This window comes from Canis lupus, chromosome 13 (genome assembly GCF_048164855.1).
Source record: "Canis lupus baileyi chromosome 13, mCanLup2.hap1, whole genome shotgun sequence".
NCBI lineage: Eukaryota > Metazoa > Chordata > Mammalia > Carnivora > Canidae > Canis > Canis lupus.
The window spans coordinates 43414107-43988288 of record NC_132850.1 but is presented as its reverse complement, the minus strand read 5'-3'; the positions used below and the strand labels follow the sequence as shown (position 1 = coordinate 43988288).

Here is a 574182-nt window from a genome sequence, read left to right as displayed (position 1 = left end):
TATCCCCTCTCTCGGGACCCTGTGCAGTGTCAGTCGGGCTGTAATCTAGTCTCCCGGGACCCCAGAGAGTGTCAACCATGCTCTCCCCTCCACTAAGGGGTCACCGGACAATGTGGTTCACACTGTCACCTCCTGTCACGGGACACTGGGTAGTATCAGCCGCGCTGTCCCCTCCTCACCCAGAACCCCTGGCGTATCGGCCGCACTGTCCCCTTCCCTCCTTGCACACTGAGCACTGTTGGCCGTGCTGTCCCTTCCTCTCCCATAACCCCGGGCAGTGTCATCCGGGCTATTTCCTCCACTTCTGGAACACCGGAGAGTGTTGTCCGTGCCGTTTTCTTCTCTCTGGGGACAGTGGTCAGTAGTGGTGGCGGTGTCCCCTCCTCTCCCAGGACACCACAGTGTCATGCATGCTGTCCCCTTCTCTCCACGGACACCAGTAGTGGGGGCTGTGCTCTCCCCTCCTCTCCTGGGACACCAGACAGTGTCAGCCCTGCTGTCCCATCCACTTCGTGGATACCAGGCAGTGTCTTCCACGCTGTCACCTCCTGTCATGGAACACTGGGCAGTTTCAACTGCGCTGTCACCTCCTATCACGGGACATTGGGTAGTGTTGGCCACGCTGTCCCCTCCTCTCCCAGGAGCCCGGGGAGTACTGTTCACACTGTCCCCTCCTACCACAGGACAAGGACAGCCAGCCACACTCTACCTTCCTCTCTGGGGACACCAGTCAGTGTTGGCTGCACTGTCCCCTCCTCTCTCGGGACACTGGAGATTGTTGCCTGGTCTCTCTCCTCCATTTCAGGGGCACTGGGGAGTGTTGTCTGTACTGTCACCTCCTGTCATGGGATACCGGTTAGTGTCAGCCTCCTGTCCCCTCCTCTTCCGGGACCCTGGTCTGTGTCGACCGCGAAGTCCCCACCTCTCCCTGAACACCCAGGAGTGTCAGCCGTGCTGTCCCTTCCTCTCCTGGGACCCTGTGCAATGTCGGCCGTGATGGTTCTCCTCTCCCAGGACCCTGAGCAGTGTCGGCCCTGCTGTCCCCTCATCTCTTGAGACCCTGAGCAGTGTCAGCCGTGCTTTCCCCTCCTCTCCCAGGACCCCAGGGAGTGTCAGCCACACTGTCCCCTCTTCTCCCAGGACACTGGTCAGCGTCAGCTGTGCTGTCTCCTCCTCTCCCAGGAAACCAGCAGTGTCGACCTTGCTGTCCCATCCTCTCTCGGGACCCCAGGCAATGTCAGCCATGCTGTCCTCTCCTCTCTAGGACAACGGGCAGTGTCTCCTCTGCTGTCCCTTTCTCTCCCTGGACACTGGGTAGTGACAGCCATGCTGTCCACACTCCTAAAAGGACAATGGGCAGTGTCAGCTGAGGGATCCCTTCCTCTCTCAGTACACTGGGCAGTGTCGCCCATGCTGTCCCCTACTCTCCCAAGACACCAGGCATTGTCGGTTGTGCTGTCCCCTACACTCCCAGGACACTGGCCAGTCTCAGCAGTGCTGTCCCCTCCTCTCCCACAACACTGTACAGGGTAAGTCGTGATGCCAATCATCCCAAGACACCGTGCATTGTCGACGATGGTGTGCTGTCTCTACCAGAATACTGGGCAGCGCCGGCCGTGCTGTCCCCTCCTCTCTCAGGACCTGAGAAACAAGCGTTCCTTGCAGTCAGCTTCTGACTAGCTTCTAACCAAGGAAGTTAGAAGCTATTTCCACAGTATGTGTGGAGGCCCAAGGGACAGGCCCTTTGCTCAACTCTCAGAAAGAAGCATTCCTTGGACGTAATTTTAAACTAGTACCTAGGGATCCCTGGGTGGCGCAGCGGTTTGGCGCCTGCCTTTGGCCCAGGGCGCGATCCTGGAGACCCGGGATCGAATCCCACGTCGGGCTCCCAGTGCATGGAGCCTGCTTCTCCCTCTGCCTGTGTCTCTGCCTCTCTCTCTCTCTGTTACTATCATAAATAAATAAAAATTAAAAAATAAAAAAAAAATAAATAAATAAACTAGTACCTAAAGTATCGGAGTTAGAAGCTGCCTCTACTGTAGGTGAGGATGTGGAATGGAAAGGCTCTGTGCTGACCTCTGAGACAAGCATTCGGGCCTGCAGCCTGCCCTTAGCCACTGAGCCCCAGGAGGTACGAGCTAGCTGCACGGGAGTGGAGGCCCATGGAAATGCTATGTAGTGAACTGTGAGCAGCCAGCGCTCCTGCAGAGCAGCTTTGCACTACCCTCTCACCTCACCGACAGGCCTTAGAACCTAGGTCAACAGCACGTGGGGAGGCTTGCAGGAAACGCGGGTGGCTGAGCTCGGAGATACAAGCGTTTCCTAGAGATAGCTTCCGACAGGACTCTACCATAGGGCAGTTGGAAGCTATGTCCACAGTAGGTGTGGAGCCCCGAGGGAGAGGCCCTGTGCTCAACTCTTAGAAGGATTCCTTGAACGCAGCTTTCAACGAGGCTCTCAAATATGGGAATTAGAAGCCAGCTCCAATGTAGGTGAGGAGGTGCCATGCAAAGGCGCCGTACTGATTTCTGAGATGCCAGCATTCCGGCCTTCTGTGCTGTCCCCCCCTCTTCAGGGACACCGGGCATTGTCGTCCGAGCTGTCACCTCCTGTCATGCGACACTGGGTAGGGGCAGCCGCACCGTCCTCTCCCCTGCTAGAACCCCATGCAGTGTCAGCTGCGCTGTCACCTCCTCTGCTGGGAACCTGGGCAGTGTCGGCAGCACTTTCCCCTCCTCTCCTGGGACACTGGACAGTGTCGGCCGAGCTGTCTCCTCCTCTCCCAGGGCACCAGTCAGTGTCGGCAATGCTGTCTCCTCCTCTCTGGGGACATCAGTAAGTGTCGGCCTCCCTATCCCTTCCTCTCTGGCAACCCCGGGGTGTGTCAGCTACGCTGTCACCTGTTCTCCCGGGACCCTGGGCACTGGCGGCCATGCCGTCACCTCCTGCCACGGCACCTTGGGTAGTGTTGGCCGTGCTGTCCCCTAATACCCTGGGACACCAAACAGTGTTGGCTGCAAATCTATTCCTCTTTGGGGCACCAGTCCGTGTTGGCTGCGCTGTTCTTTCCTCTTCTAGAACACGGGATAGTATCAGCCTCACTCTCCTCTCCACTTCGGGGACACTGGGCAGGGTCGTCTGCACTGTCACCTCCTCTCCTGGGACCATGGGCAGTGTCGGCCATGCTGTTCCCTACTATCCTGGGACCCCAGAGCATGTCAGTCACTGTCCCCTTCTCCCCCCTAACCCAGGCAGTGTCAGCCCTGCTGTCCCCTCCTCTCTTGGCACCCCACACTGTGTCAGCCGTGCTGTCCCCTTCCCTCCCAGGACCACAGGCAGTGTCGGCTGCACTCTCCCCTCCTCTCCTTGGACCCTGCGCAGCATCAGCTGCATTGTCCCCTCTTCTCCCGGGACACCAGTCAGTGTTGGCTGCGCTGTCTCCTCCTCTCCTGGGACACTGGTCAGTGTCGGCCGTGCCGTCCCCTCCTATCCCAGAACACCAGAAATTTTGCCCGAGCTGTCCTCTCCTCTCCCAGGACCCCAGACAGTGTCGGCCACGCTGTCCCATAACCCTGGTCAGTGTCAGCCATGTGTGCCTCCTATCCGGAGACACCAGTCAGTGGAGGCTGTGCTCTCCCCTTCTCTCCCGGGACACTGGACAGTGTCAGCTGCGCTGTCCCCTCCACTTCGTGGACACCGGGCAGTGTCTTACATGCTACCACCTCCTGTCACGTGACACTGGGTAGTGTCAGCCATGCTGTCGCTCCTCTCCCGGGACCCCTGGTATATCAGCCACGATGTCCCCTCCACTCCTGGGTCCTCTGGGAGTGTTGTCCATGCTGTTTCCTCCACTTCAGGGACCCCAGGCCGTGTTGTCTACACTGTCACCTTCTCTCTGGGACACCAGATAGTGTTGGCCCCACTGTCCCATCCACTTGGTGGACACTGGGCAGTGTCTTCTGCGCTGACACCTCCTGTCACGGGACCCTGGACAGTGTCATCCGCTCTGTCACCTCTTATCACGGGACATTGGGTAGTGTTGGCCGCACTGTCCCCTCCTCTCCCGGGACCCCGGTCAGTGTCAGCTGTGATGTTCTCCTCTCCCTGGACCCAAAGGAGTGTAGGCCTCACTATCCCCTCATAACCTGGGACCCTGTGCAGTGTCAGGCATGCTGTGACCTACTTTCCCGGGACCCCGGACAGTGTCAGCTGCACTGTCCCCTCCTATCACAGGACATAGGACAGTGTTGCCCACGCTGTCCCTTCCTCTCTGGGGACAACAGTCAGGGTCAGCTACACTACCCTTCCTCTCCCCGAACACTGGAGAGTGTCGGCCCCACTGTCCCCTTCACTTTGGGGACACCAGGCAGTGTCGTCCACACTGTCACCTGTGGTCACGGGACACTGGTTAGTATCATCCACCTGTCACCTCCTCTCCTGGGACCTCAGGCAGTGTCGGCCATGCTGTTCCTTCATCTCCCTTGACCCTGGGCAGTGTTGTCTGGGCTGTTCCCTCCACTTCTGGGTTACCGGGAAATGTTGCCTGCACTGTCCCTTTCTCTCTCGGGATATCAGCCAGTGGTGGTGGCGCTGTCCTTTCCTCTCCCAGGACACCAGACAGTGTCATATGCGCTGTCCCCTTCTCTCCAGTGACACTGGTCAGTGCCAGCTGTGCTGTCTCCTCCTCTCCCCAGACACCTGACAGTGTCAGCCCCACTGTCCCATTCACTTCGTGGACACCGGGTAGTATCTTCTGCACTGTCACCTCCTGTGCTCTGTCACCTCCTATCATGGGACATTGGGTAGTGTTAGCCACACTGTCCCCTCCTCTCCCGTGATCCTGGGGAGTATCAGCTGCAATGTCCCCTCCTACCACAAGACAGAGGACAGTGTCAGCCACGTTGTCCCTTCCTCTCCAGGGACACCAGGCAGTGTCGGCTGTACTGTCCCCTCCTCTCCCAGAACACTACAGAGTGTCAGCTGAGCTCTCCCCAAGAAGTGTCAGTCACGCGCTGTCCCCTCCTCTCCCAGGAAACTAGGCAGTGTCAGTCACGCTGTCCCCTCCTCTAATAGTACAACAGTAAGTGTAGACCATGCTGTCCTCTCCTCTCCAAGACAATGGGCAGTGTCTCCCCTGCTGTCCCTTTTGATCCCAGGACTTTGGCAGGGATGGCCATGCTATCCACACTCCTAGCAGGACAATGGGTAGTGTCGGCCAAGGGATCCCTTCCTCTCCCAGGACACTGGGCAGTGTTGCCTGCACTGTCCTCTCATCTCCCAGGACAATGGGCAGTGTCTCACCTCGGTCTATTTCTCTCCCAGGATACTGGGAAGTACCAGCCTTGCTGTCCACACTCCTAACAGGACAATGGGAAGTGTCGGTCGAGATATCCTTCCTCTCTAGGACACTTGGCAGTGTCGCCTGCAATGTCCCCTACTCTCCCAGGACACTGGGCATTGTTGATCATGCTGTCCCCTCCTCTCCCAGGACACTGCACAGCGTCAGTCGAGATGCCAATCCTCAATCAGGACACTTGGTATCATCAGACATGCTGTCCCGTCCTTTCCCAGAAGCTGTGCAGTGTTCGCTGTGCTGTCTCCCTCTACAGAACACTGGTCAATGTCAGCCGTGCTGTCCCCTCCTCTCTCAGGACCTGAGAAACAAGCGTTCCTTGCAGTCAGCTTCTGACTAGCCTCTAACATAAGGAAGTTAGAAGCTATGTCTGCATTAGGTATGGAGGCCAAGGGACAGGCCCTTTGCTCAACTCTCAGAAAGAAGCATTCCTTGGACGTAATTTTAAACTAGTACCTAAAGTATCGGAGTTAGAAGCTGCCTCTACTGTAGGTGAGGATGTGGAATGGAAAGGCTCTGTGCTGACCTCTGAGACACAAACATTTCCGGCCTGCAGCCTGCCTCTAGCCATTCAACCATGGGAGGTACAAGCTATCTTCGCAGGAGTGGAGGCCCATGGAAATGATATTCAATGAACTGTGAGCAGCCAGAGTTCCTGCAGAGCAGCTTCGACTACCCTCTCACCTCACTGACAGGCCTTAGAACCTAGGTCAACAGCACGTGGGGAGGCTTGCAGGAAACGCGGGTGGCTGCGCTCGGAGATACAGGCGTTTCCTAGAGATAGCTTCCGACAGGACTCTACCATAGGGCAGTTGGAAGCTATGTCCACAGTAGGTGTGGAGCCCCGAGGGAGAGGCCCTGTGCTCAACTCTTAGAAGGATTCCTTGAACGCAGCTTTCAACGAGGCTCTCAAATATGGGAATTAGAAGCCAGCTCCAATCTAGGTGAGGAGGTGCCATGCAAAGGCGCTGTACTGAACACAGAGACACAAGCATTCCAGGTCTGCAGCTTGTCACTAGCCTGTCACCCATGGGATGTAGAAGCTAGCTCCATAGGAGTAGAGAGCCCATGAATGTGCTCTATAGTGAACTGTGACCAAACAGCATTCCTGAAGAGCAGCTTTCCACGACCGTATCACCTACAGGATTTAGAACCTAGGTCAAAAGCACGTTGTGAGACTCGAGGGTAATGTGCCCTACGGCACTCTGAGAAATAAGCTTTCTTGCATGCAGCTTCTGACGAGCCTCTAACATAAAGGCGTTAGAAATTATATCCACAGTAGGTGTGGAGGCCCAAAGGATAGGCTCTGCACTCTCCTCTAAGAAAGCAGTATCCCTTGAATGCAGCTTTCAACTAGCCTCTCGCCTATGGGAGTTAGAAGCCAGCTCCACTAGGCCAGTGAGTGCCATGGAAAGGCGCTGTACTGAACTCGGAAACACAAGCATTCAGTGCCTGCAGCTTGTCGCTTGCCTCTCATCCATGGGAGGTACAAGCCAGGCCCACAGGAGTGGAGGGCCCGTGGAGATACCATGGAGTGAACCGTGAGCAACCAGCATTCCTGGAGAGCAGCTTTGCTCTACGCTCTCACCTACCAGTCCTGGAACCTAGAATAAATACACTGGTAGACACTCGCGGGCAATGTCGCCTACCGCACACTGTGAAACAAGCGCTCCTTGCAAGGAGCCACTGACAAGACTCTAAGTTAGAAGTTATGTTAGAAGGTATGTCCACAGTAGCTGCTGGGTCCCTTGGGACAGGTACTCCCCTCAACTCTTCGAAGAAAATCTTCAACTATAGCTTACAACTAGCCTCTCACCTATGGGAGTTAGAAGCTAGCTTCACGCTAGGCGAGGAGGTGCCATGGAAAGGTGCTGCCCTGAACACCGAGACGCAAGCCTTCTGGCCATCCGTGCTGTCCCCTCCACTTCAGGAACAATGGGCAATGTCGTCTGCACTGTCACCTCCTGTCATGTGACACTGGGTAGTGTCAGCCACGCTGTCCTCTCCTCTCCCAGATCCCCAGGCAGTGTTGGCTCTGCCGTACCGTCCTCTCCTGGGACCCCCGGGAGTGTCTGCTGCGCTGTCAACTTCTCTCCCAGAACCTTGGGCAGTGTTGGCCGCGCTGTCCCCTCCTTTCTCGGGACTCCTGCAAGTGTTGAGCACGCTGTCCCCTCCTCTGCCGGGTCACCAGACAGTGCCGGGCGCACTGTCCTGTCCTCTCCAGGGACACTGCTCATGTCGGCTGTGCTGTTCCCTAGTTCCTGGGGACACCAGGCAGTGTTGGCCATCTTGTCCACTCCACTTCTGCAACAACAGGCACCGTTGCCAGTGCTGTCACCTCCTGTCACATGACACTGGGTAGTGTCAACCATGCTGTCCTCTCCTCTCCTGGAAGCCTGTGCAGTGTAACACACTGTCCCCTCTTCCCTGGGACCCCAGGCAGAGTCAGCAGCGCTGTCTAGTCCATTACATGGACCCCATCAATGTCGGCCATGCAGTCCCCTCCTCTACGGGGACGCTGTCTGTGTCTGCCATGCCGTCCCCTTCTCTCCAGGGATACCGATCAGTGTTGGCCATGCTGTCTCCTCCTCTCTGGGGACATCGGTTAGTGTTGGTTGTGCTGTTCCCTCCTCTCTGAGGACACCAGTCAGTGTCTGCTGTGCTGTTCCCTCCTATCCTGGGGCACCGGACTGTGTCGGCCTTGCTCTCCCCTCCATTTCGGGGACACCGAGCAGTGTTGTCATTCCTATCACAGGACACTGTGTAGTGTCAGCTGCGCAGGAACCTCCTCTCTGGGCATATAGGGTAGTGTAGGCATCATTGTCCCCTTCTTTCCCGGGACACTGAACAGTGTTAGTCACACTGTCCCTTCCTCTACAAGGATACTGGACACTGTCACTGTGTTGTCCATTCCTCTCCTGGGACACCAGTGTCAGCCATGTTGTCCCCTCCTCTCTGGGGACACCAGTCAGTGTCAAGCACTGTCCCCTCCTATCCCAGGATACCGGACATATCATGAGCACTGTCCCCTCCACTTCAGGTACACAAGGCAGTGTCACCTGTGATGTCCCCTCCTTTCCCAGGACACCAGAAAGTGTCAGTCAGGCTGTCCCCTCCTCTATCAGGACACTGTGCTATGTCAGCTGCGCTGTCACTCTTCTCCCAGGACCACAGGTAGTGTCAGAAGCAATGTCCCCTCTTCTCCCGGGACCCAGGGGAGTGTTGAACGTGCTGTCTCCTCCTCCCAGGACACCTGGGAGTGTTGGCTGTGTTGTCCCCTCTTCTCCCAGGAACCCAGGCAGTGTGGGATGAATTGTTCCCTCCTCTTGACCTTGGAAATTCTTGGCATGCTGTCCCCTCCTCTCTGGGACATTGGACAGTGTCGGCCTTGTGGTCCCTCCTTCACAGGACCCAGGGGAATGTCAGCTGTGCTGTCCCCTCCTCTCCCTGGACCCTGGGCAGTGTCCTGCACTATCCCCTCCCCTCTCCAGACCCCGGGGAGTGTCAGTTGCACTGTCACCTCCTTTCCCGGGATCCTGGTCTGTGTCGGCCACACTGTCCCCTCCTCTCCAGGGACACCAGTCGTGGTCAGCCATGACATCTCCTCCTCTCTGGGGGCCCCAGGCATGCCAGATACGACATCACCCTGGCAGGGTCACCTGTGATGACGTCCCTTCCTCTCCAGGGTCCCCATTCAGGGTCAGCCATGACATCCCCCCCTCTCCAGGGACCCCGGGCAGGGTAGGCTGCGAATTCCTTTCCTCTCTGGGGACCCTGGGTGGGGTGGGCCGTGAGGTCAACTCCTTTCCAGGGACCCTGGTCAGGGTCTGCTGCGACATCCTGTCCCCTACTGGGCCCCAGTCGGTGTTGGCCATAACATCCTGACCCTTCCAGGGACCACGGTTGGGGTTGGTCATGATGGCTCAACCCCTCCTGGGACCTTGGTCGGGGTTGTTTGCGTCGACCTGTTCCTTCCCAGGACCCCGGGCGCGGTCAGCTGTAAACTCCCGACCCCTCCCAGGACCCCAGTCAGGGTCGGCTGCGATATACCCTCCTCCTCGGGCACCTGAGTAGGGTTGGGCACGAAATCCCATCCCCTCTCGGGAACCCAGTCGTGGTCGGCCGCGACACCCCCTCCTCCCCTCAGATCATGGGCAATGTCGTCCACGATGTCCCCTTTTCTCTGGGGACCCTGGGAAAAATGGACTGCGATGTCCCATCCCGTCCCCTCCTGGGACCCCGTTTGGGGTTGGGCATGACGTCCTGACCCCTCCCGCGACTCCTGGCAGGGTCAGCTGCAACATCCCCTCCTCTCCAAGCACCCCAGTCAGCATCAGCCATGCCGTCTCATCCCACCTGGGACCCCAGTCGGTGTCAGCCATGACATCCTGTCGTCTCCATGGACACTGGACAGGTTCGGCTGTGATATGCCCTCCTCCAGGGAACCCAGTCAGTGTTGGTCGTGTCATCCTGTCCTCTCCCAGGTCCACGGGTGGTGTCAGTCACGACGTCTTGTCTCCTTCCAGGACCCTGATCGGGGTTGGACATGAAGTCCAGTCCACGCCCAGCACCCTTTCTGGGTTGGCTGGGATGTCTCATCCCTTCTGGGTGGGTTTGACCGCTATGTCCCCTCCTCTCTGGGGACCCCGGTTGTGTTGGCCATGACATCCCGACCCCTTCCGGGACCTCAGTCGGGGTCGGCCGCAACATCCAGTCCCCGGGCCCTGGTCAGGGTTGGCCGCGATGTCCAGTCTCCTCTCAGGACCCCTGGTGGGACCAGATGCAATGTCCTGTCCCCTCCTGGGGCCTCAGTCAGGGTCTGCCAGGACGTCCCATCCCCTACTGGAGCCCTGGTTGGGATTGGCCAGGATGTCCCGTCCCCTCCTGGAACCCCGGTCAAAGTCAACCACAACTTCCAGTCCTCTCCTGGAACCCTGGTGGGGGTTGGCCATGACATCCTGTCCCCTCTCAGGACCCCTGGTGGGACCAGATGCGATGTCCTGTCCCCTCCCGGGACCCCGATTTGGGTCTACCAGGACATCCTGTCTCGGGGAAACCAGGTGGGGTCTGCCACGACATACCCTCTTCCTTGGGGACCCCAGGTGTGGTTGGTCGCGATGTCCCATCCCCTCCCGGACCCCAGTCGGGGTCAAATCCGTGACATCCTATCCCCTCCCCAGATCCCAGTCGGCGTCACCCACGCCATCCCGTGGCCCCCGGGTGCACCAGTTGGTGTCAGCTGTGATGTCCGTCCCCTCTCGGGACACCAGTTGGGATCGGACGCAATGTCCTGTCCACTCCTGGGACATGGTCAGGGTTGGCTGCAATGTAACGTCTTCTCCTGAGACTCCCTCCAGTTGGGGTCGGCCAGGAAGTCCAGTCCTCTCCCAGGATCCCAGTCATGTCAGCTGCAAAGTCCTGTCCCCTGCTGGGAACATGGTCAGGGTTGGCTGCGATGACCAGTCCTCTCTCGGGGACCCTGGCGGGACCCGATGCAACATCCTATCCCCTCCCGGGATCCTGGTCAGGGTCTGCCGCGATGTCCCATCCTTTCCGGGGACTCCAGGCCGGATCGGCCATGACGTCCCCTCTTTCCTGGGGACTCTGGTGGGGTCAGTCGTGACTTCCTGTTCCCTCCTGGGACCACAAGCGGGGTCAGCTGCGATGTACCCTCCTCTCCAGGGACCCCGAACGGGTTCTTCCATGATGTCCCCTCCTCTCCGGGGACCCCAGTCAGTGTCGGCCACCCCATCCTGACTCCTTCCAGATCCATGGGCAGTGTCAGCCGCGACGTCTTGTCTCCTCCCAGGACCCTGATCGGGGTTGAACACGACATCCCATCCCCTCCAGAAATCCCAGTCAGGGTTGGCCACGACGTCCAGTCCTCTCCTGGAACCCCAGTCAGGGTTGGCCGCGACATCCAGTCCCCTCTCGGGACCCTTGGCAGGACAGGACTCGATATCTTATCTCCTCCCAGGACCCCAGTCGGTGTTGCCTTGATGTTCCATCCCCTCCAGGGACCCTGGTCGGGGTTGGCCACAACCATCCAGTCCCCTCCCGGGACCCCGATCAGTGTTGGCCACAATGTTCCATCCTCTACTGAGACCATGTCTCAGTCGTCCACGATGTCCTGTCCCCTACCAGGACACGGTCGGGGTTGGCCACATCATCCCATCACCCCCGAGGACCCTGGTCAGTGTCAGGCGCGAGGTTCGTCCCCTACCGGGACTCTGAGGTTGGCTGCAAAGTCCAGTCCCCTCTTGGGACCCCGATCGAGGATGACTGCGACGTCCAGTCCTCTCCCTGGGACCCCAGTAGTGGTCGGACGCAACATCCAGTCCTCCCCCCAGGACCCGGTAGTGGTTGGACACAACATCCCGTCCTCTCCCAGGACCCCAGTTGGGGTTAGCTGAGACAGCCCGTCCCCTCCCGGACCCTTGGTCAAGGCCGATCACGACTTCCATTCCTCTCCCCGGGTACCAGTCGAGGTTGGCCACGACATCCAATCCCCTCTTGGGACCCCTGGTGGGACCAGATGTGATGTCCTGTCCCCGGGACACAGGTCGGGGTCTCCTGGAACTTCCTGACTCCAGGGAAAACCGGCGGGGTCTGCCGTGACATACCCTCTTCTCCAGGGACCCCAGCTGTGGTCCATCGCACACACAGCTGTCCCTTCCCGGGACCCTGGTCGGTGTTGGTCACAACATCCCATCCCCTCCTGGGACCCTGGTCGGGATTGGCTGCAATGTACAGTCTCCATCCGGGACCCTGGTTGGTGTCAGCTACGATGACCCGTCCCCTATCGGGACACCAGTGGGGTCGGTCGTGATGTTCCATGACCTCCCGGGACCCCAGTCGGCATTGGCCGCACCATTCCATCACCCCCGGGGACACCTGTTGATGTCGCCGTAACGTCCATCCCTTCCTGGGACACTGGTCGGGGTCAGACGCACCGTCCCATCCACTCCTGGGAAATGGTCAAGGTCGGCTGCAACATAACGTCCCCTCCCAGGACCCCGGTGGGGGTTGGCCATGAAGTCCAGTCCCCTCCCGGGGCCCTGGTCGGGGTTAGATGTGATGACCAGTCCCCTCTTGGGACCCCTGGCGGGACCCAACGCAACATCCTGTCCCCTCCCTGGACCCCAGGCAGGGTCAGCCACGACATACCCTCTTTCCTGGTGACCCCAGGTTGGGTCAGTTGGACTCCCCATCCCCTCCCGGGACCCAGGGCAGGATCGGCTGTGACATCCCCTGCTCCTGGGGTATCCTGGGCGGGGTCAGCTGCGATGTCCCATCTCCTACCTGGACTGTGGTTAAGGTCAGCAGTGAAGTCCACTCCTCTGGTCGGTATCGTCCGCAATGCCCAACCCCACCCGCGACCCCCATTGGGTCAGCCACAATATCTCTGCCCTTCCATGAGCCACAGCAGGGGTCAGCCATGATGTCCCTACCCCTCTCGGGACCTGGGCAGTGTTGGCCGCGATGTCCTGTCCCCTCCTGGGACCCCAGCCTGTGTCAGACATGACGTCCCTTCCCCTCCCAAAACCTCGGTAGGGGTCAACTGTGACATCCCCTCCTCTCTGGGGTCCCAGGGCAGGGTTGGCCATGACGTACCTGTGATTGGCCGTGAAGTCCCCTACTCTCAGTGGACCCTGGCAGGGTTGGCTGTGAAGACTTGTCCCCTCCCACGACCCCAGTTGGTGTCAGCCACACCATCCTGTCCCTTCCTGGGACCCAGGTTGGGGTTGGCCATGACACCCCATCCCCTACCGGGACACCAATCGGGGCCGGCCACGACATCTCGTCCCCTCCTGGGACCCCAGGTGGGGTCAGCTGTGAGGTCCCGACTCTGCCCGCCCTGAACACTGGTCGGTGTTGTCCGCAATGTCCCATCCCCTCCCAGACCCCGGTCGAGGTCAGCCATGACATCCCGTCCCCTCCCAGGATCCCGGTCGAGGTCGGCCATGATGTCCACACCTCCCCAGGGACTCCGGGTGGGATTGGCCACGCCATCCCATCCCCAACAGTGACTCTGGTCGGGGTGGGACATGAAGTACCCTACTCCAGGGGTCAACTGTCGGGGTCAGCCACGATGTCCAGTCCCCTCTGGGACCCGGGTCTGGGTTTGCTGTGACATCCCCTCCTCCCTGGGGACCCTGGGCGGGGTCGTCTGCAACATCCCATCCCCTCCCAGGATCCTGGTCAGTGTCGGCCATGACGTCTCATCCCCTACTGGGACCCCAGTCGGGATCAACAGCGACGTCCTCTCCTCCCCGGGGTCCAGATGGCGTCGGCCTCAACGTCCCGTCCCCTCCTGGAAACCTGATTGGGGTCAGCCGTGACTTCCCCTCCTCCCCGGGGACCCCGGGCATGCTCGGTTGCGACGTTCCCTCAACCCCAGGGACCATGGTCGGGGTCGGACGCGATGTCCCATCCACTCCCGGGACCCCAGTTGAGGTCAGCCGTGACATCCCATCCCCTCCCGGGACCCAGTCGAAGTCAGCCATAATGTCCCGACCCTCCTGGGACCTCTGGCAGGGTCAGATGAGCCATCCCAAACCCCTCCGGGGACCCAGGGCTGTGATAGCTGCAATGTCCTCTCCTCCCCGGGACCCTGGGTGAGGTCAGCCACGACTTCCCATCCTCTCTAGGGAGCCTGGGCAGGGTGGGCCGTGATGTCAACTCCTCTCAGGGAACCCCGGTCAGGGTCGACCAGGATATCCTGTTCCCTCTCGGGACCCAGACCGTGGTAGGCCACGACATCCCTCCTCCCCAGGCACACCGGGTCAGGTCGGCTGCAACATCCCTTCCTCTTTCGGGACCCCAGTCAGGGTCAGACGCGACATCCCAACCCCTCCGGGGTCCCAGGTTGGGGTTGAACATGACGTCACATCCTCTCCCAGGACCCTAGTCCTGGATGGTGTCACATCCTCTCCCTGGGACTCCAGTTCAGCAGGGACATGACTACCCCTCCTCTCCGGGGACCCCAGGAGGGGTGGGCCACGACATCTTGTCCCCACCCAGGAACCTATGGAGTGGTCTGCCATGATGTCCTGACAATCACGGGACCACGGTCAGGAGAGGCCGACATCTGGTCATCTCCCAGGGCACCAGTCGGGGTAAACCACGATGTCCCCTCCTCCCTGGGGATCCTGAGTGGTATAAGCCATGACATCCCATCCCTACCCAGGACCCCTGAAGGGGTCGGCCACGATGTCCTGACAACTCCTGCCACCCATCCGGGTTGGCCACTACATCCCAATGCTTCCTGGGACCAGATTGCAGTTGGCCGTGAGGTCCCCTCTCCCAGGGGACCCTTAGCAGTGTCAGCCACGACGTCCCATCCCCTCACAGAACCCCAGGCAGTGATGGCTATCATGTCCCTACTCCCTCCAGGGACCCCACTCTGGGTCAGCCACGACGTCCCTCAGAGTTCAGTAGGACACATTTCCCAAGATCGAACACATGTGTTTTTGATTTGGGTTCTAAGGCCGGTAGGTGAGAGGGTAGTGCAAAGGTGCTCTCGAGGAACACTGGGTGTTCACTGTTCACTGCAAAGCATTTTCATTTAACCTCCACTCCTGTGCCCCTGGCTTCGACCTACCATGGATCAGTGGAAATAGGCAAGGCGCATGACCAATAGGCTTGTGTTCACTACTCTGAGTTCACTACTGCACCTTTCAATGGCACACCCTCACTTAGAGTGCAGCAGGCTTCTAGCTCCCATACTAGAGGCTAGTTGAAAGCTGAGTTTACGAATGCTACTTTCTGACAGTTGAGTACAGGGACTGTCTCTCGCAGCTCCACACCTACTGTGGTCTTAGCTTCTAACTCCCTTATGTTAGAGGCTTGTCAGAAGTTACCTACAAGGAACACTTGTTTCTAAGTGTGGAGTGGCCATATTTCCGACGGCCCTCACATGTGCTTGTGATTTAGCCTACTAAGGCTAGTAGGTGAGAGTGAGGCTGGTTGAAAGCTAGCTTCAAGGTATACTTATTTCTGAGAGTTGAGCACAGGGGCTGTCCCGTGAACGCTGACACTAAATTAAGCCTGTGGACTTAGCTTCCAAATCACATACATTAGATGATGTCAGAGGCAGTGATAGTCAAATGGCAAGCTTCGAGCCCAGAAGGATTCTGTCTCTGAGTTCAATGCAGCGCTTTCCATTCTAGGTGAGTGCACAGAGAGTCTAACTCACATAGCAGTGAGGCTAGTTGAACCCTGGCTTCAAGGACTAGTTATGTCTGATAGTGGAGCAGAGGTTGCATCCCTCACAGTTTCACACAGTCTGAGGATTAGGTCTCCAACGTCCTCATGTTAGATGCCTGTCAGAAGCAGCATGAGCATCAAGTGGCCAGCTGCAGGCACGGAAGGCTTGTGTCTCCGAGTTCTGTCATACAGCTTTTACGTCGCTAAATCCTAAGGCACCATGAGGTTTGCCGGCAGCTCCCAAGGAGCGAGTCTGGCTGTAAGCTGGATTCGAGGCGTACTTCCCTCCGAGAGGTGCGGATGTGACGTGTGGATCCCGCAGCCTGATTTCCTGTACACTTGTCTTCTCACATCCTTGTGTTCGATGCCTGAGTTGTGTGAGAGGCATGAGAGAGTACAAGACTCAAATGTCTGGTGTGTGAACGTTCAATGCACCGTTTTCCTAGGAGCACACTCCTTTCCAATGCAGTTAGACTGCAACTGCCATCAGCGAGAGGTTGATTGAAAGCTGGCTCAAGGCATACTTACTTCTGAGAGTTGAGCACATGCCGTGTGTGGGACACAGGTCCACGCTGCCTGGGGATTGAGATTCCACATACTCAGGTGAGCTGATCTTCAGAAGCTACGTGCGAGGCGAGTCACTAGCTGCAGGCCTGGATGGCTTGGGGCTCCCAGTTCAATGCCGCTTTGGCCACACAGTAAATTCTACCGCACAATGAAGTTAGCCTCTAACTCCCAAAGGATCGAGGCGACCTGTTAGCTGGATGCGAGGCCACTTTTCTCCCGAGTGTTCAGTATATGACCTGTAACTCCCGCATCCTGATTGTCCGTACACGTAGCTTCTGACATCATTATGTTTAATGCCCGAGAGAAGTTGTGTGTGAAGCCGCTCAAGGACTCAGGCCCAAAAGGCTGGTGTCTCTGTGTTCAACACACGGATTTGCATGTATCGTCCACGCACAGAATGGAGCTAGATTCTACTTTCCATAAATAAGAGAGTCTACATGAAAGCTGGATTCAAGACATACTTCCGTCTCAGGGTTGCACACAGCCCGTGTCCGTCACAGTTCCACACGGCCTAGGTAGTGAGTTTCCAACATCATCATCTTAGATACTTTTCAGAAGCTGCGTGCGAGGCAAGTCACTAGCTGCAGGCCTGGAGGACTTGGGGCTCACAGTTCAATGCACCTTTGGCCACGGTAAATTCTATCGCACGATGCAGTGAGCCTCTAATTCGCGTAGGAGTGTTTCTAGGCGTAAGCTCGTTTCGCGGCATATTTACTTCTGAGTGTTGAGTATGTGACCTGTAACTCCCTCATCCTGATTGTCCGCACACGTATCTTCGAACATTATCCTGGATGCCTGACAAAGGTTTTGTGAGAGGCTCCTGAAGGATTCAGGCCCAGATGTCTGGTGTCTACGGTCAACACAGTGTTTTCCTCGGATCCTCCTCGCTTAGGATGGGGCTAGATTCTCACTGCCGTAAATGAGAGGCTAGTTGAAAGCGGGCTTCAAAGCCCACGTATTTCTGAGAGTTCAGCAAAGTGTGTGTCCCTCCCAGTTTCATACATCCTGGGGATTGATTTTCCAACATCATCATGTTAGAGGTTATCCAGAAGTCATGTGCGAGGCAAGGCACACGCTGCAGGTATAGAGGACTTAGGGCCCACAGTTCAGTACAGCTTTTGCTGCGGGAAATCCTACCGCACAATGGTAGAACCCTCTTAACACCCACAGGAGTGTGTCTAGGTGTAAGCTCGCTTCGAGGCAAATTTACTTCTGAGAGTTGAGTATACGACCTGTGACTCCCACGTCCTGATTTCCCGTTCCCTTACCACCCACATCATCCTGATGGATGACTGACAGAAATCGTGTGAGAGGCAAGGGAAGCTCGCAGCCCCAGATGTCGGTGTCCTCACATTCAAGACCGGGATTTCCTAGGATGCTCCTCACAAAGAATCGAGCCAGGTTCTTACTGCCGTAATTGAGACCCTAGGTGATAGTGGGCTTCAAGACCTACGTATTTCTGATCACCGAGCAGACGTCGTGTCCCTCACATTTCCACACTCCCCGGGGATTTAGTTTCCCACCTCATCATGTTAGATGCCTGTCAGAAGCAGCATGAGCATCTAGTGGCCAGCTGCAGGCACGGAAGGCTTGTGTCTCGGAGTTCAATACAGCGCTTTTCATGGAACATCAACACCTAAGGTGGAGCTAGCTTCTAACTCCCATAGGACATAGGCTAGTTGATAGTAGGTGCAATGCATACTTATTACTGAGAGTTCAGCAAATGGCTTGTCTCCACGGCTCCACATATACTGTGGACTTAGCTTCTAAATCCCTTATGTTAAAGGATTGCCAGTAGCTACCTGCAAGAAAAGCTTGTTTCTCAGACTACAGTGGCCACATTTCCTATGAACCACCACGTGTGCTTTCGATTTGGTTCTAAGTCCTGTAGGTGAGAGGGTAGTGTGAAGCTGCCCTCAAGATACATTGGTTGCTCACCATTCAGTACATAGCATTTCCCTGGGCCCTCCACCCCTGTACAGCTATCTTGTACCTCCCGTGGGTGAGAGGCAAGTGTCAAGCTGCACGCCTCGAAGACTTGTGTCTCTGAGTTAAAGAGAGTTCTTTCCAAGCTACCTCCTCATCTAAGTGGAGCTACCTCCAAACTCCAATAGAAGTGAGGCTAGTTGAAAGCTGGGTTAGGGGGCAAGATGGCGGAAGAGTAGGGTCCCCAAGTCACCTGTCCCCACCAACTTACCTAGATAACTTTCAAATCATCCTGAAAACCTATGAATTCGGTCTGAGTTTTAACGAGAGAACAGCTGGAATGCTACAGTGAGAAGAGTTTGCGCTTCTATCAAGTATACCTTGTTTTTGGCCACTCTGCACTGAGCAAAATGACTAGAAGGAAAAACTCACCACAAAAAAGAATCAGAAACAGTCCTCTCTCCCACAGAGTTACAAAATTTGGATTATAATTCAACGTCAGAAAACCAATTCAGAAGCACAATTATAAAGCTACTGGTGGCTTTAGAAAAAAGCATAAAGGATTTAAGAGACTTCATGACTGCAGAATTTAGAACTAATCAGGCCAAAATTAAAAATCAATTGAATGAGATGCAATCCAAACTGGAGGTGCTAACGACAAGGGTTAACGAGGTAGAAGAACGAGTGAGTTACATAGAAGACAAGTTGATGGCAAGGAAGGAAACTGAGTAAAAAAGAGAAAAACAATTAAAAGACCATGAGGATAGGTTAAGGGAAATAAATAGCCTCAGAAGGAAAAATCTACATTTAATTGGGGTTCCTGGGGGCGCCGAAAGGGACAGAGGTCCAGAAACTGTATTTGAACAAATTATAGCTGAGAACGTCCCTAACTTGGGAAGGGAAACAGGCATTCAGATCCAGGAGATAGAGAGACCCCCCCAAAAAAAAATCAATAAAAACCACTCAACACCTCGACATTTAATAGTGAAACTTGCAAATTCCAAAGATAAAGAGAAGATCCTTAAAGCAACAAGAGACAAGAAATCCCTAAACTTTATGGGGAGAAGCATTAGGGCAACAGCAGACCTCTCCACGGAGACCTGGCAGGCCAGAAAGGGCTGGCAGGATATATTCAGGGTCCTAAATGAGAAGAACATGCAGCCAAGAATACTTTATCCAGCAAGGCTCTCATTCAGAATAGAAGTAGAGATAAAGAGCCTCCAAGATAGGCAGAAACTGAAAGAATATGTGACCACCAAAACAGCTCTGCAAGAAATATTAAGGGGGACCCTGTAAAAGAAAGAGGAAGCCCAAAGAAATAATCCACAAAACAGAGACTGAATAGGTATTATGATGACACTAGATTCATATCTTTCAATAGTAACTCTGAACGTGAATGGGCTTAATGATCCCATCAAAAGGCGCAGGGTTTCAGACTGGATAAAAAAGCAAGACCCATCTATTTTCTGTCTACAAGAGACTCATTTTAGACTTATGGACCCCTCCAGCCTGAAAATAAAAGGTTGGAGAATCATTTACCATTCAAATGGTCCTCAAAAGAAAGCAGGGGTAGCCATCCTCATATCAGATAAATTAAAGTTTGTCCCAAAGACTGTAGTAAGAGATGAAAAGGAACACTGTATCATACTTAAAGGATCTATCCAACAAGAGGACCTAACAATCATGAATATTTATGCTCCTAATGTGGGAGCTGCCAAGTATATCAATCAATAACCAAAGTAGACATACTTAGATAATAATACACTAATACTGTGAGACTTCAACACGGCACTTTCTGCAAAGGACAGATATTCTAAACACAACATCTCCAAAGAAACAAGAGCTTTAAATGATACACCAGATGGATTTCACAGATATTTACAGAACTTTACATCCAAACGCAATTGAATACACGTTCTTCAAGTGCACATGGAACTTTCTCCAGAATAGACCACATACTGGGTCACATATCAGGTCTCAACTGATACCAAAAGATTGGGATTGTCCCCTGCATATTTTCAGACCATAATGCTTTGAAATTTGAACTCAATCACAGAAACAAATTTGGAAGGATTTCAAACACGAGAAAGTTAAAGACCATCCTGCTAAAAGATAATAGGGTCAACCAGGAAATTAGAGAAGAATTAAAAAGATTCATGGAAACTAATGAGAATGAAGATACAACCGTTCAAAATCTTTGGGATGCAGCAAAAGCAGTCCTGAGGGGGAAATACATCGCAATACAAGTATCCATCCAAAAACTGGAAAGAACTCAAATATAAAAGCTAACCTTGCACCTAAAGGAGCTGGAGAAAAAACAGCAAATAGATCCTACACCCAGCAGAAGAAGATAATTAATAAAGATGTGAGCAGAACTCAATGAAATACAGTCCAGAAGAACTGTGGAACAGATCAACAAAACCAGGAGTTGGTTCTTTGAAAGAATTAATAAGATAAACAAACCATTAGCCAGCCTTTTTAAAAAGAAGAGAGAAAAGACTCAAATTATTAAAATCATGAATGAGAAAAGAGAGATCACCACCAATACCAAGGAAATACAAAGGATTTTAAAAACTTACTATGAGCAGCTATATGCTAATAAATTAGGCAATCTAGAGGAAATGGACGCATTCCTGGAAAGCCACAAACTACCAAAACTGGAACAGGAAGAAATAGAAAACCTGAACAGGCCGATAACCAGGAAGGAAATTGAAGCAGTCATCAAAAACCTCCCAAGACACAAGAGTCCAGGGCCAGGTGGCTTCCCAGGGGAATTTTATCAAACGTTTAAAGAAGAAACCATACCTATTCTCCTAAAGCTGTTTGGAAAGATAGAAAGAGATGGAGTACTTCCAAACTCGTTCTATGAGGCCAGCATCACCTTAATTCCAAAACCAGACAAAGACCCCACCAAAAAGGAGAATTAAAGACCAATATCCCTGATGACCATGGATGCAAAAATTTTCAACAAGATAATAGCCAATAGGATCCAACAGTACATTAAGAAGATTATTCACCATGAGCAAGTGGGATTTATCCCCGTGATGCAAGGCTGGTTGAACACTCATAAAGCAATCAACATGATAGATCATATGAACAGAGAAAAAACAAGAACCATATGATCCTCTCAATAGATGCAGAGAAAGCATTTGACAAAATACAGCATCCATTCCTGATCAAAACTCTTGAGAGTGGGCAGCCCTGGTGGAACAGCGGTTTAGCGCCACCTGCAGCCCGGGGTTTGATCCTGGGGACCCTGGATCAAGTCCCACATCGGGCTCCCTGTGTGGAGCCTGCTTCTGCCTCTGCCTGTGCCTCTGCCCCTCTCTCTCTCTGTGTCTCTATGAATAAATAAATAAAATCTTAAAAAAAAAAAAAAACTCTTGAGAGTGTAGGGATAGAGGAAACATTCTTCAGCATCTTAAAGGCCATCTACAAAAAGCCCACAGCAAATATCATTCTCAATGGGGAAACACTGGGAGCCTTTCCCCTAAGATCAGGAACAAGACAGGGATGTCCACTCTCACCACTGCTATTCAACATAGTACTAGAAGTCCTGGCCTCAGCAATCAGACAACAAAAAGAAATAAAAGGCATTCAAATTGGCAAAGAAGTCAAACTCTCCCTCTTTGCAGATATATGATACTGTACATAGGAAACCCAAAAGACTCCACCCCAAGATTGCTAGAACTCATACAGCAATTCGGCAGTGTGGCAGGATACAAAATCAATGCCCAGAAGTCAGTGGCATTTCTCTACACTAACAATGAGACTGAAGAAAGAGAAATTAAGGAGTCAATCTTATTTACAATTGTACCCCCAAAGTATAAGATACCTAGTAATAAATCTAACCAAAGAAGTAAATGATCTATACCCTAAAAACTACAGAACACTTCTGAAAGAAATGGAGGAAGACACAAAGAGATGGAAAAATATCCCATGCTCATGGATTGGAAGAATTAATATTGTGAAAATGTCAATGTTATCCAAGGCAATTTACACATTTAATGCAATCCCTATCAAAATACCATGGACTTTCTTCAGAGAGTTGGAACAAATCATCTTAAGATTTGTGTGGAATCAAAAAAGACCCCGAATAGCCAGGGGAATATTGAAAAAGAAAACCAGAGCTGGGGGCATCACAATGCCAGATTTCAGGTTGTACTACAAAGCTGTGGTCATCAAGACAGTGTGGTACTGGCACAAAAACAGACACATAGATCAATGGAACAGAACAGAGAATCCAGAAGTGGACCCTCAACTTTATGGTCAACTAATATTCGACAAAGGAGGAAAGACTATCCACTGGAAGAAAGACAGTCTCTTCAATAAATGGTGCTGGGAAAATTGGACATCCACATGCAGAAGAATGAAACTAGACCACTCTCTTGCACCATACACAAAGATAAACTCAAAATGGATGAAAGATCTAAATGTGAGACAAGATTCCATCAAAATCCTAGAGGAGAACACAGGCAACACCCTTTTTGAACTTGGCCACAGCAACTCTTTGCAAGATACATCCATGAAGGCAAAAGAAACAAAAGCAAAAATGAATTATTGGGACTTCATCAAGATAAAAAGCTTCTGCACAGCAAAAGAAACAGTCAACAAAACTAAAAGACAACCTACAGAATGGGTGAAGATATTTGCAAATGACCTATCAGATAAAGGGCTAGTATCCAAGATTTATAAAGAACTTATTAAACTCAACAGCAAAGAAACAAACAATCCAATCATGAAATGGGTAAAAGACATGAACAGAAATCTCACAGAGGAAGACATAGACATGGCCAACAAGCACATGAGAAAATGCTCTGCATCACTGGCCATCAGGGAAATACAAATCAAAACCACAATGAGATACCACCTCACACCAATGAGAATGGGGAAAATTAACAAGACAGGAAACAAATGTTGGAGAGGATGTGGAGAAGGGGGAACCTCTTGCAGTGTTGGTGGAAATGTGAAATGGTGCAGCCACTCTGGAAAACTTGTGGAGCTTCCTCAAAGAGTTAAAAAATAGATCTGCCCTATGACCCAGCAATTGCACTGCTGGGGATTTACCCCAAAGATTCAGATGCAATGAAACACCGGGACACCTGCACCCCGATGTTTCTAGCAGCAATGTCCACAATGGCCAAACTGTGGAAGGAGCCTCGGTGTCCATCGAAAGATGAATGGATAAAGAAGCTGTGGTCTATGTATACAATGGAATATTACTCAGCCATTAGAAACGACAAATACCCACCATTTTCTTCGACATGGATGGAACTGGAGGGTATTAGGCTGAGTGAAATAAGTCAATTGGAGAAGGACAAACATTATATGGTCTCATTCATTCAAGGAATATAAAAAGTAGTCAAAGGGAATAAAGGGAAAGGAGAGAAAATGATCGGGAAATATCAGAGAGTGAGACAGAACATGAGAGACTCCTAACTCTGGGAAACAAATAAGGGGTAGTGGAAAGGGAGGTGGGCAGGGGGTGGGTTGACTGGGTGATGTGCACTGAGGGGGGCACTTGATAGGATGAGCACTGGGTGTTATGCTATATGTTGGCAAATTGAAGTCCAATAAAAAAAAATTTTTTTTAATCTTTGGTGACCTGAAACTTTGAAGTTGTGCTAGGTTAATTGATAGATTGGGTTAAATTCATCGGATACCTACATCTTTTCAACATAAGGTAAAATACTAAAGCATGAATCACTAAGACACTCAAGGAGGTTTTTTGGTTTTGTTTCCTTAGGTTTTCCTTTCTCCCCCCTTTTCTCCCCGCCCCCCCCCCCCAGTTTTTCTTTTTATCTTTTGTCTTGTTCAGGAAAACTTCAGATACTCGGGTGTGTTAGTAAACATGTTTCATGCTTTCTTAAAAATTGTATTGTAAACACACACACACACACACACACACACACACACTGTGTTTCTGAAAACTATGACAAGTATTCATACATTTGCCAATCTAAAGAATTCTGGTACAATAGACAGTGCATGTTGGTTCCTACTGACTTTTCACCAGAGACTGAGGTTCCTAGGAGTTTAAGGTCTACCACATGGGGGATGCCTGGGTGGCTCAGCGGTTGAGCATCTGCCTTTGGTTCAGGGCATGATCAGGGTTCTGAGATCAAGTACTGCATCCAGCTCCTTGCAGGGAGCCTGCCTCTGCCTATGTCTCTGGCTCTTTCTCTCTCTGTGTCTCTCATGAATAAATAAACAAAATCTTTTTAAAAAAACAAAGATTCTCTCTCTCTCTCTCTCCCTCTCTCCCTCCCTCCTCACCTTCCCCCCTTCACACAAGTGCTCGCTCTCTAAAAAATGTAAATAAATACAATTTTTAAAAAGTCTGCTACATGGAATCGAGATTGCTGGAAAACAACTCTGTGTGTGAGAAGGTAGGAGACGTGTAGAAGAGGTACAAGGCATGAGAATACATTTTTTGTTGAGGGAAAAAAAATAATTTTGTTCTGAAATGAGCCTGGCTATTTTTTTTTTAACTTTTAAAAAGATGTTATTTATTCATGAGAGACACAGAGAGAGGCAGAGATATAGGCAGAGGGAGAAGCAGGCTCCCTGCAGGGAGCCCAATATGGAACTAGGTCTCAGAACTCCGGGATCAAGCCCTGAGCCTAGCCACCCAGGTGTCCCCCTCCCCTTTTTTTTTTTAAGATTTTATTTACTTACTCATGAGATACACAGAGAGAAGCAGAGACCTAGGCAGAGGGAGAAGCAGGCTCCTCGCAGGAGCCCCGTGTGGGACTGGATCCTGGATCCTGGGATCACAGCTGACCGGACCCGAAGGCAGCCACCCAACCACTGATCCACCTAGGCATCCCATGAAGGAGACTTTTTGAAAAGGAATTGATTGCATGGTCAAGATTGACTGAGATTGGGAGAAGTGAGTTTTACAAGTAACTGATATAACATGGAGATTTGCCTCTTCTCTCTGTTAAAACGACAAGGTTTTCTTGCATTGTTAGTCTACTCTTGATAAGAGATTGTGAACAGAGAAGAAAAGACCTTTTTTCCTTTACTTGCCCAGAACAACAAGGTTTTTATATTCGTTTTTATCCAGTCTTTACCTAAGTAAGAGAGTGAAAATTTCTCAATATTAAAGGAACTATATTTTGGTGACAACTCTATAACCTCCTGTAGAATTGTCTAGGGCCACCTTGGTGAAACAGATACTGAAGTTTTCAGTTTTGTAAGAATCCATGATCCTTTGTAGGCACGTGCCTTGAAACCTTCTGAGATGTTGGTTGGTTGGTTGGTTGGTTGGTTGGTTGGTTGGTTGGTTTGGCTGGCTGGCTGGCTGTTCGCTCATTCATTCATTCATTCATTCATTCATTCATTCATTCATTTTCAACATATTCCCAGAAAGTCAAACCCTAAATAGTCTCTTGACTAATTAATGTAGTTTACCTGCTATGTGAAGTCACAAGAGAAGCATTGTCAAACCAATAATATAAACCCTCTTAGATTATATTGGGTGCATGAATGCTGTCACTGTTCCAAAAATTAAATGAAATTCCTAAAGTTGTAACATGTTCTGGTACAGTGCCATCACTGGACATTCAAATTGTTAAAATGCTGTGTGTTACAGAAAACAATCAGTTTCTTATCGACTGCATTATAATGAGATCTCATTGGGTCTTTAGCCATGTCCATTTTTTTACTGCCCTGTCATTTACAGGTGTTGTTCTGATGCTCTTGCAAAAATATGGTCCAGCTTCAAGAAGATTCACAAAAAGGGCTTTTGACAAATACCGGTCTCTGGTCACCCTGAGATCATAAAACTAAAGTATGAATTGTCAGAACTAAAAGCTGCATTTAAACAGAACAAAAAGAAACATGGAACTGAATGAGTTAAGGACAATGATGATTGTTTTTAATGACTCTTGTTCAAAACATTGTTGATCCCCTCATGTTTGCTCCTCCAGATTGAAGGAAACTGGTCTCTAGAGATATCTGTAACTTACAGAAATTTTATGAAAGTGCTGTTTTGTAAACAAATTAAAATATTTATCTTTTCTCCCTACCTGTAACCCTCCAGAGTTCAGAAACCCTCAGTGAGTATTCTTTCTTTTAATGGCAATTGTAAATCATCTGCTTAGGTTGGGTGGGAATCTGTTCTCATTATAACCAGATACCGCTGGAAGGATTGGTTATATTACCAAGGCCTTGACTAGAACGGCATCTGTTTTTCTTTTTCTTCCTCCCTCTCCTGCCACCACCACCCCCCCCCCCCCCCGGTTTTATTTTTTAAAGTAATCTCTACTCCCAATGTAGGGCTCAAACTCACAACCTTGATGTCAAGAGTTGTGCTCTCTACTGTCGGAGCAGGCCAGGTGCCCCTGGAATCTCATCCTTAGACACATGCATAGACTCAGATAGGATCAGACAGCTTTAAGAAATTCAGATCAACTCTCCGGAGCCAATCAAGCCCCTTGGAAAACGCTGGCCTGATACCTTCCTTCCAGAGTTCCCCACGGCCTGACCAGGTGAGTGAAGAGTGCCACCTCCTGGCAGATGAAAGCAAGAGTCAGATGCTTAAGGGGACTGAGCCTCCCAGGTGCCCCTAAAAAGGTGCTTTGAAATGCTGGAATTCTTCCTTCTTGCCTTGCCTTTACAAGGATGACATCAGTGACCACTTCCGTCTCCCTGGAGAGGAAGAAAATGTTCCAGATTGCTGAACCCTGGTTTTCTTTTTGTTGTGCCCAAGATGGCTAATCGGAGAAACCACCGAGGAGCCGACACCGATGCAAACACACGAGGGTTTATTTACAAGCTCGAGCTTGGGTCCAAGTATACCCCACACAGAGGAGCAGGGACTTGGACCCCGAGGTGGGTTTCAGCTTCGTTTTAAGGGCTGGTCTAGGGGACCTCCAGGAGGGGGGGCGAGAATTTCTCAAGTTCTGTTTACATTTTGATATGGGGCCTTCAAGGGCATTGAGCTCTGTTCTCATTCTAATAGGGGCTTCCTGCCCTTGGCTCGGGCTCTGTTCTTATTCTAATATGGGGCTTTCTAGGAAGTTAAGCTGTAAGCTGTTTTCTTCCTGTAACTGAAGTAATGTAAATGTCAGCTCTTATTCACAGGGGCCCGGGATGGCTGTACTTGTGCTAACGCTGAACTTGAGGGGTGGAATGGCCTTGATTTTTCTCGGCCTCCACACTGTGACCTTTCTCCTGCTGAGCAGCCTTCTCCTCAGTTGCCCTCCAGGTGGAAGAAATACCAGGAATGCACCTAGCTTAGCCAACTGAGGAAGGATTCCCTTGAAAGAAAATCCTTCAAGTTTCTGATGTTCGGTTAAGGCTTCCAACCCGCTGGACGTCCAGCCTTCCGAGTCACATGGCTTGCGTGATTTGTCTCTTGTGGCATCTCATCAGTAGCTTTCATAGTGCTCAGGATGTAGGATTTACAGGGAACAGTTTTCATCCCGGGCTGGGTGGACACTGTGAAGTGGGATCAGGGATTCACACAGGTGAGAAGAAGGCTGAGAGAGAGGCTCAGAAATGAAACCCTTAAAATCCCATGGCCAATTGGTGATGCTACATGGTAAAGACTTACAGCTCTCCACTGGCCCCTTCTGTGAGGAAAGTCAAACCTCTCAGCCCAGCAGACAGAGGAGCCAGGGCAGTGGCAAGGTTGTGGGCTTCAGTGTGAGAACCAGACCCTTCTGGAGGGAACCTTTCAACGTGCCAGCCCTCACAGCTGAGGGAGGTTAGCAGCTAGGGCCAACCTCGGTGGGGGAGGGGCAAAGGCAGAGGCCAGGTATTTTTAATGAGAAAGCAGCTTTCCTGGCCTGTAGCTGACCACGAATCTGTTAGCACAACCTCTCCTCAGGGTTGTGGAGGTGCATATTCCTTGTGACCTCCTGAATGCTGAGGAACTAGTGTGCCTTGAGTGAAACTTTCAGTTAGCCCCTCCAGGTGGGTGGTAGGCTCTAGTCCCATATCAGCCTTGAGATGCAATGAAACTGGCTGTCTTGAACCCTAAGCAGAAGCTTACCTTAATGTCAGCTATCCACTGGCCTCTCGATGAGTGGTTTTTGAACCCAACTCTTTAGTAAGTTTGGAGGGGCCATGTAAGGCACTGTGCACCTCTAAGGGATAGAGACCTTCCTGGAATGCCCCCTCTGACAAGCTTTTCACATCAGGGAGTTTAAATCATATGTTCCAGCAGTGGTGCTGGTGCAAAGGGAAAGCAGTCTACTTATCTCTGAGGACAAATCTTTCTCTGAGGGAAGCTCTGCACTAGGCCTCTCACATAGGTGAGATAGACTCTACCCCCACAACAGCTGTGAAGGATCAGTGGCAATGAACTGGCCATAATTAGACACTCAGGCCTTCCTAGCTGGATAACCTCTACATCAAGGCAGTTCAAAACTATCTCAATAGATTTGGAGGTGTGGTACATATGCGTTGGAGCACCTCTGGGACACCACATTTCCTTGAATGCAGGTTTTTACTAGCATCTTCAAAAAGAAGGTAGAGCCCTCCCCACAGGGTTGCATATGGGCAGCAGAAGGTTGTCTGCTTCACTTGGAAAGAAAAAAAAAAGCCAAGCCTTCCCAGAGGTACCCTTCAACAAGCACTCACCCTGAGGGAGCTTAACAGCTAACCCTACAAGTTGGTGTGCTGGCACAGTGGAAAAGCCAGTTACTTAACACTTTAGAAAAAGCTTTCCTGGCCTACAGCTTGCAACTAATCTAACACCGGAGTGAGTTAGAACCTCTCTCAAATGTTGGTGTGGAGGTGCAGGTACAAGGAGATATAGGAACTCTGTGACACAGCATTCTACAAAGGAAATTTCATCTAGCCTTTGTTTTTAGGCAGGTAGGCCTTGGCTCAACAATGGACTGAAGGCCCAGTGGAACTTACTGTCCTACCCTGGGTGCGAGCGTCCTTTGAAGACAGCTTTTCACCCGCCACTCAATTAAGGGGTTAGCAGCTATATGACGTATCTGGAGGGGAACTAAAATGCACTGAAAAACACGCTTGGAGACAAGCCTTTCTAGAATGCACCCTCCAACTAGCTTCTCACATCAGGGAGTTGAAACCTAGTGTCCTCAGCTGTGTTGGAAGCGAAAGGGAAAGCAGTCTACCTATATCTGAGGACAAAGCTTTCCCTGAAGGAAGTGCTGCACTAGGCCTCTCTTAAAGGAGATTTAGACCCTACCTTCCCAGCAGCTGTGGAGGCGCATTGGAAATGACCTGGCATTAACTGTGACTCAGACACTCCTAGCCAGCTAGCTTGTCGATCAAGGAAGTTTAAACCTATATCTACAGCAGTTTGGGATGCCTAGTAAATATGGGCTGGATGGCCTCTGGGAAGCCACAGGTATTTGAATGTAGGTTTCCACTAGCCTCTTCAAAGAGAAGGTAGACCCCTCTTCAAAGGTTGTTTACTGGCAGTGGAAAGGTGTTCTGCTTCACTTTGAAACCAGCCTTCTCAGATGTATACTTCAACAAGCACTGACACCTGAGGGACGTTAGAAGCTAGCCCCATACTTTGGTGTGTTGGCTCAGTGGAAAGGCCAAGGTGTTTAACACTGAAAGAATCTTTCCTGGCCTGTAGCTTGCAACTAGCCTATCACCAGAATGATTTAGAACCTTTCTAAAATTTTCATGTGGAGATGCAGTGACAAACTGATACCGTTAACTTAGACACTAGTGTTCTAGGGTTAGGGTCAGGATCAGGGTCAGGGTCAGGATTAGTGGTTAGGGGATAGGGTTAAAGGTTAAGGTTAGGGTGTAGGGTTAGGGTTAGGATCAGGGTGGGGTTAGGGGTTAGGGTCAGGGTTAGAGTCAGAGTTAGGGTCAGGGTCACCTTAAGGTTAGCGTCAGGGTTATGGTTATGGTTTAGGGTTAGAATTAGGGTCAGGAGTCAGGGGTCAGGGTCCAGTTAGGGTTAGCATCAGGATTAGGGTCAGGGTTAGGGTTATGGTTTAGGGTTAGAATTAGGGTTATGGCCAGGGTTAGGGTCAGGGTCAGAGTTAGGGTAAGGGTCAGGGTTAGGGTTTGGTTTATTGGTAAGGTAAGGGTCGAGGTTAGGGTAAAGGGTTAGGGTTGGCATTAGGGGTTAGGGTTATGGTTATGGTTAGGGCTGGCATTTCGGTCAGCTGTATGTCTTAGGAGCTTATAGTTTGTGTTTGGTTTTCCGTTAATGATACATCTAGTATTATGGTTAGGTTAAGGTTAGGATTAAGTTTAGAGTTAGGGCTATTATTTGTGTAGAGTGTGAGTTTATGTCTCAGTATGTGCCTGGTATCTGGGACTCCCAGTATCTTTGGTGGGTTAGATTTAAGCGGTATATTCTGGTGGTTGTTTTGAGGATGGCCTGGCTCTGCCAATTCAGAGGCCTCTCCAGAGAATCCCTTCCAGGCTTCTGCTAGGATGAGAATAGACATGACAGGCATCTCCTGAGCTAAGGAGGGGATTTGTGGCTCTAAGTACTCTTTATATGGATATTCAATTTACTTTCTCTTTTTATCTGTATGTGTGCACCTTTGTCATCTACTAACAGTTGTTATTTTTAAAGTTTTATTTAAATTCCTGTTTGTTAACACAGTATAATATTAGTTTCCGTTGTACAACATAGTGATTCAACACTTGGATACAATGCCTGGTACTAATCACAGGTGCCCTCCTTCATCCCCATCTCCTGTTTTCCCCAACCCCCCTCACCTTCCTCAGGTTTTTATTAGTTTATTCTCTATAGTTAAGAGTGTGTTTCTTGGTTTGCTTCTCTCATTCCCCTACCCTTTGCCAGTTTGTTTGGTTTCTTAAAATCCACATATGAATGAAATTCATATGGTATTTATCTTTCTCTGACTGATTTACTTCAGTTAGCATAATTCTTTTTAGGTTGTAAATGGCATCGTTTCATCCTTTCTGCAAATTGAGTGATATTCTAGTGTGCATATTTACCAAATCTCCTTTATCCATTCATCTGTTGATGGATATCTTGGCTGTTTCCATAGTTTGGCTATTATTGTTGATAATGCTGCTATAAATACTGGGGTGTATGTGCCCCTTCAAATCTGTACTTTTGTACCCTCTCGGTAAATACCAATTGTGCAATTCCTGAATTATAAGGCTATAATTAACTTATTTTTTTAAGTCTTTTATTTTATTTATTTTAATTTATGATAGTCAGAGAGAGAGAGAGAGAGAGAGAGGGGCAGAGACACAGGCAGAGGGAGAAGCAGGCTCCATGCACCGGGAGCCCGACGTGGGATTCAATCCCGGGTCTCCAGGATCGCACCCTGGGCCAAAGGCAGGCACCAAACCGCTGCGCCACCCAGGGATCCCTATAATTAACTTCTTGAGGAACCTCCATACTGTTTTCCACAGTGGCTGCACCTGTTTGCATTCCCACCAGCAGTGTAAGAGAGTTCCCCTTTCTCCCCATCCTCAGCAATACCTGTTGTTTCTTGTGCTGTTAATTTTAGCCATTATGACAGGTGTCAGGTGATATCTCATGGTTTTGATTTGCATTTCCCTGATGATGGGTGATGTTGAGTGTCTTTCCATGTGTCTGGTGGCCATCTGGATGTCTTGTTAGAAGCAATGTCCATTCATGTCTTCTGCCCATTTTCAATTGGCTAATTCGTGTTTTGGATGTTGAGATTTATATTTTGGATACTCTTTATTGGATTTGTCATTTACAAATATCTTCTCTCATTTTGTATGTTGCCTTTTAGCTTTGGTTGTTTCCTTCACTGTGCAGAACCTCTTTATCTTGATGAAGTCCCAATAGTTTATTTTTGCTTTTGTTTCCCTTGCCTCAGAGGCATATCTAGAAAGAAGATCCTATGACCAAGTCAAAGACATTACTGCCTATCTTTTCTTCTTTTTATGGTTTCAGGTCTCACATTCAGGCCTTTAATCCATTTTGAATTTATTTTTTATATATGGTATAAGAAAGTGGTCCAATTTCATCCTTCTGCATGTGGCTGTCTAGTTTTCCCAACATCATTTGCTAAAGAGACTCTCTTTTAACCATTGGATATTCTTTCCTGCTTTGTTGAGGAGTAATTGAACATAGAATTCTCGGTTCATATCTCATTTCAGTTTTCCATTCTGTTCTATTGATCTATGTGTCTGCTTCTTGTGCCTGCACCATACTCTTTTGATCACTAGAGCTCTGTGATATAACTTGAAGTCTGAAATTGTGATGCCCCCAGCTTTGGTTTTCTTTTTCAAGAAGAAAAAATAGCTTTGGCTATTTTCAGTCTTTCATGGTTCCATACATATTTTAGGATTATTTGTTCCAGCTCTGTGAAAAATGCTATTGCTATGTTGATAGGGATAATTAAATGTATAGATTGCTTTGAGTAGTATAGCCTTTTTAAACAATATTTGCTCTAATCCATGAGCATGAACTGTCTTTCCACTTTGTGTCATCTTCAATTTCTTTCATAAATGTTTTATGGTATTTACAGGTCATTCACCTCTTTGGCTAGGCTTAATCCTATGTATCTTATTGTTTTTTGGTGCTAGTATAAATGGGATTGATTCTGTAATTTTTCTTTCTTCTGTCTCATTGGTACATAGAAATGCAACATATTTCTGCACATTAATTTTACATCCTGCAACTCTTCCAAATTCATGTTTGACTTCTAACAATTTTTTTGATGGATTCTTTTGGGTTTTGTACATAGAGTATCATGTGGTCTACAAATAGTGAAAGTTTGACTTCTTCCTTGCCTATTTGGATGTCTTTTATTTCTTTTTGTTGTCAGGTTACTAAGGCCAAGACTTCTAGTACTATGTTAAATCGGAATGGTGAGAGTGGACATACTTGTCTTGTTTCTGAGTGTAGGAGAAAGACTGTTTTTCCCCACTGAGCATGTTATTGGCTGTGGATCTTGGTATGTGGCCTTAATGATGCTGAGGTATATTCTTTCTATCCCTACCTTGAGAGAGGTTTTTTTTTTCCCCCCAAGGAAGAATGCTGTATTTTGTTGAATGCTTTTTCTGCATCTATTGACAGATCATATGGTTCTTATCCTTTCTTTTTTTAATGTGGTGTATCACATTGATTGATTTGTGATTGTTGAACCAACCTTGCAATCCAGTAATAAATTCCACTAGATTGTGGTGAATACTTTTAATGTACCTCTGAATTTTATTTGCTAGTATTTTACTGATAATTTTTGCATCCATGTTCATTAGGAGTATTGGTCTGTGGGGTCCTTGTCTGGTTTTGAGATCAAGGTAATGCTGGCCTCATAGAACGAGTTTGGAAGTTTTCTTTCCATTTCTATTTTTTGGAAACGTTTGAGAAGAATAGGTATTAACTCTTCTTTAAATGTCCAGTAGAATTGCCCTGGGAAGCCATCCAGCCCTGGACTTCCATTTGTTGAGAGAGGCTTTTTTTTTTTTTTTTAAGATTTTATTTATTTATTCAGAGAGACATACAGAGGGAGAGACAGAGATAGAGGGAGAAGCAGACTCCCTAAAGTGAGCCCGATGTGGGACTTAATCCTCTCAGACGCTCAACCGCTGAGCCACCCAGGTGCCCTGTTGGGAGCGTTTTGATTGCTGAATCTGTTTTTTGCTAGTTATCGATCTGTTTATATTTTCTATTTCTTGGGGTTTAGTTTTGGTAGTTTGTACATTTTTTGAGATTTGTCCATTTCTTCCAGGTCTCCCAGTTTATTGGTATATACTTTTTCATAGTGTTCTCTTACAATTGTTTTATTTTTGTGGTGTTGTTTAGTGATCTCTCCTCTTCTATTTGTGATTTTATTTATTTGAGTCTTTCCTCTTTTTGATAAATCTGGCTAGGGTTTTATCAATTTTATTAATTATTTTGAAGAACCAGCTCTTAGTTTCATTATTCCATTCTACTGTTTTGTTGTTTCTTTTTTTAATATTTTATTTATTTATTTATGAGAGGCACTCACAGAGAGAGAAACAGAGACACAGGCTGAGGGAGAAGCAGGCTCCATATAGGGAGCCTGATGTGGGACTCCATCCTGGGACTCTAGGATCACACCCTGGGCCCAAGGCAGGCCCTAAACTGTTGAGCCACCCAGGGATCCCCAATGTTGTTTCTCTATCATTTATTTCTGCTTTAATTTATTTCCCTTCTTCTGCAGGCTTTAGGTTTTGTTTGCTGTTCCTTTTCTAGCTCCTTTAGGTGTAGGGTTAGGTTGTGTATTGGAGGCTTTTCTTGTTTTTTGAGGTATCCTCTGAAGGGTGGGGCCAGAGTTGAAGACGGAGAGGAGACAGACCATCCAGGGTCAGGGGTGGAGACTCCTAAAATAATGTTTCTGGGTCACAAAGGATGGTCATGTCAGGCCCTGGCCCAGGTGGCTCCTTTGAGGGCGGGGCTCAGGCCTGTGGTGGCTGGAGCGCCAATTTCTCCTTCAGTGCAGCATTCAGCACCTGTTCCTCGGGCACCTGCAGGCTCACCAGGTCTCGGAAGAGCCTCTTGGAGCGCGGCACGTTCAGCCCCTCTGCCATGCTCTCCTCCAAACCTCAGCCTTTGCTACATCCCAGAGATTTGGACAAACACGTTTTCATTTTCATTTTCATTCATTTCCATATATTTTTTAAATTTCTTCTTTAATTTCCTGGTTGCCCCATTCATTCCCTAGTGGGATGTTCTTTAATCTCCATGTATTTGTGGTCTTTTAAATCTTTTTCTTGCAGTTGACTTCAGATTTCATTGTGTTGTGGTTTGAAAATGTACATGGCATGATCTCAGTCTTCTAGTACCTGTTGAGGGCTGATTGATTGCTCATTATGTGATCTGTTCTGGAGAATGTCCCATGTGCACTTGAAAGGAATGTGTATTCTGCTGCTTTAAGATGAAATATTCTTAATATATTTGTTGAGTCCTTCTGGTCCAGAGTGTCAATCAAAGCCATTATTTCCCTGTTGATTTTCTGCTTAGATGATCTGTCCATTGGTGTAAGTGGGTGTTAAAATCCCCTGTCATTGTATTATCATCAGTGAATTTCTGTATGTTTGCTGTTAACTGGTTAATATATTTAGGGACTCCCATGTTGGGGGCATAAATATTTACAATTGTTTGATCTTCTTGATGGATAGTCTCCTTAATTATGAAATAATGTCCTTCATCTCTTGTTGCAGTATTTGTTCTTTCTCCTTTTAAAAAATATTTATTTATTTATTTATTCATGAGAGATACACAGATAGAAGGAGAGGTAGAAACTTAGGCAGAGGGAGAAGCAGGCTCCTCACGGGGAGCCGATGTGGGACTCGATCCCAGGACCCTGGGACCACACCCTGAGCCGAAGGCAGACACTCAACCAATGATCCACCCAGGTGTCCCCAGTGTTTGGTTTCAAATCTAGTTTGTCTGATATAAGTATGGCTCCTTTAGCTTTCTTTGATGTCCATTAGCATGACAGATGATTTTTCATCCCCTGACTTTCTTTTTCTTTTTTTTTAAAGATTTTATTTTACATATTCATGAGAGGCACAGAGAGAGAGGGAGAGAGAGAGAGAGAGGCAGAGACACAGGCAGAGGGAGAAGCAGGCTCCATGCAGGGAGCCCGATACGGGACTCGATCCCTGGTCTCCAGGATCACTCCCTGGGCTGAAGGCAGCACTAAACCGCTGGACCACTGGGGCTGCCCTCCATCCCCTGACTTTCAATCTGCAGGTGTCTGTAGGTCTAAAGTGAATATCTTGTAGGTAGCATATATATGGATCTTTTAAAAAATTTTTTTCTTAAAAAAAAATTTTTTTTCTTTATTTATGAGAGAGAGAGACAGACAGACAGACATAGGCAGAGGGAGAAGCAGCCTCCCCACAAGGAGCCCAATGTGGGACTTGATCCCAGACTCCAGGATCATGCCATGAGCCAAAGGCAGACACTCAAACCGCTGAGCCACCCAGGCATCCCAGATCTTGTTTTTTAATCTGCTCTGATACCCTGAATCTTTTGATTGGAGCATTTAGTCCATCTACATTCAGAGTGATTATTGAAGGATATGAATTTAGTGTTTTGTGTTACCAATAGAGTTGGTGATGTTCTCTGGTCCTTTCTAGTCTTTGTTGCTTTTGGTCTTCTCTTTTCTCCACTAAGAATCCCCCTTAAAATTTCTTGCCAGACTGGTTTAGTGGTTATGAACTCCTTTATTTTTACCTGTCCAGGAAACTCTTTATCTCTCCTTCTACCCTGAATGATAGCCTTGCTGGATAAAGACTTCTGGTTTCATATTTCCCATTCAGCATATTGAATATTTCCTTTTATTCCTTTCTGGCCTGTCAAGTTTCTGTGGACAGGTCTGCTGTGAATCTAATTCATCTTCTCTTGTAGTTAAGAACTTCCCCCACCCCACCCCCACCCCACCCCAGCGCTTTCAGGATTCTTTCCTTTTCTGTATATTTTGTGAATTTGACTATGATGTGCCTTGGCGACAGTCAGCTTTTGTTGAATTTAGTGGGAGTTTTCTGTGCTCTTGGTTTTGGTGTCTGTGTCCTTCCTCAGATTAGAGAAGTTTACATAATTTGTTCAAATAAAACTGCACCCTCCTCTTTTTCTTCTGGGACTCCTATAATATGAGTGTTATATGATGTTTTATATGATATGTTGTTTATATGATATGTTGTTTTAATAAGTTGCTGAGTTTCCTAAGTCTGCATCTCTCGTCCATTACCCTTCTTGTTTTTATGGCTTCCCCTTGGGACTACATCTCAGTTATAGTATTTTTAATGTTGGCCTGACTAGATTTTAGTTCTTTTATCTCTACAGCAAGGGATTCTCTAGTGTCTTCTGTGCTCTTTTCCAGCCCAGTACTATCCTTTTAACCATTGTTTTAAATTCTAGTTCAGACATCTTACTTATATCTGTATTGATTTTTTTTTTGTATTGATTAACTCCCTAGCTGTGAGTACTACCTCATGTTCTTTTGGGGGGATGAATTTCTCCATCTCATTATTTTGTCCAGAAAAGAAAGACAAAGAAAATATAAGAAAAATCCAATAACAATAACAACAAGACCCCCCAAAAACTAGATCCTGGGTGTGTTTTGGCCTGCTTGTTAAAAGAATCTAAATCCCGAAATAAGAAAGAAAAAAAGTAAAGTACAATGAAAGTAAACAAAGAAATAAAGTATATACATAAAAATTAAAATTAAATAATTAATAAAAAGAATTGAAAGATAAATGAAAAAATAAAGAACAAAGTACAAAAGGAAGCTAGATCCTACTGTCCCTATAGTGCTGAAGCTTTGCAGCCCTCTGTGATCAGTAAACTTGGTGGGAGCAAGCTGTTGAGCTGTTTGTGTGGTCTCTGGGGGAGGGGCCCACTGAGCTGATTGTCAGGTGTGCCGTTACCTTAGTGGAGATGTATCCGCAGTGCTCAGAGGCGGGGCTCGGTGTAAGCACCTCTAACCTCCACCAGGCGGCGCTGTTCTGCTCCCTGAAGACTCAGCGCTGCTGGAAGGGGTGAGTCTGGGGCCACTGGGTTCTCTGGCTCTGGAGCTGAACATCCCGCCCCCCAGTCTGCAGTGAGCCTTCACAGAAGAGCCATCAAGCCCTCTTGTCCCCACAGTTCCGGCCAGAACCCTGCATTCACCCTGCCTGTGTCTGAGCTTTTTTTCTTTTTAATCTCAGGCAAGTGACTGGGTTTCAAAACTCCAAATTTTAGGAACTCCCCTGATGGAGAACTGTGCTCTTCCTACCTGGGAGGGTCTCCTCCCACGTCTGCCCTTTACCGGCCTATCCCAGGAAAGCGATCCCAGGACTGCACAGGGGTTTGCAGTTTATGGCCACACAGGGCAGAAAGCTGGCCCCTACCCATTGCTCTCAGCTGGTTTCCCTGCTCCTGTGCCTGGGAACGGTTGGAGCCACCGTCCTTGTGACCCCAGGGATCCTGAGCACACCCTGTTGCTCCAGGGGCTGCCCCCCACTTGACCACCTGAGCACTGTTAAGGCTGGTGTGTCCGCCACTCTAGCAGACTTCTGAAAGTTCTGATTTTGTGCTCTGCTACTTATAATACTGTGCGTAGACCTGTAAGCTGGCTCCCTGCCCCTGCAGGAGATCAACTGATTTTTTTTAAGACTTTGTTTTTCTGTAATCTCTACACCCAACATGGGGCTTGAACTCACGACCCCAGGATCAAGAGTCGCATGCTTTTACCAACCACACTGAGCTGGCCAGGCTTCCTTTGATTGATTGATACCTATTAATTGAAGCAGACATACAGCATGTGTCAGGGCAGAAATTGAGCCCACACTTTGAGGTTTGGTGGAGTCATTTGGACCTTGATAAATGTTAAAGAAAGCATAGCTTCCCCGGGAGCCCAGGGAGTGGGGCCTACACACGTTAAAAGTTGACAATTTCCTTTACTAGTATTCATTTAACTGATGATTTATTTAAAGTGCTATTCAGTGGCAAATGTCATTCTAGGAATGGGATATAACAAGAACGTTCGAGGATTCAGAGGTAGCTAAAGCTCCCCCTTCATGGACTCAGTGTTACAGCTGGATGCAGAGATAGGTAAGCAAGCAAAGAGATATAAAACATGGCACTGGGGTGCCTGGCTGGCTTGGTCAGTGGATCTTGATCTCAGGATTGTGAGGTTTTTTTTTTTTTAAAAAGATTTTATTTATTTTTATTTATTTATTCATGAGAGACACAGAGAAGAGAGAGAGAGGCAGAGAGAGACACAAGCAGAGGGAGAAGCAGGCCCCATGCAGGGAGCCCGATGTGGGACTGGATCCAGGGACTCCAGGATCACACCCTGGGCTGAAGGCAGCGCTAAACCACTGAGCCACCCAGGCTGCCCAGGATTGTGAGTTTGAACTCCATGTTGGGTAAAGAGATGACATAAAAAGAAAATATTTTAAAAATATATGGATGAAAAAAAAAAAAACATGACATCAAAGGTAAGTGCTTGCTTCAGAAAAAAAGTCAAACCAGACTATGTCTAACCTACAACCTATTCTTTATCGCCCTTGCTTTCGCTGCTTTGCCCAGATGACGTTTTCCACAAGTGACGGTCCCGCCTGAGTGGGAATGGGCTTCTTTCATTGTAAGACCTGTGTTCCCCCTGGTTCTGCAATGAGAGAAGAGCTGTGAAGGCACGAGTTAGGTGGATCAGCATAAACCTAGGCAATAATCGTTCCTGAACCTGGTAGCCAGAGCTCTGCCTCCTTTTAGGACCCAATGTCATAAAAAAAGCCCATTAGTCACTGGCTTGGATGAAGGGTGGAGGCTGAAATAGAATTATGAAGAACAAAATAGGGGGAAAAAAACAGAAGCTGAAAGAGAGAAGGACAGATTTCACCATCTGTAGCCTTTTGAAGGAATCTGGTGTCCTTTCCTAAGAGGGGGCCCACCCTCTGTAAGATATTTCCTACCACTCCTCGCTCATTGTCCAAACCCAGCAAGCACATCTCCTTGCCTCCAACACCTCTCTGCAGTCGTGATTTGTAGTATCTTCGATCTATTCTATCGTGTGACTAAAGCATCGTGTATGTAACCATCCTGCTGCTGTTTGACAACGTTCAGGGGGATTCCGACTTTTGTTCGTTTTGGGGTGTGTGTGTATCTATCGCTGTGCAGCTGATCCTCGGGCTGCGTCATCCTAACACCAAAATTGCTTGAAACAACAATCTTTATCATTTCTGGTGCTGGCATTGTGTGGCTAGTTGGGTTTTCCTGGTTGACCTTGGGCTCACTCAAGCCCTGACTTTCCGCTGGAGGGTCTGCTGAGTTTGAAGGTCCATCTTGGCCACATTCACATGTCTGGCAGTGGGTCCCAGCTGAGTGCCAGCTGCTTCTCTTGTCCTAGATGCCTCTCCAGCTGGGAGCCAGACCTCAGGGCCACCCTGTGGGGCAGCTCCTGAGGAGCAAGCTGCCCATGGAGGGAGCCCTGGGGCTGCCTGTGTGTGGGAGTCGGGGTGGGGAGGAGGTTGGGGTCCCTCGGTCCCCTCTGCTGCCTGGCCCCCAGGCCGAGCCCCATTCTCACCCAGCCCGAGCCCCACTCTCACCCAGCCCCTACTTGCTAGGACATGAAGGATGCCTTCAGCATGCTGGTGTGAGAGAAATGGAACTCCCTCCTCATCCTTCGAGTGAACAAGGTGTGAGAGATCCAGCAGCACAAGGTGCGCAAGCTGAGCCTACGCGGTGAGGGTGGCCCCGGTTGCATGAGCTGCAAGTGCCTGCTGTCCTGGCGTCCCTTCCAGGGCCACGCTGATAGCTCCCCTGGCCCTCTGTACCCCAGGAACACAGGCATGGGGTGAGGAAGGGAGGAAGCACCCCCGGAGCCCAGCCAGCTCAGGCTCCCTGGACAGAGGAAGCACAGACCTCCCAGGGCACTTTATATAGACCATGGTGAACTGAGGCCAACGGCCCCCCTGGCTGTCACTCTCTCCCAGCCCCAAATGGCTCGCGGGGCACAGGCTGAGTGACAGTAAAGTCTGTGATGGTCCTGACCCTGGCATCTGGCCGACCTTGGAAGGCATGTGGGAATGTCAGCTTTGTGTGCCTGGCGGCCCCTCTACAGGAAAGGACTGGTCAGGGGCCTGGACGTTGCCCTCCACCTCTCTGGGTGTCTGTCCACGCTGCTTGCACAGAAGTCTGGGAGACACAGAAACAGGCTGGCCATGCATTTTAACACAACACTTTATTGAACTTTCAACAGCAAACAGGGGCTAAGAGCCCAGGGTGCATGCCTTCCCCTGGGGAGGGAGACCTTCCTGTCTTTTAGGGGAAAGCAGAAATCACACAGGGGTATAGGTGCTAGAGCCCCCCACCTTGGAGCCTGGGCAGACTCCAGGTGGGGGCACATTTCCTGAGGTTGGGGCCTGAGAGGCAGTTCTGAGGACAGCAGACCTGACCTGGACCTACAGCTTATGGGCTCCTGCGCTGGTCCCAGCATGTCAGCTGGTCCCCAGCCTCTGGCCACTGGTGCCAGGTGACTGACTTCTGGAGACCCAGCATGTGGAGAAGCCTGCCTTCTAGTGTGGGTGAGGGTGGGGCCCACCGGCCTGCCCCTGCTGCCCCTGCCCTGAGATGTCCTATTATTCCCAGCGCTGCCCTAGGTCAGCAACCTGGATCTGTGGGACATGCCCAGGTCCCAGGAGGCCAAATACTGCTCTGAGAGGGCTTGCTCAGCCTTGAGGCAGAATCCAGGACTGGCTAGGGCCACAGGGGGCTTGATCCCATCAGTCTTCATTCTGGCCCTGGGGGAAGCTCATGTTGAACCTGCCCCCACAGAACCCAGGGAAAGGCCAGCCCAGGTCCCTCTGGGTCAGGGGCTTGTGTCCTGTGTTTGTGTGTGGGGGGGGAGGAGGGGGGTGCTGCCCTCTAGGAAGGACAGTGAGATGAGGCAGGGCATGGTGCCAGCTGGCCAGAGCCTCAGGGCCCCCACACTCACCATCATGCTTGCTCCAGAGGCCTGCAAGCATTGAGCTTCCCTGTGGATGCAGAGGTCAGAGGGTCCCGGGACTGTGCGAGGCCTTGGGGCAGCGGGCTCAGCACTGCCCTAGCTCTGCCCTGGCTGTGCCCATCACTGCCCAGCGAGGGGCTTCAGCTACAGTGGGCACAGGGCAGGAAGGGTGTCCTGGGCCCTACAGCATTGTCTTTAGTGGGCTGGGTGGACCCTGTGATGGGAGTCCCAGTGGGGGTTCCAGGGCCTGGTCTGTAGTGTAGCCTCTGGGGTGGCCCAGGCAGGTGCCAAAGGGAAGGGGACCCAGTGTTCTGGCTTCAAGCCCATGTCTAGGGGCCACCAGCCTGCACCCTCCTTGTTCACTCGAAGGATGAGGAGGGAGTTCCATTGCTGTGGGGGCAGCTGGGCCAGCGAGGGGTCCTGGGCTGGGGGCAGCCAGGCCAGAACTGGAGCCCTCAGTGTTCCTGGACGTAGGTGTGCAGCCGTAGGCTCTGGGGAACTTCCCTCCTGCAGTGGCTCCTCAGCCTTGAGAAAGGAGGAGAGGCCCGCGGGCTGGAGACACTCACTCCAGGCCCAGGGGCCTCGTGGGGGAACTCGTCAGGTCCCGTTGGAAAGAGGCAGACGGGGTTAGCATCTCCAGCAGGCTATGGGGGGCCCCAGGGGTCCTCACGGCTCCCACGTGGCGCCCCAGCCTGACCGTGTCCACAGCCCTCCACACTGCCGGTGCCCAGCCCCAGCGGTGAGTGCCGGCACACCCAGCCCTGGCCTGGTTTCCCTGAGGTTGGAGCAGAAGAAGAGAGGCCCAGAGATGAGGAGGAAGGCCCTGGGGGCTCTGTCCACTGTGAGCAGCCCCAGGAGGCTGAATCGGGAGGGGATAGAGCCCTGAGCCCACCTGGGAGGGCAGGTCACACTTCATCCTTCAGAGCTGGGTCATGGAGGCCAGAAGGTGTCTGAGCACCACCTCGTCCTCCAGGGCCCATGCCTGGGCCAGCAAGTCCTGCAGAAACTCCCTAAGACCTTCCAGGGGCAGCTTCAGGAGGCGCTCTGGGCAGTAGGTGTGAGTCAGACCCAGAGGGGCCCCACCCTGTGGCCCCCAGGTGCCTCACGGGGCAGTGGCTGGGGGTCCAGCTGTGCCCAGGAGCGCCGTGGGCAGTGCTATGGCCAGGGGAGGCCCTTGCCTGCTGCTCCTTTCAGGGAGCCCCCCCTCAATCTGCCTGCCCAGCCATCCCCCCCACCCCCAGGCCAGGGTGTGGCTCAGCAGTGCCCCCACCTTCCTTGGGCACACCTGGGTTCCCGGGGCTCACTTATTCCTGTGCACCTTGAGGATTGCGCAAACCGTGGCTGTGAGCACTTGCTCCTCGTCCAGGATGTAGGCAGCCCAGAGCTTCAGGGTGAGTGAGAAGGGGGTCTAAGGGACAGCAAGATGGGACGAGCGGCCTGAGCAGGGCCCCTGCGGGTCTCAGCTCGGGCTGGGACTCCCAACTGCCCACAGCCCATGTCGCCCTCCTGGCTGCATCCGCCGAGGCCCCACAGGCCTCCTGTGCACGCACTCCTCCCGGGGAGATCCGGGCTCCAGGCCTCTCCACTTCGGACCCTGGCCAGCACCACCCACAAACCATGCCTCGAGGGGACCCCAGGCTGGCTGCAGAATAGGCCGAGGGCTCGTCCACATCCCAGGCTGACGCGGCCTTCCCCGAGGGGAGCTGAGGCAGATAGCCCATCCCCCAGAACCTCCTCAAGGGAACCTCTGGGCTTCCCCAGGATGGGTCTGGGCTGCAAACCTCAATCTTAGGGCCCCGGGGTTGGGTCTGGCTTGTCTGGAGGGTGGAGCTGAGCTTGGCCCTCCCCCGGGGTCCGGGGGCAGGTCAGGGAGCAGGGGTCCTTAGGTGGCCTTACTTGGTCAATGGAACACTGAAGGAACCACTTGGGGGTATAAATGCCAGTGCGCATATGTTCCTCGTCCCGGCGGAGGGGCAGGATGTGCTCCGGCCCACGCCGCGGCCCTGTAGAGCCAGATGGACACACTCCCACGGCCCCCGCCCAGCCCTGATAGCGCCCCCGGCGCCCCCAGGAGGAGGAACTTGACACCAAACTCTGCCGCCCCCACCCCTGCCCCGGCCACAGGGATGGAGCCTCTGGGGAGCTTCTATCTACATGTGCTGCTTCAGCTTGGGGAGGGCTTGGTCTCAAATGTATTCGAGATGTGCCTGGAATCTCAGCAGTTTGGGGAACCATGGAATGAAGAAGCCTGAGAAGGCCCCAGGCCCCCAGTGATCAGGGATGTCCTGGCAGGGGCCTCCTCCCCCGCGCCCTGACCCCAGTGTGCCCACAGCCCTCTGACCCCGACTGGACCTGCTCTTCCCAGAGAGCAGGACTGCCTTCTAGGCCGGGGGTGGGTGCCCTGGGCTGAGGATCAGGCCCCTCTGACCCAGCACCCATTTTCCTGCAGTGGCCGCCACGGGGGCAGGCGGGTCCCCAGCACCAAGGGGCAGTGAGTCCAGGCCACGGGGAGGGTGATGGGTGTGCATGGCCATTTCTGGGGCTTGGGAGTCAGGCTGGGGGCATACAGTAGGGGCGAGACGCTGCCACCTGGGCTTCGTCTGGCTGTGGGCTGACAGGATGGCCTAGGGGGCAAGAAGGCAGCCAGACAGGAGGCTGCAGGAGTGCAAGACTGGTCTGCACTTGTGAGGCCAGTGGCCCTGGCTCCAGCACACCGAGGGCCACCTAGGGAGGTGGTGCCCTTGCCGGTGGGGAAGTGGGCTGGGTGGGGGTCCCCGCCTGCCCCATGGCTGCAGCTGCCCTGCAGGGAGGCTCTCCTAAGCTCCAATCCCAACCAGCGGCCAGGCCAGCCCCTACAGTGCATGGCGTGCCTCTCATTGGTCATCAGCTGGGCCAGTGACCAGAGGGCATCCTCCTCAGTCAGGAACATCAGCAGGGTGGCCACGATCTGGCTCATGCCCTGGCAGTAGCCCACCTCCTGCAAGAGCCAGAGCCCCATGGAGGGTGTCCACCCCTGAGGCCCCCCTCTGAGCCCTCCCTACTTGGGCGTCAGGCTCCCAGGATCCCAGAGGGGGCTCCCAGAGGGTGAGGAGAGCAGGGTTCAGGGCCACCCAGACCAGCTCAGGCGCCAGCACCATGTGGCCCTGATACCGAGCCCTGTGGCTACCATGCCATGGCCCCCTTCTTCAAACCAGGAGGAGGGGCCTCCGTGAGGTATGCCAGGCTGAAGGGGACCAGCCAGGTCTGGATACCCCACCATGAGTGCAGGTTGTGGGCCTGACTGTGGCCTCTGAGAGGTCCCACAGGGGTAGTAGGGCTAAGACACCGCCATGGAGCCATGGAGCATCTGAGCTGGGGCTCCTCGGGGGACCCTTCTGGAAAGTGCCATGGAAGGGGAGCAGCCTCCTGGTCAGCCATGGTCTCATGGGGACTTCAGGGGAATGGGAGCCTTCCTCCTGCCCAGGTTCTGATTAGTAGTCCTATCTCTTCAGGGTCCAGACCTGAGTTTTAGGATAGCAGTGGTGCACGCGAGGGCCCCAGGCAGCCCCAGCAATGGGGCACTCAGGCACCCTCCTTCCCACAGGGAGGTCTGCACCCCAGTCCCCTGCCTGGGTCCTAGAAGAGAGAGACCCTCCCTTGCATCTTGGGACAGTGGTATCTGGGGTCCTAACTATGAGTCCTGTTGGTCACCAATACTTAGGACAAGGACATGCGCGGGGCAGGAGGCCTGAGGGCAGGGACACTCACGATGTTATACACAGAATAGGCCAACAGCACATGGAACAGGGCTTGCTGCCTAGAAGGGGGAACACCAGGGTGCTCTGCTCAGTCTGGCCCCCTGCCCAGTAAGGCCAGCGAGGTGCAGACACCAGCCATGCAGACCCTGCGGTCTTCAGGGCACCTCAGTGGGGGATGATTCTCTGGGGTCAGGTCTGCACATGGTGACAGGCAGCAATCTCATACATACAGTGGGTTTATCTGCATTCTGGGGTTTTCTGTGTGCCTCCATTAGAACTCCTGGGGTGGGGTGTGCAGCTCCTGGGCTCTCCCAGAGCTGCCAGCACCCCCTCCAGCCCTGGAGCAGCCCCGCACCCTGAATGCCCCCCTGGGAGCCAGGAGCTCCCACTGCCCCTGCTCCTGGCAGCTCCTGACACCTCTCCCCCTGCTCTGGCTTGTTCCCTGTGTCCTGTGAACACCACCAGCCACTATCTGGCCCCTGCGCTGAGCAAACACAGCCGGTGCATCCGTGGCACTGAGTGCATCCACAGCACCATCCTATGTGTCCCTGAAGTGGATTCTGTGTGGGGGACCCCGTGCCTGCTCATCCCAGAGCATCTTTGGTGCTTCCAGGTTTGAGCTGTCACAAAGGGAGCAGGGAACGTTCATGCAGGTTTGACACAGATACAAGGATTCAAACCACTTTGGTCACTATGAGCACTTTGGGGTATACAGGGGTGAGACCCTGCTCAGCTCTGCCAGAAGCCACCCATCTGCCTTTTCGCAAGGCTGCCTGAGTCTGCACCCCCAGCACCCACTGCCCCTGTACCAGGGCTGCTGGAGGCCAGCTCCCCCTGGGCCAGGGGTCACAGGTCAGCTCTACCCAGCTGCACTCTGAGGGCCAAGGGAGACACAGGGGTCACCAGGCTCCTTGCAGGGAGGAGCATCGACCTCTCGTGGTGAGACGGTCTGAGCGGCCTCCAGGAAGCCCCAGTGCACCTCTGCCTGTGGCTCCTAAGCCCCATCCCTGGCACCCCTCAGGTCAGCCCCTCTGTGTCCCCAGCCACTGCACACTGCACACAGACAGAGCTCCATCCTCTGCTCCATCTACCTGCACCGACCCTGTCTGCGGGCACACTGCCTTCCCCTCCCTCTGCGTGGCCCCTGGGGACTCTATGGGACACCTGGGCTTCTGATGGGAACAGACTGTCCAGAGAACCCCAAGGTGGCCAGAGAAGTGTGAACATGTCCCACACTAAGCAGCTGCAGGAGGCAATGGTGTGGGGGAGATGGTGTGGAGGGCGATAGCGCAGGGGGTGTAGGTGTAGGATGATGTCATGGGGGGGTGGAGTAGGATGATGGCATGGGGGGCAGTGGCATGGGGGGAATGGTGTGGGGGATAATAGTGTTGGGTGATGGTGGGGGGGTGGAGTGAGGGTATGGTGTGTGGGGTGCTGGCATGGGGGGCATGTAGACACAGGGCATCCCCATTCTCTAAGACACATGCAGACAGGTTTACAGATAAATTCTACCCCAGGTCTGGGGTTTGCTGTGACACATTTGCTGCTGGGGACCCGTGTGGTTAGCGCAGGACCCTGGCTGGACCAGGGGCGGCATCTGGCTGGGCATCATACTATGTATGTTTACAAACAGTGCAAACTGTCTAAGATAAAATGCACAAAATTCAGAAATACATAAAAACACTGAGGGCGGGTGTCACTTTGACCCATCCAACCTTCATTCAGTCCATGTGTGTCCTGGTCCAGCCGCGGCCGTGTTGCCTGGACCCCAGGTCCCCTTACTGCCCCTCCACAGCCCCCACCCCTGCCCCCTCCTCTTCACGGGGCAGCTCCACATCCCCTTGGGGTTCAGCTCACACAGTGATACCTGGAGGCCCCATCCTGGTGGCCTCCCCATCCCCAAGACCCCGGGGGGTGGGGGGCACGTGGGTCATCCCAAAAACTTTACCATGCAGGAGTGTTTTGAGGATTTTTTGGTTTTGTTTTTGTTTTTTTGCTGCCATCATTCCCCCTGGCCTTCAGAGACCCCATGTTCCCTACCCAGAAGGCCCCTGGGGCTCCCGGAACCCTGTTTGCCCAGCAGCCTCACCCAACCCCATAGCGGTCCCAGAACATGATATGGTTGCGGAAGGTTCTGTTGATGTCTAGATCTATTTGTTTGATGTCCTGGGAGGAGACCTGGGCCTCCTCCTTCATTTCCTGTGGGGAGAATCAGGGAGGAGGAGCCAGCATCAGGAACACAGAACCCTAACTGTCACCAACTGCCATCCTAAGCAGGGGGCACTGCTGGCCACCATGTGAGTGTGTCCTGCAGAAACCTCCTTCCTTCCCCTGTGAAGCCAGGGACAACACAACTGCCCCCTGTGCCCATGGGGCTTACCTGAGGGCCAGAGCTCATCCTGCTTCGTCTAGCAGGAACTTGGCACCAGCCCACCTGTTCAGTCCCACTTGGGGCTCCAGGCCTATCCAGGGTGCCAGCTCCCATCACCCTGCCCAGGAGGAGCTCAGAGCCCCGCAGCCCTGTCCCTCTCTGGACCCTGGGCCACCCTGCTCCAGGGACAGTGGGACTGAGGTGGGGGCAGCAGAGAGGTGGACGGGGCCCTCATGTCAGAGAGACACCAGGAGATGCTGGGGCCACCCTGGGTCCCCAGGCAGGTGACCTCCCCCGTCTCCCCAGGTTCCCCTCAGCTCTTGCCCAGGCCTCCCCTCAGGGCCATGCATCTGCCAAGAGTGGAAAAGCCCTACCTGGTATTTCCCTGGTTCCTTTTTTTTCTTTTTCTTTTTTTTTCCCCTGGGTTCCTGACTTTAACCTTCTCGATGTCAAGCAAACACAACCACACCTGTCCCCGCACCTGGGGTGGGACCCCTTGTAGACCCAGTGATGCAGCTGCAGAAAGGAAGGCAGTGCTGGTGAGATGGGCCAAGGGTGGCATCTTCAAGTCCAGGGAGTGGGAGGTATCTAGAAGATTCCGGCTTTGGCTCCACGGTGTCTCCGGAGAGGCTGGGTCTCCCTAGAGCTGGGCCCCGTCCCCCAAAAGAGCAGGGGACCATGGCTCTGAACTGACGCTCCTCCCCCACCATCCTTGGGCCTGGGAGGCTTCAGCTCTGGCAGCAGACTCTCCCCAGGCAGGGGACTCTCCCAGGGACGGGGCAGGAGGAGACTGTGGGCGGCTCCCCAGCTCCATCAGGACACAGTGCCCTCGGGGGGTACCCAGCACCCCACCTTCTCACTCTGATGGTAGTGGCCCCATTTCCTGAGCATTGTTAGTCACTTGTAGTCGCACCGGGTCTCCTGGTGATGTTTCTGGAAAAGGACAAATGGGGGCACAGATGAGCCTCCAGCCGTGGGAGGTAGGTGCCACACCCAGTCGCCCTGTGGGGACTCAGAGGAGCCAGAAAGGCACAGGGCCGCTCGTGCTGACCACGGTTCTGGGTCTGGGGCATGTTCCCAGCAGCCTGTGCAGTGCTGGGATAGGGGTTTGGGGAGATACCCCTGGAGACGTCCTGGGGGACGGGGTTTGCGGACAGCTGGCCCTAAGTCTACCATCCACATCCTGCCAGGCGCCCTGGACGGCCTCTCACTTTGGCCTCGTGGGGGCTGGAGACGGGCAGCTCCTTCTCCCTGGAAGGCAGGAGATGCAGAGCCCTGAGGCCCAGGCCATGGCCCCACAGCCCCCACATCTGGGCTCAGGGAGGGCAGGGGCTGCCAGCTGCCTGTGGTTGGGCAGGGGCAGCATTCTGGGGAGTCTGAGAAGGGTTGTTGCTGGTGGTGGGCTGGGCAGGTGCCCCTCAGCACCCCCAGGAGGTGACATGCCCCTGTCCTGGGATGGACCTGCCTGAGAGCTGTCAGCATGGCCCAGGTACCCCCATGACTATCTGGCTGAGGTCCCCCCACCTTCCCGGGGCCTGACTGCCCAGCGTCTAGTTGGCCTCCCCCTGCACCCTAGCCATCCCCCTGCTGTCCCCTGACTCCACCCCTCTTGCTGTCACCTCTGCTGCTCTGGCCCATTTTTACCTCTTATCTTGTCAGAGCCCCTGAGCACAACCCACTCCAGACTCATCCAAGCAGCCACTGGGCAGGGAGCAAGGCTGAGGGGGCCGGGAGCAGCCCTGTTGACCCCACATGGAGTCTCTAGCCTCCTTGATGTTCTTGTGGGGCCATTGACCCAGAAGCCTCCTCCCCTCCAACCAAGGCCACTGGGCTGTCCCCCTTCCCTTAGCCCCTTCCCTCATTCCCACCCCAAGGCAGCCTCCTCCTCCTCTTCCCTCCTCCTGCTCAAGCTGGTCGGCCCCTCCCTCTGCTGCCCACCCTCCCTCCCTAGACTTACCTTGTCCCTGGCATCTACCTGCAGCCGCACAGAAGCTTTCGGGTGTGTGGAGGCCCTGGCCTGGGGGGTGTGAGTGAGGAGCACCCCTCTGACCTCGCCATAGACCATACCGTCCTCCTACAGAAAGCACGCCACTGTCCCAGAGCCCCTCACTCTCAGGAACCCTGGCCAAAGGGACTGGACACTTCCCTCATCCCCCAGCCCCTGGATGCAGGAGGCAGACATCTGACCCTCCCTGAAGCAGGCATGGAGGCCACTCTTCTGAGTACCCAGGGTCCTGCCCCCAGGCCCAGCTCCCTTCCTACCCACTTCCCGGGTTTGCCTCCTGGGTCTCTCAGCGTCAGCCCAGGGCAGACATGGCCCTCAGAGGGCTCCAGGGGATGAGGTCCTGACCTCGGAGCATGGGTCAGCTTCCAGAGAGGCGCTCCTCAGGCGTTCCACCCCTGATATGGATGAAGGAGTGTCCAGGGGACTCACTGCAAAATCCCTGATGGTCCGTGAGCTTCCACAGTGACAGGTCAGCATCATCCCAAGGGTCCTGTGGAGACCTTGCTTGGCAGCCTGAAACAGAGGGGGCCTCCTGGTGGGGACCGATCAGAGCCAGGGACATGGGGAAAGGAAGGAGCAGAATGGCTCCTCTCTCCCCTAAATCCCAAGGGAGCCCAGGACTCTTTGAGATTGGCCAGGCATGAGAGGAAGGGCCTGTATGCCCAGTGGGAGCAGCCTGACAGCCTTACCCGCTTCTTCCAGCAACAATTCCCACCTGGGCCTCACCTGGACCTGGTGACTATGGTCCCCACCTGGGCTCATCGGCTACCAATGACTAGGATCCAGGATGGACCCTCACTTGCTACTGAGCCCAGGACCTCCCCAGGGTCTCACTTGTTCCTGATGACTGTGGTCCTTGTTTGGCTTTACCTGGCTCATCCTTGGCTCTGATCTCCTGGGCCTCACCTGCTCTTGCAGGTATGGTCCCCACCTCTAGTGGGTGCTCTAGCATCTATGGTACCTGTCTGGGCCTCACCTGATGGTATTTGGCTATGCTATCAGCCCTTATCAAGGCCAGCAGGTCCTCCAGGTCCTCTTACATGGTGCTGTAAACCGAACACATCCAAGAATGACACCACATGAAAACCTTCAGAGGACACATGTTTCTGTGTGCTCCGTGTTGGCAGAGCCCCATCTGTCTGATCGGAGCATGGAGACAACCATATAGCTCTGAGGGGGACATGCATGGCTGGAGGATCACACATGGGCACTCACGGTCCCAGGACACGCTGTCATGCTGAGATGACAGAGTTCTCCCACCCTGTTATCAGGAGCACACGGGGGTGCCCAGGAGGCTCCAGGGAACTGCCCACCTGATGCTTGGGGTGACGTCTCCCAGCCCGGGGCCAGCGCTGAGATGGTGGTGGATGGGCCGGCCAGCGAGTGTTCCCGCAGGCTTGGGGGGGATCAAAGGTTTCTCTTAGATTCCACAAGCACAACAACCAAAGGGAAAAAGCAACGAATTGGACTTCATCAAAATTAAAAACTGATGTCAGCCAAAAAAAAAAAAAAAAAACTGATGCCAGCAAGAGTGTGATTAAACTACTCACCCTGAATTCAACGATTTGTAAATAGCCTGAAGGTGGGGCTGGAGGGAGCACAAGGGACTCCATGTTCCAGTTCATGAAGAACAAGCCTGCTCGTGGGCCAGGAGGATCCAGAGAGCCCTGACCGTCCACCCCAGATCACAGGGTGGGGAGGGGGTGTCATCACATGTTGGGGTCCATGCATCTAGGATGGGCTGTAAAGGTCATGGCTTGGGTCTCCCCTGCACAGCACAGGGCTTACAGGGGAGTGAGGGTCCCGGGTGAGCTGCCCGAGCTCCGACCGCAGCCTCCTTTCCTGGACTGGGTGCAGGGTGACAGCCTTCACCCCATGGAGCTGTGGAAGGGCTGCAGGAGCTGCCTCATGGTCATCGCATGAGGGTCAGGGTGTTCTCGACCCCAGGCTGGGAGCAGTGTCCACAATAGCTACACTGTGGGAGGAGCCACGATGTTCTCGGACTGATGAATGGAAAAAGATCCCCAGCACCCCCACCCGGCCCCACAGCCCCACAGTGGCCTGCAGGGACAAGGGAACAGCTGCCACTCACCTGTGACAAGTCGCTGTGTGAGCACCTTCTCTTTATGCACTGCAATACTGGGGAGAGTGGGATAGTTTAGTCACTGTGAGCCGGATCCAGAGGATGAGTGCCTCCAACAGCCTGTGGACTCAGAGTGAATGCCAGGCAGTGGTGGAACCATGGGGTACCACAGTTCCACCCACAATGGGGTCCCACATCATCACTGTAGGTCAGCAGGGTCCAGTAAGCACTTAGCCCTTCACCCTGAAGGCCAAGGGTCCTGGGGGAGGGTCCTGTCACCACGCCAGGTGAGAAGGGGATGCATCCTTAGTTCACATCCTCAGGCCCTCCAGGCCTCCTGTCCTTCTAGGCAGACTGGGGGTCACAGATGTCCTCCCACCCCCAAAGGTTCACAGCATGGGTTTTGCACTTACGAACATTTGAGGGGCTCTTGGGTGGTTCGGTCAGTTAAACGTCAACTCTTGATTTTGGCTCAGGTCAGGATCTCGAGGTTGTAGTATAGAGCCTCACGTGGGGCTCAGGCTCCTGCTGGGTGAGGAATCTGCTTCAGATTCTCCCTCTCCCTCTGCCCCTCCCCACTGAACACTCTCTCAAATAAATCTTTTAAAAATTAACATTGAAGACATTTGAGAAATCTTTATCATCTCTGCAGAGGTGCCTTCGTATGTATAATGGCTGTGTAAATGCCTTTCACGGACCAACCGTGATTTGTATCAGACACCCTTATTTTTTAATATTTATTCAAGTGTACTCACAATGTTACATTAGTTTCAGAGCTACAACTTAATGATTCAACAATTCTGTACATTACTCAGCTCTTATCAAGAGAAGTGTAATCACCATCTGTCCCCGTACAAAGTTATTACAATAGTACTGTTGTACTATTGAAAGCTGCATTCATGGAGCCCTTATTTCTTAGATTGTAAGGGTATGACTAGGGGTATGGATAGTGGTGAGTTAGGGATAGGCATAGAGTAGATTTAGGGACATTTAGGTTTAGGGATACATTTAGGGTTGGTTTAGTGTGTTAGCATATGGGTTAGAGATAGGGGGAAGAGGAGGCGTCGGTGTAGAAATAGGGGTAGTTATAGGGAATGTGTTTGGGGTAAGGGAAGTGGTATGGTAGGAGTAGGGTTATATGTCGGGTAGTGGTAAAGGTAGGAGTAGGAGTTGTATATGGTAGGGTTAGTGGTATGGGTAGGGGTGGGATTGGGGTAGTCTTATAGGTAGTGTAGAGGTAGAGATGGAGTTTGGTTAGGCGTAGGGGTTGGGGTAAGGATAAGTTTAGGGGTATTCGTAGGTTTAGGGGTTGCAGTTAGGGTTAGAGGTAGAGGTAAGCTTAGATAGTGATAGGGATGGTGATTGGGGAGGGGGAGAGGGAAGGTAGAATTAGGGGTTGGAGTAGGGGTACGGCTAGGGGTAGGGGTAAGTGTAGTGGTATGGCTACATTTAGGCATAGGAGTAGGGTTAGGGTTAGGGTTTTTGGGTATAATATGGTTAGGGGTAGGAGTAGGGGTAGGTGTTGGAGAAGGTGTAGGATTATGGGTAGGGTAGGAGAAGGGGTAGGGTTAGGGATATGGGTAAAGTAGGGGTAGGAGTATGGCTATGGTTATAAGTATGGTTAGTGTTAGGAGTAGGTTTAGGGTAGGTATAGAGGTGAGGTTAGGTGTAGTAGTAGGGGTAGGACTAAGTAGGCTTAGGGTTGGTGTTAGGGTTGGTTTAGGGCTAGGCTTGGGTGTACAGTTAGGGGTAGGGATAGAGGTAGTGATGGGGGAGGGGAAGCGTTGGGGTAATCATAGTGTAGAGGGAGGTGTAGTGGTTAGGGTAGGGGTAGGTTTAGGGGTTGGGGGAGGTGTAGTGGTAAAGGGTTAAGGTTAAGGGTAGGCGTAGTAAGAGGATTAAGGTTCAGGGTAGAGTTAGAGATAGGGATAGGGGTAGGGGTAGGAGTAAGGGTAGGTGAAGTGGTAGGGGAAGGAATAGGAGTGAGGTAGGGGTGAGTGTAGGGTTAGGGGTGGGGGAGAGTGTTAGGGGTATGTGCAGGGGTAGGGTTAGTGGTAGTGTTCAGGATAGGTGTAGGAGTAGGGGTAGGTGTGTGTGTAAGAGTAAGTGTAAGTTTAGGAGTAGGGATAGGGTCAGGGGAGGTGTAGGGTTAGGGGTAGGTGTAGGGGTAGGAGTGAGGTTGGGGTAGGGATCTGGTTAAGGGTAGGGGTAAGGGTAGGTAAGGAGTAGCATTGGGGGTGGAAGGGGTGGAGTTAGGTGTAGAGAGGGGTAGGGCCCAGCCTAGGTTAAGTGTAGGTGTTGGAGTAGGGCAGGATTACATGTTGGGTTGGGGGTAGTGGAGGGGAGAGGTGGGAGCAGCATGAGGGGTACCTCCTAGGACAAGGGTTCCTTGAATGCAGCTCTCACCTACCCCCTCAAGTGGGGAGGTAGGGTGTACCCAACAGTAGCTGGGCGGCTCCATGAAATGTGCCACATGTCACCCTGAGAACCAAGCTGTCCCCATTGTAGGACCATCGTCCACCTGACAGTGAACTACACCAGGCCAGGCAAACGCCAGGGGAGATCAAGTGAGTGCTGGTTGTGCTCTGGATGGAAACCTACCTGGGACAGGTCGTCAGGAGACATAGCTCATACTCCTCCCGGGGCATTCAGTCGGAGTGCTACTTGCCTTAAAAGTCTCCATATGTCTGTCCTGGGGACTGAAGTCCAAGCGAGGAGAGTGGAGAACTGGGCTTTGTTACCAGACAGACTTGCATTCGAATCCCGCTCTGTCACTCTTAGTTGGGGGGTTCTGAACACGTTACTGAACTTCTCCAAGCTTCCCCCTCTCTGTAAGCAAGGATGATTACAGTACCCACATGGCACGATAGTTGTGAAGATTAAATAAAATACAAGTAAACACTCAGCGTGATCATCAGCACACAGCAGACAAGTGAAATTTCCTCTCCTCCTTGGGGACCTGTGATTTTCTAAATTCCCCTCAGAAAAATACCAAATACCCTTACAAAGTTAGTAATAAGGGATGGACATTACAATCCCCATTCTGTGCACAGAGCAACAGAAACTTGAAAGGGTCAGACAGGCCACTCTGCTACTAAGTGGTAAAACTAGAATTTGCTCCCAATTCTATCTGATTCCCATCCTGTTTGTTGACAGATCTTACACACTGTTGCCTCTAAGGCACCTTCATCTGATTTATAATTTTCTTTGGGCTGGCTTCAGTTTCTGATTCAGGAACTGTTTCCTTTTCCATTTTAGTCTTCCTCCCTGCCACCCGCAATGACTCAGTTGAATGAACACACAGTATGTGTTCTTGCTTCAAGAATAATGTTTAAAAAAATAATAATAATGTTTTTATTTTTTAAAGTGAAACACAATATAAAATCGTCCCCTGAAAAAAAATACGGAAAAGTTTACACTAAAAGATAGGTTCTCGGTCACACTAGCCCAAGCCCCAAATCTCCCTGCCTAAAGGCAACTACTGTTAGTTTCTTGTGGATCCTTCCAGAAGGAATCTTTGCATTTATAACCAGGGCACAGCTGTAAGGTGGGAATTGAGGAGTTTTTGTATATTAGGAAAATGAGGGATTAGTGTCAATGATACTGCAAGTCAGTCGACTTCTGGGGGGAAGAATCAGATGAGCCCGAAAGAATACTGAGGATAAAGGCTACCCAAAGGCCAAGGCCAACCATTTTGGGAAGAGAAAGGATTTTTATTTCATTAAAGTGCTTTCAGCTCTGAGCTTCTGGACCTAGGTGTCCCATGGACAAACGCTCCAGTGACTGGCTTCCATTTAGAACCAATATCATGTGCCCTCCGGAAACATTGCCCTGAGGAATCTTCAGGTGCAGGGTAAGCCAGGAGCTGGGAAAAGGAGTTAGGCAACCACGCATTTGTCATTTCTGCTTCCTTCTTTAACTGTTTTTCCAGCCACTTCTTTTTGTCATTTCATCTGAGCTGCCCAGAAGCCCTGGGGTCAGAGAGCATGTGGCTGACACGCAGCGGAACACCGACCTCAACCCACCTCTTCTGCCAGCACAGTGCGCTCTTTTCTCGACGTGGCTGAAGCTCTCAGAGTCCGGGATCTAAATCCTAGAACAAACTCTTCAATTACTCCAGGTGAATTACTGGTATGATGCTGAGACTCCACATCCATGTTCGCAGCAGTATGATTCACAAGAGGCAGAAGGTGGAGGCAACCCCCGTCCATGCCTAGATGGCTGGATAACATGATGTGATGCATACGTACGGTGCAATATTATTCAGCCTTAAATTCCTGGCATTTTTTCCCCCATGCACATACTAAATGCTCACACAAAATTAGATTAGTGAAGAACACATTTTGGAAAGTATTTAATTCCTCCTTAGTTACCTTATATTGTTGAGTTTTTTTTTTTTTTTTTTTTAGTGTTCTGGAGAACACTAACACAACATATATGAACATGCATTAAAAACCAATCTGGAAGTGTCTAAGAAAAATCTGACATGTGGCACAACATGGATGAACACTGAGGACATTGTGACAAGTGAAATAAGCCAGTCATGGAAGGACAAACACAGTATGAGTCCATCTGTGGGATGTAACCAAGGCAGACAGATTCACAGAGATACGGAGTAGAATGGTGGTTTTGGAGGCGCTGCAGGGAGGGGGAGGTAGCAAGGTATGGCCCAGCGGAGACAGGGTCTAGATGGAGGCTGTGATGGCTGCACAACAATGGGAATTATGCTTCGTGCCACTGAAACGTACACTTAAAAATGGTGAAAGTAGCGAAGTTTGTTATGTGTATTTTACCACAGGTTTTAAAAATTGAAAATGAAAACAAGTCAAATGAAAACATGCTGAGACTCCTATAATACTGAGACAAGTAACGAGCAATGCCTCTGCTGGAGTCTGTTTGTGTTGCCACGTGCTGAAACCAAAGTGATTGTGCAGCAGGCATCTGGACACATCTGACTGCCCTGCACCCCTTCCCCATCCTTCTGAAAACAGAATCCTTTTCTTTTGGTGGAGCCATCTATACCATGCAGTTCAGGGAAACCCAGACCAGGCCACATATGCCACCACTCTCATCAGGGTCATTTGAGCAAACAGAAGCTTGGAAAAATTAAGTAGTTTTCATTAGAATTTGTTCCAATGTAAGTTCAAATGGTAGAGTGTTTTTAAAATATGTTTACAGGGGGCCTGGGTGCTTCAGTCAGTTAAGCATCTGCCTTCAACTCGTGTCATGATCCCAGGGTCCTGGGGTCGAGCCCCGTGTCGGGCTCCCTACTCTGCTTCTCCCTCTGCCCTTGCCCTTCCTCCTTGTTTGTGCTCACTCACTCACTCACTCACTCTCAAATAAATAAAGAAAATCTAAAAAAAAAAAAAAATACATCTAAAAAGACTTGAACACTAGTCCCTTCAAAAGGTACAGATTAATATCCCTCTCCTGAGTATGAGCTGGACTCAGTGACTCACTACTATCAAAGAAGACGTTGCATAAATGATGAAGAGTGTGTCATGATGATGAATGTGTGGCTAGATCATAAACAACACGTGGCTCCTCTTTCTCTCTCTCCCATGACATGACTTGCTCTGGGGGATGCCAGCTGCCATGTTATGAGAACACTCAAGCGGCCCTGAGGAAAGGTCAATGTGTGGGAAATTGAGGCTCCCTGCCTCAATTGAGGTGTGGAATGAAGATCTCCAGCCAGCAGCCACGTAATGGCCATCTTGGAAACAGACACTCCCACCCCAGTTAAGCCTCTGGATAGTCAGGTGACTATGGCCCCAGCCAACATCCAACTACAACTTTATGAGGCCCTGAGCCAGAACCACCTAGCTAAGCTGCTCCTCAATTTCTGACCCACACAAATAGTGAGATGATTAAAAACAAATTTTTTTAATTTGTTGTTAAATTTTTTAACTTATTTTTAATCATAGTAAAATACACATAAAATTTACCTCCCTAATCCTTTTTAGGTGTACAATTCAGTGGCATTAAGTACATTCACATTGCTGTGCAGCTATCACCATCATCCATCTCCAGAACTTTTCTTCATTTTGCAAAATCTTTGAATTTCATCTGCATTATCAGCTCTCCTGGGTCTTGAGCCTGCCTTGCCAGCCTTCATAATTGCATGAGCCAAGTCTTTATAAATTCCTTAAATCTCTCTCTCTCTCTCTCCCTCTCTCTGTCATGTGTATACACACACACACACACGCACACACACACACACACACTCATATACATATACACATCCTACCTATTTGGTTCCATTTCTCTGGAGAACACTAACACAACATATATGAACATGCATTAAAAACCAATCTGGAAGTGTCTATAATCTTAGAAATGCTCAGTATGCACCCTTTAGGTGCCGTAACCACCTATGACTCCTGTGAGCAAATTCACCCCAGCCCCTTTGGGGCACATCAGCATGGACAGCTGAGTTAGCAGTGTGACATGTCACTTCATTTACTCAAGATGGCAAGAAGAAATGACCGAAACACAAGATTCCTGGCATTTTTCCCCCATGCACATACTAAATGCTCACACATAATTAGATTAGTGAAGAACACATTTTGGAAAGTATTTAATTCCTCCTTAGTTACCTTATATTGTTGAGTTTTTTTTTTTTAAAAAAGGCCACCTATACTACAGTGTATACATATAAATATGGGGTAATGTTTGTGTAAGAGAAGATAGGATCTACATATATATATGTATTTACAAAAGAAATCGATAACACTGTGTCCAGGGAAACAAACAATAAAATTTAAAAAGGAAAACAGGATGGAGATTTGACTTTTCACTATCCAACCTGGTATAACTTCTGCATTTTGAACCACTTGAATATATGACTTATTAAAAAGAATTCCAAAGGAAAATAAACAATTTTGCCTCTATTTCCTCCAAAGTTTGTTTTGGGCAGGCATTTTCACTTAAGATACAACAAATAAGTCCTTGGAGAAAAATTCTGAAAACTGAGCACCACACAGTGCCAGGCCCACAGTGCAGGGGACATGCAGATAATAAATAGGTAAAACATACAGCAAGTTAGAAGGTGATAAGAGCTATAAATAAAAGGAATTGAGCTGGATTAAGGAGGTTTGAGTAATGAGGGGATGAGGGAGCAATAAAGGGGTACAATTTTATTTTATTTATTTTTTAAAGATTTTATTTATCAAAATTTTTATTTTTATTTATCAAATAAATTATTTGACAGAAAGAGAGAGAACATGAGCAGGGGGCAGGGGGAGACAGAGAAGCAAGCTTCCTGCTGAGCAGGGAGCCTGATGTGGGCTTGATCCCAGGACCCCGGGATCATGACTGAGCTGAAGGCAGATGCTTAACTGACTGAGTCCCGCCAAGTGCCCGAAAGGGGTACAATTTTATTTTTTTTAAATAAAATAAAATAAAATTTTATTTATGTATTCATGAGAGACACAGAGAGAGAGGCAGAGACACAGGCAGAGGGAGAAGCAGGCTCCATGCAGGAAGCCTGATGTGGGACTTGATTCCAGAACCCTGGGATCATGCCCTGAGCTGGAGGCAGATGCTTAACCACTGAGCCACCAGGTGTCCCAAAGGGGTACAATTTTAAATAGATTTTTAGAGCAAGCCTAAACACAAGAAACAAACACTCGACTCTGCGAAGTTGAGAGTTTATGATTTTTCCTAGGGTGCTCATTCATCCTGCCGGATCATTTGAAATGATCTGATTCTAACTTGCATTATTTTTCTGATTAAAATTACTTGTAGAATACTAGGACTATCAAATATGTTGTAAAAGAATCTATGGGTAATAGTTGGGTGCAGTGTTCTGAAGTTAAATGCAGCAAGAAAATTTCTTAGAATCATATCAACTCTTATATGGTGGGCCATAGAGACAAGACAACATGCAAAAAAAAAAAAAATCCCTCTGGAATTTACTTGTGTTTAAGAGCAGGGCTCTGATGCTGATGTGAAGTTGTTTGGGACCAGCCTCAACTTTCTAGCTGTGTCAAGTTGGCCCATTTCTTAACCTGTCTCAGGCTCAGTTGCCTTAACTGGAAAATGAGGAGAATAATACCCCAGTCATAGAGTTTTAGGTACCCAACAAGATAATGCATGTAAATGCTCAGTACATGGTAGGCATGGACTGGCACTAGCCAGCCTGCTTTGATTCAGATCCTCATTGCTGTGCTGGCACAGATTGGTTGTGTTGACTTTAAGTGAGCTTTGTAGTACCTCTGTGCTTCAAATTTCCACATTTGAAGAATGGGTGTAATAATAAGTGCTTACTTTCTAGGGTGTTTATGAGACTAAGTTAATACATGTAAAACACTGAGAATACAGTAAGTATATCAGTCTGCTTGGGCTGCTGTAAAAAAAAATACCATAAAATGGGTGTCTTCAACTACAGAAATTTACATTCTCACAGTTCTGGAGGCTGGAAGTGTGAGATCAGGGTGCCAGCAGGGCTAGATTCTGGTGAGAACCCTCCTCCTGGCTTCCTGAGGACCGCCTCTCCCTCTGTTCATATGGCCTTTCCTCTGGGCATATGTGAGGAGAGAGAGAGAGAGATAAAGAGAGACAGAGGTAGAGGAGAGAGACACGGGGAGGTGGGGGGAGAGATAGAGGGAGAGAGAGGGAGGGAAAGAGAAGGAGAGGGGAAGGGAGGGAGAGACAGAGACAGAGACAGAGAGACAGAGAGGAGGAGGAGGAGGAGGAGGAGGAGAGAGAGAGATCTCAGTTCCTTTTCTTAGAAAGCCACCAATCCTGTGGGATTAGGCCCCCACCAAGTCTCACTGACTGGCAGTTGGACTTCAATGTTTGAATTCGGGGGGGGGGGGGGGGGGGGGGGGGGGCGGGGGTTAGGGAGGGCACACAATTTAGTCCCGGGCAACAACTGTTAGCTGGATTTATTGTTATTGTAGTTATTCTTATTGAATTTCCTGAAGGTAACTGACATCATATCACCTTTTTTTTTTTTAAGATTTATTTATTTATTTATTCATGATAGATGTAGAGAGAGAAAGAGAGAGGCAGAGGAGGAAGGAGAAGTAGGCTCCACGCTGGGAGCCCGATGCGGACTCGATCCTGGGTCTCCAGGATCGCGCCCTGGGCCAAAGGCAGGCGCCAAACCGCTGAGCCACCCAGGGATCCCCCTATCATACCATCTTTTAAGAGGAGGTTTTGATAGAGAGAAAGTGGTAGGTCAACAGAGGGAAAGGTGAAGTTCTTGGTTGCCTGAAACCCAATTAGCTTTCCAGAAAGCCCCCTTGCAGTGTTACCTGGTTCCAGTCCTAAATTGTATTTTTCCCTGGAAGCAGTGCATTCAAACTGTTCACACAGATATTTTATTTTATTTTATTTTATTTATTTATTTTTAAAGACTTATTTATTTATTTATCATAGACAGAGAGAGAGAGAGAGAGGCAAAGACACAGGAGGAGGGAGAAGCAGTCTCCATGCTGGGAGCCCGACGTGGGACTCGATCCCCGGACTCCAGGATCACGCCCTGGGTCAAAGGCAGGCGCCAAACCGCTGAGCCACCCAGGGATCCCCTCACACAGATATTTTAAAATAAAGAAGTACAGATTTGGTGTACTAGAAAAAATGGGGAAAATACAGAAAAGTAGAGGATAAAACACCGACACTGCACCTCCCAAAGACAAGTACTCAGAGCCATTTGGTGTCTTTCAGTGCAGGCTGGCAGCATCCCCCAGGTGCATGAGGCAAAGAGGGAAGGGTTATTCTCAGGTTGCTCACTGCCGCTTCAGGGTTCTCATGAGAGACCACTGGGCAGGGAGATCCCTGTTGCCCACAACTCTGGAACCATCTTTATTCTGGCCCAATTTCCACTGGGTCTCCAGCTTCACTTTGCTTTTGGGTGGCCTCAGCCTCTAACATCTTTCCACAAGTCCTCTCTTGCTCAAGTGGGCCAAAGACAATCAACAGACCTTAGCTGATAAACCTAAGCTGTCAATTTTTTTTTTTTTTAAACTGAGTTTTTGATGGCTACATGAGCTTCCATCTCAGGTCTGTACCTCAGTGCACTTAGATTAATTTTGCTGGATGCTTAGGTTAGATAAACAACTTTGGGTGGTTTGGGCTGAATGACTGTGGCCCCCCAAATCCACATGTTGTAGCCTAAACCCCAAAGTGATGGTACCTGGAGATGGGGCTTTAGGGAGGCAATTAGAGTTAGATGAGATCATGAGGGTGGGGCTCTCATGGGATTAGTTCCTGCCTAAAAAGAGACACCAAAGAGCACAGGACCAACCTCTCTCGCAGTCTCTGTCTCTCCTTCTCTGCCAGGTGAGCCCATAGTGAGAGGGCAGCCTTTCTGCAAGCCAGGAAGGGGGTCCTCACCGGAAATTGACCCTGATCTCAGAACTCCAGCCTCCAGAATGATAAGAAAATTAGTTTCTGTTTAAGCTGTCCAGTCTACGGTATTTTGTTTGGTGTGGCAGCCCAAGGAGACCAAGACAGTGCTTTTAAAGCTTTTTCAATATGTAAATTACCACCTTAGGACAGAGTCCCTGAGGCTACCCTGTTTCCAGGCGTCTCCATGCATTGAGATGCCATCCCTTCCCCGGGAAGGTCAGTTGTTTGACCTGCTCCCAGTGGAATTAGCCATCACCATCAGCCATGAGCTCCGCAGCTTAGAAATCACCTACCCCCAGCTCCACCTGAGCAGGAGTTTCACTGCTTTTTGCCCAGTGTGCCCCTAACACTTTTTTCTATTTCTATGCAAAAGAAGCCTGGCCAGCTCTGCTCACTGCAACAGGCCCTTAGGAGTGTGACAGCAGGGGTACACCATGGTGGTGGTGGGGGGGGGGGGAGTGGCCGCTCTCACACATTGCCGAGGGGAGTGAACGAATGCAACACAGAAATTGTCCTCAAAACAACAAATGTCCTTAATCTCTAACTCTTCAATTCTGCTTCTAAACACATCATATCCTGTAGATGTAATCCCACAGGTACAAAGTGATAATGGGTTCTTTGTAATAAGGAGGTTTTTTGCAACAAAAGATTAAAAACAATCTAAATGTCCAATGTTTTCATCCCGTTGGGGCTCCTATGGCAAAATACCATAAACTGGGCAGTTTATAAACAATGTAAATTTATTTTCACATTTCTGGGAGCTGGAAGTTCCAGATCAAGGTGCCAGCAAATTTGGTGTCTGGTATACATCAGCTTTCTGGTTCATAGAGAGCCATCTTCTTGCTGTACCCTCACCTGGTGATGCTCTGGGATGCTCTGGGGGGATCTCCTTTATAAGGGCATTAATTCCATTCCTGGGGGTTCCACCCTCACAGCCTAATCACCTCCCAAAGGCCAACCTCCTAATATCATCACTTCGGGCATTAAGATTTAACATGTGAATTTGGGGCAAAGGAGGGATACACAAACATTCAGTGAATAGCACCCAGCAAGAGGGGACTGGTTAAATAAATTATGGCATATCCATAAAATGGAAGGCTAGGACCCCATAATGAGAATGAGCAAGCTCTTATGTACTAATGTGCACATTCTCTAAAATAGTCCTTAAATACAATAGAGCCAGAGCACAGCATGTAGCCATATGCAAAACATACTATCATTTTTAAAAAAGGGAAGGGGATTGCCTGGCTGTCTCAGTCAGTTAAGCATCTGCCTTCAGCTCAGGTCATGATCCCGGGGTCCTGATATCAGGCTCTCTGATCAGCAAGGAGTCTGCTTCTCCCCCTCCCTTTGCCTCTCCGAGCCTGGCTTGTGCTCTCTCCCTCTCAAATAAATAAAATATTTAAAAAATAAAAAGAAAGTTTTAAAAGAGAAGAAGAATCTACATATATACTTACTTATTTTTTTAAAGATTTTTAAAATTTATTCATAGACACAGAGAGAGAGAGAGGCAGAGACACAGGGAGAGAGGGAAGCAGGCTCCATGCAGGGACCCCAACCACTGCGCCACCAGGGCTGCTCTATATACTTACTTATAAATATAGATAATATCTCTGAAAGCATTTATAAACTAGTAAAAGTAATCTCTCACTTCTGGTAAGAGATTAGGTAACTGGAGACAGATGAGAGTAACTTTTGCTGCATGCACCTTTTGGTACCTTTTGACTTTTGAACCATATGGATGCAAAGCATATTAATAAAGAGGAAGAAACTTAAAAAAATTATAGCCCAAGGAAGGTCACGGTGAGTGGGGACAGAGCAAGGAGAAAAAGAAGACAGAAAGGCAGCTGTTGCATGAAATTTGGTCTTATTGTTGATATCTAGGGGGAAATGTTGGGACTACAAAGAATGTATATATGATCATCTAGGTGTGTGTGGCTGGAGAGGGGTGCAAATTCACCAGGCACGCCATCCGTTACCAGCTCGGCCTTCTCCTATTAGTGGTGTGCTTAGAATGGCAGGTGGGTATGGCCTAGAGTCAGGGAGAAATAGCCACCCTTCGGTATTTAAGGTATCATGCATGATATAGAATTCTCCTATAGGGCTTTAGGTTATGGGAGAGATTGTGGTAACTAGTCTCTGTGGACCAGGTGGAGGAAGGTTTACTTCTCAAAGGATGTGTATGAAAGGTTGCAGTCAGGAGTAGGGACGGAAAACAGGTCAGGGAAAGAACAAAAATTAAAATTGTAGAAAACTTAGTTAGGACCAGCCACTGTCCTTGCAGAGGCTACTGCAACATCCAGGCATCCCGTCCTCTGGTAACAGCAGAAACAGAAATCTCCACACTGTTTCTCAAAGTGGCCGCACCATTTTGCATTCCCACGAACAGTGTAGGGTGCAATTTCTCCACATCCTTGCTAACACTTATTATTTTCTGCTGTTGTTTTTTTTTTCAGACTAGGTTTTATTTTATTTTCTTAAAACTCACCGGATGCAGCATGAACAAAGGAGGGATTCCAGAGTTAACTCCTGTGGGCCTGGATGAGTTGCTAAAGTAAGAAATGGATGTGCATAGCACTGGCCTCTGGCCAAGACAAAAAATGTACCATGGATCCAAAGCAAGTTTCAGGGCACTTCGTACCAGCTTGTCAGCATTGCTGATTGATACTGGTGAGACTGGTGATGTACACCTGGTCTCAATGAACCCCCCACTTTGGGCTCTGCCTTTGGGATGGTTCCAGAGCAAGAATCTCCTGTGCGACCAGCAGGGTTTAAGAAGCCCAGCCTGCACATGCAGTTTGGACACTGATTCTAAGATGTCGAGTGTACATGTTGGTGGTTCTTGATCCGAAAGAGAAAGTACATCTGTTCAGCCTTGCAAAGAAAGGACGATGGTGCCCACATCTGGCATCTCCAGACCCTTTGTTGTGATGCAGACTTTGGCTACTCCCTATGCATGACCTGACTTTAATGCTATTGCTACATTTTAGCCTTTTCCTGCAATGTTGTCATTGGGTGTCCTATTAAGCTTCTTTAGGGATCAACCCCTAACTGCCACCATGATGGCAAAGGGGGATGACTGGTTCTATGGTTTCCTGGTGCCCAGCATAAAATATGCTTGTATCATAAATATTTGTTGAACAGCACAGGTTAGAGGTGGTGAGGAGGGAGAGTGGGGACAGGAGTTCTACCAGCCAGCTCCTTCTGCTCCCCACTGAGCCACACAAGTCTGCTCATCAGGGCCTAGTCCATAATAGAAACTATCTTTGTCAAATGAGTACATGAGCAAGTAAATGTAAGAAGAAATAAAATGTTCTATTTACTTGGACTCAGCAATGATCTCAAGGTGCTACAGAACAAAAGAAAGCAAGGTCAACAAGTAAACTGTATAAAGGTTATCTTTTCCCAGGCCTCCTGGACATACCTTTCTTGTTGAGAGATAGAGGGCTGGGGGTGAGAGGGGCAGAGGGAGAGGCAGAGAGAGAATCTTAAGCAGGCTCATGACTCCGAGATCATAACCAGAGTCAAAATCAAGAGTCTGATGCCTAACCACCTGAGCCACCCTGATGCCCCCTGGACACACCTTTCTAAGGAGAGCTTCTCATGGATCCTTTTAGACAAGTTGTCCTGAACTTATTAAGTTGTCCTGAGGCTGACTCTTGGTGAGAGAGCCCAACTGATTTTATTCTCACAGATATCTCACCCATGCTCCTTTCTCAACATCACTATATGGGGTCACTGACCTTCTTTGAACTGCCAATAATGGTTTAAAAGCAGATTTTTTTTCCCTACTAGTTTATTCTTGTCAGTCCTGCCTTTTTAACAATTTCCCTTTTCCCAAAATGGTCCATAATTTTGCTTTGCCCTAAAAACCTCTAAACAGAGAAATTCTCCACTTAAAAGAATATCTTTTGAGGTCCTATATATAAAGAGATTTTAAAGTGCCTCCATTTCTTGGGCTTCTCTCCTTTTATCTTCCTTAAATGCCAATGACTCTCCAATCTGTGAGGTGGTTCTCAAGATTCTTTTTATTTCTATTCGGTAGCCATGGAACACCTTTTGTGCTTGAGATGGGCTTTGACAGAAAGACCTGGAAACTAAGTGTTCATTTTGGATTTTTTCTGAGCATACATAAGAATGAACTCAATGTTTCCCTGAAATTACTGAGAGTGAGGAGTGGAAATGCCCCTAGACTTAGTACTTGGAAAACAAGCGCCAGGTTTCTTAACCCAGCCCTTTTAAAACAGCTGCACAGATAGCATTTGTAACAATAATAATAATTAAGGTGTTAGTAATGCAAAAGAGAACTAAACTAAAGAGTTTATTTTGGGCAAAGGAATGCATTTTGGTTTTTGTTTTTTTTAAATAAGATTTTATTTTATCTATTTGACAGAGAGAGAGCACAAGCAAGGGGAGCAGTAGGCAGAGGCAGAGGGAGAAGCAGGCTTCTGGCTGAGCAGGGAGCCCGACACAGGGCTCGATCCCAGCACCCTGGGATTACTACCTGAGCTGAAGGCAGATCCTTAATCAACTGAGCCACCCAGGCATCCTGCATTTGTTACTTATATTTGGAAATGGGTTTGCCTGATTTCTGGTTACTTCCTTGCCACATATCCAGACAAGAATGAAGCTGCTCTGTGAGAGACTGGCTCAAGAAAGGCTGAAGAGATAGATACACAGTTTCCTCATCCAAAGGTTCTGCCTCAGGCACATTTCCTTCACCATGCTGTGGGGCCAGGGCCTTACTTTTCATGTCTAATCCACACCTACTCTGAGTAAACCTGAGATAATAATGAAGCATTTTTTGTTTTAAAGGTATAGGCATTGGGGACTCCTTCAGGTGCAACTGGAAGAAACTCCAAACTAACTAGATTAAATGAAAAGACAATTCTTGGCTTATGGGAAAGAAAATTAGTTGGCTTCAGGCACAACTTGATCCAGGAGCTCAAATGATGTCATCAGGACTCCCTCTACAAGGCTTCGCTACTGGAGATCACAATGATTACTGGAAACCTAGATTTACATCCTACCAGCTTAGCATTCTCCAAGGATGGAAAGCATCTCCCCAAATTTCTTTGGCAAAAAATGTCTCACGGAGGGCTGTGAATGGTATGGCTTGGGTCATGTGTCCAATTTTTCCATTCATCATGTCCAAGGGCATGGAGTTCCTTGGGAAGTGGCTATAACCAAAGCCGCTCAAACTATACAGGGCAGATTTCCAATGGAAAAAGAAAGGAAGAAGAATGCCATTTCCAGAGACAGAAGGAATGTCAGGCAGAAAAACACAACAGATAATTCCCACCAAAGGCCTTTCAGAGGAACTTAGTGGAACAGGGGGGCAGAAGGAAGGAAGTCAGGGATGGGGTGCCAACGGTGGGACACAATTTTCTTTTTCTTCCAATTTTTTCCTTTCCTCCTTCCTTCCCTCATCTCTCCCAACAATGCTCCTCCCTTGCTGGAAACAGCAGCATCAGAGGCTGTGACTGTGGACTTTGGACACGTTAAGATGAAGATTTTAATAGCGATAGGAACTATGGAGACTGAACAGGCTTCCGGAGAATGAGATCTTGAGTCAGGAGGGAGACTGCTGGCTGCAGGGGGCGCGGTGAAGACAGGCCCTGTAAAGGAGATGCCTGGCATCAAATTATGGTGTTGCAGCAGGGGAGGCATGTTCATTCAGTACTGGAACCTTCCGGGCAGAGGCTGCATGGGGGGAAGAGAGGTCGCAGGAGAGGAGCCTGAGGAGGGGCCCCAGGGGAGACTCCTTGAACCTCGTGCCAAACTATTTGAACTTGACCTTATCTCTAGGTTCAGGAGAGCAGGGGAGGTCTTTAACCCCTGAATTAGTTTTTCAAATATTTTCACCATGATCTCTGGAACAGCTAAGGGGGAGGTGAGGCAGGATTGGGAAAGACTGTTGGCAAGGAGCCCAGGTAGCAATCCAGGGTGGGAATCCCAGTAAGGAGTGACAGAGACCCCTAAGACAGTGGGGAGTAAGGGTGGGATTCCAGAGGGAGCTCAGGTAAAATCCATGGGATCTGGTTCTGCCACAGCGGAGGGAAGAACTGATTTACAGAAGAGGGAGGTAGAGACATGAGTTGCAACCCCTGGCAAATTATTGATAGAATGAATCATCCATAAGAGACAAAGTTCATTGTGTTCTCAGAACAGAAGAAGCCTGACCCTGGGAAACATCAGAAGATACTTGTTGTGTAAGTGTAGCTTTTCATTTCATTCACTTCTCCACAAATATTTATTAGGCTCCTATCGTGTGCCAGCTCCTGTGCTGGATGCCGGGCATAAGGGGGGGGATGGAACCAGCATGGGTCCTGTCATCAAGCAGCTTTCCATATACCGTCCTGGGGCAGAAGGATGACAAACATCGTGTATCGTTAAAGTTTATAAACGGTATTAAGTGTATGAAGGCAATTGATTCAGGCGCAATGAGAAGAAATGAAGAGATAGGGAGCAGAGAACTTCCTAGGAAGAGGGGTCAAACTGAAGTTGGATTCTAAGTGGGACTGTTTGGAGGATCTCTGGGTGGCTCAGCGGTCTCGCACCTGCCTTTGGCTCAGGGCGTGACCCTGGAGTCCCTGGATCGAGTTCCACATCTGGCTCCTTGCATGGAGGCTTCTTCTCTCTCTGCCTGTGTCTCTGCCTCTGTCTCTCTGTCATGAATAAATAAAATCTTTTTTAAAAAAATAAGTGGGGGGATCCCTGGGTGGCGCAGCGGTTTGGCGCCTGCCTTTGGCCCAGGGCGCGATCCTGGAGACCCGGGATCGAGTCCCCACATCAGGCTCCTGGTGCATGGAGCCTGCTTCTCCCTCTGCCTGTGTCTCTGCCTCTCTCTCTCTCTCTGTGACTATCATAAATAAATGAAAATTTAAAAAAAAATTAAAAAAAAATAAATAAGTGGGACTGTTCACAGCTCCTTCCTCTGGGAGAGCATTTTCAAAGTAACAAAAATTTTGATATATTGATAAGCTTCATTTTGAGTTCACAAATCACTCTTTTCCCCAAGTATTTGCACCCTGAGTAACAACACTTGTTTTGGCATCAAGGGGTCATGACTATAACTCACTTGGTATTTTAAAGTTTACAATATGTATCTTCATACCTGCTGATTGACTTATGTGATATCCCAGTGGTAGATTGCTACAACAGTGGCTCTCACTCAGGGAGGTTTTCCTGTAGCCAACCTCGTGGGTAGACCCCTCCCACACTGATCTTTCGTGTAGCCCCGTGACTTGCTTTGAGCAATGGGACATTAGGAGACATGATGCAGCCCTTGACCACTGGGGCTTGCTGTCTCTTCTCTTGCTCTCAGAGCAAGGCATATGAGGAAGCCTAAACTAGTTTACTGGAAATTAAGGAGCAGAGATAAGCATCCCAGCACGGTCTCCTAGGTCAATCAGCTCCCAGCCAACCAACAAGAGTGACTTCAGATGAACCCAGCAGAAAGACTACCTAGTTCAGAAAATCTGTCTAGCTGAACTCAGTCCAAATTACTAACACAAAGAAACTCTGAGCAAATTAAAGGATTGCTGTTTTGAGCCACTACATTTTAGGGTAGTTTTTTATGCATCAATAGATAACTGATAGGGTGTAATCCTCAAACAGTTTAACTATTTTTGTTTTGCAAATGAGGAAACTTAAAAGCAGGAAAGGTAAATTACTCTGAAGATCTCACCACAATTTGGGGGTAGAAAAAAAATTAAAAAAAAAAAACAATTTGGGGGTAGATCTGAATTCTTACATCACTTCCTAGACTAAAGACCACTTCATCTCTGCAACTTCCACATCTCTCAGAAGATATCCAAACCTTAATCTACTATTTAATGATGGATCTCTAACTCTCCAGTTTTCTTAGAAGGTAACTCAAAGTGATATTAAAAGAATGGGCTTCCATTCAATCTTAAATGATTAAGAACCAAGATTAGATATAAGTATATGAATAAATAAAACTAAACTGATCATTTTCAAAATAGCCATGCAGCCACCCCCAATATTTATAGCAGCATTATCAAGAATAGCCAAAATATGGAAAGAACCAGATGTCCATCAAGAGATAAATGGATGGGGCAGCCCCGGTGGCGCAGTGGTTTGGTGCCGCCTGCAGCCTGGGGTGTGATCCTGGAGACCCAGGATCGAGTCCCACGTCGGGCTCCCTGCATGGAGCCTGCTTCTCCCTCTGCCTGTGTCTCTGCCTCTCTCTCTCTCTGTCTATGAATAAATAAATAAAAAAAATCTTTAAAAAAGAGATAAATGGATAAAGAAGAGATTATATATATATATATAAGAGATTATATAACCTTATATATTATAGATTATATATATATAAGAGATTATATAATCTCTTATATATAAGAGATTATATATTTATATATATATATATATATATACACACACACATACACACAATGGAATATTACTCAGCCATCAAAAACACCAAAATCTTGTCATTTGCAATGATGTGGATGAAACTAGAGCATATTATACTAAGTGAAGTCAGTCAGTCAGAGAAAGATGATTATATGATTTCACTCATATGTGAAATTTAAGAAACAAACCAGATGAACATATGGGAAGGGAAGGAAAGATAAGATGAAAACAGAGAAGGAGACAAACCATAAGAGACTCTTAATTCTAGGAAACAAACTGAGGTTTGCTGGAGGGGAGGGGAGTGGGAGGACGAGGTAACTGGGGGATAGAGTTTAGGAGGGTACAAGATGAAATGAAGACTAGGTGTTATGTGCAGTAGAATCTGGTGTGCAGTAGAATCACCAAATTCTACTTCTGAAACTAATAATACACTTTATGGTTTTTTTTAAAAATATTTTATTTATTTACTCATGAGAGACACAGAGAGAGAGAGAGAGAGAGAGAGAGAGTGAGAGGCAGAGACACAGGCAGAGGGAAAAGCAGGCTCCATGCAGGGAGCCTGATGTGGGACCCGATCCCAGGTCTCCAGGATCACACCCTGGGCCCAAGGCAGGCGCCAAACCGCTGAGCCACCCAGGGACCTCCAACCCACTCTATGGTTTTTTTTAAAGATTTTATTTATTTATTCATGAGAGACACAGAAAGAGAGAGAGAGGCAGAGACATAGGCAGAGGGAGAAGCAGGCTCCCCACAGGGAGCCTGATGTGGGACTCAATCCCAGGATTCCCGGATCATGCCCTGAGCCAAAGGCAGACACTCAACCTCTGAGCCACCCAAGCATCCCTAACACACTGTATGTTAATTAAATTGAATTTAAATAAATAAATACATGTATAAATAAACCTAACAAAATCTCTGTGCAATATCATACCCAAATCTCCTAACTTTTTGGGAAAAATATTATTTTATCATTCCAAACAACAAACTAGTTGAGAGGAAACAGAAGGACATTTTACTCAACTTGTTAAAAAGAAGTCATTTTGACTTTCTTTAACATGCTTAGAGGAACTACATTTTTCCAGTTCTCTGAAATATTAAAACAATAACAAACCTCAAGTAGGTTAATCTAACACATATATTTCTAAGTCTTTACAGATAGGAAATAATTTGCTTCCCAAGACATAAGAGAAACCCGTATCTCTTTAATGTTTTCTGTCCTTTTTTTGCAACTTGAGAATTACTTTAAACTTTCTTAATAATAAAGATTTGAAGATGTTAAATTACTTGCCCAAGATTACAGATTATAAATCATAGACATGTAATCAAATATTTTTCTTTCTGGTGCCAAGTCTCAGTCTCAACTGACCCAACCAAAATAACTATTATATAAGTAAGATAAACTCATAGAAATCCAAACTACACAGAAATATACAGATTTAAAAGTTCCCCCTCATTGTAGCAGGCACTACTGGTTACTTACCTAATATTCATTCCCCATTTCCTTCTTCCTAACAGAGCCTGGATTTTTTTTTTTTCAGTTTCTTATCCTCCGATAAGAACAATTTTTTTCAGTTTCTTATCCTCCGATAAGAATGATAGCCAAATGATTCCAGGGAGCTGGGCACTAGCTGAGTCTAAGGTGTGGTTCTGATTGATTTATTTTTAAATCAATCATAGTGGTCTTGTTGGCTGAGACAGGGACATGTGACGTATGTGACATATAGGAGACATCAGCTGCGGCATGTGTTCTTAAAAGAGAGTGCTTGCGGATGTCATGAGAATGTCCTCTCAGATCTGCAGCTACAAGGAGCAAGAGTGAATGAAGGTTGCTGCAGTGTCTGAGCCTCTGAGCCACTGCTTCCCAGGGGCTGCTTCCAGGCATGAGGGAGTGTGACAGGGATACTGAGACAAGCTTTTTTCTGGGAGACCTGGGGCTCCTCTGCAGATGACTTTGACCACCTCTGCCAGGGACGTAGAGTTTGAGTGTTTCTCCTGAAACTACTGTACCTCTCCCCCAAGAGGGGAGCTGCCTGAGAACAAAGCCTAATTGCTGACAATGGCAATGCCAAAAGATGGAAAGAACCGGGGTCCCCAGTGATCTCCTGAGCAGCTGAGTTAGTAAACCCCAGAATCCCTCTCCCCATGGACTTCTTGTTTTACAAGATAATAAATTCCCTTATCGCATGAGCCACCGAGTTGGGGTTTTCTTTACTTGTAGCAGAAAGCATTGCCACTGATACAGTTACCCTCCAATCCCACTTCCCAGAAAGAACTTTTGATAACAGTTCACTATGAGCCTTACTAGTATATTTACCAACATACATACTATTTTGCAACTTGATTTATTTTGTAACCATTAATATACCATGTATATCCTTCCACATCATTACATATAGGTCTTCCTTCATCTTTTTCATGGCCACATAGAATTCCACATAGGATATGCCCTAATCCATGTGCTTTTGTCCATAATCATTTATCTTGTACCCTTTTTCTTCAGCAAAAGACACAGGGACCCACTGGCAGAGCCTTATCTACAGTCAAATTACCATGTTCTTCTCTTCTCATTAGAAATGGGGTCATATTTAAAGCAGGGGAAATACACTTTTAAGTGAAGACCAAAGGTAGTCTGAGCAAATAAATCAGATTTTAGAACAAGAGAGGGCAGATGTTTTGTAGAAGACAAGATCTCCCAGCAAGTCCTGGTGACAAAGATGCAGCCTGAGACTGCAGAAGAGGGCTACTCTCCAGACTATTCTAGCTCTCCTCCTGCCCTTTCCCCTTCCCTTCCTTGGCTCTGCTCCGTTGACCTGGCCTCCTTCTCAGCTTTCTGAGGGCCCAGAGGGAGGTGGGGAGTGAGCTGGCTTAGCCGGACAAAACGTCTGGCTGGAAGAGGCTGAGATGAGCTGGCTGGGACCCGGTAAGGTAGAGGTCCGACGCGAGGCGGGCCACCTGCCCCCAGCCCCACGGGCCTCCGCTGCACCTGCGTCCAGGCCCCGCCCCCGCCTGCCCCCACCCGCCTCCTGTTCTCTACGTGGAAGGACCATCTCCAGCTCTGATAATCCACATCCCTAATCGCTTTTGGTTTTTTACATTTTTTTAAATTCAAATTCAATTTGCCAACATATAGTATAACACTAAGTGCTTATCCCTAATAGCTTTAGATGGGATTGTTTTGAGTCTGTAAACAAACAAAAAAACAAAACAAGATTACCCGGAAGTATTCATTCTAACGTGCTGTTATTATCAGAGACAAATAGCCAGTGTGGTTCCCCTAAGGAGAGCCTCCACCTTACCTTCTGAGAGTTGGGAGGGTCCTCAATTCCTAACCCATAACAAAGGTCTGTTGTTGAAGACTCAACTCTGCACCCTGACCCTCACAGGAACTGCTTCTGGGAAGAGCTGCACTTCCTTGCCCTTCCAGGATGCTTCCCACGTTCAGCCAGCTGATTGCAGTCCCTCTATTGACCTCAAACTGGCCTGACTTTGAGGTAGATTTTGTCTGGGTGGGAAGATAAAAGCAGCTGGCTTGACTTTTTCTGAACTGTTGTAGGCCTCCCTACCTGTTATGGCGAAATTAGAATAGCACCCAACCACATCACACATTAAATATACTTTTTGGGTTTTGCTGTAACTGTTATTTGATCAAAATGGAGACAAGTGAGTAGATTATACCAATGTTTCTATAAAAAGAGGGGGATACAACGATAAATGTGTTTATTTACTTATTTGGAACAAGAAAGGGCACTGGAACTACATACCATCATCAAAAGGAAGTTTTTTTTTTTTTTTTTTTTTTTTTAAGATTTTATTTCTTTATTTGACAGAGATAGCACAAGCAGAGGGAGAGGCAGAGGGAGAAGCAGGCTTCCCACTGAGCAGGGAGCCTGAACCGGGGTTCCATCCCAGGACCCTGGGATCATGACCTGAGATGCTTAACTGAATGAGCCACCCAGGTTCCCCAACAAGCAATTTTCTATAGAAAAAGGGAAGAAACAAAATAGAACAGAAATAAAAGCTGCACTTCTTTGAATATACTTTGTTTTGTAGATTCAAGGAACCATGTAATATTTTATGTAATTATAAAAAGAACTAAATGATAAAAAAGCAATATCTAATACTGCATGTGAACTTTTTCATTGCCAGCATAACCACACTGTGAAGAACTAAGACCAAGATAACCACCGACACTCTTGGGGCACCATCAAAAGGTACTAGAGCACCAAGTCATGATTTTGAAAACTAGCAAGTAAAAGGAAAGAATCAAACATTTCTCTTGCCTTTTCTACACAAACTCCACTTCAGGATAACCAAATAATTGATGACAGGGTATTTCTTTTTATAGTATCCCAACTATTAAAGGAATGATAAAATTAAAATATCACCATTTTACAACTTTTAATGAATTAATGGATCTAAGCAAAGATCACCAATGGTCGCAAATATCTCAAAAAGAACAACAACCAGATGTGGTGTGGCCCTAATGGATGCACCTCTGAAGGAGGCTTCAAAATACCTGCATCTAAATCCAATCAAGTAACTAGACTGTTATTAGTTACAAGTAGGTACATGTAACTTCCTTCTAAGAACATGTTAAATGATTCCATGAGGTGCCAAATAGCAAAATCCAGACTATAGTAAATTCCAGAAGACAATCAACCTGTTTTATTCAACAAGAAAAACTGTAAGTAAAAGGGAGATGAAGGCAAAAACTTCTAGATTAAGAGTACTTGAGTAGTCATTTGCAATGAATTGACTTTATTTGGATTCTGATTCAAAGACACTATTAAAAAAATCAATTCTATAAATAAGCACAAAAGTTTTAACACTGGCTAGATATTTGATGGTATTACTTTTTTATGTTATTTTTGGGTTTTGGGTTTTACGTTTTAGTTGAAATATTTACAAATGAAATGATAGGGTGTCTGACTTTTTTTTTTTTTTTTTTTCAAAATGATCCTGGGTTGAGGGGCAGGGGAAGGGGTAAAGGTATAGGTGAAACAAGAGTATCTATGAGTTGATAACTGTTGAAGCTGAGTGAAAGGTCCAGAGGTTCATTATATACTACTTTCTTTACATTTGTATTTGCTTGGAAATTTCATTGCTAAAATGTTTTAAGAAATCCTTTGGAAAGAATTTTTAGAATTTTGTTTTGAAATTACTTGAGTAGCTCATTTAATTTAGCTATGATTTGTTAGAAATCCATTCATATTTTGGAATGCTTTCCAAGTGGGAAAATAATGGTAATAACAGCAATTAGTACATATCCAGTAGTTAGAATGTACCAAACTAAGTGCCTTGCTCATTTAAATCTTGCCGACAGTCTTTGAGGTTGGTGGCATAATTTTCCCTTTTTTTACATAAGATTACAAAGAAGGAGAAAACTTGAAGCTCAGAGAGATTGAGTAACTCGATGAAAGTCACACAGTAAATGGAGGAGTCAGGATTTGAATACAGGCAATTTGGTTCTACAGCCTATGCTCTTAACTATTATGTTAACCTGTGAATTATTTTCCTGTAGAAGAACATGTTTATGAACACTAGATTGAACAACTTACAAAGTTGACAAATGTGATACTTCGCACACATTTATTTAACATTTATTAACTTTTCGAGCTTTTTTCTTTGCATTTTAGAGCAATGTTTTTTTTTGCAAGGTCCCAAATATTTTCATAGGCCCAAGTATGTCACAAGCTCTATGCCCAGAGCCTCTTCTGCCCGGTATACAAGGCAGCCCAACACCTAAGGCAGAAATTGATGAATTATCTGGTGTACTTAAGCCTGATCCTCTTGTCCTGCAGATCTCTAGGTTTTGTCAACTTTCAACATCCTGGATTGCTTCCATAGCCTCCTTTAGTATATCCACAACTCACCTTCTTAAGTGGACTCCAGTCTGTTCTGATCGTGGATTCTGTTTTGAACAGCTACTATTGGTTTGCACTTAGAGAATGCGTTTTGGCTTTCCCGTCCTCCCTCCTCCATACCCCCCACCCCCACCACCATGGCTCACAGGCTGCCTGGCCACCCTTTGGTCAGAATTCATATAGCATGTGGCCCAGAGAAAGGCCACAAGAAGGTCCGAACACATCTCACTTCAGACCTTCTTCCCAGTCCCCACTGATAAAGTTCAGTCTGTGCCTGAGGACTTTGAAAGATTCTATTCAGTGGGATTCCTAGATCTAGCTTCTGTGTCGTGACCACCTGGGTATGGCAATAGTTCAACCAGTGGGCAATAGAAAAACTGAAAGGCCTGCCCATGGTCTGCCCATGGATTCTTCCAACACTGCAGGCAGGCAGGCAGGCCAGGGGCCCCTGGACTCCCTCATGCCCCTCCATCATCTTGTGGTGTCTTATCTTCCACTTGGGGCCATCCTGTGCATTGGTTTTATTATCAGCTAATCTACAGTGTTTTGAGCTAGGAGGAAGGGACAGGGTATAATCTTCCCTGGGCCCTCACTGGCCAGGGAGAGCTACTAGCTGTGAACCCTCCTGAAAGGTAACTCTGAAAATGGGATAAGAGTGCATTCTAAGCAGGATTTAATGAGAATTCTGTAATGAACCAAAAAATAAAAAAGATAAACATAGACCGACTTAAAGATCAAAAGAACAGGGAAACTTCGAATTTGCAGATCAGGTTTTTATAAAAGATTTTATTTATTTACTCATGAGAGAGAGAGAGAGAGAGAGAGAGAGAGAGAGCCAGAGACATAGGCAGAGGGAGAAGCAGGCTCCACACAGGGAGCCCAATGTGGGACTCCATCCAGGGACTCTAGGATCACGCCCTGGGCCAAAGGCAGGCGCTAAACTGCTGAGCCACCCAAGCATCCCCACAGATCAGTTTTTCCTCCAAAATATGTATTTAAAAATCTGTATTGATAGCAAGCCTGAAGGACTTTGGTTTTGTGATCTCATATGCAAGTGTATTGACAACTCCAAAGGCTCAGGCCTTCCAGCATCGGTTCTTTCCTTCATTAGTGAGTAAGTAAGTGGCTCCTGGCTGAATTGCCTCTATGGTCACTGCACTGCCCTTAGAACCTTAAGAGGTCTCTGGAATTCAACAGTTGGCCTGCTCAATCCTATCTAGCTTAGGCAATTTTAAAATGGCCCAAGGCAAATAGGACTCAGCACTAGAAACACAGCCTGATATCACCAAGAAGAAAAACAAGAAAAGGACAAAGCCAGACTGCATTTTATCTTGTAAATATTTATGGTGTGATTTGCTCATTCCAAGTGAGAGAGGGCCGGTGCACAAATTAAGTTTTCTACAGTTCTTATGATGTGAAATAGTCGAGTGTGCTAGGCACACTCTGAGCGTGGTGGTGGTATGGTGTGGTGGGGAATGAGTTAAAATAGAAAATGAGATATGACAGGTGTAGGAAGTGGGGTGAGCCAACATGTTGCACAACTCCAGAGGATCCCATTCGTTAGAGTCTAAGTGAGTGGTGCTTCTTGGCATTGTGCAGTGCACCATCTGGGTCCTAGGACACAGGGTAGGCACTCAGTAAATGTTTGTTGAACTTCACTGAATGCAAAGGATGGTTTCATCTTCTTTTAAATTTAAATATGGAGATAAGATAAGCATTTCCTAAAATGTGGCCCACAGAACAGTAGTCCCAGAGGAATATTTTTCCAGAAAAGGGAAATGCTGCAAGCAAATTAGAGAGTCATGATGCACATTATATAATACAAGCTCTAAAAAGCCCTGCAATTAAAATAATTTTTTCCCCACTTACTTTTGAACTCAGAATTTTCAATCTCATTGGAGCATAGGATTCTCCCTGTTTTGGCTAACATAGCATTTCTACAGATGCTTAAGAAACACTCTATCAGGGCATCTCGATGTGTGTAAACCAAGCTCTGTTCACAATCCTCAAATCCAAATGTGAAGGCTGTTTTCTTAGTTTGCCCATGGGGAAAAAAATCATTTTATTCATTTATATATTCATTTAACTAACACTTATGGAGTGTCTATATTTGTTCCTATGCTAGGAATAACAAAAGATGCCCTAGCCTTCCAAGAATTCATGGTGAAGATAAGAAGACAGAATGCTACACAATTACAATGCTACTGGGAAGGCTGTATGAGGGAACGAGCATGTGCTGCCTCATGCTGCATCACTCACAGTCTAGATCAGTTGGGAGGAGACAGGAAGAATTCACCTGACAGGTGTCTCAAGCTATTTGTGGTGAGGATCCAGTTAGGTTTCATGATTTTTTTTTTTAAGATTATATTTATTTATTTATGAGAGACATAGAGAGAAGCAGAGACAGAGGCAGAGGGGAAAAAGCAGGCTCCCTGTGGGGAGCCCGATGTGGGACTCAATCCTGGGACCTGGGGATCATGACCTGAGTCAAAGGCAGACGCTCAACCACTGAAGCACCCAGGTGCCCCAGGTTTAGTATAAGAAATAGGTATTTGGTCTTCCTAAAACCTTTAGAATTTTTTAAGTAAGAAGAGGATAAAAGTGTCTTGATGTTTTTAACAAACCCCTTTCAAACACATCCAAGTTTATGTCATTGAGTGACTTTGGAAAGCCACAAAGGATGGGAGCTGATTGCCGGGAGAACCAACCAGGTAATTAGAGAATTGGACTCTCCCCCACCTTCAGAGAGGAGAGAGGAGCTGGAGATTGAGTTCAATCACCAGTGGCCAAAATTTAATCAATCATGCCTATGTAATGAAGCCTCATAAAACCCCAGTAGGTCTGGGTGTGGAGAGCTTCCAGGTTGGCAAATATGGGGAAGTGCTGGGAGTGGCGCCCCTAGAGAGGCCACAGAAGCTCTGTGCCCCATCGGACACAGCTTGCCCTAGGCTTCTCCTCACTCTGTTCATCTGTTTCCTTTATAATATCCTTTATAATAAACTGGTCAATATAAGTAAATGTTTCTCTGAGTTCTGTGAGCTGTTCTAGCGAATTAATTGAACCCAAGGAGGGGGTCATGGAAATCTCCAATCTATAGTCCATGGTCAGAAGTGCAAGTGACAACATGGACTTCTGACTGGCAACTTGAAGGGAGTACAGACAGTCTTGTGGGATTGAGCCCTTGACCTGTGTGGCCTCTGACACTATCTTCAGGGAGATAGTTTCAGAATTCAGTTGAATTGTGACATTCAGCTGTTGTTGGAGAATTGCTTGTTGGTGTTGGGGGAAAACACACACACACACACAGTGGGGTTCCTCTTTTTCAATCCATTGTGAATTGATACCATTGCAAAATACATTAAAAATGGATTACTAGGGCAGCCCCGGTGGCGCAGCGGTTTAGCGCTGCCTGCGGCCCAGGGTGTGATCCTGGAGACCTGGGATCAAGTCCCACGTCAGGCTCCCTGCATGGAGTCTGCTTCTCCCTTTGCCTTTGTCTCTGCCTTTCTCTCTCTCTCTCTGTGTCTCTCATGAATAAATAAATAAAATCTTTAAAAAAAATGGATTACTAAGTCAGTGTGATACTGCCATAAAGAAAGACATATAGATGAATGGAACAGAATTGAAAGTCCAGGAATAAACCCTCATGTTTATGGCTAATTGATTTTCTGTTTGTTGTTTCTGTGCCAAGACAGTTCAATGACAAAATACTACTCTTTTCAACAAACAGTGCTGTAACAACTGGATATTCACATGTAAAAGAATGAAGCTAGATCCCTCCTTACACCATTCCCAAAAATCAACTCCAAACTGACCTAAATGTAAAAGCTATTCTTAGAAGAAAACACAGGAGCAAATTTTGAAACATTGGGTTAGGCAAGGTCTTCTTAGATACAGCACCAAAAGCATTAGAGAAAAAAATAGATTTAACTGTATTTCATGAAAATGAAAATCTATGCTTTTTTTTTTAAAGATTTTATTTATTTATTCATTCATTCAAGACACACACAGAGAGAGAGAGAGGTAGGCAGAAACACAGGCAGGGGAGAAGCAGGCTCCACAAAGGGAGCCCAACGTGGGACTCGATCCCAGGTCTCCAGGATCAGGCCCTGGGCTGAAGGCCAGGCTAAACCACTGAGCCACCCGGGGTGCCCAGGCCTATATTTGTTTTTTTACTTTCTTGATGATGTCCTTCAAAAGCACAGAAGAGGACAGCCTGGGTGGGCAGCCCGGGTGGCTCAGCGGTTTAGCCTGGCCTTCAGCCCAGGGCCTGATCCTGCCTGTGTCTCTCTGCCTGTGTCTCTGCCTCTGTCTCTCTGTCATGAATAAATAAAATCTTTTTTAAAAAAATAAGTGGGGGGATCCCTGGGTGGCGCAGCGGTTTGGCGCCTGCCTTTGGCCCAGGGCGCGATCCTGGAGTCCTGGGATCGGGTCCCACGTTGGGCTCCCTGTGTGGAGCCTGCTTATCCCCTGCCTGTGTCTCTGCCTCCTTCTCTCTCTCTAATAAATAAATAAAATCTTAAAAACAAACAAACAAACAAACAAAAAAAACAGAAACAAAAAAACAACAACCCATAGAATGAAAAAAGGTATTTGCAAATCCTGTATCTGATGGCGGATTTATACCCAGAATATATAAAGAATTCTTACCACTCAATAAAAAGGATAAATAACCCAATTTAAAAAATGTGCAAAGGATCCAAAGAGACATTTATCCAAAGATATACAGAGGGCCAAAGATGTGAGTGGGGTTTAGGAAAATCCATAGGAGACTGTATTTCTCCTACATTTACAACATCAGGAAACCATTAGTACCCAGAGGTCTCAAGGAGCAAGGAAACTGAATAGTTCCAGAATCTATGGAGAGTAGCTGAATGGAAGGGGCTGCCCAGACAGGACTGTACTTTGATAGGAGGAAGCCACAAACCCACAGCTTCCAACAGGAAATAACAGAGGAAATAAATACACCAGCCCACTCTTCTCTGCTGATACCTCCCTTGTTGACCAAACTCTGAGCTTGAGTTTCACAGTTGGAAGAAGGTGGTGGAAACAGGCCTGGGCAAAGGAGAGTATGTGATTTAAGGAGTAGGAGGCAGAGGTAAGATTTATTGTGTAGGCTGTGGATGTGGAAAATTCAAATGAGTGGCAGAGAAGGTGGGAGTGGGAACAAAACATAAGGCTGATTTAGATGTGATAACATTTGCTCTCTGAGCACCAGGATATTGTCTGAGGGGCAGATCCAAGGGGCAGTTCAGCTTGGGGAGAAGTGGCTTAAAAACTCCTGTATAGGCCCCGGACTTCTGTACTTCTGTACTTCTGTAGGTTTCAAGCATTGCCCTAGACCAACAAACATTTTCTTAAAGGGACAGGTGGTAGGTATTTTAGAGGTCTGCAACACAACTCCTCGATTGCCCCGGTCATGGGGAAGCAGCCAGAGATAATACTTGAATGAATGGTGTGGCTGTGTTCCAACACAACTTTCTTTATTAAAATAGGCGACGGGCCTGCAGGCCATAGTTTGCCAACCCCTGCCCTAGACATTTAAGAATGTTTTCATCATTTTGCTTTCAGATAGGTTTGATGTATCTATTTGAATGAGCCTTTGCCCAGGTCTGCCTTCTGACTGATAAGCAGCTGGACCTCTTTCAGAGAACCAGGAATGAAATGAGCCAGTAGATTCAGCTCAAATTCCTATTGATGTCAAGAAAGAGAGTGTATGAAGCTGACCAGCCACTCTGAGAAGGGAGCAGGGAGGATAGCCAGCTCCAACATCTGGATTTCCATTTTCCTGAGAAAATGTTATGTTATAGGAAGCTTTCCCTTTCTTGCCAGGAACATACCCTAGTTGGTGAAATGAAGATGAAACTTTGAAGTCACCCAGACTGGAGTCAAACCCTGTCACTTTGTTTCTGAGTGCCTCCGGGAGCCAGCTCTGATGAAGAGGATGCTTGCCTCATGGGTAACCAGAGCTGTTATTATTAAATGTCTGAAATGAGAGTCCAATTCACAGTTCTCCCCTTCTTGATTCCTTTCAGGGCATCTCCCACTGTCTGCGTGCCACCTTCCTTGGCTCTATCGGATGCAAGCCAGTGTGTCTCCCTCATCTCCCTCATTCTAAGCTCTGTAATGACTTCTTTTGCATTGTGTATCACCCACAAAGCTGGTGGAGAGGTGGGTATGTGTATTCATGCAGACAAAAGGAGATGGCAAGCAGCATCACAATGGACAAAATTAACTTCCCCTTTGTGGTTATTATTCCTGGGAGGGACTAGACACGTGATGTTACTCAGCACTTCTTTTCAAGAGAGGGAAACTCGACTTGGATTGGCTTAGACGAAGAACCAGAGAGACCAGACTCTCTTCTGTTTCTCCTCTCTGCTTCTCTGTGTGTGTGTGTTGGCTCTCTCCCTAGGGCTGGTGGCCAGGCCAGAGAAGGCTCCTCCCCCTCGGACCAGAGATGGACTGACACCCACCCCGCTCTCCTTGGTGTCAAGTTTACAGTCCTGGGTAAGGAAGGGTTTTTACTTGGGGTAGTTGGAGGTATAACCAGCAACAGTGGACATAACTCAGCTCTGTCATCAGGGGGGCAGTGAGTTCACAGAAATGCGAGGAATAGCCTGCTGGAAGCCAGGGGTTGGGGTCTGGGGCAAATGAAGGAAACCATCACTCCCAAATGACTTAAATTCTTCACTCTCCACTCCAACCCTTCTAGAGGTCAAATAAAAATATGTGTGCTGCCTCCAAAGACCGCACTGGCTGGGTAGGAGTTCATAACCTTTGAGCTAGAAGATTTCAGGCCTTTCTTCGCAATTCGGCAAATGAATCTGTGACATTTTCAGTAAGCAAACCAAGGTGGGAGAGGCCTTTCCAGGTAGGACAATGCTAATTAAGAAAGATAATTAAGGCGGGGGATGCCAAGTTGGGAGGGACATCCTTTGTGTTTTGTAAAACTCAGCAACTTCTCAAAGCGAGGTCATAAATGCCTTTTAAAAAGACTATCACTCTAGGCTCGGAAAATTCAGTCATGTAAATTCAATCTGTGCTTATAATTTGTATCCTTTGATTGGTTAGGACTCTCATTGGACTCAATCTGTGTCAAGACAAAGGTAGGGTGGTGGCATGGTCTCCGAGACAAGGGGAAGTGTAAGAGTCCTGAGGCAGGTGATCATAACCTCCACAGAACCTGCCAGATAACTTTGCTCAGGTCCTTGTCAGTGGCCAGAACCTTCCAGGCGGCATTACCTATTATGCAAACCAAGAATGAGCTTAGATAGCAATAAAGCAGGAATATATATATATATATATAGAGAGAGAGAGAGAGAGAGACACAAAAAATGGGAAAATATTTGGGAGGAAGAATCTGATCTTGAAAAACATATCAAGGTATCAAGGTGTCCATTTTTTTGGAGAAAGCCAAAACTTTTGGGGACTTTCTCCATGTATTTTACAATGAAGCATCCTTTTTGTTTTAAATCATATATGGGAGACATGGCACCATCATAATCCTTTCAGTGCTTAGAGCCACTAATGGAGCTCATTAGGAGCATCCTGGACCCAGAAGTGGGAGGGAGATATGTGGCCTCCAGTTTCCTCCCCTTCAGGTACCTCTGTCAGCAGTTCCTTCCTGCTGCTCAACCTGCCTCATCACCCCTCCCTGGTAGGACCATTCCCTAGAGTCCCTATTAAAATTTATTGCCCTTTTATTCCTCCCCCAGACACCTCTAATCCACAGTGATGATGGTGTTAATGATGACATAGCATATAAATGACTATAACTAGGTAAACTAGATAAACTTTAAAGTGGCAAGATTGGGGATCCCTGGGGGGCTCAGTGGTTTAGCACTTGCTTTCAGCCCAGGGCGTGATCCTGGAGTCCTGGAATCGAGTCCCACATCGGGCTCCCTGTATGGAGCCTGTTTCTCCCTCTGCCTGTGTCTCTGTCTCTGTCTCTCTTTCTCTCTCTGTGTGTGTGTGTCTCATGAATAAATAAAAACTTAAAAAAAAAAAAAGATGGCAAGATTCGACTATAATAAAGAAGTATTGATGGCTATCATGTCATTCTTGGTTTTAATTTTTTTTTTCAGTTGTCCTCATCTCAATAATTATAACCATAGTAACAATGGCTAACAATCTGGGCCCTTTTTTGATGTTTCCATCTTCGATTTTCAGACACTCTTCTAAGCACTTTATACTAATGCATGTCTCCCCACAACCTTGCATGACAGTGTTATCTCCAAAACGGTTGAGGAAAAGCATTGATTTGCAAGTACGGAGACTGAGGCAGCAGAGACTGTGTGGTCCAGGGACACAAGGTCCCCCACTGGCAGTTGACCACACCAGGATGTCATACAAAGAAGTCTAGTTCTAGAGTCCTCCATTCAGGTTAGCCAAGCTAATTCCTTGAGAGGAAACCCCATTTCTTCAACTATTCCATTTTTAGAACAAAAATGTTCTACCTCTAAAATGTATTGCCGGTCTATGTACTACTCTTCATCTCTCTCTCTCTCTCTCTCTCTCTCTCTCTCTCTCTCTCTCTCTCAAGATTTTACTTATTTATTCATGAGAGACATACAGAGAGAGGCAGAGACACAGGCAGAGGGAGAAGCAGGCTCCCTGAGGGGAGCCCAATGCAGGACTCGATCCCAGGACCCTGGGTCACACCCTGAGCAGAAGGCAGATGTTCAACCACTGAGCCACCCAGACATTCCTACTCTCCATCTCTCTGTCTCTAGTGCTGCCACCAAGAAAAAAACACAAGACGATATCATCAAGAAATAAATTACACCAAACCAAAGTCTTTTTTTTTAAGTAGTATAAAAAGTAGTATTAAAAAAATGTATTTGAAATAGTAGTATACTATTCTAGCTCAGGACATATTTTAACCATTTTCAAGTTGTTAGACAGTTAGTTTGTATCAGTTATCTATTTCTGTGTGACAGATTCCCCCCTAAACAAGACAGCTCGAAACAAGTTTTAAGTTTCTGTAGGGTGAAAATCTGCGAGTGGCTTTGGCTCAGGGCTTCTCAAAGACACAACCAAGATGCTGGGTGGGCTGTGGTCATCTTGAGGTTCAAACTGGGGAAGACCCATTTCCAGGCTTACTCGGCTATTGGTAGAATTCAGTTCCCTGCAGGCTGCTGGTTGGAGACATCAGTTCCTTTCTCCCACTCTCAATAGGTAGATGTCAGTAGGTATCTTGGTATCAGGAGACATCTGCCTATCTATAAAGAGAAAGTGAGGAAGGCTACTCAAGAATTCAGGGTCTTCTTATAATCTAATTGTGCATGCTGTACTCTATTCATTAGAGGTGAGTCAGTAAGTCCAGCCCGTACTCTAGGGGAGGGGATTGCACAAAACTGTGACTACAGGAGGTGGGGATCATACTAGAATCTGCCTACCACATAGGTTTCCCCCAATTTTTCTACTGCTAACATGCTCTTCTGAATATCTTATTACCTGCATTACATATCATTTCCTTATGATACATTTATTGACTAGAAAGGTAAGAACACCTTTTTTAAAAGATTTATTTATTTGAGAGAGAGAGAGAAAGTGTGAGCAGTGGGGGAGGTGGAGGGAGAGGGAGAGAGAAAGGGAACGAAGCCGACTCCCCGCTGAGTGTGGAGCCCCAAACAGGGCTCAATCCCAGGATCCTGAGATCATGACCAGAGCAGAACACTCAACTGACTGAGCTGCCCAGAAGCCCCTTTTCTAGGCATTTAATATAAATGAAATCACATGCTCTGTGATCTTGTGTCCAGCTTTGAAAGAACTTGCATCATGTTTTCAAGGTTCATCCTTGTGGAGCATATATCAGAACTTCACTCCTTTTTATGACTGAATAATATTTCATTGTACAGATAGACGTTGCTTTGTTTATCCATTCATTAGTTGAGGGACATTTGAGTGATTTTCACTTTTTGGCTATAGGAATAATACTACTATGAACCTTCACATGTAAGTTTTGTGTGGATATATATTTTTTTCATTTTCCTCCAGGGTATACCTAGGAGTTGGAATTGTTGGGTCAATTGGTGACTCTATGTTGCACTGTTTGAGGAACTGCCAGACCCTTTCCTACAATGGCTGCACCATACCGTGTTCCCGCCAGTGGCATATGAGGGTTCTGATTTCTCCATGTCCTCAGCGACTGTTTATCTTTTCTATTATAGCTTAACTAATGAGTATGAAGTAGTATCTTATTGTGGTTTTCATTTGGGTTTCCCTTATGGTTAATGATGTTGAGCCTCTTTTCATGTGCTTATGGGCTATCTGTATATCTTCTCAGAGAAATGTCTGTTCAGATCCTAGGAATGGGATGGATTTTATGGGAGGGATTGGGACCAGAATGAACCTGCGGTGCGGTGAGATCAAGACAGAGTCGTAGGTTTAAGACTTGGTTCCCCCAACTTCTAGCTGTGTGATTTCTGGGTTTCTGAAGATCTTAGCCTGTTTGCAAGTCTTTATTAGATGGGGATAATAATAATACCTATTTCATGAGGTCACCGCATGGCTGAAATGAGAAAACAGACATGTAGGATTTAGCAAAGCACCTGATACACAGTAAACATGCAATAAATTGGAGCTCTTTTCATGATCTGTAAAGGTAACAACATGATAAGAACTGTGTTTCAGGAAGATAAATCTGGCCATGTTATTATATGAAGTAGATTAAGGAGAGATTGCAGACAAGGCCACCAGTTCAGAGGATCCCCAACAGTTGAAGCCAAAAGGAAGTTTTCTGGCCTTCTTTCCTATTCAAGACAAGTCTTCCTCTAGTTCATGGCCTGAGCAGCCCCAGAAAGGAGTGATCTTGTTGATTTTTCAGGTTGATCAAAGATATTTTCAAAGATATTTAATTAACTCACTAATCCATGAGGAAATAGTGATGAATATGTTTTGAATATTGTGATTAACACTTCATAAGAACTTGAAGAATTTTAAATATGTTTATTAACTGTTTCTCCAGAGAGAGATGACATATCAAGCTTTAGTAATTTCAGGGTCATTTATATTATCAATTAAAATACAGTTTTATCCAATGCCTGCTTATGCATTCAATCCCATACATATCGGGGATCCCTGGGTGGCGCAGCGGTTTGGCGCCTGCCTTTGGCCCAGGGCGCGATCCTGGAGACCCGGGATCGAATCCCACATCGGGCTCCCGGTGCATGGAGCCTGCTTCTCCCTCTGCCTGTGTCTCTGCCTCTCTCTCTCTCTCTCACTGTGTGCCTATCATAAATAAATTAAAAAAAAAAATTAAAAAAAATATTTCAATTCCATACATATCTATAAAGCTCCCATTATGTGCCAGGCACTGTTTCAGGCACGAAGTATATAGTGGCAAACACAAGGTCTTTGCACTCAGAGAGTTTATATCCTAATAACGTGAAATATTAAAAATCTATTCATGTAAAAAATATTTATTGAGTACCTTCTAGGTGCTCGGGATGCATAAACAAAACAAACATCCTTGTCCTCATAGAGCTTACATTCTAGTGGGAAGACAGACAATAAATCATGAACAAAATAAATGAGGCAACTCTACAGTTTATTAAAGGTGATGAGTGTCATTGAAAAATAAAGCAAAGCAGTTAAGGGAGAGTGGGGAGAGGGAGCTAGAACTGCAACTTCTAGATAAGTGATCAGGGTCAGTCTCATTGAGAAATGGAAGGAGTTGAGAGAGTGAGCTATGTGGATTTCTGAGGGAAGAATGTACAAGGCAGATGGAACAGCAAATGCAAAGGCCCTGAGGCAGGAGCATTCCTGATAGAAATAAGAACAAGAAGTGGAGCGAGCAAAGGAAAAAGTCCAAGTTATAATGGGAAAGCAGAGAGGGGATAGATCATAGATCGCTAAGGGCCTGGCCCGGTGAAAAGGCCACCATTCGTTTCTGAGAGAAACAAAAAGTGCTGAATGTATTTCTTGCTAAGCAAAGGATGGCTGCATTGTAAGCAAAGCCTGTGAACAAAGAAAGCTGTGGTCTTACATAGTGTTTTGGAAAGTGTAGGCTCAGAGATTCACACTTTCAGAAGCTGGACTGTTTGGGGATGAGCTGACCTTTAGCTAAGGAAACAGGATCACTGAAGCGGGGCTGCGGCTGATTGGCTGACTTTCTATAGTGATGAGCTGTCTCTGAGTGAGAGGTTGTCACTGATTGATTCGAAGATTCTGGCTGTTACTTATACTCGGACCAAAGAACAATGAGTCTTTTCCTTTGTCCAACTTAGAATGAACAAACTTGTCACTCTGTGCTTTGCCAGGTCACTGTAAAGTCTTTGTCTTCTACTTGGAGGGAAACGGGGAGGTTCCAGAGGATTTCCGAGCAGACGGGTGACAGGATCTAATTGACATTTTCAGAGGATCACTCTGGCTGCTGTGTGGGCAAGGGCAGAAGCAAGGGGGATCAGTTAAAAAGGTCACGGCAGTCATCCTGGTGAGAGGAGATGTGGCTTCAGCCATGAGGGTAGTAATGGGGGGCAATGAGAAGGGCCCCCACTTTGGATATATTTACAAACAGAGAAGATAATCCAATTCGGCTAAATATTATTGGAGTGAAGAGAATAGTATTTACCTTCACACGAGGTGATATGGTAGAAGACATTACAGAGCAACCAGGTGGGGCTCCTTGAGGAGGGGTGAGGGAAAGCCAGCTAGGACCTTAAGGCAAGAGCCGCAGGAGCGCACTTGTGTGTGTGCGTGTGTGAGAGAGAGAGAGTACGTGTCAGAGCCAAGACCAGTGCAAGTAGAAGGTGGAAGCGGGTAGAGGGAGAGTTAGAAGTCAGCGAGGGAGAAAAAAGCAGAAGCCAGATCCTTCCAGGCCTTGAGTGCATAGAATGGACTGAGAAGAGAGGGGCAAGAATAGAATCAGGAATTTGGAAACAGAGACTGTTCTATACTGGACACTGTCATTATGGAAATTCTATGAGGCCTCATCAAAATAATAAAGTAAAATCCAACTGGGAAGTCTTTGTCGTGCCAAAGATTCCGCTTTGTTGTCTACTGAACTATGACTCATATAAATAATGGTACAAGCTATGGGGCAGTTATGGTGTGTGGACTAGTAAAAGAGACAATCACCTGTCCTCTGACCTTTAATGAGAGGTCCAAATTAAGCTTTGCACAGTGGCAGTATCATAGCCAATGAGGTTTATCCGAGGCGCGATCATTGCTAATTGAAAAGTCCAGATTAGCCTAGAAATAATAAAACATTTGAACAGCCAAGAGGCGGAGAAAGGAAAGTCTTGATTAGTCTAGATAATGTCTTTTCCACAACTAAACTGTGATCCATGTCTTCTACCCTGTGATCATGAAAAATGGGGTTAACATTTACTGGGGGGGCTTCCTGAATGCAGGTTTAAAAGGCACAGAGAACACAGGTTGTTCAACATCAGAGGCATGTTGACCAGGTCTCCCATCTTCTAGCATTAGCTCCAAGGATAAGGAGAGTGCCTTATCCACCTTTGCGGCCTTGGGGCGCCTGGCACTGCCCCAGGTAAACAGAGGGAGCTGAATCACCTTTTTGTTGAATCTGGATGAAGCATATGTCATTTAGATGGACAGTAGTGAAGTAAGAGCATATTAACTCAGGGAAGCAGGCATCTTGTAGCGCTTGGTTCATCATCCAGTGCGCGGATTAGTCATATTTCTCTCAATCCTACTACTTCCTTTTTTGTATTTCCTGTCTTTTGAGCACATCATTTCACTCTGAAAACCCCACTCTTATGGGTAATCATAAAGGGAGAAGTCCAATGCAGGCCAATTTTACTCCTTTTTAGCGAATAACGGTTTTCAAAAGTTTGATGGATGTTGAAATTCATATCATATAAAGATCTTAAGATAGTTGGCCAACTTTTTTTTTTTTTTTTTAGGGCTTTCTATGTGCATTTTCTTTAATTCCAAACAATCCTAAGAAGCTACTATTAGTGTCATTACAGAGATGTGGAAACCATCACGGAGTGGGCAAAGAAATTTGGCTAAGGTCACAAGCCAGGACAAGGAAGAGCTGGACTTCAAATCAGGTTGTTTGATTCCACAGTGGCATTGCCACTTACTCTAACTCTTGGAATAACTTGGAGGCTCTCACTTGTCTTTGCTTCCTTGTTTGCTCTTGAAATGTTAAAATATGCGGAGAAACAGTAGGAGCTCTATAAATAAAACATGTCTATATATTTTTAAATGATTAAAGCTGGAAAGTTTAATGTGGCACCGGGCCACTTGTTTAGTGGAAGTAAAGGGAGGGCGATCGCTGGCTCCCATGGCAGAAATCCTGCAGCCCTTTGCAGCGAGCGGTGCCTGGCTCACCGCCCATCTGCGACGGTCGCAGCCCAGGGAAGCCCGACCCACACTGCAGCCAGGGAGGGACGGCGGGGGAGCCTGGCTGCAGAGGCAAGAACCGGCCGTGGATTCGTGCGGCCCAAATGATCATCGGGGTGGGAAAAGCCACAAGTCAGGGAGCAACTACGGGGAGTGCGGGGCAGGGGGTGGCGTGTGGGGGGAAGACAGGAAATGCAGCATTTTAAACTCGGGGTGAAGGCTGGCCAGACTGACCAACCTGTTAAACCTGAAGGAGAGGATTGTATCTTTAGATGAAATCTCGACCACGCACGTCGGAGCTCAGTGACCGAGGGGGAGCCGCTCGTGCATTTGGCAACGTTTTCAGGCACACGCGGTGCTGGAGACACTCCGGGAGAGAGCCGTCGTTCAAGTCCACCCGGCGGGGCGGCGGGCTCTGCCCTTGAGGTCCCCTTCTAAAGAGCCGAGGCGCAGGCAGGCTGCGCTCCCGTGGTCGGACGCTCTCCCGTGGGGGAGGGAGGGGCCTGAAAAGGGAGGGAAGCCTGAGAAATCACGCTTCGCCCGGGCCCGGGCAAACACCGGGGGTTGAAAGCCCGCACAGGCCTCACGAGCATGCCGGGGTCCCGGCCCCGAGGAGCCCCCGCCGAGCAGCCGCTGCAGGACCCGCCCGCCGCTGCCCGCAGCCCGCTCCCGGCTCCCCGCTCCCCGCTCTGCAGGCTCCAGCCACTGCAGTAGCTCAGCACACCCGGCGGGGGCGGGGCGGGGCCTGGGGGCGGGGCCTGGGGGCGGGGCCGGGGGCGGGGCCGCGGCGGGCGGGCTCGCGGGAGGCGCGGAGGGAGGGTGTCGCGCCGAGGGAAGCGGCCCGCGGCGGAGGGAGGGGAGGCCGAGTCCTGGAAGGGGAGCTCCGCGCTGGGACTGGTTCCTTCGCAGCCATTTTCTGTCCAACCAAACAGCCGATTGGAGACGGGAGCCAACCAGGGCTGCATTGGAGGTTTGTGTCTCGCTTCGGCCAATGATCGCTCCTAAACCGACTCCACTTTAGCTCGAATGAAATGTCCGTCTCCTCCCGGCGCCGTCCCCGCCGCCAACGCCGCCGCGGCCGGGGCAACTCGCCTCCCTCCCGCGCGCCCTCCCGCCCGGGGCCGGGGCCGGGGCCGGGGCCGGGGCCTGCGAGGCCGCTCCCGCTGCGGGCCCGGCCGGGGAGCGGCTCTTTGTGCGCCGGGCCGAGGAGCGGCGGGACGCGGGCCAGGCCGCCTCCTGCCCGCCGCCGCCGAGCTCCGGCCCGAGGCCGAGGAGGGGGCGCCGGGGCACCGTCAGGCCCGTCCCGGCCGCGTCCCGGCGGCGTCCCGGCCGGCTCCATTTTGTGCGGGGAGCCGGGCGGGGGGCGCCGGCCCCGACCCTGCGCCCTTGACCGGGCGGCCGCGCGGAGTCCCCGGGGGCGCCTCCCTCCCGCCCGCCGGCCCGCGGGGGCATGGCGGGGCCGGGCCGCTTTGTCTGCCCCGGCGCCTCGGGCGGGCGGCGGGCGGCGGGCGTTGGGCGCGGGCCCGGGGCCTGGGCGGGCGAGTCGAGGGACGCGCGCCGGGGGCGGCCGCCCCACACCCGCGGGACTGACAGTCGGCGGGGCCGGGCCGGGCCGGGCGGTGGGGCCGGGCCGGGCGGTGGGGCCGGGACCAGCCCGCGCACCTTCGTGGGGAGGAAGCGAGGTCCCCGGGAGGAAGGAGTGGATTTGGTCTCCCCGCAGTCTGGCTTCACGTAAAGAATGCAGCCATCTGGCGGCTTGCGGTCCCTGGACTTGCCCCGAAGGTGGGAAGGAAGGAAGCCTTTCGGATTGGACTAAGGTTTTAATCTTCGGTGGGAGGCGGGGAGGATCTGCCAGCCCTGAGGAGCGGTAGTCTTCGAGAACAAAGAATTACAGAGCACCCACAAGTCGCAATCTTGCCCAAAGTACTGCAACAGGATAATTTAAACAAGGTTAGGTAGCATACGACCTTAAGCAGAAAGAGCATCCCACCAGCCCGCACGCACTCCACGGTGCCCTGGTTCGTGCCACGAATCACTGGGGTGGTTTGGGCGTTCGTTCTTAGTATGGAAACTCATCGGCAAAATAAAGTGGTAAGATAAGCTGATCGATATTAGTGGCATTAATAAATAAGGGTTTTATTTGTAAAGTATTGAAAGTTTAACCAGAATTCCTTAAAAGGCAATTATTCCTTCCCCGCACTGCTCCTGTAGCTTAATTTAAGGATTCTATTGATGCAAAACTCTGGTTGTTGATGCCAAAGAATGGAGGGTGGAGGAAGGGTCTGCTGCTTTTCTTGGATACAAATTTGCATTTCTTCAAACATTAAACAGATGTATGCATTCCCTTGAGCTTTCACATATATCATAACCTGCCTTTAGGAAAATGTATACCATATGAGGTGACAGTGTTTATCCTTAATATATTGAATTTAAATATATACTGAGTCAACTATTTGGGCGAGAGTGTGTGGTGAGGTGTGCCCACCCCGACCACCACCCCCCCCAAACAAAATACATAAATATATATAGCTCCATTATTTAAGTGTACTGAGGATTTCCATTTTCAAAGACACACTTCAAAAAACAAGGAAGGAATCTTCTGGGCAGTTTTGGGGTTACATGAGAATATTTAAAAAGAAATTAGACATTGCTTTTAAGATTATAGCAGAGTAGACAATGTCAGCCAGTCTATGCTGCCCCGACTGACATTTAAAAAATTCAATTCGTGGCTATAATTTTTTTTTCTGTTTACTAGATTTCATGCTTGAATGCATATCATTTTCTCTTCCTTTAAAATTAGCACTGAAAGGATATGTTTTTGTTTTGCCCCTCCCCCCAATTTAATTGCTTCACTTGAAAAAAAGGAAAGGAGCAAATGAAAAATGGAGATTGTAACATTGTAATTGATACCAATTTATTCAGCTATTTATGCCTTACAGCGAAAATGAAGTGCTATTCAGATGCAATTTTAGTCCAAAATGGTGGTGCTTTAAAATGATAAATAAAGGTCCTAATTGATTATGTTCCATGTATGTTCTCTTGGCAGCATCTATCTTCTTTTCAGTATAATCTGAGGTGCTTAATTTAAAAGCATTGTATTCTGAGATACTCTTCTCCCCTTTTGAGCTTTTGAACTCCTAAATCTCACTCTAAAACGTTAAGAAAATCATCACCGAAAAATTAAATTGGGGTGTTTGTGTCTTAATTGAATAATTTAGATGTGTAAATTTTGGTCTCGTGCATATAATTTGGGATGTTGTGATGAATATTTATGATGAACATGACTAAATTCAGGGTTATGTTGGAAAAGCAGTTCCTTCCTGCCATAGAATTAACTTGTTTTGCAAGGTCTCCAAAATATATCTACCAATTTAAGAAACTTTGACTGGGTGCCTGCTTTTTTGCACTCTGTTGAATCAGAATAGATGCCTTTTAAATTTTTACTAGGAAGAAAGCCTGTAGGCTATACGGTGTTACTACTAATAGTTGTTTATCTTCTAGGTTGAAATTGGGTGAAGATTGGATCCCTTTTTAAAAAGGTGTTCCTGAACACCACTGACAACACAGTTCTGACAGTATTTCATGACAGTAAGTATGCTTACCACTTTGGTTGTCAATTAAACAGTAATTAGCTGGAAACAAAATTATAAGTAATGTATATTGGAGATCCCAAGTAGGATGAATGCTCTTCAAGTCTAGACAGACAGTATCTCTACTCATTCTTGTTGCTTCTTTCTTTTTAGTGACTTGCACGTATTGTTGTGGGCTCCTAAGAGCTGTGGAAATTACAAGATAAAAAGCTTGTCCCAGCTCTTAAGAGTTTGTCTCTTTTGCTAGGACTTTAGTCAAGCACCAAATGGGAAATGCTGGTTCTAAGGGTAGCAGAGGTGAAGAGACCAGTGGTGTGGTATGCCTGGGTAGTTGGGAATGTTGTGGATTTAGCCTTGAAGGATGAGTGGGATGTGGATAGGTGGAAGGTATTGCCGAAAACAAAAGCCTGGAGGGAGGGATGAGTAACTGATTTGTTTAAGGGATGAGAAGTAGATCTACATCGTCCAAGTGGAGATTTCATAGGGTAATTTAGTGAGAGATACCGCTTGCCATGTCCGGATACTTAGTTCTGGATCTGCTACTATATTTGTGATGTCAGGCATGTTACAGCTTCATTGAGCCAGGAATCATGCCTCACTCCTAAAATAAAAGAGCTGTACCTGGTGATCCTTAAACAGGTACATGCTAGCACTAAGATTTTTATCAGCCCTGAAAACAGAGTTGGAAACAAGTTCAGTGAGGTTAAGTGGGGGATCCACTAATGAAAAGCTGTGAAAAACTAGGTTTTGATTTGTTGCTAAAGACTTTGAGAACCATTCTAGGTTCAGGAGCCATAGAAATGGTGTTTTAGTGGGCCCTGTCTTAAAACAGTGTGCACCCTGGTAGGTTGGGTAGTGATGCAGTGGCAGTAAAAAAAGGAAGGGCATATCCAGGAAACTTACTTACCCCTTTTAAGAGGTAACAGCTTAGGTAGAACTTAGAGGAGATAGAATATTCTAAGTATCTGGTATAATACTGATACTGGTATAATTAGCCTGGGAGGGTGGGATTGCAGTATTTGAAAAGGAGATCAGGAGCTCTCATCTTTCGCCTCCTTGCAAGAATGGGGAGGGTGAGTTTCATTTTCCAGAATCCTAAGTTGGCAGTGATGGGATATCAGACATGTACAGGCAGGATATGGTTGTAGGTTTAGGACTTCTAAGCATAGAAGTTGTATTTAACGAATCCATTAAGAGAGTGAGGGAAGAAAGAGGGAAGGATAACCTTGGAGGAAAAAATAAACCAGGGAATGATGTAGCTTTTGAAATCAAGGGAGAAGGAATTCCATGTGTAAGTGTGGGGTCTGATTACCAAGAGCAGTCAGGTAGGATGAAGGCAAGATTATACTGGCAACTTCAAAGAACAGTTTCAGTACCTGATGGGGTAGAGAAGCGCATGCCAGGAGTTGAATGGGGATGAAGAGGTGTATGAGGACTGTCGGGGTGACAGTGATAGCTAGACAAGGGTGTGGAGCAGAATTGTGGTTTTACAGGTCTGTGTGTACTTGTGTGTGTTCAGTGAGGGAGCCTAAACATGTTGAAAAAAGAGTGAAGCAGCTGGTCGGGGGTGGGGGGGTGGGGGGGGCACGGAAGATCCAGTAGAGGTGAGGGACCTTTGTGTTCTTATCCTCAAAGAGATAAAAAAGAATTGGTCCAGACGACAGGTGAAGGGGTTATGTGAGAGAGAAAACTATGCCTGAAAATAAAGGTGAGAACTGCATTTGAAGGGACAAAAATAATATTAGGTTACATTTGTTGAGTTCTTATTATGTATCGTGCACTTTGCTAAGTACTTTTTATAGAATAGCTTCGCTTCCCATTGCAACTCCATTTTAAAAATGGGGAAGCCGAGGCACCAAGAGAAGAGTAAGTCAAGACCAACCTGGGTAGTCCGTCCTAAGGGCCAGTGTTCCTGATCCTGAACCCGAAACCAGGTGCCTTGCTTACATCTCACACATAGTGTCCTTACTTGAGAATACATGTTTTTAATATACAACCAGTAGACCCAGAATTTAGAGAGGGCAAAGTAAACATTTAGGCTGATGGACTATAGGAAAAATTATTAGGAAGAAATGCTGTAAAGTACTTGGCATCTGACACCTTGGATTTAAATCCCATTTACTCTGCCACCTTGGGCAAGTCATTAGCCTTTTGTAACCTCAGTTCTCTCATTGCTTCATGGGGTCATGAACATTGCATGAGATATTTAGAAAGTGTTCAATAAATGTTAAACATGTTAAAGAGGGAACTGTTTCCTCCATTTGGGCAACAAATTATTAACATAATTTAAAAACTGCTACATCACAGAATTGTAGAATAAAAATATATTAGCCAGCTGACCATTCCTTTCACATAATATTTTAGAGAACAGTATCAGTTCAACTAAGTAATCAGAATAGTCATTAAACATTAATTAAATGCGATTGAACTACTCTTTGTCCATTCTTACCAGTTCTCTTGGATCTTTTTTTTTTTAATAATAAATTTATTTTTTTATTGGTGTTCAATTTGCCAACATATAGAATAACACCTAGTACTCATCCCATCAAGTACCCCCCTCAGTGCCCGTCACCCATCCCCCCAACCCCCGCCCTCCTCCCCTTCCACCACCCCTAGTTCGTTTCCCAGAGTTAATAGTCTTCATGTTATGTCTCCCTTTCTGAAATTTCCTACCCATTTCCTCTCCCTTCCCTTCTATTCCCTTTTACTATTATTTATATTCCCCAAACGAATGAGACCATATAATGTTTGTCCTCCAATTGACTTATTTCACTCAGCATAATACCCTCCAGTTCCATCCACGTCAAAACAAATGGTGGGTATTTGTCGTTTCTAATGGCTGAGTAATATTCCATTGTATACATAAACCACATCTTCTTTATCCATTCGCCTTTTGATGGACACCGAGACTCCTTCCACAGTTTGGCTATTGTGGACATTGCTGCTAGAAACATCGGGGTGCAGGTGTCCCTGCGTTTCATTGCATCTGTATCTTTGGGGTAAATCCCCAGCAGTGCAATTGCTGGGTCGTAGGGCAGGTCTATTCTTAACTCTTTGAGGAGCCTCCAGACAGTTTTCCAGAGTGGCTGTACCAGTTCACATTCCCACCAACAGTGTAAGAGGGTTCCCTTTTCTCCGCATCCTCTCCAACATTTGTGGTTTTCTGCCTTGTTAATTTTCCCCATTCTCACTGGTGTGAGGTGGTATCTCATTGTGGTTTTGATTTGTATTTCCCTGATGGCAAGTGATGCAGAGCATTTTCTCATGTGCGTGTTGGCCATGTCTATGTCTTCCTCTGTGAGATTTCTGTTCATGTCTTTTGCCCATTTCATGATTGGATTGTTTGTTTCTTTGCTGTTGAGTTTAAACAGTCTTTTTTTTTTTTTTTTTTTAATTTATTTATGATACAGAGAGAGAGAGAGAGAGACAGAGATACAGGCAGAGGGAGAGGGAGAAGCAGGCTCCATGCACCAGGAGCCCGACGTGGGACTCGATCCCGGGTCTCCAGGATCTTGCCCTGGGCCAAAGGCAGGCGCTAAACCGCTGCACCACCCAGGGATCCCTGCTATTGAGTTTAATAAGTTCTTTATAGATCTTGGAAACTAGCCCTTTATCTGATACGTCATTTGCAAATATCCTCTCCCATTCTGTAGGTTGTCTTTTAGTTTTGTTGACTGTATCCTTTGCTGTGCAACAGCTTCTTATCTTGATGAAGTCCCAATAGTTCATTTTTGCTTTTGTTTCTTTTGCCTTCGTGGATGTATCTTGCAAGAAGTTACTGTGGCCGAGTTCAAAAAGGGTGTTGCCTGTGTTCTCTAGGATTTTGATGGAATCTTGTCTCACATTTAGATCTTTCATCCATTTTGAGTTTATCTTTGTGTATGGTACAAGGGAGTGGTCTAGTTTCATTCTTCTGCATGTGGATGTCCAATTTTCCCAGCACCATTTATTGAAGAGACTGTCTTTCTTCCAGTGGATGATCTTTCCTCCTTTATTGAATATTAGTAGACCATAAAGTTGAGGGTCCACTTCTGGATTGTCTATTCTGTTCCATTGATCTATGTGTCTGTTTTTGTGCCAGTACCACACTGTTTTGATGACCACAGCTTTGTATTACAACTTGAAATCTGGCATTGTGATGCCCCCAGCTATGGTTTTCTTTTTTAAAATTCCCCTGGCTATTCGGGGTCTTTTCTGATTCCACACAAATCTTAAAATAATTTGTTCTAACTCTCTGAAGAAAGTCCATGGTATTTTGATAGGGATTGCATCTAATGATTCATTAGTTCACCTACTGTCTTGTCATTCTCCTACATGCCCTTCCTCTTCATTGTCTGGATAAAACTTGACACTGTAGCTTCTCTACTCTTACACCGGGTACATGTGTGACGCCTGGCCATGCTGGTCCCATTGTGCATTTGTGGTCGTCAGCTCCTGCTCAGCTCTTCGCACTGCCCAGTGCTCCCATTCTGTCTCCAGCTGCAGGAACCCCAGCAGCGTCTCCTCCATCCTTGTCTGCTTTGTTTTTACTCAGTGCCCAGGCCTGCTCATCTGACCTCCTGAAAGGCTCTTTCATCAGTCCCCTTGATCCCTACTGCCGTTTTGCTGGACAGCATCTGGGGAGTGTTATCATCTCGCCAGAATTCATGCTCTGACTATGGCCTCATGGTCCTTTGTGGTCTTCTGCCCCCATTCTTGCCCTGTTCTGCCTATTTAGACACTGGACTGTAGCCAGAGTGATCTTTTCAAAAAATCTTTTTTGCACAGTTCTGCAAAAACTTCCTTTTGATTTGTTCTTATGCACAAGGCACTGCTTGATCTAGCCTCTACTTTGTCCATTCTGGTCCACCAGTAGTAGATTTCTATTTCCTTGGCCTGGAACATTGTTTTCCCATTTTTTCCTTGCCTGACCAATTTCTGTCTTTGAATCTCAGTTTAAGTGTCATTTCCCGTGACCACTTCCTTGACTCCCCAGACAAATGTGGCCCCTTTTGCAATAAGCTCTCAAAGCATACAACAAAACACTTGTTTCCCTTAGCACTTGGCACTAGCAATTAGTCAGTTGTAATTATTTAATAGCTATATACATAACGTTTACTGGGTATTCCTGTTAATACTGTGCTGTCTTTCCATGGGGAGTCCCGTCTCGCTCAAGGTCTCATGCCAAGTAAGTAGGAAGGAATTCAAACCAGGTGATAGGATTCCAGAGCCTGTGCTGTGGAAATATTAATAGACTACACTCCCCACTCCTTTCCCCTGCCACTAGTTTGCATAATACCTGTCTTCCCTGCAAGATGAGGACAGAGATCTTGTCTATGCTGTTGACTGCTACATCCCCAGCACATAGCACGGACCTGATAAATACCAGGTGCTTACTTGGTAAATATTTGTTAAGTGGCTTACTTACAATCTGGCTTACAATCTCCACTTTATTTTGAATATTTTTAAAATTTTTTAAATACTTATTTATTTATTCATGAGAGAGAGAGAGAGGCAGAGACATAGGCAGAGAGAGAGAAGCAGACTTCTTGCAGAGAGCCTGATGTGGGACTCAATCCCCAGACCCAGGATCACCCCTGAGCCAAAGGCAGATGTTCAACCGCTGAGCCACCCAGGAGTCCCTATTTTGAATATTTTAATAGAAGTTTAGACCTTGTAAAAGCCTTCAGGATGTATCTAGCAAGTTTCCCTGCCTCATTTCCCCCTTCAGATGTTTGAGTGGCTAGCTATTGTAAACATAAAAGATGAGGCCAGTTTGTTGAATGGAAGGTACTAATCCTTGGGGATTCAAAGAAGGGAACACTAATATTGGACGTGCAGGATGGAGTAAATCAAAGATTTCAGGAGGATGGGAGAACACTGGGATTAATGGCAGGATTTTAACGGTAGAAAGATAGAGGACAGGAAGACAGAGATGGGGTGAAACGACAAGAGGAGCTACGACTTGTAGACCTAAAGACACACACAGCTAAGCCTGCTATGTGCAGCTTATCCTCAGGGAGGGAGGATGGGATTGCTGTCTCCTGGGTACACCACGCACCAAACATAGCTCTTGAGCAGGTTCCCTTTCTTTGATTCTGACAACAAATACTTGCAGAGTATGTTTTAGAAGACTGAGGTTTCGAGGCTAATGCTGTGAATCCAAATGATAATCTTGCTACTAATTTCAGTGTATGACAAAGGTAATGTGATTTGAACTTTTTACCTTTAATACTTTTTTAGTGTTCTATTTATAAATTAATAAATCTCCCAGGGCCAGCCCGGGTGGCTCAGCGGTTTAGCGCCGCCTTCAGCCCAGGGCCTGATCCGGGAGTCCTAGGATCGAGTCCCACGTTGGGCTCCCGGCATGGACCTGCTTCTCCCTCTGCCTGTGTCTCTGCCTCTCTCTCTCTCTCTGTCTCTCTCATGAATAAATAAAATTTTAAGAAAAAAAAAAATCTCCCAGATACCCACCCACCCCACCCCACCCCAACAAAGATTTGTTTCCAGTTGTAGGTTCTGAAACAGCGGCTTTGGTCCTTTCTCTTGAACCTTGATCTCTCTAATCTCCCTTAGGGCATTGTAAAAACTAGTCAGTTCACAGCTATCCTAATTGAGCTTTTATGGTTAATAAATCCATCATCAAATCAAAGAGCACTCTTCTAGTATCTCGTTGATATTTTAGAATTAAAATGGCATTTTATTTTTGGGTAATGTTTCACATTAGCTGTTTAATATGGGGAAGGTGATACTATTTCCATTTTATATAGAAATACATTTAACAGGTAGGGATGCTGTTTTCAGGGATCAGCAGGAGAGTCAGTATCAGAGCTCACTAACTGTTGTTTATTACCTTTTAGAAGCCACTAAGAAGTATCAATAAATAGATACCCTCTACTTGTGCAAATTATTAAAGGTAGGTAAACTCTATTCTCTAGCCCCTTAGAAAACTATGTAGATTATGGAAATGTATCTTTATCAACAATTAAATTAGACACTGCAGTCAACAGATGTATCAAAGAAATGCCATGTTATTGAAGACTTGGAAACTAGCCTGCTGTTTTCCTAGTAGATGAAAATCCAACAGCCAGAGAAGGACATGGTACACAAGGATTTAAATAGTGCAGTTAATAACATTAAACTTGTTATCAAGGTCCTGGGCCTGGATAAACATTTAGGGTCAAGTGTTTTTTTGATTTGGCCTGAAAACATGTATAGATTGTACTTAGTTTTACTACTCTTTTTATTCAGGTAATGCATTTACAATTTTTCCACCTACAAATAGCTAGTCCCTTATTGTTTTGTATAGTAGTATTTGCAAAGCAGAAAGACTTCCAGGATTTGCCATGTTGGTGAAATGGAATGGAGACAGTTCAAGGCTTATGGGTGTTTTCTCTAGATTTTCCCTCTTAGAATTCTTTTAGCTCTAAGCAAACTTAATCAGGCTTCTTTCTTTTTGTTGTTGTTAAAGATTTTATTTATTTAACAGAGAGAGCACACAAAGGGGAACAGCAGAGAGAGAAAAAGAAGCAGACTCTCTGCTGAGCCAGCAGCCCAATGTGGGGCTCTATCCCAGGATATCCCAGATCATGACCTGAACCAAAGGCAGACACCCAACTGACTGAGGCATTCAGGCATCCCTAGCAGACTTCTTTTAAAATAGTCATTTTAATTCCCATTCTTGTCTATGGTTATAATTTTATTGTTTTCATATGTAGATCTTCAATCTCCCTGACCCTGCCTTTTTTTTTTTTTTTTTTTTCTAATTTTAATTATTTATTCGTGAGAGACACATTGAGAGAGGCAGAGACACAGGCAGAGGGAGAAGCAAGCTCCATGCAGGGAGCCCGATGTGGGACTTGATCCCGGGTCTCCAGAATCATGCCCTGGGCTGAAGGCAGGCGCTAAACCGCTGAGCCACTCAGGCTGCCCCTTTTCTTTTTTCTTTAAAGAATCTGAAGTTTGAGGACAGAGGTAGGACTGTTGAGTAGAATTAGAGGTTATAGGCTCATTTAAAGTATTAGTGTGCTTTTGGGTTGCATGGGCACAGATTTATCCAAGGAATCCATATGCATCCCATACCAAACAACAGTTTGAACCAAGGCATTGCCTCTCGTGGAGCTTTTGTGAGACATCAGAGAAAGTTTGCAGCAGGAGCAAAGTATTTGCATAGGACTATCATGCTTTAGCAAGACAGCAGAAAGTGTTGGAAATCGGTGACTTTTAGGTGACTGCTAAGCTGACTTTGGCTTTGCTTGTCACTCCAGGGACAAGCTAGGTTGTAAGTCAGGGTTGTCTGCACTTATGATGAGTATGCAGTTGAAAAGAAAGAGGTGTGTGTTTTAGATTCATTTTGTTTCCTTGTTGGTCTTATGCCTATCACTTATAGAGTGTAGATAGGGGAATCTTGAATCACTGGAAAATTATCAAAAGGTTTCCAAATCAAGAGGTATCTTTTCTTTCAGTAAGCTTAATGTCTTGAAAACTAATTGACCCATCCTATGACAGTTATGAGCATTGAATCTATTACGCTTTTTAGACGTTTTATTGAAGAGTATTATAAAATTTCTTTCCTCGTAGATGGATGGCGACAGTGCTACCACAGATGCTTCTCAACTAGGCATCTCTGCAGACTACATCGGAGGAAGCCACTATGTTATACAGCCTCATGATGGTAAGAAAGCCACGGTCAAAGACATTCACTAGCAGAAACAACTTAGTGGGAATTATATTAATGTGATGCTCCAGGTTACTTTTATCTTTACAGGAAAATTAGCAGTCTTGTGTCAAAGTTCAGTGATAGTCTAAAAAGATGTACCATACTGTTTTTACTAGAAATAGTCATCAAAAGAGAGATGAAGTCTAGAAAAGAATTCTATTAAAGTATGTTTTTGGGGCACCTGGGTGGCTCAGTCAGTTAAGCATCCAATCTTGATATCAGCTCAGATCTTGATCTCACTGTTTGAGTTCAAGCCCCTCATTGGGCTCCATGCTGGGCATACTTAAAAAAGGAAAATATATATATGCTTCTTAAAATTGGCACAGTTTCTTTAAAGATTTGTTACTGATGTCCTGTTTAAGTATTAAGTATGACAAATTCTTACTTAATTGGTAGAGTAAATTAAATAGTTCTTTAGAGGGTGAGTTCCTAGCTATTGTATTTCTAGTACTTATGAGCAGACTATTTTTGGGTTTTATTCAATATTAAGTTTGAACTATGTTAGGTATTAGAATGGCAGTATCATGTTGGCCTATGAGAAATAATGTACTTCAGTGTCATTCTGATGTGTAATATTAAAAAAATGTGAGAGATGTTTGTTTTTGAGAGAAAGATATATACATTTTATTTTTATTTTTATTTTTATTTTTATTTATTTATTTATTTATTTTAGCGAGAGCTTGTGTGTGAGTTGGGAGAGGGGCAAAGGGAGAGAGAATACCAAGCAGGCTCCATGCTCAGAGTGGAGCCCAACTTGGGGTCAGATCTCATGATGAGATCAAGACCTGAGCTGATATCAAGAGTTTGATGCTTAACTGAACTGAGCCACTTAGCCAGCCACCCCGAAGATATATTTTTTAGGAGGCAGTTGGAAGTGGGTAATTAGTTACTTCATCCTGAAACAGAGATACACATAAAAATGTAACTAAAAAAAAAAAAAAAAAAAAAAAAGTAGCTCGAATCAGCATAAGTGCCTTTCTTTTTTTAATACATACAAAGAGTGGGAAATTTACTTACAGGATACTGTATTTCATTATAAGAGAATATTAGTGGTACTGTGAAAGCTGCAGTTATATCTAAGTCTGGATAATTTGAGGATTCGTTTTTATATAAACATTGGATCAGACTACAGCTTTGTTCAGAAACTTACATTAGTTTTATCCAATTGGGTCAGTAATATTCAAGTCCACTTTTTCCATTCTATATAAACTTGGTTTTGCATAAACATATAACCTCATAATCTGGCAATTTGCAAGGAACCATAGGTCATAGTCTGTAAGTTTTCTAGTTAAGCTATGTAACAGATATTTATGAGTACCTCTTCTGTGGAAGATAATCTACCAAGTTCTGGGAAGTATATAGAGCTGGTCCCTGGCCTCAGATAGTAAACATCGAATAGGGAGGATGAGAAATAAAAGGAATTATAAAATATGTCAGAAAAGGCTCAGAGAAGCACTTTGATATTCTTTGAGAGATCACTTCTGAAGGTGCTGTGGAGATGTTTTTGAGCTTTCTGGAGAACAGATACGTAAGGTTTTAGCAGGCCAAGTTGAGGATAAAAGGACTTGAGGCCGTGGGTTTGAAACTAATAACTAGGTTCGGTTATGGCTGTGAGAATGTGAAAAGAACTACTATTCTCCTCCCTAAAAGTGATTAGGAAATGAGCCAGAATGGTTCTTAGTTTCAGGTAGTCTTCTCTATCTTGAAGTAAAGATGATGAGAAACTTTAAACCAAGTCCTTTTTGTTTCTTTAGATACTGAGGACAGCATGAATGATCATGAAGACACAAATGGTTCAAAAGAAAGTTTCAGAGAACAAGATATCTATCTTCCAATTGCAAATGTAGCAAGGATAATGAAAAATGCCATACCTCAAACGGGAAAGGTAATGCAGAGGACACATTTTACCCAGTTTCCTTTTCCAGGGAAGAGGGGAACATAGACCTACATGGGTGTGTAGTTCCTGAATACGGTCAGTTGTAGATTTCAGCCATTCAGCCCTCCAGCAAGTCCAGTAGCTCCTACAGTTCTGCACACTTTTTTTCTTTTTTAAAGATTTTATTTTTCTTTTTTTTTTTTTTTTTTTTTAAATTTTTATTTATTTATGATAGGCACACAGTGAGAGAGAGAGAGGCAGAGACACAGGCAGAGGGAGAAGCAGGCTCCATGCACCGGGAGCCCGACGTGGGATTCGATCCCGGATCTCCAGGATCGCGCCCTGGGCCAAAGGCAGGCGCCAAACCGCTGCGCCACCCAGGGATCCCAGATTTTATTTTTCTTCATGAGAGACACACAGAACGAGAGAGAGGCAGAGACACAGGCAGAGGGAGAAGCAGGCTCCATGCAGGGAGCCTGACGTGGGACTTGATCCCGGGTCTCCAGGATCAGGCCCTGGGCTGAAGGCGGTGCTAAACCATTGAGCCACCTGGGCTGCCCCAGTTTTACACACTTAGTTACGCTGTTTGCAGTTCTCACACCGGCGCCCCCCACCCCCACCCCAAACAACACTGCGTCCCCTTCCCGACTTGAAGCTGATAAAACAAAATTAAGAATCTCCTTTAAAATAGGTACATTATGAGAACTATCAGGTTTGGGTATATGGAGTTGTAGCTTCTATAATGTTGCAGCAAAATTGGGTCATTTTGGTCTAATGAAAAAAAATCCTTAGATTTGGAATCAGCTATTTTTATATAATCATAAATATTAACATACATTTAAATTTAACTGGCATGATTTTTTTAAAAAGTAGTTCTGTCTTGAGACAACCATATAGACATTTATACCAACTTACAAAAACTCGTCACTCTACTCATCACTTGTTCTGAATTACAATCCACATTTTTAATATTTTATATTGCACAATAAACTTTTTCTCACTGTAGCTTATAAAGTACTTACAAAAGTAATAAAGCTCACAAAGAAATATATTATTAAAATACATAGCTAAGCCTACAAATTCCAATATGAGAGGTTCTCCTTATGTTCTAAAGGGAAATAAAGCACAACTGCTGATTACTGTTTCTGTGGCTAGGCCTGTGTTGTCTAGTACCTCAGGCCACCAGCCAGATGCAGTTATTGAGCACTTGAAATGTGGCAAGTCTGAATTAAGATGTGCTGTAAATGTAAAACATACTTCAGATTGTAGAGGCTTAGTATGAAAAAAAGAAGGAAAATAATTTTAAAATAGATTCTGTGTTTAAATATTTTGATTTATTGGGTTAAAATAATTATTAAAATTAATTTCACCTTTTTTTAAACATAGCTACTAGAAAATCTAAAGTTATGTGTATAGCTAGCATATTATCTTGCCCACCTACATTTATGCAGCTCTTTACTTTTCTCGGGATGTAAAATGGGCAAGGAGGTAGAAGACAGTACGTTTCAGCAAGGCTTTTATTGTTCCTGTTAGAAGTGGCTTTGGAAGACGAATGGATAAAGAAGATGTGGTATATGTATACAATGAAATATTAGCCATTAGAAATGACAAATACCCACCATTTGCTTCGATGTGGATGGAACTGGAGGGTATTATGCTGAGTGAAATAAGTCAGTTGGAGAAGGACAAACATATGGTCTCATTCATTTGGGGAATATAAAAAATAGTGAAAGGGAATAAAGGGGAAAGGAGAAAAAATGAGTGGGAAATATCAGAAAGGGAGACAGAACATGATAGACTCCTAACTCTGGGAAACGAACAGGGGTGGTAGAAAGGGAGGTGGGTGGGGGTGGGGGTGACTGGGTGACAGGCACTGAGGCGGGCACTTGATGGGATGAGCACTGGGTGTCGTGCTATATGTTGGCGAATTGAACTCCAATATAAAGAAAAAAGAAAAGAAAAGAAAGAAGAAAGAAAAGGAAGGAAGGAAAGAAAGAGGAAAGAAAAGGAAAGGAAGGAAGGAAAGAAAGAAAGGAAGGAAAGGGAGGGAGGGAGGAAAGAAGGAAGGAAGGAAGGAAAGGAGGGAGGGAGGGAAGGAGGAGAGAAGGGAAGGGAAGGGAGAAGAAAAGAAAGAAAGAGAAAGAAAAGAAAAAGAAAAGAAAGAAAGAAACAGAAAGAAAGAAGGAAAGAAAGAAAGAAGAAAGAAAGAAAGAAAGAAAGAAAGAAAGAAAGAAAGAAAGAAAGAAAGAAAGAAAGAAAGAAAGAAATGACTTTGGAATTGCATGATTTAATTCATTAGTTTAACTTTGAAACCCCACACCTTTAAGAGAAGAATTGCTTTTATAGTAAAGTGGCAGGTGTATGCTGCTTTTTAATAAACTCAAAATCTATACCTGACACTTAATATCTTCAGTAATAAAAATGTCACAAGATGTCATTATTTCACTCCCTGTAAGCCTTACATGAATTCATTGTTTTGTCTTTTAAAAATTTTTTCTTGTCCTTATTTGTGGAAGTGCTAGGGCAAAGAGGTGATACCTGCATCTAGCCCACACTATACTATATACACTATGGGATTGATTTTCTTGGGGTACTTGGTTAGTAAGATTTCATCTTTACGGGATGGTAGGGACATCCAGTGGTTGCTTTTTTTTTTTTTTTTTTTTTTTTTTAAGATTTATTTATTTATTCATGAGAGTCACAGAGAGGCAGAGACATAGGCAGAGGGAGAAGCAGGCTCCCTGTGGAGAGCCCAGTGTGGGACTAGATTCCGGATCTTGGGATCACGCCCTGAGCCAAAGGCAGACGCTCAACCACTGAGCCACCCAGGCAATCAATCCCCAGTGGTTGCTTTTATAACCTAAACTTACCTGTTTTCTGTGAATAGTTGTCACAGTGGCTTCTTTCACTGGTATTTGAGTTTTTATCTCACTCCGAGTGTTGGGATTTTGATAGTACACATTTTGTCAATGTAATTAGCATGTTATTTCAAAGATGAAATGTCAACAGCCATGAACTAAAATCTGTATTCTTCTAAATAGCTTTTTATTTTTGTAGGTTGTTATGAATGGGATGGTTATATTCCCTTCAAATTTACCTGTGATTTTTCTCTTCAGATTGCAAAAGATGCCAAAGAATGTGTTCAGGAATGTGTGAGTGAGTTCATCAGCTTTATAACATCTGAAGCAAGTGAAAGATGTCATCAAGAGAAACGGAAGACAATCAATGGAGAAGATATTCTCTTTGCCATGTCAACCTTAGGCTTTGACAGTTATGTAGAACCTCTAAAATTATACCTTCAGAAATTCAGAGAGGTAAGTAAGATGATCTCCATTTGCTTTTAAGAAACTAAGATATACTATTTACTTTAATTTTTTAAATGTATCATCGATCAGAAGAAGCATGTAATCATTTAAATCATTTAAATAGTATGTCAAAAAAGGAAATAGTATATCCTTTCTTTTTCCCGTTGTTACTAATGACATCATTGTTGGGTAATGATTGAGAGCATTGGACTCTGGATTACAACCACCTGAGGCTGAGTCTCAGCTCCACATGTGACATCAGGCAGATTATTTAATACATTAGGCTGTAGTTTCCTGGTCTGTAAAGTGAGGTTACTAATAGTACCTACCTCCCAGGGTTAATGAGTGAACTAAGTAAAATAATCTATGTACAGCCCTTAGCTTGGCATATAGTGAGCACTCAGTAATCGTAAAACATGCTATGGTTATTATTAATTTAAAAGAGGTAGCATCTTAAAGCTTGGGGCCTTCTAGATAAGAAAAAAGGAATTATAACTATCTCTTTTTTTTTTTTTAGTTAAATTCTTCTGCATTTCCTTTTGGATTTATCTTTGCCCATGGTATGAATTTTGTGGAGATAAATTGAGATCAGCATATTTATTTCTATACTCCAACTTGGGTGTCAGATTCACATTGCTTTCAGAATACTTTATTAGCTTTAATGTTAGAATCCCATTAAATTAGTGATCTATGCATCAAATGATTAAAGTATGAAGAGAATGTAAAAATTCTTCACAGTACTTTTCCAAATTTTTTCATCATAGAATCTTAAAGTGAATGAATGGAAACTTAGAGCTATATTATGTTTGGTCCAAACTATATTTTTGATTTAGGAATTAAGACTTTTAAACTTGGGATCCCTGGGTGGCGCAGCGGTTTGGCGCCTGTCTTTGGCCTAGGGCGCGATCCTGGAGACCCAGGATCGATTCCCACATCGGGCTCCCGGTGCATGGAGCCTGCTTCTCCCTCTGCCTGTGTCTCTGCCTCTCCTTCTCTCTCTGTGACTATCATAAATAAATAATAAAAAATTTAAAAAAAAAAAAAAAAAAGACTTTTAAACTTGCTGTTATAGTACTGCCCACTTGGCTGAGAGTGGCTCTATATATATAGTTAAATGATAATTTGGATCATTTATAGTAGATATATGAGCTGAACATTTATAGTATTTTGCAGACTACTTCATCTGTAAGTAGATTTCTATTTTCCTTTTGATGTAGTGTGGAATTAGAATAATTTTATTTTTATCCATAAATATTTTAGATTTTCTAGGCCATTACTAACACTGTCTTGTGATGAATACTGCTTATATAAAAAGTTAGCATTTTGAAGGACCTCTTCATATATAATTAACCAGAAGTGTAAATAAATATTCCATGCAGTGTTTGTAATAATAGAAGCTCCTAATTTTAGGAAACAAGCATTTTCATCTAGAAAACAGTTTCTTTTGAATACCAGTGATTACTTATTTAATTTTTCCTTCCCCAGGCTATGAAAGGAGAGAAAGGAATTGGTGGAACAGTCACAGCTACAGATGGGCTAAGTGAAGAACTTACAGAGGAGGCATTTAGTAAGCAGTGTTACGATACATTTATGCAACTAAATTTGTTCTTATAAGTCCTGTAGTTTGTTAGCAGTTATTAATACTAAATGTAATGGTACTTTTGGAATATCAGCCCCGACTATTTTGACATAATACTATTTTGAGTAGTTCTTACTAGTTCATGATCTTCTAGTTGAAGTCAGTGAGGGATAAGTATAGAAATTTAAATTCTGCAGACATTATAATCTTTTACCCATAGTTCTGATTTCCATAGCTTCTAGTTTTTGGTTTAAGATTCACATGAGGGCAGCCCGGGTGACTCAGCGGTTTAGCACTGCCTTCAGCCCAGGGCCTGATCCTGGAGTCATGGGATCAAGTCCCACATCGGGCTCCCTGCATGGAGCCTGCTTCTCCCTCTGCCTGTGTCTCTGCCTCTCTCCCTCTCTCTCTGTGTCTCTCATGAATAAATAAATAAAATCTTTTAATAATAAAAGATTCACATGAGATAGGAATATTGAGAATTGTAGCTTGTAATAAAAAATCTTGTGATTTAAATAAATTTGAACTGAAGGATTTAAAAATAAAAAAACTGAATGGGATGCCTGGCTGGTTGGAGGAGTATGTAACTCTTGATCTTGGGATTTGAGTTTGACCCCCACCCATTGGGTGTAGAGATTATTTAAAAATAAAAAATCTTAAAAAAAAAAAAAAGCAATATTGTCATTGGTGAAATAAAAGGTCTATGGTGATTCTACTTCTCATATAAAATTTATAGGTATATATTTTGTATTTCTCATATGTAAAATACATGTGCTTAGTTAATGTAAGTGTTGCTCCCAGCTAAGCCTCGTGATATAGGTCTGCCTATGAATTAGAAACCCCATCTAGTCTCTCTGCAGATTTGTACACACAGGCAGTTAGCTCAGCTACATTTTAGAGAAATGAAGATTCAGAAAACTGAAAACTGTACGAGGAAAAATGTTTTTTTAGGGAACTTTTTTTAAAATGCTAAATATGATTTTTGTCCAAGATTACATTGATTAGTGGCAGAATTGTAATGAGACTAATGGCACAACCTTAGGGTTCAGACCCAAAGTCAATGCAATATCTTCCTGCTTTAACTTTTGTCTTCTAGCTAACCAGTTACCAGCTGGGTTAATAACTGCAGATGGTCAACAGCAAAATGTTATGGTTTATACAACGTCATATCAACAGGTAAATACAACCTTCTTTGTATTTTAAGTTATCTAAAAAATTGATTGTAGTCATTGATTTTTATTACAGGTAGTTAATTGCAGCACATTACGGTGGACCCATGAACAACATGGGTTTGAATTGCACGGTTCCACTTATGTGGATTTTTTTAATAGTATTATAGATGTGTTTTTCTCTTCCTTATGATTTTCTTAATAACATTTACTTTTTCTAGCTAGTTTTGTTGGAAGAATACAGTATATAATACATAAAGCATACAAAACGTGTTAATTGACTATGTTATTGGTAAGGCTTTTGGTCAATAGGAGGCTATTAAGATTTTGGAGAGGCAAAAGTTGTGTGAGGATTTTCAGCTGCAGAGGTTGGTGCCCCGAACCCTAGTGTTGTTCAAGGATCATCTGTATTAAGGACCTGATAGGGGATCCCTGGGTGGCTCAGTGGTTTAGCACCTGCCTTCAGCCCAGGGCATGATGCTGGAGTCCCAGGATCGAGTCCCGCATCGGGCTCCCTGCATGGAGCCTGCTTCTCCCTCTGCCTGTGTCTCTGCCTCTCTCTGTGTCTGTCATGAATAGATAAAATCTTTAAAAAAAAAAAAAAAAAGGACCTAATAACGTTATTGAAAATTGCTTTCTCAAAACATATAATTATATATTCTCTTATTGATTAAAAATATGTACACATATACTCATATTTGCATAGATTTCTAGAAAGATACATAAATTATTAAAGTAGCTCCCTTGGGTAGACAGAATGGAGATTTGGGGGTGAGAAGTGGATTTATTTTCCATTGTCTATTGCTTTTATTTGAATATCTACAATATATGTTATTTTTAAAATATGTATGTTATTTTTAAAATATTTTTTTCTTTAATTCTGCTCAATTTAAATTTTCTGCTCTTAGATTTCTGGTGTTCAACAAATTCAGTTTTCATGATCTGAAGAAATGGTGGCATGGGGAGTGGAGAGAAGCAAAAGAGTCTGTATGATTCTGGAAACAGAGACCTTATAAGGAAGTGATTGGGGAAAAGATGTCTCTTTGTATATTAAATAGCTGTAATGTAGCTTCCTGATGCTTGACTAATTGAGGTGTTAATTCTGACTTGAGAATCTTTTTTCATGAATGATTTTAAAGAAAAATTTGGATTTTAAAGGTATTAAAATATTTTTGTTTTGTACGAGAGTTTGTTGCTCTGTATGACTCCTGTATGCATTGTATATTGCAATTTATTACTGTCAGAGATTTGTAGACAGTTTCTTATTTTCATATTGAATCATGTTACTTTTGTAATTCAAGTAAGCAGCTGGGTTAATTCATGATGTTTGCCCTTTTAATAAAATACAAGGGTAGAGTTCATTTTGAATGCAAGTTGCCTTTATTATAAATTTGAGTTTGTCTTGGTTATATAATATCTTGCATGGTAACCTAGCTAGATTTTTAGCATTTGCCATATTTATTAAAATTAATTTTTTGTAAAACATTCATAGCTTAAGCAGCACCATTTTTTAAAAATGTAATTGAAAAATCAAGTGTAAATGCAGAAGCAAACATTGTCTGCCCTATTAAACTCGGTGCCCGTTAACAGTGTTTACACTGTTCATTGTGCCTGTTAAGATAGTTTTAGTTTATTGGAGCTTTTGTTAAGACCAGATTTGTTTTTGAGTTATGTTATTATGAGTGTTGGAATTCATTTAAGCTTAATGTAGTCCTAGTGCTCTTGAAATGGTGCCCTTTTCATTTTTATATGATTTTTCCAAAGCATATCTTCAAATACTAAAGTATCCTCTTCCAGAAGAGGAATTTTATAGTCTGATGGTAAATGTCCTCGTTTTACCTTTTTAATTGATATGTCAAGTTTCCTAATTATACTATGGGAACCAAGAAACGTCAGACATCATTGTGTGTGTACAGACCTTTCTCTACATGGGTGAGTGAATGCAGTGGAGAACAGAGTGTGTGCTACAGATGGTGTGAAACAGAAGCCCCAACTTCTAGTGCTGTCTTGATCTTTGCAATAAACTAAACTTAGATAATGTAACTTTGTATAATTTAGTAGTATGTACTTGGGTTGTTCCTTTTTTAAAATGAGGATTTGTATATTCTCATCTGGTTTTTTTGGTGATGATTAACCTGTTTTGGGTTTTGTTTTGTTTTGTTTTTTTTTAATATCAACAATTGCTATTGTATAATAGTTTGCCTAAAAGACGATTTAAATGTCATCCTGGAAGGACACTCAAATTTATAAGATAGAAGCAATTTCACAGATATGGGCTGAACAGAAATATTTACCTTGTCAGAGGGAGACTTTGGGGCACATATTTGGGCTAATCTGAGGTTATTAATAACTTCCTCAATACCCTCCCATTTAATTTCAGTATAGAAAATTCAAATAGGCAAAAAAGGGGGAGGGGGCATTAAGCAAAATCAACTATCATCCTACTATGCTGAAATAACCAATGTTAATATTTTGGTAAATATCACTTGTCCTCTTACTTTGCTAAATATGTATATTTTTATAAAAATGGGCTCATACTTGCTTACTGTTTTGTAACCTGCTTTTTTTCACTTAACAATATATTGTAAACATCTTTCCCAGGTCATTACATAGTCTTTTATTTTTATTCATTTATTATTCTGTTAGTATGGCTGAACTATAATTTATTTAATCCTCTATTGGACATTTTGACTATATGCATCTTTTCACAGTTAAAAACACTTCACTGAATCGTGTACATCCATGACTATTTTCTTAAATTCTTAGAAGTAGAATTGCTAAGGTTAACAGATACACAAAATTTTAATGCTTTTGATACTTCCATAGTAGTGTATTTCTGAAATAGTTTCCATTTGATCCAGTACATAACTGATAAAAGCATTTGGTGTTTGGTTATCAGATTCTTTCTCTAAAATTAAAGATTGTGCTATGTTTAATTATCAATATAAACCGAAACAAATTTCTAAATTTAATAATTTGATGGTAGTAATAAAACCTTAGGTGAAATCAGGTCAACTTTGGGTTATATGGCCTTTGTCCTAGGAAAGAACACTGACATTCTGCATGTGTCACACACATGCTCTCCTTTTATGCATCTGGGAGGTACTGTCACCTTTTTACGTGGCCTGTGTTACATTTCATTAAATGTCATGTTTTCTTCCTCTAGAACTTCTTAAGTAGATAAACTCCTACAATAACCTAAAAGTGTTTTCTTTATAACTTTGTAGATACTGCTTTTCTGAGTATCTGAGAAATGGGCTTCAGTGACTAAGTCGTAACAGGACTTGAATAGCTCCTGTCTCCCCTCACTACCTTGTAACAGATGCTTTAGTCTAGAGAGAATTATTATTTTTTGATGCTACCTTCCCAGTGTCATACATTTGGGTATGATGATGTGTTAAGCTGTTTGTATTTCTTTTCCTTCTACAGTGTAATATCTATGCAGTATTTTCCTTTCTTCAAAAATATGCCTTATTGTCTGTTTTCTAGAATGCCTTAGTGATTTAAAGGAGTATCAGTTCTACTGATACTAACTGAACACAGGTCTGAGGGCCCAACTAAAAGATTTCTGCAGTGGTAGAAGTTAAGCATGATAAACTAAATAGCTTCTCCCATTTGCCAAGAATAAAGTCTTATAGTAGAAGGTTTTAAACATCTATATATTTTCTCTTTAGGGAAAGTTATTTTACAACAGTCCAAAACAAGACAATATATGTTGCTTTAGGTGATAAAGTACATTTCTGAATCATTCAAATGATATCAGGTAAGATCTATACCAATAGCTGAGCTATCCTAAATGTATATTTTTGGTTTCTCTGAATTAGGCAACTTATTTATGTTTATGTAACAATTTATGTATATTATCTTAAGCTCAGTATAAAGTCATGATGTGTTCATGAGTAAAAAATAGAACAATCTCAACTAATTTTATTTCTTAAAGAAGTATACTATATTGCCTGAAAAATGTTTAGTTTTAATTTATGGTTTCTTTTAAAGCTGGAAATGTTCCTCTGCTTTCTTCATCAAGTTTAGCTTTCTCTTGCTTGTTATGCTCTAATCACCCCAATCTCTTGACTCCTTCTGCCATGTTCTTTGCCTCCTCTACCCACGTATCCTTCCCTCTGCCTAGAACATTGTTTCTTTTCCTATGCCTGGCTAAGTCTCGCTCATCCTTCAGGTTTTAGTTTAAGCTTCATCAGGAAAGCCTTTAAAACTTTTGTTTCATACTAATTACCAAATACAGGAAAATGTCACCACCTAAACCTGAGTAGGTTTGTACACAGTATTTGCTGGCTGCCACAGCCCCTCAGAAATTTCTTTCAAGATTACATTTCTCTTTATACCTGATTTTAGGGATTTTAAAACCATAAGGCAGAATCTCTTCAAATCATGGCCACAGATGGCATTGGGATGGATGCTTTTCTCTGGCTTCTAGCCATTACCTTTCAAGAATGTAAACTTGCCTCATGACACAGTTACGTTTCCTTCTGCGCTGCAAAGTAGATGTCTATGCAAGGCACCTTACTGTAAACCCTCCTTTGACAAGGTGAATGCCAGCAAGCTTGCCAAATAGTCAACATGTGCTGGCTTTGTCTGTAGAAACCTAATGGCTATGTATTAGTTTTAGGGGTGGAAATTACAAGTTGATAAGTAATTCCTCCATCTTGCACAACAATACTGAAGATTAAAATATTCTGACACTGCAGCATAAACTTTGTCTTTTCCAGGTATAATTTGAGTCTTCCTTGAGCATCCTCTAAGAGCAAATAGTAAGTCTTCACCTATTTTCCAGGGCACAATTTCAGAGTACATCTGAATGAAAGAGATTTCAGAACCTTAAGCACTAGGTACTTGGTTGAAAATACACAGCTAGGCAAAGACCAGCCATTACAAACAGTGCCTTACAGCCAGAGCATCTATGCCAAGAGGCCTATTCATGCATCATTCTAGATGCCCAATGCCCAATGTTTGATTTGCAAGAAACCAAGACCAAATCCTTTTTTCAGACCAAAGCAATCACTAATCAAAGAACACAAAGGAATATATTTGGGCTGACATTTAAGAAAATGGCAGAGGAAAAGTATAACTTCAAAAATATGGTTTCTTTGTGTACATTCTAACCTTGCAAGTAGCAGTGCCCACAGCATAGGAGTGCTACCTTGCAGGACAGCACAAAAGGCAGAACTAAGCTCCTATAATTTTTTATAGACTACAGACTCCCACATGAGTAGGAATACTCATGTCAAGGGCAAAGTAAAACAAATTTTAATTTTTAGAGGCGGGGAGAGACGGGAGGAGCAGAGGGAGGAGAAAGAATTTTAAACAGGCTCCACTGGCAGTGTTGAGCCCAACATGGGCTCCATCTCACAACCAAGAGTCCCGCTTAACTGAGCCACACAGAGGCCACAAATTTTAATTTAGACTACTTTTCTGAGAGTAAAGTGGTCTAGGTCGATAATGCCTGGTTCAAAAAACCAGATGCTAAAAACAACAACAACAAAAAACAGATGCTGAATAAAACATGCCATTAAGTAGTATAAAATATTTAAAATATAATACTTTATGAAAGTAAGGCAAAAATCCATAAAAATGAAGTGAAAATAGGAAACCTGTGAGGTAAGTCATCACACCAAAGCCTGCTTTTGCCCAAAGGGTTCTGTTGAACTCTGGAGACTAAACTAGCAGTAGTTGGGTGGTGGACTGGACATAAACCTAGGCTGGAGTCTGGAAGGGCCACCACAGAAGTGGGCAGCAAGGAATATTGCCAATCTCAATTTCGGTGCTGGGTGGAGGAGGATAAATAACCACCTCCCTCAAATTCATAATCACAGGCCAGCCCTCAAGGTTCATGATCTGAAATCACAGACCTTCCAGTTGATAACAAAGTGCACTCAGGTTGGTAGTCCTTGGGTGTCTGGCAGAGCAAACATATTCTCTTATGGGTGTCAATTTTAGCCCATACTTAAAAAAATAAATCCCTATTTTCTATCGAAAGTAAGTTTAAAGTAAAATGGCACCATGAATGGGGAAAAACACGGCTTATACAATAGACAACAGAATTGCCCACAAAGACTCTTCATATTGGTATCAACAGGGGCACTTGGGGGTTCAGTGGTTGAGTGCCTTTGGCTCAGGTTGTGATCTGGGGTCCTGGGATTGAGTCCTGCATCAGGCTTCCCATGAGGAGCACAAGGAGCCTGCTTCTTTTCTGCCTATGTCTGTCTCTGTGTCTCTCATGAATAAATAAATAAAATCTTTTAAAAAATATTGGAATCAACACAGGAAAATTGATTATAAGTAAAGGAATAGAAAGAAGCATGCAAAATATGAATAGGGAACAAAAGAATACACAGGACAAGCAAGATTTATAAGCCAGATAGAACTCGTAAGAAAAAATAAGAATTGAAAATAAACCAACAAATATAGAGGAGGGAAAAAAAGAATAAGAAAATGAAAAAAGAAAAGGCAGAGTGGGGAATGGGCAAAACAAAAGACATTTTGACAACAGGGACCTAGAAATAAATCCAACTTATGTTTGTAATCACTATAGATATAAATGTACTTAACTATCTAGTTAAAAAGGCAGGTTTTCTTTGGCCTTATCTTTGCATGTGTCTCTTGCAAACTCAAAACATAAGTCCAAAGAAAGATCTAAGATATTCAGATTAAAACTAACCAAATATTTCTACAGTAAGTAACAACGAAGATGAAGGCAACAAGTATTCATAGAGATAAGAATCACTACATAATTCTTAGAGATTTAATTCACCATGGACAATCCAAAAGTTCTAAATTTAGGCATCTAATAATAATGGCAAAGAAAAAGCAAATATAACTTAAAGGGAAATTGAGAAATCTAGCTATCATAATGAGATTCTATGACTTATATAAATAAATCTAGAATAAAGTTCTCAACTGGGGAATACATACATATATACTCTTTTCTCTCTTTTTTTTTTTTAATTTATGATAGTCACACAGAGAGAGAGAGGCAGAGACACAGGCAGAGGGAGAAGCAGGCTCCATGCACCAGGAGCCCGACGTGGGATTCGATCCCGGGTCTCCAGGATCGCGCCCTGGGCCAAAGGCAGGCGCCAAACCGCTGCACCACCAGGGATCCCCATATGTACTCTTTTCAAGTGTACATGGAGCATATATGAAAACTGATCACATAAATCATAAAGCTAGTCTCAAATTTCAGAAAATTAAAATACTGTAGCTCATATTCTCTGGCAAAATATAAAGATTAAGACAGCATAAGCCACCTTAACACTTAGAAATCTACTTTTAAAATAACAATGGGGGGCAGCCTGGGTGGCTCAGCCCAGGGCGTGGTCCTGGAGACCCAGGGTCCAGTCCCACGTCGGGCTCCCTGCATGGAGCCTGCTTCTCCCTCTGCTTGTGTCTTTGCCTCCCTCCTCTCTCTCTCAATCTGTGTGTCTCTCATGAATAAATAAATATTAAAAAAATAAAATAAAATAACAATGGGTTAAATACTCAACCATCTAGAAGGATTAATCAAGTGAGAAGGCACTTTACAAAATAAGTAGGAGTGAAAACAGGTCATAACTACACATGCTGTGGAAACTAAAAACAAAGGTAAAATGGATAACTTCATATCAAAAAAATTTTAATGAAGTGGAGAAATCTTCAGCAAAATTTATTAAATTTAACAAAATTGACTCGAATATAAAATTCTAATGTTCCTGTGCTCTCTAAAGAAATGGAATCAATAGTTAAAAATCTCTTAATGATCAAATGGTTTTAAAGACTAGTTCCGATCTTAAACTCTTCCAGACAATCAAAAAACTCATTTCAGGAGGCTAGAATACTGAATCTAGACCAGGACAGGATATAAAAAGTAGAGTACTTATAAAGCTAGTTTTACTAATAAATGCAGAAGCAAAAATCCTACACAAAATATTGACAAATTGAGTCCAGCAATGTATTATAAAACATACTACAACCAACTTGGGTTTATCCTAGAATTAAAGGTTAGTTCAATATTAAAAAGTTAATCACCATAATTTAATACATAACATTAAAAAACATTAAACCATTTAAATAGATGAGAAAAAAGCATTCAATAAAATGTAACATCCATTCAAAATAAAACTATTAGCAAACCAGAAATAGAATCTTAACTGATAAAGACCATTTATGAAAAAATACTGAGTTGACATCTGAAAGTATTCCCTTAAAATTGGGGCTAAAACAAGGATGTTCACTATCAGTTCTTTTCAACATTGTACTACAGGTTACAGCCAGTGCAGAAATGAAAGAAGAAATTTTTTAAAAGGTAGAAGGATCAGAAAGGAAGAAAACTGTCACTATTTGCTGATAGTAACTACATAAAAAAACTCAAAAGAACATCTAGATACATTATTAAAATAAATAAAAATTTAGCATGGTTGCTGGATTCAAAATCAACACATAGCAACATTATGTTAATAATGACCAGTTAGAACAGAAATTATAATTTTAAAAAATTTACTATAGCATTAAAAATACATAAGATTCCTAGGAAGAAATTTAATATAATACAAGAAGGCCTTTGTGGAGAAAAATCATTAAAGTTTATTGAGAGTTATTAAAAGAAGACCAAATAAATGGAAACACAGTGTTTTTGGTTAAGAAGACTTATTGCTGGAAAGATACCAATTTTCTCCAGGCTGATCAACAGATTTGATATAATCACAAAAGGTAATACATAAACTGGGATAAGATATATACATGACAAAGAACTGGCTGGTATCCAGAATGTGTAAAGAAATCATATGAATCAATGAAAAAAAGACACACACCTAATAGAAAAATGGGGAAGAGATATGAATAAATATTTCACATAAGAGAAAACACATTCATATATGAAAAAAAACCCCACTCGATTTCATTAGTAATCAGGGAAATGCAAATTAAACCCACAGTAAGACACAATGTAATCACCACCCAATTGGCAAATATAAAAGAGAGTCAAGACCAAGTGTTTGCTAAGATATGGGGCAATGGAGCTCAACCATTGCCAAGGGAATACCAACTGGTACAAATGCTTTAAGAAACAGTTTAGCATGACCAAGTAAAATCTGCTTCTTAGAGCAGTGGTTCTCAAATGCTTGGTCTCAGGCAAGGAGGTTTCCTTATATCCTTAAAAAGTACTGAGGACTTCAAAGAGCTGTTTTTCCCATGGGTTATTATATTTATCAGTTTTTACCATATTAGAAACTAAAACCGAGGCATTTTCTTTTCTTTTTTTTTTTTTAAAGATTTTATTTATTCATGAGAGACACAGTGAGAGAGAGAGAGAGAGGCAGAGACACAGGCAGAGGGAGAAGCAGGCTCCATGCAGGGAGCCCAGCCCAATGTGGGACTCGATCCTGGGATTCGCCCTGGGCCAAAGGCAGGCACCAAAATGTTGAGCTACCCAGGAATCTCCCCAGAGGCATTTTCAAAACACAGTTATACACAAGAATGCACTTGATTAGTTCTCAGAGTAAAGATGTCATCATATCTGGAAAATATTTAAACTCATGAAAAATGAGAGTGAAAAGGACAAATAATGTTTGAGTATTTTCATGAAAATAATTTTGTCCTCACAAACCCCCTGGAAGGGTCTCAGGGAACCTAAGGGTACCTCAACCACACTTTGAAAACAAGTGCCCTGGAGCAAATCTTGTACATGTGCACCAGGAGACATATACAAGAACTCATTCATTCCTCAAATATTTTTTGAGCATCTACCATGTGCTCTGCATTGTTCCAGACATTGTGAATGTCTCAACAGACAAGATCAGACAAAATAGACAAAATCCTCACCCTCACGGAGCTTACACTATAATTGGCAGAATGTTCAGAGCAGCATTGTTTGATAGCCCAAAATGGAAAACCATCCCAAACTCCACAAACAGAAGAACAGATAAACAAACCGTGATTTAGCATACAATGGAATGCTATACAACAGTGAAAACAAATGAAATACAGTTACATGCATAAACAGGGATAGGAATCTCAAAAACAATGTCAAAAAAGTCACGGAATGATATAATGCAGCATGAAAGCATTTACATGAAAGTTCAAAATCGGGTAAGTCTAAACAATATACTATTAGGGATACATATAGAGATGGTAGAGCCATAAATAAAAACATGGGAATTATTAACAAAAAAATCCAGAAAAATGTTTGCCTTGTGTGATGTATGGGGAAGGACAAATGGGAGGATTCTGGGTATCTGAGAATGTTCTAGTTCTTATGCTGAAAGTTGAACACATGTCTTTATTTTGCAAGAAATATTTTTTTTTGCAAGAAATATTTTAAAAGAAAAAAGATACGATTATTTACCACATAATTTCATCAACAAAGGGAATATCTCCCCATATTTTAGTCACTGCTGTGTACTGACTATCAGCTAATTATTTCAACTGATGGGGAGAAGTAGCCGATAATAGGAAAAGAGGAACGAGTATGGGCTATTCCTCACAGAAGTTAACTAGGCTCCCAAAGGTCAGGATCCCACAAGATGGCAGCATTACAGGACTGCTCTGCCAAGTTGAATCAGTCACTAGTCTGATTCTGGTTAACTGGTTACTTTGTTCACTGGATATAATCATTTGTATAAAGCAGAGAAAAAAGACAGGTGATGCAAATTCCAAAATAATGGACAAAGATCCTGCCTCTTTACTGAATTCTGTTGACTTTCAATAATACAGATTCCCTTTGGCACATTCTCCTAATAGTGTGCTTACATACAAAGTAATCCAAAAATACAGAAAGTGCATGGTAGTTATTGTTTCTCCACATTGATCAATAACAGGTGTTAGGTTTGTCACACAAATGTCAGAACAATTTTGCAATCATGTCTTTGCCAGGCTCATTGCTAGCAATGCCATCGTGCAGATTAAATAAGACACAGTTAAGGTGCAATTTTTCCTGATTCAGGAAAATAATTATTAATTTGGTATACAATTTCAAAATTTGAAAAGAAGAAAAAAGAAAACAAAAGATCTTGAAACATTTGATCCAGCCCCTTTACCCAAACAGGGCAAGCTACAGTTATTATCTTGGGTGAGGCAGTTGTTTTCAAGAGGTCGACTAGGCCTGGCAACAAAAGGCCTGCAACCCATTCCCAGGAAATGGGGAAGTCACAAAGTATTCTCCAGGTCCCAACTCCCCAGCTGGGTCTAATCTAACACAGGTGTGCCAACTCATCAGAAAGTTCCAGACGTTGCTGTAGCTATTTTTAAAGTCCCAGAGGCAGCTGCTACAAGACCTAAAATCTCACCCATCTTTAAACTGGAAGGGACAAGGCCACCAGGGGTGCTATACTGCAACTGGTGGCAAGACACCTTTGTAAACACAGGACACAGTGAGTTAGGGTGCTGCTACTCCACCATCTTGGACCCCCAGAGGCAGCGGGAGCGCTCAGGGTCACAAAGTCAGACCTTCAGGACGCTGCCCACTGTCTCACATGCTATGCTGCACTATACGTGGGACATCTGCACTTTTATTATTCTGGAAGGCCAGTATTGGACCTGCAGCTTTTTCCTCCCTCTGCAGTAAGAAACTGAGAAATTAGGAGGGCACCTTTCTCAAGTTCTTAAGGAATTTCCACTCTATCTTCTCAGATACAAGGAATGAATAATCCTTTAGATCAGAGCTGGACATTCACTAGACCATGATTTATACTAGTGGACAGAATTATTCCATGTTCAAGAACAAACAGGGATCCCTGGGTGGCGCAGCGGTTTGGCACCTGCCTTTGGCCCAGGGCGCGATCCTGGAGACCCGGGATCGAATCCCACATCAGGCTCCCGGTGCATGAAGCCTGCTTCTCCCTCTGCCTGTGTCTCTGCCTCTCTCTCTCTCTCTGTATGACTATCATAAATAAATAATAAAAAAATAAAAAAAAAAAAAGAACAAACACCAGCTCCTACCTTTTACTTTTAACCTGTATATGCTCAGACACAGCAGGTTCTCCTTTGCTTTCCTCACTGCTCACACCGAGGAACAATGGATCCTTTAGCTTTTTTTTTTTTTTAAAGATTTTTATTTATTTATTCATTCATGAGAGACAGAGAGAGAGAGCAAGCGGCAAAGACACAGGCAGAGGGAGAGGGAGAAGCAGGCTCCATGCAGGGAGCCTGACGTGGGATTCGATCCTGGGTCTCCAGGATCACGCCCTGGGCCAAAGGCAGGCGCTAAACCGCTGAGCCACCCAGGGATCCCTCCTTTAGCTTTCTTGTCTCTGAGTGGTAAGGAGACCAAAAAGGGGGAGTGGGTAGAAAGGGGGCCATTTCCTTCTCCAATTGCTTTCATATCTGATATGCCATCAACTCATACTTTTTACACTTTTATCTTCAGGGGTAAACACTCTGATATCTCTAAATACTCTGACTTTTGGTTGAAGCAGAGAAATCTAATTAGGAAGTAACGAATCCTTCCATTGCTTCCATCTCTCATACCTATAACCTCCTACCCTGCTTTCAATTTAAGGCCAAATGCCTTATAACCCTGTATTCTCAAGATGTGGATGTGAGGTTCATGGCAGCAGTGGTCATCAGACTACGAATATGATGACCTTTAAGTTCCAGGCTGCTCAATTCAATTCATTCAAGATACTAAATACACAAAAGAACCTCACACAGTTTCAGATGACCTTGCTGAAATTAACAATCTCACAAGTGGACATTTTTAAAATTTTAGTTCCTCAGAGGACAGGAAAGAAGCAAAGAGACACTAATGAGATACAGGAATCTATCCTGAAGGAGGCTGGTATCCTTGGATTTTACAGCCTTTTCTTTTTTTCATTCAGTTCATAGAATTTTTTTCTCCCCAGAATGTGATAGTTCATGTTTTTCCAGGCATGATTTAAAAAAAAAAAAAAAGTCTTTCTGAGTTACAGAAATGCTACAGGGACTCCCAACTGTAACTGGGAAATGTGTAAGGAAGTTATGCCAGTGTCATGTTGTTTTCTAGTAGGGTAAGAATCCTTTGTTCTATAAGCTCAGAGGTGACAATAGTGTTCTGACTTGATACGTACTAATGCTGGTGTCCCATGTCTTGCAGCAATCCCCATGCTTAAATATTAAGTAGGTACGTGATTTTTTCTAATGTTAGACAATTGCCCATGGCTTTGCTACAAGGAAATAATTTGGAAATATATTTAACTCATTTTCTGGATCATCCAATGTTAAAAATCATAATCCCAGCAACACGCACCAATCTCACTAAATGCTCAGATCTTTTTAGATAAAACACTTTTGCCTGAGATCTATACATACCTATATTACATCTCTTTTAGCCAGGCACAATGTGACACATCATTTATTTATCCCAGAACTTCTCTTAGGAACCTAAGTAAGAGCAGGGTAGGATAAGACAAAGTTGGAGTTAGTATTTCCTCCAGAGGCTTACTAAGTCTGCAAAAATCTCTTTCCCTATCAGAGCCTCCCTCCCATTTTGACCCCAATTTGAGAGAGAGGGAGAATATGTAGAGATGTAAAGGTGACAATTCCCTTTAATCATGTGTTAACTTATTTAAGTATCAGCTAAAATGGCTGATATGTAAGAAATATGAAGACCCAGTCTCTGCCTCAAAGACCTACCATTCTGGGAGAGGGAGAAAGCAATAACAAGTACAGATACAATGTTTTTTAGGCTGCTATGACAGAAGGCTTGACAAAGGGTAGTGGGAGCACAAGAAGTGGTCAAATCTACCTGGATTTGGAGGATGTCAGGAAAGGCTTCATAGTGAAATCTTGAAAAAGGACAGGACTCTTGAAAAAATGGAGGCAGGTGCAAGTGGAAAAGGGGACCACAGACAGGAGAAGGTACAGAAAGAGAGAGCAAGCGGTATCACAGAAACCAAGAAAATGTCCAAGTGTCCAGGGAGTGGTTAAGTTATGACAGATAAGAGTAATCACTGGATTTGGGAAATGAGAAGTTATCCCTGACATTTGCTAGAGCCATTTTGATGGAGAAGCAGGACAGAAATCTCACTGCTGTAAATTAAAATGGGTAAGCATAAAGACCAAAGATTAAGAGTGAATAGAGAACAAAAAAGAGGTGACAACAGTTCAGATCGGTTTCCTGGAGCCATGTGCCTTTTCATTTACTAACTCAGCCACAATAAGGGTTAGGAATATATTGGCTTACATTTCTATGAGAATATGACTCCAAACACAATCCACTGACGTGAAAACAAGTTTTGGGACACAGTCTATTTTTTACGAGACTGCCTATGTTATTTTAAGTGAACAACATAAAATCAACATTTCTACAGATTTACTCTGCCATCACTAATTTTTCTCTCATATAGCTCAAAATAATAACACCTGTAATTGGTTATAATAGGAAAGGTGCTTTATTTTACACATCATTGGTACATGATACATAAAACTGTCTAAAATCAGTCTTGGAAAACTTAACTGTCAGTTATACCTTAAGCAGTCAGAGACCAAGTCTATTTTGCAACCTATTTCATTCATGGTCATATTACTACAGTAACTTTAAATACTAATTATCTCTTCATAGCCAATGTTACAAATGATTTTTATGCTACAAGTGCTGCAATTTTTCAAAATAAAAATACCTTCAGTTATAGTAGACCATATCTCTAAGCAGAACAAATCTTTGTGACGCTACAAGTCTTTGAAATAATGGATCAACGGTGTTACCCTCTTATAGATGATTGTATTTATATAAATGGGTTACAGGGCAAGGGGGCCTCATACATGCAATCAGATTATTTCTGTTTTTTTTTTTTAATGCAGATAAAAGTGAGTTTATAATACTCTACTTCTAGTTAAATTACCAAAACAGTTTACTAAACTAAAATGAAGCCAATACAATTCTTTAGAAAACGTAATTCTAAGAGCATGCAACATCAAAATCTATTTACTACCTATGTGAACCAAAGTTTTAGAGCCCAGGGAGAGGACTGTGGCACAAAGGCTTGTACATCTGAATTGCTTATCCAGCAGGGAGGAGTAGAGAAAGTCCTTTAACTCAGCATAAATCCTCTTAAGAAAGATATCTGCATGATCTAGCCCACTGCTACTCAGGTAGCCTCACTTAGAAAATGTGCCAATCATAGGAAGCCAAATGTACTTCTCTTATTATTTATGCTAGTCCATTTTATTCATGAACATGCAGCTCAAAGCTCTGTTATTAACTATGAATGTCCGGCCACAGAGATGTCTCAATGGCATTTTTCAGTCACCAATAAATGTGACCAGTGCTTCATGTACAAATGCCAAAAAATTGTGACAGAATCTGGGCTAGTTCTCAAAGTAAAAAACATTTGTTATTTTCACAAATCCCTTGGTACAGAAAGACTGCCTTTCTCACTAGAAAATTGGCTGTATGTTAGAACCACAGGTTCACAGCACAGTTGAGGCATGTAAGCAAAGTAAACTAAACCAGATACTAAATAGGTATAAATGTGCACACTCAAACAAATATTCTATTCTTTGCTTAAAGTCAACTTCGTCCTTGTCATTGAGAGAAGTGCTTCAAGATGCAAATTGTTAATTAATGCAGAGAATAAGGAGTTAAAAGTGAGACCTTTTTCTAATAAAGCCAACAGATCATTAAAATAATTGGACTTGAAACATATACTATCCCTTTCCATTCTTACTCTTTTTTTCCATTCTTACTCTTTTTATAACTAAACACACACATATACAAAACAAATCCTAGCATTTAATATGTGCAAAATTGCTTACCATTTATTTTAACTTTGGTTAAGTATTTGTTTAGCCTATATCAGACATATTATGGAAGCTATACAAATGATTACAAACATAATAATGAGGTAAGTTAAAATTCTACTAGTGCAAAAAGCAAGCATATGCTAAAAGCAAAGCATATGAATTTAACAAATGCAGAATGAAGCTCTCACCAAGGGAGATGCTGACATAACAAACCAGAGAAGCTCCTTGTAAACATTGTTTAAAAAATACACATTTAAAGATTAAAGATTCATACAGCCACAAAAAAGGTATTCTAACAACACCATAGTAGTGCATTTATTTTACCTTTAGAGTTTGGAAATCACTCATCATGTGTCTAACAGTTTGCATATTTTCTTCAAGAGAAACTTAATTAGTGAGACACATTAATTACAAATACTGTAGTATAAAAATCCCAGTTCTTTACAAAAATTATATATTAAAATATTCTATACACTTTAAATTAGTAACTGGAACATACATATATATCAATTCTGCACAATTAAATCCATCTTGGCTGGGAGTATTCTATGTGAAGCTCGAGGACACAGCTACTCAGTCAACTTAAACTGGCATAAGGTTACATGATATAAAAGAGATAGGCCTGGGCCTGTGCAGTTATTGCAGCTCCTAGTGTGAAATACTTTATGTGAAGTTATTGCTCTGTATTTCCAATCCAGATCTGAACAGGCAGTGGAACCGTGACATTCCGAAAAGGTTCAAAACAAGCTACCCGTGGCAGAGGATTCATAATGCCTATCTATATCTTTAAGGTTGCAATGGGACCTGAGTGAGCTGTCTAATGCTTATATTTAAGTTGTAAAAAAGTTTATACAATTTTGAGGTAAAAACAATGCAAAAATAAAACATTTAGAGCATTTACAAAAATCTTACAAATGTTTAAAACACTATTTCAAAATTTGTGTCCTGTTAAGGTGCTTGTTTCTTTCTGCAATAAGAAGGACATAAATACTTCAATTTCAAATTTTAAATTTCGAACATTTTATTAATTTCAGCAAAAGCAAAGTTAGAGCCATTAAGACAGATGTTAAAATGTTCACAGATACACTTTGCTTCTGATGAAAATAGAGAGTTTTAGTGCTGAAAGAAACCTTAAGTGTAAATTCTTTTAACTCTCTCTTCTATTAATGAGGAAATCGAGAACCAGGTAAGTTAAGTGCTTTGGCCAAAAAATATATTCCAATATATCAGGTATAAATCAAGAAAACCCATTATTCTTTTTGTATTTTGCTCTGATTCTTGGACAATAATAAAAATTCAAAACCAGAGTTTCTAAACTCACCTCTTTCTTTCTTTTGTAATTTCTTAAGCTCTGTGCTAACTATAGACAAAGAAATGAATCAAATAGCGGCTTATTAAAATTAGTATCACAAATATTATTCAGTAGAAGACATTGTTAAGAGGACTGCTGCTTATCTAGAATAATAAAGTTAGAGGGAGTACTCAAAGATGGGGCCTTTTACAATGGAGAGAACATCTACTACTATTTAAGACAGCACAGTGTACAACAGCCAGTTACTAGAATCATCTCAATAACTCTAGGATGACTGAGTTACATGGCCTTTAGAAAAGATATTGGGGTAATAAAGCCTTCTAGCTTTTATCTTAATTTTACTATTTTCTTTTATAGAAAAGCAATTATATAACTGTAAGGACGAATCCATATACTGATTTTCAGAGAGTCTTTGCTTCTTTTCTACGTTTATTTGAATCTAAAATTGAGCAAATACATTTTAAGAACAACTTACAAACTCAAACTCATAAGTGCTAGAAATACAGAGAATACTCTTTTAAATGACAAATCTTCATAACCAGTTACTAATAAATAATCATCACAATAGCTTCAGTAAAAAAAAAAAAAATTCAATTTAAAGGTGCTTTTTTATTGTTACCTTGAAGCCATCGAACTTGCGTAGCTGGTCCATATCCCTTTTCATTCTTTGCTGATATCCTGAACACAATGGCAGGCCTGGATGTATAATCGATATGTGCATTTGCAAGTTGCCCGGCAGTTACTATACATGATGTCTTAAGACCACAATAAATCCTCATAAACACCAGCTGACTTGGATTATCTTGTATTTGTGCTGTGCGGATAGCCAAGTAGGCTGAATATTCCAGAATATTTCCAGAAGGGGAAGTCGGAGGTTCCCAGGAGAGATGGATACCTTCAACATTCTTGAAGAGAGGAGAAAAACAAAACAAAACGAGGTAAAAGTTCTGAAATTTTCTCTAATATCACGTATAATGTTGAGTTTAGAACACAAAATACTGTTTTCTGCTACAGTAACTTCATTAGGTACTAGAACTTTTATTAATGATTTTTAAAAACCTACCTCAATTGGACCTACAATGTTTAAATTCATGCTCACATTTCAATATCATAACTAAGCTTAAATGTCTGCCTGTACCATCCTAAGAAAGGGACTTTTCTTACCTGAAAGCAGATCTTTTCTTCTCTAAAGAGGGGCAGGACCTTAGGATAAAATATAATTCAATTTCATGTGTTCTATTAAAATTCTCCAGCACAAACTCTTTGGTTCCATACAACAAGAACAAAGTTAATATGAAGTATATTTCCCTAACTTTCTATAATTTGGATGCTGTAATTCTGCTTGAAATTTGGTCCTTAAAATTACGAATGATTACCAAACATTTTTTAAACCTTTATTTTTTTAAAATATTTTATTTATTTATTCATGAGAGACACAGAGATAGAGAGGCAGAGACACAGGCAGAGGGAGAAGCAGGCCCCATGCAGGGACCCTGATGTGGGACTGGATCCCGGAACTCCAGGATCACGCCCCGGGCCGAAGGCAGCGCTAAACCATTGAGCCACCAGGGCTGCCCTTTTTAAACTTTTAATTCCATGCCATTTATTTATTTTTTTAAGACTTAACTTTTTTTTAAAAATTGAAGTACTGTTGACACATATTACATTTGTTTCAGGTGTACATTAATCCATCCCTTTTAGAGATATCTCTCATCAGATATTAACAAGAATCTCTAAACTGACAGTTTCACTTCATGTACAAAATATCAATAATTAAATCACCATGCCTTGACCTGACATCTCACCTTTGAAATTCTGACTGCAGAAGGAGCTCCAGGAAAACCGGGAATACAAGTTTTAAATTCACTGATTTTGCTGAAAGGGCCTATTCCACAACCATTGATGGCAGCAACCCTGAATCTGTATCCTGTGCCTGGAACAAGGTCTTGTTTCTTAAGTAAACTGTAGTCAGGTACGTCTGCATTTCCTATCTAAAATGTAATATATGCAAAAGTCAAAAGGTGCAATTAATCATTTTTTCATTAAACAAGAAAACTTTAAAAGAATGAATTTTGTTTTAAGGTTCTAAATCACTTTTATATCCATTTTTTACACATGGAATAATCCTTCCAATCCAAAAGCAACTAAGCCCATAAACTGGTGATTCTTACCCAGAGGAAAAAGTGCTCTTTCCAGTTAAAAACCACTGATTATAAAGAGAAATGTAAGCGTATTCTGCACATGAGGAATATGAAGGTAGAAAAACACTGACAACCACTATAAACAAAGTAACAACTATCCATGTAAACTTAATTAGAGTACAGATCTCAGAAGAATTACTCTCAAATAGTCTAACCAGGAACAATGACAGAAAAGTGACTAGCATGTAGTACACAGCATTTTAAAAATTAATATTCAGTAAATGCCGAATAAATGTTAAATTACTGGACTGCATACTGTGGGTAGGAAGTTCATAACATTCACAACTTTCAAACAATGTTTACATGTTCTCCCTAACTCTCACTGTACCACCATGAGACTGGTAGTGCTAATGCATCATTCCCATTTTTAAGGGAGCTATATCATTTTTATTTTATAGATGAGGTAACTGAGTCTCAGAGAGGTTAAATAGGTGACTTGTCCAAAGTCACATTGTTGAGCACAGGAACTAATAATTCAAACCAAAGTTTACTGGTTTTAAATTTAATGCTCTGTTTTTCTTTTGGGGAAAAACAGGTAGTTATTAGTCCTTAGATATGTTATTTCCTTATATGTGAAATTAAACTACAGCCAGAAATTTCATTAGGTATAATACTAATGAATTATTTACCAGGATTTCTATTTTTGTCAAGAATTGGAAGAATTCTGTATGAAAAAGATATCAAAAGTAATACTGGAGAAACTAAAATGTAACGACAAATGGTAAGTTCTTCATTTGTCCAGGTCTAAGCAATTCACTCTCTGAAATACCCGATGCCAAAAAGAAATTAGTTCAAAGTGCTTTGGAGCTGTCACCTCTTTCATAATTCTAAGGGTTAATGTCTCTTTTATATATGTGAGTTCTTCTTTAAGGGGTTTCAGAATTAAGAGAAATTAGATTGTATTCAATAACATACAAGGGCTTTTACATTTTTTAAAAAATTCTCAGTAAAGGGATGCCTGGGTAGCTCAGTTTATGGTTAAGCGTCCAACTCTTGATTTCTACTCAGGTCATAACATCAGATCTCAGGGTCTTCAGATAGAGGCTCCACGTTCAGTGGGGAGTCCGCTTCTCTCCCTCTGCTCTTCCCCTGATGTGCACACTTGCACACATGCTCTTTCTCTCTCTAAAATAAATCGTTTTTTTAAAAAAATTTCTTAGTAAGAAAAAAAATGCCCCATCCTCTAAACACACCAGGTTACAAAATTAGAGATATTTTTGAAAATCCTTATCTATACTGGCTAGACCATATAATTTATGACTCAGAATCCAGCCCAGTGATTGTATAAGGTTTTTTAAGTGACCTGCTTATGATATGCATAAGAAGTGCCTTAAAAAGGAATACAAGATAATGAGGCATATAAAATTCTCAATTATAGATTGTAAACAGATCCCAATTTCATGCATTCAAGCGATTTGAATCAGGGTTATAAAAAAAGATCTAATTCGTGAAACTTATAACCCACAGCGTGGGAAATATATCAATAGCTACCTTTGAGATGCTTTGCTTTCCTTTTGGCAGCAAATAAAACTGGCTCACCAAAGCTGTATTATTTTTAAAAATTCCTACATCACACCACTGTCGTTCTCCTGCTTTCATTGTGGCCACTGGATTTGAAGGAGTCTCCTTCTAATTTCAGAGAAAGAAAAATTTGTCAGGACTCTTATTGTGCATATAAGACACTTCAAGATTTAATAAATCCATGCAGTGATTTACAAGTAGGTATATGGGTAAACACCACAACATTAATAGCTCATAAGTAAATAAACTCTTAACAGATTAGGTCAACTGACAGTGAAACAGGGATGCCAATTCAAACACAGGGAGTGACAGGCATTCTCCAAGTCAGTAGCTCTGTACTATCAACCTAGCTGGAGTTAGCATGCTTTCCAATCAGTGATATGTTAAAATGCCAGCTGTTTTATAGAACATTGTCATTTCAGAGACTCTCTCAGAAAATGTAATCCCTTTAGTGTGACATTATACCTTGCTCCAGAAGGAGCAAATAAGGAAAAATTCATTCCAAGCTGGCTTATTTCTAGATTCAAAAACAACTAGCAGAAATTCAGTGATCTTTGCACTTGAAATACCTGGGATTCTCCAAACCTAAAAGGAGAAAAAATGTTCAAAACTAAAATGCAATTTGAATATACTTTAGTATATACTAAAGAGGAGCAGATTAAACAGTTTTACATTTTTTACCTTGCTTTAAAACAAATAAACTTCCTCTACCTTAAGCTACTTTTAGTGATAAGTAAATACTTATCCCTGGAACTAACCTTTTTAAGCCATCTTCTTTATAAATGAGACACTGTTTCCAGAAGCTCAAAACAAATGTGCACTTCAGTTATTTATTTCTGTCTTAAATATATAATAGCAGAGGTACATGCTTATAATTCACATTATTTGTTATTTAAGCTATCACACATGACAAAGTGGGCTAACTAGAAAAGTCTTTTAAGGTTTTTTTTTTTTAAAGGAATATCTTTAAACTTTTCATTTTTAAAGTTGTAAAAACTCTCTTCAACAATTTTTATAAAACAACTGGCTCCAACTGAAATAACAAATACCATTCTGGCTGATGTGTTGCAAAATAGATTTAGGAGAAAAAAGTTCCCTTTAATAATTCCTCCCTGAGGAGAGTCTAAGAACACTAGGACTTAACATTCTGGAAAGATGAATGCTGAAGAAGGTAAATATATGATCAAAATCCATAAAATAATGATTGAAAGAAAATTAAAACTACAGACAATTCCTGAAGATTCTAAGAGGTAAATTTTTTTACTATTTATTTCTTTAACTTTTTTATTGGAGTTCAATTTGCCAACATATAGCATAACACCCAGTGCTCATCCCACCAGGTGCCCCCCTCACTGCCCATCACCAAGTCACCCCAACCCCCCACCCACCTCTCTTTCCACTACCCCTTGTTCATTTTCCAGAGTTAGGTGTCTCTAAGAGGTAAGTATTAAGTCAAATAAAAACTCTTACTCATAGCAATAAAGTTGAAATGACTGATAATTTTAAAATAAATTAAAAAGTATATATACACATATGTATGACCCTTATATTTACCTCACTATAACAATTGTGGTATATTTGTGAGGTATATACCGAGCATTTTAAATTTGGTGCCATGCAGACCAATTTTGGCCTTTCATAAAACAACCCGAAGTCAGAGATTATTGGGCTACCCTGTAGGTATATCTAACCCCATACTGCAATATTCTACTGTTCTCCTAATAAATAGCTAGCAATAGGGTCATTAGAGTTTTATATTCTGTAACGTGTCCTTTTACTCATTAACGTAATTTGTGTATATACATATATATGTACACACACACACACAGACATGTGTTTCTGATTATGAAAGAGCGCATTTAACTATACAAAAATACTGAAGGTCTAGAGAGGAAAGTAAAACTTATCTGTGGCCACACAGCCTGCAGAGAGTTATCTGGTATTGTAGTGTGAATTATGTGTGGACTCACATGAGAGTGAGAATGTATGTATCGGGACGCCCGGGTGGCTCAGTGGTTGAGCGTCTGCCTTGGGCTCAGGACGTGATCCTGGGGTCCTGGGATTGAGTCCCACATCGGGCTTTCTGCAGGGAGCCTGCTTCTCCCTCTGCCTGTGTCTCTGCCTCTCTCTCTCTGTCTCTCATGAATAAATAAAATCTTAAAAAAAAAAAAGAGAATGTATCACGTGTATTTTTTAATAAAATTGGGACCACAGTGTATATATATGTGTGTATGTGTATAATTTTTTATGCACCTTTTTTCACTTAACATTATATTGTAAACATTTCCCTATTCAAGCCTTCATTTCTCAATCTCTGGCAAGTCATTACTAGAGGACACCAAAGAATCTTTTCATGAATTCATGCTGAAGTTGCTCAGAATTCCACCTGTAAACACATATGATCTTCAGGTCATATACTTACAGAAAATGGCATCGCTGTAGCATGTGCTTCTACACGGCTGATCTTAGTTGCAGGCAGCGCACATGTTTCATCAACTAAAAACCAAACAATTCATCATGTAAGACTTATGTAATCACTTACCAAACAGACACATTAAAATATAATTTATAAACATACAAAAAATAGCCAGAAGGAGAAAGGCACAATAATTAGATATGAACCCTCTAACTCGAACTAATCTACAAAGTTCATTTCTCAAGGGTTTGATGACTAGCTAGAACTGCAGAGAACGTTTACCAAAGATGAAACACAAGTCCTACTCAAAAGAATGAAATGAGAATTTACAAAAACAGAAATCAAGCTGGGAGAATTGTTACTCCATAGTCTAAAGAATGAATCTTTTCTATGGGGAAAAAAATTTGCTGAATATATTCATGGTAGGAGAATACATTCTGAATGTATTTCAGTGTGTGCTGATTTAAATATTTTGTGGAAGGTGGCAGAGTATATTACAGAATAATTTTAATTAAGTGTTTTATCTGTTTATATATAATTCAATCCAAGATGAAATGCAATCCCCATCCAAACAAATAAGCCTGATGAATTTATATACAAAAATGGTTCAAAATACAGTATGCGAAATACATTTCAAACCTTCAGATTTGGTACTGAATGTTGTTAGTGAAGTTTCATCTTTAACAACTGCCCCATTTGTACTGGATGATTCAGTTTTAATGGTCTGCTGGGTTACCATAGTTTGTGCGCTGGAAACAGAACTGGATACAGAAGTTTCAGGGACTACTGTTCTTAAGTCCAGGCAACTACTTAGAACACCTATATATGCTGAAGTATGAGGACCTAAAATTAAAGTGAAAAGATCAATTATTAACATAATGCCTGCAATAAATGTGCCATCTTATGGTTCTTGTCATACAATTCTTCGTATTTTCAATTTTAAAATTATAAACATGAGTACCACTAATGTCATTCGCATGAATTAACCACCAGCCATAAAATGTTTAGAAAAATAAAGTGCACTACTACATAGATAACAGATGTCCAATTTCTCAGCTCTTTTGTCCACTCTAAACACTGAATCATTGCTCTCGGACTTTCCCTAAATCGTAGATCAAATGTTTTACTTACCATTTTAGGGAAAAATATAGAAGTCACATGTCTGTGATTATGCCCAACCTTTCTGTCTTTTCTTCCATCTCAGAGGATGAACTGACCTCTCTGTTGAGAAAGGATAATCTATCCTCCTGTGCTCTTGGTCTCATTTCTTCCCCATATTTTGGGACCCTCTTTCATCAATCAGTCCTCTCTCTCAGGGTTTCCAGATTCTTTTTCATTAGTAGTTTTTGGCCCTCAATCCATAAACATTATCAAGTCTCTCAAGCAAACAAACACGCAACTTCTTTGACTCCACAAATCTCCCATTACCTTTGCCCCTCGCTGATTCCCTTCAGAGCAGTCTCTACTTCCTTGGCCTCCTCAAACTTGGTCTCTAACCCACTAGGTTAATGAAACGGCTCTGGCAAATGTCAATGGTTTCTAGGGGATGCCTTTTGATTTCTATTTACTTGACCTTTTTTGCAATGTAAACAATGCTGACCACATACTCCTTTTTGAAGCTGTTTCTTTCTATGACTTATAATTACTCATTCCACAATACTGAAGATTTACTATTTACAGATACTGTACTTGTCTCTACAATGCTGAAACAAAGCCGGCATGGTTAATACCTCATCAACTTATAATGATGTGGTAGAGACAGACATGCAAACACAATAAATATATAGTCACAATCTGTGATGCCTGTAAGAAACAGGACACCAATCTCTGGTTCTTTTCCTGACCTCCTAGCAACCCCTTTTCAATCTCTTTGGCTGGTTTCTTCTCTTCAAATGACTCTTTAAATGCAGGTATTCCCAAGCCCTCTCTTATCTTCATTGACACATTTTCCTTTGCTTTAACTACCATTCACAAATCATACATCTCTCAAATACATATGTCCTGGGCATTGTGCCAGGCACTAGGAATCTCACAGTGAACAAGTCAGACAAGGTCCCTGCTCTTGTGGAGCTTATATTTTAGATACTCTTAACTTTTTTTTTTTTTTAAGATTTTATTTATTTACTCATGAGAGACACAGAGAGAAACAGAGACGTAGGCAGAGGGAGAAGCTGGCTCCCTGCAAGGAACCCAATCCAGGACTCGATCCCAGGACTCCAGGATCATACCCTGAGCCAAAGGCAGACTCTCAACCACTGAGCCACCCAGGTGCCTTTAACTTCTAAGTTGTACTTCCAGCCAAAACTACCTAGAGTCTACACCTAAGTATCCAACTGCCTATTAGAAATCTTTACCAATATGTTCTTCAAGTGCCTCAAAAACACTAAGTTCAAAGTTGAACTTACCTTTCCCCCACGTCTGTTCTTGCTCTTACATTTCATCTTGATAAAGAGTACCGTCATCCACTGGACTTCCAACCCCAAAACTGGGAGTCATGGTCAACTCATTTTTATTTCACACATCCAACTAGTTTCCAAGGCTAATAAGAGATGCTAGGTTCTAAAAGCCTGAGAAATAATATATTCTCTCCTCTCCATCCTACCCACTGCTTTAGTCTCTGTGTCTCTTACAGTCCTAAAAGAACACTTTAACAGGTCCCCCAATCATTTCCTACTATAGTTCTTCTGATAGTGAGGCCAGAGTTTCTTTCTAAACAACTACTCATGTCACTCTCCTACTTTGGAAACATATAGCTTTTCAAACTACAGAGAAAAAGTCCAATCTCCTGTTAACCTGAGATTGGGTAGCCATTCTTTCACATATTTGAATGTCTTTGATCTGCCAGATACTATCACTGTACAACCACTCTAGTTTTCACATTTGCTTAGTACTAATTTTATCCAAACTGCTTTCCGACCTAGGATTTAGAGTACATTAAGATTCTGAAATCTCAAAGCTCCTTTTGTTTTTAAGAGTATAAACTTCTTTATAAGACAGACATAAAAAAATCAATATAAGAAGTAGGTGGAGTGGCTCAGTCAGTTAAGCATCTGCCTTCGTCTCAAGTCACGATCTAGGGATCATGGGATCAAGCCCTGTATTGGGCTCCCCACTCAGCAGGAAGTCTGCTTCTCCCCTGTTCCTGCCACTCCTGTTGCTTATACTCTCTCTCTGTTTGAAGGAAGAAAGGGAGGGAAGAAGGAAGATAAGTGGAGGCCTAGGACCAGGCTTTTATAATTTTGACCAAATGATTCTATCAGAAAATCAAGAAAACAACACTTCTCCTTTTCTACATATAATGAAATGAGGAAAAATATTCACGTGAAATAATATTCATCATGTTAAGTTTCCATCATTGAAGAGGATTTAGATTTATATCAGCTGTCAAGATTTTATCAAATTAAAAATACAATCAGGGGCGCCTGGGTGGCTCAGTCAGTTGAGCTTCTGCCTTCAGCTCAGGTCATGATCCCAGAGTCCTGGGATCAAGCCTTGTGTCGGGCTCCTGGCTCAGCAGAGAGCCTGCTTCTCCTTCTCCCTCTGTTATTCCCCCTGCTTGTGCTCTCTCTCTCTGTCAAATAAATAAATAAATAGAATCTTTAAAAAAGAATACAAACACATGTTTCTATGTCACAGATATATCTATCACAATGAGATTTATAAAATTTATATAAATTTTTATATAAATTTCATATATTAAAATCAGGCATAATGCTTAATGTATCTCAAATGGCATGAGGATACTCAAATGAACTCATTTTAAACATAGGGTTCACTGAATTACAAGCTGTCCCATGAATGTAACCAACAGTTCTTATAAATGAACTATCTTTCTGAGAATAATCCAGTTACTTGCGAAACAAATATTTACTAAGTGGCTACTATTAACCAGACATGGATCTGGGTGCTAAGGAAATAAAGATGAACAAGAAAATCCCTGCCCAATGATTTCAGATAGTTCTAAGTGCTAAGAAAATACAGTAATTGGAGAGGGACAATGAACACACTGGCCAACTTCAAATGTCATACAAGAGCTTGCCTCGCCTGAATTCCATAGCTCATTAACTAAGCGTTTCTATTCAGGTTAAGTGGTTCCTTAGTACCCTGACATCATTCTAACGAGGGTCAATACAGTAGGTTTATTATTATTTTGAAAATGGATCAAAACCATGTAACATTTATTTTTCCAAAGACTAAAATTCCCTATTATTATAAAAAGCTTTAGCTTTATTTAAAACACCATCCTTATACCTTCATTTTTCCTTAGCACATCCACGACACAACTATTATGATTAGAAGCATTAGCTGCCAAAGATGAATGCAAAGTGGCATTAGAATCACTTGATGCTTTGAGATCTGGTCTGTTTTTCACAGAAGTTCCTTTCAGAGCTGTGTGTTCAGTTTTTGCACTGTTATCACTGACCTATAAGAAATAAAATAGCTTACAGTAGCAAGCAATGTTCAATTAAATTGAAATACATGTAAAAAACCACGAAAATAATTTACAACTTAAATGCTTTTGAAAATAAATTTACCAAAATATAAAACAGTTTAAATTATACTCTTAAAAAAAAAAAAAAAAAAGGGATCCCTGGGTGGCGCAGCGGTTTGGCGCCTGCCTGCCTTTGGCCCAAGGCGCGATCCTGGAGACCCAGGATCGAATCCCACATCAGGCTCCCGGTGCATGGAGCCTGCTTCTCCCTCTGCCTGTGTCTCTGCCTCTCTCTCTCTCTCTCTCTGTGACTATCATAAATAAATAAAAATTAAAAAAAAAATTATACTCTTAGTTTGTATAGGGCTATTCTTTAAATTTTACAATAGTTTAAGAGAACAATTTCTTCACTTAATCTCTATTCTCAAAAGACCAGTTCTGAAGGGGAATGAGAGGGTATATTTTGAGAAAAAACAAAAACAAACAAACAAAAAAAACCACGACATTTTTAGAAGTGGTAGTTAATATTCAAGTAAATATGTATGTAACAAAGGAGACAACACCAAAGCTAACAAGCTTAACATTTTTGTCAAATTTTCTTAACAAGGTCAATATGGGTATTAAAGATCTGATGACTCCTAAAAATAAAATCTCAGTTCAAGCAAATGAACTATTCTGTATGACTGAGTTTTCCAAAGAGAGATTACTATTTAATACATACACATACCAATATTCTTTAACATTAAACATTTTAGATAGGAGACTTCTAACTCTGTTTCTGTCTTCTTATATACACTATAATGAATACATTTAAACTTTTTGATAATTCAAGTTATCAGTGTGAATATCAGTTACTATATAGCAATATTTAGGGTTCTACTGAGCCATAAAAGTGATCTGGCTTCATTCAAAAACCCCAATATGTGGCCCCCTTTTTACTTACCTGTTTTTTGTTACTTTTTTATCTCTCTCTATCTTAATTATCAATTAGAACTCTAGAGTCAGTTATAACTTCTTATGGCCTTAAAGATACTTGTCCATAACAGGCATATTCAGAACACATGCACTTATACCTATCATTTTCCTTGAAAAGAATCTACTGTATATTTAAATAGCAGTTTGCCATATAAAACCAGTGTAAATTTTAGGAAGCTTGTTCATTAGTCTCTACAAATACCTATTGTGAAGCACTTCATAAACAAAAAATAACCTCACGAACATCAATGCTCAACTTAGCAACTCATTCTTTGGTCAACAAAGTACATAGTAAAGGAATATATTTCACATTCCATATTTCAATGGATATGGAAAATTTTAAATGTGTATGATATTTACAAACGTCAAAATACAGATTTCAAGATACTGTAAGTATAAACTATAATGGATTAGCCTCTGATGCTGTGTAATGAGGGTTGACTTTAATCTCTTGGTTAGGGGTTCTTAATGTAGGCTACTGTCATAGTGATCTATGGAGTGTTCCTTAAAACCAGAGTTACCTGGGCATCATCCTAAAGATTCTGCTTCACTAAATCTGGGGAAAGGCTTAGGATTCTGTGTGTTTGTTTTTTAATCTCAGAGGTGATTCTAACATGCAGACAGGGTTGAGAACCTCTGCCCTAGGGTAATATACTAAAAATATTAATAAAAATAGGGATTCTAACCATAAACATTCATTTGCCATCATAATTTTTTTTTTTAAACTTACACTGTTAGGAATGGTGCTATTACTGCCTTGTCTGTGAGGGTCCATTCTGACTCCTGTAGGGATAAGAAAGTTCAGACTGACACAATGCTCTAAATTAGCTTCAATAAAATATATTACAATTAAGGATTTCTAAAAAGTTATGCATTAAAGGTTAAAAAGTAGTATCTTTATCAAAGTTTATCTATTTTAATAGCTTGCTTAATAGTTGACTACAATCCTAAAAGTACACGTAAAATCAAATGTTTTTACTAAGTGCCTGTTACTATATAAAAACACTTTTGAAAAAATCTGAAATACTAATGAAAGCTAATTAAAACCATCTCCTGAAGTCAAGTAGTATGTCAAATTAAGAAAGTACATCAGAATGAACTGCAGAAAAAAACATTCCATCCTACATATCTATGCATTCTACCACATTATAATGGTAAGACAGGTAAGCTTCAGAGTTGAAATGCAACCTATTTGATTTTTTAAATTAGGCCATAATCACTGGTTTTCCTGCAGTAACTTTTCAAAAAAAGCATGAGCATGCATGCTTTAAGGTGAAATTATGTTACCTTGCATATTTGGTGCTGCTGAAGAATCTGATGATGCAGCTTGGTACGGCAAGTCTGTATTCAGCTGCAAAAGATAGCCCTCAACTGTAGGCACTTCATCCCATTTGACATGGAAAGAGTTGGTAGTGGCTTTGATCAGTTGTACTTGTGATGGTGCCGGTGGTTTCTCTAAAGAACAATATTGATATTAAACATTGGTGTTTCAAATGTATCAACAGTTTGCCTATATAGTTTGTGTGGGCCTGGAGCTTGGAAAATGTTAGCAATGAGTATTTCATCTGTCTACCAAGAGAGAAAATTTACTCAGATAAACATAGCTATCGTAGGTCAAATGAAAACAGTTTGGAGTTCTGATTCTATTTATTTATTTAATTCCTTATACAAATAGCTCTACAAACAAAACAATCTGGTTCCAAGCTATCTGAGTTATTAGAATCAGAAAGAAATGTTTAATCATAGCAGTGAGGGGGAGAAGGGAACCAAGTATTTTATAGTTAAAGCTACATTATTTTACCTTCTTTGTAAGTTTTTAATTTTATGAACCAATTTTCAGCCAATAGCATACATGTTAGAAATACTGTCAATGTTACCAAAGATAATTTGGACATGATATTTAGGAAAAACATAACTTCTTCAAGTTAATACACTTTTTTTTGTATATTTTTTTATTGGAGTTCAATTTGTCAACATATAGCATAACACCCAGTGCTCATCCCATCAAGTGCCCCCCTACACTCTTATCAAAACTTGTACTACCCCAAACAAATAATTACTTTGGTATTAAATATTACCAACATTTCCAAAATTCCAAAACAAATACCAATCATAGACTTTTAGAACCGGGAAAAAGAAATTAACCTGAAATTATTTCTACAATATCCTTGTTGTCTTTTTGTTTACCTACCAACTCAGGGAACTCACAATTCCTAGAGGAGTACATTCCATCTTTAGACAGTTATATAAGAAAAGTAATTCTTCTAATGAGTTGATTATCTATAAGCTATAATGTAGCTTATAGAACTAGTCTATACCTTATCTTATAGAACTAGTCTAATACCTATCTCTGTATCTTTTAGAGAAGGGGTCAGCAAACTGGCTAGCTTATGGGCTGTTTTTGTAAATAAAGTTTTATTGAAACACAGCTGTGATCATTTGTTAATGTATTAGTTATGATTGCTTTCGTCTACAACAGCAGAATTGCATAGTTATGAAGACTATATGGTCTAGAAAGTCAAAAATACTACCTGGCTCTTTACAGAAAAAATTTGATGACTGTTTTAGAGGATAAGTAAACACAGTTCCTTCAACTATTCCCCATTTGAATTTCTCCATAATCCTATTCATAGTCCAGTTTATATTTCTTAAAGTAAGACAACCCATACAAGCAAACAAGAAGACAAGTCCAAGAGGTACACCACCCACATAACAGAATTTACATGAAGAGAAAATAGAGAAAACAGAAGAGTGCAAATCAATGCAATAAATTAAGAAAATTTCCAGAACTAAAGAACATGAGTTTCCAGATTGAAAGGACTCACTGAGTACTCAACACAATGGGTTAAAAATAGATGCACAAGGCACATCACCATGAAATTTAAGAATAGTGGGGACAAAAAAAAAAAAAAAATCCTGAAAGCTATCAAGGGTGAGAGGGAAGATCACATTTAAAAGGAATAAAAATTAGAAGTGGTTTGGGTTTCTTTTTTTTTTTTTAAGATTTTATTTATTTATTTATTCATGAGAGACTGAGAGAGAGAGAGAGAGAGAGAGAGAGAGAGAGAGAGGGAGAAGCAGGCTCCATGCAGGGAGCCTGATGCGGGACTTGATCCCGGGACTCCAGGATCACGCCCTGAGCCAATGGCAGGCGCTAAACCACTGAGCCACCCAGGGATCCCCGTGGTTTGGGTTTCTTAACAAAAAAATGGAAGCTTGAATACAGTTTAACAATGCTTTCAAAATCCTGAAGGGTTATGACTTCCAAAGTAGAATTCTATTTCTATGCAAATGGCCAATTAAGTGTAAGAAAGACGGAACATATTTCCAGACAATGTGAAATCTCAAAATAAATTTATCACCTATGCACCCTTTTCCTGGGATGTGTTCCACAAGAAATGAAACAGTAAACTAAGGACGGGAAAAATATGGGATCCAGGAAACAGGGAATCCGGCACAGGTGAGAGGCAAAAGATATCGCCAGGAAGATGATGAAGGGAGACTCCAAGATGATAGCTGGGCTTGATTTGTGGAGGACAACCATCCCAGATTGGAGCAGGAGAAATTTCTTCAAGACGATGAAATCTGATAGAATATCTGATGCATCTAACCATAATGAGAGAAGATTTAAACAAATAACACAGTATGGATTGAATTAGTGGTAGATACATACAAGTCTATAATAAACAAAAGTGACAATTATGAATCCATGGTAAATAAAAAGTTATACAAGAAAAGTTTCACAAAATTCTACATGGCTCACCTGTGAACAGTGTTTATATGGTCATAAGGTAAACAATGAATACTCATCTAACAAAATTATGGTATAACCATATTGAGAGAATGGGGGTAGGAGAGGTGTATAGGAGAGAGGTGAGGAATGGTGGAAAGAAGAGATAAATCCTTAATTTCCATAGTAAAAAGTGAGCATTTTATGCCTAAACTGAAAAAAATCAAGATAACAATATATGCATGTTATATGGAAAGATGGAAGTAAATACCAAAATAATTGTTTAATGGAGTTGAAAGTAGATGCTTGTGAAGCAAGGAAAATGAGAGGAAGGTGGGAGCAAAGGACTGCTATTTTTCAAAAAAAGCCTTATGGAATTAATCACTCTTTTAAATGTTATCAAATATACAAAGATTAAATAAAGTGGAAAAAAAAAAAGCAAGATGAAGAGCCTTCATTTCTCCAATCCCCAAAATTAATGCTAATTTACCGAGAAGCAAAATCTAAATTTTGACCTTATGATTGTGGCCATGATTACTTTTAGATAGATATTCATGTCTAAAGAAAAGGTTTATGGAAAAACTGGCCAGTCTATAATTTTTAACCTTTTAAAAGTTACAGATCCCTTAGACAATCTGCTGAAAGTGATGTATTCTCTGCCAAGAAAAATTTATACACACACATTTTTCTTTCAATCTCAGAGACTGAAATTTATCCTTGGAGTTCAGGAAATAACTCTCAATTTCAAAGATGCATCAGTAAGGTGGATTTTCTAGATTTCTTTCCTGCTTGCTAGTATGTGCTTCTTCCATAGAAGATATTTTAGTCTCTAACTTAGTTGTTCCATTTATTACTTTTTAAATTAATTTTAAAATTAAACTGTTTTTACATTACCAAAGCAATACATGCTCCTGTAGGAAATACAGATTAAAGAAAAACCTTTCAGAAAATGTTTAATCTAACCTTTTATTTTATTATTATTTTTTTTTATCTCACCTTTTAGATAAAACTTTGGTACACAATGTATCCTTCCAGATTTTTCTGTTTATACCCTTAAAAAAAACCTGGACTCATAAGTATGTTTTATAATCTTCTCTTCTCATGTAACAACGCACATTACATCTCCAGATTTGATTTCTCTACTGGTCTCCAGATTTCTTTATTCATCGACTATGTTTTTGATCTCCTTATTTCAAAATTAGCATAGTCTAAATGGAACTCTTTTCTCCACAAACTGGTTTTCTCCTCAGTCTTCCCCATCTCAGTAAATGGAAATACCACCAAATTACTCAAGCTAAAAACTTCATCCTCCATTCTTCTCTTTGTACCATATGTCACACCCAATTCATCAGTTGGTTCTTTCAAGAACTCCAAAACATATTCTGAATTTATCCACTTCTACCCATCTCCACTGGCACTGCTGTAGTCTAAGACTTCTCTGCCTCCTGTGAAAGTCTCCTAACTGGTCTCCCTGTGTGCACTCTTGCCCACCTTCAATTTATTTTCCACACAACTGCAGTGGCCATTCCAAAATGTACATCAGATCACAACACATGTCTCCTTCAAACTAATAAATAAACTATCTTTGTACTTCATAACCTAAACTCTACCACAATGTTCAAGGCCTTACATGATCTGTCCTGTGGTCACTTCTCTAACCTCCATTCCTATGTTCTCCTTTTTCAGTCAGCTCAAATCTGTTCCCAAATGTGCCATATATTCCTAACGCAGGGCCCTGTACTTGCTGTTGACTCTTCCTACAGTGTTTCTCTCCCAGCTTTTTTTTTTTTTTTTAATTTTTATTTATTTATGATAGTCACACAGAGAGAAAGAGAGGCAGAGACATAGGCAGAGGGAGAAGCAGGCTCCATGCACCGGGAGCCCGACGTGGGATTCGATCCTGGGTCTCCAGGATCGCGCCCTGGGCCAAAGGCAGGCGCTAAACCACTGTGCCACCCAGGGATCCCTCTCTCCCAGCTTTTTCCATGGATAGCGTCTTCTCTCCATTTGGATTATAACCCAAATGCCATATCATATATACCTACTCTGAAGTTAACCTCTTTTCTCCATTCCAGTACTTCCCATCACTATCTCACTGTTCTATCTTACTATCTTCCCATGCTTACCAGAAACGGAACTTATTTTATTAATTTGTCTGATTAGTGCCTGTCATCCTGCTGCCCACATTCTAAGAATATACATTCTTAACATCAGGGACATTATCAGTCTCTCATTGCTGTAGCATTTCACATCTCAGCATGTAAAACAATTTAGAACAATTCCTGATAGGTGTCAATCAGTAAATATTTCCTGAAAAATGGATAAGTTCTGTATTTAAAATTCTTTCATGTTCTAACACTTTTACAGAAATCCTTTTAGGGTCACCCAGGGAGCTCATTGGTTGAGGATCTGACTCTTGATTTTGGCTGTGGTTGTGATCACAGGATCGTGGGATTGAGCCCTATCTTGGGGCTCAACCACCCAGCCAGGAGTCTGCTTCGGATTCTCTCTCTCCCTCTCTCTACCCCACCCCATGCTCTCTCATGCTCTTTAAAAATAAATCCTTTAAAGAAAGATTTTATTTATTTATTTAGAGAGAGAGAATGCATGAGAGGGGTGAGGGGCAGAGGGAGAAGCAGACTCCCCACTGAGCAGGGAGTCTGTCGTAGGGTTTGATCCCGGGACTCTGGGATTATGACCCAAGCAGAAGGCAGACTCCTAACCAACTGAGCTACCCAGGCACCCCTAACTAAATCTATCTTAAAAATCTTTTTATTTTGGAGTACTTTTAGATTTACAGAAAAAAAAATGCAGAGTTCCCATATACTCTTTAGTTTCCTCTAATGTTAACACATTTGTCAAAATTAAGAAATTAACACTGGAGTAATACTATTAACTACAGACTACTCATATTTCACCAGTTTTCTAATTAATGTGGGGTTTTTTTGGTTCCAATCCAATCTAGGGTACCACCCTGCATTTAGTCATTATGTCTCCTTCATCTCCTCTGATTTGTGACTATTTCTCACTCTCCTTATGTTTCATCACTTTTAAATTTTTGAAAAGTACGGTTCACATACTCTGTAGAATGTCTAGGATGTTCCTCAATTTGGGTGTGTTGGTATGTTCTCACAGTGAGAGTAAGGTTATGGGTTTTGGGGTAACACAGAAGTGAAGTTTCTTCTCCTCACATGATATTAGAGGCAGGGGTAAATGATTCAAAGTGACTATCACCAGTGATATTAACACTGATTACTCGAAGATGGTGTTTTCCAGGTCTTTCCACTGTTAAGTTACTATTGGTCCCTTTTCATCTTCTGTGCTTTGGGAGAGAGTCACTAAATCCTGTCCTTTACACTCAAGGACAGGAAAATTAAGAAACTCTCCTGGGGAGGAAAAAAAAGAAATTCTCCTGGAGTGGGAAGTATCTACATATAATATTTCTTCCATTCATTTTTAATTATGGAAGAGAGACGCAGCGGCATTTACACTAAATCTCAAGAGACATGTAGTGCTCAAGTATTTATTTACCTGAAGGAAAAATTTTATTTATTGAATACTCTTACCTACCAGTATCAAGATACCAAAGATCCTTGCAGCAAACTTGACTATTCAGTGCTTTTTTGTAGCCATCTCTTCCACTCCAAAAATACAATCGAGTGCCAATTGCAACAGCACAGTGTCCAGCTCTTGGTCTTGGTCTTGAATTTTTTTTATCTTCCTGAGAATCTGATACCAGGGTGGTCCACTCTGCTGTATCTATAAGATAGAAATATCCATGACTACTCTATTGTTCTTAAACAATAAAGTAACAAAAATGATTTTATTAATAAATTTTATTTCAGTAAGTAACTCTTAAAATACTCACCAAGATTTAGGTAAGAAAATGAACTAGTACATCTCCACTCACAATCATGAGGTGAAGTCTCAATATTCTCCCCCTTATGTGGAACCCATCCACCAAAAATGTACATCCTGAACAACAAAAAGAGAGAACATAAAGTGGTTGATTTTTTTACTAAAGCTTTAATTTTTTTAAGATTTAAAATACTAACAATAGACTTAAATTTCTTATTTGTTGACTCAAAGCTTCAGGACTACTCACTTATCATGATCAAGATAATGGGAATAAGATAATGAATAAAGAGGTCTCCTCTGAAGAGTATACAATTTCATGAAGCAATACAGAATCAAATTATTTCTCTCCAGCAAGTTAAAATGGGGAATATTTCACTTATTTTGAAAATCATTATGTATAATATACTCAGTGTACCTCAGTCAGAAAGACAGTCAAATGATCTATGACACCTAAAATCAAATTTGGAGTTGTATGCATACAGTACCCAAAGAGGATTAAGTCTCTTATAACTTTGGTCACTGATATTACTCAAATAAAATACTTTAAACTATGTCCCTCAGGGCCCTAAGGGTTCTTGAGACATGCCTAATGGCTGCTAAAGGAGAAAGGTTCATCAGGTAGAGTTTAGGGCCCATGTGACCTTATGCCAACAAGAGAAGCTCTATTTTCTTTCTATTTAACATATTAGAGTTCCAATGGAAAAACTACATTTTATAAAAGGGTTCTGATATTCTAAAAACTGTATCTTAAAAAAAAATAAAATAAAAAATGTATCTTACTAAGATTTTTTTATGGCTATTTTTTTAAACAAAGTAGAGTATTCCTTTTTTTTTCCCCCAAAGACTTATTTATTTGAGAAATAAAGAGAAAGGGACCAAAAACATGGAGAGGGAGAAGCAGACTCCCTGCTAAGTGGGGAGGCCAATCCGAGGCTTGATCCCAGGACCCTGGGATCATGACCTGAACTGAAGGCAGATACTTAACTGAATGAGCCACCCAGGCGCCCTATTCTTTTTTTTGTTTTTATTTTATTTTATTTTTTATTACTTTTTAAAAAACATTTTATTTATTTATGACAGACAGAGAGAGAAGCAGGCTCCATACAGGGAGTCCGACGTGGGACTCGATCCCTGGTCTCCAGGATCCGGCCCCGGGGTGAAGGCGGCGCTAAACCGCTGAGCCACCGGGGCTGCCCCTCTTTTTTTGTTTTTAAAGGTTTTATTTTTTTTTTTTATTCACAAGAGACAGAGAGAGACACAGAGAGAGGGAGGGAGAGAGAGAGAGGGGGGGGGGGGCAGAGACAGGCAGAGGGAGAAGCAGGCTCCATGCAGGGAGCCTGACGTGGGACTCAATTCTGGGTCTCCAGGATCAGGCCCTGGGCTGAAGGCGGCGCTAAACCGCTGAGCCACCCAGGCTGCCCAGGCACCCTATTCTTAAAAAAGAACTAATGAGGCTCTAGTTGTTTCCTAAAACATTACTTATAAGAAAAAGTCCCTACACAAGGAAAATATCTAATTAAATTCTATTTACACAATAATGCACAAATAGGGAACTTGTTTTTTTTTTTGTTTTGTTTTGTTTTTGTTTGTTTGTTTGTTTGTTTGTTTGTTTTTAATAGGGAACTTGTTGATGACAGTAACAGCTTTTATGGATTGCTCATTATGTACCAGACACCATTTGAAGCATTTCATATGTATGAATCCATTTAATCTTCAAGACAATCTTGTGGAATAGGTTTTATTATTATCTATATTTTATATTGAGGAAATTGAGGTGCAGACAGATTAAATTTCCTTGCCCCAGATCATACATGACAAGTACCAAAACTGGAGACTTGAATTCAGGCAATCTGGTTACAGAGTTTACATTCCAACCATAATGACATCCCAAGTTCAATCATTAAGCATACATACTGAGTACACATCTGAATACAAATCAAGCATTACCAAAAATAAGTAAAATGAAACACTGAGTTTGGTGTGTCAAACCTGGCAATGGAGGACAGATCACTGTTACAACACTTTGCCTCACACTTACTACCTACTCTGAGCAAGGCACTGTAAGAAATATACAGAAATATAAGAGGCAGCAGGATAAGAAATTGGCACAGTAAATATTTTAGCTTCTATAGGCTTACAATTTTAGCTTTAGTAAACACAATAAAATATTATTAAATTCAATAATCTATTGCTAAGAAATTGGTAGCACTGCTCTTTGTATCTTTCTTGAGTTGGTTTAAAAAAAAGTGGAAAACAAAAACCATACTTGTTTCCTATAACACTGGCTGTATGAAGGCTTCGTGGAAGTGGCACTGTCCCTTTAGTTTCTGGTTTTGACCAAGACATAGTTTCTAGAAGTAAAAATAAGTATATTAGCAATTTGGTTTAATAATAGCAATTTACCTCACCTTGAAGAATTTAAAAAAAAATAAAAAGGGACTTATCAAAAAGAAGCAAAAGTGTTTCAAAACCATTACATGAACTTCATCTTAAAATAAACATTTCCAGCTGACATAAATAGCCAATTATAGTAATCTATTTATATTTGAATGTTAGTATTTGTAATGGAGAAGTGTGTTTAGGGTGCCACCAACTTTGAATTATAACCAGACTAGGGATTTTAACATTTTAAGTAAGAACATACTGTGTAGAAGGTAGTCAAAAGTGAGACACACCTACCCTCCACTCACTCACTTCTAGGATCTCTTTAAAAAAAGCTAGCCATGTTTTTTTTATGGACCAGCCATAATGTTATTAATGCTACATTTCTTGGAGACAGAGTAACCATATAAATTTGATCATCCCCAAGAGGGACACTTTACAGAGTGATAATTGGTACTACTGAAAATTACACAGGACAATAAGCATAAATCAGGGCCATCTCAGGCAAACCATTACATATAGAGACCCTACTTATAAGGAGCACAGGAGAGTTACTGTCATAAGCCAAACATTCATTTGTTTAACTTCACTGATCAGCAACCATTTGCATCATATCTCTGTTGTTCCAGAGCTGGCCACAAGTGCCTTCTATAAATCTAAATGTAACTCAATAAACACTGCAATCAAAAATATTTTTCCATAGCAATTTTTATATTTGCCTTTATCAATCATAACCAATTCCTGAGCCTAAATCAAGGTAAGCTTACCTAAGTCAAGTTGCCATAGATCATCTAGGCGAGCACCACACATTCCACCAAAGACATACATTTTAGGACTTCCAGAATCTTTTTTGCAATATATGACAGCTGTGTGGGATTCTCTTGGAGAAGGCACAATCCCTTTAGTCACTGGAATGCTCCAACCCACAACACCAGAACCATGCTGTAGCTCCAACTCATAGAAATCATTCAAATATCTAGGATATCATGAAATAAATTAAAACATTAACATAATATATACCTTTTATATGATTTTTGTTTCTATTTATAAAGATCATATATGCTTATTGTGAAAAATTCATATAGTACAGAAAAGCATTGAGAGAGCAAAAACTCCATTCCTCATTCATTCAACACATATTTATCAAACACTACTCTTCTGGGGTGTCAGTAGTGAATAGAAGAGATTTTTAAAAACATTCCTGTCATCCTTTAACCAACACTCTTGTCTATTACAGCTGTGATAGTTTCAAAACATAGCTGCAAATTCTCTGACACTCTTCCCATCAGGAGGTAGGGTCTATGTGTCCAACCTCACTCTCCATTCTGGGCAAGCCTGTGACTGCTTCAACTAGAGTATGGTGAAATGACACTAGGTGACTTCCAAAGCTTGGTCACAGAAGGCAGCTTCACTCTAGACACTTGGTTTTGGGATCCTGAAGCACCACGTAAGTCCAACTCCCACAAAAATACCAAGTGGTGTTTATATGTGCAAGTGGAGTGGAAGTGTCATAGGATGACAGCCCCAGTTCAGTTCAGCCTTCAGTCATCTCAGTGGAGGCACCAGATGTGGGAGTGACCGTTCAAGCCTTTACATCTTAGGCCTAGCCATCACTGCTGTGTCCTGTCTGAATGCCTAATGCAGAGTCTCCGAACATAATAAATTGTTGTCATTTTGCATCACTAACTTTTGGGGGAGTTGACTACATGGTACTAGATAACTAGGACAATCACTATTGGCAATAATTGCTAAATATCCTTTGACCTCTCTCTCTCTTTCGACATCCACATATATATAAGTGAGACATATTACAAATGTCCCTTTGTAACTTTTTTCTTTTAAAACATTCACACTATAATGTAGCAAAGCTCTATGTAGCTTTTTTTTAAACTCTAGAAACTGGCATTAAATTTTTCATCCGTGGGGCAGCCCCGGTGGTGCAGTGGTTTAGCACCGCCTTCGGCCCAGGGAGTGAGTGATCCTGGAGACCCCGGATCGAGTCCCACATCGGGCTCCCTGCATGGAGCTTGCTTCTCCCTCTGCCTGTGTCTTTGTCTCTCTTTCTCTCTCTGTCTCATGAAAAATAAATAAAATTTAAAATTAAAAAAAATTTTTTTTCATCTGTGACATGGATGTTTCCAATGTTTTGAGCAAAATAACTTTTTTTTTTTAAAGATTTTTTTTTTATTTTTTATTAATGATAGTCACAGAGAGAGAGAGAGAGAGAGGCAGAGACACAGGCAGAGGGAGAAGCAGGCTCCATGCACCGGGAGCCCGACGTGGGATTTGATCCCAGGTCTCCAGGATCACGCCCTGGGCCAAAGGCAGACGCCAAACCGCTGCGCCACCCAGGGATCCCGCAAAATAACTTTTATAGGAATATATTTCCTATCAATTTATTACTCAAATATGAGGGCAAAATTAAAACACTTTAGGATATATAAAGTTTCAAAGTTTAGGGGTCCCTGGGTGGCACAACTGGTTAAGTGTCTGACTCTCAATTTCAGCTCAGGTGGTCACGATCTCTGGGTCATGGGATTGGGTCTGTGTTGGGCTCCCTGCTCAGCACCAAGTCTGCTTTAGACTCTCCCTCTCCTTCTGCCCCTCCCCCCCAAATAAATAAAGAAATCTTAAAAAAAAAAAAAAAAAAAAAAAAAACTTCAGAATTTAGCCATAAAATTGTTTTGGGAGAAAATGATTCTAGATATTATTCCAGAAAAATAAAAAGAAATCCAAGAAAGAACACACTGAAATAAGAGAAATGGTAGTACAAAGAAACCAGTAATTTGTAATATGCTTAAACTGATGCTTATAAGTATGGTTGTGAGGTCTAAATAATCATTAATAAAGACTGACCAAAAAATTAACTTCTTAGAGTTATTATAATCTGGAATAAGACTCAAGAATACAAGGAACATATGGGAAAAGGGGATAAGCAAAAGACGGTAAAGACTAATCTATTCTCAAAGATGACAAGATCTTTTCAGTTTAAATGTATGTGATAATTTCTGAGCAACTACTAAGGCAAGCACGGAATTAACATGGTTAGCTTTCAAATCATTAGAAGAAAAAAACAGTAAATCAAGAAAAAGGAAAATGAAACATAACCAAAGCATAGTCTATGGAAAGCAGTTAATAAGACGGTTAGGGGAAAAATACTATAAAACTATGTCAAAAAAAAAGACACTCTGTAAAAAAAATTTTTGGTACATATCACAGAAAAAGGTAAAATTTTCTTAATGTAACAAGTTCCTACAAGATCAAGATTACAACCAATCACACAACAGATAAATAAAAAGACATAAACTGACAGTTCACAGAATGAGAAATAAAAGTTGCATATAACACAAACAAACACAAATACATACACAAATATTCAGCCTCATTACAATTTTTTAAAATCAGCAAATGCAGGAAAAGGCAGGGGGTTGGACGTAGAGAAGCAACAACAAACAGATTAAATGGAAAACAAAAAACAAAGGTAAGAAAAAACACTTCTCTCAAGGGCAGGAAGTATATAAGGAAAACAAAATAAAAAAACCCTGAAACCAGCTATAAGCAATTAACAGCAAGGATAATACAATACTATTTTAATACTATGCCACTGATGTGGCATAGACTGACACAGATCAGAATGGATGCCAGCCAGTAAGCTATACTAGCTCATAGTGATCAATGGTTATTCCTATTTACAAAAGATAAGTCTACAACAAAATCATACACACAGGTTGAAAAGTAGATATAGACGGTACAAACAGTAAATTCACAATCATACTAGGAGGTTTGAACATGTCATTCACAAGCTGATACAATCCAGACTCACAAAATAAAATAGCTTTGAATAATAATGTAAAACAGTGATTTAATAAAGAACCTTGTACTCAATCAATCAGGAACTTAAAATCTTTATGAACACCTATGGAGTAATCACAAAAACTGACATACACCACAAAGACAATCTCCAAAAAAGAGAAATCCAACAGATCACATATTTTTTAATACAATATAATAAAACTACATATTAGCAACAATAACAAAACTTTCCCTTTGGAAAGTTTTACAAATTTATGTCAAATTACTTTTGGGTTAAAGAGTTAATGAAAAGTAGTAACAAGAAGAGTATTATATATCTAAACCTATGGAATATGGCCAAAGCCACAAGCAGAGGAAAATTTGTAGCAATTAATAGAAAATAAAACAAAAAATATATGAATAGGCATTCAAATTACTAGAAATTAGAAAAAAAGTTAGAAAAAAACATCAAAACTATTAAAAGTTTAAAAGAGGGGCACTTGGGTGGCTAGTCGCTTAAGTGTCTTCTTTTGGCTCAGGTCATGATCCCTGGGTCCTGGGATTGAGCCTCCACCACATCCCACTCCCAACCACATCTAGCTCCCTGCTCAGCAAGGGAGTCTGCTTCTGCGCATCTTCCTTTGCCCCACTTGCCCACTCAGGTGGGAGCTCTTGTGCTCACTCTCTCTCTCAAATAGAGAAATAAAATCTTAAAGAAAAATTTTAAAAGAAGTTATAAAAAAATTAAAGAAATGGAATAAAGAAAAAAGTGAAAAATAAAAATAAATCATTAATAAAACTGAAAAATGGTTCTTTGAAAACACCAAACCACTTATGAGTCTGATTAGAGAAAAGACAAAAAACGTTTATAAATGAGAAGAGATTGTGACTACAGAGAGAGATTCTAAAAATATACAGAAAACTGTCTTTTAATTTTTATCAATAAATATAAAAATCTAAATAAAATGGTTGTTTTTCAAGGAAAACATAAATTACCAAATGACTCAAGAGAAAGTAGAAAATCTAAATAGATCAATAACTATAAGAGATACTGAAAAGGTAGTCAAAGATCATCTTCCTAAATTATACCAATCTCAGACAATTATGGGAAATTACTATTCAAGAAATTGTGTCATTTAAGCATAAGATAGAAGGCTTCCTGAAACCTCAGAACAGAGCCCTGACTGTGTTCCTGAGAATAAGAGAATTCTGATACTCAAATCAGATTAGAATAGGACACCACTACCCTAAATAAAGTCAATATACGAAAAATCACTAGAGACTATAGAGAATATATAAATGTTAGCAAATGAATTCAGCAAAGTATGAAAATAACACTGTAATCCAACAAATTGGGATTTAACTACAAATTTAAGATGGCTTATATTTCAAAACTTAATAATTCACACAACCAATGGACTAAAGAAAAGAAACAGTAAGATCATTTCCATGTCAGAAATGAATATGAACATCCACCTTTGGTTAAAATGAGAGAGAAAAAAACTAATTAGAAAACTAGAAATCTTTTAAAACTTCCTTAATCTGATCAAAGGCAAATATTAGAAACCTATAGCAAACATCACAATTAATGACAGAAACGAAAATATATTAATAAAACAGAATAGAGTCTTGAACAAGAGTTGACATTTTTTTTGTAAAAAGCCAGACAGTAAATATTTTACAGTATGCAAGTCACAACTACTCAACTTTCCTCTTTTATTTAATATGAAAGCAGCCAGAAACAACATGTAAATGAATAGGAATGACTGTGTTCCAATAAAGCTTTATTAACAAAGAGCATAGTTCATAACCCCTGGTTTAGAAAGCCTAGAAAAAGACCCATTTTATATGAGGATTAAGATATGATAGAGATGGGACTTCAGTGAAGAAATAAATGGTTTATTTAATAAATGGTGGTAGAGAATTGGAAATCCATTAGGAAGAAAAAGTAAAAATCCTCATAACAGTCACAAAAATATATTCTAAATATATTAATATTTTAAACATAAAGAACAAAGCTATGAATGCACTGAATAATTTTGGGGTAGAAGAATCTTCCTAAAGCACAAAGCAATTAAAGAAAAATACTGTCAAACCTGATAAAACAAAAATGAAAACACTTTTTAAAAAAAGCAAATAGAAGACTTGAAAAATTATGGATTATGGTGATGGATACACAACACAATAAACTGACTAAAATCACAGAATTGTATGTATAAAAAGGATGAATTTTATCATATAAAGTTTATGTTTTAACTATTCAAAAAGGAAAAATAAAGATATGAACAATTTCATAAAAGGAATTGCAAATGTCCAATAAGCATAATCAAGCTCATTATCAGTATTTATTAAGATTTTTATTTATTTATTCGTTTATTTGTTTATTTGTTTATTTATGAGAGCAAGCAAGAGTGTGCATGAACACGTATGGGGAGATGTAGTGGGAGAGGGAAAGGACAAGCAGACTCCGCACTGAGCCTGCAGCCCAACATGAGGCTGGATCTCATGCTCCTGAGATCATGACCTGAGCCAAAATCAAGAGCTGCACATTTAACTGACTGAGCCACCCAGCTGTCACACTCATTACTAGTTTTTAAAAAATAAAAATAAATCCACAAAATGTATTTCACCTATTAGTTTGGCAAAAACTAAGAAGAATGAGACAATTCGATATTGTTAAGGGGGTAGGCAGACCTGCACACTGCTATTAGGAGTATAAAATTAAAATGGCTCTGTCTCTTTGCAGATTGATTCAGGAATATCTAACAAACCTGAATAAATATCTTTTGACCTCATTCCCACCGATTCCGTTTACAAGTATGAATCCTACAATCCAGGTGGCTCAGGCAGTTAAGCATGTGACTCTTGATTTCGGCTCAGGTCATGATCCCAGGAATGTGAGATCAAGCCCTGCAACCAGCTCCATGCAGGGAAGAAGATTCCGTTGAAGATTCTGTCTCTTCCTATACCCACACCCTGTCTCCTCACTTTCTCCCTTTCTCTCTAAAAAACAAAAATAGTCATACTTGTGCAAAGACTGTAATACCAAAAAAGTGGAAATATTTAAATGTCTACCATTTAAATGGTTAAGTAATTTGCAAAATTCAGACTACTTTTCAACCATTAAGAAAAAAATAAGGTCAATTTTTATCTATTGCCCTAAAAGATCTCCAAGATACACTGTCAAAGGAAAAAAAAAAAACAAAAAACAAAAAACAACAAAAACAAACAGGAAACACCCAAAGTTGCAAAGCAAAAAGAAAGATCCCACTTCTATAAAAAAGAATACTTATCTGTGTATGATCAGATCAATGTTTCCCACCTCCCCTCTCCTGCTAGGCAGAACACTCAGTCTAGGATGGCCGACCAATGGAATGTGAACAGAAATGAATCTGCTAGCTTTAACCAGAGGCTTTCAAAAGCACTACATCTATCTATTGCTCCCTCAAGCAGCATAAACTTGAGAAGCTTGCCCATTATATATAATAAACTAAAAAAAAAAAAAAAAACCTGACTAACATATGATACATGAAAAAGGTTCTAAAATATATACATCAAATTGAATTATGTGTTTGCTTGTGTTGGAAGACAGTGATGCTTTGAGAAAGAATTTTGTATATTTTCTAATTTCTTAAATTTTTTACAAGTCTATATCTAGAAAAATCTATTTAAGGTAAGGATGAAAAAGACATGTGCTAGACGTAAAAGTATCTGGGTTATAGTATGTTGGGATAAATTTTTTTCCTTTTCTCTAGTTTCCAAGTTTCCCATGATATCTTATTTAGTGTTATTTTTTTAAGGTTTGGAAAAAACAAAAAAGCTAAGACTAACATCAATGTAATGTCGGTAATATGCTGATGGCAACCTGCAACTACTTTGAAAATGAGGCCAACGATCTTACTTAGCCATCATCATGACATTGAAATGCTGGTATTCAATAACTCTCATTTCACAGTCAAGGAAAACAGTATTAGATTACTTCCACTAAAGGACACCCATGGTAAGCAGTGAATTAGAAAAGTCTTTCAGATTCTAAATTTCCAAAACTTGAGTGCCAAAATGACAATGTGATCAAAACACTATATAAAAAGAGGCAGTGATTAGTTCTGTTTGGAAAAAGGGGGAGAGGATTGTTTCAAAAAGTATTTGCTTGTGTGAACTACCATAACAACTTCCTGTATGAAAAGTGGATATGATAGCCTTTATTTTATAGTGACATTTTTGTCACCAAATTCCCAGAGACATCTAATTTGAAAATAATCATTTGTTATTTTCATTATAATTTATGACAAGTAAAATACACTATGGCTCAATATATACAAATAGGTTGCTATAAATAATTATGTTGATATCATTTAATAAGATGATTTCTGATTAGAAAAGGCATAGTTATGAAAACACATATTCCAGGGACTAGGGAAAACACAACTGCTCACAAATTTGTTTATTGTTAGGTTTAAATGCAAAAGGCTAAGTTTTATCTTTTTAATAACTGGGAGAAATTAAATTTTCTTAATCTAAGTCTTAAACATTTGGTTCGAAAAAGAATCAACATACCTGGGAACATTATTGTTTGAATCTTCACTTTCATTTGCCAGACCACCAAACAAATAGCATTTGTTACCATATAAAGAGAAGCTATGTCCAAGCCGAGGGCAAGGAGGTAAACCAGAAGAAGGGGGGTGGGGTTTCACTTTTTTCCATAACCAACGACTTGCCTAAAAAAAAGCACAATCAGATAAAATGAAGAAAGCATTCCTATATTGTCAATAGTATAACATCATATCAATATATTTTAATCAAAATCCAATCAGAAGGCTCCAATAAGCTCTTCTGAGGACAAATGAGAAGGAAACAGGTAACTTCTGGAACTAAAATAAACACTGCAATAGAAATTCAGTCTAGTCTTCCTGGGGCACCTGGGTGGCTCAGCTGGTTAAGCAGTTAAGTGGTTAGTGCTTGATTTCGGCTCATGTCATGATCTCAGGGACATGAGAGCGAGCCCAGCATTGCATTGAACTCCACATTGGACCTGGAGTCTGTTCGAGATTCTATCTCTTCCTCTCTCTGCCTCTCTGCCCCCCCCACCCCCGATCCCACAAGAGAGAAAGAAAAGAGAAAGAAAGAAAGAAAGAAAGAAGAAAGAAAGAAAGAAAGAAAGAAAGAAAGAAAGAAAGAAAGAATTCAGTCTAGTTTTTCATATTCACAGCTTTCCTCAACAGCAAACCTAAGCAAATAATAATAAACACTAATAGTTCCCAAATATTTACATGAAAAATTAAATATATATCACTTGAAGATTAAATGAAATTTATATACTCTTTTCTGAAACTAGGTAATCCATAGATAGTATATATTTCAACCTTTAAATAAGCATAAATAAAGATCATTTAATAAACCAAACTCCAAAACTTATGCTCTATAGAGGCTCTATTACCAGAACTATTTGCTTTTAAGTAGGTATAATTCACCTATATCTGTCAATTAGCAGCTCATAATAGCAGCCCTATGAACATATGCACAGCTGTCAGAGAGGGCTCTGAGTGTGGCTTAGTAGAATCAAATTTATAAAGGATATGTGAAACTGTACCCCTTAATTTTTGTATGTCTTGCCAGTAAAAAAAAAAATAGCGTTTATTAGTTTGAAGGTAACAAACTCTACAACGAAGGCAGAGGTTTTCAAAGTATGGTCTGGGGACCAGCAGCAACACATGGGAACTCGGTAGGAATGCCAGTGTTGAGGCCCCACACCAGACAATACCCATTCAGAAAAACTCTGGGGGGCAGGGCGCAGGGATCTGTTTTCACAAGCCCTCCAATGCTTCTGCTGCTGCTAAAATTGAAGAACTAGGACACTAAGATACAAAAAATCTAAACCAGTAACATGTATAACTGATGCTAAGTAACATATCTTATTAATGTTACAACTGTTACACTGGGTAGGAGAAAAAGACTTACACTAGAAACTTTGGCTTTTTAGTGCAGTGGAAACATTTCCTTTGAAACTATAAAATGTGAAACTCATACTATTTTAAATATGTTAATGAAATATTTTGCAATCTTTCAAAGAATTAGGAGCAATATTATTATTAAAGCCACAGAGTTAAATAAATTTGAAATACACTTACCTGCAACTCATATAACTCATTGCTGTATCTTCCATATTCAACCATTCCCCCAAATACTAATATTCTGGTACCATCACAGACAAATCCATGGGCAGCGCAACCTGGAGGGATGTCTCCTCTAACGGCTGGTAGGAACCACTGATTTGTAACTAGTTGCCAAAATAAAATTAAAACCAATTATAATAAAGTTATCACAAACTATGACTATGTACTTTATATGTATCATCTGTATCAGTGATTATTGGAGATTGGAGATGATTTTTCCCCCAGAAGCAAACTAAAAATGTGTAGTTGTCTCTCTGGAGGGAGGGGAGAGACGCTAGTGGGTAGGGACGAGAGATGGTGCCAAAGATCTTACAATGTACAGTGCACGCTCTTATAACAATTCTCTGGTTAAAAGTGGCAATAAGGGATCCCTGGGTGGCAGCAGTTTGGCGCCTGCCTTTGGCCCAGGGCGTGATCCTGAAGACCCGGGATCGAATCCCACGTCGGGCTCCCGGTGCATGGAGCCTGCTTCTCCCTCTGCCTGTGTCTCTGCCTCTCTCTCTCTCTCTCTCTGTCTCTCTCTCTGTGTGTGTGACTATCATAAATAAATAAAAATTTATAAAAAAAAATAAAATAAAATAAAAGTGGCAATAGTGCTGCTGTTCAACAATCCTGACCTATACAATTTAATTCTTACCAAAATCCTGCTTGCTGAGTATCATCATCTCCATTTGACATTTAAGTCTGGTAACTTTAGCGCTGATCCTGGGCAACTGGCAGAGCAAAACTAAAACCAGGTCTAACTTATTCCAAAGCCAGGATTTTTACACTATACCAAATTGTCAAATAACTTCTAAACTATGTGTTATAGAGTGCCAAGAGGAGGAGACGGTGAAGAAAAAAAAAAAAAAAAAAAAACAACTTTCTCCTACGGCACTATTTCGTTAACCTTTAAATGACCACTATGATTAAGTTATTTGGTCAAAGTTACTGATCATGACACAGACCCAAAATTCGGCAATTAGCCTTATACCGAGGACACAGCTTCCTCTTGATCGCTGGCCCATTTACAAGCTGGGGAACATGAGATTCCACCCTCCTTTTATCCGGAGGCGCTCAAGGCGGGGCCTCCCCGGGAGGGGCAGCAGGGGTCTGTAGCGGTGCTCAAGTGACAGTCCAGTCCCCTCCGCGAGCGCGCCCCGCTGAGCCTCAGCACACAGACCTGACTGTGCAGGAACAGGCGCGGGTCTCGCCCACCACTTCCCCGCCAGTTAAGAGGGTTAGCAATGGAGTAAAAATCTTGGCTCCCACCTGCCAGATACGGCGCTGTATTTGGGGTGAAAGTACCAGGCCTCTCGTTTTCCCTCCTCATCGTCCCCCAGCCATCCCCGCCCTGATTCATTTCCTCCAAAGGAAAGACCGCAGGCAAAGACGAGACAGGCCCAGAGCAGCTTTGGTTTGGAGTTGGTTTGGGCTTTTGACAGGGGCGAGACCCCGGACCCCGGACCCCGGACCCCGGAGTGAGCGAGCCTTCGGGAAGAGGCCCGGGCGGGTGGAAACCGTCTCTCTCTCGCCTACGTCCGCCCGAGGGCTGGGGCGGGGGGGGGGGGGGTCCGGGACCGCCTGCCTGAGGGCCGGCGCTCCCCGCCCTGGGCCCGGCTCCACCCCGCGGGCCTGGGGAAACGGAGCTGCCACCCAGGACACTGTGGGACCCCGGCCGCCCGGCTGAGCCGCAGTCCCCGCTGCCCGCCCGAAGAGGCAGTGACCCGGCGGTGACAGCTGTCAGGGCCTCGGCCGCCGCCTCGCCTCCCCTCCCCCTCCGCGGCTCCCACAGGCGGGGCCGTAGAGCGGCCGCCGCGCCTACCCGTGTTGTAGACGTGCAGCTCGTCCGCAATGCCCTCATTGCCCCCTCCGAAGATGATCATCAGTTCCCGGATGGCCACGGCCCGGTGTCCGTGCCGGGCGCGGGGGACCGGCCCCGTGAAGGAGGAAACCCGCCTCCAGTTGAGGAGGCTGGGAGCCGCCATTTTCCCAACCCCCGCCCCTCTGCCCACAATGCACCGCGCCCGCTCCGGCGCCGCGGCTCCCGGGGGAGGGCGGGGACCCGCCTCCCGCTGGGCGCCGGGGACCGGGTCACGTGACCGCGGGCGCCCGGGGCACGGCTGGAGGCGGGCGCGGAGCGAGGGGCACCGGTAGGGTAGCGTCGCCCTCAGCCCGGGGCGCGGGGCGCGGGCCGAGCGCCGTTGGCAGCGGGCCTTCGGGTGTACAGACACCTCCCAGCAACCGAGTCTCCCCTCCCCAGCCTGGGCCCTCCCGGGTCGTCTGTGCTGGAGAAGGCGCAGCGGTTTCCCCCACGGCCACGTTAACTGAGCATCTAGGACGTGCGGGCCAGTCAGCGCCTGAACAGTCACAGCGCCGCGGGGAGAACCGCTTCTCGTGGAGGTTCGAAGTCCCGGGAGCGCGGGGAGGAGGCCGAGAGTCTGGGCCGGCGGGCGCCGAGGATGACGGGCGGGGAGGGAGGACGGCCAGGGGGGCCCGGACCCTTGACGCCTTGTTGGGTGTCATGCCAGGAAGTCTAGCAACAGTCCGCCGCGAAGGGCGTTTTGTTGGTTTGTTTCGGCAGGTGGGAAACTGTGTAGGCTTCCGTTTGATTGCTGGCGGACGTCTGAGAGTCTTCCGTTTGCAAACGCTGCCCTCCCTCCTCGCCCTGGTAATCCCAACCCTCCAGTGACGTGGATACCGGTGTCTCCCGATCGTGCCTGGGGGAGTGCGGCACAGAGGCGTGGAGTAGTTCTCCCATGGACACAGCAGAAGCAGATTGGGACCAGGAATCAAACACAAGGCTCCGCGCTCCATGGCCCCCTTTCCTAACAACTGCACGACCACGGCCTCTGCTCACAGTCATATATGTAATCCTGGTAAGGCTGACTGCTGCCTGATTATCTGGTCCTATAAAGACACTCGAAGAGATACAATTCCAGAAGAAAAAAAATTTTTTTGAAAGCAATTTAAATCTATCTCACACTCTTAAGAAGGTACGGGAGAGGAAATACACACAACATACAGCAAATTTCCTAAAATTCCTCGTCTCTCATCATTTGCAATTTCTCTGCTATGGCTGTAACATCCCCTGTACCCCAGCTCCCTCAGTCATGAGCCTGCCTCTCCACCTCTTCATCCCTCTAAACTTTCCTTTGAGAAGTGATTCTCTACCTTTTTAATTTTTATTTATATATATTTTTAGATTGATTTATTCATAAGAGACACAGAGAGGGGCAGAGACATAGGCAGAGGGAGAAGCAGGTTCCCTGCAGGGAACCAGATGCAGGACTAGATCCCAGGATCATGCCCTGAGCCAAAGGCAGATGCTCAACTACTGAGCCACCCAGGTGCCCAATTCTCACTGTTCTTTCAGCTCCTGCTTCTCAAGTTCATCCTGTCACTGATTACCCCAATTTTGCAATATGGTCAAAGAGAATTTTGGAAAAGAGGGGGAAGATGGCTGGAAACAAAGGAGTCTATGAATATTTATGTATTAATGTTTCTTTGTCGCATACATAAATGTTTCTGTTAGAAAGGATGGATCCAGGGACACCTGGGTGGCTCAGTGATTGAGCATCTGCCTTTGGCCCAGGGCGTGATTCTGGAATCCCGGGTCCCATGTCGGGCTCCCTGCAGGGAGCCTGCTTCTTTCTCTGCCTGTGTCTCTGCCTCTCTCTCTCTCTGTGTCTTTCATGAATGAATAAATGACATCTTAAAAAAAAGAAAAAAAGGGGCAGCCCCGGTGGCTCAGCGGTTTAGCGCCACCTTCAGTCCAGGGCATGATCCTGGAGACCCAGGATCAAGTCCCATATCAGGCTCCCCGCATGGAGCCTGCTTCTCCCTCTGCCTGTGTCTCTGCCTCTCTCTCTCTCTCTCTCTCTCTGTGTGTGTGTCTCTCATGAATAAATAAATAAAATCTTTAAAAAAAAAAAAACGAAAGAAAGAATATCTGAAACAATACTGGGAAAGTACTGGGATAAAGCAAGGAACTTTTCATAGAACTTAAAATATTTATTTTTCACTTTTTTTTTTTTTTAAAGATTTATTTATTTATTTATTCAGAGAGAGCGAAAGAGAGGTGGAGACACAGGCAGAGAGAGAAGCAGGCTGTACGCAGGGAGCCTGACGTGGGACTCGATCCGGGGTCTCCAGGATCACACCCCGGGCTGCAGGCGGCGCTAAGCCGCTGCGCCACCGGGGCTGCCCGAACTTAAAATATTTAATAAGAACTGTACTTTCTTTGGAAGTCTAGTGTTGAAATGTCCTAACTTTTATCAATGATGCTGTAAGCAGATAGTAGTTGTGTGTGTGTGTGTGTGTTTAATGCCCTTATAGCAAAAGACTAAGGGCAAAATTGAAAGGTGTAAACCCAATGTTGATATCCAAATTAAAAAAAAAAAAGTCAAAACTGGTCTGTGATATGTGAAAGGCTGAAAATCCCTGAACTGGGGAAAAGATTTAGACAAAATATTAAGAGAAAGGTGATTTCAAGTCATAACTGGTTGCTTAGATAAGGAGGTACATTACAATGGAGGAAGTGTGTATTCATTTCTTAGAACTGTTGTAACCAAATACCACAAACTATGTGGCTTGAAACAACAGAAATTTTTGTCTGCAGTTCTAGAGGCTAGAAACCCAAAATCAAGTGTCAGCATGATCCCTCTGAAAACTGTAGGGAAGAATGCTTCTTTGCTTCTTTCTGGCTTCTGGTGGTGGCCATTGAACCTAGGCATTCCTTGCTGCATCTCCAATCTCTGCCTTCCTCATCACGTGGTTGTTGTCCCTATGTGTCTGTGTCTCGTCTCTGCTTCTAATTCACAGTTACGTTCTAATGACCTCATCTTAACTTGATGACAATTGCAAAGACTTTACATTCAAATAAAGTCATGTTCACGTGTATTGGGCATTAGGATTTCAACCTATCTTTTGGGGGAACACAATTCAATCCATGACAAAGTGCTTCATCCAATGGAAATGCTATTTTAGGGGCACCTGGGGGGCTCCTTGGTTGAGTGTCTGCCTTTGGCTCAGGGTGCGATCCTGGAGTCCCAGGATTGAATCCCACATCTGACTCCCTGCAGGGAGCCTGCTTCTCCCTCTGCCTATGTCTCCCTCTCTCTGTCTCTCATGAATAAGTAAATAAATTTTTTTTAAAAAAAGACGGGGGGAGGGCGATGCTATTTTACCACAGCAGCTTTGGCTTAATTCTGCTTAGTGAGGAATTTAGAATAGGTCTCTGATTCTCAATCTTTGAAACTCTAGGAATGGAAGTTACCACCTAGGAGGAGAATGTAGAAAGAGAAGAGTGAGGCAGAAGAGCACCCTGAAGAACCCAACACTTAAGAGGTAAAAACAGAAGGAGGCACTAATGAAAGAAACAGAGAATGAGGAGCCAGAGAGGTTGAAAGGGAACCAGGTGAGATTAAGAAGCCACAGGTGAAAGGAATTTCACAGAAGTGGAAGTGGTTATCAAAGCAAAAGCCGGGCAGACCAGGTGGCTCAGCGGTTTAGCGCCGCCTTCAGCCCAGGGCGTGATCCTGGAGACCTGGGATCGAATCCCACGTCGGGCTCCCAGCATGGAGCCTGCTTCTCCCTCTGCCTGTGTCTCTGCCTCTCTCTCTGTGCCTCTCAGGAATAAATAAATAAATCTTTCCAACTCATGGTCTGAGATGGCTGCTCCAGCTCTTGCAATTGCATCTACATTCCAGCCAACAGGAAAGAGTAAGGGAGAAGAATGTTCCCTTCTCCAGAACACATTCTGGAATTATATATATTATTTCTGTTTACATCCCATTAGCCAGAAGTTAGTCACAAGGCCACAGTTAGTTGAAGAAAGTCTGGGACAGGGCACCTGGGTGGCTCAGTGGTTGAGCATCTGCCTTCGGCTCAGGGCATGATCCTGGGGTCCCAGGATCGAGTCCCACATTGGGTTCCCCGCAGGGAGCCTGCTTCTCCATCTGCCTGTGTCTCTGCCTCTCTTTCTCTGTCTCTCAGGAATAAATAAATAAAATCTTTAAAAAAGAAAGAAAGTATGGGACATGTTTTTATTTAGAATGGCCATGTCCCCAGCTAATGTTCAAGTTTCTGCTACAGAAAAAGGAGAACAGACATTGGTGTTCATCTTCAGGAGGGTGGCTACAGGAGTCTGGGAAAGTAGTTATGTTTGTTTGTTTCAGCCTCAATAATAAGAAGGAGGGAAGGGAGAATAAGGTTGGAAATGAGAGTTACTTGAGCTAACCAACGAGGCCTACCTGGAGGAGAATTCACACTTGATGGAGCAAGATCCTGAAGGATCAAGAAAAGGTGGATTCAGAAGTACACATAGATTTACATATGCACAAGGGTTAATATATTATATTTCTGTGCTATATATTCTAGATTACATAAATATTTCTATTGTGTAAGTGTACGTGGAAAACAGAAAGCTCTAGTGGATGGTGCTGCTCTAGCCTTTCAAGATTCCCTTAGAGAAGGTCCCTTCATCCCACACTACTTTTTCTCCTTCACTCCTGCTCTCCCATATCAAACACCCATCATGTATCTGGACTTGCCACATAGCAGGAATTAAGATCATGGGATTTAGAATTCAGTGGATGTAGCCATTTACTAGCCGTGTGGTCTTGGTCAAATTATTTATCCTCTTTGAGTCTCAGATTCTTTGTCTATAAGATGGGGATAATAATAGCATCTATTAAAGTTGTTTTGCAGACCAAATGAGATAACATATGTAAAGTACAAGCAGTCCTTGGTTTGCATGGTAGTGTAGCTCTTTATTTTTTTTTCATTTTTCATCCTTGCATTTAATTTTTTTTCATAGAATATAGTTTGTTTTTTTATTTATTTTTTTAATAAATTTATTTTTTATTGGTGTTCAATTTGCCAACATACAGAATAACACCCAGTGCTCATCCCGTCAAGTGCCCCTCTCAGTGCCTGTCACCCATTCACCCCCACCCCCCGCCCTCCTGCCCTTCCACCACCCCTAGTTCGTTTCCCAGAGTTAGGAGTCTTTATGTTCTGTCTCCCTTTCTGATATTTCCCACACATTTCTTCTCCCTTCCCTTATATTCCCTTTCACTATTATTTATATTCCCCAAATGAATGAGAACATACAATGTTTGTCCTTCTCCGATTGACTTACTTCACTCAGCATAATACCCTCCAGTTCCATCCACGTTGAAGCAAATGGTGGGTATTTGTCATTTCTAATGGCTGAGTAATATTGTATACATAAACCACATCTTCTTTATCCATTTATCTTTTGATGGACACCAAGGCTCCTTCCACAGTTTGGCTATTGTATTTTTTTTTTTTAAGATTTGTTTATTTATTTGAGAGAAAGAGAGTAGGGGGAGGGGCAGAGGGAGAGAACCTCTAAGCAGACTCCCCATTTAAGCTCAGATCTTGGAGCCTGGTGTGGGGCTCCATCCCATAGCCCATGAGATCACAACTTGAACCAAAACCAAGAGTCAAACACCCAACTGACTACGCCCCAGTAGTGTAGTTCTGTAAAATGACCATATAAGTTGCAAAGGGATCTTAAATCTCAATAGGAAAGATTGCAATTGTGCTGTGATTTTTTTTTTGAAGATTTTATTTATTTGTTAGAGAGAGAGCATGAGTGGGGGATGGGGAAGGGAGCAGATTTCCTTGCTCTGCAGGAAGCCAGATGTGGGGCTCAATCCCAGGGCTCTAAGATCACAGCCTGAGCTGAAGGCAGATGCTTAACCCACTGAGCCACCTAGGCACCCCTGTGCTGTGATCTTTAAACATTTTCATAAAAGTATTTACTACTCTTACTGTTGGTTTTAAATGCCTAGGGAAATGAGAAAATTAGTAGACCTAGTATTTATTTACTTTACTGTAATTTGAATCATTAAAAACATTGAGAGTTACATTTTTGGGTTTTTTGGATTTTTGTTTGTTTAAAACTTATCAAGAGTGGGGCACCTTGGGGGCTCAGTTGGTTGAGCGTCTGCCTTTAGCTCAGGTCATGATCCTGGGGTCCTGGGATCGAGTCCCACATCGGACTCCCTCCCTCGCTTGCTCTCTCTCTCAAATAAATAGCTACAATCTTTAAAAAAGAAATAAAACTTATCAAGAGTAGTTTGAGTCGTGCTTGCCTTACCATCATAAAACTTACTGTACAGAATGAGCATCTTTTCTGTGCCTTGGCAAATTGTCATACTCCTTTTCAGCTTTGGGATAGCTTTCCATATTTTATTCTTTGCACTTTCAATGTCGTGAAATATCTTTGAGAGCTCCTTTAAGATGAATTTTTTATCCATATCTCTTCCCTGGGAACATCTTTATCCTTTTCTACACAACCAGTTTCTGCATTCATGTTCATAAAGTTACCTTTACTCAATTCTTCTGGCTGCATGTCTAGAGTTGCCTGGTGACAGTGTCATCCCACAGCCAGCTATTTCTTCTCTACCTCCATTTACCTTTGATTTGAACTTCACTCTAGTCATTATCACTTTTTGTTTCTTTGCTACCCTATTATCTTTGTTGGCCAATTCTCTCTATTATTCATTTTTGTAAACATCGCAAGAGTTTATCACCAGGAATTAAGGAGGTGACATGACCACATGCTTTGTACGTAAACTGAATAGCAAATGTCCAGTGACCCACCACTGGCTAACTGATGGAAGCGACATGATTGGTTATGGATCAGGATTTGGGTCTGTTATTTGCATAGTAATTTCATGGACTAAAAGCTAGCAGCAAAGTTTGTTCTTGGGCAAGTACTCACTGTTAATGTACTATGGTAACAGACGCAAACTGTGAACTGTGCAGAGGGCCTGATGTCATTGACCTGAACCATGAAAACTGGTGTTTGTGCCATTGCCACACAAAGCCAGGGCTAGGCTGCACGAGGTGATGCCTGGCAGGTAGTTAGCACTTAGTAGGTAGTAGGCTATCTCACCTGTGTCATCTTTGTCATTCTCATTACATCACTATTGTTTCTGCTCTTCTGAGCCACTGAGGAGTTGGCTGGAGAGGAAGAGGCTGGTACTGGGAGGTGGCAGACGGCTGTGTTTTCAGCCAAGAGTGTAAATTGCCATGTCCAAGGGATACCTTCATTTCAACTAAGGATTCAGGCCAAGGTCTTATTGGCAGAGGTTTAGGAGGGAGTTTTAGGGAATGGCGGCAGGGGGGCAGGACTCAACAGCAGAGAGGTGGGGCAGGCAGTGCTCCTGAGTTGAAAGAAGCAGATGGTGTCTGAGAGGCCTATTCACAGATCACAGGGCTCTGGCCATGGGTCTTGGCTAGAGAGGTGGCCAAGGCATGACAAAGGCAGCAGGCAAGAGCAAGCCAAGACTCTAAGCCAGAGAGAGCCTACATCAGTTCCCAGAACAGGGAACTCAGAATCAAGGAAGAAAAATACTTCATCAGAGTGAGAAAGAGGGCCAACAGGTAGAGAGGCAGGCATAGGCACAACTGCTGCAGCTTAGGGGGTAGCAGAAAAGAGTCCTGAGCGCCTCAGCATGGGACAAGAAGATGACCAGTCATTGAGTCCCATCAGGAAAAAGAGAGGAACTGAGGCTCCTCTAGTTATACGTCCTACCCCAGGTAGGTGATCTTGGACCCCAGCCCTGGAAGACGAGGCGATAATTGAGGCCATCAGCCAGACCCAGTGTAGTGATTCATTGCTGCTATACTAAGCTGCTTCCTTCCTTCTAGTCCATTTATCAGCCTTAATAGATTTTATCTAAGGCCTTATCTACAAAGCAGTACACTCAGCCAAGGCAGGCCTATTGGGTAAGAAGTAAGGATGAACATTTGACTCTCAACTAATAAAAAAATAAACTCAGATATACATCGTGTCAGCTGATGATACCACAAAAAGAAGATGCATATAAATCCCATAGAACTGCACTCAGACACATAACTGAAATCTGACCAGAGTGACATGCCCACGTGATGGTTTGTTTTCCTCACATGGTTAGGTGTTTCAGAATACTTAGTTCATTGCTGCTCTGGTGACTCCCAGTGCCAGCAGGGAATTAGGCTCCTCCTGTGTTCTTGCTCTGCCCTCCTTAACACATGCAGGGCTACCAGGGGACCCTACCCACATTGTGCAAGGGTATTTCCTATTTGCTTATACAGATCCACCCTCCAATCTTCTTCAACATGTTCAGTGCCCTGAGAGGCTGACTTAAAGATATTATGTCTATTGAGCTCCCCTGCTCTCTGACTTCCAGTATGGTTTAGCCAGTGGGAGGCACCACCAACAGGAGATTGGAAACTTAGGGTAACTAGTCCCCTGGTCCCTTTTGTGTTAGTCAACACAGGCTGCTCCTGTTGGGTAGCCTTGTCCATGTACCTACTTTCCCAGTCCTAGTAGCCACTCCCTTGCCTTATCCTTCCAGGTTACAACCTGCTAATTCCTGCAGTTGCTAATTCCACGCTACTGTGTTTCCTTAATACTGACCTTTTCAAATAGTGCCTTTTTTCAGAGTCTCCACCATTAACCTTCCGGAGTGAGCCATCTGTATCCTGCCAGGACCCTGACAGTTCAACACTAATCTGTGCATGGCTGGTGTGGCCATATGCAGAAGTACAGTGTGGACCTTTTATCTCCAGAGCTGCAAGATGGAGAGTGCACCTCCAGGCATCAAGGTTGGATTTCAGACAGGAAGAAATGGCAAGAAGCCCCTAATGGCTCTTTGCCAGGAACACAATAGCTTTTTAGGAAGTCACAGATGGCTGACTTCTTTCTGCTCATGTGCCACCCTAGATGCAGGATGTCTGAGGAGGTAAGTGTTTTTAACTGGGCAATTGCTGCTCCCACACGAAAGAGTGTTTCTATTTCAAAGGAGGAAGCAGAGAAGGTTATTAAGTAGGCTACTGGTGGCGTTCGCAACATCATATCACTCTTTTGGACTTTTCAAGAAAAAGTTACAAATAACTTACTGTTATAATTCCTTTTCCTAGGGATCCCTGGGTGGCGCAGCAGTTTGGCACCTGCCTTTGGCCCAGGGCATGATCCCGGAGACCCGGGATCGAATCCCACATCGGGTTCCCAGTGCATGGAGCCTGCTTCTCCCTCTGCCTGTGTCTCTGCCTCTCTCTTTCTCTGTGACTATCATAAATAAATAAATAAATAAAAATTAAAAATAAAATAATTCCTTTTCCTAGTTTATATCTTGAAGAGGGTTGTCTTCATCCAACAGTAAAAATACAGTAGTCCCCTCCCCCCCCTTATTGGCAGTTTCGCTTCTGAGGATTCTGTTACCCTTGGTCAGCCATAGTCAGGAAGTGGAATATCTGCCTTCTGACGATGGATGGTCAGAAGACGATGTAGCCGAACACTGCGTCATAATGCCGGCGTCATTCGTGTCACTTTGTCCACTTCATGTCATCACGTAGGCATTTTGTCATCTCACATCATCACAAGAAGGGTGAGAACAGTACAATGAGATCTTTTGAGAGAGAGAGAAACTACATTCACATAGCTTTTCTTACAGTATATTGTTATAATTGTTCAACTTTATCATTATGGTTGTTAATTTCTGTGCCTAATGCATAGATCACCCCTTACTGTAGGTATATATGTATAGCAAAAACAATAGTATACATAGATTTTTGGAACTCTCCATGGTTTCATGCACCCCCTGGGCGTCTGGGAGCAGACTCCCGGAAGACAAGGAGGGATGACTGTGATGACTTCCATGTATTGAGCCCTTACTCAGTGCTCACTAGGAGGCTCCTGACACTACAGCTGAGGAAACCACAGGTGAGATTCTGAGTGATGTGTTCAGTATAACGTCTGAGCTAACAGTTGGGTCTGTCCATCCCCAGAGCCCATGCTGGCAGCCACTGCACTTACCGGAGTATCCCTTAAAACCTGTCTCTTTCTTTTCTCCTCTTTTCTTCCCCAGAAAAGGATACATGTGCCCACAATGCAGAAATCTAGGTCATAGGTAATAAGCCTCTTACATCCTCAGGACATGGTCCACTAGAAATAAAGGAGAGAGAATCCCCAGTTGGAGACAGTAGGGCATCAAAGAGAAAGTGTACAAAGAACAGTGAGCAGAGAGATTTAGGTCCAGATGGAAGCCAATATGAATAGCAAGCAGAGTCTATGGAAACAACAGAACCATTTCAGTTGTGAGCCCCCCTCTGGAGTACTTTGGTTGTCATCCTCTCTGAACCTACTTAGTTACTGGGTCTCACACTGGGTCAGGCATTCTGCTAGGTGGATGAGAGATGCAAAGGTGGTGGGAGGGGAGCCCCAGCCTTTGGAGGAAACTGGAGTAGACAGGGGTCAGCTTGAGGGCTTTCCCTCAATGATACTTTGGGACATATCTGACTGACCGTCCTGCCGCTCCTGATAGCACATGATTCTGGAAGGGTAGCAGCAAGCCCTGAGCCAAGAAGTGGTGATATTTTTGCTCACGTGAGGGCCATGAGTACTGGAGCAAGAGTGCTCAGGGTACAGTTGTCTGTGCTGCTGCTGGACCTTCTCACTTCCTGCATGCTATCCATGTGTCAGGTGCACCTGCTGCAACCAAAGACGAATACTTCACAACCATGTCTGTTAGCTCAAACGTTGAGTAAAGTTGTGCTTTAAGATACAGCACACCTCCTGGAAGTAAAGAGAAAAGAAGAATAGCATAATATCAAGCCTGCTCCAAAGAAAAACGGCATTCTTGCTGGATCGTATGAGGGCCTTAGGATAGGAGTGTGTGAGGGAACACCACCAGGGCAACAGACAACTCCATCTGCACCCTGACTGGATGCTGAAGGCTGGCCAAGTGAAGAATGCGAAAGCCCTGAATGCAGTTTAACCCTTAGAGTTGCAGCCAAAAATCCTCATATTGAATCATGTGCCTCAAGAGAGAAAAGGGTGAGAGACCTACTGACAGGAATTCCAGTCCTGGCTTTATCCACCATCTTACTTTGGAACTTAGGACTTTAACATGCCCAAGACCTCAATTTGCTGATCTGCAAATTGGTGAACAACATCTCTGTTCAGCCTACCTTATGGGAATGTTATGAGAAGAAAATGAAATAGAAAATGTGAAGATGCTTTGTCAGTGTTCAAAGTCCTGTACAAAGGGAAGGTATTCAGACATTCCCACTCTCCAAGTTCAAGTCTGAAAAAAACAATCAACCCAATAAACCCTTTAGAGCTGCACCGTCCAGTACAGTGGCCACTACTCATGCTGCTGCTCTGCATGTAATAGGTGACTAGTGCAACCAAGGAACTGACTTTTTATTTTATTTTTTTAAGATTTTATTTATTTGTGTGTGAGAGAGAGAGAGAGAGGCTCAAAGACACAGGCAGAAGGAGAAGCAGGCTCCATGCAGGGAGGCTGATGGGGGACTCAATCCTGGGACTCCAGGATCATGCCCTGGGCTGAAGGCAGTGCTAAACTGCTGAGCCACCCGGGCTGCCCAGGAACTGACTTTTAAATTGTACTTCATGTTAACGAATTTAGGTTGAAAAACTGATACTTGATTCAGTTATTGGAAAGCTTTTAAGTATGCTTGGAACAACCTGAGTATGTGAGCCTAATTGTTAATCTGTAAATTATATGAAATATAAATACATACCAGTTGTTTCTGATGAAATTTAGTGTTTGAATTGAGATGTGCCACAAATGTAAGACACACACCAGATTTCAGACTTAATACAAAAAAAGAATGTAAAATATCTTGTTATAATATTTTGTATTAATTCCATGTTGAAATAATATATTGTATATATTGGGTTAAGTAAAATATATCATTAAAATTAATTTTACCTCTTTAGACCTTTTTTTTTTAATTTAATGCTCAGCCCAGTGCCTGGTGCAGAGTTATTCTCTCTCTCTCTCTCTCTCTGTCTTCCTCTCCTTCTCTCCCTCTCTCCCCCTCGCTCTTTAAAAATTTATCTATTTATTTATTTCAGTAATCTCTGTACCCTATGTGGGGCTCAAACTCATAACCTGAATGCTCTTCTGACAGAGCCAGCTAGGTACTTATCTTTGTACTTATCTTAAAATGACTACTAGAAAATTTAAGATTACAGAGTGGCCTGCATTATATTTCTATTGGGAAACACCACTTTAGAAAGAGCCAGTGAGCAGAGGGATCCTCATTTCCTTATAGGAGTTAAGAGAGAGGTTACAGAAATAAATTCCATGATCCCAGGCAATGTGCTGGCACCATTTCCTGGGTTTCTGAGAATCAATAGCAGAAACAGAACAGCCCAGAGCTGGGTGGGGTTCATTCCCTGCCTGATTCCTTTTCATGTTCTGGCTCAAAACCACCTTAAAAATTCTATTGTTATCATTGCCTTGGTGAAATGAGACGACAGCTGTTATCTGGGCTTTAATTTGGGGACCACAGCATTTTAATGACTGGGAGATTTGAGGAGAAACTAGTGGCTATGATGAGATTCTTAAAATCAGTATGAACTTAATTTTTCCATTTCTGCTTTTCCAAAGTTTACTTAGACCCAATGTGTGGTGGAAATTCACCCTCCAAGCATTTGCTCTTCTCCAGCTTTGAATCCTTTCCTCCAGAGCTGCCTTGTTTTTGAGCTGATTTGCACCCAGACTGCCAGAGGAGGATGTGAGAGGAAGTCTGGCCGAGCCAGCCAGCCTGCGGGCACATCTGGAAGTGGTTTCAGGGGCCGCCTCACCCCAGCAGCCAGCGCAGGAGTGGAAGAAACCCGAGCCTCTCCAAAGTCAACGCAAGCAAAGGCGGAAAGGGGGGGGGAGGGCGGGTCGGGGGCAGGGGAGGCACACCCTCTTGGAAATGCGATCCTAGCGGTGGGGCTCCCCAACCCATGGGGCTCTCCAATGGGACCTTAGAAGCCGCGGAAGCAGCGTGCAGGGCAGCAGCCCAGGCCGCCGGGGAGGCTAGGAGGCCAGGATCACACTGCCACACGGCTCTTCCGGACGGAGGAGCTCACAGCCCTGCCTTCACCTGCACCAGGTAAACAGACATGGGTGAGCAGCGTGGCGGTCTTTGCATTGACCTGGGCCCCTGCCCTGGCCCTTTGGTTTGCTATAGGCTCGAGGAGCAGAGGCAGACTGTCCCACACCAGCTTCGCCTTCAGGAGCTCCCAGTCAATGTTTTGCAGTCTTGGCCCAGGCCGAGGCAACCATCTTTCTTTTTTTCTTTCTTTCTTTTTTTTTGCCATTGGAGCAAATCCAGGATACTCTGTGCAAATTTTTCACATGCTGGACTGGACTGCTTTTCCAGACCTGGGTTTAACTCCCCTGCCCAGTGTGATTTACTATGTTCATCATATTTTAGGCATGGAAGTCAGTGGTTAGCTAGGACCTGGATAATGCTAGTATTTAAATGCAGGTATGTTTCTGAGCCACAAAAGATTTACTTGAGCTGTGATTCATGTTTTCAGAATCTGTCAAAGGAAGCTGTTATGTGGGCCGTCATCCTAAAAAAAATAAAAATAAAAATAAATTGGTAGTTGTGGGAATCTAAATGAGGCTTATACAGTAGTTATAGTGTTTGGTTTGAAAATGCTTTTGTAACATTCAAAAACTATCTTATATTCACTTTATGAGCAAATGTAGTACTTTGGATAAGCCTGATAGATAACTTATGATAAGAGTTAAGAAGGAATAGTTAACACGAGTAGAAAGAGAAAGAGGAAGAAAACATGATATTATCGAAACATCTGGCTGTCCTATGGGGGGAAGAAATCAGTCCTCTAGCTGTTTGGCTCCCTGCGTGGTCGGTTATCCAACGTGACAGGGGTTGGCTTATTTTGTCTTTTCCTCCAAATGGCTTCGTGTCACATTTCTGTACAGAATCCTTCTTGTGTTGCCTGGTGGGCTTGCAGCCCCAGGCAAGTGAGGTGCAAGCAGAGCAATGCTGTGCCACAGCGGGAACGTGGGCTCTGGGCCCGTATCACAGAGTTGCATCTATGCGTTGCCACTTACAAACTTTATAAGCTTTGACTCTGACTACTTACTTGTCTGTGCCTCTGTTTCCTCATCTGTAAAAAGGTAATTAAGTGACATTGTAGGTGTAAAGGACATACACAGAATCTACAGAGTGGCGAGACCCCAGGGAAGGTTAGCTTCTCTGGTAGTGCTGATGATGACCATAGTGATGTTGGCAGTGGCCACACATTCTGCGTTGGGTGGTACCCAGCGTTTGACACACTGTTCCCTCTGATGGTGCCATCACCCAGATGTTCTTCATATCCTCATACACTATTTCTCCAGGGCTCTGCTTCCTTCCTTCTTCCCTTCAAACACTCTCTTTCTTTCTTTCTTTCTTTCTTTCTTTCTTTCTTTCTTTCTTTCTTTCTTTCTTTCTTTCTCTTTCTTTCTCTCTCTCTATCTCTCTCTTTCTCTCTCTCTCTTTCTTTTTTCTCACCCTGGATCTTTTTATTTCTTCTTCATTCTCTCTCCTTGCTGAGAGAAAGACATGCTTATGAAGCCATAGTTCACATAGTTTTCTTTTTTTTTTTTTTTTTAAAGATTTTATTTATTTATTCATGATAGTCACAGAGAGAGAGAGAGAGAGGCAGAGACACAGGCAGAGGGAGAAGCAGGCTCCATGCACCGGGAGCCCGATGTGGGATTCGATCCCGGGTCTCCAGGATCGCGCCCTGGGCCAAAGGCAGGCGCCAAACCGCTGCGCCACCCAGGGATCCCTCACATAGTTTTCATTTCTAGCTCCCAGGAAGCATAATTCTAAATACTTCTTTTATTTTAACATTTCCCAAAGAATGTTCTGAAGAACATAGCTCCATGAGGAAAATACATTCTGTGAACCATATCAGCCTCTGAGAAATCTCAAGCATAATGGCATTTTAAATGTCCTGAGAAGTCCCGCAGAAGAGAAATCTGCTTAAGGTTGTTTACCAGAGAAGTTCCCAGTTGACCCTGGAACCGTTTTATCACAAAACATTGGTTAACATTCCTTAGAGCGCACTTCGCAGTATGCTATTCTGGCCACATTTGTTTCCTTTTGGTTTCTCTTATAGACATCCTATTTCACATCTCCCATAGCAAACACCCAAGGGGCCATGGTGTTCTTCCTTCCCTAGGTCAGGGCATGAGATGATCACCTGTGCCATATTGATATGTAGAAAGTCCGGCCTCGAGTGGAGAGCCAGGATCAGCAGTTTTTCTGCAAAGGGCTAGAAAGGTGGCTGTGTGAGCCATCAGGTCTGTTTTGCATCTACTCAGATCTGCTGTTGTAGTGTGACACTAGCCATAGACCAAACATCAAAGAATAAACCTGGCTACGTTCTAATAAAACTTTATGTAGAAGAAATGGGCAGGATTTGATGCAGGGGCCATAGCTTGTTGGCACCTGCTCTGAAACCATTTTGTGAAAGAATGCTTCATTCCAGCATGGGAGAAAGAACGAGTCCTCCACAAGCTGAAGACTCCCTCATCTGGCTTCACTGTTCTGTGTATTGTGATGGCTCTTGAGTAAACCTTTCATGCTAGAGCAAAATAAAAAGGCCAGAGATGTTTCATTAAAGACCGAATTCCTGAGTCCTGATTTTGTCCTTTTTTCTCCTTTCATCAGGTGAGTTCATGCTCCTGTCCTGTTCATGACTCTGTAGCTCACACGGTTAAGGTGAAGTGCTCTACAAAAGTGTTCTATGCAGGGGGCAGCCTGGGTGGCTCCGTGGTTTAGCACTGCCTTCAGTCCGGGGTGTGAACACAGGGACCTGGGATTGAGTCCCACGTCAGGCTCCCTGCATGGAGCCTGCTCCTCCCTCTGCCTGTGTCTCTGCCTCTCTCTCTCTGTCTCTCATGAATAAATAAATAAAATTTTTAAAAAAGAAAATGTTCTATGCAGGTGCAAGTCTTACAGAATACAGTTGAATCACAGAGCTTATGTCGGTTGCTTGACCCATAACATAAGGGATTGCAATCAGCAATGGAAAGGGGTTGGCTACAGTATATATTATGGTGGCTAAGAATGTGAACTCAGAGCCAGACTGCCTGGGTGGGAATCTGCCCCTCATGAATTGTATCACCCTTCTGAACTTTTAGCTTCCTCCCTGGTAAATCAGGGATAGTAACTTCATGGGTTGTTGTGAGGAAAGGTCATAAAACAATGCCTCGCACACAGAAATCTCTATGTAAGAGTTACCTGTTGTTAAATCTGCAGCAGAGTCCCTTGTTACTCATTGGGTTTTGTAAATTGCCCAGGCTTACATGGCTAAGAAATGGGGCAGAATCAGGATTGAAACTCAGCTCTTTCTAATGACAAAGTCCATGGCATTTCCACTCAGGTACATGCTCTGCTAGATGTAATTCATTCAATAATATCTTTAAGGAGCCCCCTTTGGGGCACCTGGGTGGCTTAGTGATTTGGTGTCTGCTGTCGGTTCAGATTATAATCCTGGGGTCCTGAGGTCGAGTCCTGTGTGGCCTGGGATTGAGCCCACGTCAGGCTTCCTGCTTAGCAGGGAGTCAGCTTCTACTTCTCCCTCTGCCTCTCCCCTCAGCTGCCTCTCCCCACAGCTTGTGCTAACTCCCTCTCTCTCTCAAATTAATAAATTAAATTTTTAAAAAAGAAGCCCCCTCTTCTTTTTTTTTTTAGAAGCCCCCTCTTTTATCTTTCATTCAGATTTCCAAGTTCTTTCCTAGTCCTCCTTACCTAAACCCATAGCAGACAGGATTAATCAGAGCTCTCCCTTTTTTTTTTAACTTTTCTGGGGTGTTTTGTTTTGTTTTGTTTTGTTTTTAACCAACTCTGGTGATGGCTTTAGATTCCTTCTCAAATTAGCCATATTGAAAGTCCATACCAACTGATTAGAGTTGGCATGTATAGAATAAAATTTAGGGGCTCTGATTTTTAGAATATTACTCTGGAGTCTTCACATTTGCCTTTGCTTCCAAGGCAGAGCTAAGTTGCTTAGCCACTGCCAGGTCTTAAAACATTCTTTCCAGATTTGGCCACAGGCCTGAACTCTTTGGCATCTGGTGAAACAGCACCCTGTTTAAGGTCTTCAGGGGCCCATTTTTTAAACTTAACGGACACTTCTCAGGTCCAGACCAATTCTCCACACTCTCCTTTTCTTCATGGGCCGCAGGACCTCAGCCCTCCCTCCTCTGCTCTTTGAAGGTGCCACCAACCTAGAGCCTTGCCTAGGCAACTCCTCTCTCCAACACTGGCTACGAGGCTCTATCTTCCTGTCTTGAGGACAACCCCACGGGCTCTTTAATGGCAAAGGCTTGGCTACATACTGCTGCAGAGAAACCACAGTGCAGAAGTCACTGAGCTTACAAAGGTGCAGGGGACACGGTACCTGGGGCTTCTTATTTTGATGGTTAGAAAAAGGCTCATAAAAAGACCAGAGCCCTCGACTTTTGTTCCTGGAATGGACAGCCTCCCCTCCTACCCTTTTTCCTGAGTAATGATATGCTGCCCCCTTTCTTCCTGGAACTCAAGAACAGAACTAGAGCCTCTCCTTTTCTTCCTCTCTCACTCATTCAATCCACACCCATTTGTTGAGGCACACAGAGGTGGGCAAGCCACAGTGGACGCGACAGGCACACCCCTAATATTAGAACAGTGTTCTGAGGGCAGGGATAGGGATGGGGATGGGGGTCAGGGGGGCACCCAGCAGGGTAATCAGGTAAGACCTCCTGGAGGAGGTAATGCCTGAATTGAGTCTTGCATTGAGTCCATGGTTTACTGGGGAGAAAGGGGCAGGGCGGAGGAAGGTTGATCGAGACAGAAGGGAATGCACCAACCAAAGTTCAGAGGCAAGAAGCTGTTTCCTCACGTGCAGGAACCATGTTAACCCACAAGGTGCTCTCCCAGGCTCTGCCCAGACGTTCCAGCTTCTCTTGGGCCCAGATCCCTGCCTTTTATTCTCTGGGGTCTTAGGACATCCCCCAGCCGTTCCTGCAGCACATGGCCCTGACTTCCTCCATCAGCTTTCTCTGCAACTCTGGTCCTTCTGCCAAGCCCACACAATCAACTCATATCTCTGGGCTGCGAACTCTTCACGAGCACCTCATCTGTTAGAATGCTTCTGACTGCAAGTACCAGAAACGCTAATTCACAGCAGTTTACATGGAAAATGCCACCATCAGTCATGAGATGAGACTATAACAAGGGAGAGGATGCTAATCAGGTGTGCCAAATCTTTATCCTTTCATTTTTGAAAAGGATTTTATTTATTCCTGAGAGACACAGAGAGAGGCAGAGACCGAGGCAGAGGGAGAAGCAGGCTCCCTGCGGGGAGCTTGATGTGGGACTCCATCCCAGGACCCCCGGATCACTCCCTGAGCCGAAGGCAGACACTCAACAACTGAGCCCCCAGATTCCCAAGTTAGCTGAGAGAGTAAAAATTTCATATTTTTAAAAAATTTAATAAAACAGGCTTTCTCTAGGAAGTACACGCTTTTCAAGGGCTCCACTCCGGCCTTATATTCTGAAAGCTGCTCAGAAAGTTCTCTCTGAGAATCAGCCTCAGGAATTTCTCTTCTTGACTCCCCGCTGCTGAGCCTCCCAATTAGGTGTGCCATGATCTGTTTCCTGAAGTCTCTTGTTCTGTCGTAAAGGGATTTTCGAGTTAGCAACATGCTGGACAGGGAAAAGATGAGCCACCTTCTCAGATTAGTCAGCACTCTCTGATTCTGGCAAGATCTCAGCAGTCACAGTAACTGAACAGTGAGGGGCAAGCAGACCAAACTTGACTGATGCTCCAACAGCACACAGAGCCATCTGTTAGTTGGAACCTGACTCTCCTGCTTCCTGGGGTAGCCGGATTGGCCCTTGAAGACCTCTAGCACCCTGTGATTAAAGAGCATGGGCTTTGAAGTCAGGGAGCCCTCATTTCGAATCCCTGCTGTGCCATTTAGTTAGCTGTGACTTTGAGCAACTTATTGAACCTCTCTGAGCCACATTTTTCTCATGTGAAGCCTGGAGATGATAATATATCCACCTGAAAAGTGTTGTAAGAATTAAAGGAAATGATGGACCTGGTCAGCATAGAGCTGGGTGCAAATTAAGTGTGCAATAAATGATGGCTGTCATTATTACCTGGCCCTGCAAACCTCTCTGCATATGTGTACACAATTCTGGCCCTAAGGAATGCATTTGTAAGGACTCTTGTTTGCAAGAAACTGAATGTCATTTCAAAGCAATTTAAGGAAAAAAGGGGGATTGATTGGTTTGACTAATGGGAATGCCCAGGAAAGAGCTGGCATCAAGGATTCAGTCTCAGACCCTTTTGCCCTTCCCCTCACTCTCTCCCATGGTGCTAGATGGACCTTCCTTCGCGGAGTGGGGATGGGGGAGCATGTGGCCAGAGACTATTCTAAGCTTACATCACCATCTCAGAGAGTTAGCTGAATGCATATGATCTAGAATCATAAGAGGATGAAAAGTACCTGAAATCAATATCCGAAGAGTCCTAAGTAACATCTGCTTTGACTTGATTGCCTCCCGGATGCAAGAGAAGAAGGGGAGCAGGCAAGTGCATGTGTACGGCCTGGGAAAAATAAAAGGGATGTCGTAGCTGGTTCTTTACAATGAATTAAAGACTTGAACCAAATTCCCCTTGAAGAGTTTCCCAAGATCACTGGCGACAAGCTCTCATAACACTCGGGCATGAGGGAGCTCTGGGGTGCTTTGACACTCGCTTTTCCTGCTTCCTTCGCAAGCGCTGTCTGGCATGCTGCTGGTTTCCTCAGGTTATTATTCCTGTTTGCTGACTGCTGCCTCCAGTCAAATGTGAAGTTTAGAAGTTCCTTTGAAGGACCACAGTGAAGAGGGATCAACTTAATTTTAAAACAAACTTTGGGTTTTCAAGACAAATTGTTACTTATAGCAAATTAACTTTTTTTTTTTTTTTTTTTTTTTTTAATTTTAAGATAAAGAAGTCAGTTTCCAGCTCCTGGGCTGATTGACAAAATGTCACAAAAACAGGAATGAACATGTAAATGTGACAAAATTCAATTTTAGTTTTTCAGACTACACTGAATTTTTAAAATAATCTAAATTATTTTTATAATCTAAATTCTAATCTATTTTTGTAAGCAAAAATTCTAACCACTAAACTTCATCTTTTCATCAAGGGTGCATTTTTAGTCTCTGCTTCTCTTAATGCCACTGCTTATTCTCATGAGTATACAAGGTATTGTAATAAGCATAAAAATTGATTGTAAACTGTGACAACCAGGAAGCAGAGTTATTACAGGTCTTTGAGAAAGAGGTTGTTGGCTTTCTTGGGTTTCAGAGCACAGGTAAAGTACTCCAGAATATTGTGCCAAGATAAGATTTGAATTTGGGGAAATGCTTAGATGAAATTTTGTCATGATGTGTTAGCCATTGTCTTGCCTCTTTAAGCCTGGTGCTACTTGGAGAACATCATGGAATCTTTATTTGATGATACAGCTCACCTTTTAGCCACTGATGGCTGTCCAGAGCTATAATCCTTATAGAAAGCATGAGAGAAAATCCAAAACTTCTATTGAGCTCTCTCTGCTTTCTTTGGAACACACAGTCCTCTAGACTCCAATTCCTTGACAGATTTCAAGTGTTCCTTTGGACACTCTGAAATTGGAATGAAATTTTATTTATTTATAAAATATTATTTATTTATTTATTTACTTATTTATTTATTTGAGAAAGAGCACACATGAGAGACAGAGAATCCACCAGTGGTGGGGAGGGCCAGAGGATGAGGGAGAAGCAGGCTCCCCAATGAGCTGGGAGCCAGATGCAGGGGCTCAATCCTGGGACCCTGGGATCATGACCTGAGCCAAAGGCAGCTGCTTAACTAACTGAGCCATCTAGGCACCCCTGGAATGAAATTTTAAAGAAAAAAATCAGTTCCGCAGAAAGGACCATCTTCTCAACAAATAGTCCCGGAACAACTGGTTGTCCACATGCTAAAAAATGAACTTTGACATATAACACATGCCATGTACAAAAATTAACTCAAAATGTCAATGTAAAATATAAAACTGCAAAAGTCTCAGAAGAAAACAGAGGGGACACTCATCCTGACCTTGGATTAGGTCAACAGCATGATCCACAAAAGGAAAAAAATGAATGAATTTGACATCAAAATTAAAATTTTTTCTTTGCAAAATTCATTGTTAAGAAAATTAAAAGATAAGCCACAACCTGGGGGAAAGTATTTGCAAATCACATATCCAATAAAGGACTTATCCTCAGAATATGTAAAGAACTCTCAAAATTCAAAAATAAAAGCAATGATCCAATAAAAACTAGGCAAAAGATTTAAGCAGAACCTTCACCTTTATATTAGCCAGGGTTTCTCCGAGAAACAGAATCAACGGAAAGCATATTCATGTAGAAGAGATTTTTTATAAGAAATTGGCTCATGTGACTTATGGACTCAAGATCTGCAGGGTAGGACTGCAAACTAGAGACTCAAAAGACAATGGTGTAGCTCCAGTCTGAGAGCCAGGAGGAGTAGTGGTGGGCTCCAGTCTGTAGTCTGGCAAGCTTAAGACCCAGGAAGAACATGTGTTTCATTTGAGTCCAAAGGTAGGAAAAAGTCAATATCCCAGTTCAAAGGCAGGCCAGAGAAATTCTCTCTGACTCAGGGAAAGTTCAGCATTTTTGTTCTATTCAGAACTTCAACTAGTTGGATGTGGCCTACTGACATCAGAGAGGGCAATCTTCTTTACTTAGTCTACCACTTTAATATAATATCATCCAAAAGCATTCTCACAGAAACACCCAGAATAATATTTTACCACATTCTGGGTACTCTATGGCCAAGTTCAAGTTGACACATAAAATTAACCATCACAACCATATACAGATGGCAAATAAACACCAAAAAAAAGACCTTTGTCTTAGTTGCATCTGTCCCCCGTTCTCCATGTCCCACAAAGGGAACATGGGCCTCCTTTCCTTGATTTCCCCCAAACACATGGATACATGTCTTCAGATCCGGTGGGGAAGCAGGGTGGAGATAGGGTGGGGATTAGAGGGTGCAGGGCATGACGGAAGACTGGGGACTGGATCTTGGGCATCGCAGTTCTCAGAAGGTCCCTGGGGGCTGTTGGCCACAAGGAAAGAAGTTCTAATGAGCAAGTGGCAGCCCCTACGATGGGTCTTTCTCCTCACATTGTGAGTGCTGCCAACCCCAGGATTCCAGCTCATCATTTACTGGGACCCATTTAACTGTTCTGCTCTCATCCCTGCCCACCCCATCCATGCATGGGAAACTGGCTTCAGAAGAACAAAGAACTTTCTCTCTGAGGGGACCTCTGCTAGCAACGAAAGGAGTCATTATGTTTCTTCATTCTTGTATAGTTTACAGGAATCTGAAGGTAATGCAAGGGCCTTGTATTTTAGAGCTTGTTGTGGATGACTTTGAGTGTCTACTCTCCTTTACTATCAGAATTGCTATGGGAATGTTTGAAAACCTTGCTGTGGGGACTTTAATGAAGATAAAAACTGATGGAGGGAGTTGCATGCATGTGAAATAAAATCTATACTCCTTTACAGACAACACAGTTTGTCTCCACTATCATCTGGCCAGTGTCTTCTTTAGTCCAGTCTATTCCAACCACATTGAACTTCTCACAGTACTTAGAATACTCAGAGCTCTTTTTAGCCTCAGGGCCTTTGCACCTGCTGTTTCCTTTGCACTTTCTATTTCCTTCTGCATTCTCCCCACTGGCTCCTGCTCTTCCTTCTAATCAAATGCCACTCATCAGTGAGGTTTTTCCTGATTTCTCCTCCTGAAACACTCCCCAACTCTGTTGATCTTTATCCTAGGACCTCTGTTGTTTCCTTCACATCTACCATAATCTAATTATTTTGTTACATTTTAATATATATTTTCCCACAGGAGTGAAAGCCCCTAGTATGATAGGGCCTGGGACTGATTTGTTCACTGATGCATCCTTATACACAGTGCTGGGCTTTTAGTAGGATCTCAGTTAATACTCATGGAATGAATGATTGACTGTAGTGTAAGGTATAGTTCTGTTTCCACAAGGAGTCCCTGAAGATGTAAAAATTTCCTTGTCAAAGGAATGCAGTTATAATAGCAGAAAATATGCATGGTGTTGATATTTTCGATCAAGGAGATCTTCTTATGTGACATTTCTTTAGTTGGCACCATCTGACTAGCCAACCAAGAAATCTGACAGGGCTCTTTTGGGAGAAGGTAAAAACAAAAACAAAACAAAACAAAACAAAAACCACTGAAGACAAAAGATTACCTGTTGGGGGATGTTTGTGGTTTTTGTACAGCGAGAAAAAATAATTGGAAGAGAGAGCTATACATCCAAGAAATATTTGTTTCCAAGGTTCTAGATTCAAGACAGTAAAGAATGAGTCCACAGTTTGCCACATACCAGACCATCAAAGGCATGGTCCTTAATAATTGTATGATAACTTTTGGGTTGATTCTGTTTTAAACAAATTTTTTTCTTTAATCCGCAGGTCACAGTTTTTGTCAGCGTGAACACACATGGCTTTGTTACGAAAAAGTAAGATTATAGCTTTTAATAATCATGATTATTAAAAATAGATATTTTAAAGGACTGTGATGCTAGGTCTTGGCTTCTTTTTGAAAGCCTCTTTGATTTTTTTAAAGATTTTATTGATTTATTTATTCATGAGAGACACAGAGGGAGAGGCAAAGAAACATGCAGAGAGAGAAGCAGGCTCCCTGCAGGGAGCCGGATGTGGGACTCATCAGGAACTCCAGGATCACACCCTGGGCAGAAGGCAGACGCTCAACCCCTGACCACCCAGGTGTTCCAAGCCTCTTTGATTTTTATGGGTAGTTTTCCCACAGGCAATTCTTGGCATCATCATTTCAGGATGATGCCTGTGGAAAGATGTTTAGTATTTTGTCCAGAGGTGGATTTATCCTGAGAGGGGTCATACATTTCTATAAAACTTGCAAATATAAATTATTTTCCCACTTTAAATAAATATTCATGTTCCTATCTAATTTAGCAGTTGTAATTTTGCGTTCCTGTTCTTAAAGAGTGACCTTAAATTATATAATCTTCAAATCCCATCAAAACCTGGATTTGCCCTTGATTTTAGATCTAGCAGTTTGTGAATCTGGGAGGGAAACATGGTAACCTAATTGTGTTACTGTTAGCCTCAGGGCAGAGTTGTCTGATGTAGAAAATGGAAAGACAAGATATTCAGCTAGATATGAATTTCAGACTAACTAGGAATAATATTTATTGTAAGTATATCCCAGATATTGCATAAGACATACTAAAAAAAAAAAAAAAAGAGAGAGAGAGAGAGGTGGTAATAGATGTTGAGTTGCTTCCCCAAACTGGCTGTGTCAAGTAAATGTCAATCAGACGTATTGATAAATTATAGGACCTTGTTCTTTATCTTCTATTTTTCTATTTAAACTGAGTCTAATATCCAGTTGTCTCTGGCTGAATCTGAGAATCCAGAAAAGCCGAGAAGAGCTGGATGTCAGCACAATAGGATCATTGAGTCTCAGGATTTGGCTCTGGAAGACATCCACGGAGACTGACTCCTTTTTACAGATGTGAAGACAAAGGCCTGGGGACCAGAAAATAGATCAATATGAGGCCAATAAATGTAAATATCTTGCACAAAGATAGGAAATGATAATATGTAACAATTGTAATGTGTTTATTTGGCCTACATTCCCTTTGTTAACTCTCAAAACCTCCATGTGAGACAATGATTAATAATACAGTTACAGTCTTCACTGAGCAGATGAGCAAACTGAGGCCCAGAGAGGTTAAGTAACCTGTCCAAAGCCATACAGGTGAGAAGTGTTAGAAACAAGATTTGAATTTCACTTGAAATCCTAGCCCTTTCCTTTCCTACCAACATTTTCCAGACTTCAGGTATTTGTGTTTCATGTAGAACAATGGGGATCTACCTTTTAGAAGGAGGACTAGCATCTCAATTTTTCATCATCTGTTTTTCTTCTGTCCTATGCATGACTTAACTATTTTAAGTTGATTCATTTAAAGAATTATGTGTACTTTATAATAAAAAAGTGTATATCCTTACTGTAAGGATATATACTTTTGTGTATTATGTGTACTGTATAATCTCCTATCATAAAAAGAAGGTGATTATACAAATATGTATGATTAGAACCATGTTATTCAAATCTGGGTAGCTTTTGTTCCCTCCCTGCAATGAAATTAGAACTAATTTCTCACGCTGTGATTTAATGTTACTTAATGTCATGATCACAAGCCTCCTAAGCCATCTCATGTACAATCAGTGGTACATGCGCTCTATTAGGAGAGCACTGTCCTATATCACTCTGTTCCTTAGCAGATCCCAAGAGCAAGCAAGCATCATAGCTCTGGAACAGATGGTCCTGGATACTTAGACCTGGAAAATGTATTGGGTCTTCTGGCTTCTCACTATACAGAATTTTCTGTACATCATCTTTGACCAGTGTTTAAATTAACTGAGAAGAGGCTGTGTTATAAAAGCTAACAACATATACTCTTAAGAAGTACTGGTTCACCATAAACATTAAGTAAATGTTGGCTATTCAAAGTGTTCATGCACAGAGACTGGCTCAAAAGCCACATCATATAGGCATTAATGTTGTAGCCTCTGCCATCAGACTGCCTGGGTGTAGCCCTGGATCCTCCTTAAACTACATCTTTGTATCCTTGAGCATCAACAGCATCCCGCATGCTCTCTGCTGAAAGAGCAGCTCCAACCACCACTCTCTGTTCATATGACTGTTCTAAACTCTCCCCAAATTTCAACTTGAGAAGTTACACTTGAATGTGTTTCTGTTTCCGTTTCAGTTAATCAGGTATTGCTGTTCCTTCTGATTGTGACCCTCTGTGGGATCTTGTATAAGAAAGTTCACAGGGAGACTGCGCTCAGGAATGAGACAGGTATGCTAAGTGAAGTAAGCCAGTCACAAAAAGACAAATACTGTGCAATTCTTCTTATATGAGGTACTTAGTTGAAATCATCCAAACGAAGTATAATGGTTGACAGAGGCTGGGGGGAGGGGCAATAGGGAGTTCTTGTTTAATGGGTATAAGTTGCAGTTTTAGGAGTTTATAAAACTCTTTAAGTTTTATAAGAGTTATGGGGATGGACAGTGGCAATAGTTGTACGACAATGTGAATATATTTAATACATTGTGTACTTAAAAATGGTTAAGATGATAAATTTTATGATTTTTTTTACCACAATAAAAAGAATTTTAAAAAAAGAAAGGAGATAAACAAGCATATAATATTAGGTTGGTATACCTAGGACTGTGGTTTAAACGTGTTCCTTTGATTCCTTTCAGTAGCTGGGTTCAGAGATAAGCAACAATTTGGTTGGATCCCAAGGGCCTGCTTGTAGAAAATCCACCCAAGTCCAGTGATGTTCTAGAATGATCAGTGCTACTCAAACTTTAGCACATATGAGAATCACAATTAGGGTTTGTTAAAACACAATATACTTGGGCCCACTCTGAGAAATTTTGAATTAGTAGATTTGGGTGAGGCCTGAGAATTTTCATTTCTGATAAGCTCCCAGTAGATGCTGACACTGGTTCTTGGACTATGCTTGGGTTGTCTGCTTTGCATCCATCCTTTGAATTTCTGAATGATTTTGCTTATGAAAATTGCCCTCTCTATCTTTTATCTACTGGTTCATTCCCATCAGTACACCAATAGCCTCAGAATTCTCAACTTACAAAAGATCCTGAATTGACCCTATATCCTCTTCCAGCTGTCCTGAGGAGCCAATTCCCTCCTGAGGGGTGGATTCTTTGACATGGCACCTTTACAACTTCTAACCACACAAAATCAATGCCACAAAAATTAAGAAGTACTGGTAGCATGTATATTATATTATATTATATTATATTATATTATATTATATATTAGGACTTTTAAAAATATTTTATTTATTTATTTAACGGACAGCATGAAAGAGCACAAGCAGGGGGAGAAACAGAGGGAGAGGGAGAAGCAGCCTCCCCGCTGAGCAGGAAGCCTGATGTGGGGCTCCAACCCAGGACTCCAGGATGACAACCTGAGCCCAAGGCAGACACTTAACCAACTGAGCCACCCAGGAGCCCCAATAAAGATTTTATTTTTAAGTCCAGCAGGGGGCTCAAACTCACAACCCTGAAATCAGTGGTCACCTACTCCTCCAACTGAGCCAGCCAGATGCCCCTGTTTTTAAATAATTTACTTTTTATATTAATCAAACAAAATACATTTATGGAAAATGCAGAAGATAAAAATATCACCTGTTGCTGTATCAGCCAAAGACAAATACAGTTAATATTTTGGTGCCCTACATACATTCATTTCGCACTTTTTTTTCTTAAGCCAGCTTAGGCTTTGGACAAACATCAGTGAAAAAAACAATGTCCCTGTTCTCACAATGCTGACTTATCTTAGTATTTAAAAAATCATAAAAAAAAAAAAGTTAAAAACATGTATAATCTGGTCTAAATGAACATAAGGAGCATCTAGAAAGAGAATGATTCCACTTAAAGATGTGTATACAAATGTTGCTAGGGCATTATTCTTTGTAGCTGCAAACTGGAAACAATCCACATGGGAATCCACTACTGAGTAGATAAAATGTAATGTATTGACTCAGTGGAGTCCTTTTCAACAGTGAAAAGGAACACAATATTACAGCTCCCCTATGGACAAACCTCACAGAGATGATGCTACATGAAAGAAGCCACACCTGAAAACTCACATATATTATACAATTCCATGTATAGAAATTTCTAGAAAAGAGGCAACAGTGAAGCATCTGCCTTCAGTTCAGGTCATGATCCCCGAGTCCTGGAATTGAGTCCCACATCGGGCACACTGCTCAGCAGGGAGTCTCCTTCTCCCCCTGCCTGTATGTTCTCTCTCTCTCTTCAAATAAATAAATAAAACCTTTTTTTTTTTTTTTTAAGGAGATTTCTAGAAAACGTAAATCTACAGAGACAGAGAAGAGAGCAGTAGTTGCCTGGGGCTGGGAGCAGGAGTGGACTGACTGCAACCCAGTTTAAGGAACCTTTGCAGGGAGGTGGAGATGTTCTAAAATGGGATTGTGGTGATTGATGGTTGTGCAACTCTATCACTTTACGAAAAATCATGGAACTGTATACCTACAGTAGGAAATCTTAAGAAATTTCCAAACTTCCCAAATTTTTAAGAAGTCTGTATTAGTGGGCCTGGGCTGCCTTAACAAAATACCACAGACTAGGTGGCCTAAACAGAAGAAATTTATTTTCTCATAGCTCTTGGAGGCTGCAAGTCCAAGACCCAGGTGTTGGCAGCCTTGGTTTCTCCCAAGACTTCCCTTGTAGGCTCATAGTTCTCCCCATGTCCTCAGATGACCTCTCCTGCGTGTTCACAGCCTTGGTGTCCCTGCCACCTCCTAGAAGGTCACTAGCCCTCCTGGGCTCAGTCCCCACCCTCATGGCCTCATCGTGTGCTTCTGTTGGTCAAATCTTGATCACACAGACTTGCAAGGGAGTCTGCAACAATAGTCTTCATTGTTGGCTATGTGCCAGCTGAAATTCCAATGCTCTATTTCTTTAAAAAAAAAAAAAAGATTTTTTTTTTTAATTTGAGAGGGAGGTAGTGAGAGAGAGAGAGAGAGTGAGAGCATGCAGGGGGAGCAGCAGAGGCAGAGGGAGAAGCAGGCTCCCCACTGAGAAGAGGACCTGATATATACATCCCAGGACCACAACCTGAGCTCAAGGCAGATTCTTCACTGACTGAGGCCCCCGGGCGCCCCTTCAATGTTCTGTTTCTTTCTTTCTTTTTTTAAAAATGCATTTTATTTTTTTAAAATTTTTTTAAAGATTTTATTTATTTATTTATTTATGAGAGACACAGAAAAAGAGAGAGGCAGAGACACAGGCAGAGGGAGAAGCAGGCTCCATGCAGGGAGCCCGACGTGGGACTCGATCCAAGGTCTCCAGGATCAGGTCCTGGGCTGAAGGCGGTGCTAAACCGCTGAGCCACCGGGGCTGCCCCAATGTTCTATTTCTGAGAGAAGAGGAGACTGGATGTTGGAGAACAATCGGCAGTCTCTTGCGCACTACGCTCTCTTCCCCTAGGAGGGTGGAAGACAGCTTAATATGGCCCTACTATGAAATTCCTTCGTGTTCTAAGACAATAGATTTGGTGTTTCCAGATGATGACTCTGAGCCTCCTGAGGAGATGGAGGAGGAGATTCCTGTGGTGATTTGTGCCGCGGCAGGGAGAATGGGTGCTGCCATGGCTGCTATCAACAGCATCTACAGCAACACCGACGCCAACATTCTCTTCTATGTGGTTGGACTCCGGAATACTCTGTCTCGAATCCGGTAATTTGTGTGCTATAGACTTTGGCGTTTCCTACATTTCACCTTTTTTTATCTTTCCTTAATGGAGTTCCCTATGTTTTGGGTTTGATAAATGTCATTAATGAATTAACGAGGGCATGACCTAAGGTCTGCTTGGTGACCTGATGGATGTGTTGCCTAGCTAAGGAAGTTTCAGCAAAGCCTCGTTATTCTACTAGAGCAATGCATCATGCTGCCAAAGTGAACTGCCTAATGAATTAAAGAATTGCGGCCCTTAGGCAGGTTATGTGGAAGTCTTTCTAAAATGCTTTCTCTTTTCTCTGCCTTCTTAATTTGGGAGGATATCAATATAATAGCATTTTAATAGGATCCAGAATCATCACTAATTAAAATTTTTGAACCACTAAGCAATCTCTTTCCTATCATACAACATGCTAAAAAAATAAGTTGGAAATAGATTTAGAAGAAATAAACAGAAAATCAAAATTTAAAGTAAAGTATTATAAAAATGTGGGATAATTATATAATATTGCTATGGACAACGACTGTGAGTCCAAATATCATGAGGAAAAAATGGACAGATTTAACTGCGTAACAGTTAAAAACTTTTACTTATTTGTTTGTTTATTTACTTTTTGGGGGTGTTGGAATTCGCAGACAAGGGATTTATTTATTTATTTACTTGAGAAATGAACCCAAGAGCAGGCAGAGGGAGAGGGGCAAGCAGATTCTCTGCTGAGCAGGGAGCCCGATATGGGGCTAGATCCCAGGACCCCGGGATTGTGACCTGAACTGAAGGCAGACACTTAACCTACTGAGCCACCCAAGTGCCTCCAAAAACTTTTAAATGATGAAAAATACTGTAAGTGAAAGTAATCATACGATAAACTAGGCAAAATATTTTCAACATGTATTATAAATGAAGGATTACTACCCAAAGTATATAAAGAATTCTTACAAAATTTTAAACATACAAGCATCTAGTAGAAAAATGAGGATAGAATACAGACAATTCACAGAAGAAAAAAATACAAATGGTCGACAAACATGAAAAGGTATTCTGTGTTACTAATAGAGAAATTCAAGTTAAAATGACAATGACATATAATTTTTCACTCATTGAAATGGTAAAAATTAAATAGGACAACAATATCCAGTGCAGAAAAATGGGCATGCGTATTCTTTTTCTAAACAATGTCTAGGGACACCTGGGTGGCTCGGTGGTTGAGCCTTTGGCTCAGGGCATGACTCTGGGGTCCTGGGATTGAGTCCCACATAGGGTTCCCTGCAAGGAGCCTGCTTCTTCCTCTGCCTATGTCTCTGCCTCTCTCTCCATGTCTGCCATGAATAAATAAATAAAATCTTTAAGAAAAAAACAATGTACACTTTATAAATTGGGAAAGCATTTTGAGAGGGCAATATGGCAATGTCTAATACAATTTTACATACTAGAACTGGTGTGGCCACTGTGGAAGACAGTATGGAGGTTCCTTAAAAAGTTTAAAATAGAACTACCCCACAGTTCAGTAATTGCGCTACTGGGTATTTACCTCCAAAATCCAAAACACTAATTCAAAGGATACATGTACCCCAGCATTTATAGCAGCATTATCTACAACAGCCAAACTATGGAAACAGCCCAAATATCCATCGATAGATGAATGCATAAAGAATACGTGACATATATATGTAGAGTGGAATATTAGCCATAAAAAATAATGAAATCTTGCCATTTGCAATGACATGGATGGACCTAGAGGGTATGATGCTAAGTGAAATGAGTCAATCAGAGAAAGACAAATACCATAGGATTTCACTCCTATATGGAAGGTAAGAAACAAAAAACAAGCAAAGGAAAAAAGAGAGACACCAAGAAACAGACTTTTAACTATAGAGAATAAAGTGTTGGTTACCTAAGAGTAAAATCTTAAAAAAAAAAAGGCCCAAACTATAAATGTGTACATGTACATATATATGTTTCTATAAAGAAAAAGACCCCAAAGATCTCCATGTGTTAACAGTGACTATCTCTGGGGAGGATGGAGGGATTGGAGAGAGCAGTGATGAAAGGTATAGTTCAGGGTATTTCAAGTATTATTTCCTTTATTCCAAAGGAGAATGGGGGCACCTGGGTGGCTCAGCTGGTCAAGCATCTGACTCTTGGTTTCAGTTCAGGTCTTGATCTCAGGATCATGATTTCAAGCTCCATGTTGGGCTGCACACTGGGCACGAAGCCTACTTTAAAAAAAAAGTTAAGAAAGAATTTATTTTTCTTAAGTTTATTTATTTTAGTAATCTCTACACCCAATGTAGGGATTGAACTCATGACTCCCAAATCAAGACTTGCATGCTCTTCCAACTGAGCTGGTGAGGCTCCCCGAGAATGTGTTCATGTATGACTTAAAAATAGCACTGTTAAGAGGTACTGACTATGGAAGACGCTCACTCCTAATCTAAATGGTCCTTGGCTCCCATGGATACATTCTAGATTTTCTGTATCATTTCTCACTCTTCTTATCATTTATTGTTGCAGATTGTTCATTTAGCTTGCTGTTACTGTAATTATCTGTGGGTATGAAACACCAAGATAACCAAACCCCAAAGGGTGGCATGTGTGTAATATGTTCTGAGCAAGGGTTTGTACTGGAACAAAAGGCATGAGCTCCAGGGCTTGATGACATCTGAGCAGGGACAGTCTCCCAGCCCTTGGTGGTGTAGTAGCCCCCGGTTCGAATTATTAAGATTTTAAAAACCCTCTTGTCATTGAAGTATAATAATAAAAATAAAACAGAAAATTACATAAATCCTGTGTACAGATTAGTGAATCATCACAAGGTAAACATAACCAGGTAACAACTCCCACCCACATGGTATGGTCAGTCTTTTTAGGTTTGCCATTCCAGCGAGTGTCCAAGGCTATCTCATTGTAGCTTAACTTGAGATTCCTTTATTTCCAATTAGTTTGAGCCCTGTTTTTTACATATTTCTTGGCCACTTAGATGTGCAAGCTTGAGTCTCTTGCCAGTTTTTCAGTTGGATTGTCTTTTTCATATTGACATGACTTCTCCCCACATACAGATTTATTGAGATATAACTGATATATAACATTGTATAAATGACTTGCTTTTATAGTTCAAATTTTGTAGATCTAAATTTTGTTCAGAAGATTGACTCTTGTCGATTTTTGAGCAACAACAAATGCTACCATGTATGGCTTTAGTCATTGGCAATTTTGAAATAATTTCTACCAAGAATTGTATTATGAATTGAATTAAAGATAGTCACAAATTGTTTAAGACTGAGCAGACATAAGAGGAGAGGGCAGAGAGAGGAAGGAAGATGAGATGAGAAGTGAGGACAGGAGGGGAACACAGAGGCAGAAGCAAATCATCTTTGGAGTCCAACACAGCAGAGTAAGGATGTTTCCATCAAGCAGAAGATTCAGAACATCGTGCTTCATAGCTGGACAGATCTGTTGGCCCGGGGCAAACATAGACCAGCGGCCACAGATGCAGCTTTATGAGAAAGAAGAAACACTTTTTGTTCTTTCAGTTTCCTGTGGAGATTATGTGGATCTGGGGAGATATTTGGTTATTACTATTTTGCTTCATTTCCTTTGCAGAGTTATGTGACTTAAAGGGGAAAAAAAGAGGAAAGATTCGAAGCCAGACCAGATGGGGGGAAAAATCAGAAGGATTTATAGACTAAACTCTACTAAGGCTATACGCATTTTATTTTTAACTTTCTAAGAAGCAGCAGATTGACTCTGAGGCAATAGGCAAGTTGAGGAAAGGTTGGAGGTGTATACTAGAGGCATTTTTGTGTTGTTGTGTTTTTTGTTTTCTTTTTTGTCATGTCTTTAGAAAATGGATTGAACATTCTAAACTAAGAGAAATAAACTTTAAAATCGTGGAATTCAACCCTGTAGTCCTCAAAGGGAAGATCAGACCAGACTCGTCAAGGCCTGAATTGCTCCAGCCTGTGAGTAGGAAACACGCATATGCTGAGGACAGTCTTTGGTGAGACCCTTGCTCAGGGGAAAGCACTATGCACATGGAATATTTCTGAAGCAGTGTTAGATCTCCACGAAGCTCTGCTTATTTATAATTTATAAGCCACCTGCTCCAGAAGGATTTAAGATGGTTTAGCTAAACATAATGAAGCTATTAAAGAAGAAATGAAGCCTAAGAAAATGTAGGATGTGTTTGTGTGTGTGAATATGCCTGTAGGGGTTGGGGGTTGGGGCCAAATGGTGGGGCCAGGAGAAAATATTCCCAACCCACAGGGTGCTGTGTGCATTGCAGTTGAACATTAAACTTAGCCCAGCGTATCCCAGCAGCTAAGGGAAAAACAATCTATCTAACTATATGATGGATTCCATATCTCGTAGGATCAACTGAGATAATACCTTCAGGAGACACCCACTTTTACCCTAGCATTGGGAATCTTAAGGTATTTTACTGCAAGAGTTCTTATAAAAGGGACTCTTTCTTGTATAAAGAGTAGTGTTGATGGCAGGGTTACCGAAAATGCAGCCACCTTCTAATTGTTACTGAAATCTATCCTTGAAAATTTACTGAATTCTAAGCCCTCTGATGATATGATCTTTTCCTAATTCCTTGTATTTATTATCAGAGTGTGAGCTGAGTTGGGATTTTGGATTAAGTGATATGCCTAATAAAACTATGACTCCCACCCTCAGCTCATGTTTGTCTGATTTTCTGGTCCAAGGAGCTAAGAGTTTGAGTTTGTGGTTGGGACCCCCGTGCCCACGTGTGTGATTTAGTTGACAATAGTCAAATTACTAGTGTAGAGGAGGGCAGGCGATTTGTGGCCTTAAAAGATGCCTCTGTGACTCCCACTCTAGCAGTTTGCAGAGGTGCAAGGGTCATGCCATGGTCTCGGCAGCTGAGGGCTTCGATCTAGGAGAGCACTGATCTGCCGGCGCCGGTTGCCGCCCCAGGTCCACTAACTGGGCACCAGGAGGCTGCAGTGAGATGTCTGCTGCCCGTTTTATGTAGCTCCATACCTGGAGTTGAGCGGAGGCTGTGGTCAGGGCCACGCCTCCAGCAGGAGAAGACACGGAGCCACGTGTCTCTTCCCCACCGTTGCCTCTTTTGTTGTTTTAACAGCTGAATTTTGTTCGATTTTATCTCCCTCTGCTTATTCATCAACATGAGAAAGTCATCTATTTGGACGATGACGTAATTGTGCAAGGTATACTCGCCGACTGCCAAGAACACTCGGAAAAGGAGCAGCTGATAAGTAGAATAACCATCTCCTTCATTTTCCAAATAGCTCAATGCCCAGTGTTTTTGACTGTGTATTCAAGTTGGGAGAATAGTATCGTTAGAAGTTTAGGAATATTTTGATAATGGGGGTTGGTACCCACTTCCCTATAGATTCCGGCTGACTTTCTGAGAGCTACTCTGTCGAAGTCGGCAGTAAATCACTTAGTAGCCTCCTTTTCCCGGCAGCTAAGTGTGGGTGTTTAAGTGATGCTTTCTGTCTGCCACGTGCAAACAGGTGAGCCCCAGTCAGGCCCGCTGGATGCCAAGCTGAGCTTATTGTCAAGTGGCTTTCTGGACAGACAAGCTATGTTATTAAGTAAATGACCAGGCCGCTTGAAAGTCAAATCATGTACTTTTCTTCCTGGGCTAATCAGGGACTGTTTGATGTCCTAAGGCTCCATGTGACTCTAAAACAAATGCTGTAATATTTTAACCACTGATGTTTCTAAATCCAGGTGATATCCAAGAACTCTACGACACCACCTTGGCCCTGGGCCACGCAGCAGCTTTCTCCGATGACTGTGACTTGCCCTCCGCTCAGGACATGAACAGATTTGTGGGGCTGCAGGTGGGCTCGTTGCTTCCAGGCCCTGCCCGGCCCTGCTGCTCCCACCCCTTCCCTTCCCCAGGGCTCAGTCATCCAATCGGGACTGCAGGAGGCAGGAAGCACAGCCCCTGATGATTGTTCAGGATGTAGGTGGCCCGAACCACACTCCCTGTCCCAGATGGAGTTTCCTATGAGAGACTCCTTGAACTTTTGGTTCTGTTTCTGAGTTGTGATCATTGCTTCCCTCCCCACCCCCTCTCAATAGAGGAAAGTACTGATTTTCCTCAATGGTAAAGAGCTCCTTACCCCGGTGGAAATGAGGAAAGTCGAACCTACATGGAGTACGGAAACCAAAAGGATGGCTTTAAAGACAAGGTGCTGTTAAGAATCAAATGCTGTTCTCCACAAAAAGTTCCAGGAAATAATTTTATGTGTGTCACAATGAGATGTGACACTTTGAGGCCTAGGCTTTCAGGCCAGACCCGACTTGGTCAAAAGCTCGGCTCTGTCATTTAGTTGGTTTGTAACCCTGGGCAAGTTACTTACCAATCAGCTTCTCCCTCAGTTTCCAGTAGAGGCAATAAGAGCACTTCCCTTGTAGAGTCATTGTGAGAATTAAGTTAGTTAATACATGTAAAGTTACTCTGTGCAATTATGAGCTAATGTGTGCAGAGTTCCTAGGACAGAGCCTGGTGCACAGAAAGTGCTCAGGTGTCTCCATTATTTCCATGTTACATTTGAGCATCACACGGAGGTGGGTAGGACAGCCTGGGGTGGGGGGGGGGCAAACAATATGTCACATCCATTCAGCAACTCCCTATATGCTTACTGTGGCCTGACGCGGTCTTAGGTGCCAGTGATACAGTGAACAAAACTAAAATTACTGCAATTGTATAGCTTACATGTTAGTGGGAAGAGACCGTCAGTAAACAAATTATTTAACAGAGGATCAGGGTGGGGCTGCAGTTTAAATTGGGTGATCAGGAAGGCTCACTGAGGTGGTCACTGAGCCTGGCACTAAAGGAACTTAGGGAACCACCTCAGCAGGTATTTAGGGGAAACACATTCCAAGAGGAGGTAACAGCAAATTCAAAGATCCTGAAGCAGGAGTGGGTCTTTCTTGTATTGGAAAACTGGGGGGCCAATGTGGCAGAGGAAGCCAGGGAGAGACCAGGTGTAAGAAAGGTAATGGCGGTGGGGGCAGATGGCATAGGACATGGGAAACTTAGAAACTCTGGCTTTTACTCTGAGATGGGAAGCCACTGGAGAGGGTTTGAGCAGATGAGTAACATAGAGACAAAGTTGAAAAGGGTGGAAGCAGGAACAATTCAGGAGGAGTTGCAGAAATCCTGAGTGGTAATTATGGCTTGAACTGGGAGGGCAGCAGCGTGGGCAGTGGTTGGCCTATGATATGTTGTGGAAGACAAGACCAACAGGGCTTGTTGACGGATGTGGATGAAATGTGAGTGAGAAGGAGCCATGGATGACCTCATGACCCTGGGTTTTTTGCCTAAGTATCTGGAGTTGCTAGGAATGAAGGTGGGGGCAGGTTGTAGGGAAGCAGGTTTGGGACAGGATTGGGATCAGTTTGGGGTTGTAAGGGGAGCTGCCTTAATTAAGGCTCCAGGAGACAGAGTTGGCAGAGGTAGCAGGAGTCGGCCACCCAGAGGAGAGGCCAGGGCTGCCTACCTGGACAGTGTTTCAAGCCATGAACTGGATGAGGCTGTCTAGGGAGTTAGTGCTACAGACCAGGCGGGGGCACTGCTTTTGGAGGCTAAGGAAGGAGAAAAGCAGCCAGGGACTCTAGGAAGTGGCTAGTGACACAGCAGGAGACCCAGAAATTCTAGGCAGTGGTTTCAAGAAGATGATTATGTTCCAGAAATCAAAGATTTGTTAGTCAAAAGCATATCCTGTTCCTTTATAGAACACGTACATGGGCTACCTAGACTACAGGAAGAAGGCGATAAAGGACCTTGGCATAAGCCCCAGCACTTGCTCCTTCAATCCGGGTGTGATTGTGGCCAACATGACAGAATGGAAGCACCAGCGCATCACCAAACAGCTGGAGAAATGGATGCAAAAGAATGTGGAGTATGTGTAAACCTCTCTGCCCTTCTCCATGCTTGGCAACAGAACTATTCAATTAATTTTCTGTGCATAACTCAGGGGTTTGAAGTATTTCACAGACATCTTAGATCAGATTCTCTTGCAGAACTGATGAGAAAGAATGGAGACATGAAAATCTAGTCTCAAATGATATGTAAACGGAAGCGAGATCCTGCAGAATCTTATACAAACGTTTTTCTAATGAATAACGCAATTTTAAGTCTTCTCCCAGAAGCCTAGTGAAGCTTCTCTACTGAAAATAATTTATCTCAGTCAAGTTTCTCTTTCTTACATAGATTTTTTTTAAAGATTTTATTTATTTATTCATGAGTGACAGAGAGAGAGGCAGAGACACAGGCAGAGGGAGAAGCAGGCTCCATGCAGGGAGCCCGACGTGGGACTCAATCCCGGGGCCCCAGGATCACACCCTGGGCTGAAGGCGGCGCTAAACCGCTGAGCCACCCAGGCTGTCCCATAGACTTGTTTTTAAGAATTATTTTATAAACTCAACTTTTTTTTGGAAGGTTGAATTTTAAAAAATCATTTTTCATTACTGAAATTTTAAAATAGAGAAAAATAACCCTCTAACACAACAACCACTATTATCATGTCATTGTTATTTCCTATTCATCTTTTATCAGGATATTTTAAATATCATTATCACCTTGAATTTATGAGTGAAGTTTTTCTACATAATATAGGATCAGAATTTGATCTTCTTCTGTATTTGACATTAAAAATACTGAAAATTTTTAAAAATGCTGAAAATTAAAATGGCAAAATGTTATGCTGAGCTTAGGGTGAATTATATGGGAATTCATGGTATTCTTACAATTTTGTGTAAGTCTGACAATTTTCAAAATATAAAGTTGAGAGAAAAATGAAAAACTATGGTCTTTTTATATAGTGAGAGACTAACATCTTTCAAGAGTAGTAATTTCTACTTTATCTAGTCTGTGTGGTTTGAGGCCAAATGTTTTTCTATTCCATTTCTTAGGGAAAATCTCTACAGCAGCTCCCTGGGAGGAGGGGTGGCCACCTCCCCCATGCTGATTGTGTTTCATGGGAAATACTCCGCAATCAACCCCCTGTGGCACATAAGGCACCTGGGTAAGTATCATAGACAACACAGCTGTGCATTTTATAGATCTTTGAGCACCAAACTGCTAGGGCATCAACTTCCTCAATTCGGGTCCTCCAGGTGATCTTGGAGGTCATCTCAGACACATTATTTAACCTTCATTGCTCACATTCTACAAATGCAATTGCTAAAAAGGGCCTAAGAGGGGACGCCTGGGTGGCTCCATGGTTGAGCATCTGCCTTCGGGTCAGGACGTGACCCTGGGGTCCTGCGATTGAGTCCCACATCAGGCTCTTCGTAGGGAACCTGCTTCTCCCTCTGCCTGTGTCTCTACCTCTCTCTGGGTCTCTCATGAATAAATAAATAAAATCTGTTTAAAAAAATAAATAAAAGATTTTATTTATTCATGAGAGACCCAGAGAGAGAGGCAGAGACACAGGCAGAGGGAGAAACAGGCTCTATGCAGGGAGCCTGATGTGGGACTCGATTCCTGGTCCCCAGGGTTGCACCCTGGGCCAAAGGTGGCGCTAAACCACTGAGCCACCTGGGCTGCCCAAATAAAATATTTTAAAAAATGAAAAAGGGCCTGAGAGGTGTTTCTAGGAATTCATGAGAAGCCATTAGACTCATGCTTAGCATATAGCATGTGCTCCATAATCATTACCTATTGTTAAAATAGAACTTTCACTGTCAAAACTTTTTCACTCAGCTTTATTGCCCTCTTGCAGTAGCCAGCAAGGCGAAACCAAATTAGCATGATGGTTTATGATGCATTTAGATGGCTCGCAACTTTTCTTTTAAAAAGTTATTTCCGGACCGTATACCATGTGAGTCTTTTATTCACACTGTTCATTATAGGAGTGCAATGCCCTATGATATGGACTGGAATCGCAACTCTTATTACCTAAGTTGGGCAAATTATTCAACCTTTCTTTGCCTTAGTTTCTCCATTTGTAAACTGAAGCTAATAGAACCTTATAAAGTTTTTATAAGGAATAAATTACCTACTGCATGTAAATTGCTGAGCACAGAGCCTCATGCAGAAGACAGTCACATTCATTCAAACACATGACCACAACCCCATAGCCACAAGCACTGGGCCAGACCTGTTTAGAAATTGGAAAGGTTTTGAATTTTAAAAAAGGTAATGCGATGCATACATTTATGTGATGCAATACGCTGAGTGGGATCTAGGTTTTGCTACTAAAAAAGTTAGTAAAAATTGTTTTCTGGGGATCCCTGGGTGGCGCAGCGGTTTGGCGCCCGCCTTTGGCCCAGGGCGTGATCCTGGAGACCCGGGATCGAATCCCACATCAGGCTCCCTGCATGGAGCCTGCTTCTCCCTCCTCCTGTCTCTGCCTCTCTCTCTATCCTAAGTAAGTAAATAAATAAATCTTAAAAAAAAATAAAATAAAAAAATTGTTTTCTGACATTTGGGGATTTTAGAATTGGAGACAATGGCTTATGGATGTATATTTACTAAAAATACCTTCCACACTGTCAAGAACTGAGCTCAGTTCTGGCGAAAAAGGTGATTACTATTTCTAATTCTCAGAACAACCTGCAAGGTGGTTGTGTTCCTTACTCTCCTTTTAAAAGAAGGGACATGGGATCCCTGGGTGGCACAGCGGTTTAGCGCCTGCCTTTGGCCCAGGGCATGATCCTGGAGACCCGGGATCGAATCCCACATCGGGCTCCCGGTGCATGGAGCCTGCTTCTCCCTCTGCCTAGGTCTATGCCTCTCTCTCTCTCTCTCTGTGTGACTATCATAAATAAATAAAAAAATAAATAAATAAAAGAAGGGACACATAAAACTATAGAAGCTGGGTTCCTGGGTCTCCTCTTAAGGATTCTGTATAGATTTGCTTCTGCCTCATTATCGGAATCTTCGATATTCCTGAGCATCTGTATGCACACAGGAGCAACACAGGGGAGCTAAGGACACGAGTGTTCCATCTGGTTTGATTTATAATAATGTTGAGTTCACTGTTAAGTCAAATATCAATGTTTCCATGTAATGAATGTGCAGAAAATCCCATCAAAGTTGTAGGTCTATAAGGATGGTTGTGTAGGAATAGTTACGCGTAGTTTACACTGATAAGGTTAGAACACTCCATGGCCTTGGAATAGAGTCACAATCACATTTTATGAAATATCTCACTCGGAAGAAGGGACAGAATCTTCCTAAGGGAAAGAAGTGATTTTTCTTTTAAGCAGAGTCTACATCTATGCTAAAGGTTCTGGAATCTGCAAAGTCAGCAAAGTAAAGCTACACAGAAATCATTTGAAAAATGATTCAGTTTTAGTGTGTTTTGGAAGCAGAAACCAATGTGACACTAAAGGGTATTAAGTTTAGGTTCAAGCAGAAGGTCTTATGATTTTAAGAATTTAGGATATATATTTAGCTAAAAGCAAATTCTACTTCCATATGGAGTCCTCCAATAAGGGGCAGAGAGATGATCTCCCACAGAATCAAGACTCTAAGGTGTTTCTTCCCAAATGAGCATTTCCTTTGTAGTCTTTGGAAGTTGGTAATCATTCCAATTATGTTACCATAGCCTGAAACACCTAAATCCTCTTCTGCAACTGCCTTCACAGCTGTTTATGAATAATAGAAGACAGATTTTTTTTTCTTGCATATGTTAAGCTGGAATAACACAACTCCAGCTATTTACCCTCTCTTAAGGGATTTTCAGTGTTTTTTAATTTTTTTAATTTTTAACTTTCTTTTATTTATGATAGAGAGAGAGAGAGAAAGAGGGAGAGAAAGAGGCAGAGACACAGGCAGAGGGAGAAGCAGGTTCCATGCACCGGGAGCCTCACGTGGGATTCGATCCCGGGTCTCCAGGATCGCGCCCTGGGCCAAAGGTAGGCGCCAAACCGCTGCGCCACCCAGGGATCCCAGTGTTGTTTTTTATTTAAAGATTTTTTTATTTTGTAAAGATTTTATTTATTTATTCATGAGAGACACACAGAGAGAGGCAAACACACAGGCAGAGGGAGCCCGTTGAGGTACTCGATCCCAGGACCCCAGGATCACACCGCGGGCTGAAGGCAGGTGTTAAACTGCTGAGCCACCCAGGGATCCCCTAAAAATTTTATTTATTGATGAGAGACAGAGAGAGGCAGAGACAGAGACAGAGGGAGAAGCAGTTTCCATGTAGGGAGCCTGATGTGGGACTCGATCCCAGGACATCGGGATCACGCTCTGAGCTGAAGGCAGAGGCTCAGCCACTGAGCCACCTAAGCATCCCAAGGGATTTTCAGTTTTAAAAATATATCAAATTCTTTCATAGAAAATGTTAACACCATAGAGGATTCAAAAAAAAAATTACATTACATTTGCAAGATCTTAATGTACTTCTGGAAGATATATTCTAAAAATACTCTAACCAATGGCAATATCAGGGTAAACACACCATTTCTAAGTGACTCCTTATGAGGGTAATATCCAAATGGGGATAGTTTTGTGTTAAGAAGTGAATCTTATTCCTCCATCACATTTCATATGGTAAAAACAAGATCATTATAGAAAGATGTTGCCATACTAAGGAGGGGAAATGTAGAGAAACAAGAACGCCTATAAACTCTTGGTGGGAGGACACCTGATATAAGTTCTCCTGGGGATAATCTGGCAATCTCTTACCAAAAATGTGAAGGCATACACCCTTCAATTGAGGGATTCCACCTACAAGACTTTACCCTACAGATGTATCTGTGGACACGCACAAGATATGCACAGAAGACTGTGCAGTGTTCACTGACGTTTGTGAAGGGAAAGAAACCTAGATATCCTCAATAAAGAACTCACTAAAGAAATACAAATAACTATATATCCATTGTCATTAAACAGTCATTAAAAATAATTCAGCAACTCTGCATGTGCCACATCCCCGAACCCCCACACACTCATACAGGTAGAGTATTACTGGAAGGATTTCATAAGAAACTCTTGTAACAGTGGTTATTTTGGCAATTTAGAGTAGGTGGTAAATCTTTCCTTGTATACTCTTTGATTTGCTTAATTTTTTAAATAATGGATTTGCGTTCAATTTTCAATATAAAAATCTTACTTTCTAACAAGTCTATTATTTTCTTCTAAACACAAATGAAGGCTGGAATCCAGATACCAGATATTCAGAGCATTTTCTGCAGGAAGCAAAATTACTCCACTGGAATGGAAGACATAAACCTTGGGACTTCCCTAGTGTTCACAATGACTTATGGGAAAGCTGGTTTGTTCCTGACCCTGCAGGGATATTTAAACTCCATCACCACAATAGCTGATATGACTTGACATTTCAAGTATTTCCTATATAAAAAATGTGGAATTGTGCATTCGCAGCCCTCTTATTTCATTGTTCTTATGACTAGCACTTTCAGTACAGATGATTCACAATGTCCAACACAAAGTCTACTGTGTGCCAATGGTACTCCAGATCACAGAGGCACGGACCCCATACGTATAGGTGGCAACTATGGAAATAAGATGATGTGCCTGAGATATAGTTAGAAGGAAATGTTTAGGTTTCAGCAATTTGCTTAACTCTGAATGACAACTTGTATTCACAATTTAAAAAAATTCCTAAATGTGTTTTTTCACATGTAGGTATTTTTTAACAGGCTGCCAGTCTTTTTTTTTTTTTATCTTTTATAAAATACTATTTCATTTAAAACATGAATGTCTGAAAAAATAAAATATTTACAGATTTTCTAATGATTTTCAGTATATATGTTATTCTACAGGTTAAATGTAATACAGGGTAGACTGACCTCACATGTAAAGGGGGAAAGAATACCAGTCGCTCCTGCTGCAGAAAAACTTGCATCTTGGGATAACCGTTCTTAATATTTTTTATTGTAAAAACGATCAGACTTCCAAATGAATTTAAAAACTTTTTCAATATTATTTAATGAAAAAGTCCCATATTATCATGTATAGGATATATCAACATTTACCACTCATTTTTCATATGTAATGAAAAACACCATTATTGTAAGCTTGGAAAATCTTCAAACTCATTCTCTAATGAGTGTCCATCATAATTTAAAGAGTATTTTCTCTACTCAAAGAAAAAAAAATCTAATGTAAGGCTACAATTATTATACACCAAAGCAATTCCTACTTACATGCTTTACATAGTCCCATGAAAAAATAATTCAATTGTTCCTAATCCCTGATGCAAGGCACTTCAAAGCACCCGCATAAAACATCCATGTAAACAGCAGTACAGTACATGAGTTAAATAACTTTTACACAGCTTGACCTAGACTAAGAGAAATATAAAATCCATCATAGCCACAGCTAAAAAGCATGTTAAGATTCACAAGAATTAAAAAAAAAAAAAAAAGAAAGGTTCACAAGAATTTGTTTCTCTTATTACATAGAGAAGAACATATAATCTCTTAGAGGAAAAAAAACCCCAAAGCCTCATAAATATTTTTATATTGAAAAACAGCATGCTCCCTGGGTATGTATGAAATCAGGACATTCAGAAGTGACCAGGAGTTAATTGCAGTAGCATTTCTGAATACCTAGCTTCACTATCCACCAGGCCGAGTAGTCTGGACTATTTGTAGCACCATGGAAGAGGCATCAGAAAAATCACAAAGGGATGTTACTTCAAACCAACCCTGCCGTGAAGCTCAGTAAGTCCACAGTAACAGCAATGATGCAGAGATTTTTAAAAAATTACTGACTAGATATACCTAGCAAGAAAAATTGTTATTTTAATACATCTCATGTACATAAAGCACCAGTTTAAATAAGATTATCAAACACTTCCAGCATATTGCTGCTCAGTCTGAGAGTTCATTTCTCACCACTTTCCATGTTGTACCCTTAAAGCCAAGGATAAAATTAGAATGGTGACAGATATTTTAAGAAAAATTCAATTCCTTCCCTATCAAATGTATGTCTCTCAGGTAAAACACAGAGGAAGTAACAAACTTAAAGGTCTACTTCATTCTCTGGAACTTCCCATTCTGCCTGTACTAGGGGATTTACACCCAGGGCTTGGTACCCTGGCAGGGAAGGCCGGGCTAGCCTTGCTGCCCGAAGGCCAAACTACACTTCTGCTGAGCATCTCTCATAAACCAGTGGAGATAAAGAGGTCTGAGTGTGAATACAACTCAAACGCTGCTAACAATTACCCAGTGAGACTCCACTGTGGGTTAACTTCATATACAAAAATGAATACATCCGCCTCTTTACCAGTGGTAATTATTATTAGCATGTCCTTCTTAAGCATAAAAGAAGTAACAGTGTGTCTGGGTTTATGCACAGTTAATAATCAAGTATAAATATCCAGAATGTTTTTTTTTTCAGAATGTTTCTTTTAAAATTACAGATTAAAAGTGACTCCCACAAGAAAATCAGTTTCTTCATGAATGAAGTATAGTTTATAAAAAGCTGGAATGATGGTTAATTCAAATACAAAAAAACCCCACTTCTTCCTTTCCCACTTACTTAGGTTCATACAGTTGATTCTACCACACAACTGTACTATCATTGTATCACCAGAGCAAAATACTAATAAAACGCCTCTGTCAGCAAACTGAGGACTACTTCTTGACAACTGCATTAAAACTGCAGCATTTGAGTAGAGCTGAGAGACACCACTCTTAAGCATGGTTTCCTTCTTCCTGTTCTTGGGTTTCACGATGATTATTAACAGAATGAATGTGGTCTGTAAACGACTGGGTCATCCATTGCCCATTTGGAATGTCACCGAAAGTTGATTCTCCACTGTCAGCTGCCAGGGGGGAAAAGAATGTTAGTGTTAGTTTGTTCTATCTAAAATTGTCACAGGATTCAATGAGGAGATGTGAGCAGTCCAGTGAAGGGAAATTGCTATTAAATAGTTATGCAAGCTTCTTGACTACCATGATAAATAAATCTCTGTTCTTTCGGCAGATACAGGACTTCACAGAGGGACTGTGAATGGGATGACTCGCTAACTTAGAGAGAATGAGCTGGCCACACATGTGTGGCGGGACATCAGATAACCACTGTATTTCCATTACTGGCCACTACAGATTTTCAGTGCCATTCCTACACTTCAATAATTCTCTCTCTTAAAAAAAAAAAAAAAAAAAAAAACCAAAAGCTAACAAACAACAAAAAAAAACTTGCCCCCCAGTCCTGACAAAACCAAGCATTTAAAAGGAATCCACATATGGAGGGGGACATACTTAGCCCACTGGAAGAGAAGCTGCAAGGGTCACCATTGCACGGATTTTCTGTATAAGCACCACCATATGCTGCTTCATAACCTGGATCATATTTTTCTTCCTTAACAGCCATCTTCTTTGCATCCTCTGTGAGAAGAGTAAAAGGGATTTAAAATGGATTTTGTACAACGGTTTTGAAAATAGCTTTATTCAAAGGTCATCATGAACGAATCTTTTTCTAGTTCACATATACGGAGATGTATCTTTCATTAGTATCATGTTTTAAACTCTTTATAACATATACTAAATTAACTCCTAAGAATTGCAAAAGCCTATTACATTTAATGTCAAGTGGCTACCATGTTTCTTTCTTTCTTTCTTTCTTTTTTTTTTACCATGTTTCTTATACCCTCAACATCTGTAGGTGTACCCACAACAGATAGATGACCTTGGTAAAACGAGATTTTAACAGTGACTAATGTCTGAGAACTCATGCTGCAAATGTAACTTTTCTTTTCTCCTGCTTTTAAATTCACAACCTGCTTTCTGTAAGGTATAGATCCATGAAATGAATGAATGGGTTGAAAATGGGAACATACCTTGGGCTAGCTGTAGATCAAATGTATATTGTACCTCTTGCACATCTGTATTTCGTTCAATGCCTTTCAATTGATCTCTTAAGTCTTTCAGCTTAATGTAGTAATGAACTTTGTCCTGGGCCCGAGGAAACTGAGCACATCTTGCACTGGATGATGGCATAACATAGCAGAGCTGGAATCATAAAATTTTACAGTTACATAAATCTTCCAAGTCTACTGAATCCACTCACATAGAGATTAAAAAACTCATACATTTTTTGGTTAAAAATGATGCTCATCACACATTAATATATGCAAATCAATACAAGTAGTTGTGTCTGAGCTCAAATTCGTAAAATTTACTTACTACAAAGTCAATAAATAAAAAATGAAGAGGCTTCCCCCTCATGTTCATTTACCAATCATCTTGTCTTTTTAATAGTAAACACATGGTTCACAATTCTAAAGGTGCTAGAAGGCAAAGAGGTATATACACTGAGAATCTTCCCTCCCAGTTCTGTCTCTACCAGTTCTCTTCCCAGGGCAATCACAGTTGCTGGCTCCGGATGTATTCTATGAATATACGACCAAATGTATCTCACATATGTACTCTCCCACACCCTTTTTAAATACACACAAATGGTCACATGCTCTCTATTTCCTGTTCTACATTCCTGCTTTTTGACTCAAAAGCATAATCAGAGAGAATTCTGTCAAATAGCTAAGGAGAAAGACATTTGCATTTATTATTTGGGATAATGGTGACAAACTGTCCTTCATAGAACAGAAAATATATAATACTATATATCACATACATATCAAAGACTGAGGCTGCTCGATTATGGAACTTCTAGTTGCAATTTCTTGCAATTTTTATATTGTCCTCCATAACATTCCATAAAACAAACTTTTTTGTTTGTTTATAAAGCATTTAGAAACTCCTGACTCCTAAAGATATGTAGGTATAAATACTACCAGGTTTTGTAATTACTCATTTTCCCATCCCAAGACATTCTTCAATTAAAATGATGCAGAAATTTGAAAAAAAATTTTGTTTCAAAGCTGAATCACTAACATCATCAGTAACTGCAAATATTTCATAACAAAGAATAAACTAAAACACACAGCACTCCCAAGGTCACTATAGGAGCTAACACTACCTGTCTTGATATTATCCAATACTTAGTACTGCACTATTATGGTCACCTACATTCAAGGCGTGTAGCCGAGCCTCATCTGGCTCCTACGGGACAATAAAGCAGTATCTATAGAAGGCAATGAACTCAGCTGCACCAACTTTACCAAAGTAGACAAGTGTAGGCCTCGGTTTTATTATTATTATTATTTTTTTTTTTTTAAAGATTTTATTTATTTATTCATTAGAGAAAGGGGGGCAGCAAAGACACAGGCAGAGGGAGAAGCAGGCTCCATGCAGGGAGCCTGATGTGGTACTCGATCCCGGGACTCCAGGATCACACCCTGGGCCGAAGGCAGGCACTAAAGCGCTGAGCCATCCAGGGATCCCTAGGCCTCGGTTTTAAGAAAGACCACTTACTTTATCAAGCATATATTTACTTAGAAGAAATTTAAAAAGGAGAAGTTCAAATGTATGGAGATGACAGAAACTTTATTCTGAGCTCTCCACAAAACCCTGTCAGCACATGGGCTTCTCCATTATTTAAAATGTTGTCTAGAACACATGGGTCTGTGCATGTATGTTGTTTTTTAAAATGTTGTAAACAAAACTACATTAAGAAGCAAATTTAAACCTAATGTCTGCAGAAGCTCTGCAGAAATGACAGTTTGAAACCCACTGTTATTCACGACGCCTTTGTGGACACGGCGGCACCAGTAAACAGTACCGGGTGCCAGTCAGGCTAGCTGGATGTCTGTCTGCAACCGAGCTGCATACTATTCATACAGCTCTAGAATGAAATTGGGCTAAGATACACCAGCAGAGGGTAATGAGCAGTTTTACTCATCAGGAGCATGTCTATATTTACATGTTTGTTTCATACTGAAAAAGGACTAATCTACCTGAATTTGCTAATAAAAATATGCCATTAAATTTATTTTCAACTCCTCCCAGTAGTTTAGCCAAATAACATCAGTAAGACATTTTAACCAAAAAAAAAGTTTATTTTTTAAAATAGTTCCTGAATTAATTTGCAACAATTAGTTTCAGTTGACATGTAACTATTACTAAACAAAATACAGTGTTTTTAGAATGGCATGAATTACAATGGATAGGACAAATAAAAAAGGGAAACTAGCTAGAAAAAAAATTCGTATTTAGCTGATTGTTACAAGAATCACTTTAAGTACTTACGGTTTCTGTGTCTGGGATCTTATGGGGTTGAAGTCCAAATTCTAAGTTTTTAACCTTAACTCCAAAAACTTCTTTACTAAAAATTTCATAAATACCTAAAATGAAATACAAACATACTTACATTGCCCATAATGTTAGCAAATAAAAAAGATAAAATTTAAAAGTAAATCTTACATTTTCCATTAAACACTGCTATTCGTGGCTGATATTTCTGTAATTTCTGCACTAGAATACGTCCTCCTTCACGAAATTCTTTACTAAAATTGAATTAAAAAGTAGTCAAAATATAAGTATGGCAATATTAATACGCTAAATTCAGATAGCTTTGAATAAAAGATCTATTCATGTATTTGTTAAGCTCAGCCTCAAATAGGTACATTTAGCATTCTTAGAGTATATGAGGCATCGGCATGATCAGGTTCCAACCTATAAAAATAAATGTAATTACCTGGAAAGATCTTTGCTGCCTGGTGTTGTCCTTTCCACCATATTGGTAAATCCAATACCATACTTTCCTGGTAAAGTGTGATCATCCATATGGTTCAGCTGGACCTCACTCAGGCCTGACATGAACAGACACTTCCCTGTGAAAATGACAGTTCAGTTTATTTCCAGTAAGTCAAAGATTTTTGCCCCATGGATCGACACAGTAGTCTACATTTTACCCTGAAATTACAAGAAAAAAATTTAGGATACTTAAAAAATTACAGATAAATACCATATATCAAGCAATTACTATGTGCTAAGCCCTCTGTGTGGATTATCTCATTTAATGATCATAATGATCTTCTAAGACATTAATTACCATTTTTATCTCCTTTTCACAGGGCAGATTAATAGCTATCAGAAGTACACTGCTACTCAGCGTAGGAAACTGAAAATCTTTGTTTCCCTTCTAAAAATTTGTGATACTACCGCCTGCCCTCAGAATATCGCAAACAGATAAAAACATACACCAAGAGACCCAGAACATTCAAATGTCCTGATGATGGAAGAAATGAAAAGTTCAAACTGGGATGCCTGGGTGGCTCAGTGTGGATTTGGCTCAGGTCGTGATCCTGGGGTCCTGGGATTGGGCTCCCCACAGGGAGCCTGCTTTTCCCTCTGCCTGGGTCTCTGCCTCTCCCTGTATCTCTCATGAATAAATGAAATCTTAAAAAAAAAAAAAAAAGACCCAACTTCTACAGACATTTTTTTTTTTTTTTAAATAATGGAGATGAAGGCAGTCTGGGTGGCTTAGCAGTTTAGCGCAGTCTTCAGGCGTGATCCTGCAGACCTGGGATCGAGTCCCACATCAGGCTCCCTGCATGGAGCCTGCTTCTCCCTCTGCCTGTGTCTCTGCCTCTCTGTGTGTCTCTCATGAATAAATAAATAAAATCTTTATAAATCAATCAATCAATCCTTAGTTCCAAAAACATATTACTAGATCTTTTGCCCTGTTTTTTTTTCTTTTAAAGATTTTATTTATTTGACATAGAGTGAGCACAATCAGAGGGAACAGCAGGCAGAAGAAGGAGAAGGAGAAGCAGACTCCCCCCTAAGCAGAGGACCTGACTTGGGACTTGATCCCAGGACTCTGGGATCATAACCAAAGCCGGCGGACACTTACCTGACTGAGCCACCCGGGCGCCCCTGATCTAAATGTTTTATAATGTTACTCTTAGATAATTGACTAGTATTTCCTGAGGGCTTTTGCAGGCCTTTCTCTATTAGGTGGCGTTAGGTAAGTAGACTTCATATAAGATAATACAACAGTAGTTATACTTGGTTTTAAAGCTCGCTCTGGGGCAGCCCGGGTGGCTCAGCGGTTTAGTGCCACCTTCAGCTCAGGGCCTGATCCTGGAGACCGGGGATCAAGTCCCATGTCGGGCTACCTGCATGGAGCCTGCTTCTCCCTCTGCGCCTCTATCTCTCATGAACAAATAAAAATAAATAAAAATAAGCTCACTCTACAAGTATTTTCTGCTAGATACAAAGAATCTGTAGAGAATGTCTCCAACACAGAATTTCTTAACTACTGTAATAACTGACTGCCAGGGAGCAATGCATTTTATCTTTCTTGGGAAATAAGATCAGCAGAAATCTGGAAAGGTCAGTTCTCTGTCTGCTCTGGCACAATGATGTACTATTGTTACTCTCACCATAGATAACAAGTAAAAAAGAAAATTCATTAAAAAAAATATAGTAAAACCCTTATAAAATAACTGACAAAACAAAAGGGGAAGTACTGTTTTCTTGCCCTTCATTCTCTTACACTAAAATGTGAACAGTGACATATCCTCTCAAATCTTTTATTAAAAAAAAAAAAAAAAATCTTTTATTTTTGTGTACACCGGCATAGAAAACATATATAGATCTTTACAAATACCCTCTTTTAAAAAACACAATTCGCTTAAAAAATCCCCAAATATTAACAAACATAGTTTAAAAGTATAATAATAAAAAAAATAATTACTTACAGAAATGATTTCCAGGTCCAGGGTAATGATGCCCTTTGTAAGCTGCCATCAGTCCTGGGTTTATGCCAATCTACAAAAAATGTTTATATAGTTAAGTCTTTTTTTTATTTTTTTTTAATTTTTAATTTTTATTTATTTATGATAGGCACACAGTGAGAGAGAGAGAGAGGCAGAGACACAGGCAGAGGGAGAAGCAGGCTCCATGCACCCGGAGCCTGATGTAGGATTCGATCCCAGATCTCCAGGATCGCGACCTGGGCCAAAGGCAGGCGCTAAACTGCTGCGCCACCCAGGGATCCCTATATAGTTAAGTCTTGAAAAATATGGTTTAAGCCTTAGGGCTTCTGTGGAGAGGTGGTGGATAAAACTAAATTTTTTAAAATAAAAATTTAAGACAGCATTATAAGCAATGTTTTTTATTAAGTACCTATTCTTGATCTGAACAAAATATTCCTTTTTTTTTTTTTAAGTAGACTCCACACCTAATGAGGCACCCCCAAAGTATTCCATTTTGAGGAAAAACATTCCCTTTATATTTAAAGTGTTGCTGTTGTTTTTAAACCAGTCTGGGAGCCCTTGAGTGGCTCAGTCGGTTAAGCATCCAATTCTTGGTTTTGGCTGAGTTCATGATCTCAGGATAATGGAGACTGAGCCCTTCGTGGGGCTTCATGCTAGGTGTGGAGCCTCCTTGGGATTCACTCTTTCCCTCTCCCTCTATTTCCTCCTTTGCCCCTACTACTTGCTCTCTCGTTCTCTCTCTCTCTCTCAAACCAACCAAAACAAGAAAAAACAAAAACCAGTCTGGGAGAAAAAAAAAAAAAAAAAAAAAGCAGAAAAAGAGCCATAAATACAGAGAGGAAATGGTGTTTGCCAGAGGCAAAGGGGGATGGGCAAAACAGGCAAAGAGGAGCAGGAGGCACAGAACAGGGAATACAGCCAAGGGTACTCTAACAGTGTATGTGGACAGATGGTAGCTACACCCGTCAGGAGCGTGGAGTGACACACAGACTTCTCAAATCACTGTCGTACACCTTAAACGAATGTAATTGTACCAACTATGCTTCAATCCAAAAAAAAAAAAAAAAACAAATTTAAAAAAAAAAACCATTTTACTCCTCATATATCTCCAGGCCCCCCTCACTCTTTCCAACTGGGCTGGAAAGAGTGAGGTCTCACCATGCAGCTCACTCCACATCACCTAGAGCTGTTTGCATGTTGATGTTTCTGAGAGTTACTGACAAAAATCAAAGCTCAAAGTCAGTATTATTTATGGAGAACTCACAGGTGTCATATAATCTAAGCAATCCACATGGATTATTTTATCTGTCACTCCACGAGGAAGGTACTATCACCACCCTTGCTTCACCAGTAATGAAACTGGTGATTAGGAAGGTTAAAGCTTGTCTGAGGTCATACCCCTATATCCTACGGCAGGATCTGAAACCAGACAGCCCCACAGTGGAGCCCATCCTCTTAAACACACCCATATAACACATTCTCATGAAGGAGACACCATTTACCACTAAAAGGATTTTTTAGAAATGATTGTTTTCAACAAAATGCTATGTGCCATTTATAGAACCAAATAGGGACAAAAATCCTTACAATCACAATGTCCAGATTGAAGGTCAAAATGTCTGGGAGGGTCTTGGTTAGAAGTTCAGCTTCTGAAACACCGTTAAAGCGGTCTACCTTCCTTTTCACTTTGAATGTGTCTGTAATTTTTTCTTGCTTTTCTTTTGATTTTGTGGACTTGCCAGATTTTTTGGCTTCAGCAGGCTTTTTAGGTTCTACTGGCTTTTTGGGTTCTTTTGCTCTGGGTTTTCTTTTCCTTCCTTTTGGAGTCTCTGAAACACAATGATTTCCAGGATGTAGATGCAGAAAAATATAACTTATACAACATCAGGCAACTTTCCCAGAAAAGTCACTCTATTAACACTATCTTTCTCTTCTATCTCCCAACCTCAGGGTCCTCTGCACTATTCTCTCCTTCTTCACCCTGGGACTGGGTTCACATGGGCCCATCCCCCACCCTCCTTCCTCTGCTAGCTGTTCTTTGGATGAAATGCCCATAATAACTAAGACTGATTTTCCACACACTCTTACCTGTCATCTTTGCCTCCCCAGGAATACAAGGCATCTATACTATTTTATAGAAATTCTAAATGTAAATACACAAATAGGTCAATAAACAAATGAAAAAATAAGTAGAAAAATAGAAAGAGAAACATTTTAACTCAATTTCCCATTTCCAGCAATAGAAAGCCTCAAATGGCTTGTGGGCTTGTTTTAGACACTGAATGTATATTCTATTCCACACACAGCTAAAGATGTGAATTTAGAGGTGCTAATGATGAAATCTCTCAGATGAAAGAATTTTTCAAAAGGGAAGAGTAGGGATCTACTTCAGGACCTAAGCAGAGTTTCTCAATCTCAGCACTACTAACATTTTAGGTTGAATAATTTTTAGTTATGGGGGGTTGTCCTGTACCTTACAGAAATTAACAGCAACCTTGGCCTCTACCTAATAGATGCCAGGAGCACCCTGCCAACCATGACAAAGTCATTTCCGACAATGCCCAATGTTCCTTGCAATGTTCCTTGCGCGATGTGTGTGGGGGGTGGTTGGGAGTTGCTCGGTCAAGAATCACTGACCTATAGTTACCCACAAGAAGGCTTGGGTTTTCTCACCCTTAATTCTTTGACATCTCTCAATTTCTTGGGCCCCTCTCCCATTCTACTACTCTTTGGCGGTTCCCTAACCCAGCCTCCTGTCCGTCCTCTCTTCTACCTCACTCTGTTTACTCCAATACTAAGGGATCTACCTCTACACCAATAGGAGAGTCAAGAGCAGGGCCATCTCCAACGCAACGGAGGCAGATGCGTTTTCTGAAATCATACAATGAAATTCTGAGCACATTTCTCCTACGATAATGCTACTTTGGAGAAAGCCATTACCTTTTCTCCATCCCCTCAGGACCTCCTCATTTCATCCCCATATTCTTCAGTCTTGAGTCCATGTTTTGTCTCCATATTCTGCCTCAGCTCTTGCCATTCAATCTATCCTCTACACTATTTCTAGGCTGAGTTTTAGAATGTCAGTCTATGCAAGTCACCCTCTGCTTACATTCTCTCAAAAGCTCCCTACTGCCTTCAGAACAGACTCTACATTCATCAGGTTACAAGCCTATGTTCTGGCTATGCACCAGAGGCCAGTGACACAGAATCACTACTTTTTTTAACGGTCATGCTTTTTTTATCTATGCTTCTGCACATGCTGCTCCTTAAGACTGGAATTTTCCCACTCCACTATTCATGGTGATAAAATCTCCCCACCCTTGGTTCCTGAGTTCTGGGAAGCTGCTTTTGAGCCTTGGTCCAAACTAGGTGTCAACCCTATGAGCTCTCAAGGCATTCTATCCCCCTCCACACCTTTGTGTGTTGAAATATAATATAAAAGAATAAGTAATTCCCTTGTGTTTTCTTTTCTTGTTTTTTTTTTTTAAGATTTTGTTTATTTATTCATGAGAGACAGAGAGACAGAGAGAGAGAGGGAGGGGCAGAAACACAGGCAGAGGGAGAAGCAGTCTCCACGCAGAAGCCTGACATGACATGGGTCTCGACCCCGGGACTCCAGGACCACGCCCTGGGCCGAAGGCAGGCACTAAACCGCTGAGCCACCGAGGGATCTCTACTTATTATTCTCTACTTCTCGATCACGAGATACTTGAGGACAAGATCCATGTTCTTTTATTTCCCAAAACCTATCACAGTGCCTGGTACATACTTAAAAAGAAGTTAGAAATTTTAATACTAAAATAAAACCAGGGGCATCTGGGTGGCTCAGTTGATAAAGCACCTGCCTTCGGCTCAGGTCATGATCCCAGAACCCGTGTCAGGCTCCCTGCTCAGGAGGGAGCTTGCTTCTCCCTCTCCTTCTGACTACCCCTCCATCTGCTTGTATACACTCCCTGTCAAATAAATAAAATCTTAAAAAAATAATAAATGAATGAAATAAAACTAAAATTCATCACTAACCCTTTTTTTCTGTAAGCTGGCTAGTCCAATAGCTAATTTTCTAAACTATCCTGATAAAAGCTACCTTGTACGGGTTCCTGAGCAGGAGCTGGGTCTGGAACTTCTGTGGGCATTTGCTGTTCATTCATCACTGCCATATCAGAAGCTTCTGTCATCATTTGTTGAAATGGGAATGTATAAAAAGCTTGAGCTTGCTGAAGGGAATAGCTGAAAGAAAAATTAAGTATAAAAATATAAAATATGACAATAAAAGCCATTCCCAACCAGGAATTTAAACAATTAACTGTAATAAAAGACTTCAGGATCTAAACACTTAGTAACAGATTGTAATATTTAGAGTTGATAAAATGGTCAAAAGGGAGAAGGAATACCTTTTCCATATGTGCACATTCACCCTAATTTTACCTTGTGCTTACTAACCAAACACTAATTAACTCTTCCACTGTTTAATGACAAAATGTGTCATCAATAAAACTTACCAGTCCTGTCAAGTCAGTCTCTGCTTTCTCTGAAATGAGATCATTAGTGCAGAGAAACTTAAAAGGCACAGCAGCTCATACAGGTTTAAAGTGTCCATAAAAACAATTTGCATCTCTATCTTCAGATTTAATCCCTTTGTCACAAAGATTCTGCCAATCTAACCCTCACCTAGCTTTGCTGATTCACTGCACAACTCTGTGCAAGGTAAAGGTATGTAACATGTTGATTTGATACATGTATTGCAAAAAAAACGATTATTAAGAGTCTTAGCTAGTATCTGCATTGTCAAATAATTACTATTTCTTAAAAAAAAATAATTACTATTTTTTTGCAATGAGAACATTGAAAATCTCTTAGAAACTTTCAAGAATATAGTACAATATTAACTGTAACCACCACAATGTACATTAGATCCCCAGACCTTGGTAATCTTTATACCTTTGACCAAATCTCCCTATTCCTGCCTTCCCTCCAAGTTAACTTAAGGTTCTCTTTCGGTTGATCTGCCTACTTAATGATTTATTCATTGGATCTATTTTATTTTATTTTTTAAAGATTTATTTATTTATTCATGAGAAACACACACACAGAGAAAGAGAGGCAGAGACACAGGCAGAGGGAGCCTGCCTACGCAAGGAGCCTGATGTGGGACTCGATCCCCGGTCTCCAGGATCACACCCCGGGCTGCAGGCGGTGCTAAACCGCTGCGCCACCAGGGCTGCCCTGGATCTTTTTTAAATTGTTGCTGGGCTTCTACCATTAGATTAAGACTAGAATTTGATATTCTGTACGTATCTGTGAATTTATGGAAAAAAACACTTTAAACCTCTTTTCTGAATATTTTTTAGACGGTTCCCACTGGTCAGTTCAATATAAGGAACACAGGCCTTCACAGAAAACTGCCAAAAAGATCTTACGGTGACTATAAATCACTATTTCAAACTGTTTCCCTCAGCACAAAGCCAGAGGAATAAACCATATATTTTGTGAAACTCAAACTACAACTGATGCCAAATGATGCCATTAAATACACAATGGAAAGAAAACACTAGGAAATAAAATGGGTATCATTTGCCATTTGGAGAGAAAAGTCATGTTTTCTGTGGGTTAACTACACACTTCTTAGTCACAAAGAAAGCAAAGTAGAAGCTCAGAAAGTAGAGATTAAAAAGGCAAACTAGTACACAGTAAATGAGTAAAAACTCATAGTGTATAATTTGCATCTTAATAAAACAGCCTTAATAAACTTAAATGTCCGAGGCAGATACAGGGTAATAGACTGTGGGTGGCTAGGCTAGGATGCTGGGTGCTCATGAGACATACAGGGGCCAAACCCCAGTGGACAAACCAATGGAGAGGAATTTTAGCTTTAAACTATCTTTAAGATAACCTGCTAAAGAAAAGGTTAAGAATTAGAAAGATATTATACTATATCTTAAGAGTTTTATTTCTGGGGTGTCGGGTGGCTCTTGTCGGTTGAGCATCTACCTTTGGCTCAAGTCATGACCTTAGGATCCTAGGATCCAGCCTCACATCAGGCTCCCTGCTCAGCAAGGAGTCTGCTTGTTCCTCTGCCTCTCCCTGCTTGTGCTCTCTCTCTTGCTCTCAAATTAAATCTTTTTTTTAAAGTGTTTCATTTCCTTAAATATATCATGTTCAGTTATGTAAAAAAAAAATAACACAGTAATGCAATAAACTTGATACATTAACATGAGAAAATACTATGTAGCATAATTACATTTATTGATATTTTTAAAAGCACACAAATTGTTTAATGCAGACTTTAAAGTAGAAAGAACACAAAACAGTATTGTAACCTGAGGCTGCACACCAGAAAAGTATGTAGTAAGTTCTAGAAGCTTGAGGATCCCTGGGTGGCGCAGTGGTCTGGCGCCTGCCTTTGGCCCAGGGCGCGATCCTGGAGACCCGGGATCGAATCCCACATCGGGCTCCCGGTGCATGGAGCCTGCTTCTCCCTCTGCCTGTGTCTCTGCCTCTCTCTCTCTCTCTCTGTGACTATCATAAATAAATAAAAATTAAAAAAAAAGTTCTAGAAGCTCAAATGTGAAAAATGAAGAGAAGTGCTTAAATTGTGCTAGGCACAAAGTAACATGTCCTCTTCCCCACCCCCTACTTTTCTTTAATAGTATTCATAACTCTTTTTGATGAATTGTAAAAACATCCGTTGTTCAGTGTTTTTTGTGAATGTGTACACATTTAGTTTTATTATAACAAAGCAACTTGTACACTTTTAAGGTTTAAAACTGAGCATATTTCCTTTCCAGTGAAACAAAATGAAAATTTAAAAATACAGGAACAAAATTACAATAGAGAATGTCAATTTCAAGTAAGATCCTAAAGGTTCTGCTGATTCTCCCATTGAGTGGCAAGGCTCAAGTCATCATTAGGAGAGTTTTATTTTAAAAGTGTCATTGGGGGTAGCCCCAGTGGCTTAGCGGTTTAGCGCCGCCTTCAGCCCAGGGCATGATCCTGGAGACCCAGGATCGAGTCCCACGTCAGGTGCCCTGCATGGAGCCTGCTTCTCCCTCTGCCTGTCTCTCTCTCTCTCTGTCTCTAATTAATAAATAAAATCTTAAAAGTTTAAAAAAATAAATAAATAAAAGTGTCATCGGGCAGCCCCGGTGGCGCAGCGGTTTAGCGCCTCATGCAGCCCGGGGTGTGATCCTGGAGACCAGGGATCGAATCCCACGTCAGGCTTCCTGCATGGAGCCTGCTTCTCCCTCTGCCTATGTCTCTGCCTCTCAATCTGTCTGTGTCTCTCATGAATAATAAAAATAAAACCTTTAAAAAAAAAAGTGTCATCTTAAACTGCAAGGATGTCTGTTAAACATCACAATAAACATGCCAAAGGAGGGCAGCCCTGGTGGCTCAGTGGTTTAGCGCCTGCCTTCGGCCCGGGGCGTGATCCTGGGGACCCGGGATCGAGTCCTGCGTGAGGCTCCCTGCATGGAGCCTGCTTCTCCCTCTGCCAAAGGAGAAGCCATGTTGTCAAAATGCCCACTTAATCCACCCAAACATCTCAAACCCACCCTTTGCTGACCTTCTATAACCCCATTTTTTAAAGTTTTTTTTTTTTCTTTTTTAAACAAGAGAAAAAGTAGACAGGTACATACTGGTAAGTGCTTACTGTCCATATTCACATAGACACAGTGTAATCTCTGAGCCCAATATACAGAGAAAGGAGGAAAAAGCTAGAATTCTATGTACTACTACACAGGGGCCTAGCACCCTCCAGCTTCCAGCAGAGCTAAGGGAGCAGAAGGTTTTTCTTTTTTCCCACAGATCACAGTGGTATTGATTCCATAAAGTTTTTGTTGAGACAGGAAGAAATAAAAATGAATTTGGAACAGCAAGGGGTAGAGATTCTTTTCCCACTGTACTCTGCTCAAGGTATTTCCCCCCAAAATAAGTTGAGAACCATGATATAAAGGGAGAGAAAAGAGACTTCAAAAAACAGAGCAGATGAGCACAAGAGGAGGGGAAAAAAGAGATGCAACTTGCTCTCAGGGACTGGAGAAAATTAAAAAAGGAAGGTTGGAATCCATCGGTGTTCCATTAGTCATCTTCTTCATCCTCCTCTCCTTCCTCCCCCCCCCCCCATCATCATCTTCATCTTCTCCTTCTTCATCCATATCGGGAACCAAGTAGTACTGTAATAGATTTGGCCAAATATCATCTTTGATGACTTTTCCTAACTCATCTGTACCTGCATCAGAATGGTCAGTAAACCAGATGAAGAAGCTCTCTGATTCCTCATGCTGTCTCTTCCTGCTGCTTTTATTCTGTGTTTGACTTGAATGTTTCCTCAAATCCTTTCCAGATTTCCATTTGATTTCAGTAGACTTTGAAGATGGATCACAACTCTCATTCAGATGAAATTCTTTGGAGAGAACTTTCTTTCGAAGTAAGGGTTTTCATCAAAATAAAAATCTATTCTGTAACCTGATTTAATATCTTCAAATTCTGTCACTTCAACTCTTGTTAATAATGCAGTGCCTCTTCATCTTCCTCCCCAAGCAGTACAGACACTTGTGGATGGTTAACCAATGTTACCCCAAAATTGGGGATTTTGGCGATCAATTCCGATCTCTTCTGAAAAAATGGTTGGCGGAGTTTATTTCTGTTATACTTTCAAAATCTCCTCACTGGCTTGTTCATTAAGTCTATTTCATTTTGTACTTCATCAATATGTTCAATTGCTTCTTGCTGTTCTTTTTCTCCCTTCGGCAAGTGCTGAGAGGTTGATGTCTCCTCCGGCTTGGGGGCAGGAAGCAGCCTCGGTTCCTTCGTTTGAGGCCTGAGTGAGGGGTGGTGCCTGGGCTGTGAGGAAACTCCATGAAACCGGGAGAGAGGCATGTCTGGAAGAAGCTCCGATTGTCCTGTTGTTTAGTGTTGATGACACAAATACTCCAATGAAGGTGTGGATACTGCTAGGTTACATGGAGACATCTTACATAGTTACCCTTTGGAAATTCTAGTAAAATGAACTGTAACTTTTGATTGTGGCCAGGTGCAGTTTCCTGAGCTATTAGCAGCCCCTTTCAACTGGAATATGTAAAAGTAAAGATATATGGTTATAATAAGTGAGTGCCAGAAGAATGCATGATGTCTGTTCTTAGTATGCCACACTCTGGAGGGCAACCTTCACCCTTTTCCATTTGCCTCGTTACCTCTCTCAAGAGTTTCACAGAGGAGTCCCATTTCAAGCACTTCACAAAGTCCAAACTTATGATACTTAATTTAGCAGGGATCCCTGGGTGGCTCAGCGGTTTAGCACCTGCCTTTGGCCCAGAGCACGATACCGGAGTCCCGGGATCAAGTCCCGCATCGAGCTCCTGGCATGGAGCCTACTTCTCCCTCTGCCAGTGTCTCTGCCTCTCTCTCTCTCTATGTCTATCATGAATAAATAAATAAAATCTTAAAAAAAAAAAAGATACTTAATCTAGGAAAATACCACATTACAAAAGGAATCTGAACTTTAAAAAATAAATTTCTAAAATGTGGTTCCTTTCACATATTTAGGAGTCATTAAATTCTGAAGCTCAGAATCTGAAAACTAAAATTTTAGAAATCAATTGGCTGAAGAAAAAATGAAAAGGAAGAAAAAAATATGAAGTTGATTTTAGAGACATAGATTTATTTATTTTGAAAGAAACCAAGAAACTTACTGATATCAACAATGTCCTTTTTAATCTTTCTAAAAATGATCCCTGGTACTTGACAACCAGTTAAACTAGAAATAGAAAATAAAGAAATTAGGAATAGAAAAACAAAGCTATGAAAAATGTGATAGATAAGTTCTAAAGTAATACACTATCTTTGTGTGTTTAGTCTTAGCATCTCAACAGCTTCCTAAAAAGAACAAAAGCAAAAAGTGTGTCACATACTCTTATTACTTGGCAGAAGCAAGCAATATATCCATACAAAAACCTTCAAGAACTTCAAATCTAGGAAACTGGAGTTCTGGATAATTTAATTTTCTATGATCCAGTAATAGTTCTACCTGTAAGCAGCATAAACCTGTTCAACCTTAATGTGAAAATATTTAATACATTTGCTGTGGACAGGATTGCCACTTTGTAACTCAGAATTGTGCAAAACTTACAGCCTTCATTTTCTCTGTGTGAGGGACAGCAACAGAAGAGCACCTGGCCAAGTCACTCATCCTCTCAGGACCTTTCAGAACCATGAAAATGATTTCTTATATATGGACAATGCAGAGAAAACAGGACTAAATCTGTCCAGATTCCAAACAGACTCTTTAGAGTTTTTATTCTCTGTAACTCCCTGATAACTAAATCTCTAAGAAGCAAGAGGGATGGTCTTATTTCCCTTTGCTCACTTATCTTCTCTATCACGTTTGTCCCTGCACTTCTCTGTGCCACCTCTCCTGTGCTTCCAGCTAACCACCCCCCCAATCCCCTCCCAGGCTGCCATTCACACCGCCCTTCTCCTGAACATCAGTGCTCAAAGCACTGTTTTTTATGGCCACCTGGAATCAACATACTGTCCATTTTCCTGATGAACTACATATTTCCTGACGGTCTTTCTCAAAAACACAACACAGTGGACTGAGGAGTCCAGTTAATTCAGGTTTTGCTGAATTTCAAAAACTCTCTCAGGTTTTCTCTAAAATTAAAAACTCCAACTTCTTTAATCCTCAGTTATTTTCCACCATTTTAAAGATTTAGGTTGCTCTTTTCTAAATACGTTTGCCTTAGTCCCCTTGGCCTGCTGTAACAAATGCCATAAACTAGGTGGCTCATCAGAAACAATTTTCAGGGGCACTTAGGCCACTCAGTTAAGCGACCCAATCTTGGTTTCAGCTCAGGTCGGGATGTCAGGCTCCTGAGACCAGCCGTGCGTTGGGCTCTGCACAGGGTGTGGAGCCTGCTTGGAATTCTCTCTCCCTCTGCCCCTCCCCCCTGCTTTCTCGCTCACTAAAAATAACAAAAAACCCCCACCATTTTTACTTAATACACTTTTGGAAGCTGGAAAGTCCAAGTTCAAGGCAGCAGATTTAGCGCCTGTTGAGGGTCTGCTTCCTAGTTCATATGGGTTCCTTCTCACTAAATCCTTAGAAAATGGAAGACGTGAGGGATCTCTTGGGACCTCTTTTATAAGGGCACTAATCCCATTCATGAAGGCTCCACCCTCATGACCTAATCACCTCCCAAAGGCCCCACCTCCAAATACTATCATAGTGGGACTATTAGTTTTCAACATATGAATTTTGGAATGATACTCATATAGCGGTATTTTATTATTTTCATTTAAATAATAATAATACAACACTGAACAGTTACAAAATAACAATCAATGCTAAATAATACAAATGCTCAACTAAGATGGAATACTACTATAACTATTTAAAGACTATACTTTTTTTTTTTTTTAAGGATTTTTATTTATTCATTCATGAGTGACACACAGAGAGAGGCAGAGAAATAGGCAGAGGGAGAAGCAGGCTCCATGCAGGGAGCCTGACATGGGACTGGATCCTGGGACTCCAGGACCACGCCCCAGGCCAAAGGCAGGAGCTAAACTGCTGAGCCATCCAGGGATCCCCTAAAGACTACACTTAATATTGCAAAGTGGAAGTGTGTGCTTCACCATGCATCACTGAGTATTTGTGGTATACAACCTATCAGAAACGCAAAGATTTAGAGTAAGCCAGAATCCTCAACTAATTCAACTATTCTTCATATAGTAGGATTTCAAATATCCTCACTATTTTGTCATTTGTCATTGACTTTCATCAATGACATTGACTTTCATCATTGATTTTTCTGTACCTAGGCACAGGATTGTGGCTCTTTTGGTAAAAGATGATTCGTGGGCAGCCCCAGTAGCGCCACCTTCAGCCCAGGGCCTGATCCTGGAGACCCGGGATAGAGTCCTGCATCGGGCTCCCTGCATGGAGCCTGCTTCTTCCTCTGCCTGTGTGTCTGCCTCTCTCTCTCTGTGTCTGTGTCTCTCATGAATAAATAAATAAAAATCTTTAAAAAAAGGAAAAAAAAAAAAGGTGATTCACCATCCCAGCCAGTTAGGATAGATCTGAATTCTGACTCAAACTATTGATTCCACAAACCTCTCCTAGAGTTGGGTCACTGACAAATTTTATCAGCACCCTCACATTGTTAAACTGTTGAAAAGAACAAGATGGGGTAGAAGTACACGACACACAGCTGACCCTTGATTCTTTCAGCGGTAAACCAGTTTGGAGTTTACCTAACCCGACAGCCATCCTGCCCACAGAGAAGTGGTGTACAGCACACGCACAGTTGTTAGGGAAGCAGACTCTGAGCGACATTGCCTGGGTACACATTCCAGCTCTGTCATTTACTGACTCAAGTTTCTTAGCCTCTTTGTTTCAGTTTCCACATCGGCACAATGCCAATAGTTGTACCTAATTCACTGGTTATGAGAATTAAATTAGTTAACACATGCAAAACACTTAAAACTCCCTGGTATACAGTAATTTTGCTGGAATAATAAAGACAGCAGGAAATGATTACATACTTTAGGTACCCCCGATCATCCTCCTGATGCTAGTCCAATTATCATTATCCAAAATGGAATTAACTTAACTTGGTATGTCCTTTTTTCTGAAATTATACTGTAGCCTAATGGTCACTGGTTCCTTTTAAATATGCTCAAAACCACTGAAAAGTAAAAATTTTGTTTAGGATCAAAGTCAATATATTAGAGGACATACTCCACCTTTGGAAGAAATGGGACCCCACGTGTTTATTTTCAGGCTTCGGGCTCCTCTCCCATTTTCTACAAGTTCTTATGGACTGGCAGTAATCTACCTCTCATTTGAAATATGATTTCTCTTAGAACAGCTGAAAGTTCTCTTAAATGCCCTCATCGATCTTGTCTATTATTATTATTATTATTATTTTTAGAGATTTTATTTATTTATGAAAGGGGGAGGGGGGCAGGGACACTGGCAGAGGGAGAAGCAGGCTCCATGCAGGGAGCCTGACATGGGACTCGATCCCGATCTTCAGGATTGCGCCCTGGGATGAAGGTGGTGCTAAACTGATGAGCCACCCGGGCTGCCCGATCTGGTTTCTTAAAAACATTCATTCTGCCACTTCCAGTCTACAATCATTTTTCTTTACACAAGAGATAAAAAATTAAGACCAGAACCAGAATTAAGAATTAAAATCTCTAAAAATAATAATAATAATAAGAGACAAGATCGATGAGGGCATTTAAGAGAACTTTCAGCTGTTCTAAGAGAAATCATATTTCAAATGAGAGGTAGATTACTGCCAGTCCATAAGAACTTGTAGAAAATGGGAGAGGAGCCCGAAGCCTGAAAATAAACACGTGGGGTCCCATTTCTTCCAAAGGTGGAGTCTGTCCTCTAATTTATTGACTTTGATCCTAAACAAAATTTTTACTTTTCAGTGTTTATTTCCTAATAGCATGCCAGTGAACTATGCAGAAAACCCAGGCCTTTCTTGCCCCAGTTGTCAATATCTAACTAAAAAAGTTCTTGGTTTAACAGTTGTTGTTTTTTTTTTAAGACTTTATTTATTTATTCATGGGAGACACAGAGAGGCAGGGACACAGGCTGAGGGAGAAGCGGGCTCCCTGCGGGGAGCCCAATGCAGGACTGGATCTCAGGACCCCGGGATCACGCCCTGAGCTGAAGGCAGACGCTCAACCACTAAGCCACCCAGGTACGCCAGTCTCTAACATTTCTAGAAAGGCTGATTTCACTTGAGGGTTACTATTCCCATTCTGTATTTTCAGTGGTCTGTATTACACTTTTCCAGTCATTTTTAATTTGACACCCTACTTTCCGTTTTTGGTAAATGTCCTTTTTGTGCTGGAGCTCAGTTGAAACAGTATCCTCTTCTTCCTTTTTTCCTCTCTGGTTTAGCCTTTAAATACTCATGATACTTGAATTTTCTTCTTCTTCTTTTTTTTTTTTTTTTTAAAGGAGTCCCCATATTAATAGAATTTTTTCCTTGACTTTTTAAAAATGACTCTTCCAAAATAAAAAGTAAATTCATCATACCCATTCCATTCTACTCCTTGAGTAGCATAAAGAGGAGATTGACAAAAAAACAATTTCTCGGGATTTTCTGGGGCCTCGGTCATTTCAGAATCCTCAAGGATAAAGCCCTTACACGACTAACACAAAATTCTCTTTTATTTCCTGGGATTGAAACTTTGCCAGTCAAAATTAAAAATGGTCTATAACACGGGATGAAGTTAAAACAGAAATGTCAATTTGTGGATAAACACTGTATAAGACACCTATTACTTTGCTGTGAGACAGTGAGCAAGGTCTTCTAACGTGTAATTCATTTGCTGTTAGACTCAACACAGGTTTCAGTGCTGATGTGAAGTAAGATTACAGAGGTAGGAGCAAGTTCCACAAATTCCAGTAAATTCTTTTAAATGTAAAGTTCTTCTGGGAAGGAAGTGCAATACTTTATTTCAGGATTCGACCTGCAAAGGCAGGATATCAAGCCCACACTTTCTCTACATATACCTCTCCTAAACGCTAAAGACTATTTTGGTAATCTAATCCCTTCCATACAACCCAGGTTCACGGCATGCAGGACCCGGTATCAGAGATGCCCTATTTTACAAATATGAACAGACCCAGAGAAGCGAAATGTCTTGCTTAAGTCCAGGACCCATTAGCCACGGAGAGTCAGGAAAATTCATTAGGTCTAAAACAATCTTACTCCAATGCAGAATACTTTTTTCTTTTTAAAAGACCCTGTTACCCCATCTAATTATTTTTTCGTTTAGTTCTCTGCCAGGAGTTCAAATTGTGAAATCTCTGCTCTTGCCAAACGTTCTCTCTACGTATCTAACGCTCCCCAAAGGTCACACTGAAAGTAGATTCTTAAGTTCGCCTCCAAGATCACAGGAAAGGACTGATGACTTCTTGGGGTATTAGTCACAGTCCAGAATTCAAGAGCTCTAGTACGGCAGTGTTACCTACCTTGGGGCTCCTCGCGGTGCTTTTAGTAAACCTGGGGGTGGGGGGAGAAGCCACGATAAATCTACTAACTCTAAAGTAAAACCTCCAGGGGTGATACGTGTGATTCTCCATCTTTACAGCTCTTCGCATAAGGGAGGCTAAAGGGAAACGCTGCCAGAACGGGAACCGCGAAGAAACATCAAGTGGAGACTGCTGGCTGCTCGCTAACCCATCTAAAAGCCGGCGGGATGCCGGGAGGGCCGGAACAAGGAAGAGCTGAGGCACCGGACCGGCCGCTGCCGGAGGAACCCGCCACCGGCGGCCGGGGAGGCCCGCGGTGCGCAGGCGCGGCCCCGGCCTTTGTTTTCCGGCCGCGGCATTTAAAGACCCCCGCGTGCGTGCGTGCGCGCGCCCGCCGGCCGGCCGGCCGCCGCGAGGGGCGCGGGGGAGGGGCGGCGCTCCGCTCGGCCTTACCTGCCCGCGTTCTCCGCTTCCATCCCCCGCCGTCGCTCCAGCTGGCGGCTGCTCCTGGCGGGCGGGCGAGCGACTGGCCTCCGTGGTACCGCGGCGGGCCAGCGGCCGGACGGCAATAACCAGAGACCAGACACGATGTCTGGTCGAGCCGGGACGGTGGCCGGCGCTCAAGCTCCTCCCCCGACCTCCTAGCCGCTCCCCGCCGCACCCCCCCTCCGCGCGGCGCCTCCGCCTGCTCAAAGCCGAATCCCACGCCTCGTGGCCGTCACGTGACACAGCCAGCCCAATCACGTCCGCTCCCCTCTCGCTGGTTCCCCCTGCGCTCCGCTTGGCCTTTCGGGAAGGGTGGCGGACGGAAAAGGGTGGGACGAGGCGCGCTCTGCTGACGTAAGGTTTCGTAGGCCCCGGCGGGGGCCGGAGCTGGGAGGGTGACGTGCTGGGGGCGCTGTGTGGGTGGGGCCCTGAAAAGGGGCATCCTGGTCAGGGTGATGCAGGCCAGTGCACCTCAAGTTTTATCCTGATTAAAAACAATATTTTGCGTTAATCACCAGGTATCAACTATGAAGTGTGATTTTGGGCAAGTAAGGCTTTGGAGTCAGAATACTTGGGAGTTGAGGTCACTGTGCCATCTTGGGCCTCAATTTCCTCATATGTAAAAAAAGAGCGATTGTAAAACTGCTTCGTAAAATGTAAAGCTTTACATGAAACATTGCTTTAATTTGTGTATATAAAGATAATAACGTTTCAAGTGTATGATGATTTAACAGCACGTCTTCCTTACAGACCAGCTACTCTTATTTTTCAATGGCTCTTACAGCTAGTTTTTGTTTCATTAGTTTTCAAGTTGTCGCTGGTGTTTGTACAAAGACTTCATGAAATAACTTAATGGAAATAGGCTTTTCTGTTTCTCTAGTTTGCATGATGAAAATCATGGCTGCTGTATTAGTTAATTTTCCCTAGTTAGGCTGTGTAACAAATGACTCCAAAATCTTGTTGCCCGAGCCCTAGGGTGCAAGAGCACATGGCTCCAGGGGTCCCAAATGGACCGGATTTGGTCACATACTTCTGACAAAATCCAAAGGCAGAGAGAGGAATGGTGGTGAAACAAGAATTTATTTCAGCAAGGCCAACACCAGAAAGACAGTAGACTAAGTCTTGGACTATCTCCAAAACACTGAAAATACTTGTAGGTTTATATAGGGAAAATGTAGGAGAAAGTCTGTGGGGTAGATGCAGGTGGGCAGTAAGATCAGGTTGATCATTGTCTTCAGGTCAATCATGCAAGGTATTGCTGGCATCAAGGTAGTCCCTATTGCTTGAGGGGTGCTTTTGGTTCCCAACATGGATGCATTACCCCCTGAGTCTTTTGCTGAGTTAAGAGATAAACTGGAATGAAAAGTTCAGTCAATTAGAAAATACAGACTGTGGTCAAAATGGAGACAGTTGAAGGGCTCTTTCAATCTCAGTGGTTTTGCAGCAACCAAGGTTTATTTCTAACTAATATAACATGGTTGGGAATGACTATGGCTCTTTCTTCATGTGTCTTCTTCATTTTGGGATCCAGAAAAGGGCTTTCATGAGTAAATACAGAATGATTAATTTGTATTATATTGATTGCTTAAATGAAACTTTAAATGAACCTGACTCATGGTAGGTGTCCAGTGAATATCTGTTGAATGAATGAATGAATGAACAGCAGCCCATTCTTTCACTCTCTCTCTCTCTCTCTGGTTTTTCTTTTTCTTTTTTTTTTTTTAAGATTTTATTTATTCGTTCATGAGAGACACACAGAGAGAGAGAGAGAGAGAGGGGCAGAGACACAGGCAGAGGGAGAAGCAGGCTCCATGCAGGGAGCCCAATGTGGAAATTGATCCGGGGACTCTAGGATCACGCCCCAGGCCAAAGGCAGACGCTGAATCACTAAGGCATCAGGGATCCCTCTCTCTGGTTTTTCTTACCACTCAGGACCACAGTCCAGAAAAGTTTTGTTTTTTGTTTTTTTAAAGATTTTATTTATTTTAAAGAGACAGCATGCAAAAGTAGGGGGGAGAGAGAGAGAGAGAGAGAGAGAGAGAGAGAGAGAGAGAGAGAGAGAGAAGATCTAAAGCAGGATCCCCGCTGAGCATGGAGCCCAATTTGGGGCTCAATCTCAGGGCCCTGAGATCGTGACCTGGGCTGAAATCAGGAGTTGGACATTTAACTGATTGAGCCACCCAGGCACCCCAATCCAGAAAAGTTTTAAAGCAGTTATTTCAGAGAGAGAATTCTGGTGACTAAAAATGAGTGTAAAGAGCTGAAACCCTTTCTCAGGATGTTTTCACTTACATGGAGTTACCGTGGGGTGCTCTGCATTCTGGCCTGCCAGCTCCATTCATAACCTGACCAGACTGGGGGCCTCTGCTCACTTTTTAATTTAATTTAATTTAATTTTAATTATTTTATTTTATTTATTTATTTTGCCTCTGCTCACTTCTGCCTTGCAAAAAGAAGAGATTACTGGAAGAAGTGTTGGGAAGCAGGACATCAAACCTGGAAACGATGAAGCAATTGCGGCAAAGAGGTTCCTATCTCATCAGTATCTCTCTCACCCTTTGAAGCTGAATCTGGAAGACAAACTTGCTCTGCTTGTGAGCCTTGCCTGCCAGAGCTTGGGGGAAGCCTAGAAGAATGTCCTCCTGTCGTTGCCAGATGTATCTCTACCTCAAAGAGTTCTTGTATGATAGGACAACAAAAAAGAAGGCCAAGTCACTTCACCTTTTCCCTCTTCTTCCCAATACTCATCTCCCTTTTAAGAATCTAGTAGGCTTGCTTCCTTCCTAGCTAATGTTCTGTCATTCAGTTGCATCATATTTTCAACAAGGTCTACTACTGGGGAGGGGTTTTCAAATTGTAGATTTTCATCCACAAGTGGGTCCTGAAATTAAGCAGTAAGAAGAAATAGAATAAGTGTCAAAGTGTTTGTATGTAATAAAGGTAAGTATTGCTTTACACATACATAGGTACAGGTGTACAGATAGGATCACCAACCTATAAAAGTATTTCTTACTGTGAATCACAATCAAGAAAAGTTTGAAAAGTCATTATAATAGGACTTATTCTTACAAATGATAGACAGCAAATTAGGAAACCTGTGGTTCACACTCCTGTATCTACTCAGCCCTTTATTGCAGGTTTTTACTACTTAGCCTATGTGTTTTTTTAAAAAGATTTATTTATTTATTTATTTATGATAGAGAGAGAGAGAGAGAGAGAGAGGCAGAGACACAAGAGGAGGGAGAAGCAGGCTCCACGCCGGGAGTCCGACGTGGGACTCGATCCCGGGGCTCCAGGATCGCGCCCTGGGCCAAAGGCAGGCGCCAAACCGCTGAGCCACCCAGGGATCCCCCTTAACCTATGTTTTGTAGAATGGGGGGTTTGTGGTGTCACCTGGGGGGAATAGCTACATGTGTCAAGCAAATGATTTAGAGGAAAATCTGTGTGTCAGGGGGCTTTAACGAACATTCATTTTAGGGGAGGATACAAGGTTTTCTAGGCTTCAGAGAGCTGACTTAATTTTTAATTAATTAATTAATTAATCTATCTATCTATCTTAGAGTGATCAGGGGATGAGCAGAGGAAGAGAATCCTCAAGTAGGCTCCCCACTGAATGCAGAGCCCGAAGCAGGACTCAATCCCATGTCCCTGAGATCATGACCTAAGCCAAAATCAAGAGCCAAATGTTCAACCAGCAGAGCCACCCAGATCCCCTGACTTTCCTTATTCTTAAAATTTATGGGCCTTTGAACATTTTTTTCACAGTTAACATTTAAAAATTTTGCTTATGTATTTTTTAAGTTTTTGTATAGGTGATAAGGGCTTGTGCTGAGTTAACTAGTGTCTCCTAACTCATGTGCACTTGATATCTGTGAATGTAGCCTTATTTGAAAATAGGGTCATAGTAGATGTAATCAAGTCAAGAGGAAGTCATAGTGGATTAAAGTGGGCCCTGAATCTAATGACTGGTGTCCTTCTAAGAAGACAGACACAAGATACATGGACACAGGACCCATTACTGATAGACTATCAGAATGGGAGTTGGGCACTGCATAAAATGTGATTTGAGGTGCATAGCAGAAAACTCAAAAGATAGAAAAGACAATTTTTCTCTTTGGTGGAATTGAGTCTTTACTCAATTGAGTTTGTCATTTAACAGCTTTTTAAGGCAACTTCACTGCTTTTTAGGTGTGCTAAGCCAATATTTTGTGGTACTTATCTTGCCTTAAAGATGTTCTCCTGAGAAGGACAAACATTATATGGTCTCATTCATTTGGGGAATATAAAAAATAGTGAAAGGGAATAAAGGGGAAAGGAGAAAAAAAATGAGTGGGAAATATCAGAAAGGGAGACAGAACATGAAAGACTCCTAACTCTGGGAAACGAACTAGGGGTGGTGGAAGGTGAGGTAGGCGGGGGGGTGGTGAGGGTGACTGGGTGATGGGCACTGAGGTGGGCACTTGACGGGATGAGCACTGGGTGTTATTCTATATGTTGGCAAATTGAACACCAATAAAAAATAAATTTATAAAAAAAAAAGATGTTCTCCTGAGATGAACCATAAGAGACTCTTTAACTCTAGGAAACAAACTCAGGGTTGGTGGAGGGAAGGTGGGTGAAGGACTGGGGTAACTAGGGGATGGACGTTAAAGAGGGCACTTGATGGAATGAGCTCTGGGTGTTGTATGCAACTAATGAATCACTGAATTCTGCCTCTGAAGCTATAATATACCATGTGTTAATTAAATTGAATTTCAATTTAAAAAATTTTGAAAAGATGTTCTTCTGAAATTTGTTATGTATTCTATCTCAAGGATTCAAGAAAAAAGTACATACTTTCTTAGTTTATAAGAATGTATAATTTAAAAATAATCTTGGGGCACCTGGCTGGCTGTCGGTGGAACATGGAACTCTTGATCTTGGGGTTGTGAGTTCAAGCCCCATGACAGTATAGAGATTACTTAAATATAAAGTCTTAAAAAAATACATTCTTAGGGTAGAATTCTCCTAATATAAATTATTTTCTGCATTGTTTTTAGAAAATAGCCTCTGACTTTTAGTATGGTATTTAATCAACATCGGCCATTTGCCACAGATAGTCCAAGAATTTGGTTAATGTTTGAAATCTTTTTTTTAAAAAGATTCTATTTATTTATTCATGAGAGACACAGAAAGAGAGAGGCAGAGACACAGGCAGAGGGAGAAGCTGGCTTCTTGCAGGGAGCCTGATGCGGGACTCAGAACTCTATCCTAGGACTCTGGGATCATGCCCTGAGCCAAAGGCAGGCACTCAACCAGTGAGCGACCCAGGCATCCCTCTTCTTAAGATTATTAAGACAAAGTAAAAAGGTATACACAGGGAGAAAGTATTTGTAGATCAATCTATCTGATAAAAGACTTCTATCCATAACAGATAAAGATGACTAAAATAATAAAACAAAAAATGGATGAAAGATTTAAACAGATACTTCACCAAAGAAAATACAAGCATATAACAGGATTCCCAACATTGTTAGTCATGAGACACCATTGCCAACCTATCAGAGTGCCTAATATTAAAAAGACTAACCAGACCAGGTGTTGGAAGAGGACGGAGAGGATTTGGAACTCTTAAAACTGTTGGTAGGATACGAAACTGTATACCTGCCTTGGAAAAGGGCTTGGCAATTTCTTAAAAAGTAAAATATACACCTACTTACTATATGCTGCAGCCATTCTACTCCTAGGAAAGTATTCAATAGAAATGGAAGCATACGGGGGGTGGTGCTTGGGTGGCTCAGTTGGTTAAGCATCTGACTCTTGGTTTTGGCTCAGGTCCTAATCTCAGGGTTTGTGAAATTGAGCCCTACGTCAGGTTCCACACTCAGTGGGAGTCTGGGTTGGATATTCTCTGTCCCTTCTGTGCTCACTTGCTCGCACTCTCAAGTAAATAAATAATCTTAAAAAAAAAAAAAAAGGAAATGGAAGCATATGTTCACAGGCTTGTGAATCTTTTGGGTAAATTTCACTATTCATAATTGTTTTATTCCTATAAGTCCCAAACTAGAAAAACTGAAATGTCTGCCAAAGGTGAATGGCTAAACCAATTGTGTTATAACTATACTCAGCAATAAAAAGAAGTGAACTACAGAGACATGCAATGATGTGAATCTCAAAATAATTGTGCTACATGAAATCAGACCAATATCATACTGTATGGCATGATTCCATTTATATATCATTCTAGAAAATGCAAATTTATCTATTGTGACAGAAAGCAGATCAGTGGTTGATCCAGAGGAGACAGTAAGGGAGGAATTAGAGGAAGAGGGAAATTTTGGGTATACTGGATATCTTATTTTGGTTGTAGTAATGACACAGGCATACACATGTCAAACCTTGTCAATTTGTTTATTTCAAGAATGTCGTTTATGTCAAATATACCTTCCTGTTTAAGGACCTCCGCCCTTGATCCCAGGACCCCAGGATAATGCCCTGAGCCGAAGGAAGATGCTTAACTGAGCTCCCCAGGCATCCCCTCTGTTTAAAAGTTGAGTGTATCCAGACGCCTGGGGCGCTCAGTGGAGGAGCATCTGCCTTTGGCTCAGGGCGTGATCTTAAAATTTCGGGATCAAGTCCCACTTTGGGCTCCCTGCATGGAGCCTGCTTCACCCTCTGCCTTTGTCTCTGCCTCTTTCTGTGTCTCTCATGAATAAATAAAATCTTAAAAAAAAAAGTTGAGTGTATCATGATTCATGTTATACATACTATCACAATGCTTCAGAATTTGGTCCGGAGTTAACTCTTTCAACAAAATCAATCCATAGTCCTATGGCAATCTAAATACGCATAGATTAAACAATGCCCACTTCAGTTTTCTTTCATCCCAGCAGCACATAGCACAAGGGAACAGCAGGGCGGGTGTGCCTTTTTCAGATCTCAAAGCGAAGCCTGAGCCTAAGTTCTTGTTTCATGAAGTCGTAGAATGAATGAAGCTCCCAATGGGGCGTGAATAAAGCCGCTGGAGTTTCTTAAGGATACGGAAAAAGCTCTCTGGACTGAGAGGGGTGTTGGATGGGTCTTTTATCAAATGACAACCAGGGAACCTAAATCCTTAACATCTCGATTGTTACCATCATGGAGTAAGGACTCCTGATTTTTTTAAAAAGATTTTATTTATTTATTCATGAGAGACAGAGAGAGAGAGAGAGAGAGAGAGGCAGAGACACAGGCAGAGGGAGAAGCAGGCTCCACGCAGGGAGCCCGACGCGGGACTCGATCCCAGGTCTCCAGGATCACGCCCTGGGCTGAAGGCGGCGCTAAACCGCGGAGCCACCCGGGCTGCCCAGGACTCCTTGATTAACACCTTAAATGGCTTATACTTCCTTTATAGGGTCTAGGAATTCTTTGTTGGTCACAAGCAGCTGTTGTAACGAGACCCCACCTCTGGCACCTGGGACAGATGGTCTGGTTTACCTGCGGCTGCCTCTCACCTCCATGTTTTCGGGACTTTTGTGAGCCTGATTCCGAGGCCCCCGCCCTGCCCTGCGTGTCCCTGTGACTTCACTCACGGGAGGGGGCCCCATCTAAGCACCTAGCGGTCGGCCTCCCAACATCCACCTGCTCCTAAAAGGTGGTAAAAACGCAAAGCATGTCCCGGTCCCAGTGCGTGTGGAGGGGCAAACGGGCCGTACTCTCGCCAGCTCCGAGTCCCAAACTCCACATCGGCCAGGGAAACCCTACCGGAGGGAGAGTAAAGATCGCAGCAAGTGTCTGGGACTGGGAAAGCGCGGGGAGGAAGCAGGGAGAAAAAAGGCGGAAAGCTTGAGAACCGCTCTGGCCGCTGGTCGCCGTCTGCCCGTCGAGTCTCCGCCGGCGCCGGCACACCCCCGGCTTCCGGTCCGGCGGGGCCCGAGCCCGTACTTCCGGTTCCGCGGACTGGCCCACGTCCCCTGCGACCCCGGCGTGCACTTCCGGTCGCCCTCCGACCCGCCGCCCTCTGACCCGCCCCGAACGCCAGTGCCGTCGTCGCGGCGGTCTCCGATGGCCTGGGGGCTAGCGCGGACTGACTGCGGTGCGCGGCCTGGCCCGCTAGTCAGGAGGGCGGGGGTGCCTTTCGGTATCGCCTTCCAGTAGCCTCGCCGGCGCCGCCCGCAAGCCCGCAGGCCCAGCCCCGCGCAGAGTCCAGCGAAGTCCGCGGCGGGCGAGTCAGGGGCGCCTGTGGTCAGGGAGCCCGTGGGGCGTGGGGCGTGGGGCGGGGACCACCCGGGGGCCTGAACCGGCCCAACTGCCGCCGTGCGGTCCGCTCCCCGGCACGGGAGCCCTCTAACACCGCCCGCCTACGCCCCCGCGCAGCCCGCCGGCCATGCCCGCGGGCGTGTCCTGGGCCACCTACCTGAAAATGTGCGCCGCCAGCCTCCTGAGCATGTGCGCCGGCGCGGAGGTGGTGCACCGGTACTACCGGCCGGACCTGGTGAGTGCCCGAGGGCCCTCGCTCCCGCCTCCCGGGGCCTCTCCGGGGCCTCTCCGGGCCCCTCCCAGCGGCCCACACCGGACTGAGCCTGGGCCTCATGATGGCGTCCCGTGGCGTTCCGAGCCGTGCGGGGCCTGCTCTCGTGCGGGCCTTAGGCGGCCAGCCACCTGCCCGCGCCTGCCCTTAATCCTCTACCATTTTGCCCCTCGATCCCACTGTGGCAGCCACACCGCTTTCCTTGCTGTTTCTTTGCTCGTCAAGCCTGTCCCCATCTCAAGGCCAGGGTTTTTCTCATCTTGGAATGCTTTCGTCCCAGAGCTTGGGTTGGTTTGCTACTTCAAAACGTCAAGTCTCTGCTCAGCTGTCTGTCCGCAGTGAGAGTCCTTTGGACGGCTCCTAAAGGATCCCCTCCCTGTGTCCCTTGAGGACTTCTCCCAATTTGCAAGTATTTTATTCCTTGGACTCTTTAGTGGTTCTTTGTTTCCTCCACCAGAATGTACTCTCCTAGTGGGACTGCGCCTGCACGGTTCACCCTCCATCTCTAAAAAAGAGCTTAGAATATAGTAAATGCTCAATAGATATTTGATGGAAGAAGAACGAGGGAATACAGGCATTCCAAAGAGGGAGAAATTTAGGTTAATTTTAACATTTTAGGGGCACCTGCGTGGCTCAGTAGTTGAGCCATCTGCCTTCGGCTGTCCTGGGTCCTGGGATGGAGTCTCGCGTCTGCTCCCCACAGGGAGCCTGCTTCTCCCTCTGCCTGTGTCTCTCCCCATCTCTTTCTGTTTCTCATGAATAAATAAATAACATCTTTAAAAATTTTTTTTTTTTTTTTAGCATTTTAAGTGTATATTAAATTAGAACAGGGAATTAGAGTTCATTTGAGGAGTTGTGGTTTTGTGAAGGTGGAGGCTAGGAAGTACAGTGGAAATGATTACAAGCGTGTGCTCGGTGTTACTTTACAGGTATGACTAGAATGGTCTGGAGCCCGAGTCACCTCTGCCTGCCTCAGGTCACACAGAGAACCAGGCACCTGTGTTTCTAGTTTCTGTTAACTGGCAGCTACGGTTCTGGAGGTGTTTCTTCTTGTTTTCAGATGAGGAAACTCAGATTCGGAAGATGGAAGGTGATTTCCCAGGATCACCCAGCTTCTTGGGGATTTGAAACCCAAGCTTTCTGTTTAATGTTTCTCTTTTTTGATCCTGTTAATGAGGTGGTACAACAGCCTTGAACCTTCACATTGAGTTCAAGCCTGTGGAGTAGAATGTGAAAGTCCCTCACACCCGCTACTTCTCCAGCCTGTTCCCCAAACGTAGCTCCCATTTTTTGGTTGGTGTGTACCTGCAGACTTTTGCTGTAGTTGAGATATATGTAAACAGGAGTTGAGTGTGCACAGTTCTTTGTAAGCAGCTTGTTTTGGTTAACACCTATCTGAATAGATACGTGTTTCTCTCAATAGCCTTTTTTCTTTCTGACCATTGAATAGCATTTCATAGTATGGATGTTCCATATATTATTTAATCCCATATTGATATTTTGGTGGTATCTAGTTTTTGTACAAACAATGCTGAAATAGCTCTTTCTTACCAGCCGAGATTGCTTCTCTTTTAAATTCTAGGGACGTATCATGGATATGTAGTGGAGACCGAGACGGGCTTTCCACAGAAATACAGTTGAGTCCTTAGCTCCTGAGGAATAGGCATCAGGCAGGCATTATGGAGATAGGAATGCCTGTGATTTGTCCCTGGGAAATGGACCTTCTTTTTTTAAAGATTTTATTTATTTATTTGACAGAGCAGGCAGGGGGAACAGCAGAGGGAGAGGGAGAAGCAGGTTCTCTGAGGAGCGGGAGCCTGATGCAGGGCTCGATCCCAAGGACTCCAGGATCATGACCTGAGCTGAAGGCAGTCGCTTCACTGAGTCATCCTGGTGCCCCAGAAATTGACCTTTGATTCACCCATCTCATTATAAGTAGGAACATGCAAGGTTGTTACCAGCAGCTCCTTCAGCCGTCGAAGAGGCAGCATGAAGCCAGAATTCTAGTAGGAGGACCATACTGACATGTCTCAGGCCGCTTCGTCCTGATTGGGCAGTGACATCAGCGGTGGGGTTCTTCTGGAGGGACCTGAAGGCCAGGGCTGGCTGGCTATGTGTAGGATGCCGGGTGCTTTACTAACATTTAAGGAATTTATGTTCTTTACTTGCGTCTGCTGGTATTGTTCTAGCAACGACTGTCACTGTTGTAACAACCAATGGTCTGTGTTGGCTTCTTTCAGCCTTTAAGGTGGCGTGAAGGTCTGGGTGGAGTCCAGAGCAGAAGAGGCGTGATGGCTGCCTGGAGGGTGTGCTCAGCACTATCTTAAGGGAGCAACAGTAAGGATGCTTTTTCTGATTGTCCAGCTCAGCTACTCAGGATAGGAATGGAGAAAAGGACTCAAGGCAGATGTTCTGTCCTGGAATACAAAGTGTGCTTTTGCTTGAGCTTCCCTTTGCATTTTTGTTTACTTTTGCGCTACTTTGACTGGTTCTGTTTCCTTAATGTATAATCTTACTATTGAAGACATAGTTAGTCAAAAAATGCAGTCTCAGTGATGTAGGAAGACCTTAGGGCTCAAAGCCAACAGCCAAGAAAGAATTCTTGAGATGTCTTTGGTAGAAAAGTGGTTTTGTTAGAACACCGGGACAGGACTCACGGGCAGGAAGAGCTGCACCAGGGTCATGGGGAGGGCCCAGTGTAGACTCTCAGGTTGGGAGGTGGGTATGGAGAGCGGAAGCCTCCCGGGTGTTTTGGAGACAAGATTTCCAGGATCCTTAGGAGCCCAGCTATTGTTAGGAAAGATCATTTATTACTGTTTTGTAAAAACTCAGTCATGAGACCCCCTAGATGTATATCAGTGGGCCTTATGCTTGGGGGTGGTTGCCAACATGGATCTTGGGGGTGTAGAGATAAAGAAAGTTTCCAAAGGAGGTTTTCTACATCAGAGTAGACTCACCAGGTCCTGGGGCTGGGCTGAGATCACCTTTGCCCTCAGCAAGGGATCAGCCTCTGGGCGGCTGAGCCTCTGGAGGGAGGTCCGTTTGCCTGTTTGAAGGACTTGGCAGTGGGCTGCGGTAGTGAGGACATGTAACTTTTCTTCTGCCCTGTGTCTCACGTCATTAGGACTAATTTTAAAGTGTTCATTTTTGGTTGTCTCCAGACATACCCACATACACGCCAGCTGCTATTTAGAACCTCTGCTGACATTGTTAACTTTTGATGTCAGTAAACTTACCAGTCTTTTAAAATTTGATTTTAAATTTAGTATATTTAGTAAATAAAAGTGCTTTCTTTCAATAAAAGTTGAATTGTCATTTTAGCTGTGTACTATATTGGCAATTCGTGCTACTCCAAATGTGTGCCTAGTGTGTTTAAGTGGATGGTTGTATATACTTTATAGAAATTTGAAACATGCTATTGTATTTTATTTTTTATTAAAGTTTTAATTTTGATTCCAGTTAGTCAACACATAGTGTTACATTAGTTTCAGGTATACAATATAGTATTCTGTATTTTATAGGGCTTTGTGACTTCAGATAATTTCCTTTTGTGACCTGGGGGGAAAGATCTCTTCTAAATTAATTAGTGTCCACAGTTCAATGTATTTGAAACAAGCTACATTCTTTCTTGTACTAAGGGTATTGGAATATCAAAATCCTAGGACTAGTTTTAAGATAGGAAACGGTCCAGATAAGTTACTCTGGCTTTTATTCCAGTTCTCATCACTAAAATATTTTTAGAAAGTCATTTTCACTTCAAAATGAGAATTGTGCTGGGAAGCACATCTCTTAGCTCCCTGCCTCTCCTAGGACCTCGACCCCAAACCCTACATTCTTTCCTAAACTATTTTCTTCAGGATTAATTAGTTGTTAGGAGATAAAAGAGTAAAATGAACCAGATCAGGGTGTTTGAACTTCAGGCATCGAAAAGCTATTGAAGCTTTCTGATATGAATGAAATTATGCCGAAATAATCTTGCAGTTTTATATGAATTAATCTGCGTAAAGATTTTATTTCTCTAGTCTTATGAGCTTATAAGGGTCCCAAGCAAAGTCTGTTGAGTTATTCATTCAGCACAGTTTTTGCCTCCCTTTTATAACCAGGGGCATTCCATAGGGTTGTAAGAAAGGTGATTATGATGTCCCTTTCCTCAGGACCTCACAGTTAAGCTGATTGCTGATAGGTTTGCCTCTGACTCATTACGAGCTGTTCCACTTGGATGTGCAGTGAGCATGTTCCACGCTGAGCCCCTGGGCTTCCTCCAGCAGACCTACTCTTCTTGAAGTCTTGATGATGATTCTGACTCTCTTGTTCTTGTTAGGCCAGAGCCGAGGAGTCTTCTTTACCTCCCCTCTCCTACTGCACATAACAGCAAACCCCATTGGCTTAATCTGAAAACTACATCCAGAATCCCACTGCTTTTTACCACGCTGGTTGCTACTGCCCAGTTCACGCCACTGCCAGTCACCTCTCGCCTCATCTTCTGCAACAGCTCTCTGACCTGTCTTTTGCCTTCCACCCTTGCAGTCTTTTCTCGACAGCCACTGTCCTTTTATGCTGGAGTCGCATGTCGTTCTTCTGTTCAGAATTCTCCAGGGATTTTGCATCTGTGCACCCCCGTTTTTCCTGTCTTCATCCCTTCCTAACCTCTCGTTGAATACTTTATACCAGCTGTGTTGACCACCTACTTTTCCTTGCGCATAGGGCACACTCCTGCCTTCGGTCCTCTGCATCTGTAATTCATTCTGCTTGAAACACTCCTAGGTGTATCTGCATACTAGTTTTCTCATCCTCCTTGATGTCTTTGTTCAGAAGTCACCTTTGCAGACAATAAGCACATGAAAAGATACTCTGTATCCTTAGCCATCAAAGAAATGCAAATCAAAACCACAATAAGACCACTTCATCACTGCTGGAATGGCTGTAATTAGAAAACCCAAACATCTCATGACAAGTGTCGTTGAGGATGTAGAGAAATTGGAACCCTCATAACGATGCTGTTGGGAACGTAAAATGGTGCAGCTGCTTTGGGATACAGTCTGGCAGGGACGCCTGGTGGCTCAGCGGTTGAGCATCTGTCTTTGGCTCAGGCTGTGATCCCAGGGTCCTGGGATCGAGTCCCGCATCGAGCTCCCTGCAAAGAGCCTGCTTCTCCCTCTGCCTATGTCTCTGCCTCTCTCTCTGTCTCCCATGAATACATAAATAAAATATTAAAAAAAAAAACAACAACAAAAAACAGTCTGGCAGTTCCTCAGACAGTTCAACATAGAGTCATAGGACTTAGCGATTCCACATTTAGGTTTGTACCCAAGAGAAATGAAAACACGTCCATACAGAAACATGTACCAGGGCTCAGTTGGTTAAACATCTGCCTTTGGCTTAGGTCATGATCCTGGGACCTGGGATTGAGCCACACTATCCTTATAATGAAATATTATTCTGTCCTAAAAGGAAGTGAAGTATAGATATATTTGACAATATGGGGCAAACATGAAAACATGCAAAGTGAAAGAAACTAGTCACACAAACCATGTGTTCTATGATTCTTTTTAAATATAATGTTCAGAATAGGCAAATCTGTCAAGATACTAAGTAGATGAATGGTTGCCTAGGGCAGTGGCTTGGTGTGGGGGAGCATTGTATGGAAATGGAAGTGACAGCTGGTGGGTATGGGGTTTCTTTTTGGGGTGTGAAGAAGTTATGGGCCACAGGCTCTCCTAATAAGGATTTATCATCGAGTGCACAGGGACTTTTTGTTCTTTTTTTAAGAAAACTTTTTATTTTTTTTCAGGTCACACTATATTATAGTCTAAGGAAGCCCTGGCATCTATGCTTTTTTTTTTTTTTTTTTTTTTTATAGACAATACCTGAAATTCCACCAAAACCTGGAGAACTCAAAACAGAGCTTTTGGGACTGAAAAAGAGACAACACAAACCTCAAATTTCTCAGCAATAGAAACCTCAAAATGCAACTCTGCCAAGGACTCCGTGAATAATATTATAAGTATTAAATGTCTATTTGTAAAGTTTATTGAGTCAGACTGGTTGTCTTTAAGCACCTAATGCAATGCTAACTGAAAGAGGAAGTGCCCAAGTGTTAACTGATGCGTTGAGATTTAATTATGGATTGATCAGTGTTTCTTGAAAGCTGCCAGAGTTTCTATCATCAGCTTTTTGAATGTGGTTGAATAAATACTTATGTTGAGTATCATGTGAGAAAGAGTATTTGCAGTGTTTCCTGCCCTTGTAATTCTGGTTTATTTCTCGTAATAAGCTAGACTATCATGGCAAATGGGAGTTATAAGTTAACTATTATAAAAGTGCCATTGACAATTAAAGCTTAGGATATGGAGTTAGTATTTCTCTAAAACTGGAAAGTGCTATTTGTACTAAACTGAATTAAGTTGAAATATGTAAAGTTTGACGTTCTTTTGGAATTGTGTACCTAACAAAATTATAACAAATGTCCTTTGGACTGTCACAAATTCTTTATCCCCAAATTTGAGAAACCATGTTACCATGTAATAATTATTCCTATAAAATATATTTTAACATAACTGAAAAGCATAAGTGAGCTTTGTTATGGGGTGAACTGTGTCCTCTCCAATATGACTGGTGTCTTTACAAGAGGAAAACACCATGTAAAGACAGGTACACAGGGAGAGCCCTGTGTGACAGCAGGTCAAAGGTTGGAGTGATGTAAGAGCCACCACCAGAAGCCAGAAAGAGGCAAGGAGGGGATTCTAGCCAGAGTCTCAAGGGGTGATCCTGCGGACACCTGGATTCTAGATTTCTGCCCTCCAGAAATCTGAGAGAATAAATTTCTGTTGTTTTAAGCCATCCAGTTCTTTGTTACGGCAGCCCGAGGAAAGTGATATAAATATTTCAGCTCTTCCTGAGTCTATAAATAAAGAACAAAAGTTATTTATAGAGCAGTTGGCTTTCTATTTAGAGCTGTTTTTCCAAAAGAACTTTTTCAGAATTCTACATTCTTAAAGATAACATCTAGGCTTGCTTCTTGCATCTTAGGCTTGCTTCTTAGCTTGCTTCTTAACAAATTGTTACATCACATAAACCTTTGGGGTCATTGTTGAAATCTTAAATCCCGAATGCAATAAAATGTTTTTGTTTTACTCTCCATAGTAAATACCTTTTCAGTTTAACAGTATAAAGCAACTAAATAAAATGGATTATTTCCAGTCTATATACAAGGTCTTTCTTTTCTGCTGCAGTGTTATTTGCTGCCTTATCGAATTCTATGCATGAAGAAGATCTGTATAACAATGACAGATGAGCAGTGCCCCCCCCCCCCCCCCCAGGGAAAGGACTGGAGAACAGAATTTTGAATTGAGAGTGGTTGTCTTTGCTGATGTTTACTCTGAACTTTCTCTGGATCAAATTTTGTAGCTGCCATCAATTGAATACTTTTTTATTTTTTTAGTTATTATTGTTTTTTAAAGATTTTATTTATTCATGATAAACACAGAGAGAGAGAGAGAGAGACAGGCAGAGGGAGATCCTGGGACTCCAGGATCACGCCCTGGGCCAAAGGCAGGCGCTAAACTGGTGAGCCACCCAGGGATCCCTTGAATACTTTTTTAAAAAAAGATTTGAGAGAGGGAAGCAGAGCATGTGCATGTGCAAGCGCAAGGAGGAGGAGCAGAGGGAGAGAGAGAGCGAGCCCTAAGCAGACTGCATTAGGCACGTAACCAGACACAGAGCTTGATCCCATGACGCCCAAGATCACAACCTGAGTTGAAACCAAGTCGGTCGCTTAGCTGAACCACCCAGGCGCCCCTGATAGTCTTTTTCTTAAGAAAAAATTACATACTTTACAAATGGTGAAGCTTGCCACAGCCAATTGCAAGGGCTTTATATCAGACTGGAAGAAGTTTGATATTTTTTTTTTTAATTGAAGGAATTAAAAATTGGTTTCCAAAACTCAAATTCAGTAATTCTAACTTCAGTGACTAACTCCCTTAAATAAAATGAACCCCAAAAGTTTCAGGATGGATACCTGATTGAGTACAAATCAACAATAGATAGTTTTTAAACTCTGAACTACTTTCATCAATTGAATATAGTAGGTGGTTTTTTTTTTTCCACTGCTAAAGGAACATTTTCAAATTCTACTTCTCCAGTAATTTTAAAATGTGAACATGAAACTGGTGAGCTTTGACAATGCATTTTGTAGCTATTGAGGAGCACTCTCCTCACCACTTTCCAGAATAAAGGGCGGGGGGCATTGCTAACCCTTTTGGAGGAAGAAAGGATCTGCCCCTTTGGGCTAGGCTTGTGCCCTGGGAGGGTGCAGTGGGACCACACTTTAAAGGCACTCCTCCTTCCGGGCCCATACCTTTCATTTATAGGTACTGAGTGGTCTGGCTGTTGAGAGCCAAAGTCATGATTTGAATCCACCTTTCCTATAAGAAGGCAGCTTTATGAAAACCGGATGGATTTTCTAGCTATTAAAAATGTACTGAAAGTGAAAGTGCAATAATTTCAGTAAGTGCTCATTCTAATGATTGTGACAGTCACCAAAGTAACCTTTTTTTAAGTGGATCCCTATTGTGAAAAATATGTATTGTGGCAGCTGTGGAAATGCATGAACAGATGCCTACAGGAAAGGCCCTGGATGCTTCTCATTGAGCAGCCTTCAGTTATCGTGGCTTCTGCAGTGATTTTACCTGCTAGAGAGTGGCCTGCTCAGGGCCACGCCTCCTATCCGTCAGCACTTTTTTTTTTTGTATGTTTTTTTATTGGAGTTCGATTTGCCAACATATAATGTAATACCCAGTGCTCATCCCATCAAGTGCCCCCCGCTCAGTGCCTGTCACCCAATTACCCTATCTCCTTGCCCCCCTCCCCTTATACGACCCCTTGTTCGTATTCCAGAGTTAGGAGTCTCTCATGCTCTGTCACCCTCACTGATACTTCCTACTCATTTTCTCTTTCGCCCTATAATCCCTTTCACTATTTTTTATATTCCCTGTATGAATGAAACCATATGTTTGTCCTTCTCCGATTGACTTAACTTCACTCAGCATAATATCCTCCAGTTCCATCCACATTGAAGCAAGTGGTGGGTATTTGTCATTTCTAATGGCTGAGTAATATTCCATTGAATACATAGACCACAGCTTCTTTATCCACTTATCTTTTGATAGATACTGAGGCTCCTTCCAGTTTGGCTATCGTGGACATTGCTGCTATAAACATTGGGGTACAGGTGTCTCGATCTTTTACTGCATCTGTATCTTTGGGGTAAATCCTCAGCAGTGCAATTGCTGAGCCATAGGGTAGCTCTATTTTTAACTCTGAGGAACACAACTCTTGAGGGGCCCCGTTTTTACCTCTGTTCCCTGAGCTGACTGGGTGGGGCCTTTGGACCTGCATTGCTTCCCACATCCTCCCTCTGCTCCATCCCACTTCCTTTTCTTCCACAGTTGCTGATTGAAGGGCATTCCTTAATAAACATCTTGTATACTAAACACCATTTCAGTGCTTCCTGCAGAACCAAATCTGTGACCTACACAAACCAAATATTAAAAAAGTAGTACTGGAGTATTCCTTAATGAAGCTGTGGGGGAAAAAAAAATCACCCAAGATAGACCAGTGGCCAGGTGTTTGGTAATTAAGTTAGGTCAAACAGTGGTTTGTGCAAAGTGTGTATGACATTGTTGTTTGTTTTTACCCAAAATTGAGGGAGTATGAGGTTTTCTAAGCTTCCTGTTGAAAACCATGTAAACTCAAAATTTTATAACCGGAAAATGCTGAGCATTAATTTAATGCAATTTGATGGCTTGAATTTCTATACAATCTTTATTGAAAAATGGTAATTTATGATGGCCAACAAATTGGAAACAAATATTACTCTTAACTACAGCATGTTTCCCTAGGACTGAGCTCTCATTTTATTTCTTATGAAGGGAAAGATTTTTAGAGACACACCACACATTCAAGTAAGGTAGCTGAATTTCAAAGTGATTATTGCAAACTAACCCTAGAAAAATAGAATTAGGAACCATACAGTAGAAATACAAGCAGCCCAGTTAAGGGTCGTAGATTATCAGAAAAATTTAGTCCGTAACAAAACTCTATAGTACATAGAGTTAGTTTCCATAAAATTTTCTCTCTCACGTGATCTGTGAATATACAACTCAGGTTTTGTCTCCCTAGCTACAGTTAAAATATTGAAAGACTACCATTTTGGATGGCTATCCTAGTGAAATGACAAAAACCGGTTTCATATTTCAAAAGTAATTAAGTGATTGCTTGGTGAGGATCATCATCAATATCTAGTTATCTGTTGTCAGATTATGGGTCTTTTAAAACCTTATTTTGTAGTAAGTAGATTTACAGGGAAACTGGGAAGATGGCACAAGCCCCCATTGTCTTTTCCCTGTTTCCATGAATGCTGTCCTCTCCATCACCATGGGTCCTGTTAAAGCCAAAGAACCATTAATTATACTCCCGACGAAATTTTACCAGTCTAATCCAGGCAATGAAAGCATAGTTGCCATGTCTCCTTCTATCTATTTCTGTCCTTGGTTTTGACCTTGACACTTGTGAAGAGCACTGTCCACATACTATAAGTCTGTCTGATGTTAGAGATGGCGGTAGCCTTACCACATCCTACCAAGGATCCACAACACCACTGGGAGATGAACCTTGAACACCAGGTTAGTATCCTGTCTGCCAGGTTTCTCAGCTACCAAGTTACCATTTCCCCCTTGCCATCCATATTCTAGGACAGCCACTAGGTCTAGCCTACTTTCAAAAAGGGGGATTAAGCCTCACCTTGGAAGAGGGAGCATCTGTACGTTATTATTTGAATTCTTCTGTAATGAACATGGTCTTTTCTCTATTAAGTGACTTTGAAAAATACTGGATTTGAAAGGCTTTTCTATGTACGGATTATTTCTCTTCTGTAAGGCAAAAACCCCTGAAACAGCATCAAAGAAAAAAAAAAAAAGCCAAGTATGTACAATCATTATGAAGACAAGACGCTGAGTATTTGGGATCTTTTTTATTTTTATACACATGACAAGATTTTACACCAAGAATAGTCAGTTAAATAGTACAAATTTACATTCATGAGGAATGTTAAAAAAAAAAAATTCAACTAAAAAACCCACTTCTTTCTGTGACCCACAATCCCAACATTTTACAGTGCAGGGGAGAAGGGGGCTGCGGGGAGCATCCAAAACAAGTCTCTCTCAAAAGAAATGACTTAAATTTCACATTCCCTCTCCACACAGGTTCCAAATGGTGAGAGTATAATTTATAATTCATCTTTTTCAGCTGTAGATTTCTGTGAAAACAGAAAAATCAGAAGGTAGTAAAAACCAGCAGAAAAAATCTTAGCTCACAGTTTTATTATGTGTGGAAAAAGACAACTGAAACGGGCCCAGCGTTGTTCCATTATTTCAGCTGAAGGCTAGAACCTCAACCTGTTAATCTGCAAAATAACTTAGAACCTGATAATAAGATCAATAGCCCCTGAACACAAATAATCAAGAGCTTAAAATGGCCTACTGCGGCTACATAAGGCGGAAGCAACTAAGGAAAAATCTGTTTAACGCTATCACAAGAATGGATGGCTAAAACAAAAGAAGTGGGGAGATGAAAACATACATTTCATTTAGAGGAAAAAAAAAAGGAGTTGCTGTACCTTCTGAATTTGATACTAGAGGCCTATTTTTTTTGGCAGATTTCCTGAAGCCTAGCTTCTGGAAGCTATGCAGTCCTAACGCCAGAACTAAAAATAAGTTTGCCTAATTCTGCAAGAACTAAAACACAAGCCCCATTCTCGACTTGTTTTACCTTTACTGTTTCTTGTTCTTCGTCGTCTGTTCCTGCATCCATTTCTTCTTCATCGTCCTGCTCTGTGTCTTCTGTGGTGTCCTCAGTTGTCTCTTCGGGTTCTTCTTCTGGTTCTTCTTCCACCTAAGGGCAATATTTATCAGCTCACTCATGGCTCCCATACCTTGGGTCTATTTTCACTTTGTTCATTAAGTGTATAACATCATAATTAACTTCACCCCTGTTTTATCCAGAACTGCAGAGTGAATCTGCTAACTAGAGTTAACAGTTATGCTAACAAAGGGAGACAGATTTAAAAACAAAGGATCTAAAAGGGGAATTTATTAATTCTAGCAGTGTTTAACACTGGGGATTCAGACATTTCATAAATTATTTCAAACCTTTGCATCAGGGTCAATGTTTAAACTGAGGCGAAGCATTCTTTCTATTCGATCTCCATATGCTTTAGTGTCTGGTAGCAGATAGCCTGATCTCAGCGTTGCTGTCTCAAACAAAACCACAGCAAGATCCGATACCGTTTTGTCATCTTCATCTTCCTGAGATGGAAGAAGAGACGTCTGATTAACATTAAAAGGTACAAAGTATTCCAAGTAAAAGATGAAAGAGCATGGCTGCATATTACCTTAACTCGTCGAAGCATGTCTTTGATCAGGGGATGTCTGGGATTAATTTCAAATGTTTTCTTTTGGCTGGCATAGTAACTGGAAAGGGGTAAAAATGAACGTGAGAAACATCAAATTTCAGGATCCGTACATTCCCCATGTTCTATAAATTTTTAAAATCACAAAGAACTCTTGGAAAAACAAGATTTATTTATATCGTAACATGCTTTGTTTTATTTTTTATTTTTATTTTTTTCATGCTTTGCCTTTTAAATAGGGATGGGCAAGGTGCGATGGAAGAGTGCAATGTAGAGAACTTATTTACTAATGCATCTTAAGTGCCTAGAACTTTGTGGAGTGATGAATGGATTTAATGTTGTCTTCATTCCCCCCTAATTTATTCTCCCTTCCTTCACTGCAGCTCAGTCTGTGAGTTTGGAAACATCTAGGTAGCTCTGCCTGCTGGTCAGTTACTACCTTCCCCATGATGCTTCACCAATATGGTTCCAGGACAAATTGTTTTCTTTTATCAGAGCTCAGTTCTCAATGCATTCTAAATATACTTTTCCTAACCTTTAGTTTTCTGCTCTCAATTGGGACTCTTCTCCCTCCTATAGATGAGAAGAGGGAGAAACTACATCCTATCCTGGGATACCTATGATATATACAGGTTTAGAAGATTAGGACTTGATCTGTTATCCTGACTGGTATGAACCTCAGTAAGACGATAGTGATGTCTACTTAGAATCACAGTGTACAGACACAGTAGGTGCTGGTTTTGTTGAATGGAAGGTAACTTCCAGTTAATAAATGAAAAATAAATGGACATTTATATAATGGCTACTATACGGTTTCTTTCTTTCTTTTTTTTTTTATTTTATTTATTTATTCATGAGAGACACAGAGGCAGAGACACAGGCAGAGGGAGAAGCAGACCCCATGCAGGGAGCCCGACACGGGACTCGATCCTGGGTCTCCAGGATCATGCCCTGGGCCGAAGGCGGCGCTAAACCGCTCACTGAGCCATCTGGGCTGCCCTACTATACTGTTTCAATGGGATATAAGCAAAAGCCTGTTTTCCACCTGAATTTTATAATCTCTAAAATCTTCAGGGAGGCAAGACATATAAAAACAAGATGCCATTTAGCATTTTACAGTGGAAACCTTTTATGTTGGTGAATCTTGCTAAATATGAAATACACTATGCAAATATGCAAAAAAAAATATAAACAGTTTTGGAATTGTGACAACAGAGACTACATTTGTAGTAGAATCCTAAGCTAGGCCTTGGGGAAACATTGGACCATCAGAAGGCAATAAATAGAAGACATTCCAGGTGGGAGAAGGGAGAATGAAAGTAGGGAAGACTGTTTTCAAGACTGTTGCTGTGACATTAAAATATAAATTTGACATATGTATTTCTTGGGGAAAAAGAAAAAAAGGGTACTGAAGGCTTTGTGTAGCTATAGTACTTAGCCCATTAGGTCATAAACTTGTTAATTCGTGGGTCCTTTCCCCTTTATTTTGTAGGGTATACTAATTGGGGAAGGGGAGTGGCAGTTAAAAAGGACTGAACTCATTTGACAAACGTCACTGTTGTTAACCTCATCTGTAACTATTTATTAATATCTAAAGATGTCAAAGCTGCCCAGAGGCCAGGCCAAGCATATATATGCAAAATATATGCAAAAATAACAATGTATGTCACAGATTAAGAAAATTCCCATTTGTGTATATAAAAATACTGTAAATAAATCAGGAGCCCAACACCTCTCCTTTATCAGTCTAATGTCAGAGGAATCCCTTTGAAAACCTGTCTCATCTAATATATAGCGGTAGGGGTGTTAACACACATTAGCTCTTTCTATAAATCTTATTTTATTTTTAAATTTTTTTTATTTACTTATGATAGGCACGCAGTGAGAGAGAGAGAGAGGCAGAGACACAGGCAGAGAGAGAGGCAGGCTCCATGCACCTGGAGCCCAACGTGGGATTCGATCCCGGGTCTCCAGGATCGCGCCCTGGGCCAAAGGCAGGCGCCAAACCGCTGCGCCACCCAGGGATCCCTAGCTCTTTCTATAGATGCTGACATCAATTTGTAAAGGAAGGCGGGACCAGAACTAACACCTCATCAGGGACCTTCCCAAGGATGCTTACTTTGTAGAGATGTCTTTGCCCGTCTGGTATGCTTGAGCTTTCATGATTCTCTCCATGTTGCCAGACCATCCATACTGGCTGGCCACCAGAGCACACGGAGACTCTGTCAGACGCTGAGATACCACGGCCTTTTCAATCTTAGGAGAAGAAACCAAAAGTTAAATACGTGTAAATACCAATAGTTAAGGTCATTCAATAACTAAGGATTCGTCATGTAAGATCATAAACAGAGGCAGGTCATAAAAATACCTCTGATTCAGATTCAGAAGACTCTTGTCATTTAATAATATGAATTTTTCAATCAAAAATAAACACTTTTTAAACTCATCTAAGACAAATTCAACCAGAAGAAATTTAAACTACAGAAAACTTTCAGTGACAAAGAAACCCAGGCAGTATCCACATACAGAATTACTTTTATCTTTTTAATTATTTGTATTTTATAAATTTTCTTTTAAAGTAGAGGCGCCCGGGTGGCTCAGTGAGTTAAGTTAAGCTTCTGCTCTTGATATTGGCTCAGGTCATGATCTCAGGGTCCTGAGATCGAGCCCTATGTCTGGCTCAACGCTCAGTGTGGTGTCTGCTTGAGATTCTCTCACCGTGCTCCTCTCCTTGCTCATACTCCTTCTCTCTAAAAAAAGCGCAGGCTCCAATACCCAACAAGGGGTTCGAACTCACAACCCCGAGATCAAGAGCCACATGTCCTACCAACTGAGCCAGCAGGTGCTCTTGTCGTTTATAAACTAACTAACTTCATTCTCCCAAAAATTTAACTTACACTATTAAACAATGTTCTGTACAGCTTTTAATGATTACAACGTAACCGGATGCAAAGTTTAATTTGTTGACACACAATTTTTTAAAAAAGAAAATGCAAATACTAAAATTTCACAAGTTCTAATTTCCAGAATACCTTGTCCTTGAGAGCTTTATCTTTCATCCAGTTGAGCAGAGGCTCAAATTCTTTCTCAATCGCTTCACGACTCTCCTTCGTTTTCTCACTTTCATCAAATTTCACACCTTCTTTGGCAACATTCTGGAACCTTTTCCCATCAAACTCAGGAAGAGCCTGAATGCAGTATTCGTCCACAGGTTCGGTGAGATAAATCACTTCATAGCCCTTTTTCAGAAGTCGCTCAACAAATGGAGAAGATTCAGCCTACAAAATTAAGGGAAGTGATAAAGTTTCCAAGTCTACCCTTGGTATATTTGTTCACCCTAGCAGCTACATTTATATAGGACTACTCACCCCACCTTATAGGTAGAGAAATAAGAGGTGCAGAGAATATAAATGAATTTCCTGTCAGTGACTGACCAGGCCTCACAATGACTCCAATTCACCATTAGGGTTTGTTTTTCCTCAAGAGTTGGCTACATACCAGGATGCATGACAGCTGGGAGTTCATCTCACCTCTTTTCTGCTAGACCCAGCCATGAAGTAGATTTTGTCTTGCTTCTCCTTCATTCTTTCCACATATTGGTCTAGACTGGTTATGTCACTTGGATGATGAGATGACTGGAATCTAAGAAGTTTAGCAAGACGTGTTCGATTTGAGTGGTCTTCAATTACACCAAGCTTGATGTTGGTACCAAATTCTTTCCAAAAAGTATCATTGTACTTCTCATCAGCAATCTTCTTGATCATGTCCAGAGTTTTACGGACAAGCTTCTTTCTAATCACCTAAATAAAATGAAAGAATAACTCATTAGAAACATCACCTCAAACCTTTGAGAACCTACCATATGTAAGACAGCAGGGGAATAGTGGGGAAAGATACAAAGATGAGGCATCATCACTGCCATTAATCAGGAAGCAGGAAATGGTGAGCAATCCTATGCAGACGGAGCAGAAATTAAGTTGTCAGTAGAAATAGTCATATGACTGCTTTTACATTTATATTCTATCTTTAGAACAGACAGTGTAGGTTTATATGCATGTTTACAATTCTTTCAACTTTTCTATAGCTCTGAAACTTTAATAATAATATGCCAGGGGAAAAAAAATCAGATGCTTAGGATTTAATAATAATTCTAGAGTAAAATTAACTTTTTCAACTAAAGAGCCACAGATACATCTCAAACTCTGGTGACTCCACTAATGGAGCCTGTCCTCTGAAGCCCAATCAAAGGGCAGAGCAGCCAGTCTCTTCCCAGGGACACTCACCTTAAGCAGTTTATGTTGCTGAAGAGTTTCCCGGGAAACATTCAAGGGGAGATCATCTGAGTCCACCTTCGACGGCAAAACAAAGTTCAGTAAGCAATAAAACACTGGGAAAAACCAAACCAACAAACTAAGAAAAAAACAAACAAACACAAACTTCTGTTCATTTTTAATGCTCCCTCATTATTTTTAGATACTTACAACACCCTTGACAAAGTTAAGGTACTTGGGCATCATATCATGGAAGTCATCTGTGATGAATACTCTGCGCACGTAAAGCTAATCAGAGACCAAAAAAAGTCATTATCTGGAAATTACACTTTTGAATTCTAAACTCAGTTTTTACAACTTAAAAACTTGCCTTAATGTAATCACTCTTCTTAGATCCATATTCATCAAACAGACCACGTGGAGCAGATGTAGGTACAAATAAAATTGATTTGAAGGTGACTTCCCCTTCAGCAGTAAAGTGGATATAAGCCATGGGGTCATCACTTTCCTAGGGAAAGTTGGCATTTAGTCATTCAAAGGTACCGGAAAAAGGCAGTGCAAAGGCTGATTTATTACATGGTACACATTCAGTTTAGCATTGAATTAATAACAACAAAAAAAGCTTCCTTACCAACAAAAGGGAAGTAAGGGAATGGAGGGAAGAAGAAATGATTAAGACTGCTATTCTAACTGGCTAGCCATGGTTGGTTTTGCTGATGATCATTCCATATCCTAAACTCAGGGAAGAATGGATGAGTCTAGGTTCCACATGTGTGAGAGAATAAGGTAGGAAAATCACCATCCTGCCTAAATGACAATATATGACACTTCATGAGTATACTGTTCAACACAAAAAGTTCTCAGGAACAGATTTTTTCCAATGGGATATGGACTTCAGCAGTGGCTATAAAGAGGTAGGGTAAATAAATCACAGAAATTCCCTAGATCTGCATTATCCATTACCGTACCTACATGTGGGTACCAAGCACTTGAAATGTGACTATTCTGAATTGAGATGTATGGGTAAGCATAAAAATACACAACTAGACTTTGAAGATACAGAAAGAAAAGAAAAAAGCAAAATGTATTACTCATTTTTAAAATGATTACATGTTGAAATAATATTTTGGCTATCTTGGGTTAAATAAAATATATTAAAAACTACACCTATTTCAACTTTTAAAAATGTAGCTTCTAAAAACCCTAGAATCATATATGTAGCTCACATTACATTTCTAATACAGCTGTCCTAGATGAAAATATGTTATACTTGTATACACTAAGACTATAGTTAAAAAAAAAAAAAAAAAAAAAAAAAGACTATAGTTCATGGGAATAAAAGTGGAGACAAGACCAAGGGGGGGAAAAAAAAAAAAAAAAAAAAAAAGACCAAGGGGAAAGTTTGAGGAGGTAAAACTTAAGGGATAGTTGGATGTTAACATGAAAAAATAAAGAAGGTTAAGAAACAAACCAACTGATGGAATAAAGATTAAAGAAACATAACCATACAAGTTTTATCTAGCCATGCTAGCTAAGCCTACTAAAATATTCTATTTTGCACCAAATGATGTATGGGGAAATATTAACTTGAAACAATCTTAATCAATACTAGTTTTGGATTCTACAGTTAAAACAAAGGATCAGTGAAAGGAAATAACTTTAAGAAAAGGTTAAGGAAACACAGATTTAGTAATCATTCTTAAGCATATGACCTCACAATAAATGCTTGAGGTTGTAAATAGGCTCTTTGAAGGTTACGTTAAAAGCCACATGAGAAAACAAACATAAAGCAGAATCAGACCTATAAATACAGAAAACTGATGGTTGCCAGAGGAGAATAGGGAATGGACAAAACAGCTGAAGGGAGTGGAGATACAGGCTTCTAGCTGTGGAATCAGTAAGTCATGGTACTAAACCTCATAGCATAGGGAATAATCAGTGGCGTTGTAATAACGTTGTATGGTGACAGATGGTAGCTACACTGGTGGGAAGCATAGGCGAATGTATACAGTACTGAATCACTGTCATATATTTGAAACTAATGTAACACTATATGCTGATTTTCAAATAAGAAAGTTAAAAAAATTAAAGGCATTCATTCTTGAATGGAAAAAAGCCCCAATTACATTAAAAACCCTTTAATACAAGATATTATGTTTTATGGAAATCACCTACCTATGTAGGTAGTTGTTAATCTTTTTTTAGATTGTCAGTTCCAGCCCCTCTGGCAATATGGTGAAGCCTACAGATTCCTTCTCAGAGTAAATTTTTAAAATACATATGTAATATTAAACCGCAAGATTAAAAAGGAGACCAATTATGTTGAAATAGTTGTAAAACAACCTAAAAACATTTTTGATTTAGTAATGTTCACCACATGATTTTCAAATAATATTTACCTTTGAAAATGATTTGTAGAAAGCTTTGTATTCGTCATCTTCTACTTCTTTTGATGGTCTCTGCCATATTGGTTTGATGTCATTCATAAGCTCCCAATCCCAGACAGTTTTCTCAACCTAAAGTTATAGTACATTAGTCAGCCCCAGCGCTCACCAGCAGTACTACTAGTGGAAATCATAACTTTAGGGTAGTTCAAATGAATATGGGAAACACTAAAGGACACTTCTAATCTACTATGGCTCCTGCTGCTGGGACCAAAAATCTGCAAGTATTTCAACATTTAAGACTGATCTATAATGCAAAGAAGGCAGCTGGTTATCACTATAACAGATTGATACCAATCAAAGGTTTCTTCCATTATCAACTAGCTAAAACGTTATTTCTTGAAAATATTTATTTTGAGGTTAGGAAGATATACACCTATTAATTATTCCTACCTCATGACCTACAGCAATCTAACATCTTACAATGAATATTCCTCAAACCTACCACCATTACTTCCGTCTACTCTGCTACCTTAACAGGGCAGAGAGCTAATTTTATGGTTAATATCTAAACGACAAAAAAAAATGTAGAAAGATATTTAGGATCTTAAAATTCAGAATATGATAAACCACTAGTCCTGGGCAACATATAGAACCCAGAAAACTGTGCACAAAAATGATCTGTGTTTGTCCTTTAAAACTTCCCACAGGCAGAAAACACACACAACAGCAAATAAAATAGTCCTTACTTATATAAATTAGGCCTATGGACTTACCATCTGAAGAAAAAAAGACTTTGAAGAATTAAAACTTAACTGACTGGTCTGCACACTTCGGGTTGTTTTCTAGGACATGTCTAAACAACATTTTAGTGTGGAGATGAATCATACTTACTTTTTTGGTTTTTGGTTTTTTTTCCTCCTCTTCTTCTTCCACTGCAGCTTCATCATCAGAATCTTCTTTTTCTTCTTTTGCTGCTTCTTCTTCTTCCATGGGCTCCTCAACAGTTTCAGTCTGTTGAAGTAGAATTACAGTTATTTTATTTAATAATTCTGATTTCAGGGGCAGGCCCGGTGGTTCAGCGGTTTAGCACCGCCTTCAGCCTGGGGCCTGATCCTGGAGACCCGGGATCGAGTCCCACATCAGGCTCCCCGCATGGAGCCTGCTTCTCCCTCTGCCTGTGTCTCTGCCTCTCTCTCTCTCTCTGTCTCTCATGAATAAATAAATTCTTTAAAAAAAAAAATTCTGATTTCATCAGAGAAATCAGAGAATATGAAACACAATTACAGCTCAAAAACATAGGTCTTCAGTAAGAAAACCCTGGGTATCCTGCACTGAAAAACCACACTGAACCTTTGTTCTTTAAGTGTTAAATACTGAAATATGTGCCCATGTAATACATATAAATTTAATATAGATTTACCTTGCTGCTCCACACATAAATAGGGAAGTTTATAAACTGTGAATATTTCTTGACGAGATTTTTAATTGTGTCCAATTCAAGGTAATCAGATGCTTCTTCTTTTAAAACAAGTCTGCAAGGAAAACAGACATTTATAAAGACATACTTCGTTTAAAAGATTCGATTATAAATTCATCTAAATACCTTCCTGACAAAACTAATGGCCAGCAGTTCAGTGTAATCCAAGATGGCCCATTTTTCATGTTAAAAACTCTTACCACCAATGACAGTTTGTGAGCTAAATATACCAAATATGAGTAGAGTAGAGGAAGAATTGTCCTTGTATTCCTCAAGTGGAAAATATCCTTAGTTCCAAGTAAACAGTGCAAATGTTCCGATCTTCTTCTGAATATATTGGTTTTTTGGTTTTGTTTAGTTTTTTCATTTGAAGAACTGAAATGTTACATTAGCTCAAGGGCACTGAAACATTCTGGAGAAAAATAGGATGACACACACTCTGATAGTTACTCTAGAAATCAAATGATCATCACAGATGGTGAACCCAGGGGCGCCTGGCTGACTCGGTTGGAAGAGCATGTAACTCTTGATTCCATGGTTGTGAGTTTCAGTTCCATATTGGGTGTAGAGAGAATTTAAAAACAAAACTTCAAAAAGTCTCTCCTATAGATAGCGAATCCTTAATAAAAACACGTTCCTTAAAAAAGCTAGAAAATTAATCTTACTGTTCATATCCCCACTGTCCAAAACAGTAGTCACATTTTATTTGTTTAAATAAAATCTAAGAGTTCTTTAGTTGTACTGCAATATTCCAGGTATTCAATAGACAAATATGGCTAGTAGCTGCCATACTGGATAGTGCAGAGATAGAATATTTCCAGAGTTCTACTGGATAGCACTGGCTTAGATAATTCTAATACTGAAAATTGCAGCACTGTTTCCTCTTCTTCCTTACTGGCCTTTTTGCAAACTCCTCCTCTACTCACCAAAAATAACACACCATAACACACCCTTAAACACACATTGGGGAGACTGCCTCTTGATGTCTGTGCTCCCAACAAGTAAATATGGCCAATGTTGTATCATGGGTCCCTTCCTGCTCCTGAAAGCTTACCCATGGGCAGATAGCACAGCCTAATGAAGTGGCCAAGTCTCTGGTTTTAGAACATGTATCTTGGTGATGTGGGGGTTGGAGGCAAGTTCAGTTGTGCATCCAAGTTGAAGCCGATGGCTACACCTTAGAGGTATTTGACACGTGACAGATCCTATTATCCAAAGGCTTAAAATATTTACTGGCTGGCCCTTAGAAAAAGTCAGCTGACTCCTGATCCAGACTAAGAACATAGATTTGAGAACCCTGAGCAAGAACTGGAGGCTGAATCCATCGTGGTAGGAAGATTGCATAAGGAACACAAAAATAATGAGAAAGGGCGGAAAAGTTACCTCTGAAAGAGATACTGTCAATATTTAGCAACAAACAAAAAGATATGTAGCATCATGGAAACTAGGTACTAATAAGTGGATAGTCTTAAGTAGCTAGCAAATTCTGTAGGAAACACAAGAGAAAAAGAAAAAAAAAACGACTATTGCTGGGAGCAACGCCAATTAAAAAACCCTGAATCCACTGGACTCAGCAGTAAGATTACTGGTGACTTATTTCAATGGAAAGGTGGTGGATAAAGTCACAAATGCCTGATAGAAGAGGGTGCAGCAACACCTGTCCCTCTTCTGTCCAAACTGAGACTTGAACATGTCTATGTTTCGATGGGAAAGAGGGAGTACATGAGAAAGGCTGACTTTAAAAGATGGCATTGAAATTAATTTGTGATTAGCCTCTGAGGTAGGAGAAGGCAGGCAGCAGATCAGAAGTAGTGATCAGCTTTAGGAAAAGATGTAGAACATCTCTCTCACAGGAGGAAGAACAGAAATAAATGTATTAACACTTACTGGATGCTTAATTTCATGATCTAATTGAATCTTCTCAAAATCTCTCCTAAGGGTACAGAAGGGGCTTAATTTAGTGGGATTAGAAGGAGGTAGGAACTAAATTGTTTGATGGCTTCTATTTTATTTGTCAAATATATGAAATTACATACACACATGCACAAGTCACACATATGGTGAGGACTTGACCTCATCACTTTCTTGTGTTCCTTTTCCTTCGGCCATTCTAGACTGTCAGTTCCTTAAATGGGCCTCCTGCGTTTGGAACTTCCAGCACACTATGCTTGCTGCCTAGAATATCTGAACCTCACTTACCACAATTTTAGAAAATCCTGATAAGGGAAGTGTCCTCTAGTTTCCTTTCTGGCATTTGCCAGTCTGAGGTTATTTCACATTTTTGTTCTTTACTAGAATGAACCACATGGAAGCAGCAACTGCATTGGTCTTATTCTCCACTGGAGTCCTAAACCCTAGCATCTAATAGGCACTCAAGTGATTATCTGCTGAATAAATGCTGGGGTAGAAGGACTTGAACACAGAAAAATGCTAATTTTGCTCAGGGAGAACAGTTTTAAGGTTTCACTTATCAGCCAGCTATGCTACCTGCTTGAAGCTGTCCTGATTACCCTTATTCACTCTTATAAATATCTGCCAGTCAAGTGTTAGGCTCTGGGAATGGAACAGTCAAGCAAAGGTTTGCTTCCATGGAGCTTCCATCTAGATAATCCCATCTGTTCCTCAGCACCCTAAGCTATCAGCCCTCTTGGGATGCAGTTTTCTATCTCTTTGTAGTTGAGAGATGAGATTTACCTACGCTCCTTTAGCACCTAACAGAGAGAGCACTGCAGCATAACAACTAGTGAAGCCTCCTACTGAGAGCAGGAGGTAGGACTGTGAATAATGATGGTAGAGAAAGGTAAATGATATATGCTTTCTTATGTTAAATTAATACTTAAAAAATTCTTATGTTGAAAAAACTGAATTAAAAAAAAAAAAAAGTTTAGGCTGTAGGCACATTTTCACCTGGCAGGAAGGAGAGAGCCAAATGACCTCTGAAATGAGATTTCTTTGATGTGGTCTACAGCTGGTAGCTTCAGAGAGCTCAATATTTACTTGTCATTTTGTGAGTACTAAACAAATTAGAGTATCTTGTTATAATTGCTGGTTAAAAAAAAAAAAAAAAAAAAAAAGCTGTTCTGTCTACTTCACAGAGCTAAAAACACCAAGATACTGGGCTTAAGATCTACCTCTACTATATAGTTACTGGCTTAAAGCAAATTCCAATTTGAATTCAACAATTTGCAACCATCCTCAAAGGAGACATCATGTACTAAAGAACTTTTATTAACTTTCTTCAAGCTCTTTATTTGTACCTGTTCTCTCCAACCTGTCCCTAACACCAGCTCCTACCACAGTTGAGTATTTTCAACTGTCACCCAGAGTTTCCTCTCATCTAGTCCTGCCATCCTCCATATCATTTTCAGAAAACCTTAAAAAAGCTAATCAAAAGTTCTATCATTAACTGCCACCAACTGAGAGGAATTTCTTTAATCCTGTGAAAAAGATGTGCCTCTATGCCTTTATATCCACCATGCTCCACAGATCTGACATTTCTTTCCCAAGTCTTGCTTCCCTGGAAATTCTGAATCAACCCACTTCTGTGAAGCCTCCAATCTGCCTTCTTCCCTAGGAGAGCTAACCCTTCCGACCTTTTGCCCTCGATGGATAGCAGCCACTATAACTCTGTGTCTGGCCCTTAAGGAGGTCTCATAAATATTTCCTTGAGTAATGAAAACAGGTCCATTTCCTCATTTTGTAGGCAAGGAACGAAGGCCCAGAATAAGCGGTTTGCTCGGAGTCAAGGTCCTTGCTAGGACAATTAATTCTTATTAGGAAGCAGTAATACTCACGTAATTGTTGTTCCCCGTCCGAGGGTGTTCCCTCGTGGGTCAGCAATTACAGAGAACTCATTGGAGTCAGATTCCCAGATATGCTGGGTATCGTTGTTGTGTTTTGATGTGACAATAACCTTATCTGCGACAAGGAAGGCAGAATAGAAACCGACACCAAACTGCCCAATCAGTTCAGAAGTTGACTGGCCATCCTCTTGTGCCTCAGTCATTTTGTTTAAAAACTCGCTTGTTCCAGATTTGGCTATGGTACCAAGGTTTTTAACCAACTCTTCCCGGGTCATTCCCACACCAGTGTCTGTGACATGTAGCAGATTCTTCTCCTTGTCACACTGAAAGCAAGACGAGAACAGGATAGTTTTATTTGCTTAATACTCATGGTATGCCAAGTAACTACTGAGCTATATATTCAGAAACTACCAGCTTTGTGCCACATTGGGTTAATTTTCTTCCATATAGTGTTTTATGGACTTTTCAGAAAATGTGCACCTTATATAAGCATCTTACTTTATAGAGGATAACCTTAAGTTCACTGTATTTGAGAAAGTATCAATATAAAGACGACAGAGATTGGTCTGAATGTCAAAGGGAGAGACAGACCTAAACAAAACAAGTTATTTTTGAAGAAAAAAAAATTTATATTATGCCTATTTCTTTCACAGAAAATAAAAGGTCAAAACTTGAATGACTTCTCTTTATGGAATCTGTGGTGATCAATGTTCTTCATTAAATATTACCAGCTCTCTGTCATCTGGAAACATAGTAGGACTATGCTTTCTTCATTTTTGGTTAAGGTCCTGTGACTGGTTCTGGCCAATGAGCTGCAAGTGGGAGTCAGGAATGTAGCTTTCAGCCTAGAGCCTTTAAAAGATGGGAGACCCTCTGAGCTCTCTATACCATGGCAACAAGCTACACTCTAAATGGCTGCTACTCAATCAGCCTGTGTCCTCTGGGAGTGAGGATGATGCAAAGCAAAAGCCACAGTGGCCTGTGGTTGATGATTTAATCCAGGGACTAGCAAACTTTTTCTGAAGAGCCAGAGGATAAATATTTTAGGCCCAAGGGTCATACGGTCTCTGTCACAATTAGTCAAACCAACTGTGTAGCACAAAGGTAGTCATAGCACATAATCAGGCATGGCTATGTTTCAATAAAACTTTATTTATAAAAACAAGTAGGTTGGATTTGGCCCACAGGCCATGTGTTTTGCTAAACCCCAATTTAAGTCTCTAGGCTTGGGGGTTACTTGTTATTGCAGCATAACCTGGCCTATCTTGACTGACAGAGATTCCCTATCTCTAAGGATTCTTTTTGCTTTAGAAGGAAAAAAAAAAAAAAAAAGAAAAAAGAAAACGGTTTTAAGCTTACCTTAATTTTGACAGTTAGTTCCTCATTTCCAGCAAGAGCATTTTCATCAGTCAGTGATATTAACCTTATCTTATCTAAGGCATCAGAAGCATTTGAAATCAGTTCTCTCAAGAAAATCTAAATGGAAGCCAGATTTAACACACACTTTGATTAGCCTCAAGATATACAAAACATCAAATTTAATGTCAATCTTATTTTAGTTCTCTTCTGTCCTCTGAAAAAGCACTCTTTAAGAAATAAGATTTATGGTAGAGAAGTGGCTTTACTCTCTTGGTAAAAGGAGGTACAGCTCTTAACACACAGGACTGTAGCAACTGTTAAGGAATCCCTGAACTGGTAAGAGTAGTAACATTCTAGTCTCATACATCTTCATATATGTAACATGGCTTAGGTGGTTTGAGTGCCCTCAAAACGGACTATTTAGCAGACCATGAACATATTTGAAGGGGAAAGGACAAAAGGAAAATGTCTAACCACCACCCCGCAATGGGGCAGCAACATTTTTTTCATACTGGGTATGTAATATGCTAATAGCTATTTACTTGAAATTACTACATAAGTATGTTTATCATGAAGGTAAAAAAGTATGCTATCGCACAGAGACAAAATAATATTATCCTAACCACACATTGCTTACCTCTTTATTTTTATACAATGAATTGATGATAAGTTTCATCATTCTATTCACTTCAGCTTGGAAGGCAAATTTTTCTGATTTTTCTCTAAGTTCTCTTATTTGGGATGCATTTAATCCATCCAACTGAATAGCTTCTTCCTCTCTAAGAAAATAAAGTTAATAAACAAATATGGCATTGCTTAGTTAGTTCCCTCCAAAATCATAGAATCTGTAGTGAAAGCAGTGATCTCATAAGATTGCCTCAAGGGTTAAAAGGGTAAAATAAAAAAATATAAAATATTACTAATACTCTATTTCTAGCCACAGTAAAATTTTACCACCTTCACACTGAGTTGTAAAACTCAGTTTTTAAAACTGTCAGAAAAATAAACTTGACTTTCCTCTACTAAAAATAAAAAGTAAAGTCATACTTATTTATATGTTCCCTTACATTTGGGCTCTTTGCCTAGGAAGCTTTGACCTCTAGTTGTCTATAAAATTGTCTAAGTCCTATCCTAAGCAGCCAAATTTGAAAACATTGCTCAAGTAAGAGAAATCTTTTTAAAAATTACTCAGTTTAAATTACTGGGTTAATTTAAAATTACTAAGCACCTGGATGGTTCAATGAGTAAACAGGTGACTCTTGATCTGGGGGGTCATGAGTTCAAGCGCCACATCAGAGGCAGATATTACTTAAAATTTACTAAGTTTACACACTTCCTGAATATAAAACCAATCAGTTTTCCGGACATAAGACAACCCGTATTCTGCAATCTAGTCATCCAAATAGGTTTAGAAAGAAATTCATTCCATTCTGACCACTCATTCCTAGGTGGGCAAGTTAGGAGATATTTAGGGATGAACATGCCTCATAGTCCTAACATTTTCTATGACCATTTTTTAGGTCTCTAAATTTGGGGTGTTACGCATCACCTGGACCTTTGATGAAAGGGTAGAGAGCTACTATATCCCAGCGTTCCTAAGGGCTAACCCATATAGTTTCAAAAGAACACAAACCTCTGCACTACTTCATCATCTGTCCTGGAGCCTTCTCTACTTTTACCCAGATCCTCTTCCACTGTACCATCCACATCGACTTCATCGTCAGCTCGGACTGACCCTGGAAGATTTTAACACCAGAAAACTCTTAAACCACCGCTGCTTCGTGTACTTCTCAGAGGAAACACGATCACACAGAGCAAGAGTAGGGGTTGCAAAATTCAGGTGAATATGGGATGTGGGATCGGGAAGAATGGGTCCAGCAGTTTAAGCACCCAAGGTAAACCCAACTTGGTATATTTATTGAAGTTCAGACACGGGGTCCTCCAGCAGATTCTGAATAGGGAGGCTGCCATCACGCCTGCGGAGTGGCCTCGGGTGCTCCATAAAGTTGAGCAGGCCTGACACCGGGTCCCTTCTACACGCACACGTGTTGCGCGCAGGCCGAGCATGGCCTCCCAACTGACCCTGCCAAGACAGACCTTCAACATCGCAGGTCAGAATACAAACAGAATTTGTGCAACCACTGGCGAGAGGAACTGAAATCGGGCCTAACTGAGCGAGGGACGAGAAGTAGCGAGACTCGGAGATGTCAGGAAGCCCGAGCACAAGTGAGGCAAGCACGCAGACACTGCCTTTCTTGGGGCTCAGGGCCCCACACTGCCCGGTCCCGCACCTACGAGAGGCGGGATGCGGGCTCCTCGGCTCCAGGGCTGGAGACTCCCGCGTCTGACAAAAGTCCTTCGGGATGCGCAGCCGCCACGTTCCCGGGGGACCCTAAGCCGAGCGGCGCCCCACCCCAACTTGGTCGAGACCTCTGGGCACAACTACTAGATCTGTAAGGGATTTAAACGTTCTCGTTCTTCCTTCCCACAGGAGGAGGAAAGTGCGCCAACTCCCTTGAGCCTCTTTCGAGGAAAGGCGATGGACTCCCCTCGGCCCAACGGAGGCCCGGAACCTCCCTCCCGGGCTCAACGCCCCCAGAACCTTCGAGAAGAGGCCGCGAGGGAGGAGGGGGGGCGTCCGGGGCTGCCCGCTCCTCCCGGATCACTCACCGAAGGTCAGCAGGACGCAGCAGAGGCCCAGCACCCACAGGGCCCTCATGGCGCGCGGCCGGTGGGAGTCTCACGTCCTTTTTGATAGTAGGAGCCGCCTCCACCCCCCACCCCGGGGATCAGACGCTCAGACCACAAGCCGCGCGGTCCGCCCACTACCCCCCAAACAGGCCGGGCCGCTTTTCACCCCAGCCTCGCGCGGGAGGGGGACGGGAAACACGAACCCGCCAATGGGGCCGCACCACGCACCCCCTGCACCCAATGGGGACTCGAGGGGGGGGCCGCAGTGCGCCAATCGGAGCCGTCCAGGTGCGGTGCCTGGTGCCCGAAGCGTGGCTCCCCCTGATTGGTCAGCCGTGGCCCCCCTTCTCCAATCAGAGGGCTCCGCGGGCCCTCTCACGCGGGACCGCCCCTTTGCCTGGGAAGCTCGGGCCTCTCAGGGAAACGGCCCAATGAACGTCAGCACAGAACGCAACCCTCGTTTTGGAGAGGGCGCAGAGGAACCACTTCCGGGTTCTTGAGCGCGTTTATTCCGTGACCAGGGGAAACGGTAGTCATGGCAACGGTTCTTCTCCTGCCCAGTCTCCGCGCTGGGTCTCGTTGCGAATAATTCCTGCGCGCCTTTCCGAGTTCAGCCTTCTTTTTGGTGGTGCATCCCGGAGAAGAGAAACACGTGAGACGTGGAAAATCTCCGGAGTACTTTTTAGGTGGCTGTGGTAAGGAACTACAGTTCCCGGCATGCAACGTACTAGGGGGGGGGGCTAAACTCTGTTGAATGCTGGGAGTCGTAGTCTTGGGCCTGTGGGCCCGCTGCGCGGTGTAACTGTCCCGCATTTCCCAACGTGTCTCTGCGGGAATTTTAGAATTTACGTGTGATTGTAGTAGAGGTCTGTATTTATTCCAGGGCTCTCCCGTGTGCACAGCGTGTACAAATAGGCCTGGAAGATCCGACACCGGCCACGGCCGCCCTGCGCTCGGGAGTCGGCCTCTCGGAGGCTGGGCTCCGCCTCCCGCTGGTAAATCCGACGCTGGCTTCCGGCCGCCGGAGCTCTGGCTGCCTCTCGGCGTGCAGGGCCGGAACCTGCGGCCTCCCTGGTCCGGTTTGCAGGAGAGGATGGCGGAGCGGCGGCTGCTTCTCCATCTCCTTCTTCTCCTCCTCCTCCTCCTTCTCCTTCCTTTGAGGAAGTTGGAGAGCTGCCCTAGAATCCCTGTCAGGTGGAGAGCGTGTTCGTGAAGTTCTGTCTAGCACAGAAAAGGAGAAAAAAGCACTCGTTTGCGCGGTGCAGGAGGATACACCTGCAGATATTTGAAAGCAAAACCTGTAGGGCTGCAAACGAGAGCCTGTGCGGCTTTGTAACTTCATAGAAATACCCGCTCGGCGTTTAGAAAGACAAAGGGCCAGGTGTCTTCCGGTGAGGGAAGTCCCTCACCCTGAGCCTGCGCCTTTGGAAATATTTTCTGTGTCTCTTGAACCTAAGTCTTCACGTACTCTCCCCCCACCGCAGCTCTGACCTTGTTTCCAACAAGACACTCCCTTCCTTCCTTGTTGCTTCCTCCAGGAAAATGGAACTTTGAATGTGTTTTCAGGTCTTCGGGTTCCTGAAAACAAGCTTTTCAGGGACAGGCTATCGTCATCTTTTCGCAACTTCCCCTATTTAGGTTTGCCAATCTTAATTCTGTGGTTGGTGTTTACACATTGTGGTGGTGACTTATTTACATCTGCCCAAATTACCAACATTTGTTACTAGTAAGCAAAGGGTTCCTTACAAAGCTTTCTCTCTTTTTCTTTCTTTTTTAAAATCCTTTTGTGCTTATATTCTTTTTTTTCTTTTTAAGAGTATACTAGGGTGAGAATTGTATTCAAAAATCTCAGATAATTGCGTTTTTGTATGTATTAACTCCTGTTTATTTTTTGCTTTTAGAAAAGATGAGTTCTTTCACTTTTCTGCATTTCACAACTCAACTTCTTCATCTCTTTCTCTAGCTCTGGACAAGTAAGCAACCAGTTCTGAAACTGTAAATTCCATTTTAAGGGGTCAGTGGTGGCTAGTTTGTGTTGCACCTGGAGGGAAGTGAGAATGAGACATGTCCTCCAAAATAGATCCATTGCTTGTGAGTAGCTGTTTCATCAGATGGTGGTGGGAACTGAGGCAGGCAGGATGCAAGACATGCACTGGCGCTTTGTCTACCCCTTTAAGATGGGATCCCTGTCTTTGGACCCTGTATAAGGACAGGGCAGCTTTTTCAGATCCCAGCCTTGCTGTTTCTCGCCAGGGGTGCCCATCTCTTCTGACTTTCTACCTATTATTCTCCACTTCCCATCTTGGTCTAGTTCCTCGAGAACTTAGACTCCAGGCTGTTATTAAACACCACCCTACCTTTGATTCTCTTGCTTCCTAATTTTAGTTTTTCTCTTTGACACTGTGTGTCCATGGACACTGCTGGAAACAACTACCTTTGTTGGTGGTGGTAAGTCTCTTCTTGGACGAGAAAACTATATAGGGAAAGGGGTGCCATTATGGGCAATAATAGCTAACCGGTAGGCAGGTGTGGCCCAGCAGTGAGGAGTCAGGGAGAGTGCAGACCAGGGAGATGAAGGCAGGAAAGCAGTTGGAATTAGGGAGCTTAAGTAATGGGGATGAGCTCCAAGGTGAGTTGGTTGGTTGGTTCATTCATTCATTTATCAATTCAGCGAGTGTTGATCTGGTGTGTGCCAGGTGTTATGCAAGGTGCTGGGGGCATAGGGGTAAGCAATGTAGATACAATCTCTGTGCAGATCTTGAACAAATATTAACAGCAGAGTTGCATAAGTGCATGTATCCTATTTAAAGTGAAGCAAAGATATATAAAAAAGTACTTTTGATTTTAGTGGTGGTAGAACACATGGTGGTTAAAAACTCTACACTTAAAGAAGAGTGGATTTTGTTATATATAAATCATTCCTTGATCAAAAAAAACTGATAGCAACTATCATTCTAAACAGCAAAACACTGAAACCTGTTTCAGTCAGAATCAGGAACCAGATAGACATGTCTGTTTTTGTTAGTATTGTCCTGCACTGTTTCAGAGGGTCTAAGACAAGAAAATGAAGTGATTGACATTAATCTTAGGAAAGTCAAAGTCTTTTATTTTGGAATTCTTTTTCTTCTTTTTTTTTTTTTAAAAAAAGATTTTATTATTCATGAGAGACAGACAGAGGCAGAGACCTAGGCAGAGGGAGAAGCAGGCTCCCTGCAGGGAGCCCGATGTGGGGCTCAATCCCAGGACCCTGGGATCATGCCCTGAGCTGAAGGCAGACGCTCAACCACTGAGCCACCGGGGTGCCCTGGAATTCCTTCTTACTGGTGAAATAACTGTATACCCTGTCAACCTAAGATACTCTAGTCAGGGAAAAAACATTAAAACGAGTATGAAAATACGGTAAATTAAGATAAATATATAAACACCAACAGACCTGCTCTAATCTTGCAAAATACACACAGAAATGGAAATTTTTTAAACTTAATGTAGGGGCACCTGGGTAGCTCAGTTGGTTAAGCGGCAGACTCTTGATTTCAGCTCAGGTCTTAATCTCCAGGTTGTGAGTTCAAGCCCCACACTGGGCATGGAACCTACTTAAAATTCCAGCTTAGTAGAAAATAGAGCACCTGTGAGCATGTACTAGGGATGCAGGGAACCTCAGATTGAGCATCCAGAAAATACAACCAAAATCCTGGGGTGTTTCCTGGGCCTCCTTGGTGGGCCCTCAATTCCAATCTTTGTCTTTCTAGCACAAGCACTTTGAGGCTGCTGCTTATCAATATTGTGCTTTCTCCCAAGAATATAAGTTCCATGTGGAGTAAGAATCAGCAAGTACTTTGAGAGGAAAAACAAGAGAATGTAGGGCTCACTTCTCAAAGCTGCCTTTTTTTCTGGAATCTTGTCCCCTCAAATCCTGAAGTCTTTAAATAAATTCTTATCTTAAATAAATAAAGTATCTTATCCATCTTCTCTAGTTCTGGTGAAAGGATTGTCTGCCTCACATCATCCATCATACTAGAATGTAGCAGTAGATGTGGCTCCACACAGCGGATAAAGAGCTTCTTGGTCCTATTTGAAGGTTAAAAAAAAATTTTTTTTAAGCGAAGACATTAAATGACCATAATTATTTTCTTATGTTAACTTTTTGGTGGTTGTTCATCAAGCAATTTATGTAATGTTTTTTAATGTTTCCAAACTGTAGAACTGTATCATATTGGCTATAGAACAATAAATATGTTTCTAAATATTTAACGTAACTGTAGTTTACATTATATCTTATTTTTTTACTAGTTTTAACTGTGATTTTGGATTTTTTGTGATCTTTTCCCTGTACCTTGCCCCAATTCACACCAAATTATCTTGCTTGAGAATTGACTTTGAATTTATAAAATGGTTATCTATATTTGCTAATAAAAATCTCTGGGTAGAACTTTCTTATGCAATTAGAAAGTTTAAACCTGCTTTTTGTTCTTTTTAAGGATTTTATTTATTTATTCATGAGAGACACAGAGAAGGAGAAGTGGGATTCTTTTAGGACCCTGATGCAGGACTCGATCCCAGGACCCTGGAATCATGACCTGAGCCAAAGGCAGAACGCTCAACCACTGAGCCACCCAGGTGCCCCGGCTTTTTTTTTTTTTTTTTTTTTATTATTTACTTATTTATGATAGTCACACAGAGAGAGAGAGGCAGAGACACAGGCAGAGGGAGAAGCAGGCTCCATGCACCAGGAGCCCGACGTGGGATTCGATCCCGGTTCTCCAGGATTGCGCCCCGAGTCAAAGGCAGGCGCCAAACCGCTGCGCCACACAGGGATCCCCGGCTTTTGTTTTTTAAGAAAGCTCCACACCCAGGTTGGAGCCCAATGCAGGGCTTAAACTCAACAGTTAGATCGAGACCTGAGCCAAGATCATACTCAGATGCTTAACTGAGTGAGCTACCCAGGTGCTCCTAAAACTTTTAAATTAAATTCACTTGTGGTCTTTTTCTTAAAAGATTTTACTTATTTATTTTTTTTTTATGGAACCCAAGCAGGGGGAGTGGCAGGCAGAGGGAAAAGGAAAAGCAGACTCCCTGCTGAGCAGGGAGGCCAGTGTGAGACTTGATCCCAGGACCCTGAGACTAAGACCTGAGCCAAAGGCAGACACTTAACCAACTAAGCCACTTGTAACCGTGGCGCCCCTATATTTTATTATCTACTAATTAAAAACAAATATCTCCCCAGAGTCTGCCCTAGAAAAAAAGGTCAATTTTAAATAAATAAATAAATAAATAAATAAATAAATAAATAAATAAAATCTATCCATCCAATTGTCCTCTGTCAACTTTGGACACTAGCAGAATGTAAAAGAAATTGAACTTCAAATATGATTTGTTAAATTTTAAGTCGTGGTAAGTTGATGTTTTGCATGATCCAATTAACCATGTTGATGAGAATTTACATTAGAGACTAAATAGAGTTTTAGAGCTGGAAGGAATCTTGGAAATCATGTAGTTGTACAACTCTCCCTTTCAGTTTTAAATGATAAATATATTTTCATGGTTTAAAAAACCACCGTTGGTACAGAGAAATATAGGTCAGAGGTAAAAGTTCTAGGTTCTTCCCACCTCACCACTCCTATTCTCTAGAGGTCAGTACTGATAGAGCTTCCTTCTAGAGATCTGTTTATATGTGTGCAAAGTATGCATGTGTGGTAAAATTAAAGATGAAATTTTTTATTTTTTGGGGGGCGCTTTGGTGGCTCGGATGGTTAAGTGTCTGCCTTCTGCTCAGGTCATGACCTCCAGGTTCTGGGATTGAGCCCCACATCGGGCTCCGTGCTCAGCATGGAGTCTGCTTCTCCCTCTCCCTCTGCTTCTACCCCTGCTTGTGCTATCTCTCAAATGAATAAAAAAATCTTAAAACAAGAATTTTTTTATTTTTTAAAAGATAAATGGGACAATACACCTTAGCTAATTCCATTTAATACATCTCTGATGTCTCATTCTTTTTAACTTACTCTCCTATTTCATAGGCATTTGTATTGTCTCCAGTTACTATTCAGCCAGTGCTGCAGAGAATGCTTTAATATGCATGGATTTTTGTATTTGTGCAGGTTTATCTGGAAGATAAATATTTCATTTTGGAATAGATCAAAATGTATGTGCACTCAAAATCCTATAGGTATTTACCAATTCCTCTGAAAAAAAAGGCTATACCAATTTGTCTCCCGTATCAAGCCTCCCCTTCACACACACCCTTTTTAAAAAACAGCTTCGGAAATTTGAGGTCATGAGAAATTAAATGATGTTGCAGATCAAAGTAGAATTCCTACTTTAAAAATTTCTTACATTGTCCTAGCCACCACATACCTCTTGACTACTTTAGAGTTTGAAACACTTAAAAAAAAAAAAAAAATTGATGTTTTTATAATTTCAAAAGTCATGAATGTGTATTATGAAAAAATTTGAAAATTAAAAAAAAAAAGGTTAAGGAGGGAAATTAAAATAACCTAGAGCCTTAATGAAATATGTCATTATTAGCATCTTGGAGTATACATTAAAATTTCACATATATATATATATTAAAGATTTTATGTATTTATTCATGAGAGACACAGAGAGAGAGGCAGAGACACAGGTAGAGGGAGAAGCAGGCTCCATGCCGGGAGCCTGACGGGCTCAATTCTGGGTCTCCAGGATCCCACCCTGTGCGGAAGGCAGGCACTAAACAGCTGAGCCACCCAGGGATCCCAACACATAAATTTTTAAATTAACATTGAGATCACACAATAATACTGTTTCAACTTTCTTTTTTCTCTTGTCCATATATGGTAAACATTTTCCCATGTGAATGTTTTTACAAGATATCTTTGGTTATGTACTATATCATGTCATGACTATGCTGTAATTGTACAACTTATTATTGTTAGGCTTTAGGTTATAACCAGTTTTTAAGCCATCATAAATATTTCTGCAATGAAAACCCTTATAGATAAATCCTTATATACAAAATGAATTTTTAAAATTGGAATGCTTGGTAAAAAATGTGCCTTGATTTAAAAGGGTTTGGGTACCAAAAATTGCCCGCTAGAATAGTTGTACCAATTTACATTCCCACCTATTGACATTTTAAAAAATGCATTAGAAGCTTAAAATCTGGGGCTGTCACGGGTACAATTACCAAAGTCAGAACCTGCATCATTATGAATGGGGAGCAGGGAGTGTGGCGTTTGAATATAGACATTTTTTTTTTAAAGACCTCATTTATTTATTCATGAGAGACACAGATAGAGAGAGGCAGAGACACAGAGGAGAAGCAGGCTCCATGCAGGAAGCCCAACGTGGGACTCGATGCCGGGACTCCAGGATCACGCCCTGGGCCGAAGGCAGGTGCCAAACCGCTGAGCCACCCAGGGATCCCCTGAAAATAGACATTTTTTAAAAAGATTTTATTTATTTGAGAGAGAAACAGAGCAAGCACACAAGCCCGCAGTAGGGGCAGAGGGAGAGGAAGAAGCGGAGTCCTTGCTGGGGCTCAGGGAGCCTGATGAGGGGCTCAGTCCAGGACCCTGGGATCATGATCTGAGCTGAAGGTAGACACTTAAGCGACTGAGCCACCCAGACATCCCTGATTCTAGAAATTTCTAAGCCTTAAAATATTAAGAGATGTTTCTGTAAAAGGTCAGAGGAAATTTTGAGCAGTTTATAGATATTCTGAAAACTTATAAAGTACAGTGATGCATGGAGTAATACTGTTGAGGCTGCTTTATCACAAAATATGAAGGCAAACATTTATAGTAAAGAATATTAACACAACAATAGGAATAGCAAACATTGAGGGCTTAGTATGGACCTTGTAGATTATAAATAAATTAAACAGTGATAACTTGCTTAAGAACTCTTTTGGGAAGGATATTTCCTTATGAGAAGTCCATTTTAGCAGTGTTGAAACAAATTTTTATTTAAAAAAAGCTTATGAGGTGCTTATTATGCAAAGTCTCATTTAATCCCATCGCAAGGGTGTGGTGGTCATATCCAGATCTCCAGGTGCAGGAACTACTATCAGTCAGTTTGAGGCAGGGGGCTCCATCTGTGGGAGTGTACCCACTCTGATGCCCCTTGCTGCTATCAGATGGGCCAGGGGCAGAAGTTAAGTAACTTTGATTCTCTGCTATAAATGTTGCACACTATTTCAGTCTTTTTGGTTAGGCCAAGAGAAAGTTTGGTACAAGTTTGTCTTAAATGTCTCTAATAAGTACATGTTAATCTATTCAGTAAAAAGAGAAATGTATTTAGAGGTTTTTTTCACACTGTTTCCTTTTTAATGCATTTATTTTTATGGCTACTATCTATTTGTGACATATGATAAGGGTTTTCCACTTATGGTAATAATGAAGTTTTCTAGTTAAATTTTTTTTGCCTTAAATTGTTTTGAAAATTAAATGTCATGTCTTTTCTATATTTTGTTTCCACTACAAAATAACTCCTTCTATTTAGGTCCCTCTTGCACTCCCCACCTCTTAATCCCCTATTTCTGCAAAAACTGGGAAGGCTCATTATTAGCAGTTGTGGAGCAAGCTGTTGAGATTATTACTATCTATTTTTTAGAAATAGAACCTCTGAGCCACCTGGGCTACCCTGTATTGTTTCTTTTTATCTTTTTTAAAAATATTTTTTAAAAAGATTTTTATTTATTTGAGAGAGAGGAAAATGAATGGAGTGGGGAGGGGCAGAAGGAGAAGGACAAGCAGACTCCCCACTGAGCAGGGAACCCCACACAGGGGTTGATCCCAGGACCCTGAGACCTGAGCTGAAGACGGATGTGTAACTGACTGAACCACCAGGCACCCCTAAGATTTTATTTTTATTTTATTTTTAACCCAGCATGGAGCTTGAACCACAACCCCAAGACCAAGAGTCACAACTGAACCATCCAGGCATCTGTGAAAATGATTATTTTTTAATTAAAAATTTTAATTATAAAATAAAGCTAGAATTGTTTTGATTAGAGAAATAGATATGCCTCAATCAGCCATTCTTTTTTTTTTTCTTTTTTAAGATTTTACTTATTTATTCATGAGAGACACAGAGAGAGAGAGGCAGAGAAACAGGCAGAGGGAGAAACAGTCTCCGTGCAGGAAGCCCGCTGTGGGACTTCATCCCTGGTCTTCAAAATCACGCCCGGGGCCAAAGGCAGCGCTAAACTGCTGAGCCACCAGGCTGCCTGCCCATCATTAGCCACTCTAACATAGCTACCATATTTTTGTTTCCTGTTTTTTTCTCATGTGCATTTTTTCTGATAATATATATTTTTGAAGGTTTTATTTAAGAGAGAGAGAGATGGTGAGAGAGGTTGAAGTGTGGGGAGAGGGAGAAGCCGGTTCCCCCGCTGAGCAGGGAGCTTGATACAGGGCTTGATCTCAGGACCCTGGGATCATGACTGAGCCAAAGGCAGGTGCTTAATGGACTGAGCCACTCAGATGCCCTCTAATAATGATAGTAACATTCATTGAATATTTGTTATAGGTACTGTTCTTAGCATTTTGCATATAACAACTTGTTTGATCTTCTCAACTATTTTATGATGTAGGTACTATTATCACTATTTTGCAGGTGAGGAAACTGAAGCATGGTGAAATTAAACTTACTGAAAGAACTTGAATCCAGGGAGTTGGTCTTCTGAGCTTTCACCTCTATACTGTGCTGTTTCCAATACTTAGCTGTGTTTCGTTGACACTGTTGTTATTATATGGCCTTTCCTTTTTTTTTTTCTTTTCACCTAGCACTTATAAATATTTTCTTCTTGCTAGTTCTCAGACTTTTTAAGAAATAACTTTGTGACAGTATAATTTACATAAAATTTAAATTTATTTTAAATGTTCAGTTGATAAATTTTGATGAATGCCTATACCTAACCACCCCTATAATTAAAATTCCCAAGGCACCTGGGTGGCTCAGTCATTTAAGCATCTGCCTTTAGCTCAGGTCATGATCTCAGGGTCCTGGGATCGAGCCCCGCTTTGGCCTCCCTGTTCAGCGGGGAATCTCCTTCTTCCTCTACTTTTGTACCCTGCTTGTGCTCTCTCTCTCTCTTTCAAATAAATAAAAGCTTTAAAAAAAAAAAATTATCTTCTCCTAGAGTTCCCTGGTAACCCTTGCAAGTTATTTTCTTCCCCATCCTCCACCAGGCAAGCAGTGATCTACTTTCTATCACTGTTCTAATTTTCCTTTTTTACTTTCTCTTCCACCCATGATTTTAGAAATTTAGAAATGTAATGTTTAATTCCCCCAATTTGTGAAATTTTCAGGTATCTTTCTATTACCAGTTTCTAATTTAATTCCATTGTGGTTAGAGAATATACTTTATATAATTTCACTTCTTTCAGCTTTGCCTAGTTTTCGTTTGTGGCCTAGAATGGAGGTCAGCAAAACATCATCTAAAGAGCCAGATAGAAAATACTTCAGGCTTTGTACTTAAAGCCTGCTCCCAGACTCAACTGCTCAACTCTGCTGTTGTAGCATAAAATACATAATATATGAATGGGAATGTTGAAATCTCTAACTATATTAAGGTTTAGTCTATCTCTCCTTTCATTTCTGCCAGTTTTTGCTTTGTGTATTTTGGAGCTCTCTTGTTAGGTACACACACTCTTAGGGTTGTTATGCCTTCTTGGTGGACTGCTTTATTATTATGTAACATCACTCTGTTTTCCTAATAATACTCTTTGTTCTGAAATCTTTTTCTGATATACTTCTCTAGTTTACTTCTCTCAGGATTCACACTCCCATACTGCCTGATGTTTAATATCTGAAAAAAAAGCTATTTAAAAGATTTTGTCCAGTTTTCCAATTTTCCGAAGAGGATAAGTAAGTCTAGTCCCTATTATTCCATCATGGCTACAGGGAGAAGTCCATAGCTGTCTTTTTTTTCCCCCTAGCATAGTTATATTTATTTTTTTTTAATTTTTAAATTTTTATTGGAGTTCAATTTTCCAACATATAGCATAACACCCAGTGCTCATCCCACCAAGTGCCCCCCTCAGTGCCCGTCACTCAGTCATCCCCACCCCCCAACCACCTCCCTTCTCACCTCCTCTTGTTCGTTTCCCAGAGTTAGGAGTCTCCATGTTCTGTCTCCCTTTCTGATATTTCCCACTCATTTTTTCTCCTTTCCTCTTTATTCCCTTTCACTATTTTTTATATTCCCCAAATGAATGAGACCATATAATGTTTGTCCTTCTCTGATTGACTTATTTCACTCAGCATAATACCCTCCAGTTCCATCCACATTGAAGCAAATGGTGGGTATTTGTCGTTTCTAATGGCTGAGTAATATTCCATTGTATACATAAACCACATCTTCTTTATCCATTCATCTTTCGATGGACACCGAGGCTCCTTCCACAGCTTGGCTATTGTGGACATTGCTGCTAGAAACATCAGGGTGCAGGTGTCCTGGCGTTTCATTGCATCTGTATCTTTGGGTAAATCCCCAGCAGTGCAATTGCTGGGTCGTAGGGCAGGTCTATTTTTAACTCTTTGAGGAAGCTCCACAAGTTTTCCAGAGTGGCTGCACCAGTTCACATTCCCACCAACAGTGTAAGAGGGTTCCCTTTTCTCCGCATCCTCTCCAACATTTGTGGTTTCCTGCCTTGTTAATTTTCCCCATTCTCACTGGTGTGAGGTGGTATCTCATTGTGGTTTTGATTTGTATTTCCCTGATGGCAAGTGATGCAGAGCATTTTCTCATGTGCGTGTTGGCCATGTCTATGTCTTCCTCTGGGAGATTTCTCTTCATGTCTTTTGCCCATTTCATGACTGGATTGTTTGTTTCTTTGCTGTTGAGTTTAATAAGTTCTTTATAGATCTTGGATACTAGCCCTTTATCTGATATGTCATTTGCAAATATCTTCTCCCATTCTGTAGGTTGCCTTTTAGTTTTGTTGACTGTTTCTTTTGCTGTGCAAAAGCTTCTTAGCTTGATGAAGTCCCAATAGTTCATTTTTCATAGCTGTCTTTTTAACAGACATACAGCCTGCCATCTGTGGTTATACTTTTATCCTTTTAGTTATTCCCTTAGCAATGGAAAGACCACATAGTTTGCTTTATTTTTACCATTTCTGTCATAAACAATGTAATGACTTCTTAATGGCTATCATTTTTTGCTCTTTTGATTAGTTCCTTGGAGTCCCAGAAAGTAGAATCACTGAGTCAAAAGTTATAAACACTTTAATATATCTTGAAATATATTGTCATTTATTTTCTAAATATACCTTCAAAGCCTCACAAAGTTACCAGTTTATAGTTCCGTAGCTATATATAAGTTTCACCAATGTTACATGCTTAAAAATCTATATATCATTGCTTTAAAAATATTTTTTGAATTCTAGAAATGTTGCGTGTGCTTTTATATATATTCTTGTATTTTTTTTAAGATTTTATTTATTTATTCATGAGAGACACAGAGAGAGAGAGAGAGAGAGAGAGAGAGGCAGAGAGAGACACAGGCAGAGGGAGAAGCAGGCTCCAAGCAGGGAGCCTGACGTGGGACTCGGTCTCCAGGATCACGCCCTGGGCTGAAGGAGGTGGGCTACCCTGTATTGTTTCTTTTTATCTGTTTGTATCTTTTGCTTGTATGTCTTCTAGGATGCCAGGGTTGTTTTTTAGAATAAAGATAAATTTATTTGTGGCAAATATTTTTTACAGTCTATTGATTGCCTTTTACAGTCTTTTAAAAATGTAACCATAGCTGCCCATCTTTTATGGCTTCTTCTACAGCTCCTAAGTTTTGGAAGTCCTTGCCAGGTTTGATAAATATTTAATTATATTTTCTTTTCATTTAATAATTAATTTTTTTCATTCAACAAATATTTACCTCTCACTTACTCTTAGCCAGCCAGTCATACCATGTTGAGGACATGGTAGAGACGAAAATAGAAATGACCTCTGATTGCATGGGACTAGGAGAAAGCGGATATTTGCAAGAGCTGATAATCTAATTCTAGGCTCTTACACAGCAGGGAAGAAGTCAACGTGTTAATAAAGCAGCTATTCTGTCATTTTTTAGTTGTGTGGGGTTTTTTTATTTTTATTTTTTTGGTGCAGTAGTGTGAGAGTACAGCTTAAACTAATTTCAAATTGCCACCTATTTATTACAATATCGTTTATTGGATAGTTATTTCCCACCATTGATTTATGGTATTTCATTATCTCTGTAATTTGGAGACACTATAATGTATTTGTTCTGGAGTCAGGCTAACCTGTGGTTAGATCCTAGCTCTCCATTCCCTAGCCAAGTGACTTTGGACATGTTGCTTATCCTGTTTGGACTTTTATTTCTTCATCTGTAAGTAGGGTGGCAATATTATCTATTATTGAACAGTTGTGACAATTAAAAGCAAAAGGCTTAAAACATTTTTTAAAAGGTACTGAATTATTCTTGTCAGGTGATCTGGATGAAAAATTGCCCTGTACACAATAACATGATGTTTCTCTTTAGGTGAAGGCAAAAAACATAAACAAAAATTCAATGCTTGGTATGAAAATGAGTTGCATTAAGAAAAAGCTCATAGGGATCCCTGGGTGGCGCAGCGGTTTGGTGCCTGCCTTTGGCCCAGGGCGCGATCCTGGAGACCTGGGATCGAATCCCACATCGGGCTCCCGGTGCATGGAGCCTGCTTCTCCCTCTGCCTGTGTCTCTGCCTCTCTCTCTCTCTCTGTGACTATCATAAATAAATAAGTTGAAAAAAAATTAAAAATATTTTTTAAAAAAAGAAAAAGCCCATAAAAAGAGATAGTTTTCATTTAATTTTTTGCCTCTGAGCAAGGTGCAAGGATATCTACATGCGTGTTGGAGGGCATGTGTTTTATCATTAGCTCAGTGGAATTAAATTCCCAGTTCATGCAGGTGGATGGAATTTTTATGAGCCTGCTCAACTTAAGATTTAAAAAAAAAAATCACAGAACTCTATTAAGGTCTTAGATCCCAACTTCTTTGTGTCTCTCAGATGTCAGGTGCAGTACTGGTCTTGGGCCTTGTGACACCTTGGTATCTTCTTCTTGTCCTGACCTCAACCTCATCCCTGTTTTCGTTCTTGCCTCTGGTCTTGATCATGAGTCTTGGATAATTCTACTCCTAGAGACATGAAGATCCTTTTCTGGATTTGTCTCCCTTTTCATATTCTCAGGAAGTCTTCTTGCATAATTTCCAAATTCATTGGGGGCAGAAGTAGCAGTGGGTGGAAGGAATACTGGGAAGATAGAATGGAGGCTGGGGAAAAGGGGAAGGGCCCTGTGTCCAGTGCCTGCTCACCTTGTGGTTCTCAGCTCTTCAGCAAAGCTTTGGGGAAAACAGAGGCAATATGAACTTCCTTTAATCCTAAAATGATTTTTTTTTCTTTTTCAGTCCTAACTTAAACTAGATTTTCAGCTCTAATCTGTCTGTTGGTTGACACTTCTCCCCTTCATGTGTCAATAAGAAAGAAACCATCTTGGGGAAAGTTTTCAAAGTGGAAGTCTTAGAAGCAGTGGAGATCGGCAGCTATGCCAGGATGAAAATTGTTATGTTTTAAACATGATGTCATCCCCTGAGCAAAGTGAAATAAGCCCAAAGGCAAATGTAGACAGGCATACCCAATTTGTCTTAAAGTGCCAGAAACCCATTCAGCCTTACATCTGCTCAACTCTGAAGGATTTTCAAGAAGAGAGAGACTTTTTGGCCAACTACATCTTCCCTCAACTTAATGAACTCTGCAGTCCCCGGGCACTTATTTCAAAGCTGTAGACCTCAGGTGGTCAGGGTTAAAGGCCTCACCACCCTTACCCTCCAACCTGTTTAGACAGCATTCTTGTCTCCACTCCCAGAACCGAAGCTCTGTCTTGACTATGTGAATAGCTGCTTCCCCTTTTTCATTGGCATGTTGGGTCAGACATACGGGGACTTTGTCCCTGACCACATGCTTTTAATGATCTCCAAAGTGACAGACTTGTCCAGTTTATCCACCGTAGAGCAGAATCTCTATGTTCCTGCAAAAAATGGTTACAAAAAAAAAAAAAAAAAAGTTACTCTTGGGTCCTGGAGAATCCCAACTACACTTTGACAGAGTTTGAGATCATCCAAGCAGCATTTCGGAATGAGTCTCCGTTTTAGTATTTTTACTTTAGGAGTGGAAGCACGCTGCTGAAGACTTTAGATGAGGAAAAGGAGAGGCTGTCCTCAGGCTCTCTGAATGACGAAGAAAAATTAAAGATTGAAAAGCTGAAGGCCAAGATTATTAGTAAAGGCCTCCCTGTTCGATTTTATAAAGATCTCCATGAGTTGGGTGAGCTGGTTTTTAAGGACTGGTCAGTTGTGATAGAACAACTTTACCCAGACACATTAATGATTGAAAATATAGGTAAGTAACTGTGGAGATAGTCTGTATCAACATAAAGTCAATATGTTTTCCATGTCTTCCTTGTAAGAGGGCTGTTTAAATGATTGAGAATATTCTCTAAGCATTTAAAATTGTTAGCATACTTCTGTAACATGCATTTCTTCATTTGAAAATTTCTGAAACTGGAAATACAAGTAAAAATAAGGGTTATGGAAGATTATTTAGGAAGTTCAGGAGCTGAGAAAAGGCCTAAAATATCCAGCAGTTAATGTGGCCCTTCTCAACCAGGGCCAGTTGTCCCCCCACCGGGCATTGGGCCTACTCTGAAGACATTTTTTTTTTAAAGGTTTTTATTTATTTATTCATAGAGACACACAGAGAGAGAGTCAGAGACACAGGCAGAGGGAGAAGCAGGCACCATGCAGAGAGCCCGACATGCGACTCAATCCAGGGTCTCCAGGATCACACCCTGGGCTGCAGGTGGCGCTAAACCGCTGCACCACCACAGTTGCCCTGAAGACATTTTTTTAAAAAAGGTTTGTTTATTCATGAGAGACACACAGAGAGGCAGAGACCTAGGCAGAGGGAGAGGCAGGCTCCCTGTGGGGAGCCTGATGTGGGACTCGATCTCAGGATCCTGAGGTCACAACCTGAGCCAAAGGCAGACACTCAACTACTGAGCCATCCAGCCATCCTGTCTGAAGATGTTTTGGTGTCAGAATTAGGGTAGTGCTCCTGGCATCTTAATGGGTGGAGGTCAGGAATACTGCTTGACATCTTGCAGAGCAAAAGACAGCCCACATAATAAAGAGTTTCCAACCCAAAATGTCAATAATGCCAAGGTTGAGAAACCGTGATCTAAACCCAAAATGCCAATAATGCCAAGGTTGAGAAACCCTGATCTAAAGGAAAGGGAACTTTTATTAATTTTTGAGTGATTTTTGCATGTTTTTACATTTAATCTTCAAGGTTTATCCCTGCAGGGTTGGTACTATAATTCTGTTTTACAGATGAGCAAATGAAAACTGCTGTATAGCAGTTAAGTGACTTATCTAATGTCACATCATTAGTGAGGGATCATTCCAGATTTTGAATCCAGGTCATTTGGACTCCAAAATCCATGCTTATGTTCTTTCACCCTTACTACTCAGTAATCTGTGGACCAGCCACCTCAACATTATCAAGGACCTTGTTAGAAAGGCATTCCAGATCTACTGAATAAGCGTTTACATTTGAATAAGATGACCAGGTGGGTTGCATACACATTAAAGTCTGAGAAGCACAGCTTGCCATTCTGCCTCTAAATGTCTGAAGACATTAGACTTCTAAATGATTACATTTATTTTTGAGAATAGCATCTCATAGACACATATAGAATAAAAGGGCAGAACAATATTAGAGTATGGCAGAGATTTTTCACCTAGACAGACTTTGGGAGAGGTCCTTGATGCCCTTAAAATTATATAAAAAATAGAATGTTTACATGCATATCAGTGTTGGGGGCAGTAGGAAGATGGCCTGTGTCTTTGATCATATTCTCAAAAGGTTCAATGACCCAAAAAAGGTTATGAATTATTCTTGTAAGGGCCCAATTAATGTGAGATTGCAAAGTGATGGCAGGTGGTGCATTCCCAAATGCTTTCAGGGGTCAGGCAGGCAATAGTCCTTATCAAGGGAGTGGATGGATCTATGTGGAACTGAACGAGAAAGAGTTGACTCACCTAAACTCATTTGAATGCAGTGCTGGTGGGGAGGGAGGTGGGTGGTAAAATCCTACTAGTGCTGCTCAACTCTCCCTACAAGCCAAATCATTTTGGAGTCCTAGAAAAGACTATTGTGTCAATCATAATTCTTTGGGTTGGGAGGTGACTCAAACTGGCTTTAACAAAAAGGGCATTTATTAGCTTCTATAACTTTAAAGCTCAGGATTAGGTCTGGTTCAGCTCAGGCTTCAACCAGTGGCTCAGTTGATGTTATCTGCCCTGGTTTCTTACTATTTCTCAGCATGGATCTGCTCTCTTGATATTGATTCAATTCCTTGGCTCCTCCATCATGGAAGGTAGGTGGCTGTAGTAGCTCCAAGTTCAAGTCAAGCAGAAGTGGCTCAAAATCCTAGCACTGAGTCTTTCTGTCTCTGATTAGCCTGACTGGAACCATAAGCTTGTATCTGACTTTGTCACTGGTGCCACTGGGTGTTATGCTATATGTTGGCAGATTGAACTCCAAAAAAATAAATTAATTAAAAAAAAATCACTGGTGCCAAAAGAATGTGATGCTCTGATTGGCTAATCCTGGGTCATATGCCATGTCTAGAGCTGGAGGTGGAGTCAGACCCACTGGAATAACATGAACTGAGCGTTGAGACAGGGTGGGATATTGGGTGATAATCTGGGGCTGTTACTGAAACCAGAGTAGGGTGATGGGTGTTGAGTGCCCAAAAATATCCTGAATATTTACTACAAGGTTGGAGTTTTAGGTTGTCTAAGAACACGCATGTTCTCAGATCTCAGATTTACAGTTCCCAGCTGGGTGTGACCTTGAGCAAATGATGATCCTGGTAAGCATTAGTTTCTTCTTCTATATAACAGGTTAACATTAACCATCTTGAGAATAATTGTGTGTGTGTAGAATACCTAAAAACAATGCTTGACACATGTTAGGCACAGAGTAAATAGCTGATGAGAATGAATAACAACATATTAGTCCTGGAAGAACATATGCATTTGGCTAAAGCTTGAAATATGGTTAATAGTGTTATTCTGTGATAGTCAATCCAAATTGCATATATTGATTAATATTTCCTACTGTGTTCAAGAACCTAGCCTATTTGTATATTTGGACTAGAGACAGGATGCTTCTCCATAATATTCTCCTTAGCCTTTGATTTTAGTTATTATTGAAAAATAGACTTTAGTTTTGAATGTATGATATGTAGACCAAATGTGTGGATTAGAAGTTACAGTATGGATGAATTATAAAAAAGGCTTTAAAACCCTCCAGAACTGGAGGGTATTATGCTGAGTGAAGTAAGTCAATCGGAGAAGGACAAACATTATATGGTCTCATTCATTTGGGGAATATAAAAAATAGTGAAAGGGATTATAGGGGAAAGGAGAGAAAATGAGTGGGAAATATCAGAGAGGGTGACAAAACATGAGAGACTCCTAACTCTGGGAAACGAACAAGGGGTAGTAGAAGGGGAGGTGGGGTGGGCAGGGGGATGGGGTGACTGGGGGACGGGCAGTGAGGGGGGCACTTGACAGGATGAGCACTGGGTGTTATACTATATGTTGGCAAATTGAACTCCAATAAAAAATATACAAAAATAAAAAAGGCTTTAGAAACACTTGCTATATTATTTTTCTTTTGTATCTTTGATACCCTTTAATCACTCAGGTGGTTCCAAAATCTGATGGGGGTTGGGGGTGGGTAGCAAAAGGCCATTTGGGAAGCCAGTGGGTGTTGTAAGGTGATGTAGAGCCATTGGTTCATACTCTTAACTCTTAGAAACATCTCTGAGGTCCTTGGAGATCCTTGAGATTAGTGGGTGAGGTTCAGGTTTACCTCAAGCGACTCATTAGACTGTGGGATCATTCCCAATTCTATCTAAGATCTTGAAATTTGAAGCTGACTTTGGCCAGACTGTAGGTCATCCAGGTCTGTTTGGCTCTAACCGGAACCATGGGGCAGCCCAGTTAATGTGGAGGTACAAGGTAAGTATTTGGTGAATCTACTAGGTTAATCTACCTGGCATTCATTTTCATGCATAACTGCCTCCGTCCTTTAAAACAAAAGCAAAAGCCAAACCTTGGGGGATCTAAGTGTCTTTAGGGACAGAAGGGCCTTTTGGCAGTCCAGAACTCCTTGACTTCAATTAAACTCTGAGTTTAGAGTTAAAGTAAATTGAAAGTAGGAGGAATTGCTCAAAGATCCAAGTGTCTGGTTCTGCCCTTTATTTTACCAGAGAATTTAAGGGGTTGCCCAGTGGCAGAGCTACATCTGTACCCACCATTGTCATTGTATTAGGGCATCTTGTCCAAAAATATACCCTGTTCTCCCAGCCTCAGCTATGGATAGACATATACACATTTGCCACAAGATTGAATTAGGTCACTTAATACTTAGATAACAACATAAAAAGATGAGTGGATGTATGTAGCAAATTCAGTTTTTAAATTTTATTTTTTTTGCCCTTGTTATTCTGAGGTCAGGAAATAACTTGCAATCCTAAGTAGGATCTCATATACAAAGAGCTTTAGAAAGATTAAATGGCTTGTCTGTTGTCTGCTTTCATTATGCAATGGGCTATGAAATATGGTGCCAACATAGAAAGAAGAGGATATGGTTACAGAAGGGGAGATACTTCCTGGGCATTTATAATAACCATATGTAATGGAAAATGTGAAACCAATCTAAGGTACTAAAACTTACTTTTTGTGCACAAAGACTATAAGCACAACTTTGAATGTTACCATCATGAAGACTTTACTGAGAAGTGCAAGCAAGTGTTTGTTATTTCCAAGGAATCAAACAGAACCTTCGAAGTCTTGGAAAGATTTGCCTTAGAGGATGTGGAAGTTGAATTTAGCAATTCTGTGGCAGGTTCCAGTTTAAATTCTATTCTCAGGTAAGATGTCAAGAAATCTCAAGCCTTTCCATTAGGCTTGAGCAAAACAGCCTGACTTTAGTGACTATGATCCCTCAAATTTCAGCTGTTGTCCCCCACCCCCCCTTTCCTGTGCCCATCCTTTCCTGCACTACAGAGGCCCCATAGAAGCACCCTTAGGTTGGAATTTCCTTATTGGTATCACTCTGCATTTGCAAAGTTTTTCTGGCAAGTTCACTTCCTTTCTTCCAGTCTCCTCAAGAAGATGATAAACTCCCCCGCCACTATAGGTCTAAGTCGATCCAAGTAATTCCTGACAGTGATGGAATGACTTTAAGGAGAAGAAATTAGATCAGGAACTATGAATAATGCATCTGTACAGTGTTGTGTATTTTTATAAGGAGCTTCCACATACATCATCAGTTCATTATTAATGACATTAAGACGTTCAGCTAACACTCATTGAATGTCTACTCCATGTTAGGTTTTTTAGTAACTAAATGGAAATGAGACCACCAAGGCAAGTGAGGATCCAAGAACAGATTTTATTACAGGCACTCTCGGGCGAGGTTCCACGACTCATGGGGGAAAGAGAGTGAGTCGGGGGAAGTCGCGCCAAGATAAGGTGGTAGGGGGTTTACATAACGTTGTAAGGCAGAACGGTTTCCTATTGGTTGGCTCATATGCAAAGGAAGGATTGCAATCCAACCAGTCAGAGTGACCCTCACTATGCAAAGGAAGGATTGCAATTCGACCAGTCAAAGGTGACTTCCTCCTCTGGGGTTTGAAGGGCATTGGGTTCAGTTGGGGGAAATCCAAAGGGGAGGTGTAAGGGTCTGCGTCAAGCTGTCAGCAGGTCATTGGTCCATTGGTGTCCCAAGTGGAGGTGGTGACAGGAACCTCAGCCATTTTGGGGTATCCTCCATCTTGAGGAGTTTCCCTTCCCTCCTGGCCCCAACACTCCAGGCCACATTATTATTTGTGTTTATGTAGGACACCGAATTATCTTACCCAAAGAAGAGGGAATTATGCACTCCCTCTTTGTTTTATCCATTGTCCTCCCCTTAAAATCCCTTTCTCCCTCCCTAAGGGGCATGGTGGTGGCACACTCTGTTCACCAGCCACAGGCAGGAAAAGGCTGGGACGTGAAGTGTGACCAGGGTTGTCTACAGTGTCCTTCTCAGTCTCATCTTTAGACATTGGGAGATTTTGGAGATAGTTTCCCTTCTTCCATCATCCTCCTCCTCTTCTTACCACTGATCTCATTTGTTCCGTGAGTTTCATATTTTGAAAAGAAACCCACCACGTGGCTGGGATGCTCAGCTCCTCCACCCCACCTCACCATCCCCCACCCCAGGCTCCACACCCACCGTCTTAGCCCTGTAAGGTACAGGCAGCACCAACATTTTTGTGGTTCCAGGAACTCGTGCCAAGAGGAAGACAAGTGACTTGGTTAATACAACATGGAGCTCAGGCAAGGTTTTAAAAACTTAACAGGGGTTTGAATATGTAGCTCATGTGTTAAAAACATCTTCGACTTGAATACCCAAATCCATAGTGATGAAAAGCAGGTTAGTGGCTGCCAGGGTAAGAGAAGAGGAGAAACAGGAGATGACTCCTAGTGGGTCTGGGGGTTCTTTTTGGGGTGCTGAAACTTTAGCGGTGATAACTCATACAACCGTGTGAATACAGTGAAAACCGCTGAATTGTACACCGTGAGATGGTGAGGTTCTGGTCCATGAACTATTTCTCACTTAGGTTATCATTTTGAGTATTTCAGAGTAGATGAGAAATCTGATAATTTTTGTTGCAATGAAAGGAGCCCACTGTGCCCAATTAGATACAATGGTGAAACAACTCCTTTGAAAGTAGCTGTGTGGAAACAGGACTTTGCATTTGGAAACAATGCTTTGTACTGTAAGTTCCCGAATCACACATGCGGTTACAGAAAGGTAACAGAAAGGGATGTTGGGTTGGAGTTTCAAAGTGTTGTCTTAACTGACCGTGTAGAGCAGTTGCAGAGCAGTTGCAGCAGGTTGCTTTGCCGGGTTTTCGTTTTGTTTGTTCCTAAGAAGCAAGCATTCAGACCCCGGCCTCATTGTGGGGATGCATTCTGTTTGTATTTTTCCTTCATTGGTTTTGCCTGCTCAGTGCCAAGGAGTGTTCTGGAACCAGGGGCCATAGCAGCCAAACCAGCAGACAGAGCCCTATGTGTCCACGGTGCTTACTTCACCCACGTGGTAGACACGCAAAGTACATGACAGCTTGGATGCGTTAGTGCTTCGGGCAGATAGGAGACCTTGAGAGGAATACAAGGTGCGAGGTGGCGCACGGCTGACTAGTGGCAGCCCTTGGGGAGCAGGCTACGCAGACGGGGAGCGGACGAGCATTCCTGATGGAAGGAACAGCAAACTCGGAGGTCCTGGGCTGGAGCAATGTGGGGCGGCTAGACAGCCTGCACCCAGGGAGTCAGGACCGCAGGGGGGATAGGGGGCGTGAGGTGGACCTGTCACAGATTGGGGGGTCTTGTCTGGTTTCGTGGGTCATTGTCAGGACTGGGGCTTTGACTATGTTTAGCACAGAGTCTGCCCTTCAGATGTGACGACCAAGTAACGAGAACACGAGCACACTGACTCCTGAGTCCTGATAATGGAGGCGGAATTCTTAGGGAACAATTTCTATTTAATGATCCTAACCTGTTTTAGGTCCTGTTTTTTTTTTTTTTTTTTTTTCCGATAGTCACAGAGAGAGAGAGAGGCAGAGACATAGGCAGAGGGAGAAGCAGGCTCCATGCACCGGGAGCCTGATGTGGGATTCGATCCCGGGTCTCCAGGATCACGCCCTGAGCCAAAGGCAGGCGCTAAACCGCTGCGCCACCCAGGGATCCCTAGGTCCTGTTTTAAAGGCTCTGCAGACTGATCCTCTTGCTCCGCTGAACCCAGCTGTCAGGCTTATTTATCTGATTTCGTTCAGTCAGTCAGCAGTTAATGACTGGCACTGTGCCAGTCACGAGTTCCCCAGACACGAGCTGGATAGGCCCGGTGACCTGCATCCATAAACGGTCACCAGATGCGGACTTGTTACATCATCAACATGTAAGGAACAGGGCAGGAGCCTACATGTTCTGATATGGGGGGACCTGGGAATCCTCTGCATCTGGGGACGTTCTGCAGCACGAGAGCTGAACAGTGGGACCAGTCACACTGTGCTCATGTCGGTCACAGAGGCGCTGTGGGAGCCTGGGCTGAAACACCTGGTAGAGGAGCAGGCTTCCTCGTACGGAGGCACCAACCATCCTGGCAGTTTCCAGAGTCGTGGTAACCGGGACCATGGGAGTCCTTGGCATATGAATGCTCCTATGTTTCAGCCTCTCCTGATACGATGCTGTCCGGAGGACTCACATGGTGCTGGTGGCTGTGGCCCTAGGAGGGACAAACAGCAGATTCAAGGGCAATGGATGGATGTGTTTGGGTCTCCCTCCCTAGGCCTCTGGGCAGGGTGGGCCCTGGGTGTACCCCAGGTTGGCACCAACAACCCTAGGGTCTGTGTAACTGGGAGGGCCTTCCAAGGCTACCATCTCTCAACTGTTCTAATTCTACATAGGACAGAGCTAAAGCCCGGAGGGCAGATAACTTACTTGGAGCCAAATGAGGCCAAAGTTGAGACTAGAATTTCCTATCTCTTGGTGAGAGTTGCAGGAAAATTTCTTCTCCCCTCCTCCCTCCTTCCCTTCCTTTGTAAATATTCTTGGCTATATTTTACCCCTTTATTATTTCAGAATAAATCCTGTTCCAGTTTACAAGTCCATTATGCCCTTGTCTGGAGAACGTGGTTGTGGGAAGTCTACTCTGATCGCCAACTGAGTGAATTATTTCAAAAAGAAATACCTGTGAAAGCAGTGACATCATGTCTGTGATACATTATTTCATCACAGAGTTAGAGTACAAAAACTATGGTACTGGAATCAAGCTTTAACTTTGGAAAATTTGTGTTAGAGATGATATATCCTGTCTTGCTGTTTCTGTGGCTGTTTTCCTCCTGTTCCACTGTAAACCCTGTCCTGTCTCACCAGCATGATCTACCCACTGCTTCCCCTCACGGAATTAAATTTCCTTCCTTCTTTTCTTACTTTCTTCTTTCACTGAATATTAATTGAGTGCCTTTATGAGCCAGGGCACTAGCAGTGAGGGTACAAGCATGAACAAAGTGGACAAAAGTCCTTACCCTTATCGTGTGTTTATGTTACTGGGGTGAGGGAGACAAAGAGTTAACCAACTAAAAATGTAATGTAGAATGTTGGATGGTAAGTTCTATGAAGAAAAATAGAACATGAAGGGAGGCAGGGTGTAGTGTATGTCAGAGCTGTTAGGATCTGCAAAGTGGTCTGGGAAAGCCTCACTGTGAAAGGGACATTTGAATACCTATCTGAAGGAGGGATCCGAGCTGGTATTGCAGGGACAGCATTCCAGTCAAAGGAAAAAAGGGCCAGGCCTCCAACTGTTGCTCCTATTTGATCCTGTAACTATTTACTGAGCGTGTTCATTTGCTCACTTGCTCATTCATTCCCTCATTATTGAATATTTATTGGTTGCTTATTGTGCACTAGGCACTTCCTTGGGTTCTAGGGATATACACGTCAGGCAAATAGGGTCATGGTTCTCACAGATGTGATGTTCTAGTTGAGAATGGCAGACAACAAATAAATGAGAAACAAACAGTGATAAATGCCATGCAGAGTGCTGTGATAAGGTGACAGGGTGCTAGTTAGGTTGTGGCCAGGGGCCGTGTCTCTGTGCAAGAGGAACTCTAGCTGTGGTGACAAATAAGTCTCATATCAGTGGCTTCTCACATGAAGTCTATTTCTCACTCATGGACCAGCCCAGTAAGGGGTTCCTCATCAGTCACAAGTGGCTTTCTTCCACGTGGTGATGTGGGGACACAGGCCTTTTGCATCTTGAGGCTTAAAGCCCTGGGGCTCCAGAGTCCTCCGCCTTTGGCTGGAGGAAGAGGAAAAAGAGTGGAAGAGGCACAGCTGTTCCTTTGACGCCTAGGCCTGGCAGTGATCCAGATCGTTCCCACTGCCATTCTTTTGGCGAGGACTTGGCCACCCTGGGCCCACATGGCCACCCTTGGAGTCGAGGGAGGACAGAACACCACAGCCCGGGACAGGGAGGATGGACTTCTGCAGGACAGGCAGCTATCTCTGCTGTACGCTGTGGAGATGGCACAGGCAGTGAGGGGTTAGAACCTTCCAGGCAGAAGGAATAGTTAAGGTAATGTGGGTCCTATGGAGATAAAGTTGAGTTAGAAAGGGAAAGCAGGCCCGTATGGCCAGACGGGGGTGGGGGGTGGGGGACACGGGGGCATCAGACCTGATGGGGAGGAGGGGAAGGTCGGTACCAGAACCGCAGGTCTGGGTCTTGTTTCAGAGTGTTAGGTTCACACTCTATTGAATGCGGAGGGAGGCGGTGGAGGGGCATCACCAGGGGAGTGGCGTGCTTCCATTGATACTCTGGAAAGATTAAGATCAGCCTAATGGATGTGGGCGAGCAAGGACGGAGGTAGGACGCTGGTTGGAGGACACTGCTGTGGTCCAGGCAGTCACGATGCGGGGGACACAGGGCACAGAAGGAGGAGGGCTGGTGGACCGAGCACTTCCTGGGGAGCTGAATGTGGGGCTCAAAACACGGAGGAGCTGGGCACAGCCTGGTGGTGAGGGGCCCCATAAGATGCAGCGGAGTCCACGGTGAGAGGGCAGCAGGTTGTGAGCGGACCGGAAGGCTGCTGCTTTGGGTGAAGGATCTTCGGGGTACAAGGTGCACATGGGGACAAGGGCTGCTGTGTGGGCTCTGCCTCTGTTCTAGGAGCCACCAGGAGCCTGGCTCTACTTATTAGCTGTGGAGCTTCCTTGAGTTGTTTGAGCTCTGCAGCTCAGTGTGCCTGCTTTGCAAATGTGGATAAGAAAGGAAATGTCTTCAGGCAGTGCAGGAGATGATCACTAAGGTGAGGTATGAATAAATAAAGACCTGTTGCAGTGCTTGGCATATAGTAAGCCCTAATTAATATCAGCTGTTATTATTATTGGGAGTCTGTTGTGTATTTGCATGTCTGGCTGCTTTTGGGAACTTGTCCCTTCTCATGTGGGCTTGGGCCCAAGCATGCTTTTGGGTATTGAGTGGGGATATGAGACTCTGAATGAGTTTTGATGGACGTGCATCATCTCTATAGGATGGTACAGATATTTGAGCTCCTGTGTGTGTGCGCGCGCGCTCCTGTGCATGTCTGTAACCAGGGTGAACACGTGGGCATGAGTTCTCTGCGGTACCATTTCTCAGGTGCATAAAGTGGTAAAATCAAAATCAGGAGCAGCAGGTGTGACTGGTTCTGAAGGACAACCACTGATCTGACTCAGCCACAGCCAAGGGACTTGGGTCTGGCTGGGCTGAGGAAAGGAACTCAACCCGAACGTGCCCAATTATGACTTTATTCCCAAAGTGAATTGTGATTTTTATTTATTTATTTATTAAAGATTTTATTTGTTTATTCATGAGAGACAGAGAGAGGCAGAGACACAGGCAGAGGGAGAAGCAGGCTCCATGCAGGGAGCCCGGTGCAGAACTCGATCCCAGGACCCCAGGATCACGACCTGAGCTGAAGGCGGCATAAACCGCTGAGCCACCCAGGCTGCCCATGAATTGTGATTTTAATGACTGTTTTTAGGTGCTGAAAGCTCCTAATCAAAACAGCTGCTGTCTTTGAAACACATCTTGAGATTGACAAAGTAGAATAAAATCAGGGACAGCCTGTACATAGCAGACAGCTTGTGTCCCTGAAGGAAGACCCCAAGGGTAAAGGGTGTGGTTCAGATCTCAGCCCACCTGCACGGTCCAGTCCCGCTCTGCTGCTTGCTAGCTGTGTGCTCTGGGCCCTTGGCTGTCAGCGGGGGTGAGCCTATCGGCCTGGACATAAAGTTGCGAGGGGATGAGCAGATACTACAGGGAAAAGGACTTACAAGAGTTCCTGGCCACAGTTGTTAGTGTTACTGTTGTCCTGATTTTTATTAGGATTATTTCTTACTGAGCTAGAGACACAGGCAGAGAGCGGGGACTGCTGAGGGAAACCAGAGGCTCTATTCATTCACTAGACTAAAGGAGGAGGTGGCAAAGCCGCAGCCTGGGAGGAAGCGGAGGGGAGCCGCCCCCGCGCGGCCTGGGGGAGCTGGGTACCCCCCACCCCGGTTGGGGTGGGGGTGAGCGAAGGAGGGGCTGCAGCGGCGGTGGGGGCCAGCGGGGCGGGAGGTCAGGGCTCGGAGCAGCTCGGTTGGTGACAGGGGTGGGGGGGCTCCCTGCCTCCCTCCCCGCGCGCTCAGCCTTGCGCAGCTCCGGCTCCTGCGGGACCCACCCCCCCCCCCGGGACAGCAAGACGCGCCCCCCTCGGCGTCGGCGCCCCTGCTGCCAGGTTAAGGGGCCGCCGCAGGTGCCCGCGGGTTCAGCGCCCCGGCCGCTGGTGCTCGTCGGTGACCTGCCGCCGACGCCGCATCCGGTGTTTCCCCGGCCCGTGGCCCCGGCAGGACGTGGTGCGGCTGCGGCCTGCGGGGCTTGCTCAGCACTGCCGCGGGCGCCGTGGACGGAGGCCCGGGACGCTGGCTCGCACCGCCGCGCGCGGAGCAGGGCGCAGGGCTCGGCCTCAGGGGTCCGCTGAGCTCCCGGCCCGGCCTACTGTGGCCGGGTCTTGTGTCCTCGAACGCACAGAGGGACGTCCTGCTCTTTAGGATATCTATTAGGGTCCCCTCCTGGCACCAGCGACCAGGAGAGTCTGCGCCCCAGTCTGTGATGTGGAATGGGCGGAAGTGCCAGCGGGACTCCCTGGCAGGCTGCAGGGCTTGGGCTCGGCTGACTGCTCAGGTGTCTGCACCCGGACCCGCCGCACCACGGGTTGTCTACCCCCCTCCCCCCCCCCCCCCGCCCCGCCCGGTACCACCCCCATCCCGCCCCGCGCTCCGCCCCCCAACAGCCAGTCACTTCTGTCCTTGTCTGTCTGCTTCTGTCCCCTTCTACTGAATGCCCCTCCCTTTCCTCAGGTCAGTGAATACTTTCTCACCCCCCCCCCAACCGTTTTTATTATTTATTTATTTATTTTTTAATTTTTTTATTTTTTTAAGTTTCAGTTTTTATTTTATTTTATTTTTTTTATTTTATTTATGATAGTCACACACACACACACACACACACACACACACACACACACACACAGAGAGGCAGAGACACAGGCAGAGGGAGAAGCAGGCTCCATGCACCGGGAGCCCGACGTGGGATTCGATCCCGGGTCTCCAGGATCGTGCCCTGGGCCAAAGGCAGGCGCCAAACCGCTGTGCCACCCAGGAATCCCATCCAACTTTTTTTATTTAAGACTTTATTTATTATTCATGAGAGACAGAGAAGCAGAGACAGAAGCAGGCTCCCTGTGGGGAGCTCCGTGCGGGACTCGATCCTAGAACCCCGGGGTCACGCCCTGAACCGAAGGCAGGCGTTCCACCACTGAGCCGCCCAGGGACCCCTCCTATCCCTCCTTAAGACCCTATTTAAAGAGCACCTGTTCGGGGGCACCTGGCTTCCTCAGCCAGTGGTACATGCGATTCTTGATCTAGGGGTCATGGGTTCGAGCCCTACATTGGGTGTAGAGATTACTTAAAATCTTTTTTTTAAGTAATAAAGAGCACCCTCTCAATAAGAGAGCCTATAGGGTGCCTCTCTCCCTCACCTCCAACTTTGACTAAGTGATGAGGATAGCCCCAGTCTCATTGTTTTCTAGTTTATGTGAGTGTCTCCCTGCAAACACTGTGAGCTTGATGTCCTGGTCCCCCATGACTTATACGTGGAGCTGCCACGATGTTTTACTGTATCCCCCTATAGTCTTGAGAGTGCAGGGAGCCATGTCAATTCTTTTTTTTTCCCACTGTGGCACAGAGAGGTTTATTTTTCCAAACAAGACCAAAAGCTTAGCTTAAAAATAATAAACCCATTATACTCACACACATAAACAACATCAGAAATAACATGTGTTTGAGCCATGTCTATTTTGTTAGTGTCACACTCAGTGCCCGATGCAGAGCCTAATATAGAAGGTTCTAAACAAATCCTTATTGAATGAGGTAACACTATGCAAAACTGAAAAAAAATTGGTCAATCACTAAATAATTTTGTTACAAAGTGTTTTGAAATTGTATCCATTGACTTTTTCCTTCTCCCCATAAATTTACCTATCCTGATTGGATCTTTGAACACTTGGGATGTTACCATTTAAATTAGGCAATGGGCAGCTGTCATTGAGTAGAGACTGTTTGGCTCTAACACAATAAAGAGACATGTTTAGAATCATTTTCCACTGCTCATAATTCTATCTTCAATATTATTTTGAGGAAAAATAATTCCAATCACCCCAAAGGGAGTATTAAAAACACTGAACTAATGCTTTCCTTTGCGTATGCAGATAAAAATCCATTAAGTATCTTCCTTGAGGTTTCTTTTTCCCTTTCTTTGCCTGGGATTATTTTTTTGCTGATTTTTATGAGTGACGTTATGCTTTACAATGGTCAGGCTGTGTATATTTTCTGAGGTTCCTTCGCCTTCATTTTGTCAATTAGCCTCTTTTTTTTTTTTAAGATTTTATTTATTCATGAGAGACACACAGTGAGGCAGAGACACAGGCAGAGGGAGAAGCAGGCTCCCTGTGGGGAGCCCAATGTGGCACTCGATCCCAGGACCCAGGGATCACACCCTGAGCCAAAGGCGGAGCCCCCCAGGCTTCCCTGTCACTTAGCTTCTATATCAGCTTCATGCAAGAGGTGAGTGGTGCATGTCTTCCACATAGGACTGCTGGTGAACCGTACGCATGGGTGGTGACCCACACAGCCTGAAACCTCAAATGGAGTAATCTTTAACTGATGACGTGTTGTTTGCAAAATCAGTGTTTCAAAGCTCCCAATGATCTGTGTTCAAGTTTCTTCACCTTCCTAGGTCTGTTTCCTCACCTACTAAATGAGGATTTGGCTAGACTATGTGATTTCCAGAATTCTTCCTGCTCTCAACTTCAGTTACTTAAGGCCTGAAGTCTTGATATCACCCGTACTTTAAAGATTTGAAAAAAAAAATGCTCCAAAACCTGAAAGGATGAAGCATTGAGATTAATTGTTCTCTTCCCCTTTTTGAAAAATATTTTTTATTGTGTGACACAAGCACAAACTATCTCTCTTTAAGATTTTAATTTTTTTAAAGATTGTATTTATTTATTCATCAGAGACACAGAGACATGGGTAGAGGGAGAAGCAAGCTTCCTGTGGGGAGCCTGATGCAGGACTTGATCCCAGGGTCCCGGGATCACGACCTGAGCCAAAGGCAGATGCTCAACCACTGAGCCACCCAGCGGCCCAAGATTTTAATTTTTTTTTAATTTTTATTTATTTATGATATTCACAGAGAGAGAAAGAGAGAGAGGCAGAGACATAGGCAGAGGGAGAAGCAGGCTCCATGCACCGGGAGTCCGATGTGGGATTCGATCCCGGGTCTCCAGGATCGCGCCCTGGGCCAAAGGCAGGCGCCAAACCGCTGCGCCACCCAGGGATCCCCAGATTTTAATTTTTTAAAGTAATCTCAATACCCAATGTGGGGCTTGAACTCATGACCCTGAGACCAAGAATTGCACAGTCCATTGCACGAGCCAGCCCCTATCTTTTTTGATTCCTTCTCCTTTATTCCTCACATTCATATATAACCTTCAAGTCGTTGATTTTATGGTCGTTTGCTATTATAAAAATATCTTTAAAAATCAATATATCAAATTTTATGATAAATAAGTCCTGGGGATGTCTTGTAAAGGATGGTGACCTTAGTTAACAATACTGTATTGCATATTTGAAAGTGGCTAAGAGTACATCTTAAGAGTTCTTATCACAAGAAAAAAAATTGCTTGATTCTTTTAAAAAATATTTTAAGTAAGCTCCATGCCCAACATTGGGTTTGAACTCACAACCCTGAAATTAAGAGTTGCATGCTCTACGACTGAGCCAGCCAGGCACCCCGAAAAAAATGTTTCTGTATCTGTGTGGTGATGGATGCTAACTAGACTTACAGTGGTGATCATTTAGTAGTGTGTACAAATATCAAATCATTATGTTGTATGCCTGAAACTAATTTATAACTCAATAAAAAGAAAACCAGTGCTACCCTCTACTATAATATAAAAGAGAAAGATAAAGTAATTTATTATAAAGTAATATGTATTTCAATATATAAATGCTCAGACATAATTCCAATAGAGGCCCCAGAAGAGTAGACAGGTGCCTGCCTCTATACAGAAAATGACCACAAAAGCAGTAGCTGTCCATGCAGACTGGCATGGGCATATATTCAAGGTTCAAGCATCACGAACAATATTCCTGCCAGGGTTGTGATTTCCCGAAGTGGTGAACAAATCTTGGTCTCATTTCAGACAAAGCAACATATAATCTTCCATCACTTTATATGGTAGCTGTATTCCTAGGAAATTTAATGTGTTTTAAATCTGTGCAAATTACTTTGTGTTTGCATGAAAATGGAGTTGGTTCCTAGGTAACGTAATTAGTAAGATTCCCTCCTTCCTGAGTGTCAGACAGACCTTTGAGTCTGGTAGATCCCAGGATGCAGCTTCATTGATTGCCTCCTGTGTTGTAGGACGTATAGAAACCCTGGACCTCCCCTGTTGAGTTCACTGCTCTAATCAACTTCCTGTTTTTTGAATGTTCATGCACTTTCCTACCTCCATACCTTCACCTGTGCCTTGTCCTGCATGGTAACCCTTGCCCTCATCTCTACCGTGCACGAACCTTTCTTTACTGTGATGGCTCTGCATCAAACTCCAGTAACCTTCAGACTCATATTCTGCCTTCAAAGGTGGTTATTTGTGTGTAGAACCCATTTCACTTCCTTAATTCCTACACTTTATAATATAGACCATTTTATCTCCTCTTGGCTTCTAGCACAGAGCCTTGTATATAACAGGTAACCAGTAAGTAGCTGTTAAGCAGAGTTACTCTCAAAGCTTCTAACAGAATCTAAATGCATCTGAGAGACTAAATCCATTAAAACTTCTTTTCATGACTTGATTTTCTAGATTCTTTTTTTTTTAAGAGTCTGGATTTTATTTTATTATTATTTTTTAATTTATGATAATCACACACACACACACACAGAGGCAGAGACATAGGCAGAAGGAGAAGCAGGCTCCATGCACTGGGACCCCGACGTGGGATTCGATTCCGGGTCTCCAGGATCGCGCCCTGGGCCAAAGGCAGGCGCCAAACCGCTGCGCCACCCAGGGATCCCAATTTTCTAGATTCTAATGTGCCTAAATTTCTGTGGGAAACATTGCCTTTGAAAAATAAAAGCAAGGTCAAGGTTGTATGTAGTAAAATGTCCTTAGAATATTAGGTAGTTGAGGGGCACCAGGGTGGCTCAGTCTGTTGAATGTCAGACTCCTGGTTTCTGCTCAGGTTGTGATCTCAGGGTCATGAGATCAAGCCGAGTCAGGCTCTGCACTGTGCATGGAGCATGCTTAAGATTCTCTCTCTCTCTCTCTCTCTCTCTCACTGCCCCTCCCCCCTGCACACATGTTCTCTCTCTCTCTCTCTTGCTCTAAAATTAATAAGTCTTAGAAAGAGTATTAGGTAGCTGATTACAATTTTGGGTTGCTGCTACTATGTCACTTAATGGGAGTTTGAAAGTTGGTCCTTTTATTATATCCTATATATAAGCTTTACTGGCTCTTTACCTAATTCTCCCTGATAATTTCCAGAATCTAAGGTCTTGGGTCCGATATTGTGAGTAGAGTAACTCAGTATTGGTTATGTCAGGTTTAATGTGGGTGAGGAACAAAGAGCCTGGGGCGAGATGATGCATGTGCGCACTGCTGGACCACCCAGGGTGGTAACTGTGGTCCTGAGACAGCTACTTGGTGTAACAGAGCTGCCGAAACTTCACAGACCATGTAGATTGGCTTCTCTTTCTCCCCAACCCTTTGTAACATGATCTATCTTTGCATTTTGGAGAAAGAGAGTAATGCTTTGGATCATACAAAATGTTTTCTATATAAAATCCTGAAAATGTATAGGAGACATCTGGTGGTAAATATCATTATCCCTTTTGGGTTGAATATTTTTAGGCTGCTAATCACACATATACCTATATGTGTCAGCTGTACAGCTGTGAATAGCACTCATTGTTCCCAACCCCTTCCACCTCCCCATCCCATTAACATATTCTAGCAACGATGGAAACATTTTTGCTTAATCTGAGCAAATTCCTATGCTCTAGGTACTCAGCTTGAAACTGATATTCTTAACGAAGACTCAAATGTTTTGGTCTTTTCGCTTCTTGTGGAAGTGTTCATTGCTTCCATCAGTTTAAAGCCATGTACACTTGTCCTAGATGGAATCGAAGAACTGATTGGCATTTATGGGATTTCAGGACAGAAGGTAATCTCTTTTTAAAATAATACCTATTTTACTGCTGTTTTATAAAAAGAAAACCCCATAATTTAGAATGTATGTAACATCTTTCCATTATGATGCATATCTGTAGCCATAGCCAGCATGGCTTATAGTCACTGCTCTATGTTTTATTGAACAAATCCTTCCGTGGGGACACCTACAGCGGGTCAGGTGCCCTTCTAGGAAGTTGGGGAATATTGATGCATGTAATTCTCTGAAGAACCCTATGAAAGAGATCATCATCCCTGTTTACACAGAGGGGGCTGAGTGTGGAGATGTTAGGTGACTTACAGAACATCTGAAGATGATGATAGACTCGACATTCAGATGTGGGTAGTCTGGTTCTAGACACTATGGCCTTTACTCCAGCCTGGTTCTGCTTCCCTCCCTATTTTATGCTTTGCTCAAGCATTTATTGAGCCCCTAGTATTTTCTTACTTTGTATATTTTGATTTGCCTCATCTACACTGATTTTGCACCTACCAAACTAGTTGCTCTTTGATCCTGCTTGAGGCTATATTGGATCAATATACAACTTAGTATCAGTCATTACTTTGTGAAGCATTCCCTCTAAAACTTAAAAACACATGTAATTATAAATTATGTAAGTCATCTATGTTTCTCATAAAGAAAATGATGAAGAAGGAAAAAAATTCGGTATACTCATAGTCTCACCACTGTTCACCATTTTAGAGTCTAGCCTTTTTTCTATGGATATCTATATATACTCATTGATGCTTATGTAAGTAAGTCACATGCCGTATTGTTTTATAACCTGCTTTTTAACTTAATACACAGCAAGCACCATAAATTCAACAATTATTGACCACTCATTATGGGAAAAGCATGTAAGCAAAGTCATACATGGTCCAGCAAACAGAGCTTTCACTCTAGCAGGGGATGGCAGCGTTAATGATGCTATTACACAATAAGCATAAAATTGCAGCTGTGACAAGTGCAACCAAGGATCAGTATGTAGTTTGGTGAGAGCCTCTAATGAAGGGATTTGGACTTTGGAGGAGGCTCCCTGGAAGAAGGACTCCAGGCAGAGCACTGCATGGGGAGGAGGGACTGTCCAGGCTGTTACCTACACCCGTAGAGTGCAGTGGTTCAGAGCCTGCCTGGGGAGCCAGACCCTTGGTGTCAATCCAGGCTCCGCTGCTTGCTATCAGAATGGATTAGATATGATGGTTAGCCCCTCCTCTGCCTTTCTAGAGTATGTATGAAGTAGAGAATGTAGAATCTAGAGGGTTGTGCAAAGGACTGAGTGATGATATGGAGAAGCCAGTACCATTGAAAGAATACATTATAACTTACATTTCCCAAGAGAATGAGACATGCCATGTCATACAGGGCCCCAGGGGGAAGTATTGAATAGCCAAGAAGCAAGAGACAAGAGCCAAGAGAAGGCCAAGGCCAAAGCCTTCATGGGGTCTCCCATGGGAAAGGCAGAGTAAACCATTCAGGATTGGCTCGTTTGTATAATTCTGGCAGCTGTAGTGGCAGAGGGGCTGTCCCTGGTTGTCTGGTCACCAATCCCTGGCCTGATGTGGGTCAGAGTGGATGAGAGTCAGGTAGGAGGGCAGGTGGGAGTGTGGCCTTGGATTGGCTGCTCTGCACGGGACAAGCACATTCCAATAAGCTGTCCACAGCCCCCAGGAATTAACGTGTCTCAGGAGGAGCAATGTCTCCGGGGTCTGTAAGGCTCCTGAGAGATGTCAAACTATCAGAAGACACACAAAATAGAAATCTCTAACTAGAACAGCTAGTGCCTGAAGGCATACCCAACACAGGGCCTGGCTCAGAATAAGCAGTAAGCATTTGATAGTTGCTCTTTTGATTATTATAATAGTTGATATTATTACTCAAAGAGGGGTGGGAAAGGCTGTTAAAGGAATGTAGAAAGATCTGATTAGGTGTTTATTTTATTCCCAAATAAAGCCATATAACTTATGATAGCATTGCTATATAGAGCAACTCCTCAGCATAAAACAATATTCTCTTTATCAACCAAATGGTTCAGTTTGTACTCTTAGGTTTCCTTTGGTCATCACTGTAGGTCCTAAGTGATGGGATTTGTCCCATCATTCTTAGGAATTGGGACAAATTCTGATTTGGATTACAAATCAGATTGTATTTGGGATTTGTCTGATTACTTGCTTACAAGAACCTCTTTTTGGAGGTTGCACATGTACTATCAAATTCATAACAGATGGGTGATGCAGTCAAATATAGTTACGTGGAATGTACGTGGTATTTTCTTATCACTGTATTGCTTATTACCCTTAACCCCAGCCTAGCCCTCACCCTCTACTTACTCCCTATATTCCAGCTGCTCTAAGTTTAAAAACCATCAGAAAAATAGTCTTTAATGATTTCAAATGTTGTTGACTTTCTCCATCAGGCACAGAATTTTTCTTGGCTGCCAGGCTCACTGCCTCCTCATTGCAAATTTATCATGAGCACCGTCTCCTCCAGCCTGTCCTATAAGTTGCTGTGTGCCCGCCTGGATGTGAAGACAGTGGAGCTCCTTAGTGTAGGAGACGAAGAAGTGAAACTAAACATCTTTAGACAGCATCTCTTTGTTCCCAACAAAGACCCCCTCTGACAGAGCAAATGCACTTTGAGGAAGAAAACAAACCCGAATCCTTTAAAACTCACAGTCCTGGCAAACGAACTGAGAGAATGTAGAATCTACCGAAATGAGTATCAGTGTCTGAAGGAGTACTTGGAGGTGGTCTCCATTCAGGAGCTCTGGGAATTGATTCTGAAACGCTGGATTGAAGACTATAGCTGGACTTTTACGCCAAAAAGGGCCAATTCAGAAATGGCGGCTTCAGGAGAAGGTAAGCCTTGGCCAGTATTGACAGCCTGCTGGAGTGCACAGGGAGAAAGATGTATGGTAGACCACCCAGAGGGGGGGGGGCTTAAGGGTAAGGTTATCAGAGAAAATACAGGATGTCCAGCTAAGCTGTGATTTCAGATAAAGAACAAATAATCTTTGTGAAAGTATGCCTCAGTTATTGCATGGGAGATACTTATACTAAAAATTAGTTGATAAATAATTTTATTAGAAGTGTATCCCAAATTCTTGCATGGGCTATACTTATACCAAAAATTAATTTGTTGTTTATCTGAAATTCAAATTTAACTGCATACTCTGTGTTTTTATTTGCTAAATCCAACAACCCTGTCTAGGGAGCTCTGTGCTGACTGTAAAGAGAACAGTATGAGGCACATTTTTCAGGAGCTAAGAGATGGACCTTCATTACTTCTTCTTTTTTAAAGTTTTTTTTTTAAAAAGATTTTATTAAAAAAAAAGATTTTATTTATTCATGAGAGATAGAGAGAGGCATAGGCACAGGCGGAAGGAGAAGCAGGCTCCCTGTGGGGAGCCCAATGTGGGACTCAATCCCAGGACCCCAGGATTATGCCCCGAGCCAAAGGCGGACGCTCAACCATTGAGTCCCCCAGGTGCCCCTTTTTAAAATATTTTATTTATTTATGAGCAAGACAGAGAACGAGAGAGGGGGAGGAACAGAAGGAGAGGGGCCAGCAGACTCTGCACTGGGCCCAGATCCCCACACGGGGCTGGATCTCAAGGCTGAGGTCATGACTTGCGCAGGAACCAAGAGTTGGGCGCCTAACTGACTGAGCCACCCAGGCGCCCCTGCTTTTATTATTTCTATAACTCAATTCTTTTGAGCCTATAGTTCAAATGATGGCAGAAGCTAATTCAGTTAATCTAGGTTTATTCCATCAATTTAGCTTGTTTTCAGACAACTCAGGGTGTTTTTCAGGCAAGGGAGGACTTGTGTCCTTCTTGTGTCTCTTCTGGGTTGAGCTCAAATCCAAGGGCCTTGATGTTGGGTGTCCTTGGTTGTCACTGTCCCTGCTGTCTTCCGCCGAGGTGATTATGGCCCCAGATGGTCCACAAATACCGACATGCCTCCCTACAGTTTTGGCATCCACTAGGACGCCCCCGTGTTCCCATCTGGTCCTGGGTTGTTCTGTCTCTGCTGCCACCTGCTGCCACTTTCCCTCATCCTAGTGAGGAGGCTCTCCTCTGCTAACGTTTGTACCCTCTGGAGCCTACAGTCTTGGGGGGCACACAGTGTTCCTGACAGACAGCATTGGTTGCCCTCTGTACCCTTGGAGATCCTGGCCCTTGGGCTCCCCACAGCGACTTCTACTGCCTGGTCCTGGGGGCCTCAGGAGAGCTGCGGAGCTGCTAGCTTCCAGACTCCCAATGGAAGCAGAGTGCAGGCCTCTGTCTGTTTGGTGCCAGGTGCATCCGTGTGGTGGGTGCTCTGTGCCCACTCACAGCCGGGGTTCAGGGGCGGGCACGGCCCCTCCATAGAAACCCTTCTGAGCAGCTTTGTTGCTTTCTTGCCTCCCTGTCCCTCCCTCCTCTCTCGCTTCCGTCTTCCTCAGCTCATCCTCTGTCTGAGTCTGTTGTTTGTGGTTAAGAGATTTATTCCACTGGTGGTGAGGAGTCCATCCTTTGATATTCAAAAGCCCATCTTTTGAGAAGGAAAGTTTGTTCTCAAAGCCACTATCTCTGCAATGAGTTTCAAAAGGCTTGTATGCCCAGGGTCACTTCATGTTCCTGACTGCTGGAAGCAGCATGGCTGCCAGAGCTCCAGCCATTGCATTTCAGGCAAGAGGAAGGACGAAGAGAAAAAGAAGGGTTTGCATTTTCTTTTAAGGAGCTTCCCCAGGTTTCCACCAACATCTCCACTATGTCCCCATAACTTTGTCATTTGGCCACAGCTAGACACAAAGGAAGCTGACAAATAGAGGTTTCAACAGGTGTGTTGCTACCATATGGGCATGAATGAAACGCATGGCTACCCCTGGCAGTTGGTTTTTTGGCCCTGCCATTTCTAGAAGCCTCTGTCTTCATTGTTTTGAGAGCCAATGCCGAATGAATCTCAGAGTCTAGTGTTTGCCTGCAGTGGAATCGGGATCTGGAGGGCACAGCACAGGGCGGGAGGTCTGAGATGCCCACAGGTGACACTGAGGTCATGGTAGGAGAGTGACCTCACCGCATCCTGTCCTTACCTCACTCCCAGGCCTGTGTGCCGTTTGACGGAGTCTACCTTTTCCTCTGGCCATCACCATGACTTCTGTTATAAACAGTTTCTCATTCAGAGCAAGGACTTTAGAATCTGACAGAACTGGCATGACCTTGTCAAAGGGGCTTAACTTTCTAAGACTCAAGTTTCTTACCTGCAAGCTGGCGATGGTCACAAGTGCTGACCTCGAGGGTATTAGGAATGCTAAGTGTGCCTGATGGAGGGTGCTTCATAAGCACTGTGATGGCCATGACAGCCCTGTGCCACAATTTCTAGCCTATCCAGCTCCATGGGAAGCATGTGCTGTCCCTTTGGTGGTGGCACCCTGTGAGCCATTGTCTGTGGCTCTGGCAGGGTTCAAGATGGTGGCCGGCCTGTCAGTCCCATAGTGAGTGGCCTGGACCGGGAGGTCCGGCCAACCTGTGACAGCATCAGAACCCTTGCTACTTTAAGCCACTGAAACTTTGGGGTCACCTGTCCATGCAGCATAATCTGTCCTGTCCTTACAGAGATTAGCACTGCAGAATGTCAGCCAGTAAGTCTGCCTGTAAGAACTGTGTGCACAGAGGAGGCTGCAGTCCAGCCCTTCCTCACGTTCTCACAATTGGAGGACCACTGGGACTGAGTCAGAAGGTTTGAGTCCTGTTTTCTCAATCACATGCTAGCCAGAGGCCAGCCACTGGGTCGCTCTGGTTTTAAATCATTTTGTTTGTCACTTGGGGATTGTATCAAGTATGGTCTACAGACAACAGGACCAACAGGATTATATCTCTGTGCATCTGTGTGTGTGTGTATATCTCTCTAAAGATCTCTGGGAAAAGGTCATGAGGGTTTTGCTTACATGATTATGAAGATTGGGAAGTCCCAGGATCTTTCTAGAAGCTGGAGACCCAGGAAAACTATTGGTAGAGTTCTGGTCCAAGTCCAAAGGCCTGAGAGCTGGGGGGGGGGGGGGGGGGATGCTCCAAGTTCTAGTATGAGTCTGAGGGTCTGAGACTCAGAAGTGCTGAGAAGTCAGGGACTCAGCTCCAGCATAGAGAAAATTCACCTTCTCTGCCTTTTCTCTGTTCTGGCCCTGGGCAGATTGGGTGATGTCCATGTGCATCGGTGAGGGTGATCGTTACTCAGTCCACCCATTCAAATGCTAGTCTCTTCAGAGATACCCTCACAGACACACCCTGAAATACTACCTAACCAGCTCTCTGGGCATCCCTCAGCCCAGTACAGCTGGCCTGTAAAATCACGTGGGAAAAATCACAGATCTTCATATCTCACGAAGTTATTTTGTAAAAAGGTAAATTCTGTTTTCGATGACAATTTTTTATGTACTTTAAGCTTTGTGTTTAATACTCTAAATCTTGGAGGCAGGATAATATTTGTTCCAGTTCTTTTCTCTCCCATTCCCCAACCCCCTTCCCTATTTATGGTCTACAAAAATGCCCTCACTGTACCTGGTGGAAGAGGGGAGTCTCCTCCTTCCGTGGGTTTTCAAAGTGCTCCACTGCCACCTGCATGAGGCTGCACATTGTAGGTCAGCTAGCACGAAGTCTCTACAGCCTGGAAAGCATTTCAGTGGAAATACAGGATGGTTATGTGAACAACAGGCTCCCATTTTATTACAGCTCTTGTGACGAGCTGGGCTTGGTGGGGCATCCCACAGAGCGTACCATTCATCTTGCAAGAAAAAGCATCAAGCAGAAATTTAAGAATACTTCTATTTTACCTTTCAAGAGCAGGTATCTCCAAGCTTTTAATGCAATAAAACCCCTTTGTTTTTAGGAAGCTCATTTCTGGTGGTATGATCTGTTGGAATCACTTCTCTGGCAGTGAAAACATAGTAATCTTGACCATAGCATTCAATTTGTCATTAGTTTGCTCAGCTTCCCCTTGGCTTATGTGAGACCCAAGTGCAAACTAACTTCTCCCAAATGTGTTCCCTCAAATATTTGAAAGTGCTTATTTAAGTGGTAACCACGAGGCATATTTAAAATAGAAAAAAGTACGTTACAGATACTTCTTTGGGGGCCGGGGAGACGGCATGAAAAATGAGTGGGCTCCCTAGCTTTTCAAAATCTGGGCCAGTGGTCGTAACTGTAACAAATTCTTTGGTAAACTCCAAGGACTTATAAGAAGATACACTTTTAATATTCCAGGGTCTTTTCCAAGCTGCCTTTTTATTGTGTCTAATTATGGCCACAGATATGATCTGCTATCATGTTTTCATCCTAAAGTCAGACGCATTCCACTGTCCTTGATTATTCAATAGGTGTGATCACTCCTGTCAGAGAAAATAGTCCATACATCTTTGAGAATCCAACAAACCACAGGAAAACACATTTCCACCGAATCTTAGTCTGATACTTTCAACGGCAAACCACTTTCTGGAGAGTGTACGAGGAACTGCCCTGGCATATGAAGATGAGCGGCTCCTGGGGGGACTTGTGCAGCTCTCTTCTCTCAAGTCCTAGGTAAGGCTCGTCCTTCTTATGTGGAGTTGGGGCCAATTTTGTTCCTCCCCTCCTGAGCGCTGTGTTTATACCCACGAATCCCTTAAGCCATGAGTATTCGTTCCTTTACTCCTTCCATCACCTGCTAGTTTGTGGGCAGGGGCCCCTTATGTGGCTCCACTCCTGTGGCTTATGGGTTCTCAGTATTGTCCCATTTGACCTTCCGACTGCAGAGTGTTCTTTTCCTTCTTGACTTTGCATGGATTCCTTTCAAAGTGAGGAGGATTCCAGAGACAGGAGGACTCGTAGCTGGGGAGGATAAAGAACAGCTCCATGTTCTCTGGCTAGACCCTCTCAATTTCCTTCCTTCCCTTTTTTTCTCCTCCTCTCCGTACGTACCCCTGCTTCCTTCCTGTCCTCTTGTGCCCGCTCAGCAAATGTGTGTCATCGACTTACCCTGAATCCCAGCTCGTGTGGGCTCCGGGGGTGCAAGAGCGAATGAGGTACAGCTGGCTCTAGCGGGGGGTGCAGGTGGAGCCATAGACAGCTGCACACGGGGTCAGGGCTTCCCCAGAGCAGAGATGTGCAGCTGGCAAGCCTGGCAGGTTTGGGGAGCCTGCCAGAGGAGGGGGACTCCTGGCAGAGGAGTGGCAATGGCTTTGATGGCTTAACAGTGACAGTCTGACATTTGCCTGGTGACCTACCAAAGAAAGATGTTGTGGTTAAGGTGTTTCTGAATAGGCTGATGGAATGGGGTGAATAGAAGAATAGCTTCCTTCAAGGCACAAAACACTGAAATGACTCACGTTAATACATTGCATTGCAAGCATCACAGACTTCATATCAAAGATCCAAAACTCAAGCTTCTGGACAAGGCTGCACCTCATCCACTACTGGAGCATGTTATCAGAAGTTGGCTATGATGCTGCTGGGGCTTATGTGTTCACAGTGTCTAAGATTAAAGCCGACAGGTGCCATAAGGTGAGGAGGAGATGTTCGCTCTCAGGTACAGTGAATCACTATGTGTTGATGGTCCACTTTGCTGGGATGTACTGTGGCTAAGAGTCACTGTTCTCCTGTTTCCCCACGGGGTTCTGGTCATTCCCTTAGACCTCCCTGAGTACCCCAGCTTAGGGCCATAATTTCTGAAGATAAGGAAAGGAGAATAAGTGTTAGTTTTGAGGTGGCTCCTCTCTCTCCTGCTGTATCTGTTCCCTGAGGCCCTGTCCTTAGCCACACTCCCGACATCATTCTCCTTGATCTGTATGTCTGGCCTTGACCTCCTTTTGGAGCATCGGAGCACGTGCTCTGCACTCAGGACCAGCAGGACTGTCACTCCATCAGCGACTTTCCCGAGTGACCAGTTGACACTTCAAATGAAATAGATGCAAAACCTGAATTATTTCAGATATTCCCTCCAAATGAGTTTCCTTCTGTGTTCCCTCTATCCTAAGACCCCCCTGGGGCCCCTCACTCAGTCCTGGAAACATGCACTTACTGTCAGGGGTGGCCCCCATCTGAACTGCCACATCTGCCTGCTGGTTTGGGTTTGGACAGCACTTTGGTCAGTACTTCTCCTCTGAATTCTCCATAGCAGGCCTCCTTGCTGTCTATCCTGCTCCCCATATTTCCTGGCTTATTAGGCAGTAATAACATTCATTAATTCTTTCAGCAAATAGTAACTGTGCACCTTCCCGGGCCCATGGACTCACTGGGTGCTGCCCACATACCAGTGAACTAAGCAAACTAATTCAAAACCAGTTCAAAAATGAATCCCTGCCCTCATGTTTTACCATGTAATGATCATAATAACAGATTCTGAGCATTTGGCATGTGCCAGGCTCTAACTTCAGTACTTTATATGTATTTTGTTTAATTCTAATAAAATCTCTATAAGATGACTAATATCTTGGTTGAAATGAGGGAAACTGAGTGTTGGAAAGGTGAAGTAAGTTGCCCAAGATCTCCCACATAGTTAGGAACGGATTTGGGCTATGTCAGTCCTGTATCCCTTTTGGTCCTTAACCATGTAGCCTTTACCTGTATTGTTTGTTTGTTTTTTAAAGATTTTATTTATTTATTTGAGAGAGAAAAAGGGAGTGCACACACGAGAAGAGGGCAGGGCAGAGGGAGAGGGAGAAAGAATCTCCAGCAGACTCCACACGGAGCGCAGAGCCCGATGTGGGCCTCAGTTTCCCGAGCCAAGATCAGGAGTCGGACACTTAGCTGACTGAACCCCCCAGGCACCCACTTTTACCTGCATCCTTCTTGCCATGTATGAATTATATAATTTTGGAGTTTCCCTGATCCACTCATCAACCAATGTAGGAGGACCCAGTGCATCCTTAATTGTATCAGCGCTTAGGGACGTGGGGTGTGGGCAGGTGCGGGGGAGGCGTGGGGTCTGCCCCCAGGGATTGGGGTGTGGGCAGGTGGGGGAGGCGTGGGGTCTGTTCTTAGGGACGCAAGACATGGGCAGGTGGGGGGAGGTGTGGGGTCTGTGTTTAGGGATGTGGGGCGTGGGCAGTTTGGGGGAGGCATGAGGTCTGCGCTTAGGGACGTGGGTTCTGCACTTAGGGATGTGGGGTGTGGGCAGGTGGGGGGAGGTGTGGGGTCCGTGCTTAGGGACTGGGGCTTGGGCAGGTTCGGGGGGTGCTGGGGGAAGCATCATGTGTCATAGGAAGGGGGAAGCCAACCACAGATGAGCCTTCCAGGGTGGGGCGAATGTCCCTCCTGGTGATGTGTGCTGCTTGTCATACGTGGTTGTTGTGGCGATGAAAGGGGCTGGGGGCTGGGGTGGGTAGGGGGAAAGCACCTAACAACACAGCGTGTGAGGGTTTTTTGGCTGCAAGTGAGCCTAGTCAGAATGTGGCCCCTTGAATGGGCCGGAGACATGTGTAGACCTCTGTGCTGCTGCTGTCTGAGTGTCTGCGGGCTGGGTGCTGCCCACTCTGGGCCCTGGGGGCTCCTCAGCAGGGAGTCCTGGCCCCCAGCCCTGGTTTGACAGCTTCCATCCTCCTCACTCCTCACGTCCAGTCATGGGCACGTCCTGCAGATCTTATTTCCATGCAGCCTCGCACATCATCTCCATCAGAGCCAGCAGGCTCTTGTGGCCTGTTGTCTTATCTCTACCTTGGCTGGCAGAGTCAGCCTATGGCCATCTGGGGGTGGGGGCTCCCTGGAGTCCTCCTGGGGGCTGTGTAGGTTCACTGCCCACCCCCCCGCCTTAGGGTTGCTGAACATAGAAGTCACAAAGTCACAAGACAGACTGCTTGTCACCAAAGCAATAGAAGATTCATTGGAACAGGTTTGATTTCGGCAGGAATCCTGTGTGACAATCCTGGGAGGCATCCCGGTAGCCTGGCTGGCTGTTAGGCCAAGTGTGTGGTCATTGTCCCGAGACAGGCTGTGCTCCTAGGGTGCTGCCCCAGGACAAGGCCCACAGACTGGAACGTGCTTTCATAGGAATTGTTTTGCCGACTGCGATCTCAGGGGTACTTGCTAGCTCACCCCTGTTCCCTCCTAATAAATAGGTGTGGGCAGGCAGGCTTGCCCTGGTACCTTCTGACCGTGCTTCCTGAGTGCCTGCACTGTGCTGTGGAGGACAGGGTGGGTAGGCTCCCTGCTGGATGGAGCTCATGCTGGGGTGCAAGCCCAGGTGTGAGACTGTCCCTGCTCAGGAGGCTGTGGCAGCTCAGGGCTGGGAGCTCAGAGCCAGGTCAGGTCCCTGCAGAGCCTGGGGTTTGGCACCCCCTGGTGGCAATGACGAGAACCAGAGCCCTAACTCAGGTCGGTGGAGAAGATGCCACTTCTGCAGATGCCTGCTTGCGGGCCTGCCTGCGCACCTGCCGCCTGGGTCTGTCCCCTTGCGGGATGCGTCCAGGCCGGGTACATCTCCCAGTGAAGGAGGTCTCTGAGCCTGGGCAACCTCAATGGTCGGGCCAGTTTTTATAGATCATCTGGGACTTGATAAACTTGTTTTTGGCTGGAGTCCTGGGTCACATCAAAGTGGAGAAAATCCATTTCTGGCTGCAGTTGCATTTTTAGAGGAAGTCAAACATCAAAAGAGGCTGAAAACCTGCATGTCCCCATCCTGACCGATGGTGGGCTACCCTTCAGGTGGCAGGTGTGGCGGGTTGCGGACAATCATTTCTCTTTTAAAGGCAGAGGGTAGGGATTCCTGGGTGGCGCAGTGGTTTGGCGCCTGCCTTTGGCCCAGGGCACGGTCCTGGAGACCCGGGATCGAATCCCACGTCGGGCTCCCGGTGCATGGAGCCTGCTTCTCCCTCTGCCTGTGTCTCTGCCTCTCTCTCTGTGTGACTATCATAAATAAATAAAAATTAAAAAAAAAAAAAAGGCAGAGGGTAAATGCAGTGCAGTACAGGATCTTGTCTGGAGATTGTAGCAAACAGGACAACATCAGCTTTTCATGACTAATCTGATGCGTTGCCCTTGATACCTATGGAAACTTCTCAATATTTTAGATAGATGAAACAAAATGGTTTATTAAAAGCAATTTTTAAAATAGCTCTACAGAAAAATTAAAAGAACAAAAGATGCAATTTACAATGGCCACAGAAAGTATGAAGTATCTAAGAATAGGTGTAACAAGAAATGTGTAGGATCTCTGTTTTTTAAAAAAGCTTTAGAATTATAGAAAATAAAATTTTAGTACATAGGGAGATGTACCATATTCTTGGATGGGGCAACTCAAGGTTGTAAAGCTTATCAGTTCTTCCTCAATTGACTTATATACATAAGACAATTCTAATTGAGATCCCAATGGGATTAAAACATTTCAAAATGATTTTAAAATTCTTGGAGAAAGAAATATGTGAGAATGAGAGTTTAAAATAATGAGAGCAATTTTAGAAAAAAAATTATTTATTTATTCATGAGAGACACACAGAAAGAGAGAGAGAGAGGCAGAGACACAGGCAGAATAAGAAGCAGACTCCCTGCAGGGAGCCCCACGTGGGACTCAATCAGGATCCCAGGATCATGACCTGCACCAAAGGCAGGTGCTTCACTGGCTGAGCCCCCCAGACACCCTCTACCCCTCAGTTCTCATGCCTACCTTAGGTGCCTTTGCCTGGATGGCCGCTGAGGACAAGAGTCTTGGACTCTGGCCCTTAGCGCACTCTCTCCCTTGGCCCTGACTTAGTTTTTGCTTTTGGACTCCAAGCACTGTATGTGTCAGAGCCCTCTGGCCTCTCTGCTGTGCTGAGGGCTGCAGCCTCATCTACTGTGCTCGGTGTTGAGAACCAACAATGCTGCCTGACGGGCAGCAAGTGCTCAATAAGTGTTTATTCTGTGCACAAATGGCGATCCCTGAAGAAGCTGGCAGAAAGAAGGCAGGAGTGTATTCCATGTCCAGAACAGCAGAGGGAGAACAAGGGATGTCCTTGTGTCAAATACATTAGATGCAATGCTTTGAGATGAGGCAATAGTGAAATGTCAGATGCTGGAATATTGGGGAAGAAAAAGTCTGAAAGTGATGGCTTTGCAGTACCATGTATGGAATCTTCAAGTTCTAGAATTTTTTATAACACACACACACACACACACACACACAGGCACACACACACCCTGTGTGTTCCTTATTTGGTTCTTTTAACATTTTATTCTTTCTGTTAAAGCCAGTAATTCAAGATAGTTACAACAGAGGGCAGAACTGTGCAAGTAATTTTAAACGCATGTTTACTCTTGCCTGAAAATCATCCCCAATACAAACTCCTGAAGTATATGGACTGTGCTATAGAAAGAACTATTTTGCATTCTAGTTTTCAACATTTACCTGTCAAGATTATTTAAAAGCATTATTTTTCATGTCATTGTGTGAAATACCTGGTGATACATGTAGGCACTAATAAAAGCCAAGTGCTAATCCTTTGAGGAACACTGAAATGTGGCTAATGTCTTTATAAGTCCTATGTCAGGATTAGGTGATGGCTGTTCTTTATTCCTTCCCAAATATGCTTCACCTTTCTTTCCTATCTAGTGCTGGAATGCAGGCTTTTTGAGGTCACCACCATTAACAAATGCCGATTAATGTTCTTTATCGGGAAATTTCTGAAGCTTATAGGCAAGACCAAGGAAGCAGAAGGGCTATTCTTGAACATCGAGAACATGCTAGCACAGGTAAAGTGGAAAATCACTTTAAATCCTTCAAATGCCCTTCCTTTTGTGTTAGATATTTTCAGATATTATTTACCTTTGTTCCTTTATAATCTCATCCACTAAGAGAGGAGTTAATGATAAATAACAAATGATAAATTAATTATGTTAATCAGAGAGGAAGCCGACTTTAATCCATACCCTGAACCGTAGATTAGTGTTGACAAGTAGTAGATAGATGGGATCCAAGAGGTGAATTTTTTGGGGGAAAAAAAGGGAATGTTGATAAAGCAAACAAAACAAAACAAACCAAAAACCAAAAAAAAAAAAATAAATAAATAAAAGGAATAGAACAGTGGGTTGAAAGAACTAACAAAAGACTGGTTAAGGCCTTGGTTATGGTTTTAATTGGTTGTAATTTTCACAAAAATGTTGGGGAAAGTTGATTATCTTGTCTCAATAGTGATTGACTTTTTCTGAAATATTAAGTTTTGCCTTTGTTGAATACAATGAAAATTTTGCTCATAATACATAACTAACTATGCATACGAGGACATTTAACTGGCCTTTAAAAAATTATAAATTTTCCATATTTCAGTAGCATGTGTAGACCAAGAGTAGTATAACTAACCAGAGACAAAGCTGTTTTTATTTTAAAACAAAGACCTTCAAATTTTTCTAAAACATTGCCTCTGCCCCAGAAAGCATTCTATCTAAAGAGGTTAATAAGACTTAACATGGCAAGTCTCCTTGTGGCAGAGATCATGCTTGGTCACCAATGTTTATATCCTCCGTGGCATATTACAACCTACAGGTGCCTAATAAGTGAATTGGTGGATCACTTTGAATTTGCAGCTACTCCGCGTCCTTAGAAGGCAGCACAGAGGTGTGAGCAGGGCACTGCATGTTTTCTGGCAGGCCAGGTTTGAAGTGCTTTGGCCCTCGCTGCTGTGTGAGCTCGGCAAGGGTTCTGACCTCTCTGAGTGTTGAGGATCCCAGACCTGGCTCCAGGGGTTGTTAACAGGCTCAGGAAAGAAAGGACATAGAGCACCTCTCAGCCCGTGTGGCACACAGTGAGGTGCAAGACCTGGAGGCTGTTTGTTACTGCTGGCTGTGGGGGCAAGGTACCTGAGGCCTTGCTTCCTCACAGTAGGGCAGCTTGATTTCAGCGACCCTGAGCTCTTCTATCTTCCCAGGAGTGGAGTCCAGCGGTTCTCTGTTATCCTACCGTAATTCTGGAAGTTCCCCTGAGCCCCCAGGTTTTTTCCTGCGAGGTCCAGGTGTTCATCCCTGACAAGTGTCTGCGTGGGGAGCACCAGTTATTTTCTGAGACTGTCACTGAATTCACGTAGTCATTCACTCATTCACCCACTCCGTGGACGCTGACTGAGGGCCTTGCCTGCCCGAGCGCTGTGCCAGGATTTGGGATGCTGGCAGGAGTGAGGCAGGCACGCTCTCTGTCTGAAAGGAGCTCCCTGTGTGGCCGGAAGCCGCTGAGAACACGCAGAGCAGCAAGGGAGTGTGGCCCGTGCCATACACGGTCGCGGTCGTGGAAGGTTCGACGGCTTTGCAGGAGGCGCGCCGGAGCTGGACACTTGAGGGGAATTTCTGTCCCTGAGGCTCCTTTAGGAGTCGTCAGTCTCAGGTTCTGTTCTCAAAGTATTTTGCATCAGTGGTTCGGGACTAGCCACTATGGGGACTGGTCTGGGAGTATCCTGGGGCCCTGGAGGTACTTCCCAAAGACACTTCTGAAGCTACTTTGGCGATAACGGCTTCTCTGAAACAGGTGCCTGTGGCTCCTGACCTGGTTACTCGTGATGTACGCGTCTGGCATGTGCAGCACATTCAGCTCGGGTTGTTGCAGGAGTTGCAGGCCGTAGTTTTCTGCAGGGAGGCAGTTGTGCTCCCCAGGAGGCCGTGGCCACAGGGGACACAGTCGGGTGCTCACGACCCGGGGACAGGGGCACCGCCGCACACCCTGCGTGGGGAGGACCCCTCTCCATCCAGTGGCACGGTGCTCAGGCTGGGGAGCTGATTGCGCCCAAGCGCTTGTTGGGAGCATGGGTGTCGCTGCCCGCCATGCGGGTGGTGAAGGCAGATGATTTTGCGAAAGGGCCTGTGGTTATGGGTCAGAAACCTCCTCGTGAAGGACAAGGCCCGGAGCTGAGTCCTGGAGGCGGGGCACCCCCGGCCTCCCCCATGCAAGTCACGCAGGCTTTGGACACTGATTGAACCTGGGGAGCCTTAGTTTCCCCACCTGCAGTGGAGGAGCAGTGGCCCCTTGTTTTGTGGCACGTCTGTAAAGACCCAAGACGTCACGTGTAGCAAGCACGCAGCTCCATACGCGGCAGCTGGTGCGACTGCGGACGGTGACCAAGGAAGACCCTTTCCTGTCCTGAGCACTGCTGACCAAGCCCACGAAGCTCTACTTGGGTGCGGGGTCCTGCTGCAGCAGGGAACAGCAAGGGACAGCCCGGAGGCAGCAGGGGACAGTCCAAAATTCCAGGGATCCCTGCATGCCCGGCTGTGTACCCCTGTCACTGGCCCCAGGGCAGTGACACCCAGGCTGCAGGGCGGTGCGGGGCTAGGGTGCTAGCTTTCCTCCCCCCGGCTTCTGCCCTCCTCGGTCTGGCTGGGGATACGGCCCGGCTGCACCTGAGTCTGACAGGTGTGGGGAATCCGGAGGGGAAGAGGAGGGACCCTGAACGTTCCCTGTCCTGAGTCTGCAGGTGGGAAAGGAGGTGCGGGCAGCACCGTCAGCTGCTGGGGGTTATGGACAGAGACAGGATTGCTCACCTGCGGGGCCTGGAAGCCCATGGGGAGCACACCTGTGAGTGACACGGGGTCTTGTTCACACTTGGAGGGACACAGGGAGGAGGGGCATGTGAATACGTGAGGGACAGAAGGTCCCCCCTGAACCAAGGAGGATGTGCTGCTCAGGGGGCTGCACAAAGACTGCTGAGTGGGGGTCAGTGGTGACCCCCAGACATGGAAGGGGTAGATGCGGGGGTGCTGAACTGTGGGGCATTTGGAGTTGACTGTGTGATGCTGACAGGGAGGACAGCACGTACTGAGACTAGTCTGAGAAGCTTGTTGGTGATAGTATGGCTTCAGGTGAGGTTTGATCCAGGACACGTATGTATGTGTGGAACAGGAAAGGAGCTGGGAAGATGGGCAGACTGGAGATGCCAGCGGGGACTCTGTGAGGGCGACAGGACTCGGAAGGCCTAGGGAGGGACGGGTCCTTGAAAAGGAGGCTGGGCATCCCTTCCCCTGAGACACGCAGGAGGAAAGAAAATGGGTGAAAACACTGTGAACTTGAAATTCAAAAGAAAAGTGTGAATGAGGTATACCAGACTGTAATCTCCTAGGATCCATCTCCCCTTTCATAGTAAGTGATGTGCCCCTCTCCCGGATGGTTAGCTCAGTGAATGGTTGGAAAAAGAGCCCACATTTCTCAACTTTCCTTGGAACTGGAAATGAGCACGTGCCTAAGTGTGGGCTGGCCAGAGTAAGTGGGAATGGTGTGGACAGCTTCTAAAGGGTTTTCATGAAGCGAAGAGTCTGATCCCCTTCTCTTTCCTCCATTCTGCTGGTGGGATTGTGGATATCATGGCCAGAGATGGAGCAGTCATTTTGCAACAGGAAGTATCCTTGGGAATGGAGGTCAGGCAAGGTCAAGCCACAAGGTAAAAGGAATCTGAGTCTCTGACATTGTGGTGTGTCTGCAACTCTGGGCCACCCATTTCCTGACTGCTGCACAAGAGAGAAATCAAGTCACTGTTTTTGTTTTGTTCTATTTTAAATATTTTGTTTATTTAGTAGAGAGAGAAAAGAGAAAGCCGCAAGGGTGGCGGCGAGGGCCAGAGGGAGAAGCAGGTTCCCTACCGAGCAGGGACCAGAAGTGGGCCTGGATCCCAGGAGCCCAGGACCATGACTGACTGAAGGCTGACCCTTAACAGACCCAGCCACCCAGGGACCCCTCAAGTCATTATTAACCTGGGTTCTCTGTGACTTGCAGCCAATCATGATGCGGGCCAGTATCTGGGGGCAGTCTTCAGGGGTTTGTCATACAGTCAGCCTGGAGTCTGTCTCTGAAGTGGGGTGGGAAGGATGAGGCCTGGGCCAGCTGCTGAGAAGGGTCACCTTTATAGGTCCATATGAGGGGTGCGTGATGGAGCTGGAGGCCTATGGCCCCGGGGACCCCTAGCACAGCTGGTTGCCTCCAGGGCTGCAAGCTGACCTTTTTCCCAGTCCCTTCCTGGGCGGTGCCTGCACCAAGCTGCGGGGGTCAGTGTGGCAGGGGGAAGCACTTTGAGCAGGTGCAGGGGAGCTGAATTCACACCCAGGAGCCGGGCGCAGTCGGGCCTCTGCTGGGCAGGCACCAGGCTGTGGAGGAGCCAGCGAGGATGATCGCTCATTCGAGTAGGGCCAAACCCATGCACAGATGTTCTTGTTGATGTCATGTTTTCTTTTTAGTTTTAGATTTTATTTATTTATATGAGAGAGAGAGAGAGAGAGGGAGAGAGAGAGCACGAGGGGGCAGAGGCAGCAGGACGAGCAAACTCCGCTGAGCATGAAACCCCACCTGGGACTCAATCCTAGGACCACCTGAGCCAAAGGCAGATGCCTAACTGGCTGAGCCTCCCAGGAGCCCCAATATCACGTTTTCTGACATGAGATGCTACCAGTAAGATAACTCATCACTGACTCTCATGTCTTATACTGGACTTTTAGAAGATTATACCCAACAGATGTGTTCCCATGTGCTGAAAACGTTTTGGGAGAGGAGTGATTTGGAGTCACGGAGTGTAAGTGCCACCGAACGAAATATGCTGCAGCGGCAGATCCCTAAACAAGTTGTGTACTGTGCTAACAGATGTCTGGTCACCCTTGGATTAAGGGCCACATGGATGGTATTGTTGGGTGTGCATGTGAGCTCTAGAGAGTATATCCCCTGGGAACTTCCACATGTGCACAATGTTGTGTTGTTCTTCAAAACTGTTTACTACTATGAACTATAGCCTCTGAAAACATTCTCCCCAATTTATTTTTGGTTTACACTGTTTCCCCATAAGCGTCTCACAGCATTTTATAAATATTTAAATTCCCTAAGAGAAGAAGGGGTGCAGGCATGGCTGCTTCTGCGAGGAAGTTGCTGGTGGGCATTGGGCTGCGGTGCCAGCCTGGGGCTGTGTCCCCTCAGGAGGGCATCCTTTCTTTGCAGAGCCAGGCCCTGACACAGGTGCTTCCCACTGTGCAGAATGCGACTCGAGAGTTCTACCTTGAGGTTGGGCTGACCCACGAGGGATTCCAGTGTTTCCAGAAAGCCTGGTCCAACCTCATGGAGTTTTCACCTGGCGACATCAAAGACAATCAAGACGTCGTGAGGCAGAAAGGTTGGCAGTTGGGGCGGGGGCCTGTGTGTGTCAGAGCTGGGCTAGGTGGGTCCCCAGCAGCCCTCATGGGGGCTCCGTGCACTGCGTCCTGCAGGGGGCATGGGGGTGACCCGTGAGCATCCTTGGGACAGCCCAGCCTCTGGGGACCTTGAAGCAGACTGGGAGGCAGGGAGGCCGGGGCAGGGCAGGGGCCTCAGGATGGTGGGAAGGGGGCTGGGGTGGGGGGCCGGGGTTTCAGGGTGGGGGGGTGGGAGGGGTGGGGGCCTTCCCACCACTGAGGCCTGCCCCAGGGCTGGATCTCCCCTCCCCGAACTGCGTGTCCTCTAGACGCTCCTGAGCTTCCTGGGTCATGTCCTTCATGTCACAGGAGGGAGAAGGAGGGGACAGCTGAGGCCTCCATGGTGAGGGGCTGTGGGAGTGCCCGGCCCCACCGTGCTGCTCAGAGACAGACTCAAAGAGTGTTTGATGAGTGAAGCTATTAGGTATTTTTGAAGCACTGACTCACGGTCACACCAAAGCAAAGGATGTGAGACTGATACCATATTTAAATGGCTGCGTTAATTAGCTGCTGTTGCATTGAACAAACCACCCAGAATGCAGCCGCCCGACAATGGCTCCCTGCTCACAGGCCCACAGATGGCGGGTCCAGGCCCAGGGGAGCTCAGAGTCAGGCTGGATGGGGCATGGGTCTGAGATGACCTGGTCTCTGGAGCTTCCCGCAGATGTCTGGTGGTCATCCGGCCAAGGTGATGGGATGCCTGGGCACACGTCTGTCACCTCACAGCCCGGCTGATTCCCTCGGTGGGCATGGATTCCAAAGGAGGGCAAGCAGAAGCCTGTACAGGGCACTCACCTAGGCTCACAAGCGGCACAAACCCTCTTGTGTTTCAGTCGGTGGTCACAGCGCATCACCAGGCTTCATCCATGGGCAGAGCAAGGGGCTCCACCCCTTGGTGGAGGAGGTGCAGGCTGGTGGGAGCGGGGGGTTGCTACTGCCAGCCACAGGATCCAAGGCCACCAGCAAGCTCCCCACCCTCCCTAGATCTTATCTGTAAACCCATTTGGATAGTAGCAGTTGTCATTGCTGGATGCATGTTATGTGTAAGGTGCTTTGTACTCAGGAGCTTCCACTCTCAGACTCACCTCACAAAGTGTGGGCGGCCATCTCCACTTTATAGCTGAGAGTCCAGCTGGGCTGCTTGGGACCCCAGCAGCCTGTGTGTAACAGCTCCTCAGTGCACAGAAGCCCTGGTGGTTGACATTCCTGGAGCTGTGGTCCTCGGGGCAGCTCCTGTGTAGCTGCTGCTGATTCTTCTTTTTAAAGATTTTATCTATTTATTCGAGAGACACAGAGAAAGAGGCAGAGACACAGGCAGAGGGAGAGGCAAGCTCCCTGCAGAGAGCCCAATGCGGGACTCGATCCCGGGACACCAGGGTCATGCCCTGAGCTGAAGGCAGACACTCACCCACTGAGCCCCAAGGTGCCCCTACAGTGTAGTTTCTGAAGCACAGCTGTCATGGGCATTCTGGGGCATCTGTGAGCTGAGGAACCCAGGGTGGGAACCAGGAGGCCTTCAGAAGGGTTTGGGGACTGGCCTTCCAAAGCCAGCAGGACCCTCTAAAGGGCAGAGCTCCAAGGAGCTGGGCAGCCCTTTGCCTGGTACAGACACATGTGACCCTCTACGGAAGTCCAATCAGTGGAAGTGGTGGGCCCCTGCTGGAAAGGGGTGCTTGGGAGTAGACCAGCGTCTTTAGTAGCGACCTTGGTGGGAAACCCCTGTAGTTTCAGTCTTCGACAAGGGTCAGGCCAGGATTCAGGACCCAGTAAGCAGGTGAAGGAGGAGGGGTGAGGGCTCCCAGATGCCAGAGCTCACACACTTGAGAACTGTTCATTGAGCCGCTGCATACCAGGTGCCGTCCTGGACAGTCATCGGCTCTGTCCTCTAAGGGAGGCAACACATGACACACAATCATTGCAGGTTGGAGTAAATGCAATGAAAGACACAAAGGAGATGCAGGTAGAGCATATGCAGGGGGAGAGTCTGCTTCTGAAAGGTTTGAAGGCTTCTCTGGCTGAGCTGTATGGTCCTGGAGGGGGAACAGCGCATGCAGGGCCCTGAGGTGGGAGGGGCAGTGCCTGTGGTAGCTGTGGAAAGAGCCTTCCTGAGCAAATGGCAGGAGGTCCCTGGGCCCAGATTGTGTAGGGCATTTGGCCTTGGGCCTTGGGCCAGCATTTGGATTTTGTCCTCTGTGAGAGGAAGCCTTACAGGGTGGGTATGATATCACTTGATCTCTGTTTTGGGATTACTTCTGTTGCTTTGCAGAGAATGGGCCCCATGGGGACTGAGAAGGGACGCGGGAGATGGGGTACACGGCTGTCCATCCTGATGCCCACGTGTCAGGTGTGAGGCCCTGGCTGGGGCTGGGGGTGGAGAGCAGTGGGCTTGGGGCAGTGAGTGAGGTAGTGTTGACGGTGGGAAGGCCCAGCCTGACCGGGAGATGGTACGCCTCTGTCATTACAACTGAAATCTCGATCTGCTTCTTTTTGCTGCTACCAAGGCAGTTCTAACACCTTCCGGGAACATCGTGAACGACTTCTTCTCTTCCTAATGGAGTGTGGCTCAGAGAGCACTTTCCAGCATTCTAGGAGTCAGAATATACAATACTCAATAAAGGAACCAAACGGGGGGCCTTGTGGAAGGTGGTGTGTCTCTAAGAAAGCTCCTTATTACTTGGGTTTATGGGGCTTATTCCTGTGCCTCTTGCTGTAAGGCTGGATGATTATTATTTTTTACTACAAGACCGTTCTGGGTCCTTCGGAGGACTTGGGCACCGCAGTGACAGCTGGTTTCACTACATCCGTAGTCTTACTTAATTTCTGATCTACTCATTTGCAAAACAGCCTCAGAATTCAGGTTCAGTGCATTGTCTCAGCTCCTCAGCCTAGTTGCTGCTGCGCAGGCACATCGTGGCCTGAAAGCCGATCCCGCTGCAGTCCAGGCCAGTAATTGATCTATTAAGGAAAACCGGCAACTTTGCCGTGGGCAGTGATGAAGCAGTGCTGTTAGGTGCCCCGCCTATTGACATCTCAACTCTCACAGAGCATCACACCCCAAGCATCCTCTCCTTTGCCGAAACGTATTCCCCACAGGCAGCGTACTGAACAATCTGGCAAAGTCGGGCCGGAGACTACTTGAAAGAACATCACATCTGGGAATGTGCTACTGAAATTTCCAGCCTGCTGTACAACAACCCCCGAGACCAGGCGACCATGAAATACACCAAAGGTGTTCTCATGTAAACATGTGTTTTTTTCTTGAACAATCATTCTTTCCTGTGCTAGTTTTCCCCATCAAGGTCAATGTTCTCAACCCACACTTGTGAGTCCATTTCCTGCTTGACAGGGTGAAGAATGTGGAACATTAGCATTTCTGCCCTCAACTTCGGGGATTCTCCAGCGGGCTGACTCTGCCCCTCAGGGGCTCTCTGGCAAGGTCTGGGGACACTTCAGGTTGTCAGGACTGTTGCTGACGTTGGGTGGGTGGAGGCCAGGTGGTACGAGCTGGTACAGGACACAGGATGGCCCCCATCGTGCCACCTGCCTGACGCCAGCTGGGGTTCAGGTTAGTGCCTAGCCTTTAGTAAAGGAGGCCTTTTTTTTTTTTTAAAGATTTATTTATTTATGATATATATATATATATATATATATATATATATATATAGAGAGAGAGAGAGAGAGAGAGAGAGAGAGGCAGAGACACAGGAGGAGGGAAAAGCAGGCTCCATGCAGGGAGCCCGATGTGGGACTCAAACCCAGGACTCCAGGATCACTCCCTGGGCCAAAGGCAGGCACTAAACCGCTGAGCCACCCAGGGATCCCTAAAGGAGGCCTTCTTACGTGTTGCTCTGAAGGTCTTGAGTCTCTACCACCATAAACTGCCCTGCTACTGTTCCATATCTTCCTGTATAAAACAAAGGATGTTTCTAAGAATTACTTTTGGGACGAATACCTACCATTTACATCAACATGGATGCAACTGGAGGGTATTATGCTGAGTAAAATACATCAGTTGGAGAAGGACTGTTGTCATGTGGTTCCACTCATTCGTGGAATATAAGTAGTGAGAGGGACGCTGAGGGAAGGAGGGAAACTGAGTGGGGAATATTAGAGAGGGAGACGAACCATGAGAGACTGGGAAACAAAGGGTAGGGGGCTGGGGACTAGGTGATAGGCACTGAAGAGGGAATGTGATGGGATGAGTGCGGGGTGTGATACTATATGCTGGCAAATTGAATTTAAATAAAAAAAAGGAATTACTTTTGATGGCACACAGAAATAGCCAACATTATTGTGCTCATGTATCATTAAATACACACAAGCATTTTATTTTCAGGTGTGCAGCTGGGAATACTTCTCTTGCAAAAATGAGATTTCAAAGATGCTTAAATATCAGAAGTTTGTTTGGTAAGAAAAACATCCTAGTTGGAGAAATTATGGAATTTTTAGCAGATTTACTGTTTTTTCTACCAGGAGATAGTGAAAGGCAAGTTTTTAAAAAAGATTTTAAAAAGTTATTTGAGAGAGAGAGCGAGTGAGAAAGCGAGCGAGAGAGAGAACGAGCATGAGTGTGCTGGGGAGGGGGCTAGGGGACAGAAAGAATCTTAAGCAGACACTGCGCTGAGCATGGAGCCTGACATGGGGCTCGATCTCACAACCCAAGATTGTGACCTGAGCCAAACCAAGAGTCTAATGCTCAACCGACTGAGCCCCCAGGTGCCCCAGGGCAAGTCTAATAAAACGTCTCAAGTAGCGTGTCTTTCTCCCAGCAAAACACCATGGCGGGGAGGTCTGGGGTTGAACTGTTGGGGGTGTCTCACTGCTTGGACCCTTCCCCCTGTAGTTGTGAGGCTTTGCTCAGCTCCCCCCTCCACCCCAGGCATTGTTGGAGCTGCTCAAGAAAAAATCATCTGTAATGATGTAGGCAGGCGGGGGCCAGGGACCCAGGAGGGCCTGTGGGACCAGCTGAGAGGGTCCTTGGCTTCAGGCAGGATGGAAGGCAAACATGAGCCAGCAGGAGGTGAAGGTGGGGTTTATTGCCCATGTGTACGGACAGGGTGGGGGGTACAGACAGAGTGTCCAGGAGACACAGGGAGGAAAGAATACGAGTCTCATTTTCGCTTGGGATCCGGGGGTCTTACTGAGGGCAGTAGTCTGGTGTACATGACCCCTGAGGCATCCAGGACCTGGTTAGACCAAGGTGAGGCCCCAGGTGCTGTTCCTTGGGGCCCGGGGGCCTTGGCATCGAGACATCTGGCGCAGGCAGTCTGGAGTCCGCCCGTCATGGCTTTATCCCGGTCATTTCTCACCTGTTCCTTTCTTAGGTGTTCTCTGCTCTAGAGAAGTCTTTACTTCCTTGACCTCACAAGGAGGACATAAGATCTTTGCGTGTAGAGCCTACAAGGCCTATGTAGAGTAGGTGGGGGCATGGGTCCTAGAAGCACTAAGCAGGAGAAGATGCGGAATAAAAAACGTTTTATCTCCTGGAGTCCTCCTTCGCTTTCTCGGTCTCAACAACACCTGTTACAGGTAAAGTGGATTCACTCAGGTCCTGCACTGGGGTTCTCCAGAGGGGAAAAGATCGGATCTAAGCCCAGACACAAAGAGAGGTGGGGCGAGGGCTGTGGGTGGGTGGAGAACTGCCCAGAGGAAGCATTGGAGGGAGGGGCCCCAGCTCAACATTGGGGGTTCTCCCCACGGGAGGGCAGGCCAGGGTGATGGGGCCTCACCTGGGCTGCAACTGGGAATGAGGACCACAGTCTGACACTAAGGGCAGTCAGACATCAGGGGTGGGGGCCACCTTGAACTGACTTAGCAGGAAGCTTGCTAGGATGGGAGATGCAGAGGTGAGCACAGAGGTCCAGAGTGAGGCCTACTTGAGGAGGACTGACAAGAGCCCACGTAGCATCCCCAACGAGGAGACAATCCCTGCTGGTCTCTGCGTATAGCGGAGGCTTGTGGGTGGTATCCTGTGGCTGTGACTGGGGCCGGCCTCCGAGGGCCTGAGCATGTCCCTGGGCATGTTGGTGTGAGGGAAACATTGTGTGTCTGCAGACGCCAACACCCACACCCTTGCCTGGCCCAGTCAGCTGGCGGCGGGCCGGGACGTTCCAGGCTGTCATGAAGCTGTGCAGTTCTGTCCCTCTGCTCTCTGCTACCTGGCTGGCCATCACTTCCACATCCCACCTACCTGGACATGTGTCCCCCTTGCCTCTCCTGGGACAGCCACCTGCCAGTGCTTGCCCCTGGGACGGACATGCTGTTGCTGCTTTCCAGAGCCTGAGTGCAAATCCGTACGTAGCCTTCCTAGGAGCAGGAGTCCAAGTAAGGGAGTGTGCAGGTGAGACTGCAGGTACTCCATGGCGGTGGCTCCGTGCCCTGGGTGCCCGGGTTCAAGTCCATGACAGTAACAACATCACATCTTGGGATCTCATCCATTTCTTCATTAGTAAAAGGAGAGCGGGGACAGTGTCTTCCTCCCAGGACGACTGTGAGGATCAAGCCATCCCGGGGGACGTGCTCTGTAGAATGAATGCTCAGTGTGAACCACAAGAGCCCATTGCACCGAGCGCGGCCTGCTACTGTCTTGCCTCCCAGGAGATGTCATGGGTGTTGGGCACTGATTAAGTCCCATTTGTTCCTCCTGAGACCAGCCCAGTGAGCGGAGGCAGGAGTGTTCTCAGCAGCAGGAGGCCTCACAGCGGAGCCATGGTCTTGTAGAGGAGAAGTCCAGATGCGTGGCCCTCCGGGCAGAGTCACCCCCACACCCCCCCCCAACCCCCACCGGCCCGGCCCAGGGCGGCTGGGGCAGGCAGCTCGGGCGCCTCCTGTCCTCCTCCTGTCCTCGAGCAGGGCACAGGGCGTGGCCTCTGGGACCACAGGACAACGGAAGTCCCGTGGAGCCTCCAGCCTAGCCCTTGGGGCCTTGCCGACCTTCGACCTTTGGAAACAGGAGAGCGCGTCCCCTTAGGGAGACTGCCCCTGGGCCACTGCGCCTTCCTTTTTTTTTTTTGCAGGCCGAAACCCTATTTCAGCATCAGCAACATCTTAGCCATCACAAATAAACTCTACCAAGGGCGACAGAAGTCTCTACAGCAAGGCTACAGGCTCAGCCGCCAAGTGGCGAACATCAGAGGGGTGCATGGCGGGCACTGCCTGGGCAATAAGTTAGGAAGCAGCGGGGCTGGTGGTGGTGGCAGATGTGGGCTGGGGCCTCACTTCTAGGCAGGCACGAGGTCATCGATGGCCTGGCCCTGCTCCAGCCGCTGCTCCATCTCGATGAGCAGCTTCACGCCATCCACCACCATCTGTACCAGCTCCACCTCTGAGAAGCCCAGGCAGTCTGCGTTGGAGACATCAAAGATGCCACCCACAGCAGCTGTGTCCACACCACCTGTGCCTAGTTTCTGAAGCCGCAGCGGTTTGAGCACCTCTGGGAACTTCTCATGCTTGCCCAGGTGGGGCAGCTTGATGTGCACACCTGCCCGCAGGCCTGTGCCCAGGTTGGATGGGCAGGTGAGGACGTAGCCCAGGTGAGGGTTCCACATGAATTGGTAATTCTTTGACTTCAAAAGTGTTTCAATCTGGGTGAGGCCGTTGCAGAACCGAGTGAACACCTCCTTCGTGTTGCCCCCTATCTGAATGGAGATAACCCGCAGGTGGTCTTCCTCGTTGATCCACACCAGGAAGGTCTTATTGTCATCGCGCCAGATGCCTCGGGCGTCGGGCCAGTCGCGGGCCATGCCCGAGGCCAGGAGCAGGGGCGACAGGGGCTTATCGAAGAGGAAGTGGTGGTGGATGAGCTGCTGCTGCTCCGCCTCGGTCATGCTCTTGAGCGCGTGGTACCGGGGCCGGGTCGCCGTCCAGGCTCGACAGAGCTTCCACGAGCTGCTCGAGGGCACGGCGCTCCCCGCGGCCGCAGTGCGGGGGGAGGCAGAAGCCGCGGATGCTGCGACCCGTGCGCACCCGCGAGCTCAGCACATAGTTGGGGTCCGGGTCCGGGTCCGGGTCCGGGTCCGGGTCGTCGCCGCCCTGCAGGTTGTCGGGGTTGAGGTCGGTCTCGTGCTCGTCGCTGGGCTTGTAGCCGCCGGGCCGGTCCTCGAGGATGGGGTCAAGGAGCTCCTGGCACACGTCATAGGACTCCCCGTCGCCTGCCACGCAGCCCACGGTCATGATGTAGGGTGGCCGGGTTGTCCGCGCCGGTCCGGATGACGTCGTCCGGCGGGAGGCCGCTCGGCGAGCTCCTGGGGCGCAGCTCCGCGTAGAGCTGGGGGGTCCGCGCCTTGGCCGTGCGGTTGCTGCGGCCGCTGAGGTCGGGGAGCTCATCCTCGGCCGGAGGCGGAGCTTCAACGTGTTGTGGCTGTTGGAGAAGGGCACGGCGGCGGCGGCGGGTGGCCGGGCGGGGACCACGCGCCTTCCTTGACCTCGGCCGGGCCGGGGTGGCCGGGGGTGGGGGTGGGGGTGGCGGGGCCCGGGGGCGCCCCCGCGGTCGCGATGCGCAGCGCCCGGAGGGGGTGCGCGGGGGGAGGGAGGGCAGGCCCCGGCAGCGCGGTCACGGTAACCACGGTGACCACGGTGACCACGGTAACCACGCCGGTCGCCGGTCGCCGCGCGCAGGACCTGGGGAGGCTCAGCGGGCGTTCCCAGGAGAAGAGACGCCGCCGCCTTCCCGCCTTCCCGGCTGCGTCCCGGCGCCTGCGCCCCCCGCCCCCGCCCCCCGACTGTGGGCCGACTTCGCCCCGCCCAGCTCCGTGTCGCCGTGTCCCTCGGCGCCTCACCTCGGGGCCCTGCAGCCGCCTCCTGGTCCCCGACACAGCCCTTCCCTGTCTGCAGACGGCCCGGCCCCCGACGACCCCTGCTCGGTCTGGACGGAGGCGGTGGCCTCTCAGGCGCGGGTCACGGCCCGCCCTGGCCGGGCTCCCGCTCCGCACCTCACTCACCTCGCCCTCGCCGCGGCCTTCAACCCGAAGGTGTCGGTGTCTTGTCGCCATGGCCGTGTCCGCCCCAGACCTGGGTCCTCGGCCGGTGTCTCCATCACAGCACCTGGCACCTCTGAGTCCGCGATCTCAAGCCTGAGGACGCACCGCCCTCTTCTGACATGTCCTATCCTCCTGTCTCATCCCTCTCTTCCTGATGACATCACCTTCTACCATCTCAAACCCCCTCTTCCTGATGACGTCACATTTCCCCGTCTTATCCTCCCTCTTCCTGATGATGCCAGGTTCGCTCAGGTTATCTGCGCGGCCGCTCTGGCATCACCTCGTTGTGTTTGTGATTAGTCACTGGGCTGAGGACAGCACATGCTGGCTTGTCACGCGTCCTCACAATGGTCGGTTTTCGTCCTGAGGCTGGAACCCATTGAGGCCCAGAGGATTAGAGCACCTGGCAGCCCGCGGGTGGCAGAGCCGGTCAGCTCGGGAGCTGGATCGGGCGCATCTGGGCCTTGCTGAGCGCCATCCCGCCAGGCCGGCCTGCCTGCCCCCAGCACTCTCTGGGGCGTGAGGGTGCCCAGGGTACCTGCCGAGGCCATCACGCGCAGCCTGGGCCTGCCAGCCTCACGGCCTGTTGCATCCCGGCCCACAGCAAAGGCACAGACCCTCACACTTCCCATGGACTAAACTGGCCTCCCTGCCTTAGTTTCTCCTCCACACTTCTGATTTTATACATAGAACATAAGACTCGGTGCCTCATCCCTGGCCCCGAGATTTAAAGGCACCTTCTGCTTAAAAATAAAAATTCAAAACCTAAAATGAAGTGAAGGTTAAAAATTGAAATAAAAAATTTTGTCTTAAACGTGATTGGGAGGGGAGGGGTTGGGTGCATTCACTCCTCTTGCTACTTGTTGTTCAAGTTAAATCCTTTTTTAAAAGATTTTATTTATTCATTCATGAGAGGCACACAGAGAGAGGCAGAGACACAGGCAGAGGGAGAAGCAGGCTCCCTGCGGGGAGCCCGATGCAGGACTCGATCCCTGGACCCTGGGGTCACGCCCTGAACCGAAGGCAGATGCTCCACCCCTGAGCCCCCAGGCACCCCTGTTGTTCCCAGTATTACTGTTTTGCTTCCCTTCACGGGAGTGGTTGAGTCTTTGAGTTTCTTCCACCAGAACGTTATTATAGCCTGTGCTGTGTAGTGGATGCTGACTTTCCTCGTCAATGGCTCTACTGTGACTGAGCCCTCAGGCCCATTTTGTGTCTGATGCCCGGTGGCTGATGTCTGAGCCTGGGGCCTGGAAGCCCAGGAAGCTTTCTTATCAGAAGGGAGCCCAAGGGGAAGGCAGGGGATTGTGTGGGACCTGCCTGGTCTCTGCTGGGTCTCCAGCGAGTTGACGAGGTCCCCAAGGTGTGTGGGGTTAGGGTGGCAACTGGAGGGGCCTTGAGTCTTCATAAGAGGAGGCTCCAAACTTCCCGGAAGTGGCACTATAGGGCCCCCCAGCTGCACCCACTGCCTCGGGCCTTACCTGTTGGCCTGGTGTCTATGGGGCAGGAGTTGTCAGGCTGCGTCCCTCCCTGGCTCCTGAAGTGAGTGCTGGGAGACAGAAATGGGGAGCGAGGCTCAGGATTCTTGTAGAGCTTCAGGGAATGTGCTTCTGTGCAGGTTCTGGGTGGGGGCGGAGGCTCCGGGACCCTGGGACCCCTTACATGAGGCAGCACTGCGGGGTCACCCCCTCCAGGGCCTCGGGACAGGGGTCCTCCCTCCCACTGGGTTCCGCTGTGGCTAGGGACCGGGCAGCCGCCTACCTTCCCGGCCCCATCCTGTGCTGGCCCTGGGCCCGTGGGCATGTCCTGCAGGTAGTGCCCACGGTGGGTGGTGGCCCTTCCAGCCGTGTTGCCACATACGGGGACTCGGGGAGTGCATGGGGCTGCAGAGCACACCCCAGATGGGGGCTGGAGGACAGCAGGCTGGAGGGGGTGCAGGCAGTTGGGGCCGGGGTCCCTCCTTCAAGGTGCTCCCAGCCTTGGTGTCTCCCGTGGGCGGCTTTATTTCTTCCAGTCACTTAGACCAGAAACCTCATTTTCCGGGCGTGCCATGGCTAGAGCGATATTGGTCAGGGTCATGAAGTCTCCCGGCCACAGGGCGGGGTCAACTTAGACCTAAACTTCAGCGGGGGTGTGGGGTGTGGCTTTGTCCCTCAGGACAGAAGTCTGGAGAGACCGTGATGTCATGAGCCAGGTGGGCACGGGGGCAGCACTGTCCTTTCGTGCTAGAGGCCTGACAGTGCTCAGGATGGCTCCCCAAGAGCAAAAAATCATCCAGGACAAACGTCAAAGTGCCAAGATTGAGAAACCCCGAGTTCATCAGCCACCTTGCTCATTTGTTGTCCGTTTTATGTAAAACGTGATTGCTTTCAGCCTTGTCAGTTGCCAAGGGGGAGGGAGACTGAATCACTGTGTACCTCCAAGGGAAAGTGTATTTTCAATCCATAGATTGAGGAGCATGTGCACAGTGTTTTCTCAGTAAGGGTTTTCAGGCTGAGTACACGGAGGATTTTGTTTGCAGCCAGAAAATACAGATGCAAATCTCTGCAAAAGGAGCTCTACACCTAATCTGGTTGCTTCAAATTAATAGTTTGTTACCCATTTTGGCGTCTGGTCTAAGACAGAAATATAATATATTCGTTTACTGTCAGGTAGGAAGTTTATCAGCAGGTGCGTCAGACTTACATGTGGAAGCAGTGAGTCGTGCCGAGGGGTGGTCAGGACCTGGAGTCTGTGCACCTAACTTAGCGGGGAGGGGGGCATGGGAGGGAGAAGGGACACTTAAGGGAAAAGCAAATTATTTTTTGTATAGATACACAGAGCCTTAGGAGAATAAATGATGTGTAGCTTGTAGTGATGTCTGTCCAGGTGTGGTGCCTGCATCCTGTGTCCCCGGAAGAGGAGTAGCCCTGGGGAGGGGTTCATGATGCTGGAGTCCTCCCGTGGGGCTCTGTTTTTAGGCACGAATGACATTCCAAGAACTCAAATGCCTTTGGCTCAGAGTAATTCTACATGGTTAAGAATGAGGTGTGCTGTGGGGTCACAGGTCCGGTCCCCTCTGCCTGACCTGTGATTGAGGGAACGTGCTTACATGGGCTCTGTAGGACAAGAGGTAGGCCAGAGCTGCAGCAGTCGGGACTCTTCGTTGTCCGCCACTCTAAAAGTCGCAGGGCCTCTGTAGTGTAAGTGTCACTGAGCACCCATCGCCAGAGCACTTGCGATGCTGTGTATTTTTGCATCGAAGAATAAAGGGAGCCACGGTAGGCTGACGATCGCCAGGCATTCCTTCAGCACCCATTTAGTTCAGTCACTTCCTAGATCATGCCGTGTGATGGATTGTAGGGCGGTTGTGTGGCAGCCCAGTGTGTCGATCGGGGTCCCTCTGATGGTCCCTGTCCCAGACGCTGAGCATGGAGCTGCCCGAGCAGACCAGCAGCTCTGAGGGTGGCGGAACAGGTCCCTGTGTGCATGTGCCGCTGTGACTCTGGAGGCCTGTGTAGGACGCCTGAGTCATTGTCTGCGAGGTGCTGCACTGGGTGACCGTCCGCGCTGGTCTCCTCCGGGTGCCGTCACACACAAAGGGGTGGAAACAAGGCTCCTGTGCCCCAGGGATGCCCCCGAGGGTGCCAGGGTGGGGGACGAGACAGCATCTGCCTCTCACCAACTGCTCGCCTCGTTGGGAGGCACCACGCCTGCTGACAAGACAAGACGTGAAGTGAAAGGAGGAGGGGACATGGGCTTGGGGGGCTGGGCTGGGCTGGGGGGCGGGAGGGGGGTGTGAGGCTCCCGGAGGCCCGGACTGTGCTTCCCTGGGACAGAGGGCTGAGGGCAGCCAGTGTGCTCTCGGGAGCCATCCTGGAGGAGGTGTGGGGTGTGCGGGGTGTGTGCTGCCGGGAGGGCGCTGCCAGGCGGAGCCGCAGGGAGAAGGGGAGGGACATGGAGGGGCACGGGGGGACACGGGGCTGGGGAGGGACATGGGGGGACACGGGGCTGGGGAGGGGGTGCACTGGCTGACGGGCTGTGAGGGAGGGTGGCGGTCCAGTGCAGGGCTGCAGCGGGCGGGCTGGGACCAGGTCTGGGGGAGGCTGGCGATGGATTTGTTTATTTATTTGGGGGGCAAGGGGGGAGAGTAGAGGGAGAGAATCTCAAGTGAACTGTCTGCCAAGCAGCACCCCTGACCTGGGCTCGCTCTCACAACCTTGGGGTCACTACCTGAGCCGAAACCAAGCGTCAGATGCTCAACCGCTTCATGGACTGAGGCACCCGGAGCTCCAAGGGGATTTAAATGTGAATTTATTCATTCATTGAACTAGTGTTTACTGCACCTTAACGCAGGAAAACAGGTTTTATCCAGGACGGTCGCGTTGGGCGAAGAGGCCTCGGTACAGAGGTGGGCTCAGCCCTGAGCACCGTGAGGGTGGGGGGGGCAGGTGGGCAGGTGGGCAGGGATAGAGAGCTGAGAGGGAACTCCTGCGTAAGGACCCCCCCCCCCGCCCCCGCCATGGTGGTAGATCTCGAGAGTGGCTAACATAGCAGGGCCCCTGCAAGCACTGACAGTGCAGGGATGAACACAGAAGCTAGAGGGAGGATTGGTGGGAAGAGCCTGAGTGGAGTGTGGTCAGCTGGAGACTAGCCGGTGACCATCGTTCTGTGGTCCCCGGGGGAGGGTAGTGGGAGGACGCTGTCACGGCTATCAGCATGCTCACACCGAGGGACGAGGCCTGACAAGCGGCAGCAGCAGGCTCTCCTGGGTGGTTACTTGGTCAGCCCCAGACGTGGCAGCAGGGGTGGCTCAGCTCCAGGCCAACAGCATTGAAAGAAACGACCCAAATTGCATTTTAACCTGTTAAAAATAATTGTGTTTAGTGGACTTCCCATATTTTGGTTTGGATCATAGATTCACAGTGACAAATTGTGAGCCCGAAAGCCTTGGCACCTTCTTAAGTCTTTTTATTATCACGTTTGATCAACATGTAGGATCTGGCGTAACCTTCCAAAAGGGAAGATGGTGGGCTCCCAGCAAGGATAATTCAGGTTTAAGTACAGCATTTTAATGCGTGAGATTATAGTAAACATGTAATAAGATGATGGATTTGTGAGGGGCCAGAAATTCTACATTTCGTTTCTTCTTCTGATCACAGTTTTGTGAGGCACTTCCTCAAAATGAAATATGTCCATGTAATGTACCCTTTATGGCTTGTCTCCTCCCAATTTCAATCCAGTTTCAAGAGGAATGTTCACCGACCAAAACTGTTAATTCTAGAGATTTTAAGACAAATCCTGACTACAAAAGAGGATTTTTGTGATCTGTGTTCCAGCCTACCTCTGTCCTCTGTCCTCCCGTTCTCCTTCTGTGATAAGTGCTTTAAATCCACCTTTTGAGAAATGATTTCAGTGGGAAGGTGGCTTTGCATGTTTCATTATCTCAAGCTGAGTATTCTGTACTGAACTGTTTGTTTTGGAAGAACTATGGTAGATGGACTTTATGTAACTTCCCTCTGCCTGGAATTCTTTTAAAAAACCAATGCCAACCATCTCAGTCAAATTTAGAAGGAAGAAATTGGACAAAAGCTCTAGTGGGTGACTTTCAGCAGGGTGAGTCAGTCCTCTCTCCTCCTATGATTGTGAGGTGCTCAGCTCGGCCGTGGTCCTTTTCTCTGTAGCACGAGATATAGACACACTACATTTTATTTTAACTTAAACACATAAATGTAATTATTTTCCCCAGACTTGAAATTTAGAATCAGGACCTTTCTCTTTTCTCTCTTTCTTTGTCTTTTTTTTTTTTTTAATGGGTCCTCTGATTGGAATGAGATGTCATCTTTCTCTAAATGCATCACCCACAATTTCCAGTTTTGACTTCTCTTGGGTGAGAACTCTGACAGTAGTGATGCAGCATGTGCCAGATCCTTCTAGACTGCTACCCCTTTCTTCCTTCAATCTTCTACTGTTGCCTTGCCCTGGAATTTGAAAGAATTCCAAAGCATTCAGCCTTTTTCTTCTTTTCCAAGAAAACGGCTCTCCATTTCACACTAAATATCTCATCAGTTCGTACTACACCTGATTTAGTCACGGGAATGAGACTCACCACCTACTTGAACGTTGGTCATACTAGAACCCAGAAGTGAGGGACGGAGATGCCCTACTAGCTGCAGGTGCTTAGGTGCTTAGTGTGTCCAGGGCGCCAGCTAGTATGTTTTGCACAGGAAATAGCAGGCTCAGGTGATCCAGCAGTCTAGTGCTGCCTGTAATAGGTCTTCCTTTTTACTTGCTGTATAGGTCTCATCACTTGATTTATTTTTAAATATTTTATTTATTTATTTTAGAGAGATTGAGCATGAGCAGGGGGAGAGGGAGAAGGAAGCTCCCCACAGAGCAGGGAGCCCATCAGGGGGCTCTATCCCAGGACCCTGGGATCATGACCTGAGCCACAGGCAGATGCTTCACCAGCTGAACCCCCCAGGTGCCCCAGGTTTTATCATCTTAACAGGAACTCTTTTCTTTTCTTTTCTTTTCTTTTCTTTTCTTTTCTTTTCTTTTCTTTTCTTTTCTTTTCTTTTCTTTTCTTTCTTTTCTTTTCTTTTCTTTTCTTTTTTTCTTACAGAGAGAGCATGAGAGCATGCAAGCTGGGGTATGGGGAGGGGGAGAGGGCCAGAGGGCCAGGGAGGGAGAAGCCCAAGCAGGTGCCACAGCTAGAGTAGAGCCTGACATGGGGCTCGATCTCAGGACTCTGAAATCATGACCTGAGCTGAAATCAAGGACACTTAACTGACTGACCCACCCAGGTGCTCCACTAGAACACTTTTTTTTTTTAAGATTTTATTTATTTATTGGAGAGAGAGAGAGAGAGAGAGAGAGAGGCAGAGACACAGGCAGACGGAAAAGCAGATTCCATGCAAGGAGCCCAACGTGGGACTCAATCCCGGGTCTCCAGGATCAAGCCTTGGGCGTGAAGGCAGGGGCTAAACCACTGAGCCACCCAGGCTGCCCTCTACTAGAACACTTTTTAACCTGGAAAGGACTTTTGAGATCACTCAGCTAACTTTAAAGCTGAGAAAATAGCAGGTGTTATATGCTTGCCCTGGTACAACTGATCAGAGAATCCTGGGAATTAGATAATAAAGTCACGGAGGCCCAGAAAAACCTAGTGATGTTCTGGAGCCTTGCAGCAAGTAGGTAGTGAACTGAGGACTGGAACCCAGTCCTCTGACCCTAATGCCCATGCTCTTTGCATTGTTTGTGGCTCTAAGAGTTTGTAGCCCTGTTGGCAAGATAAGCACATGAAGGTAACTGAAATGAATGTAGTATGTGCTGCAACAGACATTGGTACAGGGCACGGGGACGCATGCAGAAGCACGAGTAAAACCCTCCGGGGGTGACTCAGCAGGGCACCTGGGGGCTCAGCTAGTTGGGTGTCTGCCTTCATCTCAGGTCATGGTCCAGGGTCCTGGGGTCGAGCCCCATGTGTCTCCCTGCTCAGCGGGGTGCCTGCCTCCCCCCTCCCTCTGCTGTTCCCCCTGCTGGTGCTCTTTCCCTCTGTCAAGTAAATAAATAAAATCTTTTGAAAAAAAAGGAGCTAGAAGACTGAGCTGGAAAAGTATAGTGTGGAATCCTTAGCTACGCTTGGTGGCTGAAGCTGCTGGAATGGTTGAAGAGCTTTTTTTTTTTGGTTGAAGAGCTTGGAAGAATGTTTGACCCAGCAGTGGGAGACAAAAGTTGGGGGAAGGCCGGTCTTTAAGGGGTGGGCAGAGGAGGAGCTGTAGCAGCAGGTGAGGAGGGGCTCTTGAGGTAGGCTGAGACTCCACAAGGGAAGCTGAGAGGAGAAGCCTGACAACTGACTACCAGGTCGAGAGCAGATCATTGCAACCCAGAGGTCACAGGGAATCTTCCATTTCGGGGGAAGTGGTAGGGACAAAAGTCCGTGAAGGAGGGAGCAGTGAATTTGTTCCCTGTACCCAAAGGTGGGATCTACAGAGGCCCTTGAAATGGTGGCGGGAATTCACACGGTAATGAGGCAGTTGGCAGAGGCTGCTGCTTGCTGTGTGCAGCCTGGGCCCTGGAGAAGATGGGTCCGTGGTCTCAGTGGGCAGGGGTGGAGCGTGGGGTCCTTCATCTCCAAGCACAACCCACTCTCATCCTTCATTTCCTTTAGGGCGGAAATCGAAGGCCCGTGCAGACATCCAACTGCAGCTTCTTATGTCATTTGAGACAAGGATAGCTTTGTCCCCTCCAAAATGTTTCTCCCTCACTACGGTTATTGAAAGAATGAGCAAACAAGCTCAATTTCTCAAACTGAGGGATTTGTGACAAACTTGGGTGTAGCACACTTGTTGAACAAAAAAAGACTTTCAACAAAGAATGTCTAGGCGATGCATAACCCTCCTTCCTCATTGCACGTCTGCAGCATGTCTGGGCGAGGAGAGACAGTGATCATCTCCACTTCTTAGCCCGTACGTCCCTGCACAGGGGTGGTGGTGGTGGGGCTCACTGCTGGGTGGGGTCCCTGGACTAGGCTCACTGGGGACACTCCCCGAGGACCTCCACCAACACGGAGATTTCTCTTGTCACTTGGTGACCAGCACCTGCATTGCAGATATGGGCCGAGGCCAGAGTAAACACAGGCCTGGCGTTGCAAAAATCGCACCTCTTGGGTGACCGCACATATTAGAGGAGGTGGAAGGAACAGGCTTACATTTCAGCGGAGTAAGGACTAGGCAAGGTGGCCCTTCAGAAGAATACTTGAAAGGACCGAGGACTGTCTTTGCATAAAATATCTTGCTTGCTTTTTCTGGAGGAAATAGTAAAGAAGCTACCACTTTTAAAAAAAAAATATTAAGCAATAAAAAAATGTGTGTGTGTGGGGCGAGTAGGAAAACTGACCATTTAAAATCTGAGGACAGGGATCCCTGGGTGGCGCAGCGGTTTGGCGCCTGCCTTTGGCCCAGGGCAGGATCTTGGAGACCCAAGATCGAATCCCATATCGGGCTCCCGGTGCATGGAACCTGCTTCTCCCTCTGCCTATGTCTCTGCCTCTCTCTCTCTCTGTGACTATCATAAATAAACAAAAAACAAAACAAAAAAAAAAAAATAAAATCTGAGGACAGATATTCAAGGTAGTGGGTGGGACTTCCCCCTACTCCCTCCTCTGACTCACATTCCATCCAGAGGTACAAAGTGGAAAAGATAACTGATGGTTCCTTCCTACCTATATTTTTATGGAAAAACCTAATAGGGAACCAGTGCAACAGGAAGACCCATGTTCTCTTTACCACCTCGGGAAGTGATGGTGCTTGGATCCTGGCCAACTGGCTGTGAATCCCAGTTCTGCTATTTCTGGACATAGCCTCTCTGGGTCTCAGTCGTCTTACTGGCCACAAGGGGGAGATAAGCTGCCTGTCGGGTTGCCCTGAGGCTTAGTTACAAGATGTGTGCAGAACAACCCACAGAAAGCCCTATTAGTGTGGGCTCCCTTCCCCTCCAGAATTAAGGGTCAGAGTGAGAAGAGGTTCAGTGACTTCTCTCCAGGGTAAATGGACCAAGCTGAACTACCTTCTTCCCTGGGCTGGGAGGACTGACACCAGGCCGGTCATGTGGCTCAGCTGGTACTGATCCTGAGGGAGGATGGGGTGGACTGGGATTGGGCCTGAGGTGAGGATGGCCTTTCCTGGCAGCTCCTATGCCTGCTGCCAGAGGGAATGATTGGATGCTGTCTGAGGTCAGAGCCGGAGATACAGGTCCAGAAGGGATCCTGAGGGAAGAGGGGCCTGAGGGAGCCAAGATGTGCAGTTAAGAGGGAGTCTGAGGAGCAGTGCATGCTAAGGACGGCAGCGGCTGGTCTGTGTGACAAGTCAGAGCCTCTTGAAGTGCACCAGGAAGAATGAGCAACCTGTGGGGGCTGCTTACAGGCATCCAGAGGATCTCCGGGAATGAGCTCTTGCCCGCTGCCACATGAGACACTCTGGCATCCTCCTCCACTTCCAGCGAAGGCCGCTTCGATGTGGTGGTCCTGCGCAGGGTAACCCACAGGTGCATTCCGCTCCGCTAGATGGGGCTGACTGGGAACATTCTAGGGAGTCATTGAGCTAACTGTAAGAGAAGCAAAATAGCCACAGATTGCTGGGCAGAACCACAGCTGCCAGCTACAGCTCCCTACAGATTTTGAGATGTGGGTTATGACTCACAGAGCAGAGATACAAGGAGAGAACATTTCTACAAACAGAAGCCACAGCTGGCATGCAGAAGGACATTCCTGTGCCAGGAGGGGACATTTGCGTTGCCGCCAAGGACACGGCCGGGGCTGAGGCCAACCCCGGGTGGTTCCACCGTGAACTGGAGCAAGTTACTTAACTTCTTTCAGTTTTCCTCTTTTAAAAAGACAATGGGTTTGCACTATAGATTCTCTGGAAGGACACATGGTTTAGGGAAAGCTGCACAGATGGGGACCAAGGTGGGAGAGACACTTTTTACTTCATATCTTTATACATTTCCATTTTGAACCGTGTGGATGGGTGTCCTATTAAAAGGCTAAATGAGAAAAAGAAAAAGACAAGTGGTGATAGTTTATACCTTACAGGATCACACAGCCTGCCAGATGCCAGTCACTCACGTAATCTTTGGCTATTAGTATTCATAATGGGGATGGTGGGGGGTCGTTGGCCATTGATTTTTACCATGACATTTTTGGTAGTCTCTTATCTCATATCCACATCCATGCCCTACACGCCCTGGCCTTACAGTATGTTTATGACCAGTGATACAAGTTCAGCTCCTTAAAAGCAGCCTTTTAAGTGGGTAAAATGAATAAATGAGTACCACTGGCATATTAGACTGTTACATATACATATATGTTATATATATGTCATATAAATATATATCTGTTTTAACACATTTTAACACATTTTAGAGAATTACATTATTGACAGTGGCACCTGGCACTGTATAAAGAACACATATAGATCCTTCACCTATATTCAGCAGTTGTTAACATTTTGACCACATTTGTGTTCTTACACACACATACACACACCACCCACACACACGTCTACCCATATATTTTTTTCTGAACTATTTGAGTGTTAGTTGCTGATATGATACTTACATCTGTAAATGCTTCAGCTTGTGTTTTCTGAGTATGAGGACCTTTCTACATGAGCACAATACAACAATCAAACCTAGAAAATCTAACCATTGCATAAGGCTACTTATCTAATGTGTAGTTTGTATCCAAATGTCTCTGAGTGTTCTGGTAAATGTTCTTTATAGTTGTTAATTTTTTGATCCAGAATCCTGTGTAGGGTCTTCCATTGCATCTTGTTGTCTTCTTTTTTCTTAGCCTATAACCTTAAGTAGGCTTGTTTTATCTTTTATGGCATTGACATTTTTGAAGAGTCTAGGTCAGGCTCTACTCTACCCTGCCCCCCCCCCCCCGCACCCCCCCCCACTGCCCCCCGCCTTCTCAGTGTCTTATCAATTCATACCTGATTGTTTCCTTATAATTAGACTTAGGTTAAGTGTTTTTGGCAGGAGTATTACAATAGATGATTTCCAATGCTATCTTTTTTTTTTTTTTTTTTAAATATGGGATGCTTCATGAATTTGTGTGTCATCCTTGTGCAGGGGCCATACTAATCATCTGTGTATCATTACAATTTTAGTGTATGTGCTCCCAATGCCATCTTTTATAATTTTTTTTTATCCTTCTCTTATGTGAAACCAGGAGTACTTTTAAAAAATTCTAATATTTTTATTTTCAAATATCCAGCAGGTCAGTTATTGATGAATGACTCCGGTCATCATATCATGACTGAAGCAGTGGGCTATTTGTACAGGTCACTTGATTTAAGGGCGACCTACCTGGGATCTTCTCATTCATCAATCCATGGAATCCTGCAGTGAGTTTCTGTTCTGCGTCTCAAAAAGAAACATACTTTTGGCTATTCACATTAGATTTGTGACCTCTTGATGATTTTTGATCTTTTGCAGACTTCTGAGGGAAATCGAGTGGATCAGGAGTAGGAGATGATGGCCTCAAGGCCTGAGCCGGCAATATTCTGAGGGTTCTAGGAATGGCACCTCATTGTGGGAGCACTTGCTTAAATTAAACTACCATAGCGCTCAGAGTTCTAACACAGTGAGCTCTGCAATATGCATGAATGCACATACGCTGCAGAGAGCTAAAAGCATGGGCTTGGCGTCTCATACAATTAGAGATAAATCAAAGTGTGCTTCTGGAAAAGGGAAAAAGGTCTTGAGACCCATTATTTCCATTTTTATTGAGGAGAAGTCCTGATGGAAGATACAAAATAATGTTGAACTATGGAATGGCCCAGAGAAAGAAGCCTTGATGAAAAAGAAAGATTATTCCTCTAAGATTTTATCTTTGGGTAAAATGGATGGGGTAGGAAATATTTTACAGCAAAGGATTTTGTCAGCTAAAGGCACAAGTGGAAAAGGCCAAACCACCACAATTTACTGGCATCCCTTGGTAATATGGTCTCTTAGCACAAATAATCCCTGGGAATCCATGTCTGAGCTCATATCGGAAAAGTGGCTTTTTCAGAGCTCAGATTACAGTTCAATTTCCTAGAAGAGTTTTTTTCAGAGAAGATCTCAGTTTGAAACCAAAAAGTTGAAGACCTCAAATGATACTAATAAAGTATAAAAATGATCATGCGCTTTTTTGTGGTTGTCTTTACTTAGAACTCTTTGATGAGATATTTCCTCTTATAACTCTTATAGGTGATGATAAAGTCTAGGGTTTTGATTTTTAGGGTTTGATTTTTTAGCTCTTTAAAATACTGTAACAGATCGCAGCTAAAAAGAATAATTGTGTAGTGATTCACATTTGTATGGTAGGTAGAAGATTGTTGACCTCACAGGCTTCCATATCTAAAAAATGCTGAAGCAGTGTAATTAAAGTTCTACTTGTGTTACTTTTACCTTGCTATAGTTTATTTTGCATTTATGAATTGAATTTTCCATGTAAACAAAATTTATAATTGCTATCACCAAACCTTTTTTTAAATTTTGTGAAACATGAATAAGAAAAGATAAATTGGGATAAACCAATAAGTAAATGTAATGTACCAGAGCCCGTGGATTTGATATTTATTTTAAACATTTCCATTGCCGCTCATCAGTGATTTGTTACCCATTAACTGTTAAGGATTACTTATTGGCTCCCTTATCACCCAACTAAACCCTACATACTATGTTAGGAAGCCAAATGGAAGAATGGGTTCAGCTATGTGACCCCAGGAAAATGATTTCACTTCTCTAAGCCCCAGTCACATTAGATATAAAACGGTAGAAATCCCAGCGCCTGCTTTTCAGGACTCCTGAGAGGCCTGCATGAGATACTGCGCACAGCAGGGCTTCACTGAGCAGTGGCTGTTACCTGTCAGGGCCTAACGCAGAGGCCAGTTTGTTTCGTGAAGCATCTTCTGGCCCCTCCAGCCAACAGCCTAAGCCTCTGTGAATGCTTGGGTGGCCTTAAATCGTTCCCTATTTCACGCACGGCTGCCGGGTCTCCCAGGCAATGTGCCGGCCTTGGGAGTTATCCCCAACCCCCTTTCATCAGTAACCACAGTAACCACTGGCTTGGGCTCCAGGGGGGCCGCATCAGTCTTCACCTGCGGCCAGCCCCGCAGATTTGAGGGAGGACAGGTGCACCGCCCAGGTGAGCGTAGGCAGGAGCAGGAGCAGGAGCAGGAGCAGGAGCAGGGATCCCTGGAGGGGGCACTGGCCTTTTAGGTTCTGCAGTGGGCGGGGGCGGGGGGATGACCTTCACGCGTATCAGCCCACTCGTGGGACCTCGGTCCACTTGCCCCGTCACGGGCGGCACCGGAAGGACCCAACCCAGGGCTCCAGGGCCCTCATAGACCAGCCCCCTCCGGGCCCGGCGGGACCCCGCCCCGCCCCGCCCCGCCCCAGGCCCCGCCCAGGCCCCGCCCCGCGGCAGCCCCGCCCCTACGGCGGCCACAGGGGCGGGCCGCGCCGCCGCCACGTGCTCGGACGCAGGGAGCCGCCTGCAGAGCGCGGCGGGGCGGGCGGGGCGGGGCTGCTGGCGCCTCTCGCGGCGGAGCGGCGGCGGGCAGGGCCTGGGCGGGCAGGGCCTCGGCGGCCGGCATGGCCTCGGCGGCGGCGGCGGCGCTGGCCCGGGGGGCCGGGGCGCGGGCGGCGGCGGTGCTGCTGGGCGGCTGCGGGGGTGCGGCCCGGGGGCGGCCCGTGTGTACGGCGCCCGGGACGGCTCCGGACATGAAAGGCTACCTGTGGGAGCGCTACCGGGAGGCGAAGCGGGGCACGCGCGGTGAGTGCGGCGGCGCCCCCGGAGCCTGCGGGGCCCGGGGCCCGACCCAGGCGGTCGGCGGCCAGCGCGGAAGCGGGCCCCCGCGGACCCGCGCCGCTTGCCGCTGACCTGCAGGGCATTCCGACCGTGACTCCCCCTCGGGCCCCCTCGGTCCCGGCGGCGGCGGCGGCATCTCCCTCCGCTGCAGTGCGATTCCGGGAGGCGTGGAGAACGCCTCCAGTAACTTTGCAAGTCTCGCCTTTCTCCGGTAGGGAAAGCAGTTTCATACCTTCTTGCGATTTTCGGCTGGAAATCTGCATTAGAAGCGCCTTGGTCTCCAGGGGCATCGCTTGGGAGACAGTCACCCCCACGCCCCGTTAGGTATTGTTAGTGACCAACAGTAATGATAGGAGCAGCCGGAGCCGGGCGGGCGGCGAGTGCCCCTGGAGCCGTGCAGAGCCTCTGGCCAGGGGCGATTTTCCTTTCTTGTGTTGCGTAGGTGCTTGTGTGTCGCTATGTTTGAAATAGGAGAGGTCTCAAGTTGAGAGTGTCCTGTTTTATCTCCTAACCTAAGTGAGGGGGGTGGTTCCAGGGAGTGACTGCTTAGTTGCCAGGTGAACATAAAATCAGCTTGGTTCTGTTGTTACTGGTGGAAATGGGCAGAGGCGGGAAGAGGCCCAAGTAAATACCAGGCCGGGCACTTGGATTATCTCCCTGAATTCCTCATACCTGGGAGGGAAGGTGCCACTTCCCCATCCTATAGATGGGAAGAGCAGAAACCCACGTGTATGGAACCTGGCCAAGGTCACACCTTGAGCTGGGGTCTGTCTCAGCTGTGAACTCCCCATCCTGTTTCCTGTGCTGCCCTACCTTCCTGAGGCAGCTGACCATCTGGGAGCTGTTGTAAGGGCCAAAGCCATCAGTGCTGCTTCTTTCAGGGAAGACTTAGGATTGAAATAGTTGTATCGATGTTGGGAGCGAGATGGGGTGGAGGTGGCAAGTGGAGATAAGGAGAGTATTTGGTGGGAGGGAACACTGGGTAGGATCACATTTTCAGTCTTCTTGCCAGAAGTCAGAAGTTTGATGAAAGAAAGCACGGGGCTTATTTTCACCAATCGGGATGATTTTCTGAGGGGACTCAAAGAAGCAAGCAATATAGAATTCTGTGAAATAGGGCTTCTCAGTTTTCCTTTGCTGAGTTAATTTTGCTCCATCTTTTGAAGTGGTTGTGTGGTACAATGGAAAGAAGATTGGCTTTGCAGACAGACATTGCAGATCTTAGAAGAAATATAGATCATCTAGCTCACCTTTGTGAGACTTTTTTTAATTGGAATTTTCAATTGAGATAACTGTATATTTATATGCAGCCATAAAAATTAATACAGGGCAATCTGGGATACCTTTTACCCAGTTTCTCCCAGTGGTAACATCTTGCAAAATAATGAGTGATACAGTATCTGAAGCCATTTTGAGACTGATACATGTCACAGATCTTGTTCAGCATCCTCCATTTCTACTTGTGTTTGCATATTTAGTTCTATATGGCTTTATCACAAACAGGTTCAAGAATCTAGCCCTACAGTCAAGATACAGAGCAGCTATCAACAAGGATCTCTCCTATTATCTCTGTAGCCACATTCACTTCCTTACAGATGCTTTCTCTGATCTCTAAGGTGTTATCTGTCCTTCATTTCAAAGATTTTTGGCATTTCCAAAGTGCTTTACAGAAGGAGTCTTACAGTATGTGACCTTTTGGAATTGCCTGTTTAAACTCAGCATAATTCCCTGGAGAGTTGTCCAGCTGGTTGTGTGTATTGTATCTGTAGTGCGTTTCTTATTGCTGAGTAGTGCTCCACAGGGAGATGTACCGCAATTTAGCCTCCTTTTTTTGTTTTTAAACTGTAGTGAACCATTTAATCGTATTTCACTCACTGAAGGCTATTTGGGTAGCTCCCAGTTTTTGAGTATTACAAATGTGCTGTAAACATTTGTGTATCGGTTTTTGTGTGAACATGTGCTTTCATTTCTCCAAATGCCATTGTTGGGTTGAATGGTAATTGTACATTTAGTTTCATAAGAAGCTACAGGCAGCAGTTGTTGCCATTCTTCATGAAGCTTCAGTTTCATGGTCTGTAAAATGGGGATGGCGGTAGTAGTGCCACGTTGTAGGGTTTGGTGAGGAATGAATGAAGCCATCCATGCAAGGTGTGTGGAAGGCGAGTGAGACAGCTGAAGTGCTGGGTGAGAAAGATGAGCATCAGGCCAGAATTTGGGTTTGGGGTTTTGGGGTGTGATGATCCAAGTGAAATTTTGGAGTATGACAGCTCAAAGGAGATTTTTGGGACCTAATTACACCAGATCTTAGGTGCAGGTTACCTCCTGCTCCGACCTCAGAGCATTACCTGGGGGTCATGTGGGGACAGTCAGCACCAGCCTGGCACCCAGTAGATGTGCAGTGTTGGTAGCTATTATTATCGGTTACTAAATGACTTCCAGTTTCAGACACATGCTTGGTGAGAGGTGGAGGTGGTTAGTTAAGCTCTGGGGTCTAGGTCCCCTCAGGTTACTAAATGACTTCCAGTTTCAGACACATGCTTGGCGAGAGGTGGAGGTGGTTAGTTAGCTCTGGGGTCTAGGTCCCCTCAGGCCGGGGCAGTGAACAAGCCCAACCTCTCTAGCTTCGCTGTCTCTCTCCGCAGAAGGAGGCCACTGGGCTGGATGGTGTGTGATGGGTCTGCGCATCAGGTGTTGGGGTGTGCCACCCCCATCTTCTGCCCCCAGCAGTACTGCAAGGCTCCTGGGGCCCGCTGGGGAGCACAGGCACTTTCCCCTGACTCCTCTGTTGTCTCCCCTTTGGGCGGTGCCAAAGCCACTGGGCTGTATGTGAGAGCACCAAGCCCCGGGTCAGTGGGGTTGTGCAGCCCTGGCAGGGCTGAAAGGCTGGGGACGCACAGATGGGCGGAGTGGGAGGGAGGGGCCTGTGGTGACCAGCCCCGTCCCACGGATGGGGACATTGGTCAGGGGCAGGTGAGCAGCAGCTCAACAGCAGCTTGGGGATGAAACAGAGCTGGGGCTTGGGCACAGAGCCGACAGCTGCTCAGCTGTGCAGGGTGCGCTGACCCCTGCGGGGCTGTCTACAGGAGTAGGGGTCACAAAAAAGTATTGATGCTCAGACAAAAATGTGTAGTCTTATTTTTTTTTTTTAACTAACAAGAGACAAAAGTAATTTCTTTCCCCTCATTTTCTGATTACTGCTTTCTGGTAATTGAATCTCTCGCCTCATCCAAACAATCTGCTCAGGTATGTTCCCTTTGAAGGGTTTCCCAGGATGAAGCCTACTCCAGGAGGAGATGATTTTTACTCCTTGTTTTACCCTTTTTCTCCCACACTTCTTTTTTTTTTTTCCTCCATTTTTACTTATTTTAATTGTTTGTTGGTTGGTTGGTTTTTTTAGAGTGAGAGAGAGTATGTGCGAGTGGGGTAGAGGGGGAGGAGGGGGAGAATCCCAAGCAGGCCCCACGCCCAGCGTGGAGCTTGACACGAGGCTTGATCTCATGATCCTGAGATCATGACCTGAGCTGAAGTCATGGACGCTTAGCTGACTGCTGCCCCAACTCCATTTTTATTTTTAAAAAGTTTTAAAAATAGACTTTATTTTTTAAATCAATTTTAGATATACAGAAAAATCGTGTGGTTTCTCTAAACCCTATCACGGTTTCCCCTACAATTAACCTCTCATGAGAATGGCACATTTGTCACAGTCAGTGAACCAATATCCGTTATGTCCATATGTATTACTTTTCACTGAAGTCTATGTTTAATTCACATTTCCCTAGTTTTCAACCTAATGTCCTTTGTGCTCCAGGATCCCACTCTGAAGAGCATGCTACACTTAGTCCTTACGTCTCCTTGGGCTTCTCCCACCTGTGATAGTTTTTGATTCCCTTGACTGTTTTGAGGAGACATGGTCACTTACTTTGTAGAATGTTCCTCATTTGGAATGTCTTCCTTTATTTTTTTAACTTGGGGTTTGGGGGATTATAATATGCTTCCTGTGTCAAACTCAGCATAAAGGGAGTGGTCTACATATATTTAAGAAAAAAAGTACTGGTTTATAACCTCCAGCAAAAGTTTCCTTTGGAACTGTGGTTCTCAGCTGCAGTCGGGGGGGTGGGGGCATGTGGCAATGTCGGGTTACACCTGGGGGCAGGGATTCTGCTGACCTCTGCTGTGTGGGATCGGAGATGTTGCTAGACAGCCTGCAATGCACAGAACAACTTCCCTACGAATAATAATCCAGCCCTGAATGTCAGTAATGCCAAGGTTAAGAAACTTTGTCCTAAAATGGGCAATGCTAAGAAATCATTGTGCGATTATAGTTTAGAGGGTTGGATCTATTTGTGTGTGGTCTCTTCTTTCCTGTTACGCTGCACCTTGTATGCGTCTTCTTTGGACTGAGCCCTTGGCTGCCACAGAGGTGTGGATGGAAGCATTGCTGCTGCCTGGGGGGGCTTCTTCGGCCAAGCGTTGGGGTGCCCAGTGGTCCCCATGGGAACCTTCACATACCCTCTCGGCCTGGGCTGTTTAGATTGTTTGGCTGCTTAGCTGGGGCTGTGAAGTGTATTAACTTGTGGAAAGAAGTAGGGGGATTAATGGGAAGTGTTAGAAGCTTTTACAGGGTGTTGATGGATTTATTCAGAGCTCTTTATTGAGAGCATTTAACTTTTGTTCAAAAATTGTGTATTTAGTAAGGACTATGTATAGGACAGTGATATGAGCTTAGTTTATATAGAATAAATGTAAAATGCAAACCGTTCCCTTGAGGAACTGCAGTGAGTTAAGGAAACACCATAATAATAATGAGATAACTTTAAGATGAGTCTAGTGTTTCTCAGACTGTGTTCCACCATCTTCAGGAAATGTTGAAAATATGTGTGTTAAAAAGACCTTCTTGCAGGTAGGCTTATCAGAGCCTTTAAAATGCACGACTCCCCAAGAAGGAGGGTTGGGGTGGAGCACTCTCCAAGTAAGTCTACCATGAAACCCCCTTTTTGAGATAATAGCTCAAAATAGATGTTCTAGAGACTGCCCTTTGGAGGTTCAAACAATATGTATAACAAGAATGTACATTGATAATACCCAGAGGTATTAAGTAATGTACACCCTTGTTAGGCTTTCTCTTTGTAACAGGGCTACAGAGTAAGGGGGTCAGGGTGCCTTCAAACATCGGAGGAGGCTGTGTGCCCTGCGTTTAGAAGAACATGCAGATTGAACAGTTGCAGCATGAGCACACACAGGCTGTTCCGTGCATGGTTTCAGGGGGTTTCTGCAGCATCTCAGCCTCCGCTGGTGAACCCGGTGCTCGTTGAACCCTGTTATCTTACAGGAGCAGGTAAGGGGCTGCCCTGGGTAGGTGCTGGGTTGCTGAATGAGGTTGAAGGTTGAAAACAGGGGACTCTGTTCTGGGTGAAAGTTTGCATATCAGATCAGAAGTCAGCCTGGGTCTGTGCCATTTTTACGTGTGAATGTTGGGGTTTCTGTGACTGTTGCGGAGGTGGCTGGGGACGCTGGCAGTGGGTGGGCTTGAAGTCTGGAACTCATTGTCCCCTTTGCCAGGGCATCCTGGGCAACGCAAAAGAAGCGACAGGAGATAACGTGTAAAGAGGAGATTAAATGATAATTACGTTGCCAGCTTTCGAAGGAAAGTAGAATTTACAAAAATTCAGTAGTTCTGCAACTGCAAGCCATGTGAAACCCACCTGGGGGCTTGTTTCAAAAGGGGATGCTGAGGCCCTGACCCGGGGGGCTCCGATTCAGCAGATGCAGGGCGAGGGCCGGGGAATCTATTTTCCTGGGCTTAGAAACCAGTTGTTCGTTGAGCTTCTGACACGTAGAAGCACTCATGTCCTCTGTATTTTAGACTTGTTCTTTTGGATTTGGGGCTCAGCAATCTGGTAGACTAGATGGATAGTTTAAAAACCTTTTCTGTAAAGAATATGTACATGCTGAAAAAATTACAAAGAACATTCTTATGTAGAGCTGAGCTTTGAAAAACTGAAGTGAAACAGCAGGGACTAAAAATGAAGGATGGTGAGCAGGCTGAAGGTGTTACCATCCTGGAGCAGTTATTTGGTGGGTGTTATTGGCTGTGCCTGCTGGGACAGAACACAGACACATACTCTGTCCCTATGTCTCTGCCTCCCTCTCTGCCTGTGTCTCTGTGTCTCTCTTTGAATCCTGTAAATCCAGACCCACACAGAGCTGCCTTCCAGGCAGGAAGATAGTAGGGAAACTGGTCTGTCTTGGTCTCTACTCTGAATTTCTCCCAGTGTTGGGGGGGCAGTGCATGGAGGTCTCTCTGTGGCCTCATCATCACAGGCTAGTTCTCTCATGGACTTGGGTTTGAATTTGGTCTGCCTGCCATGTCGGGTAATTTCAAACTGAGAAGTTAACTAAAAGTGGTCCCAAGGTAATGATGTTCTGGGATTTCTGACAGAAGTCGATGTAAATTCTCCCTGGATGGCTAGATCTTCAGCCCAAGCGCAAATGGAGAGCCAAGATGTTGGTAGCTATGTGAGTAAGTCTAAATAAATACAACAGTATAAAAACCAAGCTTTTGTGCGCTGACGCCAGAGTTGAGTAGTTGCAACAGAATATGTGGTCCACGGACACAGCTCAGAATCTTTACAGGAAATGTATGCCATCTCCTGAACAAGAGCTGTGCCTAGATGTCAGCATGGATGACTGTCACAAAAACCAGGCTGAGTGTGTGTATATATAAGACAACAAACAGGTTGCAGATGAATACCAATTCTTAAAGGTTTGAAAATCTGTAACAGATACCGTAGGTCACTTGCAGGGATACACATGCATGTGCTAAAAGTCTCACATGTAGGGGAATGATAAACATCGGAGTCAGGGTGGTGGTTACCTCTTTGGTGGGAGGAGAAGGCGGGTGAAGATTTAAAGGTTCATTTCCCAAGCTGGTGGTAGGGATGTAGGTGTTCTTTGTATTTATCTTTTTTTTTAATAATAAATTTTTTTAATAATAATGTATTTATCTTTATACTTTTCTGTGCGTCATAAAAATCTTAACATGTATTCTTTAAATGTCTTCTTTTGTTTTCTTTATGATACTGAAGATCTGTGGCCACAGGAAAAAGTAGCAAAGAGACTTCAGAGAAAAACATGCCACATAATAATTTTCACATTTTCAGGTAGGAAAGAAATTTCTAAACTAGGAAGAGAACTGGAGGATCCCTTGGAAGTCATAGCGTCCAGTGCTTTGCTGGAAGGAGGAATTCCTTTTTCCATGGCTCTTATTAGCAGCCATCTGGCATCTGCTTGAGTTTGCCGTGTGAGCAGAAGGCTGCCAATTTTATTTTGGATGGCTTGAGTCACAGAGTAATTCTAATTCCTGTCCCATATGATAGCTGCTTAAGTGGTGATCCTGTGTCGTCACTGTCCTCCCCTTGACTTCATCGCTTTGGAAGCTCGCCTTTGCGTTCAGGTTGCTTTGTGGCTGTCCCTGTGAAGGTGAACCATTGAGGGTGAACTATAGGAGCCACTTGTGGTCCCACTGCTTCAGAGTGAGGGGCATAAGTTGCCCTGCGCTGCCGAGCCTGGGGCTTCTGTAGGATACCCGGACACTCAGGCTGGGATCGTTTGTGGGACGGGACCTTTCACCCAGGGCCTGACTTTGTTGTTTCCGTGTTGACGAGATATGTTTATAGATTAAGGAAAAAAGAAGGAAAAAAAGCCTCCCCCATATTTTTTAAAAATATTTTATTTATTTGAGAGAGAGAGAGAGAGCGAGAGTGAGTGAGCACAAGCAGGGGGAAGGTAGAGGGAGAGAGAGGCTCTGCACCGAGCAGGGAGCCTGATGTGGGGCTCGATCCAGGGCCCTGGGATCACGACCTGCATGGAGGCAGACACTTAACTGATGGGGCCACTCACTGCTTTCCTCCAGAGCTTCTCTGTGTTCCTGTTGCACATGATCAGTCAGTGCTTAGGAGGAAAAAGGTAGTATTTTTTTCCTTTTATTTTTTAAGTTAGATACTGCACGTTTTAGTAGGTGAGAGAGAGGCCCACTGCTAGGTATATCAGCTAGGTAGGATATTTTTGTACTTAGGTAGGTTGGTTCTGAACTTTGAGAAACTCATTGTTTTCAGTTTACTAGGGTTTTGAGGAACTGTTTTATTTTTATCTTTATTTTTTTGGAACTGTTTTATATTAAGTGTACTTATAAGTGTACTTATAGGATGTTGATACATAAACCTGAATAAAATTTCAATTTGTGTGTAAAGATGTAACTCTCCAAGATGAACCTCTGTTGGTGACATTGGGCTTACCTGGAAAGTTTCTTGTGATCTCTCTGAGCAGGAAAACCTTGAGAAACATGATTACATTTGGTATCAGAATGTTGTTTGAGTATCCATTTTATTTAACAGTATTTTTTGGATGTTGTCTAGGTGCGAGAGTTACTTTCATTGTAATAGTGAGCAAGGCAGGTGAAGCTAGGGTAGCAATTTTCCAGTGTTTTGTTCCCAGGACTCTTACACACTTAAAATTACTGAAGATCCCAAAGTGTTTTTGTTTATATAGATTATACTGATAGTGACTATATTAGAAATTTAAAAATGAGGGATTTTAAAAAATAGGTATTCCCCACTTCATTTAAAATAACAATAAATCTGTTACCTACTAACATAAATGACACACTTTTTATGAAAGGCAGCTATTTGCCAAAATAAAAGAACTTTGAAAGAATGTCAGAGTTCCACATCTTTGCAGATTTCTGCTACATCTCAATTCATGGGAGATGGCTGGAGCCTCAGATCTGGTTCTGTTCATTGAGGTGTCAGACACCATGTAGCCTCGAATGCTCTGCTGTCGATGGGTGAGAACAGACGAGTGAAGGAGGCAGATAATCTATTAAATTCATACTGTTCCTTTGACAAATCACTACAAACATAGTGACTTACACTCCACACATCCATTAGTCTGGGAGTTCATGAGTGTGAAGTGGGCCTTGCCGGGCTACCATCAGGGTGCTGGCAGGACTCTGTTCCTTTCTGGAGCTCCAATGCAGAATGCCTTTGTGCCCTTCCCAGTTCCTGGAAGCTTCCAGCATTCTTTGGTTTATGGTCCCTTTCATTTTCAGAGCCAGCAGTGGACAGTGGGGCCTTTTCCACATGACATCACTGTGATGCCGAACCATCTGCCTACCTTGTCTACACTTTACCCCAGTGAGTAGCCCCCATACCCCCACCTTGAGGTAAACTAGCTTAATCTTTATTTTAAAGTCAGCCGTTTATAACCTGGGACCTTAATTCCCCTCGGCCACGTAAAGATGATGTCTTCACAGATTCTGGGGATTGGGATGTGCATGTCCTAATGCTGCTGGCCATGTTTAGGGATTATTAGAAAAGTAGTTTGACCTTCGTTGATCCCAGGAGACAATCTGAGGGTGTGGTTTCCCAGATTATGCCAGGCTAGGGAAAATATTAGGTGACTGGATGAGGGAAGGAGAGGGGACCGACATTGACATTCAGGAAGCCCCTGCCATGAGCCAAGTACCCTGCCAGGCACTTGACCTACATTGTACTGTCTGATAACTGAGCGACTTGGCCTTACATAACGTCTCATCTGCAAACAGTGGGTAGCGGTGTTCACCTTAGGGAGTTCTTGTGACCGTGACCCAAGGTGAGAAGTACCTGATGCCATGGTGTATGGAGGACATTGATGGTTATTCCTCTTCTACTGTCTCCATACAGTGATGAAAGCTCTTGATAGCTTGCCTAGCATTTCATCTTTTGATATGGCTCAATTTTCTTTTTCTAAGAAGTTTCTCCCATGAAACAAAAAGTACTTTTCTTTTGAGCAGTCAGGCTTTGTTTTTGTTTTTTTAAGTAGGCTCCACACTCAATGTGGGCCTTGAATGCATGACCCTGAGCTGGAGGGTCGCATGCTGTATCCACTCAGCTAGCCAGGTGCCCCTAAGTTTTTTTTTTTTTATTAAATGACTTAAGATTAGGTTGTCCTTAAACCGTTATCGTATGTAATTTTATTTCAGATGTAGTCACATGTGGTTAGATTTTTGGAACTTCAGGACACATGGTGGATTTCTACTGAGCAGTCAGAATGACAAATATTATTTACAGAGTAATTAAGATGTGATTTTAACTCTTGGTAGGAGTAGTGTAAATGTCACACACATTGTTAATTATTTGGATGAGTAATTGTATTTGTCATGGATTACTTTTCCTTGGAGATGATGCAGAATGTCTAAACTAGTAGAGAAAGGAAAGCTGCTTTTTAGATTTATAGATGCTATAAAAATGACTTTTGAATTGCCACCTCCTCTGGAGAGGGAGCTGTGCTGAATTCATGTCTTGTGTGCTTTTGCCATTTCTTGGCTTCCCCTGCTGCCTGTGATGTCGATCCCTACCAAGTTGGTGCCTTGTCATCTGCTCACATACAGTCCCTGCACATCTCCCTGTGCAGTGCTTGGCACATGGTAGGTGTGCAGGAGGTGCTTACTGAAAAAGTTCCTGAGAGGTGAGTAAGTGGAAAAACCAGTTGACCAAAATCCTGTGTGCTGATGATCTTATATGTAGAAAACTCTGGAGAATGAAAACAAATCTGATCCAAAGTAGAAGAGCAGTTGCTGGGGAATAGTCGGGCTTGGGGAGGGTGGCTGGCATTCACAGGGGCATGACAAAATGTGTGGAGGTGTTAGGTACACTTAGCATCATCGGGACCCTGGTTCGTAGGTGTGTACATACGTCGAACCTCGTGGAACTGCATCCTTCACGTGTGATTGCTTATACATCCATCGTGTATCTCAGTAAAGCTGCACAGTAAAGACAAAGGAAGAAGGGAAGGACTGTGGGTTAGCTGACTTGACGCAGGTTCCCCCCACATCAGTGGAAACAGTGGCCCGGGGTGAATGTGATGTCCTCGTTGGACTGCCAGTTGGGCTGGAGTGGGTGGCACAGGGTCCCAGAAGGATGCAGGAGTTATGTGGGGAAGAGTCATTTCTTCCCTCAGAGTTGAGGTTGCGTTGTGCTGGCAGGTAACCCCCTTCATAGTGAAAGGGACACCTGGGTCCCTGGGTTTTGTCCCTGCATCTATGGGGACTGCTGCAGAAGTAGAGGGGATTGGGATGCCTTGGTGGCTCAGTGGTTGAGCATCTGCCTTTGTCTCAGGGTGTGACCCCAGGATCCAGGATCGGGTCCCACATCAGCCTCCCTGCAAGGAGCCTGCTTCTCCCTCTGCCTGTATCTCTGCCTTTCTCTCTCTCTCTCCGTGTCTATCATGAATAAATAAATAAAAATCATAAAAAAAAAAGAAGTAGAAGGGATTTACAACTGAATGGTTCTTAGCGAAACTAGGGATCCTAGAGAACATAGTTTCTGGCTAAAAACAGTTGGATTCATATCTCTAAGGTCCAGTAGTAAGTAGCGCCCCTTGGAATCATCAACCTCAAGTCACACTGTTTGCTCTGTTCTTACTCCCCTTACTGTACCTACTTATTAGCAGAAGCCATACTGAGTGTTCACAACCAGATTAAATCATGTTTGTTGGCACTAAACAGAACATTCTCAACATAAATCTGAACTTTTTGCATTATGGTGAAATTGTTCCTAACCTATCAATTGCATTAGGACAAATTAACATTTTTTTCCATAAATGTCAGTAGAATTATCTTTGGCCAAGCCTTGCTTGACAGGAGGAAGTTGTAACTGAGGAGTTTGCTAAGAGAAAATCCTCTAAGGGATCCCAAGACCTCTGGGGTCATGCCCTGAGCCGAAGGCAGACACCACCGCTGAGCTGCCCCAGCGCCCTGCAGCAGAGTATAAAGGGAAATCTTCCCTGACAGTCCTTTAATGTAGTTAAGCAGTGTTTCTGTAGTTAGATGAGAGAGACTGAATATTCCATGTGAATTTTTTTTTAAAAGATTTATTTATTTATTTATTTATGATAGAGAGAGAGAGAGAGAGGCAGACACACAGGAGGAGGGAGAAGCAGGCTCCACACCGGGAGCCCGATGCAGGACTCGATCCCGGGACTCCAGGATCACGCCCTGGGCCAAAGGCAGGCGCAACTGCTGAGCCACCCAGAGATCCCCTCCATGTGAATTTTAATTCAAGGTGGTACTCAACTATTCTGAAGACCAGAGGGTAGTAGATTGCCCATCTAGCTGAAAGTAGGGCATATGAAGGAGAATTTAAGATCGGAAAGATGGCTTAAAGTATAAATGCAGAATGCCTTTAATGCCAGTTTAAAAAGTTAAAATTTGTAGACAGTAAAAATTTCAAGTGGCTGAATGTGCTTTAAATAAACTTTTAGTTTGGACCTTTTTAGCTGCAAACAATAAAACACTCAACCCAAACTGATTTAAGCAAAAAAAAAAAAAAAATTTTAAAAGAAATTTTATGGGCTTGTGTAATTGAAAAACCAAGAGGTAGCTTGGTAGCTTCAAACAGAAGTTGATCTAGGTATGTCATGGGGTGGTTTCTCTTCTCTTGACCTTGCTTTCTTCCAATACTGGCCTTTTTATTTTTTATTTAAAAAAATTTTTTTTAAATTAATTAATTTATTTATGATAGAGAGAGAGAGAGAGAGAGGGGCAGAGACACAGGCAGAGGGAGAAGCAGGCTCCATGCACCAGGAGCCCGACGTGGGATTCCATCCCAGGTCTCCAGGATCGCGCCCTGGGCCAAAGGCAGGCGCCAAACCCCTGCACCACCCAGGGATCCCCAATACTGGCCTTTTTAAAGGACCTTGGAGATAGCCCCTCACATCTCCAGTTTTATATCCTGTTGGATCCGAGCTTGGAAGAAAAGAATACCTCTTCCATGAAATTCCCTTGCACATCCAGAAATTTTCTTGACTGGACTCATTGGTTCACTTTGGCTGCAGGGAAAGTGGGATGATGACTGGCCAGAAGGAGTCCTGAGCCTTCTCCAAATGAGTTCATGTTGGTGAAGGAACTCAGGTGCCGTGTTTGGCCAGGCCTGGGTCCTTCCTGGGCGTTCTTCCCGGAGTCAGGAGCGGAACCTCTCTGAGGCTGTACAGTCTGAATGTGGGCGAGTGGCGATGTCCCAGAGAAATGCATCGGGGAAGGGCGGGTAGCAGGTGCGTCTGTCAGCTCAGGGTGAGCCGCGCTGCAGGGACCAGCAGTGCGCACTGTAGACAGCCACGGCCAAATGCCTTGTCCTTTATGGAGTCCACTGGGCTTGGGCAGCTCTGCAGCTGCGTCCCTGCTCTAGGCTTGGGCTGCCCTGGGACCAGGCTCCCGTCAGGGCTTTGGCCTGAGTAACAGGGCTGTGTTCTGTCCTGTGTTCTGCCTGTATGGTCTTGATGTCTTCATCCATTAGTCCAAAAGGAACTCTCTTTCTTTCTTTTCTTTTTCTTTTTCTTTTTCTCTTTTTCTCTTTTTCTTTTTCTTTCTTGGAACTCACTTTCTAAACCGGTACCCTTATTTCTGTTTCGGGAAGAAGTGCATAACTGCTTTGTCAAGGGCCCTTCTTCCAGTTATACTTCAGAGTCTAAAGTTCAGACAGGCTGTTTGTCTCTTTGAGTGTTTGGCATTCTTTCCTTTTGCCTTGTAATTATTCGTGTTTGTAACTGGTTTTATAGGGTGTCGAAATACGTTTTAAGCTTCCCGTGTTCCTCATGTTTATTTTGAGTGATGACACATTAAACATCCAAGCTTTTGGTGGTGATGTTCACATGATTAATACACCTTGGGCTTTCACCCCAGCGGGGATTCCGGGCAGCCGTCGGAGACATGCTCTTAGCGGTTTTCCAGTGATGCAGTCCTGCTTGAGGACATCACATACTCTTCTCCGTTGGTCGAAAGGGAGAGAAACTTTATTGCCAACACGGTTCCTAAACATAAACCTCTAATTCCAGTAGGCTGTTAGAACTTCATGGAAAGATCATGTGTGAAAGCAGTGCTGTTGGTCACCCTGTAAGTAATCCTGCTTCCATACTTCATCTACATGGTGCCATGTGGTCATGTTCAGAAAATAGCATCCCTGGCAGGGGCCCGTCAATTATGTAAGGCCAGGAACCCTGCGGTGGCAGGTGCCAGAGAGCTTGGAGGTGCTAACTTTTAATTTAATTATCTATAGGTTTCTCGGTTTCTGAAATCCGTAACTAGCATGTATTGTTTTTTAAACTAAACACGTTTTTTTTGCGATGTTGAAGCAAAGATTCTTTTTTTAGTAAGTTTTATTGAGATACTGTGTACATACGGTACCGCACACCCACTGAGAACTCCTGTCTGGTGGCATTTGGTGTGCTGTCCAGCCAGTGTTCATCATCACTTTGAGATTGTTGTCATTGCCCTGGGGGCGGGGGGGATGCTGTACATGTTAGTGGTGGCCCCATTTCTCCCCATGCCCCCGGCTCCTGCCTCTGGATTTGCCTGGCTGGGACATTTTAGGCCACTGGACTCAGAGAAGCCGTGGCTTCTCTCATGCAGTGTGGAGTTTCCAAGATAAAGCCACTCTGTGACTCCTAGGAATCCTACTAACCCTTATTCATCACGGGGCATAATACATGTTCTTCTTTACTCCTAGACTTGGTTCCTTCGATTATGAACAACTTGTTGAATCCAGATGCCATTTTCTCCAACAATGAGATGAGCCTGTCGGACATCGAAATCTATGGCTTCGATTATGACTATACCCTGGTGTTCTACTCCAAGCACCTTCACACGCTGATATTCAATGCCGCGCGGGACCTTCTCATCAATGAGCACCGGGTGAGGGCAGGGTGGGTCTCCTCCTTCCCCAGACACTGGACAATAGCTGTGAACGCACCTGGTCTTGTGTCGGCATGCACACGTCACTTAGGGAAGTGTTGTTAAGTGAGTGAGTGGATTTTGTTCCATTCCAAGGGACTCCAGGTATGATTGATATACAGAAAGTTGTAGATGCTTGATGTGTATGACTTGAGTTTGGAGATAAGTACACAGCTGTGAAACCACTATCACCGTCAAGGCCATACACTGTCACCTCCCAGAGTTTCCTCCTGCCTCCTTCATCATCGTTATTTGTTTGTGCGTGTGTACGTGTGTGCGTGCATGTGTGCGTGTGTGTGTGTGTGTGTGTGTGTGTGTGTGTGTGTGAACCTGGCTGTAAGATCTGCCCTCAGAGACATTCGGGGACACCGTTGCCTGCAGTACAGGAGTGCTGTGCTGTGTCTTAGCTCTCCGGGGCGTTTATGTCACACAGCTGGGACTTTGTATTGGAATATAGTTGGTTTTTAAAGATTTTATTTATTTGAGAGAGAGAACACAAGCAGGAGGAGGGGCAAGGGGAGGGAAAAGCAGAGTCCCTGCGGGGCTCACTTTCAGGACCCCAGGATTATGACTTGAGCTGAAGGCAGATGCTTGACCTGCTGAGCTACCCAGGCGCACCTGGAAGATGGTTACTTAAAAAAAAACTAAAATCTGGGCAGCCCCGGTGGCTCAGCTGTTTAGCGCCACCTTCAGCCCAGGGCGTGATCCTGGAGACCCGGGATCAGTCCCACATCAGGCTCCCTGCATGGAGCCTGCTTCTCCCTCTGCCTGTGTCTCTGCCTCTCTCTCTCTCTCTTTCTCTCTGTGCCTCTCAAGAATAAATAAATAAAATCTTTAAAACAAAAAAAAAGAAAAAACCCAAAATCTTTCGACGTCTCTTTGATAGAAGACTCTCAAATTAGCGTTAGTGGGGACAGGGCTACGGACTTCTGCTCTCATCCCTCGCCGAGCAGGATGGCGCTCCTCCCCAAGCCGATGAACGTGGCCGCCTGTTCGGGTTAAAGAGGAAATTGTTCCGGTAATGGGCTGTGTTTTGCCATCATCACTGACTTGAGTTGTTCCGCAAAGAACATTCGAGTGTGTGGTGTTGGCAAGGGCCCAGGGTGGGGAAGGAAAGGCAGGATGCAGGACCCGCTGTGCTGCCCAGTGAGCGCGTCTCTGCAGCCAGAACCCAGGAGCCACCCTGACCAGTGCTGTGAGCACCCTCTGCGGGGCCGGGTCTGTGTGGGGCCCCAGCGTGTTTCCGCAGGGGCACCTGCGCTGTGGGGAGGCCTTCTTGCCTCCTCCACCTTCACTGCTGGGCCTGCCTCTCCTCGCTTAGTCCCTCGGCTTTGACCAGGGGCCACTCCCCCATGGCCCGTGTAGCAGCCACGGAGAGGCTGGGTCGAGGGGCGCGAGTGCCGCAGCGAGTGCAGCAGTGCAGCGTAGTGCTGCAGGTTCAGGGGGCAGCCAGTTGTGGGGTCCCTGCTGGGGCCTCTGCGCACTTCCCAGCACACCCTCCCTGCCCTGCCCTGTTCCAGGGCTTGGGCCACACAAGGGCGGGGTACGTGGGCAGAGTCTGGAAAGGCTTTGCCTGCGAAGGTGTGGTGGGAGGTGGGGGTGGGTGGGAGTGGCCTGGGAGTCAGCAGGGGGTGGGTGGGGGCCAGGGAGGGCTGGAGGGGGCGGGGCCAAGGAGGGGTGTAGGAGATCGGAGTTCCTGACTTGGCCCCTAGGATAGTGTTTTGTATGAGTGGGCTGCACGTCATGTCCCGCATGTCTCTGCCCCGGTCATTCTTAGTTTCCAGCCATTCTCATTTGGCCTCCTTTCTGGTCGTTTATCATCTTAGTGACTCTTCTTAGGGCATGTGCCCTGATTTATCCGTCTCTAGTGTGAGGCCCTGACTGGAAGACGTCACAGCCGGTAGGGTCTGACTAATGTGGAATAGAGGGAGGCCATCACCTCCCTGCTTCTGGATACCATACCTTTGTTAATGCTACCCCAGTTCCCATTAGTTTTAGGTCTTCATCATTTGATGCCCTGTATTTCCTGTTCCGTTCTGCTTCTGATTATCAGGGATTTAATCAGCAACTCAGTTTCTCCCTACTCAGAATGCAGGAATGACATTTGTCAGCGGTGACCTTTCCGTCTCCGCGAAGCCGGCAGGCGGCCTTGTCCAGCTATGGGCACTGTACTGCGTGGAGCCCCATCCAGCCACATTTCCCCATCTGCTGGAGAGCCGCCTGCCCTTCCGTCTCATGGCAGGCCTGGCCCTGCCCTGTGGGCCCAAGAGCGAAGTGAGAGCCCCAGGGGTCCTGCCCCTGTGGCCTGTCTGTGGTCACCCTGCCCCAGAAGAGTGAACGGAGTGGCTGCCCCGTGGGTGCTGCATCCTGTCCTGGTGGCTGGGCCGATACTATGTGTGTGGGGGTCATTCGGGTCACCGCCCAGTGTGTGGGTCTCCTACTTGGTCCTGGAAGCACAGGTTCTGGCACTGTGTGGCCAGCACACAAGCCCTGACCTTCCCGCCACCTTCCCGCCACCTTCCCGGGAACCTGGAGAAATCCACCTGATCTCCATGAGCTGCCGTTCCCACCTGTGACATGGATGCATTCACGGTGCTTTAGCTCCAGAGTTGGTGTCATAATTAAGTGAGTCACTATGTATAACGGGCTGGCAGGTAGAGGACCCTCGGAATGGCAGCCGTCACCGCTGTCTCTGTGTGCGCCTTAGCCCCACAGGTCCCCTGTCCCTGCCTTACAGGGAAAATGAGGCCCACAGCCTCGAGTCAGGAGGAGGCAGAATCTGTTTCCAGGGCACGAGCGTTCTTGCCTTCATTCCTGGTTGTTCTTTGTGGGGCCAATAACATTTCCACTCTGTTCACATGAGAATAAAATATTCACGAAGGTACAAAATGTTTGAGGATCAAAAATGTATAAAATTTGGGGGAACAGAGAGAAGACATAGATGGGGAAGAGGAGGTGCCATCGTTAGGATCAGAAAAGCTTCTGGATGTAAGATCACTTAAGATTCAGCCCCATTACATCTGTTTGTTGCTCTGATAAAAGAGATCAGTCATAACACTAATTATGTCAGGCATATTAATAGAGTCAATTATGCTCATGCAGATTTTTCTCTTGCTCTGATGAAACAAAATAATTCTTCCAAGAGGCATTTAATTTGGTGCCATTTTTCTTGCCAGGGACTAAATGTGCTTGTAGAGATGGGAAGACATCTGCTCTTGAGATGCACAGCAATAGAACAGTAAGTCTGCAATTCCACAGCTTCCCAAAAAGCAAATGTAAGAAGTTCTAGCCCTTCTTTTATTTTATTTTATTTTATTTTATTTTATTTTATTTTTTAAATTTTATTTATTTTATTTTATTTTATTTTTTTTTAGTTCTAGCCCTTCTTAACGACACTTTTCCTTCCTTCCTTCCTTCCTTCCTTCCTTCCTTCCTTCCTTCCTTCCTTCCTTCCTTCCTTCCTTCCTTTTTCTTCCTTTCTTTCTTTCTTTCTTTCTTTCTTTCTTTCTTTCTTTCTTTCTTTCTTTCTTTCTTTCTTTCTTTCAACATGTTTTTGCAAAAATAGAACAAAATATAGGGAAATGATTATGTCTACCTTTTCCTTTCATGGGTCCACCAAGACCAGAGGGGGAGTGTCAAGGGTTCTTGATTCCGCCCCCAGATCCATGGCCTTGTCCTGGTCCCAGTCATTCCGTGGTAGTCCATCCCCACCTCTAGGGCCCAGTGGCTGTGACCCTTGTCTGATCTGTCCGCTGTGAGTTCTTGCTCTCTCTCTTTTATTTTTCTTTTTAACAGACTGTTAATCTTAGGGGAGGTTTAGGTGTGTAGGCAGATTGCAGAGTTGCCGCAGAGCATTCCTGCATGTGTCCCCTGCCTGGTCCCCCTGCTCCCAGTTCCCCTGACCGCAGTCTCTTCATCATGGCGAGAGAAGCGCGTTGGTAACACCCGCACTGACTGAAGTTTACCCTGGAACCCCGTTTCCTCTGTTCTTACTTGATATCCATTGCCTATTCCAGGGACCCATGCGGGAGCTGTGTCACTTTCAGTTGTCCTATGACTGGGGGCTCTCTTAGCACTTTCTCACAACTCCCTGGTTTGTGACAACCTTGACTGGGCAGGTGGCTTCTCTTGGGACTTGGCTGACATCTCCCTGTGGTTACACTGGGGGCCCGGGGAGGGGGAGGCCCCAGAGGTGGAGTGCCATTGGCTTGTGTCACAGGGGGCACCCGTTGTCTGCGTGGCTTACCCAGTGAGGCTGGCTTCCGCCATGTGCAGAGGTGCGTGTACACCATGGGTCGCTTTTTTCTCTCCAGGCTCTGCTCTCTGGGATGAGGCCACCCTGTGCAGCCGTGTCCCGACTGCCTCACAGCCACCTGTCTGCTCCAGGCCACCATCCCTTTCCAGCCCCATGGCTCCTGGACCCAGAACTCGGTCTGGTCTGGCTGTGCACTCAGAGTGACAGACGAGACCTCTGGAAGTGCTGGGCCCTGGCTTGCTCCCCCCTACTGTCACCCTGTCACCTGCTGGAGCCACAGCCACCCTCCACTGCCTGGCTGCCAGGACTCTGTGTTTCCTCTGCCCCAGGTGGTCTGTGGCCCTGCTCCTCATCTTGCTTGTGTTTCCCGGATGTTTGAGCTCTTGTAGGCCTTGCTCCATAGTGCGTTCTGCTGGGGGCTTGGTGATGGCCTCCTCAAGGTGGAGGGGACACGTTTTAGGGGAGGAGACAGCCCCATCTGGTTCCTGCCACCGCCCCAGGCTCTGGCACAGATGCGTGTTCAGCACATCCTCAGCGTGTTTGGGGAAGGACACGGTTAAGTGAGAACCATGCTCAGATGCGGGTCGTTTTGCCCTCCCATCTCGTGAAGACTTTAGAGAAGTCTGGTTCTGCCCTCCTGCCCTGCATCTGACAGGACTGACGTGCGAGGCTGTGCACACACAAGGCGGAGACCCCTGGGCACTGCATCTGTAGGGCTGGACGTACATAGGCACCAGGTGTCGGGGCACTGTGGTGCTCCAGCAGAGCCGGGCCGCTGCCTGGAAGAAGGAGTGCACCCCGGGTGCTCCCAGCTGCCCTAGTGCCTCCTGCTTTTAGAGACACCAGCCATGTGTGTGACACGTTGGCGGAGTCATGTTTCTCAGGCTGATGGAAAGGTTCTCCACTGACACGTCCACAGGATCTTGCTGTTGGCTCCTGGAGACGATGTTACCTCCTGGCTGCTGGGAGCATCTTCGGCTTCCCCGATGTGAGGTCATTGTTGACAGTTGTTCTGGGAGATGCTGTGCCTGCGTGTGCGTGTGCCCAAGTGTGTGTGTGTGTATGTGTGTGTGCATGCACATGTGTGTCTGTGTGCGTATGTGTATGTATGTGTGCGTGTGTGCCTGTGTGTTTACATGCTTGTGTGCTTGTGTGTGTGCATGTGTGTGCGTGCCTGTACACATGTACGTGTGCATGTGTGCCTGTGCATGTGTGTGTGTGTTGGAAAGGGCCCCCACCGCAAGGACAGTTGACGTCATAGGTTGTCTGGGGACACTCGACTCGGGTGGGAGTGGAGCCTAGAAATCGCCCATGGGGCCGCCCCGCCGCGCATGTGAAGGCAGGAGCCTGGAGTCCCTGGGAGTAGCAGGGGCAGGAGGATCGGAAAGCCCACGCCGTGGCTCCCAGTGAGGGAAGCAGCTCCATTCTGTTCCCTTCTGTTCTGTGCAGGCTGCGGGCTGGAGGCGGCCCCAATACCTCCTGGGCATCTTTTTTTTATTTTTAAATTTTTGAAGATTTTATTTCTAAATATCCACAACACCCAGTGGGGGGCTTGAACTTCTGCTCTGCAATCAGGAGTTGCAGGCTGTACTGACCGAGCCCCGTGAGTGCTCCAAGCTGCCGGCGTCCTTTGCTGTACCCTGTCCCCTTCCACCTCCAGTAGGAAACTTGGGCCCTTACTTTGGAAGGGGAAGATCGACGCTCAGAGACTGCAACCCGGCCCAGGTTCCTGGCTGATGCGCCGTAGGATGGGGCTGCAGCCCTGGGCCTGTGCTGGTGACCAGTGCCCCTGAGGCCCCTTCAGCTGCCTGGTCCCTTCCCACACCCCCTGCCACTGTCTCTGGAGCACTGGGGAGATGCCGTGTGTTTCTCAGGACGGGCTCCCCAAGGCCACATGGCTCTGGGGCCCATGGCAGGTGTGTGGCTGGGTGTCGCTGTGCTGTTGTCCTGTTGGGGAGTCAGCAGGGGCCTCGTTGGACGTCCCAGAAGCCCGTGCTCACGGCATGCCCATCCCGATGCCACTCAGGACAGTGGCAGCCCAGCCCCTGTCACCGTGCATCTTTGGAGTGGTCACCTGGCCCTCGGGGGGCATGTTCTGCTAGCACCCTGGTGTTTAGGGCTGGTTATGGGGCCAGGGACTGGGGCAAGGCGTGGGCCTGGACCACATTCCTGGCCCAAGCACCTAGCTTCTTGGGCCTGGATGGCCCCTGAGTGCCCCTGTCGGGATGTGGATCAGAGGGACGCACATGCCCTCCATCTGCCGTGTGTGCAGAGCGAGGGTGGAGGTGGCTCTGTAAAAGCACCTTGCAGGGAGAGCTGAACATCTTCCCCATGGCCTGCCTGGTCCTCATTGCCCCGGTGCAGGACAAGGTGCCACAGGTACACAGTCCCGGGCTTGCGTCCAGCAGGGGGACCATGCTGTGTGTACGGTTCTGGGACGTATGTGAAGTCTGTGAAAACGCATGACTGTACAGTGTTCACACTTCCTGGAAATGCCCCCGAGTGGCAGTAGCACTTGGTGGTTTCTCGGCAGCTGTGAGATCAGCAAGCTCTGCATGACATCTGGGTCAGCACTTGCGTGGCTACAATGCCTGCTGTGTGTGGGGTGGCTGCTGGGTGTGGGATGTGATTTCAAAGAAATGTGGCCCTGGCATGAGCAGTCCTCACTGTCTTGCAGGGGCCTGTGCACCTGACAGCTGGGCGGTCATTTGTGGGGGGAGGGGCGTGGAGGGTGGAGGGCAAGGGTCTCGGTGGCTCTGCACCCCACCACCCATGATTGTGACTGAGCCTTCGTCCGGGGCCCCACGCCCGACCACACGGCCACCGCAGGCCCCAGTGGTCCAGGTTCTGACTGAAGCCGTTTACCATGAGGCTGGAGGGTCCAGAGCTGCAGCAACCTCCTGCGGTGCTGTGCTCCCAGGGCAGAGGGCCATGGGGTCAGCAGGGAAAGGCTGGGCCCAGCATACCCCAGCCAGGTCACCTGGCCACACTCCTTCTATCCCACTCCTGGTGCCCTGGGGTGAGGGGCCCGGAGGACCTGGGTACACTGGGCAGGATAGCTAGGGTTCTAATCTTGAGATCTGACGGGAGGGAAGGACGTGGGGCACCTGGTCTAGCAGGTGAGAGCAGAGCTGGGGTTTGCATAGTTTGAGGAATGGGTTCATACCAGAAAGTACCAGATGGCCTCACCTGTGTCTGGGCAGGTGCATAGGGTGGGGTGGACAGATGGCCCTGAGAAGGAGGCACCATGTCCAAAAGCAGAGGGCTGGCCATGCTCAGTCCTGGTGCCTCCACCCCTATGCAGGGACAGTCACCCTGCTTCTTTCTGGGGACCAAGCTAGACCCTGCCGTGACCTTAGTGCACTGTTACCTGACGGTGGCTGTTTTCTTCTTTCTTAGTATCCGGTGGAAATCAGGAAGTATGAGTATGACCCAAATTTTGCGATTCGTGGACTTCATTACGATGTGCAGCGGGTAGGTTTCATTGCCGTGGTTCCTCATGTGATGGTGTCCAGGTCCCCTTGGCCCTTCTCTTTACTGAGCATGGAAGCTGATTTACGTCCTATTCTTTGGGGCCCAAGAACCGGGTCACTGACAGCGTCTTTGTATAAATAAAGTCTTTTGGGAAAGGCTGTGTATCGGAAAAAAGTGAATGTGTTTTGCTATTTGGAAGATACTGTTTGTTTCTTGAAGTCATTTCTGGTGTTTTGGTGGGGAGCCAGTGGCCACGCTGTGTTTGCAGACCAGTCATCTCCTTAATAAGCTGCACGGTGCATTTTTTTTTTTTTTTAAAGATTTTATTTACCAGGGAGTAGGAGCAATAGGGAGAGGGGAAGGAGAAGCAGGGGGCCAGGCGGGCTCCCTCTCAGGACCCAGGATCGTGGCCTGAGCCAGAGGCAGACGCTTGGCCAGCTGAGCCTCACCGCACTTTACTGACCAGCAGGCTCAGCAGATGCGTGCAGTGTGCTGCTTTCTCATGTCAACCTGTGTTGATTGGGTGTACGAGGACACGCAAAACCCTCGCTGGATATGCAGCCTGCTGCGCTTGACTCACCTGTTGTGTATTTGTTCTCTAAGGCGGTGCTGATGAAGATTGATGCTTTTCATTACATCCAGTTGGGAACCGTCTACAGGTAAGAGGAACATGAGGTAAATTCAATGCACCTGAAGTCCCCAAGTGGCTTCGAGTTTGGAGACCCTGTGACTGTGGTTGTTGGGGAGCGGGAGATTGTGTGTGTGTGTGTGTGTGTGTGTGTGTGTGTGTATGAGAGAGAAACCTGTTCATGCATTTGCTCAACAACACCCCTGGGTCCGGGTGACTCGGGTGCTGAGCGTGCACGTTGCACCGAACAAGTGGCTGCAGTCTGGTGACCACTGGGGGCGCTTTCCCAGGCACCGGGTAGGCCCTGAGTCAGAGGCTGGGTGGGGACAGACGTGGAGGATGCAGTGGCCCCTGTTCCCACCATGGTGGTAGAGTGTGTGGGTGGCAAGACTTTCCTCCTCCCTGTTTATTGGGATTAGTAGAAGCACTTGGCTCAGTCCAAAACCCTGTTAACCTTGACAACGTTGCCTTTTCTATTCCTTGAACTTGGGGAGGATTTAGGAGCATGGTTGTTGTACCCTAAACAGGTGTGTGTATCCAGGTTCTTCCTCCACAAACTTTGCTACAATTGATGGTTTTTTGGCCGAGTTAAACACACGCGCAGTGGCAGTCTGTGCTGAAATACTGTGGGGCCGCAGGGCCCCTGCCCGCCCACCCGACCCATTACATTCCTTTCATTTTGTTCCCCACATCTTTTTTCCTATTTCTGAATAAGGTGCTCATACCTCTGTCCCCTAACGTAACAATGCTGACTGTGGTATCTGCCACGGGCTGGGCCTGCGCACGGGTACTTGGCTTCTGCAGGCTCCTCCTTCGAGCCCCTGCCCACCTGGGCCTGCCCGTTTCCCCATTGTGGTTCATGGTTTGCATCTGACCTGTGGGTCTTGCTCCTCCTCGCACTGTATCGTGTGCTGGGACTGCCTCTGTGCACAGGGCTTGCTTTTTCTTACATTTAATAACAGCATCCCTCCTTACCTGCTTCGTTTGCTGTGGAGGTGTCCCCAGGTTCCCCAAGCGCCCTGTCACCAGCCTCCTCCTTGTGTTTATTTCCGGACAATTCAGATGTTTTTCATACGCTCTCGGTCACTTTGACATTTACTGGACTGCCCCTGTGCTCCGATCTTCTCTGATGCTTGTCCTGGGCCTGGGTTGGCCTGTTTCTCCCTTCCCAGAGCCCCTGTATCCCTCCTGCTGGCCTCACCTCTGTGTTCTGCTGTGGCACATCCTCCTGCAGCTCCCGGTGCTTATGGGGTTCAGCCTTCTGGGGTGGGGGCAGCTCTCAGCTCCCCTTGGGATGTCTCCTCGCAGGCCCTGTTCCCAGCCTGGGAAGCCTGGAGCCCCTGGTACATCTGCTCGTTGTCTTCCACAGACAGGACGTGTCTTGTCTGCTGATGTCTTTGCACTTATTTCCTTTGACGTTCTGAGTAATCTATTTTTTTTTTAAGAGAGAGGATGTGCGTACACAAGTGGGATGGGGAGGGGCCGCAGGAGAGGGAGACAGAGAATCCCAAGCAGGTCCACACCCTATGGGGCTCGATCCATGGCCCTGATGTCGTGACCTTAGCTGAAATCAAGAGTTAGAGTCAGGTGCTTAGCCGGCTGAGCCCCCAGGCACCCCTGAGTACTTCATTCCTTTACTATCATCTTAGATTCCAAGAGGGAGGAGAGATGAAATAATAACATTATTCAATAATGTTGATGAAATAATAGTAACATCAGTCATAGTAAGTTGGAGCTAGCAACTGTGAGGTCTGCTGTGGCACAGACACCATTGTCAGGGTTTTATTTGCCTTTTTTGTCCTTGAGCTGATGAGGGAGGTCATGGTGTTAGACCTAGAGATGTTAGGGGCTTGCCCAAGGCCACACAGGCCTAGAAGTCAGACCCAGGTGGGCTCTGACCCTGGAGCCCATGGCCTGTGGGCAGCGTGGACGGGGCCGAGGCCCTCACCAGATCTCCCGTGTGCACCTCTGTCTGTGTCCTGCCGTTGACTCCCAGGCCCAGACGCTCCATCCTGTCCTCCTGAGCTCCTGCAGTTCTGTGCAGGGTGGCTTGTCCTGGACATTGCTGTTGGACCCGTGCACCTCAAGCACTGCCCTTGGCTCAGCCTCCCTTCTGACGTCCTGCGTGACTCACCCACCAGCTTTCCCTAAATCCGTATCCTTCTCTTCCACACGTGGCACTTTCACTTCCCCGGTTGGTTAGGACTTGTTACAAGTGACGAAACCTGACCCGACTGGGTCAGCCAGAAACACAGCCTTGGGCACCTGTTGTGCGATTGGGGGCAGCACCCGCTGTAGGTGTGGCTGGCTCCAGGGGCTGACATGCTCAGAACCCGTTCTGTCTATTGGCTTTCTCCTTCAGGGCTTGCTCCAGCTGACCCCCGTGCATGTAGGCCCCGGAGACACCCTGGCCCAGGTCAGTGGAAGAAGGGGGCCGGGTGTTCCCAGCAGTTACAACTGGTCTGGGTATGTGGAGGTGGGTGTGCAGCATGGGTCCCCACTCCCCAGGGTCACCGCTGGCATCCTCCCAGGGTGCAGCCTGCCTTCCCCGCGGCTGCCTGAAGCCTCCTCCCTCCTTCACAGCCTGCCTGCCCCTGCTTACACCTCACCCCATCCTCAGCCTCCCTCCTCCCTCAGACCATGCAGTGCCTTGGCTGCTCTGGTCGTGTGTCCTCTTCTGCAGGTGTGTCGTCTGCCATGTTTGGGGGATGGACAGATGGGGCACCAGGAGGACAGAAGTGTCCGAGTCTGGGTCCTGGGCGGCCAGTGTGCTGAGGCCCCCACCCTTGCTCCCACGTGTGGCCTCCATCCACTCCTCTGAACCTGGCTTGGTGCCAGGGGCTGCCCTGGTGCCTGTTGTGTGGGCCAGCGCGGGCCTGTGCCTGGGTAGAGGGGCACCCAGGGTGTCAGCGCCCCGGCCTTCCCCCAAAAAGGGTTGTGGATGGGCAGGAGCCCCCAGCCTTGCCCACGTCTGACCCTGCTGCTGGTCCCCAGCTCCGGCCCCAGGTCGAGTCTCGGCTGTAGGTTCGAATGCCGCGGGGTCGGGGGAGGCCGACGGTCAGCATAGCTGCAGTTGGTACTGTGATGTGGGCCTCGGAGAAGTGACACTTGTCCTCTCTGCAGGCACACCAGGTCCTCACACACCCGCTCACTTCCTCCTTTCCCTTATACCAGGACGTAGGTACTATTACTGTTCCCTGTTTAAAAAGTGACACCGAGACCCAGGGTGGCTCTATTGCACATCCAGGTAGTACCCCCACTGGTCAGGGGGCTGGGACCTGAACCCAGGCACACTTGGGGGTCTGCGCTCCCAGCCTTTGTGCTTTTCACCTGCACAGACCTCGTGGGGTGGTGTGCGGGGCTGGCCATGCCCCCAGCCTGGGCTGCTGCACCTACCAGAGCTGCCTCCACTCAGTTGGGCTGTGTGGCACTCAGCTCACCCTCCTTCTGAGCTGACACTTGGCTCTGTGGGCCATTGTGGGCCATGTCCCTGTGCACCTGTCCTCAGGTCTCAGGGCAGAGTTCTTGTACTTTTTGTAGTTTTTTCAAAATCTTAGAGCCTTAGGCATGTGCATAGCTGAGTGTAGCTGCTTCAGTGGTGAGCTACTCCCGGGTTGCTGCCCAGAGCGGTGGGTGAGGCATCAGGGGCCCACAGTGCCACCTGTTTGTAAGGTCCCAGGTTGTAACAAGTTAATCATTTTTTTGGGGGTGGGGGTGGGCAATGAATCCCCTTGGCTGCTGCGGAAAGTTCCACGAGGGTGGCAAACGGAGGAAGGAGGCTGATGACAGCCATGTTTTCATTGTACTTATGTATCAAATATAAATCATGTTTTGCGTGTACTTTCATGTCAGCCGGGTGACTTTACAGGATAAGCAGCCTGACCTGACCCTGTGAGTAACTGAGGCTCCTGGTGTGTTATTCACCTGCCTGGTCTGGCGCCGGGTGGACTTGCCATACTCTCCTTGTCACTGGCCCCTGCTTTCTCAAGCTCCTTCCTTGGAGACACGGCTGGGAGTAGACGTTCCTCTTGGTGATGCTGTTGCGGGGGCAGGGCCAGGACAGGAAATCTGAGAACATGAAACCTGATGAGAGCACTTGCTCCCAGTGCCTGCCGCACAGTAGGGGTGACAGCTGGGTCACCCTAATGCCGAAACGTATTTTCCCTTTGTGGTGGAGCAGGATTCATTTGCAGATTCAGCTGTGGCTCCGGAGGCCGGTGGCTTACAGTTGCCACCCTGGCTTTTTATAGGTGAGGAAACCGGCCTTGATGGTCATGTAGCGTTGAGGTCACCCCTCCCAGAGGTGGCACCAGCCTTCCTGCCTTGTGTCACAGGGTCTGTGCACCAGAGTCTCACGCATGGCTTTTCTCACTGACTTTATTTTTTTTTTTTTTTTTTTTTTAATTGGTGTTCAGTTTACTAACATACAGAATAACACCCAGTGCCCGTCACCCATTCACTCCCACCCCCCGCCCTCCTCCCCTTCTACCACCCCTAGTTCGTTTCCCAGAGTTAGCAGTCTTTACGTTCTGTCTCCCTTTCTGATATTTCCCACACATTTCTTCTCCCTTCCCTTATATTCCCTTTCACTATTATTTATATTCCCCAAATGAATGAGAACATATAATGTTTGTCCTTCTCCGACTGACTTACTTCACTCAGCATAATACCCTCCAGTTCCATCCACGTTGAAGCAAATGGTGGGTATTTGTCATTTCTAATAGCTGAGTAATATTCCATTGTATACATAAACCACATCTTCTTTATCCATTCATCTTTCGTTGGACACCAAGGCTCCTTCCACAGTTTGGCTATCGTGGCCATTGCTGCTAGAAACATCGGGGTGCAGGTGTCCCGGCGTTTCATTGCATTTGTATCTTTGGGGTAAATCCCCAACAGTGCAATAGCTGGGTCGTAGGGCAGGTATATTTTTAACTGTTTGAGGAACCTCCACACAGTTTTCCAGAGTGGCTGCACCAGTTCACATTCCCACCAACAGTGTAAGAGGGTTCCCTTTTCTCCGCATCCTCTCCAACATTTGTTGTTTCCTGCCTTGTTAATTTTCCCCATTCTCACTGGTGTGAGGTGGTATCTCATTGTAGTTTTGATTTGTATTTCCCTGATGGCAAGTGATGCAGAGCATTTTCTCATATGCATGTTGGCCATGTCTATGTCTTCCTCTGTGAGATTTCTGTTCATGTCTTTTGCCCATTTCATGATTGGATTGTTTGTTTCTTTGGTGTTGAGTTTAAGAAGTTCTTTATAGATCTTGGAAACTAGCCCTTTATCTGATATGTCATTTGCAAATATCTTCTCCCATTCTGTAGGTTGTCTTTGAGTTTTGTTGACTGTATCCTTTGCTGTGCAAAAGCTTCTTATCTTGATGAAGTCCCAATAGTTCATTTTTGCTTTTGTTTCTTTTGCCTTCGTGGATGTATCTTGCAAGAAGTTACTATGGCCGAGTTCAAAAAGGGTGTTGCCTGTGGTCTTCTCTAGGATTTTGATGGAATCTTGTCTCACATTTAGATCTTTCATCCATTTTGAGTTTATCTTTGTGTATGGTGAAAGAGAGTGGTCTAGTTTCATTCTTCTGCATGTGGATGTCCAATTTTCCCAGCACCATTTATTGAAGAGACTGTCTTTCTTCCAATGGATAGTCTTTCCTCCTTTATCGAATATTAGTTGCCCATAAAGTTCAGGGTCCACTTCTGGATTCTCTATTCTGTTCCACTGATCTATGTGTCTGTTTTTGTGCCAGTACCACACTGTCTTGATGACCACAGCTTTGTAGTACAACCTGAAATCTGGCATTGTGATGCCCCCAGATATGGTTTTCTTTTTTAAAATTCCCCTGGCTATTCGGGGTCTTTTCTGATTCCACACAAATCTTAAAATAATTTGTTCTAACTCTCTGAAGAAAGTCCATGGTATTTTGATAGGGATTGCATTAAACGTGTATATTGCCCTGGGTAACATTGACATTTTCACAATATTAATTCTGCCAATCCATGAGCATGGAATATTTTTCCATCTCTTTGTGTCTTCCTCAATTTCTTTCAGAAGTGTTCTATAGTTTTGAGGGTATAGATCCTTTACATCTTTGGTGAGGTTTATTCCTAGGTATCTTATGCTTTTGGGTGCAATTGTAAATGGGATTGACTCCTTAATTTCTCTTTCTTCAGTCTCATTGTTAGTGTATAGAAATGCCACTGACTTCTGGGCATTGATTTTGTATCCTGCCACGCTACCGAATTGCTGTATGAGTTCTAGCAATCTTGGGGTGGAGACTTTTGGGTTTTCTATGTAGAGTATCATGTCATCGGCGAAGAGAGAGAGTTTGACTTCTTCTTTGCCAATTTGAATGCCTTTAATGTCTTTTTGTTGTCTGATTGCTGAGGCTAGGACTTCCAGTACTATGTTGAATAGCAGTGGTGAGAGTGGACATCCCTGTCTTGTTCCTGATCTTAGGGGAAAGGCTCCCAGTGCTTCCCCATTGAGAATGATATTTGCTGTGGGCTTTTCATAGATGGCTTTTAAGATGTCGAGGAATGTTCCCTCTATCCCTACACTCTGAAGAGTTTTAATCAGGAATGGATGCTGTATTTTGTCAAATGCTTTCTCTGCATCCAATGAGAGGATCATATGGTTCTTGGTTTTTCTCTTGCTGATATGATGAATCACATTGATTGTTTTACGGGTGTTGAACCAGCCTTGTGTCCCAGGGATAAATCCTACTTGGTCATGGTGAATAATTTTCTTAATGTACTGTTGGATCCTATTGGCCAGTATCTTGTTGAGAATTTTTGCATCCATGTTCATCAGGGATATTGGTCTGTAATTCTCCTTTTTGGCGGGGTCTTTGTCTGGCTTTGGAATTAAGGTGATGCTGGCTTCATAGAACGAATTTGGAAGTACTCCATCTCTTTCTATCTTTCCAAACAGCTTTAGGAGAATAGGTATGATTTCTTCTTTAAACGTTTGATAAAATTCTCCTGGGAAGCCATCTGGCCCTGGACTCTTGTGTCTTGGGAGGTTTTTGATGACTGTTTCAATTTCCTCCCTGGTTATTGGCCTGTTCAGGTTTTCTATTTCTTCCTGTTCCAGTTTTGGTAGTTTGTGGCTTTCCAGGAATGCGTCCATTTCTTCTAGATTGCCTAATTTATTGGCGTATAGCTGTTCATAATATGTTTTTAAAATCGTTTGTATTTCCTTGGTGTTGGTAGTGATCTCTCCTTTCTCATTCATGATTTTATTAATTTGAGTCTTCTCTCTCTTCTTTTTAATAAGGCTGGCTAATGGTTTATCTATCTTATTAATTCTTTCAAAGAACCAACTCCTGGTTCTGTTGATCTGTTCCACAGTTCTTCTGGTCTCGATTTCGTTGAGTTCTGCTCGAATCTTTATTAACTCCCTTCTTCTCTTGGGTGTAGGATCTATTTGCTGTTTTTTCTCTAGCTCCTTTATGTGTAAGGTTAGCTTTTGTATTTGAGTTCTTTCCAGTTTTTGAATGGATGCTTGTATTGCGATGTATTTCCCCCTTAGGACTGCTTTTGCTGCATCCCAAAGATTTTGAACGGTTGTATCTTCATTCTCATTAGTTTCCATGAATCTTTTTAATTCTTCCTTAATTTCCTGGTTGACCCTTTTATCTTTTAGCAGGATGGTCCTTAACCTCCATGTGTTTGAGGTCCTTCCAAACTTCTTGTTGTGATTTAGTTCTAATTTCAAGGCATTATGGTCCGAGAATATGCAGGGGACAATCCCAATCTTTTGGTATCGGTTCAGACCCGATTTGTGACCCAATATGTGGTCTATTCTGGAGAAAGTTCCATGTGCGCTTGAGAAGAATGTGTATTCAGTTGAGTTTGGATGTAAAGTTCTGTAGATATCTGTGAAATCCATCTGGTCCAGTGTATCATTTAAAGCTCTCGTTTCTTTGGAGATGTTTTGCTTAGAAGACCTATCGAGTATAGAAAGAGCTAGATTGAAGTCACCAAGTATAAGTGTATTATTATCTAAGTATTCCTTCACTTTGGTTAATAATTGATTTATATATTTGGCAGCTCCCACATTCGGAGCATATATATTGAGGATTGTTAAGTCCTCTTGTTGAATAGATCCTTTAAGTATGATATAGTGTCCCTCTTCATCTCTCACTACAGTCTTTGGGGTAAATTTTAGTTTATCTGATATAAGGATGGCTACCCCTGCTTTCTTTTGAGGACCATTCGAATGGTAAATGGTTCTCCAACCTTTTATTTTCAGGCTGTAGGTGTCCTTCTGTCTAAAATGAGTCTCTTGTAGACAGCAAATAGATGGGTCCTGCTTTTTTATCCAGTCTGAAACCCTGCGCCTTTTGATGGGGTCATTAAGCCCGTTCACATTCAGAGTTACTATTGAGAGATATGAGTTTAGTGTCATCATGATATCTATTCAGTCTTTGTTTTTGTGGACTGTTCCACTGAACTTCTTCTTAAAGGGGAATTTTAAGAGGCCCCCTTAAAATTTCTTGCAGAGCTGGTTTGGAGGTCACATATTCTTTTAGTTGCTGCCTGTCTTGGAAGCTCTTTATCTCTCCTTCCATTTTGAATGAGAGCCTTGCTGGATAAAGTATTCTTGGTTGCATGTTCTTTTCATTTAGGACCCTGAATATATCCTGCCAGCCCTTTCTGGCCTGCCAGGTCTCTGTGGAGAGGTCTGCTGTTACCCTAATACTCCTCCCCATAAAAGTCAGGGATTTCTTGTCTCTTGCTGCTTTAAGGATCTTCTCCTTATCTTTGGAATTTGCAAGCTTCACAATTAAATGTCGAGGTGTTGAACGGTTTTTATTGATTTTAGGGGGGGATCTCTCTATTTCCTGGATCTGAATGCCTGTTTCCCTTCCCAGATTAGGAAAGTTTTCAGCTAGAATTTGTTCAAATACATATTCTGGCCCTCTGTCCCTTTCGGCGCCCTCGGGAACCCCAATTAAACGTAGGTTTTTCTTCCTCAGGCTGTCGTTTATTTCCCTTAATCTATCTTCATGGTCTTTTAATTGTTTGTCTCTTTTTTCCTCAGTTTCCCTCTTTGCTATCAACTTGTCTTCTAGGTCACTCACTCGTTCTTCCACCTCGTTAACCCTCGTCGTTAGGACTTCTAGTTTGGATTGCATCTCATTCAATTGATTTTTAATTTCTGCCTGATTAGCTCTAAATTCTGCAGTCATGAAGTCTCTTGAGTCCTTTATACTTTTTTCTAGAGCCACCAGTAGCTGTATAATAGTGCTTCTGAATTGGCTTTCTGACATTGAATTGTAATCCAGATTTTGTAACTCTGTGGGAGAGAGGACTGTTTCTGATTCTTTCTTTTGAGGTGAGGTTTTCCTTCTAGTCATTTTGCTCAGTGCAGAGTGGCCAAAAGCAAGTTGTATTGGGAAAAAGAGAAAAAGAGAGGAGAGAAAGAAGGAAGGAAAAGAGAAAGAGAAAAAAAAAGGGAAGAAAAAGAAAAAAAAAAACGAAAAAAAAAAAGGGAAGAAAAAGAGAAAGAAAAAGAAAGGAGAAAAAAAGGGGGGTGGGGGAAGGATACAAATCAAAAAGCAAAATAAAACAAAAACAAAAACAATCAAACAAACAAAGAACCACCGGGGAGTAGTATCTTCTGATTCTGTGTACTTTAAGTCCCTTGGCTTCTCCTGGAAGTTGTCAGTCTGGCTGGTGTTCTGGGGGAGGGGCCTGTTGTGCTGGTTTTCAGGTGTTAGCAGTTGGGGGAGCTGCTGTGCCCCTGCCTGGTGCAGGGCTCGGTGGGGGGTTGTTTACCCCTGAGGCCGCAGGAGGAACAGCCCCAGTGGCGGGGCAGCTCTGGAAACCTGGATTCAGCTCCGGCAGGAACTCCGTCTGCAGGGCCTGGAGGCTCCGGGGCGGGGCCGCTGATCTGCTCAGCTCCGGGCAGGAGCGTCCTTGCTATCCTGGGCCCTCCCGGCCTCTGCCTGTCCCGGGGGAGGCCGGATCCTGGGCTGTGTCCCGGCGCCCTGTGCTCCGGAGCCTGCGCTGTTGGATTCGCGCTCCCGGGCCGCGCAACCCCCTCCGCAGAGCTGCCGCCCAAGCCCCTCCGAGCTGCTCCTGGAACCGCGCAGCCCCCTCTGCACGGAGCCTCTTCCTCTGCCCGAGCCCCTCCGAGCTGCTCCCGGGGCCGCGCAGCCCCCTCCGCGGAGCCGCCGCCCGAGCCCCCCGAGCTGCTCCGGGTCCCGCCGGGTCCGCCGTGCGCGCTGCAGCCCTTAGGGAGCTCGGCGCACTCTCCTGGGCGCGCAGTTGCTGTTACTGTCCCAGGGAGCCGGAGGGCATCCTCACCCTCCTGGTTCCTGCTCCAACTCCCCACGAGCCCCTTTCCCCCGGAAGGTCGGTGCAGCTCCTGCTCCTCCGGGACGGGGCTCTCCTGTCCTGGGGACACTCGCCCGGGTCTCAGCCCGGCTCCTCGCGGGGCCCCTCCCCCTTGGAGGCCTTTGTTCCTTTATTTCTTTTTCCCCGTCTTCCTACTTTGATAGAAGCGCGAATTCTTCTCACTGTAGCATTCCAGCTGGTCTCTCTTTAAATCTCAGGCCGAATTCATAGATTTTCAGGATGATTTGAAGGTTTTCTACGTAGTTTGGTGGAGACAGGTGATTTGGAGACCCTACTCTTCAGCCATCTTGCTCCTCCAATAGTTTCTCTTAACAGATCAGGATTAGCAGCTGGAATATAGATGTCTCAGGACACATCGAAAGAAAAATTTCCCAGGTCGGTGGTTGATCAAGGACGTGACCCACGAACGGCCCGGCAGAGTTAGGTAGGGCAGGCCTGGAGCCGGGGCCCCCAGCCTCCCTGCCCTCTGCAGGCCACCGCTCTCTCTCACTGACTTTAGATCAGAGTAGCAGAGGCAGGAGGATGGTAGAGGCAGAATGAGCCTTTCTCTCCCTAATGTATTAAAACATAAAAATGGAAACAGAAACCGACCCCAAAGCAAACACTACCCCCAAAGCAAAGGAAGGCGCTAGAACCTTGTGGACAGAGGCTAGAGCCTTGTGGACAGAGGCGCTGTGATAGTGGTTGAGGAGGCGCCTGGGCCCTTGAGCTGCAAACCTCAGTCTGGTCCTGACCCACCACTTCCTACTTTGGTGACCTTGGGTAAGATACTTGACCTTTGGGGCACCGGGGTGGCTCAGCAGGTGAGGTCTGCCTTTGGCTCAGGGCATGATCCGGGGTCCCAGGATCTAGTCCCACATCGGGCTCCCTGCATGGAGCCTGCTTCTCCCTCTGCCTGTGTTTCTGCCTCTCTGTGTCTCATGAATAAATAAATAAAATCTTTTTTTTTTTTTTTAAATAAAATCTTAAAAAAAAAAAAAGACACTTGACCTTTCTGGGCCTCAGCTTCCTCTGCCGGGAAATGGAAGGATAATTGTGCTTTCCCTCCTAGATTATGGAGAAGTAAGTGAATGCCTGTGTGGAACCCACACTTGGCCCCTCTAGCAGGTGCAGTTTTCCTGCCCTCATCGCCCGCCTAGCACTGGCGCTCCTAGTAGTAGGGGCTTCTCACCTGTTACTTGTAGACGGTAGCATCTTGTGCTGAAGCTGAAAGATCCCAGCAGTTGCCGGGGGTCTGGAAGTCACTGCTGTCGCTACTGGAATCTAACAGTACCACCTGTGATTTTTCCAGGGGCCTCAGTGTTGTCCCCGATGAGGAAGTCATTGAAATGTATGAGGGCTCTCACGTGCCCCTGGAACAGATGAGCGACTTTTATGGAAAGGTAATGAGAGATTCTTTAGTTAAAGCAGCCATCAGCAGACGTGGCCCAGGAGATTTAGGGTCTCTGTGCGCACTCCTGTGGAGCTGAGAGGGGATTTGGGCTGTTTGAGAGGCCCTGGATTTGAGAGGGGGTTGTGTGTTGGCATCTCCCAAAGCCCTTCATGATTCCCTTTTCTTGGCAATTTGCTCCTTACCTGATGGAGGCTCTTTGTACCTTCTGTGTGCCTGCCCCTCTCTGCAACGCCCACCCCAGGCTTGTCCCTATTTGTGGATGAAATCAGGGCGGCAGCGGTTGCCTTCCTTGAGGTGGAGGACAGCAGGTCCTGCTGTGCTTGAAGGGCAGCCGCTGCTTCACTGACTTCACTAGTCTTCTTTGCTTTCTGAAGTTTTGCTCCTTGTCTTATTAGGCGTGCTCTTATTTGTGCTGTCAGAATGTGGTGGAAGGCCCCGAATCACAGGCGTTCAGGCTTATGTGGGGCTTTGTGGGGACTCCCACATTCAGGAGACTTGGGTGGCTTTCGTGCTGTCCCATGGGCAGCGGAGTACTTGCCGGCTTTCTTCTGGGCTTGGCAGTAGAGTGCGGGCCTGATGTTAGGGTTCATAAGAGTGTCAAAGAGTCGTTAGATGTTTTGGAGGGGAAGTCAAGGCATCACCTTGGATTTCCCGGTTGTACTTAGAGGAAGACGTGAGCCGTGCCGGGAACAATGGGAAAGTGGGTAACACTTGTACTTGGCACTGTTAGAATTATGCTTCTCTTGAGGAGAGGGATCCAGGGGCTCAGAATGCGCCTTGGATGCAAGTCAGGTGTTGGCTCTGGCTGTGCTGTTGGACTGTGTTTCTGAAGCTCCCCTCCCTGCCTGCCTGCAGAGTTCTCACGGAAACACCATGAAGCAGTTCATGGACATCTTCTCCCTGCCCGAGATGTCCCTCCTGTCCTGTGTCAACGAGTACTTTCTGAAGAATAACATCGACTATGAGCCCGTCCATCTCTACAAGGACGTCAAGGTGAGTGGTGGCTCTGCCACAGCCCTCCGAGGGCCTCAGCATAAGGGACAGGATCGTTAGCCCCCCTGGGTCATGTGTTGCGAATAGTCCTTTGCCCAGGGTTTCTTTTATTGGTGGTTTTACCCTGAAAATTGTTAAGAAAGAGGTTACATTAGGACAGCTGGAGATCAGTGTGATTTTGTGTTAAAGGAAGATGGTGCTCGTATTGCTCTCTGGGTTTCTAAGTCTTTCTGACCAAGGCCAGGGCCGGTGCATCTGGTCAAGGGGTGGCTGGTGGCTGAGGTCCAGCCCGACACAGCTGCCCCTGAGCCTGCCCACGGACGGGGCCTTCCTCTCACACACGGAGGATCCAGGGAGGCCCTGCCCTAGCTGTGTGAACCCTGTGGGAGACATTCACAGTCAACAGGAGCCTTGCGTACACGCACACACCTCATTTATGAACTTTGTACTCACATGTGTCAGTTTATATTCACGTGTGTTTATATATGTTCTTTAAACTATTGGGACTTTTTTTTAGTGCTTAAAAATATGTTCATGTATTAATATTTGTTATATACACATGTCATATATGTATGTTTATAAGCATGTATTTATATGCAAATATTTATATGTGTGGTATGTATTATTTATTTACTTATATTATTTTTATTTTTTATTTTTTTTAAGATTTTATTTATTTACTCATGAGAGACACAGAGAGAGAAAGAGGCAGAGACACAGGCAGAAGGAGAGGCAGGCTCCATGCAGGGAGCCTGATGTGGGACTCGATCCCAGGACTCCAGGATCACGCCCTGGGCCGGAGGCAGGTACTAAACCATTGAGCCACCCAGAGATCCCCTAATTACTTACATTTTTAAGAGACTGTATTTTTGTACTACAGTGTTTTTATTGTATGCTTATGATGAATTTTAAAGTTTGACTGCCTTAAACCATGGGTTTTAGGAAGATAAAGGATAAATTCTAACTTCTCAGTACGAGTCTGATATTTGAACTAAAGTTAAATATTTGCTTTCTGTTCTTCTTTTCGTGTGCACAAATAGTTTAAGAATCTTTAAGTATCACTTGCAGTAAAAAAAAAAAAAATAGGGAAGCCTGGGTGGCTCAGTGGTGAGCGTCTGCCTTTGGCTCAGGGCATGACTCCAGAGTCTTGGGATCAAGTCCTGCATCGGGTTCCCTGCAGGGAGCCTGCTTCTCCCTCTGCCTGTGTCTCAACCTCTCTCTCTGTGTCTCTCATGAATAAATAAATAAAATCTTAAAAAAAAAATAAAATAAGCACATGTAGTCATATCACCTTGCAGTCACGAGGAAAGATGTTTATTGGATACCGCCCACGGAGAGCAGTCCCATACAGTATGTTCCAGGCACTGTTCTTCTGAGTGCTTTATGCAAATTAAATCCTCGTCACAGTGCCTGGAGGGGGTTACTATTATTACTTTCATTTTACGGATAAAGAAATCGAGGCACAGAAAGATTCAGTAACTTGCCCAAAAGTCACACAGCTGGTAAGTGGTGGAGCCGAGCTTTCAGGCCAGGGTTTGCCTCCATTGGCTCTTCAGCCCTGCTGCATGCTTTTGTGCCGCTGACATGAGCCTGTGCTAGGACGGGCCGAACTGGAGCCGTAGTCCAGAGGTGCTCGCTTGTGGTGGAAATCTCCTGCCAATTTTCTAAGGCTGAAGCCCAATCTTGCCAGCAGCGCAGTCCCCTGCTCTCGGCTCTGGACAGTCACCGCGTGCCCCCGGGGAGCCCCCTGCAGTAGACATGCTTAGTGCACCTGGCTGGGCTGTGCCCTGACACCCTGGGGCCCAGGCCGCCACTCCCGGGACCTGCGAGGTGTAGCGGCCTCCTGTCCTCGTCCTGTGTCGCTGCCCGGCCGTGTCTCTGCCTCAGCCGCTGTCCCATGGACGGCCCCTGTCTGACCCTCGGTCTCGGCCTCTTTGTGTAGATTGGAGACGTGCTCCTGGGGGTCTAGGGAGGGGCGCAAAGATGAGAAGAGCGGTAATTCCCTTTTCCAGATACCTCAGAATCATTTGTCAGTGATACTGCACGCAGATCGCCCTTTATCACGTGGGGCATTACTCAGTGTTGTTCACACAGGTTTCCTCCTCCCAATGGCCCTTTGGGAGTTGCACTGGAAGCGGCCACCATCACCATGGAAACCTAAGTTTTGGCCTCCTGTGTGGAGTGGAGCAGCAGTCAGATGTCACCCGGAGTCGGGATGGCCAGGGATTCAGAGGCGCCGTTGTCTGAATGCCATGCCACCCGTCCCGTGGCGACTCAGGCTGTTGCACTGTCCATCTCACTGACTCGAAACCTCTCTTTTGACAGGATTCGATCCGAGATGTGCACATCAAAGGGATCATGTACAGAGCGATTGAAGCAGACATTGGTAGGTAGGGCGGTGTTGTGAAGGTCGCCCCACGTGTCCTTGTACCCGCGGCTGTACTATTCCTGTTGTGAGCAGGTGCTCAGCCCCTCCTTGCTCCCTCAGACCTCTGACCTCAGCCTTCTTGTTGTGTCACAACGTGAGCCAAGCCTCCTTCAGAAAGGGAGGCACTGACAGCCGCAGGCGGCATGCAGCATGTCCCCCAGGACTGAGGAGGCAGGCTGTGTTGGTGATGCCCGGGTGCCGGCGGGCCCCAAGCCACGCGTCCCCACACTGTTCCCCCAAGTGCCTGGCTGCGGGCCCCTGGAGTGACCCCGTGGGCTGACCTCATGCTCAGGTGTGTGAACTCACCTCTTGCCCTAGAAAAGTACATCTGCTATGCCGAGCAGACGCGCGCGGTGCTGGCCAAACTGGCAGATCACGGCAAGAAGATGTTTCTCATCACCAACAGCCCCAGCAGTTTTGTGTAAGTTATTGTGGGCATCCTTGGCGGTGACAGGCTCGTGGCTCGTAGTCCCATTTGTCTCAACAGTTAGGAATCGGGAAGAAAAAGTTGCAGAAGCAGCCGATCTCCTTCTTGTTAGACTGACGTGCTGACCTATTGTTTCAGGGACAAAGGGATGCGGTATATCGTTGGAAAAGACTGGAGGGACCTGTTTGATGTGGTCATCGTTCAGGCCGAGAAGCCAAACTTCTTTAATGACAAGCGGAGGTGAGCGTCTGTCTTTCTGGGAGAATCAGGCTATGGTCCTTTGCTGCTGTGGACACAGCTCGTGTGACTTGGTAACATCTGGTTGTCACTTGGTGAGATGTGTACTAAAATGGTATTTCCATGAGCTGTTTTTGTGAAGCAGATTTTCTGTGATCAAATACATTTAGGAAATTGGGGCTAAAGAAAGTTTTTCTACCAGAAGGGCTTTGTAGACTCTCAGTGATTTTTAAGGGGGACATAGTGGCACCTAGTGTTTTCCAGGTCTATTTGACCCCCGAGTTCTTTCCTCACTAAATGGATCCCAGGGTCTGCAGTTTGGGACGTGTACACCCGGCCAGGGAGTGTGGTGCTGGGGTGTGTGTTCCAGGGCTTTGTCAGGTTCTGTTCCCAGTGAGTAACCATGTAGGGTTCATGAGCACAGCCTGCACGATTCCAACATGGGTCATGGCATTTCTGTTTCTGTCTAGACCTTTCCGCAAGGTGAACGAGAAAGGTGTCTTGCTCTGGGACAAGATCCACAAGTTGCAGAAAGGCCAGATCTATAAGCAGGTACCTCATGACTGATTTTTTCCCTTTTTGTTCCTTTGCTTTGTGGTCGGTTATAACAGTAACAGCCCACATTTGTTGACCCTTGCTGTGTGCCAGGCGTGAATTGGCTGTTTATACACTGGCTGCGAAGCTTAAACTTAAGTCAGTATATTTTCAATGTGCTATGTCCAAATTATTTATTTAATATTTTATTTATTTATTCATGAGACACACAGAGAGAGAGAGGCAGAGACACAGGCAGAGAGAGAAGCAGGCTCCCTGCAGGGAGCCCAATGTGGAACTTGATCCCAGGACCCTGGGGTCACATCCTGAGCCCAAGGGAGATGCTCAACCACTGAGCCACCCAGGTGTCCTGTGCTATGATTAACTCAGAATCCAACAGTCTTTAAAAACAAAATTTAAAACCTTACTTTCAGAGTGTATACGATTTAAGATGTTAGCAGTGAACCTTGGATATTTCTCTTGAAGAAGCATTCATCACATCACATGGTGTGTTACCTTAAATTCCTGATTATCTCCCGATGAGCTGTGTTTTGTACACAGTTTTGATATATTTTCTTTTTTTTTTTAAGATTTTATTTATTTATTCATGAGAGACACAGAGAGAGAGGAGGCAGAGACACAGGCAGAGGGAGAAGTAGGCTCCACGCAGGGAGCCCGACTTGGGACCCGATCCTGGGACTCCAGGATCAGCCCCTGGGCTGAAGGTGGCACTAAACCGCTGAGCCATCCGGCTGCCCTATCTTTTATATTTTTTATTTTTCTATAAGATTCATAAAACATGAAATTATAGAATAGTACTACATGGTAAAAAACTTGATCCATGCCTGGTGGGTTGATAGCGCAGTAAGTATACTTCCTACACCTTGAAGCTTTGCTTTGATGCAGCCATCAGACTTCTTGGAATTAGACCAAGGAAATTATTAAGATGTAGCTACAACTTTGCTACCAGAATGTTTATCATGAGTTACAAAATAGATGACAGGGTAAGCGTCCAACATTAGGGAATCGTAACAGGAACCACAGCATTTCTCCCTCCTGAACTGGTGGGTTAATATTCATTGACATGGTCACCAAATGTTCAGTGTAGAAAGATCATTACAAAGAGGTTTATACAATATGAGTCATTCTGGAAAGAAAGGTCTGAGGGATTTCACACAAAAGTGTTTTTACCCTTATGTTCTGAATTACTTAAATTATAAAAGCAAATTTTTTGTTAAGTTTTAAATAATAGATACCATGGGCCACCGGTTATGTAGGTTTCTATCTCATATAGTCTAATACCTATATTTTTCTCTCATTGCAGGGCAATTTATATGAATTTTTGAAGCTTACTGGGTGGAGAGGATCCAAAGTGCTGTATTTTGGTGACCACATATACAGTGACCTGGCGGTGAGGAACCTTTGTTTCCATTCCTTTGCTGGGGGACAGACATGTTTGTCTTACTTCATGAGGAATTTATCTTGTGTTTAAGACCATTTTTATGCTTTCATAAATATGAAGACTATGTCTCCCCCACCCCCACCCCCCCTTTTTTTAAATGTCTCATTTTTAACAACAGAATGGATCCAGGGTCTAAAAAAAGGTAATTTTTTTTTTGAGATGATAGAAAGCAGCAGTTTATTCAGGATTTATCAGAAAAGTCTTTCCATTTAAGTAATGGTAAGAAACAAATGCCAGTGTTCTTTTCTTTTTTTTTCTCTTATTGAACCTCAGAGGCATATGAAGGAGAATTCATAAACATCAGTCAGGGCTGCTTTTGCAATTTCAAAAACTGGCATTTCCGGGAAACAGCTATTATAAGAAAGTGAGGCATTTCTTGCCCATTGGAATCAGAGCAGCATTGCAGGACTTGAATCAGGATTTAATGCATAATTGGGATGAGACTGGGTAGTCAGTCCTGTGTACTGCATTGCTCAGCTCCTGGTGCAGTGAGTTTCTGTGGGTTAAGCAAGTCCGTGCAGGTGACACCACACACGACTTGTAGGGTCTGCATGACGCCCAGTGTCAGTGCCCCCAGGGCAGGGTTGTGGCCGGCTCTCCCGCTCCATGACTGGCATTTCTGAGCATTCTGACCCACGTCAGAGTGGTCTCACACGTTTTTCCCTGTGTCTGCCTACCGTCGAGCAGGGAGCTATCGTGGGCTGGGAAGTATTTTCAGAGCACATGTGCTGCCGTCTGAAGTCTGTGGACTCAGATTCAGACGGGTGCGGGGTGGGGAGAAGGGTGCCTGTGTGCAGAGACTCTCTCTCGGGTGATTGCAGCACACAGCCTTCCTGGTCATGTCTTCCCAGTGGGCCGAGGCCTAGTGGAGGGTATCACGGGTGTCTGTGCGGCTCTGCTGTTCCTAGCTGTGTGACCTTGAACATATCCTCAAGCCTGGTGACCTCATTTTGAGAAGAGAGAAGTAAGATAATGTGAAAGTGGAATACAAAGTGCTACTGTCAGTCTGCTGGCAGTACCAGAGGCTTGGCTGAGAGTCCCAGCACCGCACAGCTTTGCCCCTTGCTACGTGGTGTTATTGGGCCTGAGGAGATAACCATGTGCTACCCTTGAAGTATGCGGGTACGTGACCCGTGAAGGCATGCACACGGGCAGGGCTTAGCATCAAGAGAGGTGCTTACCAGGAGTACTGTCTTCAGGTGCAGCCCCCATGACCTCGACATCACCTGGAAACTTGGTCGAAATGCAGCGTCTCAGGCCTCGCATTAGACCTGCTGACTTAGAAACTCTGTGTTAAGTAGCTTTTCACACTAAAATTTGACACCAGGGTAACATTAGCCTCAGAATAAGTTAGGAAGTGAGGCCTCCTCTTTAGTTTTTGGAAGAGTTTAAGGAGGGTTGGTGTTAATTCCTCTTTAAGTGTTTGGTGGACTTCAGCAGTGAAAGCATCCATTTGCTCCTGGGCGTTTCATTGTTGGAAGGATTTGGTTACTGCTTCAATCTCCTTACTAGTCCCACGTCTTTTCAGATTCCCTGTTTCTTTGTCAGTCAGTCTTGGTAGGTTGTTTCTGGGAGTGTCATTTAGGTTACGCAGGCTGTTGGTGTACAGTAGTTTATGGCTTTTACAATTCTTTTTTATTTCTGTAGAATGGGTAGTGTTGTCACTACTCAATTTTCTGATTTTTAGTAACTTGAGTCTTCTGGGGTTTTTATTTTATTTTTTTGGTATGCTAAAAGTTTGTCAGTTGTCAATTTTTTCTTGGTTTTGTTGATTTTTTTTAATAGTTTTTCTATTCTTTGAATCTCTGCTCTGATCTTTATGATTTCCTTGTCCTCTTAGCTTTCAATTTAGTTTTTTCTTTTTCTAGTTCCTTATCATGTAAAGTCTTGTTAATTTGGGATCTTTTTTTCAGTGTAAATGTGCATGGTTATAGGTTTCCCCGTGAGGACTGCACTGCTGTATCCCCTAGGTTTTTTTAATGTCGTATGTGCATTTGCATTTAAGTTTGTCGTAAGGGGCCCCTGGGTGGCTCAGTGGTTGGGTGTCTGCCTTCACCGTGATCTTGGGGTCCTGCGATCGAGTCCCGCATTGGGCTCCCTGCTCCCCTCTCCTCCTTGGCTCGTGCTCTCTCTTGCTATCTCTGTCTGTTTCTCAAATAAATAAAATCTTAAAAAATTTTTCGTCACAAAGTATTTTCTCATTTCTCTTGTGATTTCTTCTTTGACTCGTTGTTTAAGTGGGTGATCTTTCATTCCCCCTTGTTGTGAACTTCTCAGTTTTTCCTTCAGCTGTTGGTCCCTAGCTTCACTCCTTGTGATCAGTAAAGATACTTTGTATGATTTTAAAGTTTATCACGACTTGTTTTGGGGCCTAATGTAAGGTCTGTCCTGGACTGTTTCATGTGCATGGAGAAGAATGTGTGTTCTGCTTTCATTGGGGGAGTGTTCTGCACACGTGCATGAGGGCTGGCTGGTCTTCAGTGTGTTCAAGGTCTGTGCTTCCTGATACTTCATCTCTTTCCTGGTGGTTTTTCTCCAATAGAACATGGGCTGTTGAAGTCTCCTGCTATTGCAGCAGAGTTGACTATTGTTCCTCCATTCTCCTCAGCTCGGATGTTTGCTGCCTGTGTGCTTATAATTGTTACATATTCTTGGTGAATTAACCTTTTACCATGATATGATGTCATTCTTGGTGTCTTTGACAATTTTTGATTCAAAGTCTGTTTTGTCTGATATTAGCATAGCACCCCTGCTATCTTGGTTACTATGTGTATGGAACGTTTTCTTTAATCCTTTGGATCCCTGTGTCCTTAGATCCATAGTGAGTCTCTTGTAGGGATGCCCGACTGGCTCAGCCGGGGAAGCATGTGACTCCTGATTTTGGGGTTGTAGATTCAGGCCCCACATTGGATATAGAAATTACTTAAAAATAAATCTTAAAAATAAATAAGGTACGCTTTGGGGGCTCAGTGGGTGAAGCACCTGCTTTCGGCTCAGGTCATGATCCCAGGGTTCTGGGATGGAGCCTCGTGTCCAGTTTCTGTGCTCCAGGGGAGCCTGCTTCTCCCTCCCTCCTCTCTGCCCCTCTGACTACTTGTGCATGCACTCTCTCTCTCTGTTAAATAAATAAGTAAAATCTTAAAAAAAAAAAAAAAACAAACAAACAAGTAAAATGAGTCTCCTGGAGTATATTGTTGGATCCCATGCCAAAAGTTTGAAAACTGTTAGAAAGTGGTAAGATCAGTTCATAACTAACATGTCAGAAATTAATATGGCAAAGCATATTATCTTTATAGGGTGTCACCTTGGGAATGCAGAGGCATCTAATGTTGCTGCTGTTTCTCAAAACACATTTGGGTGCCCCTTTTGGGATTGATTTGAGAGCCAGGTTGAGGCACAGGAGAGAATGAGATTTATTACTATTACTTTATTATCACGTACTTTAATCTTAGGAATGTTCCAGATGACTTGTTATTTATTTTCAGAAATAAAAGCCACCTTCAAATGTTTGCCATCATTGGGAATGTTTGAAAGGTTGAGCTGTAGGTTTTCATATATTATAGGAACAGGAGAGAGATGAAAGGTTTAAAGCAATTTGATAGGTGAGGAAGGTAGGCATCCTTAGGTCATCCGGAGCAGGGATTCTGGCTTTAGGTAAATAGCCAATGAACTTTTAAAATTGTAAACCTTAGAACACTTCACTTCTTAAAACCTCAGAGCTTTCCTTTCTTCAGAACAAAAGGCTGACTTCCTACTGTGTCCTCCAAGGCCCTGCTTGAGCTGTCCTTTTCCTGCCTGCTTCTCTGAAGGCAGGACCCATAGCTGCCCTTGCCACTGCCCTAGGCTCCCACCTGGCTATCAGTGTAACAACTCCACCTCCACACCCCCCACCCAGCATGTTCCTGCCCGGGGGCCTTTGCACTTACTGTTTTTCTGGCCTGAATTGTCCTCCTCCCACATATTTGCATAGTTCACTTTCCTTCCCTGGTGATCTCTGCACCAACTTCCCTTTAATTGGCCTAACCCACTTTATATAATGGTAACTTTTCCTCTTCTTAATCTGCCTGATTTTTGATGTTGTATTTATAACCACCTGCCTTTGTATATTTACTTGCTTATTTTTTGTATTTCCCACAAGGACAGGGTTTTGTCAGTTTTTGTTCATTGCTCTATCCTCATTGTCTAGCCCAGGGCCTGGCAGTTAGAACTATTTGATAAATATTTGTCGAATAAGAAAATGAATGACCATTTAGCATGGTGATTATATATTTTAGATTTCCCAGGATATATCTGTTGATAGATGTTCTGGCTTATTGTCAAATCATGAGGCCAGTATATATACATATATATATTTTAACATCCAGTCATTGAAGAACTGTGGGTTGATTTTTTTTATTTTTAAGATTTAATTTATTTATTCATGAGAGACACAGAGAGAGGCAGAGACACAGGAAGAGGGAGAAGCAGGCTCCCTGTGGGGAGCCCGATGTGGGACTCGATCCCAGGACCCCGGGGTCATATCCTGAGCCGAAGGCAGATGCTCCACGGCTGTGCCCCCCAGGTGTCCTGAGGTTACTATATTTGGAATAAAAAATATGATCATGTACCTCTGTGTTGTAGGATCATTCCAAGTCTGAGATTCTGTGATTGCCCATAAGCCACAAGGCCTGGGCAGTGGGTGCTCCCCAGGAATCTGTGGATGAATTGAATGGAGACCTCCAGGAGCATTTTGATGGAGCCTCTTTCTGCCCTTGACCTAACTGCTGTTACAGCCCATGGTTAATGATTTCAGACCCTGTGCTTGTGCAGGAGCTGTGATTCACAGCAATTATTTTCAGAATAGAAACTTTGGGTGTAATGGTCAAAGCCTGGGGCTGACTTGGTTTTAATTAAATGTAATTCATTGAATTTGGGTTAATAACTAGTCATTACAAAGAAAAAGTAGTTCAGCAAACACCTGTTGCATCTGGGCAAAGGAGATAAATGGTTTAAGTTCTTTTTTTTAAAATTTAAAAAAAAATTTATTTATGATAGAGAGAGAGAGAGAGGCAGAGACACAGGCAGAGGGAGAAGCAGGCCCCACGCACCGGGAGCCCGACGTGGGATTCGATCCCGGGTCTCCAGGATTGCGCCCTGGGCCAAAGGCAGGCGCCAAACCGCTGTGCCACCCAGGGATCCCGGTTTAAGTTCTTTTGAGAAGAATGCTGACTTTCATGGTCTTTGCCATCAGGATTTGACCCTGAAGCATGGTTGGCGAACTGGTGCGATTATCCCGGAGCTGAGATCCGAGCTCAGAATCATGAACACGGAGCAGTACATTCAAACCATGACCTGGCTGCAGACCCTGACCGGGTTATTGGAACAGATGCAGGTTTGGGATTTTTTTTTTTCCCTCTTCTATGTTTTCTTTAAGGCTGAAGTTAGTCCATGAGCCAAAGTTACTTCTTTTTAATTGTGGTTATAAAGCACAAGGTGTAAGTCATCGTGCAGAATAACTCCTGGGGTTCTCTTGCCCCTAAGAAGAGTTTTGTCAGCCTCCCTGCGAAGAGAACTTTAAAAATGCCCCGAAAATTCATTCCGAGAAAGAGCTTTGTGGGGCCATGTAGATGCGCATGTTTCCCCGCAGGAACCCTGTGTCCTTGCCTCTGCACTATAGCTCTGTTGGGAGAGGGCCCGTGGGGTGTGTTATTCAAGAACTGCTGATGCTTGGGCCTGGTCCGGCTTCTGCCCCTGGCCTGCTGTGGGACTGCGCCGTTCTGGGCCTCAGTTTCCCTGGCTTACTGGAGGGACTCTCAAAGCAAAAGTTCGGATGTCTGTGTGCAGCCACCCTTTGACTTGAGGAGAATGCGTATGGTTTGCTGGTCACTGGAGTTCAGTGGCAGGTTTTTCTGTATGGAAGGTAGGTGGCCAGTCGTGGACAGTTAGTGAGGAATGCTGTTTTGGTGATTTTCTGGCCCGTGGCCCATGGATTTTCTGCCTTGACTTGTAGCCATGACCCACTCTGAGGCTCCTGAGATGCCTTGCTGCCCTCTGGGTTCAGCTGACTCGGCCTGCAGCCTCCCTGCCTGAGTGCTTAGGAGGAGCCTGGGCGCCCTCCCTCTTGTCTGACACCTGTGCTCTGGCCATAGCTGGGTGCCCACACCTGCCAGCCCGCTTTGGGAAGGGCAGGGAAGTGCCCTCCTGGCCCAGCCAGCAGTCCTCGAGGGGGCAGCTGGGACCGAGCCAAGGTGGGGCTGGCAGCAGTGGCAGACATCCCAAGTATGGGGCCTCACACATCCCCCAGGGTCTCTTCCAGCGTGCTCTGCCCACATTGGTTCTTGCCTTGTCCATCATGCTGGTCTGTGAGATGCTTTTCTAAAAATCAAAGGCATCAGTTCTGGGTTGATGTAGCTGCAAGTCTGTACATAGGTCACCCAGTGATAATAGTTACTTCTCCTATGCCACACATTGTGCCACGTGCTGGCTGCACACACGTTGGTCATTAATAGTCCTGCTGTCCTTTGTAGGCAGGTGTGATTTTCCCATGTTAGAATAAGGAGACTGTGTGTTTGGGAATTGGGCAACATGTGTGAGATCATAAAATGGCGAGAACTTGAACGCAGACTTATGTGATGCCTAGTCCATGCCTTTGAGCAGGTGTCAGCGTGCTTCCCTACTCTTCAGTTTGGAGGTCTCAAGTGTGGTGAAGGGCCCTTACGCCAGGTGTGCTTTCTGTGGTGCTGGCAGCTGGGTGATGCACAGACACAATCTGCATGTCGTTGGTGTCACTACATTTTATTTTATTATTTAAATTAAAAAAAATTAGAGTATGCACCACACATGCATGAGAGCAGAGGGGAGAGCAGAGACTCTTCAGGCAGGCTCCCCACCCCATGCGGGACTCTACCTCACCAGCCCAAAATCGCAATGTGAGCCGAAACCAAGAGCTGGATGCTTAGCCAGCTGAGCCACCTGGACCTCCCATGTGTCTCCACATTTTAGCTTTGAGGGTAGTCTTGTTTTCTTCTCTCTGATCTATATAAAAGGCTTGATAATTAAGGACTGGAAGTGCTGGAACTATTTCTCCGACTTTGGAGGTAAAATTTTATAAGGCATCAGGTAGGGGAAGGAAGAAGAGAGTAGTGCCATTCACATCGCCACCCCCCATTTATAGGAGAGGAAATTGAGTCTCAAGGATGAATAACTTATCTTGAATTCCAGAGTTAGTGAGCAGCAGAACCAACCTGTTTAGAAATGTTCTAGATACTGCGTTCTAGAACCACAGTCCACACATGGCACAGACACCATGTTCTAGATTCCTTGTTCTAGACACTGTTCCAGATGCTAAGGGCTTTGAAGTAGATGCTGATGGCCACACCTGAGCACAGAAGGGGAGGATAGCCTGCACAGGTGAAGGCTGAGCTGTGGTGTAGGTCCTGCCAGCCCAACTCAAGTCTTACCTTCCACACTGACAGCTCGTGGCCTCTACTACTTTCCGCAGCTTTCTGTGCAGTTAGATCCACCAGGATGGAGAGAAGTGTGGCAGGAAATTAAAAAAAACCCAAGATGAATGTCATTTCTCAAGTTCTTCCTCTTCCCTGCTCCCCTCCCTGCTGCCCCCATGTTCACCTGAAAAGCTAAATTATTCCTAAGCTAAATATGTGACACTGGGTCACATATTTCTGTAGACTCCCCTGGGTAGGGGGTTATTTTCAGAAATGTAGTACATTATGGGGATTCTTTCCTGAAGATGAACATTAGTCCTTGGAGGTTGTGTTTGATCTTTGTCATTGGTGGAGCCAGCTGTGTGTCCTTTGGAACCCATCAGATGAACCCAATGTAAGTATTTGATTTTGGTCTTAAGAAAATAGCTGTGAAGAATAAAGATAATTTTGTTAACTGGCCTGGAAGTGCAGGCCAGAATGGCATGATGGAGGGTGTTTGAGTGTGCTCCTGGGTTATTGTGGCACGACTGCATTTCGGTTGGGGGTCAGGGGACTGCAGCAGAGGGCTAGGCTGCTCAGTATATCGGGCTGTGCAGGGCAGGCGCCTGTCATGGCCGCTGAGCTCTGCTCGCAGCACAGAAGCATCCCTGGACACTGGGGTTGTGTCCCGGTGGCCTTATTGGTGCACATGAAGTGTGAATTTCGTATCACTTTCATGTATCACAAAATTGCTTTTCTTTTGATTCCCCACAACTGCCCCCCCCCCCCCAATTTGGAAAGGGACTTACTCTTTTTTAAAGATTTTTATGTATTTATTTGAGAAAGAGAGAGCGTGCACACATACCAGAAGGGGTGAGGGATAGAGGGAGAGGGAGAAGCAGACCCCCAAGAAGCAGGGAGCCCAATATGGGACTGGATCCCAGGACCTCAGGATCATGACCTGAGCCGAAGGCAGATGCTCAACCACTGAGCCCACCAGGGGCCCCTGAAAGGAACTTATTCTTAAGCTCAGAAGCCGAGGGGAAAACTGGGTGGTGGGCTGAACTCAGCCTCCCTGGTAGAGGCTGTGGCGTGGGCTGGGTTGCGGTGCCCTGTGCACACTGGGTGGGAGGGCTGGTGCCACAGGCCCAGGCAGAGTATCATCTAGTTTTGCTAATGCAGAGCTGGTTAGGCTAATTTGTGATCAGGCCAAAGGTGGGATCAGCTTCTGGTTAGCCTTCTCTGATACTATGTGCCCCCTGGACTGCATGGTTACGTAAAGATTAGTGTACCTCATGAGCACACCCTTCTTTCTGAAGTGGTTTAAAGTAGATTTCAGGCCTATAGGAGACCCTATAGGGGGAGCAGAGCTGGAAAAAGAGGTGCCTCAAGGAAATATAGCTTTTTTTTTTTTTTTAAATGGGAGAGACTTGAGTGTGTACAGATGCTGATGGGAGGGCGCCGGGTGAAGGGCTGAGCGTCTGGCAGTGAAGGTGCGTGGCGGAGAAGGGTTCCAGGAGGGCGGAGGGGGCATCACCAGAGGAGCTGGAGAACGTGCCCTGAATTGGGAGACCCAAGTTGGCCCTTGATATGTGCAGCCCTGCCCTGGTATGGGGCTGCCGGGGGCTGCGGGGGCACGGAAGTCACGTGTCCCAGGGCAGCTTGTTTAGGACAGTGCTGTGCAGTAGCTGGAAATCCTTAGGCCCCAGGAGTTCTCCCTTCCTGCATGATAGGCGGTGAGGAACCAGAAATTGCTCCCTCCTGCTGAGACAGGGTGCAGGAGCCTGGGTCCTGGGCTGAGAAGGGGCTGTGGGCAGAGGTGGGGGGTTCCCACTCATGGACGGACTCCTTGCTCGTTTTGTCATGGTCTGTTTACCTACATGTGCCTCCTGTGGGGTGTGTGAGCTTGCTTGTCCTCTGTTGTACCCTCAGCATCGAGCACAATGCTGGGCAGATAGTAGGTGCTGAATACATATGTGCATATGTGTGTATATTTGTGTGCATGTGTATGTGCATGCAGGTGTATGTATGTGTGTGTATGTGTGTGCATGCATGTGTGTTTGCATGTGTATGGACATTTGTGTTTGTGGCACCCTACACATTTTGGTGCCATTTCTGATCCAGTCACATAACTCGTGGAGCCTGTACTCTGTAGTGAGCATTTTCCTGGGTGAAGTATGCAGACTAAAGCACGCCCTCAGAGCCTCTGTGGCTCCCAGGAGCCGTTGCAGTGTCTGGCACTCCTGCCATGCATGGCCGGGTCCCCCTTTGGGAGCTGCCCCCTGCCGGTACAGGCACAACACCCAGGTACAGGCTTCGTGCATGCGGGTTTGTGGGTGGCCGAGGCCCTTTGCAGCTGCCTGCCTGCCCGTCAGGCAGTAGAGCTGGGCAGATGCTAGGCAGCGGAGGGCCGGGCTCCCACATGGGAAGCACGTGGTCTGCTTGCTTGGTGTTTCTTCCGGGTCCTATGGCTGCTGTGTGACCATGAGTTTGGGGACCCCCCTGTCCCTGCCATCACTGGCGCGCCTCTGACCCCACCATGGGCAATCTCTGTTCAGCCACAAGACACTTGGGAGACTCTGTCTATTAGGATGTGGGCAGTGGTCATCTCTCTTTTTGCCTTTTGCTCACATTTCAGCCCAACGAGGGAATCCTCTGCTTTTCCAGAGGTGCTCTACCTGCTTGTCTCTTATAAAACCATGAATTATTTTCTCTTGAACACTTTAGAGGATAATATAACATGAAGGGAAAACATTAAAACCATTTATAATCCTACTTTCTGTACACAAAGAAAAATTTTCACGTTCAAGGAGTAGAATTCTTCTAAGAGCTGCCTGTTAAAAAGGTCATAATCTAATGAGCTTTTGTGCAGCGAGAGCAATCTCAGTGATTAGCTTGTATCCTGCAGGTTCACAGAGATGTCGAGTCACAGCTGGTTTTACAGGAGTGGAAGAAGGAAAGAAAGGAGATGAGGTAAGAGGGGTCTGTTTTGAATGCGGTGAGCCTACCACCCTGTCTGCACCCCGCTCAGCCCCAGCCAGCCCTCCTTGTGCAGCTGCCAGGGGTGAAGGTCACTCTCGACATCGCCAGAACCAAGCATGTCTGTGGTCGTGTGGGATGTGTGACATTTCTTTGTGCAGCAGTGACCTTTCCCAAACCTCCTGCCTTTGCCTTTCAATGCCAGGGTTAAAGTTGCTGTCGCTGCCCACCCCTCTCCCTGCCTGCTTGACTTTCATGTTCGGGCAGCTGGTGGCCCGGTGGGGGTCATGCTGCGCAGTGTTGCTCATGGGACAGCATAGGGGCAGGCCCTGAGCCCCAGTGGATTCTCAGGGCTCCTGAGCCCCGGGGCTTATCTGTAACCAGGGATATGTAAGCATGCAGTGTTGAAATGCTTATTGGTGAGGATAGCCCTCCTGTAGTCTGCTGTCTGGCGTGGGGACATCTTAGGGGAACAATTGTCTGAAGAGGCCTGTGGACAGTTGAGCTTCCCTAAGAAGGATGCTGTATACACAGACGCTGTTGAGACCACTTCAGCTCTTGTGCGTGACCTCCCCTCACCTGCTGGGACGGCTTCGGGTGTGGAAGGAGTGGTCACTCCCTGAGTCCTGGGCTCTGAGCAGTGGATTGCCTGCTTGCGGGGGGTTGGGGGTCCTCCTTGGGGGGTGGAGAGGGGACAGAGTCCTCCTTGGGGGGTGGAGAGGGGAGAGAGTTCTCCCCGGGGGGGTGGAGAGGGGACGGAGTCCTCCCTGGAGGGTAGAGAGGGGACAGCGTTCTCCCCGGGGGTAGAAAGGGGATAGAGTTCTCCCTGGGGAGTGGAGAGAGGTCAGAGTCCACTCTGGGGGTGGAGAGGGGTTGGAGTCTTCCCTGGGAGTTGAGAGGGATCAGAGCCCTCCCAGGGGGGTGGAGAGGGGATGGAGTCCTCCCCCGGGGGGTAGAGAGGGAACGGAGTCCTCCCCGAGGGGTGGAGAGGGGATAGAGTCCTCCTGAGGAGGGTGGAGAAGGGATAGAGTCCTCCCCGAGGAGTGAAGGGACAGTCCTCCCCAGGGGTTGGAGGAGGTCGGAGTCCTCCTGAGGGGGGTGGAGAAGGGATAGAGTCCTCCCCAAGGGGTGGAGAAGGGACAGAGTCCTCCCCAGGGGTTGGAGGGGGTCGGGAGTCCTCTCCGGGGGGGGGGGTGGAGAGGGGTCAGAGTCCTCCTGAGGGGGGTGGAGAAGGGACAGAGTCCTCCCGGGGGGGGGGTTGGAGAGGGGTCAGAGCCCTCCCGGGGGATGGAGAGGGGATAGAGTCCTCCCCGAGGGGTGGAGAAGGGACAGAGTCCTCCCCAGGGGTTGGAGGGGGTCGGAGTCCCCCCCCAGGGGGGGTGGAGAAGGGACAGAGTCCTCCTGGGGGGGGTTGGAGAGGGGTCAGAGCCCTTCCGGGGGATGGAGAGGGGATAGAGTCCTCCCTGGGGGGGGGTGGAGAGGGGATAGGGTCCTCCTGAGGGGGGGTGGAGAGGGGATAGAGCCCTCCCTGGGGAGGGGGTGAAGAGGGGTCAGAGCCTTCCTGGGGGGTAGAGAGAGTATAGAGTCCTCCCCAGGGGGGGTAGAGAGGGATCAGAGTCCTCCCGGGGGGGGGGTGGAGAGGGGATAGAGTCCTCCTGAGGAGGGGGTGGAGAGGGGATAGGGTCCTGGGGGGGGGTGAAGAGGGGTCAGAGCCCTCCCAGGGGTAGAGAGGGGATAGAGTCCTCCCCAGGGTGGGTGGAGAGGGGACAGAGTCCTCCCTGAGGTTTGGAGAGGCGTCGCAGTCCTCCTGGGGAGTGGAGAGGGGACGCGGCAAGGTGTGAGGCCCTTGGAGCGGCCAGACGGGTTATTTGCGTGTCGCAGACGCCTCCTCGGCCCTGTTATCGGAGCACTGTCGAGTTCCTCACGGGCCGTCACTTCTTACGGGAGTCGTCACAGTGACCTCGTAGAGGGTCTCGAGCCCATTGTGCTGAGGGGCGGTTTGCACCCAGAACATTCTACCCCCCCTCCCTCCCCCGGCCGGGGAGCCTGCGCAGCGTGCAGGGGGAGGGCCTGGGCCCACCGAGGCGGCTCTAGGGACCAGGGCAGGGGCGCCCCCCTCTCCGGGCCGCACTGGCGGGTCCGGCGCCCTGAGCTCCTGTGCTGCGGCGTCCTGAGGCGTTTCTCTCTCCGCGGCCGCGCTCTCCTCTTGCCCCTTCAGGGACATGACCAAGAATTTCTTCAACGCCCAGTTCGGAAGCTTGTTCCGCACGGACCAGAACCCGACGTACTTCCTGAGGCGCCTGTCGCGTTTCGCCGACATCTACATGGCGTCCCTGAGCTGCCTGCTCAGCTACGACGTCAGCCACACGTTCTACCCGCGCAGGACTCCGCTGCAGCACGAGCTGCCCGCCTGGTCCGACGGCGCCCGCGCCCCCGCCCCCGCCCCCGCCCCCGGCAGCGCATGCGCGCCCCTGCGGGAGGCCCACGGCGACTAGGCCGCGCCCCGCCCCGCCCCGCCCCGCCCCGCGGCCGCTCCCCGGGCAGCCCCGCCCCCGCCGGCTGTGCCGGGGACCGTCGCTTTTGGAAAAGATGCCAACACGCCGTTTTATATTTATTTCGCCGTCCGCCAGTTCCGCCTCGGCCCTGGTCGCCGGGCGCTCGGCCGCTTCGCGGAAGCCCTGCGGTCAGCCCTCGGCTCGCAGGGGCCGCGGTGGGCGCCCGGGCCCGGGTGAGCGGGGAGCTCCGGCTGCCGTCCCCCGCGCCAGCCGCGGAGCCGTTCTAGGCCCTTCCGTGGGAAACGGGCTGACGGTGCACGGCAGGTCTCCGGCGGCCGCAGCCTGCAGGGACCTGGGGGCCACGTCAGGGGGCTCCGACACGGGTGAGCTCCGGCGGGGCTCCCGTGGCAGGACGTGTCACCTGCTGGGACACCCAGCCCCCGAGGAGGCTTCTGCGAAGGAGCGAGACGAGCCGCACGTCCTTGACCCTTGGCGGCCCTCGGGGTCAGCCCCCCGGCCCTCGCGCCCGCGGGACCCCTGTGCTGCTGCCCGTGCGGACTGGCCGCCCCTTCCCCGGGGACGGAGGCGAGGCGAGGAGGCGCCGCTCTCTGCCGGGCCGCGGGACCCTGGGCGTAGGCTCCAGGTGCGGGAAGCGCGCGGGTCAGAGGAACTGGCGCGTGTGTGGTGGGCCTCCCACCACGTCATCAGCCTGGAAAAGCCCACCCAGGTGGTGTTTCTTCGCCCGCGGCGGGACAGAAGACCGAGCTGGAGACCGAAGTGTCGGGGTCGGGGAGGGCTGCGCTGTCACCCTGCGGGGCCGTGTTGGGCACTTGACGCGCAGGCTCCAGCGGGGGCAGAGGAGGTGGCCCGGCACCCCAGACCCCGCCCCTGCTGTGTGTGTGGGGCTGCCTGCGAGTGGGGTGGTGTTCCTGGGGTGTAGGGCGGGAGGGGACACCTAGGAATGGCCTTGCGGAGTGAGCAGGAATCAAGCGTCCCTTGTATTCTGGGGGCAGCGCCAGTGCCCGCGCTTATTCCCAGTGGCAGGTCTGTGGAGGGGCCGTGCAGTGCGGGCCTTGTCCGGCTTTTGCTGTGATGAGTGGATGGGAACCGGCCGCTGATGACAGCTTGGCACCCCGTAGACTGGCTGCGACAGGGAAACTCAGAAGCGAGTTGCGGCCCCCTGCACGCTGCTGCTCATCTGCCCTTTAGATCCCGTAGGTCCTTCCGCCCTTTTATTTTACTAATGAATTTGGTTATGAGCACAGAGGCCGGTTTTCCTAGGATGGGGCAGCAAGGGGCAGCGCTGTCTGCTGGGTGTTAGCGCCCAGGCGTGGTGAGCAGCAGGGCCTGTCGGAGCCTGGTGACCACAGTGCAGGTGGGTCCCAGAAGCGCCCAGTGGTGGGGCCCTCAGCAGACACACTGCTGCTTTTGGCTTTGGGGTTCGTGCTTGGAGACGCCGAGCAACGAGGTAAATAAAGAATGTTTTCCTCTCCCTCCACCAGTTCTAATCAATCAGTCCGTCACGGACGTGTCCTAGGTACTGGTTGTCCTAGGTGCTGGTAGCGGTGTCTGGTTGACCCAACGGGAAGCAGCACTGGTTTAAAGCTGCCTTTGCGGGTGGGTAGCCTAGGTGAGGCAGGCTTTAGTTGGGGGAGAAGCAGGTTTTCCTGGAATGAGGAATGTCTCTTATGACATCGTGTCAGCCAAGACTTCAGCTCTGGGCCACTGGACACGGCGTGCTGGGCTCACAGGGCCTGGCACCTGTCCCCAGGGGCCCGGAGCCTGTGGCTGGTGGCCACTCGAGGATGGACAGAGACATTCTTCCTGCCACTGCTTGGTCGGGAGAGATTGTGGCTCGGCCAGGCTCGGGCACCTGGTCTCATGGTGCGCCCTGGGAGGGAGTGTGTTTTGTAGCATGTGAACAGTCAGCTGGGAACGTGAACAGAATAGAGTTGGTTGGTACACTGAAAAGCAGCTTCTGCTTCTCGCGTGGGTGGGGACGGCGGGGAGGGGACAGCGGGGAGGCCCCGGGCCCGCGGATTGCCTCAGAGGGGTCCCGCACAGCTGGTTTGCCGTGGCTTTTATAGACAAAACTTGCCTTTTAAAATATTTTAGGGGTTTGGTTTAGAATGTCCTCCTTTCTCCTGACATAGCCATTTTTTTTTTTTTTTAAATTGTAAGACTTGTCCTCAGCCCCATTTTCTGCCACCAGCACTAATGCCACAGATGCTCTGATCCTGGTGTGGGCACATTTCACGCTGAGTTACTAGTTGCTTTGAATGCATTGACCCTGTTAATTATTGCAGAGGAGAAATGAGATGTGTTCTTCCCCCCTCACTAATTTAGCTTTGGGTGAACTAAACGGCTTTTCCTTTCTTGCCCCCTGAGGCCCCAGAAGCCATAGAGTCTGCTGAATCCTGGAGTTGGTTCCCTGGGCCCGAGGCTCGTTTGCTGCCAAACACCCCCTTGGGGCCCTTGTCCAGAATGTTCTAAGACTACGTGTGGCTGGAGGCAGGTTCCTCGATTGTTCTATTCAGCCCACTAGGGAGCCTGTGTTCTGCCCCCTAAGACTCATTTCCTTGTGTGAGGGTGTGTTTTCTTCCTCATGTCCTCGCCTGCACTAGCACCTGGGAGCTTGGCCTCGGGCTCAGTCAGCCTTTAACTGCCGGTGGACCTCGGAGGGAGGGGATAGGCTTGCCCCGCAGGGTTGGGTTCAGCGAGGAAGGGCTGGTGGTCAACTCTGCTCCCTGCCACCCCCTTCCCCGCCTTGGGGCTGCGGCCTGGGTTGGGCGCCCCCGATGGTTGCCCTCCCCCCCCACCCGGTGCTTTGTGTTGGCGGCAACGATCCCCGCACCTCGGGCCTGCACACAGGTAGAGAGCTTGCTGTACCCCTACAAGCGGCTTCCAGGTACATGGACTCTGGCCAGTGTTCCCCGCACGAGGCAGACCACCGGGTGTAGTGAGGGGCCTGGCTGAGTGCTCTGCCCATGACTGTGCCACACATGGTGCTGGCTGTGCGCTGCCTGGAACAGCCTTGGGGACCTTAGGACGCCCTGGAGCATCCCCCACTCGGACAAAGTCATGCCTCTTCCTCTGGGAGCACCTGCTCCAGCCCTGCCTGCTTCTCTCCCCAGCCCCTCCTTCCCGCCCCTTCTCCTCTTCCCCTCCCCCTCCCTAGGCGTCCATCCCAAGTGCCCCCGTCCTGGTCCTGGGCGCACACCCTGCACTGTCTGGCGGCTTCCAGGACCCACCTTGCTCCCGCGCCTCTACTCTGGCCCCACAGTTTAGCAGAGCGACAGGTTGCGCCCTGTGGCATCAGGCCGATCGTGCAGGGGTACGCAGACCTACTATTTATTCTGAATGTGAATTTGCTATTTATTCCCAATGTTGATTTGATGTCCTAAGATCAAACTTGTTGCCAAATAAAAGTTTGAACTGTGTTGTCCAGTTTCTTGTGCGTGCTCTGTGCTTGCGTGCTGCTGTGGCAAAGCCCTACCAGGACCTAAGGGACCCAAAAGGAACAGCCCCTGAGGAGGGGAGGAGGGTGTGGTTCCTGGTTTGCCCCTTCCAGCCCAGCGGCCCGGCAAAGTCAGAACTGGGGGGGGGGGGGCCTGTGTCGTCAGTTCCCGGTCCCCTTTAGGATGGGATGAGAGTTCCCTGGCGGGAAGTACCACCGTGGGCTTGTCCCTTTGTGAGATGGGGGACACTGGGGCCGTTTCTACTTTCTGGCTGTTAGGAATCCCGCTGCTATGAGCGGGCAGATATGTTACCATGGGGACGTGTTCTCCACTTCCCCGGGTGTAGACCGAGGAGTGGAACTTCTGGATCATGTGGTCACACTGTGTTTAAACATTTGAGGAATGGAGCCACTTCTCCGCATGGCCACACCACTTCACTGCCCACCTCTCAGCAATGTGGGGGGGTCTGACTTCACATCCTTGCCCACACCTGTCTGATTACAGCCACCCTCGGGAGGGGAAGTGCTGTCTCCCTGTGGTCATCGTGTCTCCAACACAAACAAGCAAACAAAACCAAGAAAAAAGAATTCCTAAGGCAGGTGTTGACTAAATGCCATGGCCCTTAATGAGCCCGAATAACTGGACTTCACCTTCAAACTTTGACCCTTCCTGCAGCACACAGTATTTTTGTTTCTCGAAACACCAGATTTGTTCCATTGGCATTCATTCTCTTTCATAAACATTTATTGAGCACCGTGTGTGTGCTGGACCCTGAGACACAGGGGGCACGGGGGCAGACCTCGGCCTTCGGATGCTTATGGTCTAACAGGGAGGGGAGGCAAGGTCATGGTTAGTGCTGGGAGGACATAGTTAAGTGCCATCTGAGGGTACAAAGGGACAGCAGAGAGTTGGGCCCCCTGGATAGGTGGGTGGATTTAACCTGGTCTGTCACCCACAGAAATGAGATAACCCCTAGATTCACCAAACAGATGAGGTATGCTTGAGTGCTTCATATTTGAACATATTTAACACTTCATTTGAAGTGTTAAAGGACCTGACATTCCAAAGGGCAGCTGGTGCTGAAGATGCATGGTGACGGGCTGTTGGAGGAGGCAGGGTGGCTTGGGCAGTTTGGGCAGGCGGGCGGCTGAGAGCAGGCGGGCGGCCAAGGGCAGGTGGGCAGTCGGGGCAGGTGGGTGTCCGGGGCAGGTGGGCAGGGCAGGGCCCTCACAGTGCCCCCAGGGGGTCCCTGCTGTCCCGCTGCTGGCCTTCAGCATCCTGGAAAAGAGAGAGGTCCATGCCACTCCCACTGCTAGCCTTGCTGCTTGCCCAGTCTCTGCGGGTGGAGCACTACTTCTGGCCGCTGCTCGGGGCCTCCATGAGTTGAGACCCTGCCACCCCACAGTCCACCCCCTCCCCACCCTAAGTATCTCAGGCTGAAGGAATTTCTGAGACAGCAGCAGCAGCAGGACGGGCAGACCCTATGGGGTCAGAAGACAACGCTGATCCCCAGGGATGAGGAATCTGGAGCCAGGACCCATCTCCAAATAACCTGGCTACGGGGCCGACCCTGAGCCAGAGCCCACCCAGTCCTGTCAGGTCTTCACACATATCGCGGAAGCTTTCTGCCCTGGTCTCATCAGGTCCTCGTTCCCTCATGGGGGATCCCACCTACGTGCAAACTTTCAGTGAAGCTTCTGTGCTTTCTCCCCGTGAATCTGTCCGACTACTTCCAGGTCCAGCCAGGGACCCTACGAGGGCAGAGGAAACCTTTTTCCATCCCTACAGCCTGAAACACTGCTTCTCCAGTGCCCGGTGAGGGCGTGTGGTGGGGTGTGTGTCCGGCGCTGTCTGGGGTCGGGAGGCAGGTGCGGCGGCCTGGGGGCAGCCCGGCCTGCAGCTCTGTGCCCAGGACAGGTCTTCTCAGTTCTGCTGGCTTCTCCTACTCGGTGAAGGGCCTTGATGGTGTGCAGGGAAGTGTGAGGATTAAATGAGATACGACATTGAGGATGGCACCAGCTCCCTACGAAAAGGTGCTGATTTCTATGTTCACAAAAACCTGCGTTCAGATTAAACATTCTTCTTCCAACTCTGGCGCATTGGTGGGGGTCTACTCAGAACCCAGAAGCTGTGCTCCCCAGGCAGCACCCCAAGCTGTGTGCCGTGTGCACCTCTGATGGCGCCGAGGTTTTGTGAGGCTGCAGGAGCTGCGTCCGGGTGTCCGGGCTGGCTGCGACAGTGCCAGGTACGAGGGTAGAGGACAGCTGTAGGACTTCTGATCCTGGGGCAGTTCTGCCCCCTGGGCTGATGGGAAAGGCTTGTGAGTGTCCCGTGTCTGGGATACGCCATGTACTGTGTCAGGAGTCTCCATGCCTGGGACTGGCGGTGCCGTCAGGAGAGGACAGGCGGCGGGAGGCGTGGAGGGTGCAAAGCATGATGGGGACCGTCCCCCCCAACCCCCCCCAGCTAGCAGTGCATGTGGAACTGAGCCACCAGGTAGCAGACGCATAGCCGGCCTCCCCCTCCCACATCTGCGTGGGAACCTTCTCGTGGGCTTGGTTGGGAGAACAAAATCAGACATGCCCTGATTGTTTCCCTCTGTGAAGGTATAAGTCGTGCTCCGTGGACAGGGGAACATGGCGTTTACAGTGCTTTGAGCAGAGGGACGATGACGCCTGTCGCAGCACATGGCCACACGGTACTTGTGTAATATCCCGGGGCCGACGGATGCGAGGGCAGCTACCGGCTGCAGCCCGGGGGGGGGGGGGGGGCAGCTGCGTCCTTGCAGGAAATCCTCCCAGCTGCTGCCTAGCTTTAGTTGCCTCCCGAGCGTCTGAACCAGCAGCCCAGGTGTGGGTTATCTCCCGGGACCTGCGTCATGCTGGTGGCCAGCCCCTGAGGTGCACACTAGCTGCCGACGTTTCTTATCTTCGTGTACAGGGAAGAATTATGTTTTATTCCTGGTTTCTCAGCGAAGACCTGGATCGAGCAGGATGACAGCAGGTGCACCTTCCACCTGTGGGGAGCATCGGGCACCGTGCCACGAGCTGCCCCCAGGTAGAGGTCAGTGGGGCCCCATATGGGCTCCAGGATCACTAACTAGAAACAAGTGGCTATTTCCTGGGATACCAGGATGGAACGTGTCCCCCTGGAAGTAAACGACCTGATCCAAGGGAGCTGGGGAAACTGAGGGCTCCATGGAAACCTGCGTTTGCTCCTTTCCCTGCTTCCTCTCCTGCCAGAACCTTCACCCGACCCCACCTTACATATGCCTCCTAATGCAAACAAGTGTGTTGTCCTCGTGTGGGACAGGAGTTCACGATTTCTCTAGAACACATAACATCAAGGGCAGGACCAGGTGAGGAAGACGGGACTAAGTCACAGGTGTGTTCCCGGCCACTGGCCACCAGACCAGGAAGAGCTCCGGGCCTTGTCTCGGTTCTAACCAGTTCCTGGGTGCCCGAGGGGACACATGCGCCAACCACCGTCCTCCACAGAAGCCCCGGCCCAGAACAAGCAGGACACCCGTGCTCCCTTCCTGCCCGAGCCTGCTCTCCCTGCATCTTTAGTAAACTGTGGCACTTCCTGCCAGCCCCCATCCTGGGAGGAGCCAGGGAACTTCTCAGCTGGTCCCTTGGGGCCCCCTGAGTCCATGGACCCTGCCTACTGCCATCAAAAGGAACGTAGTTTTAAAGGCAAGAAGCAACTCTGACAATGGGCAGGAAACTCTGGTTCCTTGAACTCAGGGGCCTGAGATCAGGAAGTGCACATTCCACCCACGGAGGCAGCCAGGCAGCCCCACGTGCACATGTAAGTTCAAAGTGTAACTTATGGGGGAACCTCTGTGAGGCGTGTCCTTCTTGGCCTTGCCCACCTCACAATTTTCTGCAGCAGGACGAGCCCAAGAGTCTTTGTGTGGCCTCTTACTTCTCACCAGGTCGAAAGCTTGGGGTGGGCAGCCTCGGCTTCTCCATGTTACCCTGAGTGGTTGGAGGCATCACCCAGACAAATGCATGGAGCCTGAGTGGCTGCGAGGCTTGTCAGCCCACAGTGCTGGCTTTTAGGCCTGTTGCCTGGCAGATGTTGTCGTTCTGACCCGCAGATGCATCTGCTCCAGGCGAAGATGCCAACTTACCATACAGCGGTCACAGGAAGGTTCTGGGGCTGTGGGGGCGGTGCTCTCGTACAAGGGGTTGGGTATGTTCTCAGGCCGCTGGCTGCCGAGAGCCGAGACGTCTATATCCTCCTCCGACTGTGGGGACATGGGCACAGGGCACAAGCTGACAGCCAGGGTGTCCCCAGGGCAGGGGAGGCTTGCTCACGCTACGGTGAAGCCAGGCCTACCCCCACTCCCCAGAGCCTCTCAGATCGCCATGGGCTCAGTGGCTCCATGTGTCCGTCCACCCGAGCCTGAACCCGAACCCAAATCTGCTCCAAGGGCATTTCGGGTCTGCCCCTGCCCTGGGAGCCCCCTCATGCCCCAGCCCGATCCCATGTCACCACTCCAATGACACCCATCCCCAGAGCGATTTTGCCTGTCCCTGAACTTGGTGTAAGAGGCCCTGTAGGGCAGGCACAGTGTCCTCGGTGCTGGGGCTCAGGAGCAGGTGGGTGTGCACTGTCCTCACCCGCTGGCTGGCTGGCTGCCAGGGGCTGAGAGCGCAGATGGAGGCCATTGCCAGACCCTGTCCCTGCGGTGGCCCTGGGTCAGCCAAAGCCATGGACCTGTGTTTGTGCTCAGCACTTCAATTGGGCGACCTCGGAGGGTGGCTGCACAGGGAAGCCTGATGATCGGCCCCGGCTCTAGCCTCTGCCCTCAGAGGCCATTAGCCCCTCAGAGTGGGTGCCCAGTCCCCCAACCCTCTAAGGGAGGGTGCTCCCAGGCCTGCTGAACATTCCCCCCAGGCCCGCTCATGCCCCCCCCAGGCCAGACCCTCAGGCCTGCTCAGCAGCACCCCTCTACCCTGACCCTACTCACCTGCACCCTCCCCCCACCATAACCCTGCTCACCTGCACCCCCCACCCTGACTCTGCTCACCAGCATCCCCCCCCAACCCTGCTCACCCCCACCCAGGGCCAGACCCCTGACCCTGCTCACTCGCACCCCCACCCTGGGCCCTGCAGCTGGACCTGAGCGTCCCCACCCCAAACCCCACTCAGGAGGCCGGGGGTGCGCCGAGCCCTCAAGCCCTCCAGTCCGGGTAAGGGGCCAGTCAAGCTGGGATCTGCGTTCCTCTCTCACCTCAAAGTGCTGAAAACCCGCTCTTCTCCGGTTCAGTCGAAAGTAGGAATATGCAGCTGAAGCAGCGGCTCCGAGGACCAGGATGGTGGCAAAGACGATCCCTGTCCCTGCGGCGTGGGCCGGTGGCTGCAGAGGGGAGGCGCTGAGACTGCCCGGCCGCCCTCCCAGGATGGGACTGCTTCCGGGAGCCCGCCCCGCTCCTGCCGCCCGGGCCCCGGGTGATGACGGGGATGGGGAGCATGGCATGCGTGTGCCCTCACTACTGCCCAGGGCTGCGGAGCCCCTGGGACCGGACAGATGTCACTGTTTCCATGTGCGGGGGTGGGGGTGGGGACACTGAGGCACAGAGAGGGTGAGTGCTTCCCTGCCCTCACACAGCCAGCGCTAAGCGGCCGGGCCTTAGAGCTTGTGCCCCTAATGCTGTGCCGCGGAGCTTCCCAGAGGCGGCTAGGCCCTCCCGTCACACGGTCAGAGAGCACCTACCACCACCAGCCCGGCTACGCTCGCTCGACCGTGCCAGGTACTGTCCTCGTCCTGCTTATGGACTCGGGTCCTCCCAAGAACCCAGGGGTAGGCATGAGAACGCCCGTTTTGCAGATGAGAAAAATGGGGCTAAGAGATGCTGTGGGATTTGTCCAGGGGTGCATGGCTGGCGATGTGGAGGGGCCAGGCCAGAGCTGGGGTTCCTCGCTCCCCTGCTGGTGGCGTCTCTGTGGCCCTTTCACTCTACAGGTACTGACAGTGGCCGGAGCTGTGCTGCTAACGTAGAGGAGCAGGGGTGGGAGGAACAGGGCCTAACAGCCGAGGCCTGCTGCCCTGCTGCAGGTGTGGGAGGCCCCCCAGTGGCCAGAGGAGAGGAGAGGGCTTCCACCTATGGCCTGCTGCTGGGGGGGGGGGTGGATATGGAAGCCCCCTACCCCCCAGTGTCCAGAGGAGAGGAGAGGGCTCTTAGTTATGGCTTGCTCCTTGGGGGGGGGACATGGACATCCCCCCAGTGTCCAGAGGAGAGGAGAGGGCTCCTAGCTACGGCCTGCTGCTTGGGCAGGGGAGATGGATGGACACCCCCACCCCCAGTGTCTGGAGGAGAGGGCTTCCAGCTACTGCCTGCTGCTTGGGGGAGGACATGACACCCCCCCCAGGAGCCCTGGATACTCACCAGTGGAGTGGGGGGTGCTTTTAAGGGCCTGGAAATGACATGAATGATCCCGTTGGAGGCAAAGACGTCCCACTGCAGAATGGCTCTCCCATCCACAAACCTGGTCTCCTGGGAAGCAAGAGCGGGGCTGCTGGAGCTCCAAGCCATTGGCATCCTCCCCCACAGGGCCCCCCAGAAGGAAGTGGCTCTGTTTCTTGAGGCCCAGGATGGGGCTCCAGCCTGTCCTTACCGCAGCACAGGGCTTCTGCTCCCCATCTGGATGGCCCAGAACAGAGTCATGGCCCACGGGCGACAAAGCAGATCCAAGAGCTGTGGGGACCCCAAGGCCCGCCCTGTCCTACCCGCTTGTCCACCGGGTGAGAGTCCAGAAGGAAACGGTTTGTCCGAGGTACGCAGGTACCAAAGGGCAAACCGTGAGCCTCCAGACGTCAGGTCTATTGCTCAGAACACCACCCTGGGCTGTCAGAAAACAGATTTTTAAGTGATCTAATCCCCTGCTAATGAGTGTGTACTCTCCCGTCTCGGGGATGTCGGTGCCACCTGAGAGCTCACAGACGTGCAGAACCTGAGCTCTCAAGCTCCTTGGGCTGAGTTACAGTCGCCATTTCAGCAAGTCTCTAGGGGACTCAAGTGTACTTTATAATTGGAGAAACACTGGTCTGAACCATGAATCTTCAATAGAAAGTAATTAATCGGGTCAATATTAAGAAACAACACTCATCTGGCACTGGCTGCGGGTCACACATTATTTTCACATGCCACACGCGTTGGTCACTGGATTCTCCCAGTGCCTAGGATTCTGACATCGTGGTTGGCATGGTCACCACCGCTGCCACCACCACCGTCTCTTGTCATTAGCACCCTCACCATCACTGTCACCACCACCGTCACCATCACTGTCCTCACCAACAGCATCACCACCACCACCACCACCACCACCTCTGTCATCAGCATGCTCACCATCACTGTCACCGTCACTGTCCTCACCGACAGCACCACCACCACCACCACCACCACCGTGAAGCAGAGACGGACAGTCAGCTTTAAAAATGGCTTCATGGGGATCCCTGGGTGGCACAGCGGTTTAGCTCCTGCCTTTGGCCCAGGGCGCGATCCTGGAGACCTGGGATCGAATCCCACGTCGGGCTCCCGGTGCATGGAGCCTGCTTCTCCCTCTGCCTGTGTCTCTGACTCTCTCTCTCTCTCTCTCTCTCTCTCTCTGTGTGTGACTATCATAAATAAATTTAAAAAAAAATAAAAAAAATAAAAATGGCTTCATGGAAAGTTCCTCATTGACCTTGATAAGTTCCGGGGCTGGCAGTCCCTCGGGGTGTGCTCCCCATGGGGCGCAGGCTGCCCACTGGTCAGCACCGTGCGCTAACCTGACTGCATGTGTGGAGTTTGTTATAATAGTTGCCATCTACTACGCACCTCCTGCATGCTAAGAGCTTTGCATGCATTGTCTCTCGTGCCAGTAAACCCAGGGCATTTTTCTTACCGGTTGTTGCTGGTCGCGGCGGGAGGTGATGAGCAGCTGGCTTCCCAGCTTGGTCTGCAGGACGGTACCGTTGACAAGGTCGTTGTAGAAAAACATGCTGATGTTGGCAAGATGGTGCTCAATGTCCCGCCCAGACAGCGACTGACGGAAGCGAGCAACAGGGTGGTGAAGCCGGGCAGGTTTATTTTTAACAATGAAGATGACACAGAAAAAGAAATGACTTCTTGGGCCTTGGTTTTGTGCATCAGCGTGGAGAAAGGAACCTCGCGCTTGTCTCCGGCTGTGTGGCTGGGCATGTTGGTGAGTGCGGGCAGCAGCGGTGGAGCCCCTGCCCTCTCAGCCAGGGGGGCCGGGGCAGCAGTAGGGGCAGCCGGCTGTGGGGTGGCCCGCCCTCCGTGCACCCAGCAGCTGCCCCCCACCTGCCCATGCCATGGCCTCTGGGCACTCCCCCCGCCCAGGGCTTGGCCACATGCCCAGGCCGGAGCTCGGAGAGTGTGGGCGAGCAGGTCCCTAACACTGCACTGCCCTGGGAGCTGGCAGGGGTGGTGGGAGGCGAGCAGGTGGGCAGGTCCCTAACACCACGGTGCCCCAGGAGCCCGCCTCACCTGGTTTCCCCCCAGCCCGCTGTTGTGAGGGGCGAACAGGGTGCTGCGGAGGGACGGGTCTGTCAGGAGTTTTAGGAACGCCCGGCCCCTGGCTGAGCTGTTGGAATAGGCCAGCACGTCCTGGGGGGGAGAGAGTGCCGTCAGTAGGGGACAAGGGCTGGCTGGGGGTTGCACACAGTTGCCCCACCACCCATTCCAGAAGGTTCCTGACCCTGCCTACTCCAGCCACCTCCCATCTTGTTGTTTTCGGCACCCCATGGGGGAGTTTTGGGGGCATTCTTCCTCTCCTCCGTGGACCCTCTGGCCCCGAGTTGCAGCCGCAGCATGGACCACATAGCACTGTAGCCCGTCATGTGAGCCTCCCGTTGGCCTGCACTCACCACGGGAACACTAAAGGCCTCACAAAGACTGGCGCATGAGCACCCTTGCCCGGTCGCCCCGACCATCTGGCTGTGCCCCCCTCACGGGGCTGCAGCCGCACCGGCCCCCTTGCTGCCCTCCAAGCCCACACACAAGTGTGTGCAGCACGCACTTGCCGTCCACCCTTAACCCTCTCTCCTTCACCTGGAATGTTCTGGCCCCGTGTCTGCATGGCTCACTCCCCTGCCTCCCTTGACGCCTTCCTCAAATGTCGTCTCCTCACCAGGACTGCCCCGTGTCACTCTGCAAGTCGAGAACCCTGCCCCCCTTCCCCTCCCCTGTCCCCACATATACATGGTCACCTCCTAGCTTCCAGTACTGTCTACTCATTCATTCTGTTGTTTATTCTGTGTCTGTTCTGTGCACGTAGCTCATGCACGTAGCTCATGCACGTAGTAAGTGCTCAATAAATACTTGCTGAAACATCTCGAGAAACCTTACTGCCCAGTTCAACTCTGTTGCCATGCGGACAGAGCTCCTGAAGCCCAGAGAAGTTCCTTAATGTGCTGAAGAGCACATGGCCAGTGGATTTTGTTAGGACCCTTTTTCGGGGAGCTGTCACAAGCCGAGCTCCCACACCACAGAGCCACTGGCTTATGTGCTGGTCTTCACTGTGTTTGTGGTGACCCTGAATCTCAGAACAGTTACAGGGATACTTGTGGTCTGTGGATAGAGACTCATAATCTTGGAGTCCTGGGTTTAATTCCACCGTAATCCTGCAAGCGTATACTTGTACCCTGTCCTTTCTCCATGGCTGTGCCCTCAACCTGGGTCAGCCTCAGTTTCTTTACCTACAAAATGGGATTAATAGTGTAAGTGACCTCATAAAGTCACATGGGGATTGCTCCCTCGTAACAAGTATTTATTGAGTGCCTGCTAAATGCCAGCCATTGGTGGAGAAGGTCCTTCCCCTTGGGGAACTGACACTGTGTAAACAGAGTTATAAGTGCTCTGATGGGTTCATGCGTGCACAGTGCAAAAAAAATGCCCAATAAATGTTACTCTTGTTCTAGTGACTGTTGTCAGCTCAGGCCCTTGGCCCGCACCACAGCCTCCCCTGGCTGCAGGCCTCTCCTCTCTCCTCACGGCCCTGATGTGTACAGCACTGCAGCGGCTCTAAGTGCAGCGCTAAGCGCAGATTGCCTGCATGCGGGGAAGTGGCCCACAATCTGCTGGCCACAGCTTGGCTGCCTGTGCCCACCCTGCTTGCGAACAGGGAGCTTAAGCTGCTCTGGATGCCAGTGGTGGCCACGTGGCCATTCTGCGTGCTAGCCACAGGTCCAAGTAGCTCATTTCATCCTCGCAGCGATGCTAGTCCCTCCCTATGACTGGGGAAACTGAGGACAGGAACTTGTGGTGTGGCAGGTAAGTGGCAAAGCCAAGCTTCACATCCAGGCGGTGTGGCTCGCTACCCATGCTCTTAGCCAGATGGCGCCCGGGGCTTCTTCTAAGCACTCGCGTCTACAATAACGGCCCCGACGCAAACCCTCCTTCCCCGACGCAAAGTAGGTATGTACCATGAGGAAGTTGGTCAGCGAGGGGAAGGATGTCAGGACCTGCAGCAGATTCCCACTGCACGAGAAGCCGTCTCCCACGTAGCCCGCCTTGCAGGTGCAGTTCACGTCTGGAAGGCAGGGGCGCGGTGCCAGCCCGGTGAGCGGAGGCCTGGGCCACTCCGGCTCCCCCTGAGGGTGCTGCCCAGGCTGAGGACGGCTCAGCAGCTGCTTGGCTGGCAGTCCCAAGGGTGCCCAGGGCAGTTACCTTTCATCCGATAGCAGAAGACATCCCACGTTTCACTTTTGTTGTTCCTTTGTCCATAGTCAATGATTCCAACGACGCCAGAGCCACAATTCTGGGAAGCGTAGGCTGTGGGGTAGGCCACCCGCCCACTCTCCAGCCAGCCTGCTGAGCACAGGTGGTACCTGGCCTGTGGGGACACATGCGTGGCCATGGGTCAGCGACAGTTGCATATGCGATGTGGGCTCCTTTAGTTCCTGTCTGATTCTTCCAGTGGACCTTACACTCCACAGAGCCTGGGGTATGGTTCATCTTGCCCCAGGTACCCCTACACCATGAACACGATACCTGTTCACTAAATTTTTCTTGATTGATTCACTGAATGGGTGAAATGATACCTTTTCTTATAGGTGCCCAAGTCCTTCACACTCATTTCTCTTCTGTTTGCTCATGAATTATATTTACTCTCGGCCATCTACTCCTGGGTGCAAATTCTTCTGCTTATGCATCAATAGAACTCTAATTGATCATCACCACCATGATCATCACTGTGATCACCATGATCACTATGATCATCACCATCACCATCATCATTACCACCACCACACCATCATCACCACCACCACCATCATCATCATCATTACCATGATTACCATCACTACCACCATCACCATCATTAGCACCATGATCATCACCATCACTATCATCATCATCACCATCATTATTGCCATTTTCATCACCACCACCACTACCATCACCATCATCATCACCATCACTACCACAATCACCATCATCATCACCGTCATTATCACCATCACCATGATCACACTATCACCACCATCATCACCATGATCATCACCATCACCATCATTATCACTATCACCATGTTCATCACCATGACTGGATCATCACCATCATCATCACTATCACCATGATCATCAACCATCACCATCATCATCACCATCACCATGATCATGACCATCACCATGACCATCATGATCACCATCATCATGATCACCACCATCACCACCACCATCATCATCACCATGATCATCATCATCACCGTCACCATCACGATCACCATCACCATCATCCTTGTCATACTTATTGAGAGCTTACTCTGGGTGAAGTTCTGGTGTAAGGGCTTTTCCTATGTCCGCGTCTGTAACCCTCACACCAACCCTAAAGATAGAAACTTTAAATAAAAATCCCTATTATATAATTGATACAACTGAGGCAGAGAGGAGTTAAGTAATGTGCTCAAAGTCACGCAGCCAGCAAGCTGAGATACAAACCCAAGCAGTCTATTCCAGAGCTCTTAATGTAAAAACCGAGTGTACCAGTCACTGTGCTGTATTACCTTAGTCCTATATAAGCATATGAGTAGGACAGAGGTTTCCATGGCTTCATCAAGGGCACAAAATCGGCAAGCAGGAGAGTGAAAGTCAGACCCTCCAATATGCTGGGTCCTGGCATCAAAGGTTTTGTTTCTTGGTAAAGAAATGTCAGGTCTGAAGGAAGGCAGAGCCTGGACAGTAAGGGGGTTGGAGGAGCAGCCCTGAAGTCATACTGGGTAGACAGTCTCCTCTGTGCCCACTGGGCAATCGCTAGCAGGTAACTCCAAGGTGCTGGGCCTTCCAAATAGGCAGGGCTTCTGGTTTTAGGGGCCAAGACCACAGCCTTCGCTAGAGCTCCATCTCCTCCCTGGTTGCAGCTGAGAGCTGGGAAAATCCCCATTTATGACCTTCACTGTCCTTCCAGACATTTGAGGGACACTCAGATGTTTTGTGGGGTCAGGAAGATCCGAGGCCTCTGGTTATGGACCTCTTTCTGGCTTTTAGCTGTGGGGCAGGCACTCCCAGTCTGTGCTTCTACCTTGGTGGTGGGACATCAGGGCAGAGATCAGACTTTTGTAGTAAGGGCTACATTTGGCCTCTTGTCTGGGTGACCTCGGGCACATTACTTAACCTTTCAGAGCCTCACCTGCCCTGTTTATAAAATGGGGAGAGTGACTCCTACTTCCAGGGATGGACGTTGTAAGGATGGACGGTATTGCCAACAAAGCACCTGCACAGAGCCTGACAATGGCACATGCCCGATGTAGGTAACCAATTGACATCATGGTTCCAGGGCCACCCTCGTCCCCTCCAAAGAGGCCCAGGTCTCCCTTGTGTTAAGAAGAGGCTGCACCCCATCCCTGCAGACCCTGCCTGCCTGGTGCCGACCGACTAACTAGGGACCACCTTCTGGGCGTAGGAGAGCTGGTTGTAAGTTGCCATGCTTGCAGCCTCGTTGGCACAGGCCTCTCTGGCTTTGTCAAAGGTGAGCTTGTACTGGCCCAGTGGGGAGCGGAGGTGGAACACGCCAACGGTGGCATCTAGAGGGGGGGAAGAGAGGAATTGCCAGGTCAGCCCACCCGGTTGGCAGGGCTCCTGGCAAAGGATGAGCAGAGCCGAAGGCCAGCTGCCTCCCAGAGTGTCTCGGAGAGCCAGGTCCTTCACGGGATGTCGAAGCACATCACTTGAGAGATTGATTTCTTTTGAATTAGAAAACCAGCATATGTGATTGCAGAAATTTGGGCAACACACAAAGGTAAGAAAAGAAATAAACAAAAATCACGTATAATCTTTTTCCTGCAAAATAATCACTACTCCATGGCTAACACTTTGGTGTACTTCCCCTTCCCCTAACGAATTTTTACTTTCTTTTTTGGTAACTTTTAATTTTGATACAATTTCATACTCTTCTAGTCTTTTTACCTACACATTTCCCTGTCACAGACATCAACGTGTCAGCATACGGCGTGTAGAGTTTTTAGAAATCTTTTTTTAAACGTGACATTATATCATGATTATTCCCCCATGTCATAAATTTTCTCTGGCAACATGATTTCCCCCTCAGTACTTATCATGGAATACTTCTAGGGAATTTTACAGCCAAGAAAAAATACTTTAAGGAGCATTTTTGCCAAGGACTCTTGGTTTTCGGATAGCCACTATGCCCTTAAATAGTTTTGTAGCCATTTCTCCCCTGAGAAATCCAAAGATTTATCATATTTTTCCTGGCTGAAATCTCTTGTAGCAGACAACTAAATGTAGAGACCAGAAAGAGTTCAAGAACAAAGTCATATGTGCACATTGTCACATTCATCAGCAACTGCTACTAAAAGGTCACTTTCTGCACCAAAAAAAAAAAAAAAAGAGCTAAGTTCCAGATGGCTGCCTATCGCCCAGCAGTGACTGCACGGTTGTGCAACCATGTCAGTCCTGCCAGCACAGCGGCGTGAGGGAGGATGGAATGAGGGCTTCCTCATTTTCCTGCTAAGACCACGTGGTCTGCGACAGTGCCTTCGAGGGGACGTACCACGGTAACAGCGCTACCGTTGGGGGTGGGTAGTGCTTCACAGTGCTTCGGGGTCGAGATCACGATGGGCTGAACGGCTTCCCATCCGCGAGCCAGCCCTGGGAACAGGCAGCCGGGCTGACTGGTTGTGCCCTTAGCTGCAGCCTGGCACTTTCTGGACGCCACACTCCAAGGCAAGGACTCACCCATCAACATTCCGGTCGCGGCCACGCGTCCCACCCCCCAACAGCCGGGAGGCCTAGGGACTCCCTGCATGGCCGCCTCACCATCACCTTGAACACAGGTCCTCAGCCAAGCTGTCAAAGGTCACACCGTGTGCCCTTCCCTGTGCTTCTGCCCAGTCAGCCCTGGGCTTGTTCTCCTGAGATGGAAACCTGAGTGATTCCCTACCCCGCCCTCAGGCCTGTGTGCCCCAGGCCCACCCTCTCCCTAGTCAAGGCCCTGCTGCCGCGAGGTCATTGCCTTGATGTCCTGGGAGCCTCCCTGAGTCCCAGGCCTCTCAGACGCCTCCCTCTCTCAGCTTCCCTACACATCTTTCCCATCTCTGACCATTCTTTAAAAAAATCCTTTTAACTGTGGTGAATATACAGAACGCACAGTGTCCTTTTTGTCCATGTTAAGTGTGCCATCCAGTGGCACCCAGTAGACTGACCATGTCACACAGCCGTCACCACCATCCGTTTCTAGAGTTTTTCCATCACTGCAAACAGAAACTTGGTCCCCGTCAAACCATGACTCCCTGTCTCCCCCCCCACCCACTGCCCCCAGTCACCTCTATTCCACTTCCTGTCTCTGTCACTTGGCCTATTCAAAGTACCCTGTCCAAGTCCACAATGTTTGCCCTGCTGTGTCTGCTTTGCTGCGCGGGGCCTGATGTTTGCAGCTTTCATGCAGGTTCCGGACTGGGCCACACCCCACCATGTGGATGGGCCACAGCGGATGCGTCCATTCACTGTGGATGGGTGCTTGGCTCCTTCCCACCTGTCAGGAGAGCAGAGGCAAACACCCATCTGTCCAAGTCCCTGCTCCCAGCATCTTCTGTTCTTCTCCCCCTCATTCCAGTTGACCCATCAGCAGGAGGTGAGCTGCCATCTTGTGTGTCAGGACTCACCTGTCCTTGCCTTGTGGTTCCAGGAAGGCCCTCGGCCACACTGGGAGTCCCCTTGCAAGGGCACCAGGTCTTATCTTGTGCATCTCCCTTGCTCACGCTCCTTCAAGCTCATCCCAAGAGATATGAGGTGTCTTGGGCTTTGACACACATCATGGACTGCCTGTCTGCGTCCTCCCCAAATTCGTGGGTTGAAATCTTAGCTCCTAATGTGTTGGTACTGGGGGAGCATAGGGAGGCCATGATGTAATGGGGTAAAGCCCTCTTGCATGGTGTACACGTGTGTGTATTTTAAAGCGATCTCTACCCTACGTGGGGTCACATTCACAACCCTGACATCAGGAGTCAGCTGCTGTACCGCCAGAGCCAGCTGGGTGTCCCAGCTCAGTGCCCTCCTAATGGAAGCCCACAGAGCTTCCTGGCCCCTTCTGCCGCGTGAGGGCTGGTGGAGAGTGGCCTGCCGCACAGAGGAGGGCCTGCCCTCACCCAGATACGCTGGCACCTGCATCTGGTACTTCCAGACTCCAAAAAGGAGAGAAATGCATTTCTGTTGTTAGGCTGTGGGGTCTGCGGCACTCTGTTCAGCAGCCCGAACAGACTAAGAGCGTGTGACAGGTGTTGACCCAGTAGTCATCCCTGAGGTGTGCAAGAACCACCTCACCTGAGTCGCCTCGTCCAAAACACGGCCCAGCCCCGACCACTGTGGCCCTGATGGACCAGCACACGAGATGCCCCAAGTCACTGTCTGAACCTCTGCAGTCTCTCCCTCCCTGGCCACAGGTATGTTCTGGGCCCTGATGAATTTCCTGTTAGCTTCACCTGCACCTCTGCAAGTCCCATTTGGCTCTTTATTGTGTGTTGTGAGTCTTAGTTTTGTGACACCTGTGGGTTCAGACCGTCCTTGGAGGACAAAGCCACACAAGCCAGTCAAGGTGCATTAGCAAGACAGCTGCTAAGAAATTGCATCGTCACATGGCTTCCCCTGTTATTCAAACCCAGCTGCGCTCCTGGGATGCAGCTGCAGTCGATAGTTGCTGAGCAGCCTGGGGGAAGCAGGGGTTAGGAAAATGCATGACGGAGGATGTTTGTGCTCCCCCTGCATCTCAGGCTCGGCTCTGAGCTGTTCCTGAGACCGAGGCCCGCCACCTCCTGGGCCCTGGGCCCTGGACAAGGCATGGGCTGTTTGGCATGGCTTTTTAATTTTGTTCTCGCTCTTGCAACAATTCCCTCCCCAGCCTGAGGCCCGGGCGCTCTGGGCCAGCAGCCCCCAGCCCACTGACCCTGGAAGTGGAGGTCAGCACAGTTGGCATCTGCGTGACACTGCCCGTTGTCCTGCAGACAGCGGTCGAGGGGCAGCTGCTCTGGCTCGCAATCCATCCCGTCTCCCACGTAGTGACTCTTACATTCGCACTTGTGCTTGCCCTGTGGGGACAGAAGAGTAGGTGGGAGGCCCCGTTCCTAGGACCCCAGGACCCTTGCGTGCCCTACGGGTCACCAGCCAGCCTGGGAGGCGCCCAGAAGCACAGGAAAGGTGCCGCCTGTCTAGCAACAGTTAAGGTACAGGCTCCCGGTGAACCGTCAGCGCAGCCCAGGTGTCACGTCTTCAGAAAACATGTCCCTGCCCTGGGAAGTGAAGCAGCTCCCAGCCCTTCAATCACTTGAGCCCACTGTATGCGCTTCCCGACTCTCCGTGCATTCTGGAAGTATTCTGTGCATCTGTTTCTGCACTGGGCATCGCCCCTTCCCTCCATAAGTTCTTAAAATTTTTTTATTTAGATTCAATTTAATGAACATATAGTGTATTATTAGTTTCAGAGGTAGAGTTTAGTGATTCCTCAGTTGCACATGACACCCAGTGCTCATCACATCCTGTGCCCCCTTCAGTCCTGTCACCCAGTGACCCCGTCCCCCTCCCCACCTCCCCTCCAGCGACCCTGTTTGTTTCCTGGAGTTAAGCGTCTCTTACGGTTTGTCTCCCTCTCTGATTTCATCTTATTTTATTTTCCCTCCCGTTCCCCTAGGATCCTCTGTTTTGTTTCTTAAATTCCACATATGAGTGAGACCATATGATCAAGGTCTTTTCTCTGATTGATGTCACTCAACATCACACCCTCCAGTTCCATCCACGTTGCTGCAAATGGCAAGACGTCGCCCTTTCTGATGGCTGAGTATATGGACCACATCTTTGCCTGTCGTCTGCCCATGGACGCCTGGGCTCCCCCCTTAGTCTGGCTGCTGTGGACACTGCTGCTGTAAATGTTGGGGCTGCTATGTCCCTGACACTGACAGCAGCACAACAGTAGGTGCCTGGTGACCATTTGCTGAATCAAATTAGCCAAGTGAGGAAACGGAAACTCAGAGAAGTTAAGTAGCAGCCCAGGCCCCAGAGTGTAAGGAGGGGCACTAAGGCTCACACAGTAATGCTGCGTTCACACTTATGACCATAATGCACATCGTCTTCCACCATCTTCCCTTTCCAACAGACGGACTGGGCACCAGGTCACCGATCCCACTCTAAAAAGACTTGAGTGGGTGCCCAGACCTGCACTTTTCCTGCCACTTCTTGACGACATTTTAGATTTAATACCCTTTTTACTTTGGATAATTCTAGATTTGTAGAAGAGTTGCCGTGATAGCAGAAAGAGCTGCCATCCACTCTTTACCAGGTTCCCCGTGTGATGTGACCCTGGCACATTCGTCAACACAAAACAGTGAATGGTGGCACATGACTATGGACGGAACAACACACTTCATGTAATTTCCCCAGTTTCCCCCCTCGTGCCCCTTCTCTGCTGAGGATGCTGCTTGGCACGGAGTCTGCAGACATAATAAGGTGTAGCCTTTGCGGGGGGGGTGGGAAACGACGTCGAGGAAGACGCAGAGCCGGAGGCCAAGGGCCGTGTGGTTGGGCTGGGCCAGCACTGCTCCCAGATATCCCCAGGGAGACACTCACCGGGCCGGTCATCCTGCAGGTGGCATGCTCGTGACACCCACCGTTGAGGCCGTCAGCGCAGGGGTCTATCTCTGTGCAGCTGCGGCCATCCCCTCTGTAGCCTTTCTGACAGCTGCAGGACACCTCTGTGCCCTTCTGGGAACACTGGGCCACCGTGGCACAGCCCCCATTGTTCTGTCTGCAGAAGTTCACAGCTGGGGGCAGAGCGAGAGGGTGCATGTAGGCACAGTTGGGGGAATGCGGGCTTCAGAGAGGGTAGGGGTCAGCCTGGGCTTGGGGGCACTGGGAGGTGAGTGCACCCTTCTCCACAGGCCCTATGCTAACCTCTGTGACACCAGGGTCCCGTGGCTGACATCCTCACATACCTGAGCCCTTTCTCACATACCCCTGGCCTACACTCTGGCAGTGGTTTGCTGAATGAGTTTGGGTGTTTCTATATTTTAAGATTGTATTTATTTATTCATGAGAGACACAGAAAGAGGCAGAGACACAGGTAGAGGGAGAAGCAGGCTCCATGCAGGGAGCCCGATGTGGGACTCGGTCTCAGGACCTCCAGGACCACGCCCTGAGCTGAAGGCAGATGCTCAACCACTGAGCCGCCCAGGTACCCAGCCATTGTTTTTTTAATACTTTAATATATTTTCTGAAATTTTTAAAAGGCTTAATTATTTCCAGAGTTTCACAAATCTCTGTAAAATAAAGCACATCACTCTGAGTGTGCACGGCGATTACAGAACAGTGAGCTGGCGGGGGCAGGTCAGGCATGAGCAAAGCCACCAAGGACACGTAATCCCACAGATGGTAGGTGTTGGGACAGCAACCCAGGCAGGAGTGGAGGCTCAGCACGTGGTCCAGGTGCTGTGACCAGGTGCCGCCCTGCTCCCACCCTGCCCCAACCCATACACGCACCGACAGGACCTACCTGTGCACGTTATTCCGTCCCCTTCGTAATTCAGGTTACACTCACACGTGTTGTTTTCCCTGCAGGTGGCATGAGCAGAGCAAGGAGGCATGCATGCTGGAGGCACAGCTGTAAACGAAGGGGTTGCTGTTTGGGCCGTGCCTGTGGTGTGAGGCCCGGGGAGCATGGGGACTGGCTCTCTGGCCAGTCGCAGAGTTTCAGAAGTGGGAGGACTGGGGGACTTGCCCCAGTTCCTCCAGCCTGGAGGTTCTGAGGTTCCAGGATTGCTCCTTCATGTTCACACACAAACTCTACAGTGTCACCCAGGTCAGAACGTAAGGTGTCCCCATGTTAGAACTGCATTCATTCCTCCACAAAGTACTCTTGGCAGATTAGCTCAGGAGTCTCAGGTTGCTTCGGGCCAAGGAAGAATGCCGTGGTGCTCCCCTGGCCCCGGGGTCTGTGGTGGGCGCTGGCCTCCATAGCCGGGATGCGCCACCACCACACAGGGCTTGGGTTGTAGGGGACAGCTTGGGAAACCGGCTGTTCGGGAGGGGTGCAGCCTGCGGTGATGAGAGCCATGATGGAAAATGAGGATGGCAGCTGGTGTTGGCGCCCAGGGCCACCAGGCAGGCTGCAGCACTGCCTCCCACCCTCCTAGCTCCCCCTGTGGAGGGCAGGTTCCCAGGGCCATTAGTCTAGTGACTCCACAATCAGGGGGTCACACCCGGGCTGCAGACTATCGTGAATCTTCTATGCAAGAACTGCCGCTGGGCACACATCTGGGCCTGCACGGGATCCTGAGCCACCAATCCTCCCAGTCCTGTGTCTGCCTGAGGCTGCTCCTTCCGTGGTGGCCGTGGTGGCGCAGCACTGTGCACCGGCCCCGCGGGTCTCAGATTAACCTCTCCAGCCTGTTTGCCTAACGACCCACCTCCTGAGGCCTGGGGCCACACCCCCAGACCATCTGTCCCCTGTGGGCAAGGAAGCACCCGCCTTCCCGTTCTTTCCAGGCGTCGCTCAGCCCTGCCAACCCCACGTGAATGCTCTCGGGGCTGGGCTGCTGGCCCGTGACTGACCTGTCCGGGTGTCGCAGAAGCGGCCTGTCCAGCCCGCCTCGCAGAAGCAGCGCCCGGAGCCCGTGGGGCCGTCGTCACACTGTCCGTGGTCAGAGCAGCGGCAGGCTGTGGGGCAAACCCGAGCCCGGTGAGTTGGCGGTGGTGGGGGTTCAAGTCCCGCCAGCCTGCTCCGGGCCACCTGTCGGCTGCGTGGGCAGCTGGCCTCCCAGCATTCATTCATCCAGAAGTTCCAGAACTGACATACCCAAGGGCTCGTGGCTACCACGGGGCGGACTCGACGGGGCACCGAGCTCACTGGGAAGACCCCAAGCCCTGGAGTTCCTGCTGTCGTGGGGCTACAGTCCCCGAGTGAGGGGGTTTGGACACGTGATCCCACGCGCTGGGTGTCAGGGACGCCGAGGGAGGGGGCAGGGGGCAGGAAGGAGCAGCACGAGGGCGGAACCGTCCCTGGGCCCCACAGAACTTCCAGGACTTGCACCCGGGCTTTCTGCCCTCATCAGCTCGAGCACGATGGCCCAGCCGGTGGCTCTCACCTCCGCGCTGCGCTCCGGCCCCCAGAGGCGGCAGCCCCCCGCCCCCCACCTCCCCCCCTAGCCCCACCCCACTCCACCCCATGGTCCCCTGCCTGCCCCCTCCCCGCCCGGCCCTCCCCTTCCCTGCCCGCCCAGCCCCAGTGTGTTCTCGTGGCAGCGCCTTTCCAAAGTGCTCAGCACACTCCCCCGGGTGCAGTCCTGTGCCGGCGGCCACCGCACTGAGAACACAGAAGCTGGCTCTGGCCAGGGTGCTCCTAGGAGCCTGGCCCTGGTGGCCTTCAGACTGCCACAGTGCGCAGCCAGCCTGGCCTCTGCTGCTCCTTAAACGCCACGCTCACGTCTGCCTCCCGGCCTTTGCACCTGCTCGGTTCTCTTCTGGAAAAGCCATTCCTCTGGTCTGCACTGCTCAGTACTAAGTACTAAGTACTAAGTACTAAGTATAGCCCTTGCTATACATGGCTACTTAAATGGAAGCTAATTAAAAGTGTAGAAATCCATTTTCTGGTCACACATTTTGAGTGCTCAGTAGCCACGGACCGGGTCGCTCCGGTTCCTGAAGGGACAGGGACAGAACGTTCCCGGCACGACTGCACTGGTTAGGGCAGAGCTGCCGTTGGAGCCCCTCACCTGCCCCCGATCATCCACAGCTGGCACGTACGGATGACCACTGTGCCCAGCACCAAGGGCAGTCGTGAGGATTAAGGGAGGAAATATACCTGCCTGGCACGTGGTAAGTGCTCTGCAAACATGAACTACAAACCCTGAAGTGCCAGTATTACCCGGGACCGAGTCAGCGGCTGAGTTGCGGCTTGTTTGGGTGGCTAAGGGGCCAGGCCTTGCACCTCTAGACCCGGGGCAGGGGAAGAGGGGAGGGGTCAGGCGGCAAGCAGTGTGGCTGGGTGGCGTGGGGGCACGTACGCTGGCAGTCAGGCCCGAACCTCCGCGGCAGGCACAGCTCGCATGCCGTCCCGTTGAAGCCCGTGTTGCATCTACACTGCCCTATGCCTGAGTACTGATCCAGGCAGATGCCACGGTTGTTGCAGGGAGCTTCGGCGCCTCCAGGGCAGGCTGGAAGAGATGAGACAGCGCTGACCTAGAAGCCTCCCAGCCAGGGTCAAGGAGCCCAGAGAGGGCGTATTTTTTTTTTCCTTTTCTTTAGGAAAAGGAAATGATCTGAATCTGATCATTTTTCTCATAACCTGAGAGGAGTAATCCCACGAAGTTTTGAATATTTGTTTTCCTCAGCACCGAGTGTCACCAGACGTGCAGGCCAGGCCAGCAGCCTCTGCAGGACCAGCTTAGGTGTACATGCTGGATCCCCGCGTGGTGGGGTGCTCGCTGAACCATGCACGGGATTGGGGGTCAGCGGACTGGAGGAGATAGGGGCTGACCCGCTTTGAGCATCAGTCCTCTTAGCTTGAGCCTGAGCTGAGGAGGAGGAGGGGGGTGTAGACCGCACTGTGACCGAGACCATTGTGGGAATAAGGCACTGAGCACACGTAAGGGGGGTGCCAATCACTTCGCACTTGGGTGATGAAGTGTGGATACTGAGGGATCGCCCCAGAATTTTCTCAGAGGCGCCACAATGAGTGGCGTGCACGTGGTTCAAACCAGGGCGTCTGGGGACACCCTGTGGGGCCTCTTGCTTGCTGGTGATCCTCTCTCCATCTCAATATTCTATCTGTAAAATGGGGGTAACAATAGACGACCGCCCAGAGGTCATTGGCAGGTTTAAATGCTGCCACAAAAAGGGAGGGGCACTCAGTAAACGTGCTTGGTACAAACACAGGCGCAGATCACAGGGACCCCAATAGTCGTGGTGCAGCGGCCGTTCATGTGTCACCAGCCAGAGGTTCTGTCCGGACCCAAAGGTTTCAGGATGGGCCCATGAATCCTTTTGTGATGAGCCCTTTCCTGGCGGGGTGGGAGGGGCGAGGAGCATCTCAGGTGGCGGGGATGTGGCCCTCGCCTCATGTCAGCGCAGCTCCGGCGCACGTGCGCTTCTGAACATCTGAACTCACCCGGTACCGGGTATCGATCCCACACTAGCGTCAGGAATGAAACTGAGAGTTGGCAGCCCCGGAGCCGAGCGTCTTATGCTCCCACCCGGAGCAAGGTCGCAACACAGCGACAATCTAGGCTTTCGGAAATCTCCGCAAAGATCAACATATGGCCACGGGAAGAAGTAGAAGCACAGCTATGACTGCTTGCAGCCCTTTCCTTAGAGGCCTTACTGGGAGCAATGCTCTCCACCCCCACCCCCACCCCCACCCCGCTCCCGCCTCCTCATTCCCGCCCCACCCCACCCCACCCCCCCCTGTACTTTGAAAGGCTGCCAGGTCCGTGCCCAGCGGCAGGTGAAGAGGCCCCTCACCCTGGCAGTCCCGGCCATAGTAGCCCTTGCAGCACCTGGGGAGCCGGATCACCATGGTGCACTGCTCCCGGCAGCCGTCCAGGGAACCCCGGAACGACAGGTTGTAGCGACACTTCTGCTTCACGCCCTGAGGGAAGAGAGTGCACTAACCTTCTGCTCCCGAGGCCCCACTCGGGCTCTTTGGTTCTAATTGGTCCCAGTGGAGGATCTGGTCTGGCCCAGTGGGGAAGTGGGGGCTCTGGCGCTTTGATAGGGAAATGGATGGGGGAAGGGGCAGGTTTGGAGTCCACAGACAGCTTTCTTCCCAGTGGCGAGAGGAATGCCCAGCAACCCTCAGAGCTGTCTGCAAACGGGCTTGGGCAGCGGGTGGGGGACCTACAGCTTTCCCACAGGGGTGGGGGTCTGCGGCAAGGCCCCACATCGTGTGGGTAACAGTTGTGTGCAGGGGTGTTTCTGTTAGAGGTTTTACTAGCAGAGAGGAGGGAAATTGACTTTGGGATAAGGAAAAAAAGCAATATTTAATGAGGGCTTACTATGTGCCAGACTCCACACCCACACATTGAAATGTCCCTTTCCTAATAAGCACACACGCGATGGTTATTAGCTCCATTTTACAGAGGCAAAACCATATAGATGACGTAATCTGTCAAAGATTACCCACTGGAATTATATCCCAGAGCCATGGCCTCCAAATTTCCTGGGTTTACCGCTCTTATGTTCCTTTCTGGGCCCTGATCCTACAGTTGGTCCTGACCAGCTCTGTGGCCTTGGCCTGACTGCTTACTGTCTCCAAAAGACATTTTTTTCATATGTGGAGGAAATAATAGCTTCCTATGAGACGCATAATGAGGGGAAATGCGTAATAAATAAGAGGCCCAGCTCTCAGCTGGGGCAGCAATATTGGCCAACAGAACGCAGCTATGATTTGTGTGATTATCATTACTAATGAAGTCCTTTTTAGGTCTACATCCCATGCTTTCTCTAGACAGTTCCTGGAAGGTGGGGAGTAGGTTGATGCCTAATTGTCGAAAGAATGACTGCAATCGCAGTTACACAACATCTGCACGTATGCGCAGGAACACACATGTGCTCACACCTCAGAGGATGGGGTCTGACAACGGAGCAAACACACTCTCCCAGGCATCGCCACATTCATGATTACCTTTGGTTTGCTCCACCTCGGGCAGCTGGGCGTATTGGCACAGCTCCAACAATCTCCCTATGCATGGAAGAAAAGAAATGCTCAGAAACCAAGAGTATTGGGAAACACAAGGGTATGCCCTGGTCACTGCCTAGGTGAGCTGACCGGGAACTCCATCCTGATTCTCATCCTGCTGCAGCCAAGAACGCAAATGCAAGTGCGGCAGCTTTGCCGCAGACAATTCTGAAGGATCTCTGGCCCTCTAGGCCTTGGTTTTTGTTCTTTGAGGTGGCAAGCGCCCCACTGTCTGGAGCAGCACCAGGGTGGGTGGTGTCCTTCAGACCTCAGTGGCGGCCGAGGGAAATGTGCATACTGTGCCACTCTTCCAGTTGTGATACTTTGGGCCAGCCATACTCTTAGACCCTTCATTTCCTGATCTACAAAATTGTGGTGCTAATTCCTGCTGTTACTTGACCTTCCTGGGACTGATGATGGGAAATGTCAACTGCAAATGTGTGCAAATATACTTGGGGAGTAGGAAGGCCACAACCTGTGCAGCGGAAAGGACAACTGATTTTTCTTCTCCTACTTTGGCTGCCTGGTGTCTGGACAATATGGGATATTTCTTGAAACACTACAAGTCACCAGGTACTAAAGCCAACCGGTTGCAGACTTGGCCACGCAAGCCACTCCACCTCTTTGAGATTCAGTTTCCAAATCTGCATCATCGGGTTGCTGGTAACAACTTCTACTGTTGGATTACTTTAGGGGTGAGCTGAGCCCTGAGTCCACTGGCTGGCTCAGAGGTGCAGCTCTAAACAATACTGGACAGATGAATGAGTGTGCAATGTGACAGTGCCTCTCAGACAGGGCCTGGTTGGACATTCAGTCACCACTGGTAAGTGAACAAATGAGCGAGGACATGGACAGGGCGTGGGTGGCATGCCATACTGGGCCTGGGCCGGGCTGTGCGCAGTTGCCAGTTTGCAATCACAGCCCCGCCAAATACGGCGGATTAGCAGAGGGCGTGCGCTCTGTGGGGAGCCGATGCCCCTACAGGTGGGTCTGAGGAAGAAGAGCATGTTGCTGCGCAATGGGCAAGCAGTTGCACCCAGCAGGCTCCTCTGCAGCGCCGGGATGCGTGGATGGGCTGCCGGACATATGGGTGTGTGCCTGGCCTGGATGGGGCCTGTAGACGCTAGTGAAGAGGACCCACCCTGGCCTCAGATCTCCTGGCAGCCGGCCTGGCTCCCCAGCAGCGCCCAAGCTGGGGCAGGAGGTCTCAAGCCCTGGCTCCCCCATTACGTTGTTCTGGGGACTGACCGAGAAGTTGTATGTGGCGAAGGTGTCACAGCGGCCGCCGAGGGTGGCACTGACCAGGAGGCAGTCTATGCCGTAGGCCACTCCCGCGTCAAACAGCAGTTCTCGTTGTACAATTCTGCATGGTTGGTCATTCAGGAAGAGGTCACCCTGCGGGCAGGGTGGCGGGGCAGAGAGTCAGCATCCGGGACTTGTCTTCCTCCCAAGGCCACACAGCATGGTCAGCACCCAGGGGACCCAGGAGGAGCTCTGTGGACGCCCACCCTTGCGCGTGTGCGGTGTATGTAGTGGGCCGTGGGGTGTGCCCCAGGCGTGTGCCCAGGGGCGTGTGCTCAGGGGTGTGTGCCCAGGGGCACTCTGTGTGCTGCACCTGCACGAGCCCCTCACCTCCCCACCCAGTACCGGGCCCAGGACCAGGCCAGCTTCGAGTGGTGTGGACACACTGGCCTGGCCTGTTGGCCCTGAGCGTGCCCTGTGGCTGCTGGGTAACAGCCTCCCCCCACCCCTCACAGTGGGAGTGGGGGGGGCCGTGGGAGAGGCAGAGAAGCTGAGGGGCGGGGCTCGGGACCACGTGTTGGAGGGGGAGGTGGCCACTCAGGGTGTGTTTTGAGTGGCGCTCCCTGCGGGGCTAGAGGGACGGGCTGTGACTCCGTAAGCGGGAGACAGCGTCCCTTCCCTATGCCTCAGAATCCTGCTCTAGGTCCATGACGTCACTTTATGTGCAACCAGTCTAGAGCTTTCTTCTGCGGGGTGCGCCCAGTGGGCAAACTGTGGAACACATTTCCCCCCCACCACCCCGGAAGGAAAGTGCTTCCAGGAAGTTCTGTGTCTGGGGGGAGGATGCAAGGGACAGATGCTGTGTGATTCATGGAGGAGCCCTGGGGCATCCCCCGCTCCTCTCACTGCTGTGCGACCACAAGCAAGGTACTGAGCGTCTCTGAGGGTCAGCCGTTTCCAGCAGGTGGACAGGGTTGGACTAATCGATCCTTGCCAGGGGCTCTGAAGGCTGCACTAGCTCACGGGCGCCCAGTGCACGTTCCTGTTGCACCTCTCCGTCGGGCTTCATCTATGGACAGTGCCGGGATGGGTGCAAGGACGCGGAGAGGGCTTCCTGGAGGGGGTATAAAGCTGCCCATGGTCCTCACATTCAGGTTATCAACTCAGTGCAGGCGCCAAAGGGATTCTGGCTGCTGGTAAGACGATGTCCCAGGGCGCTGCCCAGCAGGCTCCCAGCAGGCACCGGCTCAGCTGGGAACTGCATCCTTCTGTCCTTCCTCCTTTGTCCTGCTGGTTGGAGCTCCGGCAGCCACACTCTGCCTTGAGGTGACTCCAAGGCGGGACACGTGCTGCCGAAACCCCAAGGGGCTCCCCTGAGGAGCCCCCACACAGCTCTGGGTCGGCTGCCCCTGGCTTTCTTGGAAGAAGACAGAAGCCATGGACACCCGGAGGGGTCAGCGGTGGAGCATCTGCCCTCAGCTTAGGTCGTGATCCCGGGGACTTGGGATCGAGTCCCACATTGGGCTCCTCACAGGGAGCCTGTTTCTCCCTCTGCCTGTCTCTCTGTGTCTCTCATGAATAAATAAATAAAATCATAAAAAAAAAAGACGCAAGCTCTTGGATGTTTAAGCCATTGTCATTAGGGTTGTGCTACGTGCCGGACACAGGCCAGGCTACTATTATCCCATCAGACTCACATAGGGTAAGGAATCACAGGGATGCAGGACTGTGGGGGCACCAGCCAGGGGAGTGGGAACTGCAGCACCCCTCCCCTCAGGCCACGGGGCAGATGCAGACCAGGGCTGAAGGGCAGGGGCTGGTGAGGCTGTGGGGTGTGGTGGGGGGAGCAGTGCTGGCCAACCCCCTGCCGCAGTGCAGCATCTTGCTCTGCAAAATAAATGCCCTAAACACAAAATCCACCCAACGCTGCTCTCTGTGAGGCTACAGGTCCCCAGTGGCCACCAGGCCTGCTGCTGGCCGGGATTTGCCAGGGCACTGCCCCTGAAGGTGGCCCCAGTGAGAAGCATGTCCTGGAAAGGGCGGTGGGCACGGGGGGTGGGGTGGCGGTTGTCAATACTCACGATGTCACCACCGGCTCCACACTTCACACTCAACTCTGAGCCCTGCAGTGTCTTCCAGGCAGTGGCCCTGGGGAGCTCCGCTGCCAAGATCTGTGGGAGGGACGATGCGCTGTCAATACCCTGCATGTGGACCCAAGAAGCGCCCGCAGGAGCTTTGCCAGAAAAGCACATCCAGACACAAACTCTTCCGGCTTGAAGAGGCTGTGGCCATCACCACAAGGTGGGTAACCTGGGCTCCCGGGGGGTATGCCCTCCGAGGGACATCTCCTCCAGCTGGGCTTGCATCGCACCCCCTTCCGAGCCTCACGTACGCTCAGGCTCAGGGCCCTGGCACTGCTACAGGGCGTACAAAGCCAACGGTGGGATCCATGGGTCGGGGCAATGGCAGAGGGCACCGCCACAGGGTCAGCGGTGATCCCTCACAAGTGCTGTTGATGTCCTGACCCTGAGACCTCCGAATAGGACCTTCCTTAGACATAAGGTCATGGCAGGTGGGTGTAGGTAGGATGAGGTTGCAGTGAGTAGGGGATCCTTGGTCCAATGCGACTGCATCCTTATCAGGAGAGAAGAGCCACAGAAACATGCAGGGAGAGGACAGCCCGTGGCAAGAGCAGCAGGGCTGAGTGTGCACGCCAAGGATTCCCCGCCACCACAGGAAGCTGGAGAGAAACATGGGATGCGTTCTCCCTCCGGGCTTCTGGAAGGAGCAACCTCGGCAGCTCCCTGACTTCAGGTCTGCAGCCTCCACGACGTGGACGCCTGATCTCTGTGTTTCTAGCTTGTGGTTATTGATGCGCAGCCCAAAGGCCGTGATGCAGGTGGGATGAGCCAGCACAAGTGAGGGCCCTGGGCCCCCTTGGATCAGACAGACCGGGTGCTGCTTGAATGCTCAGGGGGCCGGGCCATTAGCCGGGGCTCCTGTGCCACTGCAGGGTGCATCTTCCCTCATCCCAGGGGTCGGCCCAGGTGCCAGCCACTCATGGCACCTGCGGAAGCAGCCCTGGACCTAGGGTGGGCCCCCGGGACAAACTCGGGGAGCCTTGCCAGCAGCCACCTGCCCTGTGAACTGGGGCAGGGGGAGAGGCATGCTGCAGGACCGCAGGGGAGTGGTGTTCCGGGGACCATCTGCAGTGAGGGGAGTGGGGTGCTGGGCTGGGCCTGGGACAGGGTCAGCTGGTGAGGCAGGGGACGCTCAGGTGTCCTCACACCATGGACATGGGGATCCACTGACTGACTGTTCCTGGGACCCATGCTCCCCTGCCCCCGGGCCCCGGGCATCCCCATGCTCACGTCTGTATGAAAATGAGCTACCTTGGAATCTCGAAAATGAGCTACCTTGGAATCTCGAATCACATGGAACTTCAGATACTCCTTGAGCTTGTCCTTGTTGTCTTGGTTGAACAGGAAATCCTGTTGTTCAGGGGGCAGGGCTTCCAGGGCTCGGTCACTGGGCCAGAAGAGAGTGACTGGAGTGTGGATAGGGTCGGTGATGATGCCTAGCAAGCCCAGGTCCTGAAACACAGGGATCGAGGTGTGCACCTCAAGGCCCGGCCATAGGGGACACAGGGGCTTTCTAGGACCACAGCCAGTGTGTGGCCCCGGGGCTGTCCCGGGGCTCCTGGGACTCCAGCTGGTGCAAGGCTGATGGCCTGTCACATTCCAACAGGCCCGACCCACATTTTCTTCGCTTGCCAAACAGAAAGTCAAATTCTGGGCTTTTGTTAATAGAAAAATAACCTTTCACAAATGTGTGTGTGTATGTGTGTGTGCGTGTGTGTCCACTGCCCGAATGTTTTAATTTCTGGAAGATCCAGTCAGTATTTCACCCATATTTAACTTAAAAAAAGTGAAACTTGCACAGTATTGAGATACTCTGTGTATTTATAAGGTTTCCAATCACATGGCCTCAGAAAAGAGAAGGCCAGGTGCATGGAGAGGCATCGTCTAGACAGCGTCTGTGACCTGGGCATGGTCTGCCCCTTAGGCCTGCAGGTTTTCCCGACAACCCTATAAGCCTTATTATCATCCTGTACTCAGGCTGAGGTTTGCTAGCTTGCTATGAAAGCTGGTGTTTGGCCAGATGAGATGCTCAGATCCGGGGTGGTGATGAGGTTCCGAGGCCAGGGCACCAGCAGCACCATAGAGTTGCGTCTTGGGTGCCTTGAACCCGTTGGGAAGGGCCCCTCAGGGCTGAGCCCCAGACTGTTGTAGACATGGCTGGTCAGTGCCGAGGTCCAAGGACCGGGCCACAGGGGTGTGGTAGGGGCTCTGAGGCCGCCCTGGGGCCTTTCAGGGTGGTGGATGGACGGGGGAGCTTGGTGGCCTGCTCCCCCGGGTTCCCCTCTGAAACCTCTGTCTGAACAGTTTCTCTCTACTCAGCTATTTGGAAAGCATCTGAAGCCAGGAAGGCATGGTCCTAAATGCGACTTGCACTCATGCCACAGGCGTAGATTTTCCAGATCTGTACTCAGGGCCTGCTCATTTCGCAATGGAGGTGACAGTCCCAGACGTGAGCCCTCGTTCAGGGACTGGAGCACCCTAATTCCCTCCCTTGCTCCAGCTTCCAACCCAGAGTGCACTGGACAGCTAAAAAGGCCCCACACTGTGTTGGGAACGTGGTGGCCGAGTGTGACCCTGTGCTGTGGCACACCAGGACTTCCCCACGCAGATCCCACAGCTGCCTCAGATAAAACACCAAGTGGCCAAACAGGACGCCAAGCACAGCAGCAACCACAACACACAACAGTCCAACCAACAAGGTCCTGAGGTGCCGGTCCCCTGGGCCTTTACCTGCAGCAAGCTGCTGAACTTGGTGTAGCCGTGGTTTACCGCCACTGTCGTCAGGTTTTGCTGAAAGACAAGAAGTGGAATGATGGGTTTCCTTCCATGGCCCACGAAGCACTTTCACAGAAGCTCAGCTGGATGCAATATGCCTGGGTCCAGGTACGCAGGCAGAGTGGTCGGCACCCACTCCACCTCCAAGCACCCGTCCCTTTCCAGGTCCCACAGGCACAGGCGCTTCTGTGACTTGGTCGTGGGATTCAAAGTTGCCTTTGCTCTCGATTGGAAAGGAGTTTTATTCCAAGTTTGGCTTGACTGATATCTATCTATCATCTATCTTTTAAAAAGCATTTATTTATTTATCTTAGAGAGCATGTGATAGTGGAGAGGCAGAGGGAGGGGGAGAGGGGCGAGCCTTACTGAGCGTGCAGCCCGAGTGGGGCTCCATCTCACTGCCCTGAGGTCATGACCTGAGCTGACACCAAGAGTCAGACGTATAACCGGCAGAGCCCCCTGGGAACCCCCCGTCTGTCTGTCCTTTACCATCTGTCTCACCCAGCTACGTGTGTTTTCTCCATCTTCCAAGTCTATGCAAGACCACGTAGCCTTGAGAAAACCAAAGGAAAGCTGATAAAACCCATTTATCTACTTAAATTAGATTTTTTACCCATTTCCTTCTTACTAGAATTATATTCATCAGGGTTTTAATGGTAGCTTGAGGTGGAAGAAGGAAAATGAAAATGTCTCCCCATGACACGTCCACATCAGAGCTGTGACAATGACTCATGAGCATCATGGGTTTCTGCTGAGGGCTGACGGGGGTCACCCACCAGAACCCTCCCGGAGGCATCCTTGGGGGTGACCAGCAAGTTCTGGGGGGACAGCAGTCTGTCTATGATGTGGATGATTCCGTTGGTGTTGATGAGGTCACTGGCCACGATCCTTGCCTGATTATTTATGTACACCGTGTCCTAAATCAACCAGAAAGAGGGAACAGGAAATGAGCGCAGAGAGAAAGAGACACGAGATCATGCCTTCCAGGTTGCTTTACCCACAGGCCGAGTGGTCGTGCGTGGGGACGTTTACACAGAGCCTGGGGCAGAACTTGAAGATCCGGGTTCCTCGGACACATTCATGCGTTATGATTGTAGAAGGAAAGCTGGGACAAAGCTATGGCTTCCGTCTAAGCAGCTCCTGGCACATGACCACCTGCAATGGTCAATTTGCCGTGATCCTCAAATATGGGATAACGAGCACATTGAGGTGGTTCCTGTCCCCCACAAGGTGTCCACACCACCCTCTCTCCCCGCTACATGCTTGTTTCTCTCGGCTGTGGATTCCGCAGCCACCACGTGCTCCTCCGCTGGGGGTGAGGCCCAGTGTCCAGCGGCCCTGCCCAGGCCTCTTCATCCTTGTCTGGCTTCCAGCCTAACCCCGTCAACTGCTTGCCTGAGTTTTGATCCCAGCGATCCGTACTTGCCATGTGACCTTGGACGAGGCACCTGCCCTCGCCGAGCCCCGTTCCCTAATTTGTAAATTGGAGAAAGGAGTAGTTTCTATGTCCTGGGGTTATTTCGAGGATGAAGTAAGTTGGCGCACGCCGGGTACTTAGCGTGCTACCTGCCCGTAGGAACCCCTGAGCTTGCACTGTGCGCTGTCACCACTGTTCCTTGCGGTGCCGTTCTGCAGGGGAGGGGAGGGGACGAGAGGGGCCCTGTGGGTGGCGGGTGTTGTCTTGGAGCCCTGGGGTGCTTCTCACCTGAGACACAGAGATGACGATGCGCTCCCCTTGCAGAGATGTAGCATTCGGGGTCAGCCGCAGGTTCTCCAGGAGCAGCTGTTGGCAGGCGACCACGTGGTAGCGCAGTACCTGGGGCATAAGGCCCTGCCTGTCCCAGTCTCTGACCTGTGGGAGAGGGGGGTTGCTCGGGGGACCTGGCTGTGGCTGCCCCCAGACCCCCGGGGCCCCCCTAGACCTCCCTCCAGGCCCCTGAGCACCCCAGAACTTCCCCCGGGCACCCTGACCCCCCGGGGCTCCTGAGCCCCCTGGTTCCCCCCAGGCCCCTGAACCCCCGGAAGGAGGCTGTCATGCTGTGGCCCAGGCCTGGTGACACGTGTGCGGGGTCCTCGCCAGTGCCTTGCGTACAAGGCAGCCTCGCAGCAGGAGGGCCCCAGGGTCCCTGGCCTCACAGTCACCTCAAGTGTGGTGGGGCCCAGAGTCCCGTGTGCAAACTGCGGGGGACACTGCATGGTACCCCCCGGGGGCACCGGGCCCGATGTAGACGTGCAGTGTGGACGCCGTCATGGCACTTCCCCATGTGAGCCAGCGCACGAGCACTGTTCACCATGAACAAACAGCAGGATGAGGAGGAAGAGCCACAGATCCTCATGGTCTCACAAGATCCCTCCTGACACTTATTACAGAAAAACTATTGAACGTCCACATCCTCCAATAGGTATTTGTGCAGTTGGCTTCAGGGCGTCCAGAGCGCGTGCATGGGGGGTAGTGTGTGCGGAGGGGTGCAGGCTCTGCAGTCAGCAGTCCGTCCTCGCTCCCCACTTGTTAGTCCTACGGCCTCAGGACGGTCTGGCCCGCAGCACCCAGCTGACAGCGTTGCAGTGAACTAGCCTGGGCCGGGTCCCAGACACAGTGTCTGGCACACTCGGTACATGTCTGCTACCTCATTATATGCCAACGGGTAACCCAGCAGGAAGGGTCCCAGTGAAGCTTAGGATGCTAGAGGCTCTGGTAAGGTCCACAAGAAGAAAAAAGACTTATTTAAATTACTTTAACCCAGCTTTTATTTTTTCTTTCTTTCTTTCTTTCTCTTTCTTTCTTTCTTTCTTTCTTTCTTTCTTTCTTTCTTTCTTTCTTTCTTTCTTTTTTCTTTCTTCTTTCTTTCTTTTCTTTCTTTCTTTCTTTCTTTCTTTCTTTCTTTCTTTCTTTCTTTCTCTCTTTCTTTCTTTCTCTCTTTCTTTCTTTCTCTCTCTCTTTCTCTTCCTTCCTTCCTTCCTTCCTTCCTTCCTTCCTTCCTTCCTTCCTTCCTTCCTTCCTTCCTTCCTTCCTTCCCTCCTTCCTTCCTTCCCTTCCCTTCCCTTCCCTTCCCTTCCCTTCCCTTCCCTTCCCTTCCCTTCCCTTCCCTTCCCTTCCCTTCTTTCTTTTTTGTCTATGGAAGGTTTGGATTATTTAAGAATTATTAAATGTTTTCAACCTCCTACCCTACACAGGAATGTAGGCCTCTGGCCATTGCATCCCAAATCCACTTAAATCCTTTCCCTCTATAGGGCCCCTATGCTGAGTGGCAGCCTGCTCCATGGCAGATTGCATCTAGCTCATCCTAAACCTTCTGCCCAGAAATGTCTCCACACCCAAGCACCAGGTGCCAGCCAGTCCCAGACCTCTTCTGCTCGCCTTCACACTTACCCGAGGCTCCTCATCGAAGGCTGTGGATAAAGGTGCGAAGACGGTGAAGGGGCCTGGGCCGCTCAGGTCTCGGACAGAATGTTCCTGTGGGAAGGAAGGTGGGGCCACATCCTCCTTAACATCATCATGGGGACGGGGTTCCAACAAATAGCAGACAGAGTTGAAGGTGGCAGAGCCAAGTGATCACCAAACTGGACACTCTGTGTTTCATTTAGTCTTGAATTCAGTTATCCCAATTATTTAATCTAATTTAGTTGAATTTATTAATTTACTTAGCAAGAGCACATGAGTAGGGGAGGGGAAGGGCAGAGGGAGAGGGAGAGACTCTCAGGTGGCTCCCCACTGAGGGCAGAACCTGATGTGGGGGCTCTGCCTCATGGCCCTGAGATCATGACCAGAACTGACATCGAGAATCGGATGCTTAACCAATGGAGCCACGCAGGTGCCCACATTCATTCCAATTCGATATTATTGAAATGTTTATTTTCATATGGTCACAAAAATAACATATGCTTGTTGTAATAGAGACTGGAAAAGCCAGCATGGAGGAGGAAATGAGCACCCTAATCCCACTGCGCTCTCTGGACCTTATGTGGATGCACAATGCGTGTAAAGATCTCACTTACTATCTTCACCCAGTGACGCTTCCTTCCTGGTGTGATGGCCATTTGTGCGCACGCCGTGTGCTCATGTGTAGAATGGCCCAGGGTGGCATTGGTTGCACACTTGCTGCCCGTGCCCACTCGAAGCCCGAGAAGTTCACAAGTGACCAACAGAGACCCTACTTCAGGAGTTCAGCTCCCGGACTTCCTTTTCTCATCCCCAACCTCAGAGGCCCCATCCACTTGCATATCTGGCTGCAGACCCCAGCCCTTCCACTCTCGACACACACACGTCCTTACCAGCAGCTGGAAGAAATACTGTGACGTTTTTGGGTTCTTGGGAAGCTCCTGGAAACAAAGATGGGGTAGGGCCACTTTAGCTCTGGGAGTCCTTGCAACAACAATCAGGGCTGTCACAAGACAATTTGTCTGTGGTGGAGACTCTCTGTTATATTTTCATCAGGAAATGTGCCCCAGGGGGCCTTTCTCAAGTCCCATCCACAGGCCCCCATGGATGTTCAGAACGACTCTGGGGACGTGCTGTGAGTTCCCAAACCTTTCTGGAGTCACCATCTGATTCATCAGAGAAAGGGCCCGCCATTTCCAGGAGCAGTGGCGCTTTCAGTGCATTTTTAAAAGTTCAAATATTTAAAAAAAAAATCAGTTATGGGGTTTGTGGCAGATTTCATTTCTCCATGAACAAGAATATTTGGTTAGCCACAGTGCTGCAGTCCCTCTTGAAACCAGATAACAGAACATCCACGTTATAGAGGGGTAGAAACCCACAAGGGTCATGCAGCCTCATCCCTGGTGTAGACGCTCATGTGCATGCACACACCGGGCACTGCAGAAGCCACCACAGCAGAGTCACCTGTCACATACGTTACCTCTGATAACAACTCGATAGACTTGGCACCATTAATATTTGTTTTATGAATTAGAGAGCGGACGTGTAAAGAGATGATGTCAGTACCCAGGGCCACATCTCTAATGGGCAGAGTTGAATTCCAACCCAGGGGCCTCTGACTTGGAGAATTCCCACTGGTACATACAACCCCTTTTCACTCCCAAGTGACGTAAGAACAGTCTTTCACATTTTTGTAGAGTTTTACGAGCTACAAGACGCTTGCCTCTTCCTTGGGGAGCCTGGATTTTTAGCACAGTGGGGGGTGTTGGGTTTACTTGATAGGCACATGCCTTTCCTTACCTGGTAGATGTTGCCACGGCAGGTGAACCCATCCCCGATGTAGTTGGGCTTGCAGGTGCACGTCCTTTCTTCTCGCCCCGTGTGGTTGCACACGGCAAATTCACTACAGCCACCATTTTTCTGGTAACATTTCCAAAGGGGGTTGGGGGTCAGAGCAGCGGGTCTCCCAGTGCCAATATTCACGAAGCAGCTCTGCACTGACATTTATTTTTTTGACGCATTCTCTGACTTGTTTGCAGAATTTGCCCCTCTCCTGAACTCACGTCTCAGTTCCTAGATTTGGAAGGGCCATTTCTCCACACACCATCCCGAGATGCTCGAGTCCCACCCAGCAGATCTCCAGCCCCGTGCAGACAGGCCCAGAGGTGCCACATGGAACATTTCTTGGCCAGAAAGGCACCAATCCTGTCTGACAGTTCCCAGCTTTCGGCTTAAACTCTAATCTGGTAAGAGCCAAGGAAACAGTCATCAGCTGGGAGGCTATGGGTAGAAAACAGACAGGACACGCCACCCTGGTTCCACAAAGGGCCTAAACCTCTGGGAGCTGGGATGGAGAGCTAACATGGAAACAGCAGAGCAGCTTTCAGAGCGGATGCCCGTGGGGGCCCCGGGAAGGACTGCGTAGCCCAGGCTGTTTCTAAAGTGGGGAGAAGGTAAATTCAGGAGAAAGAACCCTGCGGGGATGATGGGCAAGGAAGGCAATGGACCCAAACTCCTGCGGTGAACGCCTCTGACCTCCCCTTCCTCCAGCTCGGCTCCTGGAGGCCCTGGGAGGTGGCACCCAGCGGGGGCGCTGCCTGACTCCTGCCCGGCTGCCAGCTCCGTGAGCTCTCCAGACTGGCCTCCTACAGACCACTCACCATCTCCCCCAGGTACTCGGATTTGACTCTGGGTTTGGAGCTGCCACCGGATGTGGACACTGTGTAGGCGCGGCACGGCGGCTCCCCTGCACGGACCCAGCCCAGGACACCGAGGGCCCAGGACCGACCCCTCCCTGCCACAGGGTGTCGTTATCTCAGTCCACATGGAGGCCTGGGACCTTGCGCCCCCCCGACCAGGCATACGCCCCCCCCACCTGGCGGACACCCTCCCCACTTGGCTGACGCCCTCCACAGCACCCCTTCCTGCCCCACGAGCCCTTCCCGGGCCTTCCGCACTCCTCACCTCTACTCAGGTCCCCACACTCTCCGCCTCTCCCCACAGAAGTCTATCGGCCTCTCTATCTGCGTCTTTGGAGAGGGACTATCCCGCAGACACTGTCCCGCACCCCAAGGAGCTCTTCCTGCCTTGCCCTCACTTCAGGGGCTCCAGGAGTGGGGCGCTGGGCGGGAGGGTGGGCAAGGTGTTGGGCTCATTGCTCTTCCTCGGCTGCCTCAGAGCACCTCAACTCCCTCATCCTTCCCAGGCCCCCCCAACCCTGCACACTGGGAACCCCTGACCCCTGACCCAAGCAGGTGCCTGGCCACCACCTTTCCCTCTACATGGTCGTGGTCCTCAGGGGCATCGACACCCCTGTCAAGGGTCTGCCTGCCGGGAAGCACTCTGCTCTGCCCCCACGTGACCCCATCCTGCCTTTGTCTCTGTCAAGCCCCTGCCCTCGCCCACCCCTCCTCTGACTGCAGGGCCCTTTCCTCCTTGGAGCCACTTCTTCATCCCTGCATTCCCACCCACTTGCTGGGCTCCCTGGCCCCCCTGCTCCCCACCCGTGTCCCACGGGATGGCCCCACAACTGCCCCCCTAGGCTGGCCTGACCCCAGGGTGCTGCCACTCGACTCCCTTTCAAGTCCTTATAGGACTACTCAGGCTTCCGTGCTCCTCCAGCGCCTTTATACCAGAGAAGCCACTTGATACCCTCAGTGGTCCCTGCACCTGCCAGCCCCTGGCCCTGGCCCCCAGCTCACCCCTCAGCCCACACCCCAGGGAGAAAGGACATATAACCACCCCAACCTCCCACTGCCCCCATACCGTTCCCCAGGCTGCTTTCCTTCCTAAACAACTAAAAGGGCCACAGGGGTCTCTCCTTGCTCAGGGCCAACTCTCTACAGGAACACACTAGGCGGCTTGGTCACTGATGAGCTCCCAGTGCCCACATGGGCCTGGTACCCAGGGGACAGCCACCGACCCGGGGGGGAGTCACCTGCACCGGGTGTCCCCCAGATATGGAGAAATTGGAGCACCTAGGTCCTCGCAGGACTAACAGGGTGTTGGAATGTGGTCAGACAGGCTGATTCACAGTCAGGGCTGCGTGCAGTACATGACTAGGAGGGACAGTAACTGGCTGGCTGACTGACCAATTGAACCGACTACCTACCTACTTGGCTGCCTGCTTGGTTGACCCACTAACCTCCTACCTGCCTCCCTACTACTGGCCCTGTGCCCTAGGGCTCAGCAGGGGGCTCTGGGCCCCCTCCTCCTCACCCCTGTACCTTCCTTCCTCCCCTCACAATCCACCTTCCCTCCTTCAGGAGGCATTTCCTTCTCTCTACTGGGTCGTACTCATCAGCAGGAAAACATACTTTACTACAAGCACTGCAAGATGTGACCAAGGGTGCTGCCTTCGAGGGAGATGGACACGGGTTCAAGTTCTGACCACGCTGTGTGCTCACTCAACACCTAATGGGTCTGTCCATGTCCTCAGCCCTGGGGTCATGAATGTGACCTTGTTTGGAGAGTCCCTGCGGAGGTGACTAAGGACCCCAAGGTGAAGCAGGAGGAGTCTTCAGGGCCTGACTAAGAGAGGACCTGACGCCTGCACAGAGGTGGAGGCCATGCGGAGAGGAGGGGAGGCAGAGAAGGGGTCTCTCCAACGACAGCTGGAACAAGGGGGAACTGCGCCTCCTCCTGGGCCACCCCGGCCAGGCTGCTGCCATGTAGCCCCAGGCCTGACTCACCGTAAGGCAGGTGTTGATGAGCGTGCAGACCTTCCCGTCTCCGGTGTATTTGGGCAAACAGTTACAGACTGCCTGTGGGGTGGGGGGGGGGGGGGAGCGGGTTACTTCCCCAAGCACTGTGCAGGCTTCACACTCAGTGCTGCATGGCCATGGCCATGCCACAGGCATCTCTATTTGGTATGGGGGTGTCCAGCTGCTGTGGGAACTGTCACCTTATAGCCCAGCTTTGCGGCTGAAAAGCCATGGCCATGTGGCTCACCCCGAGGTCTTGGTGTCTTCGTGCCCATGGCGCCCGAGTGGCAGGGGCTTTGGAACCACTTGAGGGGCACAGGTAGAAACAGAGCCACCGTTTGGCTCAGGAGGTGGGGGGGTTCCAAACTGAGGGAGGGGACACCATCTGCAGGAGGCTGGGGACAGTCTTCTCACCCTCATTGCTGCGGTGTTCTGCTTAGGAACTTGCAGGCATAGAGCCAGGGGGCTGAGGCCCAGCCATGCTCTGGCTACCACACCGTGCATCCCCGGGGCAGGGCACCTGGTTCTGGTGTGTCCACCAGCCAGGTGGCTTTTCCAGTCCACATAAAGCCTCTCCCCAGGACAGGGGCTTGGGTGTGATGTCCCCGTGTTGGAGCCTGAGGTCACGGCCAGGGCCAGGTGTCCACTCCTCTGCTTCTTCCTTCATTATGTGCCCTGACCTCAGCCCCTGACCTCTCCCAAGACCCCACCCTGTCCCTGGCCGCTGTCCTGGGCTGAGGTCCTGTCTCAGAGGTGCGGTGTTCCTCTCATGGCCTTTTAGGTCTGGAGGAGGATTTGCAGACGGCCTGGGCACCATGTGCTTCGAGGTGTTCCTTCCTCCACAGGTGGCTTGACAGAAGAGCTCTGCTGAGCCCTAAAATATGTCTAAGGTAGTCCACCACTCACTTTGCTGGGTTCCCCAAGACATACATGTAGTTCTTTCAAAACAAGTGTGATTTTTTCTTTATTTTTGGGTGCTTTATGCACCTGCTTGTTCTGCCCATTGAGAGACCCGGTACTGAGGTCGGGGGCCTAACGAGGTCCATAGAACATGCCCTGGGGACTTCACTTCATTGTGCAGCTTCTGATGGAGCTCACTGCCTGGCTGCTATGCTGGCTCCAGCTGCACGGTGTGCTGTGCGGAGTGATACACGGCTGAGAGGGCTGAAAACCGCCATGGTCTGCCATGGCCTATGTATTTCAGAGCCTTGGGCCAGGGAAAAAGTGTGGAATTCGGACCTCAGAGAGCTGAGCATTGTTGGAAATTTTCTAGATGCTTCTGCGACTGTGTGGTGTTGGCCGCTGTTTACGTCTCCCCCGTGGGAGGAAGCCACTCTTCTAGGGACCCTGTCTGCACTCACTGCCACCACTTCTCAGTCCCAAAGAATGGCCCCTGGGAATTCATTCAGATTTCCCCCTAAAGGATTTGTTTTACTCTGGTGGTGCTCACAGACCTGTTCTCAGCTCCCTCGCTCAGTTCTGGGTCTGAAGACACAGGAATTTGGTCGGAGGAAGTCCTAGGGCCCTGGCAGGCAGAGCTCACCTGGTTGGGTCCCGTCTGCGTGCACTCTGCATTCCTGTGACAGCCACCGTTGTTCTCCAAACACGGGTTAATCTCTAAAACAAAAAGCCAATGCTTGGCATGAAAATCAAGGCTCCTTTTCAAGTAGAGACACTTGAGGAACCAGGCGGGCCGGCTAACTGAACTAGGGGAGGGGCGTCTGCCCTCCACATAACCCGTAACCCAACAGGTTCCTCAGAATCAGCTCCTTTGGGAGGGATGGTGCCCGGAGGCACAGTCTGTGGGCTTGCACCTGTCCCTTTACTGAATAGTAGGAGCACTGGCAGCCAAGGACTTAAAATAATAGAGTCTCAGAGCCTCATCTACCATGTTGTGAAGGAAAACATTCAGGGATTAAACCAGCCGCTTGTAACTATCAGAGCAGATTTGCTTCAGGGAGAATCATCGACAGAGCCTCCACCTAGGAGGACGTTTAACGAGGAACAGGGTATTTGCGTGGTGTTAAGGTAGCTCTGCGCGAATTGCTTATCAGTGGCTAAGGGGAAAGGCAGCTGTGTGTGGAGACCACAAATGAGAGGCAGCTGGAAACAGCCCACAGGGCGATACCCTGAGCAGGACGCACGCAGGGTCACTGCTGTGATACTACATGCACCACCTCGACAGGATCATGAACAAACATCAGACAAACCCCAAATCAAGGACGTGCTATGAAAACCAGTTCTGGTGGGGGCTGTATTCTCCCCAAACGTCAATGTCATAAAAGAAAGCAAGGGAGGGGAACCATCCCCAATTCAAGGAGACTGAAAAGACGTGGCCACTAACCACAACGCCCATCCCTAAATGGGATCCTGCGCTAAGTGTGCCCAAACAGGACATTATTGGGTCAGCGACAAAATCCGAATACAAAGTATCACATCAGTAGTGAAGTGACTGACGTTGGTAACTCTGGGGGGTGTGAGAATTTACCCTCACTCTCGAATATGCTCGAGTGTCCACAGGTAAAGGGAATGTGATACATACAGTCAACGATCTGAAGGGTGGTTATTTCCAGAATGTACCCTCTTGCAGAGCATATGCATTCTCTAATTTTTCTACGGTGAGAATGTGCTACTGTGTAAAAAATAACTAATAAGGGGATCCCTGGGTGGCGCAGCGGTTTAGCGCCTGCCTTTGGCCCAGGGCGCGATCCTGGAGACCCGGGATCGAGTCCCACATCAGGCTCCCGGTGCATGGAGCCTGCTTCTCCCTCTGCCTGTGTCTCTGCCTCTCTCTCTCTCTCTGTGTGACTATCATAAAAAAAAAAAAAAAAAAACTAGTAAGTGTCAAGCAAAATTCAGTCACCACCATAACATCTAACTGGAGAAAGTCTCTCCCTTTTCCCCTCTCTGAGTGACTTTCGGACATCGCACCCCCTGAACAGCTGTGGCCACATTTCCACACCCACTTGCCTTCCCGGCTACATCCACGTAAAGGTGGTTCTGGGGGCACCCTGCCCTGCTGGCAGGGTCACTGAGCAGGGCCCTGACTCCTAAGCAGGGCACTGGGCCGGGAGACGGCTGCTACCCACCGAGGCACACGACACCGTCACCCGTGTAGCCTGCGCGGCACACGCAGCGCCGGCCTCCCGGTGTGGTTCTCCTGCAGTCGGCCTCCGAGGAGCAGCCCCCGTTGCTGGTCTCGCAGGCGTTGATGGCTGCAGGGGAGAAGTGGGACTGAGTGTGAGTGGTCGGGGAGCCAGCGACGCCGCGTCCCCTGGGCAGAAATGGACAGTGCTTCCACGTGTCAGGTGCTGGACTGCGTGTGAATGATTCAAGGCAGCGCAGGGCACTGGGTGTCTTAACTGCTTGATTCTACTGGACACTTAAGGAAGGACAGGTACCAGATTTTTCACAAACGCTTCCAAAAGCGAGACGAGGGGAGATCCAATGAGGCCACTATTGCCCTGACACCAAAGCCAGGCAGGGCCAGCCCAGGATATTACCAACCAGTATTCCTTGCACGTCTAAATGCAAAACTCCTCAAGAAAGGAGCCTGGGGGGCTCGGCAGCTGGGCATCCGCCTTCAGCTCAGGTCCCAAGATTTGAGTCCCGCCTCGGGCTCCCTGCAGGGAGCTTGCTTCTCCCTCTGCCTGTGTCTCTCATGAATGAATAAATAATAATAAAAAAAAATTCTAAGAAAAAAAACTCCTCAAGAAAACACTTGTAAGTCAAATTAGACAATGTATAGAAAGAATCGTGCCCCATAACCAAGTGGGAATTTGGGTGCAAGGTGGCTTCACATTTAAAAATCAATGAATGTACCACAGTGTATCAATAGAACTAAAGACAAACCTACACGCTCATCTCAAGAGAAGGAACAAAGCATTGGGCAAGACTCAGCGCCTTTAGTAATAAAAACTCAATAGGCGAAGAATAAAGGAAACTTCCTTAACCTGATAAAAGGATCTCTCTATATAGAATGGAATCGAGAGCCCAGAAACAAGCTCATTTACCGAAGGGCAACTGATTTTCCACAAAGATGCCAACACATCTCAATGGGGGAAAGAATAATCATTCCAACAAATGAGACGGAGACGATTGGATCTTCACATACAGAAGAAGGAACCTGCACCTCAGCCTCACGACCTGTACACAAATTAATTCAAAGTATTTCGAAGACCCAGATCCACTCGGAGTTCCCTCATGTGACCGTGGACAAGTGGCTCAGTGACCGTGACCCTTGGGGTCCACCCACAGAGGTCTGTGCACAAGCTCAGAGACCCTGACCTGAAAACGTATATGAAAGCGCTAGAGAAGTGCTGGATCCTCTCGTATTAACTTGTGTCCTCCCGCTTTTGGGTGTTTTTTTCCTGAAAACCGAGGGCAAGAAAACCCCTCCAGCTGCTGTCCCCTTCAACTGTTCTCACTGGCATACCATGTAGTTCCTATTGTCAGGGACGTCTGGGGCTGGGGTCAGGGTGTGTGCAGGCTGGGACAGTCCCCAGGGTAAGGCGGTCTAGAAGCAGGTGGCGGGTTCGCCACGCGGCTGCACTGTCACCTGGACCGAAGCTTGCCTGTACGAGGCACGCCAGGGAAAAAGGGCACCCAGCGTTCCTGTCGTTACAGCAGCAAATACGTGGTGGGAGCCGCAGCGGGGAATCAGCTCACGTGGGCTGAGATTAGCTGTGTGCCAGGCTGGTCTGAGGACCGTCCAGGGGTTAGCCCAGGCCGGTACCCAGGGGTCGGGGTGGGCAGGGGGCGGGGGGAGTCTCTGAGTATTTACTGCCTCCAGAGAAAAAAAGAAAGATGACGCAAAGATGAGCCAAGCGACTGTCCGCAGGTAAGAGAAGTTGTAGGAACTGGGACTGGAAGCTAGGGGGATGTGAGGCTGCCTCGTCCTGGGTTACACAGGAAGGAGGCTTCACCCCAAACTGCTATGCAGGGCAGACAGTGCCTGAGGGGGTGCACAGCAGGTGAGACAGCTGCCCTGCCACCTGAGAGGCAGGGGGGAGCATGGGGTCCAGCCATTGTCCCACCCCAGAGTCCCCAAGCCTGGGCCACACCTACGCCCATCACAGCAGGACTTTTAAAGTTGTTCAGGTGAACTTGTTGTCGGTTGCCCTCAAGGCTGTGACCCACTATTTGGGGAAGAAAATAGGTGCAGGGGGCCTGGGCATCCCTAAACCAACACGGGCCCTTCTGTGAGCAGCAGCTCCCTCGCCTGGGGGCATAGCCAGGGCCCGTGAAGGCCAGTTTGGCTTCAGTGGCCGGCAGTGGCTGCCCCCGCAGGCCCCACCTCACTTGCCTGTGCACACGGTCCCATTCCCTTGGAATCCTGCTGCACATCTGCAGGAGGCTGTGCCGTTGGCATTGAGGAGGCAGCTGCAATGAGAAAGGGCAAGTGCCATCGACAAAAGAAAACAAAAACCACCCAAACCCAGAAGCCCAAACTCAGGAACCACCTGTGGCCACCCTGTCCACCCCCGGCCCCCCGGCCCTGCCCCCACGGGTACTCAAAGGTCTCGGCTCAGCCCTGGCAGAAGGGGCCTTCCTAGCGCGGCCCTGCCTGGGCAGTGAGCACTGTGCACTGCACTCACGTACCATTGGCCCGCAGAGAGGGTGAGGCACCCCAGCCCGCACTGGGCCCGGAGCATTCATGAAGAATGAACGGGGTGCCTGGGTGGCTCAGCGGTTGAGTGTCTGCCTTTGGCTCAGGGCTTGACCCCGGGGGGTCCTGGGATCGAGTCCCGCATCGGGGTCCCCACAGCAGGGTCCCCGCAGGGAGCCTGCTTCTCCCTCTGCCTGTATCTCTGCCTCTCTCTCTCTCTCTGTGCGTGTCTCTCATGAATAAATAAATAAAATCTTAAAAAAAAAAAAAGGCTGGCTCTGGCAAGGTGATGGCAGCTTTTTCAGAGGGAATTGTCGTTTCATACTTGATTGTGTCCTAACTCCTCAGAAATGGTCTCAGGACATGACGGCCCCTAGGTGGACGCTATGAGGGAAGGTCCTGTTTGCCTCAGCCCCAAAGGAAGCTCCAAGGTACATACTTGGCACTAGTGTGGCATGTCCCACGGCAGTCGTCTTCTGTCACCTCTGGAAAACAAAACCCCTGGGTCAGTCCTTTCCCACACCCTGCCTGAAGGACTGTCTTGGGGGGTTGATCCTGAGGAAAGATGTAATGTCTCAGAAGTAATGACACGCATCATGTGAACTTTGTAAAACTTAGTGATCTTGTGAGCCTCCCACCCCCTTTTTTTTTGCATTGGCTGCCAGGAAGCTCCGAGCCCAGTCAGCAGGGCAAATATGCTGATGGAGTGTGTGCCGCATGCCAGGCCCTGTGCTGCAGTGAGCGCACAGGAGGGGAAAACACAGTCTCCAAACTCAGGATCTGCATCCGGATGCGTGTTCCTCTCTGGGGCCTGATTCTCCACTTTGGTTTATATCTCCTATGTTCCTTATTCTTTCTAGGTTTTCATCGTTTTATTACAGAGAGATATAAACAAAGAAAACCTCATTACAACTAATATTAAAAGGTTTTTTTTTCCTCCTTTCGTATATGCAAAAATAACCCAGGGCCACATAGGCATTCAGCAGGCACCTGTTATCTATTAGTCCAATTCATTCCTAAATTTCCTGTGCTCGGAGGCCCAGCTAGCGCATGTCCCCACAGGGCGGATCCAGAAAGAAATCGTTGGAGATAAAGGAGGAGGCCCTAGGGGGCAGGTGCTCATGCTAAGAGCTTGGGGACGGAGCCTCATTAAAGCGCCCGTCCCACAGAAGGTCCTGACCACAGGGGTGGTGGCCTGCACTGACAGCCCCCGGTTGGGGACGAGGTGCAGCCTGGTGCCTTCCTGCATGCTGTCCCCTCCCCCTCCAATCCCTGTTGCTTGAAATATGCAGGTATTTCAGTCATGTTTTAACTCCTCTCAGAACTTCGAGCCAAATCTGGGGCTGTGCTTGTTGTTGTTTTATTTTATTTGTTTGTTTAAGAGAGAGAGAGAGAGAGAACAAGCGCATGAGCAGGGACAGGGGCAGAGGGAGAAGCAAGCTCCCTGCAGGGAGCCCGATGCGGGATCGTGGGAAATAAAATCTTACCTACTGCTACAGGGTGAACATGTGTCCCCTGCCTCCCCTCCCCCCAGTCCTATGGGGAAGCCTCATCTCCGCCAGGACGGTACTGGGGGCTGGGCCTGGGGAGCTGGTCCTAAAGGTGGAGGGTGCACAACTGGCTTTAGAGCCTGTCAGAGATCCTGGAGGGCACTTGCGCCTCTTCTGCCCTGTGAGGACATGAGATGGCAGCAGTCTGCAAGCCAGAGTAGGATTCTCACCTGAACCTGGCGGTGCTAGCACCTCACCTCACACTTCCATCACCCAGGACGCTCAAGAGAAACCTGCTCCTAATACGTCATCTTGTTTACAGTGTTTGTTGCAGTAGCCCGAACCCAGACATCTGTGCTTTGGAAAGTCGTCTGTGACAGTCGTGCGGAGGATGCCACCAGGGGCAGGGGAACAGGTCATGGGGCTCCTGCTGGCAGCCGAGCGGCATTAGGGATGGTGGGGTTAGAACAGTGTAGACATGTGAGTGAGGGAGGAGGGAGCAGGACTGGGAGGCCTGGTGGCCCAGCGGCGGCTTCCCTGGGGAAGCAGGTGGGGGAGGACCGGGTCTTCCTTCCAGCAAGGGAAGAAGGAAGAGGGTGTGTGGAGCCTATCCTCGGCACATTAAGAAGCATCAGCACAGGGGCGTCCAGGGGGGACCTTGGTTCAGTATCTGCCTCTTGGATTCGGCACAGGCCCTGGCCTCAGGTCTTTGTTGTGAGCCCGGTGTTGGGCTCCGTGTTCAGGGGGACTCTGCCTGAGACTCTCCCTCCCTCTGCCCCTCCCCTGGAGCGCTCTCTCTGTCTGAGGTAAACACGTAAATCTTAAGGAAAAAAAGGAGCAACATCAGTGAGTGTGGTGGGGCTGGGGAGATGGGCCCTGTTAGTGGGAAAACAGATGGATGCGCTCCCTGAAGGACAGTGTGGCATAAGCAGCCAGCCCTTCCCCCAAAGTGCCTGCTCCTCACTTAGAAACCCCATCTCTAGAAACCAGAGTGGGTGAATCAGACAAATGCAAAAAGATGTGTGTATGAGACATTCACTGCAGCATGACGATGACGATAGGAAATCGGTCTCAGAAAGTGTGAGGTAGTTGTGTAACAGAATATCACATGGAAATGAACTGATACTTACTGACATTTATTCACATGGAAAGATATCCATCCCATATTGTGGAATGAGAGCTGCCTGGGGAGCGTGGTGTCACCCTGTAAGTTCATACTCCCAGAAAAAGACGGGGCGGTGAATGTAAAATATCAATGATAGCTCTTTCCGGCTGTGGAAAGGTAGGTCTTATTTTCTCCTTTATGCTCTTCTTTTTTTCATGATTTATTTATGTTTTTGAAAGAGCATGAGCACAAGCAGGGGAGGGGCAGAGGGACAAGCAGACCCCTGCCGAGCAGGGAGCAGGGAGCCCACACAAGGCTCCATCCTGGGATCCTGAGGTCGGAACCTGAGCAGAGCCCCCACGGCGCCCCTAAAGGTGTCATGGGGGGGGGGGGCTTGCCCTTACCGGTGTCACATTTCACTCCTCGCCAGCCAGCATCACAGTCACAGGAGCCGTCACCTGAGGGTCCTTGGCTGCATCTCCCGTGGACACAAGAACACACTAAGGGGAGATCGAAGTGGGATACAGGGCAGAAGAAAACTGTTAAACGTCCTCACTACCGCAGCCCACCGCCAAGTGCTTCAAACAGGCAAACGGACCTCCCTCCAGGGGCTCAGCCGCCCAGAGCCTGATCCCTTGCTGAGGGCAAAGGTGATCTCAGCCCAGCCCCAGGACCTGGTGAGTCTACTCTGATGTAGAAAACCTCCTTTGGAAACTTTCTTTATCTCTATACCCCCAAGATCCATGTTGGCAACCACCCCCAAGCATAAGGCCCACTGATATACATCTAGGGGTCTCATGACTGAGTTTTTACAAAACAGTAATAAATGATCTTTCCTAACAATAGCTGGGCCCCTAAGGATCCTGGAAACCTTGTCTCCAAAACACCCGGGAGGCTTCTGCTCTCCATACCCACCTCCCAACCTGAGAGTCTACGCTGGGCCCTCCCCGTGACCCTGGTGCAGCTCTTCCTGCCCATGAGTCCTGTCCGGGTGTTCTAACAAAACCACTTTTCTACCAAAGACATCTCAAGAATTCTTTCCTGGCCACTGGCTTCGAGCCCTAATGTCTTTCCTACATCGGAAAAGCACCCACAGGTCGTTAGACCTTGGACCCATGTTCAGGGATCGTTTACTAGAAGCAGCTCTTCACACGAAGGGCACCTCGGTCTCTAGCCTGGTTCCAGAGAATCACTGTCTTCATTGGGCTGGGCTGGCAGGAGGGGCAAGGGCAGGGGCAGAGTCGGACCAGGTCGTGACCTGTGGGACTGGGTCGCACTGTGGGTCGGTGACCCATGCGGAGCTAGTGTGCTCAGCTGAGGCTATCTGAGGACGCAGGGCGACACCTGGATGGGATCAGGTTGGCTCCCTAGGGTCTGTCCACTAGGTGTGTGGACCTGGGCGGCTCTGCCTACTTCAACCGCATGGAACAGCAGGTCCTTGGTCACCTGGCAGCGCCGCCTCTGAGAACTGGTGGGAAGCCTTGGGGTGAATGCCTTCCCCCCAGCAAGGCGTTCAGCCTTGGGGCTCAGCTGGCCCCAGGAAGGTAGAGCACGGATCCCCCGTGCAGAAGTCCTGCACACGTGAAAGCAGAAGATGCTTCCAAATGATGGGGGGTGGGGGGGCGGTGCTAGACTTGCAAGTACGTGTTATGTGGTCCAAGGACAAGGATCCCCTTACATACAGATTTTGTCTGGCTTGGAGGAACTGATGACAAAGCAGTGACACCAGCGGCAACGTATGACTTTTAGGGCAGAGTTGAGAAAAATGCCTTGTTTTCTCATTATGGGATAGGAACCTGTTCCCAAGCATGTGTCCTCCCCGGAGGAAGTCCGGATCAGAGAATGCAAACAGCTGATGATTTTTGCGAAATCAGCTTAAAGCCTGTGGCCTGCTGACGGTGAATTAATGATCTGCCGGCAAGGGACAGCACAACTCAAAGGCAAGGCTCTGGGGCCCAGCAAGACATGCATTCAAATATCAGGCCTCCCCCGGGTGCAACCTCGGGGGAAGCCCTGCAGCCCGGCCTTCACACACAGGCCCACCTGTGAGAGAGGCGCACGTAAGGTACGTGGGAGGAGCCGGACACCTAGCACCCACGGGTGCTTCACCTCTCAAGCAATGTCTGGGCCTGAGAGGCTAGCTGCGGGGCCAGCGCACAGGCAGACGGGAGCCCGCAGTTGGCTGCGGGGCAAGGAACAGATGGCAGGGCGGTCAGGGGGTGGGAGGGTGCGATTAGTGACCTGAGAGTGTTTGAAAACCGGGTTCTATGCAAACAACCCAACCCAGATATCCTTATAATCCCCAGGATGACAGAGGTGGGGCTGGGGGGCTACCCTGGGGGGGGGTACCCTGGGGGGGAGGCGGCGGGCGGAGCAGTGAGGGTGGGGCAGGCAGGGTGCGCACCTTGGTCGCAGTGGGCCCCATAGGCGCCAGGGGTGCAGGTTTCACAGGCCGTGCCCGCGAAGCCCGGTCCACACTCGCAGGCGCCTGTGCCGTTCACGCCGTCCAAGCAGATCCCGTTCCCGAAGCACACGTTTCCCGCTTCCCCAGGGCAGGGCTGGCATTGGGGGCCATAGAAGCCGGCACAGCACTCTCGGGTCTGTAAGGGGGACCAGGCCGGGCTGCACGGGGCAGGGGGGCCCTCCATCCGTGGGTTCTGGCCGCTACGGGGTCCAGAAAGTGGGGGGGCGGGGCTGGGTATGCAGAGCTTGGGGGCTGCTGGAGCACGGGGAGGGGGACAGGAAGCTTGGGGGGCTGCTGGAGTGAGGGGAGGTGTTGGGATGTGGGGTGGGTGTGGGGAGAGACAGGAATGAGGCCAGAGGGAAAGGAGGGCAGCAGGAACAGAGAAAAGAGTACTGAGGGGGTGGGGGGAATTTAAGAAGAGGAATCATGAGAGACTCCTGACTCTGGGGAGCAAACACAGGGTTGCAGGAGGGCAAGTGGGGGAGATGGGGTGTGACTGGGTGATGGAGGGCACATGATGGGATGAGTACTGGCCGTTATACTGTATGTTGGTTAATTGAATTTAAATAAAATATTAAAAAACACAAAACCCAAAAACAACAACAAAAGAATGATGGTGGTGGTGGGGGGTGATTCTCCTCCCCAGGCTCCTGACCCCTGACCCTGTGCTCCTGAGCCCTGACTCTATGCTCCTGACCCCCAGGTCCTGTGCAGGAGAAGCCCTGGGCATTTTGGATGCAGATTTCTTATCTTTCCCAGAAGCCTTACGGACTCTGCCCTTGGCCTGGGGCCCCCTTTCTTCCTGTTCTTTTCATTTTTGATTTTAATTCCAGTACAGTTCACATGCAATGTTATCTTAGTTTCGGGTGCACAATATAGTGATTCGGTAAGTCTGTACGTTACTCAGTGCTCGTCGTTATAAGTGCACTTTTTTGTTAAGTCTGTATTTATTTGGGCAGCCTGGGTGGCTCAGTGGTTTAGCGCCGCCTTCAGCTCAGGGCCTGATCCTGGAGACCCGGTATCGAGTCCCACGTCAGGCCCGCTGCATGGAGCCTGCTTCTCCCTCTGCCTGTGTCTCTGCCTCTCTCTCTCTGTGCCTCTCATGAATAAATAAATACAATAAATTGTATTTATGCACACAGACACACACAGAGAGAGATAGAGACACAGGCAGAGGAAGAAGCAGGCTCCCTGGGGGGAACCCGATGCAGGACTCGATCCCAGGACCCCGGATCATGCCCTGAGCCAGCGAGGTGCCCCATAAGTCACACTTTAATCCCCTAAACTGCCTTTATTCCCGAAAGCACCAAACTACCCACATCTATAAAACTCAGCACTCATCACATTAAGGGGGCATTACCACAGATCACTAACGATATTCCCTATGCTGCACTTCTCATCCTTGTCCTGTTTGGTAACTCGAAGTTTGTACCTCACAATCCCCTTCACCTATTTCACTCACTCTCCCTCCCACCTCCCCTCTGGCAACTGCCAGTTGGTTAGCTCTGTGTTTAAGAACCTGGGTTTTTTTTTTTTTTTTGGTTTTGCTTTGTTTTCATTTTTTGGGGTTTGTTTCCTTGTTCCCTTGTTTCGTTTTTAGATTCTGCACAGGGAATTATTGACTCACAGTGTCTTACATGCAAAGCGAATATAACATTATATGTTAATTAAACTTCAGTAAAAAAATAAATGGCTGAGCATGGCTGTGTTCCAGTAAAACATTTTTGGATACTGGGAAACAAAACCCAAAAAACCCACAAAACCTTCTGCATCCCCAAGCTCTGCAGCCTAAGGGCTGAATCATCCTGTTTCTGTAGGGTTGGCAGAGGCGATGTCTGGTCTTCTGGGAAAGAAGCAGGATAGGAAGTTATAGAGAATTTTCTTGCATATTCCAAAGCAACAGTGCAGAAATGCTGAGCTCTGGGGCCTGTCTTCTAAACAGCCAGGTGCACCTTCTCTTTCCTTCTGGCCCTGCCGTGACCCGAGGTGGTCCTCCCAGACTCTCAGTCCTTCACTTTCCTCACGGTGCAAGGGAATATCACAGCTTTATCCTGTTTCCCGACTGAGGTGTCTGTCCTGAGTTTTCCTGCCACCTCTGCTACCTGGCAGTGACAGCGAGGACAACGAGGGGGAAGAGGAGAGGCAGAAGGATCGATGTGAAGGCATCTGAAAAGTGTGACCTATGATATGACTTCCTGCCAGAATTGGAAGGGCAATTCGATCGTTGTACTCACAATGATGGTCTTCACACATTTTGCCTGGCACCCAATGAACAGGGATCGCTTGCCCATGAAATAGATGGTGTAGATACATCTCTTTATCTCTTTGCCCTGTGGAATGGAGATGCTTGTGTCAGCTCTTTGGTGAGGAGGAAGTTCCAGTTCCTAAGGGCAAGTAGGTGGGTGACATCCTGAGTTTTCTGTGCCTGAAATGTCCTGGACAGGGAAGGGGTTGGCTTCTTGGAGCTGCTTTGTGAAAAGGAGACATGCAAACTCCATGTTGGCTGCCAGAACTGAACAGGTGTCAACAGCCAACTGATTACATCTTACAGTGTTTCTGCAACAAGAACTTTGGTCTAGAAAACCAACTCACGTTAGGAAGATTGTCAAGGACATTAGATAAAGACATCCTGCAATAACAAGATTTGAGTCTAGGGAGAGAATCAGCATCGTATCATCACAAATTCTTATTCTCGTGCGATGAAAGGTGCAGAAGCATCTATTTTTTTGGTCATTATTAGAACATTACTAGAAGTAGCTTTTGCAATAAGTGGCTACGAGAAACCCAGATTGGTTGTCAACTCAAAGACATGTTTACTTCTCCCAAGTTTGCTGTCTGTTTATTGGAGAAAGTTGTAACTTCAAGTGTAAAAGGAAATCAGGCAGGTGACATTCACCCAGATTGGATATGGTTTTGGGTGTGGAGTCTGCCTTGTCTGATAAGATTCCTTGCTCTTGTCCTCACCTGGCTTCTGGGATTGGAAGATGTAGAAAGTGAAAAATCCCTCCCTGTATTGCACATCAACTGATGTGAACCCCAGCTCCTATTTAGGTATTAATTAAATTTTGCTTTGGCCCCCCAAAAAGAAATAGATTCAAGACTTTAGAAAGATGAATAAGAGAAGGTAAAATTAAATTAAAACCAAGTGCAGGAATTGAGGGCAGTGAAAATGAGGTGAGCTTGAGGCTCATTTCCTTCCTTCCTTTTTTGGGGGGGGGGTTCTTTGTCTGATTTAGACCTCCTGAGAGCTGCAAACTACTTTGTAAAGCAGACAAAATACTTACCAGTGGTTTAGTTCCAGCTGGGCAGATGGGTTGCTGGAAACACTTCCCACATTTTCCCTTCATAAAGCACAGAGAGGAAAAGTGAACATTTCATGGTTATTACTATTAGCGCAAAGTGAGGCTGCAAGTACTTTGCAGACCTTGGAGTTGAAGGTTTTAGGATATAGAACTGTGACTCAGAAAGGTATTAGGGAGGTTCATCCAGTTGACCTCTGTCCTATTCACTTAGGCTTGCACTCCAACTACTCGAGGCTTGGGGTGTCTGAGCATCGCTTTCCTCTATAGTACCCTTCTGATGCTGCTACTAATCCTTTACCCAGAGGAGGTCTTATCCCATTTACACCCCAATTCCTTTAATAACAGCCTCATGTGTGGAAAATGCACTATTTGGGGAATTGGTCCAGATTCTCAGGCTAAGACGATGGGTCACACTTAACACCCTGTCTTGGGAGCACCCGGGAGCCGAGGGCTTGGCGTGCAGAGGATACGCTCTGTCCTACAACAATGAGCGCACATGAAGAATGTCAGAAATTTTTGAATGTGACCCATTCCTAGGACAAGAGGAGACTGATGTGACTAGTTCTTAATGTATTCCCACCAGACAGGACAGTGTGGTCCTTCAGGGCTCTGGCTCTGGGGCCTGGATTTAACTCCTTGCCTGCCACTTGCTGGTCCTGTGAACCTGGGAGCATTACTTGACCTCTTGGTGGCTCCCTTTCCCCATCTGTAATATGGGGACAGCAATCATGCCTATTTTGTAGGGTGTCATGAGCATGGATTGATATATGCAACATGGGTATCGACCTGCATAAAATCCTTATAACTATATAAAGTATGGGCAGTGCCTGGTGCCTAATAAGTGCCTCCAACATCAGCAGTTGTCACTGTTATGGAAAGGCCCCACACCTTCCCATGGGCTGGAGTCCCGGGATTGCATTCTCTGTTACATGGAAATACTCCCATCTCCGTATTTTCTGTCCCAGCAGAGCAGGCGTGGCCAACAGCTGCCTGGGCACACTGTAGGCCCCTCTCTGCACCTACGCGAGGCCTGGCCTGTTTCTCTCTGGGAAGACAATGGCTTGAGTCTTGCTCTATACAACTCTCCAGGAGGTTCCCTGGCACTGATGCTACGGTTCATTGTGCCGGACTGTGAGCCCACACAGAGGGCAGGGATCGTGTCCTATTTATCTTTGATTCTGCTTCTTCATTCACCACAGATGCTCATTCAGTGTGTTGTTGAACTGAACTGAGAGACCCGGATAGATGAATCATATGCTTAAGAAATTCACAAAAAATGAAGCCAACAGTTGCCTCATTGGCCTTGGATATCACTTACTCGCACAATAGTAGTGTCGTTACTGACACACCTGTTCTTCTGAATTTCCAGAACTTTCCCCAAACCGTGGATCACTCCCTTGTCAGTGGCTGCGTTGGTGTAATTTATTGGAGCCTCGTTTACATACAGCTGTGAACAAGAGGGTCGAATGTGAGTTTTATTGTGGGGATTTCAAGGGAAACAGGGAAGCTAAGGGCCCGAGGCTATGACATCCCAGCAGCTGGGGGATGTGTCCGGCAGTGTTCCCCTGGAAGGTGACGCCCGCTCGTAGGAAGTGCTCTCCTCATGGAGGGGAGTCTGGGTGACAGGCCCACATCTGGCACCATGTTGTTGTGTGGGGGACCTGGACTCCGTAACTTTCCTCTCTCAACCTCAATTTCTTCTTCTGTAAAAGGAAGAGGCTGCTCTAGATCACCTGTAAGGTCTCTTTCCACCCTCATGTTAGTTGATTTGTGACTGAAGAATCCTGACTCACGACGGTCACATGAGTCTCACTGGCGAAAAGGCTGTGTGGGCAAGCTCAGCTGTGCCCGGGCGGTGGCCCTGGCGGTCTGAGCACCTGCCCAAACCAGGCACGGAGAACGACCCGCGCTGGCCTCTCAGCACCCTTCTCCGGTAACTTGTAAGCAACCTGCAGAAAGGCCAAGCCCCCGGCACTTAAGAAAAAAAAACAATGAGCATTTTTTTAGTTTTTTTGCTTGTGAAAAGTGTTCCAGTGGGTGGTACCCTCTCCCGGGGCATGCTGTGTGCTGTGAGGTTCTGTGGTATACACTGCTGACTCAGATTCAAGTCTGAGCTGAAACTTGTTTTGTTTTGTTTTAGGAGAGACCACTGGGATGATTGAGTGATGCAAAACAAGCAAATCCATCCATTCATTCATCAGTATAAATAATATAATTGGGAACAAATTGTTCTTTAAAGAAATTGGAGGGATCCCTGGGTGGCGCAGCGGTTTGGCGCCTGCCTTTGGCCCAGGGCGCGATCCTGGAGACCCGGGATCGAATCCCACGTCGGGCTCCCGGTGCATGGAGCCTGCTTCTCCCTCTGCCTGTGTCTCTGACTCTCTCTCTCTCTGTGACTATCATAAATAAATAAAAATTAAAAATAAAAAAAGAAATTGGAGAGAGAGCGTGCGTGCGTGCATGTAGGTGTGGGGTGGGAGAGGGGGATCCTTATTGTCCGAAGGAAACGTTGAGTTTGGATCCAGTAAGGGTTTTAGAATGACGGATAACATCCCACGTTTTCTGCAGCCGTGATACTGAAATGACTCCTTGTAGGTGCTGAAATGTGAACTGCCCTGGCACGTCCAAGGCCCTTATGATTCAGCTGGAATCAGGTGAGTTTCCGCTGGGCGTTGAGACAAATCGCGGTGGACCCCACAGAGGTGGGGTCTGAGATTGGGAAAGCAGCGGGAGGCTGGAGGCTGGTGTCAGTGGGGCTGCAACACAGACGCCCCAAAGCAGAGACACGGAGCTGCTTGAGAATCAACAAAGTGATGGGACTTCTGATGCTGTAACCCTGTGGATGTGGCCTTAAAAAGAGTCTGAATAATTCTCATTCTCAAGAGCACTGTGTGCTGCATTGAAATTCTTTTTTTTTTTTTTTTTTGCATTGAAATTCTTATCTGAGCGCAAGCTAGCTGGCTGTGAGGGCTGTCCCCGCGGCTCCCTCGCCCCTCCAGGAAGGGAAGGAGTTACCGGGAAGAGCAGAACCCTGACCGGGACATAGAAGCATTTGTGTATGATGAGGTAAAGATTGCTTTGGACCCAAGGATTTCCAACCAACCGGGAAATAAACGTGACAGAGCTGACCCTGATTCAAGTGATCGTGAGACAACGTTCATCTCTACGTGACGGAGCAAGGAGTGATACGGATAAACACACAAGACATCTATGTCCTTTACCAACAACAAGTTGCCTTACCAGGACAAATAGGGAAAGGATCTCCTCAACGTCATGACGTGACAGGTGGGATCATTTACAGGAGTCAGAGGAAAATACCTGGAGTCAGCTCTATCTGTAACCAAGATTTAGGCTCTTTTTTTTTATTCAAGCAGGTTGAAACAAAACGTCCGCAAAAATTCACTTGTGAAAAATGATGATACCACTGAGAACGTTGTTTTTAACACGGCACTTTTTAAAAGGACCAAAAAAATATTATAGTTAAAAAATGTCTGTGATGGGGTACCTGGGGGCTCAGCAGGTGAGTGTCTGCCTTTGCCCCAGGGCATGATACCAGGGTCCTGGGATAAGTCCCACATCAGGCTCCCCACAGGGAGCCTCTCTGTGTCTCTCATGAATAAGTAAATAAAATCTGTAAAAAAAAAAAAAAAGTCTGTAATTAAACTTTCGTCCTCTCAATACGGTGCGTAGTCTACCTGAAACAATGATTTATTCTTGTTTGTTTTCCTCGGGAGGATTTATACTAGGGCTACATTTGGGTTTCTTGTTGAATGTCCATAAACGATCTTCTTCCTTGAGGTTTGAAATAGGTCATCAGAATTACGCTTGAAGTACTTTACGTGTCTTGTCTCATCAATTCTCTTGCGTGAATTCTGAACACGGACCTATTTAGAGGTTGTATGAGATGAAGGCTGGAGCGCTGGTGTGGGGGTCAATTGGTCCTAGGACCGCGGTCTGGACGATCAGGCTGTCGGGCCATCACTCACGTGGCCGCTGGGTCCCACCTGTCAGTTGGCCCCCAAGAGCCGGTGCCACGTCCTGGGAGTTGGGCCCTGCTGTGGGTCCTCTTCTATCTTACAGACTGCTTGGGGACTGCCCAAGGGCTGTGTCAGGACTCAGTGTCAAAGGGTTAGTGCCAGGACTGGTGAGGCCCACTCTAACTATCCCAAGGCTGGTGCCGGGGAGGGCGAGCGAGCAGCCTTCTAGTGAAAGACAGGCAACTGCGCTTTGTCGGTAAGGCTCAGGGAGCACTGGGGTGACGACGGATCATGGGGGAAAGGCCAGCACCCCTAGGTTTGAAGTCACAAGACCTCACCTGGCCATCCTGGAGAAAGAAGCCAAGTAGGTAGGGGAAGCCCAGCATGGTCTCCCGGTGCATGCCACTGTGCAGGTCATTCCTCAGCAGCTTCTCTTCCAGGACCACGTGGTACCTGAGTACGTCCTCCTCCTGGACAACAAACAGAATTGGAAGTCACCCCGCAGGTCAGCGAGTCTGTGGGCCCTAGGAGGCTGCCAGGCGCCAGGCACGGTGGGAGGGATAGGAGCCACAGGTTGTGGAATAGGAAGCTGTAGAGGCATCAGGCACAGTAGATGTCAGATACTGAATGGAGACACATCACCTCACACTTGGCCAATCTTCCAGGTGGGATGGCCCAGAACTCGTGCTGTGACCCTAAAACCCAGGTGGAGGGCATGACACCTGATGGAGGGTTTTAAAGATGATTTATTTGAAGAGCATTGCTAGGAAGGGAGAGTCCCACACCTCAGCCTGTGTTTCACCTCAGGGGCCTATAAGGAGATCTAGCTGGATTTTTTGAAAGATGGGATGTGTGTTCTCTGCAGATACAGTGGCCTGTGGGATGGGGGCGGTACTGAGACCTGAGGGTCTCACACCTCAGACAGTTGGCAGGCTGGTCCATCATGGAGGGAGGAGGGGTGTCGCTGTTCCGGGACAGCGCGTCCTGTGAGCTGGAGGACTGGGCCTGAGGTCCTGTGTTGGAGGACTGCCTCGGGGGGCACACAGGCCCTGGGGAGAAGCTGGAGGCCTAGGGTCTGAGGACATGACTACAGGAATAGGGTGCATGCACACGGCTCAAGGGCAGTCAGAGACAACCAGGGATGAGCAGGGTCCCTGAAGAGCCACAGGAGCACTGGAGGGAGGGAAGGAGGGATGGGAGGGAGGGATGTGGGAGGTGGGGGATGGGGGGCTATAAAAGATTAGTCACTTGAACATAATCTCTGCAATTTTCTCTCTCTGTGTCGTAATAAATATTTTATGGATTCACAGGAAAAAAAAAACCAAAAAAGGAAAGAAGGAGGGTGAGTGAATGAGACACAGAGAGGAGAGTGAGACAGCACGAGCGTGGGCTTTGCCTCTGGGCCCAGCCCAGAAAGAGCGCTGGCTTCCCAGGACATACGGGTCAGGCATAGCACCTTCCTGCCCCTAAAGTCTCCTGAGCGACCACTGAGACTTCCTGCTCTTCAATGTCAAACCTGATGCCACCACAACTGAGCTCACTGAGCCCAGGATGGGGGTGGGGGTGGGACCAGAAGCACTGCTGGGCAAGGCTGGACGCAGGTGACTTGATGGTCTCTCAGCTCCCAGCCTGCCCCTGACTGCCCGGGACCGCTGTCTACAACTGCCTGTGTCCCGACTCCTGCGCAGCTCTGCCAGTGAAAGTGCTGGAAGGAGGCTGAGGCCAGTCAGAGGGAAGGAGGGAGAGGGGGTACGTCTCCCCTTTGCTCCCTGTCCTTGTGGGCACCCCCAGCCCACCTGCGCCCTGGGAGTGGCAGTGGACTCTGGGAGGGCTGTCTCCCCGACGAAGCGGCTGGGGCGGGCAAGGCACTCCACTGGGTCTGCTCCTGGCCCCCAGGCCCTGGTGGGGGGAGGGTGGGGTCAGAGCGCCTGGCGACCTGCACCTTCTCCATAGCCTGAGAGGTTCTGTGGGCTGTTCCGTTTCTGAGTTGCAGTGACTTTGACCTCTGCCCTTTGCTCTCCCACCCTGGTCGGGGGCAGGGAGTGCCTCCTGCAGCTGCCACCCAACGGCTTCTCTCTCCTCTTCACCTGTCACCTACACCCACACCGATTTGTGCCCAAGAAACCGTTCACACTATTAAAGTCTCTCGGGCACCATGTCCTGCCCCTGCTGGCCCCTGGCTGGCCCCAGAATAAGACAAAGGCCCTGCGACTCTGACAGGGCTGGAATGTTTTTCTGAACTTAACTGAGACTGTCTTTGTAGCTTCAAATGATCCTTGGGCTCTTGGGGAAAACGAGGTTTCATCCCAGGGCAGCAACACCTGAACAGGTTCGCTGGGCGCGGGCAGGCTGGGGAAACAGACGAGGGTGGTCTCTGCCCCCCCAGAGCTGCGCTGGCCACTTTCAGGAGTAGGTCCCGCCTTCACGGGCTCCAGAGCCCCCTGGGCCAGTGAAGGCCCAAAGGACCACTCATAACACTGCACAGATGCTGGAGGGTGTGCAAATGGTGCACACTCACAGGACAGATCGTCTGATGGCTCTGAGGCCAGAACTGGCCGGCTTCCCCGAGGAGGTCAGAGCAGATGTGGACAAGGGTTGGGTGATTCAGGAGGTAGTGGGTGCATGCGCACCTATGGGTGCATGTGCAGCGTGTGTCCATGTGTGTCAGTGTGTGCGCGTGTGTGTGGGGGCATGGGGGGCTGTGCAGGAGGCATGAGGTGGGGGGTCGTGTGGGGAGCACGGGGGGGCTGTGTGGAGAGCATCGTGGGGGTTCCATGCAGGGAGCACAGAGGGGCCTTATGGGGAGCACCAAGGCCAGAGGCTGCTGAGCGTGCAGTACGTGCCAGCGCGCATCCCTGTCTGAAGCTACAGGGAACAGTGTGCTTGCTGTGCAGATAGCGTCACGAGTGTCCTCTCATCGTGGGGGTGCTGGGAACAGGGTGACTCGCTCCTATGACAATTCTGGAGCCGCTGGTGACTAAAGGATGCCTGGTGGCCAGTGGACAGAGGCCTTAATTCCTGGCTGGGTGGTCTGTACTCCATCTTGCAGACATGGGGATGCACCCAGGGTGTCGAGGCACCGAGTGGCACGACTGGGACTGATATCCTGACAAAATCCCCTGATGGCCTTGGAGGAGTCAGGGAGGATGGAGGCCGGAGGGGAGGAGGTAGGAACACATGACCCGCCTCCTCTGCATCCCTGTCACAGGGACCAGGAGACCAGGGGACTGGGAGGCCAGGGCGCGGAGGAGGGATGGGGTCCGGCCCGCTTCCTGGGGCACATGCTGCAGGTATCTGGGGGCGGGCCACTTCCAGAGACAGGGTGTTTCTGGGGTTTCCTGAGGCAGACAGGGAGGGTGCTGGAGAGGGCGCCGCCCCTGGGCGGGGGGGTGGGTGAGCACAATGTGGAGACCTGCCAGTGGCTCCCCTACTTCCCCTACTTACTAGGGTGGCGGCCTTCCTCTCCTGGAGGTACTTCTCCACGGCACGGTTGCTGGGAGCGAACACTGTGTAGGCCCCGGCTGCCTCGATGGCACCGGCCAGGCTGTGCTGCTGTGATGGGAGAGGCAGAAGGCATTAAGGCGTTAAGGTGGAAGGCGTTAAGACTCGCAGTGCCTGTGTCCCCCTGCATCCCCCCTCCTGGCCAAGGCCACCTAGACGCATGGTACTCACGGTGATGGAGGCCCGGAAGGTTGAGTAGTCGGGCATCTGGTCCAGCCGTGCCAGCAGGCTCGGTAAGGGGCCAGTCAGACTTCTTCGGGGAATCAGCACCTGGGGAGGGAGCCCCCGCATTCTGTCAGCTGTGTCCACAGGCAGGTCAGGTCACGTGAGCAGATGCACTGACAAGGACCGCTGCATGTGAGTCCCCACGCTGTCCCTGCGGCTGCTGCAAGGGGCAGCTCTCCTCTGAGAGCCACCTGCTGAAGGGGGTGCAGCCTGGGGCCTGCAGTGTGCTGGCTTTGAGCCCCAGGCCACCACCCTCGGCTGGGCACCCGCGTGCCAGTGTTCATGATGACCTTGACTTGAGGACCCCTGTCCAAGGGCAGGTGTGAGAGGACCTTAGGGAGCCACTGCCGCCAGCAGTCGCACAGAGATGGCACACAGACAGGAGTCTCCGGTGGTTGGTCACCTCCTGCTCAGCGGGTCTCTAACCCCGGAGCTCTGCTCCATGCGTCCTCCTCGTGAGGCTAGGACAGCCGTAGTGTGCTCCCTAGGCCCTGGCACTCACCAGGTGGGAGCATAGGACATGCTCTTCTGTCCAGGGCTTGGCACCGACTGTGCTGCCAGGCCCACCAGCTGTCAGCGGCTACGAGGCTAGGCCCAACCAGGGACCTCGAGTCACAGCAGCCCTCCCTGGGGACATGCCATACTGTGGAGACCGGGCCACACCACGAGGAAGGGGCACAGTATGCCAGGTGAGTCTGCCACCCCCGATTCCCTGGAAGTACAGAGGGGGAGAGAGGAGTAACCTAGCCTTTACTTGGGGGAGGCCTGCTAGGCAGGAGGCACAAAGAGAGGGTGTTTAGTGCTCCCCAGGGAGGGAAGAGGAGGGGGGAGGAGGTGCAAAGAGGGCGTGTGGCCTGGCCACATGTGCCGTCTCCTTGATGACTCAGGCTGTGGGGTAGGGAGGCTTGCAGGAGGTCCCAGAGGGATGACGCTCAGGAGAGGAGAGGGCTGAGGCACCCTTGGACTGCTGGGTGTTGCCACCAGAAATGCAAAGGGGCGGGGGGGGGTAATTTAGTGCTTTGGGAAGCCAGGATCGCAGAGGAAAAGTAAGCTTGGCAAGTAATGTTGGTCTGCATCCTGAGTCGTAAATCCAGCATGCTCCCTGCAAGTGACCACTAGCTCAAAAATGTGGGTTTTCTTAATGATTCCTGGTAATCCAAGGGAATTGCAAGGCTTTTGCAAAATAATGCACCTAGGAGTCTCACAAATAGCCTCTCTTTGCTGCACAGAAATAGTTGACCTTTTCTGTAGATTAAAACCAAAAGTGCATACTTAAGTGCCAAGGGGGATAATTTTAGGGGAAATGGTATTGGTTAATCGTCTTTTCCTATCTTCCACCTTCCAAAAGTTCCCATAAGGCCCTAAGTTCTAACCCCGATTTTCAATGAAAATCCTAATATAGTAACTGAAAATTATAGGAGAGCTTAAAACTCCGTTTCTCGCTATCCTTTCTTCCTTTCTATTTCATACATTTGAACACTGTTGCGTCGCGTCTTAGAAGACAATGAAAATTTCAAAAATACTTTTTCTACCCCTTCCCACTTTTTTCTAGGCCTTCCTTACCCCATGTTTGTAGGGGGCAATCATGCAGAAAGGGGAGGGAAAGAGCGACCTGTAACCACCAGCCCTTTCCCCAGCTCTTGGGGAAGACTTTCACGTAAATGAGACATAGGACACGTGTGGCCACGCATGACGTAGGAGTCACTGCAGAATGGAAGCCGGGTAAGTAGCACAGAGTCCGACTGACCCTCTAGGCAGTTTTAGCATTGATGTCATGGAGCACGACACATGCCACCCCTGCCAGAGGTGGGTGTTTCTGCCCCCAAAAGATGTGGTGCGGGAACACAGATGGATGAAGTCAGAAGAGCCGTCTGCGGGGAAGGCTGCGAATGTGTACCTTGCTGATGACGTGTATCACGCCGTTCGTGGCTGCATTGTCACCATCAATGAAAGCTGCTCCTTCAATTGTGATATTCTGTGAATGCAAATCAAGGTAGGTCTTCACAGGGCAGTGATTCAGGGACTGAAACTACATCTGCACTTCACACTTCTTGAGCAGTCGTGACTTTGACCCTTTTAACCATGACCTGAGGTTAGAGGTATGTTCACATCGTGACACACTAGTTGACCCTCCCACCACACACGCGCAGTGAAGTGATACTTTCCTGTACTTTTTGGGAGGTTCCTGAACACCGATTCTGTTCTTTTCTGCTTCGTTCAAAGGGTGCTGGTTGGGGTTCAGTACAGCCATCCTGTAGTTTGAAAGCATCTGTGGATGGTGTCGTGGGTGGAACTGTGTGTCCTTGGGGCTCACATGTTGGGGTCCTAACCCAGTACCTCACAGTGGGGACTTAGTGGGAAACAGGGTCTTTACAGAGGAACTTGAGTTACAGTGAGACCGGTCGGTGAGCCGTACTCCGATTCGGCTGGGGTCCTCCAGAGGGGGACATGGAGAGCCGTGCGGGGGCGGGAGTGGGGTGGGGGTGGGAGCCCTGAGCTGAATAGAGGGCCTGCGACAGCCCCTCCCACAGCCTCGGGGGCCCACCTTGCACACAGCTTGGCCTCCGGCCTGGCCTCCAGAACCGTAAGAGGAATTCCCTGTTGTCTGAGCCTCTCGCTTGGTGGTGTGCCATTACAGCGGCCCCAGCAGCTCCATCTGACTTTCCTGACCAGAACCCAGCTACTTCTCAAGAATATTATTTACGCGACCTACCCACCTGGCTTGGCCACCAAGCAGCCATGGCTTGGCCGTGCTCCCTTCTGTCCACTTTCTTTCTTCCTCTTCCCACCCCACCCTTTGTCTGAAATCCCTCCTGGGACGCTAGGTCCAGACGCGGGCCTGTCTCACCCTGGCAGCTCCCAGGTCACATCGGCAGAGGCCCTGTAGAGACGTTCCTGGCCACCTTGCACTGACGAGCGGGAGGGAAAGGTGATTGAGAGCAGTAGTTCTAAAGCATTCTGGACGGTGGCTCACGTGCACTGATGTAGCGGTTCTCCCTCTCCAGGAGAACCTTCATTTCTACCTCATGCACCGCACAGAAAGTGCTTTAAAACACTCGTGTACAGCAAGGCAGCCAAGCTTCCCAGAGCAGGCCTGAGTGCAGGCTCTAGTGCATGGCAGTCCACACCGGGAGCCAGGCTTCTGCAGGGGGGCACTCTTCCTTGCGCTCAGTTGGTATCTGCTCAGTGACTCTAATGTCACATAAAATCCTGTGGCTTGTGACGGCGCAGCTAGATGGCTACCAGGACCTGCTCGTGTTAGTCACTATGAATAGCCAAGGCTGGGAAAGTGCGCGATATTTACCCAGAACAATGGAAAAGTGTGCCTCTGTGGCTCGGCCTGTGGTCTGTCAGGAAGTGCCTGTGGCCGACCTGTGGCTGGAGGGTCACATTTCGTAGCCTCATTACTACGGGGTAATGCGTGTGTGTCAGGACACGTTGGCAGTTGCTGAGGCTGGGTGGCGCCCCCATGAGACTCCTCTTCCTGGCCTACTCCATTCATGTATTCCTGTGGTGCACACGCTGTACACGCAGACAGCACACATGCAAACAGCCTATTTCTGCTTAGCAGACAGGCTATGGCGCTCTCTTACCCCGTCCGCCTTCGCCACATGAAGAAAGCTGCCCGGCAAAGCTGTGGCCAACCTGTCCAAGGGTGACAGGGCCTGCAGGTCGGCCAGTCCGTAGGTGCCCCGCAGCATGTGGTATCTGGAACAGTCCGTGAGGCCAACCGTAAAACATCGGTGCATGGAGGACTGTCATGAAGTAGCTAAGGAACCCGGTTCTAGAGCTGGACCACCAGGGTCAGACTCTTCTCCAGGAACTCCTAACCCTGGCACCTTGGGTTACTTACTGGATCAGCCCACACCCCAATGCACAGCTGTAGACCCACATTCTAGGGGCGTTTGGAGGAGGGACCGAACGTATGGAAGGCAGTCAGAGCGAACTTGGGAGCTGGACGTGAGCTACCACCTCCCAGGGGAAGGAGGCGAGGAGGGTTCCAGAACACGCAGAGTTTTGCAGGGTGCCAAGGACCAGGGCTCCCCCTCCACTGAGCGTTGTGGGACCCAGGAAATCTAACAAAAATCCCCTACCCCTGGACAAGCAGAGCAGGACTAACTCCATTTTGTGCTACACCCGCCATCTCATGCAAACCCCTCCACACGACCTGCCTGTTGTTTAAGGCGCTCCCTCACCCTAGTTTAGCTATTAAGCACACCCTTATCAGAAACTAGCACACATAGGAATGCGGGACCTCTGACCTTTAACCGCCAAAGAATGAAAACCCCTCTTTTGCTCGCCAAACCTGCGCGCCAATTCTAACCAGAATAATAGGCCAGTTCAAATGGTCACTATAAGGTGAATCGTAATTCAATTGGCCACCTGCGTGTGGACCAACATGACTGTAACTTTCTGCGTATGTTACAATCTCATTGGCCACTGGCCCCTGTAACACTGCTGTGCTTCTTAGTCTCGGGGTCCAAGTCCCTGCTCTGCTGTATGGAGTATACTTGGACCCAAGCTCGAGCTTGTAAATAAACCCTCATGCATTTGCATCGGTGTCGGCTCCTTTGTGGTTTCTCGGATTCGCAGTCTTGGGCACAACAAGCGTTGTTCACCCTGACGCCAGGATGATAGCATGGAGAACAGGACACAGGACACCTACTTTACGAGGGCTGGCATGTGGCTCTTGGACAGCCAGAAGGTTTTCTCATCATGGTCCATGTCTGCAATGGCTTGCTGGGAAGGCACAAGGACGGTGAGGTTGGCGGCAGCCGACAGCAGGGGTTGCAGAGAGGCATCCTGCATCATAGAGGGAGACTAGGTGGGTCTGAGACAGGTTACAGGGCAGGCCGCGTGGACTGCGTGCTTGGCCAAGGAGCCAGGTTCCCTCGGGAGTGATTTCAGGGATGCTGCGAAGGACTCAGGACCCCTTTCCTTAATCCATCCCACCTACTCACTCACCCCACCTCTGACGTGCATTCTTTTTATTTAAATGGGTCAGCTTGGTCAAAAGACAACTTTTCCTGAGCCCCTGTCAGACTTTGAACTGTTATCAGTCATTTACTCTGTAGTCTAAACAAGAACCAGAGAATGGTGTTGATGATCATGCATGGGTGTGTGAGCCCTAAAGCCCTGGACACCCCAGGATAAGGATGGCAGGAAGGTTACAGGAGGATTTGCAGCTTGGAGGATGCACTGGGCTCCTGAAATCAAATTTGGCCTACTCTGTTCTCACCCGGAGCTAGTTCGTGGCAGAGGTGCTGTGCTTACGCTTCACGACTGATCCCAGGAAAAAACAGGAAGTCCTGGTCTGTCATGTTCCTAGATTTCTGTGCGTTCACCCACCGCAGCTCATTTCTGGCTGTGACCATGACAGGACTGGAGGTGACTTAGGGGAGATGTGCCCCACTGCACTCGTGCTCTGTCTGTATGGGGACCAGCCTGTGCTGCCAGACCCTGTCTTGCTCTCTCTCGTGGGGGTGGGGACAGGCCCCGCAGGACAGGAGCAGCTGCCCTGGTGCCGTGCTGACCGGGCAAGGTCTGTGTGGGCGAGTGGCTACTCGAAGAGCTCACGAATGCTTTGGGGGCACCTGGGCCTTAGGCACAGACGCAGACGTTCACCCCCTGGATGCACTGGGGACGGGATTGTTCACCCCAGGACTTTCCAGGGAAGACGGGGAAGCTCCTCCTGGGCTGAGAGCTGAACACAGGCGGACCCAGGTTCTAGCTGTGGACCCCGACCCCTCAGTGCTCTGCAGTCATGGAGGACCTGGCATGGGGACGGGGATGACCCCAGGTTCCAGCTGTGGACCCTGACCCCTCAGTGCTCTGCAGTCATGGAGGACCTAGATTTGGGGTGGGGACTGAGCTGTGGGTGGTGCTGCACACAGCCCCCAACTGGCTGCAAAGCTCCCTAGCCCCACCTGGAGCAGCTGTCCTTTACCCTGCCCATGTGGCAGGATCCCCAGGGGAGCCTTGGGCCCACCACAGGGTACCTGGGGGGGGCCTAAGCGTGGCCACATAAACAATGTGTGTGTGACCCTGAGGTGCGGTCAGGGGTCAGGGCGGGAACTGCCGCTCTCCACCGCCTCCCCCTCCTACCAGCTGCGGTTTGGGTTTCCTGTCACAGGCACGCAGAGTTCCCCGCCCATGCGCACTCCCTCTGTCCCACAGACGTACTCACATTTATCCACTGGTTAAACGGGGCTGCGGCGGACAGAAATGACAGCTCCTTCTCCGTGTCGCCCGGCGGGGAGGAGACATGAGAGAGAACACAGGAGGAGGGACGGGGACTGAGTGGGATGGCAGCACGTCTGTGCGCCCCGCCCAACCTCCTGTCATTGGCCCTCACGCGGTGGGACCAGGCTGCCCACGCTGCCCGTGTCGGTCCCACCTAACGGCTTGGTCATTCTCTACCTGTGGGGTCAAGGACTAATTCTAGAAACTCGGATGGAGCGACCACCTGACGTCCTTCCAAGTCAGAAGTGAGTGTGTGAGGCAGTGGTAGCTGTCGTGTGCAGGTCACTGGCCGCTGTGTGCGGGTCACTGGGCTCAGGGCGTGCACCCTGCCACGGCCAGGGAGGAGTGGCAGGGATGGGCCGACACCAGGGTTTTCACTGGGCCTGGTCCTCCCTGATTCCTCAGGCATGTTACCGGGTCCCTGTAGGCCTCTACTTTGTCCATAAGACCGAGACAAAAATGCTACAGCTCACAGGATGCCGTGAATCTCGGGGGAGTGCGTGCCTCCCCCGCGTGGGGTGGGTAGGCACACGGGGCGCGCTCAGCAGCCAAGCACCCCGCTCTCCCTGGAAGGCGTGTTGAGAAGCTACAGGGCACCCTGTGGGGTGAGCGAAGGGTAGCAGGTGGACAGGACGACCTGCGCTCTCACACGGCTTACACTTGCTGGGGTACATCAGTGCTGGAAAAGAAGCCCGCGATGCCACTAGCTCAGGGACATGTGTGGGTGTGACCAGGGGACCACCGGACCTTGGGTGGAAACAGACGGGCCTCGTTGCCAAGTCTGCCGTGGGCTAGCTGTGTGGCCTGGAGCACGTCAGCTAACCTCTCTGAGAGCTCAGGTCTTCTCTGGAAATGAATCTGGAGACGCCCTGCTGCTAGGGCTGCACGGACCCTGCACTCGCAGGGGGGTCGGTGGGGGGAAGCCTTTGAAGGATCACACAGCACGAAGACGGATGTTGATGTCGGCAAACATGCACAGAGGCTAAGTGTCAGAGTCAACTCAGCTCCTCCCTAGAGTGTTCGGGGTGGCTAATGGGCCAGTAAATAGCTGTGAGACACGGAGTTAGTAAACAGCAGTGCACGGTCGACCAGTCGACGGGTCGCTCAAAACTAAATAAGGACACCTCCAGACTTCACGGTTTGGGTGGGGGATGGGTCACCTCCAAGCAATGACAGTTCAGTGTGATGTGAATGGGACCCTCCCTATGTACTGGGGCAGAGGCTCCTGCGGGCCCGGTGCTTGGAGAGCCCCTGGTGGGTCCCCCCGGCTGCCCAGGGGTCCTGGGCCAGGTTTCTCAGGCTCTCACTTTTCTTTCCTTTTTCCTTTTCTTTTTCCTCCCTTCTGCTCCCCTCCTCTTTTTTCTTTTTACTTTCTCTGTGGATTCATTTATTTGAGAGTGGGGGGAGGTAGAGAGACAAAGGAAACTCAAGCCGACTTCCAGTCAAGTGCAGAGCCCAGAATGGGGCCAGGTCTCACGACCCTGAGATCACGACCTGAGCTGAAGTCAAGAGTTGGAGACCTCACTGACTGAGCCACTCACATGTCCTTCTGTTTTCTTATCCATAAAATGGGCACATAGTGGTCTCAGCCTCAGATAGTGGTTGTGAGGTTCACATGGGGTGTGGCTGCATGTCAAGAATCAAGTTAGATGCCTGGCACGCGGACGGCAGACACGCAGCCCCCGGAATGGCTCTCCTTCCTCAGGGCACCCAGCAACACCTACACAGTGTACCAGGGCCAGTCAGCGGCTCATCAGAGAAGTCGGGGAAAGAAAGAGGTAGAAGAGCAAGAAACGGAAGTCCCCATCCCCAGGACATGGAGGGTGCCAATAGACGTCAGCGCTCTTCAGACTGTGGAACGTGTGACCCCAGGGCACGTGCACACCTGCGTGTGTACGACCTCCTGGAGCACCCGACTGGTAGATCACCTCGAAGCAGCCTCACTAAGACAGTCTGCTTTTTAAGAGTTTGTGTGCATGGTTCTGCACAGGCGTCCCCTTGGGTGACTTACCACCGCAGCATTTCCATAGCACAGGAGCCCATCGCCCTCGTAGCCCTCCGGGCACACACAGCTCCAGAGGCCCGACGACATAAGCTGACAGGTTGCCTGAGGAAGCAAGGAGAAAAGGAAGGGTTGGCTTCCCTCAGTATCCCCGGAGCCACAGGCTCCATCGCAGGCGAGAATTGCGACTCGGGGTTGGGAGGCGCAGGGAGAGGCCCGCTGATCCTGCCTGTCACTGCAAAAGGCTCCTGCCTGCATGTCTGCTGCAGCTGCTGCTTAATCACGATGAGGTTCTTTCTCTCCATCCCTTGCAGACTTAGCACATAAAAAGTCCAGGACATACCATTAATTTGAATTTCAGGTAAACAAGTAAGTTTTGGGGGCACCCGGGTGGCTCAGTGGTTGAGTATCTGCCCTCAGCTCAGTTCGTGATCCCAGAGTCCTGGGATCGAGTCCTGCATCAGGCTCCCCGCAGGGAGCCTGCTTCTTCCTCTGCCTGTATCTCTGCCTCTCTGTGTGTCTCTCATGAATAAATATATAAAATCTTTAAAAAAACCCAAGTAAGTTCTAGTGTACGTGTGTCCCACGTAATGCTGGGGCCATACTGGTGCTGCAGACGGACTGTGGATCTGAAATGCGAACTTATGCATGCACTGGGCGCCCTGTGCACTTTCTCCAGGGACCGGGGCCCTACGTTGGCTCTTCCATGCCTCGGAATGAGTAGGCGGTTGTAGTAACTTCTCGTGTTGAAGCAAAAGCGCTGGCTCTCCTTCAGATTTATGACGTGCTCTCGTGCTTCTTGAGAAGGAGACACTGTGGGGCATGTCCCCTAGTTTGCTTCTTTATAAACTACCGTCTCTGACAGAGGGGTGGGACCTGGCAACTGCGTGCCCAACTCCCGGCCATAACTGATGGGCTCATATGTGGGTCCAGCCGGGCTGGTCAGATCCTTTCTCCTGTCTCCTTTCTCCTGTGATTGGGAATTGGGACACAGGTCATTAGTGGGCATCACTGGGGTGGGGGTGATGTTGATGGAAGAAGAGGGAACCATGTCCCTGCGGTGCAAAGGGGAGCATTAAAAGTTGGGAGAGGGAGAGACACAGAGAAAGCAGATGCGCAGAGAAAAGAAACATGAGAGATGGCGTAGCCCCGGAGGACTGGAAAGGAGGTGGCCCCGAGCGTGGGACTGCAGGCCTGGATTCCGGGTCCTTGAACGTCTCCCTGTATTTCCTGCCCGTGAAGCTACCGTGGGAGCATTCCCCCAAAATACCTTTTTTTTTTTCTTCTTCTTCTTCTTTTTTTTTTTTTTTTTTTTTTTGCTTATGTTGATTGGCATGGATTCTATTCCTGGCACTGAAGCACTGTAACCAGGGGGTGTCCTCAGTGGTCCTGACACGGCTGCTTAGTGACAACACGGACACAAGCAGCTCCGTATGTCTGCTTGTGCATCCATCACACAGACACAGCACAGCCCACCTCTGGACGGGAGTTTTCACCATAAATTTGTTAGGTTATGACATTTGAAGCGGGAGCCCCGTTCTCTTGACAATTCAGAATCGCCAGATGGAGCAAATAAAAAAATACCAAGTTAGATAGGAATTTCAGAGAAGGTCTGGATAATTTTTAGTGTGAATTTGTCCTTTGTAATCTCTGGAGCATGCTTGTGCTGAAGGAGTGCTATGTATTTGAAGTTTTGATTTCCCGGGGAAGCCTGTATTCTAGTTGGTGATCATGGATGGTTCTCCTAAGCCTTGGACTGGAGCAAAATTTGTAAGAACTACTCACATTCTGCCTGGGGACTGTCTTCGGGAGGAGGAGGGCTTTGGTTCATTACTAGGTCCAGATCAGAGATAATCTAGGCCACTTTCTTTCTCAAGGAACCTTTTTTTTTTTTTTTTTTTTTTTTTTTAATTTTTTAAGTAAGGATAAAAGAAACGAAGTAACTCACTAGCGGGTGACATTGTCCAGTTTGTTCCAAGCACGATGTTACTGCTTCACAATCAATCCCATTTCCTCGGAATCCTTCCTTGCACTCACACTCATTCTGTAATTCCAAGAACAAAAGGGATTATTGAAAATGACCGCCCTCCAGGTCCTGCCATCACGTGGCCTGAAACAAGAGCTACAGAAATCCCAGCGATGTGGTCTCCGAAGAGACAGCTCACGCCTTCTGCTGTTCTAGGCACTTGAGGTTCCAGAACTGTTGGTCTGCACATTCTGTGTGACAGCTCGTCTGGCAGTCCCCTGGATCCACCATCCCAGAGGGCCCCACATGTGATACAGGACAGCCCATGAGGTTGTGGGAAGAAGTGAATAGAATGTCTGCTTATGAGTTTTACTTTAGAAGAGACAAGACCTTATGAACATGAATGTGTCATCCTCTGCACTGGGTATTGTGGTAGCACCTCCCTGCACCCCCAGACCTGACACTTTAAGCCAAACATGGCTTGTCTTCTTAAATAAATATTCAGGGTACTTAGGATTTGTGCCTCTTTGGAATATCTTACAGTTTTCAGGCCCGCTAAGGACTACTGAGGGCAATTCTAGATATGGTCTACTTTTTTCCTTATATGGCGCTCCAGGAAGGGCCCTGTCTCCCTGCACATTCCACAGCAGGATGCCTCTATCCGCAGAAAGAAAGAGCCGAGAGTGGACAGATGCAATATGGGGTTGGACGGAGTGGTCCCAACCAGTCCCAATGCATATGTTAAAATCTTGACTCTAGGACCTCAGAATGTGACCTCATGTGGAAAGAGCGTTGCAATTATGTATTAGTGATGATGTGGAAACCCCAGGGTTGGGTGGCCCCAACCCAGTGAGACTGGTGTCCTCTGCAGACATGTGCATAGGGAGGATGCCCTGTGGACACGGGGGCAGGGGTGGCGGGTGAGGTACCTGCAAGCCCAGGATGCCAACGATTGCCTGCAAGCCTCATGGAACTTGGAGAGGCACGGCCAGACTCTTTCCCACTCCCTTTGATGGGACCCACCCGCCACACCTGGGCCTTGGGCCTCTAGCCTCCGGAACTGGGAGATAGTACATTTTCGTTGTTCTGTGCCATCCAGGCAGTGACACTTTTTATGGTGGCCCTAGTAAACTAATACACGGACAAGGACGGTTTTTTTTTCTTTCTCAAATGCAATTTGGCAATTTAGGTGAGTCCAGCAAACGAAGGCAGTTGTTTGCCAAATGCATGGTGAGACACAAGACAGGGGCGGGCTCTTTGATGAAGAGGACCTTCCCATGGCCACGGTTGCAGTACAGTCATCACCACCTGCCCAGTGCGGACTGGTTCCCTGCCTTGGTCTCCCGTAGGCGAGGTGAGGTGAAGTGGTGGCAGGCTGTAGGTGCTACAGGTCATGAGGGGACCAGCAGGGGCTCTGGAGTCAGACCGCTCGGGTGCGACTCCCACAACATGACTTATTTTCTGTCAGATGCGAGCAAATTACTTAGCTTTCCTATGCCTCAGTTTCCTCTTTTGTAAGATGGGAATCATGGTAGTATGTACGCAGCAACAAAAGCAAAAAGGAACAAACAGGCCTACGTCAGGCCAAAAAAGCTTCTGCACAGCAAAGGAAGCCATCAACATGGTGAGAAGTGAATCTCCAGGATAGGAGATGGTATTTGCAAGTTATACATCTAATAAACGGTTAATATCCAAAACATATAAGTAATCCATACAATAACAGAATGACAAACGATCCTTTTAAAAAGCAGGAAGAAATTCTAAGACCTTTGTTGCAATCAGTGAACCCTTTGTTGCATTAAGTCTTCTGTATAGCTGGTAAGGTAGACACGTCACCCTAGAGTAAGGTGGCCAGCGTAGAAGGCGGTGTTGCTAGGTGGCTGCTGTGCCAGGTAATGAGGTCCTGCCCTTCATTAGTTCTCTGGGTCACAGGGAAGGCTGCAGTCAGAGGCACTGGCGCACGCAGGGCTGCTGGACAGACTTGTAGCTCCTCCTAAGTCTCGTTTGGATAAGAATTTCCACAATAACACAGCCATGTCCACACATCAGACCAAAGGGCACTCCGACCCCAGACGGAAGTCGGGTGTGTGGGGCGCCTGGGGGGCTCAGCCTTCTGCTTGGGGTGTGACCCTGGGGTCCTGGGATCGAGTTCTGCATCGGGCTCCCTGCAGGGAGCCTGCTTTTCCCTCTGCCTATGTCTCTGCCGCTCTCTCTGTCTCATGAGTAAATAAATTAAAAAAAAGAAGAATGAGCTACAGACATGTACCATATTTAGCAACACAGATGAACCTCGAGGCGTGATAGTAAGTGAAAGAAGCCAGATTCAGAGGGATGCGCCATATCATTCCAGTTGTATGTCATGAAGGTAAAAAGTTGTGCCTGGGATTAATGGTTTTTGATATTTCAGCTTTTGATCCCTCGCTACAGAACTATGGGGACCATTCCACACTGCAGGTATTCAGGCATCAACTTTAAAAAACCCACCTTTTTGTTTGGAGGAGGCTGCCTGTGGGTTTCTGTAGAATGTTAAAGCTGATCTTGGTCTGTCATCCTTTGAAACCCCTTCTGGCTCTTGGATGCTTTTGGTGGTACTTGTTGAATCAGAATTCGGGGCAGCTTTCTCAGATTCAAACTTATATTTGATGTTTTTGTTTTGTTTTGTTTTTTAGAAATTAACAAACTCAATTCTTTAAGAGAAAAGACATCAAGACTACCTCATTCGGCGATGCTTCTGCTACTGTAGGAACAGTACTTCTGGAATGAGGGTAATGAAGTCAATGGATAGGAAGCTAATTACTGCTTCTCCTGTTAAACAATTTAAAACTGGCTAACAAGGGACTGGACAGAGTCCCTGGAGCCAGGCTACTTTTTGCCATTTCTAGGATGATTGGCTTGTATTTAATTTCAAAAGAATGCTTAGGCTCTCTGGCTGGTAGGATTGTTACTTTTACGCTTGGGAAAAGGGCCGTAGGGTGTGCGTGACAGTCCACGTGATGTACCGTCCTGTGCCATGAAGGCCTGCAAGGTCATTTTGAGTCATGTGTAAGAACCGCAAATATTTAAGATTTGAGATTTCTTATAAATGCGGATAGACCCTTAAAATCCTGTGTGGCACAAACCATTCAGCTACCTCAATTAACAGAATGAAAATAGTAGCATTGGTTTCAACAGCAGCCTCTTAGCATTCAAATGACACTTTGTTCAAACACACTGCTTGTGGCAAGCAAGCCTTTCATTTTATTTCGAGCAAGTCTGGTGTAGTCTTGTCTCATGAGTTTTGTTCTTCTGCATTAATAACACATGAAGACTTGAAACTGGAGCCATCCCACACTTTTTAACTGGTCTCCTGTGGCTGTACTTATGTCATCTACCTCAGCTAATGTGAGAACTGGGGATTGAGTCACAACTGATGTGCAAACCTGCTTTGTATATTTGGTGATTCTGTGATGTTAAGTGAATTGCTCCTTATCTCACTGACACTGTTCATCACGCATACATACAATTAAAAATCATGCTGCATTCCCTTTAGAGTCAAAGAACTCAACCTGACATCATGTACTGTACCCATGGGGCATGTGGAGTGAAGGGCTTGGCTTTTCATTCTGTCAAAGGAGGTATTCTTTGACAAGGCTGCAGGAAATATGCTGTTAGGAGATGTTTAATGTGTAACAACAAAATCCATGATTTTAGTATAAAAAAATGGGCAGAAGGTCTGAATAGACATTTTTTTTCCCCAAAGAAGACACATGGATAGATGGCCAACAGGCAGATGAGAAGACACTTGGCATCTAATCATCAGGGAAATGCAAATCAAAGCCACAATGAGCTACCTTCTTACACCTGTTCGTACACCTTTTATCAAAAAGACAAGAAATACCAAGTGTCAGTGACGATGTGGAGAAAAGAGAACTCACGTGCTATTGGCGGGAATGCAAGCAGGTGCAGCCACTATGGAAAACAGTAAAGTGGTTCCTCAAATGATAAAAAACGGAACTACCATAGCTTTGAGCAATTTCAGTTCAGAATATTTATCCAAATTTGAGATGATAGCTGCATGCCTGTGCTCACTGCAGCATCATTTACAGTAGCCAAGATACGGGACAACCCGAGTGTCCACGGATGGAAGGATGGATAGAGAAGAGGTGGTGTGCACACAAACTGGAATATTACTGAGCCATAAGAAGGCATGCGATCTTGCCATTCGAGTCAGCATAGCAGACCTTGAGGCCATTATGCTAAATGAGACAAGTCAGAGAAATACAAATACCGTGTGATCTCTGTTACATAGGGAATCTTAAACAAAACCCCAAACACCAAAACTGAAACCAAGCACCTGGATAAAGAGAACAGACTGGTGGTTGCTGGAGGTGGGATGGGGGTGGGCTGAATGGGCACAGAGTGTCAGAAGGTGAAAAAAAAGAGCAGCTACACCATGGGTTTGAATGACCACTTGCTCTCACTACCACATGATTAAAGAGCTGTGGTATGTTCCAGCCAAAAGACTGCTGTTCCCCCCATCACACCTACCTGGCCGGGGCCTACGTACAAGCAGGTGGCGTTGACGTGGCAGCCGCCGGTCCCGGGCAGCAGGCAGTTGTCAATGGCCCAGCAGTCCCTGCCGTCCCCAGTCCATCCCTGCTGGCACACGCATGTGTGGGTCCCTGTGCCGGTTCTGACGCACTCCGCCTGCAGAAGGAAAAGCAGCTCTGAAACCGCAGCCCTGCCACGTGGAGCCACAGCACAGAAGGGGAGGAGCCTTCTAGAAGCAGGTGTGTGCGTGGAGGGCAACAGGAACGGTTACCACGCACATTCTACCAAGATCAGGAGAGAACACGAGGAGGTTTAAAGTACAGAACTGCCTGTCACAGCCCCGCAACCGGCCAGCGCTGGGAACGCCGGGTCCCTTACTGAGTGGGGAGCCATTCTCAGGGAAGCAGGGACAGCTGCCATCTCCAGCAAAGTCCTCTGTTCCCTGCTTCATGGAAGAGGCGGTGGTGAGGCTGGGAGGACACAAGGCCCGGCCCGCGGGCACACGGCTGCGGAACTCCACGAGGCCAGCATTCAGGACACTGAGGCCGAGCTCCGGCCGCCACACCCACTCTGGGCCTGTGGGGCCGGCGCCCCGGGGTTGAAGGGTACACGGGGGAGGGCTGTGCAGGCGACACTGCCGCAAGGGCGGGGCCAGCGCAAGGTGCCTGCCACCATCTGATCTCACCTTCCCGCTGGGGCGTGCCGCAAGGGGTGTCAGCACGGCACAAACACGCCGCTGCACTTCAAGCCCCTCTGGCTGCGGGGGACAGGGAAAGGCCAGGGTGGGCAGCGCGGCCGCAGGGCACCAGTTTGGGTGACTGTGGTGGGAACGGAGGTGGCCGGGCCCCGCGTGGACAGTATTCAGGCTGCGGTGGGTCTGGGCCGTGCCCCTGGGCTATCCCCGCGGACAGAACTTAGGGCAGTCACTCAGCAGCCCCAGCCTTGGTTTCCCTGTTAGTACAGGTGGGATCAGAACACCTGTTTCCTGGGGCTGGGGTGGGTGGGAGCAGAGCGGATGGCAGATGTGACGTCACTGTCAGCTGTGACGTTTCCGTCCATAGTGTCTGACTAATAATGTCCGGGATCAGATTCTCCGGCTGTATTTCTAGGAGCCCAGCAACCCCCCTCCTGTGGTCTTGGCACCTCCCACACGTGAGGTTTAGGCTCACGGGCACTGGTGTCAGCTCTAAAATGTAAGGTTCCAGCAGTTCTGCCTCATGCAATGAAAAGCCATCAGACGCTGCTTTTCGTAAAGCCTCCCCTGAGGATTCCCTAAAAAACCAGGCAGCTTGGAGATAAAGAGCAACACTCACATTTCGGCTACAGCGCCCTGACGCGAATCCTGTGCAAGGGTCCACTTCTGAACAGAAACCTCCATCCCCTTCGTAGCCCTCTTTGCAAACACAGCTGCGAAGAGAAGCGTGTGCACAGAGTGAGCCCCAGAATCCTGAGCAGCCTCCACTCTCTCCGGAAGAGACCGCTGGGGGCTCACCCGTTCCTGCCTGACATCTGACCGCTTGTCCCTGGGACAAGCTGGTGCAGAAAGCCAGTCACAGGTGCCCAGGCCCTGTGACCTGTTAGCAGTTGTGGGACCCGGGCCTACCTGGCTGTCCCATTGTTGTATTCACAGGTGGCGTGGATGTGACATGACTGTGCATCGGGCCCACAGGCAGATGTGTGCTTGTGGCAGAACCTCCCAGCAGAGCCTCCGCGGCAGGTGCCGGCCAGGCAGGCACCATCGCTGTCGATCCTGCTATCGCATGTCCCCAACAGGCACAGACACTCTGGAACACAAGGGCCGGAGCACTGGGATGGACGAGCGAGTGGAGCAGGGGGCCGCAGTCACTGCCAGGACAGCACCTCCCTCCAGTCCTTGTTCCCATCAGAGCACGGCGTGGCGCTGAGCCAGTGGAAGGTTCTGGAGTCTGTGCCTTAGCTCCTCTAGTGTCTATCCTGCTGCCTGAGTGTTTGCTGAGCTTGACTCACCACTCATGGCTGTTAGAACTCAGTCTCAGAAGTGCCTTTGTATATGTGCATGTGTGTGCGTGCGTGTGTGCATGTATGTGCATATGCATGTGCATAAGTGTGCACACATATGTGTGTGCGTCCATATATATGTGCATGCATGTGCATGTGCACATGTGCATGTGCGTGCCCAGGTGTGTGTGTACGTGTTTGTGTGTGCATGTGTGTGTGTGTGAAAGAGGCGAAGGAACACGATCTTCATCTATGTCATGGTTGGATTGCTCAGGCTAGAAAGCTCTCCCCATTCTGGCATCAACAGATGGGGTTTCTCTGCCAGCCTGGCCTCTGCCGTGCAGCTTCCTGTTCTTCACCTTCCATCACAGCAAACTGGCCACGACCACTGGCGTTGCTTGCGTCTGGTGGGACCTTTACCTGTCCCCACTTGGGAGCACCACCTGCCTCAGAGGGGATACTTCTATCATTTCTATTTCCACAGGAGCAAACTGGGACCCAGGGACGGGAGCACATGGCCCAACTCGCTGCTACGTTTTGAAGCAGGGCCTTGAACCCAAGGTTCCAGGTCCACCTGTCAGTGCCCTGCGTGCACACAGTAGGCCAAGGGTGTAGCTGCTGTTGCACATGTCTGTAGTGGGTGGGATGCCTGTGGGGCTCAGTGGTTGAGCGTCTGCTTTCGGCTCAGGTTGTGATCCTGAGGTCCTGGGATCGAGTCCTGCACCGGGCTCCCTGCGAAGAGCCTGCTTCTCCCTCTGCCTGTGTCTCTGCCTCTCTCTCTGCCTCTCTCATAAATAAATAAATCTTTAAAAAAAAAAAAAAAAGCTGTACCGGGTGACTTTGCTTTTGATTATACAGATTTAACGATGGGAACGTGCCTCAGACACAGCCTCCTGTGCACTCGGGGAGAAAAACAGAGGCCACATTATCCAAGGTGGGTGGCAAGGCTCTCAGGCTGGGATGCGATCTGAGAGGAAGGCCTCGGTGGTTGTGCCCAGGAGGCTACAGGAGAGGAACTGCTGTGGGTGCTCACCGCCAACATCCAGGACAAGACGAGAGATGTGGCGAGCGTGCTGCAAAATCAGGGCTGGACTGAAATCAAAAGACTTTTCATGAATTTCTAAGCAGGTCAGGACTTCATGTGCAAGAGACCAGGACCCAGAAGGTGGAGGAACCTCCTTGCCTGGACACTGGGCAGCCAAGGCCGGGACAAGAGGCGCTGCTGCCAGAGTCTCCAGGCTGCCTCCCAGCCTCAGCATTCTGCCCCACTGGCCTCATGGAAATACCAGTGTCGGCAGCCTGGGGAATGAAGCCTCATTTTTGTTTCTCAGGAACCTTATTTGGCACAAAGAGCAGTGGACTGGGATCCATGGCTGTTTGTGCTCTGGTGTCCTGTCTGTCCTGGGCGATGGCTGTGGGGACCTGAACAGGGGAGGGGAGGGCTGTGTGCTTTGTGAGCAGTAAATGAAGCTTATAGTCCTAGTAGGAGGAGCGGTGTCAGCGGGGTGTCAGCTCTGTGCTGCAGCCCGAAATTATGACCTAATGTCACCAAACACCATGACGCAGGTACCGTTATCTTCATTTTATAGACTGGGAAGTTGAGAGTCAGTGAAACCTGTAAGGTCACACAGCTGGTCACTTGCATGGTGGAGATGTGATTTCAGGTCAGCGTGATTCCAGACCCAGCTCTCATCCATTTACTTTTTTTTTTCTTTCAAGTTCTAACCTTAGTGTAGAAATACACACCTATGTTTATTTCTGGACGTATATGTATCTGTCTGCTTAAATACACCCATGATGTCATTTTGAAAGACATGGTGCATTTTCTAAAATTATATAACTGCATTTTTCATTTAAATGCCCCGTGTTGTGGAACTTTCTACTTGTCCTCCAAGCTTCCTGACATTTGTGTCACTGGACTTAGAATCACGGCAACAGTAACAACAGTCACAGGCAATATAACCAGTGCCAGTGTCTTGTGTTCTGGGTGCCAGGCATTGTTCCAAGGCAAGTGCTTTCCATTTATGACTTGCACTAACTTTAGGAGGTCATTACTATTATCATCCCATGGGGAAACTGAGGTCTGGGGGCAGGTAGTAACTTGCCCAAGGGCATACATTTGCAGAGGGGACAGCTAATGGATGGGGCCTGCTGAGCTCACGGTAGCCCCAGGTCTATGGGGAAACCTTTTTAATCTTATTTTATTTTATTTTTCAGATTTTATTTATTCATGAGAGACACAGAGGGAGAGAGGCACAGACACAGGCACAGGGAGAGGGAGAAAGCAGGCTCCATACAGGGAGCCCGATGTGGGACTCGATCCCTGATCTCCAGGATCATACCCTGGGCTGAAGGTGGCGCTAAACCTCTGAGCCACCTGGGCCACCCAATGGGAAACCTTTAGAGACAGGGTTTCTCTAAAGAGAAACACCCAGTGCTCATCCCGTCATGTGTCCCCCTCAGTGCCCGTCACCCATTCACCCCCACCCCCCGCCTCCTCCCCTTCCACCACCCCTAGTTCGTTTCCCAGAGTTAGGAGTCTTTATGTTCTGTCTCCCTTTCTGATATTTCCCACACATTTCTTCTCCCTTCCCTTATATTCCCTTTCACTATTGTTTATATTCCCCAAATGAATGAGAACATACACTGTTGAGACAGGGTTTCCAAGTGCGGTCCTTCGGCCGCAGCAGCGGTGTCCCCAGGGAGTTGGTGAGACTCTCAAGTTCTGCGACACCACCCCAGGCCCTCTGCTTCAACACCCTGCCACGTGGGCCCCACAGCTGGCCGGGCTGCCCTGTGAGAACCAGGTGCTGGAGGATGAGGGAGTGTGGGGAACCCAGGGTGCAGAGCCCCGTGTTGCGTGGCAGAGGAGGCCTGGCTGCCGAGCAGGACATGCCACTTACTTTGGTCACAGCGAGGTCCGAACTTGTTGGGATCAGAGCAGAACTGGCACTGGGAGCCTCGGAAGCCGGCCTGACAAAGGCACGTCCCGTTGCCGTTGAGGCCGTCGGCGCACTGCAGGGGTGGGCAGGCCTGGAGGTCAGCTAGGACCCAGAGGCCTGACTGCTAGGAAATCAGACTTCCTGTGCCTGATGTGGCTCTCGGGGAGCCCTTGTGGAGCCCTCGTGGAGCCCTCAGAGCCTTCGTGGAGCCCTCAGAGCCTCATGGAAGCTGGTGTCATGTCCTGCTCCAACACTGACAAGCCTGGCCCCTGTGCCTTGAGATTTCCAACTTTAAGGGAAGTCATTTAGGGAGAAGGGGGTCATGATGGTGAGCTGGGGACCTGCACACCATGCTTGGGGGCGTTGTGACTAGCTGCCGACCTCCAGGGTGCAGGACCTGCAGTGTAGGACCCCCCTGCCCCTGCACCCCCGTCCTTCCATTTCAGCCGTTTCAAGGTCAGTCCTGCCATGATTGTGGGGCAGCAGACTTGGGCACTGGTCCCCGCATCGGCTTGGTGGCTCGTTAGTCCCCGCTGTACCCTGTCCTTGCCTCACCTCCATCCATCGTGTGGGCAGAGTCCCCTCCTTGTTGACCTGGTGGGTTCAGACGTGCATTTCCTAAATGCACGGATGTATGATTCCCCAGGTGAACCACAGCTGCTCACCTGCGTTTGCTTAGCCCTGGCTCTAAGCTATGTGACTTAAGTTTGGGCCTTTTACTAGGTTTTGGAGGTGGGTTAAAAAAAAGCAATCACTGGGCAGTACCTTTTTTTTTAAGAAAAATATCACAGAATCTTAATCTTGAGAGGAATCTTGGCGATGAACTCAGGGGACTCTGCTCTCTTCCCTGAGAGGAACAAGGGGCCAGGGGAGCCTCAGGGATGTGGCAGGGTCTGGTGGTTGCAGCCAGAAGCAGACGTCAGAGCTACCAGCACCCCCGCTGCCCTCCAGCCCCAGCAGATCCCCTCTACCGCAGGTACCTTCTATCATCTTAGCAACTGATGGTCTCCGTCCCTTTCTGGGAACAGTGTTTGGCCCTGTGAATTTTCTGGCTCAGGGCCTTTCGAAATTATTACCCTGCTTGACTTAGGAGAGATGAAGCTTCTCATGAAGCTCAACATTCATGAAAGGTTTGCATCACCTGGCCATTCCCTGAGCAGGGATTTGAGAAGCCTCCTGGACACGGAGTACAGTCAGGCCCGTAGAAGCCTTGGCAGCACCTGGGGATCTGGGAGACAGAAGGTGAGATGCGCTGAGGGCTGAGCAGTGTGCCAAGTCCCCAGAGGAAACAGACTTTATTTTCCACTATTGTAAGGAACAGGGTCAGGCCCCAGCCAGCCTTCTAGTGTGGATGGCGATGTGGCTGCTGCCCTGCAATCTGCTCACCCCCTGCCACTGCCCTGTGTACTGAGGCCCCACCCCCGCCCCCATATACTGAGGCCTGATACTCCCCCCTGTACTGAGGCCTGATCCCCCCGCCGTGTACTGAGGCCACCCTGCTCCCCCGTGTACTGATGCCCAACCCCCCTAGTGTCCTGAGGCCCCACCCCCTGTGTATAGAGGTCCCCCATGTACTGAGGCCCTGCTCCCACCCCCCTATGTACTGAGGCCCCAACACCACCACCCCCAGCGCCCCGTCCCCACCCCCCCGCCCCATGTACTGAGGTTTGACTGCAGGCACCAGCTGGACCCTAGTGCCCAAGTGCCTAAGAATGTGGCGGGAAGGCCTGTGCCCCGGAGCTCATCTTCTGTGTAGTCGGGGCAGACAATCTATCTCCAAATAAAGGGAACTGAAAGTGTTGGGAAGACAAAAATATGGTAATGACATGGTGGCAGGCGGAGGCAAAAGTAGGGGAAGCCTGGGGAGGCCAGTGTGGATCCACTGCAGCGACAGATGGCGTGGGCGATAAACACCTGAAAGAGGAATCTGTCCCGGGAAACCTGGAGGAGAACTGTGGGGAGGGAGTGGCAAGTGTGCGCTCTGAGACCACGATGGGGGTCAGACCCTGGTTATGGGTTGGATGCACGGCCTCGGCCTTCTGTGGGGAGAGCGTCTAGAGTATGTGCTCCCTGTCGAGGACAGTGGGAACCATGGGGGTCAGAGGGGTGGGGCTGGCATGGGCCGGGAGAGTGCACCCTGCCGTGCCCTGTGGGAAGCCGAGGCCAAGGCCCTACAGCGTCCCTGACATCGTGGACACTGAGACCCAGAGTGTGGTCCTGGGGCCGCGCCCTCCTGCTGACCTCACCTGCACTGTGGTGTTGCAGTATCGGGCACAGCCCGTCTTCAGGCTCCTTACTCTGCTGGTGTAGACACATCTGTGTGTGAAAAGCGCCTGGAAGAAAGCCAATGGGAAAAACGCAGAGTCTGCATCTGAGGTCCTCTGGCCACGGCTGGGCTTACACATGAGCCGGAAGGCGCCCCAGCACACATGTGGCTCCCTGTCACCATTTGGTCACCTCCTTAGGCCCCTATTTCCTTGCTAGTAGAGCTCAGGCTGCAGTTCGCGCAAGTTAAGGCCCGTTATCTTGACCTCCCCTCTTGTGCCCTGGCAGCTACTGCGGGCTGCTCTGGGCACACTGTCCCGCTCGTCCTGCGTGAGGCTCAGTCTCCCTTCCCGGTTAGCAGCCATCGCTGTGCTCCTACGCAGAGATGAGGGAGCCAGTACAGAGCCTGCTCTGGTTTATAGAAAGATCTACCAAACCAATTAGTGATGGTCTGAGTCCTTCTCTTAGGAGGGGTGTGTGTGTGTGGGGGGGGGGGTGGCAGATCTAAATGTAGCCTCCCATTCTCTGACCCAGGTGGTCACAACCACCTAGAGTTGCCTTTATCAACAACTCACCGGAGGCTGCCACAGTGAAGCCACCAATCCTCAACCTCGCGTGGGTGCTTTTTAGCCCCCCTTTGGGGGTAAGGGAACCGTGGCCTCAGCAGGTAAATCATTGCTCCTAAAGGCACCGCTAGCTGGGGGCAGGCCCAGAGGCCGCTGCACCTCATCCTGACCCAAGGGTAGCACACGCCACTCTGCCAAATGGGACAACAGTGCTGGTCCTGGGCTCACAGTTCGTGTTGGGTAAACGTGGACGTGGAGACACCCCCGCACATGAGGCGCTTGTTCAGGGAGGAGCGTTGAGGACTTCCTAAAATCAGAGCTATGCGAGGGAGTCCTGCGGAGGGAGCATGCAGTCCTCCTGTCGGATCGCAGGAGAACAGCGAGTAGAGGTGGGGGAGCCTGTGAAGAGTGGTTCCGGGGCCATTCTTGCTCTAACCCAGACACCTAACACCGCCGTCTTTCCGCCCTTCTCTTCCTTACGTGGGCCGCAGCGATGCGCGATTGCGGCTCCGCCGAGTATGAGCTGTGCGAGCTCGGGCACGATGTTTGGTTTCCCGACGTCCACTCCCAGGCCACATGGTGGTCGGGACAGTGGCGTGGCCACGCCGCAGTCTGCTGCATGAAGCACCCGGAGCAATGCCTGGCACGCAGCAATCCGCCTGACGCCAGCCAGCGTGGTTTCCTCTGGTCTCCTGCCGTCCGTGCCTCTGGCGGACAGCATCATCCCACGGGACTCGGGTAGTGGCTTCACCGAGCCACAATGGCCTGCACACCTGCGCCTATTCCGTGCGCATGTTTGGCTTCACTAAATGTTCCTCTGTAGGGTTGTGTTAATGGGCTCACCTCCTTCCTCAGTGACCTGTTGTAGTGTTGACACTTCTGGTTGGGATGCTCTTTGTTAGGACAAAATTACAGTCAGGGATTCCTTTCTTCCCTTTTTTTGGTGCATAAAGGGAAATTTATTAAAGTGGATTGACCCACTGGTGGAACGAGCTGCTGCCTGTAGGCAGACATTTCTATCATCAGTGTTACCCTGGAGTGTCTTTCTTTTCCCGCAAGTAGAGTACTTGGCATGTGGATTGTGGACTACTCTAGAACTATCCGTTTTCCTCGCTAGATGAGAGTTTCTTGACACAAAACCAAATCAAGACTGTATTTCACTCCTCTCCATGCCCTGGGAACCAGCTTTCAATGGACATGTGCGGGATCCAGTCACACTGAAGGAGGATGGAGGGTCCCCATGTCATACCCTTGATGGTACTGGGCCTTCCGTCTAGGAAGCAGCTTGGGAAGAGCAGACAGGAATAAGAAGGGCAGGATGGGGCAGCCCATAGGCCATGTAGGCAGGAGGGTTATTTTGAGCTTAGGGCACTTGAGGAACAGCAGATACGACACAGACACCCTGACTCCCTCCTCCCCTTTCTCCCTGGAAACAGGAGTGAAACCTCCCCTGTCAGTCCCTCCCTGTTCATCTTCCACAAGAGCCGGTTGCTCCCCAGGGGCAGGATGCAGGTGCAGAGAAGCTGCACAACTGGACCGGGTTGATGACCCTGAACTTCCTTGGGCCTCCGTGCACGACGGCCTCTTTACATACCGACCACATGCCCATGCGGGCTGTGCCATTGCTTGGGGTCCTTGTTTCTTGGGAGTCTATCCCAAGTACGGGGGGATCTGTGAGTATCCTCTGGGTAATCTGCCTACTGATCTTTAACTTCCAGGCCCAGCTGGACCTTATGCTGAGGGCAAAGCTCTGAGTCTCCTACACATGTAGGAGGGTGGGGAGAGGAGGGGGGACACTTCCTCAGGAGCCATGTCCCGGGGTACAACACGGGGCGTTAGGGTACAGCTCTTGGGATTCTTACTCTTACTTACAGACCAGGAAATTAGTGCAAAGGGGCTAAGCATGTATATGTGGGGTCATGAGCAGGATTCAGACACAGCTGTCTACACTCTCCATACAGGAGGCCCTCTCCCCTCCCCCTACAGGACACTCTCCCCCCTCCCCGCTCCAGGACGCTCCCTTCCCTCCCTGCTACAGGACACTCTCTCCCCTCCTCTCTACAGGACGCTCCTGACCCTCCCTGTACAGTGGGCTAAAGTCTAATCTGAAGTTATCCCATTTGGAATTAAGATCTTAAGAAGAAATTTAGATAAGATGAGAAACAATAGCAGTGGGGTGCTCGGGTGACAGGTGGTTTCCCGAGACTGTTCTACTCACTGTGGGCTCAGCGTTAGCAGGACATTTGCTCCAGTACACCAGGGAGCAGCTCACACAGGTGCCCTGGAGGGAAAGACAAGGATCAGTGCAGGCCTCTCTGGGAGGGAATGGGGATTCCCTATCTGGTCCCATGTGTCCTTCTTGCCAAGGGGTTGGGGCCCCCTCATGGGACCCTCCTGGTGTCTCTGTGCTCTCCCTACTGATGCCTTCACAGGGAGAAGGAGGAAAGCCGGGGTCATTGTTGGAGGGTCCTTGTTTAAGTGAGCTTGCTCACAGCAGCCCCCCTCTGCCACCCCCCTCCATCAGATTGTCTGCCGGCCTGAGGTTTCTGACAATTTGTCATGTAGAGGCACCTGGCCCTGAGGAAGCATCGTGGTCATCTGCCTGTGCTGGAGAGGAAGCGTTAGCCCTGGTCACGCACTTGCACCCTGTTCTCCAGTTAGCTCAGCAGCAGTACAGCAGCATTGAATCTCTGCCTTCCAGCCACCACCCCCCCAGACTATTGTTTCATTTGAATTTAGGAGCAAGAAGGGGGTGAATGCCTCCAAACTCTCCAGATTGATTTTCTGACCTTCCCTGTTTGGGCTCTGTGCTCCAGCAGGTAGACCTCGAAGAATGCTTGCTCAGCCTCCCCTGCCAGCATCTTGTTGTTCTTGCCAACGCGAGATGCCAGCAGGATCCTGGTGGGTAGGAGGAGGGAAGATCCAGGTATTTCTTCCCCACATCTCCGTGTGGGCACTGCCACTGTAGCTCCTGATGGGGGGCACTGCTTCCATTCTTCCAGCTCTCACGGGCTTCCGGTATGTCCTACCCCTTCCTCCTCACCTCTCTGGTCCCAGCGGGCAAAGGGAGTTCCCGCCATCACTTCTCCTTAGATGCCCCAGCATAACTGATTTGTCTTCCTAGCCCTGCCCACCCCGCTGTAGTAGCATCTTCTTTAAAATATCTTCATTTGAACCATGAGGGTAACCTCTGTTTCCTGCAGGGACCCTAACTTGTACAGCAGATTATTAATTAAATCTCTAAAATCCAAACATACAAAACTAAAGGCAGATATGGGTTCAGGCTGGTAAAAACTGAGACTTTTAGACAATGCCAGCTGCTCCCACTTTGTGCTGGCCCCAGGTGCTTTGCAGAGAATGCATTTGTACCTTTAACAGACCCAACAAAACCATCCCAAGTCATGCAGAGCAGATAGATTTAACTTTAAGCCCAGAGAAAATAGTAAAAGACGACTCTGTCCTAAGGCAGGTGTTGGGATGCTTTTTTTCTCTAATAAAGCAAAGATCTTTTGGGTTGCAGCTCAAACCCACTTCTTGATTCTTTGGGAATCTGGAGAACCATCTTTGAGCAACCTGGAACAGACCAACTGTGCAACAAGTCAGGCAGTTAGGGCTGCCCTTGTCCCTCCACAGACTTCCGTCCTTGACCTTGAGGGGTGCCTGTGTGGGGTGGGGAAGCTCTAAAGTCAAGAGACCCTGTTTTCCAAAACCTTTCACCTTTGGAATGGGAGATGGGACTATTCTCCTCTGGCCTGTGCTGAACTTCACCCCAGCCCATGCCACTTGACATACCTGCCAGAACTTGTTTTTTCAAAGAATGAACCAAACAGAAATCAGTGCCAGGGACTGGCTGGGAAAGTGACCGAATTTCTGCCTCTCTTAAAAAGGGGTGCTCAGAATTGAATCTCATCCTCCAGATGATATACGACTGGCATGGAGGACGTACGGGCCCAATATCCTAAAGCATCAGAGGAACTGGCCACAGTCCCATGCCAGGTGCTCAACTCCCTATTTCCAGCCTTCACAGTAAGAGGTGAGAGGAGGGATCAATAAACGAAACCTATCAAATGAGGCCGTTATTCCTTGTTCAGTGCCCATATTCCAAGGATATTTTGATAACGATCATTGAAGTATTATTGAAATGTCCTGAAAAGAAAGAGCCAGGCCTGTTCCTGCGGCAACTTTGGTGGTATGGTTTCCATGGGAACCGAAGGATCACATGTCCACTGGTGCTGGAACTCGGGGTGCTTTGAATAATAAAACCAGCTCAGCCAAGTATGTTGCTATGGGAACGGGAAAGGCCATGAGAAGGTACCCAAGCTCAGAGGCAAACAGGAAGTTTGCTTTTTGAAAAGAAATACAGAATGACGGTTGATTGGCGAGGCCAGAGCACCCACCTGCGAAGAAAGCCTATTTTAAGTTTCTGGGAGCATAGCTGTGGGCTTGGGGTGGGGTGGCCCAGGTGATACGCTACCCTTGCGCTGTAGCGGAGTGCAGTAGCATGCCCCTCCGAGTTCACGTTCCCTTGATTAAGTCTTTGCCAGTGTAACTCGTTAAGGTGAGGCCGTGCTAGGGTAGGTGGGTTCTTAGTCTGATGACTGGTGTCTGCGAAGAAGTGAGAGGGCCACACAATGACCCACATGGGGAGGGAAGCCATGTGAACACAGGCAGAGATTGGAATGATGCAGTTAGGAGCCCAGGACGGTCCCAGCATCAGAGGCTGGGATTGGGGAGGAAGGAAACCTCCCAGCACCGTCAGAGGGAGCCCGGCCAGCTCCGGCCTTGATCTCAGGCCGCTGCCTCCAGAACCTTGGGGGAATACATTTCTGTTGCTTGAAGCCTCTTAGTTTGTGGGGGTCTGTTTGGGCAGCTCCAAGGAGCCAGCAGAACCGGGGTGGGGTGGGGTGGTGGATCATCATGGAACATTCCTCCCAGGAGCCTCATGCATATTTTTCAAGGTAGTACCTCAGGCCCCTGGCCTCGCCCCTTGGTGGAGACAGGAGCTGCTTGGTGCAAGGCTCCCATGGTGTAACTCTGCTCTCCAGGTCCCTCAGAACCGAGAGAGGAGGAGTATGGCCTGTCCCGGGGCCCCCTCCTTGTGTTCCCTGTTTCCTTACCAGCTTCATCTCTCTCTTGCTTTCATCACATCGGTGGGGCAGAATGGGCATGATGGAGGGAGGAACGAGGACACCGCTCAGGGTGTAGATGCGGCCGTTTTGGGCAATGACCTCGGTGTCTTCCACGGCCACATCATTCGCCAGGATCTGGCCCTGGGAGGAAGCAATGACATCCTTTGCCCCAGCCTGCAGGACAGCAGCCATCCCAGGCCCCTCCGAGCACTGGCCACCCCTCAGACTGTTGCTCTGAGAAGGGCCTGGCTGATATGGAAAGATGAACTTTTTTTTTTTTTAAGATTGATTGATTGATTGATTTGAGGGGGTGGGTGTTGCGGAGGATGGGGGAAGGACGGAGGGAGAGAGAGAATCCCAAGCAGGCTGCAGGCTCAGCAGGGAGCATGACTCAGGGCTTGATCCCAGGACCCTGAGACCCTGACCTGAGCTGAGACCAAGAGTCGGAGGCTTGACCGATGGAGCCCGGCCGCCCCCAGGGAGAGACGGATCTTAAACGAGCCAGGGCCCAGATGCTTCTGCAGACATGGTGCTTGCAGGCCGGCCTCGCGGGGCCTAACCGCCGGCTCCATGGGGATCCAGGAGCGCGGCCACGGGGTGCGTGTGGCCGCACCTACCAACTGCGTGTTAGGCTCCACTTTCTCGGCACTGGGGCTGCGCCGACGGGGACCCCGGGAGCCCTGCTCTAGCGGAGCGGAGGACGTGAACCGCCTGGCGAGGAGGCCCACCCGCTTCCCTGCTCGCCTGTCCTGCGGCGCTGACCGCGACCCGGCCCCGTGGCTCCCGGGCTCGGGACGTCTTCCTCTAGCCCGTCCCAGCCCAGACTCCCTGGGAGCTCCCTTCGGAGGCAGCTGCCGTCCCCACGGCCCTGGAGCCCGGGTCGGAGTCGCCATCATTCCCTGCGTCAATGCGCCAGCTCCCAGCCAGCTTCCCCCGAGGGACGAGGGACCGATGCCCATCACGTCACCTCGCTGCTCCATATCCCGCCCCTTCCCTCTCATCCAGAGGAAATCCTCAGGCCCGAGTGGGACCTGACTGCACTCCTCCCCCTCTTCCCACTGCCCTGACTGCCCCTACTGCTCTTCCTTCACCCCCTCTTCAGGCGCCCTGATCTGGCTGTTCCTGCACAGGCACAGCTTCCTCCTGTGTCTGTCCTTGCGCTCTCTCGCTCACTCTCTCTCTGGAATGCTCTTTCCCCCAGATATTCTTGCTGCTTGCCTGTGTTTCCATGTCCTTCAGGCCTTTGCTCAGCTGTTCTCTGCTCCACCACCTCCATCACCTCCACCTCTACCTCCTCCTCCACCTCCACCACCTCCACCTCCTCCACCTCCACCACCTTCTCCACTTCCACCACCTCCACCACCTCCTCCACCACCTCCTCCACCTCCACCACCTCCACCACCACCTCCTCCACCACCTCCTCCACCTCCACCTTCTCCACCTTCTCCACCTCCTCTACCTCCTCCACTTCTTCCACCACCTCCACCTCCACTATCTCCACCTCTACCACCTCCACCTCCTCCTCCACCACCTCCACCACTGCCACCTCCTCCTCCACCTCCATCACCTCCACCACTGCCACCTCCTCCTCCACCTCCACCACCTCCACCACTGCCACCTCCTCCTCCACCTCCACCACCTCCACCACTCCACCACCTCCTCCACCTCCACCTCTACCACCTCCACCACCTCCTCCTCCTCCTCCACCTCCACCACCTCTACCACCGCCACCTCCTCCTCAACCTCCAACACCTCCACTACCTCCACCACCTTCTCCACCTCCACCACCTCCACCACCTCCTCCACCTCCACCACCTCCACAACCTCTTCTACCTCCTCCACCTCCACCAACTTCTCCACTTCCACCACCTCCACCACCTCCTCCACCTCCTCCACCTCCTCCACCTCCACCTCCTCCACCTCCTCCACCTCCTCTACCACCTCCACCACCTCCACCACCTTCTCCACCTCCACCACCTTCTCCACCTCCACCACCTCCTCCACCTCCACCACCTCCAGCTCCTCCTCCTCCACCTCCTTCACCTCCATCACCTCCACCACCTCCACCACCACCTCCACCACCTCCACCACCTCCACTACCACCACCTCCACCTCCACCACCTCCACTACCACCACCTCCACCTCCACCTCTACCACCTCCTCCACCTCCACCACCTCTTCTACCTCCACCACCTCCACCTCCACCGCCACCACCTCCACCACCAGCACCAGTGGATTAACAGGAGTCATAATCTGTGTCCTCACAGCCTTGTGCTGGTATTAGACCAGGGGATCAGCTCACTGAGTCTCTTAAGTGAGTCATGTTCCTTTCCACCGCAGGGCCTCTGCACAGTCTCCCTGCTGCTTGGATCTTTCTTCTACTCATCTCTGCCCAGGTTGCCTGTACTCACCCTTTGAAGCTTGCCTAAAGCATTGCTTCCCCCGTCTCGAGGACCTCTAGACACCCAGACATTTGCAGCTTCCTCCTATTGTAAACTCTCACCATAATTAAAATGACACTTCTTATAATCGTAACAAAATCATGAGATCATTACTAAGCTGTTTAAAGTGTGTTTTCCTGGCTGCAGTGTAAGCCTGTATTCCTCACTGCTTTATCCTTGGCATCTAGTTCTGGGTCTCACACGGGCACTTGGTCAGCAAATAAACACAATAGTGAAGTGAAAAAAATAACAAATAAATGCAGTGATCCTAAAGACACAAGCCTGTGAGTTAGGGTAGAGGTAGGCCAATAGCGACAAGCAGAGCAGAAATGCATGTGAGTTGTGACACCTACATTGCTTGTGGTGTTGAACTGGATGAACTGGTTGGCCAGGCTCCTAATGTGTGGGGCCAGAATGAGGGTCGCCACCTCAAGCTGCAAAGAGAAGAGAACAACACATTTTGAGCGAGGCATGAGCCCTGCTTTTGTGAAGGTCTCATTGGAAACAATAGTCCGGAAGTCCAGGAAATAAATAATGGGAGCCCTGGTTTCACCAGTTTTGTGGCTTCGAGGGTCCCCTTGATAATGGGCTCATTATTCCCCACCCTTAGGCCCAGAGCTACAAGTAAAGAACCACTGTCACGTGTTTTCTGGCGCTGTAATAACAGAATGTGAGACTAAGTCAGATACACGGACAACAGGGAAAATAGGGCAGGAAAGTGGGGCCAACCTGAGTAAGTGGGATAATGTGGTATCTGACGAGTTCCAGAAGCTTCCGGGATCCCTGCAAAACAATCAAAATACTTCTTTAGTCCCTGTAGGAAGTACTGCTCTCCCCTTTTGTGGGACTCTAGTTACTCTGGACACATAATCAATAAAAATAAATGACCCCTAGTGTCCTCACTGGGAGAGCAGGGTGAAAGGACCCCAACACCGAGGAGCCGAGCTTCACCCCATTCCTGTGCTGTGGCAGCAGCCACTCTGGAAGCACTCTGCGCACGTTTTATTTGATTTTCTTAAAAGCCTTGTGGGGGGAAGGACTGCTATCGACTCATTTTACGTGTGACAACGGCGAGTTTTAGCTACATGAGCTCACCAAGCTAACCTAGGGGATAAGCCTAAGATGTCCACCCTCAATTCCATCATCTCTTAGAAGGTCTGAAGCCACATTCTGGAATTGCTAAGGCAGCCTTAGCTTATGATCCCATTTCACTTCCTCCATAAGTGAATGTCTGTGTGTCGGACCACATCCTGGTAATTTGGGAATGCCCCACCCTTCTAGGAACAGCTGGGCAGACACCTCCCCTCTGCACCTGCATGGTACATGGTCAGCGCTCCTCCAAAGCCCTGCCCAGGGTCTCTTATGCCCCAGAAGTGTTTGCGGCAGGTGGAGGAAATGGGTCTTGATACTCTCGGCAGGGGGAGCCATCCCCACAGGGGTGGCCTGGGGGGGAGCCCGCAGAGGTGAGGGGCGCAGGGGACCTTTCTGTGGGGCACAGCAGCTGTGGGGTCTGCTGCGGTTGGCCTGCAGACTCCCTGCAGTCAGAGCCGGGGGCACAGGCTTCCTGACACTGGAGTTCTGCTTCTTAAGTGGCACACTGGTGGACGCACGGGTGAGGCTGGGAGGAGGATCACAGTCAGGATTGCAGGAGCCTCCCCAAGGCTGACTACCCCAGGGGCAAGCTCCAGCAGCCAGCGGCCCTGTGGAGAACAGGCCCTGCGCACTGGGTCTAGGTCCCCAGGCCGTGAAGTGACCACATGTCCTGGCTTGTCTGTGGCCACCCTGCTTTCCTCCCTGTATGTTGGCAACTGCATTCCCTCTGGGTGATGCATTGTGTGGTCCCCACAACTACCAGCCCACAGCACCGTGAGCCAGGCAGGGTTAGCAGTAAGAATGTTGACATGGGACCCTGGGGACCAGCCCTGGATGTGACACTTCCTGCAGCCCTAGCTCTGTTCCTTGGTGTCTGGCTCTTGTCTTCCCCTCGCAGCTGCTTCACGGTTCCCACATGTGAGCACTCGCCGGCAGAGGCAGTGCTACTACAAGTTTGGATGTTCAGTGGTGGAAGGGGTGAGAAAAAGTGGGGACCGATGGGTGATGCCAGCCCAAAGGGACTGCACACCCTCGGGAGGCAAGGGCCAGATCTGCCTGGTGTATGAATGGGCTGCCAGGCCATAAAGTGTGTGGCATATGGCGGGCCCTGTGCAAACACTTGTGCCAATAAGTTAAAAGGGGGGAAGGGGTCCTAGGAAAAGCAGTGAGCTTGACCTTGCCGTCCTGATTGGGACTCTGTCACCCTGAGCATGCCACATGGCTCCCTCCAGGCCCTGGTTTCACCTGCAGAATAAAGAGTAGTGGGACCCTTCTGATCCTCTGATTCTATAGGGAGGACGTTACCGACTGGATCATTCACTTCCAGAGCCCCAGAATTAACTGGCGTTGGATCCTTTTTTTCACATGAAGCAGGAGAAAGAAAAGGGCCGAGGAGCTGCTGGGCATCATCCCTGCCATCGTGTGTGCCTGTTGCCTCGTGTGGCCGTGGGCCACGAGGGCCATCGTTCGGTTAGGAGTCAGTCCAGGTGGCTCAGCTAAACAGGGTGCGTTTCCAGGAGCTGCTGTTTGTAGCAGAGCCTCTCTCTCATGAAGACATCTGCCCCCTCCCTGACGTTTTAGGTAAAAAACAAAAAAACAAAAAAACAAAAACCCAGCCCTTTGATGCCAGGTCATAGAGTTTTTCTACCACATTGCTCCTATGAGCCCGGACTCCACGGTGTCACCTCCCTTCATCTCATGAGCTGGTGGGGTCAGTCTCTCCTTCCCTTTGCTTTTGTTTCGCCTGGTTCGGTGACAAATCATTAACTGGGGCTGCTTATCAGTAGCTGTGGTCTCTGTGGGGGCAGCATAGTTCCTGGACTTTTTGCTTCAGTTCTCCCCAAAGCAAAAAGATATGCTGGGAAGGAAATGTGGCATTCGAAGATCAGAATCAGAAGCCGCTCCTCTAATGAAATCTATTTATTTTCCATTTCATCAGCAGAGCTGATGGGGCCTTTTCTGTCTCCTGCTGGATTTCATCCCTGAAATAAAGCTGAAGCGTGCTATTCAAATGTCTGGAGAGACAAAGACCTTCCAAGAGGTTGAGAAGCTTTAACTCAACAGGCTCTGGACCTGAGAATAAAGCGGAAAAGATCATCCTATTCCTCACCTAGAAACCAATGTGGAAGGAGACTGTTGACTCAGAACCAGGAAACTTGCAGTGTTTATAACCTTTGAGGGCAGAAGGATGCTGCCTCTGGGAGCAAGGAGATGGGGAGCCAGCGGCAGCGGCACATCTGTTCTCTGTGGAGCCAAGGGAGCCCCGAGCTCCGAGCTCCACACAGGCCAGCTTCTGCTGTAGAAGTGCTCCCGCCCTAGGTCAGTGTCAGGCTGCAAGGCGCTCTCCCTGGAGGGGGCTGGGAAGACTACATAGTCTCCTCCCCATAGCCCAAGCAAGCTGCTCCAGCCACAGCTCCAAGGAGTTAGGAAGGAAGACAAAGACGAGAGCTTTCTGAGCAAAGGTGCTTGACAGAAAAGCAGGGAGGTTGCTGTTTTTCTATTCGAATGAAAAGATTTTGCTTTAATTCTAGGTGTAGCTGGTTAGCTGTCTGAGAACGCCTTTAATATTATTTTTAAAAACCTGTATTAAAGTAGAAGCTATGGACTCAGTGAAGCCATATAATCTCTGGATTTTAATAATCTCCCAGGGGAGTATTATTAGTATTATTATTATTTTATTATTATTATTTTTTGCTTTAAAATTCAGTGTGAATTTGTGTTTCAAAGAGAGCTACACCAGTTTTTCTGCAATGTTGTTTCAGAAAATGTGCATGTGAATCATACATAGTTTTACAACAGTGCTCTATCTTGAAGACACTGGGAAATCCAACAGTTCAAGCAGAAACCCATAGTGAATCCTTTCACGTGGTGAACATCTGCTTGCAGTGTGAGAGATTACCTTCTGATTTATCTTTTGGATCCACACGTTTTTTAATCCAAAATTTTCTGAAAGCAAGATGTCCTTGTAGATGCCCGAAAGTATTCTAGAGAGGTTTGTAGCCCTGTGCATCTCTAAGCCATACATGCAATGAGTCTCAGGGTTCCAGAAACAGTGTGGCCTGGGTCACCTGAGTTAAAAAGTTGGTACTTTCCCCAAATGTCTATTTCTAGATCTCATGGAGGTGCCATTAAATCAGAACGCTTGGGGAATGGTTTGTGAGCCACCTACATAACAGGCTCCAAGGGCGATTTCTAAGTACGCTGAAATTTAGGAATCTCTGCCCTAAAAGATCCGGGCCCCTCATTTTGTGCAATGAGCTGATCTACATGAGGTTGTGAGTAGTCTTGCCCCGTTGCCAGGATGGTGGCATGATTTTAGGGCACTGGAGGAAAGCTATGGCCCTTCCTAGAATTCCATCACCTCACATTCTAATGAATGAAATTCCATAATTAGTCACTCTTCCCTTCAGCTTCAGGCTGTTATTTCTGGGAGAGGAAACACTTTAAATGGTGCCAGTCATTTACGCTCTTGTGTGAAGGAGAAAAATCTCCTTTCTAGATGAGAATGTGAAAGAATTGAAGTCTTATGGTAAATAGGGGTGGAGGGTTATTGTGAAGAGAGGTGAATGCAATAGAAAGCAATGTCTGGGGCATCTAAAAATAACATTTATTCCTTTTTCTTTTTTTTAAAGAGGGTTCCATGTCTAACATGGAGCCCAACATGAGGCTTGAACTCACGACCCTGAGATCAAGACCTGTGTTGAGGTCAAGTCAGACACTTAACCCACTGAGCCACTCAGGTCCCCCCAAGATTTGTGCCTTTTACATTTAGCCTAGACCTGTCCCAGGGTGGTTTAGTTTGGAATTCATCTTCTCGGTAGTTTTGGAGTAGGGAAATCAAAATATTGATTTTGCCACTGAGATATACTAGAAGAGCCAGGAAAAATCAAACTAATCATGTAGAACTAGGGCAGCAAATAGATTTTATTTCCTGTGCTCAGTCTGACTGGCTACTTGGAACTCTGTCCAGGATATTGGAGCCACATCCATGGTTCCAGAGGACTGTGATTGATTAATGATGTCTGCCTCGGTTGCTAGAGGGTAGATGGTGATACATGAACATCTCTAGTTTGCAAAAAGTCTGTATGGGCATAGGCTGAGGCAGCAATGCTGACACGATGCCATCAGAGTATGTAGAATACCATACCTCTGGAGAAAGGAGGTAATCAAGAGTGCCATCCTTCATATTGTCCAAGGCTTCATTACTTGGAACAAAAATGGTGTATGGTGTGCCAGCCCCATCTTCTTCTAAGACACGTCCCACATTGGTTTCCTGCATTTGAGAAATGAAAGTTTATATCTGCAACCTATCTCTGACAAATACTTCAAGTCATTCCTTGGCAAATATTTATCATTGACACCTCTGCTCATTATATAAAAGACTGGACATAAAACCATGTTCCAGAAGCTCATGAAAAGTACATACCTCTAACAAAGATCTGAACTTGCTGTATTTTAGTTGCAGCATTGTCATTATGGTTTGCTAAAAATCACAAAAAGAAACAGGCAGTTTAGGAAATAGACACCCCAACATTAAAAGGTTTGTGACAGAGTTTATGGGTAAATGTGGATAGAAAAGAACCAAGTCAACCACAACACATTATAGAAATGCTTCCTGTTGTTATTGAAAAAGTGGTTTAGATCTGTGTATTCTGAGGTAGCCTTTGGCCATAATCAAATGAGTCAAAAGAAATAAATTTCTATTGCAGTGAGGACTGCCCTCCCCCATAAAGCACAAGAGAGAACTTTTCACGACAAATGGATACTAGACTGAATCATCATATGTGGCCATGAAAGAGGTCATAAAATTGAGATCTTTCATGCACCTGTTGTATGTTTTTCTTTCTGTTGGCAGAAGTTTCCACTGAAAACAGAAATTATCCTATTTTCCCCATGGTTAGGGTCCTAGAGCACAAGAAGGACAACCACATAGTGCTGGCATGCATTTTCTTCTTTGATATGACTCTCCCGGGAACAAAGAAAGATGGATTTGGGAAATGTCTCACCTCAGTGTTGCTCTCAAATGTGGGTGCCATCTGGTCCATGGCTCTGTCAAGGATGTGCAGGAGCCCATTGGAAGCAACTATGTCCCCCTGTATAATTTTTACCTTCTTTTTGCCTCCACTGAGTTTAAGCTTTATTTGATTGTCCTAAAACACCAAGAAAAAATAAAATTCATGTGGTATCCTTGAAGGAGTACTGGATTAGAAGTCTTGAGTCCTTGGCTGTCATCTATTGGCTATATGATCTTGGATAAATCACTTAATCTCAAATAGGAAACTTGGCACTTTCTTGTTTGATTTCACAGGTCTTTCATTAAGATCAAATGAGATAATGTGTGAAACCACTGATGACTACCAGTGATTGCTAAATGTGAATAAGGAATCATAAGTCTCCCCCAATAGCCTGCAAGGGTGAAAAGGGCAAAACGATTCAATTTACTGTAAACTTATCACCTACTTTAGTGTGTTTTATAGCCAAGGCACAGAATAAAAAATTTTTGTTGCATAAATGACTGAAGCTAATTCCTTCTTCCTTTCATGTGGCTCTTACAAGCTATAGACAATAAATATGTATTGAATGAGTGAATGAATGGGTGAATGAATGAATGAGTGAAAGAATGTCCTTGTGAGAAAAGAAGCTACATTTTCATCCATCTATCTAGATATCTCTGTCCATCATCCATCATCCATCTGTCCACCGTCCATCCATCCATCCATCCATCCATCCACTCATCTGTCCATCTGTCCATCCACCCATCCGTCCATCCATCCATCCTTACACACACAGTACAACACACTGGTTAATGAATCAGGCAAGGAGATCTGCATTTGAATCTTGCCTCTGGCCCTTACTCATGATCTCTTGGTTTTCCCACTTGAAAAATCTCCTTTATGAGGTTGTTGCCAGTCTTATACAACATAAATGAAGGTTTATGTCAGTACTTTGCATAGATTAAGTGCTCAATAACCTATCAACTGTTGATAGTTGGTGAAATGCAACAATATAGGTCATAACCCGCACATGCATGTTCTATTAATCACATCCTCTTTTGCTCAGTAAAGTGACAGGAAAAGTTATTTGTGAGAAGGGGGAAGGGTAGTTTTACATAAACAACAGAACAGGACTCATGGCATAGGGGAGAAGGAGTGCTAGGTTTGCAGAAGATGGATAAGCTCCAGCAACCTAAAACAAACATAATCCATTTCCTTTTATAAGAGGGATGCTGATCTGGCTTTGTGCCGGCGCTTCCAGGAAACACTGCACAGCTTCTCCTTCCTGCTGACACCTGAATGATGTGCCCTTAAAGATGAATTCAAACCACAGCAAAGCCCAGCATTTTATAACCCTGTCTCCACAATCCTCCTCTCCTGCCAGATCCCTCCTGGTGTTGCTCTCGGCTTCTTCCCTCATAGGGAAGTGCTTTGGCAAACAAGGAATAAGGAAGGAAGTTCCTTGTAACCTCCATGGGGCCAAACACAGACAGAGATTCTGTGGGCACTGGCTCAGCAGACACTTCTTTTCTGGGAGTGAAAATCAGAGAGATCCTCACCTTATCGCCATCGAAGATTTCTCCTGACTTCCCAGTCAGGGTGTAGAAAGTGTCTGTGTTATTCATACGCTCGGTGCTCATCTGCCCAGCAATTATGTGGAGTTTCACAAAGTACTGAGCAGCCTTCTTATCCACCAAGAGATCTTCTACCTAAGGAAAAAGAGCCAGTTCTCTCAGTCTCCATTGGTGTTTAAAGGACAAAGTGAGGCTATGGGGCATGCACTGGCCACTCAGAGACATCAATGCCAGGGTACCCGAATTCGGGCTTGGGCTTTCTCAGACACAGGTGACTTTGGGGGCAGTGCCATCTAGAGAGTGGGAGGTGGTGTTCCGTGTCCTCCTAGACCACCAGCAGTAAGGAAGGTGTAGGCACTCAGGAATCATCTTGAGCCCACAGAGCAGATGGGAAAGAAACAAGAAGTTATGTGAAAAGAAAGTGCAAACTCAGAGTTGCAGAAGGGGAGGTGGGTGGGGGGACGGGGTAACTGGGTGACTGACTGGCACTGAGGAGGGCACGTGATGGGATGAGCCCTGGCTGTTAGATGCAGCTGATCAATTATTGAAAACTACATCTGAAACTAATGATGTACTGTATGTTGGCTAACTGAATTTAAATTTGAAAAAGACAGTGCAAAAAAAAAAAAAAAAGACAGTGCAAACTAGATCCATAAAGCTTTTAACAGGAAAATTAGGATTTTTGAAATCCACTGGACCAACTCTACATTTTGTCAGTATTAAATTTTGTCAGCAATCATTCAACAGATACTTTTTATTAATTCTGTGTGAATAATCTATATATTAAACAAGAGACCACATGCAAAGTGCCTCGTGCAGAGACATTCCCTATTCGTAAGTTTTCTTCCCCAGTAGGAGGGGCATGAGGCTACTTCTGAAGTTTAATGGCTGATTCATCTCAGATTGTCTGACAGTGGTGGATATTAGGGTGAAGGGTCTGGCACTTCCTGGGTTTTTATTCAATGCAGCAAAAAATTATCATCACAAAATATCTTGGATTAAGATAAACCACTTTTATGCACATCAGCATGTCCATTATCTCTGTTAAAGCAAATGTAACAGCTGTATTGACACCGTCATGATAGGATGCCTCCTCCAGGCATCATGGATTTCATTCCCACTGCATGATATTACTTCAGAGAGCAGCTGCTCATGTAGAAGACCACAGTGTTCTCCTACTTTCCTCTACCACGGTCATCATTTATGATGACTTTTTCTTAAGTAGGCACCATACCTAGCATGGAATCCAGTGTGGGACCAGAACTCACAACTCTGAGATCAAGACCTAAGCCAAGATCAAGAGTTGGACGCTTAACCAATGGAGCCACCCAGGGATTCCATCATATATTATGATTTTAAAGGAATGAATATGTAGCTTATATGTTAGGTTAATTCTTCTTGCAGGAAGTAAGCAGTTTTACGTTATGCAAATTCTATTTATCATGTGATGATACTTAAGATCCCTCAGTCGTTACCCTTGAAGGGGTCTTGATTGGAAGGGGACACTGGTGGGCCCTCTAGAAAGCTGGACATGCAAGTACATGTCTTCCAATCAGTGTACATGTGGTCAGGGTGTCATATTTTACTAAACGTTTACTTACCCCCACTCCCTCGCCCCAAATCACCATCCTTATCATCAGTAGATTTAATTTTGTTGTGGGTTTACCACTTTATTTTAAATACTTACATTGAATCCTTTCAGTCCCTTGTCTGTGGGCAAGAGCACAGTGAAGGGTCCCAGGTTAGTTAGCGGCCAGGCATAGGTTTTGTCTTGGGAATAGAAATATGTAAAGAAGGAAAACACCAAGTGAGTCAGCGGCATATGAAGAGTAAATCAAGCAATGAGCTTATCTATTCTAACTGGTATGTGTGGCTCTTGTAACCCGGGAAGCTCCAAGAAAGCAAAAGGCATCATGATGCCACGGCCCCAGAGGTTCTACAGAACTATGGTTTGGCTTCAAGGAGACCCTGGGATGACACCTTCTGTGAGGGTCATGTGACAAAATCCTCAGACAATCCTGGCAGGTCCCTGACCCGTGCCTGACTTTCTGGGCTGTTTGTCATCACAGTGAGTGGAGACACAGGCCTGTTCCATCCAGGGCCAGCTCAGAAGATCCTCATGCTTGATGTAATTCTCTGCTGTTGCCGCCGTGAAATGTTTAATAATTTTTGAACAAAGGACCCCATCTTGTCATTTTGCATGATGCTCTGCAAGTTACGTAGCGGGAGCTGTTTCCATCCTGCTGGAGAAGCTGGGACAGCAGGGTGGGCTCTGGGCTGTCACATAGCAGACAACGTGGACCAGCACTTCATAAGTGGGTGGAAGGTGATGGGGCTTTGTCCAGGGAAATGCTCGAGGGCATACTCTGCAAAGGACACTGTCACCCCTGCCTGCTGTCATCTGATAGTCTGAGGCCTCAGAGGGAGGCTGTAAGAAGCCAGAAGCAAGTCACAAGTACTTGACTCCCTGGAAGATGCCTGGGCAAGAGGAGGATACGTGTGCAGTCTGGGTGGGAAGACCTATGCCAACAAGGTGGCACTGATCTATCCTCTGTTTGTGCTCTTTCTGGGAAATCATTTTTTGGTGACTGGTGAATTCTTGGTATTAACATTTTAAGGCTTCTGTTGATTGGTCAAGTCTGTGTTTTACTTTCTGTTGATTGGACAGATTTGTATCTTATTGAAAGTCTTGTCCAATGGGGCAATCAAATGTAATAGTTCATTCTCAAGGGGGTGTTAGGTAATGGCCCCTGGAGGGCATTTGGAAAAGATGAAGGCATTTTAGATTGTCACCCTGCCTGAGGGGCTGGTGTCACTGCAGACAATTTGTGGCTGGGGAGGGGGTGGGGCAACAATGCTAAACACCAGGAACATGTGAGAAGATCACACCACCTGTTCTCCAAATTCCCTGGCACCCACTGTGGACCATGGATACAGCCCCAGGTTTTAGTGACTCTCTGTTCCCTTATTACTGCCAACCTTGCTTCACATCTGGAGGACCCATAAGGTCCAGGGAAAGAGAATGGTCTCCATCCTCACATCAGTAGCTGCCCTATCACATTGTTACTGCAGACTTGTTCATCTCCAGTGACCCCAGGACTCTGTCCTCAGCATTCTGCCTACCACCTGTTGCACTGCCAGACCTCTTGGCACTACCTCCTTGTCTCCTTGGAAAGAGCTGCCTGTTTTTTCCCTCTGGCCTGCATGATGCCTCCCTAGGGGCCCAATTACAATAGATGCCTCCCCTGTCCCTTTCTGAAAGATTGTGCCTTGCAGGTGCCTTGGCTGCAAGATGATTGCCCTTTACGTGTCCATCAACACCTGTAGCCGCGTACCCAGGAGTGAGATGAAAGAGGTCAACCTTCCTTGCCATTTTCCTTTGGGTTCAGTGTTTAATTCCCTCAGTTGCTCCATGATGTTTCCGTAACAAGTTGAGCCGTCACCCACGTAACCCTTCTGGCAAGTGCATCTACGGGGAAGGTGAAAACACAGCCTCAGGGGTTAGAGCCATTGAGTAAGGAGAGCCTCCAGACCAACTCCCTGTTAGAGATCAGAGAAAGAGCGAGGGCTGTGCACATGTTTTTTGTTTTTTAAGATTTTATTTATTTATTCATAGAGATGCAGAGAGAGAGAGAGAGGCAGAGACACAGGCAGAGGGAGAAGCAGGCACTATGCAGAGAGCCTGGATCCAGGGTCTCCAGGATCACACCCCGGGCCCCAGGCGGCGCTAAGCCGCTGCGCCACCGGGGCTGCCCTGCACATGTTTATGCCCTGCGTTAGTGCTGAGATCTAGCGCAGAGCGTGGTTTAAGCAGGTGCCTGCTGAATGGTTGAAAGATAACTGGCACTCAAATTGCAATAAACACATAAACAATGAAATTTACCACAGTTTTATACAACAGTTTCATAAAAGACTAAGAGTCAAGGACAAAGTGTAAAGGTGTGCTAGCAGGCTGGGCCGGCGCGCACTTAAGAGCCAGTGCTGGGCAGAGTCAGGTTGGAGCCCGGTCTGTCCCCGCGGGTCACACTGCACCTTGGCCTGTCTCAAATGCGGTCGGCTATTAGCCAGCTTGCACAATCCCGAAAATTTAATCATCGGCTTCCCGGGCTCAGGAAGGGGCTGGCTCCGGACAGCCCTGCTACGTCACTGAGGTTTGCTGGCCACCGACGAAGCCGGCAAGGTGCTTGGTGCTTAGGAAGGAGACGTTCATCAGGGTCCTGGGGTTAGTGAGGAACCTGACACAAGGCGGGGGGCCGTGGCAAGGTGAGAGGTGCAGGGAGGCCACCATTGTCCATCCCACAGGTGTGACTCACGTCGGGGAGAGGCTTCCAAAGGACGGTTACACACTCACAAGTCCAGTCGTGTCTCCAAAAACGGTCCCATGGCAAACAGACTTATTTTCAGCAAGTTTGCTGAACAACTATTTCAGGGTTTTATTACCCCTGCCCAGATGGCTGTGTTGACTTCCTCACCAGCCTTTCCACCCTCCCTTCCCTCCCCTCAAATCAGTCCTTCACACAACCCTCTGAGGGGTCTCTCCAGAAGGGAAATCTGGCACCCTGGAGCTTGAAACGACGTGGACTCTGTTCACCCGTGGAAGAGGGTCTGGCCCATAAGACGCCTGGGGGACTTGCCTGTGTCTCCTTCCTGCTGCATGTTGCAAATTTCAGCAAATTTTTAAGACTGTGATGTCTTTCTCAGGCCATGTGCCCTGCCGGCTATGTTCTCTTGGCCTCGCCTCATGGCTCAGGCATGATCTGCTCTAAGGAGTATCACTGGCCTCCTGACTCTCCCTGATCGGAGCAGCCTGGGGGCACCTCCTCCTCCACAGCCCTCTCTGCCTGAGGTGTATCTCCTCTGCTGGATGGGAAGCTCGCCTACGACCTGCATCCCACTCACTCCTCATTATATCCAGCACTTGGGATGATGCCTAATTGTCGAACTGCTTATTTGCCAAGTATCTACTTAATTCTAGGGAGCTTGCTAGGAAGGAGGCTACAAAGGTGATGATAACAGATGTCTGGCCCTGTTAGTATCTCACATGCTGAAGATGGGCCTGAAAACAAACAATTTTTAGCAACAAAATAAAGCCACTTGACTTCCTGAAGTCTCAGCTCCCTCATCTGTGAAATGGGTTTACTAACACCTTTAGGGTTGTCAACGGAGGAGATGATGCACCAAGGACAGCTGGCACAGTGACTGACATGTAGGAAGAGCTCCGTACTTGGTAGATGGTGATGACTATGACAATGATGGTGACAGTGTTGGTGAGATTGGAAAAATGGAGCCACCCATCCTGTGAAGGAGCCAGGATACAGCAGGGCAAGTCCCTAAACACAGCGGAGTTCCAGAGAAGGACCACGAGGGAAGATTGAATAGGATGCTATGGGGCACAGAGGGGGAAGTGAGCACTTGTGCCCAGAGAAATATGGGACAGGTTCTAGGAGAAAGGACCACTTAAAATAATTCTGGGACACATGTGAGTCTCCTGGTTGGATGGGTGATGGGCAGATTATTTACTGATTGAGACTCTGGAATTTTTATAGAGCAACCAGAGTGCCCGGGAGACACTTGAGAACGTCCAGAGATATTTTTGGTTGTCATAACTGAGATAAAAGTCCTGCTGGTATCCGACGGCTGGAGGCCAAGGATGCTTTGAGTGCCCTACAATGCACGGGGCATCCTCCACAACGACAGGTCCTCCAGACCCCAAGTGTCGATAGAGTTGGAGGAACCACTAATGTGAAACAGTGGTTTCACTGTTACATGTACTCAACATGGTCAAATAACAGTTTCCTACCCAAGCACCAGCTTCCTCCGCAGGTGCTGTACTCCAGGACAGTGAATTTGCGAAGCCCACAGGGAGACTGGTACCTCCTAGGGTGACACAATAGTCCTTGTGCTAAATTACAGGAATGTCATTTCAAGACAGCTGATAATAGCAAGAAGAAGCTTGAACAAACTGCCAAGTACGTTTCTCTCTAAAACTTCCCTAAGCTGTGGTGAGGCCAATAGTCTGTTCTGCGTACAGTGGCTTGGCTGGTCTAGGAGTGTCAGGAGAATTGTTTTAACGGTCACAGCACCGAATGGAATGTGTGGGATATAAACACTTTTCACTGTTGTTTAAAATCTTGGTCCAGAATCTGAGATTTCACGAGATGGGGTGCCTGACTTCAATGCTTTCAGTGGCTGTGGCATGTTCCTTGCAATCAAGTTGCTTCTTTATTAGGAGCGAAGGCCTCTTGCTGTCTTGCAGCTCTGAAAATACCCATAAGCCACTGGCATTTTATAAGTCATGCAATGGAATTACTTACGTGGAGTGCTGGCTGAGATCTAGAAATTATAGGGTGTCCCAAAGGACTGACTGGTTGTTTCCTTCCCTTGTTTGCTTGTTCATTTCAGTCCTTCACTGATTCATTTGTTCCTCCAAAGCGTCACTCATGTCATTGTTTTAATCAGTGACAGGAGCTGTTGCACTAAAGATGAGGAGGGCGGGACCCCCAAGGACCTTCCATCGCAACTGGGAATGGAGATCGGTGAGACTGATAGCCAGCCTCTATTGATAGCTGCTATTCCAGTCACCTCTGCACGGGCCTCACCTTGGTATCTTACCTGATACAACAATGCTATGAGGTAGGTTCTGTTATTAGCCACATTTTAGGTGAGGAAACAGAGGGACAAAGAGATTAGGTATCTCACTCAAGACCACACAGCCTGTCGATGGCAGTGCCTGAGCTCATCACCACTGTGCTGTGTACTCTTCACAGTTCAGGGTGATCGAGGGCCAGGGAAGACATCCTAGAGATAGAGACACTTGAACTGAACAGTGAATGATCACTCGATCTTACCCCAAAGGTCAAGAAGTGATGAACAGTGAAGGATCATCTAGCCTGGCTTAGGGGAGGTGAGGAGGGCAATGTCTCTGCAAGGGGACTAGCACGCACAAGTGTATGAAGCTGGGAACCTAATGGTGTGTTTCAAGAACAGTAGTTGGGTGGAACTCTAGCCAAAGGGGTGTCTGTGAGAGTGGTGGAATGGGATTGTTCACCCATACCCCCGCCAACAACCAGCTCTTAGCCATACCCTGGGGAGGATGGTACCAGGAAGAGCTTGTGCGGGTCCTAGGAGCTGGTTTGGAAGCATGCACGCAGAGGTACCTGAGTGTGGTCTATAAGGGGGGCTCGGGCCCTAGGAGATCATGTCCCTTACTCCTTTGACCCTTTGTCCTGGTGGACCTAGTGTAGGGCTAGAAGAGGGCCCTTTAAAATTCAGTGCCCGGGCCGGGCCGGAAGCTATTTATTTTTCTTAGTAATCATCAACATGGAGCTTATAGTCTAAAAGGATGCATGTATGTATCGGCTTCACTCTTCCCAGGGAGATATTCTAGGTCTCTAGCAGATTTGTCAGGCGAAGGAAAAGTTACTTGGCCTGTCCAAGGTCTCCCCAGTGATGAGCAAGAGGGCCCACATTTAACCTTGTTCTTTATTGGGTGGACATCTATGACTAACGCTGTATGATTTTGAATATTCTGCTTAGAAGCTTTGCCATATTGAAGAGGCATAAGCAGAATGAATCTTTATCCAAGGTAACTAAATTACCTGAACTAAGTTAGTGATATTAGACCCATATTTACTCCGTGTAATGTAGCCAGTCTTTAGCTCTGTCTTCTTTGCAGCCTTCCCAGACTGTCCATCTTTTGGGGGGAAGAGGGCCAAGGAGGTTCGTGAGTGATACATCTCCTCCTAAAAATCCACTGGTGGCCCCACCGACGTTCTAAACACAAGCTTTAATGCCGCTTAAATTATTCTGATGTTCCTTCCAGTTTCATTTCTGATTTTATCCTTTCAAATACAAAGGAGGGCAAGTGTTTAAAGCACTGTACTCAGACTTTCTGAGAGGATGGTAAAAAGTCTGTGAGCTGTCCACGCATATGTGTGGGTGCCTACGTGCCTGCATGTATGACTGTGGTATGTTGGCGTGTGCGCTCACATGTGTGGAGTGCTGTCTACACGCCAGGTTCTGCTCAGAGGCTGGTGAACATATTCTCTGGAATCCTCATCACAGGCCTAGTGAAAAGTACAGTTCTCCTCTCATGAGAGTGGAAACACAACCCAGAGAGGTTAAGGCAAATGGCAGAGCTGGGACTTGACCCAGGTGTCTGACACCTGAGCGCTCTTGACTCTACCCACAGTGAGTACAGATCTACTTATTTGCCTGGATAAAACACAACAATCGTGAAACCTGTCTGGGCAGATCCACCCATTCAAGACTTGAGTATAAAAAGTATAAGCTTCGAAGAATATAGAAAGGGGCTCTGCAGACACAGAAACCGTTAGTAGTTCCATAGGTCGATGTCTGCTATGGCTTTGAGGTCACAGCAGCAAAGAGTCCTTCACAGATGCCAATGACAATGAGAACAGAAAGTGACACAGAGGTAGCACCTCTGTCTGGAAGTCAAATACTGGAGTTCTAGCTCCAGTCCACCCACTAAACATAATATAGCTGCATAGTCGTTTCTAGAACATTCTCTCATGTAATGTTCACAACATAGTAAACACCACCGTGCTCATGTCATACATGGAGGAAACTGAGACCGGAGAGACAGTGTCACTTTCCCAAGGTCATTCACCTGGTAGCTGCCAGCACTGAGACTCAAACCTAGGTCTTTCACTTCCAAACGCCACCTTCTTACCACCTCACAAGCTGCTTTTGCCTCAGGAGTTTTCACACAAATATTTTTACTCTCGGTAAGTCCCTTCTCTTAAAACCTGGAGTCCAGGAAACAGCACTGCTGTTAGTTCACCTTCCCCAGTCTTGTTTGGCACCACCAGCAAGCAATATTTCATGAATGAGGAAGCAGGCATACATGTTCAAGGTCAAATGCCTGTCATCACAGCAGACAAGTGTTTTCCTGGCGACAGTGGTTTCCTTCACCCACGCTCTGACCACTTACCACCAAGTTATCAGGCCAGGTCCGTGTGTCAGCACATTTTAAGGGTCATTATAAAGGAAACAATTGTTGAATGATTCAGTGATTAAAGAAAGATTTACTTGGTATCTACCATACTTCTTGCATGGTGCTAGGTGGGGGAGGAGGTGGAATCAAGACAGACACATTTCCTACCTTTCAGGGAACTTATAGCATTGACTGGCCACCACATGTTAAGACGGTGTGGAGCTGAACAGACTTACTTGGGTTGGCCCGGTGCGATGGTACTGCAGTTAGCATTCCTGTGACAGGGGTTCTTAGACTCACAGACATCGGCCATGCTGCACCCCACTCCAGGCATGTAATTGTGGTAATGTTCCTTACACTCACAGTGAGACTTCAGGAGACCAGGAGAGAAAAACAAAGGGCTCTTATTAGTCATGGAGGCTGACATCCTTCTCTAATTCGTTTGTATTTTGCCATAAAAACTGGCAGGTCCAAAGTGTGGGCTTAAATGAAAAATTTGTCTAAGTTTTCAGAATTGGGAGTCAGGTCTATATATTTTGCTCATTGGGAAATTATACCTTGGTTGTTAAGTTTACCTTTTTGGCTTTCTTGTTTCCTAATGCTGGGCCTTTCTGGTTCCATAATACCTGGTTTTAGATTGTCTACCGGTGAGTGGAGACTGAGGTTCATATGGGAAATATTATTGCTTTAGAAGAGTGGTTTTCAGTTAGGAGTCTCAACCTAAGGTACATTGGCAATGTCTAGAGAAATTTCTGATTGTCACAACAGAGGGTGGAGGGTTTGTCACCAGAGGCTGGGGGTGCTGCTATACATCCTGCAATGCATGGGACAGCCCCCACCACAAAGGGTTATCCAGTCCCAAATGCTAGTAATTCCAACGTTGAGGAACTCTGCTCTGGAATATTGGGAATAATGAGTGCCTTGCGTCTGTGCGAATGATGGGCTTCTAAGACTTAAAAATTTGCCTTGGATCAATTTTTGGAGACAAAGTTTATTTTTAATCTCACTCCCAATGTCCTGGGAACTTGGCTCAGAGTGTAATGTGGCTTTTCCCATAAGGGTCCTCATTTTGAGGATGGAGGCTCAGCTCCTTGCATTTCTTTCCAAACCCACCTCAGATATTGATAACAGAAATGGCATGTGATATACATTTTTTTCCCCCAGAAGATAAGATTGGGCAGATTCTCTGCAGAGAACTCCATGAGCATTGCCATGGAGTGATCGGATTGTCGGGAACAAATGACTCTGCTGAAGCCTTTCCTTCCACCTGGGCAGCAATATCCTTCTGTACAGATAGATTTCCTCCACTGAGCTTGATGTGCAGTTATGGACACAGTGGGCTTCTGTTAAATAGTTGATGGATGGGTGAGGTATCAGTGAAAAGGCTTTTTCAACTAGATTCCTGAGAAAAGTCTCTGGACCTGGCTGCTTTTTACTCATCAAGGTTATGATATGAATTAGAGGGACAAGGTCTCACCCCAGAATATCCTCACTGCTCCCTACTCTCTGTTGGGGCTGCCCAACATTTTGTCAGTGCTCATCTCTTTGGGACAGAATATTTTTGGTTCCAAGAGTCCTCTATGACTTTGAAAAGATGAGAGAGAATGGAGGATTGCAGGTGAAAGTCAATGGCATATTCACCTAAGACTTGTTTAACAGTGAATTTGCTAATCTATTTTTTTTTAAAGATTTTATTTATTTATTCATGAGAGACACACACACACACACAGAGGCAAAGACACAGGCAGAGGGGGAAGCAGGATCCATGCCGGGAGCCTGACATGGGACTTGATCCCGGGGCTCCAGGATCACACCCTGGGCTGAAGGTGGTACTAAACCACTGAGCCACCCGGGCTGTCCCTAATTTGTTAATATAATCTAAATATGTTGCCCATCACCATTGAGGACCAGAGCACAAGAGGAGGTAGGACAGTTAAGTTTTTCCTGGGGATCTGGGAAAGTATGAATTCAGAGGATGGATTGGGGAGGGGACAGAGTGAGGTTACCCCTGAGCAGAGGCAGGTCTACCTGGAGAGGAAGCCCAAATTGAGTATTGAAAGGGCCAAGTAGGAGAACCTGGCAGACAAATGCTACCTATGGCACAGTCGTACCTTTGGTGGCCTGTCCTACTTCTAGACACCCTAGTTCTTTGCATCACGTGCTCACCTGTCCAGGCCCGTCATATATGCACACTGTAGACTCTGTAGAGCAGTTTCCGTAGTTAGTCTGGCAGTGGTCTACTGGTAAGCACACCTGGCCATCCCCATGGTAGCCTTCTTGGCATGTGCAACTGTGCCTATTCGGTCCCAGGTACGTGCAACGTGCGTGAGGGTGGCAGACTGCTTGTAAACATGGATTGATGGCTTGAAAGACAATGACAGGATAAGAGCTCATCAAAATTCACAGGTAATTTGATAATTTTAAGAGAGGGAGAGAGTAAGAAACAGTTCATCTTACCCACCTGGTGCCCCCCTCCTGTGGAACAGATTTGTATAAGGCTGTCAGAGATTGTAACTACAAATACTGTGTTGATATATTGCTATGCCATGTTCTGTGTGTATTTAAATATAAAATAGCCTGAAAGAAAGTACTAATGCTTGTAGTATTTGTATGTACTGGCCCGGTCCAAGCATTTGCCATACACTAACTCAGTTACTCCTTACAACAACTCTCTAGAGTAGGAGCCATTATTATTCACATTTGATAGATAGGAAAACAGAGGCACAGGCAAGTTAAAGAATTTGTCCAAGGTCATGTATCTAGTAATAAGTAGATCTGGGATCTGAATGCTGGCAGTCTGCCACCAGCATTCATGCTCATAAACAATACACAACACAATCTCTCACAAAGCAAATGAGCATGGACAGGAAAGGGAAAAAAGAAGGAAAGAAAGACGGACAGACTCCATTTATGCTAACATTGGTACAATTATATAAAACTATGTGTGAAAATCTATTTATGTGCTTTGATGATACAAGGAGAGACTGCCATTTAGTGAAAGGCTATCGTGGATGAGCAGGTGCTCAGCACTTGTTAGATGTATTTCACTCAACACAGAGAGAGATAAAAGTGCCATTGGGTTAATCTTACGGAGGTTGTGAGGTTTTGCTTTTTTTTCTGTTGAGTAACTTAAAAGACTCAATTAATGAACGAGCAGGATCTAAAATCGACTCACGCTTGCAGTAGTGGCCATCGCCTTGGTAATTGGGAAGGCATTTGCATTCCAGTTTCGTTTCATCTTGGCTGGAAGGTGAGCATCTGGAATTTTCTGGGCAGAGCAGGTCTGCACATTCAGGGATGGCTGCAAAAGTAGATGGTTGAGATACCCACGTTAGTAGAATAACTGATTCTAAAAATCTCAACCAACGCAGTGTTCTTTGTGATGAAAAAAAGTAATTAAGAAAGACTCACTGTGGACAATTCAAAAAACACAGAATGTGTGAAGTAAAAACAAACCCTTTTTCTGAATCTTGTTCTACCTTCACTTATAAATTTATTTAGATGATTTTTAAAAACAAAATGGAAACCTATGAAGATATTTAGCAACTTGATTTTTAATTTAACAGTATACTAGGGAGGTACTTAAAGATCCATTTTAATCTCTAATAACTACGTAGTACTTCATCATATAGGGAAGCACGATAGTTGTCAAGAATTATAAGGAATCTGGCATATGATCCAATGTGCAAAGCTAAGTTCCACAGATGCTGGTAGAAGTTATGAGACCCTTGGTTCAGAAGTGAAAGACAGTTTACTATTCATATCAAGAGTACTAGCCAGAGTGGTGGCAGTGTTGCACAAGCTCTTCCAGCCCCAAGTCCCCTGGAACAATGCAGAGCAGTGTATGTATGCAGCAGAGGAGCCCCAATCTTAGGGAACCTAAGGTTTTTGTTTGTTTGTTTTTTAATAATAGGCAATGTATTAGTTAGGGTCCAGTCAGGAGTCAGAAACCATATATCTATTTGAACAGGGAATGTTTTAGCATAGTTATCAGCAGAAAATCCATGAAAGTTCAAAAGAATGCTAAAGAATGAAGGAATAGTGGGTATATAAAAAGCAACCATTCCCTTAGGGTTGAAGTAAATTCCCAAGGTAGAGCCCTCCTCTCTCCAGGACCGAGATCCAGATGTCACTGGAAAAGGGCACGCCTTGGTCACTAAATGGTGGAGAAAGTGCTGAAGTGCCTTGCTGGTGAGACTTGCTGGAGATCTTCCTCTGAGGGCTCCAGGGAAGGTCACCCTCAAGAAGGTGCCAAGGTTCAGGGTTCATTTGGTGCCTGGGGAAGCTGCCTGCCACTGGGTGCTTCCAGAACCAGATGCTAAGAAGCTATCCCCTCAGAAGTGAAGTATACTCCTGTGTGTGGCTGGGGCCAGGGTGGCTTCAGGGCCAGCTGTGTGGGGAGAGGCAGTGTGGTTGGCCCTCCAGTGGCCACCCCTGCAGCTCCCTTGGTATGCACGGCCCTGAGGAGAAGGCACACTGAACAGCAAGCACTTCTCTGTGTGGTGGAATTCAGGCCTGTGCTGCTGCCTGAGTCAAGCATTAGTACACAGTGGGCAAACACTGCAGCAAGCAGGGCCTTGCAGGAACTTACCCCTGGAGAAGCTGTGCAGGGCTGAGCAGTGGCAAAAACCCATGTTCCTTGGGGCCCTGGCAAGTGAGCTAAAGCAGAAACAGGGGGAGAAAACCCTTCTTTCTTCAGTGTCCCTCCAGCACTCTCTCTTGATAAGATTTTATGTATACCTCGCTGGCTGGCAAATGAGACGTATTTACAAATGCCCCTTCATTATCACGGAGCAGGCAAAGAGGATGAATTTTGAGCAGAAATGTAACCCGCCAAGAGCTAGAACAGGCTGGAAACATGCCTACGCTTGGTTCCCTACAGAGACCCTCCATCTTCAGAGGCTGTTTGCAATATGAACATCCTTGAAAAGATGTTGGAACAAAGAGCAGTCCGTGCGCGGCCCTCCAAAGGCCAACGAATGTCTCATTTGTTGTCCCCAGAAGTGGCTAGTGGAACCAAACATTCGTAGACAATATCCCCTCAATCATTCTGTAGAGCAGAATCATTGCCAGGAAGTGGCTGCCCTCTAAAGGATTGCATTTCCAACCCTTCTTTGCAGCCAGGGGGGTCATGTGACTACACTGATGGACTATTGAGGGGAAGTTGGATATGTCATTCTTGATCTCATAAGCAGGGACTTCTCCTGCCTCTCTTCTTCCTTCCATTGCGTTAAACAGAGCATTGTGAGGTGCTGCAGAATGGCAGAGGCGCTGAGTAGGACAATCGGGACCCCTGCCCACCATGTGGTGGAAACAGATGTCAGCCGGGGACACCCCCAGTGAATACGAATTACACACCTGTTGTGTTAAGCTGGAGGTTCCCCAAATTCTCAGGTCATGGTGCTTAGCGTCTTAATTTTCTCATGGTGCCTCAGTCTAAAAGAAATATCTACCAGGTCCACTTAGTAAGTTGTCAGAACTGAGGAATTCAGTAAGTGTGTCATGAGACCTTAGTAGCCATTTGAAAAAGCAACGTGGTCAACATAGAGAGAAATATTTTGATTTCATTCTCGAAGAACCACATTTGCTTATAAGTAGAATATGTGAACTTTTGGGATGCAACGTCTCCAACCTCGGAGTCGGACAGGAAACTACCACCCTCAGTCCAGTCCAAAGGATTTCTGCATGATACTTGCTTTTTATCTTAGCAACCATTGAAAACACAGCTCTGTAAAGATGAAATCGCTGGAAAGGATGTAGTGCTACCCAACGCTGAAATCGTGAACTACCTCAAGTTAGCAGTTTGCCCAGGATTCTACTACAGATGCATCACTGTCTCCCCCCAAAAAGTTTAAAATATCCTATGAAACCCTCGTGAGTCTGATGTGGTAGCTTGGGATGTCTCGGTACAGTTTTGAAATCTTAGTGCGAAGCCGTGGGATTCTTGTGCTTGTTTCTTGCAACAGCGAGCGTTACCCAACTGGAATGGGGTGCTCCACAGCTCACTTAACACTTCCTGTTGAGGGACATTCAGGTTGTTTCCAGCTGGTTTTGTTCTTACAAACAATACCGATGTGAATTTCTTTGGGCATATATTTTTACCTACTGGCGCTTGCCTCTCTTTTTCCAGGTAAATTCCTAAAATTTGGGGCCAGGGCAGAAAACTGTAAGCATATTTTACAATTGAATAGATAAATTTCCCTCATAGGCTATAGCAACCCACCTCCCCACTGGCAGCACCATGATTTTTCTCCTACCCACAGATGAATATTTTCTATCTTTGCAGTCTGTGTAACATCGTGTGCAAAACCGTCAACCAAACCTTCAAAACTCTACAATATCACTTCACTATGGTTTTAAATTAATCTGTGATCAGCTGGCCTTTCTGCATGGGGTTAAGCACCTCTTCTATGCTCGTGGGCTACTTTTTATTTCTTCTCCCGGGAAGTAGCCGCTCTTTGGCAAATTTTAAAATTGGGTTCATGAACCTCATCTTTTTTTTTTTTTTCATGAACCTCATCTTATTATAAAAACTTTTCTGCCACATGAGTTACAAATATTTTGCCCCAGTCTATTTATCTTTTGACTCAGTAGAATTATTTTTGTCATTTGGAGGCAAATCGGTCAGTGTTCTCCATTAGGCTGGCTTCCGGGTGTGTGTGTGGGGGGTCTCCTGTCTTATTCCAAAGGTCTTTGCTCATAAGTCCACTGGGCAATGACAGGAATGACCAGGGAGGGAGGTGACTGACATCTACAGAGGGCATCATCCTGTCCACCTGAGTTTCATCTGCTGTTGATTTGAGTCGGTCACTTGTGTGTCTGTCTCCTCCATGGGAGGAAGGCTGTGTTTTATTCGTTCTCCTTACTGTGCAGAGCTCCTTGCTGACTCTCAATTAAATGAGTTTGAATTTGTTGAATCTGAATCTTGGTCTAATCCCTTCATTTTATAGATCAGAAAAGTAACATCCAGAGGGAGGAGAAGTTATAAGTGAGCTCCGTGTCACAGGAAGAATGTCCACTTTCTCTTTGGATGAGCTCCAAATTCAACCCTCGTTACCCACTCTTTGATAATGGACCGGATTCTGTTTCTCCTTTGCAGTGATATGTGGAGCCTGGCCGATAGGGGTGCTGAGCCCCCCCCCGCCCCCGCAGGAGAAAGGGACTCCTCTGCGGTTTCCTTTGTGCTGGGCCCTGCTGCATAGTCTGCCAGTGAGGGGCCGTGTGAGGACACTCAGTGATGCTCTGCCTCAGCCATCACTCTAAGTGCACAGTCTGTTGGTGACCTTGCACCCCCAGCTGGAACCAGTGATCACCTTCCCACTGCCCTTTCTACACACAGACATTGCTCACTCCAACTCCAACACTCACAACACTTAACTCCCTCTGCGTTCTCACCCTCCGGCCATGGCTCATTAGTGCCCTGGAGGGCTCTTGTCCTAGGCCAGCTTGGGCACGCAGCACCTGTCTCCTCTACCGGGTGCGCAGCCACTGTACCTTCTCCAACAGAACGTGAGCTTAGCCTTGGGGACGACCACCCTCTCCAAGTTTTTCCTTGCTCTGTTATGCCCCAGCAGCCCTAGAGGTCACTTGGCATGTCCATAGCCACTCTCCTACCCTAGCTTACTAGTTCTTTATACTAAACTTCCCTTGTTTCAATCACCTTGTGGTTCCTTTCTAATTCTTGGACCAAGTGTGATAGATTGTTCAAAGAATTTCAAATGATTTGAGTCCCAGCTCTTCTTTCTGGTAGTTTTGTCACCTCTGGCAAATCACTTAGCCTTAGGGAACTTCCACGTGTTCTGTCCCTGAGACATGCAATTGAGAACATGCCTTATCCTCCTTACTAGGCGGCCGACTTGTTGCCCTGGCATCAGCCAGGGTCCAGCCTCCTCTGCTCCATCTTTCACCCGGCCACCAGCTTGACCTTCCTAAACCACAGCTCTGTTGGAACATTGCTCTCAAATCTCCCATGACTTCCCCTCTTCTATACTATTTCTTCCCTCTCTCTCCTCCCCTCCCATTCCCTTCCCTTCCCTCCCATACTTTCATTTCCTTTTTCCCCCAATCTTTTTACTTTTTGGTTTTCTCCCAGGAAAATACTTGAGGGTACCTCACCCCTGGAGGGCCCTAGTATGTGAATGCAGAGTTGAAATGCATCCTTCTGTACCTACATGATCTGGCGAGGCATTCAGGAAGCCAGCAGTACTTACGTTGGTCGCAGTGGGAGCCAGTGTACGCAGAGTAGCACTCGCAGCTTCCATCACCATCTATCCCACTGTTGCACACTCCATGCACACAGCTGCACACTGTAGACAGAAAATGGGGATTTTTTTCATTACCTGATATAGTCTTCTGATGATTCTGGAGGAGTGATGCTTTGAGATAGTTTTTATTGGGAATCTTCATGAGGCGACAGGAAGAACCATGGGTTTGACGTCCTAGAGACTCTGCTTTGGATCTTGGCTTCATTTTCCTTTTATTAGTTTCATTTTTTTTTATATATAGAATGAGGATAGTGATAGCTCGCTGTAGAAATCCCTGTGAGATAATGTATTGGTGCACTGGAGTGCACTGGAGTGCTTTTCTCTACTTTTAAGTTGCTTACTTTATCTTTGGATGCCTGAAGAAGGGAATTAACTTAATGGTTTTTATACACCTGTCATGTTTAATGGAGAAAAGCTATCATTAGCTCAATTATTGTTGGCAGTGGGGATCTACTATCAATTGGGATAAATCCTATTTCTTGAATGATGTGGAAGTTCAAGTTTAAAAAAGAAATTTGGAAGGGCAGAGAATAACCATGCCAAGACTTCTAGCTTGAAATAGGTAGCTTTTCAGCCAACTGGCAGATCATTTCAGGAATGACAAGTGAAGGGCATTTGAAATAAATGGTCAATTCCTTACACTCAGACTGTAGCTCACTTATGGTGAGATTTACTATCTGATGGGGTCACCAGCACCGTAGGCCTGGCCCTCTGTGAAACATTTTATTGGTTTCCTTTTCTTGCTATAACAAATTACCACAACTGAATTGTGACTTAAAACAACACAAATTTATTATCTTAATCTAATTACCTTAATTCTCCTCTGCCATGTAACCTGAAGTATTTACAAGTTCCAGGGCTGAGGATCCGGACTTCTCTGCAGGGCCATTCTTCTGCCTACCACCCATGTTCAGTGCATGTCAGGCAATTTAATATTAACTCAAGTAAAACATAACTAAGAAGATCCACTTGCTTAAAAACCTAACCAGGGGATCCCTGGGTGGCGCAGCGGTTTGGCGCCTGCCTTTGGCCCAGGGTGCGATCCTGGAGACCCGGGATCGAATCCCACGTCGGGCTCCCGGTGCATGGAGCCTGCTCCTCCCTCTGCCTGTGTCTCTGCCTCTCTCTCTCTCTCTCTCTCTCTCTCTGTGACTATCATAAATAAATAAAAATTTAAAAAAATAAAAAATTAAAAACCTAACCAAATGCTGGAGAAGCAAGAATAAATAAAGTATTCCAAACATCTGGTAAGACCTCAAATCCTTTGAATTCTTTGCCATGTGTCCCACCTCAATCCCCTGCTCTTGATACCCATCAGAACTGCCGTCCTCTTGGTGAACTTATGGTGTCTTGCCTAGACTGTCATGTGGTACTAGACTGAGGAAGAGACTCTGGCCTTGCTGTCCAAGTTCTTACCTCTCTGTTCGTTCCATCCATTTCATTTGATCAGTAATGGCAGGTGATTTTCCCCAAAATATCTCAGCGATTCCAATTGCTAACCAAATGGAATCTAAATGCCTCTCTTTGGCAAACAAAGCTCTATCCAACCTGACTCCAACCTTTTTTACTTTTCATTTCCATTACTTCATTTTTTCCATCTCAGGTTCTAAGCACACAGGATGACTCATTAATTTATCTTCCTTCTTTCAAAGTATGTATTGAACATCTCTCATGTTCAGTGCTTGGGATTAATGACCTAAAGATAAACAAGACAAAGTCTGAGCCCTCCACATCTAATGGCAGAAGAAAGTAGCCCATCGCAATGCAGTGGGATGAATGCCAGGACATGATAGATCTATTGATCTATCTAGTGATCGATAGTTGGGTTGAGGTCCTCCTGGAGTAGGATGGGCCTTAGCCCAATAGGACTGGGCCTAAGAAGAGGAGAGGACAAGACTGCCATGTAGACATTGCAATGGTGCTATCTCAAGACCGGGACCACCTGCCCCACCCAAAGCCGTGAGGGAATAGCAGGGGCCTCTCCCAGAGCACTCGGAAGGAGCATGGCCCTGCCGACCTGTTGATTTTGGATTTCTAGCTTCCAGAACCGAGACCCTAAATTCCAGTTTTGGAAGCCACCTGTTTGTGGCCCTTTGTTAGCTGAGAAATGAAATGACTTATCTTGATTACTGAGTTTTTTTTTTAAGATGTTATTTAGTTATTTTTTATTTATTCATGAGAGACACAGAGCGAGAGAGAGAGAGAGAGGCAGAGACACAGGCAGAGGGAGAAGCAGGCCTCATGCAGGGAGCTCGATGTGGGACTCGATCCCGGGTCTCCAGGATCACACCCCGGCCTGCAGGCGGCACTAAACCGCTGCGCCACCAGGGCTGCCCGATTACTGAGTTTTTGATGCCTCCTTAAATTTGGCCCCTGAGGCATGTCCCTCCCTCACCTTACCCTAGAACTGGCGCTGCCCTTCCCTTTATTGAGTACTTACTGTCCATTAGGCATTTTGCCACATGCTTTACATGATTTATCTCCTTTGCTGCTCGCTGCACCCCGTGAGGTGGGGCTCATCAACCCTGCACTACATATGCAAGTGGGACACAGCTAGCTCAGGCTATTTATTCAAATTATGTGAAAATTTAAATTGGATTTGCAGTTGTCATCCTCACTTCAAAACTGACTTGCCCTTGTTTTTGTTTTAACAAAGCACCTTGATGTTCACCTATGGCTGCGGCTATTGGAACAGAAGCTCTGGAGAGAAGTCAGATTGGTCTCAGAGGTAACTGCGGTGCAGACGGGGTATACTTCATCTCTGTGGAGAAGGATCAATTTAATTCAATTTAAAAAACACCTCAGTTCCTACGCAGTGGCAGTCACTGTACGAGGCACTGGGTATAGTCTACAGTACCTAAATTCAAGGGCTAACTGTATAGTGGGAGCCGGACTTGGAGGTTTGAGGCCCTATGTGTCCTTTGGCTGGTGGAAGAGGGCAAGAGACAGTAGAGGGAATTGAATGTAACCCAGCCTGGCTCCCACCTTAGATGCTAACTGTAGGAGCTGTTTTGCCACTGGGCTTCCCTCTGGACTGCGTGGTATGAGCCTCTCCCTGTGTCCTGTCATCTGGCACAGCCATTGTCTGGATTCAGTGACCCAGCAGGGGCAGCCTTTGGGAGTCCCTGATGCATAGTGGAGGGTCCCAAGCTATCACCAAGAAAATGTCCTTGGGGAGAAGAAGTGAGTTGCAGGGGGATTCTGAGATGTCTTTCAAGGATCCCTTGGAATTTGTTGAACTGGTGTCAGCAAACCTCCAGAGACACGACAACACTTGCGGTGTGTGACTTTAACATGGTCCAAGCTACGGCCACGTGAGTCTGAGGGACAGTGCCCGAAGCCCCTGGGGCCCTGCCCCTTGGCAAGTGGGCTTCTCTTGTCCTCTCCTCATAGCATCCTATGTGTGCTGTGCACACTGGCTTGTAACTGTCACCTGCCCTTCCAGCTCCTGGGGGACGAATCTGTCTCCTCATTAGAGTCCTATCATTTGTCAGGGCCTTGCACATGGTGGATGCTCAGCAGGGGCAGAAGAGTGCAGCGTTTGGCCACCCAGGCTCTGAAGCCAGATAGGTGGAGTCAAGTTCTTCTTTGTCTCTGAAACAGCTGCTTGACCTTGAGTGACCTCTCTGCCTCTTTATCCATAACACGAGGACCCAGCTGGCAGAGTTGTTGTCAGGATCCAAAAAGAGCATGCGCGGCAAACTTTGCACAGCGCCTGGTGCTCAGCAGATTCTAGCTACCATTATTAACAAGACAAAATCGTGGGATTGATTTGAGGGTGATGTTAGAGAAAGTGAGCTTTGCTTTCCGCCCTGACCAGTAGTGAGACATGGAGCAGGCTGGGACATTGGCAGCACAGGTGAAAGCCCTTGGCTGTGAGGCCAATCAAGGCTGAACTCCTCACCAGCGGGTAAGAGAATGCTCTGGCAGCAGGTTATAGGCAGTGTTAAAAATAACCTGCAGCTAATGGAGCTGTCCTACTTACGGGCAGCACACCATTATGGGCAGCACGTCACTTCTGAGGACCAGTGCCTCCCTGCATGGGCTGATACTGGCACCCGGTGGACGCCCAGCTGAAAAGGTTTGCGAGTCCCCCTTGTCCTTGATAATGGAGAAGGCTAGTCATCACCAAGACAGCCAGCTGTCCATCCGTCTGTCCATCCATCCATCTGTCTGTCCGTCCATCTGTCCATCCTTCCATTCATCTGTCCATCCATCCCTCTGTCTGTCTGTCCATCCTTCCATCTGTCTGTCCATCCATCCATTTATTCATCCATCCGTCCGTCTGTCCATTCATCCATCCATCTATTCTGAGCATCAAGCACCTGCGTGGATGGTGCAGATTAGGACCCTCCATCATCTCCCAGAGTTCTACTGACTGGAGCCTAGAGCAATGGGTTTTCTTTCCTGAGTCCCAGTTTAGGTTTCTCACTTAAAACTTTAAGTTTCTAATCCACCTTCTCCCCTTTCACTTCCCCTTCCTCCAGGGCCCAAACAATGTGAAGGGAGGATACTTTATTTAGAAACGTTCACAGCCTCCTTGTCTATCTGTGCTTATCAGTAACTGGCACCCATTTCTTGGAGGCAACACGGGCTCATCTTCTTTCCAGATTTTCATCCCCAAGCTGCCCTTGGCTTTCCTGTTAGTAAACAGTGTTGGATGCTGTCTTTTTTCCCTTTCCAATACTTATCTAAAATATGTGATTCAGATCCCAGGATGATTAGGAAAGGACTGGTTTGGGAAGCACGCCCTTCAATGTAACATGCAATGTCAAAAACACACTGAATACCAACATCTGTCTTCAGTTTGTTTTTTGGCAACACCCTCGTGAAATAATCTTCTGTGGAGTGGTGGATGAACAGAGACCTAAATTTGGGGGTCACTGGAGAATAATTGGTCCTGGAAATAATAATTGCTGACATGTATTGTGCGCTGATGTTCTCACTATATCCTCATAATGACACCGAGGGACACAGTATTGTTTTTGTTTTTACGGAGGAAGACAAGACGAGCATGTGCCTGGTGAACTTAGGGCTCCCACGGTTAGAAGCCCTCAGGCTGAGGCCCGGCCTGAGTGTGGACCAAGGCCCTGATGATCCCTACATGCTGCCTCTCAAAGTCAAGCCTACGGGTCAGGACAGTATGGCTGGAGTGAACTAGATTGTTCATTCATGTATACCCTCATTCATGCTCGTATTCATCCCACTAAAGTGTGGTGTGCGTCTCCTCCCTGAGCAGGTCAGCACCTGCCTTCAAGGGGCCGTGGACCAGGAGATAAAGCCTCCGCGTTGTTGCAGGTCAGACTTGTTCCACGGGGTGCAGGTCTATGGGGTGAGATGTCTGCTTTCGGGCCATAGGATTCATTGCAAATGGTACTCGAATCAAGCAGTGTCTATCAGGGTTTCCAGAAAAGCCAGAACTCAGGTCCCATTGGGTGAAGGCCCCCTGACACGACCTCTGGGAGACTGAATCTGGCAAGCCCAACTGACCATCCCACATTCTCCAGGCTGCACCAGCCACCCCAGTCCCTTGAGGGCCCTTCCTAGGAAGGCTGTTCTGCCCAAGTGCTCGCTGGCAGCTGCATCCATCGCTGTCTTTTCCGGCTCCTGGAGGCTTCCCTCATTGCTTGGCTTGCGGCTCCTTTTTGTTTCCAAAGCCAGCCAAGCCTGGCAGAGTCTTCCTTACATCTCAGCACCCTGACACTGTCTCCTGCGTTCCTCCTCCACATTCAAGGACCTTTGGGTACGGATAACCTAAGATAATTTCTTTAGGGTCAGATGATCAGCAACCTGAATTCCGTCTGCAACCACAATTCCCCTTGCCATGTGAAATATCATAATCCTAGGTCCGATGGATTAGGATGTGGACATTTTTTGGAGGGGTAGGGGTCCTTATTCTGTCCCACACTGTGGTTCCTGCTCCCTCTGGTGGGACGACTCTAAGATGAATGTTTGACCCTGACTCCCCGATTCCCTGGGGCGTCCAGCTCTAATCATCTAATTGTCTCCAGTTTGATGGTGTCACCTTTATCTTCCCTATGTCGTTTTCTGGATGTCTCTGGGGTCACATGGCAAATATGCTACCTGTATTGAAATCCTTGCCTGAGGATCTACTTCTGGGGAGAAACAAGAGAATGCACAAGCCAGTATCAATTTGTTTGTTTAATCTGCAAAATGGAGCCAGTAATCCCTGATCACCTGAGGTATTTGAGAACTCCCAAAAGGAGGGAACTGAATGAGGTGGGACCTGCCATGGAAGAAGAGGCTCTTAGGAGGAAGGTCTCTGCTGAAACCAGGACCAGAAAGACCTCCAGGGCAAGCAACAGGTGGATATTGGAGCCTGGGGCCTGGAGGGCAGGAACCATATGCTGCCAAATTTGACAGAAAGCACTACTGGTGAGTAGCTGCCATGGGTGCTGAGAGCCACGGAAGACACTGCCTCTCCTTCCAAAGACTGCATTTGTTGTCACTTCTTTGTTTTGCCTGTGTTGAGTTGGGTCTACATAACAGTTTGGTGCACCCCTTCCCGCCACCAACCAAGGAACAGCCATTCTGGGGCCTTCAGCGGCATCAGCCAGGTTTGACTTTTGGCCTTCACACATGCATTTGATCACACAGAAATCAGACATACCTGCTGAACAGTTGGGTCCGAATAAGTTGTCATGAGCACAGGCTTCGCAGGCCGTTCCCCCAAACCCATCCTGTGGAACAGCAGGGAGATGGCATGAGGCCCAAGTACTCTACATTCCGTGAAGCCCTTGGATTTCTAACTCATGGCCTGTCAGCACTTGCTTCTCAACTGTACCTGTCCTTTCCTGAAGCTCCTCTTTCTCCTTCTGCCATCATACTGGGCTGTTTTTATGCTATAACATTTGCACTAACCCCTGCACCACTGTTCACCAAGAGTCTGGAGCTCCTCAGAAGGAGCTGCTTTGTCACCCGAAGGTACACAGAGAGCGAGCGCAAGCAGTCACATCATAACTTCACTCCAGAGTGAACACTCTTTCACTTCTGTGTTTCTGAAGACAACTGAGCTCCATCCTTTGAAGAAGGATTTCTCTGCATTTTAATTATCCAAGGCTTGAAGCTCACAAAAGGTCACTTTCATGGGGTAATGGCTGACTGCTGACCACTGCCTAGCCTGCTGATAGTGGTGCTTATTAATGGGGACAAACATGGTGATTTCCATGGCTCTGAAGAGTCGCACAAAATATTTTCACATATATCATCTCATCGCACTTTTTCAATGAATGCAATTGCATAAGTATTTTGATTAAGCCAATTTTATAGAAGGATGTGCTTAAGGCTGAGGGGGGATGTGACTCTCTCAAAGGTCTGCAGCCCCTAAGAGATCATTTTGCTGCAGATCCTACATTCTTTTTATTAATATCGCTACTTCTTAGAGATTCCACCTGGAGTATATGTGTCTATGGAAGGATGACAGGTAAGGAGAACATGTCTCAGAACTTACCTGGCAAGAGCACCTTCCGTTTCCTTCCATGCCTTCTGCACAGCTGCCCCTGCCGCTGCAGGGGGATCTCGCTCCTCCTGGACACTCTAGGGGATCAGAGGGCTCAGAGTCATCCATGCATGACCGCACACAGCATTTTGCAAGAATGCATTGAGCATCTACTATGTGCCAGCTAGTGTGCTGGCTGCCAGGGATGAGAAACTTACAATTTTTTTTAAAAGATTCTATTTATTTATTTGAGAGAGAGAGAGAGAGAGAGAGAGACAGAAGGAGAGAAAGCACGAGTGGGGCAAGGGGCAGAGGGAGAAGCAGACTCCCTACTGGGCAGGGAGATGAGGCTGAGGTTGGACCCCAGGATCCTAGGATCATGACCTGAGCTGAAGGCAGGCACTTAACCCACTGAGCCACCCAGGGGCACCTACTTTCTAATTCTCTAATTAAATTATTCCCACTGAAACCCTGAGACATTGCTATGGGTACAGGTTAGCAGATGAAAAGACTGACGTTCAGAGAGGCCACCTAACTGGCCCAAGTTGCAAAGCTAGGACTTTAGTCCCGCCCTGAGGACGACCTTAAAGCTGGCCTCTTCCTCAGTGCTCTGGACAGGGGATTGAGGGACTCCAGAGAAGGGATTATCGATGTACCTTGGGAGGTCAGGGGGACATCCTGGAGGAGGAGGCATTCAAGCTGGGGTTTTGAAGGCTTGGTAGGAGCTGACCACACTTAAAAGGTAAGGGCATTTCAGAAACAGAGAATGTGTACGGGTCCACAAGGTTGTAAAGGGGCATGACCCATCCTGGGAATGCTCTAAGGTTTAGTGGGGTTAGAACTCGGTAGTTGGGACATGGGAGAAGCACAGGTGGAGGAGGATTAGTAGGCTGGTTGGGGCCAATTAATGAGGTGCTTTATGTGGCAAAGGAATTTAGATTTGCTCACAAGCTGTTTCCTAACAAGTATGGATTTATACTTTCGGCCCAGATCTGAATGGGAGCTTTTATAGACACTTATTAGATGATTTCAGTTGTTCACTAAACATTCAGGGAATACCTACTATGTGTCACACACCATCTTCCACGTTGGGACAGAGGGACATCGAGCTAGAGAGTCAGATATTACAAGGTCCAAAACCTGACAGAAGATTTATTTACAGGATGGGTAAGTGAAGCTTCAGGTGTTACCATCATGAGGCTGAAGAGCATTTCCTTTTTCTACTCGCCATTGTCCTGCACTTTGAGTGCTGAGTCAGCATGGGCTTCATGCTGGCCTGGGCAAGTCCTAACTGTTGAAATAAGGGGCCTGGATTAGCCAGCACCAGATGGAAGTCACACAACGGTAATGAAATGTTTGTGTGAATGAGGCAGGATCAGCTCTTATCCCAAATCAAAGTCAGTGAGTCAAATGCCTTCCACAAAATGGCTAATGTCACGGAGGTCTAGATCATAATCAAGGGTGCATGCATTGACTACTCAAAGCAAGCCCCTGCAGTTAAGGCCCATTTTTAGCCCCATTTTCTAGAAAAGGAAACTGAGTAGTAGAGTGACTTGCCCAAAGTAGTAGTAGAGTAGTGACTTACCCGAAGCCATCCAGCTGGCCAGGGGTGATGAGGGACTCACCCCTGCTCTACCAGCAGTGTCTACTTGCCAGCCCTTCCTCCTCGCCTACACCCTTTGACAAAGCGCTTCTGTGCCATAAGCCTGCTCCGCCATATGTCTTCCAAGAAACCAGCACCCACAGAAGTTGAAAAACAGTCATTGGAAAAAGAAACTTATAACCACAGAGAAAAGCCATTCTCCTAATGAGACTCTGATGGCTCACTTGAATTATGAGGCTAGGTCTTTAAAAAAGCATTGATAACTTGTAGGTTTGGGGAGGTGACAGTCAAGCTCCACACCCATGGACAGTGTTGCCTCTGGCTCCCCTCTTGCCTGCAGAGTCTAAATTACACATTTTGAGTGTGTATCCTTCCTTCCCATGACAAGATTGGAGCCAGGCTTCAAACACTGGCAGGTGCTCACGCTGCTCATCGCTATGCTATAGACTCCTCAAGCACTGCTGCAACCCCATCACAGCACAGATAACAGACGCGTCTATGAGGGAAGCAAAGGAGAAGACACACTGACATGCAGCTAATATTTATAAGTCACCTGGGAAACCCAGACTCTGCAATCAGGACCTCCAGGGTTCGAGCCCCAATTAAATTTCCTGCCAGATGTACCCTTTTGGGAAAATCAATGCATGGCTCTAAGACTCGTTCAAGTGTCTTCCTGCAGGTTGCAGTAGGTGCTCAATAAATGGTTGTTATTGTTTAGAGTGGACACTCCTTAACCTCTCTAGTTTCTGATCTTTGAGACTAGTGCTATAATAGATAACAATACTCAGGAAATGAATTATTAGGCATCTGTTTGAATCAGGACTCTGTCAGGTCCTGGATGTACACAGTGAGCACACAGACTGGGTCCCTTATTTACATGGTCCTACCAGTGTACTGGGGAGAGGCATGGATTAAAAGGCAATCAGACAAATATTAGTTTGCAAACTGGGATGAGCTTTCCTCAATCCAGTTGCTGGAAGTTACCGACATTGACTCTGAACAACCTAACCCTCAAGGCCCAGTTGACTTAGATCTGGTCTTAAGAGGGGGCAACAGCCAGGTCATTAAAGAAGAGCCTTGTTAAAGATGGTGGCCTTTATCCTAAAAAGAGCAGCGGGAGGTAGGGATGAAGAGGAAGGAGAGGGCCTAATTGAGCAGGTGCCAGGTACACACTTTGAAGTTCATCTGAAACCCCCTTGAAGCACTTGCATTTTCAGGGCTGAGCAAGGTGTGCTGAGAGCGTTTCCATAGATTGTTGGCTGTCAGACAGCTCTTCTTCCATTTTCTTCTGCTATTAGGTCTTTCTTGGGCTGAGATGGTGTTTTGGGAATCAGGACCACCTCTGGGCAGGACCAGGAAGACAGAGGGGTGACAGCTCTGCCACAGTTTCCCTCTCTTGGTTCCTGTGCCTCTGCCCATGGTTCGGTGTGCAATGTGCTCACTGGGGGACCCATACCTTGCCTTGTGGATTGGCTCAGAAGAACACAGGGCCTCCCCAGCCCTGGGACTCAGCACCCAGGGCCACTTGCAGAAATGCTCTCCCGGGCATTTTTACTCGGCAGGCAATGACACCAGAATCCCAGTGTCTCACACTTGTGTTTTGTTTGTTAGCTTCCTCCCTGCACTGGACCACCTCCTCTCTTATCTGCCATTTTTTTCTGTCTATCCTGCTGCCCAGACATATTTTTCCCTCCACCCCCTGCCTGTACCTTTCCCCCCATTTACACATGCTCTTCCAGACCCTCTCCTGAGGCAGATACAACTCTTCCATCCTCCGGGGTTGTCCCTTCTGCTTGGCCCTTGCCTCATGATAACTTATAGAGCAGAAAACAAGGCAAAGTCATCTACTAAGAATATAATTATAAGCCAGAGGCTGGTCACAGAGAAATTAGGGAGCGTCTCACATCTGAGTTCCCAAGAGTGTGATGCTATGTCCACAAAGTCTGGGCCCCTTTTTTCCTTTGGACACAGTTAGGAAGCCCTTCTTGTAAAACTTTAAGCAGTTATTCCTCTAAGGGTGATTCACTGGACCAGATGTTTCTAGTCACGTGGAGATGGAGGTGGGGGGAAGGATTGTTACAAAGATAGATTCCTGAGGCCCTTCTCCAGGTAGAGTTGCTATGAAAATGCACCTCTCAGATGTGCACTGTGGGAGCATAATTTTTCTGTTGGCAACCATCCTGTTCATGAGGCCATGCTTCCCATATCTGCTTCCAGCCAATGCATGAGCACGGCAGGGATATCAGGGCAGGCCCACTGCCACAGGATGGCAGATTCCTCTGTTAGATGGCTTTGGCTGGGGTGCTCCCCACCAGCTTTATCCAATGTTTTTAGAACTATATGTAATCTCAGACTTTTCCAATTTAACCTGCCTTGGTTCCCTCTCTTATTCAAGAGAGTCAGATCTGCATCTTTTTTTTTTTTTTTTTTTTTTTTTTTTATCTATTTGAAAAGTTGAATTTGAAGTTAAAATCCTTCCCACGAAGAAAACTCCACGCCAGATGGCTTCTCTGGGGCATATATCTCTCATTTAAGGAAGAAATCATACTGGTTATACAAAAACTCTTCCAAGAACTTGAGGAAGAGAGTACTTCCCAGCTCCTTCTATATAGAGAGCATTCTTACTCTGATTCCCAAGCCTGACAAATACTAATAAGAAAACCAGACTAGCATCTCTAATGAGCATACATATAAACATTCCTTAAAAAAATCTGAGGCAAAAATTAAAAAGTTCTAAAACAAATTTGTGGCCAACTGAATCCAATAATATACAAAACAGATAATACATCAACAATGGTGCAATAAAGTAAGAAAAAAGATATAAAGTGTATATGTATTGGAAAAGAAGAAATATAATTGTCTCCATTCTTAGACAACATGATTGTCTACAGAGAAAACTAAAAAGCTATTAGACCTAATGCATACATTTAATAAGTTCTCTGGATATGAGGCCAATATACGAAAGTCAATTGTATTTCTATAAACTAGTAAGAAACAACTGGTAATCGAAATAAAAATACACCATTAAAAATAGTACTAATAGGGATCCCGGGGTGGCACAGCAGTTTGGCGCCTGCCTTTGGCCCAGGGCACGATCCTGGAGACCTGGGATCAAATCCCACGTAGGGCTCCCGGTGCATGGAGCCTACTTCTCCCTCTGCCTGTGTCTCTGCCTCTCTCTCTCTCTCTGTGTGACTATCATAAAAAAAAAATTAAAAAAAATAGTACTAATAACCGTAAAAGACTTTGGTATGAACATAATAAAAATTGTGCAAAATCTGTAAGCTAAAACTCATGAAAGATTGACAAAAAAGAAAAAAAAAGAAAGAAAGAAACGAAGTCCTATATAAATGGAGAGATACAGTGTGGTTATGGTTATGAGTTAGAAGATCCAATACTTTAATATGTTAGTTCTATGCAATCTGACTTACAGATTCAATGTAGTTGCAGTTAAAATTCTCGTGGGACTTTCAGGTAGATATTGGCAAACTGATTTTAAATTTTATGTGGAAAAACAAAGAAACTAGAATAACCAAGATCATTTTGAAAATGCCTAAGTTGGAGATCTTACACTGGCGGATTTCAGGACTCAGTGTGAAGTTACAGTAATTGTGAGGGTGTGGAATGATGAAGGGACATGCACCCCGGTCCCTGGGCCAGAACAGAGTCCACACATTGATGGGCAAATGATTTTCTACAACAGTCCAGAGGCAATCCAATGGGGAGACGATAGTCTTTTCAAGAAAAGATGCTGGAATTATTAGGTATCTCTATGTAAAACAACAGACCTTGAGCCATATCTCAAATTATCCACAAAAATGGACTTACCACGGATGCTAGACCTAAACACAATACCTAAAATTATACAGCTTCCAGAAGAAAAGATAAAAGAAAATCTTTGTGATGTTAGGCTAAGCAAGGATTTCTAGATATAACACAAAAAACACGATCTATAAAAGAAAAATCAATCTACTTGACCTCACCAAAATTAATGACGTCTGCTCATCAAAGGTTAGTGTTAAGAGAGTGAAAAGACAAGCCACAGACGGTGAAGAAATATTTAAAAATCACATATCACATGAAGGGTTTGTCTCTCAAGCATTTAAGGAACTCTCAAGATGTTCTAGAAACAACGACTTGTAAGATACGTGAATAGCAAATAAGTGCATGGAAAAGATGCAAATTAAAATGACTGCAAATGAAATGGCATCGTGCACAATGGCAACATTTTCTAGAAGTCTGGTAATATCAAGTGCCAGAAAGGGTGCTAGACAATTGGAACTCTCACCACTTTGTTGGTGAGAAAGACAAAATGATGCATACGCATTGGAAAACAGGGGTACCCTGGGTGGCTCAGGGGTTTAGCGCCGCCTTCAGCCCAGGGTGTGATCCTGGAGACCCAGGAGCGAGTCCCACGTCAGGCTCCCTGCATGGAGCCTGCTTCTCCCTCTGCCTGTGTCTCTGCCTCTCTCTGTGTCTTTCATGAATAAAAAAAAAAAAAAAAAAAAAAAAAAAAAGAAAGGAAAACAGTGTGATGGTTTCTCATAAGGTCAAATCTACATTGACTATCCAATCCTGGACTCTCCTTCTTCTTCTTCTTCTTCAGATTTTATTTATTTATTTATTTATTTATTTATTTATTTATTTGAGAGGGAGGAAGAGAGAGAGAGATTGTGAGTGCGCGGGTGCAAGCAGGGGGCAGAGGGCAGAGGGGGAGGGCAAGGGAGGGAATCTCACACACTGAGCCCTTAGCATTAGGCAAGAATGAACTGGGCGCCTGGGGGGCTCAGCAGTGGAGCATCTGCCTTCAGCTCAGGGTGTGACCCCAGGGTCCTAGAATCGAGTCCCACATTGGGCTTCCCGCAGGGAGCCTGCTTCTCCCTCTGCCTGTGTCTCTGGCTCTCTCTCTCTCTGTGTCTCTTATGAATAAATAAATACAATCTTTTTTTTTCTTTAAAAAAAGAAAGACCAACTTGTCTTGTTTTTGTCTCCTTTTTGTGCTGTTCTTTTTATTACTATCATTATTAGCAGTCTAAGCCTCGAGTGACATGCCAAGGACGTTACACATATGCTTCACAACTAATAACTATGACTCTTTACTCTGGGAAGTGTCAAGACCACCGTTTTGCCAAGAGGACCCTGAGGCAGAGAGAGGATGGCTAACAAGGTCCCAGGCTGCCAGACAAGGATTCTCACCCAGCTCCCGCTGACCTTAAGGGCTCAGAGTCGTGCTTCTTTGTACGGATAGCTCAAAACTATTTTACACGGCTTACGTGATTTTATAAGCCATTCATTTAATTAAGCAATTAATTTCGGTTCATTGAATGCCTACAGTGGTGTTCAGAGCTCCTCATGCTTTCTCTTTGTGTTTTCATAGGAAAGCGACATGAGATTGAGCCTGAGCAGAAAGGGGGCCTTCGTTCCTGCTGCCGTCGGAAGGAAGGGGCTGCTAAGAGCAGCTTCCAAGTCTTAGCCTCACCTCTGAAGAGCTGCCCCTACAGCTACTTCCCACTGAAACAAAGCAGTCCGCTTTACTTAGGGCCCATGGGGGCCTGCGTTGGCTGTGCAGAGGGTGAAGGCACCCGCTGGGTAGGTGTTCGTGTGCTGTCTCCTGGGAAGCTTCTAGGGCCTCAACAGTATACTCTGTGAGGGAGGGAGGCTTGTCTTAGCAGGTGCCTCATCCTGGCTTAGCCTTCCTCCAGTGGCTTGTGACCCAGGGGGAAAGGCCAAGGTCAGTAATTACTGTCATGGACTGAATGTGCCTCCCCAGGTTCATATGCTAAAGTCCCAAACCCCAACAGGATGGCATTGGGAGGTGGGGCTTTGGGGAGTCATTAGGTTTAGATGAAGTCATGAGGGTGGGGGCCCCATGATGGGATTCATGTCCTTACAAGATGAGAAAGAGGGACCAGAGTGCATGTTCTCTCTCTCTTTCTCTCTCTCTCTCTCTCTCTGCCATGTGGGGACACAGGGCTCTCCATCTGTGAGGCAGGGACAAGAGCCTCCGCTGGGACCAAATCCACAGTGTCTTGGTCTTGGACTTTCTAGCCCCAGAGTGATGAGAAATCAACATCTACTGTCACAGGTTTGGTTAGAGCAGCCTGAGCAGAGGGATGGCATATGTTCCCTGCACCCCAAAGGGCAGGCCTTTGCTTTGGCACGAGGCACCTGAAAAGACAGGGGCCGCAGACAATTGTGAGAAGAAAAATAATAGAGCCAAGAGGCCGTGAACTGCACAAACAATGGGATGCACGGGGATGTCATCCCCAGGCTGCCAGCGTCAAGGGTTAGTTATCAGGTCTTTAGCAGGTGGGTGGCATTTGTGAGCATTTACTGCTGCTAAGCCCTTTACACGCATGGTCTTATCCTCACACACCTGAGGAAGGCAAGACTGATGTTGACATCATCATCAGCAGCAGCAACCCCAGGTAACAGATGAGAACACTGAGGCCCAGGGGAGCCCGGGGGGCTCAGCAGTGGAGCATCTGCCTTGGGCTCAGGTCTTGGGATCAAGTCCAGCATTGGGCTCCCTGCTTAGTGGGAAGACTGTTCCTCCCTCCTGCTTTCTCTCTCTGTCTGTCTCTCTCTCTCTGTCTCTCACTCTCTCTCTCTCTCAAATAAATAAAATCTTAAAAAAGAAAAGAAGAGAAAAGAAAATCGAGGCCCAGAGAGGTAAATCACTTGCCTAACACCACGTGGTTGGTGAGTTCTGGAATGAGCACTGCAATCAGGCCTGACTCAAGATTTTGCGTCCTTAACCCCAAAGCCAGAGCACAGCAGGTCAGCACCTGAAGGTGGAGCCAAGCTAGACACAGGCCCCGGGAGAAGGGCAGCCAGTGACTCGAACCACGGGGGCCAGAGGTGCAAACCAGCCTATTCTGAGCGCCTGCTGCCTCCTCGGACCCCAGAGTCTGCACATGCGCTCACCCGAGCCGCAGCACCACCCGGAGGCAGGCCCCTCGGCACCACTGCTTCCGTTTTGTGATGACAAAGCAGCAGCTGAAGGACAGCTTTACTGCATGGAACACAGATGCCGCTTACATGTGAGTCACAGGTAAAAGCATGAATAGTTTGTACAAGTGCTTCTTGTGTGTGTGCAGCTAACGTAGCTGGTGTCCTGTGCCACTGATGGCTCCATGGGGGGGTGGGGGAGGTGGCTGTAACCCTCAGGCCCAGCAGCAGGGCGTGGTATGTGCAGTATTGGGAGGCCCGGAGGTGGGGGGCTGGGGGGGAGGGGCAGGGGTGGGGGGTGACCGTCCCTCAGCTACAGAACTGGACTGGGGAGCCCTGGTGTCATGGAACAAAGTCCCGGCAGTGACAGGCACCTGGCTAATGGTGACAGCAGCAAGTTCCTGGGGACAGGCTGCGATCGGCAGGCGGCCTTCCCAGCCACAGATCCGGCATAACCAGTGGTTACTGGGGAGACAGGGGTAGGAGGGGGTTAGAACCACGCTGGGCCTCGGGACAGGCCTGTGTTCTTGCCTGGCTCTGCACCAGTAGCTGCGGCCCTTGAGCAGGCTGCAGGGCCCCTCAGAATCCCCAGGGCCTTGCCAGGCCCACAGGGGGATTATTTTTCCACATCTGCCCCTGCGAGCTCCTTGGGGGTAGGCACTGGACCTATCAGATACGTGCGGCTGCACAACAGTCAGTGCTCAGGCAGCGCTTGACCGAAGAGGGGCCACTCCTGGGAGGAGCTTTGGGAAAAAGAGAGCAGGTGTGTGGGGCACAGAGAGTCCTCGTTTTATGTCCTGAATTGAATGGTTTAAGTTTAAAATGTATGAAATGACGTGTTCAGTTTTTAAATAAAACTTTTAAGGCAAAAGCGTACAATCTAGCCCTGCTTTCGAATCATTTGCTATCCCCTCAGGCCCCTGGTAAGAAGAAAGATGGTAAAACTGATGTTCTCAGCAACTGAGCTCAAAAAGACAGTACAGCATTTGCTGTAAGGCACATTCCCAAGGATCTCAGGTCCCATCGCGTCTCCCTCCGGCTGCAGCCCCCATGGCCTCCTGCCTCGGATTGTGGCTCAGCTGCAGGCTCACATATTATAAGCTGTCGGCAAATCATGGCTGTTCTGCTTCTTTAAAGGAAGATCATAAGGTCGCCAGCAGCCAGAGGCCAGTGTCAGGCTGTAACCTCACCCCCGGGAGCACAGTGCCCACTCCCAGTCCCTGGCAGTGCTGCTGCCCCAGTGCTGCGTTCATGCCACGTCCTGCTCAGCTGCCGACAGCTCTGGCTGAAGCAGTCTCCCCGGGACACTGCCATACAGCAGGCTCCTTAGGTGAATGGCGCTTTCCTTCTCACTCAAAGCCAAAGGGGACAAACCTGCCAGACTGGCCACAAGGCCATGCAAGTCCATGATTTGCAACCTGCTCGGTGAATGGCAAGAAGCGCACAACCGGGTCTAGAGACACAATGCAGGGCCAAGAAAAATAATAAATGTGCAGGATTTGATGATACCACCCAGAAAAAGAAGAATCAGAACCATTTCCCTCTGAAATAACTGGATTGTTTTGGCCACAACCCGGGTTCTATATAACCAACCCCTTTGCCCACATTCTTTTCTGTTACTTGGAGTTGTTTGTGCAAATCAGTTAGCATTTATGGTAAAATCAGGAGAACCAGAATGCCAAAAAAAAAAAAATCTAATTCCTCTCACGTAGGATACTGGTTGTTCAAATGCAACCATTTCACACTCAATGTGTAAAATATGTTTCTGTGCTGATTAGTAAAGACAGCTCTGTGCTGGTCTGGTAAAGCGGTCCTGGTTTTAATGAGGGAGAAGCCAGTTAAACCTGGGTAGAAACACCTTTTTTATGTCAGGATGACATATTCCTCCCCAAGTGAGAATCCATGCCTTATTCTCAATTTTAGAAGATGATGCATAGTTTTTTCTTGTGCTTTTTTTTTTTTTTTTTTTTTTTGGTGTGTTTTCTGATTTTATTTTGGAGTTGATCAGAGTTATTTTCTAACTGGAGTGAGCCACTATTAAAACAATTTTAAAAGTTACTGAGTATCAAGTGTGAAGTATTTGTTGATACATTGAAAAGAATGGATGCCATGCCGGTTTTGGAAAGAAAGCCATTCTGGAGCTGGTGCTTCCTCACACACACGTCAGCAGCTTGGAAAAGGCCATATCCTTGTGGAAATGTAAAGTGATAGGCAAGACCTCACATGTCATCGCCACAAAACGTGAGAGGTGAAATATAAGTAGAGTGTTTATCTCTTTCCTGAGCTAAAGGAAGGAAGCCTCTGGAGACATGTGGTATGTTTGGAAGATGAAGATAAAGGGACATGCCTTTTGCTCCAATGACAGGATAGTAGAAAGACCATCCAGCTCTGGCTTTTTACCTACTTTGCTTCTCTGGCCTCGAGCCCCAGCAGAAGGAACTGTGTGAACCTACAAGGAACTGTGCACACTCCATAGGGGATGGGAGGCCGACCCCATCCATGCACAGAACACTGTGACAGCACGATGCCCACGGATGGGCTGGGATCCTGTCTGCCCGCCCATGGTTTGGGAGTCACCCATGTGTACCAAGGGCTCAAAGACAGAATGGCACCGAACCTGGCTGTCACTGTCCGAGGTCTGTGTTGACTGTTATTCATTCTCATTTACCCCTGAAACATTATTAAAGTGCTTTTTTTTGTGTGTGTGTGTCACTCTGTCAAGTACTTTCATCTACAATAATGTTTGATTTATTTTTTTTTAAGATTCTATTTATTTATTCCTGAGACACACAGAGAGAGAGGCAGAGACGGGCCATCGTAGTATTTGACATTCCATCCTACGGACTAGACTTTGAGCAGATCTGATGATTATCTTTGTTACCAAATAGTACCTGTGGTCTCTGAGATGCTGTAGTAGAATTTCTTCTTAAAGAAAATTGTACTTGTGTTGTAGTAGCCCAGCATCCTTACATCTTCTCTATGGCCCATTATCTCTTTCATAAAAATGGATATCCTTTCAATTGTCCTTTTTTCTGACTTGTAAGGGAATTCTCTAAAAAGAGACCTTGAACTGGAGGTCAAGTTCTACTTAGATCTGTTTATAAAAGCTGACAGAGCAAGAAAGATTCTTCTACATATAGATTGAAATGGAACTTTCGAGAAAAAGGTGCTGACAGTCTCCTTTTATCGGACTTCCTTCCTTTCGAGTTTCTGTGAAATGGGACATCGAAAAGCAAGTATTAGAGTCCAAGAAAGATGCTGTGCCACTTACCCATGCAGTTGGGGCCCCAGTGGCCTGGACAGCACTGAGGTTGGACGTGGTCCTTCCTACAGATATGGCGGCATCCGGGGAGATACAGCGAGTACTTCCTGATATCGAAGGCGTACCTTGTGGGGGAAGAGGACATCATGATCAGAGCAACACAGTTAACTCCGGGCAGTGGGGTTGGCCCAGATTTTTACTTAGGTCTCCCTTTACACTTGCCTATTATTTGAAAAAACAGAGATTGAATACACTTTGCTGTCTGGGGAGAGTAAAACTTAATCATGATTGACCTTTGATTGTATGAAATGGCTGAAAAAACCAGAGCACAATGCAAATGAAGGTGAAATGTCTACAGTGATGTCACAAGTGAGGTTAGAAGACACCAGGTGGTGTCAGGGTGTCAGGGTAGGCACGTGCTAGGGGTGTACCTCACACCTGTCTGTCTCAGCCAATGTGAGAAGGATCTCTGGATTTTAAACAAAACCAGCTGCTGCTTAGAATCAGCACTTTTTTTTTTTTTTTCAGATACAGTAGATGTTGACATTTCTGTGAGAGGTGGTGTAATTCACAGGCAAGATTTGCCACAGTTTCCTCAAGGGAGATGTGATGATGAGTTTCTTAAAAAGGTTTTCATGTCACTGAGGTACAGACTGGGAGAAGCGCGTATATGGGGGCTGAACTCCATTGTCTATTCTCAGGGAATCATGGATGGCTTACTCTGGGATTTGACTTTAGTCTATCTGGAGACGATCCTCCGTGGGTATCGTTTCTCTCAACGAGGCCTGTCAGGAATCGTGTGATGGTGAGTCCCTGGGCTACTGGCTTTATGGGCAGTCAAGTTGGAGACAGAGTAGACAATTCCCCTGAAGGCTTGAGAATACTGGTGGGGGCGTCTCTTTACAAAGATGGGAGGAGGAAGAGCAGAGGGCAGGACCACATGTTGCCTCAAGAGCCAATTGTGGATTTATTTCATCATAAAAGGATGACAGATCAAAGCCCTCAATTCTAAAACAGAGAGCATGAGTGCAGTAACCCCACCTGTGTCTGTGTGTGTCTGTGTGTGTGTGTATTGGAGGGGGATGGTGAGGTGGGGAGCATATATCTGAGTATCCACCTTGCTGGGAAAAAAAAGTAGCCAGTACAAAAAAAACCCCTCGTAAAAGTCACCACATAATTTTCACTGTGAACCATACGTCCCTCCATACACTTAAGAGGATCTGGCCACAAATGTATGCCTGCTGTGGTCGCCGACTGGTCAACTATCACATACGCTTGCTAATTCTAGGTCAGGTAGTATTTGGAACCTTTTATTTAAACTTATGACCTTGGTTTTAGAATCTACTGGGGTCACATTAAGCAAACGTGAATTTAGAATAGTGTGACATGACAGTGTTCCATTCTTATTTTACACAAAATAAGAAATGGTACTGATCTTCATCACTGAATTAGGAATTAACTCATTTCGACCCATCTAATGTCTAAGTTAGTAGACTGAGTACATAAAACGTGGTGTTTACATTCGAGGTGGGTGCCACTTCTATTAGCTCTGAGGGAAACTGCTTCCTCCATCCTTTGTGAGGCTCTGCCTTGAATTATGAGAGTTTTGAACCAGAAGAGGATTTCAGAAAGGCCATCCTCATATAAAACGCATGAAGCTGCAATTCCTTTGTCGTCCTTCTTTAGGTTCTAATTAGTATCAGGGTCCTCAGCTAGCTTGTAAGATGACTGTCAGACCCCTCGCTTTTCAGTCCATGTTCTGGCTGGAAGCCTTCCCAAATGAAACAAAACCCAGATTTTCAAAATAAAGAAGGGCAAGATGAAGGGAAAATGTTTATGTGTAATGCAATTTGGTCAATTTTGTATTAAAATGTGAATCAAAAGTATATTTTTTAGATTCAAGGTGGTTAATTGTGAGTTATTTAAGTTTGGACCGAATGAAGTCTTAGAATAAGGGAAAATCATGGAAATGCTTTGCAGTTTTTGAGATGGGAAGTTTCAATTTGGCTTCACAAACCCCTTAAATTGCAAGACTTGAGCACGCTTGTTTTCTCAGGAGTACCTGCAGTCTCGGACCCCCATGGAGCCATTGGTAACTTTGGTGTAGCCGTCTGGGCAGTTAATTCCCAAGTTGAGTGAGCAGGATTGGCACTCGGTCCTAATGGTAAGCAGAGATTTCTTATCGCATCTATTTGCCTGTGAAAACATAAAAAAAAAAAAAATCAAGTCTCATTAGTAGAGCCTGGGTTGGTCAACGTTCCCCACCCATCAGCTTCATGTCCACGGAATGACAGGGATGGCAACAAGATGGGTTGGTGATGACTGGCCTGTCCCTCTCAACCTTATTTAGAAGGAGTGTTGGGATCATCAGGCAATGCCTGCTATGGCAGCGGGTGGGAAGGCGGCCCCTGGCACCACCTACTTGCCGTCATTGATCTGTGGTCTAGAATTCAGCAAAGCATGGTCGTGTCATTACACACACGTACCCAATGGGAAATCTGAAATATATTGTACATTTTCCAAATGGGAAAACTTTAAAGCAGTTACTTAGGGTCACTTGGTTGTAGATCAAGAATGTTCTTTCCCATGGATTCTACAGAAACAGCCCAGTCTGGGTGCTAACTGCTGTGAAGCATGTATTTCCTGCTTCAAAAGATTGTCTGAAATCTTTTGATTATAATTCAGCTAGAATATGGGCCTCCAAGGGGCAGTGACCTTTTTCTGTTTTGTCCTTGATGGTACCCTAAGCACCTAGAACGGTGTGTGGTGCATAGGAGCTCTCAGTAAATATCTGTGGGTTGAATGAGTTGTAGGAAACACAGCAAACACACTAGAAACAGTTGCTCAGCACCATCAGGTGGTGGAAACTCAGGTGCTGCAGACCCACTTTGGCCCCGTCTCCAGGATCCCTCATCATCCATGATGTTGATGCTGATCCTCCCAAGTGGATTTGGTCCTTCCTCAAGTCTCCCTCATTTCCCATCAAGCTTAGGAAGCAGCAGCTTCGTACCAGGAAGAAAGGCTGAATCAGGGAGTCTGGAGACCTGAGCCTGGGATCAGGCTGTGTACGTGGCTAGTGCACAGTCGTGAATTAATTCCATGCCCTGCAATGCGGAGACGGTGACTGCACACCCCAGCTTGCAGAGACCCTTACACGGTGTGATATGTGCAAGTTGCCTGGCAGGGACCTGGAAGGTCGTAGGCGCTGAACTCTCCTGCGCTCCTCCCCTGCTTCTCCACCCTGCCCGCCCCCTGTGTTTGGCTTGTTGCCTCTCCTGGTAGGAGTGTGCTAGCCTCTCCCCCTACCCACCACGCTTCACTCTTCAGGGCCCCACGGGCCACACCACTTCCCTAAAACCATATCTATCTCTTTTCCTCGCTTCAACTCCTACCCTGTGTGTTGCTGGCCAGTAGGATACATCTTGTCTTTGCTTCCTGTTCAGAAAACCCTTGTGGGAAAGGATCATGTCTCTCTTTACTCGCCCCTATCCCCAAACAGCTGAGCCTGGCACTGGTAGGGATAGTGGGAATGTCCTAAATATTTCTGAGTTTACTAAAAGGCATAAAGGCTGAATAAGAAGAAATCTTATTTTTGCAGGGAACCTTATGGTCGCACACACTCCTGAGGGCATCATCTTATGCAGTCTTGCTGGTGTCAAAGACCAGCAGGACAGATTCACCATGTCCACGTGGGGGGGAGGATGCTGAGGGGAGGGGAGCTTCAGTGACTCGCAAAGTTCATGGTCTTCTGACTCCTGGGTGGGCTAGCCCTCCTCCCTACCCGCTGGTACAGAGAAACAAAAGGGGCAGCTTTCCTTTGTGGTTGTTAGGAACCAAAACAGCCCTGGAAGGCTTGCTGTAGAATAACAATAAAAGCCACCCTCAGTTATTCTGTATGTTGGCAAATTGAACACCAATAAAAAATAAATTTATTATTTAAAAAAAAAAAAGCCACCCTCAGCGGCAATTTGAATCAACTCCCTTTAGGGATCATAGAGCCTCCAGATTTTTTAAAAGGATTTTCTTTGTAGTAGGCTTTCCCACTTAGATAAGTGTACGGAAGGACATTACTTTTTCTTGTCTTTCCCCAAAGGTCAGATTTCATACTCCCTTTTCAAGAAATGTCTTGACTTTCAAATTGTCCTTTTCAAATAAAATGGTTCATTTTCTCTCTCCAACGGTCTCCTCTGAAAAGCAAACTCAGCCTCAAAACCTGGTCAAGCTGTGATTTCTGGCCTAAGCAAGCCCTCTCTGACGCTGAGGTGGTGATGGGCTGCGTGGGGAGCACTGTCGGGGCAGAAACTAAAGTCCAGGGACACTAATGTGCTCAGCTTGACCCGCTAGCTGGCTGGGGGCACCGGGATGGGGCCTCAGAAACAGCCGTCAAACAAGTGAGGGCCCTGGTTCCAGCTCAGTGGTCCCCGTCCCCTAAGCTGGAGCACCCGACCGTCAGTTGTCTTCTGGCATTTTCAGGAAAAACATTATCCCTAATTCGGCCACTGGCATCAGGCCTGTGTGGGCGAAAGCTCGCCCGGCACAGGTGCAGCACTGTGTTCATGTCTCGTTACTGATGAAGCAGAAATCATGCCTCGCGAGATGCATTTTGAAAGGATCCCCAGAGGGCCCCGCTGCACCCCGGCACCCGGCCTGTGCCCCTGGGGATCTTGCGGCGCCTGCCCCCGCGCAGCTGGCACACGGCCCGGGGTGCTTGCACCACAACCTGTGGAAGTTCCCGTTACCGCCGTGTTTGTCCAGCAGACATCAGCCGCCCGGAACTGGCCAGAACGTCTCTCTACTCATCCCTCTTCAACCACTGCTATTTCCTATGCTCACAATGATGCGAGGGGGGATTCGCGGTGATGAGACTATGAAGATAAAGGAAAAGAGAGCAGCAGCCATAAGACCCCCCGGGTGCCAACATGTGCCGTGGGAGGAAGGAGGGTGGCACCCACGCCAGAGGTCCCGGCGGGGGAGGCTGGGCTCGGAGCCGAGCCAGCGGGGACGAACCCCTTCAGAGACATGGTGCAGCCCCGCGGGGTCCCCTCCTGCCTGCCTACCCCCATCTGATGGGGTCCACACCGGAGTTCGTACCCAGCACAGACCGAAAGCTTTGCGCACATACGGACATGAAGAGGAAGGCCTTGCAGGCGTCACCTCACCTGTCCTGCCGCTTCAGGTGGGGAGCCCACGCCGGCCACGAGCAGCCCGAGAAGGAACGCTGCGAGACCCCGCGGCATGACGAGAGCCACGGCCCTGGTGCCGGCCACCTGTCACCGCGTGTGAGCTCCTGCCGCGGAGCGGGCCGGACTCCCCGGGAGGTCTCTCGTGTCCGTGTGGGCTCCCAAGCCCGGACTGAGGCCGCTGGCACGTGAGGCCCGCCTCCAGGAAGGGAAGGTGCAAAGCCAGGGGCCGCGGGACACGGCCGCTCCCCCTATATGCGTCCTGGCTGAATGACAGGATATCCTGCCGGGCCAAGGCGCAGAGCAAGCCCCTGCCCCGGCCATGCTGCCGTCCCCCTTCGGTCCCGCCTCCTCTGCCCACGGCCTGCCAACCGTATGGCCCCTGGTGGCAAACTGCAGGCCTGCCTCTGAGTGCACAGTTCCGAGCCGGCTGCCGGCCCCACTGCCAGCGTTGGGGCGCCCACAAGCCGGGGGTCCCACAGAGGGACGCTGCAGAAGCTTGGGGCCATCACCTAGGACAGGGAGGCGGCCTCCTTGGTGGCCTGCAACCACTGCCACAGCCTATCCCTGCAGTGCCTGTGGCTGGGACTCCAGCTCACCCCCTTCCCTCTTCCATGTCTTGTCCTAACAAAACATCACACCTGTAGGTCTTGTTTCCCCCTTTGAGGCCCAGATCGAATGCCGCCTCTCACAGGAAGCCTTGCTGCCCTGCCCCTCCAACACCACTCGGAAATTCTCCCAGCATCTTGCATATAACACTGCGGAAGTCCAGTCGTATCTGTCACTGTCCGTGCGTCCATGTGTCTGTAGCCCATGCCCCGTGGTGAATTCCTTGAGGCCGGGGGTGCCAGCCTTCCTTGACTCTGAGCCCCTGAGATCCCAGGGCACAGACCTACCTGCAGCTGCAAGTAAGAAAAACGAACAGTGGGCACCCCCGGTGGCACGGCGGTGTAGCGCCGCCTGCAGCCTGGGGTGTGGTCCTGGAGACCGGGGATCAGGTCCCACGTCGGCCTTCCTGCATGGAGCCTGCTTCTCCCTCTGCCTGTGTCTCTGCCTCTCCTCCTCCCCTCCTCTGAATAGATAAATAAATCTTTAAAAAGAAAAAAAAAGAAAAGAAACAAACAGTAATGGTCAACACTTGTTGAGAACTTTACTACACGCTAGTCATTAGGGTGACTTCCCCGAGGATCACCCTTCCCAAGCCTCACAGCTCTTGGAGAAATACTTGGGATTGTTATTATTGTTATTCCCCACCGTACAGGTAAGGAAACGGAGGCAGAGAGGCTCGGCAGCTTTTCTGAGATCCCACAGCTAGCAGGTGGGCACCCAGCCTTCCCTTCCTGCTGTGCCCAGACAGGGAGTGTGCGGCGCACTTTAGGGACCCAGTGGGGGAGTGTGCGGTGCACTTTAGGGACCCAGTGGGGGAGTGTGCGGCGCACTTGAGGGACCCAGTGGGAGAGTGTGAGGCTCAGAACCAGAAGGGACAAAGGTGGGCTCGTCAACAGGACAGCACAGGGGGCCGTCCCCCGGCACCGAGTTAACCGAGAGGCTCCGGTGGTACTGATGCCAGGTGTGCTGACGTCATCCCAACCCCTCCCCGCAGCCTTCCCCTCCTTGCATTTTGGAAACAGCAGGACACTGTAGGACTGTAGGACCAACCACCCAAGAGGCTCCCATGCAGACGGGCCATCTGAGGCTAGCCCAGGGTCTGAGTGGATGGAGCCCCCTGGGGATGTGCTTAGGGCCCCTGCGTTCAGTGGAGACTCCTGGGGCCCGACCCCTCTTCAGAGCTGCCCAATCAGGACCCCTGGCTGCAGGGCCCTGGAGCGCCTAGTTTTTCAAGGCTTTCCTGGTGCTGCTCGCGTGGACTGTTCTTAGGGGGAGACAGACAATCGCCGAGTGAAGACAAGGTCATTCTGGGGCTTACCTGCCATGGAGGGTGCGCTGCCTTGACTTTCCCTGGCACGACGGAGGGAACTTGGAGGCTTCTGATCTTTTTCTCTCTGGGGCACACGAATAAATACCTGGGGCTTGGTGTGGGCTTGATCCCCGGGGAAATAACATGAGCCCTTACTTGCATTTCCTAGAATAGTTCTGGGTGATGCTGCAGGAGGGCTGGAGGTGGGGGTGGGGGTGGGAATCTCTCCTTAGATGATTTGGAAAACCCTGCCCTTAACACCCCTTTCTCATGGATGGACCATGCTGGTTGGCCCATTAGAGGTCCTGAGAAGTCCTGCAGTAACGCACAACGTGACAAAACCAAGTGACAAAACCAAGTTCAACTTTGCTTAAAGCAGGATTTTCCTTCTTTTCTAAAAATCTTTTTAATTAAGACCAAGAAATGCTTCCTCTCCTTGCAAACTAAACCTCCAGATCCGGTGTTCTATTGATCCCTCTCGGAGAAACACTGTCGGAGAGAGATTTTAGCCTATTGAATATTCTATTTTTAAGTTGCTGGGAAATAGAAGTCAGCCTGCCGGTGGCCATGGGGACTCTACAGTCTAGGACTTGTTCACATACGTCATTAATTAGTTGCATTAAAGATACATATAACTTACATGGCTTTGCTTAGACATTATCTGAATAGTTTTTAAATTACTTTTCTCCCCATTAAGCTGATTTGATGGCTATGAACAGAGGGCCTTCAAGTCATCTAAAAACTCTGCCGCCACTGTCCGGTGTTAACAAGCACAGTGCTGGGCCAGCGCCGTTGCAGAGTGGGTGCTGTGTACCCCCGTCCATCACTCTCATACAGTGAAGAGGGGGAGAGCTGCTGCTCATCGTGGCAGCTACACACATCTCTGCTCTTCCCCCGGGGTCACTCCGACATGGGTCTGAGTCTCCTCTGCCCTGAGTTGCCCCAGTTCTGCAAACCCATGTGCCCTCTCTCAGTGGGGCATCACCCCTCAGAGGCCACCCGTGTTCCTTTTCTGGTGGCTGTGTGTCAGCGTCCAGAGTCATCTGGGGCAAGGGTGTTTGATCAGCGATGTTGCTCAGGCACCTAGCTCTCTCCAGCATCCCCTGTCATGCTGCGAGGGTGGCCTGCCTCCCTCCGGGGTGGCCTCTCTATGCTCTCATGGCCTCCTGTTCCGTCCTCTCGGTGAGCACTCACCCCCTCTGCTCCTGTCGTTTGTCTTTGGTGTAGAGACTCAAGAGATGCTGGTTTCCTCTGCAGTGAAAAAATTCTGTCCCTGATTGGAATCAGCATCACCACACTGGGGCCAAGGCCTCTCTGGTGACAGTCGAGCACCGTCTGTGGTCCCAGGGTTTGGGTTGTTGGTGTCTAGCTCCACGTCATGCCAGCCACTACCAAGATGCCAGCCCTTGGTCACTTTGAGTAACAGAGTGTCTCATGTGTGCTTGAGAAGCATGCCAACAAAGGAGTCATCGTCTTGACCATCATTGTCACTGTCACCACCATTGTCCTCCTCCTCTTCCTCCTCATCAACAACCCAGGCTTTTACAGCTTCTATACACACTGGGCGTTTTAAAAATATTTAGCCAGATTTACTTAATCTTCCGCACAAGCCAATGACATAAGTGGTATCATCATCTTATCCCCACTTTGCAGATGAGGAGACTGAGGCAGAGAGAAGTGGCATGACTTGTCTAAGGTCACAAGGCTGGTAAGTGGCAGAGCAGGCACCTGAACCCAGGTGGTGTGGAGTCAGAGCTAATGCCAGGCTTTCACATCACCCACTTGGGTTCTTGGATCTGAGCCAGGTCCTTACGGACCTTGTGTGGTGGCCCACTGGGCAAGACTTTATGTTTCTGAAGTAGGAAGGACTTGGCTGTTCACATCGGGGGGATGTATTTTTTTGCTTCTCTGGAAAAAAGAGCAGAAATTGGGGTCCAAGATTGATTTTCTGGTTAGAATTCAGGTTTCATTTAGTTTTTGCCAGAAATAAGAGGAAATGGCCACAAGACAGCACTTAGGTTTTGCTCTTCCTTGAGCACGGATTTAGAAAGCTGAAGCCACTGCTTCACATATGTCCACAAATCGAACACCTCCTAGAATTTTTCACCTTTATGGATTTTCATTCAGTAAAGGGAAAATAACCATACGTCCCTGAAGACTTTCAGTAGCAGGAATCAGCAGGAGTGGTCTGGAGATGTGTGCTGTCCGCATTACATCCTCCCTGCCTAATGTGCTGCTGATGACTTGACGCGAGGGCCAAGGGGGGCGAGCAGGACTAACCAAAGCTCGGTCCACGCTATTAAATCTCAGTTTTACCGTTAAAGGTAGTGCCCCAGGAGAAGAGACAGATCCTTCCACTTGAGGGTGTGGTTTTCATGCAGGGTAAGCATTTTCAATGGAATCTGGTTTTATTGAACGAATAGTTTGGGGCTCCATGCACCTGGACGTTTTTGCGTGGGTGCAGTACTACTCGTGGGGCAGGACTTTGGCCCCTGAAACATCTTGGCTACAGTACAAAATACTTCCTGTTTCCTTTACATCTTATTGTGACATTAAAACAGTTCAACAGCTACTCATATTCCAAACCAGCAAATAATTAAAGAGGAACCCATGTTGGTCTTCACTTAAAAAAACCATCTCTTTCTTATGTTGATCTGCTAAGTAATACTGAACTCTTTTTTTTCTTTTTTATTAAAAAGATTTTTTTTGAACTCTTTTTTTTCATTGGCCTTCTTCCCTCACTGCCTTGGGTAAGACTAACTTGTGTTTTTAACATATCCAAGGACTTAAATTGAGAGGAGTCTATACTTTTTTTTTTTTATCATGTTTTGAAATAACTTCTGTTTAAAAAGTCCTCAAGTGAAAGTCTAAATTATATTTCAATTGGCATGATTCATATAGAAAGCTGTCCCAAATACTTATCTTTACCTTGGTTGTGTAGACATGAGTCATACCTAACAGGATGATCTTTTTTTCTCGATTGCTATCACACTGTAAGTGTCGCTTTACCTATTCATTTATTCAACAAACATAGGGAACAGCAGACGCTATACTGGGCTGGGGACAGGAGGTGGATGAGGCATGTTGCACTGTGCATTATAGCTTGGACCACACCTTTGCATGTAGTACCTCACTTAAACCTTATTTAGACCTTGTGAACTAGACTTGGCAAGGGGAGGTATTTTGATTTTGTAGATGTGAAAATGAGGCATAAAGGGTCAGTCAATCAGTATGAAGTAGTAACAGATGCCAGATACTCTCATTTCATCTGCCTCTTAGGGTGGACCACCATTCTGATACCTGATTCCTGAGCTCGTGAGTAGATTATCTGTGGTTCGTCTAAGTCAATCACAAAAATGTTGAACTGAATTGGGTGCTGTCAGTTATGAAATCGGAAGAAAGCCATGGTTACAGAAGTCTTGAAGAACCGGTGTGAAGAATGTGGTTGAGATTAACCACAGACATAGTCGGACTAGACCAGGGGCTGGGTTGCCCATTCCGAACAGTCTGCTGCACCGTCTACTGGTCTTGTCATGCACGGCATAACGCAACACGGCTAGACCCGGTGGATCAAGGCTCTCTATTGCATGGAGAAGATCTTAGCCAGAGTCCAGGATCAGGGACCAAACCAGCCCCCCAGAGTGTGTGGTGAAGCCAGTCATGCCTCTACCTTCGTGGCCTGTCTAGGCCTGGGATGATATTCCCTGAGACACACTTAGCTAACACCTACATTTCCCACAGGCCTAGTTCAAACCCACTGTCTCCATAAGACCTGCGCAGATTACTCTATGGACACTACAGTGTGCACCCCTCCCGCTTCTTGTCCTGATCCTTTTCCTCTCCTTTGGTATGTATCATGTTTTAAGCTGCCCGATAATTTGCCTGTTGGCTATACTTAGTATAAGTTTACTATACTTGGAATATAGGCTCATTAAGGGCGGTAGTTTTTTCTGTCTAGTTAACTGATATATCCCAAATATTTGGGCTACTGCTTGATGTGCACTAATGATTGACAGAGTAACTTATGGGAGTGACATTTTTTCAGCTACATTGATAAGCAGTTTAGATAATTCAACAGAAATGCCATGATCCTCAAAAAATTTTGATTAAAACATATTCTTCTTATTTCCTTTAAGTTTCTGGAGCCACTTACGAATTCAGTTCTTTCAGCATGTTGTGCCACTCTGCCACAGCTCCTTCCTTTAAATGAATCATTCTGAAATCCTCTTAATTTTGTTCCACACCTTAGTCTTTTGGATTATTTTTATTATTTGATTATTATTATTATTATTATTTGAGAGCTGCAAAATCAAATTCTTGCAAGTACGTTAAATATTGTTTTTATCTTTTATGAACAAAGTCATTTTCATCCACAAATTCTCAGGCTCTTTCCATATATGATGAGTATTGGTGCAGAAGAGACTATTGGCTTAATGCCTACAAGGGTCTGGCTCTAGTTTCCCCCCCAACCACTGACCCTGTCCTTGAACAAAGACACAGTCTCTGTGATTAAATCATGGAATGGGATGACATGATGTTCACTCTTCTCTACATTCACAGGAGCGTAAATATTTCTCTCCAAATATTTCTCTCCACACTTCTTAGCCCATGGGGATTTCTCCCCTCTCCAAACTCCTGTAAGCCTTGAACATTTTGGTGGTTGGCTGGAATGCTGGGTGCATTCTAGAGGAACACAGGTGGATTGTTTTCTCCTGCAAGTAATCCGAATTGCTCCAATCCCTCAAAAATTACGTTCTCTAAGGAAACAGAAGCATTCTAGGATTTTGAAGAAAGGCTGGTGGGATATATTTAAGCTGGAATTGATCGCCATTGTGGTATTTTGCCCAAACAATTTCATCAGCTACAAAGGCAGGTATCAGTTTGACCCATATGAAGTAGTCATTATTTTATTTTAGTCATTATTTTAGAAAATTATTTTAGAAATAATTAGTAATAATTATTTTAGTCATTATTTTAGTCATTTTTTAGAAAAAAAAAAAGGACTCATGCCAGCAACTTCATATGATATGCTCTAGCATATATCTGTGTTTACATTCTATGTGGTGAGGAAATATTCTAGACTTTTAATCTTCATAGAAGGGCCCCCTTAGTCCATGGCCATTGCTCAAGAACTGAATTTCCCCGGAGGGATAACATCATTGTGAGTATGAAATCCCAGGGCTCAGGGGCTATCAGTTTTGGTGGAAACACCGAATCTTCAGGTAGTTAGGATGCTGGCGCCCAGGCATCCTGCCCTGGAATGCCTCCCATCCTACAGAGAGCTGCACAAACAGATGGATAAACGCCCAAGCCTTCACCTGGCCCCGCACACCCTCCTGGCTCCTCTGCCCTGTGCTTTGGGAGGCTAAATGAGCTTATTAGGCCCCTGCAGGGCAAAGGGCTTCCTGCACACTCATCAGATAGCAGCCTTTGCGGGAGTCAGCTTCCCAAGCAGGGGATGTGTCCCTGGCCTACTGGCCCTTTCCTCTTCCTTTGTTAGTTTAAATCTTTCCATGCAGCAGACCTTTTTTTTTTTTTTTTTTAGATTTTGTTTTTCCTTTTTGTGGAGACCAGTCAGCAGGTCCTGCTTTCAGCAAAACTGTGAAGTAGGCAAAGTCCCCTGGGCTTCCCCTCAACTTCCTGCTCAGAGTTGTCCGGGTCACCCCGGGCTCCCTGAGGCCACGGTCCCGGCCTTCACCCAGCGCCTGCCTGCTTGGGACGTCGGGTCCTGAGAGCGTCCTGACTCTGGGTGAGGATGCTCCGCCATTGATTAATGCTCTGGTGTGAGTTGCTGGGTGTCCACGCCACCACATTTGGTATTTATATCATCAGAGTGAATGCGGATTCGCTCAACTCCTGCGAACCTTTCTTGTTTCCTCTTTCCCTCGACGCTGGAGTCTGCCATTCCCACCGGGGTCACCTGCGACCGGGGACCCGGCGGGGCGAGCGCTCCCGGCCCTGCTGCAGGTCGCGCTGGGTGGGCTTGCGGTGGCCGCAAGGGGCAAGGGTCCCCTGCCCCTCTGCGGCCGGTTTCCCGCAAGCGTTCGGACGTGTGGGTGCAGGTGACACGAAGCGTCCCAGCTTCTGGCTCCCGGAGAGTGGCCGCCTCGGCGCCGAAGGGCACCCACCCGGTGCGGCCACGGCGGGTCCTGCGCGGGCGGCCTGGGGCTTCGCCCTGCGGGTCCCGGAGACCCCTGGGCCTCTCCAAGGCCTCTGAGCGGGCGGGTCCTTGGCATCCCCGTGGCCACGCCCCCTACCTGGAATGCCCCTCCCTCTGCTTCCCAGGGTTCATTTTCCTCCTCATCGCGCATCCGGATGTCGCCTCACCGGGGAGCCACCAGCCAGCCCGATAGTCACTCGTGTTACTCCCCGCACAGTAGCAGGGCCGTGTCCTCCCCTCAACGCAACCCAAGGTCCCCGGAAGCACTTTCCACGGGCGTCTCCCGGGCCTGGAACGGGCGTGTGATGCGCAGCAGACAGCCCGATTGCGAATCAATGTGCTGGGCACGCACCACACCATGTAATGCGCTCAAAGTTCGCAGGAGGAACTACTGTCAGTCATTCTCTGTATTTTGTAAATAATCAGAAGACAGAGGCAAGCCGAGTTCTTTAAGGCCCGCTGCATAAGCCCTGCGCCCCTGTGCGAAATGCAAATACACAGCCCCCTTGTTAACAAAACAGGTAAGGGGCTCCGGGGGGGGGGGGGGGGGCTCGGCGGTGGAGGGTCTGCCTTTGGCTCAGGGAGTGACCCCGGGGCCCTGGGATCGAGTCCTGCATCGGGGTCCTCGCAGGGAGCCTGCTTCTCCGCCTGCTTGTGTCTCTGCCTCTCTCTCTGTGTATCTCAGGAATAAATACATAAACTCTTAAAAAAAAAACAATTAAGAATTTCAAGACAGAGGCAGTAGGGCGGATGGAAGGGTGTGCAGAACTAGGAACCTTGAACAGGGCGGTGACATATTACAGAAGGTAAGTCTCAGGGAAAAGGCGGAATGTGGGACGGATTTCCCGGAGGCCGGGAGTTTGCCGCGTGGTTACCCGGGACGTTCCAGGCGAGGAGCAGGGATGCAGGGATGCAGGGATGCAGGGATGCAGGGATGCCAGCGGCCGTCGGGGTGGGGGGGATGGAATGGGAAACGGGAGCCAGAAGGGAAGTGTTCAGCGAGGATTCTGGGTGCCATAGGAGGACTTGAGTGGAGGAAAGCCAGACTCTGCCTTCCTGAGGGAGACATCCCGCCCCAGCGGGAGGAGCGGCCCGGGAGGAGCCCGGACACTGCCCCGCAGGCTGAGAGACAGGCCAGGCCAGCGACCGTGGGGGCCTGAGCCTCCGTGGGAGCCGCGGAGGTGCGCGAAGGAGTTGGCTTCCTGCGATAGTCCCAGTGAGGGGCCCCCAACTTGGAGAAAGTGAGGATGGGGGTGCCCCCGAAAGAGAGGAGTCAAGGATGACGCCCACGGTTTGGGCCCAAGTAGCTCAAAGAATGAAGTTGCCTGGCGGGAGGGCGGAAGCCCAGCAGGCTGTGGGGGGCACCGAGGAATTCAGTCTTGGATAGGATTCATGTGACATGTCTGGATACCCGCTCGGAGCCGTCCGCTTGGAGCTGTCCCGGTGTCGTTGAACAAGCCAGCCCAGAGCCAGGGGGTCCTGGCAGAGTATGCCTGTGAGGTTCGTCAACGCCGCGGCTCCTATTGGAAGCCCTGGGACAGGGACTATCCCCACGGGAGGGGATGCTGAGGGCACAGCAGCCTGAGTCCTGACCATACGGGGGCAGGCGCCGGCCGGGGAGCCATGCTCACCTGTGTGGGGTGGTGGGGCAGGTGCAGCGCCGTGGGGATGGACAGGCCTCTGGACTCAGTGTGGTAGCCCTAGGGGAAGCTGATGAGAGCCATTCCAGCAGGGAGGTAGGAAAGAACACCTCAGTGGGAGTTGGCTTGAGAAGGAATGAGGGGGAGGAGAATGGGACTACAAGGATTTGTCTTTCCTCTGGTTCTGTGCAAGTAAAGAGCAGAGAAACAGGCTGGAACTGGCAGGAGTGGGAGGGGGTGTTTGCAAATGAGTCAAGAAAGACATTTAAAACATGAGAGGAACAGGCATCTTTATGTGCTGAAGGGAGCATTCCAAAAAATAGGGAAAAAAATGGATGATGAGCACAATCAATGTGCATATTAAAAACTCTCCTTATGTCTGTCATGCTAATGAATCACCAGTCTGGAGGTGGGAAGCGGTGCTTCACCTGTGGCCTGCAGGCAGATGTTTTGAGGCTTTCACATGTTAACCAGCTTTCCCCAGTGCTCCTATTCTAGACAGAACGGAGATAAGTTGTAACCAGGCCCCACGATGACGATGACGGTCAAAGCTAACATGTGGCTACCCACACACCGGCCGTGTTGTTCATCTGGGGTAATTTAACGTGTAGCCAGGCAGTCGGTGCCTGGACACTGAAGACCCAGGCCCCAGCTACGCCCCTGCTCTCCCTCTGACATCCCCAACTCCTTGTGCTCCCACGGAGGCCCAGCCCCAACCAGTTCCCAGGGGCTCCAGCGGCCCCCGCCCATGGGTTCCCTCGGCCCTGCAGGATCCACGTCCTCCTTCGGGGGGACCCAACCGCACCTCCTGCACCTCCCGCACCAGCGGGCACCTGCGGCTCTGTCTGTCGCAGTGACCCCTTGTGGACACAGCAGCAGTGATGGTCCCTGCCACAGTGAGGGGTCTGTGCACCTGCCCATTGGCCTCTGGGTTCGGGTGGCACAATCCCCGAGGTTTGTAAACTCTCAGGGGCCAGGCTGCAGTGGAATCTCAGAGAAACACATGATAGATTTCATGTCAAACAAGGTTCTTGGGGCCTTGAGAAGCGGTTTGAGAAAGTAAATGGTTGCCTCCAGCCTGTGAGCAGCTCTCACTGGTTACATTTAGGGAAGTGAAAGCAGCACTTCTGACCTTGTACAAGGTTCTCCTTCTGCCACCATCCAGGAGGATTTTCAGGCACAATCAAGGTAAAATGGAACTTTGGATCTTTGGTACTTTTGGTTCGTGTGCATTTCTGGTTGCTGATATGTGACACTTCTCGGGTTCAGAAAGGCCGTGTCATTGAGGTGAGTTTGTGTGTCTGTTCCGGGGGGTAAAATAATTTATTTTTCCCCTACAATCCCAAGCCAATTAAAGTAGGAGGAGAGGTGGGTATGGAGGCAAGAGGGCTGTGGAGAAAAAGACGGGGGGTGGTGAGGGCAAAGGGCACGACTGAGGTCTGATATGTCACAGAGTAACCACCACGAGACCTCATTATAGTCTTCCTACCCACGATGCACTCTTCTCTGCATTGACATAAGTTACCCCGCACATCTGCCCCATCTCGGGAGGTAGGGACTAGTTCTGCTCTTCGTTTATCAGTGAGGAAACTAAGGCATCATTTACTCATGGGCCACTGGCAGTTCCTGAGGTTCAAATCTAGGCAGTCAAGCTGAAGACTCTGAATACTTAAACTTTCCTTCTGCTGCCTCTTGGACATCCACAGGATTGGGAGGACAGGAGAGCACAGTTCACTGGTAGTCAACCGTAACAGTATATAACTCAGAAAACTTTAGTAGCAAAAAAAGAAAACCCAAGTCAAAAGGGCTGACGCCCAAAGGAAATTGATTGGTTCAAAACAGATGAAAAGTCCAGTGATAGGTCTGGCATCAGGCATGGCTTGATCTAGGATTCAAATGATGTCCCCAGGATCCATGTCTTAGCTCTGGGTTCTGCAGATTGGCGTCATTCTCAGACTGTTTACTGGTCCCAGTATTCCAGGAACACTTCCTCCGTATAACCAATCAATGGGGGATCTTTTCCCCAGAATTCCAGCAAAATTGGCTTTGTGCATCACTGACTCTGATTAAAGTAAATGCCCAGATGGGCTTCCTGTTGACTAAATCCAGCATCTCCTTCTGTGTAAGACTAGACTACATTTCTCAGGCTCTCTTATGGTTAGATGTGGCCATGTGACCCATCCTGGCTGATAAATCTGAGTAGAGGTGAGATGATCCTGAGGCATCCTTTTCTTTCTGGCTGGCAGGAGTGGAGACAGCCCCGGGAGTGATGTCGAAGCCATGTATATTGACGGCTGGATCCACCAAAGAGAAAAAGCCTGGGTCTCTGAATCACTGTATAGGGGACAACTCACCTTCCAGTTAGGACTCGATTCATGTGGGCAAGAAATAAACCCCTATTACATTAAAACCATGGGGATTTTAGTGTTTAGTTTCTAGCTTCATTTTTAATGTTTTGGTTTTGGTTTTTTATTTTGTTTTGTTTTATGAAACAGCTTGCCGGTGTGGCTAGAGTAATGGAACACACATAAACCAATTGGGGTCCATCCCCGGGACAAGGAAAGGGGCTCTCCACTAAGTCACATAGCTGAGAACAGGGATGAGGTGGTTTCTTGGAGGAGCTTCAGTTATTGGTACTAGAAGCTGATGGGGATGCTAAATGATGAGCCATAAGGGCAAACTGGGGCCAGGAGGCTGGTGCCAGATCTCTCACCTAGGATATGTGGGTGTGGTACCCAGCAGCCTTCTGAGACAGCTGGTCTACCCCTGGGAGGCCCTGCTTCAGCTCCTCAGCCATCCTGTCTTGCCAGCACCTAGCGTAAGACTTCTTAGCACAGGATACCTGCTGAGCTCTGTGGGCAAAGGCAGATCGAGGATGAGCCTGGGCCTTCACAGAGCCTGTGCCCTCTTGGGGAAAGGCAGGCATTCACATTTATGCTAGGAATTTTGATGGAAGTTTTAGCAAATGATTGTGTTCATATAAGCCAACCAAAGCCCCAGCCATATCTAACCTCAAGTTTTATTTAGTTTTTGTTGTGAAAATGACTGTGCTTGTTGATCTCTCTGAGGGTTGAGATCTGTTTTTCTTTCTTTTTAAAGGTTTATTTATTTGAGAGAGAGTGAGTATGAGACTGAGAGAGCATGAGTAGGGGGAGGGATACAAGGAGAAGCAGACTCCCTGTGGAGCAGGGAGCCTAAGGTGGAACTCAACCCCAGGACCCCGGGATCATGACCTGAACCGAAGGCGGGTGCTTCACTGACTGAGCCCCCTGGGCGCCTGAGGTCTATTGCTTCTTATCACAAGACTGGGAATCAAATGCATTCTTTTCCTTTGCTACGGTGAGAGGCAAATGCACCATTTTGGAGTCTGCCCCTTTTATTCTCTGTTCTTTATATTATCTCAATGTAAACTTAATGTATCTTCCACCGTCACCAGCTTCCTCTCTCCTTCTCCTGCTTGAATAGGACAGAGGATGGGATGCTTGGAGCCAACTGGCAGGAACCCAGGACTGTTGTGTCTGATTTACAAGTGATATTTATGTCCTATTCATTCCCAACAATGGCACAAGCCATTCCCCAGGACAATAATAGAGCTGACACATCAATATGGAGTGGTTGTGACTTCATGAAGACCTTTGAGAGGTTGGGGCCAACAATAAATCAGCTGCTTCCTAACTATTCATACATTCAGTTCATTTTTTTCGATACATGTTTACTGATGACCTACTATGTGCCAGAGGCTCTTCTAGGCGCATTGTCTTCTTTCTGGCCCGGGGGTCAGCAAAGTATTTTCTTTTTAAGATTTTGTTTTTAAATGACCTCTACACCCAGTGTAGAACTTGAACTCACAACCCCGAGATGAAGAGTTGCATGCTGCACCTATTAAGCCAGCCAGGAGCGCCAGCAAACTTTCTCTGTAAAGGGCCAGGGAATAAATATTTTAGGTTTTGTAGGTCCTAAGTCCTGTTGGGCAGCTAGTACCCTCCGCCACTGTGATGCAAAAGCCACCACAGACAATGTGTAAACTGAATGGAGTTTATTGTGTTTCAGATAAAACTTTATTCACCAAAGCAGACAGTGGGCTTGGTTTTGCCCTGTGGGGCCTCATTTATTGATCCCTATTCTAACCTAATTCTAATCACATTTCAGCCCTATCCTTTATGAGATTTTGTCTTCCTTTTCCTCCCAGAATAGCGGAGCAGGAAAGCCAGGAGCACATCCCTGGATCAAGTCAACTGAGATCTGATTCCAAAAGCTCTGCAGTCTCTCATTCAGTAACCATCATAACAACGACAGTACTATCAGCAGTAGTGACCATTATACAGCTGTTACTGTGCCAATCAGTGCTTATAACCACTTTTCAAAGAGTAACTCATTTTCTCTGATTAGAGAAATGGATTGGCCCTGATAAAGAGGAGGGAACGAAGGTAGACATATGTGTGTATATATATATATATGCAAACACTTGCTTTCAGCTATTGTTTTTTAGTATCACATATATTTGGTGAGATAAGTAATACCTAGTATTCCCTGGGTTCTTACAAGGTGCCCGATGTTGGGTGGGGTGCTGTTCATGCCTCATCCCACTCAGCCTCCCTGTAGCCCTCTGGGGAAGGTACGATTTTTTACATAAAATGGATTTTTTATATCCATCTTCTAGCTGAGGAACTTGGAGCTTCAAGTGGGTCAATGACTTGTCCCATCAAGCAAGTGTGGACTTGGGACTTGTTCATGCCTCCAAAGGGTATCTCTAAACGGCTTTGCCATAAGAACTTGCTCATGTTAGAGGAGGATTAATAAAATCCACCAGATAAGAGTGTGGGTTTCACTGTGATTGTCTTTTATTTTTAATTATTTTAATTCCTGTACCGGGGTGAGCTTCTTGGACTGCAGGCCGTGAGGTGGCCAGGTGTCTGGTGCTGTGGCATTCTGGTGACTGCCCTTTGCGAGCACAGTGCCTTAGAGGCCTCATTAAATCAACAGGACAATGGGACGCATTGAGACACAAGTGCAGCTGCTCCGCGGAGGAATGTGGTCTGGGGCTTGATCAGGGGAGTGGGCGGTGGGTGTGCTAGGCAGAGGGCACTGGGCCTTCCCTCCGTGGACAGCTGACAGCCTCCCTGTGAGCTGGGAAGAGTGGTCTCACCCACAGAGTAGATCTCGAAAGCTGCCTCTTTTACTGTCTTTTTGTTGTGTGGCTCAAAAGAGCCTCTCAGCTGGGGTGATTGCTGTGGACAAAAGGGAATCTCCCTAAGTGGGGCTGAGCAGGCCGCCTGGCCAGCCCTACTCAACTCAGGGGCCTCTACTGAGCATGGATGTGGAGTAGGAATTGGAGTGCTTGGGTCTCCTGGACATTTCACACAAAGGTTCTCCTGGGTCACGCACCTGTCTTGAGGAAACACCAAGCCTCCAAGTAAGTAGGTTGCTTGGTGGCTGCCTGGCCTCCTCCGGGTGCAGCATGCCCTTGGTGTTATGTGGAAAGAGAGGTTTCTCTGTTTCTCTCAACTCAAAGTTATAGAAAGCCTCAAATGACTCTTTTCTAGATGCAGGAGCTCAGATTATTGGAGAGATAGTGGAAATTATAATGATTAGGTTTCAGAAAATCTGAACCTTAGATTCAGTTCGGTCCCTAAAACACTATGAACCTTGGATTGGTCTTCTCAGCCATTTAGATCCTAGCACCTTAATCTGTTAAATAATGGGGTTGACATAGACTACTTTAAAAATCCCTTTATAAATGTGATGTCTGCATATCAATGACCTTAGAAAAAAATTTAAATTGTTTTAGATATTGCTAGAGAGAAATCATAATGTGAGAGGAAAATAAAAGTATATCTTATACCTATAGCAAGATCTGTGGATTGAGACTGGTCATAAATCTTGGGGTGGAAATGGAAATATGAAAGAATGAAAGCCAGTTTTTTAGTATAAGTATGTCCCCAGTACAGCATAGGAAAAAAAGATATGGGGGTGCCTGGGTGGCACAGTCGGTTAAGGATCTGACTTTTGGTTTCAGCTCAGGTCATGATCTTAGGGTCATGAGATAGAGCACTGTGTCGAGCCCCATGTCAGGGTCTGTGCTCAGCAGGAAGTCTGCCTGAGATTCTCTTTCCCTCTCCCTCCTGCTCACAAGCACTCTCTCTCTCTCTCTCTCATAAATAAATAAATAAAATCTTAAAAAATGATTTGCTGTTTATCTGAAATTTAAATTTAATTGGGTGTAACTGGGAGTCCTGTACTTTTATTCGCTAAAGCTGGCTACCCTATCAGGAAGAAAAATTATAATATTCTTAATCGAAGGAAAGAGAAGGAAAGGGTCACAGAGACACAAAAGAAACAGGCCCATTACACAGGGAAGCTGGCTGTAGATCCTTCAAGGAGCATGTGTTATAAGGTAGCAGTCTGGAGGAGAGACTGTCACTTGGTCCCCGTTCTTTACCTCTTCTTTTATCCATGACTTTTGTAATGCAACTTTGTAGAACCCTCCCTGCTTGACCTTGAGCTCTGGCATAGGTTTGGCTCTTGCAAATGTGATGCCAGCAGAGACTTGAAATTGTCTCAAGTAATGAGATTTGATCTTCTGATCCACTGCCACAGCCCTGAGAATGTGCCAGGCACAGCCTGCTGAAGAATGAGGGACAAGTGGAGCAGAGCTAAGTTATCCCAATAGCCTTAGCCGCAACCAGTCTACATCAGCTGACAGGAGGCTGGACTATCAGATGCTCAAATGAGCCGAGACAAGATAGCGGAACCCCCAAGCCAAATCCCAGCTGAGCTCAAATGTGTCAGCAGCAAATGCCCATTGTTATATGACAACGAGGTTTTGTGGTTATTTGCTATGACATGGACTCTGGGAACTTCTGTGATAGCTCTTCACTGTCAAGCACGTGCCTAGTACAACTGGGACCTCCCTCCAAGGCAATTCTAGAGCTTTCTAGGATGGATTGTAATTGGCTCTAGCAACTATGGGAACTGACAAGGGAACCAGAGAACTCTGGGACACACTCCTGGGACTGGACCAGAGCCAGATAGACTTGAGGCTGCGGCCCCAGAGATGTGCCCATCGGCAAGTCAATCCTCTGTTGGACACAGGGCAGTGCTCTGCGACTGGAAAGAACATGAATGCTGATCAGGAGCACACAGCCGATGCAGGAGAAGTTGAATTAGCCTGCTAAGTCTTAGAAGAGATGGTGGGAAAATCCATTGATCAAGCAAATCCATGTGTATTGCTTGTTGTAGTAAAGGACACCGCTCGGTTGACAGTCTTAATAACATCAGAGACAGGAGGCGCTGCCTCAAGGCAAGAGATTTAAGGTGTTTGGAGGTCTGACATGTGGGTCTTTCAGAGCAGGGTGCACGTGGGTGCACCTGGAGATTCAGTGGTGTAGGATGGGTGCACACAGCAGGGTGAGGTTCAGAAGTGAGCTTTGGGGAGTAAGCAGTGTTTTGATGACCCTGGCTGGGAATTCTGAGAAAGGGCCTATCTCTTGTTAAGTAGTCTATTGTTCGGATAAATGGATTTTCAGAAAGTTCCTGGAACAAACAACTGAGTTGTTTGGATCTTCATCTTCCAGGACTAGAAATTTCTGAAATAGTAAAGTCGTGTTGATACCAAGTGTGGCAGGGCTGAGTCACGCTGCCAGAGACCATCAGCTATGTTGTGGTGGACGCTTTCTATTCTCTAGAGTCAGTCAAACCCGCGTCCCCACTGAATGGGCTGGGAAGTTATGAGACTTCTCTTAATGTCCTCCCTGCACTGGTACAGTGAGGATCGTGATAGTTCCTTTGGGGAAGTGTTGTTGTGAAGACCAAAGGCGCGGAAGCAGGGGATGTGCTTACACAATGCCAGGTTTGCAGGAAATGCTCGCTAAACAGAGACCATTTCCAGATTGCAACCACCAGAGAATCAAATGACTTTAGCAACAGCTCTGAGGTGTAAGGTTTTGATTAATCCAACTGCTGGAGTGAGAAAGGAAGAGAATGTAACAGCTCTGCCCAGAACACATACCTTGGCATCAGCAATTGAGTTTAATGTGTGAGACACCTGGATAGACTGAGAAGGTGAAAATTAAAATGACATATATACAATTTCATGAAAAGAAACTTTTAGTATAATAAATCATTTCTGTAAAGCTTGACTCAGAGATCTCCTACAGTAGAATATACAATAATTGTTTACTTTAGAATTTCTAGAAGGAATACAGTCCATTGACTCATTTTGGACTTCTGATGGTGAAAACCATAAGATAACAAATCTGTGGTGTTTAAGAGTTTATTTTTTTTTTACTTAATTATATTCTTCATTTTATTTTATTTATTTATTTATTTATTTTTTATTGGTGTTCAATTTACCAATGTACAGAATAACCCCCAGTGCCCGCCACCCAATCACTCCCACCCCCCGCCCTCCTCCCCTTCTACCACCTCTAGTTCATTTCCCAGAGTTAGCAGTCTTTACGTTATGTCTCCCTTTCTGATATTTCCCACACATTTCTTCTCCCTTCCCTTATATTCCCTTTCACTATTATTTATATTCCCCACATGAATGAGAACATATAATGTTTGTCCTTCTCCGACTGACTTACTTCACTCAGCATAATACCCTCCAGTTCCATCCACATTGAAGCAAATGGTGGGTATTTGTCGTTTCTAATGGCTGAGTAATATTCCATTGTATACATAAACCACATCTTCTTTATCCATTCATCTTTCGATGGACACCGAGGCTCCTTCCACAATTGGCTATTGTGGCCATTGCTGCTATAAACATTGGGGTGCAGGTGTCCCGGTGTTTCATTGCATCTGTATCTTTGGGGTAAATCCCCAACAGTGCAATTGCTGGGTCGTAGGGCAGGTCTATTTTTAACTCTTTGAGGAACCTCCACACAGTTTTCCAGAGTGGCTGCACCAGTTCACATTCCCACCAACAGTGTAAGAGGGTTCCCTTTTCTCCGCATCCTCTCCAACATTTGTTGTTTCCTGCCTTGTTAATTTGCCCCATTCTCACTGGTATGAAGTGGTATCTCATTGTGGTTTTGATTTGTATTTCCCTGATGGCAAGTGATGCAGAGCATTTTCTCATATGCATGTTGGCCATGTCTATGTCTTCCTCTGTGAGATTTCTCTTCATGTCTTTTGCCCATTTCATGATTGGATTGTTTGTTTCTTTGGTGTTGAGTTTAATAAGTTCTTTATAGATCTTGGAAACTAGCCCTTTATCTGATACGTCATTTGCAAATATCTTCTCCCATTCTGTAGGTTGTCTTTTAGTTTTGTTGACTGTATCCTTTGCTGTGCAAAAGCTTCTTATCTTGATGAAGTCCCAATAGTTCATTTTTGCTTTTGTTTCTTTTGCCTTCGTGGATGTATCTTGCAAGAAGTTACTGTGGCCGAGTTCAAAAAGGGTGTTGCCTGTGTTCTTCTCTAGGATTTTGATGGAATCTTGTCTCACATTTAGATCTTTCATCCATTTTGAGTTTATCTTTGTGTATGGTGCAAGAGAGTGGTCTAGTTTCATTCTTCTGCATGTGGATGTCCAATTTTCCCAGCACCATTTATTGAAGAGACTGTCTTTCTTCCAATGGATAGTCTTTCCTCCTTTATCGAATATTAGTTGACCATAGAGTTCAGGGTCCACTTCTGGGTTCTCTATTCTGTTCCATTGATCTATGTGTCTGTTTTTGTGCCAGTACCACACTGTCTTGATGACCACAGCTTTGTAGTACAACCTGAAATCTGGCATTGTGATGCCCCCAGATATGGTTTTCTTTTTTAAAATTCCCCTGGCTATTCGGGGTCTTTTCTGATTCCACACAAATCTTAAAATAATTTGTTCTAACTCTCTGAAGAAAGTCCATGGTATTTTGATAGGGATTGCATTAAACGTGTACATTGCCCTGGGTAACATTGACATTTTCACAATATTAATTCTGCCAATCCATGAGCATGGAATATTTTTCCATCTCTTTGTGTCTTCCTCAATTTCTTTCAGAAGTGTTCTGTAGTTTTTAGGGTATAGATCCTTTACCTCTTTGGGTAGGTTTCTTCCTAGGTATCTTATGCTTTTGGGTGCAATTGTAAATGGGATTGACTCCTTAATTTCTCTTTCTTCAGTCTCATTGTTAGTGTATAGAAATGCCACTGATTTCTGGACATTGATTTTGTATCCTGCCATGCTACCGAATTGCTGTATGAGTTCTAGCAATCTTAAGGTGGAGTCTTTTGGGTTTTCTATGTAGAGTATCATGTCATCGGCGAAGAGGGAGAGTTTGACTTCTTCTTTGCCAATTTGAATGACTTTAATGTCTTTTTGTTGTCTGATTGCTGAGGCTAGGACTTCCAGTACTATGTTGAATAGCAGTGGTGAGAGTGGACATCCCTGTCTTGCTCCTGATCTTAGGGGAAAGGCTCCCAGTGCTTCCCCATTGAGAATGATATTTGCTGTGGGCTTTTTGTAGATGGCTTTTAAGATGTTGAGGAATGTTCCCTCTATCCCTACACTCTGAAGAGTTTTGATCAGAAATGGATGCTGTATTTTGTCAAATGCTTTCTCTGCATCTAATGAGAGGATCATATGGTTCTTGGTTTTTCTCTTGCTGATATGATGAATCACATTGATTGTTTTACGAGTGTTGAACCAGCCTTGTGTCCCGGGGAAAAATCTTACTTGGTCATGGTGAATAATTTTCTTAATGTATTGTTGGATCCTATTGGCCAGTATCTTGTTGAGAATTTTTGCATCCATGTTCATCAGGGATATTGGTCTGTAATTCTCCTTTTTGGTGGGGTCTTTGTCTGGTTTTGGAATTAAGGTGATGCTGGCCTCATAGAACGAATTTGGAAGTACTCCATCTCTTTCTATCTTTCCAAACAGCTTTAGGAGAATAGGTACGGTTTCTTCTTTAAATGTTTGATAAAATTCCCCTGGGAAGCCATCTGGCCCTGGACTCTTGTGTCTTGGGAGGTTTTTGATGACTGCTTCATTTCCTCCCTGGTTATTGGCCTGTTCAGGTTTTCTATTTCTTCCTGTTCCAGTTTTGGTAGTTTGTGGCTTTCCAGGAATGCGTCCATTTCTTCTAGATTGCCTAATTTATTGGCATATAGCTGTTCATAATATGTTTTTAAAATCGTTTGTATTTCCTTGGTGTTGGTAGTGATCTCTCCTTTCTCATTCATGATTTTATTAATTTGAGTCTTCTCTCTCTTCTTTTTAATAAGGCTGGCTAATGGTTTATCTATCTTATTAATTCTTTCAAAGAACCAACTCCTGGTTCTGTTGATATGTTCCACAGTTCTTCTGGTCTCGATTTCGTTGACTTCTGCTCGAATCTTTATTAACTCTCTTCTTCTCCTGGGTGTAGAATCTATTTGCTGTTTTTTCTCTAGCTCCTTAATGTGTAAGGTTAGCTTTTGTATTTGAGTTCTTTCCAGTTTTTGAATGGATGCTTGTATTGCGATGTATTTCCCCCTTAGGACTGCTTTTGCTGCATCCCAAAGATTTTGAACGGTTGTATCTTCATTCTCATTAGTTTCCATGAATCTTTTTAATTCTTCCTTAATTTCCTGGTTGACCCTTTCATCTTTTAGCAGGATGGTCCTTAACCTCCATGTGTTTGAGGTCCTTCCAAACTTCTTGTGATTTAGTTCTAATTTCAAGGCATTATGGTCTGAGAATATGCAGGGGACGATCCCAATCTTTTGGTATCGGTTCAGACCCGATTTGTGACCCAGTATGTGGTCTATTCTGGAGAAAGTTCCATGTGCACTTGAGAAGAATGTGTATTCAGTTGAGTTTGGATGTAAAGTTCTGTAGATATCTGTGAAATCCATCTGGTCCAGTGTATCATTTAAAGCTCTCGTTTCTTTGGAGATGTTGTGCTTTGAAGACCTAATCGAGTATAGAAAGAGCTAGATTGAAGTCACCAAGTATAAGTGTATTATTATCTAAGTATTTCTTCACTTTGGTTAATAATTGATTTATATATTTGGCAGCTCCCACATTCGGGGCATATATATTGAGGATTGTTAAGTCCTCTTGTTGGATAGATCCTTTAAGTATGATATAGTGTCCCTCTTCATCTCTCACTACAGTCTTCGGGGTAAATTTTAGTTTATCTGATATAAGGATGGCTACCCCTGCTTTCTTTTGAGGACCATTCGAATGGTAAGTGGTTCTCCAACCTTTTATTTTCAGGTTGTAGGTGTCCTTCTGTCTAAAATGAGTCTCTTGTAGACAGCAAATAGATGGGTCCTGCTTTTTTATCCAGTCTGAAACCCTGCGCCTTTTGATGGGATCATTAAGCCCATTCACATTCAGAGTTACTATTGAGAGATATGAGTTTAGTGTCATCATGATATCTATTCAGTCCTTGTTTTTGTGGATTGTTCCACTGAACTTCTTCTTAAAGGGGAATTTTAAGAGTCCTCCTTAAAATTTCTCGCAGAGCTGGTTTGGAGGTCACATATTCTTTCAGTTGCTACCTGTCTTGGAAGCTCTTTATCTCTCCTTCCATTTTGAATGAGAGCCTTGCTGGATAAAGTATTCTTGGTTGCATGTTCTTCTCATTTAGGACCCTGAATATATTCTGCCAGCCCTTTTTGGCCTGCCAGGTCTCTGTGGAGAGGTCTGCTGTTACCCTAATACTCCTCCCCATAAAAGTCAGGGATTTCTTGTCTCTTGCTGCTTTAAGGATCTTCTCTTTATCTTTGGAATTTGCAAGCTTCACTATTAAATGTCGAGGTGTTGAACGGTTTTTATTGATTTTAGGGGGGATCTCTATTTCATGGATCTGAATGCCTGTTTCCCTTCCCAGATTAGGAAAGTTTTCAGCTAGAATTTGTTCAAATACATATTCTGGCCCTCTGTCCCTTTCGGCGCCCTCGGGAACCCCAATTAAACGTAAGTTTTTCTTCCTCAGGCTGTCGTTTATTTCCCTTAATCTATCTTCATGGTCTTTTAATTGTTTGTCTCTTTTTTCCTCAGTTTACCTCTTTGCCTTCAACTATCTTCTATGTCACTCACTCGTTCTTCCAACTCGTTAACCCTCGTCGTTAGGACTTCTAGTTTGGATTGCATCTCATTCAATTGATTTTTAATTTTACCTGATTAGCTCTAAATTCTGCAGTCATGAAGTCTCTTGAGTCCTTTATGCTTTTTTCTAGAGCCACCAGTAGCTGTATAATAGTGCTTCTGAATTGGCCTTCTGACATTGAATTGCAATCCAGATTTTGTAACTCTGTGGGAGAGAGGACTGTTTCTGATTCTTTCTTTTGAGGTGAGGTTTTCCTTCTAGTCATTTTGCTCAGTGCAGAGTGGCCAAAAGCTAGTTGTCTTGGGAAAAGGAGAAAAAGAGGAGAGAAAGAAGGAAAGAGAAGAGAAAGATGAAAAAAAAGGAAGAGAAAAACAAAAAAAAAAAAAAAGAAGAAGAAAAAGAGAAAGAAAATAAAGGAAAAAAAGGGGGTGGGGGAAGAAAACAAATCAAAAAGCAAAACAAAACAAAACTAAACAACAACAAAAAAAAAGAAAGAAAGAAAGAAAGAAAAAGAAAGAAAGAAAGAGAAAAAAAGAACCACGGGGGAGTATCTTCTGATTCTGTATACTTTGAGTCCCTTGACTTCCTCTAGAACTTGTCCGTCTAGCTGGTCTTCAGGGGGAGGGGCCTGTTGTGCTGATTTTCAGCACAACTGTTAGCAGTTGGGGGAGCTGCTCTGCCCCCGGCCTGGTGCAGGGCTCAGTGGGGGTTGTTTACCCCGTGAGGCCCCAGGAGGAACAGCCCCAGTGGCGGGGCCAGCTCTGGAGCCCTGGAGTCAGCCCCCGCAGTAGCTCCAGAGCTCTCCGTCTGCAGGGCCTGGGGGGTCTGGGGCGGGGCTGCTGATCTGCTCAGCTCGGGGCAGGAGCGTCCTTGCTGCCCTGGGCCCTCCCTGCCTCTGCCTGTCCCGGGGGGAGGCCGGATTCTGGGCTGTGTCCCGGCGCCCTGTGCTCCGGACCCTGCGCTGTTGGATTCGGGCTCCCGGCTGCGCAGCCCCCTCCGCGGAGCCGCCCCCGAGCCCCTCCGAGCTGCTCCTGGAACCGCGCCGCCCCCTCCGCACGGAGCCGCTTCCTCCGCCCGAGCCCCCCCGAGCTGCTCCGGGTCCCCCCCCCCCCCCGTGCGCGCTGCAGCCCTTAGGGAGCTCGGCGCACTCTCCCGGGGCGCAGGTCCCTGTTAGTGTCCCAGGGAGCCCGAGGGCATCCTCGCCCTCCTGGGTCCTGCTCCAACTCCCTGCAAGCCCCTTTCCGCCCGGGAAGGTCGGTGCAGCTCCTGCTTCTCCGGGACGGGGCTCTCCTGTCCTGGGGACTCTCGCCCCGGCCTCAGCCCGGCTCCTCGCGGGGCCCCTCCCCCTTGGACGCCTTTTGTTCCTTTAATTCTTTCCCCCGTCTTCCTACCTTGATAGAAGCGCTAACTCTTCTCACTGTAGCATTCTAGCTGTTCTCTCTTTAATTCTCAGGCCGAATTCATAGATTTTCAGGATAATTTGAAGGTTTTCTAGGTAATTTGGTGGAGACAGGTGATTTGGGGACCCTACTCTTCCGCCATCTTCAGGATGTTCCCTGTTTAAGAGCTTATATGTGTGGTAATTTGTTTCAGAGGTGAGAAGATACTAAGATGGAGGATCCATATTTTTAAAAAGTATTAATAGGTCCTGAGACTAAAACATTTGAAAAGTATAGCCCTAGAGGATCTAGATAAACACTATACGAATGAAAAAGAAATAGGGAGAAAGGCAAAGATGCAGCTGGGGGCCATGGCTCAAGAGCGCCAAGGGCCCTGTATTTCATTTTTCAAAAGTGTGGATGTGGTTACTTGTCTGCTTTGTTTGTTTTAAAATTGTATTTATTTTAGATAATCTCTACACTCAACATGGGGCTTGAACTCACAATCCCGAGATCAAGAGTCACATGCTCCTCCAACTGGGCAGCCAGAAGCCCCTGTCTGTTGTTTTGATTTTTGTTTTAAGCAGGGCAGCACTTTTTTTTAAACCAAAAGGGAGCTCAACAGATAAAATCCACAGAGCTGGCACTGCTTTGGTTTAAGTAAGAAGGGCAGGAGCCCCTCACCATTCCACAGACGCTTAAAAGTTCCCTTGAAGTGCAGTGTGAAGACTCCTGCTTTAGGCCAGGGTCTCTGGATCTTAAGTCACGGTAGCATTTTCCCCCCATGGATCACCTTGGGGGAGGAAGGATTCAAAGGTGATAAAGAATGGAGATCTGTGTCTTTTGCCCATTTCATAGACAACGCCAACAAGCACATGAGAAAATGCTCCACATCACTTGCCATCAGGGAAATACAAATCAAAACCACAATGAGATACCACCTCACACCAGTGAGAATGGGGATAATTAACAAGGCAGGAAACAACAAATTTTGGAGAGGATGTGGAGAAAAGGGAACCCTCTTACACTGTTGGGAATATGAACTGGTGCAGCCACTCAGGAAAACTGTGTGGAGGTTCCTCAAAGAGTTAAAAATAGACCTGCCCTATGACCCAGCAATTGCACTGCTGGGGATTTACCCCAAAGATACAGATGCAGTGAAATGCCAGGACACCTGCACCCCGATGTTTCTAGCAGCAATGTCCATAATAGCCAAACTGTGGAAGGAGCCTCAGTGCCCATCGAAAGATGAATGGATAAAGAAGATGTGGTTTATGTATACAATGGAATATTCCTCAGCCATTAGAAACGACAAATACCCACCATTTGCTTCGATGTGGATGAAACTGGAGGGTATTATGCTGAATGAAATAAGTCAATCGGAGAAGGACAAACATTATATGGTCTCATTCATTTGGGGAATATAAAAAATAGTGAAAGGGAATAAAGGGGAAAGGAGAAAATGTGAGTGGGAAATATCAGAGAGGGAGACAGAACATGAGAGACTCCTAACTCTGGGAAACAAACAAGGGGTGGTAGAAAGGGAGGTGGGCGGGGGGTGGGGGTGACTGGGTGAGGGGCACTGAGGGGGGCACTTGATGGGATGAGCACTGGGTGTTATTCTATATGTTGGCAAATTGAACACCAATAAAAAAAAAAAAAAAAAAAAGAATAGAGATTTGCAGAAAGACAGGATGGGGGTAGGGCCTGACTTAAAGAAATGAAGGTTGGCTTGAAAATGAGGTGACTGAATTGAGAAGTATTTTAGGTTGAAACTCAGTCATATCTGTTGTTGAATGAACACTGTGGGTGAGGAGGGAGGGTAACTCATGCCACCCCCCCGATTTCTGTCTTAGAGGACTAAATGACAGTGACTAACATAGGGCTTTTGAGCCTACTGTTCCTTTTGCCTTGAGTGCTCCCATTTTCCAAACAGATAAAGAAGAAGCCTCTGATAAAGTAAGACTCACAACTCACCTTGTGGAGGATGGTGTGATGGTTAATTTTATGCATTAACCTGACTGGGCTGAGAGGTGCCCCCCAGTTGGTAACACATTGTTACTGGGTGTCTCTGTGAGGGTGTTTCTGGAAGACATTAGCATTTGAAACTGTAGACTGATGAGGGCTCTTCCTCACCAGTGTGGATGGGTATCACCCAGTCCACTGGAGACTAAGTCCACCCAGTCTCCAGTCCACTGGAGAGTATGAAGGTACAAGAGGGGTGAACTTGGTCTCTCCTTGAGCTGGGACACCCATATTCTCATGCCTTTGAACACAGTCCTGCCGGCTCTTGGTTCTTTAGACTCAGACTTAGACCATTGGCATTCTTGGCTCTTTGGCCTTCAGGTTTTGGCAGGACCTACACAGACATCTTTCCTGGGCCTCCAGCTGCAGTTGATGGGACTTCTAAGCCTCACAACCACACGAGCCAGTCCCTCCTAATAATTCTCTTTCCCTGTGTCTCTACGTGTCCTCTTGGTTCTGTCTCCCTGGAGATCCCTGACTAATGTATATAGTTGTCCAGGTTCTTACCCTGTGGAGGCCGAGAAAATTAAGGCCATTCCACTTTAAGTTCAGCGTTATCACAAGTACAGCCATCCCAGGCCCCTGTGAATAAGAGCTGAACATTACCTTACTTCAGTTACAGGAAGAAAACAGCTTACAGCTTAACGTCCTAGAAAGCCCCATATTAGAATAAAAACAGAGCCCGAGCCAAGGGCAGGAAGCCCCTATTAGAATGAGAACAGAGCTCAATGCCCTTGAAGGCCCCATATCAAAATGTAAACAGAACTTGAGAAATTCTCGCCCCCCCTCCTGGAGGTCCCCTAGACCAGCCCTTAAAACGAAGCTGAAACCCACCTCGGGGTCCAAGTCCCTGCTCTGCTGTGTGGGGTATACTTGGACCCAAGCTCGAGCTTGTAAATAAACCCTCGTGTGTTTGCATCGGTGTCGGCTCCTCGGGTGGTTTCGGATTTGTGATCTTGGGCACAACAACCCTAGTCATTATGACTCAGCCCTGAACTTCAGGCTGTGAGAGTTCAGCGTCGAGAGGGTAATAGCTGGGCAGGAGTAACAAAACCATAATGTAGGTATTATTTTTGAGTGTTTATAATGTTCCTGACTATAAGGAATCAAGGAAGGTCTAAATATCCCCATTCAGAGATGAAACTGAATTTTTGAGGGGCCAGGTATCCCTCCTGTTGGGAACTTGATATGGGATACAGTCAGGTTTTGAACCCAGGGCTGTAGGACTCTAGAGCTCGGTTCTTCCCACCAGCACAGGCTGTATCTCAAGGCAACACCCCCAACTTTGTTAGGTTGTGTCTCTCAGCAGCAATTGCAGGTTGCTGGAGCCCCACCCACGTCCCTGGGCCTCCCTACATTGGTGCAGAGGCCTAACTTCCAGCTGCTCTTCCTGCATTGCTTTCCCGAAGGCTGCTCCATGGCACACAGAACAGACGAGAAGTGTGGAGATCGAGGGCAGGGGGCGAGGACGAGTGAACTTGGGGGAGGAAGGGGTGCTAATCCACACACCTCCATAGATTTCAGCCAGGGCCAGCAAGACTTGGTGTGTGAACACCCTAGCTCTCTGGGGGTGTAAATCCAAGACTCGCGTTCCGCAGTAACAGGGCTTTTAAAGCCTCCTTGTGCGTATGAACACTTATGGTTTTGTTCAAAATCCTATTCTGACTCAAGTAGTTTCCAGGCGGGACCTGAGACCGGATGTCTCTAACCGGATCCCAGGCAGTGCCAGTGGCTATGACCTTGAAAAGCACCCAGCATTTCCTCACTGGCCTCCCAGATCTTACTTTCCTGGTTCCCACAGGGTATTTCCCACTGTCCTAAATGTACCTGAGTCCTGGCCTCAGGGCTGCTGTCTGGAGAACTCAAACTAGGGTAACACTTTATGGAGTTTGCTTAGTTATTGACCTTCCATCAGGCGGAAGCTCCTAAGGTGCATTTAGCTGAGTAGCACAGAACTTATTTGCAACTCTTGGGCCCCAGGCCAGATTTCGGCTTGCCCTCCCCTCCCCATCACTCCTCCCTCCCTTTCCTTTCAAGGCCTTACTTGATGTTTATTTTAGCCAAAGTCTAAAATCAGAGGTGGGTGAGTCACAGCACCTGGCCTGGGTAAGTTCGAGGTATTTTGGAGCCCAAAATACCTGGGCCGTATATGTATTGCCCACAGTTGCTTTGGGAGCTACCTCCACCTAAGACAGAGATCATATGGCCTACAAAGTAAAAAGTGTTTTCTCTCTTGTCCTTTACAGGAAGTTTGCTGATGGCCAGAACGTCATAAAAACAGGTGATTTGCTCCATTCCATTTCTCAATCCTCCTCTCACCCAACCTGGAATAGCTTCTTCCTGAAGGCTTTGCTGCCTACCAGCCTCAGGTTGGTGTTAGGGGAAGAGCACTGGACTAGGAGTCAGGAGCCTCCTGGTCTGAGTCCTGGGTTGTCACCTTCCACCCGGAGGATGATGGGAAAATCAGCTCTCTAGAGCTCCGTGTCTCCTCTGTGAGATGAAGGGCCACCCCAGATGGGAGTTGTAGGAACTTGCCGAATCAAAAGAACCACCTAGGCACTTCCTAGAAACAGGTTCTCGGGCTCCCATCTTGACCCTAATGAGCAAGTGGGGCCAGGGTGGGGCCTGCGAATCTGCACATTTGCCAAGCAAGCCCGAGAGCTTAGGAACCACTGATCTAAACCATTTCCAATGAACTTCTGGTACTAAAATGTCATGTGGCTATAAATAATGTTAGTGAAATGGACCTCCTCTGTGGATATACATATTTGTGCATGAATATTTTTATTTGTGCTGTGTTGCTGGTGAAGGAGCTGATCTTATGATTGTCTCTTTGAATCTTTCAGAAGGGGTGTGGGACGTCCCTTGAGGTTACAGGTTTTCCTTGTAGACTGTGTTGCTTGAAGAAGCCTTTTATTTGTTTTAAGGACTACAGTACTATTTATACCATACCTGGGGGAGGATGGATAACTAACCGAAGCTTGAGAGTCTTACTCTTTCTTGTATTATCCAAATGTTCATTTCTGTGTTCAGAACGAATGAGAAGAGATAGGAATAGATTAGGGTTCTCCACCAGGGGTGGTCTGTGCCACCCAGCATCTAGTAGGTAGAGGCTGTGGAACACCCTACAGTGCACAGCACAGCACCTACAACAGAAGTACCCAGCCCTGAATAGCAACAGCCCTGAGGTTGAGAAACACTGGATTAGACCTGGCTACTCATTAACAACATTTTTGAGGGTGTGAGTGGACTTAGAGGACTGTACTGAGTGCCCAGTATTCCTACTTCCAGCACTGTCTCTTCTGTGAAGACTTCCCAGACTTCACGGAACTCCGAGAGAGGCAGCTCGTTTTCACCTTTCTCCTGCAACTACCAATCACACCCTGTGGCAAATGTTCATTTGTCTTCTCTCCTCTATTATTCAACTTCTCCAAAAACAAAGGACGAATAGGATCTCTATAGACATGTAGAAAGAGAATTATGATGAAGGATTGCCTCATGTGATTATGGAGGCTGAGAAGTCCCACGATCTCTGTTTGCAAGCTGGAGACCCAGGAAATCCAGCAGTGTAGGCCTAGTTCAAAAATGTCAGAGGTAAGGAAGAAATAGATTCCTACATTCTTGAGAAGAGGAGCTATTTGATGGAAAAAAATGAAGCTATAGCAGCTCATTTCATACCAAAATAAGTTCATAGATGTTAGCATTTAAATATAAAAATCCAAAATCATAAGTGAAAGAGAAAAATGTACATAAATAGTTAAGTGATTCTAGAGAGTGGATTTCCTTTTATTAAAAAAAAGATTTATTTGTTTTTTTGTTTATTTATTTATTTCAGAGAGAGAGAGAGAGAGCACGTGTGCACAAGGGCACGTGCGTGAGTGGAGGGAGGGGCAAAGGGAGAGACTCTTTAAGCAGACTCCCCACTGAACACCAAGCCTAATGCAGGGCTTGATCTCATGACCTTGAGATAATGACCCCAGCTGAAACCAAGAATCAGACACTCATCCGACTGAGCCACCCCTAGAGAATGGATTTCTATGAACAAAAAAAGGTGAAAGAAATATTAATAAAACTGAGGACAGTTGTCATAAATATTAAGGACAAAAATTGAATAACAAATATAATAAGCACTTATATCCAAAATATGTTATCACGACATTAATATCACATTAATAAGAAAGCACAGCCTAATATGAGGTGAAGAACAGAGAATTTGCAACCATGTTATTTGATAAATATGGTGCTATTTGATAGACACACAGATGTTTAACTTTATTAGCCAGTAAAAAAATATAAATAAAAAGAGATATAATTTCCAACTGTAAAATTTTAGGCAAAGTTTCAATAATAATAATAATTTTAGAGAAGGTATAATATATAGATTATTTATGTATGTATGAACAAGTGTAGAAATAATTGAAATAAAGTAAATCCTTCAAAATATTAATTCTGTATCATCCATGGATGAGATTATAGGTGATTTGAATTTTCTTTCTTAATACATCTTGGGGGGCATTTTGTAACAAGCAAATATTTATTACGTTTATATGTCATACAAGAGTAGTTTTTTAAAAAAGTTCTGATATCATAAAGCCATAGAATTACTAGAATATCATTTCTGAGAAGCACAGGCCATTTTTCAGATGGAAAAACGAGGATCTAGAAAGTGCGTTGCTGTCCCTGTAAAACTGGCTGTCAGCAGCGCTATTAGAGACGGCCTTAAAATGATGAAAGACAAAGAAGAGGTGCTTATTAGGGTCTCACCAGCTGCCTGGACAGCAGCTGAAAACCCAAAGGATTTTATAATTTGCACGGAGGTCACTTGCATGGACATCCCGAGAACTGGAGATTGAATGTTATACTGAGTAACGAAAACAAGACTGTCACTGAGTGAAAACCTGAGTTTTAACATTGACCTGTTATCTCAGAAAAATCCAGTTATGTGCTACTTTCAACTTATTGGTTGATTTGTCTTGTCAATTACCAGGAGTCCCTGCCTCCCTGCCACCCCATCCTCTCTTTCTCTGTGTCTGCCTTCAACAACATCTAAGGAAAGGCCTTTGTCTACCAGGCACTGTACTAGGAACCGGGCAATTTAAAATGAGAGAATAAATAAAAATGCCCCTCCCTGCCCCCGCCCCCACAAAGATGTACAGATTGCATTAGTAATGATTTCCCCGATTTTGCCCTTGCAAGTGGGTAAGTAAGCTATTACCACAGGGGAAGGTTGAGACGCGTGCTTGGGATCTGTTTGTATGCCCTGCCCACAAGATGTTCTGAGAATCTACAATTATTTCAAAATAAAAAGTAAAATGAAACAAAAAAAAAATAAACAACCACATAATTGTTAGAGGCAAACATGTTTTAAAAATGATTAAAGAAAACAATTTAGATGAGACCAATTCCATTTGACACTTCATGAAATGGGCAGTCTCCATTCCCAAGGGTCCAGAGAATTGCAAAATGGGGTGGAAGGTAGGAAGGTTTTTTTTTTTTTTTTTTTAAAGATTGTATTTATTTGGGATATATATAGAGAGAGTCAGCAAGCATGTTGGGGGGGGTGGGGGGCAGAGGGAGAGGGAGAAGCAGGCTCCCCACTGAGCATGCAGCCTGATGTGGGGCTCCATCCCAGGATCCCTGGCTCAACTGCTGAGCCAGTCAGGCGCCCCAGACAGTTTAACTTCCAGACAGGAAGCTTTTATAGGACAGAGAACGAGCAACAAGGAAATAAGACTAGAGCCGCGTTGGCGGTCGGCTGACCTGATGGAATGTTTCTGGCCACATGGAGACATCAAGGGACATGACAGAGACCTGAGTGTCAGTGTGCCCACATGCCCCCTTGGGCCTGAGCAACTCTAGCTCCGGCCTAGCAGTTTATTCCCACACGCGAGTACAGGTGCACACAACAGGGCGGACACAGGGGCGGATGGACTGTCTCAGCTCCTGTGGCTCTTCTTGGGGCTGTAAATAAGGGACTTGTGAGCCAGCAAAACAGAAGGTGACATCTAATTCATAGACATCTGGGACCGGGATGTGTTTCTGAAGGTCACCAGGCATCTGCGGATCACCAGTGCATTATGGATAGAGGCTAGGGGGCCTGAGACAGGGGGTGATTAATGTTGCAGGACCCTGACATAGTGCTGGCCGAAGTCCCCAGACTTCCAGGTACTGCAGCAGGGACACCCGTAGGGACTCAGGGACTTGGACTCGTCCTCAGGCTCTGGGATGCCCACAGGTCCCCGCCGGCCTCCCAGCCTCTGGAGGCCTGTCCTGGTCCGCTCGCCACCAGATGGCGGTGCGACACAAGCATTCGGTCACAGGCCTGCCCTGGCCTCGCCGGTGACCCAGGAAGCTTTGCCTCTTGTGTTTGTCTAGGCACCACAGCGGGCCTGCTGCCCTGACACAGACATAGCACCTACACCATGACACAGGCCAAGAGCTGAAGTCAGAGGAGGATGTCCGGGTGACGCAGCTGTCCCCACCGTGTTCTCTGCCTAGCTGCCAGCCTCCCTCCCGTGGATGTCGCACACTGTGCGTGCGCCGTCAAGACAGTGTGTATCTGTCCCTACGGGGAGTGATGCTGATAATTTCACCTTTGGGGGCTCACTTCCTGCCAAGGCTTATGAGGTGCCCACTGTTTCTGCTCTATCATGGGGCTGATTGGAGGGGCCCCAGCCCGGGCCATTTCCTTGTTGTTTGCGAGCATCAGTTTGAACCACACTAAATGGCTGTTTTTCTTTTTTTTGTTTACATATATTATCTAGTTTAATCCTCATAATATTATAGATATTATTGTCCCCATTGTAAAGATTCAGAAGTGCAAAATAACATCCCAAAGGATACCCAGTTGGAGGTAGCAGAATTGACTTAATGGCTGTTTTTCTTAGGTAAAAATTGAGCAAATATAGGAAATATCATGTGTGTTACCTTTAGATGCATTCTTTGCATTACCTTCAGCCTGCGTTTTCTTTGGCAGAATTTCTTTAAGCGCTTGTCCGTTTTGGAGGAATTGGTGGACTAAGCTGTGTAATATATAGCTCCTCCCTGGGCTCGTGCTGTCCCTGTCACGACATGTTCAAGGCATAGACTGCGGCACCCTGATGCTGGGGGCTCTCACGCCTTCCCCAGAGCTCCTATATGCCTTAAGAGACCAACGATCCCCTGACAGCCCCCAGGTGAAGGCCTGATGTCAATCCAGATGACTAAAACCTTATTTTTTTTCTCCTCTTATTTTCAGATAAAAAAATGTCACTCGATCATGATATTCCTGTGACTGCAAATTATTTTACCATCCAACTTGCTCATTTTATAAAAGAGGAAATAGGCCAAGGCAAACCTCTTTCTTGGGAGGCAGGTGAAAATTTAGTTTTATACAACCTTGAACCACATAGGACCATGTGCCGCCTCACCAACATACTCTGACTACCCTGAAAATGGGGCAGGGGAGAAAGCTTTAGAAGAATCCTAGGCCCGAATTATCTATGGGACACCTACTTATGTTGTCCCGGGTACAAATCTTATCCTATTGTCCCCAAAGTTCCAGAGACTTTCACTTTGATGCTAGGATTAGAGATTTTGTGATGTGATATAAAATTACCTTTTATCATTCCAGCCTCAGGAGAAATTGTGCTTTTCAAGGAAAAGTTCCCTGAGTTCTTTCAGCCCCTGAAGCAGGTCACATATCACCAGGTTATAAACTTCCTGAAGGCAGTGGGTGTGTCTAATTAGTTAAATGTCTCTACTTCCCTCAGTGGCTGGTTCAGTGTCTTACATCTAGAATGTGGTTAATAATAAGTGCTTACAGAGGTGGATAGAATTTCCATGTAAGACATTTGATTTTGGACAACGGCTTCCTGAATTGAACATTGTTACCTGTAAATGTGTGGTAGGACACAAGGGAGGACTTCTCCCTTCTGAGCTCTACTGTGCTCAGTCCAATGGAACTTTCTGCGATAATGGGAGTGTTCTCTATTTGAGCTGTCTGATGCCTTGGCTGCTAGCCACAAATATCTTTTGAGCACTTGAAATATGGCTAGTGAGATTGAGGAATATAATCTTTAATTTTATTTAGTTAAATTTTAAATTATCATATGTGGTTAGTGGCTACACGTAGGACAGCATAGAAAATCTGGATGGTAAATTATTGAGCTGTAGTCACTTCGAACTTTAACACTTGTCCTTTCTCTTACAATGATCTCCATCAAAACACCTCGCCATTTTGTACCTCCTCATCATCAAATGACTGCCCAATTTTCTCTCTTATCCCTTAAGACTCCAAGGAAATGTTCTTTTTCCTAAGTGCTTATTTTGTTCAAAAGTTCATCATCTAAACAACAACAATTACAAAAAAATCTAAAAGCAACCAAGAAAATAACATTACGTGAAATATAGAATTGATCCTATCAATCTCTTAGGGAAGATGTGTCCTGGGTCCTTCCAGAGGGAGCAGTGACAGGACCATTTTGAAGCTGGAGCTTCCAGCTGAATGAGACTCCAAATATTGGTTTCTCTTTAAGGGAAAATGTGTAATCTGATCTTTTAAAAAATACATCCATATAGTTTCCTTTGACAATGAAAAGGTTAGTATTGAGTCATTATGTGCTTTATTTCCTGGATTCAGTTCCTTGAATATGTAGTTACCTGTTTAACCCCCACTCATTCTACAAGAGGTGACTTCATCATCACCTCCTCAGGATGAGTGTCCTGGTGTCCCTCACTAATCAGATTTCCCTAGGACACTTTCTCTTAGCATCTGGACCCCTCCTCATAGGGTTGTTGTAAGGACAAGTAAAATAATGCACAGCGAGCACCTGGTGATTCAAGCCTGACATACACGCTCCTCGCATACTAGTTGTCCCCTTCCTGTACTGGAGGCACTCTATCCAGATGGACAACCTGAGCCACGGTGAAGTTAATCAATACCGAACCTTGGGTTTAAGAAGCAAGGCAAAATTGTCAACAGATGAAAGGATACCAAGGTTACAAGTAGGTCAAGGTGGGTACTACGAACAGGCTGGGATGTAAGTGTAGAATAAGGCAGAGGACGTGGTTCAGGTCTGTATCTGGGAAAGAGAAGAGATTGCTGTGCATTCATTGTGATTCAGAACTACCTAAATGGAAACTAAAGGATATGTGCAGGACCATCTGGTCAACCCCTTTATAGTTAGGCAAGGTAATATCTTAACCATTGCGACATCTGTCCATGTAACCTTTCAGTCCTAGTCCATAGACTTATTAAACCTCTACATGTTTGTTGTACATTGTATCAATTTGTATATCTTCTCTCTTTTTATAGTATTTTCTCCTTATTTTCTCACATACTGTTTTAGTCATTCTGAAATAACCCAAACCATTTTGTATGTGGCCCTTTACATCTTTCTCTGTGCTTATATTCATATACAAACAAACATATATTTAAAGCTTTTTTAATATTTATTTTTGCATAAGTTAGGTTGTACTTTATACATTTATTTGCATCTTGACTTTCCATACATCATATATATCCAACATCTGCTTCAATCGCTCATACAAAACCTGAGATGTGTGCTGAATTTGGAGTCTGTTCTTATCCCAATCTAAGACAAACCAGTTTTTTATTTTTGTGAGAACAATAGATAGGATACTCTGAATTAACTTCTTGATGAAACATTCAATTGCAGAATAAAATTTTTAAATACCCTAAAATTCATTAATGACCTGTTAGGAAGGAAGGAAATCAAAGAAATATGTGGATTATCAAAGGCACTTACATTCTGAGGACATCTGCTGAAACCCTAGGTAAGTTTAGTTTTGATTGTAATGGTCTCTTATGGATGGGAAAAAGGAGAAAAACCAGATTCCACCTGAAGTGAGAAGAATAAAAGAGACCCCAAATATGGCTGCCACCCACAAGTCAACACAGGCTGAATAGGCAAGGGGAAACTAAAAGTAAAGCTGCCAATCCCTCAAGCAGGGAACAGCAAGGAAAATGGTCTGCCTTGAAACTTGTACTAGATGAAGAGAGCAAAATAATCAATGGATGGATTTTAGTAGTAGATTAGACACAGTGAAAAAAAATTGATGCATTGAAGCCTAGATCTGAGGAAAGTATCCAGAATGAAGCATAAAGAAACAAAGAGATGAAAAATAGTTAAGAAAGATTAGGAGACACAAGGATAGAGTGAGGTGGTCTCATATTTGGAGTTTCAGAAGAGATGTATAAGGGAGAGAAACATTTAAAAAAATTTTTTTATTGGAGTTCAATTTGCCAACATATAGCATAACACCCAGTGCTCATCCCATCAAGTGCCCCCCTCAGTGCCCGTCACCCAGTCACCCCCCTCCCCCTGCCCACCTCCCTTTCCACAATCCCTTGTTCGTTTCCCAGAGTTAGGAGTCTCTCATGTTCTGTCTCCCTTTCTGATATTTCCCACTCATTTTTGGGAGAGGAAACATTTGAAGGGAGAGTGGTAGGTATCTTTCAGAACCGATGAAAAGCACTAATCTTAATATTTAAGACTCGAATCCATCCTAATCACAATGGAGGGAAAGAAATACACAGCTAGAAGCATCACTGTTAAACCTTAAAATCATCAAAGAAAGAGAATATCTTAAAAGCACCTAGAGAAAAGTAGACTATTTACAAAAGAATGGCAATTGAATTGGACTGACTTCTGAACAACAACAATGAAAGCAAGTAGAGACAGAGGAATTTTGTGAATGTCTAGAGGAAAAACTGTCATCCTAGGGTTCTGCAGCTCAAAATCTACTAGTTAAGGTGTAATAAAGACATTTCAAGAAAGAATAAAAACAGAGAGTTTGCTACAAACAGGCTCTTACTACAGAG

General features: G+C 46.7%; 8 protein-coding genes, 8 long non-coding RNA genes, 1 other non-coding gene and 3 pseudogenes across 54 annotated transcripts; 11 read left to right on the top strand and 9 right to left on the bottom strand.

The window, feature by feature from the left end:
- Positions 1-47381: 47381 nt before the first annotated feature.
- LOC140603011 (uncharacterized) lies at positions 47382-49078 on the bottom strand. Its single transcript, XR_012006034.1, has 3 exons — positions 48662-49078; positions 48394-48474; positions 47382-48057 (listed from the first exon to the last, which is right to left on the bottom strand). It is a non-coding gene; the product is annotated as an uncharacterized lncRNA (long non-coding RNA).
- A 19072-nt stretch (positions 49079-68150) lies between these two features.
- LOC140602219 (uncharacterized) lies at positions 68151-84446 on the top strand. 4 transcript variants are annotated; one of them, XR_012005197.1, is made up of 5 exons: positions 68151-68197; positions 74514-74578; positions 82064-82190; positions 82267-82738; positions 82944-84446. It is a non-coding gene; the product is annotated as an uncharacterized lncRNA (long non-coding RNA). The 4 variants fall into 4 exon arrangements; XR_012005196.1 differs by having other exon boundaries at positions 82064-82402; positions 82644-82738; XR_012005195.1 differs by adding an exon at positions 73751-73858 and having other exon boundaries at positions 68153-68197; positions 82064-82738.
- Positions 84447-89345: 4899 nt separating this feature from the next.
- LOC140603283 (U4 spliceosomal RNA) lies at positions 89346-89460 on the top strand (annotated as a pseudogene).
- A 1919-nt stretch (positions 89461-91379) lies between these two features.
- Positions 91380-112807, top strand: NFYB (nuclear transcription factor Y subunit beta). 6 transcript variants are annotated; one of them, XM_072773415.1, is made up of 9 exons: positions 91380-91517; positions 94049-94135; positions 100977-101032; positions 102697-102790; positions 104590-104720; positions 107828-108025; positions 109502-109583; positions 110692-110771; positions 111673-112807. In XM_072773415.1, exons 4-9 carry the CDS (start codon positions 102697-102699, stop codon positions 111703-111705), a joined length of 618 nt encoding a protein of 205 aa, XP_072629516.1. In that variant the 5' UTR covers positions 91380-91517; positions 94049-94135; positions 100977-101032; the 3' UTR covers positions 111706-112807. The 6 variants fall into 6 exon arrangements, with proteins under 6 accessions (XP_072629516.1, XP_072629513.1, XP_072629517.1 ...); XM_072773416.1 differs by lacking the exon at positions 91380-91517 and adding an exon at positions 91730-92329; XM_072773417.1 differs by lacking the exon at positions 91380-91517 and adding an exon at positions 92500-92638.
- Positions 112808-123551: 10744 nt separating this feature from the next.
- On the bottom strand, positions 123552-161269 carry HCFC2 (host cell factor C2). 2 transcript variants are annotated; one of them, XM_072773396.1, is made up of 16 exons: positions 161069-161269; positions 159220-159368; positions 157649-157809; positions 150067-150275; positions 149184-149268; positions 146928-147034; positions 146630-146818; positions 140617-140784; positions 140060-140112; positions 138174-138345; positions 134562-134765; positions 133929-134002; positions 131477-131614; positions 129590-129775; positions 128404-128689; positions 123552-124111 (listed from the first exon to the last, which is right to left on the bottom strand). In XM_072773396.1, exons 1-16 carry the CDS (start codon positions 161229-161231, stop codon positions 124104-124106), a joined length of 2352 nt encoding a protein of 783 aa, XP_072629497.1. In that variant the 5' UTR covers positions 161232-161269; the 3' UTR covers positions 123552-124103. The 2 variants fall into 2 exon arrangements, with proteins under 2 accessions (XP_072629497.1, XP_072629496.1); XM_072773395.1 differs by lacking the exon at positions 123552-124111 and having other exon boundaries at positions 125099-128689.
- A 56-nt stretch (positions 161270-161325) lies between these two features.
- On the top strand, positions 161326-169690 carry LOC140603009 (uncharacterized). Its single transcript, XR_012006033.1, has 3 exons — positions 161326-161646; positions 161828-162122; positions 164509-169690. It is a non-coding gene; the product is annotated as an uncharacterized lncRNA (long non-coding RNA).
- A 6-nt stretch (positions 169691-169696) lies between these two features.
- GLT8D2 (glycosyltransferase 8 domain containing 2) lies at positions 169697-208541 on the top strand. 11 transcript variants are annotated; one of them, XM_072773401.1, is made up of 12 exons: positions 169697-170009; positions 173766-173935; positions 174057-174180; positions 184639-184685; positions 186984-187076; positions 190342-190513; positions 194356-194473; positions 195625-195757; positions 196239-196351; positions 198255-198421; positions 199434-199546; positions 203632-204237. In XM_072773401.1, the coding sequence occupies exons 4-12, from the start codon at positions 184667-184669 to the stop codon at positions 203802-203804; spliced, it is 1101 nt and encodes a 366-aa protein (XP_072629502.1). In that variant the 5' UTR covers positions 169697-170009; positions 173766-173935; positions 174057-174180; positions 184639-184666; the 3' UTR covers positions 203805-204237. The 11 variants fall into 11 exon arrangements, with proteins under 11 accessions (XP_072629502.1, XP_072629509.1, XP_072629506.1 ...); XM_072773408.1 differs by lacking the exons at positions 169697-170009; positions 203632-204237 and adding exons at positions 170466-170654; positions 206434-208541; XM_072773399.1 differs by lacking the exon at positions 169697-170009 and adding an exon at positions 170471-170654.
- On the bottom strand, positions 204354-227767 carry TDG (thymine DNA glycosylase). 2 transcript variants are annotated; one of them, XM_072773397.1, is made up of 10 exons: positions 227529-227767; positions 216159-216301; positions 213662-213903; positions 212057-212126; positions 210046-210181; positions 209772-209854; positions 209598-209692; positions 207290-207461; positions 206712-206837; positions 204354-206272 (listed from the first exon to the last, which is right to left on the bottom strand). In XM_072773397.1, exons 1-10 carry the CDS (start codon positions 227549-227551, stop codon positions 206142-206144), a joined length of 1221 nt encoding a protein of 406 aa, XP_072629498.1. In that variant the 5' UTR covers positions 227552-227767; the 3' UTR covers positions 204354-206141. The 2 variants fall into 2 exon arrangements, with proteins under 2 accessions (XP_072629498.1, XP_072629499.1); XM_072773398.1 differs by lacking the exon at positions 227529-227767 and adding an exon at positions 227076-227215.
- LOC140603008 (protein SET-like) lies at positions 219905-221651 on the bottom strand (annotated as a pseudogene).
- A 7751-nt stretch (positions 227768-235518) lies between the features above and the next one.
- On the top strand, positions 235519-252228 carry UQCC6 (ubiquinol-cytochrome c reductase complex assembly factor 6). Its single transcript, XM_072773393.1, has 2 exons — positions 235519-236013; positions 241910-252228. The coding sequence occupies exons 1-2, from the start codon at positions 235906-235908 to the stop codon at positions 242003-242005; spliced, it is 204 nt and encodes a 67-aa protein (XP_072629494.1). The 5' UTR covers positions 235519-235905; the 3' UTR covers positions 242006-252228.
- Positions 247064-264707, bottom strand: HSP90B1 (heat shock protein 90 beta family member 1). The gene is made up of 18 exons (XM_072773384.1): positions 264483-264707; positions 263446-263548; positions 262450-262591; positions 261813-261929; positions 260445-260776; positions 256594-256705; positions 256065-256184; positions 255186-255302; positions 253157-253294; positions 252997-253074; positions 252799-252864; positions 252046-252315; positions 251548-251793; positions 250635-250771; positions 248498-248576; positions 248256-248411; positions 247876-247998; positions 247064-247363 (listed from the first exon to the last, which is right to left on the bottom strand). The coding sequence occupies exons 1-18, from the start codon at positions 264529-264531 to the stop codon at positions 247334-247336; spliced, it is 2415 nt and encodes an 804-aa protein (XP_072629485.1). The 5' UTR covers positions 264532-264707; the 3' UTR covers positions 247064-247333.
- Positions 264291-288485, top strand: LOC140603000 (uncharacterized). 3 transcript variants are annotated; one of them, XR_012006024.1, is made up of 4 exons: positions 264291-265198; positions 278890-279880; positions 284306-284486; positions 288244-288485. It is a non-coding gene; the product is annotated as an uncharacterized lncRNA (long non-coding RNA). The 3 variants fall into 3 exon arrangements; XR_012006025.1 differs by lacking the exon at positions 264291-265198 and adding an exon at positions 276922-277069; XR_012006023.1 differs by lacking the exons at positions 264291-265198; positions 278890-279880 and having other exon boundaries at positions 283120-284486.
- A 9350-nt stretch (positions 288486-297835) lies between these two features.
- NT5DC3 (5'-nucleotidase domain containing 3) lies at positions 297836-394279 on the top strand. Of its 7 annotated transcripts, none has more exons than XM_072773386.1 (19): positions 297836-297972; positions 300392-300833; positions 305332-305533; positions 306340-306518; positions 311514-311653; positions 316893-317028; positions 354946-355130; positions 362824-362898; positions 363502-363557; positions 375194-375284; positions 376151-376288; positions 378614-378674; positions 379035-379137; positions 379282-379383; positions 379851-379932; positions 381239-381325; positions 386607-386747; positions 391688-391752; positions 393977-394279. In XM_072773386.1, exons 3-19 carry the CDS (start codon positions 305478-305480, stop codon positions 394251-394253), a joined length of 1974 nt encoding a protein of 657 aa, XP_072629487.1. In that variant the 5' UTR covers positions 297836-297972; positions 300392-300833; positions 305332-305477; the 3' UTR covers positions 394254-394279. The 7 variants fall into 7 exon arrangements, with proteins under 7 accessions (XP_072629487.1, XP_072629486.1, XP_072629488.1 ...); XM_072773385.1 differs by having other exon boundaries at positions 316857-317028; XM_072773387.1 differs by lacking the exon at positions 311514-311653 and having other exon boundaries at positions 297838-297972; positions 306340-306493; positions 316857-317028.
- LOC140603003 (uncharacterized) lies at positions 316654-318161 on the bottom strand. Its single transcript, XR_012006032.1, has 2 exons — positions 317882-318161; positions 316654-316986 (listed from the first exon to the last, which is right to left on the bottom strand). It is a non-coding gene; the product is annotated as an uncharacterized lncRNA (long non-coding RNA).
- LOC140602997 (creatine kinase B-type-like) lies at positions 322103-326376 on the bottom strand (annotated as a pseudogene).
- LOC140603306 (U6 spliceosomal RNA) lies at positions 337636-337739 on the bottom strand. Its single transcript, XR_012006303.1, has one exon. It is a non-coding gene; the product is annotated as a U6 spliceosomal RNA (small nuclear RNA).
- A 4474-nt stretch (positions 394280-398753) lies between the features above and the next one.
- STAB2 (stabilin 2) lies at positions 398754-537464 on the bottom strand. Of its 5 annotated transcripts, none has more exons than XM_072773379.1 (70): positions 537184-537455; positions 534087-534220; positions 532034-532149; positions 520221-520306; positions 519381-519450; positions 512696-512791; positions 507661-507786; positions 506652-506848; positions 504722-504855; positions 498865-498998; positions 497217-497299; positions 495515-495664; positions 493968-494111; positions 493388-493444; positions 493109-493234; positions 488599-488652; positions 488223-488303; positions 485417-485569; positions 482518-482580; positions 479715-479801; positions 478610-478696; positions 477430-477541; positions 474153-474333; positions 473863-473956; positions 472547-472705; positions 468002-468097; positions 466063-466158; positions 463996-464043; positions 462475-462611; positions 461402-461516; positions 459706-459783; positions 457755-457853; positions 457527-457634; positions 454421-454552; positions 451424-451552; positions 450088-450144; positions 449038-449133; positions 446744-446939; positions 444744-444839; positions 442184-442229; positions 441442-441518; positions 439226-439351; positions 437680-437753; positions 436125-436196; positions 433234-433353; positions 432327-432374; positions 431425-431508; positions 429760-429906; positions 428831-428971; positions 428010-428069; positions 426555-426731; positions 425220-425309; positions 423145-423291; positions 421843-421899; positions 420681-420807; positions 419225-419374; positions 417774-417878; positions 416716-416823; positions 415794-415987; positions 414121-414262; positions 410613-410746; positions 409489-409551; positions 408394-408559; positions 408150-408256; positions 406213-406332; positions 405608-405748; positions 404110-404217; positions 402954-403079; positions 401847-401963; positions 398754-398989 (listed from the first exon to the last, which is right to left on the bottom strand). In XM_072773379.1, the coding sequence occupies exons 1-70, from the start codon at positions 537259-537261 to the stop codon at positions 398939-398941; spliced, it is 7710 nt and encodes a 2569-aa protein (XP_072629480.1). In that variant the 5' UTR covers positions 537262-537455; the 3' UTR covers positions 398754-398938. The 5 variants fall into 5 exon arrangements, 4 of the variants coding, with proteins under 4 accessions (XP_072629480.1, XP_072629481.1, XP_072629483.1 ...); XM_072773380.1 differs by having other exon boundaries at positions 457527-457631; XM_072773381.1 differs by lacking the exon at positions 398754-398989 and adding an exon at positions 399015-400727 and having other exon boundaries at positions 537184-537457.
- On the top strand, positions 418739-427039 carry LOC140603002 (uncharacterized). Its single transcript, XR_012006031.1, has 3 exons — positions 418739-419036; positions 425268-425439; positions 425781-427039. It is a non-coding gene; the product is annotated as an uncharacterized lncRNA (long non-coding RNA).
- On the top strand, positions 444272-452536 carry LOC140602999 (uncharacterized). 2 transcript variants are annotated; one of them, XR_012006022.1, is made up of 6 exons: positions 444272-444516; positions 444770-445016; positions 446132-446404; positions 451475-451573; positions 451818-452045; positions 452246-452536. It is a non-coding gene; the product is annotated as an uncharacterized lncRNA (long non-coding RNA). The 2 variants fall into 2 exon arrangements; XR_012006021.1 differs by lacking the exon at positions 451818-452045 and having other exon boundaries at positions 444278-444516.
- On the top strand, positions 528592-567657 carry LOC140603001 (uncharacterized). Of its 5 annotated transcripts, XR_012006027.1 has the most exons (4): positions 528592-528865; positions 532726-532829; positions 534081-534188; positions 565604-567657. It is a non-coding gene; the product is annotated as an uncharacterized lncRNA (long non-coding RNA). The 5 variants fall into 5 exon arrangements; XR_012006026.1 differs by lacking the exon at positions 528592-528865 and having other exon boundaries at positions 532461-532829; XR_012006030.1 differs by lacking the exons at positions 528592-528865; positions 565604-567657 and adding an exon at positions 542864-543190 and having other exon boundaries at positions 532461-532829.
- The last annotated feature ends 6525 nt before the right edge of the window (positions 567658-574182 follow it).

Coding starts and splice junctions, on each gene's coding strand:
- NFYB (XM_072773412.1), top strand. Junction 102,791..104,589: donor TGTTATACAGCCTCATGATG/GTAAGAAAGCCA, acceptor TTGTTTCTTTAG/ATACTGAGGACAGCATGAAT. Junction 108,026..109,501: donor ACCTTCAGAAATTCAGAGAG/GTAAGTAAGATG, acceptor TTCCTTCCCCAG/GCTATGAAAGGAGAGAAAGG.
- HCFC2 (XM_072773395.1), bottom strand. CDS start 161,231: ATGGCGGCTCCCAGCCTCCTCAACTGGAGGCGGGTTTCCTCCTTCACG. Junction 159,369..161,068: donor GCTGCACGTCTACAACACGG/GTAGGCGCGGCG, acceptor TTTGGCAACTAG/TTACAAATCAGTGGTTCCTA. Junction 131,615..133,928: donor CTACAGCGATGCCATTTTCT/GTAAGTATATGA, acceptor CTCTGAAATTAG/AAGGAGACTCCTTCAAATCC.
- GLT8D2 (XM_072773401.1), top strand. Junction 190,514..194,355: donor AATACTCTGTCTCGAATCCG/GTAATTTGTGTG, acceptor TCATGTCTTTAG/AAAATGGATTGAACATTCTA. Junction 195,758..196,238: donor GGAAAAGGAGCAGCTGATAA/GTAGAATAACCA, acceptor TTCTAAATCCAG/GTGATATCCAAGAACTCTAC.
- TDG (XM_072773397.1), bottom strand. CDS start 227,551: ATGGAAGCGGAGAACGCGGGCAG. Junction 212,127..213,661: donor TCAATCTGGACATTGTGATT/GTAAGGATTTTT, acceptor CATTTTTTGTAG/ATTGGCATAAACCCAGGACT. Junction 209,693..209,771: donor AGCAGTGTTTAATGGAAAAT/GTAAGATTTACT, acceptor ATTTCATTTTAG/GTATTTATGAAATTTTTAGT.
- UQCC6 (XM_072773393.1), top strand. CDS start 235,906: ATGCCCGCGGGCGTGTCCTGGGCCACCTACCTGAAAATGTGCGCCGCC. Junction 236,014..241,909: donor GGTACTACCGGCCGGACCTG/GTGAGTGCCCGA, acceptor TTTTTTTTATAG/ACAATACCTGAAATTCCACC.
- HSP90B1 (XM_072773384.1), bottom strand. CDS start 264,531: ATGAGGGCCCTGTGGGTGCTGGGCCTCTGCTGCGTCCTGCTGACCTTC. Junction 252,865..252,996: donor TTAACTTTGTCAAGGGTGTT/GTAAGTATCTAA, acceptor TTGCCGTCGAAG/GTGGACTCAGATGATCTCCC. Junction 247,364..247,875: donor AAGAACAAGAAACAGTAAAG/GTAAAACAAGTC, acceptor CTGTTTTCACAG/AAATCTACAGCTGAAAAAGA.
- NT5DC3 (XM_072773385.1), top strand. CDS start 305,478: ATGAAGATGAGCGGCTCCTGGGGGGACTTGTGCAGCTCTCTTCTCTCA. Junction 355,131..362,823: donor TTCTCATCAATGAGCACCGG/GTGAGGGCAGGG, acceptor CTTCTTTCTTAG/TATCCGGTGGAAATCAGGAA. Junction 386,748..391,687: donor GGTTATTGGAACAGATGCAG/GTTTGGGATTTT, acceptor TGTATCCTGCAG/GTTCACAGAGATGTCGAGTC.
- STAB2 (XM_072773379.1), bottom strand. CDS start 537,261: ATGCCGCGGGGTCTCGCAGCGTTCCTTCTCGGGCTGCTCGTGGCCGGC. Junction 459,784..461,401: donor ATGTGGCGAAGGCGGACGGG/GTAAGAGAGCGC, acceptor TTGCATTCACAG/AATATCACAATTGAAGGAGC. Junction 410,747..414,120: donor TGCTGACCTCCACTTCCAGG/GTCAGTGGGCTG, acceptor CCCCCCCTCTAG/ATGCCACCGTTGGCGTGTTC.